General features: G+C 42.6%; 2 protein-coding genes, 6 long non-coding RNA genes and 1 pseudogene across 27 annotated transcripts, besides 40 other annotated features; 4 read left to right on the forward strand and 5 right to left on the reverse strand.

The window, feature by feature from the left end:
* Positions 25,224-25,423: an enhancer, noted in NCBI's record as "active region_21383". NCBI's record gives its function as "activates an Ori minimal core promoter by ATAC-STARR-seq in GM12878 lymphoblastoid cells {active_cell/tissue: GM12878}" and the evidence as "EXISTENCE:reporter gene assay evidence [ECO:0000049][PMID:35858748]".
* Positions 29,747-30,270: an enhancer, noted in NCBI's record as "NANOG-H3K27ac hESC enhancer chr4:25994521-25995044 (GRCh37/hg19 assembly coordinates)". NCBI's record gives its function as "activates a minimal SCP1, AML or CMV promoter by ChIP-STARR-seq in naive and primed H9 embryonic stem cells {active_cell/tissue: H9 hESC(naive and primed)}" and the evidence as "EXISTENCE:reporter gene assay evidence [ECO:0000049][PMID:30033119]".
* Positions 30,689-30,748: a silencer, noted in NCBI's record as "silent region_15330". NCBI's record gives its function as "represses an Ori minimal core promoter by ATAC-STARR-seq in GM12878 lymphoblastoid cells {active_cell/tissue: GM12878}" and the evidence as "EXISTENCE:reporter gene assay evidence [ECO:0000049][PMID:35858748]".
* Positions 58,045-61,929, forward strand: LOC124900689 (uncharacterized). The gene is made up of 2 exons (XR_007058093.1): positions 58,045-58,255; positions 61,343-61,929. It is a non-coding gene; the product is annotated as an uncharacterized LOC124900689 (long non-coding RNA).
* Positions 66,232-66,813: an enhancer, noted in NCBI's record as "NANOG-H3K27ac-H3K4me1 hESC enhancer chr4:26031006-26031587 (GRCh37/hg19 assembly coordinates)". NCBI's record gives its function as "activates a minimal SCP1, AML or CMV promoter by ChIP-STARR-seq in naive H9 embryonic stem cells {active_cell/tissue: H9 hESC(naive)}" and the evidence as "EXISTENCE:reporter gene assay evidence [ECO:0000049][PMID:30033119]".
* Positions 66,814-67,396: an enhancer, noted in NCBI's record as "OCT4-NANOG-H3K27ac-H3K4me1 hESC enhancer chr4:26031588-26032170 (GRCh37/hg19 assembly coordinates)". NCBI's record gives its function as "activates a minimal SCP1, AML or CMV promoter by ChIP-STARR-seq in naive H9 embryonic stem cells {active_cell/tissue: H9 hESC(naive)}" and the evidence as "EXISTENCE:reporter gene assay evidence [ECO:0000049][PMID:30033119]".
* Positions 87,283-87,362: a silencer, noted in NCBI's record as "silent region_15331". NCBI's record gives its function as "represses an Ori minimal core promoter by ATAC-STARR-seq in GM12878 lymphoblastoid cells {active_cell/tissue: GM12878}" and the evidence as "EXISTENCE:reporter gene assay evidence [ECO:0000049][PMID:35858748]".
* Positions 87,383-87,432: a silencer, noted in NCBI's record as "silent region_15332". NCBI's record gives its function as "represses an Ori minimal core promoter by ATAC-STARR-seq in GM12878 lymphoblastoid cells {active_cell/tissue: GM12878}" and the evidence as "EXISTENCE:reporter gene assay evidence [ECO:0000049][PMID:35858748]".
* Positions 98,340-98,389: a silencer, noted in NCBI's record as "silent region_15333". NCBI's record gives its function as "represses an Ori minimal core promoter by ATAC-STARR-seq in GM12878 lymphoblastoid cells {active_cell/tissue: GM12878}" and the evidence as "EXISTENCE:reporter gene assay evidence [ECO:0000049][PMID:35858748]".
* LINC02357 (long intergenic non-protein coding RNA 2357) lies at positions 107,602-141,105 on the forward strand. Of its 3 annotated transcripts, XR_001741635.2 has the most exons (4): positions 107,609-108,868; positions 111,580-111,634; positions 117,298-117,438; positions 119,274-119,455. It is a non-coding gene; the product is annotated as a long intergenic non-protein coding RNA 2357 (long non-coding RNA). The 3 variants fall into 3 exon arrangements; XR_925506.3 differs by lacking the exons at positions 111,580-111,634; positions 119,274-119,455 and adding an exon at positions 140,893-141,105 and having other exon boundaries at positions 107,602-108,868; XR_001741634.2 differs by lacking the exon at positions 111,580-111,634.
* Positions 111,780-111,859: an enhancer, noted in NCBI's record as "active region_21384". NCBI's record gives its function as "activates an Ori minimal core promoter by ATAC-STARR-seq in GM12878 lymphoblastoid cells {active_cell/tissue: GM12878}" and the evidence as "EXISTENCE:reporter gene assay evidence [ECO:0000049][PMID:35858748]".
* Positions 118,048-118,227: an enhancer, noted in NCBI's record as "active region_21385". NCBI's record gives its function as "activates an Ori minimal core promoter by ATAC-STARR-seq in GM12878 lymphoblastoid cells {active_cell/tissue: GM12878}" and the evidence as "EXISTENCE:reporter gene assay evidence [ECO:0000049][PMID:35858748]".
* Positions 125,538-125,647: an enhancer, noted in NCBI's record as "active region_21386". NCBI's record gives its function as "activates an Ori minimal core promoter by ATAC-STARR-seq in GM12878 lymphoblastoid cells {active_cell/tissue: GM12878}" and the evidence as "EXISTENCE:reporter gene assay evidence [ECO:0000049][PMID:35858748]".
* Positions 140,981-141,030: an enhancer, noted in NCBI's record as "active region_21387". NCBI's record gives its function as "activates an Ori minimal core promoter by ATAC-STARR-seq in GM12878 lymphoblastoid cells {active_cell/tissue: GM12878}" and the evidence as "EXISTENCE:reporter gene assay evidence [ECO:0000049][PMID:35858748]".
* RBPJ (recombination signal binding protein for immunoglobulin kappa J region) lies at positions 142,297-471,979 on the forward strand. Of its 18 annotated transcripts, NM_001379407.1 has the most exons (13): positions 356,594-356,736; positions 357,548-357,663; positions 399,294-399,476; positions 423,201-423,239; positions 443,023-443,118; positions 452,323-452,488; positions 457,399-457,573; positions 461,190-461,327; positions 461,479-461,591; positions 465,568-465,708; positions 466,746-466,901; positions 467,267-467,370; positions 467,540-471,979. In NM_001379407.1, exons 3-13 carry the CDS (start codon positions 399,460-399,462, stop codon positions 467,853-467,855), a joined length of 1,461 nt encoding a protein of 486 aa, NP_001366336.1. In that variant the 5' UTR covers positions 356,594-356,736; positions 357,548-357,663; positions 399,294-399,459; the 3' UTR covers positions 467,856-471,979. The 18 variants fall into 18 exon arrangements, with proteins under 18 accessions (XP_047271612.1, NP_001361330.1, NP_001366336.1 ...); XM_047415656.1 differs by lacking the exons at positions 356,594-356,736; positions 357,548-357,663; positions 399,294-399,476 and adding exons at positions 142,297-142,626; positions 200,337-200,462; NM_001374401.1 differs by lacking the exons at positions 356,594-356,736; positions 357,548-357,663 and adding an exon at positions 200,306-200,462.
* Positions 148,526-152,800, forward strand: LOC645481 (zinc finger protein 248 pseudogene; annotated as a pseudogene).
* Positions 167,154-167,343: an enhancer, noted in NCBI's record as "active region_21388". NCBI's record gives its function as "activates an Ori minimal core promoter by ATAC-STARR-seq in GM12878 lymphoblastoid cells {active_cell/tissue: GM12878}" and the evidence as "EXISTENCE:reporter gene assay evidence [ECO:0000049][PMID:35858748]".
* Positions 176,163-176,932: an enhancer, noted in NCBI's record as "H3K4me1 hESC enhancer chr4:26140937-26141706 (GRCh37/hg19 assembly coordinates)". NCBI's record gives its function as "activates a minimal SCP1, AML or CMV promoter by ChIP-STARR-seq in naive H9 embryonic stem cells {active_cell/tissue: H9 hESC(naive)}" and the evidence as "EXISTENCE:reporter gene assay evidence [ECO:0000049][PMID:30033119]".
* On the reverse strand, positions 188,942-211,058 carry LOC105374541 (uncharacterized). Its single transcript, XR_925507.4, has 6 exons — positions 210,907-211,058; positions 201,003-201,068; positions 195,460-195,531; positions 191,096-191,135; positions 189,469-189,612; positions 188,942-189,186 (listed from the first exon to the last, which is right to left on the reverse strand). It is a non-coding gene; the product is annotated as an uncharacterized LOC105374541 (long non-coding RNA).
* Positions 212,320-212,499: an enhancer, noted in NCBI's record as "active region_21389". NCBI's record gives its function as "activates an Ori minimal core promoter by ATAC-STARR-seq in GM12878 lymphoblastoid cells {active_cell/tissue: GM12878}" and the evidence as "EXISTENCE:reporter gene assay evidence [ECO:0000049][PMID:35858748]".
* LOC105374545 (uncharacterized) lies at positions 215,590-234,849 on the reverse strand. The gene is made up of 3 exons (XR_925510.3): positions 234,513-234,849; positions 233,572-233,772; positions 215,590-218,143 (listed from the first exon to the last, which is right to left on the reverse strand). It is a non-coding gene; the product is annotated as an uncharacterized LOC105374545 (long non-coding RNA).
* Positions 234,064-234,593: an enhancer, noted in NCBI's record as "active region_21390". NCBI's record gives its function as "activates an Ori minimal core promoter by ATAC-STARR-seq in GM12878 lymphoblastoid cells {active_cell/tissue: GM12878}" and the evidence as "EXISTENCE:reporter gene assay evidence [ECO:0000049][PMID:35858748]".
* Positions 234,977-312,273, reverse strand: LOC124900690 (uncharacterized). Its single transcript, XR_007058094.1, has 4 exons — positions 312,008-312,273; positions 249,647-249,767; positions 237,394-237,505; positions 234,977-236,955 (listed from the first exon to the last, which is right to left on the reverse strand). It is a non-coding gene; the product is annotated as an uncharacterized LOC124900690 (long non-coding RNA).
* Positions 241,374-241,463: an enhancer, noted in NCBI's record as "active region_21391". NCBI's record gives its function as "activates an Ori minimal core promoter by ATAC-STARR-seq in GM12878 lymphoblastoid cells {active_cell/tissue: GM12878}" and the evidence as "EXISTENCE:reporter gene assay evidence [ECO:0000049][PMID:35858748]".
* Positions 241,447-241,948: an enhancer, noted in NCBI's record as "H3K4me1 hESC enhancer chr4:26206221-26206722 (GRCh37/hg19 assembly coordinates)". NCBI's record gives its function as "activates a minimal SCP1, AML or CMV promoter by ChIP-STARR-seq in primed H9 embryonic stem cells {active_cell/tissue: H9 hESC(primed)}" and the evidence as "EXISTENCE:reporter gene assay evidence [ECO:0000049][PMID:30033119]".
* Positions 255,018-255,077: an enhancer, noted in NCBI's record as "active region_21392". NCBI's record gives its function as "activates an Ori minimal core promoter by ATAC-STARR-seq in GM12878 lymphoblastoid cells {active_cell/tissue: GM12878}" and the evidence as "EXISTENCE:reporter gene assay evidence [ECO:0000049][PMID:35858748]".
* Positions 275,196-275,746: an enhancer, noted in NCBI's record as "NANOG-H3K27ac-H3K4me1 hESC enhancer chr4:26239970-26240520 (GRCh37/hg19 assembly coordinates)". NCBI's record gives its function as "activates a minimal SCP1, AML or CMV promoter by ChIP-STARR-seq in primed H9 embryonic stem cells {active_cell/tissue: H9 hESC(primed)}" and the evidence as "EXISTENCE:reporter gene assay evidence [ECO:0000049][PMID:30033119]".
* Positions 275,747-276,295: an enhancer, noted in NCBI's record as "NANOG-H3K27ac-H3K4me1 hESC enhancer chr4:26240521-26241069 (GRCh37/hg19 assembly coordinates)". NCBI's record gives its function as "activates a minimal SCP1, AML or CMV promoter by ChIP-STARR-seq in primed H9 embryonic stem cells {active_cell/tissue: H9 hESC(primed)}" and the evidence as "EXISTENCE:reporter gene assay evidence [ECO:0000049][PMID:30033119]".
* Positions 325,001-335,914, reverse strand: LOC105374542 (uncharacterized). Its single transcript, XR_925508.3, has 2 exons — positions 335,846-335,914; positions 325,001-325,297 (listed from the first exon to the last, which is right to left on the reverse strand). It is a non-coding gene; the product is annotated as an uncharacterized LOC105374542 (long non-coding RNA).
* Positions 325,493-325,542: an enhancer, noted in NCBI's record as "active region_21393". NCBI's record gives its function as "activates an Ori minimal core promoter by ATAC-STARR-seq in GM12878 lymphoblastoid cells {active_cell/tissue: GM12878}" and the evidence as "EXISTENCE:reporter gene assay evidence [ECO:0000049][PMID:35858748]".
* Positions 325,713-325,762: a silencer, noted in NCBI's record as "silent region_15334". NCBI's record gives its function as "represses an Ori minimal core promoter by ATAC-STARR-seq in GM12878 lymphoblastoid cells {active_cell/tissue: GM12878}" and the evidence as "EXISTENCE:reporter gene assay evidence [ECO:0000049][PMID:35858748]".
* Positions 336,859-337,622: an enhancer, noted in NCBI's record as "NANOG-H3K27ac-H3K4me1 hESC enhancer chr4:26301633-26302396 (GRCh37/hg19 assembly coordinates)". NCBI's record gives its function as "activates a minimal SCP1, AML or CMV promoter by ChIP-STARR-seq in naive H9 embryonic stem cells {active_cell/tissue: H9 hESC(naive)}" and the evidence as "EXISTENCE:reporter gene assay evidence [ECO:0000049][PMID:30033119]".
* Positions 349,302-349,491: an enhancer, noted in NCBI's record as "active region_21394". NCBI's record gives its function as "activates an Ori minimal core promoter by ATAC-STARR-seq in GM12878 lymphoblastoid cells {active_cell/tissue: GM12878}" and the evidence as "EXISTENCE:reporter gene assay evidence [ECO:0000049][PMID:35858748]".
* Positions 355,896-355,945: an enhancer, noted in NCBI's record as "active region_21395". NCBI's record gives its function as "activates an Ori minimal core promoter by ATAC-STARR-seq in GM12878 lymphoblastoid cells {active_cell/tissue: GM12878}" and the evidence as "EXISTENCE:reporter gene assay evidence [ECO:0000049][PMID:35858748]".
* Positions 356,166-356,435: a silencer, noted in NCBI's record as "silent region_15335". NCBI's record gives its function as "represses an Ori minimal core promoter by ATAC-STARR-seq in GM12878 lymphoblastoid cells {active_cell/tissue: GM12878}" and the evidence as "EXISTENCE:reporter gene assay evidence [ECO:0000049][PMID:35858748]".
* Positions 357,036-357,085: an enhancer, noted in NCBI's record as "active region_21396". NCBI's record gives its function as "activates an Ori minimal core promoter by ATAC-STARR-seq in GM12878 lymphoblastoid cells {active_cell/tissue: GM12878}" and the evidence as "EXISTENCE:reporter gene assay evidence [ECO:0000049][PMID:35858748]".
* Positions 357,906-358,035: a silencer, noted in NCBI's record as "silent region_15336". NCBI's record gives its function as "represses an Ori minimal core promoter by ATAC-STARR-seq in GM12878 lymphoblastoid cells {active_cell/tissue: GM12878}" and the evidence as "EXISTENCE:reporter gene assay evidence [ECO:0000049][PMID:35858748]".
* Positions 358,106-358,205: a silencer, noted in NCBI's record as "silent region_15337". NCBI's record gives its function as "represses an Ori minimal core promoter by ATAC-STARR-seq in GM12878 lymphoblastoid cells {active_cell/tissue: GM12878}" and the evidence as "EXISTENCE:reporter gene assay evidence [ECO:0000049][PMID:35858748]".
* Positions 358,318-359,239: an enhancer, noted in NCBI's record as "NANOG-H3K27ac hESC enhancer chr4:26323092-26324013 (GRCh37/hg19 assembly coordinates)". NCBI's record gives its function as "activates a minimal SCP1, AML or CMV promoter by ChIP-STARR-seq in primed H9 embryonic stem cells {active_cell/tissue: H9 hESC(primed)}" and the evidence as "EXISTENCE:reporter gene assay evidence [ECO:0000049][PMID:30033119]".
* Positions 367,795-368,089: an enhancer, noted in NCBI's record as "tiled region #12863; HepG2 Activating non-DNase unmatched - State 14:Gen5', and K562 Activating DNase matched - State 8:EnhW". NCBI's record gives its function as "activates a minimal TATA promoter and a strong SV40 promoter by Sharpr-MPRA in HepG2 and K562 cells {active_cell/tissue: HepG2 | K562}" and the evidence as "EXISTENCE:reporter gene assay evidence [ECO:0000049][PMID:27701403]".
* Positions 388,973-389,474: an enhancer, noted in NCBI's record as "H3K4me1 hESC enhancer chr4:26353747-26354248 (GRCh37/hg19 assembly coordinates)". NCBI's record gives its function as "activates a minimal SCP1, AML or CMV promoter by ChIP-STARR-seq in naive H9 embryonic stem cells {active_cell/tissue: H9 hESC(naive)}" and the evidence as "EXISTENCE:reporter gene assay evidence [ECO:0000049][PMID:30033119]".
* Positions 389,475-389,974: an enhancer, noted in NCBI's record as "H3K4me1 hESC enhancer chr4:26354249-26354748 (GRCh37/hg19 assembly coordinates)". NCBI's record gives its function as "activates a minimal SCP1, AML or CMV promoter by ChIP-STARR-seq in naive H9 embryonic stem cells {active_cell/tissue: H9 hESC(naive)}" and the evidence as "EXISTENCE:reporter gene assay evidence [ECO:0000049][PMID:30033119]".
* Positions 409,218-409,718: an enhancer, noted in NCBI's record as "NANOG-H3K4me1 hESC enhancer chr4:26373992-26374492 (GRCh37/hg19 assembly coordinates)". NCBI's record gives its function as "activates a minimal SCP1, AML or CMV promoter by ChIP-STARR-seq in naive H9 embryonic stem cells {active_cell/tissue: H9 hESC(naive)}" and the evidence as "EXISTENCE:reporter gene assay evidence [ECO:0000049][PMID:30033119]".
* Positions 409,218-409,809: a biological region, named in NCBI's record as "Sharpr-MPRA regulatory region 2944".
* Positions 409,515-409,809: a silencer, noted in NCBI's record as "tiled region #2944; HepG2 Repressive DNase matched - State 8:EnhW, and K562 Repressive non-DNase unmatched - State 5:Enh". NCBI's record gives its function as "represses a minimal TATA promoter and a strong SV40 promoter by Sharpr-MPRA in HepG2 and K562 cells {active_cell/tissue: HepG2 | K562}" and the evidence as "EXISTENCE:reporter gene assay evidence [ECO:0000049][PMID:27701403]".
* Positions 409,894-409,943: an enhancer, noted in NCBI's record as "active region_21397". NCBI's record gives its function as "activates an Ori minimal core promoter by ATAC-STARR-seq in GM12878 lymphoblastoid cells {active_cell/tissue: GM12878}" and the evidence as "EXISTENCE:reporter gene assay evidence [ECO:0000049][PMID:35858748]".
* Positions 442,567-443,766: an enhancer, noted in NCBI's record as "MED14-independent group 3 enhancer chr4:26407341-26408540 (GRCh37/hg19 assembly coordinates)". NCBI's record gives its function as "activates an origin of replication core promoter dependent on BRD2, BRD4, P300/CBP and CDK7 cofactors, and independent of MED14, by STARR-seq in HCT116 cells {active_cell/tissue: HCT116}" and the evidence as "EXISTENCE:reporter gene assay evidence [ECO:0000049][PMID:35650434]".
* Positions 489,719-490,257: an enhancer, noted in NCBI's record as "H3K27ac-H3K4me1 hESC enhancer chr4:26454493-26455031 (GRCh37/hg19 assembly coordinates)". NCBI's record gives its function as "activates a minimal SCP1, AML or CMV promoter by ChIP-STARR-seq in primed H9 embryonic stem cells {active_cell/tissue: H9 hESC(primed)}" and the evidence as "EXISTENCE:reporter gene assay evidence [ECO:0000049][PMID:30033119]".
* CCKAR (cholecystokinin A receptor) lies at positions 518,244-527,332 on the reverse strand. Its single transcript, NM_000730.3, has 5 exons — positions 527,004-527,332; positions 526,081-526,332; positions 522,485-522,746; positions 520,004-520,131; positions 518,244-519,018 (listed from the first exon to the last, which is right to left on the reverse strand). Exons 1-5 carry the CDS (start codon positions 527,113-527,115, stop codon positions 518,486-518,488), a joined length of 1,287 nt encoding a protein of 428 aa, NP_000721.1. The 5' UTR covers positions 527,116-527,332; the 3' UTR covers positions 518,244-518,485.

Raw genomic sequence — 576,716 nt, forward strand, 5'->3', positions numbered from 1 at the left:
TTTATTGGTCAAACCAATATTTAATGCTTTCAATATTCAATGTATCCCTAAAATCAAGAAACTCAAGCCTTTCAGTTTGAGCAAAGTTTCTTACCTTATTTCTTTAATAATTTCCTCCTCTGCACTGGATTCATTATTTCCTCCATCTCTGGGATGAGTATTTATTCATCTCATTATATCGTATTAGTTTCACTCACTACAGAGACTTCCAGTGTCCCAGATAACATATTTACTTTTGTGCAACTCTTTAAGTTTCTGTAGTTAATAACTGCATTATTCGCTGACTTTTTTGAGCCTGTGACTAAGTTTCCTGTATCCCACTATGGCTCTGTTTAATGTCTTTTTATACAATTTTCCACTTGGTCATGTCTGCCAGATAATTTATTGTTGTTATTTCTCACCTTTCTCCTCTCAGACAGCCTCCCATCTTCCTACTCCCTACTCAGGCCCAGTTACAGCCCTGAGATTTTTCTTCACCCTCCTTGAAGGAATTCCCTTTGCCTCTCTCCTGTGGCTCTCATTTTCTAGATCTTTCTCTTTTTGACCAAGAAAAGAATTAGCTATTGCTAGTAGCTCCTTCATTTTGACGAAGAAATATCTTTCAGTAACTTCAAGGAATATAGAAATAACTATTTTGAGACTTTGAATATCTGAAAATATCTTACTATATGTATGCTCACAGGTATTGACAGTTTGACTGGATATAGAATTCTAGGTTGAAAATTATCGTTTTTCTTATAATTCTGAAGACATTGCTCTATTGTCTTTAAGTTCCTAGGGTTGCTGTAAAATGCCATCCTTAGTCCTCATCCTTTGTATATGACCCTTTTTTCTCCTCTGTCTCTCTCTCAGGAAGCTTTTAGTCTTTAGCCATTTCACAAAGATGCATTTGTTTTCACCGATTGTGCTGGGCATTCAGTGGGTCCTTTTGATCAAGAAGCTTATGAGTCTGGGGAATGAGCTTCAGTATGGGCTAAATTGTCTGTAGAAAAAACATAATCACCGGTAATTTAGAACAGGTGCGTGCCATGTTTGAGCTGAGACTTAGAGAATTAATTTAGAACTAGTAATAGAAGGGATTAGAGGTAGATATACCATAGACAGGAAAATCAATTTGAAGCTCACTTTTCAATATCTGGTTTAATCAACAAATATTATGCCTTCTTTACAAGAAGTGCTGTTTTTTGTGTTTGGGGGGCATATGAATGAGAATCAACAAGATATTTCCCTCAAGGAAAAATTCATTAAAGAAACAAATCATAAGAATAAAATATATTAATCAATTTATGTAAGCAAGTAAATTTATATAATATATAATATTTACATTATTATAGATGGGCAAATTATATTATTTCTTTAGTAATTTCCACTGTATTATAGTCACTATTTTCTCTTTCTCAGGAATTCACTGGAAGGTGATCCTTCTGGGTTAACATTTCTATTTTTTTTTAACTTTCTGATAAATATATTTGACTTTCTCTTTTAATTAATTTTAAATTCTGGCCTTCATATTTTTAATTTCCTAGAGCTCCATTTGACCAATCAAAATGTTCTAATGACCCCTGATTCCTGTTTTTACTTAATATCAAGGATCTCAAAAACTCATTGTAAGCTCAAAGACTATTAGAATGTCTGTGGTTAAAGTGGAATAGGATAGTTGTCAACTAAAGGGCCTTATTCATGAGTGGTTAAGGGACTAACTGATTCTTTCAATAGGGAATACCTAACGTCAGTATCTATAGGCCTCTTGTAAACACAGAAAATAGAAGAGGCCTGGGGATAACACCATTCAACAGATTTTCATTTTCCCCCTGTTTTTAGTTCAGCATCTCAGCCCCACCTTCCTCTGTGCCTGGTGTCCTTGAGTCTAGGTCTTCTCTGATTCATTTTTTCTAGAATTTATATCTCACGTCTACACTGGAGGTGTGGTTGAGGATGGCTGCCTAACTGGTAAAGCAGGAATGGGGACCTAGAAGGTCTAACTGCCCCTTATTCATTTCTTCAAAGATGTCTCTACTTTATTCAGAGTCACATCTTCCTTTTTGCACACTCAATGCCCCCCATTCCAGGGTGGACAAATGGATTCGATTCTCCTCAGTATCCCCTCAGGCAATCAAGTTTACCCTCCTTGGTTCTGCCAAGAGGTTGGTCATTCCTCCTTCAATTTCCTCCATCTATTTTCTCATATTGTAGTTGAGGGTCACAGAGGGTCTCCATGCTGCATCAAAGATGTATTTGTTTGATGGTTTTCATCTTGTTGTTTGAGGGTGATTTTTGAGAAAAGAAGGAAGTGCAAATGTCATTTACTCAGCCATCGTAAAATTCAGCAAACAAGTTAAACATTGCTTTTCTTAAAGCCCCTCAGCAAATTGTGTTGGTGCGGATTCCAGCTTAGCTGTGTTTTCTCCTAAGATGCTGGCTTCCTGCTGTGGTGTTGACCTCTTTTTCCCCTTAACTCCTTACAATTCTCTCACCCCTCTACTTCCTCTGCTTCTCTTCATTTTCTCATACAGAAAAGTTCAGACCTCCCTTTGTTCAGCTTCTTTCAGATTTTGTCCAGGGTCCTTTCTTTTCACTCAGATGGTGTATTAGTTTGCTGTGACAAATTGAGACAGCCAGATGGGAAAGAGTCCCCAGAAAAACTCCAACCAGCATGCGCACTGGAAGGAGTGTGCACTGGGGTGGAGCCACAGAAGTTCGCGGGGAGGAGCCTGCCCCCTTCTCTTCCTGGGTGGTACCTGGGATTCAAGTTGCGAGGTGGAAAGCATATACTAGCAGGATTCTTGCTCTGGCTTTGTGGAGGGTGCCTGTTTCCCTTTCTTTTTTTTCTTTTTTTTCTTTTTTTTTTTTGGTGCTTTTCACCCAATAAACTCTGCCCTCCTCACCCTTCAAATTGTCTGTGAGCCAAATTTTTTGTGACCGTGTGACAAGGACCCCCATCTTTAGCTGAACTAAGGAAAGAGTCCTACAACAAAATTACCACAAACTGGGTGGCTTAAAATGACAAAAATGTATTCTCTCAGTCCTGGAAGCTAAAAGGCTGGAATCAAGATGTCAGCAGGGCCATGCTCCCTTGGAAGAATCTAAGGAAACATCCTTCCTTGCCTCTTCCTACCTTCTGGTGACTGCTGGCAATCCTTGTCATTCCTTGGCTTACAATTGCATCACTCCAATTGCTGCTTCTGTGGTCACAAGGCCTTATTCCTGTAGGTGTGTCTGTGTGTCTCCAAATCTTCCTCTTAATCCTTATTAGGATGCGAGTCTTGTTAGATTTAGAGCCCATCCTAATCCAGTATGATCTCATCTTCACTTGATTACATCTGCAAAGACTTTATTTCCAAATAAGGTCACATTCTGACGTTCCAAGAAGATGTATATTTGAGGGACACGCTATTCAACTCACTATTCAACAAATGGTTTATACAATGTTCTGCTGAACAAAGAGTAGTTCTCTCCCTAAAAACTCCTCCTATAGCTCTTAAGATAAATTATATATATTTGCCCCTCACCACAGTAACTCTTTAATCTTAGGCCTATTGGGTTTGTCTCTCCAGTTATTCTTTTTTTTTTTTTTTTTGAGACAGAGTCTCCCTCTGTCACCCAGGCTGGAGTGCAGTGGTGCAATCTCAGCTCACTGCAACCTCTGCCTCCCAGGTTCAAGTGATTCTCCTGCCTCAGCCTCCTGAGTAGCTGGGATTACAGGCACGCGCCACCACGCTTGGCTAATTTTTGTATTTTTAGTAGAGACGGGGTTTCACCATATTGGTCAGGCTGGTCTCGAACTCCTAACCTCATGATCCGCCCACCTCACCCTCTCAAAGTGCTGGGATTACAGGCATTAGCCACCACGCCCGGCCTTTCTCCAGTTATTCTTAAGTGGCATTAGCTGGGTATTGGTGCATGAGAACTCTTTGCATTCCCATAGTGCCTAGTCAGTGCTATGTACATAGCAGGTGCTTAGCAAATATAAGAAAAGAAACTTTTGATATGATGTTTGCTCAGTGCTCTGGTGGGAAAGTATCTCTAAGAACTGATGATTACCTTTCCAGGGATTTTGCTCTTTATAGTTCCCATGGACAACCTTCTGTGGGTCCTCAGTAATCACTGAATACAGTTAACACTCAGCTCAATATGTAAAGCCCTTCACCACCAGTGCGGGGGCCTCCCTAGTCTCACCTCTCTTTTAGCCTTTGCTGTCTCTGTCCGTGCTCCAAGCCACCAGACTCTTTCCTAGCCCAGAGCTTTTGCTTGGCTATACCTCCTGCCTGACTGGGTCTCACTTCCTATATCCCCCAGCCTTCCCTCTTGCTAAACATTTACTCATCCCTCAAGACCTGATCCAAAAGCCACTCCTTCCGTGAAGCCTTCTTGAATTCCCATAAGCTGAATTCATGTGTTCTGCCTTAATGCTCCCCACCATGTCAACACAGCTCCATTTTAACATTTGCCGCATTCTGAGGAAATTCTTAATGTATGTGTCCGCTTCCTTCCAGACTGAGATGTCTCTTAGGTATAGTGTCTAGCATAGTGTAAACTCAATGATGTTTGTCCAATGAAGCCATAATGGTGGAGTTGATGATAAACAGACATAGGAGTTTTCTGGGTCTTCTTAACCCATGCCTGGGAAGCTGTTGTAGAATTTCTTAGCATGGTCATTGGGTATTAGGGGAGGGAATGTTAGGGGTCTATATGAGAATCTAAAATCTGTATTAAGAATCCGTCAATGCCTATAATCCCAGCACTTTGGGAGGCCGAGGCAGGAAGACTGCTTGAGTCCAGGAGTTCAAGACCAGCCTGGGCAACAGAGCAAGACCTCAACTCTATTTAAAAAAAAAAGAATCAATCCAAGGTGACAATCTTTTATGGCTTGTGACCCTAGATAATATAGAACAGTTCTTTCCCTGTGGGAGGCTGGGGAGGGTGTGGAGTCCTAGGGAAGAGGGGTGCCTCTTCCCAGGTTCTTCATCTTAGTTGGGGTCCCTCCACTTGGCTCAAGTCTTGGGGACATACTGTATGAAGCTGAAGAACCAAGAAGCTGTAAAAAAGAAAGTGCTCAGGGGCTAGCACTCTCTCACCATCTCAAATGGACTGTAGGATCCATCTATCTGTGTATGGGTCCTCTCTCTTGATGAGGCAGACATTTCCAGAGCCTCATCTGTATTCCTCAGAGCTTTCCGTGTGCTTCTGATCATTGCAGCTGCCAGTATATCTGCATCTCTGTGTCTAGGGAATTTTTTCCTGGAGCCGTGGAAGGCAGCTCTTTCCACAAGCACAGGGTTTGAATTCCAGGGAATCAAGTGCTATGGGAGCAGTCCTCAACCAGACTCTCAGGAGTTGCTATATAAATATCCTAACTCCCTCACCTCCTGGCTGGGGAGAGTTCTGAGGTATGCATATGACACAGTTTCCCCCTGGGTTAAGCTCCAGTCACTGCCTTCTGTGGCTGGCTCAGTAATGCACCACTTACTGGCTGCCTTCCCTTCCTGGTATCACTTCCCCAAGTCCTCTTCTGCAGTTTCCTGAGACCACTTCCCAAATAAACCACTTGCACGGAAATTGTTGTCTCAGAGTCTGCTCCTGAGGGAACTCAAATGAAGAAACGGGGCCACCCTGGTCTCTTTCACTTTTGTTCTGTGCTCTTCTTGTTACCATTTGACTTATCCTTTCCTCTAATCTCTATATCCTTTTAAAAAATCTCAGCCGGGCGTGGTGGCTCATGCCTGTAATCCCAGCACTTTGGGAGGCCCAGGCGGGTGGATCACCTGAGGTCAGGAGTATCAGCCTGGCCAATACGGTGAAACCCCGTTTCTACTAAAAATACAAAAATTAGCCGGGCATGGTGGCATGTGCCTGTAATCCCAGCTACTCGAGAGGCTGAGGCAAGAGAATTGCTTGAACCGGGGAGGCAGAGCTTGCAGTGAGCTGAGATCCGCCCCTGCACTCCACTGAGATATCTCTTGGGTATAGTGTCTAGCATAGTGTAAACTCAATAATGGTTGTCCAATGAAGCCATAATGGTGGAGTTGATGTTAAACAGGCATAGGAGTTTTCTAGGTCTTCTTAACCCATGCCTGGGAAGCTGTTGTAGAATTTCTTAGCTCTGGGCAACAGAGCAAGATTCCGTCTGGAGGAAAAAAATCTCATATCTCTGCCTTTTTCATGCTTTTTATTTAGTCATTTTAGTAATTATTTCTACTGTTCCATGATGCACACCATCTGTATCTCCTCATGGCTCTCTGCTCCTGCTGTCTCTCCCTACAGCCCTTCATTTACTATTCCCACTGCTAACTGTCTGGCACTTGCCTAATTTCTCAGTTCAAATCCGCCAGGGATGAATTTAATGACCCGGCCATCTTTTTTTGCATAAGGCACAGGCTCCTGGGTGGATTGGCTGCACTCGGGTCAGCTGATCACCCCCTGTCCAATCAGAAGGGAGATGGGGCAGGAGCATAGCGGAAGGTTTAATGGCCGACCCCAAGGAGAAGAGTGGGGAAGCTGTAGCCTGTCTCCTATTCCTTCATATGGACAATTGACATTGTCTTAACTTTATTTTAAATATAACTTCAATTTCTCCTTTGCAATCAGATTGTCTTCTTAAGTCTCTCCAATACTGAAATTTCGAAGCTGCTATGGTTGTGCATAAATTAAGACTTGGCCGCCTAAGGACTGGACCCTCAGTAGAGCTGTGGGCAGGACCTTCCCCGGGAAAAGGAAGTGTCCGTGAGGCCAGTGTATTTGGCAGGTTAATACGCCAAGCATTCTGTGAAAAAAGTCTTTTTTGAATCATTACAAAACCTTGGAAAATACAGAAAAGCACAAAGGAAGAAAATAAAAGCCACAGGAAATCCCAGCACCCCGAGATAATCACTCCTTGAATTTTAGGGCCTTTTCTTGTGTGTGTGTGTGTGTGTGTGCGTGTGCGTGTGTGTGTCTACTTTAGAGGGAAATATTTCTTCCCCATAAAGAGGATTGTCCTACATATGCTGCTTTTTATAACCTGCATTTTTTTTAACCTACCACTGAACATTTTTCCGTGTCATTAAATATGCTTCTACCATCCTCATTTTGGTGTCAGCCTCGTCTTCCGATGCGGGGCTTCCTGCCTGGCTGAGCTGCCTTCTCAACCCTCCCCTCCCCAGGACACTCAGCTGTGAAAGGCGCTGATTTGCACAGGTGGATCTAATGAGCTCATCTCGCTTCCCCCTACACATTTCAGTTGATCCGAGGCCCAGGGCTGCCAAGTGGGGCCCGGGCTGTCTGTGGTAGTGGGAGCTTCCCCAACAGCCGTAGACTCTCCGGGGAAATCACCAGTCAGCTCTCTACAGCTTCCTCATTCCCCACATGCCATCTGCAGCTCAGGACACCGGAAACTCAAATCATCAAAAACCGGAGCTGGAAGCTCCCTTAGGAAGCTGCTCCAGCTCCTCCAGCCCCTCAAAAACCAGGCTGAGAGAGGGGAAGTGGCCCATCCACACTCAGCCAGGGAGTCGGTGGCAACGCCAAGACTCAAGTTGTGTGCCTTTAACCAAGCCCGGTCTCTTCTTGCCACCACCCCAATGCCTGTCAGGAGCTGGGGTTTTCCTTCTCCACCCATCAGCCCTGCAGGGTGAAGTCTCCATGGCATTCCTGAGCCCCAGGATGAGCCTGCCAACTTAATAGCCCTAGCCCAAGGCTTGACCTTGGGGAAGGTAACTGCCCCACCAGCCTCCTCTGGATCAAGTCCCAGTTTCACATCCCGGGACATGGTGCGGTTAGAACAGCTGCCTTTCTGACTCTCTGAGGTGGCTGAGTAAACATTCCCACAACATCAGGTCTTCCTGCCACTGGGGCCTATGTTGGTGAAGTGCGCTGGGCTTTGGAGACTGTCACTAGCCGCTGAGACTCTGCTTCAGACCTCCAGGCTCTCAGTCCATGGAGCAGATTCTGGTGGCTGGAGCAAGACCAGGAGTCTGGGACAGCCCTGCCCTTCCAGTGGGCAGTCACTTGGAGATGCCCTCAGGGCTAGCCTGGAGCCCACGTGAGGAGTCTGGTTACCAGGGGAACCTGAAGGAGACTTTGCCTCCATGGTGATTAAAGGAGTCAGGCCCAGAGTGTGCCTTGGGAAGCAGTTCTTCCAGCTGAGAGCCAGTTCACTCATTGTGAAATGGAAGGAGGATTATCCCAGTGCCCTATCTGCAGTTCTTAGGAGTCTCGGGCTCTGTGCCTGATTGCAAGAACCCTGGGGGCCTGGCAGTCAAGCAGCATGAAAGGAATTCCAAGGCCTCATTTCCCCCTTTTTACTGAGGCAATCTTGGCTGAGCCCCAGCCCCAGGGATGCCCCCATGGCACAGGCAGAGCTCCGGATGACCCCTTTTCTCATCCTGCCAGCCAGTGAAGTGTTTCCAGCTCTGCATCGCGGCAGGCCGCTTGTGCTTTATCTTCCTGGCATCTTTCTTCCATTTGGTGGGACAAGAGTCTTCTCCAAACATAAGTCCCTTAGCGCTTTTTCTGCATCTTAAAGAACACACTGCCTTGTTTCATCTTGAATCTACTTCCTTTCTCCTGCAGATTTTCTTAAGCAGCAAGCAGGACCAAACAATTCCCGGTGGTGGCTGTGTCTGCTAAGAACTAATGCCGTTTTATGTTAGACACTAGAGAAGGAGAGAATGTCATCCTGGAGAGTTGTCCTCATGGAAAAGATGGGGAGCAAACTCTCCTGTTTGATGCATGAGAACAGATTATTCTTATTCCCTTGGTGACTGAGAGCAAAGCCCCATGCCCGCTGATCCTTCACTCAAGCAGCTCTCATCAGGAACCCTCTGCTAACCCTTACACCCCACCTCTAGGCCAAGAAACTGGAAATCTTACTCTATAACTTTTATGAGTTCCCATTCCTTCAAAGACAGTGTCATTCTCACCATTGCAAGCCAGCAAAAAGATTTCCACCATCACCAGGGGAAGGAGAGAGGCAAGCCAGAAGAAGGAGGTGAACCCCTCTGGTGGCCCAGGCCCTGGGTCTGGAGCAGGGCAAACACCTCTGAGCTTGGCTACCAAGCAGAAGCAGCAAGAGTTGGAAGGAAGGGTGGAAACCAGGGGACAAGGAGAAGAAAGGTGGGTGGGAGAAAAGGGAGGGGGTTACCCGAACAATGGAGCCCCAAGATTACCAACCTGCTGCACGGAGTGGAAGAGCTACGAGGAGAACAAAGCTCTGCTGAGGCAGCCCCTGCTTCCTAACCCTGCTCACGCATGAAGGCAAGAAACCAGCGATACCAGTATTCCAGGGAGGGCCAGTTATAGAATTTTTGAGGCCAGTGTAAAATGAGATTGTGGGCCACCTTACTCAAAAATTATTAAGAACTTCAAGATGGAGACTGAAGAGGATTAAAGCAAGAGTGGGCCCTTGAGCACGGGGCCCTGGTCAAGGGCACAGGTCACATGTCCATGAAGCCATCCCAATTCCAGGGCTGGGGCTGGTGATCTGATGGTCTCTGGCCTAATTCAGATGCAGTTTATTGAAATTGAAAACAAATCTTGGGGGGGACATAATAAGATCAAATCGAGGGATGGAAGTTACATCAATAATACCTAGTTATTGAGTACCTGCTGTATGTCAGGCTTTCTTCTAAATGCCTTATATATGTTCCCTAATTCAAACTTTATGACAACTAAATGGGGTAGGTACTACCATCATCATCATTATCTGCCAGCTTAAGACACTGAGGCACTGAAAGGTTGAGTGATAGAACCATTGTGACCATTAGTTACCGGAAAGGCTAAGTAATTTGCTCAAGGACATCAAGCTTCCTAAGTGAAAGAGCTGGGATTTGAATGTAGGGCTAGGGCCCATGCCCCTAATCATTTAACAGTGCTGCAAACTTAGTGGGCAATTTCATCCAAGGGAAGCTTCTTTACAAGGAATCATCTTCCTGCAGCAAAGGAGGTTCTAAGTAGAGGTGTTCAGAGAGCCATGGCTGGCAACATTTGAATATAGGCAGGATCCCCTTTACAAAGGGGAAGCCAGCATTGCTATGGAGTTGGATGAAATGACAACAATCCTCATAAGACCTACCACTTTCTCAGTATTTGTGATAAGTCAGCAACTATGCTAAGCATTTTATAAGCACTTTTAGAGCCCAGAATATTAGTGCCTTGTCCTGTTTTACGGAAAAGGAAACAAGCCCAAAGGCACAAAACTTAGAGCTGTCATTCCCTAGAGTCAAGGAGCCAGGATGCAACCCCAGATCAGTCTTCCTCCAAAGCCCTTGCTTTCAACAGCTGTAAGATACAGGTTGGCTTTTAAAGTCCCTTCCACCCATAAGATGCAATAATTCTGAATGTCCATGGGGAAATGATATTGCGTCTGCCTGTGCGGTTTTATTTTCGCCAGTACTGATATTTTTATTGAGAGGTGGGAGGCTGCCAGGGGCCCGTGGAATCTGTTCCCTGTCTTGTGTCAGTCCTCTGGCACGTAGGACCAAATCCTGGCCAGATCCCACCGATTCTTCCTCGCACTCTACAATCTGAGCTTTGTTTAAGTGATGGTGAATGCCTGTATTTCTGATTTCATCTGTGCTTAACAAGATAACTTCATAAGTGCTGGTGTGATGTCCAGAAAAGTTCGTGAAGTCTCACTTTCTTTGAGCCAGGAAGCTTGTGACAACTTCTGTACCTCACACTGACCTGCAAGATGCCCTCTAGAAGTTTCAGAGTTAAAGCCACAAGCTAAAGGGCTTTAAGCCCAAGCACAGGCTAAGGGCTCTTCCAGTTTCCTGTCTCTGCTTCCAAACTGGCCCGCAGGAATTCTGTCTTATGGTTCTGGAACTGTCAGCACCAGCAGGCCCCTAAGGATATTGGAATCCTAAAGGGCACGTGCCAGGACCCAGACCTCTGCCGCTGTAGACACCCTGCTCTTCAGAAGAGCAATACATGTCACCTGTACTAGTGCCTTAGGGCTGCTGTAACAACAGAAAGTTATTCTTTCGCAGTTCTGGAGGCCAGAAGTCTGAACTCAGGGTGTCTGCAGGGCTGCGCTCCCTCTGAAGGCCCTAGGGTAGAACCTGTTCCATGCCCTCTTCTTAGCTTCTGGAGTTCCCAAGAATCCTGGTGGTTCCTTGTCTTGTGGATATATGGCTCCAATTTCTGCATTTATCATCCCAAGGACTTTTTTCTGTGTCTCTGTTTTTTTCTCCTCTTTTTTTCTTCTTTAAGAGACAGGGTCTCGCTCTGTCACCCAGGTTGCCGTGGTGCCATCATAGCTCACTGCAGCTTTGAACTCTTGGGATCAATTGATCCTCCTGCCTCAGCCCACCAAGTAGCTGGGGCTACAGGTGCATGCCACCATGCCCAGCTAATTTTTAATTTTTTTGGAGATGGAGTCTTGCTGTGTTGCCCAGGCTAGTCTCAAACTCCTGGCCTCAAGCAATCCTCCTGCCTTGGCATCCCAAAGTTCTGGGATTATAGGTGTGAGCCACCACACCTGGTCTCTTCTTCTCATTTTATAAAGACAGCAACCATATTTAATTAGGGCCTATCCTAATCAAATATGACTTCATCTTAACTTGATTACATCTGCAAAGACCCTATATCCGAATAAGTTCATGTAGGGGAGAAACTATAATTTCTCCCCTCCCTTTTATGTTCTTATTTGAGACACTCTGGAAAACAAAAGTCAGATTAACAAAAGAGAAACAAGCAGAAATGTATTAATGCATGCTCTGCCTATCATGCGGAAGAGGCCTCAGTTCAAAAGTATTTCTCTCTCAAGCTAGTGGCGTAGAAGCCTTGCTTAAACAATATTTTAACAAAGAGCCATAAATCCTATCTAGTGACAAGACAAAGGAGAGAGCAGTTTCAGTGTTTGAAAAAGTGGGAAAATGTGGGAAGAGAGTAAAATCTGTTCCTAGATTTTCCTGGTGCCTGCAGGTGCTTTCTCTGGGCTGATAAGCAAGTGATGTGTCTTAAGTAAGGAAGGATTCGTGCCTGTCATCAGGCAAGTAGAGGCCAAGGCAGTGTTCCCCTGCATTTTCAGTGTCTTTAACTTAACAATCCTCACTATTTTGAGAAGAAATATTTTGGTTTCCTGCATTCACAGGGACCTCAAGTTAGCACATCAACATATCTTTTTAGGGAACACAATTCCACCCACACATGGCCCATACCTCAGTGAACACACGTGGTGACTGAGGATGTGCGGTGTGTATATTGCTAGGGACACTTATATAGCATTTCCTGTTTGCCAGCACTGTTCATCATTTAATCCTCACCATGGCCCTACAAGTAGGTTCTGTGAATATCCCCATTCTACAGATGAGGAAACGGAGGGCCAGGGAGGTTAAGCAGCTTGCCCAAAATCACGGTGTACTTCACACTGACCAAGCTACCAAGAGCAGACCTGAGCTTCACACCCAGGGTGGCAGAGCTCTGAAGTCCCAGGTGATTCACCAGGACATTGTGCAGCCTGCGGGGAGGAGAGGGAAAAGGAAGTTGAAGCTCTTATATCATCAAGAGCTTTAGACCCATTGAGACCAAAGCACTCTGCAACAACTGGGCAATTCTACAAAGGGAAGCTGTGGGCTCCATGCTGGATGCCATGGCTTCTGATGGATCATTTCAGGTCATTTATCTGAAGCTGAGTTTCTTCATCCATCAGACAAGACCATGGAAGCTGCCCCACCATTGCGGGAAGTCAGGGACCCCAAACAGAGGGACCGGCTGAAGCCATGGCAGAAGAACATAAATTGTGAAGATTTCATGGACATTTATTAGGTCCCCAAATTAATACTTTTATAATTTCTTACTCCTGTCTTTCCTGCAATCTCTGAACATAAATTGTGAAGATTTCATGGACACTTATCATTTCCCCAATCAATACCCTTGTGATTTCCTATGCCTGTCTTTACTTTAATCTCTTAATCCCGTCATTTTCGTAAGCTGAGGAGGACGTATGTCGCCTCAGGACCCTGTGATGATTGTGTTAACTGCATAAATTGTTTGTAGAGCATGTGTGTTTGAACAATATGAAATCTGGGCACCTTGAAAAAAGAACAGGATAACAGCAATGTTCAGGGAACAAGAGAGATAACCTTAAACTCTGACCGCTGGTGAGCCAGGTGGAACAGAGCCATATTTCTTTTCTTTCAAAAGCAAATGGGAGAAATATTGCTGAATTCTTTTTCTCAGCAAGGAACATCCCTGAGAAACAGAATGCGTCCCTGAGGGTAGGCCTCTAAAATGGCCCCCGTGGGTGCAGCCATCTTCTATGGTCAAAACTGTAGGGATGAAATAAGCCCCAGTCTCCCATAGTGCTCCCAGGCTTATTAGGACGAAGAAATTCCCGCCTAATAAATTTTGGTCAGACCGGTTGTCTGCTCTCAAACCCTGTCTCCTGATAAGATGTTATCAGTGACAATGCGTGCCGAAACTTCATTAGCAATTTTAATTTCGCCCGGTCCTGTGGTCCTGTGATCTCGCCCTGCCTCCATTTGCCTTGTGATATTCTATTACCTTGTGAAGCACATGATCTCTGTGACCTACACCCTATTCGTACACTCCCTGCTCTTTTGAAAATCACTAGTAGAAACTTGCTGGTTTTAAGGCTCAGGGGGCATCACGGAACCTACCGACATGTGATGACTCCCCCGGACGCCCAGCTTTAAAATTTCTCTCTTTTGTACTCTGTCTCTTTATTTCTCAAACTGGCTGACGCTTAGGGAAAACAGAAAAGAACCTACATGAAATCGGGGGCAGGTTCCCTTGATACCCCACCCATCTCAAAGAATAGCCGTAAGGATCAATACCAAGGCTTGTGCTGGCCCTCAGACGCCCTCTATCTGTAAACTGCTCATCCACCTGGCCCCCACCTCCTTCAGGTCTGCCCAAATGCCACCGCGGTAGAGCGTGCTTCCCTGGCTGCTGTATCTACACTAGTGTCACTCACTGTACCATCTCTTTTATGTCCTTCCCTGAAATTCTGACTACCTGACACCTTAGATTTATTTGTTTATAGTCTACCTTAACCCCTTTAGAAGGTAAATTCCAAGGGAGCAAGAGCTTTGTCTGTTTTCTTTCTGTTGCACTCCCAGTGCCTCCCCCAGCGCCTGCCATGTAGCAGGCTCTTGGCAGTACTTCTTGACTGAATAAGTGAGTAGCTTCATGTGAAGTGGTGGTACCTTCTCCATTACATGACTGGAGTGGAGGAGGAACAGCTCTTCTGCTAGAATGGAAGTTCCACGAGAACAGGAAACAGGAGAGTACTCAAGATACGTATCTGTTACATGAATGGAAGAGGAAAGGGTTGATGGGGAGACAGAAACCACGCTGTCCCCTCCTCTGGCGCCCAAGAAGTCCAGGAAAGTTGCGGTTGGACCTGAGCTGGGGGACTTCAGAAGACTGGGCGAAGGAAGAGGAGCCCTGTAGCCCACAAGGATGGGCTGTGAGCAGGCGACGTGAGGGGTGGTGGGGAGGAGGCAATGGCAAGACTCAGTGGAACGTCAGGACTTAAACAAGGCTGGCATCATGGGAGAGAAGTGGACTGGTGGCCTCTGACTATGAATTATTTAGACGCTGGGTGAAATGAATCATATTTTCTTCCCAGCCATATGCCTCAGAGACTTCACTGATAAAGAATTTTAAAGTATGGAATGATGAGAGCTATTGAGTTTAACCTGTCCTCCCCCAGCTCCCCTCCCTGCGCCTCCCCACCTCCTATCACCAATGATCTCAGGCTCCACTCAGGCCGGGGCTAGTCTATAATAACTACTCAAGCAATTAAACCACATCCAATTTGATAAGTCTGAATATTTCAGAGGATCCTGTTACCTCCATCTTTGGGCCTGGAGGCCTACATTTTCTCATTAAACCTAACTGGCTTGTAAGAGGAGCCGACATCTGGGTGATAAAGCAGGCAGGGCCTCTACCTGCTCCTGTCTCTCTCTGATTGTTGGTTGCTAAACAGCTTCAGCCTGTCTCCCTGGGGGTGCTGGGGTTTCAGGGACCGGGAGGAAGCTCCCTCCCCTCCAACACCACTCCTGCTGCTGAGAATCTCCTTTAACACTGGCCAACACCTTTCATTCCAGCTCAGAACGACAAGGCTGAAAATTCAAAATGCCCCAGGAGAAGCAAAGTACTGGTTTAAATGAATACTAAAATGCAAGTGACTGAGCGCAGACCTTTTGTCCCTGGAAGGCAGATTTTAAAAAGCAAGGAGAGGAAAGGTGGTGTGGGGAAAGAGAATGGATTTTTTACCATCTCAGTCCTTCCACTCACTACCCTGGGACTTAGAGCAAGTTAATTAACCTCTCATCTGTAAAAACATGAGAAAGCTGCAGTGGCCAGAGGAGCTGCGTGCAGCTTCCAGGCTATGCCAAACCCCACCCTCTCTCTGTGCCATTTCTCAGCGATTTCCTCACCTACCTCCTCATCTTTCCACTTCCCTGGACGTCTTCCCAGGGTTGGATGGCCATCATCGAGTTCACATAGTAAGGTCAGTTACAGTTGACCTTCAAACAACATGCGTTTTAACTGCACAGGGCCACTTATACACGGATTTTTTCTTTCAACCAAACGCAGATCAAAAATACAGTATTCTGGCCAGGCGCGATAGCTCACTCCTGTAATCCCCACACTTTGAGACGCCAAGGCGGGTGGATCACCTGAGGTTAGGAGTTTGAGACCAGCCTGGCCAACAAGGCAAAACCCCGTCTCTACCAAAAATACAAAAATTAGCCGGACGTGGTTGTGCGCAACTGTAGTCCCAGCTACTCGAGAGGCTGAGGCAGGAGAATCACTTGAACCCAGGGGTTAGAGGTTGCAGTGAGCCGAGATCGCGCCACTGCACTCCAGCCTGGGCGACAGAGCGAGACTCCGTCTCAAAAAAAAAAGACAATAATTTTTTTTTTTTTTTTTTTTTTTTGAGACGGAGTCTCGCTCTGTCGCCCAGGCTGGAGTGCAGTGGCGCGATCTCAGCTGACTGCAAGCTCCGCCTCCCGGGTTCATGCCATTCTCCTTCCTCAGCCTCCCGAGTAGCTGGGACTACAGGCGCCCGCCACCACACCTGGCTAACTTTTTTTTTTGTATTTTAGTAGAGACGGGGTTTCACCATGTTAGCCAGGATGGTCTCGATCTCCTGACCTCGTGATCCACCTGCCTCGGCCTCCCAAAGTGCTGGGATTACAGGTGTGAGCCACTGCACCCAGCCAAAAGACAATAATTTAAAAAAATATTAAATAATTTAAAAAATAATAATTTTTAAAATAATTTTTAAAAAGAAGAAAAAGAAAGAAAATACAGTATCCTCTGGATTGGAAACCCGCAGATGCGGAGGGCCAACTTTTCATGTATACGTGGATTCCGCAGGGGCCACGATGTGACTTTGTTATGCACAAATTTCAGCATATGGGGGTACGGGAACAATCATTCCTTTATACCAAGGGGTAACTGTATTTACTTGTGAAGTCACTCTCCCTTTTTCCTGCCGCATCCACCCCTGCCCACACACACATACCCCAGACAGACAGTGACAACCTAAGCGTACGAACCCTTCCTTATTCTCCTGCAGGTCGCCATTAAGAAATCAGCAAATGCCTCTTCAACAATTGAGAATTACTTCTGTTAAGGAAACATTTTCAAACTTGGAAATAGAGCAAGAAAAAAGACTACATGCTTTTAAAACACTTTACTTTTAATTGACAAATCATAATTGTGTATATTTATGAGCTTTTCATGTGTTGTTTGTTTGTTTGTTTTAAGGCAGAGTCTTACTATGTTGCCCAGGCTGGACTCAAATTCCTGGGCTCAAGTGATCCTCTAGCCTCAGCCTCCAGTGTAGCTGAGACCACAGGCATGTGGCACCATGCTGGGCTTTTATGCCATGTTTGGGTGCAGTCTTCTGCATTGCCCTTTCAGTGTCATGCTGACACATCCAGTTTCACCAAGGATCACTTAATTCTCTAGGAGAACTTATCTACATTTGACTTTGCTATTTACTATTAAATACTGAATATCACATGTAATTATCACACAGACTTTCATTCTGCAGAGATGGAAATAATTTCTTCCTGGTAGAAAAGATAAGCTATGGCTTTATTGCCATGTAGACCATTAACCATTTTTGTACCTAACTACCAATCTTATTCGAACAGCCTCTGTCTTTTTTTTCTCTTACCTATCAATATCTCAAATATTATTGAAATCGGCTTTGCCGTCTTGAGTAATAAGACTTTGATATGTGTTCGTTCTATATTTTATAAAAGACATGTTTTTAGCTTTGTGAAAATATTTTGATCTCCCGCAGGAACTTAGGGAGTCCTAAATAATAGCAGCCCCACTTGTTGTGTTTTCATTTTTTAAAAAAATTTTTCTAGAGATGTGGTTTCACTCTGTTACCCAGGCTGGAGTGCAGTCATAGCTCACTGCAGCCTCAAACAGCTGGGTTCAAGTGATCCTCCTGCCTTAGCCTCTGAAGCAACTAAGACTACAGTCACATACTACTATGCCTGGCTAATTAAAAATAAAACTTTAGAAACAGTGTCACACTATGCTGCCCAGGCTGGTCTCAAACTCCTGGCCTCAATTGATCCTCCTGCCCCAGCCTCCCAAGTAGCTGGGATTACAGGCACAAGCCACAAGCCACCATGCCTGGCTATGTTTTTGTAAAAGCTAAGCCTTGTGCTAAACACTTTATATCCATTAGCTCATCTAATCCTCATCACAAACTTATAAAGCAGATCTTTATTTTATCAATGAGGAAACTAAGGCTCAGAGACACTAAGTAACTTGGCAAAGCTAGAGACACAAACTGCATACCAGGAACTTTATCTACTCTCTTTAATCCTCATAACAATTCTATGACACAGGTATCATGATCCCCATTTTCTTTATTAGAAAACTGAAGTTTAGTTACTTGATATCACCATTCGTAAATGAATTAAATTAGGATTAGAGACTCTACACTTACTGACTCCTCTACATTTTTTCTTCATTGACTGGGTGACTTAGCTAATGGGGAAGTTTATGATGCCCAGCACATTACAGAAAATGTTCATTTCTCTTCCGTTGGAAAGTTTGGTGGTGAGGAGATGTGGTTCAAATTGTTAGATAGCCCCATGAAAATGTTTCAATTTTCCCTTTCTTCCATAAAAATAGATCCCACAATTTTTAACTGGGCCCTGACCATCCCAAATAAGGATTACGTTTCCCAGCTTGCTTTGCATCTGTGTGGCCAAAATGATTAACTTTATTAACTTTTGGCCAATAGGAAGTAGGCAAAACTGTCATAAGGCTCTTTCAGGGACCTTCCTTAAAAGTTGGTTGATAAGCACCTTCTTCTCTATGCCTTTCTCCCCCACCCACCTATTAGGAACATGAATGTGAGGTCTGGTGCTCTAGCTGTGTCCCTGTCCCCCACAAGGACAATACTGGATCTGGGGAAGGTAGAAGTCTGAACTGGAAGGAGGCTGGGTTCCTGAGGGCTTAGTCAAGCACCCCACCAACCCCAGAATGCTGACTTCTGGGACTTCATATGAGGAAGAAATAAGCTGCAGTCTTGTTTAAGCCACTATTTTTTTTTTTTTTTAGGATCTCTGTTGCTTGCAACCCAAAGTATCCCAACTGATACAGCACAAAGAAAGTAGAGAAGAAGCCTCAGAGGCAAAATTGGCCTTCTGCAAAGAAGTGCCCAGGAGTGGTCTTGACACTAAGAACCAGCCAGAATTGCCCTGGAGAGCCCAGCAGAAGGAGCTGTCAGGAAGACAGATATTGAATGAGTTCTGACAGCCACGACTCACCCTGACTTGCGTCACTGCACCCTCTGCCAGGCCTGCTATTTTTGTGGCATTATCAGGAGCCACCTGTGATGACATTACAGCTCCATGCCAGTACCCACTGTCCATCCTCTTCTGAGTGGAAAGAAATGGCACATCACCAAAACTATCACGAGGCAATCTTATAAGCACTGGCCTCTCTTCTTGTGAGCATGAGGAAGAAATACCTTCTGTTCTGCTTCTCTGAGATTTGCCCATTGGCCCTGCAAGAACAAAATATGTTGGTCTCTTCAACAGTGATCCACAAGGCAGGGCACAGAGCCTTTGAACTTGCTAGAAATCTAACATTTTGCATTCTCCCAGGCTGCTGGAGGAAGAGTAGGATTTGACTCCCCTGAAGATTTGGGCCGGACTTGGGAGAGCTGAGGAAATGGCAGTATTTGGCCAGGAGTTTTGAGACTTCTCCCATGAAGATCCCAACAGAGGTGTCCTCTGCTGGGTCTGCATCTGCCTCTGCTGCTGGGTGCCCACTCCTGGCATCTGGCTGCCTTTGTCAATGTCCTGGCTTCGTTATATACTTTGCTATGTGATTTTGGACACAATGTTCCTCACCTGCAAGATGGAATTTATGACAGTTTCTGTTTCAAAAGGCTGTTACAAAGACTAAATGAGATATTTCAAGTGAAGCTTTCAGATACCTGGCACATAGTAAGTGCTCAATAAATATTGCCTGTTATTGTTATGGAGTAATAATAATACAACAGAGTTCCTTATGTGTGCTAGACATTGTACTAAGTACTTTACATATATAAACTTAAAAAAATTTTTTCGAGACAGTCTCACTCGGTTGCCCAGGCTGGAGTGCAGTGGCATGATCTCAGCTCACTGAAACCTCCACCTCCTGGGTTCAAATGGTTCTCCTGCCTCAGCCTGCCGAGTAGTTGGGATTATAGGTGTGGCCACCATGCCTGGCTAATTTTTGTAGTTTTATTAGAGACAGGGTTTCACCATGTTGGCCAGGCTGGTCTCAAACCCCTGACCTCAAGTGATCCGCTCTCCTCGGCCTCTCAAAGTGCTGGGATTGCAGGTGTGAGCCACTGCGCATGGCCTATATAAACTCTTTTCGTCCTGAAAATGACTCCATGAGGACTACTATTATTACCACCACAACCCCCATTTTATAGATAAGAAAACGGCAGCATAGCTGGGACATATCTTAGTCCATTTTCTTCTGCTATGACAGAATACCACAGAGTGAGTAATTTCTTGAAAAAAAGGTTTATTTGGCTCATGATTCTGGACGCTGAGAAGTCTAAGGTCGAGGAGCCTGTATCTGGCGAGGGCCACCCCATGGTGGAAGGTGAAACGTGAAACAGGAAAATGGAAGCTAGCACACCCCATGCTGGAAAAGGAGCAGGAAGGAGGAGATCCTGCCTCCTTACATGACTGCAAGCCTTTTGATTCCCAGCACACCTGGCTTCTTCTCTGCTCAGGCCTTTTAAATGCTGCTGCTTCTGCCTAACTTTTTTCTCTCCCTGACCTGCCTCCACTGTCTCCTGGACACCTTCTCAGCCCTGGCCTGACCCTCTGTTTCTCTCGCACACAGCTCCTGCTCTATTTGCTCTATTTTCACTCCGGGTTCCTATGGTAGGGGATTCTTTACTCCATGGTCCCTTGTCCTCTGTCCTTCTGCAAGTTAGACTGTAAGCTTCAGGAAGGCAGCGGAAATGCTGGCTTTACTCCTTGCTGTGTTAACACCCAGCACGCAGGCAATGCTGGGGCACAGTGGACATGTAGTAATTTTTTTTTTTTTTTTGAGACGGAGTTTTGCTCTCTCTGTCGCCCAGGCTGGAGTGCAGTGGCACAATCTCGGCTCACTGCAGCCTCTGCCTCACAGGTTCAAGCGATCCTCCTGCCTCAGCCTCCCAATTAGCTGGGATTATAGGCACACACCACCACACTCCGCTAATTTTGTGTTTTTAGTAGAGACAGGGTTTTGCCATGTTGGCCAGGCTGGGTCTCAAACTCCTGATCTCAGGTGATCCATCTGCCTCGGCTTCCCAAAGTGCTAGGGTTACAGGCATGAGCCGTAGTACCTGGCCTGCAGTAAATATTGAATGTGTCATTGGGTCTGAATAGAACTAAGAACAGGGATTTCCCTTCTGAGGCAGCATGTCTCTGCTGATCCCTGCAAGAATCAGGCCCTCACTTGTGATGAGAGGCTGCTATGTGTTAGGCACTCGCTGTATACCTGGCCTATTCCAAGCACCTCACATGCATCTTCTCATTTAACACTCACAACCGCCTAGTGGGGTGTGTGGTCCACTGAGGCTGCTATCACAAAGGACCACAGCCTGGCTGGCTTCCACAACAGAAATCTATTTTCTCACAGTTCTAGAAGTCCAACCTGAAGGTGTCAACACGGTGGGTTTCTCCTGAGGCCTCTCTCCTTGGCATGTAGATGACCCTCTTCTCCCTGTGCCCTCACACGGTCTTCCCAATCTGTCGGCGTCCTAATGTCCTCTTCCTATAAAGACAACAGTCATACTGGATTAGGGCCCACCCTAATGACCTCTTTTAACTTCCTCTCTTTAAATACAGTCACACTGTGATGTACTGGGAGTTAGGACTTCAACATACGAATTGGGGGTGGGGGCGGGAGATAGAATTCAGCCTATAATAGGGTGGTAGCTATTATTGCCCCATTTCAGCTGAGGAAACTGAGGCACAGAGAGACTGGATAACTTACCTAAAGCCACAGCTAACAGAGGGTAGAGCCAGGATATGAGCCAGAATAGCCTGACTCCGAGGCCGAGGTGGGCGGATCACTTGAGGCCAGGAGTTCGAGACCAGCCTGGCCAACATGGTGAAACCCCATCTCTACTAAAAATACGAAAATTAACCAGGTGTGGTGGTGTGTCCCTTAATTCCAGCTACTCAGGGGGCTGAGGCATGAGAATCGCTTGAACTTGGGAGGTGAGGAGATGGCACCACTGCACTCCAGCCTGGGCAACAGAGCAAGACTCTGTCTAAAAAAAAGCCTGACTCCATAGCCGGAGCACAGAACCACTGCCTGGACCCCACGGCAGCCTGCAGAGGAAGATCTCAGACCAGCCGAGGAATTCAAGTCTCAGAGGTCACACCTCTTGCCCAAGGACATTGGTGGGACAGATGGCAGAGCAAGAACTCCAAACCAAGTGTTCTGGCTCCCAGCCCAACCCCAGCCCAACCTCCTTCCATCGAAAAGGGAACAGCAAAAGCTTCCAGGAAGGTAGGAAAGGGTTTGAGAATAGGAAGCAATTTGACTTTCCCATGACATTACTGGGAGATTAATGAAAAAATGGTTCCCTCTAAGAGCCTCTGAGACATGCCTTATAGGCAGGGCACCTGTGGTTCAGAACAGCCCCAGACAAAGCTGGAGAAGAAAGCAGCAAGCTCACCACCCCACCCCCCCAAGATTCCCACTCTCCCCTGAATTCCCCTCTCTGTATCCTGCAGCCCCTTTCCCTTGCAACAACAAAACAGCCATAATAATACTCACACTTACCAAATGTCTACTGTGCTAGGCCCTATTCTAAGTGCTTTTTTTTTTTTTTTTTTGACAGAGTGTTGCTCTGTCACCCAGGCTGGAGTGCAATGATGTGATCTCGGCTCACCACAACTTCTGCCTGCTGGTTTCAAGTGATTCTCCTGCGTCAGCCTTCTGAGTAGCTGGGATTACAGGTGCCTGCCACCATGCCTGGCTAATTTTTGTATTTTTAGTAGAGATGGGGTTTCACCATGTTGGCCAGGCTGGTCTTGAACTCCTGGCCTCAAGTGATCCGCCTGCCTCGGCCTCCCAAAGTGCTGGGATTGCAGGCATGAGCCACCATGCCTGGCCCTAAGTGCTTTTATATACTAATTTATTTAATCCTCTCAACAACCTGTGGGCAGAGCATGGCATTATGACCCTTTCTATTTTATATATAAAGAAGTGAATGCACAGAAGTTTGCCAGAGGTCACCTGGGAAATACTTGCTGCAGGCTGAATTTGAACCTAGGCAGTCTGGCTTGCAACCAACCCCTCATCCATTCTTCACACTGTGGAGTGGACGGCTGGTAGGGAGTTCATGGGTTAGCTCTCCATAGCTACCCCTTCACTTGTTCATTTGCTCATCCACCCAAGGAGAATTTAACACACCTATTTTGCTGACTCTGCCCCAGCCCCACACGGGATTCCCCTGTCTAATGCCTCCAGTCTTGCAGGGCAGGGAGACACTTAGAAATGACAGGGACCCTATATAATAGGATTGTGTCCAAGAGGCTCTGAGGCAAAGAACAGGGGGATTCACAGCGTAAGACAGTCAAGATCGGCTGGATAAAGGCAGTGGTGGATATGCAAGGTCTTGAAGGGCAGGTAGGTGTTTCCCAGGCAGATAAAGGGATGTTGCCTTTGGAAAATAAGAGAGAGCTATGGTGGGTATATATGGAGATGCGAGTGGGGTGAGGCAGGAGGAGAGCACAGAGGAGAAGCTAGCTGGGTGCTGTGCTGAGGAGGTGTTTCATCCTAGAGGCTATGGCATTTTAAAGCCCCTTTGGGGCTGGAAACAGCATGGTCTTCAAACTCCATAGTAGCTTCCCATCATACATAGTCTAAAACCCAAAGTCCCCACTGTGGCCTAGAAGGCTGTACATGATGTGGCCTCCCAGCCCAGGATCTCATCTTTGCTCTCATCTCCCCCCAACTATTCCTATCTTCCTGCTCTTCCTCAAACAAGCCAAGCCTATGACCTAGACATTGAACTTGCTGCTCCCTCTGCCTGGAACTCTCTTTAGCAGAGTTTGGCTTAATCGGCTAATTACATTCAGCAGAGCTTTAGCATGGCTCTCAATAAATGCTTACTTGTTAAATGAATGAATGAGGTCTATTTTATGATATTTCAATTCATTGAAAGTAAGTATACAGACAGCTCTCAGCCATCTAACTGGGCTGAATAATGAACCAGGACACACTGTCGCCCTTCGGGCTGGCCTGATGGCCCTGTTAGGTCTGGACTGTCACTGGGTTGCTAGCAAATCCTCCTGAGCGGGTGTGGGCTGCAGTCAAAGCGAGGCTGCTTAGCAATTTGGCTCCTCAGCCTGTGGCTGCAGCTAACAACACTGCTGCCACAAACACGTCTCAGTAGCAGAAAAGAAGCCGTGAAATTGCCTGAATTGAGGAGCTGACGGGAAAGTAAAAGGGGCCTGTCAAAATCCAAGTAAACTAAAAGGCAATTCCTCCTTGCCACTGATGCACTTTTGACACTTGGAAAAGGGGAGAGAAAAGTCTCTTCCACTTCGCATCCAACCTATACCCTCCTTTCCTCTGTCGTCTCCCTGCACTCATAACAGAGAGGGACGGAGAGTCCTACAAGCTGTTGGGTGACCGTGGCCCTAGGGCGAAATGAAATCGCTGGCCGCATTATTAGGGAAACATGGTCTTGACAATTCTGGATGATCAAAATAGCAATAAAGTCTTTGATGGGAAAGACAAAAAGCACCCTACTTCTCTCCCGGGTAGCAGAGTGTCCAAATAAATTGTTTCGATAATTAGCAATTCATTCATGTTCATCCGTACTCAGTACTCGCCTCTTGTCTTTGTTCTTGGTTATTTCAGAACAAAACAAAAAAAAACTAAGGTGGGCTCCCAAATTTTGCCCCCTAACTCAGTGCTCAAGTTTATTTCTCATGTTATTAGTCTTTCCTGTGAATGATAACATCAGCTGATTATAAATAAATCAAGGTCCTTTTCTAGCAGTTACTGCTAAAAGTTAATGTCTCAGGCAGGATAGGGCCTATTTCAATATGCCTTAAACATGGGATGGAGCAGCTAAGCCATTTGCGCTCAGAATGCTGGTGAAGAAATTAGGGCTTAATGAATCCTGAAACAACCAGCCTCTCCTCTCCTATATGGAGAAAAGAAAACATGGCTCGCAATTTTAAATGTGAACCAACAACTTGTTTAGAAATTGTTATTTAGAGATAGTGGCAGTGGGGGACTCTGGAAAGCAGATGTCTTCACACCTCATGAGAGACATTGTTTTCTTAGGAAAGGCTGAGGTCGCCCCTCAGAGATTCTGATGATGAAATTTGGAGCCCACGTTTCCTACAATTCTGTGCATGCGGATGGCGGGTTTTAAATGCCCAGAATGTCCAATTTGCTAGGGGCCTCTTGGGGGTTAGGTAATTGCCTGGCAGCTTCTGCGGGTTCTACTGGCAATGGGCTCAGTAGAGTTACTCCTTGAAGATTTCAAGGCAAAGTGACTTCCCAATATTTGCAAATTGGCAAGCTATGAAGGTTTTGAAAAAAGCAGATGGAGGTTGGAGAGCTCGGAGCAGGCGCCGGAAATCTCAACTCAGAGAATGCGCGGGAGCCAGTTCTCCATCGGAGCGCTAGATGGCGCCAGCAGCCTGTCCGGGCTGAACCGCCTTCACCCTCCTCGTTCTCAGGGCGAGGCTGGCCCATAAAGAAGTGACTGTGGAACAACAACAACAAAACACCCAGAAAAGGCTTCCCGTTGCTTCAGGAGCACCGAGGGTGAATGTGGAAGGTGATTGGTGACACGTCTAGCTCTGGACGGCAGCACGTGGGCTGGCCGACAGGTTAGGAACCACTGCTGTGTGCTGTGTTGCATTGCTCTCCAATTGTCAGTACCGGGACTTTCTGATGACGGAGTCTCACTCTGTCACCCAGGCTGGAGTGCAGTGGTGTGATCTCTGCTCACTGTGCCCTCCGCCTCCCGGGTTCAAGTGACTCTTCTGCCTCAGCCTCCCGAGTAGCTGGGATTACAGGCTTGCGCCACCACGCCTGGCTGATTTTTGTATTTTTAGTAGAGACGGGATCTCACCATGTAGGCCAGGCTGGTCTTGAACTCCTGACCTCAGGTGATCCCCTGGCCTCGGCCTCCCGATTAGCTGGGATTACAGTCGTCAGCCACTGTGCCCAGCTTCTGATTGTCTTTTTACTCTTTTCTATCCCTGTTCTCTACTCCAAAGGCAGCTGCTTTAATGTGATTCATGCATATCCTTGAATTCATATTATCCATAGAAAAAAATCTGTGATCTCGAGCACGCATGCATGCATGTGCGTGCGCGCGCACACACACACACACACACACATTCAAAGAGTTTGAGTAAGAATGTACTTTTTAAAAAAAGCACCTAATCCACATTAACATTGCAAATTAGAAATCCAAAATCTAGGCTGGGTATGGTAGCTCATGTCTGGAATCCCAGCATTTTGAGAGGCTGAGGCGGGAGGATTGCTTGAGGCCAAGAGTTTGAGACCAGCCTGGGGAACATAGCGAGACGCCATCTGTACAAAACAAATCAAAACAGATGTGGTGGCGTGCACCTGTAGTCCCAGCTACTCGGGAGACTGAGGTGGGATGATCCCTTGAGTTCAGGGCTGCAGTGAGCAATGATCATATACCAGTGTACTCCCACCTGGCAACACAGCAAGACCCAATCTCTCTAAAGTTAAAAAAAAAAGTTTTCATAAAAAAAGAAAAGCATGCAAAGTCTAAGAAGGACAGACAAAGAGCTCGAGGTTTCACATTGGGTTGGGACAGCACTTGGCCTCCATCCCAGGCATCTTGATTCACAGGTCAGTACTTCTTCCACCAGAGCACGCATAGATTTTTAATTCACACAAATGAGTTATTAGTCTGGATCTAGCAAGAAAATTAGAAACCACTCTAGGTCTTTCAAACAGAGAAAATTTAATATAGGGAATTGGTTACCCAAGTTGATAGGCAAACTGAGAAGACAAACAGGTGACCCAGAGATTATCAACCTCAGGAAGCCACCATGACCCCTAGGGCTGGAGCAGCAATAGGAAGGATGATGCTACTGCTTTATGGCTGGGACTCCAATGTAGGGACCGCTGGCAGGATCTGAAACAGTCGAGGAGGGGCCATCTGACAGAAGGCAGAGCCAAGGAAGAGAAACAGGGTTGTGGGAGCTACCGGAGGAAAGACATAGAGAAACACCCTGGCTCTCCCTTCTTCCCCTCTCTAATCTTCTACCAGTTTCCCATTCCCTAAACCAACCCACAAGCCAGAGCCATGAGAGCTGGCAATTGTAGTTCCCTAGGATATAAGGAAGAGCAGAGGAAAGGCAGAGATGGATTGAGAACAAACTGGCAGTTTGGCATAGGCAGAATGGTGATGTGCTGAAGGTCCTGCTGTTATAAATGTTCATGTGTGAGGCCAGGCGTGGTGGCTCACACCTGTAATCCCAGCACTTTGGGAGGCCGAGGCGGGCGGATCACCTGAGATTGGGAGTTCCAGATCAGCCTGACCAACATGGAGAAACCAACATGGAGAAACCCCATCTCTACTAAAAATATAAAATTAGCGGGGCGTGGTGGCAGGTGCCTGTAATCCCAGCTACTCCGGAGGCTGAGGCAGGAGAATCGTTTGAACCCGGGAGGCGGAGTTCGCAGTGAGACGAGATCGCACCATTGCACTCCAGCCTGAGCAACAAGAGAACAAGAGTGAATCTCTGTCTCAAAATTAAATAAATAAATAAATAAATAAATGCCCGTGTGTGTGTGTGTGTGTGTGTGTGTATGCATGTGTATGCATTTAATACGGAATTGAGGTGAAGCATGTAGGCTGCCTGGTTGAAATCTCAGCTCCTCTGCTATGTAAGATGATAAGCAGTTTACTGAACTTTTCCATGCTTCTCTTTGCACATTGGAGATAATGATGCTGTGTACCTCATGGGATTTGGTGAGAACTGAATGAGTTACACTGTGTCAAGTACTTGGAATGGGGCTGGGTACAAAGTAGTATTCGATGTCCTCTATTATGTTTTTTAAGATCTGCCCATGTTACTGTGTATGTGCATCCAGTTTGAGGCTCGTAATTGCTGCACAGAGCCCCATAATGTGTGAGCACCACATTTTATTTATCCAAGGAAGCACGAGGCAAGTCACTGATCCTCTGTCCACTTTCATTTGGGATGACCGGAGTGGTAGATATTGAATTCAGGCAACAACATATTTCGGAAACAAAATTAGATGGTGCGTGTAACTGGTGCATGAGTTTACTGAAATCCAAGATGGTGCTTTTGCTTCACTTGACTTGCTTCATTTTTGACTTTTCATAAATGAAGATAACTTGGCTTTTTTCTTCTGAGTACAGTTCCATAAGGGTAAGTGCATGTCTCATAATAGTTTTACTAATGGATCACCTGCCCTGATCCTCACAGCTGCTTTGTGAGTTAGGTATTGTTATCAGCTGAGAGAAGTGAGGCTTGGAGGAGTTAAAAAAAACCCTCCCAGTCGCTGAGCCAGGACTGAACCCAAGCCTGTGGCTGGTCACTCTGCCATACCGCCTCCTTAAGGCAGTCACAGAGAGCCTGGCCCATGGAGTGGGAATTCATCTTTCACTATTACCAGGACTGGGGATTGAGTCCATGGGCCTGAAATTTGGGTGAGAAGGGGCAGAATCTGTTAGCAGACAGCCAAAGAGCCACAGGCAGGACCTGAGATGGGGTCAGAGCCCAGAGTGTGAGAGAAGTGACTCTAGGTCTGGAATTACCCAGGGGGATACTGGGAATCCTTGCCTAAAGGCGGAGTTGGCTGGCGGGAGAGGCAGGCTCAAAGGGCCAAGATCTTGGTGGCAGAACACAGAGTTGGCAGCTTTATATGATTTCAGTGACGGATTACTGTAATGCCCCATTGTGTCATTGTAACTGATGGCATTTTGTAATTGAAAGCTCAGCCAGTGTAGAGTGTGGTTCATTTGGACAATTGCTGTGCACTTTTAAGGATGGATGTGGACCATTTATCTATGCCTTGTTGTCTCAGCAGGACTAGAATCAATGCTAATGAGACCAGACTCATTTTTCTAAAGCACCATTTCTATCATGTTGCTCCTGGGTGAAAAACCTGCGATGACAGCCCATTACCTTCAGGGAAAGGCCAGTGCCACGTCTGGAATGGCTTTGGTGACTTCCACACTGGCCCCAGGCTGCCTTTCCTGCTTGGCCTCCCTCTGCCTCCCAGATGCACCCTATACCACCAGGCTGATCTACATACGGCCCCCTGAACCCTCAAACCTTCAACATGCTTTGCACCCTCCCAATTTCATATCTTTGCCCGTGTCATCCCTCCTGTCTAGATCACCCTCCTCCACAGCTGTGTGAGCACATCAGCCTGCTCAGTGCAGGGGAATGCTCTCCAAAGTCTTTTCTACTATCCCACTAAGAAAGCAAATAAAAGTATGCACATTTAAGTATGTCCTATCAGGCACATACAAATAAGTACATTTGTTCTTTTTTTTTTTTGAGACTGAGTCTCACTCTGTTCCCCAGGCTGGAGTGCAGTGGTGCAGTCTCAGCTCACTGCAATCTCTGCCTCCCAGGTTCAAGTGATTCTCCTGCCTCAGCCTCTGGATAGCTGGGATTACAAGTGTGTGCCACCATGCCTAGCTAATTTTTGTATTTTTAATAGAGACATAGTTTCACCATGTTGCCCAGGCTGGTTTTGAACTCCTGACCTCAGGTGATCCACTGGCCTCGGCCTCCCAAAGTGCTGGGATTATAGGCAAGAGCCACTGCGCTCAGTCTGCCCAGGCTGATCTTAAACTTCTGGCCTCAAGTGATCCGCCTGCCTCGGCCTCCCAAAGTGCTGAGATTACAGGAATGAGCCCCTGTGCCCGGACCATTCATTCATTTAATTTTATTGTATGTCGGGTGCTGCTAAGTTACAACAATTAGGATTTGGGTTGCAAACAGAAAATAACCTAACAATACAGCATGTAATACTTTTCTGTGGCTGTCTTGACAAGGTACCACAAACTTGGTGACTTAAAACAACAGAAATTTATTCCCTCACACTTCCAGAGGCCAGAAGTTTGAAATGAAGGCGTCAGCAGGGTTGGTTCCTTCTGGAGGCTCTGAGGGAGAATTGCTTCATGCCCATCTCCTAGATTTTGGAGGCTGCTGGCAATTATTGGAATTCCTTTTTTTTTTTTTGAGACAGAGTTTCGCTCTTGTTACCCAGGCTGGAGGGCAATGGCGGGATCTCAGCTCACCACAACCTCTACCTCCCAGGTTCAAACAATTCTCCTGACTCAGCCTCCTGAGTAGCTGGGATTACAGGCATGCGCCACCACATGTGGCTAATTTTGTATTTTTAGTAGAGATGGGGTTTCTCCATGTTGGTCAGGCTGGTCTCAAACTCCTGACCTCAGGTGATGCGCCTACCTCAGCCTCCCAAAGTGCTGGGATTACAGGCATGAGCCACCGTGCCTGGCCAATTCTTGGAATTCTTTGGCTTCTAGGTGAGTCATTTCCATATCCACCTCTATCTTCACATTACCTTTCCTCTGTGTCTTTCTGCTCTTCTTCCAGAGGACAAGTCTCTATAAGAACGCTTATTGAGTCATTGGACTCAGGGACCACTCTAACCCAGGATTATTTTTATCTCCTTTACTTAACTACATTTACAAAGACTCTTTTTCCAAAAAAGGTCACATTTGCAAGTCTCAGGGGAAGGACTTTCTGTTGCAGGGGCGGGGCCGAGGGGACACGACACGCCCACCATTCAACCCACTACACAGTGTGTTAAATAAAAAGGGCTTTATTCTTTTCACTTAACAAGGAGTCTGGGGGCCAGCAGCTGCCAGCCCTGGTTTATTCCCCGCCCCTCTCTGCAGTTCTCTTGGGTTTTCCTTCATTATGCAAGAAAGCAACCTCAGCTCACTTTGTTATGTGAGTGGGCGGGGGTGTGTGACAGCACCAGTCACATCCATCCCTATTGTCACCAGATCACGAGTTGTCTTAGACCCCACCCAGCAGACATCTCCTTTTCTGGAAGAAAGGCTGCAACAGGGTGGAGATGGATGAAGTGTCTGTCATGGGTGGAGGATACGGTGACCAACACACAGTCCCACCCTCAGGGAGCTGCCAATCATTGTTTCACTTCACCCCCAGGACAGCCCCGCCTTCAAGTTCGTTCAGCTGCAGGACACAGAACCCACCTGGTGGTGGATCCTGAAAGTACCGCCCTCTGGATCCTGAAAGTAACGCCCTCTTTGATGCAGGATCCGATGCCCCAGCTGCTGGGGGAGCTGACCACAGACAGCCTTCAGCTCTCAGATCCCTTAGGGACCGACTCAGCTGCAGAGTGTGGCCTCGCCCAAGGTCATGCTCTTCCCAGAAAGTTCCATATCCAATGACTGATCCTTACAGACCTGACCTTTTTGGCCTGACTGGGATGATTTTGAAGGGCCGTTCTGACTCCAGAGCTTCCCATGCTGTCAGAGTTCAGCTGTGCTCTCTCCTGGCCCCTCCAACTCCACAACTGATAGGTGGAAGTTTAAACCCCAGAACCTCAAAATAAGACTCTATTCAGAGACAAGGCCTTTAAAGGTTAATTAAGGTAACATGAGGTCATTGGGTTGGGCCATAATCCAATATGATAGGTGTCTTATAAAAAGAGGAAATCGGCCTGGTGCAGTGGCTCACACTTGTAATCCCAGCACTTTGGAAGGCCAAGGCAGGGGGGATCACCTGAGGTCGGGAGTTTGAGACCAGCCTGGCCAACGTGGAGAAACCCCGTCTCTACTAAAAATACAAATTAGCCGGGCGTGGTGGCACATGCCTGTAATCCCAGCTACTCGGGAGGCTGAGGCAGGAGAATTGCTTGAACCCAGGAGGTTGTGGTGAGCTGAGATGGCACCATTGCACTCCAGCCTGGGCAACAAGAGTGAAACTCCGTCTCAAAAAATAAAAATAAAAAAGAAGAGGAAATTAAGATGCAGACACATGGAGGGAAGGCCAGAGGGAGACACAGTGAGAAGACAGTTGTCTACAAGCCAAGGAGAGAGGCCTCAGAAGAAACCAGTCCAGCTGGGTGTGGTGACTCACTCCTGTAATCTCAGCACTTTGGGAGGCTGAGGCAGGCAGATGGATCACTTGAGGTCAGGAGTTCAACACCAGCCTGGCCAACGTGGTGAAACCCTGTCTCTGCTAAAAATACAAAAATTAGCCAGGCCTGGTGGCACTCGCCTGTAATTCCAGCTACTCAGGAGGCTAAGGCACAAGAATCGCTTGGACCCGGGAGGCAGAGGCTGCAGTGAGCTGAGATCACACCACTGCACTACAGCCTGGGCAACAGAGTGAGACTCTGTCTCAAAAAAAAAAAAAAAAGAAAGAAAGAAAAGAAGAAACCAGCCCAGTCAACACCTGATCTCAGACTTCCAGCCTCCAGAATTGTGAGGAAATAAATTTCTGTGTGAAGCCCCTCAGGTTGTGGTCCTTTGTTATTGCAGCCTAGCAGATTAACACACATGGGTTGGCCAAGGCTGTGGCCCTGGTCCCAGCTCAGCTGCTCTCTCCGCCCACTCCTGCCTCCTTCCCCTCCTTTCCATAGGTATCTATCCCAAGGGCAGTCTTTGGTCAACATGGAGCAGCCTAATGCTCTCAGAGGCACCTTCCAGGGGACCCAGACTGTGCCTCCACTCCTGCAGCCTGCTCTAAGGGGAGCCTGTAGGGAGGGCACAGGAGACACTTGGAGACATGGAGGGCAGGAATGCACAGGCCTGGGGAAGGACCGTACCTGGGGCTGGAAGCTGGAGAGGAACAGCCTCTCCCTAGCACCTGCCTGTGTGTCTCTTGTCCCCTTTCTGAGTGTCTGTTTCGTGCTGCAGATTCCCCAGGAAGACTTACCCTCTCTGTGGCATCCTCATTGCTGGTTCCTTCAAGAGAACCAGCTCGCCCCAGCCTGAGTCTATGTGATTTTCCATTTCCAGGTCACCCCTGACCCTCCTCCTCTGGGATGCTCTGCTGAAATTCTCAGAGAATCTGATTGGCCCCATGGTTGCGCATGTGGTCAGATGGTCACGGGTACGGTCTCTCCCGGGCCTCCGGGAAGTGAAGGCAGTGGGCACGTCCACCCTCTTTTGAGGTCAATGTCTTCCTGAGGAAGGAGTGGAGGCCCACAGGGCTTGCTTTCTTTTACCACTGATGGGGAGATGCTTGTCCTGTGTCACCTGTGTTGTTATGGCACATTCCTCAATCTGATGAGAGTTCGAAGGCCTCTGAAGCCTGAGTCTGGGTATTAGACCTCTGCATCCTCGCCTCCTCCCTTACACCTGAGCTGTGGCCCTTGGCCAGGCCTAGCTCAGAGCTGGAGCTTAATGAATATTTGTGGATTCAAGGATGGAGGTCAGGATTTCAGATAAGTTTAATTCAGTTTCTTTTACGATAATAGCCCGTTCCTGGAATTGTGCCACCGGTCTCCAAGAGGTATGAAATGAGGGGCAAGGGAGCAGCTGGAGGCCGCAGTCCTATACAACATTAATTTATTTAACAGCTGTTTTGCCTATTGTGGTAAAATATACATGCCATACAATGTATCATGTTTGTATTTTTAAATGTACAGTTTTGTGGCATTCAGTACATTTACATGCTGGGCAACCATCACCACCATCTAACTCCAAAGTTTTTTTGTCTTCCCCAGCTGAAAGTCTGTATCCATTAAACAGTAATTCTTCATTCACCTCTCCCCATAAGCCTCTGGGAACCACCAACCTACTTTCAGTCTCTATGAATTTTTTTTGAGACAGAATTTCACTCTTGTCACCCAGGCTGGAGTACAATGGTGCGATCTCAGCTCACCACAACCTCCGCCTCCCGGGTTCAAGCGATTCTCCAGTCTCAGCCTCCCAAGTAGCTGGGATTACAGGTGCCCACCACCACACCCGGCTAATTTTTGTAGTTTTAGTAGAGATGTCACCATGTTAGCCAGGTTGGTCTCGAACTCTTGACCTCAGGTCATCCTCCTGCCTCAGCCTCCCAAAGTACTGGGATTACAGGTGTGAGCCATTGTACCCAGTGGTCTCTATAAATTTGTCTACTCTAGGTAACTTATATAGAAAGAGTCAGGCAATATTAGTCCTTTCATGACTGGCTTATTAGCATAATACATGCAAGAATCACCTATGTAGACTATGTCAACATTTTCTTCCTTTTGGGGGCTGAATAATTTTCTATTGTATGGATATTCCACATTTTGTTTATCCATTCATCTATCAAGGGACTCTAGGGTTATTTCCAGCAATAGCTTTTTTAAGAAAAAAAATTAATTTCCCATTCACCATTGTACTTAATTCTTTACATATCTTACTCAGTTAATCTTCCCTGTAGCTTAGGAGGTGTCATTATCATTATCCTCTTTTAGGATGAAAAAACTGAGATTTGGAAAAATTAAGGAATTTTGTCACTGTTACCCAGCAAGTTAGTTCCAGAGCCTGATTCCCTCCAGGGCTGTGTGAGACTACATGCTTCCCACCCCATGGTAAATGGCACCTGGGTAATGCAATCAGCAAAATTCCAAATGAGGAAGTTCTACATGGATAATGACCTAGTTTTTTCAAAAAATAAAATAGAAGAAACAAAAGAAAAGAAAAGCCAAGGAACCTAGAAATTAAAAGAGGTTTAATAGAAAAATCAACCAAAAGCATGGGCTTGTTTGGATCTTGATTTTAACAAGCTGTGACTTCACTGTGAATTACATCACTTCCAAACAGTGATAATAACTGGGGAAATTTAAACAATGGGTATCCAAGCATGATTATTATCATTGTGGTGTATTAATGGAATAGTGGTTTTGTTCTAATGTGAGAGAGAGTGAGGGTGTTAGAAGTACAAACAGAAATATTTAGAGATGAGGCTTAACATTTTGGTGTCTAGGCCAGGTGTGGTGGCTCACGCCTGTTATCCTGGCAATTTGGGAGGCCGAGGTGGGTGGATCACCTGAGATCAGACGTTCAAGACCAGCCTGGCCAACATGGTGAAACCCCATCTCTACAAAAAAAAAAAAAAAAAAAATTAGCCGGATGTGGTGCTCATGCTTGTATTCCCAGCTACTTGGGAGGCTGAGACAGGAGAATCGCTTGAACCCAGGAGACAGAGATTGCAGTGAGCTGAGCTCGCGCCACTGCACTCCAGCCTGGGCAATAGAGTGAGACTCTGTCTCAAAAAAGAAAAAAATTTTTTTTTGGTGTCTGGAATTTGTTTCAAAATATTTCAGAAGTAGGGGACAGGGAGTGAGGTGTAGGGAGTAGATACAGATGAAGTAAGAATGACCTATTGGGTCAGGCATGGTTGCTCTCACTTGTAATCCTAGCATTTTGGGAGTCCCAGGGAGTGGATCACCTGAGGTCAGGAGTCCGAGACCAGCCTGGCCAACATGGTGAAACCCTGTCTCTACAAAAAAAATACAAAAATTAGTCAGGCATGGTGGCAAGCGCCTGTAATCCCAGCTACTCAGGAGGCTGAGGCAGGAGACTCACTTGAACCTGGGAGGCAGAGGTTGCAGTGAGCCGAGATCATGCCACTGCACCCCAGCCTCGGTGACAGAGTGAGACTCTTCATCAAAAAAAAAAAAAAAAAAAAAAGATTGACTTATTGATAACTGTTGGGACCTAGAGATTAAATGAAACTCAAGAGGCGTATCAACCAAATGGAATGTAATAGGCCTTACTTTAATCCTGACTCAGATAAATCAAGAGTGAAAAACGATTTATGAAACAAAAAGGACGATTCAAACTCCACATTTTTGAATGATATTAAGGAACTATTGTTAATGTTTTAGGTGTGATAATAGTAAAGGTTAAATTTAAGAAAAAAGCGATTATATTTTGCAGATACATACTGAAATGTTTATGAACAAAATTATATCATATCTGAGATTCAGAATGTTCTAGGAGTAGGGTGTGGGGAGAAGGAGAGACACAGATCAGAGATCAGCTGTGTTGATAATTACTGAAGCTGGGTGATGCTTACCTGGATTCATTTTACTATTGACTGTTCTGATGAATGTGCTTGAAAATTTCTATAATAAAAATCCTAAAAGCAAACACTTGTGAAGAAATAGCATCCCATTTCTCTAAGTGGGGAAACTGAGGCTTTGAGAGGATAAGTAACTTGCTTAAGTTTCCACAGCCTGTTGTGGGCAGCAGTGGAGGACACAGTCATCAACTTCAACTCTGGAGCCAGGCGGTTAGCCACTGGAACTGTTCCCTCCTGGGCACAGCCCATGTTTTTACCCTGTTACTAGCATCTTGGTTTTTCTTAGGGAGAGCACCCTCTCCAATTCTTAGTCCATGTGGGAAGGAGATTGACCCCACGTCTGGCCCCAGCCCTAGGGGAGGGGGATATTCCAGGCCCCATCAGTCTTATTAGTCTATCCCCTCAATCATGCTGATTGCCTCAGGGATGGACAGGAGGCCTGCATTGATCCAATGAGACACAATTCTTGGAGTTTTCCAGAAGTAGAAGCAGCAGTTCCTTTTTCCTCTGGAATTGCTAAAGAATAACAACAGCAATGACAATAATACGTATCAAAGGCTTACTATAGGTGCTATTATTATCCCCCTTTTTACAGATGAGAACACTGAGGTGCAGAGAGGTTAAGAGACCTGGTGACAATCTGGAGCACTGGAGGCCACCACATAGACAGGTCTCCTCAAGGTAAAGTCAACACCTTGAAGTCAACCATGCTCAAAAGAAAGAGTTTCAAGGAGATCAAGCCCCGATGATGTCATTTGAGTCTCTGGATTCAGCTAGACCTAGGACTTTTCTATTTCTTGAGCCTGTATTGTAAGTGTCAGCCAACTTGAGTTAGGTTTTGGCACTTCGCAACTCAGAAAGGCTTGGCATGAAAAATTATGGAGGACCTTGAATTTCAGGGGTAGGGGAATGGAGAAAATAGAAAGGAACCAACAGAACTTGCCTATTGTTAAGACAGGCATTGTGCTAGAGGCTTTCCATACGCTATCTCACTTAATCATTACAACAGCATGTTTGATGAGTAATAGTCACATTTTATAGATTAGGAAAATTAGGTCATAAAGGGTTCAGTCCATTGGTTCATTCACCATATATTTTATTCTGGATCATGTACTCTACTAGATATTGAGCAGTCAAATAGCAATAATAACAATAGCTAACATTTTATTGAGAACTTACTGTGTGCCAAACACTGTTCCAAGCATTTGACATTCATTGTCTTGTTTATTCCACTGAACAACCTTGTGAAGGTAGTTATCATCATCCCTATTTTATGCATGAGGAAATTAAGGCACAGAACCATTTAGAAATGTGCTTAAGGGCAGGTGGCTGGGAAGTGGTGAAGACAGAGTGGCTTCAGGGGCCAGGACTCTGACATGATACCATGCTGCCAAGCTTCTCTCTGGAAGTTCAGGGTAGCTTGCCTCAGGTCACACAACAGCAGTCCAGGCTGGTTCACCTGACCCAAAGCAAGCTCTTTCCTCAGCATCATAATGCAATTGCACATAGTGAAGTTGGAGTTCTATTTTGAAGAGGATTGGGAGCCAACAAAAGGTTTTGGGAGGAAAATGATGTGTTCCCATCAAAATTATGCCATATTTCAAAGAAGGGATGGGTCCTTCATTGTATTTATTCTGACTACGAGACAAAAACACATCCCCATAAACACCTCCCAGAGGCCACACATTAGTGTGGTTTATACTGTGTGCCATGACATACAGAAATGGGTTTCATTTCTGTTTTTAGGGAGAAAACTTCCTGCTTGTCCTGGCACAGAACCCCTTGCAGCAGGACACACTGTTGGCCAGCATAGGAACTTGACTCTTGCATGTCTTTTCTTTTGAACTGCCAACAGCTCTTACTAACCTTATTTTGGTAACAGCTCCCTTCTTTTGTTTCAGAACTGACCCTCCTCTATTCCACATGAGTCTGTTAGGATCCCCTAACTCTGGCCAGAGGGTCACTGCCCCTGAGCTGCAGTGATGAGCTCATGGATCGGGAATGCCATTCTAGTAAGAGCAATCAGACCCTTCTGGGAGAAGAGTCTGGCACTAGAAGAGAAAAGCTTACTTTTTATTGAGAGTGAATGATGTAAACTGGAACCTGTCTGTGATCATACTCATACCCTCCTCTCCACAATCCCTAAAGTCACAGGGAAGAAGCTCATCTCTTGCAATAGGAGTAAGCCTAACATCCCAAGAAAAGCACAGCTGAGAAATGGGCAGAGAGAGAGAATATTACTGAGTTTCTGCATCCAGTCATGCTGGAGAACAATTCCATTCCATGAACTCCTAGTTTCTGGAATCAGTAAATATCCCCTTTGCTTAAATTGGCTTGACTTGAGTTTCTGTTGCTTGCAACCAAAAGAGTTCTGGCTAAGACTTGGTTTGTTACCCAGAGGCTTTATTATCTATTGTTTGTTTTTGTTTTTAGCTTTTCTCACTTTCATCTTCACAAATGGTAATAAGTTGAGAATGTGTGTGAAGATCTAACTGTAAGCTAATACTGGCTGCTGAGTTATTTGTTATGGTAAACATTTAGAAAAAAACTTAGATGGCTCATAAGGGATCATTCACCTGTACAATAACCTAGTGTCCCTAGGTCTGATGACTGTGGATAAAAAATGACATCTAGTGATGTTAATGGCTTGACTGTGGTACGCAGGGGTTCAGCTCCACCCAGAGTCCCCACGGTTTTGTCTGGGGGTCCCATGGTAATGTCTCACATAAGTTCAAGGACAGGCTCACTTGTATTTTTCAACTCTGGCTTCCTCCTTGAGACATTTCACCACTGCCCAGGGCTGTCTGGGAAAACTGCTACTCTGTGTGAAGCTGTCCTTTGGGGTGGCTTGAGCTCTGGAGTATCAGAGCTGGGCTAGGCCAATGGGGGTGGGAGGACCAGTGAAGGAAATCGCCCTGCAGTGGGCTGTGGCATCTGTGCTTTATCTTTCTCTCTTCAACAAGCTTCTGTATGTTATTTCCTCTGTTAAGAAACCCGGTGATCTGGGAGGAACCAGGCCTGGCCAGTCAAAGTACTTTCTCGCCCTGACAATGAAGACTTGCCAAGAAGTGACATGGGACCCATGCAGGAGGACAGATCCCCAGAACCGGGGAGAAAGACACTCTCTTCTTTTCACTTATGTTTCTAAGCTGGAGCTCATGGACTAAACCTATAATAAGAAAACCCAAGAGCTGTTGGTTGGCCTCTACCTTTCACCCTGTGGCCTGAGGCACAGGGAAAGCTGGCTTGCAGAGAACAGAGAATAGAGCAGATGGACAGGGAGCAGCAAGGAAGAAACAGAGTCTTGGCAGCCTCCCATCCAGGCCCTGATTCTAGGTCATTCCTAAGGTTTTGCTGCATCCCTGACCTTGTGCTTCAGGGAATCCATACAATTGCTCTTGATATTTGCTAAAACTCACTTCAACTGGCTTTTGCTTTTTTGCAACCCAAAGGGTCCTAACGAATACATGCACTGTTCTTTTTTTCTTCAGATACCTGTGCATAAAGATACCTGTGCATAAAACTGTTCCCTTCTCTCTAGTCTCATAAAAGCAACTGCAGCCGGGTGGGGTGGCTCACGCCTATAATCCCAGCACTTTGGGAGGCTGAGGCGGGAGGATCACTTGAGGTCAAGAGTTTGAGACCAGCCTGGCCAACATGGTGAAACCCTATCTCTACTAAAAATACAAAAATTAGTCGGGTGTGGTGGTGGGTGCCTGTAATCCCAGCTACTTGGGAGGCTGAGGCTGAAGAATTGCTTGAACCCGGGAGGCAGAGGTTGCAGTGAGCTGAGATCTCGCCACTGCACTCCAGCCTGGGCAACAGAGTGAGACTCTGTCTCAAAAAAAAAAAAAAAAAAAAAAAAAGCAACTGCCTTTAAGCAAATGAACATATGCAAACCAATCCCTGGGCTACTAGCCCTAAGCCTAGCCCCAGACTTGGCCAAAAACAAAGTCCCTTAAACACAACCTATAACTCACAACTTCTATATTGAGTCTAAATGCAATAAATAGCAATTGTGAACGCGAACTTGCTCAAGGTTGTCAGATATGATGAGAAAGGAAGGGCCGGAATTCACATTTATGTCAACCTGTGTAGAAAAGTGTTTCACCATTTTGCTGTATTTGCATATCAACCAATCTTTCAGAGCTTGGTCTCAAAGAAGTAATCTGGGACTCATTTATAATCCTTAAAGTAAGAGTCTTAGCTGCAGATTCCAGCACCTCTCTGCTGCTTTGGCTGGCCTTTGCTGCCATCAGCCAGGCCAAGCAAGAGGGGAGGTGTCCTGCACCCTGCACCACCACCTCTCACAGTTGGAGGGGCACTCAACACAGATGCAGATCACACAGGCTCAGATGCTCACCAGCTAAGCTCCAAGGCCTCTCCAGGACAAGGATAAATGAAGACAACTCTGAATGAGAGGACACAGGCCTGGTGTTCAGCCCAGGAGATAGGCCGGCTCAGAGCATGGAGGAGGGTGGTCACAGCCAGAGAGCAGGGACTCTCTCAGACAGCTGTTTCCTGCTGGGATCTGCTTCACAGAGGCTGGACTGCCACCCCACACACCCCTCCCAGGGACTGCTGTCTTGACTGCTGTCTCCAGGCAGTTTTTACCCCATAACCCTTCAGATTCAAGTCCAGGGATTGGAACTATGATTCCTGATTCTATGGACTTGAGATTCCCGAGGCCTGGATCTTGCTGGTGACACTTCACTGGCCTTTGCTTCCAAGGACTTCCACCTCCAGCTGGATTTGTGTGATTGGGTTCTCCTTGGCTCCATAACCTCAGAGTCTCTGGCTCTCCACACCTCTGCTTGCACGTCACTAAAAGAAGCCTATAGACAACTTTCCCAGATTGTGGGTGAGAGAAACAGCTGGGAAATATCTTGCCTATGCTGAGAATAAACACAGCCATTGCCTTTCAGTGGAAATCTTTGTTCTAGTTCTCCTTTGATGCCAAGGAGTAGGCAGGTATTGAGAACTCTGATGAGAGGCCTTCACACTCTTGCCAGTGTTGGTTCTTCACTTGCTAACAGGCTTGTGATTCCCTCTGCTGTAGAGACCAACCCTGGATTTAGCCTGCTGTTCTCTCCCACATCAGGCTTCCTGGTCCTACAGATGGGTGCATCGTGGATCATGGTCTTCAACCTCAGCAGGACCTCTGTGCTCCCCGGGGTCCTTTTCAGCACTAGCGCCCCTGATTTCCCACGGTCCTTTAAAAGCTGCCTCCCTTTAGGCCATGATGTGACCTCACTTTCTATATCCCAGAGAGAACAGTCATCAGAGAAGATGTCCTCAGTCCTGCTGCACCCTCAAGCCTCCTCATTTCCCCTCCATCCCAGAGCTCTATCTAAGGAGCCCCTCTTCCTAAGGTATATATGCTCTGCCTCCTCAGGAAGTCAACTATTATTTATGTCTCCCTTTAAGCAAATGAACATATGCAAACCAATCCCTGAGCTACTAGCCCTAAGCCATCAATATTAGTTAGCCTTCTCCACAGAAACAAAGCCAATAGGATGGATGGATAGGTAGATAATAGATAGATAGATAGATAGATAGGAAATGATAGATAGATACATAAATAAGATAGATAAGAAATAGATAAAACAGATAGATACAAAAGATATATATAGTATAGATTAGATAGAAGATAGAAAGATGATAGATAGATAGATAGATAGATAGATAGATAGATTAGATAATAGATAGATATGAAAGATGATAGATTAGATAGATGGATAGATGGATGGATAGATGATAGATAGGTAGGCAGATAAATGGATAGATAGATAAGAAAGATGATTGATCGATGGATAGATTAGATAGACAGATTAGATAGACAGATGGATGAATGGACAGATTGATAAGAAAGAAAGATGATATAAAAACAGATAAGAAAGATGATAGATTAGATATATGGATAGATGATAGATAGGTAGAAGAATGGGTAGATAGATAGGTGGATGGCTGAATGCATAGATAGATATGCAGACATGATAGATAAGAAAGATGATAGATACATAGCTAAGAAAATAGATAGATAGATAATAGATAGATGATAGATAGATAGATAATAGAAAGATAGATAAACAAATTTTAAGGAATTGGCTTATGTGATAGTGCGGCTGGCAAGTCTAAATTCTGCAGGGCAGCTCAGCAGTCTAGAAACCCTGGGAAGACTTGATGTTGTAGCTCAAGTTTGAAGGCAGAGTCTGCAGACAGAGTATCCTCTTGCTTGAGGGACCTTAGTCTTTTCGTCTTAAGGCTTCAGCTAATTGGAGGAAGCCCACTGACATTATAGACAATCATCTGCTTTACTCGAAATCTACTGTTTCAAATGCTAATCTCATCTTTAAAATACTGTCACAGCAATGTCCAGACTGGTATTTGCCCAAATAGCTGGGCACTGTGGCCAAGCTAAGTTGACACATGAAATTAACAGATTACGCAAGTTATAATTGTGGTCAAGAGCTCTTATATGTTTACTGTTAGTCTTTGTGCTAAATTAATCACATACAGTTTCTTATTTAATCCTCTTGATGCCCCAAGAGGTAGATCCCATTGCTGTCCCCACTTTACAGATAGGAATTTTAAGTTACACAGTGAAGGGCAGAGCTCTTCTTCAAACTCAAGTCTAGCTAACTCAGAAGATTATATTCTTAATCACTGATCTGTGCCACCTTCCAGCTGCTTTCCCTATTCTGGCTTTTTATTCTCTGATTATAAACATATTAACATCTCTCTGATTCAACAAAACAGAACTTCCCATGATCTGTTTTCTCTCTTTCTCAGGGAACCATCTTTGCAAGAGTGGCCTCCTCTTGGCGGCTCCAGTTCTTAGTCTTCTTTAACCCACGGCATTCTGGTATCCGCTCCACCAGAACAAGAAAACAATGTTGACCAAGGTAACAAATGATATCCATGGATATGGTTATTTTATCTTGGCATTTATTGTAACACAGAAGCAATTGTCCATTGTTTTAAAAAATCAGAAAAGCACTTCTGGTCAAGATAGCATTTGTGTAGATACACATTTGTGTCACCCATTCTGCCATAAACACGTAGTAGCTATAGATAATTTTTTTTTAATGGAGCATGTAAAAAGGGTATAACTGAGCTCACAAATGAGATAGTCAGTTTTGCAGACCAGAAACAGAAGAGAAACATACAGCAGTTAGTGGGCAAGACTTTGGCTTCTGGGTGTAACTAAGCTAATCTGGCTCCAAGGAAACAGGAACTGAATACGCTGTAGATGAGGCAGGGTTCAGGGCTGAAACTAAGTCTGGTGGATTCTCCACTTAGGACGAGAGATTGCTGAAAACGCCTGCAAACAACTGCTTGAGATTTTAGCTTATGTGAAGCTGAGGGACTAGGTGGGCAGTGATCAAGACAGAACAAGAAGCAGAACCTGAACTAAGCCACTTGCTCACTGAGTGAGACACCCACATTGCCAATAAGCAAGAGCTACCATCATCAATATAAGGTTCAAATAGCAGGCAGGCTGATAGAGGAAACTCAAAACTCCTAGACAAGAAAAGAAGAATAGACAGAAAAAGAGGGAAAGAGAGAAGAGTGTAAAGGATCAAGCTTTAAGTGAACCTGAAAATTAGAAGTCCAAAACATAAAAAGAAATCTATCTCCAAGGGATAATAGCTAACAAATCAATATTGATAGATTTTTTTGCTTCAAGTGAAACTAAAATAGTAAAACAATCTGAAAAAGAATTTAAAAATACATGTGTTCCAGATATTTAAAACAGAAAGTGAAGGAATAAGATGAAATAAATAAGAATATAAAATGTGAAACAAAAATAGACAGAAATGAACTTTCTTTTCTTTTTCTTGAGAAGGAGTCTCGCTCTGTCACCCAGGCTGGAGTGCAGTGGCACAATCTCGGCTCACTGCAAGCTCTGCCTCCAGGGTTCACACCATTCTTCTGCCTCAACCTCCCAAGTAGCTGGGACTACAGGTGCCCGCCACCACGCCCAGCTAATTTTTTTTTTTTTGTATTTTTAGTAGAGATGGGGTTTCACCATGTTAGCCAAGAAATGAACTTTAAAAAAAATGAATATGGCCAGGTGTGGTGGCTCACGCCTGTAATCCTAGCACTTTGGGAGGCTGAGGTGGGTGGATCACCTGAGGTCGGTAGTTGGAGACCAGCATGACCAATGTGGAGAAACCCTGTCTCTACTAAAAATACAAAATTAGCCGAGTGTGGTGGCACATGCCTGTAATCCAAGTTACTTGGGAGGCTGAGACAGGAGAGTCACTTGCACCCAGGAGGCAGAGGTTGTGGTGAGCCAATATCATGCCATTGCACTCCAGCCTGGGCAACAAGAGTGAAACTCCATCTCAAAAAAAAAAAGAAAAAAATGGAAAAGAAACAATTATTAACCTTGGAAATATAAAATACAGTTCCTGAAATTTTAAAACGTCTAATAGATTGGATAAAATTTCAGACTTTGTACAGTCATAAAAATAATTGAATTGAAAGATGATGCCAGAGAGTTCACCCAAAAATATGGCACAGACAGCCAAAGTTTAAAGTTATGTAAGAACAATTGAGAAAGATGGAGAATAATTGGAGAGGCTACAACTTACAGCACATGGAAGTTGCAGAGAAGGAGAGTAAATAAAAAAATAATAAAAGAATGATGGTTAAGAACTTTCCAGAATGGTAGAAAGACCAAACTCTTAGGCTGAAAGTGTATTCTGAGTGAAGTTGCAGAATGTCCAAATAAAGAAAATATTTTTTTTTAAATTATACTTTAAGTTCTAGGGTACGTGTGCACAACATGCAGGTTTGTTACATATGTATACATGTGCCATGTTGGTGTGCTGCACCCATTAACTGGTCATTTACATTAGGTATATCTCCTAATACTGTCCCTCCCCCCAAGAAAATCTTAAAGGCAATCAGAGAGAAGAATTAGATTATCTAACAATGAAGCACAGTTAGACTGATGGTAATTTTCTCATGAGCCACAATGAAGTCAGAGATAGTAATAACAACAGCTAACACTTAAATGGTACTATGTCCCAAGCATAATGCAAAGTACTTCATGCATATTAACTAATTTAATCTTCACAACAATTCTGTGAGATGGGATTCTTATTATCCCCTTTTTACAGTTGAGGAAACTGAGCCAAAAGGAAGTTTAATGGTTCTTGTCCAAGGTCTTGCATCTAGTAAGTAGAGAAGCTGGGACTCAAACTGAGCTGATCTGGCTCCAAATGCTCATACTTACTGCTCTGTAATGCTTCTCACTGTAGAGAAATATGTTCAAAGTAATGAGGGAAAATAAATGACAACCTAAGATTTTATTTCCAGCTAAATTAAGAAATGTTTTGGTGCACGAAAATTAAAAGACATATATTACCCATAGACATTCATTTTAAAAATTATTAATGTATGTATTTCCACAAGAAGAAAAATTAACTAAAAGGGAAGGCATAGGAGTCAAGAAACAGTGAGGACTTGATCATCTGTTTGGTAAACTTAATTATGAAGTATAAAAATTATTAATTTTTTTCTTTTGTTTCTTTCTTTTTTTCTTTTTTCTTTTTTTTTTTTTTTTTCTTTTTTGAGATGGAGTCTGACTCTGTCACCCAGGCTGGAGTGCAGTGGCACTATCTCAGCTCACTGCCACTATCTGAGCTCACTGCCACCTCTACCTCCTGGGTTCAAGGGATTCTCCTGTCTCAGCCTCTCAAGTAGCTGGGATTACAGGCGTGTGCCACCACACCTGGCTAATTTTTGTATTTTTAGTAGAGATGGGGTTTCACCATGTTGGCCAGCCTGGTCTTGAACTCCTGGCCTCAAGTGATCTGCCCACCTCGGCCTCCCAAAGTGCTGGGATTACAGGCATGAGCCACCAAGCCTGGCCAAAAATTATTAATTTTTAAAGAAGAGATAAAACTTAGCTGACAATAACAAGATAAGTAAGATGATAATTATAATGTGTTTATGTTTCTTTTCATGATTTAAATGAGCACAGAAATATGGAATGACTTCAGATTTATTTTGTGTGAATTATAAAGGTAATAGAAAACTTTATCAATGCAGCAGAGTAAATGGAAGGAAAAAAGGAAACAAAGAAAATGAACGGCAAATAGAAAGTGCAAAATAAAATGGTAGGAATTGCTTCAAGTAGATCAGTAATTACAATAAATGTAAATGGAATAAATTCATTGATAAAGATGTAGGGATTATCAGATTAAAGTTTTTAAAATTCTGGGGCATACTGTCAAAGCCACATAGCAAAATTGTAGTAGAGGTAGAGAAAAAGATATACAATATTGTACAAATACTAACAAGAATAATGCTGAGATTATAATAGTTAAGTCAGACAAAATAAAGTTTAATGTAAAAAAAGTAATAGCAACAAAGGGATGATATAGAACATTAAAAGAAATGACTTTCTAAGAATGTATAGTAGTAATAAACTTACATGGCCTTACCAATGTAACCTCAAAATATAAAAAGCAAAACTGACTAAATTACTAGAAAAAATGGGAAAAAATTGTTATAATGGAAAATTTTAACTGATCTTTTAAAAATGTTATATAAAGCTGACAAAAATATTTAGAATTTAAATTTAAACAAAAACATTAAACACTTTAAAATCTATATAAAATGCTGTATCCATTAAATGAAGAATACACATTATTTTCAGATACATGTGGAACACTTAAAAAGTGATCATATGTTAGATCACAATATTTTCAAAGAGATAAAATAATAAGGTCTACATTCTCTGTTCACATTGCAATTAAATTGAATGTCAAACTTCCAAAAGTTTGGAAACTAAAAAATGCACTCTAAACAACAGATGGGTTAGAAGGGAAATCATAATGAAACAGAAAATATTTTGAACTGAAGAGCATTCAAATGATTACATATCAAACAAGTATACAGCTAAAGTGATACTTTGAGGTAAATATAACCCCTACTACCCGCCACATACACACACTCCACCTACCCAGTTCCTTCCCTGGAAATTGCTTATGTTTCCAGTTTCGTTTGTATTCATCCACAGATATTCAAACCGTATGCAAGCATATATGTATAGGCTTAGTAATGTGCAAAACAATGTGTGCAGTATGCTACCATTGGTATAAAAATGTTATAAGAAATACATACAAATTTCAGTTCATACATCTTGAAGATTTTCTTTTTTATGACTGCACTATATTAATTGTGCAACCTGTGAATCATTTGCATTAAAATCAGAAACAAGACAAGGATGCCCACTCTCAGCCAACTATTCAGTACTGGAGTTCCTGTCTAAGGCAAAGCTGGAAAATAAATAAGCAGCTTAATACTTGGAAGAGAAGAGGTGAGACTTTTTATATGCAGGCAATACAATTATCTGCATAGAAATCCCTCCTCCCAAACCCCAGGAATATTCACTGTCAGATTATTCAAATGAATATGTGAGTTAAACAAGATTGCTGGATGCAAAATCAACATTTTAAAAATGGTTATGTTTTTATATGCTCTAAATTCAGAATTTTAATTGAAAAATATCTCATCATACCATTACATGTCACATCCTCCAATCATCATGAAAAACAAGAAAAGAACATGGCACCTGCAGACTAAAGCTTGAAAAATCCCAATAAAGATGTTCTCTCTCTCTCTCTCTCTCTTTTTTTTTTTAATCAGATTGCTTCATTTGCCTGTGCCTGAGCCAACGATTGTGGTGCAGAGAGAGATAGGATCTGTGATTAACAGTCTTTGGTAAAACAGATGAATGAGGCAAGGAAGGAACAATTATCTCCAAATAGGTGGGGATCTTCAGTAGCAAACGTGTTTTTTATCTACCACACATCTCTCTCCCCAGTAAACAGCTCATTAAGGGCAAAGACTATGTTGAATTGTCTCTTCAGCACCTAGGCTTAGCACTGTGCCTTACATATGACAAAGTCTCAATAAGTAATCAGTGAATGAGTGAGTGCATGTGAGCCAGGACCAACAAGACTGGATCAGCCTCTCCTTTTGCAAGACCACCCAGAACCCCCACAGCTGGGGACAGAGACTCTTCACCAAGCCCCAGCTGAGTGAGTGGGAAATGAGGGAAGTAGCTTTTGATTGATATAAATGGGATCACTTAGAGGACAAATGTGACTGCCACCCAAGGCACTGATGTAGGACCCTTGAAGGGAAGTGATCACATTGAACTTGGCTGTGTCCAACATGGTTAGTGGTTTCCAGGAGTGTAGAGTCTTCTGTGCATTGGGAAATGAGGACAGCCTCTCATTTTGCCCAGCATTTTTTGGGACTGGTTCCCTTTTATTTCATGACCTAAGAGAAATAAGTGATCCTGTCTTTTTTTTTCTTTTTTTGAGACAGGGTCTTGGTCTGTCATCAAGCTAGACCGTAGTGGCATGATCATAGCTCACTGCAGTCTCCAATTCCTGGGCTCAAGAGATCCTCCAACCTCAGCCTCCTGAATAGCTGGGACTAGGTAAGAGTCACCATACCCAGCTAATTTAAATATATATATATATATATATATATGTGTGTGTGTGTGTGTGTGTGTGTCTGTCTGTATGTGTGTATTTATATGTATATATGTATATATATATATACACACACATATATGTATTCGTAGAGATGGGGTCAACACAGTTAATGTTGCCCAGGCTGGTCTCAAACTCTGACCTCAAGTGATCCTCTCACCTCAGCTTTCCAAAGTTCTGGGATTACAGGAGTGAGCCACCATGCCTAAGTGATCTTGCCTCTTAAGTACAGACAGAACCCCCAATGCTGCTCTCTTCAGCCTCAATACCACCATTAATTAAGCACACAAAGGGACAGTGAGAGGAAATTGACATTTGAATATAACCAGAGATTGGTGGAAATCTTTTAGGAGCAAGGACTCCTGCAGTGTCTTTGCCCAAGCCATGCGTTTTGCTGTAACACCACATTGTCTCCTCCCAAGACCCAAGTTCTCTTTGCCCTTTGAGGCTGAACACATATCACACTTCCCTGGGGAAGTCTTCCATGACTATTCTCCTTAGAGAGCATTTCTCTGGACACTGAACTCCTGTAGCACTATCACCAATATCTAACTCTCTTTTCTGTGCCACATTTTTTCCTCTTGGAGACTTTTCTTCCTCCCAACACTTTGGAAATCTGATGGGCTGTCAATCAAGGGGAACTGCCTTCCCACCACCTGAGGAGCCATAAAACTCAGGTTGGCCAACCCGAGTACCCCATTTACCTGACACAGTGATGGGTCCAAGAGTGGGCAAAGGAACAAAATGGGCTTTGGGAGAGGGAGGATTTCTCTCCTTCTGACGGACCATGGCTGGAGACAATGAGCATCAGGTTTTCTGCAACATGGAAAAAGTGTCAAGAAGTGAGGGCACACTGAGGAAAGCAAATTTGAGATATGGGCAAAGAATATCCTGATTATATCACAAGAGTGCCCTGGATTGAGCTGTGCCTGAAGCGAGACTACTCTACTACGTGAGCCAGCGCCTTTCCCTTTTGTCTTGAAGTGCTCTGAACTTGAGTTCCCTCAAACCAACAGTCTCGACCAATTCTCTCTCTTATAATTAGGACCATTTATTTGGCACATAAAATTATTGCAACCCAGTGAAGCTGGTTCCTCAGAATGTCTCACTTTTTTACAGAAAGATTTGACTAAACTCTGCTATATATCAGGGCCATCAGGCCAGACTCTTGGTTTCTTTCTGTATGAGCCCTTGTTTCTTTATTTTGTAAAAAAATGTTTTTCAACCTTTCTTTTTGCACACTTTTTTCTCTCCATATGGTCTATCATGCTTTGGTGCCAAAATAATTTAGACTCACATCAAATTGCTTAAGATAGCTTATGCAGAATTTCCACTGCTCTCTGGCTTTGTCTGAGCCTCCCCCTCTGGGGTGTGTGTGTGTGTGTGTGTGTGTGTGTGTGTGTGTGTGTACTGTCTCCTTCCCTCACTCACTGCTCCATTTAGGAAACAGGTGTGCACAACCTCACAACCCCATTCTCCAAATGCCTCCTTCTCAGCCCAACACCTCACTTGAAGATAGCTTTTGCAGAATCGGGTGCCAAGAAAGGATCCCTCCCCTAAGGCCTCAGGGGACCCCCAGATTTAGGACACTCCTGGGTGTTCTCTGGTGCAGTCTCTCATCTGTTTTCAAAGAGCTGGAGAGCAGGGATCTGGCTAATTCTCCTGTCACCATCTCAGGCTCTACCTTAACTTAATCACCCTTTATCATGTGAGTACTTGCTCTAGAGCCCACAGTGGCTCCCTTGTGCTACCCACACCTAAACCAACCTCGTGCCAGAACCTGCCCTGCTTAGGCTAACTTCCTTCCTGCACGTTCTCTCTCCATCCCCCAGATTGGTGGGCTGACCCTCTCCCTGCTTCATAAAAAAATATCAAGCTCATTCTCCCCTCAAGACTTTTGCTCTTTGTGCTCTTCCTGTCTGGAATACCCTTCTCTCTTCTTTCTCCCTCCTCCAAATCTTACACAGCCCACTTCAAGTCCCTCCTCTTCTGTGCAGCCTTCTCTGATTTTTCTAGTTCATGATTTACCCCTTTTCTGAATTGTTCCATAGTTAGGACTATACAGCTTGTTATTTAGCTGTTGCACACTTTGGTATTTGACTCTATCTTGCCCCCTTACTGAAATATGTGTTTTTTGAATTTAAGGACCATTTCTTAAGCAGGTTTTATTCCTCTCACTCCATCAAGCATGGAAACAGTTGCTCACACATTGTAGCTCATAGGCGTCATAGGCATCATCCTGGGAATTTGTTTTAGAAATACAGATTCCCTGGATCCTCCCTTGGAGAGTCTGACTTTTAATAGGTTTGGGGCAAGATGCTTGGATCTGTGCTTTTAAAAGCCCCATGACGTAAGGCATTGCTGAAGCGAGTTTGGAAAACAGTTTGGGTGAATATATTGTCAAACCTCAAATCAAGATACTCATCTGACAAGCTCAAGTATTTTTATGACAAAAAGCCACAGGACATTTTAAATGTGTAGGGACTTGGAAATCCCAGGATGTGTGGTTCTCCTGCACTTGGTGACGGGGCTCCATTTTGGAGGTCATATGGTGTGATGGCTAAGAGCATGGGCTTGGAGTCTGACAAGGGTTTGAATCCTGGTTCACTCACTCATTGTGGGACTTTGAACAATATAACCTCTCTGAACCTTCGCTTCCTCATCTGTTAAACAGAAGTAAAAATAGAAGCCACTTTCCAGGATGACTGTGAGAATTAAACAAGGTCCCATATGTAAAGCACTCAGCTCCATGCCTGGCACAGAATACATAGTTGTAACAAGTACTAGCAGGTGTTAAATTATTGAAGTTGGAAAATCTGCCAGTTTGTAGGAAGTTTTTGATCCAGGAAACTCTATGTTGGTGAGGCACACTCTCTATTGCTTTTGAGAGGGAGCACTCGGGAAGACCTCTTAGTCCTAATGAAAGTGCTTACCCACCACTGGGGAGGAGGGGTCCAACATCATGAAGCAGCTGAAAGGCAGACTGAGAAGTACTCTATCTATTATGCAAATTGGGAGTACTCCCAGCACTATCTCCTTGCTGAGTTAGAGAACCTTTTCCTTCCTCAATCTGTATTTATGCAGCATCACAACTGGAAATCATTGTTTGTTTCTTGGAAGTACTTGTGCCCTTGCCCTTTCTTTGCCCACAGGAGATTGAGGGGACATCCGTAGCAGAGGGACGGAGAGCCTGGACTTTTCACTCCTAATGTCAGAGGAAAAACTATGACCAGGACTTAGCCTGGGCCAGGATGTTGTGACCACCATATGGTGTCATTTAAGACCAGCAAACCCAGGCTTTAGAAATGCATTAGCTGTGTCTTATATGAGGCAGGGGGACAAGCCCAGCAGGTGGAATGGGGCTTTGCATGCAAGCAATAGATCAGCAGATCAATGGATCAATGGGCCAGTGAATCACTTGCTGAATGGGTTTCTCCTACAGGCCGTGAATACTCCCATGGGTCAAGAAAAGAACAGGGTCTTAGTTTGGGCAGACGGAAGTTTTCCTCCCCTCTTAGGGACCAACAGGCACTTGGATCTGTACTATGAGAGGACAAGAAGCCTGGAAAATGTCATTCTGAGGGAGGTTCATGGCCTCTGGTACCATTTTCGAGACATGGGTTCAAAGGTTCTGTGTCACATGGCATTCTGCCAGGGAGGTGGGAACTCTCAGCTCAAGCAGTAGGTGAAAAGCCCTCTCTTGTTTAAGCTTCAGTTTCCATAATTTTTGACAGGATCTCATGGGAAGAATTTAGTGGCAGAAATAACTTAGCGGAGATCATCCCTTCCTGGGGTGGGAGTCTTAGTGGCAGTTACCAGCAGAAAAGCTAATGGGGTAACCCGAGAAATCTTCCTGGAGGAGGAGATGTTGGCTGAATCATCGATCAGCTCATATCACTGAGCCAAATGCTTGTCATTGGCTTTGGGGGGGCAACGTAGGGCCCACAGTTCCCCTCATCATCCTCAGAGTTGACACTCCCCAGTGCCTCACAGAGATGATTTCAGGGTTCAGAAATTCTGACTCCCAACCCCCTTGGGTCCACTTCCCCTCTTATCATGCAGGCCATCTCCCCGGTCTTGGCTTACCCTGTGACCACACTGCATTCTCCTTCCACATGCCCTGACACACGCTCTGAAATGCCAGGGTTCTCATGAGTCCAGCCTGCCAGGAGCAAGGCTTGCCAAAGCTGTGTCCCAGCCAAGCGGGTGGCCTGCGGAGTGAGCCATAGGACTGCATTCAGCCCAGTTCCAAGCTGGAAGGTGAGGGCAGCCTCCCAACTATTTCTTCCAACCTCAGAAACGATTCAGTGCTGGCAGTTCACACGAGGTCCCCCTGACATCTCCAGTCAGGAATGCAACTTGCTGTGGATTCTGAGGCAAAGAGAAGACCATTAGGAAGGAGGGAAGTCATTAGCAGATGGGATGACCGGCATGCATGAGAGACACATCTGCCTTTCCCTGAGGTGCCCAGGGGCTTGTGTGTGGAGCCTTCTGGGACTCTCTGACCACTTGAGACCCAGAAGATCAAAGGTCTGGTAGCCACGGCCCGCTTTGAATCCATAATTCCTTGCCTCTCACAAATGAAGGGAAGAAAAGTTGTCAGGAGGCAAAGCTGTAGCTAGCAGTTTGGCCAACATGCATGGATTGTAAACATTATTTAGTAAAAGCCTTCAAGGATGGAAGAGAGGAGTCAGGAACTCTATTCTTGACCATCTCAAAGCACTCTTGACCTCAAGGGAACTCCTGCTGCAGACTCCCTGCCCTTAACCTTCAGTCCTGCTCCATACATTTTTGTATCCTCTAACACGCCCCTGATGTGGCCTGGCTGACAATTTCTGCTGGCTGCTACCCCCCAAACCAGGGCTGGCTTGGCTCAATACACAGAGGGCACTCTGGGTTCTAGAGCATGTATTGGCTGGATATATAGTATATATAGTGATCCCACTGGTGGGTAGAGGGTACTCGAGCAGTGCTTCTCAAACTTTCATGTGCCTAGATTTATCTGGGGCTCTTGTTGAAGTGCAGATTCTGATTGAGTAATTTTGGGTGGGCCCAAGATTCTGCCCTTCTAGGAAGCCCACAGTTGAGGTCAATACTTCCAGTCCACGACTATACTTGGAAAAAGAAAGTGCTAGAAGGCTCAGCAGCTACTGCTGTGAGATCAGGACTTGCAATTCTTGTACAGAGGTCCAAATAGCACCCTCATTAAAAAGACCAGATGCCTCCCTGCCCTCATAGCTGCAGTCACTTAGCTCCCACCAGAAGGCCCAACTCCTCCCCAAACTCAGGTACCCAATATCTTGAGAGATACAAAGGGGCTGTGGGGGTTGTTATTCCCCCTCTATCCACTTCACCCTCCTATTCTCAGTGTTAGATTCTCCTCTACAACCTCCCAGCTTCCTGGGTTGACCAGCCTCTCTGCTTCACCCTCCAGTGCCAGGCCACAACCTGCCTGCTGGTGCTATGGGATGAATGTGCATCCCCCAAAGTCATATATTGAAGCTCTAATCCCCAATGACTGTGATGATGTTAAAAGGTGGGGTCTTTGGGAGGTAATTAGGTTTACATGAAGTCATGAGAGTGGAACCCCTATTCTGAAATTAGTGCCCTTATAAGAAAAGAAGGAGACCTTCTCTCTCTGACATGTGAGGACACAGCAAGAAGGTGGTCATCTGCAAGCCAGAAAGAGAGTCCTTACCAGAAAACTGAATCAGCAGGCACCTTGATCTTGGACTTCCCAGCCTCCAGAATTGTGAGAAACTAATGTTTGTTGTTTAAGCCACACAGTCTATGGTATTCTGTTATAGCAGGCTGAGCTGACTAGGATACTTGGAGTGCCTGGTCCCTTCATGGGCAGCACTAATTAATGAACACAGAGTTCTCCTCATTCCTGCAAGACTACCAGTGCCTCCTTTTCTGGCCCCGGCTAGAAAGAGCAATCTCTGCCTTTTCCATGCTGCTACTATTACCTGGAACATATAACCATAATATTAGTCACGGTGTGATTGCGATTCTGCATCTACATAATTGTCACTTCTGCTATCCTTGAGGGAGGAAATAATAATGCAGAGCTGAGCACATAATGTATATTCATTGAATCAATGATGCTGTTATTCCTGGTCCCTCTTCCTTGGGAGGCCCCTCCCTCAAATCCTTGGAGACAGTCACTATGTCTATCCTGTAGGGGACTTTTCTGGTTTAATAGCTCCAGTTTCTCCAACCCCAACCAACTTCTCCATTTAGAAGTGTTTAAGACACTAATTCTCAAGTTTGGCTGCTTGTTGAAATTAACAGGGGAGTTTTAAAAATACTGAGTCTAACCCTCAGAGATTCTGATTTATTTGGTTTGGAGTGTGACCTGGCCATCGGGATTTTTTTTAAAAAACCCAATGCTGCTAATATGCAGCTAGGTTTGAGAGCCACTTGGAGTCAGGAATTTTAGGTTCCTACCCAGCACTTTAGTCTCCAGACAGCAATGCTGTCCGGCCTGTTCTAATCATAGGTCCCCCAGTGTGAGTGAACAAGCTCTTACCTTGATCTTGAAACTAGTTCTTTCTATGAAGAGAAGGCACAGGGCTACACTAGCAAGGGACCAGAGGCTGGCATGAGACAGACCCACCATTTAAATAGGCATGACTCGAAGCAATTGTCTCCACCTCTCTAAGCCTTCGTTTCCTTACCAATAAAATGGGATCATGGTGTAGTCAGTTTCTACTGGATAACAAACCACCCCAAAACTTAGTGGCTGCGTTAGTCCATTTTCACACTGCTGATAAAGACATACCCAAGACTGGGCAATTTACAAAAGAAAGAGGTTTAATTGGACTTACACTTCCACATGGCTGGGGAAGCCTCACAATCATGGTGGAAGGCAAGGAAGAGCAAGTCACGTCTTACGTGGATGGCAGCAGGCAAAGAGAGCTTGTACAGGAAACCTCCCCCTTACAATAACCGTCAGCTCTCATGAGACTTATTTGCTATCATGAGAACAGCACAGGAAAGATCTGCCCCCGTGATTCAATTACCTCCCACCAGGTGCCTCCCACAACACATGGGAATTCAAGATGAGATGTGGGTGGGGACATAGCCAAACCATATCAGTGGCTAAAAGCACAAACATTTATTCTTTCACACAATTCTGTGGGACGGCTGGACAGTTCTGGTCTGGATGGACTCACCTGGAGCTAGATGGTCTAGGAGGGCCTCCTGCAGATGTCTGGCCATTGGCTTGACATCAGCTGGGGTGACACAGATGGCTTGGCTGGTGTCTGTGTCTCTCATCATCAGGCAGGCCATCTCAAGCTTGTTCATCTGGAGGTCACCAGGTTCTGAGGGAGTGAGCCTCAAGATACTTTTCAAGCCTGTTTGCTAATGTTCCATTGGCCAAAGCTAGCATAGGGACCAAGGGGAAACTTCCCTTTCACTCTCTTGAGGCCTGCTGAAAATCAACTGACAAAGAAGGCAGATTAATAGGAGAAAAGACATACAAAATTTATTTTAATGTGCACAGCATGAGGGAATTGCAGAATATTACTCAGTATCTCCATGTGGTCCAGATTCTTATATAACTTTCTCCATAAGGAAGGGGGGAGATGGGAAATGTTGGTAATTCTTTTGAGGAGCAGTAAATGATTATTAGGGAGAATGAATGGACCCAGGAGACTGAAATTCAATTGTAAATTATTCTGTTTGGAATCTAAACAAACCTGAGAGACAGATATTATCTTATAAAAAGGTCTGTCCAGTTGTTGTTACATTACTCAGTCTTTGTTTCTTGATAGATAATGAGATTTCAGGGATGGGACGGGAAGCAATTGTTCCACTTGGTGGGTCAAGTCTTCATGCAGCTAAGGGAAAAGCCTCCTCCAGCATCCACTGGTCTCCAATGGCCTTGAATTTGAAATATTCATCATACCAGGATGCCATATTTTGGGGTGAAATTCTCTGGGCGTCTTCATTTGTCAAGGCCAGCCCAGAGCCATGTTTGTTGCAGATGTTTCCCTGCAAGTCATGCCATTAATTCATTGATTTCTCCTAGAGATTAATTCATTCATTCATGTATTCATCATAGAGGTGCTGGGTGTCTGCTACATGCCAGGCATTGTACCAGGTGCAATGAATTTTGAAACAAGCAAAAATAGACCCTTACTCCCAGGAGTTTTATCATCCACTGGGAGGGGCATGCAGGTAAATAGAACCCAGAAGTCAACTTGAACTTCAGATTTGTATTTGCATGTGTTTTCTCTGCTTTTGCCCGTTTCAACTTGCACACAGAAATCCTTCTCTTTAGAGTTCCGCATCAGACAAATGTGTCTGTAAGCAATATAGACTTTATGGGCAGCTTCGCAGGGGAAACAAGAAAAGGTAATATGGTACCCAGCACATCAATGGGCCATCGGGTCAAACAACCAGTCAGATGTTTCTGTTCTTCCAAAGTAAAGGTGTCCGAACTCTCTCTTGGAGGAGCCCCACCTTCAATAGTTCCCTCTCTCCCCTTCCCAGAACCTCCTTCAGAAGTACACCCCTCTCCTCTCTGTTATGCAAAGCAAAGCAGCTCTCTCCTGGCTCCCCCACATCAAAACATTTCTTCTCCAATTTACAAAATTAGATCCACCCTGCTTAGAAGTCAGGGTTGGAACCATCTTGTGCTATTCAATCAGGCACTTTGAGATCTTATCTCTTGCCTCCTGTCACCCAAAACAATTTATCAAATTGTTTATTCCAGCGTTCTCCCCAAGAAGATGTTTTGGAGTAAAAATTTTCTCCATCTTCTTCCGTTTACAACTATGTCTAAAATCAAGCATGTTGAATTTTGTGCAAGAGCAACAGGAAGGACTAATTTTTTTTTTTTTTTTTTTTTTTGAGGCAGGGTCTCAATCTGTTGCCCAGGCTGGAGTGCAGTGACAAAAATGACCTCTGGTTGTCCTCACTGCTTATTATATGCCAATTATAATGCCTTAGCAAGCAAAAGACACACCCACGAATGTCACGACAGTTTACAAATGCCATGGCAACATCAGGAAGTTACCCTATATGGTCTAAAACGGAGAAGAACACTCAGTTCCAGGACTTGCCCACTCCTTCCCCAGAAAACTCATGAGTAATCCACCCCTTGTTTAGTATATAATGAAGAAATAACCATAAGTATACTCAGTCAAGCAGCCCACACCACTGCTCTGCCTATGGAGTAGCCATTATCTGTTTGCTTTCTTAATAAACGTGCTTTCACTTTACTCTATGGACCCGCCCCAAATTCTTTCTTTTTTTTTTTTTTTTTGAGATGAAATCTTGCTGTCGCCTAGGCTGGAGCACAGTGTCGTGATCTCGGCTCACTGCAACCTCCACCTCCAGGTTCAAGCAATTCTCCCTGCCTCAGCCTCCCAAGTAGCTGCGGTTACAGGCGCCCACTGCCACTCCTGGCTAATTTTTGTATCTTTAGTGGAGACGGGTCATGTTGGCCAGGCTGGTCTTGAAATCCTGGACTGAAGTTATCTGCCCACCTTGGCCTCCCAAAGTGCTGGGATTACAGGCATTAGCCACTGCACCCAGCTCCCAAATTTGTTCAGGAACCCTCTTTTGGGGTCTACACTGGGACCTCTTCTGGTAACATTACCATAAGTGCCTTTTCTAGTTAGCTAACAGGAGGATAAAACAGGCCAAGCCTTCACCTATTCACGGCACATAGAACAAGAAAGAAAAAACAGTGGCCGTACAGTTTCCATTGTTCCCCCCAAATGTCTGTATGTCATTTATTACCTTGGTTTTGTTTGGCAGGGATGTTGTTGTTGCCTTTCACATGCTTTCGATCTAGACTAATCTCGGCACTCAGATGTCCCTTTGGCCTCACAGAGTAGGATGCCTGGAATCAGAACAAGCCGTGGAGTGCAAAGAAATTCCTCAGTCATGACTACATTATTTTGTTCTTCGTATCAAAAGCAAGCTAGGTGAGAGAATTCATTCATCTTTTACCACACTGCAAGGGACAGAGGCAATTTTTCTCCCAGGATTCAGGACTAAAGTAGATGATCTTCTGGACTTCTCTGTGACATTTCACTGAAATTGCATTTCACCGAAAACAAACAAGCAAACAAAAATCTTCCTTTTGAGAAGATAATCCCCAGAAGTTAAAAGAAAGAGTAGTAGTCCAGTTGGAAGTTGCAAAAAAATGTAAGTACACATGTCATTTGAAGGGGTGCTTGTGTATGTGTGTGTGTGTGTGTGTGTGTGTGGACTCTTTCAGTTGCAAGATAGAGCAACTCAACTACAAGTGGCTTAAACAAAATGGGGGTTTTATTTGTATTATAGAAAAGTCCAAGATAGATCAGTCTTCAGTCATGGCTGGATCCAGGTGCTCAGATGATGTCATATGAGTTCTTATCCCTCTCCCTCACTCATCTCTGGTTCAACATGACCACCAGCAGCCCCAGACTTACATTCTGCCAGCTAGACACATCCCTGGGGGAATGTGTGCTTCTTTCCCAGAAGTCTTTTTAAAAGTTCCAGGTTTGCATCTCAATAGCCCAAATTGGATTTAGTGTCCATCCCTACACCAATATGGGTGCCTCCAATTGGCCAGGCCTTGATCACACACTCCTGAAGCAGGGTGGGTTAAGGCAGACTCCAACCAAACTACATGGACTTTAAAAAAAAAAAAAAAGGATGATATTACCAGAAAGGAAAATGGTTTGGCAACAGCAAAGGATGCCTGTTACAGTGGAATGTGTATGTAATGGTGAAATAAATAAGAAGAAGAAAAGAAAGGCAGCTGGTAGGATGCTGGCAGAGGGCAATGAGCAGGTCTGTCCTAAGTGAACTCGGGTCGGCAGGCTTAGTTCTCAAACCGGTTGCCTTGATTAATGGTAAAAACAATAACATTTCAAGACCTGAAACACATCTCCTTAAATTTCATCAAAGTGTCCAGTAAGTGCTGATGTTTACGGATGTCACCGTCACCCAGGGTTGCTGTTTCCCCTGGACAGCCGGGTAAGCAGGCAGCTGTCTATCAGGACTAAATGAAAGAGGTTCGAAAGCCAATGCAGAAAAGTCGAGAACTTGGCTTGTGCAGTGCATCATAAAGGAAGGAGGGAAGAGGGAGAAGCCTTGGCAATTTGTTTTTAATATTTTTGCTTGTTTTGGATGCCACGAAAGCCTCATATATTGGCTCTTGACTAATAAAAACAGAGGAGAAGCCAGGCTGGAAACCTGGCTGTGTTTCCGTGCACAATTAGGTTTGTTTGTTTAGGTCTCTTTTTATTTGTTTTCAGATGACTCAGATATGAATACTGCAGGCCTTTCAAAGTGAAGTGTTCATATGTGTATTTTAGGTCTAGGGCTTCGCCAAGTGCAGAAAGACTTGGCTCCCTGAGGTTATTTTCCTATCCAGGGGTTTTTCAAACTTTCAAGTGGAGCTGAAGAATGCTGCTGCAAGCCAGGTTCTTTTTCTTAGCAGATCCCAGCTTGGGGTTGTAGGGGGGACAGGGATTGCAAACATACAAACACAAAAATCCCCAAACAGTGCACAAGGGCACCCATTGTGCTGATCCCGGCACTGCCTCTCCCTGATGGCTTTACCATCTGCATACTTCCGTCATCTCTGGAAACCTCTTCACGAGTCTGCCTCCCTTTCACCAGACAACCAAGTCCAGAGGTGGACTCTCCTTTCCTCTCTATCTGGATCTGTGTATAAACTGTTCTGCTTTCAAGATTCTCCTTTTTCATCGCTATAATTTGGAGTCTGAAGCCTCCTATAAAATGCAGAGATATTTACAATCTGGGAAGCTGCCAAGCATCTGGCTGAGCTCCTACCCCTAAGGGTGGTGTCTCCTGCAGGAATGGTTTGCTTCTGGCCAGTTGACCCAGCTTCCAGGGCCCTGGGAAGGGTCTAGGGAGAGGTTGAGCAGTAGTCTTTCTCCCCAGGATGAGCAGGATGCAAACCAGGCAATGATGAAGACCACTCTGGTCTCCTTTCTTGGAGATGAGACTTCTTTCCAGTATCCCTGCCTCTGCATTGATGAATCAGAGAATAGGGACAGCCTGAAGTGGTCCCAGCTGTGTTCAAATACTCAGGATCTATATAGGCACCAGAAGCAGGTTTCCTAAGCTCCCTGGAAGCTGGTCACAGCCTAAGAGTCTCTGACAGCCTCCCTAGCTCACAGACCACGTGAAACGGAAGACACTGACCAATGCATTAGCCAGAGAAGCACTTTCCTATGTTATTCACTCCAGCAAAACGTCTGGTAGCCAAGATTGCATTTTTCAATGCTCCTCTCCCTCTGAATTTGCCCCTCAACTCTTCTGCTTTTAAGACGCTCCTCTTTCAGTGTTGCAGCATAGAGGCTGACGCATCTGAAACTTTTAGGAGAAAGATTTATTCTGTCAGAATTCACATATTTCAGGAATGTCTTTTTTTTCCCCAAACCACTGTCTTCCAGAACTGTATCCTGGGGTCAAAGAAAAAATCGGTCCAATCTTGCACCTTCCACACCTACACTGCTGTGTCAGCACAGGCAGTGATTGGAATAATGGCCCTGTGTCATCTCAGCAGACACTGAGATAAGGATTTGAGTGCAAACAGTTTAGTCGAGCGGCGAGCCCAGGAAGCAACTCAGTGGGGAGATGACCCTGAGCGACTGGACCTCAATCCTGCTGGGGACCCTCTAAGAGGAGGAACAGTGGAATATGCCCGTGATTGTCCCACTGAGGGACAAGGAAGCTGGCTCTTAATGGTTGAGGGTTTATCTTGGCATCTTAACTCCTGGGCACTTCCAAGTACACTGCCAATCAGGGAACATCTTCAGGCAGAAGAGATGTAGAACTTTCCAGAGGCCACTTCCAGGGTAGGCTGAGGGGATTTGGGAAGGGCACCAGCCATGTCTATGGAGTCTTCTATACCCTAAGATGACATAAGGAAAGGACCAGTCATCAGAAAAAGACTGTGCAGTCCTTACTCCACCGTGCCTGCTGAGGCAGGGAAGTGGACTGCACTAGTTGAAACAACAGGGCTAGAAAGCAAAAGGTTTGAGTTCAACTCTCAGTTTGTTGTCTATTGATTTATTTAGCAAATATTCCTGGGCTGCTTGCTAGTAAGTGGCGAGTAGGGATGGTGACGGTTAAAGCTGGCGGTGAGCAAAGGTGAGATCGTAGGATCTAGAAGGCCATACTATGTTGCATAGCCAGGGCAATGAGGTATGCTTTTGATTATTATTCAGTTAATATTTATTTCATTGTTTCTTGTATCCCCCGTCTTCTTTTTAGGTTCAACTTCTTTCTGAAGATCCCCCTTTTAGTGGCTTTTCACTGATGTCTGTGAGGGGTAAACTCTCTCAGTCAAGAATGGATCCATTTTCAAGACTATTTATTCATTCATTCATTCATTCATTCATTCAGAGATAGGGTCTCACTCTGTCGCCCAGGCTGTAGTACAGTGGCACAATCATGGCTAACTTCAGCCTCCACCTCCCTGGCTCAAGCAATCCTCCCACCTTAGCCTCCTGAGTAGCTGGGACCACAGGCGCCTGCCACCATGCCCGGCTAGTTTTTTACATTTTTTGTAGAGACAAGGCCTCCCTGTGTTGCCCAGGCTGGTCTCAAACTCCTGCGCTCTAGCAGTCCTCCTTCCTTGGCCTCCCAAAGTGCTGGGATTACAGGCGTGAACCACTGCACCTGGCCTGGGTACATTTTTCTTGGGGCCTGAAACTGATGCCATTTTGGATCCTCTTTAGGAAAAATAATACAAACTATGAATATAAAATTAAGAATGAAAATATTGACAATGAGAAAAAAATCACTACAAATTATAAAGTTGGAAATGCTGACAAATAAAACAAACATAAAAAAATCCAGAAAGAATACTATTTTTTATTAATTAACTTGACTTTTTCCAACTTCTCATATTGGTGCCACTGGAGTGACGATGGTCATTTTGGAGATTTGACTAGTGGGAAGATGAGATGGTCTACATTTACTTTGGATTTCATGAGATACATTAGGTGATCTGCAGTCCTTTTCATATATAGCTCAGTTATTCAGTTATTGCTGGGTGTACAGATGTTGGAATGGCTTCCAGAAATACTCCTACCATCCACAGGCTGACTTGCCTGGCACACAGCATCAGAGATTGGATGGAGATGCAAATAATTCTACAATGTCTGGCACCAAAAATATGCGGATAGTGAAGAAACAAGATTTAAGATGTATGGAATCACAAGGTAGTCTGTAGAAAACTCTTCCACTTATCAGATATGTAAAACTGTAAGTAGAGGACTCATTCATATTCAATGCCTAGTCAAATGAAAGACTTTTTCCCACCAGAAATATATTTGAGAATGTGGTGCATACAATTATAAACACACCATAAATTTGCAGCTCATATGTGAAAGAAATTCATAAAGGTCTTCCCAAAGTCAACAACAATTCTAAACATGTATATGTTAGTACCGAAAGTGAGCTGTAAAGCTGAAAAAAATTTTTTTAACTTTCAATAACTTAAAAACAAAGTTTGATCTGCCATGTTAGAAAGAAGACTGAATTATCCTTCTATTCTCTTTATAGAAAGTGATATTACAAAATCATCATATTAAGAGATAATTAAAGGATACGTAACTAAAAATGAAAACAGTCTAAATGAAATGTAGTATCCTTGATTGGATCCTAAAACTCAGCACGTTCAGCACAATTTCTCTTGTGAGAGAGCAAAGACACATAAACAGAAATCATTGGTTGGAACTTCTGGGAAAACTTATGAAAGGAGCCAAGCCAAGACTGAAGGACACATAATCTTGCCCTTCACCTCTCCTCCTTCCTGCTGCTAGGAATGTCATTGTGATAGAGCTGCCGCAGTCATCTTGCAGCCATGAGGTGATATTAAAGGGAGAAGCCAATGTTAGAAATGGTGGAGCAGAAAGAGGAAAGGATCCTGGGTCATTGGTGATACGACGTAGCCACCATACCAACCCTGAATGGCCTATTCCAGACACGTTCAGAGAATGAATTAACTATCTCTTTTAAGCAAACCATTAATTGGGATTGCTGTTACATGTAACTGAATCTAGTCCTAACTGATAAATCACCTGACCCCATCTTGGGGATCCAGGGACAATTTCCTGCAGATCATGAAAGATAATTAGGAAATAGGTCAGGTAAAGGGTAGTAGGAGCATTAGAGGCTCCAGAGTACAGGTTTTATTTAAAGAGCAGCAGAGAGCCACTGATGGGGTTTAAGGAGAATTTCAGTATTGGATTTTAGTACTGGGAAACAACAAATATAATTATCTCATTGGTAGCTATACTGAAGAGAGGGAAAGACTGAAGTCAAGAAAACTAGGCCAAGAGGTGATGTGACAATTTATGCCAGGAATAAGATCCTGAAATAATGCTGCATAACAGTACTGAACGCCAAGGGCTGTGCCATCAGCAAGACCCGGGGGCCTATCTGGGCTTTGTCACTCATTAGCCATATGAACCTGAGCAAGTGACTTAACTTCTCGATGCCTCTGTTCCTTCCTATTTCCATGATATTTCTAAAAGAATTGAATGAGGCCGTGTGTGCACAATGCTTAGGACAGTACATGTAAGGACTCACTAAATTATTGCTGTTATTATTGTTGCTGGGCCTGTGGCAGTGAAAGACAGGTTCTAAGCAATAAGAAGAAATCAAGAGAATGCTGAGACCAGTTGGATGGAGAGAGGGGTGGATGAGACAGAAAGGAAGTAGAAATGTCTCTCGAATTTCTGTAGAAGAAACAATTTGGGGAGAAAGATAATGAGTCCAGTTTTGGACCTGTGGAGTTGGCAGTGTCTCTGGGCCATCCGCATGGAGATGATGGGTGTTCACCTGCACTGGCAGATACAGAGGGAGTGAGGATCTGAGTTGGAGATAGACTGGAGAGTCCTGGGGGTGGATGAGATCACAGGCCTAAGGTGAGTGTGGAGAATGAAAAGAAGACGGCAAAGAGGGAGCCCTGTGGGTGGTAGGGATGGATCAGAAGGAGCCAGCAAGGAACCAGAGGACGACAGGACAGAAAATCCTAAGAAAAGCCTTGGGAGTGGCCCCAGGAACTTCAAAGGAGACAGAAATTAAAGAAGTGTTAATTGCACTAAATGGAGACCTATGGCTCACGCCTATAATCCCAGTGCTTTGGGAGGCTGAGGCAGGAGGGTCACTTGTGCTCAGGATTTTGGGACCAGCCTGGGCAACATGGTGAATGGTGAATCCCCATATCTACAAAAAAAAAAAAAAAAAAAAAGCTGGGCATGGTGGTGCTCACCTGTAGTCCCAGCTACTCAGGAGATTGAGGTGGGAGGATGGCTTGAGCCCTGGAGGGAGACAGAGGTTGCAGTGAGCCAAGATCGCACCACTGCCCTCCAGCCTGGGCAACAGAGAGAAACCCTGTCTTAAAAAAAAAAAAATGCACGAAATGCTGCAGAACCGTCCAAAAAAAATCTGTGATGTGAACATTGGGCTGAAGGGCAAAGAGGTCATTGGGGACCTTGGCCCCTGCCAGCTGGAGGTTATGATGGGGCTGGAAGGCAGAGTCTGGTTGGGGACAGGGGGCAGCGGTGGGGGAAAGTAATTAGAACCAGGGATCAGGAAGAAAGCTTGTGTGAAGGTGGGAGAGAGTTCCGCAGTAGCCAGAGTTAATAAGGAGAGGAAAACGAAAGGAAAGTAAGGCGGAAGAAAATGGAAGGCAAGAAACCTAGGAAGACAAGAGCAGGCTTGATGTCCATGACAGGAACCCAAGCTGTCCCCGGGTCCTTGCCATGTGCCCAGAGTGTAGAAAATCGCCCCCCGTGGTTTGGGAAAGCCTGGCTGCCCAGCAGGGATAGGCGGAAAATTGGTGGGGAAAGTCTCCAACCTGAGCATGCATGGACAGAGCTCAGAGAATTCAATGAGGCCAGAAGGAAAGAGAATCATGGCTCCCATTTTCTGAGCACTCAACATAGCCAGGCACCTGGTGCCAAGATGTGGCAACCTACGAGGTCCTACCTATTTCACCAGTGAGCACCTGAGGCTCCATGAGGTTAAGGAACCGGCCAGCGCGGGCGGAACCAGGGCCTTCAACCCTGTCTGAGCCCACAGAGGTAATCCTTAGTCACCAAGCGCCGCTGTGTAAGGGACAAAGACCGCACAAACGGCCGGAGAAGACGCGAGAGATGTGGCCCAAAGAGAGGGGACGGGCCTGGGTGATTTTACACAGAGAGGGGACGGGCCTGGGTGATTTTACATAGAGAGGGGACGGGCCTGGGTGATTTTACATAGAGAGGGGACGGGCCTGATGATTTTATATAGAGAGGGGACGGGCCTGGGTGATTTTATATAGTGAGGGGACGGGCCTGGGTGATTTTATATAGAGAGGGGACGGGCCTGGGTGATTTTATATAGAGAGGGGACGGGCCTGGGTGATTTTACATAGAGAGGGGACGGGCCTGGTGATTTTATATAGTGAGGGGACGGGCCTGGTGATTTTACATAGAGAGAGGATGGGCCTGGGTGATTTTATATAGAGAAGGGATGGTCCTGGGTGATTTTATATAGAGAGGGGATGGGCCTGGGTGATTTTACGTGCGGATGCAGAGGAGGGGCAGCGTCGGGGCGGCGGAGTCCGACCTCGGGGGATTCACCCTGAGGGTTACAGGCAAGGCCGCTCCAGGCACGCAGCACCTGCCGGGCGCCACCCAGGAGGGGGCAGCAGCGCCATTCGCAAAGCCGGCCCGCTCCGCTCCGCTCTCAGGCTCAGGGCTGCGGAGACAGGAATCGCAGCTTCCCCTGGAAGGGGCGTCCCAGGGGACCTCCGCCAGGCCAGGGGAACCCGGCCTCCGGGCCTGGGTGAACGTGCCTTCCAGACCATCCTGGCAGGCCGCTGCTCCCTAGAGGCCTAAGGCGCTTGGGACAGCCTCCCACTCTACTCCTGAATCTCTCCTCCATCCCGGCCGGCCCCCACCCACCCCTGGTGGAACGGAGACCCCACGTCTTGCTCAGGACCTTCGCCACAAGGCCTCCCTACTCTGCCGCAGTGAGCCCTGCCAGGGAGGCAGAGCAGCAGAGCCCACCCTGCCACCGCCGCAGGGGCCCTCCCCAGGCTGGCCCTGCTGTCCCAAGGACTGATAGTCACCAGGCTGTACAAATATATCTCCTACAGCACATCGGATGCGAAGGGAAAACGGAGGATCACTATATTGCTTAGAACTAATCTGGTCTTTCTCTTCTGAGCCTCACCCACTAGTTAGTGGGATGGGAGGATAAATGAGATGTCCAATCCAGTTAAACTTTGAGCTGATATTTTAAACCCTGCAGAAAGTGCTGGGTCTTTAGGAAAAGCGCTCAGTGTCTCTGAGAGCTGCTGCTTGCTCTGTCTCTCACTGCGGAGGCAGGGATATGGGGAGCGAGGGGGCTTTCCCCGCCGTGGCAGCAGAGCAGTGGGTTCCTTGGTCCCATGAAGGTCCCTGGCTGTGTGCCAGCTGCTGCCTGCTGGTCTTTGGGGAGACGTCCTTTTGTGGCCTGTGTCGTGCTGGACCTCCTGGCCTCCAGTACTGAATGTGTGGCCCATTCTTCCAGCCCAGGCAGTGCCCCGAGTGGGCTGCAGCCCCAGAGCTCTCCCCGTATCCCCCAATGGCTCTCCAGTCTGTTCCTGGGGAGGTCCAGCCCTTGGGCGTGACCGGGCGGTCACCTTGTCTCATAACAGCAAGCTCACTGGTGGGTCCACTGGTTCCCGACTCAGCATCTGTGCCCCGTGGGACTGAAGGGAGCTCTGGGAAGCCCCCAGGCTGACCATAACGCAGCTCCTTTCCGGGGCTGCAGCCTGGGTTCTTAGGGGGCAGCTTGTGAAGTGGCTTCCTCTCGGAGTCCTGAAGGGTGACATCTCTAACGCTGTCCCTCTGCGGGCCCAGAGATGGGAAAGCCAGGTCTTCCATCAACTCTGTTGATGTCTTGGCTATTCTCAGCCAGTCCACGTCCTTCTCTTTTTAAAAGATTCCCAGGTACAGAAAAAGCACGGTGGGCTTTCCCTTGACTTCTTTCTCTCCACATTTCCTCCTTCCAGACTCCCCTGAACCCTTAGTGACTGGCTTTGGTATCCAGCTGTGTATTTTGGAAATCCCTAGCTCAGCGCTTTAGGATTCACCTTGAAATACCAAGGGAAGAGGAAGAAGAATTTGAAAAATCCCGTCTCAGAATAATGGTCTGGCCTCTCAGGCAGGAACTTTCTGCATAACCTTATTTTGAATGACCAAAGCTCAGCATTGCCTGGGTGTCTCTTGGGATTCCTCCTGTAACCGAGTTGAATCTGCCCACAATTTTCCCCTCTCCCCATCTCATCACGCCTCCTCCCCCTGCAGCCAGATATCTAGGGAGAACAGGGAGAGTGGGAACCGGAAGAGAAAGCATGTTACTGCCTTGAAATGGGATCCCCCTTCCCCTGTCTTGCAGTCTGAAGAACTCTGTTCTCATCAGGTCCAAATCACTTAGCTTTTCTTCTTTCTCTTATTGTTCTGTTAAAGCTCCAGCTATCTATCTCTACTCTCATCACTCCCCAGCACACCTCAGTCCACCCTACATACAGTATCGTCTCCAGTCCTGCACCTTCAGGTAAGGACCACGCTTTGTCTGATTCTTCGGATGCACAGCCCATGCTTTCACACTGCCATGCCATTGCTGCGCCGTGTCCCCACCTGAATTTTCTATCTTCCAGTCCTTTTTCAAGGCTCATCTCAGTATCACTTCCTATGAGAAATCTTTCTCAAGTTTACTAAGTCAGATGAGACTTCTCCCTCCTCTAACGCCTGCACCACTCTGAATCTCTCACATCCTGCCTTGTATTTAGATATGTGTGTATTTATTTCCCAGCTAGGCTGGGATCACTCACTCAGCTACATATCTTCTGTACGGTTGTGGATTAAATTAAATCAAATATGACGCTGGACATGGTGGCTCAGGCCTGTAATCCTAGCACTTTGAGAGGCCGAGGTGGGCGGATCACCTGAGGTCAGGAGTTCAAGACCAGCCTGGTTAACGTGGTGAAACCCTGTCTCTACTAAAAAAAAACACAAAAAATTAGCCGAGCATGGTGGCAGGCGCCTGTAATCCCAGCTAATCAGGAGGCTGAGGCAAGAGAATCGCTTGAGCCTGGGAGGTGGAGGTTGCAGTGAGCCGAGATGGCACCACTGCCCTCCAGCCTAGGCTACAGAGTGAGACTCCACCTAAAAAAAAAAATAATAATTAAATCGAATATGGTTATCAACAGGAATAAACCTAGATCCAGCTTTTAAGTAGGCCCAAAGCCCAGAGCACAGCACTTTACACAAATTATTGAATTTCTTTGGCCTCAGTTTCCTCCTTCGTTAAATAAATGAGTTGGTTTCCATAATGTCTTAGGTCATCTCTTTTTCTGACACTCTATATAATTTCATCCACTCTCTTCTGTGGTCTGTGCGTGCATGTGTGTGTGTGTGTAGGGAGGCAGGGCTAACTAACTGGAGAGGAAAGGTGGAGTAGTGGAATTGACACAAGCTTTAGATTCGGACAAACTTGAGTCTAAATCCAGGCTCAGGCACCCACCTGCTAGGTGACCTTGCACACTCTTACCTGCTCTGAGTTAAATGGAAAATAGGATTGTTCACCCACTCAGTAAGCATTTACTCAGTCCTGCTAAGTACACACATCGCGTTGGTTATCAGAGGATATTGAGTAAATAAGACGTGTCCCCTCTCTGTAGCAGGCCAGAGTTCCTCAGAAGGAGATAAACCTATATCACAAGTAAGTGTCATAACATGCAGAAGTACTAGATGGGAGAATGTTCCTGATACAGTGGGGCCCAAAGGAGGGAGAGACTAAATGGATAAACAGATTATAGGGACTGATCTCACTGGGAAGGTGACAGGGAAGGTTTCCCTGGAGAAGGGAGACCAGGAGGGAATACTCCTGGAACTTGTAGGTGGACGGGGAGACGCAAACCATGCCAGGTCTATTCCTGTCATCGTGAGTCTTCTTTGACCCACCTTGGTGAGGCCTAGGAATCTTGGATCCTGAATGCATTTCCAGAGAGGTGGTCACAGCTGACATCAGTCCTGTGGCTTGGCCTCTGAATCTGTTGATTCCATTCTCAAACCTCAGTTCCTTTCCTCGTTGCAGATGAGTCGCCTCCAGTGCCCGAAGCAGCCTCCTCACCCTCTGTGTATCAAGACTGACCTGTGCCCCAGCTAATCTCTTGGGGAAGAGCAGTGCCTGATATAAGGCAATTATTACCATAAGAAGTGACCCCTCCCCTAACTGCCCCCTTTACTGGGTCCAGGGGAGAAGTCTTCTGCACAGAACCCACAAGAGTTTCTACCAAGGGACCATCTGAAAAACAACTCTAGCCAAAGGAAGCTGTTCAAACACCATCCATTTTGACACTTGGCTGGATTAGCAAGCACCTCTTCCCTCAGAGAGTGGGAAAATTTCCAGAATTAGTCTGCCGGCAGAAAGGGAGGTTGAGCAAACAGGCATATTGTTTTTTCATAGCTGTCTCTCTTGCTAATGTTTGGTCAGCCAGCCGTGCATTTTTGCAGTGTTACATAGGCTTACGCTCAGCCTTCATCAGAGAACAATTAGGACGAGTGTGGGGGAGGCCACAGGGTCAGGGATGACAGATGGGCCTCCACTTAAGCAGGTTAGAAGTTCAGTTGCTCAGGAGGAAGAAGACCCATCTTTGTCTGGGGAGCACAGGGTTGGGTAGAAAGGGGAAGAATGGAAATAAGGCAGAAGGCCTCTCTTTTCTGAAATATCCCTTAGGGATAAGTCCCTATATCTTAAGCAGTTGTTTTAGTTTTCCCTGAAGAAGCATCAGCGGCCCTGGCTGAATCAAGAAGCCAGAGGCCTGGTGCCATTCTAAAATAGCAGCATTGCTATGCTTTCCAACTGAGGGATTACTCCTTGGTGAGCCAGAGAGCTTTGGAACATCGTTTGGAAGCAAAACCACATTTTTTTCAAAAAGAATTTTTTTTAAAGGAAATTTTACATGCAGTGAAGTCAAGGCTTAACTCTTGAGAGGAAGCAGTACAGGGACAGTCATTGGGTCTTTGCTGATGGAACGCTTGCTCTGAGTGGAGGGTGAGTTTTTCTTTGGTGAAAGGTCAGTTGAGGTGCCTATGAGAGGGGAGGGGCAGAGGGTACTGTTTTTTAGAAGGGTTGGTTAGGAGGAGGAAAGTACTGGTAGTTGGTAGAAAAGTACAGAAAGTAGAAAGAGAATTCTGTGAGTTAGCCTTTGCAGCATAACAAACTGCCTCGAAACTATGTGGCTGAAAACAACCATTTTATTTGCTCAGGGTTCTGTGGGTCAGGGATTGGGTTTGGGCTCAGTTAGGTGGTTCTTCTGCTCATCTCACCTGGGGGTCATTCTTCTGGCTGCAGTCATTTGACAGCTCAAAATGGGGTTGGATAGTCTAAGTTAGCCTTACTTCTCTAGCAACAGATGCTGGCTGTTAGCTGGGCCATGTGTCTCCAGAGACCAGCCTTGGCTTCTTCACATGGTGTCTGGGTTCTAAAAGCAGCAAGAGAGAGGAAAAGGCTGACCTCACAATGGTTTTTCAAGTCTTGTCTCTTGTCCTGCACCCTCAGGTAAAGGCCACACTTTGTCCCATTCCCCTGATGCACAGCACATGGGATATTTACTGTCCTATTAGCAAAAGCAAGTCGTACAAGCTCCAAGTCAATGTGGGTGGGGACTGGACAAGAGTATGGATACAGGAGGAAGCCCTGGCTCCATTGGAAGCCATCACTGTAACTGCCAACCCACAAGGGAAGTACATCTTAAATGGACTTGGACACCCTAAGCTCAGTGGGATGCAAACCATGTGAATCAGAGTTATGAGCTAAAGTTGAGGAAAAAAGACCAGAGAATCATCTTGTTGAGTTTTGGAACAAGCCAGCTCTGTCCTGGGGATGCTGGGGTAGGGAGACACTGGGATTAGTAAGACTTGAATAACTCTAGTGAGAATCATTTTTAGCATCTCATAAAATTTATAAGTGTCCTCTTCTTCCACATTTACATTTATATCCAAATAGATATGACCTGAGACTCCTCAGGCCTCCCCAGACTATAGGAAAGATGGTAGTATGGCCATAGAGTCTAAATGGAAAAGCAGACACCATTTCCAGGTTTTACAACAGAAGCAATGGTTTATGCTGGTGATGGAAGGGCAGAGGACCAAAGGGAACAGTGCAACAGCCCAGGGATGAGCAATGGCAGGAGGTCACTACTTCTCTGAGATTGGAGAGGCAAAGAGAAGACACCAACTAATAGAGTCCAGAGACCAGGGTGACATGGTACAAACTACAGTCATAATGGACCTGTCTGATGGGAGCTGGAGCCATGGAGAAGACAGAGCCACTGAGGGAGAAGCCACCCAAGACTGAGAGGGAGTAAGAGCAGAAGCCTGGCTTCTTCCTTCCTTCCAACCCCTCATCTCCTGCCAGTGCCTTTTATGGGCTGCACCTGGCCAGAACCCACTACTCTAGGAGCCTCTGAAACACAGCCTGCAAGGGTAGCCCCCTGTAATAGACAGTAGGAGCAATTCAAGGAATGGATCTGGGGCGGAGAGGCCCAGGACCAGCCCATGGAGCACATTCACAGTAATAACCCAAATATTACCCCTGCTTTATCAAGTAAGACTCTTTCCTCCCCACACAGTCCCACTGTAATTTCTGTGCATCTCTGTGGGTATTTCTTATGAGCATAAGAAAAACTTTGAGGTTGACATCCAAAAGCCATTGAGAAGGGGCGTCTCCCAGCCTGAGAATGCTGCTCTGCCCAGGCTGCTGTCTTCTGCCACCCTGAGGCTGAAAACACTGATGTGTCAATGTGGTACTGAACACTCCCACATCCTCCTTGAGACTGAACCTCACTAGCCCACTCAGAAGTGGAGAGATGCCTTTTCCACCCTGCCATTCTCTTTATAACAGTCCTTTATAAAAATAATTCATTCAGCCCCTCCTCAGACACTATCTCTGAGACCAGGTCGAGGAGCACTGTACAAGGCTGACTCCCCATTCCCCCATCTGGTAGCATCTGACCAAACCATTCCCACATCCACCTTCCACCAGCATACCTCCCTGCAAATCCACTCCTGGATGTTCACCTCCCCTTTACCAGACACATCCAGTCATACATGGATAAATCCCTGATGGGTTTGAGCTGGGACCACACACTCAAACACACATGCGTGCATGCATACATATGTACACACAAGTATGTGCTCACATCATTACTACCACAACCTCTGCAAGAGTGCACAAGAAATGAGAAAAATGATCACTGATTAACACCTCCAATGTGTCACATAGTTTATACTTAACTCCTTTACTCCTGAAGAAAACCCTACAAATAGGCCTGATTCTCATTTACAGGTGAGAAAACTGAGGTGCATATTTCTGTGACTGGCTCTAGCTTACACAGTAAAGAAACAATAAGATCAAGATCTTAAGTCAGGTCTACAGAATACCAAAATCCATATCCTTCCCCTACCACGTTGTCTTTCAACCTATATGAACAACCTATATGAACAGCATTTTATTCTTGTCTTGGCACTATTTCTTATTGTCCTAGTAAGATTGAATAAACTGTTATTTCTAAGCCTTCTTATATATTTGAGTGCCAAAGAGTACCGTCTTCTGGTGAGTGGCCCCTAGATTTCAGCTTAGAGACTACCTAAAAATAATCATAAGCAGTGTGCTGTTTCATGCTTCTATATTGTTTTCCAAAGATTTACATTGTTATTACAAGAGGGGCATACTGGAGGATAGCCCCTGGAGGTGATATCGTCTGGGATCTGGAGGCGATTGAGCATTGCTGTTGAGAACACAAACTTTGGCACTGAGCACAGCCTTGGGAAAGGAATTTTCCATGTGCACATTGTAGCTGCATTGTAGCTGGGAGTGTGGGTAATGGCCAGCACACGACTCACGGCCAAGCCAGGCCAACCCTGTAGAATCTTAGCAGCAGTATGGATTTGGAGAGGAGGGAGAGGTTGGGGAAGGCAGAGAGATTAGCCATTGCAATGAATGGTCCCCGTGAGAGGTGATGGGTGGTGATTCTCTAGTTCTGGGTCAAGGCTTCCCGTACTTGAAGGGCAAATGTGAGTAGCAGAGCTGCGGGAAATGAGGAATGCTGTTTCTAGGAAATGAATGTCCTCCTGGCATTCCCAGTCACTGTCCTTTAAGTTTGATGAGGCTGCCCCATGTTCTCAGACAACCAGGTCTGCTCTCAATAGCTGAGCCTTCAGCTACCTTGTTCACCACTTCATCCCTGGTGTCTGTGCATAGTAGGTGCTCAATAAAGACTTGCTGAATGAATGAACAAATCAAATAGATCAATTTAAGAATATATTATAAATTTCACCTGCACAAAGTCTTTCTTCTAATGACCATGTTAATACGGTGCAAGGCTGAAAACTTCAATGCATTTTATTTAGAAAATATTTTATAATATTAAGAAAACAGTATTACAGAATGATTAGGAATTGAAGGAGAAATAAATACTCATAATCACCCCTTTCCAGAGCAACTATTATTACACCATGTTTCCCTTGAATATTTGGTCAAGTGCTCCTGTAATTTTACATGTGTCCATTTATATGTGCATTTCATTTTGTTTCTTCTGTGTGTGTGTGTGAGTTTCACTGCAGGACATTGTACCATAGTATCTCCATGTCACAACCTAATCTACATAAACATTTTACATTACCTCATTGCATAGCCTTAAAGTGAGGCCTTCGCAAATTCAACTCCTGTATCATCTCTGTTTCTCTTCCAAGGACTTTTTGGAACATGCGGGAATTTCTGCTTTTCTTTTTTTTTTTTTTGAGACGGAGTCTCACTCTGTCACCCAGGCTGGAGTGCAGTGGCGCAATCTGGGCTCACTGCAACCTCCACCCCTCCAGGTTTAAGCAATTCTCTGCCTCAGCCTCCGGAGTAGCTGCTGAGATTACAGGCGCGTGCCACCATGCCCGGCTAATTTTTTTGTATTTTTAGTAGAGACGGGGTTTCACCATCTTGGCCAGGCTGGTCTTGAGCTCCTGACCTCGTGATCCACCTGCCTCGTCCTCCCAAAGTGCTGGGATTACAGGCATGAGCCACTGCACCCGGCCCATCTTTTAAACAAAACTCTCTCTTTCTATATACATTTCCTTCTGCTTCCATTCACAGCAGAACTTCTCTCAACTGTTGTCTATCTCCCATTCATGGTCTTCCCCATTCTTCTCCTCCCCTTCTCTCTTGAACTTATTCTATGCAGGTTTTTGTCCTCACCATTCCACAAACTGCTCTTGTCAAGGTCCTCAATGATGTTAATGATGCTAAACCCAATGTTCAGTTTTCAGATGTCATCTTACTTGACATCTGTCAATAGCATTTAACATCATCCCTCCCTCCCTCCTTCTTGAATCCTGTTCTTCTCTTGAGTTCCAAGAAAACTCACCTGGTTTCTTCTCATATCCTTGACTGCTTCCTTTCAGTCTCCTCAAACTCCAGATGTTGGCATGTTCAACAGTTAAGTCCACAGAGCTCATCTTTCCTCTGTCCATACTCACTCCTTTGAGATACTATCCATGCTCCTGCTATCTGTGTGCCACCAAAGACTCCCCATTCTCTATCTGCACCTAGATCTTTCCTCTGAACTGTGGACTCTTATGCCAACTGTCCACTCAACATGACAACCTGGATCACTAATAGGCATCACAACCTTCATGTGTCCAAAAATGAAGCTCCAGGCTGGACATGGTGGCACATAACTGTAATCCCAACACTTTGGGAGGCCGAGGCAGAAGGATCACTTGAGACCAGGAGTTTGAGACTAGCCTAGACATCATAGCAAGACCCTATGTCTACAAAAAAATATATATAGCCAGGCATGGTCGTACATGCCTGTAGTCCTAGCTACTTGGGAGGCTGAGGTGGGAGAGTCACTTGAGCCTAGAAGGTCGAGGCTGCGGCGCGCTGTGATTGCATCACTGCACTCCAGCCTGGGTGACAGAATGAGACCCTGTCTCTAAAAAAAGTTTTAAAAATAATGAAAAATAAAAAGAAAGAAACTCCTGACTCTTCACTCTTAACCTTCTCTCATAGTCTTCTCCAGCTCAGGAAGTGGAAATTCTGTCTTTTCCAGTTGCCCAGACAGAAGCTCTTGTCATGTTGATTCTTCTCTTTTTTTTTTTTTTTTTTTTTTTTTTTTTGAGACGGAGTCTCGCTCTGTCGCCCAGGCTGGAGTGCAGTGGTGTGTTCTTGGCTCACTGCAAGCTCTGCCTCCCAGGTTCGCGCCATTCTCCTGCCTCAGCCTCCCGAGTAGCTGGGACTACAGGCACCCGCCACCGCGCCCGGCTAATTTTTTTATTTTTAGTAGAGATGGGGTTTCACCATATTAGCCAAAATGGTCTCAATCTGACCTCGTGATCCACCCGCCTCGGCCTCCCAAAGTGCTGGGATTACAGGTGTGAGCCACTGCACCCAGCCAGTCCACAGATTTGTTGATCTGTCAACTAATCCAATGGCTCTTTCTAAAAATACATGTAAAATCCAACCATTTCTCATCTCCTCCACTAGTTAAAGCCACCATCCTATCCCACCTGAATTGCTTCAAGAGCATCCCAATGTCATTTAGCTTTGTCCCCCATAGTTTATTCTCAATGCAGCAGCCAGAGTGGGTGCCTATTAACCTATGTCACATTTTGTCATTTCTCTGTGCAAAAGGTTCCAGCGGCATACCAACACACAAGGAATGAAGCCACTGTCACCCACAGAAGGAAACCACTGTCCCCACGATGGCCTGCAAGGCCTCCACATCCAGCACCCCACAGCTAGACCTCATAGACCTCACTTACTGCTCCCCTCCTGGGTCTCTCCACTGCCCTCAAACATTCTGCTTCTACCACAGGACCTTGACACTTGCTGATTTCTCTGCTTGGAATGTTCTTTCCAAAGACCTTTAGAGTCTTTTGGGTATTTGTTCAAATGTGAGGCCTTCCCTGACTATTCCAGTGAAAACTGCAACACAGTCCCTGGCTTCATATTCTCCTGGTTCACCTCGTGTGTCTCCATGTGAGCTACTGTATAATTTACTTATTTTTCTTGTATTCTGGGCCTCTCCCTGGGGCAATATTTTTTATTTTCTTTCTTTCTTTTTTTTTTTTCCCACTGCTTTCTACCCAATGCCTAGAACAGTGTCTGACATGCAATGTTTGTTGAATGAATTGATCTGAGATCTGGTGTCTGAGAGTTGAAAGTCTTGCCCACGAGATGTGAGAAGGCAGAGCACGATGAGAGGATTGCGGGCTGCCCCCTGTGCCTTGCCTGTTTGTTCATCGCAAAGCAATCCAGCTGTCTCCATCTGTTCACAGGACACACCTGTGAGTGCCACATCGGGGAAGAATGTTTGACATCCCTGAACTCATGCTACTCAGCAGCAGAGGGCCTGCAGCATGGTCGTTACTTATTAAATATTTAAGTTCATTAACACACAAGAAAAGGGCTCCTGAAAATAGTCTGGAAGCACTCAGGACCGACTTTATCTCTTTCCCAGTTTTGCCTTGGGCCAGCTGTGTGCTAAATTTATTCACTTATTTACTCAGCCAGTCAATAAATGCAGCTCTGTAAATCATGTGATTGTTATTATTGTAAACAGTGTTTCTCAAAAAGCAAGTGGAAAGGGCAATTCCTCTAATGCTTTTTCCCTAAGAGTTTTTGTTCCAAGTAGAAACTTCAATGCCCTTATCCAATCAGCACAAATCCCAAATGCACTATCTGGCCAAGCGCATCGAGTTTTTAGCTCGCCACCCCCTCCAGAAGTTTGGAGAACATTTCCCTGAAGAAAGCCCTACCTCATCCCTTAAGTGCATTGGCAGTTGCTTACGGCCCAGGGCAGATGTGTGGTCATTCACAGTTAAGTGGGTGCAGGCCGGTTAGTGGACAGACAACATGAAATATGCACAAATGAGCCAACAAGCCAACAGTGGAAACCCCAGAGTGGTGCAATGGCTGTGTCTGCCCCAATCACTCGCTTTTTTCTTCATTTCCTAGCACCTCTTCATAGCTGCACTAACCATCTGATTCGCATTATAATCTGTGCTTTATACATCAAACAGCAAGAGATAGGCTGAGAAGCTCATCCTGCCCATCAGTGAGTGGTGTTGCCCTTCATGATTGTATTAGTCTGTTCTCACACTGCTAATAAAGACATACCTCAGACTGGATTTCAATGGACTCACAGTTCCACATGGCTGGGGAGGCCTCACAATCATGGCAGAAGACAAAGGAAGAGCAAAGCGACGTCTTACATGGCAGCAGGCAAGACAGAATGAGAGTCAAGCGAAAGGGGAAACCCCTTATAAAATCATCAAATCTCCTGAGATTTATTCACTACCACAAGATCAGTATGGGGAAAACTGCCCGCATGATTCAATTATCTCCCATGGGGCACCTCCCACAACACGTGGGAATTATGGGAGCTGCAATTAAAGATGAGATTTGGGCGGGGACACGGCCAAACCATATCAGTGGTCATCCACATCTTGTCACCTTTTCAGTTGTTGGCTCCTGAGTGTGGCCGAGTGTGGCTACTTTAAGGGAAGTTCAGTAGCAGGAGATAGTTTGGCCACCGCTTTCTACTTAGATTGAGAGCAGTTGACTCCATCGTTCAAGTGTCCATCTTGGGGAAGAATTGATTTCAGAGGCAGACGAACCTGCCATCTTCATACCTGTTCATTCCTTACACCAGAAAAACCCATTCCAACTGTGCTTTTTGTCTGTGTCTATTTGGTTCTTTGGGACTTACTTTGAATTGTCGTATTTTGCAGGTATGCAGTACCTGTGATTGTTTAAGTAAAAAGGATTGTGTAAGTAAAAAAGATGAAACTGTGGATATATGCGCCAACGTGGATGCTCTCAAATGCATTAAGCCAGGTCAGTGGTCCTCAATCAGGAGTGATTTTGCCCCCCAGGGGGCATTTTGCGATGCCTGAAGACATCTGTGGTTGTGACAACTGGGGAGAGAGGTGTTACTGGAATCTAGTGGGTGGATACCAGAGATACTGCTAAACATTCTATAGTGCACAGGACAGGCCGGCACAGCAAAGAATGATCTGGCCCACCATGTCAACAGCGCCAGGGTGAGAAACCCTGTGCCAAGTGAAAGAAGCAGACTCCATTTATATGACATTCTGGAAAAGGCAAAACCATAGGGATAGAAAATCCATCAGTAATTGCCAGGAGTTGGGGATTAAGTCCAAAGGGGTATAGGGGAATTTGGAGGGTGATGGAAATGTCCTCTCTCTTGACGGTGATGGTGTTTACATTCAGAACTATACAGTTAAAAGGGTGAATTTGACCATATGGAAATTAAACTTATACCTGAAACAGCAAACAAAAACCCAGCTCTGTCTGAACCAAAGAAATTCTGGATAAGGTAGGGAGAAAAAGTAGCCACGAAAGAAACAAATGTGGGTGGGGGAAGAGAGGCTGAAGTGTAAAGAAGAATAAGGGCCGGGTTCAGTGGCTCTCACCTGTAATTTCAGCACTTTGGGGAGGCCAAGGTGGGTGGATCTCTTCAGCCCAGGAGTTTAAGACCAACCGGGGCAACATGAAGAAACCCCATCTCTACCAAAAAAAAAAATTTTTTTTAATTAACCAGGCGTGATGGTGTGCGTGTGTGGTCTCAGCTACTCAGAAGGCTGATGTGGGAGGATTGTTTGAGCCCAGGAGGTTGAGGCTGCAGTGAGCCGTGATCTCACCACTGCACCCCAGTCTGGGCAACAGAGTGAGACCCTGTCTCAAAAAAAAAAAAAAAGAAAGAAAGGAAAAGAAAAAAGAACCATAGAAAGACAGATTTTTGTTTTTCAAAACTAAATTAATTGATTGCCCCTCAGCAAATGATACCTCATCAAAAGCTACTTCTTGTTGTTGCCCGATACTTTTATAAAACAGCTTCAATGAGGTATACTTACCATGCAATGAACTGCACAACTTTAAAATGTTCCATTTGGTCAGTTTTGACCTATGCATATACCTGTTAAACAATTATCACAATCATAATAAACATATCCAACATTCTTAAAAGCTTCTTCTCGTCTTTTTGCAATCTTTCCCTCTCATTCCTCCCCTAAAAACAGTAGTACTGATCACATTGGGTTGTTGTGAGAATTTAAATAAGATTCAAGCATAGAGAGAGCCATGTTATATACACACTTTGTTTTCTGTCTTTAGGTGGGGGAAGCCATTGTCTAGTGAAAAAGACCTGAATTCCGTGCCCAGATCACTGCTTACTCTTGGTACAGGGCTGGAGTGGAGTTGAGGATTGCATAAGTGTTGCAAGCAAAGAGAATGTGCTAATAAATGCATATTGAATGAACAAATGAACAAATCCACCAGATCTATGTGCTCAAAAATCTAACTTAGAGACAAGAACAAGTAAAATAAATTGATACAAATAAGAGGCATTATATAATCATGTGGCACTACATACATGTACATATTATTAAATAGGTCTCAAATTGATATTGTTTTCTTTCCCACAAAACACATTCTTCTTCCTGAAGATCCTTATTTGTGGCTGGTGTCCATTTAGCCACCCAAACCAAATCACCCATCCTCAATTTCCCATTCACCCTCAACTAATCTGGCTCAAGTCGATAGGCACACAGTCCTGTTTATTTGACTTCATCTCTTGGTTTTTGTTTTTGTTTCTTTTTTTGTTTTTTGTTTTTTTGAGATAGGGTCTCCCTTTGTCACCCAAGCTGGAGTGCAGTGGTGTAATCTGGACTCACTGCAGCCTCCACCTCTCCAGCTCAAGTGATCCTCCCACCTCAGCCTCCTGAGTAGCTGGGACCACAGGTGCACACCACCACACCTGACTAGGTTTTGTCTTTTTTGTCGAGACAGGGTTTTGCCAAGTTTCCCAGGCTGGTCTCGAACTCCTGGACTAAAGAGATCCTCCTGCCTCAGCCTCCCAAAGTGTTGGGATTACAGGCGTGAGCCACCGTGCCTGGCTTTTGACTTCATTTCTTGATGCTTCTATGTCCTCTTCATCTCCACGGCAGTTCCAGCTCCCATTACATCTCACAGCACTGAAGCTGGCCTCCACCTCCGGCCTTTCTACTCTGCAGGATAAGTCTTTCCTAAAAATCCTGGTCCTTCCCCACTTCTCCAATAACTCTTTATTACCCCCCTCCAAGGCAAAGCGCCACCTCCCCAAGTACAAAATATTTTATTACCTGGACTAAATCTACCTTGTCAGTCTCTCACCCACACTTGAAGTCTTAGCCAGGCCTATGAATTCACCTTTTCCTCAATATACCACAATTGTTCCTCTCCCCACATCTTTTTTCTTGTTAATTTTAAAAAATTGTAATAAAATATACATTTCATAAAATATATCATTTTAACCATTTTTACGTAGACAGCTCAGTGATATTAAGTACATTCACACTGTTGTGCAACCATTCCCACCATCCATCTCCGGAACTTTTTCATCTTCCCCAACTGAAATCTTATGCCCATCAAACAAAAGCATTCTCCCTTCTCTCAAGCCCCTGGAAACCATTCTACTTTCTGTCTCTATGAATTTTACTACTCCAGATAATCCATATAAGTGGAAGCATACACTATTTGTTTTTTTGTGTCTGGCTTATTTCACATAAGGTCTTTGAGATTCATCCATATTTAACATGTGTCAGATTTCATTCACTTTTATGGCTGAATAATATTCCGTTGTAGGCATGGCCCATATTTTGTTTATCCAGTCAGCCATCGATGAAAAGTTGGGTTGTTTCCATCTTTTCACCCTTATGAATAATCCTGCTATGAACATTGGTGTACAAACCCTGTTCAAATCTCTGCTTTCTTTCCCCTGGAACCTTTATTGCATGTTCCTTCTGGCTAGAGAGTCAGCCTGGAGGCATCTTCCACCCCTCTTTCTGAAGAACTCCTATTCATTAAACAAAAACAAACAAACAAACAAACAAAAAACACCTCATCTCTCAAAAGTCCATTTTCTAATTTAATCAAAGACAGGTAGCCTTGACTTCCTCTGCATCTTCCTAGCCTTACATACTATGCCCTCTTATGGTCCTTATTTCACTGAATCACAATCACTTGTGCCATTGCCTTCCTCCCTTGCTAAACTGTACTTTAGTGAAAAGGGAGCTTACCTTGTAATCTTTCTCCTCCAGATATCATGCCTAGGCCACTGTCAGAACTTCATAAATATGTGAGAAGAAATAGTTTAAGGACTACCTCTGGGTTCTTCAGTCCCAACCTCTCTAGGGACTCAAGGAATATTATCAACTAATGCTGATTTTTATTGTTTGTTGGCTCCAGGATAAAGATCTAGCACAGATTTCTGACCTTCGAAGTATTTTCTGGCTGCCACAGGGTCTTATTTCCCTGGAGGTCACTGAGGAGATGAATCACCATGGTTAGACCCTCTGAAATGCAACTTCTTTGAATCCTATTACTCATCTACCTACACAGCCCTGGTGGGAAGGCTCGAGCCAGCTGAGCTTTCATTTACACCTTCAGCCAGGCAGACTGAAACCTTTCTAATCATGCCAAAGTGGAGGACCAGGGGAGCAGAGTGAACATGAGTTGAAATGAGCTCTCAACTTCAGAATTAAAAAGCATTTTCTCAGCCTTTCTAAGGACCATGTTGCTAAAGGTACAGACTTTAATAGTTATAAGAAAGCCATTGAGAAACCTAAAAGACAGGTCTTGGCTCCCCATCCACTCCCCTCTTTCCCATTTTCTTGGCTCTGCTCCTTCCCTGCCAGCTCCATCTTTCTTTCCTGAGTATCCTAGTGTGTGGCCTTGGCCTTCCTTTTGCCTATGATCCCAACTCACACAAAGGAGAAAGCATCTCTCAGCTGCCTTGGATGATGATGTGTTCAGCACATCACAGTGTGTGGCTTTCATTTGTTTATCCTTTTGTTCATTGACCTCACCTCTTGTGCTCCATGCTGGAGGAATCCAGATATCTGCTCACATTTGAGAGGTGGGAGCAGGAAGCTTGTGCTGCCCCCCGACAATGAGGGAAGCACACGCATGCAGGCATGTGCACGTGCACACTTTGAAAAAAGTTCAGTCACGTCCTAGTAAAGTTCAAGTGCAATTTCCCATCTGGATCTATTTAAGTCCAGAATGGGTTGAGGAGTTTAGTGTAGACTCCTAGGATAACTGAACTCATCCTCAGATCATATTAACCTCTAAAATATTGGGACTAACCCCACAGTCACCTTTCAGCCTGCAAAGCGCACCTGAGAAGGTAGTCTTGTGTCCTGAGCTTCTGGCTTCCTCTTGCTGCCCTCCCCACCCCACTCCACAAGGGGACTGCCCTTTGGCTGTTGGTCACTATCTGCTTCATCAGCCCCACAACTGGATGGGTCAGAAGGAGGAGGAATAAAATGCTAAGATGGAAGTTTGTTCTGAGATTGGAATGTCTTCAAAACCTTCTAGGTATGTCTCCAGGTGTAAAAGACAAATCCACTAGCAGAGTTTTGGCACATAAGCGTGCCATAGAATCTTTTCTTGAGTTCTATTACAACAATATTCAGTTCCCTTAGCCCTGGAGGCAGCAACTCCAGGAAGTCAGGGAGGAGAAGCAAGAAGGGAAGAAAAGTCCATTCTCTTCATGAGGAAGACAGAGTGCAGGGAGACTGGACTGAGACGAGGAGACCATCTAGGAGGCAGCCGTCAAAACTGTGAGGCTCTGAACTAAGGCAGGGGCTCTAGGTGTCAGGTCTAGATAACTGGGTGATTGGCTAAGAAAGACTAGAAAACATTTTAGGAAAAAATAATGACCAGTTTGTGCTATGTTGAGTTTGGGCTGGCGCCATCAAATCTTAACCTATCTTCTGCCTGGGCATGTCCCTGCTCTTGTCCCCTATGGTCTGTTTTCCACATGATAGACTGATCACCTCTAATCAGGGGCTTCCCAGTCCTCTAGGCTATAGTCCAAAGTCCTTAATGTGGCTTACGGTACCTTGCATGCATTGCTCCTGCCAACCCTCCAGCTTATTTGTTTATAGTCTATCTTTCCTATAGGAAGCTCCATGAGGCCAGGAAGGATGTCGCTCTTATTCTTAGATTCATTTGCAATGCCCAGCACATAATTGGTTCTAGAGATAAAGGGAGAAGAGAGAGACTGAGAGAGAGAGAAAGTAAAGAATGAATAATGTCCAACTGGAGACTCTGGCAGATAATTTGAGCTATAAATTTGGGGCCTTTAACATTAAAAAGGTATATGAAGACATGGAAGTAAACGAATTTGTGTATTTTCAGAAAAGATGAAACCTTGGGGAACAACGACATTCTAGGTGGTCACATGAATGAGGAAGGATAAGCAACCCTAAATGAGGCTGCCTGAGAACAAGCTGCTAAAGACACAGGCGGGGAACTGGCCAAGAACACAGGGCAATAGGAAGGAGTGCAGTGTGGGAAGGACTGACAGGAGGCCACATGAGATAGAAGAACAAGGCCAATGACACCAAAAGAAAATGGTCAAACAACTTCAGAGCACGGGACACTCTACAAAACAATCAGGATGATCTCTTTATTTATGTATTTGAGATAGGGTCTCACTCTGTCACTCAGGCTGGAGTACAGTGTATGATCATAGTTCACTGCAACCTCAAACTCCTGGGCTCAAATGATCCTCCCAAGAAGCTAGGACTACAGGTGTGCACCACCACATGTGGCTAAATTTTTAAATATTTTATAGAAATGGGGTCTCAGTTTGTTGATCAGACTGGTCTTGAACTCCTGGCTTTGAGCGATCCTCCTGCCTTGGCCTCCCAAAGTGCTGGGAATCCAAGTGTGAGTCCTGGCCAGGACTTTTTTTTTTTTTTCATCATTGTTATTTTTAAAAAGAAGCTAAAAAGGGTCAATCACAAAAATATTTTTGATTGGATCTTGGTTCATAAAAAAATTAAACTTAAAGTTAGCTGTGTGGATATCTGCAGAAAGAGCCTTACAAAGGAGAGGAAGAGTCAATGCAAAGGTTCCAAAAGGGGACCCTGCCCAGCCTGTTCAAGGAAAGGCAAGGAGGCCAGTGTGGCCAGAGGAGGGTGAGCAAGTTGCCGGAAGGTAGAATTCATAAGGTCTTGGATGCAATTGGTAAAGACTTTGAACTTGACTCAACTTTTGGCATATTTAGTTTGAAATATCTATGTAACACCCAAGTGGAGATGTTGAGCAGACAGCTGGGTATGCAAGTCTGAAATTCAAGGGAGGTCAGGTGTGGTGGCTCACATCTGTAATGCCAGCACTTTGGAAGGCTGAGGTGGGCAGATCGCTTGAGCCCAGGAGTTTGAGACCAGCCTGAGCAATATAACGAGACCCCATTTCTACAAAAAATTTAAAATTTAACTGGGTGTGGTGGTGCACACCTGTAGTCCCAGCTATTTGGGAAGCTGAGGTAGGAGGATTGCTTGAGCCCAGAAGGTCTTTAGTGAGCCTCATGCCACTGTACTCCAGCCTGGGTGACAGAGTGAGACTCTGTCTCAAAAAAAAAAAAAAAAAAAAAAAAAAATCAGGGGAGAAGCCATGAAAGGAGACAAAAAAATTTGGGAGTCATCAGCAAATTAGATGATTTCAAAGCCATAAAACTAGATGAGATCACAGAGGGAATGAGGATAAGGAAGAGAAAAGGGCCAAGGAGTGAGCACTGGGCCTTCCAAGGCAAGAGGTCAGGAGAAAAGTAGGGATCAGCCGAGGTGGCTCTGAAGGACTGGCCAGTGTGAGGGAAGGGAACCTACAGAAAGCGGTGCCCTGGAAGCCGAGTGTGGACTGGGGAGGTGATCATCTGGGTCCCCTGCTGGGTCAAAAATGAGGCCTGAGGCCTGGGTTAATCCACACAGAGGCGCAGCTGACCTTGACCTCGGCAGGGCAGTTTTTGAGTGGAGGGAAGTAGTAAAGGCCTGCCAGGATGAGGCCTGGGAGAGACTAGGAAGAGAGCCATTGGAAACAGTGCGTAGAGCAGAGTTGTGGGGGTGTCACAGACAAAGGGGGGCAGGGGGTCAAGAGAAGTTTGGGGCTTTTTGATTTCTTCCTCTTTTTGCTTTAAGATTGGAAAAGAGATGGCCAGTCCATAACGTTGATGGGACTGAGTGAGTCAATGAAGGAGCGCATGAGGGAGTGAGTGACTGAGGGCAGATACAGGGTCAAGCGAAGTTTCCGCCATCTGAGAGAGGTCTGAGCAGGAGTCCCAGGACATGGGAGATTGCCCTGGAGAGTGGATTCACAGAGACGGGTGGGGGTGCTGTCTGTCCGCAGTCGTTGCCTTGAGGGGCCCTTTGTTTGCTACCCTCTTGTTGAATCTGGCTGTCCCCACAGCTACTTTGCCTGGGGCCCAACTAGGGCAGAGATACAAATACGCCAGGCCATGGCCCCATAAAGTCTGGCCTCAAGGCTGCAGCCCATTTGGAAAACGTTTTAATTTCACTTGCGTGTTTTTTCAATTTGATTATTAAGTGCCGTTTACACATGGACGGGGAAAGCCTGTTTTCATTCGCTGATTCCCCTTCCTCCCTGGCCTGCGTGCCTCCCTGGTGAGTAATGGGGAGGCTGCTTTTCTGGAACACAAGGGAAAACTTCCAGCAAATTGCAAAAGCATGTTCCTTCCTTGAAAAATCCTTTCACACTTGTTTTTTACTCCGTTTGTAAAGTTCATGAAAAGCCTCCATAAAAGTGCTTTAAAAAACCTAAACTTTCTTTGTTCTCCACGTTCAACTTTCTTTTTCTCTCTTAAGAGGGTATATAATTTCAAGGGATAACAAACAAAACATCAAACCTAGGGAGCAAGTGGCGAGATGAAGGAATGAAGCAAACTTTAGAAATGTCGGAGGATCACAGGTTGGAGGTGCCAGTGAGGGGGAAATTTCCACATGTGTTTTCAGAAGATGAGAATCCGGCACTCCCCGACTGGCCCCATCATCGCTCAGATTTGTTTCTGAAGTTATTAACATTTCACGCAAGGCTGGGGCAGCTGGGCAGACAGAAAGACTGAAATAATAAAGGCTCAGGAAGAGCGACACATCCTTTTAGGTACATTTCAGCAGCCTCAACTATCAGGGGTGCAGGAGATGGGAGCATAGGAAACGGTGCTGCCAAGAATTTGCAAAGAAGGTTTCCCTCCTGAAGGCCAGAGTGGGGTCATCCGATCAGAGAAATACAGAAGGTTCTTAAAGGGGATGGAGGCCATATAAGGAGTTTCCCTCTGCAGAGACAGACTCCATTCTGGTTTGGGTTTGATGAGACAGCTAGAAAAGAGCTGAGAGGATGGGGTTCCCACCAGCCTCGAGGGACTGTCCTGGAGAGCCTCATGGGGGTAGCCAGGGGAAGTGCCGTGGGGTTCTGTGGGCAATGTTTGGGGACTGGGTGGCATGCCTTAGCCAGCTATTGATCTAATTCTGGTCACTGTCCTGGTGTCTGAGTCCATCTAGGGCTGCATGTCTGGTGTATCTGTCCCTAGCCCTCTGGGCTCCAACGTTGGCAAAGTAACACTGGTGGGCTCCCCTCCCCACTCCCATTTCTCTCTCTGCAGCACCTGCTTCCCCCCTGCATACCCCCTCCTCATCTGCCTCTCTCACCCGCAAGGAAGGACTTCCAAGAAGGGACTGAGAAGAGGCAGAGAGCTGTATTTTCACAAAGGCCTGAGAGGGAGAAATGCTGTTTGTTTGCTTGGTGGGTTCAAGATATGGAGGATGGGCAAGAAGCGGGAGGAATGGAGCCATCTTCAGCTCCTGAAATCCTGGGATGGACACTGTGATTCCAAAGGCCACCATGCCTACCTAACCCAATAATGAGCTCTGGGTGGACAGGGGCCCAGTCTTCATCAGCGCTGTGGGCCCTGGGTTCTGGGATATTGCAATTAGGATGGTGCTTTCCCCAGTAATGGCCACGTGATCAGCAAATAGATCCTTACATCTCTTTGAGCCCCAGATCCCTCCTCTGCCGCAGAGAAAGAACCAGCAGTGCACCCTGCACACACCCTCTTCCTTAGGTACTGGGCTGACCATAGGACTTGCTGTGCCTACTGCTGAGGAAGCTGCCCTGTGGCTCCTCCGCCCTGCCTGGGTGGCCTCCTCTTCTTCCCCAGCTGGCACAGTCGCCTCCTCTCTGTTCCGCCTTTTCCTCGCCCCCTTTCTTTCCCTTCCTCTTTCTACCCCTCTGATCCTCTCTGATCCTTGGATTGCCTGGCAGAAAGCCAGGGGGTAACCCGGAGTTCACCTCAGCAGCCTCAAGCTCAGAAGCGGTTTCATGCTAAGCCATGGCTACCCCAAAGGCCTCTCACCTCATTTACATCCAGGGCTTTTCCTCAGCCACACCCTCGTGGGTACTCCGGAGAGGATGTGACAATCACCATGTCTTTGTGTCAGCCCTAAGTATAACCCCAGCCAAGACAACCTGCTTCTTCCAACACCTGATCTTCTATAGTTACTTCCACTTTGCACATGGAGAAACTGAGGCTCAGAGAGATGAATTTACCTACTCTCCGGAGCATGCACTGCCATAATTATACTCAAGTAAGGAATCACTTGTTAAACGCATCTAATCCCATCTTCTTTCGAAGAACAATGTGGTCAACAGGGTTGCATCAGGGTTGTTAATTAACCTGAACTTCTCTGACCTGGCTTCCTGTATCCCCTCCCTGAGACACCAGCTTCCTCATGCTTCCACTGTTCCTGCTCCACCCCAATTTAGCAAAAGCCTGGCCATGCTTTGGATCTTTCCCTATCCCGGGCTCTACCAGAACCTACTGAGAATGAGCGAGATTGACATAGCTCCCAGCTCCTTGGGTTTTCCTCTTCAATCACTTGAATACATGATGCATTTTTATGTGCTTGCAATGGGACGGCTTCAGCTTTGCAAAATCAAGACTGTCAGCCCCTTTACAGAGAATCTACTCCCTCGATTAACTTGAGGGTATGGAGAACCTAATAAATAAGTTGCATTTAATGCAAAGAAGATCATCACTTTTAACTGTCCCTGTGGAGAAGCCCATGCCAGATCTCTGATTCTTCTCCTGAACTAACTGGTTCTTTGCTGGGAGATGAGTGAAAGCAGAGTTTGTTGAGGCAACCGGGAGGAACTGTCCCCCCCTCCTCTCCACTCCTCCCCCAACCCCCCACCCCTTGGCTCCTGGAAGGCTCTTTTTAGGGCATGCTGGTTTTCATGCACACGATGACTGTTTTGTATCTGGGCTGATAGGCTTGATTGAGCGGTTGCCGCACAGCTGGCACACGCTGCAACACGGCTAGGAGGGGGTGTTTATGGGGCTAGCTGCTAATGATTCCCATTTATGGAACATGTGTGCAGCAGCTGAGTGGGGCTGGCTAAGATAGGACATCAATAAGAGCCCTGCTGCACACACAGGATCTCCTGGACGGCTGCAGGAATGGTTCCAGTGCAAGCTTTGGGGGAACCTGAGGCTCCCCAGAATTCAGGCCCTTCAGTGCTAATCATGCCCTAACAAAGACAGCTATGCTGGGAAAGCTGTGGCCAGGCTGACTGTACAAGGCCAATGAGAAAAAGGATTGCTGGCCGGGCGCAGTGGCTCACGCCTGTAATCCCAGCACTTTGGGAGGCTGAGGCAGGTAGATCACGAGGTCAGGAGATTGAGACCATCCTGGCTAACACAGTGAAACCCCGTCTCTACTAAAAATACAAAAAATTAGCCGGGCATGGTCGTGGGCGCCTGTAGTTCCAGCTACTCGGGAGGCTGAGGCAGGAGAATGGTGTGAACCCGGGAGGCGGAGCTTGCAGTGAGCCCAGATGGAGCCACTGCACTCCAGCCTAGGCGACAGAGCAAGACTCCATCTCAAGAAAAAAAAAAAAAAAAAAAAAAAAGAAAAGAAAAAGAAAAAGGATTGCTGTGATAAGAATTAAAACTCACATTCACTGGGTGCTCACCTTACACCTCGTGCCAGACATCTTGGGAAGCTAGCACATGCGTATTTTTTTCCTTTTGTTTGAGCCTCACAACAAGCTTATGAAGTTGGAACTATTTTTTTGTTTGTTTGATTAATCATGGTACAGAAGAGGAAACACTTGTAGAGATGAAGGACTTCGCCCAAAGCGGCAGAGTTGGGATTTAATCCTGGTGGTCTAACCTCAGAGCCCTGTTCTATAGGTGTGGAAAAGTGAATTCTAGATGTTCACTCAAATCATTTTAGATCATAGTTGACATAAGAGTAAAAGACATGCATTTTGGTATTAGAAAGACCTAGATTGAAGCTCCAGCTTTGCCACTTACAAGTTATATAAACTCCTTAAGCCTTGGTTTCCTCACTAAAAGAGAAGATAATATAGTGTTACCTAGTACTAGAGTGTGGAAAGCCATAGCCCAGTGCCCACCATCGAATAAGCCTCCAGGAAATGTGTAACAATGCGTTCACACCCACAGACCCCAGGGGTCAGTGCACCTGGGGTTCTGAGTATGGACCCCAAGATGCAGGAGCATGCTGGATGGAGCTCAGCTTCTACAACTTTCTCACCCCACCCCTGCCCCACCCTGAGCCTTAATTTCCTCATCAGTAGAATGAGACGGTAATAGGGACTGCTAACAACAGGTGTGTCAGGGACCACACAGAGTGGGATGTCAGGAACAGAGGAGCTTGTATGTACAAAACACATTTTGCATCTTCCAAGGCTCTGGGAAAATGCTACTTGTTGTCTTTGGAAACAAAATCCTATTGGATTTCTCCCTTTTGAGCACAGCCGCCCTGCACATGGCACGTAGTTATAAGCAGAGGGGAAAACAGAAACCCAACCTTCAAAGTTCTTATGTGCTCCAGGGGGAAGATGGGATCAACAAAAATAAAGCGTTCATTAAAAACAAAGTGGCATGTCCACATACACACATGCTTTCAGATAATCACTTACAGCCATGCAGAGACGTGTGCAGGGCCTTGGGGATTTTGCTCGAGTGCCTGGGATGACATCTGCGCGGGTTTGTAGAAGGAGGGGCCATTTGGGGCAGAGGAAGGAAGTTCCCCCCTAGAGAGGGAGCTCCACTTCATTTCCTTCTCATCTTGCCACCAATGCCTCCAGCACACAGTTGGTGCTTAATGTGTGCTTGTGGAATGAGAACAGGAAGTGGAGAGAGCAGGATCCAAGCAGGGGAAGTGGACAGGGTGGCGTGATTCAGAGGTGGGGCAGGCACACCACTAAATGCTGAAGGCATGAGTTTATTCTTCTTGAGTGTTTTCTGCCAGAGGTTGGCCCATGATAGGCCCAGAGGACCTTATTCTCCCCAAAGATATCCTTTGGGGATAAGGAGAGAGAGAGAGGAAGAGAGAGAGAGACTGAGGGAGACAGCGTTCCATTTATGCGTTTTGTTTTATCTCATCTTCGTGTGAACTTTACACACACAAACCCCTCCTAACACTAGATTCCAGTACGAGCAAAAACTGATCCTCTTGGGGCACAGACACTTTGGGTGGCCTCACCCAGATCTATTCTCCCCTTCCTTCTTGTTTACAGCACCCCAGTCTTGTTCAGGAATCACTCCTCAGGGATGGTCACGATGATGGCTTTGTCATGTATTGGTGTGGCTAGGCTGATGGTAGTTTTCTGGAGTCCACTTTCTTGTATGTTTCCAGTTCTGCCACAAGAGATATCTTGCCTGAGATTTGGAGGGCAGAAGTCAAGCTCCAAAGGTCAGGCAGTGTCGCCAGGCTCATTTCATTGTCAGAGTGTGGTGGGCGGGCCTGCAAGTGCTTTGCCTCTGCCTGGATCCTTCTTCAGCATCCTGAAGGCCGTGGCAGAGCTCAGTGACAAAGGACACCCATTTCTCCTGCAGCACATGGAGATCATCCTCATGGGGTCCAGCTTGTCCTTGCTCTTTTCCACTTGACATCCATCTCCTCTTCTCCACTTCCCACCCCATGGACTTCCAGCCACAGCCACAGCACTGTAGAGACAGTTGAACCTGTTCCCACAACTGCAGAGGGTCAAACCTCTGTAACAAATCTCTCATTGCATGTTTATATGTAGAGCCACTTTCTGTCTCTCTATCAAACTCTGACTTATGTAAATACCATATTCCCAGCTTGAGAGTGAATCCTGGTTGGTCTGAGCCAGTTGTGGTTCATTCCCCTTGATGGTGACGGGATCAGGGATGGACATGTGACCTGGGACTCCAATAGTGGAGCCTGGGGGAAAGGCTTCCTAGATCTGAAAAAAAGACACAAAGAAAAGATGGTGCTACTGACGCAGTATCCAGATATCATGCTTGGAATTGAGGCAGCCATTGTAACCAAGCCAGGGGACTACCCAAAGAACCAATCTGAGGACCAAGATAGAAAAGATGGAAACAACCAGTGTTCTCCATGGTATAGTTCAGCTGGGGAGTTAACCTTCCTTGAAACTGCCTACCCCAGCGTTCCAGGTATGGGAGATGTTATGCAGTATCCCCCGTTATGTGTAGGTGATATGTTGCAAGATCCCCCGTGAATGACTGAAACTGCAATAGTACTGAACCTTATATATGCTATGTTTTTTCCTATACATATATACCTATGATAAAGTTCAATTTATAAATTAGGCACAGTAGGTGATATGGTTTGGTTGTGTCCCCACCCAAATCTCATCTTGAATTGTAGCTCCCATAATTCCCATGTGTTGTGGGAGGGAGCAGGTGGGAGATAATTGAATCATGGGGGTGGTTCCCCCATCCCCTTCTCATGGTAGTGAATAAGTCTCACAAAATCTGATGGTTTTATAAGGGGAAACCCCTTTTGCTGGGCTCTCATTCTCTTTCCTGCCTCCATGTAAGATGTGTCTTTTGCCTTTTTGCCATGATTTTGAAACCTCCCCAGCCATGTGGAACTGTGAGTCCATTAAACCTCTTTTTCTTTATAAATTACCCAGTCTTGGGTTTGTCTTTATCATCAGTGTGAGAATGGACTAATATGACAATAATAATAAAATAAAGCGAGTATAAAAATATGTCAGCATCACTGCTCTTGAATTTAGAGCCATTATTAAGTAAAAGAAAAGACACAAGCGCTGTGCTACCTCGAAGGTTGTTCTGATCACCAAGATGGCTACTTGGGGCCATCTGATCACCAAGATGGTGACTAAGGGGCAGGCAGCATCTACAGTGTGTATATGATGAACAAAGGGATGATTTATGTCCCAGGCAGAACACAGCAGGACTATGAGAGATTTCATCAGCTACTTAGAATGGTGCAAAATTTAAAACTTATAAATTATTTCTGGAATTGTTCATTTAATATTTTCAGACCACAGTTGACTGTGGGTAACTGAAACTGCAGAACTTGAAACCGTGGATTGGGGAGACTACTGTATTTTCTCATTGTTTAAGCCAATTGAGGCAGGCTTTCTGTTTCTTGTAACCAGAAAACATCCTCTTCCGATTCCCACCCCAAGAAGGAGCCTCAGGTTTCCTCTTGCAGTGGGTCCTGAAGTCTCCTTGCTCTGGGAGCTTTTCCAGAATGGAAGTGGTCAACTTGGAGTGAAGCTGGTATCTGGCCTCCCTGAGCTTGGTCTTCTCATCCAAGAGGCCGGAAGATGGGCGCCCCAGCTATCCACAGAAGATTTGAAAGTAAATAGAATTTAGGACGATCAAAATGGTTTCCAGATTATGGCCCAAGGAAAAATGGGCTAAGGCTCTAATTGCGGTAATTATGATAATCAAGTGTACCAGCCGGATGCAAGGAATGGAAGCCCAGTGGGAGCTGGTGAGACCCGCCCTTTACCTCTCGGCTGTCATGTCTAAGCTCACCCTACTGCCCTGTGATGCCAGAAGGGTACTCTGCAAGCCACAATTGACAGACTATGCCCACAGGAGGCACTAGAGGGAGACTGGGGCAAGAGAAGAGGAGAAGGACCTCATTGTTGTCCTTCAGCTCCTGGCAGTGTCCCTCTAGCAGGAGCAGACGGTGAGCTCCACTTGCCAGCTCCATTCAGCATTCCCAGGTGCCCCTCACCATGCACCTGCAGAGGTGCTGGAGCCCACCAACAGCCTGGGACCTAGGGGGTGGAGGAGAAGCTTGACAGCTTCCTCACCTACTCACTGTGGGCATCAGAGCAATTCCTGGCCCACCACCCTGGGGGTGCGAGCATCTGTCAAATCATGCCCCCTCCTCTTCAGTGGTCTGAACACAAGCTATGCAGTTTCCCCCCAGGAGCCCGGCACCAGCATCATGAGACCCTCCTCTGGTAATCACCCTCTCCCCTCTTTTCTGCCAGCCCTAGGAGTAACCTACTCCCGAGTTATCGCAGCATCCTCATTTTCATCTGTCACTGTGTAAAATTCTTTTACTAAATCTCCTGTTTTGAAATATCTACTGTGGTTTCTCTTTTCCTGGCTGGGGCTCATCTGAGAGAGTACATTGATTAGGTTATGTAATCCACAAGTCCAAATTGAAGGTAATCTCAGGCACAATTTGTTCCAGAGCGTCTAAATATGATTAGGGCCAACACTGAATTTTTTGTTGTTTTTTTTTTTGAGATAGGGTCTTGCTCTATCGCCCAGCCTAGAGTGCAGTGGCATGATCACGGTTCATTGCAGCCTCGAACTCCTGGGCTCAGGTGATCCTCCAGCCTCAGTCTCCCAAGTAGCTAGGACCACTGGCATATGCCACCATTTCCAGATAATTTTTTCCCACCCTTTTTTTTTTTTTTTTGAGATAGAGTCTCACTCTGTCACTCAGGCTGGCTGGAGTGCAGTGGTTCAATCTTGGCTCGCTACAAGCTCCGCCTCCTGGGTTCAAGTGATCCTCCCACCTCAGCCTCCTGAGTAGCTGGGACTACAGGTGCCCACCACCATAACTGGCTAATTTTTCTATTTTTAGAAGAGATGGGTTTTCACTATTTTGGCCAGGCTGGTCTCGAACTCCTGACCTCAAGTGATCCGCCTGCTTCAGCCTCCTAAACTGCTGGGATTACGGGTGTGAGCCACTGTGCCCAGCCATTTTTTCCCACTTTCATTTAGAGATAGGGGTCTCCCTATGTTGCCCAGGCTGGTCTTGAACTCCTGGCCTCAAACAATCCTCCCTCCTTAGCCTCCTGAGTAGTTGCGATTGCAGGTGTGAGCCACTGCACCCAGTCCACTCTCCTTCCCAACATTTTCTCAGCACCAGTCTCTTCCGTGTGTGAACTGTTTTTAGGGTGGCCTCCTTCTGGGTAGCAAAAATGACTGCAGCAGCTCTAATCCTCACATCCAGAAGCCAGACCTCATCTGAAGAAGACAGAGAATGCCTTTGTCCCACATTTCTAAACACGAGCCCTGAACTTCACTTTGCTTAGATTAGGTCCTGCCATTTTAACCAATTCCTGTGGCCAAGGCAGCAGCCCACTGATTGGCTTGGTGTGGATTGCATGCTCTCTTCCTAAAACTGGGGTGGGGCCAACACCTATGGGGTCACTGGACGCACAGATGGAAATCAGAGCTTCCTGGGAAGCTATAGTCAGATGCTGAGGAGATCAAGATCCCCTACACTTAATCTCAGATTGTCCAGGGAAGTCCAAGCTTCCTATCACTATTGCTGCTGTTTTTAAAATACAATACCTTTAAAAAATATATAACTACATTAGTCCATTTCTATGTTACTAGAAAGGAATACCTGAGACTGGGTAATTCATAAAGAAAAGAGGTTTAATTGGCTCATGGTTCTGCAGGCTGTACAAGCATGGCACCAACATCTGCTCAGCTTCTAGGGGGAGCCTCAGGAAGCTTTTACTCATGGTGGAAGGCAAAGTAGGGGCAGGCGCATCACATGGCAAGAGAGGGAGCAAGAGAGTGACGGGGGCTCACATCAACCGGTTACAACATATGTGCTGAGTGTGTCATAGAACAGTTCCTCCAAACTTTTTTTTTTTTACATTTATTTATTTATTTATTTTTAAAAAAGAGTCTCACTCTGTTTTCCAGGCTGGAGTTCAGTAGCATGATCTCAACTCACTGCAACCTCTGCCTCTCAGGTTCAAGTAATTCTCATGCCTCAGCCTCCCAAGTAGCTGAGATTACAGTTGTGCACCACCACACCCTGCTAATTTTTTGTATTTTTAGATGGAGTTTCACTGTGCTGGCCAGGCTGGTCTCGAACTCCTGGCCTCAAGTGATCTGCTTGCCTCGGCCTCCCAAAGTGCTGGGATTACAGGAATGAGCCACCATGCCCAGCCCAAACTTCTGATCTTGCATCTCTACCATTTAAAATATTTGAGAGCACAAGCCAGTCTATGAGTACCAAAAACACTCCTGATCATCCATCCTGGTCCCTGGAATGGGCCCCTGACCCGGTTAAAGGACTTCCCTCGGACCCCAGCTCAATAGTTAGTATCTTATGGAGGAGATTGGGTCTTTAACAAGGCTTCTACTGTCCCAGAGCTATCGATAGTACTGCTGCAGAACCTTCCCAGATGACTCAAGGGTGTCGCACAAAGCCCTGCTCAGTGCGGGTGCCAGGGCATGCTCGCCCTTAGGGCCCCACTCTTGGTCTAGAGGAAACCAGGTGGTTTCCCCATTCGACATTCATTTTCTCTTTTTTCTTGTTATAGCCTGGGAGGCAGAGTGTGGCGTGCCTGCCTGTTCACTCACACACGTTTCTTCTGCTTGTTCCAGCTGGCTCAGAGCCCAGCTGTCATGGAGCATGTTCTCTGGCATCCATGCACACACACAGGCCAGTCCTGTGCCAGGGAAACACCATCCCAACTTTCTGCCTGCTGGACCAACTACTCACCTGCAGGGTCTCAGCCCAAATATTAGCTCCTTCCAAAGCCTTCCATGGCCCCCTTGCCAATCTTGCCACATAGCTCCCTTCAAGATGATGATCTGATTTTGTAAGAAAATGAAAGAGGACTTTAAGTGACAATGTAATTCTTTGACAGGAAAGCAAGGCATTCAATAAACGAAAGTAGCACATTTGTGAACAAGCCTGGATGAATATTTAGTTATTTTTCAAACGTGAAATGAATGCTTTTTAAAAAATGAACTATTTTAAAGTGTTCTGAAAGACAGGTTTAAATACTTGTGCTGGTGAACTGGCATCATGTTTTCTTTTGCTTTGAATGTGAGGATGCTCAGAGCTCATGGATGTGCTTGATTCGGTGGCTTTCCTCTGCCTGGGCTTTGAAGAGAATGCTGGCCCTCTTGGTTTTGGCTTTTGTCTTCTGTGAGAGCCCATGAGGACAGCAGCTTGATGGGGTGGACAGAGCTTGGGCTTTGCAACCAGCACTGGGTCAGTCCCTGATGGCTCACTCACTAGAGATGTGCCTTTGACTTGGGCTCGGTTCTCCTACAGGCAGGCCTGAGACAAGATGGGAGAGCAAGTAGCTCCTCTGGACAGGATCACGAGAAATGCCAGGAGGGGAGTCAAGAGGAGACATGGGAAAGAGAAGACAGAAAAGCAACCCAGAGAGCTTGACTGAGCAGGTTAGGTCACCACGGAGGGCAACTGGGAACTAATCCCAGTAGGTATCTTTGAGAGACTGTGGAGCACACCTCAGAGCTGTCCCACCCAAGGGGGGAGGAAGCATGGGGATTTAGCTACCAGCTGCCATCAGCCACAGGGCAAGGGCTGCTCCTAGAGGCATTAGCTCCTTGGCACCTCTGGTCTGTCCCTAGCACAGGCTGAGCCAGAGCCTGTGGCTGAAGAAACCTCTTAGGCATGTTATGGGCTGAATGTTTGCATCCTTCCAAAATCCCTGTGTTGAAACACTAGCCCTGCATGTGATTGAATTAGGAGGTGGGCCTTTGGGAGGTGATTAGGTCATGAAGGTGGAGCCCTTGGGGTGGGGTTAGTGCCCTTATAAGAAGAGACGCAAGAGTTTGCCCACTCTTTCTGCTTTTGAGCATGTGAGAATACAATGAGAAGACAGCCATCTGCAAACCAGGAAGCGGGCCCTCATCCAACACCCAATCTGCAGGTGCCTTGGTCTTGGACTTCCCAGCCTCCAGAGCTGTGAGAAATAAAGGCTTGTTGTTTAAGCCACCCAGTCTCTGGTGTTTTTTCTTTTTCTTTTTCTTAAATAGCAGCCAGAACCGACTGAGACAGGAAGGGACCACTGGTGCTTACAGTAAGGAGCCATCAGGGATGGTGAGAACCCAGGGCGTAAGGAGGGGCAATGACAGTGTCTGCTACCGACCATAAAAGTAAGAAGAACAATAAAAACGTGAATGCTAACTTCAGTGTATGGCTGGGAAATCCAATGAGGTGATACATGTGAAATCACTGTGTAAACTAAGTCATCATACCAACATTCCATTTGATACTAGGGATGGTGATGATGCCAATGACAGCAATGAATCACATGCTAGATCACTTGCTCCATCTCCCTCATAGGAATCCCTGACCATAGATTGGGTTCCAGTAGCTTTTTAAATTTCTTTGTAAATTTCTCAGTCTTTGTAAATTTCTCAGGTGGCTAGAAGTGGCATTTCCTCAGTTTGTTGGACCTGTCCTAAGAGTCAAAAACGAAACCCTGCACAGAAGTCCCTCTCCTTCCAGCCCCGGACCCTACAACTTTCAGCAAATAAATAGAAATGCCTTTTGTTTTATTTCTAGCATTTTGAAATTCAACTTTTTGAATATATTTGCATGGGGCAAAATTCTGGGAAACATTAAATATATTAAGAGGCATACAGTGAAACCATCTCTGGTTTTCACTCATTCAGTTCCCTTTCTCCCAAAAGTCAACATGACTACTATTTTCTCATGCAAATTTACAAAGTGTGCATATTGTGTATTCAGATTTATTTATATTTATGTAAACCAAATTTGCATTTTCCTCTTTTCTTTTAAACAAAAGATTTGAAATAGCACAAATTGTTCTTTGCCTTCCTTTTGTCACTGGGCACTATATCCCAAGTTGTACATGAAGAGTTTTCTCTTTTTTTGTTATTATTATTATTTTACCACCCCCAGAAATGCTACGTGGGTGTTTTCTCTTTTTTAACAGCTCTGTAATATTCCATTCAGCTTTTGATTCTAGAAAATGTGAATCATCAGCAATGGGTGAGCCTGCTATGGGGTTTAAACACACGATCTTATTAACCCTTACACAGTCCCAGGAGGTAACTAGGGCCTGTAGTTATCACCGCCATTTTGCTATAAGGAATTGAGGCCCATTGAGAGATTAAGTCCTGGCCCAAGGTCATAGAGTAGGGAAGCGGCAGACCAGTCTTGGGCCTGTTGCACTACAAGTGCATCCCTTAACCACTAGATGGCCTCCCTCTCACGGACAGACTTTGGACTATCACTAAGACAGTGAACTGAGCGGTATCCTAAGGTGCTTGGCAAAGGTCTTGGATGCCAACTTGGGTATTTCTTTGGCAATAATGCCATATTGCCTTGTGCATGCTGTGTTTTATTTCAATGCATATTAATATGATTTCCTGCATTTTTGCCTCTCAAGAATCCCATTTGAGGCATGAATTATTGGAGGAAGTTGGCGGGGGGCATTCTTAAGGACAGGCCCAAGAATTTGCAGCAGTGCTGGCAGAGTGCAGTGGAGCACTGTCCTCAGTGAGCTGAGCCCTGGGGAGCCACTGTCAACAGTAGGGGTCAGGGGCACACACTGCAGGGCCTGGAGCTGGGCCTGGGCTGGAGCCCTGCTGAGGCCAGGGAGGAGTCCAGGGCTCTGGGCCAGGAGGTAGATTTAAGGGAGGAAATTGGGAGGGGAGCTGGGAACTAAGAACAATGGGGGAGCTGGGAAGGGTGTCTGGAATCATTTGGTACAAGGCCACATTTTTCGGGTGAAAAAAACTGAAACCCAGAGCAAGGTGGTGGCAGCCCCAAGTTCACAGAGACTGGAGCTGAACAAGAAGCCAGGCCTCATGACCCCTAATCCATTGCCCCTTCTACCAACGCTCTGAAGACACATGCACATACAGTGTGTGTGTGTGTGTGTCTGTGTGTATCTATGTTTGTGTGTCTCTGTGTATGTGTGTTTGTAGTCTGGGGAAAATAAGTGTGCATGTGAACCTCTGTGTATGTGAGTCTGCAGCACAAGCTGAGGAAGGGAGAGTAAGAGGAACTCAGGGACAGGAGGAAGAACAAGGATAAAACGAAATAAAATCCAGGAATCCTTCCAGTATGCATGCAAGTCCCAGGACTTCCAATTTGGAATTTTGCCATCTTTAATTCCATGACAATGTGTGACCATATAACTGGTATTCATCTGAGGGGTTGTTGTTTATTTTTATGACTCTAGCAACTGCAGATGTGAGAGTTCTCATGCCCTTTGGCAGATTCTCAGAAGCTCTCAGTTATTAATGGTCTTGATCACACACATATGCAGGAGACGGTTGCTGTCCTTGGCTCAGCCTTCACTGCACTTCTTCAGGTGAAGCCCCACAAAATGATGGGGATTGACAGTGGAAGAAAGATGGTTCCCTAAAGACTTTTTGCCAGAATTTGGCCGGGCGTGGTGGCTCACACCTGTAATCCCAGCACTTTGGGAAGCCACAGCAGTTACATCACTTGAGGTCAGGAGTTCGAGACCAGCCTGGCCAATGCGTGAAACCCCATCTCTACTAAAAATACAAAAATTAGCTAGGCATGGTGGCGGGCACCTGTAATCCCAGCTACTTGGGAGACTGAAGCAGGAGAATCGCTTGAATCTGGGAGGCAGAGGTTGCATCGAGCCGAGATTGTACCACTGCACTCCAGCCTGGGTGACAGAGCGAGACTCCGCCTCAAATCAAAAGAAAGACTTTTTGCCAGAATTATTGGGGAAGAAAATTTATCCCCCCTGTAGTTGCTACTGGAAGCAAGCCTGGAGAGGTGGAGGCCTCTTCATTGGAAAAGCATGTGAGGATGAAGGCAACACAGAGAAAAAAGCAGAACATAGAGAGTGATTCCAATTGATACCTTTTTGAGCACCTGGATCCAGCGTGTCCAGAATTGGTGGGTTCTTGGTCTCACTGACTTCAAGAATGAAACCGCGGACCCTCCGGGTGAGTGTTACAGCTCTTAAGGTGGCGCGTCTGGAGTTCGTTCCTTCTGACGTTCGGATGTGTTTGGAGTTTATTCCTCCTGGTGGGTTCGTGGTCTCGCTGGCTCAGGAGTGAAGCTGCAGACCTTTGCGGTGAGTGTTACAGCTCTTAAGGCAGCCTGTCTGGAGTTGTTGGTTCCTCCCGGTGGGCTCGTGGTCTCGCTGGCTTCAGGAGTGAAGCTGCAGACCTCCGCGATGAGTGTTACAGCTCAAAAAAGCAATGTGGACCCAAAGAGCGAGCAGCGGCAAGATTTATTGCAGAGAACAAAGTTTCCACAGACTGGAAGGGGACCCCAACGGGTTGCCACTGCTAGCTCGGGCAGCCTGCTTTTTTATTCGCTTATCTGGCCCCACCCACGTCCTGCTGATTGGTAGAGCCCAGTGGTCTGTTTTGACAGGGTGCTGATTGGTGCGTTTACAATCCCTGAGCTAGATACAAAGGTTCTCCACGTCCCCATCAGATTAGTTAGATACAGAGTATGGACACAGAGGTTCTCCAAGGCCCCACCAGAGCAACTAGACACAGAGTGTGGATTGATGCACTCACAAACCCTGAGCTAGACACAGGGTGCTGATTGGTGTGTTTACAAACCTTGAGCTAGATACAGAGTGCCGATTGGTGTATTTACAATCCCTGAGCTAGACATAAAGGTTCTCCAAGGCCCCACCAGACTCAGGAGCCCAACTGGCTTCACCCAGTGGATCCCGCACTGGGGCTGCAGGTGGAGCTGCCTGCCAGTCCTGCGCCATGTGCTCCCACTCCTCAGCCCTTGGGTGATTGATGGGACTGGGCGCCGTGCAGCAGGGGGCGGCGCTCGCGGGGAGGCTTGGGCTGCACCGGAGCCCACGGAGGCGGGGGAAGGCTCAGGCATGGCCGGCTGCAGTCCCGAGCCCTGCCCCGCAGGAAGGCAACTAAGGCCGGGCGAGAAGGCAGCTAAGGCCGGGCGAGAAGCGCCGGTGGGCTGCACTGCTGGGGGACCCAGTACACCCTCCGCAGCCGCTGGCCCAGGTACTAAGCCCCTCATTGCCCGGGGCCGGCAGGGCCGGCCGGCTGCTCCGAGTGCCGGGCCCGCCAAGCCCACGCCCACCCGGAACTCCAGCTGGCCGGCAGGCGCAGTGCGCAGCCCCGGTTCCCGCTGGCGCCTCTCCCTCCACACCTCCCTGCAAGCTGAGGGAGTGGGCTCGGGCCTTGGCCAGCCCACAAAGGGGCTCCCACAGTGCAGCAGTGGGCTGAGGGGGCTCCTCAAGTGCCGCCAAAGTGGGAGCCCAGGCAGAGGAGGCGCCGAGAGCGAGCGAGGGTTATGAGGACTGCCAGCACGCTGTCACCTCTCACCAGCTGTGCCTGAAGCAGGTAATACCTGGACTTTTAAATTACAGGAGTCTTTACATGATCTTTTCTGTGATATACATGATGAATGAAAACTAGGCTGCCTGGGTTTGAATTTTGGAGCTGCCACTTCCTAGTTGTATAACCTTGGACAAGACACTTAACCTGTTTGCCCCTCCACCATATTATCATCTATAAAATGGGATAATACTAGTATCTGCCTCATAGGTTGATATGAGAATTAAATGAGTTAACAAATGGAAAGCATTTAGAACAGTGCCTGGCATAGAGTCAGCATATTGTCATTTTAAAAAATTATATGTATCAGACCGTATACTGCAATAACAGCCCCAAAGTCTTTGTGGCTTAAAATAATACAGTTTTTATTTTTGCTCATATTACATATTCAGAAATTCAGGTTGATGGAGCAGCTGCCATCTCTAATGTTGCTGGCCACCACGACAGAGGAAAACAGAATCTAGAAAAAGCCACGCTGGCTCTTAAAGCTTCTCCCCAGGATGGATAGAGGTTGCTTCTATTCATGTTTCATTGGCCAAAACAAGTCATGTGGCCACACTTAACTTCAAAAGGGAAGAAAGGGCAATCCTGCTGTGTTCCCAGAAGGAAGAGCCCTATTGACCCCACATTATCATTGTTATTTTGTAACTGATTGAATATCAAAAAGATGCAGAAATAATTTTCTAAAAAATCTGTTTCCCTGTTTTTCTCGGGTTTTATTATATTTTATTTAAAAAAATTTTTAGAGACAGGGTCTGGCTGTCACCCAGGGTAGAATACAGTGGCACGATCATAAGTCACTGCAGCCTTGAACTTCTAGGCTCAAGCCTTCCTCCCACCTTAGCCTCCCAAGTAGCTAACACCCCAGGTGTGCACCGCCATGTCCAGATAACTTTTTATTTTTTATTTCTTTTGGAGAGGCGGAGTTCTCACTATGTTGCCCAGGTTGGTCTCGAACTCCTGGCCTCAAACAATCCTGCCTCAGCCTCTCAAAGTGCTAGGATTATAAGCATGAGCCACAGCGCTCTGATTTTTTCTGGTTTTATATTCCCCAGGGACCAGGAGACATGACTGAGCCATACTCTATTTACCCCACTTTTCACCATACTACGCCAATCACTTTAAAATCTGTTGGTCCTGGTGTCCATGACCCAGGGGCCAGGACCAGGTCACTGACATTTTCAACAATCTCTTGCTGGTGAAATCCCAGAGAAGAGGAAAGAAGCTGTATCTTGGGCCCAGAGTCACAAGCAAACAAGAGAAAGAAAGAATTGAGGGACAAAAGAAGAAAAGCTCTCCTTGAGAGAGGGTGGTGTCTTGGGTCTGGAGCAAAGGGCTGCGAGGGAAGCTGGACGGGGCAGGGGAAGGTGCTAAACAAGGATGTAGCATCAGCTGTGGTCTTGTTCAGCCTGACTTCATGGGCAGCTCTGAAGTGTGAGTTGCACACGGAGTGGGTCCTGCCCTGAGGCAAGGGAGCTGACCTTTTGTACCCCATGACTATGAGTCATTGGCAGTGAGCTACCTCTTGAAGGGGGGCATTCACCTTCTGGGTCAGGCAGCTCCTGTTGGGTTGGTCAAGGGCAATTCTTGGAGAAGGGGGCCACTGTGCGCTGTTCGCATCTAACCCTAGCAGGCGCTAGGGGATGCGTGCAGCAGCCCCATCAAGGGACCTGGGTGGGGCACCAATAGCATCTACTACGGGTGGTCAGAAAAGCACTAGAGGGCTCATCTGCCATCTTTCCCACCCATATAACTGCACTTTCGAAGCATGAGATATATTGACATTAGTGGGGTAAGTAATGGCATCCAATGGCTTCCCATTTACCTCCTGGATTAAATGCAAATTCTGCCATCAATGTATATTTCCAGGCTATGTCCCAGTGCTCTCCCAAACCCAGCCTATATGAAAAGTCACCTGGAAACTTGCCATCTTCTGAAGAACCTCTGTGCCTCGGATCAGGCTCTTTCTTCTGCCATGAGTGCCCTCTCTACCCCAAGACCCATGAAATTGTATCCTCACTTCAAGGCCCTTTCAAATACTAACCAATTCATAAAGCCTTTCCTAATCACTCAACGGGATGTGAGCTTTTTTTTCTTTCTCTCAAACACTCTTTGAAACTTCAGAGTCCTTATTTTATGGAGTGGGTCCCATTCCATGAATTTGAGTCGTTTGATCAGGTTATTCCCCCAAGTCTTTTGTGAACTCTTTAGGAAGAATTGAGTCTTTTTCTCTTTGCAGCATCTGGCAAACACCCTGAAAGACAAAGGCACTAAATTAATATATGTGTAATTGAATTGAGACTTTGCTGAGATTAAACGTCTGTGCTTAATCAAAGCCTTGTCTTATACACATCACCCATAACAATAACAGGCATGTACTGAGCATTCGTTTTGTGCCAAGAACTGTGCAGAAAGGATTTTCTTCACATTAATTATCTCATTTAATTGTATTATTAATGATCTCCACCCAACAGATGAGAAACTGAAGCTCAGAGAAGGCAAGCAACTCACCCAAAGCCACACAGGTAATAGGTGGTAACAGGGTGGAGACTCGTATGTCTAAATTCAGAGCTCATACCCCTAACCTCTATGAAGCAGCTGTGATAGGGACAAGCACAGGTTTTCAATCAAAGACATGGCTTCTGATTGGGTACATCAGCAAAACTGGCAGAGACTGGCAAGCTCTGTATCCAACCCATCCCCTTTTCCTCCTGGGCAAAGAGACCAGCGATTCTCAGGTTTCAATGTGCATGTGATTCACCTGGTGCTCACTGAGAATAGAGGAAACAAGCAGAAAACACACACGTGCACCCACCGTAACACAATGTGAGAAAGTCTATTATAGAAATATGCTCACAGTTGGGAGAAGAAGGCCGGAATGCAGACAGAGGTGCAAGGGAAGTCAGGAAAAGTGTCCCAGAAAAGGTAACCCCAGAGCTGAGTTTTTTTTTGTGTTTTTTTTTTTTTTTTGAGGCAGAGTCTTGCTCGACCCAGGCTGGAATGCAGTGGGTGCGATCTCGACTTCATGCAACCTCCACCTCCCAAGTTCAAGCAATTCTCCTGCCTCAGCCTCCCGAGTAGCTGGGATTACAGGCGCCCACCACCACGCCCTGCTAATTTTTTTATTTTTAGTAGAGACGGGGTTTCAGCATGTTGGCCAGGCTGGTCTTGAAATCCTGACCTCGGGTGATCCACCCATCTCAGCCTCCCAAAGTGCTGGGATTATAGGCATGTGCTACCACTTCCAGCTCTGAGTCTTAGGAAGTAGGGAGTGGGAAGAAACTGCATTACAGGTGGCAGCTTCAGCACAGACAAAGGCAAGAGAGGCGAGAGTACACGAGGGCATTTGGAGAACTGCTAACAGCTGAATATAGCTGGAGGGTAGAGTGAGGGTAGAGTGAGAGAAAGAGCCAGGCCTGGAGAAGTAAGAAGAGGGCAGGTCCAGGAAGCATCATTTGAACCATGTACCAAAGGTAAGGGGAACTGCTGAGGCATCTCAAGGTGAGCGAGAGTGTCGGCCTGACCTTCAAAACTTTCCTCTGCCTGCTTTTGGGAAGACTGGATTAGAGGGGCTGAAGTTAGGGGCCGCTCAGTTTATTTTTAGATGAGGAGCTTCCTGGGTCCCAGCAAGCCTCACTGCCTGGGACCCCATAGCGGGAGGCTGTCCCTAGGATTCAGATGATCCATGCAGGGCATTTCAGAGGCCAGGGAGTCACAGAGCCATACAGCCCTGGGGATGCGAAGCAGGCACCTTGAAGAAGGCCACCAGCACATGGAGTAAAGGGGAAAGGAGGCTGAAAGTTCAAGAGGGGTGGTCTAAGACAGACCCACACAGACATCTTTTCCCTGGGATCAGTCTGCTATCTCTTCACCAGGCCATTAGTTCTCAGCCTTTCTCCTGTTGAACATAGAAGGCACATGACCTTTGCCAGCAGGACCCATGTCTTTGATACACCCAGGGTCATACACACTCCCTGGAGCCACCAGTACTTGCAACTGAGAGTGACATTCACAGAGGGATGACCATGAACTCACTTTAATTTACAAAATAAGTAATTCACACAAAACCATTGATGTCTTCTCCATTGTTAGAAGTAGACTATAGGCTTGGAAGTCAGACAATCTCAGATTCCCATTCTGACCCCCTCACTTATAGGCTGTGTGGCGCTGGGTGAGTTACTTACCCTCTTTGAGTCTTAGCATTCTCATCTGCAGAATGGGTATGATAATAGAACTCCTATGCTGGAGGGTCCGTTAGGATTGGATCTGATTATGCAAACTAAATGCTTGGCAATGTGCCTGCTAATGGTAAATACTCAGTAGGTGATAACTGCCTTATTATGAATATTTTCTTATTCTTGTCATTAGCAATATGCCTCACGGCCGATGGGAGCACACCTGTGGGTAATAACACCGTGGCTGCCTCTTAGCCTATTAGAGAAAGGAAAACCATTTACTCCTAATTGGTTCACCTTTGTCCTTGAAAGTCATCATGCTGTGTTTTTTTTTTTTTTTAAAACATGCTGTAATTGAAAATTCAGTCTAATTCACCCAGCCCTCCCCTCCGTTCCCAATCAGTGGGACTTTTGCTGGATAGGGAACTGGGTTGTTCATAGGTTCTAAGCCAAAACCCAGCTTTAATTTCCTATTATAGGCCTGTCCTTTTTAAGATATGCTGGATGAAAACAACATCAGTGGTGGGGCAGAAGGAGCTAGGAATGGCCTCCTGTGCATTGACAGGGGAAGTATTCAGTCCCGTAACAATCTTTCAGCAGCCCACATACCTGGGCTCCATGTGGCTTGTACTCTCTGCCTCTCCAAGAAGCTGTTTCTCTTCACCACCCGTAGGGGGCAGAAATACCTTGATTAGGGCCCCCTCTAACAGTGTTTCCATCTGAATAAATGGGAATGCTGCCCGCTCAACCCTACAAGAATTTAATTAGTTTGGTTGTTGGCAGGTCCCCCAAAGATGAAAAGAGCAAGAGATTCCACTGTCTCATCCAAGCCAGTGTCCTCTCCGGCCCAGACCCAGTCAAGAGCCCCCTAACTAGTCCTGCTAAGTAAGCCCACTCTGACCCCGCCAGCACATTCTATGATAGAGAGATCCATTTAAAAATGCAATCTCATTCCATCACTTCCCTTGTCAAGCATTCTCAATCGCTTTCTCAATCAATGCTAGGACTCAGATTTTAGCCCCCAGGGCCCACGTCTGGCTTCTGCTGGCTCGTCCAGCCTCATCCAGGCCCTTTCTGCCTTTCTGTGCCCAGTCACACCAGGGCTTAGGCAGTCCTTTGAGTGTGGGGAGCTCCTGCCCACCTCTGCCTAGCTGGCATCTTTGCTGGGAGACCATATCTTCCTTCCCCACCTCCCACCTGTACTCAACTTTGCTCCTATGTTCTCAAGGTTTCTTATTTTTCTCCCCTGTGGGCTTACCCCTGCCTCCCCCAGTGGGATATCAGCTCCATGAGGGCAAGAACTGTGTTTTATTTACCTCTTCATTCCCAGTACTGACCACGGTGCCTGAGCGGCATGTAATAGAGAGTTGACAAACTTTTTAAAAATGACAATCTTTTTTTTTTTTTTTTTTTTTGAGACAGAGTTTCGCTCTTGTTGCCCAGGCTAGAGTGCAATGGCATGATCTCGGCTCACCACAACTTCCGCCTCCTGGGTTCAAGCAATTCTCCTGCCTCAGCCTTCCGAGTAGCTGGGATTACAGGCATGCACTACCACGCCCGGCTAATTTTGTATTTTAGTAGAGACTGGGATTCCTCCATGTTGGTCAGGCTGGTCTCGAACTCCCGACCTCAGGTGATCCGCCCGCCTTAGCCAAAATGCTGGGATTACAAGTGTGAGCCACCACACCCAGCCTCAAAAATGGCAATCTTTTATTATATTGGAATTGCACATGAAGAGCTCTGTTTTTGCCAAGGGAGATGGAGTGGAAGTTGGTTTATCCATTTGATTGCTGTAGACTCAATTATTCAAAGGGCAAATGCAGATCTGCCTATTCCTTCAGAATATTATGCTGTCAGGAGTTATTTCCCTTAATCTTAATGTTCCCTTTATGTCCTTCAAACTCCTTCTCAATTAGAAGATGCTGTTTATTACTTCCTTATCCATGAAGCCTCAGGCTTCTTTGGTGGTTATTATGTCACAGAGAGGAATCTTGTCAAAATCAAATGGAATGGAGGCAATCGGGGGAAAACGATTTTATTTTTCATCTGATTACCATCATTTTCTCTCTCTCTCTCGGGTCTAAGAGTGGGATGGATGTAGGAAGAGGAAGGAGTTGTCCTAATATGGGTTACTGAAATGTTATTGGCCCATGTTAAATACAGAAATGGAGGGTTTAGAAATGTTTAAGGTGATTTTACTTTGCCACAGTGTCCAAGCACCTGATCAATGATCCTGTCTTGATGAAGAGGGCAGTGGTGAGCATTTGGGGTGCTGTTGAATTTGTGTGGTGGCTCACACACACTAGGACCACATATCCTCCCTCAAAATTTTGGAAATTTTAAAAAACTCATCCTTAACTGCAGAGAGTTTATAAAATATGTTGTCAAAGATAACATAGCCCTAGTCACATGGTAAGGAAAAGCCAACATTCAAGAAATGCTTGGAAACTGAGAAATGTTAAAGGCAGGAGTACAAAGGAGGTGAAGAGAATGGTCACTGTAGGTTGAGGTGAAACAGGAAGTCGATCCTTGGAGATGAATCCTCAGAGGGTCTTGAAAAAAAAAGTTGGCAAATATTAAGGGGTAGAAGGATGTTTCAAGAGAGAGGAAGCCGTGAGCGAAGGCATGGAGGCCTATGCAGAAGATGTGAAGGCCATGCACATTATTTGCTGATTGAAATAGAAAGGTCAAGAGTCTGGGTTCTACCATTTGGCAACCGTCCTAATGATAATTGATTCAAGTAAGAACACTAATGGATGCTAAGGAGTGGGCAAGTTTGAGAAATAACAGACTATTTAGATAGTCTCAAAGTATCCGCCCTCCAGATTCTTAATGACAAAGCAAAACTAATAACCCTCCAATGATAAAACCTAGCAGATACCACCTTAACTAACTGATCAGTTAGTGTTACAAGAGATGAGAAAAATCCACAGCATTTGCCTCCTGATGTGATGCACTGGGGAAAACACAACAACACAACATCATATTTGTGTTATTCCTGCAAAAAAAAAATAGCATAACCTAAATCTACTCATGAGGAAACATCACGCAAATGTCACTTGAAAAACATTCTACAAAATAGCTGGTCCGTATTCTTCAAAAATGTCAATATCATGAAAGACAAAGATTGAGGAAGTGTTGCAGATTAAAGGAGACTGCAGACACGTGACAACTGAATGCAATGCATGATGTGGGATTATCTTTTGCTTTAAAGCAAAATGCTGTTCTTTAAAGGACAGTATTGGGACAATTGGTGAAATCTGAATAAGGCCTGTTTACTAGATAAAGGTATTGTATCAATGTTAATTTCCTGAATTTTGTCATTGTACATTCAGAGAATGTTCTTATTTTTAGGAAATACACACTGAAATATGTAAAGGGACATTGTGTCTCAAACAGTTCAGAAAAAATATAATACTAGTGAGGATGCAGATGTGGAGATAGATCGAGATACAGGATAAAGCAAAGTGATAAAATGTTAACATTGGGGGAATCTGGGTGAAAAGTATGTAGGCCTATGAGAATTATTTTTATTATTCATGTAACTTTTCTGTGAGTCTAAAATTGTATCAAAGTTTAAAGTTAGGCTGGGTGTGGTGGCTTATGCCTATAATCCCAGCACTTTGGGAGGCTGAGGCAGGCAGATCATTTGAGGTCAGGAGTTCGAGACCAGCCTGGTCACCATGGTGAAACCCCATCTACTAAAAATACAAAAATTAGCCAGGCATGGTGGCATGTGTCTGTAATCTCAGCTACTTGGGAGGCTGAGGCACGAGAATCGCTTGAACTTGGGAGACAGAGGTTGCAGTGAGCCGAGATCGTGCCACTGCACTGCAGCCTGTCTCTAATAATAATAATAATAATAATAATAGTAAGTTAAAGGAAGAGAAGAGAGCCATTAGGCTCTGGTCCCTTCTTTGCTCTGTATAAATGTGTAATTTTGGCTAAGTCTCTGCACCCCTGGGTCTCCTCCTGCCCTTCCAGTTGGAGGCCTCGTGGCTTGCCTTTCTTGTTCTGCCTCCTCCCAGCTAATTTCCAGATTGACACCTTGTCTCCTCTTCCTGAGTCAATGTTTCTTTCGCACTGCGCCCTGATAGCTGATCTCTTTGGCTTAATGCCCCTTGAGATCTGGGCCACCATGGAGGTTTTTGTCCAGCATCCAGGACATTTTTTGCCGACTTGGGCTTGTACTCCAAACACATCAAGGTAATTCACATTTATTGAAGTCCTACTCTGTGCCAGCACTGCTCTTGATCTTTTCAATAACCTAAAAGGTAACTTCTCCAATGTGTGTGGTCTACTCTCACTATTATCTCCACACAAATTTCAGTGGCTCCAAAGCCCTACTTCCTTGATCAGAGAAAGTTCAATATTTAGTGGATCATACCTTCATATGAGAAAACTCAGGACCACCTAAACACGGATCCTACTTGGTTGTCCACTTATAGCTATGGATCACAGAGCTAGGATTTTTGGCTTCAAGTCCTCAATGTTCTATTGAAGGGGTCACTCAGGGTTCCAGCTGTCTCCATTTCTTGGGTACCATCAGAGCTGAACCTCAAAGCTAGATATCTTGTCACCTGTGAAATAAAGAGGAAAATGCAGGCCTGGTGTGGTGGCTCATGCCTATAATCCCAGCACTTTGGGAGGCCAAAGAGGGAAGATCGCATGAGGTCAGGAGTTCGAGAACAGCCTGGCCAACATGGTGAAACCCCGTCTCTACTAAATATACAAAAATTAGCCAGGTGTGGTGGCAGACGCCTGTAATCCCAGCTACTTGGGAGGCTGAGGCAGGAAAACCAATTGGACCCTGGTGGCTGAGGCTTCAGTGAGCCAAGATGATGCCATTGAGCTCCAGCCTGGGTGACAGAGTGAGACCCTGTCTCAAAAAAAAAAAAAAAAGAGGAAAGTGCTCTTTTCATGTTACAATCAGTTGCAGTCGATGTGAGGGGGTCCCACAACCAGTTCCAGAATTCTAGTGCAATGGCATTTATGGCAAACCTGTTTAAATTCTGGGTAAGGCTGAGATCCAGTACCAGCCACATTATAGTACCAGGGCCATTCTGCCTCCTGAACACTCAGGCCTGGCTTTGGAGCCCACCTCCCCACACAGGACCATTTCCTCAGTGTGAGTTCTTTCCCAACCCTTGTTGACTCTGTCTGCAAACTAAATTTTTAATATATCTGAGACAGAGATTGTGGACTTAAGTCAATATGTAAAGGGTATTGCCTATTGCCATGGGCCACCAGGAAACCCTGGGCCAGATCCTGCCTCATCAAGAGACCCTGTTGACACTGGAGGCTCAGAGAAGTTACCCATTTGAGGCTGGGGGTCCCGCAAGTCATAAGTGGTGGGGTCAAGATTTGAACTCATATCTCTGGGGCTCTTTCCAGTCCACTGTCTTGTTTTCTCCTCAAAGTGCAGCAAAGACAACAATTAGGTAAATGGAGGCCTTCCTACTTGAGGCTTTGTTAGCAAATTGAGGTTTTTCTGGCCTGGCCTGGGATTCCGGAAGTACAGGGGACAATTGTTTATGCTGCTGTTGGTGATTTCACATTTAGATGATGCAGACTGCTTGTTTTTCTTTCTTCATAGTACCTTTTCCCTCCCAAGCACTTAATCACCCAAAAGACGGAAACATCAAGGGTAGCCCATTTTTATACAATTCTGGAAAATGCTTGGGGCAGGTGGGAGGAAAGGGTGAAACGACTGGCAATGTGGTTTTATAGAAAGAGCGTGGGCATCAGAATCAGACAGTTCTGGGTTCAAATCTGGGTTTGTCGCTTCCTATTTGAGTAAACATTTAGAAGTTAAAGGTCTTCATCTGTAAAACAGAGACAATACCGTCTACCTCTCAGCGTTACATGAGAAACCTTATTTAAAATCATCAGTCTTGAAGAGGGCTCAATGACACTTAGTGTCCCTCACTTTGGCTGATCCTTTTTGGATTATATGAGAATTTTAGCTATCTATATTTTGCTATTCATTCCTCTTACAGACAACCCTCAAGTCAACTCAGAAGCAGGTCTTGTTTCCATGGAGATGTATTTAAGGTAAACAAATGTGAAAAGGGGAAGCACAGACGCCCATCCCCTACACCCACTCACGGCCAATGCACCATCTCAGCAGAAATGTTTCCAAAGAAATGTTTCACAAAGCTTTCGGGGAAGGCCAAGGGCTCTTTCACAGTCTTGACATGCTTTTTCATTGTACGGCTCTTGAAATGAACAATAATTCGAAACAGATAATAATGAACTTCACACAGCAATGGATCAAAAGTGGAATTACTGAGCTCAGCATTGTCTAGTATAATTAGGCTGACATGCTGCTGAATCCAAATGGATGGCTTTCCGACCCCCACTTTTGCATGTGCACATTTATTTGCAGAAGAACTTTTAATGGGCAGAATATTACAAGATTTCTGGACCCCATGTGGTTTCAGTTCTAATCCAAACAGCTTACTTTCTTCTGAAACTCTGATTTTCCTTCCTCGCTTTCTTCTTTTTTTTTCTTTTGGCATCACTATTTTGGAAATTTCAAAGGAGAATTGGTTCCTTGAATGTGCATGGAAATATAAGCACATAAATCACATGCTGAATTTACTTAACAAGGAGCAATAATCCCACTGTCACTTCCCACTGAACAATGCCTTTTTAGGAAAAAATGCTGCAAATCCTTTAGAAGTCCAAATCCGATGCATCCAATCAACTCACTTTTTTAAATTCCACAAAATAATTTCTCTGTTTTAAATAGCTTATTAAACACAACAGCAATCAGATAATAGATATTTCTTAATTAGACCTAGCTTTAGATCTCTCTTCAATCATGGCAGACAGCAGACTAGCTAGTCACTTTATAGGGCCATAAACATTCATTTCAAAGTCTAATAATAGAGTGGTTTCCTCTATTCTCCCTCTAACACAAGGGCCAATTTTTGTCGAGTGAAAATCAGCCCATGTCTTACACAAGACATCTGTCCTCAAGATGTGACACCTAAAATGATAAAGCAGAAATATATCACCAAAGCCAACAACTTATAAAATTATGGCTAACAAGACTAGACAATCTTGTTGTTGCATCAACCACAAAAAAGAAAGAGAAAGGGCATTTAATATAGCCTTTATTAGTCACTTTATTAGTCACTGGTACCTGTCTTGAATTTTCCAAAGGCTCTAACAGAAGAATTAACTTGGCCCATTTACAGAACCACAGGCAGAAGATTCTGCACTATCAGGGATATCCATAGTGGTAGCAAGAACGATTAGCAGAATGTCTAGATGTCCCTAAGCAGACAGATTAATGCCGCCATCCTCAAGGTAGGCTCTGAGCTGCTAGCTAGAATGATATAAGGAGCTCTGGTTAATACAGAGAGAAGGTCCCAGCCAATAATTACTAGCATTGCTGGCCCCATCCATCCACATTAGATCCAGAGCGGAGAATGAAGTTGAACCTTAGAATCCTTCCCATTGTCATGCAAACAAATCTGTTAGATGAGATCTTAGAAGCATTGAGCAGCCCCCAAACCATAGAACTGCCAACCTTAGAGGTGGAAAATTGTAGAAGAGGAAACTGCAGCTGAAGGTGGTGAAATGACTCGCCTAAGGTCACAGAGAAACCACACCACCCTTCACCACTTGTGACTTGAATGGAAATAGTCTTTTTCTGACCAAAAAAAAAAAAAAGAGTGAGTACACTGTGTGTCAGCAAATGTTATGCCACATGCAGCTAGATCATTGCCCAACAAAGGAAATGTGGATTCACAGAACTAGCTTCCTACTTTGAACACTATTTTTCCTGTAATCGGGTAAGGCTGGGGGCAAATTCTGGTCAAACCCTACAAAGATAAAGGGAAGCTCCATGTTTATAGATGCATGAACTGTAGGCCTAGTGAAGACTTCTCAATCATTTATCAATCCAGTATTGATTGGGGCATGCCCAACATGGGGCAGGTGTTTTGGAAAATATAGAAAAAGCGTAAGACATAGCCTTTTCCCTTAAGAAAAATTTAAACAATGTAGATGATTCTTAGAGATCAAGTGCAAAGATTAGATATTGATGATGATCCCAAAAGGCATTCAAAGATGGGAGAAATCGCAGGGTTTTTCACAAGTCAAGGATGGCTTGACCGACCTGAGATCTGTAAGGGACCTTGAAATCTGGATTGTGTAGAAGGATAGATGTAGGGGAGAGAAAACCTGGGGATATCTAAGCAGGAACAAAATTTCTGAGGTTGGAATTAATATGGCCCCAGAAAGTCTGGTCAAGACACCTAAGTGGCCTAGAAGTTGGTTTTAAGGGCACAGTGAAAAACAACACTGAACCCCGAGGGAAAGCCATAACAAGTGACTCACCAAATCATTTGGCCAAAGCAACACCAAACAAAGCTCAAGAGTCAGACCCATTTCCTTGAAGACTCGTCTCTCTGGTATGCTAAGAAAAATTAAATTTGCAATTTTCGGATGTACATATGCCAGAATTATCAAAATGTCGTGGATTCTCCTTCATATCATGACTAATATCCTCACCTCTGTACAAAATAGAAAGTTGGCCTGAGCTGTAAGAGGAAGGATTGCCCCTTTCTACCACCGCTCCCCAAGAGGAAATTGACTAAATAGTTTTGGAAGCCATTTCTAGACCCACAAGACCCTAATTCAAGAAAATAAGGTGTTGCCAAAGGTATTAAATATCCAAGAAACTATCCGAATACCTTTCTATGCTTTTGAACATTCCTTCTCTCTGACCTTAAACATGCGCTTAAATATATCAACTCCTTTCATCTGAAGGTGTGCCCGCACATGGCCTTTCTAATATTACCTCCAATTTGGGGGGGCAGAGGATAAACGGACAAGCTGAGGAATTATAGAGCCACCTAAATGGGAGGCTACTTCAAGGTTAAAACATGGCATGCCCAAACGCTTGCTGTACACAAAGGCTATTTATAATAGTTCTGATTTTAAACTTGGATTTATAATGAAGTTCAAGGCAGAAAGAGCAAAATTCCATACTGAAGAAAAATTACAGCTGGAAAAATCATTTGAAAAAAAAAAAGAAAAAAAAAAAAAACAAGAAAGCCTTCCAAGTGGTTACTCAATTTGGGAATTTAGAGAAGATGGCAGTTTGTGTCCAAGAAGAAACTACTTTTGGGGAAATGGAAGAGTGGAAAGTCTTGCCTTCAGTCTATTTTTGTAGCCCTGCCTCCAGCCATGCACATAACTGAGTCAAGGAAGGGCATTCCTCCCCACAGCTTCCAAAAAGGCGCATGTGAACAGAGGCACCTGGTCACACTATGGTGAGCCGAGTGCAAAAGCTTCAGGCAGCGAAGGGCAGTGGGAGGGGAGATATTAACTTGCCTCTGGCCTTTGGTGCCCAGCAAACCTGTGCCCTGCCTGCCTGTCCAGCCTGCCTGTGCCTCTCCAATCTGTGTTCCAGCATCTAGCTCCAGGTCACTCAGGAGTTGCGTGTGTTAGAGGGGGTGGGACAAGGTGATGTGATGGATAGAAACTCTCTTCCTCTTCCTCTCTTACTTTGTCTTAAGTGGGAAGGAGTTTTGGGCTTGCGGGGAATCGTTGCTCAGCATGCTTGCTTGTGCTCTGTAGGTTAAAGCGTTTAACTATAGGGTGGCAGGTGGTATCTATCTATGTACCCACTTCTTACCTCTCTCTAGCAGATGAGCCTCCAGAGCACAGCACTCATTTACTCTGAGCAAAGACTCAACTCCAGAATCCTTCCCAATCCAGCAGTCCAGGCTGTCATTACTAATCAGAATGGGCAAGTGGTTTGCAACTCATTTGCCAAGGTAGAGAAAAGAAGAGCAGGAAGAAAGAGGAAAGTAACATTTTCTGAGCACCAATCATATGCCAAATAGTGGCATGTCAAGCGGGTGGGGAAGTCAGCCTCGATGGGGAGGGGACAGGTTATCACTGGCATTGCATAGTGAATATAAAATGACTTCGATCATCTTTACACTGGGCTCAATACTCCATGGACAATGCACCCTCATTGCCACTCCCACTGTCCCCTCCGCCTTCCTGACTGCACCACCAGGACCAAGAACAGCTGGTGGCCCTTTCACAGGGCTTGCCTTTCCCAACAGCCTGGTGGTGTGGCAAGGACTTGGAACCATCCCTCTTATACTGTTAAATCCCCTGTTGAGGTCAGACTGTGCCTCAGTTTCCTCACTTGTAAAGTGAAGATAACAAAGCTGTACCTTTCCTAGAGGGCTGTAGTGAGGGCTAGTGCTTCTGCAATTGTGAGAGGGCACAAAACCTGGCATATAGGAAGAACTGTTAAATGTCAATTTTCCCTTAAGTTACCAGCTGAACTGGGCTGCCCCTACCTGAGTTTTAAGATCATTACAATAATAATAATAACCAATTGTAATATACCACATAGGATTGTCTGGTTTAGAAAAACAGACAGGATACTCAGTCAAATTTGAATTTCAGATAAGAAATGAGTAATTTTTAGTATGAGTATTTCCCAAACATTGCATGGAACATAGTTATACTAAAAATTTATTTATTTTTAATCTGAAATTCAAGTTTAACTGAGTGTCCTATATTTTATCTGGCAACACTAACATCAAATCTTAAGGTGTGTGGAATAAACAAAGGCATAACTCTTTGGAAATAAAAATGTCACACTGAAAGAAATGTTTCTCCAAATTGATTTTCAAACTTTTTCCAGCCACATTCCACAGCAAGAAATACATTTTGCATCACAGTGCAATACACACAAATGTGTATTAACTGAAATCAACATTTTACAAAACCTTTTTTGTGTACAGTATATTCTGATATTTTGTCTCCTTCATTCTACTTTATCTTATTTCTTTTTAAAAAAATTCTTTGTCCAGTATCACTTAACTGATTTCATGACCCCCTTAATTGAGGGGTCAACAAATTATGGCCCAGGGCTAAATCTAACTAACCACCTCTTTTTGTAAGGCTTGTAAGCTAAAAATGTTTTTTACATTTTTGGCCAGGCGCGGTGGCTCACACTTGCAATCCCAGCACTTTGGGAGGCGAAGGTGGGCAGATTGCATTAAAACCAGGAGTTTGAGACCAGCCTGGCCAACATGGCGAAACCTTGTCTCTAGTAAAAAGAGAAAAATTAGCTGGGCATGGTGGCACATGCCTATAGTCCCAGCTACTCTGCAGGCTGAGGCAGGAGTTGCTTGAACCTAGGAGGCAGAGGTTGCAGTGAATTGAGATCACACCACTGCACTCCATACAACTTTTTGAGACTCTGTCTCAAAAAATAAAATAAAAAAGATAAGATAAAAGTTAAAAAGATAAGATTAAAAATTTTCTACATTTTTAAGTGGTTGGAAGAAATCAAAAGGAGAATGATATCTCATGACTGGTGAAAATTATATGAAATTCACATTTTAGTATTCATAAATAGTTTAATTACAGGACAGACACGCTCACTTGTTTACCCATTGTCTTTGATCATTTTCGCACTACAGTGGCAGAGTTGAGCAGTTGCGAGTTGAGAGTTGCGTGTTGAGTACAGCCCACAAAACCTAAAATATTTACAATTTGTGCCCTTACTGAAAAAAAATTGCCTACCCCTACCCTAAAGGGTTGCAATTTGCAGTTTGAAACGCTCTGTTCTAAATGGTTTTGCCCCAAAAGGATTCATTTCTATTCATGTGAGTGAGCAGTTTTTTTAACAATGTCAAGTTAACCTTACTCTTCTTATTTCCTCATAGGATAAAGACAGAGGAACAAATACCAGACCAGCAAACTTACCTGAATCCAGCTGCCCTCAGAGTATGGCTGAGGCTTGGTCAAAGCCCAGAACTTAGCAAGGGTTAGAGGACATCATGGGACCATATTCCCAGTCACTCCAGGTATCCACTACTCACAGGGAAGGGAGGGATTATGAAGAACACAGAACAAATGTCAAGTTCTTGACTTTGAATCATTTAGGCTCTTGACTCTTATTACAGAGATTGGGTGGGTCCTCCATAGCCAAGGTTTGTGATAGAAAAGTGTGATCAAATCTAAAGGCTAAGCCCCACGTAAGCACGACATAAAAGTTTATACTACAAACAAGAGAATGGAAAGAGAGGAAAGGATGGTTGCTCTAGCTAGGGAAAGAGGAGAAGGGAAGAAGAAGATGCTGACATAGCCCTGAGGGGTCCTGCACTTTGCCTGCTCCCTCGTCTTGTGATTTTCTGAAGTGGGGTAGCGGGTGATAAATCATCAAGATAGGTTTAGTAATGCCAAGACCTGAGAATGTGTGCCCTGATCTACGGGAGACGCCTGGAGTTAGGGGAGAACAGCACAGATACATACCGAGATCATCAAGGGCCCTGAGGGCCAAATGCAGCATGCCACTTCCTTTTGTAAGTGAAGTTTTATTGGAACACAGCCATGCCCGTTCATTTATCTATTGCCTGTGGCAGCGTTTGTGCTACAGTAACAGAGTGGAGTACTCATCTAAAATACGTGCTGTCTGGCCCTTTACAGGGCATAGTTTGCCATCCCCTGCGTTGTATGCTGGCCATAGTGGAGAAGAGAGCGCAACAGAGCAAAGCAGTGGGGAGGCCCCAGGAAAGCCCCCGATCTGTCACAGCCAGGCCCATGTAAGAGAGCATCCTAAAGTTTCCCTTGCTCCTGCCTCCAAAATGGGCACAAAATGGCCAAAAGAGGGCCGCAGACCTGAGCAGAGCTTGAGGTTGGGACAAGAAGATACAGTGGAGATGGAGGGCTTTCTAACAATGGAGGACTTGGCAGCCTCCAAGTATGGCCCCTGGGTGCCACTACGCATAGGTGCTGATGGCCAAAGACCAGGTCTGCTTCAGGCTAAGGATGCCTGTGGACCATACCACCCCATCCCTCTCTCAGTCCCCCAGAACCCCGTTTTCTACACCTACACCATCCTATATTTCCAGGATCTTACCAGCAACCCCAAGAAGAAGGGAAGGGCATGAAATTTTGAATTGAGTGACTGAAACCGGCATGACTGCATAAACACTGAAGTGAGTGATTTTTACCAGGAAGACACTATATATTAAGTTTCCTGCCACTAGAAGAATGTAGACTTAAACTAGAAATTAGGTTATAGAAAAATGAAGAGGTTTACATTCTACATAGCCGATAGGAAGAACAGGAAACTGACTTTGTTGCTGCAGGAAATTGGAACTTCATTCACAGCAATTCTGAGACCACAGAAGTTGAAGTCCTTATGGTTCATGACTCAATGACTCCATACCTACTCATTTTTCTACCGACTTCTTTCTAGAATAAGACAGTTTAAAGCAGTCCAAATCTTCCGGAGATTTTTCCCATTCTACCTGCAACTCCATAAAAGGAATCCTGTACAAGTCTAAATTTTCACCAGTAGGTGGTGCTAACACAAACACTACACTGTACTTATCTGAGGATGAATTAGCCAGACACTAATTAAAGCTCTCTGCATTAGCACTTTTCTCTACAGCGCCTTCCCTCTGGTCTAATTGAACTTTGTTATTAAGCAGTCCCTGAGTGGTTTCACCTCAGGGCTAACACTCTCTCTCTGGAGTGGTATAATGGAAAGAATTCCAGCATTAGGAAACATGGGGTATGGATTTTGGCTGTCTTACTAATTAGATGAATTCGCCAAGTCACTTAATCTCTCTGAGTCTTAGGATCTTCATTTTTAAAATAAGTGAGTTGGGTTTGTGGGATGCTTGTTTTCCAGGTTTGAGAAACAATTCCACAACCGCTCTTCTCCCATCAAGCTAATACATTTTGAGGAAAAACTCAAGATTTCAAGAAATAGGCTCTCGGACACAATTCTGTGGGGGAGGTAAGAAGTCTGTGGCACAGACTTTCTGTCAGGCAATTTGGCAATGTATAGCGGCAGTCCTAAAAATGTATGTACCTCTTGACCACGAATTCCATATCTGGGAATTCATCTCAAATAAATAATTACAGGCATGTGCAGATATGGAGCCAAGAGAACACTCTATAATGCAGTGCATGTTGACTTTGTTGAGAGCTCAGTGTATCTTCGCTAACCAGTTTCTGAACTTCAGATAATCCTTAGAACTATATTATAATCCTTGTATAAGGCAACAAAGCAAACTATTGCTTAATCATACAATGAAAGGAAGAAGTAATGAACGTATTTTGTGTGCCACACACCAAGCCAGACACTTTTCTTAAGTTCTTTCTTTAAATATTCTTACAATAACCCTATGGCGAAAAGGTATTATTAATTCTATTTTATAGCTAGGGAGTCCAACACTCAGACCAGTTAACCTTCTTGATCAAAGTCACCCAGTGCTGATTACTGGGAGAAGAATTGCATCTTCTACTTTACAAAGATCAAGTTCTCTGAGGGCTTGGGGAAAGCTTTCCCTGTCATGGAAGTAAGAGGAGGGAAATTCAGTAGGTGAACTTTGATTCTGCCTCAGAATTGGATCTGGGCTCTTGGGCGTCTTTGAGGAAGAACTGCAATTTCAAAGCTTCTGCCAATTCTTTGTGCTGCTAAAAATGGAAACCCAAATTAGTCTGTGGGGGCCCCGCTTTCTGGTGGAGAAAACGTTCTTAATTGAGCTTTTATTTGTGCAAAAGGAAATTCCGTTCTGGGATGGGAAAGCCTAGACAAGGAAACACTCAAGCTCTGTGTCTACCAAAGTAAAAGAGTGAGGATTGTACCGATGTTAATGGATTTGGGGCTTCCACTGGTAGACAGAGGGAAGAGGCTGTGGGGGCACGGCATTCAGGGAAAGAGAAACACAGTCAATGCAAACCCCGGTGTGGAGGTAAAGACGGCATAGGAGCACACCTGGCAATGTGCTGGGAGCCTGAAGGTGAAGGAAGACCAGTAGGAATTGGGTGGGATGAGATTTGACCCAAGGACTTGGGGTATGGTTGGTCATGGCTGACACTGAGCTTCATTTTTCCCTCTCTGCACTGAAATTTTTTCAAGCTTTCAGTTGAGCCAGAAAGCCTCATGTTAGCATTGTCTTGGGGTGAAGGGAGGCACTGAATCCATTGGATCAGGGACACACATCCAGGTGGAGAAATGGTAAGTGAATGCCAAGACTGTGTCTACATTCCTTGGAAGAACCCTGGGCTTCCTGAAGCCTCCTGGTTTGGAAGCTGGAGTTCTTTTATTTGCATATATATATATTTTTTACAAAAAGGATGGTCTTGGAAGGTTGTCATAAACTCAGGGACACAGGAGTTCCGTCTCATTGTTATATTTCAGGGACTGAGACTTAAGATGTTCTGCAGGACAGCTGAAACCATGGAGAAGGGTGCTTTTTAACAGGGTTCACCTGTTCTGAGGACTCTGCGACCACAAGCACTTGGCCGCTGTCAGCAGGCTAGGTGATTACAGCATTAGATCATGCCTCTAATGGGAAAAAGGCTTCTCCTTTCTGGCTGACTAATCAGCTTGCCATTTTTATTGCATGATCAGTATCAAGAGCCAATGATTTCTGTCAGCTCCCCGGGTGCACACTAGCATGACAGAAAGAACAGCTATATTAGCAAAGAAAACAGGTGGAGAGATTAGCAAACTCACTTAAAAGGTCAAGACAGCTTGGTCCCTTATGGCACAGTGACAGGAAGGCTGAAGGGGCCCCTTTCTTAGAACAAGAATAGCTGCTAGTACGAAACTCCCATACTTCTAGTCATCTATCTAGTCATCTTGCTATTTTCCTTTTTCTTATTATTTTAAAGTCCAAAGTATTTCATGCTCATTGTCAATCTGTAGCAGTTCCCTAGGGCTGCCATGACAAATTACTACAAACTTGGTTTCTTAAAACAGCAGGAAATTATTCTCTCATGGCCCTGGAGGCCAAAAAGTCTGGAATCAAGGTGTGGGCTATGCTCCCTCTGGAGGCTTTATTGAAGAATCCCTCCTTACCTCTTCCAGCCTCTGGTGGCTCCAGGCAATCTTTGGCATTCCTTGGCTTGTGTCTGCGTCACTCCAATCTTTGCCTCCATCTTCGCACGGCCCCCTCTTCTCCCTAAGTGTCCCTTCTCTGCGTTTCTCACATAAGGACACTTGCTGTTGGACCTAGGGCCCACCTGGATCAGCCATGATGACCTCATTTTGAGATCCTTAACATAATTACATCTGCAAAGACTCACTTTCAAATAAGGTCACACCCACGGGTTCGAGGAAGACATGAATTTCGAGAGGTCAGTGTTCAACCCAGTTCTTGGGGATGTTCTTTTGTGTCAAAGTGCTTTCAAAGCTCTTGAAAATTCATGTTCAAATTCTCAAGTGCGAAGGGCTGATCTGTGAAGAGCAGTGCCAGTGTATCCATAGCTGCCTGAAGGTGGACGATGGGCAGTGCTGGGGCCAGGACACCTCCGGAATAGTGCTCCCTCCCCACTCAGCTCACATCAGCCACCAAGTGCTGTGTGTGGTCCCCTCTCCTCAGTGTCACACCATCATAACCTCTTCTCCAAAGCTCAGGCCACCAAATTCCTTACCTGAGGAAGAGCAACATCCTCTGGAAGGAATTTCTTCACCTCCTGTCTTGCTGGCCTCCAGTACATTCTCTAACCATCAGCCCACGTGATCTTTCTAGGTTAAAATTAAAATTTTGCAAAGCTTGCTTATTGCCTTTGGGCTGTGGTTCAAGCCTCTTGGCTGGGCACTCCAGGTCCTCTGAGACCAGCTCCTTGCTTCCCAAGGCAGTCTTAGCTCCCCACCACACCTCTGGCAGCCTAAGCCCCAGGCAGTCTTGCCACTGAAGAACGAAGCAAGTCCACAAACACCTCCTTGCCTTTACATCCTCTGCTCTTCCTGTCTGAAAATACTTTTTTCCTTATTCACCTGGTCTCTTGGGGTGAGTAGTGGCCCACAAAAAGATATGCCCTGTCCTAACTTCCAGAACCTGAGAATGTGACCTTATTTGGAGAAAGGGTTTTGCAGATGCAAGCAACTTAAAGATCCCAAGATGAGATCGTCCTGGATTACCTGAGTGGGCCCCCAATCCCATGACATGTGTCTTTATAAGAGAAAGGCAGAGGGAGATTTGACACAGAGCAGACAGTCCTGTGAAGACAGAGGCAGAGATTGGAGCAATGCAGTGCAACCTGAAACCAAGAATTGCCCAGAGGAATCACTGGAAGCCGGAAGAGGCAAGGAAGGATTCTCTCCTAGAGCCCGCAGAGGGAGCATGGACTTGCCAACACCTTAATTTTGGACTTCTGGCCTCCAGAACTATGAGAGAATAAAGTTTTGTTGTTTTAAGCCACCCAGTAGGTGATAATTTGTTAAGCAGCCCTAGGAAACTAAAAGGCATGGATAATCCCAGGATCCCATGGAAGGTTGTGCAGGTTGCTGACTTCTCAAGGGCACTACTTGAGAGGACGAGGAGAGACTAAATACAGCTCACACTGGGCCTGCCAACCTGCATGGCCTGCAGGAGACTGCTCCTGGCCAGAAGGGGTACCTCTCTCTTATTTACAGCTGGCCAGCGCCAGCTCTCATTCTTGGGTTTTCTTCAACTCTCTGCTCCTGGGTAGACCTTCCAGGAAGGCTTTCTTGAGCCACACTTCTCCCCAGGACTAGTCTGGACCCTTCTTCTGCTCCAGTAGATATATTTATCCTGCTGTAACACAATTGTCGGTTCACATTTCTATACCCTCCTCCATATCTCAGAAACAAGGGCTGCTCTTAGTCTCCTCTTTCCACTGTGCCTAGCACATCATAGGTGCTCAAAAGAGACCTGTTGAATGAATGAGCAGGAGCCAGCTATGGAGCCTCAGTGAGCCTGCGGCAGCAAGAGGCACAGTGAGCGGGAGCAGGGATGAGATGCCCGTCCCAAGGGGCTGCTGAATCAAGGCAATTTCATGCTCGTCACAATTTGCCTAAACTAGCCATCAAACAGAACCGGAAAAGTGGCTCGAATAGAGAGCACCACCAGGACGTTAACATTTTGCAGATGTGTTATCTGAGCTTGTGCCTTTATCTTTTCCCTAACTGAGGCATCGGTGCCTAAGGATATTTCCACTGGGGCCAAACACATGCTCACACATCCAATGGGACCCAACGTACTGCATTCCACGCAGATACACACATGAGCTCATGCAAGTCCCAGGGTGCTCATCTGGTCCAGATTTGAAGGAAACTATTTAGCTAGATGGAGAAAAACACATCATGTACAACTTAATACCAAACAGATTTTATGACATACTGAAACTGCTTTTGATAATCTACTAATATATCAGAAGAGCTAATCAACTAAAAAAGAACCAGCTAATGTCATATCTCTGAGGTCTGGACAATGTTTATGTGAGTTGCAGGGATGACAGAAAATACAAAAAGATGCAGGGAGCTTTAGGGAGAGTTATCCAAAGGCTCCCCCACCCCCTGCTGAGATGCAGTCCTGTTTATTGTAGCAAGAAATGTATTTTGCCAATTTATGAACATAGACAATTATTTTCTGGCTGAAAGTCAGAGTGGACTTTTCCAGAGATGCAGAAACACTATTGCTTGGCCACTAAGATCCCTCGTGGGAATGCTGCTAGGGAATGCTGCTAGCCATGGATGCTGCTAGGGAAATAATCGGTGCAGGACAGTTTCACTTGGGACTATCTCAACCCATTGGTGGTTTCCTCGTCAGTGTGGGGAGCCCCTTCATTAACTGGTCACTTGACCACGACGGCATTCCTAAGTGATTCCTAAGACTTCATGAAGTCTCTCGATAAATGTTTTAAATTAAAACCCACATCTGTGCTTGTCCTGGCACCATCTGGGGTTATAAGAGGCAGCACAACATACTGAGATAAGAATGACTTTGAAATTGCAGTTCAATTACTTGATGATGTGAGCTTTGACAAAACTGCTTAATTACTCTGGCCTCAGTTTCCTCATTGGAAAATGGAGAACAAAATGTTGACAGTCTCACTCTGTCATCGAGGATGGAGTACATCCTGGAGTACAGTGGTGTGATCTCAGCTCACTGCAACCTCTGCCTCCCAGGCTCAAATGATTCTCATGCCTCAGCCTCCTGAGTAGCTGGGATTACAGGCATGCACCACCACACCCAGCTAATTTTTCTGTATTTTTAGTAGAGATGGGGTTTTTGCCATGTTGGCCAGGCTGGTCTCGAACTCTTGGCCTCAAATGATCTGCCCGCCTCGGCCTCACAAAGTGCTGGGATTACAGGCATGAGCCACCGCGCCTGGCCTTGCTTAACTTTTCTCAGTGCAGGATATTCAAATGGGGCAAGTGCGAGCAAGGATTGTGGTACTGTGCCCAGAGACAGGGGATGTGGGATGGTGTTTGGAAATTTGTGGAAGTCTATCTGACTGTTGCAATACCTGGGGATAGGAAGGCAGGGGAGCCGAGCATTACTGGTCCTGAGAAGGAGCCAGAAAGCCTCAACTTATTATAATACCCTCACTGAGAAGCACTGCATTAAAGTAATCTCAGGCTGTTCCTGGCTGAATCTGTATGAAACCCTGTGATTCTATGTGATGAAGAGAAGGCGTATTACTTCTTGTGTTTGCTTTTGTTTTGATATAGGTTATCATTGTAGGGAAGTGTTTTAATCTTATTATATTGTATTTTTTAAATAACCAAATCATTTTGTTGGCATTGTATAAAGAGACATATTTTCTAAAGTACCAAGAAAAAGGAGCAGGCCATTTAGACTGATGGCATCCTTTCAGATGCTGCGCTCCCATGAGGAGCTCTAGGAGCCAGTCTTCTCCTTTTGGGCTCTCACAGGAGATCTTAGGAAGAGGTTCTCAGAATAGGGCTGTAGGAAAACGTCCCGACACCTGGCGCAGCCAGGCTGGTGGGGATTAGGGAGCAAACATGATTCACTTCATTTTATTTTTATACAGGAAACTAGAGACATAGCTAAGAAACAAACTCGCTATTTCTGGTTCTTGGCTAGTTGTGGCTCTTAGGGGACACTCCCTTCCTCTGAAGAGCTGTTTTTATGGCAAGGGACTCACATGCTTTTTCATTGCTACATTATCTTTGAATCATAGTTGGCAATTAGGCATTGAAATTTGACTATTTACCTTAGGGACTCCTCTGGGTATGTGAAGAATTCCCCTGTTTTGCTCAGGATGTGGGCAGATGAGGAAGTAGTAGCAACTGACTGATATTATATCTCCATTTGGCTGGTGCTGGGGAAGAACCTTTGAGTCAGCCAAGGAGACATTCCCCAGTGCAGAGATGGCAAATAGAAGTGTATCTTTGGATGTCATCTACTTCTTCAGCTGTCCCCAGGTCAGAGGGAATGGGGGTGGGTGGAGCAGGTGTGGGGGGTGGAAATCCCACCATTCAAATGTTCAAGACAATCTGTGACTTAAACAGAAAATTGTGGGACTTGGTGAAAAAATGGAAGGTTGCACTTTAGAGTTAAAAAGAAAAAAGAAGGAATTCAAGCCAACAACCATAGATAGTCCCAGGCTCACAATGGTTCACTTCTGATATTTTAATTTTGGTGGTGCCAAAATGATACATAATCAGTAGAAACTATACTTGGGAGTACTTATACAATATTGTTTTTCACTTTCAGTACACTGTTCAATAAATCGCCAAGCTTTCCCACACTTTATGATAAAATAGGCTTTGTGTTAGATGAGCTTGACCAACTATAGGCCATTGTAAGTGTTCTGAGCATGTTTAAGGCAGGCTAGGCTAAGCTATGAGCTTCAGTAGGTTAGGTGGATTAAATGCATTTTTAGTGTATGATATTTTCAGTTTATGATGGGTTTATCAGGAAGAAACCCCATAGTAAGTTGAGGAGCATCTGTATTTATCAAGCATTAGGTGCTGAATATAAAATCATCGTTAACATTAAGAATAGCTCATTTCCTATCCTCCTTCTAGATACCAGACACTGTTCATTTAAAATATATATATTAACTCATTTAATCTTCATAACACACCTTTAAGGTACTTACCTATTAGTATCAGGAGCATCTGTATTTATTAAGCACTAGGTACTGAATAAATCATCATCGTTAATAAGAATAACTTGTGTTTCCTATCCTCCTTCCAGGTACCAGATACTGCTTATTTAAAATAGATGTATTAACTCATTTAATCTTCATAACACACCTGTAAGGTACTTACCTGTTAGTATTATGCCTATGTTATGGATGCAGAAACAAGGCACCAAATGGCTATGTAGCCTTCCTGGAATTATCCAGATAGTAAACAGTAGAGATGAGATGTCAATGCAGACACTACGCCTCCAGATTATGGGCTTTATATCACTATAACATAGCTTCTCTTAGGATGTGATTTCTTTTCTCAAGGACGTTACAGGGAGCTGGCAGCCTGCAATTAACGAAAGCTTGGCTGCCGTGGTTGGCTGAGACTCAGCTATTTGTTACAAGAATATACTCTTAAGTTAGGTTGCAATAGGATTCAAAGTGTGGAGGACGCTTAAGGCCAAATTTAATTTAACAGGGACATGGTTATGGATTGGCAGAATAATTGGTGAAATGTTGCCCACAGTGACAGGAAAGATAGAAAGAACACCTATAAATGTGTGTATCTGGCTAAGAAGATTTCCAAGCAGAATGGCAGCTTTTTTTTTAAGTAGGGAGGAGTGAGATGAGCTTAAGAAAGAACTGATTGGTTTTCAAGCAGAATTTAGAGGCAATATTTCCAAGGCAAGGCTTGCTTGATGGGAATCTTTTTAAACAATTTTATATTCACAGATTATCTGGAAAACAAATGATTCCCAAAGTAAGAAATGACCAAAGGACAAAAATCAAATCCAAGAAAACATAGCTTCCAGGTAAAGAACAGATCAGGGCTATGGTTGTGAGAACCTTTGTTGAAATATCAGCAAGATTTAAAGTGATGCCTCATGGACCTCCCAATTAGACAAATAGCTAAAGGGATTTTCTAGACCCTCCTAATCAGACAGTAGCACTTCTGAGAATTATAAATGTTTTGCCTCACCACACACTGACTTGAGGGTTCTGTCTCAAAGAGACTTACAGATATTCTTTTGTCTTAGGTATGGATTATAATTTGATACACAGGAAGCCCACAACATTTTTTAAAGGAATTATATCGCTTTAACTCAAAGGGAAAGATAGTGGAAAATAAAAAGAGGTCCCAGGACCCTAGACTTCCTAATGAAAGAAGCAGGCTACAAACACAGGGCATTTCTTATAGGAGAGGAAGGGCAATTTAGAAGGAGAAGTCAAGATTCCAGAGGGAAGAGCTAACAGCCATGGAAAATCACTCACAAGGAGCAGAAACAAACGCTTTCTTTTCATTGTTTATTGATTTTATTTGAAACTATGTGCATCTTACATGTTTTAGGTTCTTGATAACATTGGAAGGGGACATAACGATGTTTGCTGACAAACAGCTTTCTGAAAAAAAGAGTTTATACGCTATTCCGCGTGGATCAAAGACTTCCAGATCTTTTCAAATTATTATTATACTTACTGCTTAAATTTTTAAAAATGTTTATCTCAATAGTTTTTGGGTGCAAATGGCTTTTGGTTACATGGATAAGTTTTTTAATGGTGATTCTGAGATTTTGGTGTGCCCTTCATCCAAGCAGTTTACACTGTACCTAATACATAGTCATTTGTCCCTCACCCCGCTCCCACCCTTCACCCGGAGTCCCCAAAGTTCTTTATATCATTCTTATGCCTTTGCGTCCTCACAACTTAGCTCCCACTTGTAAGTGAGAATTTGGTTTTCCATTCCTGAGTTACTTCACTTAGAACAATGGCCTCCAGCTCCATCCAAGTTGCTGCAAAATCCATTATTTCATCTCTTTTTATGGCTGAGTAGTGTTCCATGGTATATATACCACATTTTCTTTATCCACTTGTTGGCTGATGGGCATTTAGATTGGTTCAGTATTTTTGCAATTGTGAATTATACTGCTATAAACATGCATTTTCCTGTGTATTTTTCAAATAATGACTTCTTTTCCTTTGGGTAGATACCCAGTAGTGGGATTGCTGGATGGAATGGTAGTTCTACTTTTAGTTCTTTAAGGAATCTCCATACCGTTCAGAAATGAACTCTTAATTAGGGAATGTTCTCTACCCCTGGAATCAGAGAAAATGGCCATATGTGCCTAATTGAGTTTCAAAATTGCTAAGAACAGTAGGGCCATGTGTCTCCTGTTTTCATCTTTTTTTGAGCAGAAACATTGTTGCTTTATTCTCTTTTTTCCACAATTTTATGTTAGCTTCTGAGATCACTGGGACTTTTTTTTTTTTTTTTTTTTGTGAGAGTCTCATTCTTTCACCCAGGCTGGAGTGCAGTGGTGTGATCTTGGCTTACTGTAACCTCTGCCTCCTGGGGTTCAAGTAATTCTTGTGCCTCAGCCTCCCAAGTAGCTGGGATTACAGGCATGTGCCATCACACCCAGCTAATTTTTTTTTTGTCTTTTTAGCAGAGATGGGGTTTTGGGTTTTGTTGGTCAGGCTGGTTTCAAACTCCTGACCTCAAGTGATCTGCCTGCCTTGGCTTCCCAAAGTGCTGGGATTACAGACGTGAGCCACCGCGCCCAGCCTCATCTGATTTTTTTGTTTCATGGATCTTCACATCCAAGAAACCACAGCTGAAAAGCTATATTCAAGGAGTAGACCAGGGATGCCTCATCCTCACTAATGCCTGTTTGAACTGATGTTGTCCTAAACTTTGAGCTGATTCCTTTTTTTTTTTTTTTGGAGCTGATTCCATATGGAATGAGAATTTGAGGGAGGAGTGAATTTTGCACATGAGAGTACATAGTAGATAATCTCCAAATATGTCCACTATCAATTGCTTCCCTCCTTGCATACAAATACCACTCCCTATCAATAAATGTAGATTATTTCCACTGGGCTGGCCTTGTGATTTGTGTTGACCAATACAATAGCGCAGAAGTGTCAGATGGAACTTTAAAATCTGTCTTATGAGAACCAGCAGCTTCCACAGACTCCTTCCTTTTGGAACACAGCCCTCATCTGTAAGGAATCTCAAGCAGCCATGAGGAGAGTAGTATATAGAAGAATAATGGCTGCCTGTGGTGGCTTATACCTATAATCCCCAGCACTTTGGAAGGCTGGGGTGGGCAGATAACTTCAGCCCAGGAGTTTAAGACCAACCTAGGCAACATGAGGAAAACTGTCTCTACAAAAAATACAAAAATTAGCCAGGCATGGTGGCGTGTACCTGTAGTCTCACCAGCTACTTAGGAGGCTGAGGTGGGAGGATTGCTTGAGCAGAGAGGTCGAGGCTGCAGCGAGCCAAGATCACACCACTGCACTCCAGCCTAGGTGACAAAGTGAGACCCTGTCAAAAAACAAAGAAAAAAGAAAAAGAATAGTAAGGTCCTCAGTTGTCTCAGTAAAGTGGCCAGCACCAATTTTCAGCTATATGAGTGAGGCTATTTTTGAGCAATCAACCCTGTTAGCACCTTAGCCAATACTGCACAAAGAATATTCACCCAGGTAACCCAAAAGATTGTGAAGATACTAATTTGTTACTGTTTGAAACCACTAAATTTCAGGTGGTCTGTTGTAGCAACATATAACCAAAACAGATGAAGATTAAAACATTGAGGTTGACTGAAATATCTCCAAGAAAGCAGTAAAATAATAAAACAAGAACAAGTCTGGGGTGAACAAGAATTTTAGGTGGTTAGGAGGTGACTGCAAAAGGAGACAGAGAAGAAATGTTCAAGGAAATAGGAAGAGAGCAAGAAGCAACCTCATAGGTAGCCAGGGAGGACCTCTGCAAGGTGGAGGAAAGACCAACAGTAGCACATGCAGCAGAGAGTTCTAGAAAAAAAAAAAGGAAAGGTATGGAAATCTGCCATCATCTCTGGTAATTAAAACCGTCGATGACCTTTGCCAAAGCAGCTTTATCAAAGTGGTGAAAAAAAGAAGCCAATTTACAGGGGGTTAAAGAGATGTCTAGCCAGGAAATTTTACTTAGTCATAGACGGTGAAAACAAGAGGAAACAACAGGTACAGACATCTCTTGTAACCAAGTGTCTAAAAAAGGAAATAGAAGTAATAGGACATTTGGTAACTGGGAGCATGAGATCAAGAGGAATGTTCCATTACCACATTTGTGCTTTTTAGTTAAGCTCTAGATGGGCTTGGCTTTTTACAAATGACCGTCTTTGGGCTGATGTGTGGCACCAGCTATTATTCAGTCCACATGATTCTGCTGGAACGCTGGGTGAAATCAAGTTTTTGTGATGAGTGGCATCTTGTGGTGCAAGGGGCACTGTATTGGGTTTTCTGAGGCTTAGTTTGCCACCAGCTAGCTACAGCAAGTCAGTTTACTTCCAGATCTCGCTCTTCCTCCATTTGGTAAATGGACAGCATTGGAAGACCTTGAAGGGCTTTCCAAAGTTAACATTCTATAAAAATGATTTCATCCTCAAAAATTTCTACATTTGATTATTATGCTTTGTTATTGTTTCCCAGAAATCCAGAGTATAAATATGGTCTAAATCACCCAATTTATCAAGTGAAATACTTGCGGCTTAATGCCTTTGCCTAAATAAATGCAATACTCTAGTTTCTAGCCCATATACTTGACAAAATGCCAGGTCCCTCCTGAGCTGCTCAGGCTTATCCAGAGCAGGTCATTCTGGGTCCCACGGTTGATGAGCTAAGACCTTCCCTTTGATCATCACATCTAGAGCTAAGAGGTCTGTGGGCATGCCCAGGGACAAACCAGGCCACCAAGCAAAAGGCCAAGGGTGGTAGGATGGGAGTGGTGGTTACCTAGGACAGCTTATTTCCTAAACAGATAGATGTTCCTCAGTTTATGTGGGTGGGGGAGACATGTCTGTGACTTAATGTGTTTCATAGACAGGAACACATGCCAAGACCTTCAATATCCCTCCTTCCCAAGGGTCAACATTTTCAAGCATTTTTTTTTCACACTTAATGGTTACTAGAGGATATTATTTCTGTGCCAGTTTCTTTTAAAAAATTTTTAAATAAATTTATGGGGTACAAGTGTCATTTTGTTACAAGGATCTATTGCATAATGGTGAAGTCAGAGGTTGTAATGTATCCATCACCCAAATAACATACATTGTATCCATTGAGTGATTTCTCATCATTCACCCCCAGCACCCCCAGCCTTTCAAGTCTCCATCGTCTGTCAGTCCACACTGTATGTCCATGTGTACACATTATTAACCCCCACTTATAAGTGAAGACATGCAATATTTGTCTTTCTGTTTCTGAGTTGCTTCACTTAAGATAATGGCCTCCAATTCCACCCATCTTGCTGCAAAAGACATGCTTTCAGTCTTTTATTTGGCTGAATAGTATTCCACTGTGTATGTAACACATTTTCTCTATCCAGTCCTCCATTTATGAATACTTAGGTTGATTCCATATCTTTGCTATTGTGAATGGTGTTGCAATAAACATACAAGTCTTTTTTGTGTCATGATTTTTGTTTCTTTGGGCAGATACCCAATCGTGGGATTGCTGGTTTTAATGGTAGTTCTATTTTTAGTCCTTTGAGAAATCTCCATACTATTTTCCATAGAGGTTATACTAATTCCCACCAACAGTGTATAAAACCTTCCCTTTTCTCATCTTTGCCAACATTTGTTGTTTTTTGTCATTTTATTAATAGCTATTCTGACTGGTATAAAATGATATCTCATTGTGGTTTTAATTTGCATTTCTCTGGCTTCTTCCTTTTCTAATTTACGCTTTTGTCTTTATTTTATGGGATACCTTTGTTTCTCAGATACAACTAAGGACAAAGCCAGAGAGTAAACAGTTTTTCTGTGGTCAAGAAGTATATTTAAGCCAACCACGGTGGCTCATACCTGAATCCCAGCTATTCAGGAGGCTAAAGCAGGAGGATTTATTGAGTTCAGGAGTTTGACATCCTGGGCAATGTAGTAAGACCCCATTTCATATTAAAGAAAGAGAAAGAGAGAGAGGGAGGGGGAGAGAGAGAGAGAGAAAAGAAGAAGAGGAAGAAGAAGGAGGAGGAAGGAAGGAAGGAAGGAAAGGAAGGAAGGAAGGAAGGTGAGAAGGAGAGAAGGAAGAGAAATTTAATTGGAATTACGATACTTTTTTGTTTAGAGGAAGAAACCAAACTAGAAAGATAAACGTTATTACATCTCTCACAACCACAACCCCGAATCCTAATACTTGAATATCATTATTCTTGTGACAGTGGAATAAACAAATTTGTGTTGGGAAAAGTAATTTATCATCCTCCACTAGTTCTAAGGGAGGATCCTTTGAACATCCATACTAAGTGGAATGATGAGTGTGATTAGTGTGATTAGAAGGCAATCGTCCCCATCAAGTGACAGGGTCCATTTCGGGGAGCTGATGAGGCAACAGAGCAGCTATTGGCTGAAACGAAACAACACAGGAAGAATTAAGAGGGTTAGCAGGGATTTCTACTACTGTGCCTTGTTCCGTGTGATGGACCACTCTCCACCATTTCTCTCCAGTGTCTTCACTAGCTCAGCCCTTGGTGTGGTGGCTAAGAACACAGGTTCAGGAGCCAGAGTGCCTCATTTCCCCCCCGCCCCGGCTCCATTCCCACCTCTGGCTCGGTGACTTTGGGCTATGCAACTCTGCATGATTTAATCCAACATCTTCATGCTTTGGTTTCCTTATCTGTACAACAAAGATAATAATAGCACCTACCCCATAAAGTTCTTGTGAGAGTTAAATGTGTTAGTGCATGCAAGAGGCTTGTAATAAGCCTGGCACATGCCGAGTGCTATATTTACTGTTACTGACTAAAACTTGGTAAAATTTGATTTTTTTTTTTTTTTCTTTTTTGGTGGAGGGAGGATGTGACAAAAAACCAAGTTTTCTTTCATGGAAAATGAGATGACAATGAAGATCGCTCCCAGAGACTAGTCATATCTGATATTTTTATAGTAGTTATTACTATGGCTACTATTACTATTTCAGTCCTTCCTCCTAATGTGGATCTGAGCCCACACACTTTGCTTTACTACTTTAGCATGTATGCCCATTCATTTATTCCTTCATTCATGCAACAAATACCTTATTGAGCACTTATTACTTTCTATGTGCTAAGCACTTGTCCAGATGCTGGGAAATAATACAGTTAAGATCCCTGCTCCTGTGATGTTTATATTCTCAAGAAAAAGGTAGAGTATCACTATGACAACCAATTAAACAAACAAGATAATTTCCAAACTAACAGCTGCTGTGATTGTCATCAGACAGGACCATGGGGTTGAAATGGACTTGGAGAGAGTCTCTCCATTAGACAGCATGGTAAGGAAGGCCTCTCTGAGCATGTGATAGTGGAGCTGAGAAGTCCCTAATACAAAGGAGGTAATCACAAGAAGGTGTTGGGCTGAATGTTCCAAGCAAGAAAGGATAAAGTTGAAGAACACTGAAATGAAAGTCAGCCTGGTGTGTCTGAGCAATTGAAGGAAAACCAGGGAGCTGGAGTACAGGAAGTAAGGAAAAGAGTGGAAGGACAGGAGATGTGAGAGGTAGAGAGGGGCCGCATCAGCCAGGCCCTCAGGGGCTCTGGAAGGGAAGCCACTGGAGGGGAATAGGCAGAAGAGTAACAGAAGTGTATTTACTGTGTGTAAGTAGACATTGATTAAACATCTACTATGTGCAAAGCACAGTACTAGCCTTGGTGGAGGATACCAAGTAGAAACCAGTCTTTTTATAACCTAAGACCATCCTGGATGCTGTGGGGAGAACAGAAGATGGAAGGGTAAGGCAGAAGCAAGAAGTCCATTGGGGAGAATCCTAGAAGAGAGAAGCAGGTGTCTTGGGCTGGAGTGGTAGCAGTGCAGCTGGAGGAAAGGGCACAGATTTTAGAGCTAGAGCTGAGAGGTTCTCCTAATGACTTGCTAATGAATATTGGTGGGTGGGCAGAACAATAAAGGAATTAATGACGATGAGGAATACAGACTTGACAGAATTAATTCAGAGAAGTCACAAAGTGGAGAAACAATATGTATTAGTCTGTTCTCACTCTGCTAATAAAGACATACCCGAGACTGGATAATTTATAAAGGAAAGAGGTTTAATGGACTCACAGTTCCACATGGCTGGAGAGGCCTCGCAGTCATGGCAGAAGGCAAAGGAGAAGCAAAGGCACGTCTTACATGGTGGCAGGCAAGAGAGCTTGTGTAGGGGAACTCCCATTTATAAAACCATCAGATCTCATTTGACTTATTCACTACCATGAGAACAGTATTGGGAAAATGGCCCCCAGTGATTCAATTATCTCTACCCTTGACACAAGGGTATTATTACAATTCAAGGTGAGATTTGGGTGGGGACATAGCTAAGCCATATCACAATACAACAATGTGAATCCAGGGGGATGGAGGAGAATGTGATTTCCAGAGTTGCCACATTATATTATCTAAAATGCCTAGTTTCAACAACAAAAAAATACAAGATGTGCAAAGAAACAAAAAAGTATGGCCTACACACAGAGAAGAAAAGTAGTCATAGAAATTGTCTCGGCAGAAGCCTAGATTTTGGACTTACTAGACCAAGCCTTCAAATCAATTGTTTTAAATATGTTCAAAGAACCCAGGAAATTGTCTAAATAAGTAAAGAATAATATGTAAGAACAATTTCTCCCTAAACAGAGAATATCAGTAAAGTGATAGAAAGCAGAAAAATATTTTTAGGAGTACTAAGTCCCTTACATCTTATAAAGAGTTTAAAGAAATGTCTCAGGTGATGAGTGTGGTTTTCAGAAGCACAGCTCTGTAGGTTTAGTGATGTGCTGTTTTATAATTTACTGCAAGTTGGAAGTCTTCATTGAAGTATTTTCTTTCTCTTTCATGTATCTCTGTTGATCTCCCCTTCTTTCTATATGTATTAGTTATCTATTGTTGCATAACTATCCCACACCTTAACGGCTAAAAACAACATTTATTATTTCACAGTTTCTGTGAGTCATGAATCCAGTTAAGGCTTAACTGAAGTCTTCCAACTCAGGGTATCTCCTGAAGCTGCAACCAAGATGTCAGCTGAGGCTGCAGTCATCTGAAGGCTCAGCTGGGGAAGGGTCCACTTCCTTGCTTACCCACGTGACTGTCGGCAGGCCTCAGGCTCTTGCTGTCTGCTGGCTTGAGATGCCAGCTCCTTGCCACATGGGCCTCTCCATAGGGCTGCTCACAACAGGGAAGCTTGCTTTCCTTATGCCAAGGGATCTAAAAGAGAGAATGAGAGAGTCTGGAAGCCAGTCTTTTTATAACCTAATCTTTTCATAACTACATCTCATGACTTTTGCCATATTCTATTTGTTAAAAGTTAGTGAGTCCAACTCACACTCAGGGGAAGGGGATTGTCCAAGGGTGTAAGTACCAGGAAGTTGCCTATCACCTGATTGTAACCATTTTTGGTGGACTAGACTCTCCTGGGTAGCAGTGAGAAGCAGGAAAGGTAGTAATAGCAGCAAGTTATCCTATCCCATAACTTTTGGGATAGTTGCTGATACTTCAGGCTGATCTAATAAAGTCATGAGAGGAATAGTTCCTGGTGCCCTCTGTACAGGAAAAACACAATGTGGAAAAAGTGAAGCAATGTGTATTAAGTTTATACTGCCTGCGACCGAGTCAGCAAGAACCGTACCAGGTCTGCATTGTTCAAGAAGTTTCTGAATCTTCATCCTCAAGTACAATTATTTGGATTTGCACTATAAGATTCTTGTAATCTGATCCTGTGCTCATTACATAAACCTTCCCTAAATTCATCAACAGACCTTTCCCAAATTGATGTTCCTGGACTCCTTGTTGCCCGCTCCTAATGAGAGCTTCCTTCATTTGCAGGTGGCTTTTCTCATGACAATGTCATTCACACGAGGGGACAGTACCAGGCATGCTCCTTCTAACTGAATGCCCATTGTGTTCTTGGCTCTTTGCACTGCTGCACTCAAAATAATGCGAACATCCAACAGCCTCTTCTCTGCTCTCCCACAATGTCTTGTTCTTTGGTGCAAATTTTCCTAGATTCCCAAATTTAATACATTCCATCGCTGTAATCTAAGCTTCATACATTTTCCTTCTGCAATGAAATGTTTATCTTCTGATCAATAGTTCGCAAAACCCTACCTGTGGATATCTTCCTGGGATAGGTTCCCTTAGAACCATAGATTTCCATCTATGATGGTTAGCTTTATGTGTCAATTTGACTGGGCCACAGGGTGCCCAGTTATTTGGTTACACATTGTTCTGAGTATGTCTGTGGGGGTGTTTCTGGATGAGAGTAACATTTGGATTGATAGATTGAGTAAAGCAGATTGACCTCCACAATGTGGGTGAGCCTCATCCAATCAATGGAAGACCTAAAGAGAACAAAAGACTCAATAAAGGAGAATTTGCTCTCTGTCTGACTGTCTTCAAGCTGGAACATCAGTGTTCTCCAGCCTTTTTTCTGGGACTTGGACTGGAACTTGCACCAGTAGCTCTTCTGGTTCTCAGGCCTTCAGACTCAGACTGAAACTTACACTATCAGCTCTCCTACCTCTCAGGGCTTTGGACTTGCACTACAACTATACCATCAGCTCTCCTGACTCTCCACCTTGCAGACAGCAGATCTTGGAACTTCTCATAATTGTGTGAGCTAATTCCTAGTAATAAAAGCAACTCCCTCATTTATATATATCCCATTGGTTCTGTTTCTCTGGAGAACTCTAATACACCAATGTAGGTTAAAAGGTGAATCTCACAAAGTCCAGTAAATGTCACTAAAGAGCAATGAAGTCATATCAGTGTAAACCAGATGGTAACTGAAGGGTTTTCCTCATTTGCATCCTGAATTTCCACAATACTACTTCCCCACTTCCCAGTACCACTTCATGGAAAATGTTGGACTTTTCTAGGTCCTAGATAATTAGAATTAAATTGTAAACTTCCAAACCTTTTATGTCTGTGACCTAAAGTAGCTCTCCACTCAGAGGCTTCAAAAACTGACAACTATATCCTAGATATAGTTTCATTCTCCTGTTCTGTATCCTACCTAAAACATCATCTCCCAGCAGTCAGAGTGAAGAATTGTCAACTTTTTGATCTTGTAGTGGTGTTCTGTATTTTTTAAACTGGTATTTCCATAATTTCAAAAAGCATGAAATCCCCTACCTAAAATTATATTTACATTGCTCTAAAGAACTATCTATGGGCTTCCAGAAAGAAAAGCATGATGGAGTGGTGGTACCTCACTTACTACATTAATCAAGTGACTTGGCCACTCTGTATATGTGGGTAACAATTCTTAGCTCTGAGGGCTTTATGGGTCAATATGAGATCATTGTCATTCATTTAGCGACTGTTGATTGAACACCTCCCAAGTAGAAGGCATAAGGCTGTGAGCTCTGGAGGAAACAAAGATCAGTTAGAGAAAGACAGTGCCCTTAAGGAACTTAGAATCTAGAATGGAAGATTAAAATTAATGGCTGTGATTTAAGGTAGAGAGTGACAGAATACCTTCAACCAGGTCCCAGAGCAAACGTCACCTCCTCCGAGAGGCCTTTGGAGCACTCCAGCTCATGTGACCCTCAAACACTCTTTACCACCTTATCTTGTTTCACTTTCTTCTAGCACTTTTATGATCTGCTATTATCATAGTTTTTTACTTTTCTCTTTACTCAATTTCAGTCTGTCTCTTTCTTCAACACATGAGCCATGTGAGGGCAGAGGCCTTCTCGGTCCTGTTCATCACTGCAAAACCATGATCCACGGATGCTCATGGAGGAGCAAATGAGAAATTCAAAATTAGAAGTGAATATAATGCAGAAGTGAGAAATTATTTTGATGTGTAAAAGAACTTGGTAAAAAGCTAGCAACTTTTCCAAAGGAAAAAATCTGGTTTGTAAGTTTTACGTCGTTTCTGGTGAACTCTACAGAGAAATTTCTTTCCCAAGATTGGGCCTAGGCTCCAGGCCCAGGGAGGAGCCACCATTGAATAAGGCTTGAGGAGAGAGGGGAGTCCAACTTCTAACCAACTCCTGGGAGTGATTACCCCGATCTCACCCTAGGTATGGAATGACTGACTGAAGTCATCTTCCTGGGGAATAAAAAAAATAAAATCAACTCTATTGGATGAAGCAGACTTTCACATTGCTCCTAGCAAATAACTTAATACAATTTGATTTAACAGATGCCAATGCCTTGTGGGAACAAATATATAAACTTACATCAGGGAGGCTTTACCATTAAGAGTACACTTTATGGCCAATATACGAAGCACCTACAGGGCAACTCCCCTTCAAAATAGAAAAGAAAAAAAAAAGAACACTGCAAATGCTCTATGATAATTTTTACATGATTAGACAAAGTTTAAACACCTCAGAAAACATCCATGCTTTGTCTGAAAAAACTATAATTGCCTAATAAAAAGAAAGTCACCTATAATTCCTATGATTTCTTTTCTTATAGTTCTTGTAGGATCAATAATAAAATGCAAGTTTTTACAACCTCATTATAGTTAAATCGCATTTACTAACAATGACCTCTTTCTTCATTAAAATAATGTTTCCTTCGATAACTACTGCAAGCGTCAAGCCAATTTACCCAGGGCTGTTTGATTTCCATATTGCTTAGTGCTCGCCACACTGGACTCAACTCTTCATGTTTGCAACCTCAACAGAACTTCTCTCCACTGGGTGACAGTGAAAGAATACTCTTTCTTTGCTGTTGGATTTGTTCCTGTCCCAGGAAAAAATTAAAGAAATCATCTTCCTATATGTTTCAGCCTGGGACATGAGTTTGGTGGTAGTTTAAAAATTAATTTGGCTTTGATGTTAGATATAAACCAGGAACTCAGGACACAGTCCACAGGTATTGAAATTCCCCTGAAATAGGTGTGACAAATGACATCAAGAGCCTCTGCAGGAAAACAACTCACATTTTTAAAATGCCTACTGTATGCTAAGCATCTACATGTGCTATCTTGTTTGATCTAATGCCAAAACATTTAACTATGTGTTATTTACTACCATGCTTTATATCCTGCTGTCTGGGGATTTGATGGTGTGAAGAAGTGAGAACCTACACTCAAAGGCCATATATTTAAGTTTCATAACAACCTTTTGGGATGAGTGACTACTATTCCCATTTTATATATAATGTAGGTTTCAACTTGGATAGGAGCTCTCTCCATCTTGCTATGCCCTGTGGAATCTGTTTGCATGAAAGAGTGAAGAAATTTATGACAGGAAACTCACACTAAGGGAAGGGAGAGCTGAGCACAGTGATCTTGACCAGGTTATGAATACCCTATTTTAGAGGTCAGCAGAATGTGGTGCCTGCTATTGACATCCCTGGACCTATCCATAGGATTCATGTCTGGGTCCTGAGACGGCAAGGGAATGTAAAAGAAAACAACAACTACATTAATAAATAACACAAAGACCCAGCCTGGGCAATATACCAAGACCCCATCTCTACAAAAAATTTTCAAAAGAGAGTTGGCCAGGTGTGGTGGCGCCTGCCTGTAGTCCCAACTACTCAAGAAACTGAGATGGGAGGATTGCTTGAGCCTGGAAGGTCAAGGCTGCAGTGAGCCATGTTTGGGCCACCACACTCCAGCCTGGGTGACAGAGTGAGACCCTGTAAATAAATAAATAAATAAAACTTTAAGAGTCATTTCTCTGGAAGCTGCATGTGCCCATGAGCCAGAAACAGTGGGCTTTAGTGCCACCCTTCTCTGGCCCAGACCAGAGAGTCCCCTGCCCAACATCTATTCTCTCTCTTTGTTTTTCCTAACATAACCCCAACTTTGTTCAGTTATCTACTCTTCCTTTTTGACCAGGAAGCTTACTCTGGGGAAACGGGCCCCATCCCCAGTCAGGGGGTGCACTTGACCCATCTAGGAGTAATCTTTACCCCTTTGCCATTGACTGGCTCAAAAGTGAGCAAGACTCCATCCAGCTTTGATAGGGTCTTGTGAGAAAATTATCTCACATTCCTTTAGGAGAATGTCTGGAAGCCACCTCTTCTCTCTGCACACAGTCACAACGGGCATGTTCTGAAACTGCTTCAATTGTTTTGTTACCAAATTAAAACAAAACTGAACACTGAGTAGGCAAAGCCAAGAGACTCACAAGAAAACAGAGTTGAAGTCCATGGTAGTCAACAACCTGAAAGGTGCTTTGGCAGAAACAATTCCACCCAAAACTGTTCTCCCCATTTTCCATGGGGTTTTGCTAAGCTGGTTTTGCTGAGCACCTGGCCATCCAGAGTAAAGATATCATCTCTCTGCAGTTTGGTGTGTCCATGTGCTGAGCTTTGGCTGAGGGAATATAAACACAAGAGTCATGTGGCAACTTCTGGGAACCTCCATTACAAGAATGCTGGGTCACGAACATCTTCATCTTTCTCTTCTTTCAGTTGCTGGGAGCATGAATACAATGGCTGGAGCTCTAGTTACCAATTCAGCCCATGGGGACAATGCCACACTGATTTAGGAAATGGCAGAGCTGGAAGGAGTCTAGAAGAAGACGAAAGTTTCTCCAGATTCTATTGAGTGCTGTTATTATAGAAGCCCTGGCCTTCCTATCTCTGGCCTATATGTGAGAGAGAAACAAAGCTTGTTTAAGCCACTGTTAGTTTCAGTCTCTGTTTCTTGCTACCTAACCTAATCCTCACAGATACATATACTTTCTTACCTTTGGACACCTACTTTATTGTTCAACAGACAATTTCCACTTGTTTGAGCCATATTTGGTTGAGTTTTCTATTAATTCTCAACCACAAACATCCTAAGTAATACACAGAATGAGGTAGTCTTATCTGCACTTAGCTACAAACCACCTTATAGTTTTGACACATCAAGGCATGCAGTATATTGATGGCCACACCAGGACAAATATACCATTGGAGAGGTGCTGCATATCACGAGACAGCACTGTTCACTAGCAGCCATCAGAAATAAAGGTACCCATCAAAAATTAAAGAGAAAAGTGCATTCCACATGATGTTTGACGTGATAGCTAAGTGGATTTGTATAGGGGTTAATGAAAGGCACCCTAAGACTCTCAGAAATATTTGAGGAATATTCCATTGGCTTGATGGAATATTCTTTATCATCCTTAAATTCAGCTGTTTTAAGCAACATGTTGGTGAGAATAGAAAAGGTTGAATTACATACTGATTAAGAAATAAACTCAGAAAGAATGTATAACATTCACAACTTCATATAACTAGTCTCACAATTTGAACCAACATCAAATCCTTATGAAGAGATACTTTAATATCATGGGTTTTTTTTGTAATAAATGTTATTACCTTCCTCTAAACAAATGCATCCTTGTGTTTTGCCAAGAATTTTCTAACATTGGATGAAAACCCAAATCATATTTGCAGTAACACCCACTTACCCAAGATAACAGAAGATAACCTATCGGGAATATTGGAACCCACAAGTTCCCTTCTAAATACAAATACTTTGACTCTATGATCCAATCCCTGATGTTTATTATAAATTTTAAATTATATTTTTCTTTTAAAAAAATCCAGCTCCTGCAGAAAAGTGTATTTTTGGGCTCAATCCCTAAAATTTTTAATAATCCACATATTCCCTTTAACCTTAAGTAAGAATAAATAAACTTTAGTCCGGTATTGAAATAATTCAAATAATTTTCACTGTTGTTCAATTGTTAAAAATTAGCTCTCCAGTTTCAACCAGTTGGCCTCAGCTTTGGAGCACATGTAAATTGGTAAATCTGGCAGAGAAAAGGCAGACATTTTTCCAAGGATCGGCCAGAAAATGTGTGATTTTTTTTTTCCCTGCAGGCTGTTGGCTTACCAGTTGCAAGGGGTGAATCTCAAGAGATTCAGAAGCTCAATCTGAATAAACAACCAAAACTTTGGAGGCTTATCAAAACTCTGGCAAAACTAGGCCAGAAGTGGACTCTGTTTTCTAGTGAGGTTTCCAGTATTTCCTGTTTCCAGTGGAACTGGACTAGCTCAGGAAGATTCTACTAATGACTAGAACCAACTGGACATAACTGGAGAACACGGAAAGATTGAAACAAAAAAACAAGAACAAAAACATGAGAAAAGATAGTGTGTGCTGTTTCCAGCTGCAAGAGAGATGAAGATCATTCAAACATGGTGCTGAAAGTAAGTTGACCTGTTACTTTTATTTTCCTAGAAAAAAAGTCTGAAGGGTTTTATTCTTTCTGATTTTGATCTCTGCCCCAAAAAGAGATCTACAAGGTGGCCGCCATGCCATCTATGGTGTGGACTGCAAGCAAATCTGTGCAATGGTCCAGTGTCATGGAGTGCGATTTATCTACCCTTAGCCATTACTAAATTTGTGGCAACAAGTTGGAAGAGGCTATGATGCAATCTGTGATAAATAATAGCCTGATTATGAGTCATCCTTCCCAGAGCCAAACAGGACTATCCTCTGTCATTCCAAAGAGGTGGGCAATAAATCTATTTAGAGAAGGGGATCCAGAAGAGCCACTGAAGAGCAGAGATAACCCACTGTAGTAAACACAATTCATTCAAACATAACATCCCTTCCCGCCTTTTTGTGTGTCTGCCTGTACAGCAGAGGGTCAGAAAGTCAAACAGTATTTTCCAGGCTATCTTGCAATAGAGTTCTAGATATTTGGATTCTACTAATTGGAATCACTAGTGAAAGCTTTGAGATGGTTAGTGAGATGAATGCCTCACTTCTGCTTCTGTTATTTCTGGAGGCAAACACCACTACGGCAGAATTAGTATAGTCTCAGTACCCAGGCCTCAGCCATCTATTTTACAAGTGTGGATTGTAGCAGATATGTCAAAATTCTGAAGCTGCCAAATAGCAGGGACTTCCTTATCATGGCATATCACCTGGTCATGTTGTTGTCTGTGTATCCCATTTCTACTGCCTTCCTGATTGTGGCTCGGATGGGGTATTTCTAGAGCACGCAGCTTTTGCAGGAGCTTTCAAATTTTGTGAGTAGCATCATGTTTATGGGAGATTCTGTGGCTGCCTTGGTGTCGCTGTTTTGTAGTATGCCTTTGCTAGCTGGTCCTATAAACAACCTCCCCAGTAATTTGGTAAGTCACTGAATACCCCTTAATCCCTTTCTCCTTTAAACTGGCTAGAATGTATTCTGCTCTCTGCAGCTGGACTCTGACCAATGCACCCTCTCCCTTACATCTACAGAAATTCCAGTTTCTTCCCAGTTTTGCACATGGACCTGGGAGAGACTGAATGAGGAGTGAGGGTGGAGAAGGAAACAGAAGGGGGGTTTCCAGGAGCTGACTGACCTAGGGGAAATTTTTTATCCAGGAAATCTTTTTGAACTGATGAGTTGCAAAGGAGAGAGAAAAACAGAAGCCAGGAAATGGAGCCAAGGTTACAGCAGAGGAGAAAGTAAATTCTGTGGTAAATGGGAGAGGCTTATGAAGGCAGAGACTGAGAATGAGTTGAAAAGTCAGTAGTAAAAAAGAATTGAGAGCATGGGGTAAGGAGAGATTCAACTCTGGGCAATCCCAAGTACTTCAGGTAGCTGAGGTCAAGTTTAGTCTGGTATTGAAATAATTCAAATAATGTTCACTGTTGGATTGTGAATTAGGTAAAAATAGTCTCAAGTGCCCATCCCACATGCCCTAACAAATTCAGGACTCCTCCTAACACACCAAAGTGCCTTGGAAAGGAGAGGTAACTCATGTTTTCTCAAATCCTCTCAGGGCCCTGCTTCCACTCTATCCTCCATCTCAGCTTCCACCCTCCAGAAGAGCAGTGCCTCTCCCCAAGGTACTGCCTGCAGGACACCACTTCAAATGTTTGGCTTCTCAAAGTGCCACCAGTTCAAGACAACACACAGCAGACTTCACGCAAGGGTTGGGAAACAGCGGATATTATAGCGTAGCTTGTTATAGAAAACCGCAGCACTGAATGTGAGTCTCTTTCTTCAAAGTCCCTTGGCCAACGTGGCCCTCAGATGCTTCTCTTTGGGTCCAGGTGTGGGGGCTCACAACTGTAATCCCAGTACTTTGGGAGGCCAAGGTGGGGGAATCACTTGAGGTCAGAAGTTCGAGACCAGCCTGGCAAACATGGTGAAACCCTATCTCTACTAAAAATACAAAAATTAGCCAGGTATGATGGTGCACACCTGTAGTCCCAGCTATTTGGGAGGCTGAGGCAAGAGAATCACTTGAACCTATGAAGCGGAGGTTGCAGTGAGCTGAGATCACATCACTGTACTCCAAGCTGGGCAACAGAAAGAGACCCTGTCTCAAAAAAGAAAAAGAAGATTCCCTTTGGTTCTTTCTCCTCCTTGGGCTCCTGCTTCATCGTGTAATGTGTCAAGACCCTCCTCTTCCCCAACAGCTAACCTCAGCAAATTATTTTTTATTTCTTCTGTTGAGCCATTTACATTTTTATGTCTCTCCTCATCCAGTGTGGCTGCCCAGATGACATTTTCTCCAGGCAAAATGGGCCATGGAGACAGTTTGTCCTCTAAGACATTTTCTGCCACTAGCTCTTAAATCAGAGTAGGAGGTGGTTTTGAAGACATGGTAGAGAGGGTTTATTTGGATCAAACTCCTAGAGGAAGAATGGGGAATGGCATCCAGGGCTCAGACGGAAGTGACAATTCTCCTTGAACCCTCCCACGAGGTGGGAGAAAATTGCAGAGGTAGGCAAGAGAAGAAGGGACAGAAGAGAGAAGACTTCCCACTCTCTTCCTGGAAGGCTGAGAATCAGTGGGCAGTTCCCTTTGCCTTTTAATTCAGCCTTGGTGCATTCCATGATGTCAAAGCCTGGTGGTTAGGAGTCTGCACTATACTGAGAAAAATGACAGAATTCCAAGCCAAAAAAACAAAGTCTGCGCTAGAGCCAGGTTGCCTGAAAATAAACCCTCACTCCACCACTTACAAGCTGCATGGTTTCCAGGCAAGTTTGCCTGACTCTCTGCATTTTGTAAAATGAGGAGAGGAATATTACCTATCTTATAGGGTTTATGGGAGTATTAAATGAGAAAAGCATAAAATGCATAGAACAGTGACTTAAATATCAAGTGCTCAATAAAAACCAGCTATGTTCTGGTAAGGGGAGTGGCCTCTTAAAGGAACCAGACTGGGATAGACACATCTTCTAAGACTCAGCAAGAATGAACTGGGCAGTAAAGTAAGATTAAGGGATTGAGTCCCCCACTCCACTGTTGAAAGCTATGTGGCTTTGCACACAGTGTGTAACCTGTCCAAGCTCAGTTTCCTTACCCACAAAGTAGGGGTGATTATATCTACCTCCTGGGGCTCTTCTGGGGATAAAAGACACTAACACTTATAAAGAGGATGGCACAGTGGCACTATAAAGTCTGTCCTTGTCTGGAAAGTGAGCTCCACACCCAGGCTGATCCCTCATTCTTACTCTTCCTCACTAGCCAGAAGGGATTAAAAACACCAGCAACAAGAATTTAGGAATGTCTCTCTTGCCTTCCTCTTTTTTTTTTTTTTTTTTTTTTGAGACAAAGTCTTGCTCTGTTGCCCAGGCTGGAGTGCGGTGGTGTGATCTTGGCTCACTGCAACCTCCACTTTCCAGGTTGAAATGATTCTTGTGCCTTAGCCTTCCAAGTAGCTGGGATTATAGGCATGGCCACCATGTCAGCTAATTTCTGTATTTTTAGAAGAGATGGGGTTTCACCATGTTGGCCAGGCTGGTCTCGAACTCCTGACCTCAAGTGATCCACCTGCCTCGGCTGCCCAAAGTGCTGGGATTACAGGCATGAGCCACTGTGCCTGTCCACCTTCCTCTCTCTCTCTCCCTCTCTCTCTCTCTCTCTCTCTCTCTCTCTCTCTCTATATATATATATATATATATATATATATATACACACACACATATATATATATACACACACACATATATATATATAGCCACTGTGCCTGTCCACCTTCCTCTCTCTCTCTCTCTCTCTCTATATATATATATATATATACAGCCACTGTGCCTGTCCACCTTCCTCTCTCTCTCTCTCTCTGTCTCTCTCTCTCTCTCTCTCTCTCTCTATATATATATATATACAGCCACTGTGCCTGTCCACCTTCCTCTCTCTCTCTCTCTCTCTCTATATATATATATATACTTCCTCCTGTATTCTCAATTGACATTATTAAAAAAAACGATTAAAGTTGAAGCAACAATAAATATATCTTTATAACAATAATTCTTATAACCAACTGATTGAATAAACCAGACTTGCCAGAAAGCAGACAGAATCACCTTATTCATTCTCCCATTGCCCAATCAATGTGCTCTTTGGCCCTCTTCTTCCCTACTCTGGGATGAAACCTTAAGTGAGATCCCATAGCTTTCTCCGTCATTCTTAGATAATAAAATGGTCTTCACATCATGTTCAAACATTAAGGAGATCCATCCAGTGTAATAACCAAATAATCAAAACTGCAAGCTCCTCCCCTAGTTAAAACTTACCCATTCCCCAACACAGTAGAAATTTACCCCTACCGTAGGCAAGGGGGTCAATTTCTCTGTACTTCTTACAATTCAATTTCTCTGTACTTCTTACATTTCAATTTCTCTGTACTTCTTACTCCATCTCCTACCCCATTCGTTAGTTTCTGATTATGGACCTTTGGGGTCCAGCATAGGGGGACAGGAGGAGGGGATGGAGGACACGACTTACTTGAAGGGAGAAGCTACTCAGGGCATTGGTGCCCTGTGGCATGGCGAATGTCCCTGCAGACTCTTACTCTCCTGTAGCTCTGTGGCTGTCTCTTTGGAAAACCTCCTGCTGGGCACCTCCACATCTAACCCTTTTGACATAGGGTTAGATTCCTGTCCTTCAGCTGGCCGCTTTGAACTCTCCACTCAGCTCTGACTTCTAGCAGCCAAAACCTGTCCATCAGGATAAGTGGGCAACTGTCCTTTGCACATCCTCTTATAATTTGGCATGCACAAACAGTATGAACTCAGCTTCCCAAAGAATAACCGGAAACACAACATTTTCCAGTTCTCTTAGTGCAGGGCATGAACAAGTGACAAAGATTCTATGAATCAGAGGCACCATGTTGAGGCTTTCACACTGAAGTTAAACGTGAGCAAACAGGCAGGTGGGCATGGCCTCCACGGTGCTGGTGGGTGTGTCCATAGGTGGGTGTGGCTTCCATAATGCTGGTGTGGGTGTCTCCAGGTGCCGCTCAGCCCTGGAGTCAGTGGAGGGCCGGCATCAGCTGCCTTCTCAGGACAGTCTCTCTGGTGAGGTTCTGACACTTGGTCCTAGGGGAGCAGACTAGGAACTTATTCCCAATATTTTGTTAAGTCACTAATGCCCTCTGATAAATTCCTTTCTAGTTAGGCTGACTGGCAGTGGTTCTGTCATCTGCAACTAAGAACTCTTACCAAGGTAGAATCCCTCTTCCCCCATGAGAAGATTGTTGAGCCAGCTCCCTTTGAGGATGACTCTAGGCTGGCTTCCTTCCAGAAGTCACATCCAAGGGGTTCACTATCGTCAACATGCAGCTTGCTCAGACAACCACCACTTGTCTCCACTCTACTGTCAGAGAAAGGTGATTGGCCCAGCCCCCCTCCTTCAAACTCTTCTCATTGAGAGTCTCAAACTGGTCCCTGTCCCCCCAGCCCCAAGCTCTAGGAGACTCTTACACATCTCTGCAAGCAGCTCTCCAAACACTTTCCTCACTAGGTTCCAGGTGAAGGGAACATGCTCCCTTCCCTATCTCTATATAGTGGGCACAGAAATGCCCAGCACCCTCATGGTGTACCCCAACAGCTTCTTACTCTTCACTGGACTCCTCATCTCTTTCTTCTCTTCTTCTATAGCCCAGGCAGGGCTGATGGGCTAAAGCTGGCCAAACAAGCTTTGCAATTTCACAGCATGTTCTGCATGGCTGGCTTTTGGGGCTTTGGGGAAAAAAACTCTACGATATGCATGTGCATCCCTGGCTTCCCCCAACTTCCTGGCTCATCCTTCCCCAGCCTCCAGTCCCTCATGGGAAACAATCCCTGGCCTCTGGTCGCACATGACAAGGGAGTGGTGGGATCCTGAAGCCATTGAAGTGTGTGTGCAGGTGAGAGGTCTGGAACAAGTTTAAGAGAGAGAACCTAAATTGGTAGTAAATTAATAAGAAATAAATGTTTACATTCACTCATTGAAAAGGGTCATTTCTAAGCTCAACACATATCAGAGTGACACATGGAGACCTCTCTCTCCTCCACTACACAGAAAATGAACAAATCCCAAGAACAAGTGTCATTCAAGGATGTATGCATAGACTTTACCCAGCAAGAGTGGTATCTGCTGGATCCTGCTCAGAAGATGCTGTCCAGAGATGTGATTCTGGAAACTTACAGCAATCTGGTCTCAGCCAGGTGTTGCATTACTAAGCCAGACGTGATCTTCAAGATAGAGCAAGGGGCTCCGGAATATTAGAGGAAGGATTTCCAAGCCAGTACCACCCAGAAAGGAACTGGAAAGTTGATGACCTGTCAGAGAGCAGCCAGGAAAACCAAGACAAGTATTTTTGGGAGCTTGTGTTCACCAAAAACAAAACAGTAAGCATAGAAAGTGGTAATAGAGTAAGAAAAACTTCCAATTTGGGTACAAACCCTGTTTCTTCAAGAACATTTCCTAATAAAATATGTGACTTGTGTGAAATGAGTTTGAAAGATACTTTGCGTTTAATTATTGATCAAAAGAACTGTTCCAGAAAGAAGCCTGATGCATTTAATGTACGTGAGAAATTACTCCTTGGTATTAGGCTTGAGAAAATTCCTATTGGAGAGAAATTGTATAAATATGATCAAAAGAGGGATGTCATTAATCATCACCAGGCTCTCACTCAGATAATTTTTGACCAACCTTTTGAGTATAATAAAAATGGACAAGGCTTCTATGAGGAGGCAGCCTTTTTTTTTTTTTTTTTTTTTTTACAAATAAGAGTTAATCTTGGATAGCAGAGACACTTTAAATATAATGAATGTGGAAGAACTTTCACTGTTGAAAGCTCAAAGAACTCATTTGGAAAAGGAGCCATATGGAGGCAGTATTTGTGAGAAGTCCTTCTGTATTGATTTTAGATTTGGACATCAGATCAGATAATTCTTATAAGGGAGAATCTTTTTTTTTTTTTTTTTTTTTTGCAGAGAGTTTTGCTCTTGTTGCCCAGGCTGGAGTGTAGCAGTGGGATCTCGCTCACTGCAACCTCCACCTCTCAGGTTCAAGCGATTCTCTTGCCTCAGCCTCCTGAGTAGTTGAGACTACAGGTCTCACACCCGGCTAATTGTTTTGTATTTTTAGTAAATATGGGGTTTTGCCTTGTTGGCCAGGCAGGATTCAAACTCCTGGCCTCAAGTGATCCACCCACCTGGCCTCCCAAAGTGCTGGGATTACAAGTGTGAGCCACCGTGCCCAACCTATAAGGGAGAATCTTTGTGAATGCAATGAATATGGGAAATCTTCTGTGACAGTTCAACTTTCATGATCTGTCAGGGAGCTTACACAAGAAAGATTCCCCATGAATATAAATTGAGTGACAAAACTTGGGAAAACTCAACTCTCTTTAAACATCAGATAGTACACATGGGGGGAAGCCCTCTGACCACAATGAAAATGGGAATAATTTCAGCAAGAAGTTACATCTCACTCAGCTTTGGAAAGCTCACTGAGTGAGGATAAATAAACCTACGAATGTGGTGAATGTGGGAAAACCTTGTGGGAGAAGTCAAACTTCACTCAGCTTCAGAGAACACACACAGGAGAGAAACCCTATGAATGTACTGAATGGGGAAAAGCCTTTTGCCAGAAACCACACCTTACCAACCATCAGCAAACACACACAGGAGAAAAGCCCTATGACTGTAAGCAATGTGGAAAAACGTTCTGTGCGAAGTCAAAGCTCACTGAACATCAGAGAACTCACGCAGGGCAGAAGCCCTATGAATGCAAAGCACATGGGAAATCCTTCTGCCCCAGGTCAGCCTTCACTGTCCATCAGGGAACACACACACGAGAGAAATCCTTTGCATGTCATGAGTGTGGAAAATTCTTCTGTGTGAAGTCAAATCTCATTGTCCATCAAAGAACTCACATGGGAGACAAACCCTATAAATGTAGTGAATGTGGGAAAACCTTCTGTGAAAAATCAGCTCTCACCAAACATCAGAGAATTCACACAAGGCCAAAAGGTCTTTCCACATCCTGAATGTTAGAAGCCTTCATACACCTGTCAAATTTTTGTTCAACTTTTAAAAATTAGAGAAAGCAAAGAATGTCAGAAATTACTAGAAAATGACTTCTTGTTTGAATATGTGAAAGCATTCAAGAAAAATTAAACCTTTTCATTAGGAAATTTGTACTGAGGGGAATTCTAAGTAATGCAGCAAAAACCTTTATCTAAAATTTATGTTGTTTAGTGTCGTATTCCAAATGTAATACCAAAATTTTATTGTAAATATAATGGACAATATTCATTTACTCATCTTCATAGTAGAATCTGAAGCATATAAAAGTTGAATGACACAGAATTAAACATGTATGTGGGCCTGGCGTGTTGGCTCATGCCTGTAATCCCAGCACTTTGGGAGGCCGAGGCAGGTGGATCACCTGAGGTCAGGAGTTCGAGACCAGCCTGACCAACATGGCGAAACCCCGTTTCTACTAAAAGTACAAAAATTAGTCGGGCATGGTGGCGTGTGCCTATAATCCCAGCTACTCAAGAGGCTGAGGCAGGAGAAGCTTGAACCCGGGAGATGGAGCTTGCAGTGAGCCAAGATCGCACCACTGTACTCCAGCCCAGGCAACAAGAGTGAGACTCCTCTCAAAAAAAAAAAAAAGAATGTACATATATATATATATATATATGTATGTGTGTGTGTATGAAAAGTCCCTGATGTTTGTAGACCTTATGAGTATGCTAATGTAGCAAATTTTGGTATATTTCATTTCCATATTGCAACCCAACATGGTTGTCAGGAGAAAATACGTACCTTTAGTTTAGTAACTATTATGGTACGTGTTAACGTTTTCCACACAAACTACCACTGGTATCTTTATACGTTGATATAATTATATGTGTGTATGTACTTATGTATGTGTATATATATGGGTGTATATGTAAATATATTTGTACACACATACTAAAATATAGTGATGTGCTAGCGTCACCTCATATTGACTTAAAAGTGCTGCTGATTGTTAAATTTTCAGGAATTTTGTGAGGCAGTTATTAAACAGTCATTATTTAAAATACACAAACTTACTATTATATTAAAAACAAAGGTAATAAATACCCAACACTCATCACTTCTAATTAGGTTGCTACATTTCACTATGATCTTTGTTGTTTAGGTTACTTATATTATTGCCTCTGTATGGTGAAAATACTATCCACATCTACTGCTACTGCACGTCTCTTCCCGACTCCACATTCAGTACTATTTTGTTGGTAGCTTGTGGCAGTATTTACACCATCAAAATCGGCAAACTATAAATCAAGGTTTTCATTTTCTTCACAGAACCTGCTGTCAAATATTTACCAGCACATCATCATGTACATATGAAAACATATTTGATAGTACAAACCACATACCTCTTTTTATATTTCCTGACATAAACAAATGCCTATCGTCATTACCGCTGAACTGCCTCTCCAATAAAGGAGCTAAAAAATGTTTTTGTGAGGTTTTAAACTACCTCTGAGTCAGTCCTATTCTAAATACTATCACACTAGCTCTGCAGGTTGGCCAGTATAAGTTTTTTTTTTTTTGAGACGGAGTCTCGCTCTGCAGCCCAGGCTGGAGTGCAGTGGCGCGATCTCAGCTCACTGCAAGCTCCGCCTCCTGGGTTCACGCCATTCTTCTGCCTCAGCCTCCCGAGAAGCTGGGACTACAGGCGCGTGTCACCACGTCCAGCTAATTTTTTGTATTTTTAGTAGAGAAGGGATTTCACCATGTTAGCCAGGATGGTCTCGATTTCCTGACTTCATGATCCACCCGCCTCGGCCTCCCAAAGTGCTGGGATTCAGTATAAGTTTTAAGTGAGATATTATTTCACAAGGAACTGTATTACATACCTTGCCTCTGACTGTTTGCTGGCACATGTGAATGGGTATGGCTGTTATTACTAACTTAGCACTTCAGTAAAGAAGAGCGAAACAGTATTTTTCTGAGGTTTTTCAGCTACCTCTGGGTCAGTCAGTAATGTAAATGCTGTTAATAAGGATAGTATTTACATAAATTATGCAAAGGTTAACATCAGTTGAAATACAGTAGTACTCACTGCACTCTACAGATGAAAAGTGGTGGTATGTTAAAAAAAAAAACTCTACAATAGTCTTTAACTTCCTATTTAAAATAAACAGGCACCATGAATTGAATTTGTCAAAATAAAACCATACCAAAGTTAGCATTTAGTTCAAGATTCCAAGTTTGCATCATGTTCTCATTCAATAAAATTGACCATTTCTCATGTTCTCATTCAATAAAATTGACCATTCCAACATTTTCTGTTTGTGCTATCAGCACTGAAAATGCACATCCACCGTGTTGACAGCAGCTAACAGAGTGACTCATGTGGAGGCATCGCAGGCTGCATTGAGCTGACAGGTTGTCAAACCAATTAACGGGCAGGGATGATGTCAGAAGACCTTTCTATCATTGCTGCCTGCAGCTGGTCCTCATTATATGGAATGCCCGGTATGCTGTGAAAAACCAGAAAAAGAAAATCTTACCTGTTCTTAACCTGTATGGAAGCCAAATCTCTCAAGGAGTACTGGCCTGAGGGCAGCATGTTCACACACTATTTCTATCATTTTTTTCCCACCTGCTATTGCAGAAACCTTGACTTTCTCCATCTTCAAAGTCCGCCCAGCAGTTTCTGGAAGTCCCCTGGAGATATGTGGCATGGACTCATGGGACTGTCCTCTCAGCTCCCCGGGACATGCCATGTTTTTCCTCTGCAGCCCTGGATTCCTAGGAAGAACTATAGCAAAAGCTTCTTATGCCCATGAAGGTGCACCAAACAGATTGCAAAGGTCTGATCAACCCACACAAGGTGCTGTAAAGCCACTGCACAACAGACCTCCTGCCATTGTGGATGCCACTGCCACCTGTGGCTGCTGCCACCCATGCCACAAGCCCAAAGTGGCACCAAAGCTACTCCACCTTCTCTGTCACTAGGGAGAATCTTCTGCCCCTCCTGGGGTGGCAAGCTGCAATGCAGTTCCCAATGCTCATGTGCCTTGGGTCCCTGGAGTCTCTATAGATTCCAGAGAACCTGCTCTTCATTGAGATGCACGGGAACCTTTGTGTAAGCCCAGGTCTAGATTAAAGCCTCTGGTAAAAATGGCTTCGACTCTAACTGAGAAAACTGACTTTTCACAGATTCAAAGCCACAACCATTCAGAGGAAAAGTCATATAGGTTGGCCCACAAAGTTGGCCACTCAATTTATAACACTTAGTAAATGTTAACGGAGGCAGGAGAGTTGATTTTTTAAGTGAAGGGCTATCAACGTTGCTGGACAGAACATAGTGGTCTTTCAAAATGGAAAGAACTCTTAAGGAAACCCTGTCCTTGGTACTCCTGCCCCATGCGGCTACCCCCGCTCCCCACCCTCTGGGCATCTCCCATGACCACAAAACAGAGTACACAAATTCCTGCAGCCCAAGCATCCTGCCCTGGCTTTTCTGGCCCCAGATATCCCATTTTACCTCCTCCTGGGACCCCAAGTTCTAACAATCTCCCTCAATTTTATCTGAACTATCACTATACCTAACAAAACCAAGACCCTCCACATGTCATATTATACAATAGGTAATATGACGTATTACATGTTGGCCAACTTGAGAAAAGGCAATTAAATTCTATATTGCACACACATGCTGACCACCTACTAAGTGACAAGCAGAAAACAAACAGATGAGTCAGATTGACTTCATGGACTTTACTGTCTATTCTGAAAGGGCAGTGTAGCATATAGCATTCAGGGGACAAACTAGGGAGAAGCTGGGTTCCTCCACTTAATTGACTTTATAACCCTTTGACAAATGAATTAACTTCCTTGTACGTTTACTCATCCTGAAAATGGAGTTAAGGAGAGATACTAATGCTTGGTATTTCTGTGAAGAAGTAACAAGTCAATACACATAAAACACTCAGAAAGTGCCTAACACTATTAGCACTTAAAATAATTATTAGTGGAGACAGATGTGGACATAACTGCTTATGATATAATAAAATAAAATATTTGGCAGTGATTTAAAAGTACAAACAACTATACACCACAAATTATATATATATATTTGTGCATGGATATATACATATTTGTGTATATATATATATTTGTGACATTTTAGATATATTATCCATATATATCTCCATATATATCTGTGAAATATATATCACAAATATGTATATTTGTTTATAGTTGTTTGTATTTTTACTTCTACAAACTTGCTTGAGCCAAAGCTATGTCCACCACTAAGATTCAAATATATATTCACCCATATATATTTACTGACTGCCCACAAGGTTTCAGATACTGAGCTGGACCTGGAAGACAGAGGGATGCAAAGGGTTCATAGAGATTCAGTCCTGCTCTGGAAACCCTGGCTGTAGTCAGAGGCTTGGTCTGGAGAATTAGAGACACGGATCTGCCAGGTGTTTATTTGTGTGAAGAACTAAAGAATCTCTTTGGTTAAAAGAAAAGTTCATCCTACAGCATTAATCATTCACCAGGTGAGGTATGGGTTATCAGTCCATCCGTGGTTTGGTTATTCTCCAGCCAACTGTGGCCAAACAGGTGGGATCATGTGGTACAAAACAGGTGCTACCTCCTCTCCAGGACTGTAGGCAGGGAAGGTAGGTAGACTGGGCCCATTGTTTAATACCAGCAGGCAGGTATGAAAGATCACTCGGGCTTGCAGGGCAATGTGGCAGAGGTCCTGGGGAACAGAGTGGTCATTCACGTCAGTCTGAATACAAGAGAATGGATGGAGTAATTGATTGGTCATTTTTGTAACACTATGTCTTCTGACCTCTTTATGTCCTTTAATTTCTACTGTTGCTTAGTTTCATTCATATGTTACACCTTGAGGGAAGGTCAAAATAAGCTCACAATTTTTCTCATCTCACAAAATATCCTTCTAAACTTCCAACTCCCAAGAAAAAGGTATTCTTTTGACTTCCCCATTTCTGTCCACATAACTATTTGCACTCTCCATCACACACTCTTGAAAACTTGAGGCTTTCTTTGACACCACTCTTTTTCTTTCCCCTTCTATTAGGTCAATGGCTAGTCCTTTTGGGATGTGGTCCAGAGTAGTCAAAGGGGCTTGGCTTTTGGAGTCCTCCATAGCTGGGTACAAAGTCCAGCTCTACCATTCACAAAACATGTGATCTTTAACAGGGTATTGCATTGATCCGGGTCTCAGTTTCACAATCAGTAAAATAAGACTAATCTTACCTACCTTATAATATCACTGTGGGTTAAATAAATAAAATACTGTAAGGAAAGCCCCTAGCACAAGGCTGCATATAGTGAAATCTCAGGAACCATAAGCTTTTATTTTCTACTTCTGACAGGTATTTCACATCCATTGTCTCATTTCTCTGACACAGCCTAGAGTGACAATAAAAACCTCTGTCTTCCATTGTTTTCCTCCCCAATCCATTATATGCCCAGCTGTCAGAAGGCTCTTCCTAGGAACAGTTCCAATCCCTTCATTGAGTAGATTGGAAATCTTTAATGACTCTTCCAATGCCAACCCAATAAAGAAAGTATGGACCCTTTAGCTTGGCATTTCATTTTTCAGATTAGCTCCCCCTCCTCCCTTTCTGTGAAAGTCTCTGACCTTCTCTAACTGGATGTGTCACCAATTCCCCCAAAACTGTCCATGTCTGTGCTTTTCTTTACACGGTTCTCTCCACCTAGAAGGCACTAGCCCCCTCCTTCCTTTCTATCCACATTCTACCCATCCTTCCGTGTTCAATTTTATTTTGGTTCACCCATGATGTTTTTCCAAATCACCAGCTGAAATCAACTTTCTTTCTGAATTTCCACAGGACATTTTAGCACCTCTCATAGGGTATAGGTCACCTTCTATATTACAGTGGCATTATCAGTGTAACGGCCTCAATTCTTTCATGATACAAAGCAGAACATAAATATATTCAAGTCCTAGATGTGGCCTGAGGCCTTAAAATGGCTGAGAGTTACAAGAACCCTTTCCTTCATAGCTTATAGATAAAATACCATGTTTGGGATCATAAGACCCCACCATTGTGGCTACAAATGATTGAATAGGGCTTTGTACCTGAGGCAAAGACATCCACTTTATAGGTAGGTTCTCTTTCTAGAAAAGTCTGAATTTGAGCCATATCAAAAGAGAGTAGTTGGAAGAACTAGAATTTGAAAGATGCTAAGAAGCCACATGAGACACCAGTAAATGGACACCTTGAGGCAGAAGCTGGAAGTGAGCAAGACCAAGAGGTCGAGCAGAAAGTAGAGAGAGTGGAAAGTCAGCAGTAGTAGTAGACATAGACTCCGTCTCTCAAAAGCAACAACAAAAGCAAAGGCACCAGAAAATCAATAATAAAACTTGTTGCTGAGACCTGGAATCATGTAATGCCCTGAACAAACTTCCAGATCTCCGCTGGGCAGGCTTTTCAACTGATGTTGACTTTCTGTGCTTTTTAAATAGCTAAGTACCACTACAGTAAACACCCATCACCTTGGACAAGCAAGTCTTTGTTCTGAACAGTCTAGAAGAGCCTTCTATAGAACACCCATACCTGAAATCGTTCTCTCGGTACCTCTATTTTTTTCTTGAGAGACAAATTTAGTCCTCTCTGTCTTGGCCCATAGCCTGTTAGTGAAATGCATACATTCTCATGGCCTTTCATACTATCCAAACAGCAAATATCCTGGTAAATTTCTGAGACCTGTTTGCCTTCATCCTAACCTTGGCACCATATTGCTCAATACCATATTGTTTCAAAGTTCTGGCTCATCTCATGTTTCCTAATAGCCATATGTCAGCTTCATAACCTAATAGGTTACTCAAGACCATTTTCTCAACTTTTTTTTTTTTTTTTTTTTTTTTGCACACTGGAAAATAAGCAATATCCCAGCTTTATAGATGAGACCATTGAGGCGTGGACAGAATGAAGCCTGGCAAGAGTACTGTAGTTTAGAAGCAAAAGTGTAAATTAGAATTCCTGAGATGCCCCAGCTATTCTTATCTAGCCCTATGTGATTAAACCAAGATAAATGGACATACATTTTTCAAAATAAGGAAGGAAGGAAGGAGAGAGAGATGAAGGGGGGAAAGGAGAGGGAGAGGCAGAGGGAGAGGAAGAGAAGAGGAAGAGGGAGAGGGAGGGGTAGGGGGAGAAGCAGAGGGAGAGGGAAAAACTATCTACCATTCTCAAAAGTGGGCAGTAACTGAAGCAGCAATTTAGCAAAATGATTGACTTCCTCCAAGGAGTCCTTTCAAAATTTTCAGAAAATGATAGATTCCAAGCACTCACCTGATGCATCAAGCTCCCTGGGCAGAAGCAAATATTTAATCTCATAATGGAAAGAATCTGAAGCCAGTGGGCTGCCCTGCTTTTTCACCTCTGAATCTTACTTTGTCAACAAAAATTATCTCTATTCAAGTGCTCCTGCGTGGGTTTCTCAATAACTTGAGAACCAAATAGGCAGAGACAAGTTTGTGCCCAAATAATTAAAACCCTAGAATGGAAGCATCTGGCAGAAAAGATTTAATCTTCAGAAAAAATCATGAGATCAGTCTTATCCCCATTTTAGAGAAGAGTAAACCAAGTCTCAAAGAGACTAAATAAGTTGTTCATGACCCCCTAAGAAGGAGAAGATCAGAGCCTCAAGTCTCCATCATCTAACTCCTATTTCCACCCTTTGTCCACTGCTTCCTGACACTGCCTCTTTATAGCCTGCTTTTTGGAGGAAACTAGTTGTTACCTACACTTCAGTTTTCAACCAGACGTAATTACTCTGTAAATCATAGTCTTAACCAAAATGGAAAAAAAACAATTATCCTGAGTTCACATAGGTATTGTGATGTGTTGAGCTTGACACAGTAATTTAACAATAATCAAGTAGCATCCAATCAGAAAATGGAACTGCACATTAATCTTCAAATAAATGTTACGTCACACACCCAGAAGCAATTAAGATTACACACAAGAACCTCAAGTTGCTTGGAGTGAGTATCTCTCTTTTTTTTTTTTTTTTTTTTTTGTATTTATCTCCTGTGTCCTCTTTTTTCTTTTTAGGTAGTAAAGCCACTTTTTCATGGGAGAAACACATTCCATTGTTGACCTTGAACTTCTTCACCTAGCCATTCAAATGATTACATTCTCCTATGCACATGATCGGTTCAGGCATAAACTTTGACCCAAGCAAGGCTAATCAGAATCATCTCTGAAATTTTATATATGGACACATTTATAAATTATTAGCCAAAGGATGCAAGCTCTGGCCTTCCAGCAGCCATATTTTTAGGGCACATAAACCCCAATGAGGATAAAACAGATTATTAGAGATAAGCAAAGTGAAGTGATCAAGAGAAAAACAGAGTCCTGATTTGCACCCTAGATCAAGCCATATCTGATGTGAGTCCTGTCTTTGGACTGTCCAATAATAACAGCAAATATTATTCCCATTAAGTTGATTTGGGTTACAAGGAACCAAAAGCATCCTACCACAAACAATACCAAATTCCAGTATTTCTGCACAAACTGGTGAGTGGTTCATATGTTTCTGGCAGGCCAGAGAGCGACAATTAGAATGTGGGTATTGTAGGTTCAAATAGGGCAGACTCTGGAGTAAACTCACCCATTCGAGGCAGAGATATTTGGAGGAAGATATAGTGATCAAAGTAATGAGAACTGGTTAGGAGGAACGCTTAAACATTTTAAATTAACATTTCTTGGAATTTTTTGGAGATGATTAATGTAAAACACATTTATTGGAATAAAGTTGGAAAATATAGAGAAACATAAGGAAGGAGTAACATATCCTGAAGTAAACACCACTAATATTTTGATATACATATGAATGAGTAGGATCTAGTAGGAACTGGCAAACTTTGGCTGCAAAGATCCAGAGAGGGAACATTGTAGACTCTGTGAACCATATGGTCTCTAATGCAACCTACCATTGCAGGGAGAACACAGCCATAAATAATACAAAAAGGAATGGGTGTGATTGTGTTCCAATAAAACTTTATTTACAAAAGCAGATGGTGGGCCAGATTTGGCCATAGTCGGCCGACCCTCCTCATTAGAATTAGCTGCTCTAACAGAAACTCAAAATGGCAGCAACATAAACAAACAAGAAGCACACTCCCCTCTCAGGAACAGATTGGGCATAAATACAGTTATGCATTGCTTAGTAACGGGTTTATGTTCTGAGAAATGTGTCATTAGGGGAGTTTGTTATTGTGAGAACATCATAGAGTGTACTTATATACTAGTGTACAAACCTAGATGGTGTAGCCTACTGCACACCTAGGCTATATGGTGTGGCCTATTGCTCCCAGAATACAAACCTGGACAGCATGTGACTGTACTTAATACTACAGGCAACCAGAGCACAATGGGAAGCATTTGTGTATCTAAGCATACCAAAACATAGAAAGGTACAGCAAAAATATGGTATAAAATATTTTTTAAAAATAGTACATCTGTATAGAACACTTACTATAAATGGAGCTTGCAGGACCGCAAGTTGTTCTGGGTGAGTCTGAATAGGTGGTGAGTGGATGCGAAGGCCTAGGACATTACCATCTATACTATATGCTGTAGACTTTATAAACACTGTACACTTAGGCTACACTAAATTTATAAAGAATTTTTTTTCTTTCTTCAACAATATATTAACCTTAGCTTACTATATATAATTTTTTACTTTATAAACTTTTTAATGTTTAAAAAACTTTTTGACTCATAATAACACAGCTTAAAATACACATCGTACAGCTATACAAAAATATTTTCTTTCTTTATACCCTTATTCTATAAGCTATTTTCTATTTTTAACATTTTTATTTCTTTCTTTAAACTGTTAAACTTTGTTGTTAAAAACGAAGACACAAACACACACATTAGCCTGTGCCTCCACAGGGTCAGGGTCATCAATATCACTATCTTCACCCTCCACATCTTGTTCCACTGGAAGGTCTTCAGGGGCATGGAGCTGTCATCTCCTAGGATAACAGTAGTCTTCTGTACTTCCAGAAGTACCTTCCTGAGGCTGTTTTACAGTTAACTTTTTTTTAAATAAGTAGAAGGAATACATTCTAAAATAACAATAAAAAGTATAGTAAATACATGAACCAGTAACATAGTCATTTATTATTATCATGTTTTATGTACTGTACATAATTGTATGTGCTAGATTTTTTATTTCCATAGGTTATTGGGGAACAGGTGATGTTTGGTTATAGGAATATGTTCCTTGGTGGCGATTTGTGAGATTATGGGACACCCATCAGCCGAGCAGTATACCCTGCACACTATTTGTAGTCTTTTATACCTCACCCCTTTCCCACCCTGTCCCCCTGAGTCCCCAAAGTCCATTGTGTCATTCTTATGCCTTTGCATCCTCATAGCTTAGCTCCCACTTATGAGTGAGAACATGCAATGCTTGGTTTTCCATTCCTGAGTTACTTCACTTAGAATAATAATCTCCAGTCTCATCCAGGTCGCTGTGAATGCCATTAACTCATTCCTTTTTATGGCTGAGTAGTATTCCATCATATATATATATATATATATATATATATATATATATATATATATATACCAGTTTCTTTATCCACTCGTTGATTAATGGGCAGTTGGGTTGGTTCCATGTTTTTTCAATTGTGAATTGTGCTGCTATAAACATGAGTGTGCAAGCATCTTTTTCATATAATGACTTCTTTCCCTCTGGGTAGATACCCAGTAGTGAAATTGCTGGATCAAATGGCAGTTCTACTTCTAGTTCTTTAAGGAATCTCCACACTTTTTTCCATAGTGATTATACTAGTTTACAGTCCCACAAGTGGTGTAGAAGTGTTCCGTTTACCGCATCTGTATGTGTTATATTTTTATATGCCTGGCAGCATAATAGGTCTGTTTACATCAGCATTACCACAAACACGTGAGTAATGCATCGTGCTATGATGTTGATTTTTCAGCTTCACATAATCTTATGGGACCACGTCCCATATGCAGTTCATCATTGACCGAATGTCCTTATGTGGCACACGACTGTAGTTCAGGACTGCTATGGCAACAGCAATGTGTCAGAGGCCCGGACACTTTCTATCCTATTCTGCCACCCCTAAGATGTTGTCTTCGGGCACATGGTCTGAGATGACTGACTACCATGTCCACAATCCAGCCAGTAGGAAGGGAAAAAGGGGGAAGGGAAAAGGGGAGAGGAAAGACACATCTCTTCCCTTTAAGGACACCAGTCAGGAATTGCAGTCATCCCTCTTGCTCACATCCTATTGGCCAGAACTTAGTCATCTGGCCACACCTAGCTGCAAGGGTGGCTGGGAAATGTAGGCTATATTCTGAGCAACATGTGGGTAGCTGCTGAAGGCTATGGAGCCCCTCATGGGGCACCCTGTGATGTAGGCAGTGAAGTCCCCTCTCCACCACACATACTTTTATAGGAAGTGGATGGAGCCAGCCTGGGAGTGCAAAGGTTGATTTTTCTACACTACTGACTGAGGAATGTTTTTATGTATCCTGTAATCTCTGAGTAAAAGGCTGTTTAACCTTTCTTGGAAGGCAGGTTTCACATGTAATTCCTTTGGAGAAAGCAGCCAAAAAGATATCTGGAACAGGGAGAAAAATGGCCCTCTTGGGTCAGGTGCAATGGCTCACACCTGTAATCCCAGCACTTTGGGAGGCCAAGGGGAGTGGATCACTTGAGGTCAGGAGTTCAAGATTAGCCTGGCCAACATGGTGAAACCCCATCTCTACCAAAAATACAAAAATTAGCTGAGTGTGGTGGTGCATGCCTGTAATCCCAGCTACTCAGGAGGCTGAGGCAGGAGAATCGCTTAGACCTGGGAGGTGGAGGTTGCAGTGAGCCAAGATGGCACCAGTGCACTCCAGCCTGGGCAATAGAGCAAGACTCCATTTCAAAAAAAAAAAAAAATCGTCCCTCTTCTTTAGTTACCAGCAGGCACCCTCATGGCGGATTATAGGATGCCTGAGGATTCCACCCATAAGAACAATGCAGCTGGAGAGGCAGCATAACAGCTCCTCCACATGCTCTCTCCAGGTGTGCGGATGGGGATACACCTCTCCTCTATGGTGTCTGTCACACACAATGTGTATGGATATAGATGTATCACTGCCTGTGTGCTCCAACCTTACATCTAGATTTTAAAGCCCTTAAGAATTGCTTTAAAAAAAAAATCCATCTTTGCATTCCTGAAGGAGCAAACACCAGCCTTTCCAGATGTATTCAATTCCTTGAATGGAAAAGATCAAGCACTTTAAAAAGTCTGCACTTTTTAAAGAAACACCTATTTAGTGCCAGGCACTAGGGATTTGGGATACAAAGATGAAAATTGGTAGTCCCTGCCTCTTATGGAGGCTTTTAGCCTAGGAAGGAGACAGACACTGCTGAAGACATCTGTTGTTTTTTGGCTTCCCGCCCCCAACCCCAACTTCCTCCTAGCCCATCACTCCCCTTTTCGGGGAATCCCCCATTGTGTATTTTGAGGTGGGTAGCCTGTCTCCCACTACAGTAGCCAAAAGAGACAGATACTCCTCTCTCTTTCCCTTTTCCATTTCTGGTACGGCACAGGTGGGCATATGACTAGGCTTAGCCAATCAGATGCTTTCCTGGGACGTGGACTCTTGAAAGTGCTGTAAGAAACTTGGCTCTAGCTGTAGGTTATAGTCATTATGATACTGGTGGCAGGTCAAACTAATGCCCTGCTCATTTTCCAAACTTGTTCTGCAGCCTTTCTTTGATTTTGAGAACCTCTAATATCATCCCAATATATTCATTTATTTCCCTCAAGGCGGCCAGCATTGGTTCTGTGGGTTGTGGTCAACAACCAAATTCCCTCCTAATGCAAAAATGATCATCTACTTAGGTGCTTTTGAATGCAAAGGTAAGAAGTCTACTCCAGTTACATCAAATAAGTTGAGTTTATTGTAGGAACACAGAGAACCATATGGACAGTGGAAAAGCCTAAGAATTTAAGGCCAGCTGCCATTACAGGAGAGTCTTCATGAACTTCATGGACTGAGCTTAAAAGGTCATTACGCCTTAAAGGACAACTCTATCCCAGTCACACAGGGATGTGTGGTGCCCCTAGTCTTGATGAAGGATTCAGCCGACCACACACGTCACTCTGAAGCTGAGATAGCACTGAGAATTTCAGCCAGTCATTGGATATGGGCTTCCCTGGGAAGGGTGCATGATCTTGGGTGGGGTGACTTTCTTTAAAAGAGATGCTTCCTGAAGACAGCTGGCAACTGAGGGCTGTCTGTTGGCAGCACTCCCAGTGGCACAGAGAAGAAATCTATCATTCCTGAAGAGGAATCCGGGCAGCACATCACAGCATCTGCTACATCAGATCTTTCTGTATTTCATGACCTTTCAGCTTCCGTTGCTGCTGCTCATTGCTAAAGTCTTTCCCAATTCAAATCACTGACAGTGAGAATCTGATCTGACCTAGTCCACATCAAAGGTCACCAACCATATGGAGATTGGCTCTCCTTGGCTATGGTTGGGTAGCAGGATCATGTGGTAGAAATGCACTCTCTCCCAGCCTCACCAGTTTGACAGGGTCTGTGGGCAGAGCTGGAGGAAAATCTTTTGGTAGGCATCAGGCATGATGGCATGTCTTGCCCATATACCAATAAACAATTGTAATGTGGTACAGAGGATGGAGTATATAAGTATGTAAGATGGAGTATATCAGCATAAAGTGGGTGGAGTAAATATATAAGTACAGTTTGTATAGGGAACAAAACACCTAAATCTACCTATTAGATCCCAGGAAGGTTCCCCATAGACTTGAACTAGGACTTGAAAGATGAGCTAGGAATAGGGTTTTGCCCAGCAGGTAAGTAGAGTAAGACACTCCAAGTAGAGGGAAACATATGTACACAGAGACATGAGATAAATCATTGTGGCCCTAAAGAGGTTGGCCTCCCAGCCACCCCATGTACTCACTGCCTCTTAACCAGATGCCTGAGAGGCATTTTTGGCAGCTGCTCAGAGGGAAACATGCCACCCATTGATTCATCTGGGGCACTCCCTGCTCCCACCTTTCATGAGCTGGTGTCAGTGGGTTCTCTGGGCCAAGTTATGCCCCACCCTGATCCTGTTTGACTTGTGTGCTCTGCCAGGATCCCTGCAAGAGATGGCATGGCCTGGGGCCCCTGCTGCCTTTCAGATAACAGCAGCAGCCAGGCCAAGGCAAATACTAGTCCCTCCTCATATAGGTGAGGCTCCCACTGATGTCAGCTGGGCCTTGGGAAGGCAGGAAGCAGGTGGGTTTAGTTGCCAACTTGGCTCTGGAAGGCAGCTCTGTTGTTCCTATTTCTTCATACTAAAAATGGAAGGATTCCCAGAAGAGGTGTGGAGGTTCTACCTATGGCCTCCAGGGGCACTGAAAGTTTGCTGACTTTTAAAGCACACACAAATGTGACAATGAATAACACCTACAACAAAGAAAAAGACATCACCATCAGCAAGTTTGCAAGATAATAATAATGGCAAACATTTATTGAGCACTTTCTATGTGCCAAGCAGTAGTTTACAGGAATTAAATTATATAGCCATCACAAAAACCCTGCAAGATAGACCCTCTGATTATCCCTATTTGACACATTAAGAAATAGAGGAACAGAAGAAATGAAGTAGCTATGCCCCAAATCCCACACTTTGTAAATGGATTTGAGCTCAATCCCCTCCTTCTCAATCACTATACAGTATGATATACAATATACACTATTCCAAATTAGCCTATATTCTGATGACTAAACGGGCATCTTATGAGATGATGTCTGATATGGTTTGGCTGTGTCCCCACCCAAATCTCATCTTGAATTGTAGCTCCCACAATTCCTACATGTTGTGAAAGGGATCTGGTGAGAGATAATAGAATCATGGGGGTGGTTTCCCCCATATTGTTCTTATGGTAGTGAATAAGTTTCACAAGATCTGATGGTTTTATAAGAGGTTCTCCCTTTTGCTTGGCTCTCATTTTCTCTCTTGTCTGCCGCCATGTAAGATGTGCCTTTCACCTTCTGCCATGATTGTAAGGCCTCCCCAGCTACGTGGAACTATGAGTCCATTAAACTTCTTTTTCATTGTAAATTACCCAGTCGTGGGTATGTCTTTATCAGCAGATGAAAGTAGACTAATACAATGTCTGAAAATGCTCAACAATTTATTAATACAAATTCTTTCACTTACATTGTCTCACTTCATCTTCATATTAGTTCAATGAGGGAGTCAAGGCAAATGATGTCATTCCCATTTTACAGATAAGAAAATGGAGGCTCAGAGAAGTAAATTAATAATCAGTAAGTGGCCAGCTTAGCACCTCAAATAGGTGTTCTGTTTCCCAGCCCAGTGATTTTTCCATCCTACCCTGCCGTGAATCATTTCAAAGGAGCCTAAGAGTATCTGTATCCAAAAATATGTCCTTAAATATGTGGACCCTAAAAGTACTTCAAAGTGACTACACATTGGTGTTGTACATCTATTTCATATAGTGGATATTTTCTAAAGCATGAACATTAAGTAAAATTGGAGTAAAGTTGAGTGGAAAGAGCTCTGAGCTGCAAGTCAAGAGTCCTGGGTTCTCATCTTTGCTCCATCCTGCATGCCAAATAACCTTAACTAATAACTTACTTTGGGGGACCTCATTTTTCTCATCTGAAAAACCAATGAGTTTTTATGAACTTACTGTCCCTTACAACTCTTAAATTATAGATATGATGATGCTATTGTAAGACGGGGTTACCTATCAATCTCCAAATCCACCTAGTTTACAGTTGAAGACTTTCAGCAACCAGCATCTGTATAATGGCAACCCGGCCTGTTCATTCCTGGGTGTTCCCTATCTAGCCTCCAGACAGCAGACTCAAGATGGTCTATCTAGGATGGAGGTGGACATCACCTGAATTTTTTTTTTATTTCTTTAATATTGATGGCAGAGAGATTAATTTATTTTTATTTTTATTTTTTTGAGATGGAGTCTCTCTCTGTCTCCCAGGCTGGGGTGCAGCAGCGCCATCTCAGCTCACTGCAACCTCTGCCTCCCAGGTCCAAGCGATTCTCCTGCCTCAGCCTTCTTAGTAGCTGGGAGTACAGGCGTGCACCACCACGCCCAGCTAATTTTTGTGTTTTTAGTAGAGACAGGGTTTCACCATGTTGGCCAGGCTGGTCTCAAACTCCTTTCCTTAAGTGATCCTCCTGCCTCGGCCTCCAAAGTGCTGGGATTACAGGCATGAGCCACCATGCCCAGCCTCAGAGGGATTATTTTTAAAGAATCAAAGCAAATCAAGAGGTGGTACCTACCTAAATACATACACCCGCACCTTCTTGAACAGGCAAGTTAGGCCAGCACATAGTTCACCTCGATAGATACAACACAGGAGTTGAGTGCTCACTGCCCATCCTCCTCCCCAAGGAGTGGTTACATCTTCTCACTATGAGTAATTAAGGACAGGCCTCAGTTTTGGTCCATTTTTGAATCATTCTCTTACTTGAACTCCAAATTTGTCTGCTTGGGTTTGTCAGCTTCTGTGGGCAGGGACGTCTTGAGAAGCATGCCGGCTGCAGCCGCTCCTCAGGTCTCCCCTGCCTGGTCTCAGTCCTTATTTTTTCAAGCTTCACGTCCTCTACTGAAGCTGCAGCAACCGAGTCCTGCCACTTTTCCTGTTCTCTTTCTCACTCATTTTCTCTCTGTATTTCCACATTCACGACTCCCATTACTCTCCCCGTAACACCACAGTGTTTCCTAAACTTCAATGATCTACTCCTTTTTCTATGAGAAGAAAAAAATTCTGTGCACTCCTTTACCACCGTCACTCTGTGAGAGTTGATGTGAATTATGTTTCTTTTTATCTCATCACCTGAAAATGTACAAATATAAACCAGGTTTTTAAAAATCCTTAGGTTTACAGCTCTCACATGATTTTTAAAAATGAATCTTACAAATAGAGTACAAGCAACACTACAAAATCCTCATTAATTTAATGTGTTAATTTAATGTGGCAGATGATGCTGTTTGAAACTGCTAAAATTACATTTCGGCGTGGAATGTGACTGTGGCATGGGCCACGATGGCTTGGGATCTTCTAAGCTTAGCATGCCTGTGCCATCATGTACCACGTGAGGATTGATTCTCCCATCTTTTTCTGCCATCCAAGCTACGGTCTAGTCTTCATTTGTGCAACATGCCAACTGGCCTCAGCTTATCAGAAACGCATCATTTACATATCGAGGCTCCCTGCGTTCTTTTCTCATTAGCCTGTGATAATTTAGGTTGAGTGCCATTGTGATAAAAACACAGCACAGGCGGCGGAAGCTGTGGCACTAGTAGGTTACTAGGTTACAAGGTGGTTGCCATGTTTTTCAAACTGGGTCACATCCCTATGCAGTCACATCCCTGCATCATGAGATCAATTTAGTAAGCTGTTACAAGCAATTTTTTAAAAAATGTTACAGAAAAGAGAAAATATCAAGTATTACGTGGTGTCAGAATAAGTATTCAGAAAATTGTTTTACACACACACACACAGACACACACACTCACATAACCAATCCAAACAGATGCCAGTATTGCTTCTGGGGAAGGTCCGTGGAAGCCCACTGAAATAGGCTAAATAGTGACCCCAAAAGATATCAGGTCCTAATCCCTGGAACCTGCAAATGTTGCTTTATAAGCAAAAAGTGTCTTTGCAGATATGATTAAAGTAAGGACAATGAGATGGATAGATTTTCCTGGATTATCCATGTGGGCCCTAAATGTAATCACAGGTATCCTTATAAGAGAAAGACAGAGGGAGATTTGATCAAGACAGAATGGTGGCCCTGTTGACTCCTTGGTTTTGACCCAGTGAAACTGACTTCAGACTTGCGGCTTCCCAAGCTGGGAGAGAATGAATTCTGTTTTTGAAACCACCCCATTTGTGGTTGTTTGTTACAGCAGCCACAGGAAACCAATAGATCCCACCTCTCCCCTCACCACCACTGGTGGGTGCTTTCGGGGGTAGTTGAAGGCAATCCCCGAGGAAGTACCAAGACTATTAGCGGGGTAGGGTGGTGACACGTAGGCTCAGAGCCATTTCTCAAGTGGTTTGGAGTATTATAGTATTTTCACAACTGGTACACCTGGACTGGTCTAGACTGGCTGTCTGTCAGTTCTATTTGTGCATGGACATCAGTGACGGAAACTGGGCCACTGTGTAAGATGGATTCCTTCTGTGGGTGGCTGCCAAAAAAAAAAAGTTTGAAGGTCTCTAATTCATATGACCCAGTCTATGCTTAGACTGACTAACTATTTTTTTAGGTCACCATCCATATGAAAACACAAAATTTAAATATTCTCACAGAGACTCTGTGGACTCCAAGATTCACCTGCAGGCACTCAAGGACCCTTGGGCCCCACTTTAAGAAACTCAGTAAGAACCCTCTTCCCCCAGCATCAGACAATTATTGTATCTCTTGGACCTTGAGCCTAATTAGGGTGGGCTCAGCCACCCCCAGGTGTGCCCACCTGAGCTCCCTTCCAGAGCTGCTCATGGCACCTGCTCCTCCCAGAGCTGCTCATGGCACCTGCTCCTTCCAGAGCTGTCTGCCCAGGAGTGTGGGTTTGAGGCTTCTGGGAGGCCCCACCCTTGGCTGTGGAAGCTGGGAGCCACTGGGACCACCTGCCCTCCCGCTGCACTGTACCTCTCTCTCTGCCCCAGGACTCATATACCCTTTTCTTCCAGGAAACCCCTGGGTCTTCGCTGGCCATAGCCTCAGAGGACTGACTTAGCCCTACAGTCTAAAAGTAAAGATTTGGAGCAAAAACTGCTTCAAAAACAAAACAAAACAAAACCACTGTCACTGGGGTGTAACCAACTTCTTTCTCTGGGGCCTCTTTTCTGTTACTCTTTACTTCTCAACCCCCCCACCCCACATCCCAGCCCTGATGCAAGAGGGGGCAGGGTCCTTACCTAACAACCAGAAAGCCCGTGTCTGTGCTTCTAAATCCCTAAGGCCCTGCTCCATCATAGGTGGGTTTTCGTACTGTTATTGGTAGCTCTGCCTCCCTTTGTGGCAGAAAAGCCAAGAGCCACCTCCCTTTGGGTTCCATGAGCCTTCCTACGTCTTTCCCAAACCAGGTCACACCTGAGCTTCAGCTCCACCTTGAGGCCACCAGAGGTGCCTGCCCTGAGGTGAAACCTCGGTGTGACCCAGGCAGGTGTCCTCTCTGGCCAAACCATTTCCTTGCACATGCACCAGTCAACTGTCATAGCAATAGCCATCATCTGAGACAGCCCTTTACATACTGTTTTCACGTATGTCTGCTCATTGGACCCTCATCTTGACTTTGGGAATTCGTTGTGTTTCCATCACCCCAGTTTACAGATAAAAAACTGAGACTCAAGGCCAAGTGCAATGGTTCATGCCTGGAATCCCAGCACTTTGAGGTGAGGGCAGACAGATTGCTTGAGCTCAGGAGCTCAAGACCAGCCTGAGCAACAGGCAAGACCTCATCTCTACTAAAAAACAAACAAACAAAAAACTGAGACTCAGAGTTCAAGGGACTCATTGCTCTACTATTATTCACAGGGGGCCCCTAACCCCAGGCTGCAGACCCATATGGTCCATGGCCTGTTAGAAACCAGGCCACACAGCGGGTGAGCAGTAGGTGAGCAAGCATTACCACCTGAGCTCTGCCTCCCATCAGATCAGCAGTGGTATTAGATTCTGATAGGAGCGTGAACCCTATAGGGAACTGCACATATGAGGGATCTAGGTTGTGAAGTCTTTGTGAGAATCTAACTAGTGCCTGATGATCTGAGGTGGAACAGTTTCCTTCCTCCCCTCCCCGCCCCCAGTCTATGGAAAAATTGTCTTCTACCAGGTGGTCCCTAGTGTCAAAAAGGTGGAGGACCGCTGATCTAGTAGGTAACAGAGCTGGCTTTAGAGCCCCCTCTTCAGACTCTAGATTCTATCCACTCCTACTCTGCTTCTTTGCCTTATTTTCTCTGAATAGCAAAGCTTTAAAGATGAAGGAAGGAAACAGAGGGTTTCTCTACCCTAGCTCTCCAACAGGGACTGTCAGAGGGAGCTGCATAGAAGCTTCCCTACCCTAAAGTTGAATACGTTTATAAATCATCATTATCCTTATGAGTAACCTACCTGGTATAGTGTGAGGGTTCCTGGAAGAGGTCCTCCCCTCCCCCTGAAATTTCCTGGGTCCTGACAGGATGGTTGAAATCTGAAACACTACTATTTAGAGGGTTTAAATGAACCCTATTTAGAGTTCATTCTTTTTGGGTCTCAACGTCATGGGATAGCAGAGCTTTGGAATCAAACACAGCAGGATACCAAACGCCTTTTCACAACTTAGCCCTGTGGTCCTGGGCAAGTCTATCCTTTCTGCAGTTCTCATCTATTTAGAGGACATGACCTGAGACATAATTTGCAGGAAGCTCTTGTTCAAAAGCTATTAAGAATTTCAAGATGGCGACAACAGAGTATTAAACCCTGGCTGGGACACTTCTAAGCACAGGCCCCGTGCAAGTGCTCCAGTCTCACACCCATGAAGTCAGCCCTGAGAGTGGAGGACTGTCTCATGGAGAAAGTGTAAGGAGAGTTCAGTGGTTAATAAAATGTTCATTTATTTCCTTTGGCCAATGGTTTTCCTGCCAGAAGACCCACATGGGTGCTCCCTGCAAATGCAACTTCCCAGTGCTTCCCTAGCCCATTCTCATTCCAGGATGGTGTCCAGAAATGTGCGTTTTACCAAAGATCCCCAGGAGATTCCGATAGAAATGGAAGCTACCCTTTGAGGAGCTTAGCTCCTTCAACGAGCAGGTAACTCGTTGAAGGAGTTGGTTTTTACAAACCCAAGTACTTGACACACACAGTGGCCCTGGAACTCTGGGTGTGCTGTGAGGAAATGGCTGCAGGTGCATGAACTGAAAGAGCTGGTCACCAGGAGCTTTGACATTTGGGATCTCAAGATCGTCAAGTCTCCATGATGGCATGAACGACCATCATCTAAAGGAAACTCGCCCTGAGACACAGCAACTCCAGCAGAGGCAGTGGCAGGTCTTCGGTACCACAGTTCTTTCTGCAGCTCGGGGGCTCACCTTGCAGCATTTCCTGAAGTCCCCAGGGTAGGCCTTGGTCTGCCTCCTTCCTCACTGCATTCCTCCTTGACATCCTTAGACAGCTTGCCTTGCCTCTTGAATTCTGTACCCTGGGGATCTGTGGTCCTATTCACCCCTCAACATCCTCAATGTGCCCCACAGGGAGACTTGGATTTAAGAGGGTCTACATCTCTCTCCATTACTAAAGAAAACTGCACCTTCTTCCCTAATTCCAGATCTTAGCACACCTTGGAACTTACCAATGCTCATAGCCCCATTGTGATGAGCAACTTGCATCCGTCCCCTCATTTCACCCTCACCACAACCCTCTGAAGGAGTGTGTGTATCCCCACTTTACAGATGAGAAAGCTGAGGATGATTTATGGCTACTTTGATAGGAAGTGGTGGACATGGGATTTAAACGCAACAACCCTGTGAGGCAGATGAGGCCAACATTAGCAATCCTCGTTTTACAGCTGAGGAAACCGAGCTCCAGTGGGTTGGGCAATTGCCCAAGGTCATAAATCCTGCAAGCAGAAGAGCTGAGATATGAACCCAAGTGGCTTGACCTTAGGCCTGAGGCTCTTTCCAGCCTGCCTCCTCGGAGCTTCTACCAATAAACTTCCCTCTGTCCTGTTTGGCAGAAACCTAAAAGGCCTGGCTAGGTATTGAGGAAGAAGGAGCTGCATTCAGCTGTGAGGAGGAAGGGATGCTCATTACTTGTTGACCATCACGCGCTGAACTTCACAGCTCGCCTGGGAAGTTTGCAACAGCCTCTGACATAGGAACACCCAAGCAATGGGAGCTGAAGAGGTCAACCCCACATGTGGTGGGTCATACCTGGCAGCTCTGCTTGAAGAAGAAGCTCAGAGATGGACTGTATTAGTCTGTTCTTACGCTACCAATAAAGACATACCTGAGACTGTAAAAGGTATGTCTATAAAGGAAAGAGGTCTAGTTGACTCACATATGGCTGGGGAGACCTCACAATCACAGTGGAAGGCAAATGAGGAGCAAAGTCATGTCTTACGTGGCAGCAGACAAGAGAGCTTATGCAGAAGAACTCCCATTTTTAAAGCCATCAGATCCCGTGAGACTTATTCGCTACCACAAGGACAGTATGGGGAAACCATCCCCATGATTCAATTGTCTCCACCTGGCCCACCCTTGACACATAGGGATTATTACAATTCAAGGTGAGATTTGGGTGGGGACACAATGAAACCATATCATGGACCCAGCTTCACAATCCAGGGAGCTGAAAGAATCCCTTCTCTCCCAGGTCACAAGATCTTGGCTCCCCAGCCCTCCTCTCCCATCTATCCCCAGCTCCATGGGCACACCCCCAATGCTGAACCTCGGGTGCAGTCCAGTCCTGCCCCAGGAGCCCTTCCTTGTTGACTCCCTCATCCCAGCCTCCACATCTCCTGCCATGGCGTGGAAATTGGGTGGGCAATGCCTCCTTGAATGACCCAGAAGCAAGAGACTGCAGGGAAGTAACAGAGGGAGAGGGAGGAAGACTTTGGATGGAAACAGTCAGCTACCCCCATCCCTGCCCCCATGCCTCTCCTTGGATTGCCACTGGCAGCATCCTGGCAGTGGTCAGGCCTGACAACAATTTAGATTACTTACACAGAAAAGAAAAGTTATCATAACAGGCCCTTAGAAACATCATGATCATCATCATTATCATTGGGAACTTTTTTTTAAAACCAGGTATTTTGTGCCAGGCACTACTGTAAACACTTTCACATATGAATCTATTCACTGAGCACTTAGCATATCTAACTTCCTTATTTATCTTTTCCCCAATGGCACTGAGGGGCTGGGACTATTATTTGCCTGTCTCATAGATGAGAAAGGTCACACAGCCAATAAGTGGTAGATCTGAAACTGAAATCCAAGTACTGCTGATCCCAAAACTTGCCTTTGTACCACGTAAACATCTTCAAGAGTCACTTGTAGAACTAGACAAAATTGCGGAAATAAACAAGCCTGTCTATTCAGCAGAAGCTTCACAAATGGGGGACAAGACAAAAGTGGAAGAAGTGCCCCTGCCTTCTGGGATGCTCCACTAGGTTCCCAGGTGTAATTTCCCCACAGGAGCAGTGGGAGAGGCGGATGGTGGTGAAGGGAATGCCTGTGGGCTGGGAGGGTCAGCAGCCAAGCTCAGCAGAGAAGGCACAGGCTTTGGAAGTCTCTCCTTCACAAGCCTCTGGGATGTTTTCCCACCCCAGCTTTATGTTCTGCAGCTCACAGGATTTGGGGGAGATCTTGTCCCCCAAAGTTGTATGCGTGTGTCCTGACCCACCCTCTCATTGTAGAGTCTGCTGATCCCACTCCCTACCCTCTGGTAACCTTGGTTTCTGAACTGTCCGTGTGTAGGCCTTGAACTTCTTTCTTGGCTCTAAACAAATCCATCATCAGGGATGCAGCAGATGACACTGCTTTGTGACCTCCCTGTGCCCTGCCAGCTGCTAGCTGCCCATCAGAGTACTATGGAGAGAAGCAGTGTGGGGTCAAGTCCAGGTCCTACCAAGTATGGCTGGGGGTGTGCTGCAGGCCACCGTACCTCTCCGAGCCTCTTCGCTTCATTTGTAAAACATGGAATATAATGCCTGGCTGCTGTAGTTGACACACAGGTTTTCCTGAGGATCTAACAGAGGAAAACAGAATGGCTTTGGAAAACATGTACCTCATTTCACTGTCAGGCACAGCTGTCACCTGGATGCTCTCAACCTGGCCTATGGGTCATCAAATGATGAACTGCCTCCCTCCATCTGTCAAAATACCCTGATTTCCATTTGGGGGATTCAGCCCTCCCTAGTCTCAGGAATGCATATTGACTGGAATTGGCCCTGCCCCCCTTCAGGGACGGGCCCCAGTTAGCTTAACCTAATAAGGATAAACCCTCCTCCTGACACAGTGATTGACTTGGGGAAGAGCATGCAACTCAGTCTGAACCAATGAGGGAGTGTGATTTCTCAAACATATCTAGAAGCTACCAGAAGACATGATATCTTCCCTTAGACCATAGAAGGTCTGGCACTGTCATAGCTATCTGCTGCTATAAGTTGAGACCCTGGAACTGCCAGGAGACCACTGTGTGAGGCCCCAGAATGAAGCCTACACTGTGGGAGGCAGACAGAGAAACATGGCCTTGGTGACCTCAGTTTGTTGCTGGAGCAAACCTTACCTGATATCATCCCAACCTCCAGACATTTTGGCTCATGCAAATAAATACCTTCCACTGTTGAAGCCAGCCTGAGTTGGGTTTTGTTATTTACAGCAGGATGCCTGGTTACATCAATCTTCTGCTGCCCCTGCCTCTCCCTGTCCGATGCTGGGGCCTCTCTGGCACTAGAGAAAAAAAAAAAGGCAGAGCAGGGATGAAAAGAGGAGAGGATGCGAAAACCAAGCCCACATGTTTAACTTCTTGGTAGCTGCTCTGGAAAGAGGCTCAACAGAAGAGCCTCAGAGATGTTGGCGGAACTAAGTTCCAGGGTTACCTGGGGATGTCTATCCTTTCCCTTCTCCCACAGATAATCAAGAGTTGGCTGGGAGTGGTAATCCCCACCAAACACAGCCAGAGAAATGTCGCTGCTCTGGAGTCTGAGTCTTTCCAGAGAGCATGTTTAGAATGAGCCCCAAAGCTGAGGGCAGAGGCCGTCCCATGTTAGTGACCAATGTGGAGTACATGAACCACTTCATAGACACTAGAGAGCAGCTTAGAAGCAGCCTCTTATCCATCTGTTCCTCATGCTCCAATCCTGCCCCAAAGAACAAGAAGGAATGAGGCCTGAGGGCCAATCTTGCTGACCTGGGAGACAGTATATGACTTCAGCTTGTCTTGGTAGCAGGACTGGAGAAGAGCAAGGCTTAGGGGTTCCATGAAGTGCTAGGCAAGAAGCTGGGGATAATTAGGACCACCTGAGATTGCTCTGCGCTCAAGAGGAAAGAGGGAGGTGGGCCAATGGAGTAACAGCCAACAATCCCGGACATCCAAAGGGCTGGGCCAGCTCAGGACAACCCAGGCAGCTGCCAGCACCTGAGGTTCCGAGAGGCGGGAGCCCATCACAGCAGCCAGAAGTTAGGGAGACAGCCCTGCCCAAGGCATAAGCTCACAGGCACACGGCCACAGACCCAATCTCTGGTTCCAACACATTCCAGCCACTGCCCTCTAAGAACCTCTTGGAGACTCAGTTTCCTCATCTGGGCAGTGGAAGTAATAATTCCTCCTTTATAAGGTTTTCTTGAAGAATAAGTTCATGTTAAGTGCTTAGTGTAGTGCCCAGCCCATTGTTGAGCTCCTTCGTTATTTATTGGGTACTAAAAAAAAGCTGGGATTCTGCGAGGGACCAGTGGGTTGGGTACTGGGGCAGGGAAGGGGCCAGGAACAAAGTAGAAGCTCAAGGCTTCCCCTTTCTTTAATTCAACACTTAGCATCCACAGTGGCATGCGGGCTCCCAGCTGGAGATGCAGACAGAATGAGAGCCAGTCACAGCCTGCAGCTCAGTGAAGCTGTGTCCCCCCTGGGGCTGTGCTGAGGCCTCCCAGCAGGTGAGCCTTACCCAGGAGCACTCAGTGGGCCTCTGCTGGGTTCTGGGCAAGGCAGAGCCTGGAGAAATGAGGCAGAGACAGGCAGAGGCAAATGGAGCCTGGCATTGCACAGAGTGGGGCCACAGGGGCCTCTGTTTTCTGTTCCTCTCAGTGACATGGGTGGATCAGTAAGTCAGACTGAAAGCCAAAGAGATGAGCGTCTTTGCCTGTGCTCAGTGGTTAAGAATTTCCTTAATCAGAGGCTGTTGAATTTTCACTCATGTTTCTGTACTTAATTTTTAAGAATTAAAGAAATTTTTAAGAAGACTCTATATTCTACAAAGATGCTCCTGTGTCCCACAGACCCACCTGGAGCCTCTGTTCTCTGGCTGTAGGTCATGAGAGGGGTGGGACAGAATGCTGAGAGCATACCCCTGATGATGGCTGCCTTAGAACCCAGCCCCACTACACCCAAATTTAGGAGCTGTGTCATCTTGCATACGTTCTCCAACCTCTCTGGGCCTCCAGTTCCCATTTAAAAAATTAGAGATAGTGGTGACTTCAGTGAACTCATATGGATAAAAGCACTTGGAACAGTACTACGTAAATGTCACACAGCATTTGCTAATACTGTTACCACAGCCTTGATTGGCATCCCCTAGGCTGCTGCATGCTGGGAAGAGGACACAGGGGCCTCCTTAATTGCCCAGTGACAGCCCAGGCTGTGGCACAAACCACAAATGTACTGAAGGCTTCATGTCTCTACTAGGATTCTTTTGGTTACAAGCAGCAGTAAACCTGCCCCAAACTGACATCAGCAAAAATAACATTTTATGAGCACACATAACTGAAGAGTACATGGCTTGGTTCAGATGCCCAAAGGATGAGGTCAGGATCTGGTGTCACTCTCCCCCAACTTGGCTCTCCTCCCTGCGTTGATTCTATTCTCAGACTGGATCTCCATTCGTGGTGACAAAATGGCTCCCGATGGGCAGGGGCTACATCCTTCCTCCCTGGCTCACAGTCAGTGACAAAAGAGCAAGACTACTGCCCTGGAAGCTCAAGCCAAAGCCGCCCCACCCCCCCACCCCCCAAATCACATTGCCTCTGATTGGCCTGACTTCATCCCAGGATGGTCACCAGCGTTTTGATTAATTAGGTCTGGGTCCAGCACCGCCCTAGTGTTTTGATTAGTTAGGTCTGGGCCAAGGACCGCTCCTGGAGGCAGAATTGGAGCCACAGGGAGAAGTGGATGCCCGAGCCCAATCTGGGACACTGACCCTTCCACAAATAAATAAATAAATAAATAAATAAATAAATAAAATATTTGCAATATTTGAGAATGGCAGAGGAGAATTCTAACATAGCAAGGAAAAGCTCTGCTTTCTTTTCCCTTAACATCTCTGAACAATTCATCTCCTCTTTCTGCTCCAAGAATGAGAGCCAGGCAGGTTGTTAAGATGGTTAAGAATCCACACTCTGGAATAAGACTGTCTGGGGTAGATCCTGGATTTGTGTGACCCAGGGCAACTCCCTTTACTATCTTGGGCCTCAGCCCCTTTGTCTATAAGACAAGGCCAATAATCCTACCTACTTTCTGGGCTGTGCTGAGAATTAAATGAAAGGATAAGTCCTCAGAGGGTGTGTCCAGCCCACAGTAAATAATCAATTTGCTCTTGCAGTTGTTATTCATGCGTGGATGTTCCTGCTCCAACTCTGGCCTCTCTAACCCAGCACTAGGCCTTGGGCTAAAAGCCTTCAGGAGAAAGAATGTAACGGCAGGCCAGGGACGAGCCCAGCACTCAGATACTTCCTACCCCACTCCTGCGGGTGGGAAGAAGCTCTAAGTGCAGGACCCAGGAAGGCCAGGCTGCAGCACAGGCCCCAGGGCAGGACCCAAGCCAGGCCCGGAACGCCCAGGAACACTTCCTACCCCCAAGTTAATAAGAAAACCACAGCATCTATTTTTTTTAACTGACACATAATTGCACATATTTATGGGATACAGAGTGACATTTCAATCTATGCATACAACGTATGAGGATCAGATCAGGATAATTAGCATTTCCATGCCCTCGAGCATTTGTCATTTCTTTGTGTTGGCAACATTCAAGTCTTCTTTTCTGGCTATTTGAAAATGTGCAACAAATTGCTGCTAACTATAGTTACCCTACAGAGCTATAGAATACTAGAGCTCATTTCTCCTGTCTAGCTGTAATTTTGCGTTCATTCACCAACCTCTCCTTATCCTCTCCTCCCCCTTTCCCTTCCCAGCCTCCAGTTCCTGCCATTCTACTCTACTTCTAGCAGAATCTCTTCTTGCCTTCAGAGCCCCTTCCCCCAAAAGAAGCAATCAAAAACACCATCCAAATAAGGCAAAAAGCTGTGCCGGAATTTGCATGCAGAGTGTTTATATAGATTAGAACATCTTTGTTGACTCGCAGCTTAAACCTCTGAGGCTTTGCAGTTCATCAAAGTTTAATGTTCTGTTTCACGATGTTCCTTGCCGTGGTTAAGTGGCTCCGTCAGCTCTTAGAAGGGAAACTTCCCCCTTCAGGGTACATTTCCCCTGCCCTGAGCCCAGGAGCCCCACTGCTAAGGGCATCTGTTCTGTTTGCTTTTGAGAAGTACAGATGTGAGTAGTCACCAACTTGAATCTTCTGTTCATCTGGCAGCTGGGCAGCTGGCTGATGTAACAGCTGCAGAACACGGAGTCTCCCAGAAGGGAGAAAAAGAGAAAAGAAAAAAGACACACATAGCCCAGGATGATATGCCACCACTCAGAGGCCTCCAGGAATTGGATCTAAAGAATCTCACTCCACATCATTCCAGCCAGAGTGGAGGCCAGTGGGATGCAGTTGAGCTCAATCCACATTTGTTGGGCCTTCACTGGGCAGCTGGTGAGAGGAAGGTGGCGGCTTAACAGGATCATTAGGAAATGGTACACTCTAGTTGGGAGTAGAAGGCTCTTGGATGGGGAAGAGCTGGCTCTATCGTGAAGGAATCTAAATTGCAAAGTGTTCACAGGTATCACACATGCCTTATCAGAGGACATGACCAAGGTCTTCATTTGTAGATGCTCAGATGTCACCTAAGTTAAGTGAACTGTTGGGGTCAACCTACAGACACTTCTTGTGTATCCAGTGAGTTTCCTGCACTGTGCAGGCACAGGAGAAAGAATAGGCATTCAAGAAGCATTTGTCTATTTTGAGTGTGTGTGTGTGTATGTGTGTGTGTGTGTGAGAGAGAGAGAGAGACAGAGTCTCGTTCTGTTGCCCAAGCTGGAGTGCAGTAGTGCAATCTCAGCTCACTGCAACCTCTGCCTTCCAGGTTCAAGGGATTCTCCTGCCTCAGCCTCCCAGGTAGCTGGGATTACAGGCAGGCACCACCATGCCCGGCTAATTTTTGTATATTTAGTAGAGATGGGGTTTCATCATGTTGGCCAGGCTGGTCTCAAACTCTTAACCTCAGGTGATCCACCTACCTTGGCCTCCCAAAGTGCTGGGATTATAGGCGTAGCATTTCACTATGTAATGACTACCTCAAACCTTACACTGAAATTAACTCATATTTCATAATAATATGATTAAATAAGGAGAAGCCAGCATAGATGCATGTTAATCCAAATTCAATCCCATCTGATTATCTCTCTGCTCCCTCAGTGGTCCAAGCCACCTTTGTCTCTCACCTGAGTTATGGCAGTCACTTCCTAACCAGTCCCCCTGTGCCATACACCTCATCCCTCTTTCAATTTATTCCCAACACAGCAGCCAAGGAAATCTTCTTAACAGGTAAGTTGTATCACGTCACTCCTGTGCTCAAAACCCTCATCTCGCAAAGCGTAAAAGCCAAAGTTCCTCCAATGAATGACTTCCAGGGCCCTGTGTTACTTGTAGTGGAGCCATCTTGGAAGTGGTTCTTCCAGCTCCAGTGGAGCCACTGCAGCCAGCATCATGTGGAAAAGAGATGGGTTTTTCTTTGCTGAGCCTACAGAAATTACAGAATCATGAGTGACTAAAAGATTGTTATTTTTGTAAGCCACTAAGTTTGAGGTGGTTTGTTACACAGCAATAAATAACCATTAAGCTTTCACATTAAGGCTGGACGTGGTGGCTTATGCCTGTAATTCCAGCACTTTGGGAGGCCAAGGCAGGTGGATGGCTTGAGCCCAGGAGTTCAAGGCCAGCCTGGACAACATGGCAAAACCCCGTCTCTACAAAAAAATAGGAAAATTAGCCGGGCATGGTGACACACACCTGTAGTCTCAGATACTCTGGGGGCTATGGCAGGAGGATCACTTGAGCTCTGGAGGAAGAAGTTGCAGTGAGCCAAGATGGTACCACTGCACTCCAGCCTGCGCATCAAAGCAAGACTCTATCTCAAAAAACAAACAAAAAACAGATTCACATTAAAAAATAGTTCATTGCTAAAAACAGTCAAAAGACATTATTGTAGAAAAATATCTAATGAAAAGATAAACTTTATATTATGTGTTAAATTTCAAAAGGCCACAAAACAGTGTATATAGAATAAAAATATTTTTTAGTGTACAAGATATCTATAAAGTTTTCATGCAATTTGAATTTTTAATAAAATCACTTCTATAATAGGTATAAACAAGTTGCAAAATGCAACTCAAGATTTAAATAAATTGTCAATGATTTATTTGTTTCAATTTTTTTATAGAGGGGAAGAGAGCATAAGAGGGAGTAAGAAAATTCTTTTTTTTTTTTTTTTTTTTTGAGACACAGTCTCACTCTGTCGCCTGGGCTGGAGTGCAGTAGTGCAGTTTTGGCTCACTGCAACCTCTGCTCCTGAGTTCAAGCAATTCTCCTGCCTCAGCCCCCCGAGTAGCTGGGATTACAGGCATGCACCACCATGCCCAGCTAATTTTTGTATTTTTAGTAGAGATGGGTTTTCGCCTTGTTGGCCAGGCTGGTCTCAAACCCCTGACCTCAGGGGATCCACCCACCTCAGCCTCCCAAACTGCTAGGATTACAGATGTGAGTCACTGCACCCAGCCTAAAAATTCTTTCATTTCTTTCTATCCTCCAACCTTCTAAATTCCAGAAAGAGGATAGGTATGGCTGAAATGCAAAAAGAGAGTAAGTTCATTCCTAGGCTTAGCCACCCACACCCCAGTAGCTGATGACTTGGGAAATTTGGACCTCAAGATTTGTAATATGTTTTCTTTTGTTGTTGCCTTTGATCTAGTCCCACATGCAATGCAGTTCCATTGTATAGCCTGGGTGACAGACTGGGGAAGCCTGACTTTGATTCCGGAGCCAGTGAAATTGATTCCAGTCTCCCTTCCCTCCCTGTGATTTCTTCACTCTTTTATATGTGTCTTCACTCGAATTTATGTCACTGTGCCTTGCAGACAGAACAGGTCCAAGTCAAATCAACCATACTGGGTTTTCAGGCAACTGAAAATTTCAGATTCTTTTTAGTAAGTCTCCCTCAACCTGCCTTCTTCTTCTTCTTTTTTTTTTTTTTTTTGAGACAAAATGAAAATGTAGTAGTTTACATTTTTCTGAGTTTCATTTCATCTTCCTGGTTTCAACAGTTTTTCCAGCCTGTCAAGACCAATTGAACTTTAATTGGATCACCTGTCATACAAGCTGCTCGTCCCAGACTTAGGTCTTCTGGAAATTTTACAACTATGCCTTCGGTGTCTTTATTGAGAAAAATGTTGAACTTTTAAACTCTGTTGGAGTGGGTGGAGTCTTCTGCAGAATTTCATAGCCATTTAGTGTTTAAAAACCCCACAACCACCATCAGATTAAGATGGTGTCAGACAAACAGGTGGGAGTGATCTGAGCAGAGGCTGGGTGACTTTTAGATTAAGTGTCCACAGCCCCACCCAAAGTAAACATGAAACTCCCCTGAGAATCCCTTCATGTCAGTTACTGTTCTACAAATGCACTAATCTTCGAGTCCAGTGCAAATATCTGTCCTATGTTTATTGTCCTAACATATCAATGTCCTCTTCTGTAATTGCCCACGTAAGCTCTTTAGAGGCAGGGACAATTTTTGTCATTTGGTTAAACAACACAGGACTGGGGACTTCTAAAATGCTGGGTGGGAAGAACTGGGACCAGTCAGAATAATACGGAGGAGGTTTTGGTAAATGTCTTTTAACCATTGATAAATGGGGCAAATCAATGGAGAAAAGGACGATTATTTAATAAATGATGCTGGGATCTTCATTAGCTCTTTTGAGGAGAAAAACCTCTAGTTGGGCTCTAAACTTCTACTATGAGTCAAAATAAATTTCAGAAGGATTAAAGAGACAAATGATACCAAAGAAAATCATCAAATAGACACATAGATCAATGGAACAGACTTGAGAGTCTAGAAATAAGTTCTTTTATTTTGGTCAATTTTTTGTTTGTTTGTTTGTTTTTTAGAGACAGGATCTCACTCTGCCACCCAGGATGAGTGCAATCGTATGATCATAGGTCACTACAGCCTTGACCTTCTGGGCTCAAGTAATCCTCCCACCTCAGCCTCCTCAGTAACTAGAACTGTAGGCACATGCAACCATGCCCGGCTACTTTTTAAATTTAAAAACATTTTTTGTAGAGGTAGGGTTTTACCATGTTGCCCAGGATGGTCTCGAACTCCTGCCTTCAAGCAATCCTTCCACTTCGGCCTCCCAAAGTGCTGAGATTACAGGCATGAGCCAGTGCACCCAGCCTTGGTCAACTGATTTTCAACAAAAGTGCCAACATAATTTACTGGGGAAAAGAGAGGCTTTTTAACAAATGGTTCTGGGACAATCAGCTATCCCATGCAAAAAGATGAACTTAGACCCTTGACTCACACTATATACAAAATTTAACTCAAATCGGATCATAGACTTACATGTAACAACTAAAACAAGAAAACATTTAGAAGTCAGTACAGGAGAAAATCTTCAAGACCTTGAGTTAAACAAAGATTTCATAGTTATGACACCCCAAGTGTGACCTGTAAAAGAATACATTGATCAGTAGGACCTCCTCAAACATTTTTGTGCTTCACAAGACACCATTAAGAATATGGAAAGACAAGCACAAGACTGGGAGAAAATATTTGTAAACACAACTCCTGCTCTCATGGGGTTTATCTTCTTTGAGGAGTATGAGGGGCCCATAATAAACATTAACACATAAGAAAAATATCCAACAGTGATTCCTGCTCTGCAGAAAAGCAAACTACTGTGATATGTTGACCATGTTGGATTGTGTAGTCAGTCAGGAAAGAGATCTCTACAGAGATTGCTCATTTAAATTGAGCAATCTGAGCTCTGAATGAAAAGCAAAACAAAATAAAACAAATCGAGCAATCAGGCACCTGAAGATCCAATGGGAGCACCCTCCAGGCAGAAGCAACAGCATGTGCAAAGGCCCTGAGTGTGGCACGAGCTTGGCATGTTTAAGGAAAGGAACAACGGCTCCGTCAAAGTAGGAAAGGAGGAGGGAGTTGCCCAATGAGGTGGCCGCAGAAGGGAAGGCATGGTCCTGGAGGGCTTTCTGAGCCGAGGTGAGGAGGTTGTGTGCCCTCAAGCGTGATTGAATCAGACACGTGTGTGAGTTCCATTGTAGAAAATGCATTCCAAAAAATGTACCACTCAGAGTTCTTAGTTGCAAACAGTAAAGCTGACTCTGGCTTGTTTAGCAGAAAGACAGTTATCTTAAAAGGACATTGGAAAGCTCACAGATCTGAAGGCCCTGAAAAACAGGACTCTGGGTCAAGGGTCCAGAGACAATTCCTAAAACCACAAGGAGGATACCCCTGCTACTGATGCCCTGTTGCTGACACTTCTGTGTGTGGAACTCTACTTCGGTCACTTTCAAAGTCTGTTACCTCTGCTTTTGCCCCCGCAAAACAAGGAGTTTGCAGTGATCTTCCTTCTTCAAGTTGCTCACCATTGCCGAATCAACTTCTCCCAGGTATACCAAGTGGCAGAGCCTCGGTCACCAGCTTACATTCTAGTTGCAAAGGAAGCTGGGAATTTGAGTTTTCTAGGTTCAAATTTCAGAGAGTGAAACTCCCAAAGGAGGAATTTTCCCAAATATAAGAAAAACTTTTTTTTTCTGTTTTTTCTGAGACAGTGTCTCGCTCTGTCGCAGGCTGGAGTGCAGTGGCGTGATCTCGGCTTACTGCAAGCTCCGCCTCCTGGGTTCAAGCCATTCTCCAAGAAAAACTTTTTAAAAAGTACTGGGAGGTCAGAAAACACAATAAAAATCCATGAAATCAAATAAGAGTAAACATACAGATCCCAATTAGGAGGCTGTTGCAGTAATTTGTTTAGGTGAGGGATCATGGAAGGCCTGATAGGGCTGGTAATGTTGTATAGGACAGTGATTCTCAAAGTATGGCTCCTGACCAGCGCATCAACATCTGCAAACTTTGTTAGAAATGCACATTTCAGGCCCCACCTTGAACTTACTGAAACTCTGAAGTTGAGGCTCAGCAAGTTGGTTTTAACAGGCCCACTCAGATGATTCTAGTGTATACTAACATTTACGAACCACTGGTAGAGGACATGGAAAGAAGAAGAAGATTTGGAAGTAGTCTATAGGACTTCTTGATGGATTGTGGAACTTAAGGGAGAGAGAGTGGAATCCAAGAGAACACCTAGATTTTCACTTAAGCAACTGGCTAGATAGTAGTGCCTTTTACCAAGAGGGAGAGACTGTGAGATGAACTACTTAAGGAAATTAAAATTTGGGATTTTTTCCAGTGAGCATTCAAAGTTCATTAGGCTCACAGGAGGAAATGTCAGGCAGGCAGGTGGCTATGAGTCTGGTGTGTTTCGGAGAGGTCAGCGTTGAAGAACTAGGTAGGAAAAGCATGTAGAAGGTACTTCAAACAAAGGACTAGTGGGGTCACAGAGAGGATGTATACACAGAAAAGAAAATGGGATTCAAGACAGACTTCAAAGTAAAAGGCAAGTGTGAGAGGAGGATTCTGCCAAGGAGACTGAGATGGAGAGGTCAAGTGAACATGGCAGACAACTCTTATAGAATTGGGCATCAGAAGAAGCAAGAAGAAAAAAGTGTTTAAAGGAAAAGGACATGGTCTACTCTAATCCAAATGAAAGATAGACAGAGGGACCTGCCAGAAATAGCAAAAAAGCAGTGCTATTCCTGGCAGTTTGTCTGGAGACTGGAGAAGATTCTGTCAAAGACCCTGTTGGGCATCTGAACACCTTTCTCTGATTGAAGACCTAGGGATAAACCATCTTCCAGAAAATGATTTGGAGTCCCAAACCACAGGTCTGTTTCTACAGAGAAGCCAAGATGCCTGCCTCCAGAGAACAGGATGCTCTGAAACTGAGCAATAAAAGACCATCAGGACCACTGTGGGAAGACCTTTCCCCTGAGAAATTTACTTATCTTTCTAGGAAGAAAGAAAAAGAGAGTGGTAAGTAGCAGAAGTGTTTCTTCCATATATTTCTCTACTGGGAGTGTGGTGAAGTCTCCCCACAACATGGAAACATGAAGAGTGGGGCCACATTTCCCTCACTGGCCCTGCCATGAAGTGCTTCAAGAAGGGCTGATATTAGCAGAGCCCAGTTTAAGAAGGAAGTGAGAAGCAGTTTTTCCAGAGTCATAAGGGAAATGGAAAAGGTCACATACATGACATTGTTGAGGGCTGAGAAGAAACCTGAATTAGGGAGTTAGAATCTCAAGTTTAAATAACTCCCCAACTTCAATGTTGTGAAAAGTTTAGCAAGTCACTGAACCTCTCTGAGCCTCTCTTCAGTGATTTGTCAAGTGGAGGGCAATTTATTACTGTCCTGCCTCTGGTCAAGTGAGATAATGGTAGAAGGGCTGGATGGACTTGGCAAAGGTTACTATCATCGATAATAGTACTAAGCAGTGTTACTTTCAAGGTATCCGTGAGTGGGGAATCCAAGCTGCTATTGTTCGGATGTATTCCCCAAAATTCATGTGTTGCAAACTTGATCCCCAATGTGGTGGTACTAGGAAGTGGGATCCTTAAGAGGTGATTAGGTCACATGAATAGATTAATGTCATTATCTTGGGAGTAGGTTTGTTACAAAAGTGAGCTCAGCTCTCTCTCTCTCTCTTTCTCATGATCTATGCCCTTCCACCTTTCACTATGGGATGACACAGCAAGAAGGCCCTCTCCAGGTGCCAGCACCTTGTTATTGGACTTTCCAGACTCCAGAACCATGAGAAGTAAATTTCTTTTCTTTGTAGATTACTCAGTTTTTGGTGTTCTCTTATAGCAACACAAACCAGACTAAGACATATGTCTTTGCCACACTGGTGGCCAATTCTCCTCCATCAACTTTCTTCCCGACTTTTCCTCCAGGTTTGCCAGCTTTACCAAACTTCTCCAGTGTCAGCTATGCCCCAAGACTCCAAGAGGCAGAATTTACGTTTCTTAGCCTCTCCAGTGAGATTGCAGTTAGCATTTAAAAACTCCTGCACACTGTAACATTCTTGAACCATACCTCTGATGTTATCACTGCCTCTGGTTACAAGGTTCTAGAGAAACACATGTCTCTGAAATGAGCTCCTTTTTATCAGATAAATTTCTGAATTCAGTAGGAAAAACTCTTCCATTTCACAAACAGGCCCCCATCCCCAAGGCTGTTCCAAAAATTGGATGTCCATGGTAAATTATCTAGTGATATTCCCTATGCTTGCATTCCCTATCACGTGTTGCACAACCAGTAATGCTTTGACCTGAGAAAGCCTACCTAATCATCAGATGCATCCTACAGATGAGAACCACAGGTCCTAGAGGGGCCAAACAACATGGCCAAGATCTCACTTCAGGGCAGAGTCACAGTGGTAGGCTGGAAACCAGGCCTTTTCACCCCCACTGGGTGCAACCATGTTTAGCCCCTTAGTAGTATGGCTTTGCCTACACTCTGCATATCTACTTAACAAACACTTGTAGAGCACTTACAGTGTGTTGGGCGCTGCATAAAGCACTTTGCAGACATTAACTCACTTAATTCTTAGAGTAGCCCTAGCTGTGCAGCCTTACGGAAGCTACTCAACCTCTCTGTGACTCAGTTTTCCCATCCGAAAAAAAGGGATTGTTGTAACAGTCTCATGAGTTAACACACTGAAAGAACTTAAAACAGTGGCTAGTACAGGGCAAACACTTACATGATTAAGTCCATAGGGTACACAATGGGCCAAGGACAGTGATGGACACAGAACACAAAGCAGGAGCACATACCCCGGTCTCATGGGGTGAGGGAAATGTTTGTAGGAAGCCACCTATTTGGTCAACCCCTGAGCCATGTTTACACTAGTGAGAAAGCTCATCACATCTTTGCTCTGGTCCTCTCCCATGGTTCAGTATGCCATGCAGCATCAGACAAGAGTAAATGTGCCCTCCAAGATGTAAAGATGCATTTGCTAGTCTTTATTTACGGATATACTGACAATGGAAAACATGTTCCCCTATATGAGCAGCCCTGAGAACAACGCCAAAGATTTCCTGTAATGAAAGGCTCTAAAAATACTTTTTGATGATGGAGGGAGTGGAAATTGAGCAACACCAACTGAGTGAAATACGGAAATGATACCAAATGGCACCGAAGCAGCAGAGCAGGCAGCCCACCTGGCCTTTGATCCCTCAGTCTTGCCCGAAGACTCAGTGCATTTGGGGTTTTTTCCAGGAGGCTGTGCTGTGCCTTTGTGTTTACATGCTCCATCTAATTTTCTAGAGAAAAAAATTAGTCAGCCATGACTAATGCTGAATTATAGCATAAAATGGTTGCCAGCAAATTGAACACCCAAGTAATCTAACTTTCTCTTTTTTGTGATCTGCTGAAGATCTCCAAGAAATGGGAATATGTTCTGTGTTTTGGGCCCTCAACTCCTTCCATATTTACTACCAAATTATTGTTAAAGTCAGATATATTGCATATCCTGTCCTATTTTTGTTAGATTTAACCATTTTGTTAAACTGTTGTGGAATAGTGTTTATAGTTTGTGACTTGGTCATGGATATGATATTTTACTCTCATCTCTGCTCTTTGAGAGAGTCACTGTCCCCACCACCACCACCTCCCTTTTACAGAGGAAGAAATTGAGGCACAGAGCTGCAAAGGAGTTTGTCTGAGGTCACACCACCGGCCGATGACAGCCTTCCGACTACCCAGTCCCTCTGCTGGGTTGATCCTGTGGATTTCCATTTTACTATCGGTTTAGGGTATCCTAGTCATTACAAATCTCTGTTTGTTATGGCCCATCTCCAAAGGAGGCCTTGGCCTGGCCAAGAGGAGCCTTCTCTTTTTCTTCGCAAATAAGTTTTTCCTCTTCTCCTGTCTGGAAAAGGTGGGTCGGCAGCCAATTCAGTGAGCAACTCAGTGATTTAGGAACAAATATGTGGGACAGCTGAGCCTCTCCAGATGTTGAACTAAATAAGGCACAATTGGGCTTTTGGGGTCTGACGCCTCTTTATGGCAAACTGGGAGCAGAAGGGGCCCCTAGAACAGTTGACAGTATAATAAGATTCTCATTCAAAAGTGCCTACGTTGTGCCAGAAAGTTTACAGAGTGGTAGGGCTCAGAATAAATAGCTGGCAAATTATACACTATGATAAAACATTACAATTTTCTTCCTTTCAATACCCCACTCTGGAGGAATACTATCCACTCCTGCACTGTTGAATTCAGGAGTGGCTATGGGACTTGTGTTGGCTAGTGACGTGTAGACAGAGTTGACACATGTCTTCCAGCACGTGGTTTGCCATCTGTCTTTTTCATCCACCACGTAGACTGGCAATGTTCCAGGTACGCCCTGAACACTAGAGAGAATGGGAGAAGCCAAGCTTCAGTCAATCCGCAATGGACCCTCTTTGTTGTAAGCCACTGATGCTTTCAGATTGTTGTTACAGCAGCATGGCCTAGCCCCTTGTGATGGGAAAACTTGCATGAGATCCCATAACTGGTACATAGTAAAGCCAGGATAGTTCATCTGCAGCATTTAATAAGTGCTTACTATGTGCATAAACCATGCTAAGTACTTTCTACATATTATCTTCATTAATTCTCACAATGAGCTCATAACTTGTATAAAGAATTCTTACCTCAATTTTTAAATTGATGTTTCAACTCACACAGCTTGTAAGGAGCAGATCCAGGACTTGAACCCAGGTTGTTCTGAATCCATAGCCCAAGCTCTTAATCACTAATCCATATTGAATCCTTGTTCAGTTCTTGAAGACAGAGAGCTTGAGAAGTTGAAAAGAGTGGAATGAATTTGCCAACCACTGTGAGACTGTCAGATGTTATGTATGCAACTTACAAAGTTAAGAAAATAGTATGAACTGCCCCAGTTTATGACCAATCATCTAATGAACACTCTGGGAGTGGGCAAAAGAGGTAGAAGTGCAGGTTAAGTGTCCTTTATCCAAAATGCTTGGGATCCAAAGTGTCTGGGATTTTGGAATATTTGCATATATATAATGAGATACCATGCGGATGGCACCCAAGTCTAAACAGGAAATTATTTTATGTTTTATATACACCTTATACACATAGCCTGAAGGTAATTTTACACAGTATCTTAAATAATTTTGTGCATGAAACAAAGTTTGTGTGCATCGAACCATCAGAAAGCAAAGGTGACCCTAGCTCAGCCACCCATGTGGACAATCTGTGGTTATTTGGCATCACCATCATTCCTGACTCTGAATGTAGATGCTACTGAGAAGCAACTGTTTTCTTACATTTATTCACACATAAGTGTGAATTTTAAGGTAAAAAACATGACAAACCGTTAATGCAGTGAAAAAATAGAGTGTTCAGGGTAACCAAGCAGCACAGTAGCATGCCCAGAATACCTGCATCAGCTGTGAAACAACAGCAAGAGATAACAGCAGGCGTTCAGTCTCCACCTGTGATGCTGTGTTTTGATTAAAAGATTACTGTACACTGTATTCTATTTTTTAGGTGAGGAGAAACACTGGAAGCAGTTGAGGGACCAGGATGTGGGTCCTCCAAGGATGAAGAGGCATGCTAGTGGATAGCTTTTTTCAAATGTTTCCTCCAGTGTCACTGGCCTTAGTAACAGTGGTTTTTGTCTTAGGGGGTCTCTCTTTGATTTTATAAGCTGACATGATTTCTTGTTCTGTTATGAAGGCACACACAGCTCTAGTCCTTCAACAAACCCATCATACATTTTTACCATATTATAACTTAGGCCGTTTTTCTGCAGTGTTAACATCATCTTCACCATTGTGCACCTGTGTTTTGACTGCAACTCATAACATGAGGTCAGGTGTGGAATTTTCCACCTGTGCATCGTGTGAGACTGAGGCAGGAGAATCGCTTGAACCCAGGAGGCGGAGGTTGCAGTGAGCTGAGATCGTGCCACTGCACTCCAGCCCCGGTGACAGAGTGAGACTCCCTCTCAAAAAAAAAAGTTTCAGATTTTGGAACATTTGAGATTTCAGATTTTTGGATTAGGGACTCCAAATCTGTATTTGGAACTTGCTTGATATTCCCCCATTCATTGTTAACTCCTTCCCCAATTAAGAACTCCCGCTCAGCTGCTGACCAGAGTTTCTGCCATCTCTCCTTTAGAGGACAAACAAAGATACAAAGAGCTCCCCTCCACTCTGTGGGTGGAGGCAATCATAACACGGGGAACAGAAAGAACAAAAAGTTTGGAATGATAGAGACCTGAGTTCAAGCTCTGGCTCTGCCACTTACCAGATTTGGGACTTCGGGCAAGTTGCTGCATTTTCTCCATCTGTAAAACAGGATAAATAAGATAATGATGGTTACCTCACTGGGTAATTCAGGGTATAAAAGGCATCATTCTGACAAGTGTCTGTGCAGGGTCTGGCATGTAATAGGTACTCAATGAATATTCGTTCCCGTAGGAATTTACCAGGGAAACACCGTGTGGACTCACCTGCTTTTCTGCCTGCTCTTGCCCTTTGCTCCTAACCTCCCTATCCCTTCCATGCTGCTGTGGTCCCAGATGGAAGTGCTATCTGATCTTATTCAGACCTGAACACACATCTGTTCTCAGGAACATGGTTTTAAAATGAAGATTGGTTGGCTTGAAAACAGGTTTTGTGTTAGTCCATTTATGTTATTATAAAGGAATATCCAAGACTGGGTAATTATAATTGTTCTTTTGGCTCAAGGGTCTGCAGGTTGCACACAAAGCATAGTATCAGCATCTACTTCTGGCAAGGCCTAAGGAAGCTTATAATCATGGAGGAAGGCAAAGGTGAGCCAGTGTGTCCCATAGCAAGGGAGGGAGCAAAAAAGGGGAAGAGGTGCCAGGCTCCTTTTAAACAACCAGCTCTTGCTTTAACTTATCACCCAGGGCATGGTGTGAAGCCATTAATGAGGGATCCACCCCGTGATGTAATACCCCCCACCAGGCTTCACCTCCAATACTGAGAACACATGAGATTTGGAGGGGACACACTTCCCAACCATATCAGGGCTGGACATAAAGAATATTAAGAGTTAAACAAGCCACAGGCTCAGTCTAGGAAACTACTTTTTGGAATATCATTAAAAGAGGAAAATGTAAACAACTTCAAATACTCAACTCCTAGCAAACATATGGATCACTCTCTTTTGGAAAGGAGGGGTGAATACCTGTACTTGTATGCATTAATCCCAACCATTACTTATTACATGAAATCATGAAAGAAAAAGTACATATTTTGACCATTTCCAGCTAACTCTTACAGATATAAAAACATTTTCTAAGTGACCAGCTGAGCGCCATTTCCATCTTCTTCTTAGCCTCTCAGCCCTTAAGCCCTTCATGGCTGAGGTGGGGAGCCAGGGGACCTAAGATTCAGCCTCAGGCACATGCCCTCTGGGTCACTGAGCTGCTCACCTTTTTCTCTTTTTAGTTTTCTCTCTCTCTCTTTTTTTTTTTTTTTTTTCAGACAGAGTCTTGCTCTGTTGCCCAGGCTGGAGTGCAGTGGCACGATCTCAGCTCGCTGCAACCTCCACCTCCTGGGTTCAAGCGATTCTCCTGCCTCAGCCTCCCGAGTAGCTGGGACTACAGGCATGCACCACCACGCCTGGCTAATTTTTGTATTTTTAGTAGAGGTGTGGTTTTGCCATGTTGGCCAGGCTGGTCTCAAGCTCCTGACCTCAAGTGATCTGCCCACCTCAGCCTCCCAAAGTGCTGGGATTGCAGGTGACCTTTTCTCTTAAGAGGGTTAAAGTAAGGAAAGTTTGTCAAACATACAACTCCTTCCATAGTGGAAGGTTGAAGGTCAGAGAGAGAAAACCTGCAGGTTCAGTGAAGGTACAGAGGAGAGAAGTTTCATTTCACTATTGGCAGTTTGAAATTTTCTCTCCAATCACGAAATTGACCATGTTGAGAAGAAAGCATGGTAGGTGTTCCTTTCCCATTTTATCTGTGTAATCCAGGTCTCCTGGAAAGAAACATACATCACTGAGAGGCAGAAAGGGGCAGTGACAGTGCCCATAGAGTCAGACAGAGCCAGATTCAAATACTGTGTCTGACATAAACAACTTGTTAATGGAGGCAGGAAGCTTAACCTGTGGGTTGCAGTGCCTCAACCATCAAATGGGAATAATAACTCATATTTGACAGAGTATTGCAAAAATTAGAGGTATTGTATAAAAATACCTAGTGCACAGTAAGTATTCAATAAATGATTACTGTTATTGTTAATGCAGTGTAAAGTCAAGTTGACAATCTGATATTTATGAATACCAGCTGAGCAAGAATTACATTTCAAAACCTGTCAGACTGAGTCTCAAGCAGCAGGCTAAGGATTTATCCAGGCTTGTTTGTTTGTTTGTTTTTACTATTATACTTTGGATTTACTCCAAAAACTATAACTATATAGGTTGGAATTTCTTTTCTTTCTTTTTTTTTTTTTTTTTTTTTTGAGACAGAGTCTCACTCTGTAACCCAGGCTGGAGTACAGTGGTGCGATCTCAGCTCACTGCAACCTCTGTCTCCTGTGTTCAAGACATTCTCATGCCTCAGCCTTCTGAGTAGCTGGGATCACAGGTGCCCACCACTCATGTCCAGCTAATTTTTGTATTTTTAGTAGAGCCCATGTCCAGCCAATTTTTGTATTTTTAGTAGACATGGGGTTTCACTATGTTGGCCAGGCTGGTCTTGAACTCCTGACCTCCGGTGATCCATCCACGTCGGCCTCCCAAAGTGCTGGGATTACAGACATGAGCCACCATGCCCAGCATAGGTTATAATTTCTAATTAAAACTAAATCCAGGGCCAGGCACAGTGGCTCATGCCTATAATTCCAGCACTTTGGGCAGCAGAGGCTGGCAGATTGCTTGAGCCCAGGAATTGGAGGCCAGCCTGGGCAACATGGTGAAACCTTGTCTCTACAAAAAAAAAAATACATAAATTAGCCAGGTGTGGTGGCAGGTGCCTCTGGTTTCAGCTACTCAGGAGGCTGAGGTGAAAGGATCACCTGAGCCCAGGGAGACTGAGGCTGTGGTGTGCCAGGTTCACACCACTGTGACTCCATCCTGAGTGACAAAATGAGACCCTGTGTCAAAAACAAACAAACAAACAAACAAAAACAAACAAACAAACAAAAAAACCCCCAAAACTAAAAACTAAATCCAGCAGGGTGAGGTGGCTCATAACTGTAATCTCAGTGCTTTGGGAAGCCAAGACGGGAGGATTGCTTGAACCCAGAAGTTCAAGACCAGCCTGGGCAACTCATAATGAGACCCCACCTCTCCAAAGAATTTTTTACATTAGCCAGGCATGTTGACACACATCTGCAGTCCCAGCTAATTGGGATGCTGAAGCAGAAGGATCACTCAAGCCCAGGAGTTTGAGGTTACAGTGAGCTATGATCACACCACTGCACTCCAACCTGGGTGACAAAGCAAGACTCTGTCTCTAAAAACTAAAAATGAAAAAGATAAAAAGGAAAACTAAATCTTCCTATAGATAAATTTGATTAAGCAGCTTATTTACTTTCAAAGAAAAATCAAAAGATTTTTAAAAATTAATTATGCTTTAGGGAATATATATAGATGGAAGCCAGTATAAGGTTGTTTGGATTGCAAAACTTTCCATAAACTTTTTCAGTCCCTTTCTACATTCCTTATTGTAATGTGATTTCAACTCTTCTCCCATTAGGATGGTTTATTTCTCAACATCTTGACTTTAGGCTTGGTTGTATGACTCACTTTTACCAATAGGACAATGGCAAATGTGATATAAGCATAGGCACACTGGGGTCTGCCCTCTCTTGCTTCCCTGAGACCACAATGTAAGCTTAGGTTAGCCTACTAGACAATGAGAAGTCACATGGTAACAACAGGTTTTTTCCAGCTGGTAACAAATGCCAACTTCCAGACATGTTAGCAAAATAATCTTGGATGATCTAGCCTCAATTGAGCTACCAGATAGCTACAACCTAGGAATGACTGCAAGTGAAACCAACAGATGAACTATCTAGCTGAACCCAGCCCAAATTGCTGACCCAGAGAATCATGAGCAAGTAAAATGGTTGTTGTTTAAAACCAGTTTTGAAGTGATTTTTTATGCACAAAATCTACAATGGGTGATTCTGTGGGTGGCTGCTTGGTTCATAATAAATACTCATCCTATAGGCACTATCTCCTATGTCACTGGTGTAGGCTCCCAGCAGCCCTGCTACCTTGGCCATAGTCACTTGATCAAGGGTGGAGACTGTCTAAGGATGGACCAGTCACATTCCCTGTCACATCAGGACAGTGTTCTAGGTGGATGGCCCATGGACTTCAGTTGCTGAGGTCTCCAAGTTTGTCTTGATTCTAGTCTTCTCAAGGCCTGGTTATTCTACAGTTCCTCAGATTTGATGTTTTTCCCTGGTATCCTTCGGATAAATTGCATTTACCCTCAAGATAGCTAGAGTTGGTTTCTGTTACTTGTACTACAAAATTATTGATTAATAAAAGCCCCCTATGAAGAGCTTTACCCTCCAGATGAGGAAAAGGGAGTCAGTAAGTATGCTTAAAACCTTCCTTGTGCACAGAGCACCATGCTGGCTTTTGCAGAGGAAGAAAAAGTGAAGAGAAGGCGCCAAATTTACCCTCATGGAGTCTCCAATATATGAGTCCTTCTGGCTCAATTTTCTGCCTACTTTCTCTCTTGATTTGCAGACCTGGCAATGAAAGAGAATTCTGTCAATGGTGTAGACTTTGAATTATTTCTAATTAACTTGAATTGTAAAACCATGTGTCATCCTTGGCTTTACCAGGAAAACCCACAAGCAGTTCTGATTCTTCACTACTTGCCTAAAGCCATTCAGATCCTTGAAAGATGAGGAACTAAAAGCCACTTCTCTTCCTGAATATCCTGCAGCCCAAAAGGGAGCTAATAATTTTCCTTGTGACTTTTAAGAAGACTTTCTCCCTCTCTCTCTTTCTCTCTCTCTCTCTCTCTCTCTCTCTCTCTCTCTCTCAATTTAGTCCCTTTCAGAATGCAGATACTATGAGGAATAGTCATTCCTTAAAATGATCTATCATTTTACTTTTACTTGGGAAGAAAGGGTTTAGAGACCTCAGGATGAACTTTGTTAGAAGGACTGTGAGACCCTGATGGGAAGTACATGGAGAAGGCAAAAAGAAACAGGAAGAAGGTAGGAGATACTCATATGCTAGACACTTTCATGTATAAGATCCAAGCAACTCTGTGAAGTAGATATCAGTGTTCTCATTTTACATCTGAGGAAATGGAGGCCTGGAAAGGTGAAGGAGGAGGTCTAAGGTCACAAGAGTCTTGATTTGAGTCCAGACTTGTTGCACAAGTTCCAGTTTTTCCACCACCTGGATGCTTTTCCAAGAAGAATGGAGGAGAAGCTGAGTTGGGGTGGGGATAGATGATGCCATGCCCCTTATTAACAATGATTAGAAATGATAACTCCACAGCCTTCTCCAGCTACCAAGATGTCTCTATCCCAGTACTTCCCAAAGAACAACTATGTGTTAGGACTATCTCTGTGAGAAAATTTCCCAAAGTGTGTATATCAATAAGTTTTACATAAAAAGAAGAATTTCTTCATTCAATAAGATTTGAACTGTTTACCTTGTGCAGGACACCTTAGAACCTTCAGCGTGTTTATAGTACCTCCATGAATTTCCAAGAGGAAGATATAGTGTGATATTAATTAGGACATACCTTGGGCCACTATAACAAAGATACCCTAAAGTACAGTGGCTAAAGGAGGGTAGAACTTATCTTTCATATATCAGTACAGAGATGAATGGTCCAAAGCTGGCCAAGTGGCTCTTCCATCTCAACCCATGGCTTTCAAGATGGTACCAGCAGTTACCATTTCTCAGGCAGAGGAAGCTGGAAGAGAGAGAGTCCAGGGCAAGAAGCTTTCTCTCTCTCTCTCTCTCTTTTTTTTTTTTTGAGACGGAGTCTCACTCTATCGCCCAGGCTGGGGTGCAGTGGCGCGATCTTGGCTGACTGCAAACTCCGCTTCCCGAGTTCACGCCATTCTCCTGCCTCAGCCTCCTAAGTAGCTAGGACTACAGGCGCCCGCCACCGTGCCCGGCTAATTTTTTGTATTTTTAGTAGAAATGGGGTTTCACCGTGTTAGCCAGGGTGGTCTCGATCTCCTGATCTCGTGATCTGCCCGCCTCGGCCTCCCAAAGTGCTGGGATTACAGGCGTGAGCCACCGTGCCCAGCCAAGAAGCTTTCTCTTTAAGGAGATAATGTAGAAGTTACACACATCACCTGCAATTCATTTCACTGGCCTGAATTCAATCACATGAACACAGATACAAGGGAATCTAGGAGATGCAGTCTCCAATTAGGTGCCCAAGTGTCAGGCTGAAACTCCAAGTGTTTTTTACCAAAATGCATCAGGGGAGGACAAATACCAAAGGACAACTGGTAGTTTGTCATTGTCCCCAGATTTATTTACCCACAAAACTCTTTTTTTATGCAATGTCCCCTAGAGCTAGTATCTTATTCTATAATGTATCTGTCAGGATAAGACAGTTAATGATGCAGTAACAAACACCCCCACATCTCAGAGGCTTAAAACAACATAAGTTTAGTTCTTGTACATGTCCACGGCGTGGTAGGGGAGATGGTCTGCTCTTCTCTCTGGTAAGGAGGTTGATGGAGAAGCTATCAACTAGAACAAGACTGATTTCCAGAGTAAAAGGAGAAAGAGTGTGGGTGAATCAGGCACCATCACATCCAACTTCCAAGAAAGCTGAGTAGGGTCTAATGGCATTTCATTGCCTTTGTCACATGCATCTTCCTCAAACCAGGCCTTTGTTCTCAGAATGAGGAAACAAAGGGATATTATCAGACAGATCCCACCCTGGTTCTCCCACAGTCTATTGAGGGGAAAGGGGCCTCTTTCTGTTTCTCTTGCCCGGTCTCCCACCATGTTACATCAGCTGGAGTACCAAATACTAGCTCTGGATGATGATGGTAATTGGCAAAACATGTTTCCAGTTACTGTTCTTGGCCCATACTGCCAAGAGGCAGAGGTTATTTCTCCAGCCATTAAATCTGGGCTGGGTTTGTGACTTGCTCTGATTAATAGAATGGGCAGAAGTGACATCGTGACAGTTCCAAGCCTCGGCCTCAAGAGGCCTTATACACATTCACTGTCTCCCACAGGTTGCTGCCACCAGTGTGTAATCACTATGTGATCAAGCTTGGGGTCGTCTGCTGGAGGGTGACAGGCTACATGGGGCAGAAATGAGCCATCCCAGCTAAGATCATCCTACATCAGGCAGCCCCAGCCAAGCCCAGCCCAGAATAATGGCCCATGGTAGATAAATGGTGATTGTTTTACACTACTTGATTTTAGGTGATATGGTGTAGGCAAAAGCAAACTGACATAGTGATTTAAGCAGAAATGGGATTTATTAAAAGGTTGCAGCCCCTGAAAGACTAGGGCACTGTGAGGCTTAGAGGCTGTACCCAGAATCATACCACAGAATCAGCCTAACAAAGATCCCACTGGGTCTGCCACTGTGAACACCAACACTGCAGCTACACACTGACCCAGATCCCAGTCACTGCTATGGGGTCCCTTGTCCTCAGGAAAGTGGATGGAGCTGTTACTGCTGCCACCTATAGCCAGAAGTAGGTCACACAGAGGCAAGATAAGCTATAAAATAAATAACAGATACAAAGGCAACAGCACTGCACCAACAAAGGAGGAGGCCTGAAGCTGGGGTCCAGGAGGCCCCAGTGGTACTAGACGTTCACCCTTTAGTGGCTGCATTATAAGAGCCTTCAGCACAGACGTCCTGTGGTAGGGAGGAGGGGGCATGTGGGCAACATCCCATTATTGACCGTCACGACAACATCTCAGTGCTTTAACAACTGGTGATACCATCCCAGTGCATAGCACTTCCCTCTGCTAACCAGTCTCTGGTAAGGAGAATAGAATACTTGGCTTAGATTAATCAAGATCTAGCCCCATCTGGGTGAACTGGAGTTAGTGTCACCTTTTCTGGGCATATGGCTGTTCAGTGAGTGAACAAAAGATAAAATCAGGACTCTGCCAACAAGCAAGGAGGTGATGGGGGAAGCTAAAATGGCATAAACAATCCATAGTGTCTGTGATGCATGCCCTGATTCACTCCCAGTGGTGAAGTGGGATGGGGGACACAGGACAGAGAAACTCAAGGCCCAAGGGGTTGGGTGTTAGTGTACCCTGGAACACAGGGTGGTCACAGAGGCCTAGGACAGCCGACCGTCTCACTTTGCCTGTGACAGGGGATTCCCTGGATGTGGGACTTTCCATGCTAATATCAGCAAAGCACTGAGCAAATCAGGACAAACTGTTCACTCTACGGCAAGGCCAGTGAGTTCATGATCTCCATAATGTTACTTAAGAGAAGCTAGAAAGGGCCAGAGAGGTCACGTGCTGTGCCCAAGGCCACTCTGCTAATTCATTCATCCCTTTTCTTCATTGGTCACTGATGCATTCAATGTTACTTTACCAAGTGCTTATCATTGTAGAACTGTGCCCAGCACAGCTCTAGGCACTTCACATGTATTGATCTATTTAATCTTCACAAGAATCCTAGGAAAGAGGTGGCATATTATCCCCATTCTACAGATGAACAAATTGAGACATAGAGAGGTTAAATAACTTGCCCAGGTCAGACAGCTATTAGGTGGCAAGACCACGATGTCTTAGGCAGTCAGGCTCCGAGCACATGTCCTCATCCCATGCTGCACAGTTCAGAAACCATCTGAAGAGGCACAGCCTAGAGGTGGACCTAGACTGTATTCTAGTTCACATCCATCTAGGCCCCCCACTACAGATGAAGTATGCTATCAGGCTCACAAGTGTCTGGAGGAAGAGCGGCAGGGAGACCAAGAAGGGCCTGTTATAGATGGTTGTCACCAGGGCTTATGTTACAGAAGGCTGAGTCTCTGCTCAAGAGGTTAAGCTTGGAGATGTGGCACTGTAGGGAGTATGACATTATGGATTATTGGGCTGGTGACATGGTACATGACATCACCGTACCTCAACTTTCAGAGCTAGGAGATTGGGAATCTGGACCAAATGATGGTGAAGGCCTCACCTAGGATTTGGGGTATTAAGTATTTTAACTCATCAGAAATAACATCTGAGGTCAGGAACATCAAGGCAGTCACTAAACATGAAAGAAAGTCAAATTAGCCTAAAGCAGCTGTAACATCATTTATTTCCTTTTGCCTTTGGTGATTTGTTTTGCATGCTGCTATTAGTAAAAATCAGGCCTCTGATTTCAGGATAAGCCAAGGAAAAAGAAGAAGCAATAAATATTAATTTATGTTGGTCTTTACAGATACCCTTTGTAATCAAAGCACATCCAAATCCTCTACCCCACACACAAAAAAAAAAAAAGACTTGTGTCTGCATTTTTTCCCTTAGAGAGAGAGAATGTTGAATCTCTTCCTCTTCATTCTGACATTTTTACTTCCTTTGTTGCCAGGCAAAGTGGCCACCAGATTGGGTGGAAGGGGCTCTTTCTACGGCATTTCATGACTGAGCCTCCAAGAACAACCTGTATTGAGTTTCTCTTTGAGATGATTGGACTGCTCTATCCAGCATCATTGAGGTAAGTGAATTCTCTAATGAGTTATTTATGTTATGTTGCCCATAAAAATACTTAACATGCTTTAGTTCGTGACTTATGAATAAGTAAATTGCTTTTTGCTACTGCCACCTCAAGGGGTAACAAGTTAACCAACTCCTTTACCATTGAAATCTCTGCATGGTAGTGTTCTGGTTATACTGCCTTCTTTCTGATAAGGCCTTAGATCACTCAGCAGATGATCCGGCCTAGGCTGCAAAAGATAAGCTGTGCAGTCCTAGGACAAGGTGCTTTTCCCCGTGCCTCCAGACCGGTAACACTGCTTCCTTCTTAGGACCTTTCATGTCTCCTCATAGTTTTCTAACTCCATACTTTCTTTTATGTGCCCTTGCAGAGAAACAAAAAGAATTTTCTAGAATCAAAAACATCTATAGTCCCTCTAGGTATTTAAATTTTTAGATGTTTTCTTTTAAATAAGCTCCTCCAAAAATGCTTCTGTTGGTAGGTGATACTGATCACGTTGGTTGTTTACATCTGAAAGCAGGATGTTGTCTCGAAACTCACCGCTGGGATTTTCAGGGACAGAGAAAGGCCCACAGCATACCAGCTGTCTTCAACATTGTAATTTAGCTGAAAGACAACAGAAATGTTCATGCATGCGTTTATTCACTTGTACATACATACACTATTTATTCACTTATACATTACATATACATTACAATAGTATGTATACTATTCACTTATACATACACTTGTACACCTATACACTATTATTGAGTGCCTGCTGTATATTAGGTATTTCAGAAACAATACAAGTGGTTTCTGAGCTCTGAGCTCTGGCTCTCAGAGCAGGGGCCAAGGAATGGAGTTATGACAGAAGGGTCACAAGTCCCCATGTACCCCAAGCACTGTCTGCCAATTTTTATTCTCTTCTTATTCGGGCACTCACTTGACAAATATCTACTGCATGTCTACAACATGGCTGGTAGAATAATGTTTCACACATGCCTGTGTATTTTCCAAAAGTACTTGGATGCAGTTGTGATCAATTAAATATAAGTCCATTTGAAAGTTTTACTGAAACTTTTAATGTTCTTTTGTCATTATTTTCTCAGCCAATGGATTCCAAAAGTTCATTGTTGTCATAGAACTGCACAAAAAGAGTTAAAAATGTGTTTTTCTACTGGAAAATGGGGGGGACCATCTGCTAGTTCTGTGTCAGAAGCCTAATGCAGAATTCACAGCAATTCCAGAAGGTGTGGGGTTTTGTAGACCACCAGAAGTCTAGAGGCCAGAAAACCAGGGAGGCCTGGGGAAGCTCAGAAAGGATTTAACTAGTTTTTATGCATAACTTAGACAAATGTCCTTTTCATACCATAGACAAACAATGGACTAGTTAAATACATATAGTGTAGTATTATACTGTATTTAGCTAGTATAGTATTTAACTACAGTATAATATTATACTGTATTGAACTAGTCTTTATGTTTGTCTATGGAATGAAAAGGGCACTGCTCTTTATTATGCAAAAAAATTCTCTTTTAAAATAATTTAATGACTAATTAGATTACTTTATGTCATTATTACCTCTTATATATGATAAATAGTACAGAAATTTGGACATCCAATCTCAGCCTTACTAAACAATCCTGATTATTTGGCTCCATTTCTGCAGTTTAGCTTTTTCTAAAGCAAAATATGCTATAATTATCTATGCTGATGGTTCTTTATACCTTTCAAAGTGCCTTCCCTATATACTGTTTTGTTGAATGTCACCAAAACTATGAGATATGGACAGGACAGGAATCACTGTCCTCATTTCATAGATGAAGTTACAGATGTTAGTTATAGAATTTCCATGAATGAATTATGCAGATACAAAATAGGCAAGGGTTACCTAGGTAAGATGGCCAGAAAAATGGATTATGAATAAATGTAAAATGATTCTAGGATATATAATCTGAATGAGGGAAGGGGGAGGGAAACTAGAATCCTTTTCTTCTATTGGACATCGTTCAAGTTCTAAGACCACCATGCTCACTTTAAATTCCCATCATTAATGATGAAGTAAAGCTATTTTAAGGGGGTCCAGAAAAAACATATATTTTTTCATTTTTTTTCTTTTTTTTTTATTATCATTATACTTTAAGTTTTAGGGTACATGTGCACAATGTGCAGGTTAGTTACATATGTATACATGTGCTATGCTGGTGTGCTGCACCCATTAACTCATCATTTAGCATTAGGTATGTCTCCTAATGCTATCCCTCCCCCCTCCCCCCACCCCACAACAGTCCCCAGAGTGTGATGTTCCCCTTCCTGTGTCCATGTGTTCTCATTGTTCAATTCCCATCTGTGAGTGAGAACATGCGGTGTTTGGTTTTTTTGTCCTTGCGATAGTATACTGAGAATGATGATTTCCAATTTCATCCATGTCCCTACAAAGGACATGAACTCATCATTTTTTATGGCTGCATAGTATTCCATGGTGTATATGTGCCACATTTTCTTAATCCAGTCTATCATTGTTGGACATTTGGGTTGGTTCCAAGTCTTTGCTATTGTGAATAGTGCCACAGTAAACATACGTGTGCATGTGTCTTTATAGCAGCATGATTTATAGTCCTTTGGGTATATACCCAGTAATGGGATGGCTGGGTCAAATGGTATTTCTAGTTCTAGATCCCTGAGGAATCGCCACACTGACTTCCACAATGGTTGAACTAGTTTACAGTCCCACCAACAGTGTAAAAGTGTTCCTATTTCTCCACATCCTCTCCAGCACCTGTTGTTTCCTGACTTTTTAATGATCGCCATTCTAACTGGTGTGAGATGGTATCTCATTGTGGTTTTGATTTGCATTTCTCTGATGGCCAGTGATGATGAGCATTTTTTCATGTGTTTTTTGGCTGCATAAATGTCTTCTTTTGAGAAGTGTCTGTTCATATCCTTTGCCCACTTTTTGATGGGGTTGTTTGTTTTTTTCTTGTAAATTTGTTTGAGTTCATTGTAGATTCTGGATATGAGCCCTATGTCAGATGAGTAGGTTGCGAAAATGTTCTCCCGTTTTGTAGGTTGCCTGCTCACTCTGATGGTAGTTTCTTTTGCTGTGCAGAAGCTCTTTAGTTTAATTAGATCCCATTTGTCAATTTTGGCTCGTTGCCATTCCTTTTGGTGTTTTTGACATGAAGTCCTTGCCCATGCCTATGTCCTGAATGGTAATGCCTAGGTTTTCTTCTAGGGTTTTTATGGTTTTAGGTCTAACGTTTAAGTCTTTAATCCATCTTGAATTAATGTTTGTATAAGGTGTAAGGAAGAGATCCAATTTCAGCTTTCTACATATGGGTAGCCAGTTTTCCCAGCACCATTTATTAAATAGGGACTCTTTCCCCATTGCTTGTTTTTCTCAGGTTTGTCAAAGATCAGATAGTTGTAGATATGTGGCATTATTTCTGAGGGCTCTGTTCTGTTCCATCGATCTATAGCTCTGTTTTGGTACCAGTACCATGCTGTTTTGGTTACTGTAGCCTTGTAGTATAGTTTGAAGTCAGGTAGCGTGATGCCTCCAGCTTTGTTCTTTTGGCTTAGGATTGACTTGGCGATGCAGGCTCTTTTTTGGTTCCATATGAACTTTAAAGTAGTTTTTTCCAATTCTGTGAAGAAAGTCATTGGTAGCTTGATGGGGATGGCATTGAACCTATCAATTACCTTGGGCAGTGTGGCCATTTTCATGATATTGATTCTTCCTACCCATGAGCATGGAATGTTCTTCCATTTGTTTGTATCCTCTTTTATTTCATTGAGCAGTGGTTTGTAGTTCTCCTTGAAGAGGTCCTTCACGTCCCTTGTAAGTTGGATTCCTAAGTATTTTATTCTCTTTGAAGCAATTGTGAATGGGAGTTCACTCATGATTTGGCTCTCTGTTTGTCTGTTATTGGTGTATAAGAATGCTTGTGATTTTTGTACATTAATTTTGTATCCTGAGACTTTGCTGAAGTTGCTTATCAGCTTAAGGAGATTTTGGGCTGAGACAATGGGGTTTTCTAGATATACAATCATGTCGTCTGCAAACAGGGACAATTTGACTTCCTCTTTTCCTAATTGAATACCCTTTATTTCCTTCTCCTGCCTAATTGCCCTGGCCAGAACTTCCAACACTATGTTGAATAGGAGTGGTGAGAGAGGGCATCCCTGTCTTGTGCCAGTTTTCAAAGGGAATGCTTCCAGTTTTTGCCCATTCAGTATGATATTGGCTGTGGGTTTGTCATAGATAGCTCTTATTATTAGAGACTAGGATTGCAACCCCTGCCTTTTTTTGTTTTCCATTTGCTTGGTAGATCTTCCTCCATCCTTTTATTTTGAGCCTATGTGTGTCTCTGCATGTGAGATGGGTTTCCTGAATACAGCACACTGATGGGTCTTGACTCTTTATCCAATTTGCCAGTCTGTGTCTTTTAATTGGAGCATTTAGTCCATTTACATTTAAAGTTAATATTGCTATGTGTGAATTTGATCCTGTCATTATGATGTTAGCTGGTTATTTTGCTCGTTAGTTGATGCAGTTTCTTCCTAGTCTCGATGGTCTTTACATTTTGGCATGATTTTGCAGCAGCTGGTACAAGTTGTGCCTTTCCATGTTTAATGCTTCCTTCAGGAGCTCTTGTAGGGCAGGCCTGGTGGTGACAAAATCTCTCAGCATTTGCTTGTCTGTAAAGTATTTTATTTCTCCTTCACTTATGAAGCTTAGTTTGGCTGGATATGAAATTCTGGGTTGTAAATTCTTTTCTTTAAGAATGTTGAATGTTGGCCCCCACTCTCTTCTGGCTTGTAGAGTTTCTGCTGAGAGATCTGCTGTTCGTCTGATGGGCTTCCCTTTGTGGGTAACCTGACCTTTCTCTCTGGCTGCCCTTAACATTTTTTCCTTCATTTCAACTTTGGTGAATCTGACAATTATGTGTCTTGGAGTTGCTCTTCTCGAGGAATATCTTTGTGGTGTTCTCTGTATTTCCTGAATCTGAATGTTGGCCTGCCTTGCTAGATTGGGGAAGTTCTCCTGGATAATATCCTGCAGTGTTTTCCAACTTGGTTCCATTCTCCCCGTCACTTTCAGGTACACCAATCAGACGCAGATTTGGTCTTTTCACATAGTCCCATATTTCTTGGAGGCTTTGTTCGTTTCTTTTTATTCTTTTTTCTCTAAACTTCCCTTCTCACTTCATTTCATTCATTTCATCTTCCATCGCTGATACCCTTTCTTCCAGTTGATCACATCGGCTCCTGAGGCTTCTGCATTCTTCACGTAGTTCTCAAGCCTTGGCTTTCAGCTCCATCAGCTCCTTTAAGCACTTCTCTGTATTGGTTATTCTAGTTATACATTCGTCTAAATATTTTTCAAAGTTTTCAACTTCCTTGCCTTTGGTTTGAATTTCCTCCTGTAGCTCGGAGTAGTTTGATCGTCTGAAGCTTTCTTCTCTCAACTCCTCAAAGTCATTCTCTGTCCAGCTTTGTTATGTTGCTGGTGAGGAACTGCGTTCCTTTGGAGAAGGAGAGGTGCTCTGCTTTTTAGAGTTTCCAGTTTTTCTGCTCTGTTTTTTCCCCATCTTTGTGGTTTTATCTACTTTTGGTCTTTGATGATGGTGATGTACAGATGGGTTTTTGGTGTGGATGTCCTTTCTGTTTGTTAGTTTTCCTTCTAACAGACAGGACCCTCAGCTGCAGGTCTGTTGGAGTTTGCTAGAGGTCCACTCCAGACCCTATTTGCCTGGGTATCAGCAGCGGTGTCTGCAGAACCTCGGATTTTCATGATCCACGAATGCTGCTGTCTGATCGTTCCTCTGGAAATTTTGTCTCAGAGGAGTACCCGGCCGTGTGAGGTGTCAGTCTGCCCCTACTGGGGGGTGCCTCCCAGTTAGGCTGCTCGGGGGTCAGGGGTCAGAGACCCACCTGAGGAGGCAGTCTGCCCATTCTCAGATCTCCAGCTGCGTGCTGGGAGAACCACTGCTCTACTCAAAGCTGTCAGACAGGGACATTTAAGTCTGCAGAGGTTACTGCTGTCTTTTTGTTTGTCTGTGCCCTGCCCCCAGAGGTGGAGCCTACAGAGGCAGGCAGGCCTCCTTGAGCTGTGGTGGGCTCCACCCAGTTCGAGCTTCCCGGCTTTTTTGTTTACCTAAGCGAGCCTGGGCAATGGTGGGCGCCCCTCCCCCAGCCTCGCTGCCGCCTTGCAGTTTGATCTCAGACTGCTGTGCTAGCAATCAGCGAGACTCCGTGGGCGTAGGACCCTCTGAGCCATGTGCGGGATATAATCTCCTGGTGTGCCATTTCCTAAGCCCGTCAGAAAAGCGCAGTATTTGGGTGGGTGTGGCCCGATTTTCCAGGTGCCGTCTGTCACCCCTTTCCTTGACCAGGAAAGGGAACTCCCTGACCCCTTGCGCTTCCCAAGTGAGGCAATGCCTCACCGTGCTTCGGCTGGCGCACGGTGCGCTGCACCTACTGTCCTGTGCCCACTGTCTGGCACTCCCTAGTGAGATGAACCCGGTACCTCAGATGGAAATGCAGAAATCACCCGTCTTCTGCGTCGCTCACACTGGGAACTGTAGACCGGAGCTGTTCCTATTCGGCCATCTTGGCTTCTCTAAAAATATATATATTTTCAAAAGAATGGAAAATAGGCCAGTCATGGTGGCTCCTGCCTATAATCCCAGGGCTTTGGGAGGCCGAGGCGGGTGGATTGCTTGAGGCCAGAAATTTGATACCAGCCTGCGCAACATGGCAAAACTCTGTCTCTACAAAAAATACAAAAATTAGCTGGGTATTGTGGTGCATGCCTGAAGTCCCAGCTACTTGGGAGGCTGGGGTGGAAGGATCACTTGAGCCAGGGAGGCCGGCCAAGGCTGCAGTGAGCCTTGCAGTGCCACTGCACTCCAGCCTGGGCAACAGAGTAAGGCCCTGTCTAAAAAAAAAAAAAAGGAATGGAAAGAAAATCCAGAAAAGAATATCTCAGAAGCAGAATGATACAAACAGGAAAATTTAAGAGCAGTTAAGTGAGATGTAAGTTGGCTGAATGTGATTCAACCAATCAGTAATTTTTGTTAACTGTATTTTCATGAAATGATAATTTATGCGACCTTAAGAAATAAGATTAAATGATATTGGCTCTCATTTTAGGTAATGCATATTTAAGCAATAGGCAGCACTATCAAAAAACAGGCTTGGGTTTGAATTTTACCTTCAGTACACGTCAGCCATCAGACAAATCTTAATGCTTAATCTTTCTGAACTTCAATTTTTCCATCTCTAAACTGAGGATGATAATGCCTCCTTTGCACAATTGCTTCAAGGATTAAAGGCATTGTACGCAAAGCACCTAGTAAGGTGCCATGTAGCAGAAACTCAGCTAGGGGTGGCTGTTGTTTTGGCTGGTGGTGGTGGTTTATATTAATACGTGATCTTGTGGCTTGAGCATTAGACTTGGAGTCGAAGGACCTGTGTTTGCGCTGTGCCTCTTCCATTTAGTAATGAGATATTGTTGAAGATATTTAGACTTATTCATCCTTAATGTCATCACTTGTAAAAATGAGTATAATTTCTCTTCCTATTTTTGTTTTGAGTTTCACATGAAATATTTCTTAAATATAAATGTCATATAAAATAGAATATCACTACCACTAAGTCCTTGAAAACTAATCGCCTAGGTTAAAACATAGACATGTCACTGTACAGTATACAAGGTGTCACTGTACAGTATACAAGGTATCACTGTAATGAGAATATGGGGTAGAATTTTATCTATATTTTCAGAAGTCCTGCACAATAAAAAAAAGTCTCAAATTAGTTGAGCATGGTAGCATGTTCCTATAGTCCCAGCTACTTGAGAGGCTGAGACAGGAGAATCTTTTGAGCCCCAAGAGTTAGAGGCTGCAGTGAGCCGTGATTGTGCACTCCAGCCTGGGTGACAGAGTGAGACAAATTTCAAATTAAAACAAGAAATGTATAGTTAGCATAAAGGAATAATTCTCAATTTTAAGGAAGAGGACACATTTGAACAGGCTTACGATAGTCACAAAGGACTGTCCACTCCTGGGTGACATCAGAAAGGATCAACTGCCATCTGTCTGGGTCCTTTATTAGAGCATCCAAGATTCGTAAAGCTCAGAGGGAGTAGAGATAGTACAGCCACCCGCTGTGTGACAGAAGAGGAAACTGAGGCCCACAGAAGTGCAGTGACTTCATCACAAGGCCACCACAGCAAAAGGGGGCTGAGGAGTGGACCTGCCACCTGCCCCTGTCATCAGCAGGCTCGGGGTTTTGCATGACTACACTGTTAGGTCCGTTCTGATGTATATGCCATGGGCTTTAGGTCTCTGGATCCGGTAAGTGGGAAATACTGGAGAGCAAATCCAAGGCTGCCTGCTAAGCTGGAGGTTAAAATCGCCCCAGACTGTTTCAGTGTAAGGCCGGAGGGCAGCGAAGGCTGGAAATCCACATCGTCAAGCTCCTTCCATCCTTGTGCATTGATGATATCATCCAGGAAACATTTCAACAACATGGATGGAACTAAATGTCTTGCCAGGTGGTAGCTCGTGATATATACAGACAGCCCCTGAGTCACAAAGAAAGACTACAGAGGTCCCATACATACAAACAGCTGCCGCCATCCGCCTGGCCCCCACCACCCTGCAGCTGCCGTGGGCTGTGTGAAAAAAATTAAAAAAGAAAGAAAGGGATAGAAAAAAAATTTGGACCACTTGCAGATTCTAGACATTCAGAGGCAGAGGAAGGGGAAAAGCTGTGGAAACAGGAACAGCATAAGGGAATAGACTCTTAGGATAAATTTTCTGCCACGGGCGATCTAGCAGCAATCCCCTCTGTCTCAGCCCTGAAAAGTCTCCTCCTGGGAATAACTGTCATTTCCTATCCACACTGCCAGAAATTTTATCAATGTAGCGTTCTTTCCTCAAAAGCCTTTTTGGAATAAGGAAAGTGGGGAATAAATTATAATTAATTTTAACTTACCACTAGAAATCTCTTTTGGAATGTCACTCTCCTTTATAATAATTAATATCTACCTCATGGGGTTGCTGTGAAGACAAACTGGACTTTTAAAGTCCTTAGAACTGTGCCCGATAGATGGTATAACTCTGAGAAGTGTTATAAAAGCACTAGCTCTCTAGATAATTACAATGATTCCCATTTTACAGGTGAGAGAACTGAGGTTGAGAGAAGTCATGTTACTCTGCCTAGACTACATAACTTATATGTAGAACTGGGATTCAAATCCAGGTCTGTCTTTCAATCCCACAATCCTAACCACTGTGCTACACATAGTCATATGCCTGGCTTTGGAGGTGGGGGCAAGTGAAAGGATATTAGGGGCAGTCGTTCACAGGTTAGCAAGAATTAACTGTCAGATTGTTTTCCTACTGAAAATCAACTGAGCTCAGCCACACTCAGAAAATGGGAATTTTGTTGAGTGAGCAGGACAAGTAGGTTATTTGGAAAAGAACTGGGGTAAGGGACTACAGTAGGGTATGTTGGGATTTTTTCTTTCTTTTTTTCTTTTTTTGAGACAGAGTCTTGCTCTGTTGCCCAGGCTGGAGTGCAGTGGTACGATCTCGGCTCACTGCAACCTCCATCTCCCAGGTTTGAGCGATTCTCCTGCCTCAGCCTCCCGAATAGCTGGGACTATAGGCATGTGCCACCATGCCCGGCTAATTTTTGTATTTTTAGTGGAGATGGGGTTTCACTATGTTGGCCAGGCTGGTCTCGAACTCCTGACCTCAAGTGATCTGCCCACCTCGGCCTCCCAAAGTACTGGGATGACAGGCATGAGCCACTGCGCCCGGCTTGCAGTAGGTTTTGAGTAGGAAGTTTGGAGACGAAGATGCTCATAGGTGGGAGATACAGACAAAAAAGGGCAATTTGGAGAAAGCTGAAAACCAACACTGACCTATGTGAAATTTTATTTACGTCTAACCTTACACCCAGGAGATGGGGAAGATTTCTATCTTTCATCCCACCCACGACTCCAGATAACTTGGTAGGCTACAAGATGGGTTAAATAAACTTTTGTGGGCTGGCTGGAAACATAACGCTTCCACTCCCATTTGTAATGCATTTCTTTGGGGAAATGCGTGCTGAGTTCCAAACAAATGACTTGTAATTTAATACAACATGTGTATACTCTGCATCTCCACGGGCTGGGCACTGGACTAGGTGCTGAGCATATTAAAATAAATAAAGCAAGGTCCCTGCCCTTGGGCAGCCGGAGCCCTGTGAAGGAGGGAGATATGTGAGTAGCTAAGAGACAACGTGATAAGCGCAATAGGAGAGGTGTGTACAAAGTACCGTAGGGAAGCACTGAGGAAGGAGACTGGGAAATTGCTTTTAAATGAACTTTTGGAATCCAACTCCTCTGAAAGCTGGTAGCTGCAAGCAATGCGTTAGAAGTTACAGGAAGGACGCACTTACCATTTAGTACTGAATGAATTCATTCTTCAACAGGACGGTTGCTTGCTTTTTCCTTGGCAAGCCGTGGTATCAACACCTGTGTTTTTTCCCAAGAAGTGGGAGAAAGTGATGATTGTGTGGACTCTGAACTCAGACAGCTCGGGCTTGAATCTGACTTCCACTTACTAGTGAGATGACCTTTACCTAAGTCTGCTTCCTTATCTCTAAAATGGGGCCAATGCAAATACCTTATTTCTAGAGCTTCGGGGAGGACTTCCTCTGGTGACTGACACGGCGTAAATTTCTCACTCAGCTCTGGCTACTGTTAACCGAATGATAAGGCAGGAATCCCTGGCTTCAGATAACTTTATGCATTAGAGCTGTGTTTCAGAGACATAGTTTTAAGTGATACACAGATGAGCATTTTTATTTTTACTTATTTATTTATTTGAGATGGAGTCTTACTCTGTTGCCCAAGCTGCAGTGCAGTGGTGCGATCTCACCTCACGGCAACCTCCGCCTCCCAGGTTCAAGAGATTCTCCTGCCTCAGCCTCCTGAGTAGCTGAGGCTACAGGCACAAACCACTATGCCTGACTAATTTTTATACTTTTAGTAGAGATGGGGTTTCACTATGTTGGCAAGGCTGGTCTCGAACTCCTGACCTCAGGTGATCCGCCCAACTTGGCCTCCCAAAGTGCTAGGATTACAGGCTTGAGCCACTGTGCCCGGCCCAGATGAGCATTTTAAAATTTCAGAGCCTATATTAATTTTCATATATTGAGGGAGAAATGTATATATATACACACATATATGTACACATATATATGTGATCACATCAAACCGTAGATTTCATAAATATTGCTGCTTAAAATAAATTTTTCTTAGAAAATTATGGGAAATGAATTCACTTAAAGAAAGCTAGTAAACAAGAGAAGGGAAAGGGATATGAGAAAAAGACATGGCAGAGATTTGGAAATGCAGCCTATGATGGCCCCTCTTCATGTGTTTTCTCATTGTAATGAAATCCAAAACTTTCCTCTATGACTCTGAGTAAAGGCACCATTTTCTAATGCCTGAACTAAAGGGAAAGTGCATCTGAATAGCAGAAGAGAATGTCTTCTACAGAGCCACGCTTTCTTGGCCCCAGTTTCAATCCTGGTGGAAAAATTTCCTGAAGCCGACGACAGCTGAGCTCCCCGCCTGGAATTCGGATGCTCAGAGGAGGGAAATTATACCCTGAGGTTCTGAGGGCTCCTGGGCAGCTTGTGATGTGCATGACTCGGGAGAGCAGACCTGCCACCTGCCCACCTCCACCCTACAAGCTGGGGGAGCTTGAGCTGGGGGGGGGATTTGAGTCTGGGGGAGGCAGCAGGGAGAAGCCACAAAGAGGGAGCAGAGAAACAAAGAAAGGAGCAGGAGTACAGACCCGCATCACATCGCAGGTTTCCCGCAAGTTGCAGGGAGGTTTCTGGGGCACCCAGTTACGTTTACCCCTTTTGTGTAAAAATCACCTCCAGGAAAGTCCCTGTTTCAAATGTGCACCACAGTGGCCTCTGAAGTCAATGGAATGATCGTGCCTAGATGGGGTTTCCCTGGGGTTGGTGTCCCCATTAGGGCTCCTTCTGGCCCTGTGGTGTCACTCCCACTGACAGACCTACATGCAGCAAACACAGCGTATTCAAGCACACACACCAAAGGACACTATTCTCCATGGTCTTTGAAGGTGTCCGTGAGGCAGAGGTTTAGCAGTGTGCCAGCGCTGTGTTTTGTACTCTCTTACTGTTATTGGGTAAATGCTCTCCCTATCTGAGCATCCTGACCTTCCCTCCACCCACCTGCTCACAGTCTTCATTCCCTCTGATATGCAAGGGGCAAGGTGTTACGCACCTTCTGGGATCCACCCTAAGAGGGAAAGGTGTGGAGAAAAGTGAAATCACTGAGCCCCTGGGCAGGGCTTTCGGGTAAATCTCTTCATTTTAGCCTCAAAAATAGGGTTGTCAGATAAAATGCAGGACACCCAGTTAAACTGGAATGTTAGATAAACAACAAATAATTTTTTAGTGTAAGAATGTCCTTAACACTACATGGGACATACTTAAACAAACAAATAAAAAGTTTGTTTATCTAACATTTCAGTTTAACTGGGTGTCTGTACTTTTCTTTGCTCAATCCAGCAACTATACTCAGAAACACCCCACTGAAGCTGGCTCTATTATTCCTATTTCAAAGGCAGGGAAGATGGGTCTTATGGAGACAAAGCAACTTGCTTGTGAGTGATAGAGCGGAGACGGGATTTTCAACCAGACTCACTGAGTTTAAAACCAGTGCTGGTTTCACAACACCACACAAGAATCCAAGTCTTAAAGTAAGGAGGTTGATGGGATGCTAATGGGGGAAACTGAGGCATGCTCTAAGGAATTTGGGGGGATTCCTGAATGCCTTGTTCAGAATGTAGCTAATCACTCAGTAAACAGCTGCTGGATGTAATTGAATTTAATTATCACCGTGCTTGCTAACTAAGACTGCTCCCCTCCTGTAAACACTCAAGAAAAGCCTTGTTTCTCAAGCCCAGCTGACGTCCCCCTTCAACACTATGCTTCAGCGCTTGGAGGCAGGCACTTCCCCACGTATATAGGCAGTGGTAGATGAGATCATGGGACATAGCTCCAAGAGAAGCTTCGAGTCACATTACATTCGTTTAACACAAGGAGGAAACCCACAAGGACTGAAGGAATGGGCTGGCCCAAGGCCTAAGCCAGGCCTGTCTTGGCTGGACCACCTTCAGAGCTCAGCGTGTGCAGCCCAGTTGCCTTGCTTGAACCAGGCTGCCTTGCCAGACCTTGAAGATGTCTATCTGCACTTCAGTCAACATTCTTTTAGGGGTGCAGAAGCTGCAGTCATAGGGTGAGGGAAGGAGTGTCCTGCTAGAACCTTTTCTTGTCTGAAGATGAGATGATTCAGTAAATGTAAAGTTGCCATGAGTCTGGTTTCTTTCCTTCTTAGACTTGTGACACTGTGAGTTTACACACAGGAATCTGGACTGGGTGTGTGCCGCTCCTAGATATTCATAAGCCTTCATAAGCTCCTAGATATTCATAAGCCTCCCGGGGAGAATTACTGTGACTTTGTGCATAGGAGAGCATCTCATCCTCCTCATCTTAAATTCAAGCCTTTCGCTCTAGCTCGTCACTGGAGGAGACATGAGAGGGTGAAGAGCAGTGAGGACCAAGGAAAATGGTATCTAAAGAAAATGTGGGCTGGGCGCAGTGGCTCATGCCTGTAATCCCAATACTTTGGGAGGCCAAGGAGGGCAGATCACTTGAGGTCAGGAGTTCAAGACAAGCCTGGGCAACATGGTGAAACCCCATCTCTACTAAAAATACAAAAAATTAGCTGGGCCTAGTGTTGTGCACCTGTAGTCCCAGCTATTTGGGAGGCTGAGGTGGGAGGATCGCTTGAACCCGAGAGGTGGAGGTTGCAGTGAGCCAAGATTGCACCACTGCACTCCAGCCTGTGCAACAAAGGGGAGACCCTGTCTCAATAAAAGAAGAAAGAGAGAAAGAGAAAGAGAAGGAAAGAAAAAAAGAAAAGGAGAAAGAAAGGAAGGAAGAAAGAAAGAAAGAGAAAAAATGTGAACCCCAATCCATCACCACTAAGAAAGTCAGCTACCTTGTAATCATTTTATTTTCTGATGATCAGAGTAATATATACTTATCTTAGAAAAGTTGAAAATGCTGAAAAGTAAAAAGAAAGCAATAAAAACAACCCATAATGCCATCATGCAGGGATATAACCTCTCCTAAAATTGTAGTATATTTTCTAAGTCTCTGCACATGTAATAAACACCATTGGCCTCGTACGTCATATGTGACTTTGTGTTCCACTTTTTGTTTTAACCTAACAAATCATAAACACTTCCCTCACATCATTAAAGACTCTGCAAAGAATCTTTATGACTTGGATGGATAGATTGAAAATGGCCACAATTTATTAGCTACTCTTGCTGAACATTTAGATTGTTTTCAGTGTTTTTCCAGGTAGAAATAATATAGCAATGAACATCTCTGAAGACATTTTTATCAGACCATTGGCACATGGTCTCCCCATGTCTAGAAACTAATATAAAGTGGCATCTGATCTGACCCAAAGATATATCTTAGGTTTTCTGTTTTACCATGCTCTGAAGAGCAGGTGTCTTCCAGAGGCCCCAGCAACCGAACTAGCTGGAGAACCACTGGACTCAGTTATAGAACAGGGACTCCATGGCCCCTTATCAAATGGAGGGGGCTCCAGTGCTGCAGAAGTCCCAGGCCCAGGCCGGGCATAGTGGCTCACACCTGTAATCCCAGCACTTTGGGAGGCCAAGGTGAATTGCTTGAAGCCAGTAGCAAGTCCCTGTCTGTACAAAAATTTTTTTTAATTAGCCAGGTGTGATGGTGCACGCCTGTGGTCCCAGCTTCTTGGGAGGCTGAGGTGGGAGGACTGCTTGAGCCTGGTAGGCAGAGATTGCAGTGGGCTGAGATCACACCAATGCACTTCAGCCTGGGTGACAGAGCAAGACCCCGTATCAAAAAAAAAAAAAAAAAAAAAAGAAGTCCCAGACCCCCTTAGCCTCAGGCCAGACTGCATGGGGCAGAGGAGGGGAGTGAGAGTGAAATCCCGGGAACAATTTTGAGAACCCACCATGCGATGTAATTCCACCGAGAACGGGATGCTCAAAGTCCACAGAACTGTGCCGTTTGGAATTTTTACAAAACCGTTGCTTGCTGATTTAGTTAATAATAATGTTGGTTTCCAAATTTTTTCTAAAAGGGAATCTTAAATGTTCTCCACTTGGACAGGGCTGGCTTAAAAATAAACAAATAAGTTATATAAGCCCACGTTTTGGAGGATCGGGTTTGGAAGCCAAGGTTCCTGTCTTGTGGTTGGGCCTCACGTGCGGCCTGCAGGGTGGAGAAGCAGGGGAGCTTTCCAGCCATCCCTGAAACCCAGCTGCTAATTGACGTCACAACACTCACCAGGGACCCATGCAGCGTGCACCCTGTGGTGCCTAGAAGACAGTCCCAGTGGTTGGAAGATAGTGAAGAGTAACAAAAAAGCAAGCACAACCACTGGTAGCTGATGACAGACTCCTTTTTCCTTTACTCTCTCCTCCAGTGTTAGATGTTTTGAAAGGTTTCATGGTGTTATCTGAGAGCTGTCATCTTCTGCTTGAGATCTGGCTGCATTTTGGTGGGAAGTGAGGTGATTACTGTGTTTTTTTTTTTTTTGAAAGCTCCCCCAGAAAGAACCATGTCAGATTCCCCAAAGAGTTACTAATGCGGATGGAGCCCCACTGTGGTCCCAGCTGTCATAGCCACTGCAAGGAACAGAAGAGGTCCGGGGCTCTGGTGGGCCCCAGAATCCCCCATGCATTCCTAGAGTAATATGAATAAGTGAACTGTCGCAAATGAGTCCATTCACGCAAGTACTTATGTAATGTAATGAGTGTGATCTTAGAAAGTAGGACAACAAACATATGAAAAAATGCTCAGTATTACTGATCATTAGAGAAATGCAAATCAAAACCACAATGAGTTACCGTCTCATACCAGTCAGAATGGCTATTACTAAAAAGTCAAAAAATAACAGATGCTGGCAACGTTGTGGAGGAAAGGGAACAGTTACACACTGTCAGTGGGAGTGTAAATTAGTTCAACCACTTTGGAAAGCAGTTTGGTGATTTCTCAAAGGGCTAAAGACAAGAACTAGCATTCAACCCAGCAATACCATTGCTGGGTATATACCCAAAGGACTATATTAATAAATCATTATATCATAAACACACATGCATGCAAATGTTTATTGCAGCACTATTCACAATAGAAAAGACATGGCATCAACCTAAATGTCCATCAACTACAGACTGGTTAAAGCAAATGTGGTACATATACACCAGGAAATACGATGCAGCCATAAAAAGAATGAGATCCTATCTTTTGTGGGAATGTGGATGGAATTGGAGTCAATTTTTCTTAGCAAACTAGCACAGGAACAAAAAACCAAATACTGCGTGTTCTGACTTATAAGTGGGAGCTAAATGATGAGAACACATGGACACAAGGAAGGGGACAACAGACACTGGGATCTTTTTGAGGGTGGAGGGCGGGAGAAGGGGGAGGATCAGGGAAAGTAACTATTGGGTACTAGGCTTAGTACCTGGGTGACGAAATAATTGATATAACAAACCCCTGTGACATGAGTTTACCTATAAAACAAACCGACACATGTACCCTTGAACCTAAAATAAAGGTTAAAAAAAAAAAAAAGAAAGAAAGTAGGAGACCCTGAGGGCTTCTCTTTGTTGGGGCTGTTATAACAAAATACCATAAACTGAGTGTTTGTAAACATCAGAATCTATTTCTTATAATTCTAGAGGCCAGAAAGTCTAAGATCAAGATGTCGGCAGATTCAGTGTCTGATGAGGGCCCACTTCCTGCTTCATAGATGGGGTCTTCTATCTGTGTCCTCACAAGGTGAAAGGGGTGAGGTATCTCCCTGGGGCCTCTTTTATAAGGGCACTAATACCATTCACGAGGGTTTCACCCTTGTGACCTAATCACCTCCCAAAGGCCTCATCTCCCAATACCTTGGAGATTAGCATTTCAATGCATGAATCTGGGGGGGACACAAACATTCAAACTATAGCATTGTGGTCCTAAGGGTTAAAAAATAAAATATAGTATGCCCTACCCTCAAATTGTTTATACTATTAATAGTTAAGGAGAATAGATGTGTTCACAAATAGCAGTAATAACTAGAAAATGCTACAAGACCATTATGCAGGGCAATGTAGACTAGGGATTTACATGGGTCAGGAATGCAAGGTAATTGAATCATAGAGGCGAGTATTTCCCATGCTGTTCTCAAGATAGTGAATAAGTCCTACGAGATCTGATAGTTCTATAAAGGGCAGTTCCTCTGCACATGTTCTTTTGCCTGCCACCATGTAAGACATCCCTTTGCTCTTCCTTGGTCTTCTGCCATGACTGTGAGGCCTCCCCAGCCACGTGGAACTGTGAGTCCGTTAAACCTCTTTTCTTTATAAATTACCCAGTCTCAGGTATGTCTTTATTAGCAGCGTTGGGAACAGACTAATACCGTGTGTTTTTAATTATTGCTCGGATTTCTCTTCTGACTTTCCTGAAGCTGTTTCTCACTGTAAGTCTGCGTGACCCATCAAGTATCAGCACAAGTTCACCTCCAAAGAAGCACAGTCTAAACAAAGGAAATTTAAAAACAAAATTTTAATCTCTGATTTACATCTTCCAAAACAAAATTAAAGAAGACCGCATTCAGAACACTCCAGCAACACATAACTCCTAAATTCTGCCCTATCTAATGCGATAGCCTTCCTCCCTCTCCATACCTCCTTGGGCCACAAAGAATATCCTCTCCCCTTTCCCTTCCCTTCAGTCTCTCAACTTTTATTATAGTCATGTGTCCCTTAATGATGGGGATATGTTCTAAGAAATGCATCACTAGGCAATTTCATTCTTGTGTGAACATCGCAGAGTGTACTTACACAAACCTAGATGGTACAACCTACCACCCACCTAGGCTATATGGCTCAGTCATAGGCTACAAACCAGTTCCTAGGCAACAAACCAGTATAGCATGTGACTCTACTGGATACTGTAGGTAATTGGAACACAATGGGAAGCATTTGTGTATCTAAACATAGAAAAAGTACATTAAAAATATGGCCTAAAAGATAAAAAATGGTATACTTGCATAGGGCACTTACCGGGAATGGAGCTCACAGGACTGGAAGTTGCTCTGGGTGAGTCAGTGAGTGAGTGAGTGGTGAGTGAATGTGAAGGCCTAGGACATTACTGTACACTACTGCAGACTTTGTAAACACTCTAACTTAGGCTACACTACATTTATTTAAAATTGTTTTCTTCAATAATCAATTAACTTTAGCTTACTGCAACTTTTTACATGTTAAACTTTTTGATCTTTTAAAACTTTTTGACTCTTGGCTGGGTGCGGTGGCTCACGCCTGTAATCCCAGCACTTTGGGAGGCCGAGGCAGCCGGATCATGAGGTCAGAAGATCAAGACCATCCTGGTTAACACGGTGAAACCCCGTCTCTACTAAAAGTACAAAAAATTAGCCGGGCGCCGTGGCGGGCGCCTGTAGTCCCAGTTACTCGGGAGGCTGAGACAGGAGAATGGCGTGAACCCGGGAGGCGGAGCTTGCAGTGAGCCGAGATCGCGCCACTGCACTCCAGCCTGGGCAAAAGAGCAAGACTCCGTCTCAAAAAAACAAACAAACAAACAAACAAAATTTTTGACTCTTTCGTAATAACATTTAGCTTAAAACAGATTGTATAGCTGTACAAAAATATTTTCCTTATATCCTTATTCTAAAAGCTTTTTAAAACTTTTTCATTTATTTTTACTTTTTAAACTTTTTTTTTTTTTTGCCTGAGACAGAGTCTTGCTCTGTCACCCAGGCTGGAGGGCAGTGGCCTGATCACGGCTCACTGCTGCCTCAACCTCCTGGGTTCAAGCCACCCTCCTGTCCCAGCCTCCTGAGTAGCTGGGACTACAGGCATGCCCCACCACATCTGGCTAATTTTTTAATTTTTTTTTTGTAGAGATGGGGGTCTCATTATGTTACCCAGACTGGTCTTGAACTCCTCAGCTCAAACGATCCTCCCACCTCAGCCTCCCAAAGTACTGCGATTACCGGTGTGAGCCACCACCCGGCTTACTTTTTAAACTTCTTTGTTAAAAGCTAAGACACACACACATTAGCATAGGCCTCCACAGGGCCAGGATCATCAGTATCACTGTCTTCTCCCTCCACATCTCTTCCTACTGGAAGGTCTTTGGGGCAATAACATGCATAGAACTGTCATCTCCTATGATAACAATACCTTCTCCTAGGTACCTCCTGAAGGACCTGCCTGAGGCTGCTTTACAGTTAACTTTTCACGTAAGTAGAAGGAATACACTCTAACCTAACAATAAAAAGTATAGTATAGTAAATACAGAAACCAGTAACACAGTCAATTTATTATTATCAAGCATTACATACTGTACATAGTTTATGTTTTATCTGTAGATTTTTATAGGACTGGCAGAGCAGAAAGTGTGTGTACACCAGCATCACCATTCATCAATGCATTACTCATAAACATGTGAGTAACACACTGGGCTGCATTGTCACTAGGCGATAGGAAGTTTTCAGCTCCATTATAATTTGATGGGACCACCCTCATATATGTGGCCCATCATCCACAGAAACTGTGATGCGGCACATGACCGTACTCAATTCCTTTTTACAAGGCAGATAACAGGGAAGAGTCAGAGCACACGTTCTTGTTAGTAACCGTCCATTCTTGTTAATAACCACCTGCCCCATTACTCGCAGACAGGGCTCTCCCATGCCATTCGTAGGGCCTGACACTGGTGCAGCTCCCCTAAAGCCAGTTTGTTTTTCACTTCAGTTCTTTTGATGCTCCCAACTCAGACAACTAGAAGACAATTTAATCTTGCGCAGTAAAATGGAGGTGTTGGGAAATTTTTCTAACAGATTTAAGTCTGGTTAGTGGTGGGCTAGGACCTGGCTGATCCCAGCAGCCTTCTTACCAGGACTGATAATAGCCCAGATGGTCTGTCCTGTTAAAGAAAAAATGTAGCCGGGCGTGGTCGCTCACGCCTGTAATCCCAGCACTTTGGGAGGCTGAGGCGAGCAGATCACTTGAAGGTCAGGAGTTTGAGACCAGCCTGGCCAACATGGTGAAATCCCTTTTCTACTAAAAATACAAAAAATTAGCCAAGCACGGAGGCACGCACCTGTAGTCTCAGCTACTTGGGAGGCTGAGGCAGGAGAATCGCTTGAACCCAGGAGGCGGAGGTAGCAGTAAGCTGAGATCGCATCACTGCACTCCAGCCTGGGCGACAGAACAAGACTCTGTCTCAAAAAAACAAAATAAAAAAAATTAGCCAGGCATGGTGGTGGGTGCCTGCAGTCCCAACTACTCTTGAGGCTGAGGCAGGAGAATCGCTTGAACCTGGGAGGCCGAGGTTCCAGTGAGCTGAGATGGCACCACAGCACTCCAGCCTGGGTGACAAAGTGAGACTTCATCTCAAAAAAAAAAAAAAAGAAAGAAAAAAAATGTATCCAAACACTTGTTAAAGACAAGTGGTGGACTATTCAAGGTGGACTATTCAAGGGGCCCGTGGCCATAGGTACAGGGATCACTGCAATGGGTTCTTGCTACTGGGGAGAGAGACTGGACTCAGCTCCGACTGTAACAGCAAGCAGGGATTGACAGCCAGGGAGCAGGGTGGGGGCAGTGGATGAAAAATTACTAAAACGAAACATCAAGGATGGAGAGTTCCTGTCTTGATAGGATTTTTGCTGAAGGCAGGCCAAGGTGATAAGCTATCACGGAGGGTGGTCAGATACCAAGGGTGGGGGACTTTCCTAAACTGACTTAGTAGGATTCTTGCTCAAACTGGATTCTACAAGGACAGAAAGAAAGGCCCAAGGTCAAGACCTCAGGACCAGTCAAGCAGAGGACTCAGGGGAGGCTGAGTCAAGTTTTGGTCAAAGGACATGATCTTTGTCAATCCTCATAACAGATTGGAGTGGGAGGCCAAGTCCGGGATGTGGGGACTGGCTCAGAGCTCCAAAGTATCCTACGTAATATTAAGGGCATGGAAAAGTCCCATAGTTGCCCAGAAGTATAGTTTGTCGGAAGGCACAGTAATAGATACCAATCTGTCTATAAATGAAGAACTTTTTTTGAAGATAGTTATGTTGGGCCGGGTGCGGTGGCTCATGCCTGTAATCCCAGCACTTTGGGAGGCCAAGATGGGCAGATCACCTGAGGTCAGGAGTTCGAGACCAGCCTGGCCAACATGGCAAAGCCCCGTCTCTACTAAAAATACAAAAATTAGCTGGGTGTGGCATCAGGCACCTGTAATCCTAGCTACTCGGGAGGCTGAGGCAGGAGAATCACTTGACCCTGGAAGGCAGAGGTTAGAGTGAGCCGACATTGCGCCACTGCACTCCAGCCTAGGGGATAGAGTGAGACTCTGTCTAAAAAAAAAAAAAAAGAAAAGATAGTTATGTTGTTTTGCATCAAGGAGGGATTTTTTTTTTTTCCAAGAAGGGCTTGTATTTTTTAAAGTGGTTTTTCTTTTGCAAAGTGGCAAACTTCTTACGGTATTTCTCACCCTCTAAGTTCTTGCTATCTCTTTTGCCACCCTCTGCCTGTGTCAAATGGCAAATTTAATGGAAGTTATTTGGAAGACAGTGGCAAGAGATGGAAGAAAAATGGTTTCTCTCCTCAACACCACGGTCAGGGTAATGCGTTTTCCTCACTGCTGCAAAGGAAATCGTAAGAGCATTTTGCCCACTCCAAACATCTGAAACTGGAATTACGAGGTTGTATGGAGAAGGCCAGGAAAAATAATTTTGGGGATGGTTTGATGCTTTCTGAGGCCTTTTACTAGTGACCTGCAATATTAATTATCCAGAGTCCCTCGGTCTCCACCTCAGCTTCTGAATAAGGCATTTGTATGGTGATTCATAGGCTGTGAAAGCCAGTGTCATTAACCAGGCCACTGAAATTCAATCCCAGTGCATCTCAATTCTGTACTAGATTCCTAGGATCCCCACAGGTAAATCTAGTCTATTTGTAAGCCAGGCAAAGGTTGGATATAGAAACAGGACTGGGGCCGGGCACGGTGGCTCACATCTATAATCCCAGCACTTTGGAAGGCCGAGGCCGGTGGATCACCTGAGGCCAGCCTGGCCAACATGGTGAAATCCTGTCTCTACTGAAAATACAAAAATTAGCTGGGTGTGGTGGCACGTGCCTGTAATCCCAGCTACTTAGGAGGCTGAGGTAGGAGAATCACTTGAACCCAGGAAGCAGAGGTTGCAGTGAGCTGAGATGGCGCCATTGCACTCCAGCGTAGGCGACAAGAGTGAAATTCTGTCTCAAGAAAAAAACAAAAAGAAAAAGAAAGAAAGAAACAGGAATGGAACTACTACTGCATGTTGAAGACAAAGAATTCTGATAGGCCTGATAGACATCCACTTAAGTATAGAGAATACCGTAACTTCTTTCTGCTCCCCCCTTTTTTTTAAAAAAAAAAAAAAAAAAAAAAAGACCAATGTATAAGAAGTCCTGGTTCTACCATTTATTAGCTGTGTGACCTTTAGCATGTTACTTAATCTCTCTATGCCTCAGTTTCCTCATCTGTTAAATTGGGATAACATTGTTACTTAACTCATAGGGTTTTTATGATGCTTAAGTCAGTTAATATTTGTAAGGCAATTGGAACAGTGCCAGGTACACAGTGAATACTACATGGGTATTTGGTAGATACACTTTGAGAAAAGAGTCATGTTTAATAGAATTGAGCAAACTAGTCTGAAGGGCAATGTTGCCTGCCTGTGCCCTGTGGACCCAACCACTCTCTTTCTTGCAGTGCCTGAGCGAGACCCTCTGAGGTCAGGGTTGGGCAGCCTCTCTAAGACAAACCAAGCAGTGAGGTGCTGAGATGTACAGGCCAAGGCTTGGCCATTTGCTTTCACAGACCTGCTGAGGTCCACTCTCAGAAACTAAGTGGGATTCAAAAATGTTCACTCTAGTATTCGCTAAAAAACAAGTCTGAAAACTATACTTCTTTATACATTTCTAATTTACCTAAACTTTAATTTACCATTTCTATTTAAGATTAAATGATTACAAAAGATTCTCAATGTGTTATACCAACTTATACTTGAAAATAAAACAGCTGCATCACTGTTTTAAGTGACTTTATTATCCACGGAATACCCCAGCAATTTGCCCCTCACTATCACCCATTTTAAAAAATACACAAACAAGGCCTGGCGCAGTGGACCACGCCTGTAATTTCAGCATTTGGGGAGGCTGAGGTGGGCAGATTGCTTGAGCCCAGGAGTTCAAAACCAGCCTGGACAACATGCCAAAACCCCACCTCTACAAAACACACAAAAAATTAGCTGGGTGTGGTGTTGCATACCTGTAGTCCCAGCTACTTAGGAGGCTGAGGTGAGAGGATTGCTTGAGCCCGGGAAGTGGAGGCTGCGGTGAGCCATGACTGCGCTACTGCATTCCAGGCTGAGCAACAGAGTGAGACCCTGTCTCGAAAAAACAAAAACGAAAACAAAAAACACAAACAAGCTTTTTCTTTTACGGTCAGAAATCTTACATTATTCTTGTATCTCTTTGAACTGTTATTTCTGTTTTTCTTCCCCCTCAGGATTTTATTCTAATTTTTTTTATGTGTTAAAGTCTTTTGTTGACCATCTTATTGTACTCTGTAACATATATGTGAGTGAAACTTTTTTCCTCTGACTACTAGGCTCTAAATGTAAAAGAAAAACATCTTCTCGAAGTAAGTATCACAAGTTATTGGTAGTACACAATTGAACAGAACAACATAAATATATTTTAACTCTGAGATATAATTATAATATTTAAAGTAATTTTAATACATCTCAATTACATGGATGTAGATATTTACTGCCAACAAGTTCATATATTCATGAATAACTGTTACACACTACTGGAAAGAGAGGAGGTTTAGAACAATTTCTATCCTGTTTTTCTTTTTCATAGATGTGAACACTGAGAATTTTCCTTCCTATAAATTAGTAGATGGGGGCTGGGCACTGTGGCTCACACCTATAATCCCAGCAATTTGGGAGGCCGAGGTGGGTGGATCACCTGAGGACAGGAGTTCAAGACCAGCCTGGCCAACATGGGGAAACCCTGTCTCTACTAAAAATACAAAAAAAAAATTAGCCAGGTGTTGTAGCACACTCCTGTAATCCCAGCTACTCAGGAGGCTGAGGCAGGAGAATCACTTGAACCCAGAAGGTGGAGGCTGCAGTGAGCCAAGATCATGCCACTGCACTCCAGCCTGGGCAACAGAGCGAGACTCTGTCTCAAAAAATAAAATAAAAATAAAAATACAAAAAAATTAGCTGGGCAGGAGGGTGTGTGCCTGTAATCCCAGCTACTTGGGAGGCCAAGGCACGAAAATCCCTTGAACCCAGGAGGTGAAGGTTGCAGTGAGCTGAGATGGCACCACTGCACTCCAGCCTGGACGACAGAGCAAGACTCTGTCACACACACACACATACACACACACACACGTAAAAAAGTAGATGAGAAGAGAAAGAATTTTCTTAAAGCACTGACAAACAATTCTTTGAACTCTTTTTAATAAAAGGATCTTAATAAATCTTAAGGATCTATCGCTTTGGTTAGGTCTCCCTACAATTTTGTCAAAAGCAAATAATTAGAAATCATTCAACTTGAGAACAGATTTGTTGTTTAATGTCTCATTCTCTGAAGTATACTAAAAAGGTCAAGACTTTTAAATAAGTATTATTTTACCAGTTATCCTTACACTTAGAGGCATATTATTAAATCTGTCACAGAACAAGTTGAGAAAACAAAAATTTTTATTTCCATACATCTTTTGTAGTAGAACTACATTAATGCTTTTACCTTGTGGACCTTAAATAAAATTTTGTCAAAATCTTGGAGCTGCTGATTTGGCTTATTCAACTGATGAAAAATGTTTCATCATATAACCTAATTTTCAAATCAGTCAGCCAAATTAGATATATTCCTTGTCATTAAAAGTGTGACTTTATTGTTCAATTTAAGTAAGTGTCTTAATATTCATTTTGAAGAATATTATAAAAACCACTGAGGAATAAATTATGCATGCATCATATAAGATAGATTACTAAAGAGCAATCAAGTTTACATTGATATAGATCTGATTTAATTAATTTTATAAGTATTAAACAGGGTAAGAATGCTGTTTCTCATAACTTGATTTGCAATAAAATGATACAGTATGTTATTAAAATTATGTTATCTATGAAGCCAGAAATGTGATAGAAGGCAAGATAGTCTTTCCTTAAGCTGTGTGTGTGACCTTGGGAGTAAATGAGAATTATGTTTAAAAATAAGAAATAGCTGGGCAAAGGGCTCACATCTGTAATCCCAGTGCTTTGGGAGGCCAAGGTGGAAGGATCACATGAGGCCAGGAGTTTGAGGCTGCAGTGAGCTATGATCATGCTACTGTACTCCTGCCTGGGCAACAGGGCAAGACCCTGTCTCTATATTAAAAACAAATCATAAATAATTTTATTAGCCCTCATGCTCAAACTTTTCTATTTAATAAAGTTATTTAATGGAAAACAAACTACATCTCTATACTGCAAAAACTGATCCAACCTGCCACATGTATCAAATAAGAAGTAGAAAATGTATGATTTTGACTGGGCACAGTGGCTCACACCTGTAATCCCAGCACTTTGTGAGTCTGAGACAGGCAGATCACTTGGGGTCAGGAGTTTGAGACAAGCCTGGCCAACATGGTAAAACCCTGTCTCTACTAAAAATGCAAAAATTAGCCGGATGTGGTGGCGCACACCTGAAATCCCAGCTACTTGAGAGGCTGAGGCAGGAGAATCGCTTGAACCCAGGAGGTGGAGGTTTCAGTGAGCCAAGATTGCACCACTGCACTCCAGCCTGGGAAACAGAGCAAGACTCCACCTAAAAAGAAAGAAAGAAAGAAAATGTATGATTTGATAAAAACAGTATAGATTTGATAAAATCTCATGGAATAGTAGACATTAAATCTGGAAGACATAACCTAAAATTTCTATCTGTAGGTTTTATCATGGAAATCTTAATAGTTCCAGAAAACATTGCTATGTTCATTGAAGAGTCAGCATCATTAATTAGCCTGTAGGGCTCAGCTGTTGTCAGGTGCTTTCCTTAACAACTAATAACAAGTCCTAGGAAGAAGACTTTTCTTAAACACACAAGTTCCCCCAACACACCCAACACACACACACAGATACACACTTGACAGATGCTGCCATTCATAATAAAATTCAAACACAGGAGCAAATGGATTATACAATACCTGTGCATCAGATAATAATGGTCAATATTTAATGAGCACTTACTACATGCAGTCACTGTTCCAATACCTGAATACAGTAGCTAGAAAGAATCACTTGCTCTCAAGCATATGGAAATCAGCTACTTGTAGCATTTGCTGCCTGCTTTGCTTTGTTCTCATGGAAATCTCCCTTGAGAGCAGCAAATCTTTTGAGAGCAGTGCTGGTTTAGAAGATGGTGCTGCCTTTCCATTCTACAATTGATCTTGATTGAGAACATCCCTTCACGGACTAAGATACCCAACTTCTAAGGCAAAACCTGGTCCCTATGGGAAACATAAGAGGGGGAAAGGCAGGTCCTAGACAGATTTATGGGACTTGGATTAACAATTACATGAGGGTTTCCCAAAATGATAACTCAAGTTTGACCTGAGTTTGGTACCCAGAAGGCTTTCAAACCATGGGTAATGTACCATGATATGATTAGAAATAGGTGAGGGCATCTGCCTTCCCTTTATACAGTGAGAGAAAGGAAAAGGACTTATGGAAAGGGAGAACCTGCAGGGACATGCATGCCTCTCTTCGAGGGCTCCAGAAGGGGCCTCAAAACTATCCTTACCCAAGTACTTTGTGGACAGTCTTCAGCGAGTTTGAAGACCATTAGCCTATGTGTAATTTCCTTGAATACAGGGGACCCTCTTTTGCTGTTTGACCCTTCTCTGTAACAGCAAAAATATTTATCTAGAGTAAGCTGTCAATCAATGCCTGTTGCACTGAGAAATGATGTCAGCTTTGTTTGGGGTTTTGCAGATCAGTTTCTTGAGAAGTAACATACATACATTGAAATGTATAGTGTGGCCAGGCACAGTGGTTCATGCCTATAATCCCAGCACTTTGGGAGGCTGAGGCAGGAGGATCACTTGAGCTCAGGAGTTTGGCACCAGCCTGGGCAACATACCGAGACCTCGTCTCTACTAAAAGTCAACATAAAAACAATAGCCAGGCATAGCAGCACACACCTGTGGTTCTAGCGACTCAGGAGGCTGAGGTGGGATGATCACATGAGCCCAGTAGGTCAAGGCTGCAGTGAGCTATGACTGCACCACTGCATTCCAGCCTGGGCAACGGAATGAGACCCTGTCTCAAAAAAAAAAAAAAAAAAAAAAAAAAAAAATATATATATATATATATATATATATATATAGAGAGAGAGAGAGAGAGAGAGAGAGAGAGATAGAGAGAGAGAGAGGGAGAGAGGGAGAGAGAGATCGTATCAAGTGTATCACTCAAGGATGATTTTTTGATTTTTTTATATATATACAGACTCCTCTACTACCCAAATCAAGAGAGAGAACAACTGCAGCTCCACAGAGGGTTTTCTTGTGTCCTTTTTCAATCTATTATCTACCCCCATCCCAGGTAACATCTGCATTGGGAGTGACCAAGACCACCCCAGGTTCAATGACTCACCAGGAGGACTCATGAGACTCAGAACATAGTTGTACTCATGGCAATAATTTATTACAGTGAAAGGATAAGAAGCAAAATCAGCAAAGGAGAAAAGTGCAGGGAGCAAAGTCCAGAGGAAAGCAGGAGCCAGCTCCAAGAGTCCTCTCCCAGCCGAGTCATGCAAGACCCACTTAACTCTCCCAGCAATGACGGGAGACTACATGTATAAAATGTGGTCTACCAGGGAAGCTCATTAGAGACTTAGTATCCAGGGTTTCAACTGGGGGCTGGCTGGTCATAAAGGCACTCTTTGCCTACCACATAGCAAAATTCAAGGCAGATACTCAGTATAAACCATACTGCCTAGGCACAGTGAACCACGCTTATCAGTTAAATATTTATGGAGAATACTCTGAAAACCAAGTTCCCAGATGCCAGCTAAGGGCCAACCTTACAAGCAGGCCTTTCTAGGGATACCAATCTCAGGCCTGCTATGTAAACTCTTCCACAAACCACTATCCTGACTATACATTTGTTTGTCCCATTCTTTAAAATTTTTTTTTTTTTTTTGAGGCAGAGTCTCACTCTGTTGCCCAGGCTGGAGTGCTGTGGCACAATCTCAGCTCACTGCAACCTCTGCCTCCCAGGTTCAAGTGATTCTCCTACCTCAGCCTCCCAAGTAGCTGGAACTACAGGCTGCGCCACCACGCCCGGCTACTTTTTGTGTTTTTAGTAGAGACAGGGTTTCAACCATGTTGGCCAGGCTGGTCTTGAACTCCTGACCAAGTGACCTGCCCGCCTCGACCTCCCAAAGTGCTGGGATTACAGGTGTGAGCCACTGTGCCCAGCCCCATTCTTTAACTTTATAAATAGAATGACATAACACACATTCTTTTGTGTCTAACTTTTTTCACTTAAAATAATATTGTGATACTCATCTAAGTATTTGTCCTGCACACACAAATTCCCCCATATACACAACACAGATGTTGCTATTAATCATTAAATGCAATCACAGAACAAAAGGATTATGCAATACCCACTCATTAGATTAAAATGGCCAGTATCTAATGAGCACTTACTATATGCCAGTTACTACTCAAAGTTATTGACATATACTAGCACTTAATTGGTTCTCAACTCTATGAGGTGGGTCTGATTAACATCCCACTGCTGGATGAGGAAGTGAACAGAGACCAGTGGGCTGGCAGTTGGAAGACACAGCATGCAAACCCGGGAAGCCTGGCCCCACCAGTTTAGGTTTAACCATCACCACACATTGCCTCGCTGCCATGTAAGCCCATTTCTTATTATTTCCATTCCATAATAAGCACAATCACCATAATAGGCAGGATAACAGCCCTCCAAAATGTCCATATCCTAGTCACCAGAACCTGCAAATACGTCACCAAAGGGACTTTGCAGGTGTGATTACATTAGAGATCCTGAGATCGGGAGAATATCCTGGATTCTACAAGGGTCCTTATGAGTGAAAAAGGGAGACAGAAGAACCAGAATCAGAGAAGGGGATATGATGACAGAAGCAGAGGCTGGAGTGAGGCAGTTGCTGGCTTTGAAGATGGAAGAAGGAGCCATGAGCCAAGGAATTCAGGTCCCTAGAGGCTGGGACATTCAGAAAAAAAAGTGCAGCCCTGCTGACGTGGCACTTTTAGCTCCATTAAGATCCATGTCACCTTCTGACCTCCCAAACTGTAAAATAATAAATTTGTGTTCCTTTAAGCCACAGAACTAATGGGAAGTTATCACAGTAGTAATAGGAAATGAAAAGGCATGTATCAGTGGAGGGATGAATATTCACAAAGCGTTTCATACAAGCTGATCACAGCAACAGGTTGCCCAGAGCAACAAGGAGGCTCTTGCTTCCATATTGAAAATGAAGGTGCCTCTTGTCTCAGTTTTGGAATAAGTAAAGGTTATCCACAGAGACGCGTTCTCATTTTTACTTTTACAAAGTTGACTTTGGTGGTTCTTTTTATGAAAATTTCCCCTTTCTTCTTTGTTTCGGTGTCAATTTTTTTTTTAGTTGAAGACTTTTTAAAACTTTCCCTTCCTGAACATTTTCCACTGGGTTTGAGCCCTGAATCTGCCTTTCAACTTGCTCCAGAACACTGGCATCACCATAATCGCTAGTATAATAAATCATGGAACTATTACCCTTGCTCAACATAAGCACCTTCTCCACTCCCACAGAATTGCAATCGCTGCTGTCAGATTGTCTTCACACAGCTCAAGCTTCACACGGCAGCCAGAGGGAGCTTTTTAATCCAAAAATCTGACACTGCCTTTCCTGTTCTCCAGCTCCTTCCATAGCCCCCTCTTATGCTCAGAATGATGACCAGATTGCTAAGCCTGACCTCCAGAGCCTGCAATACCTGGCCCCTATTGCCTTCTCAGCCTCTATCTCCCTGCATAGTTTCCCATTCTCTGGTCCTACCAAGCTGCTCATTGCTTCAAAACATGGCAGGTTCTCCCAAGCCTCTCTCCCTCACACATCTTGCTTCCTTTACGTAGGGCAACATTCCCTCTCTCTTCCTTCAGGCTAATTCTATCCATTCCTTCCTTAGCTGATTATTACACCCAATTATCCCAGTGTCACCTGCAAAGACACGGGTAATAGCATTTGATAGACACACAGGTGTTTATCCAGAACATTCATCCCGTTTACTTCTGAACCATGGTTTCCTATGTCATCTATGTCTAATTTCTTGGCTGGATACTGGCCTGTCAGCCCCTTTCTCTGGCTCTTGGGTCTTGACCTTTCCCATTGGATAGTTGACACTATGAAACTTGCTCTGAGAATCTGGTACATTTGAGCCCCGGGTAAGAAACACTCCCAAAGGCTCTAGTCTCAGCCAGATATAAACATGCACATGAGCACACACACACATTTAATCCAGAAGAGAAACACTAAGGAGCACTGATATAATAACCATAGATAATATCTATTGAGCACTTGCAGCATGCCAGGCACTGTGCTAAGCACTTTAATAATCTTGTGCCCATTGTCAGATGAGGAAACTAGGTTCATGAAGATGAAATAACTTGTTCCGTGCCACACAGCCTATCAGTGATGGAACCACCAGGTCACATGACTTCAGAAAGCTCAGCCATCCCCCCAGAACAGATTTCTGGGCCTGTAGGCCCCCACCTATCACCACCACACTTCACCTCTCCTCTGAGCTAGCACAGTTACCTTTGCATTTTGTACCCTGGGTTCTAATTGTGTGGACCCGTGTGTCTCCACTAGACCATGAGCTTCCCAGAGGAAGAAGCTCAACTTTCATCTCAGAGCACACGATACAAATGCAAAATAAAATGTCTCCCTCAGAGAGTGGCTGTGACCAGTGGTCCTGAAGTCTCTGCTGCCCTGGTTTTGCACACCCTCCTAACCATATCTATGTGTGCACCTGCTAGGGAGCAAAGAATAAAATGTGAGACTCCTACTAACCCTCTCTGCCCAGGTTCCTGTATGGTGATGAGCTCTCTTTCTGAACTGATTCATAGCTGTCTTTTCAGGTTTATACTGTAAGCCACCTCAAATCTCTTGGGAAATAAAAGTGAGTTTATTTATAAATGAATACGTGTTTATCTGGGAGATTAATAAAAACTAGAGCCAGGCATGGTGGCTCATGTCTGTAATCCCAACACTGGGAGGTCAAGGTGGGAGGATCCCTTGAAGCCGAGAGTTCAAGACCAGCCTGGCCAACATAGCGAGACCTTGTCTTTACAAAAAGTTTAAAAATTACCTGGGCGTGGTGGCAGCATGCCTGTAGTCCTACCTACTTGGGAGGCTGAGGCAGGAGGATCACTTGAGCTCAGAAGTTCAAAGCTGCAGTCTTTTATCTATCCAGTTGTCCATCAACTGGTGAATGGATAAATGAAATGTTCTGTACAGCAGAACATTATTCAGTAAGAAAAAGGAATAAAGCTATGATCACACCACTGCATTCCAGCCTGGGTGACAGAGTAAGATACTGTCTCAAATAATAATAATGATAAGTTTTAAAGCTAAAATGATCCATGGTGGTCAGCTGCTTTACTTCTCCCCTTTCTCAGACAAAATAACTAAGGTCTATATCGAACTTCGAAAACTGATCTCTGAGTATGTTTTTTTTTGTTTTGGTTTTTGTTTTTTGAGACGGAGTCTCACTCGGTCGCCCAGGCTGGAGTGCAGTGGTGTGATCTTGGCTCACTGCAACCTCCGCCTCCCAGGTTCAAGTGATTCTCCTGCCTTAGCCTCCTGGGTAGCTGGGATTACAGGCGCCCACCACTACACCCAGCTAATTTTTTATATTTTTAGTAGAGACGAGGTTTCACCATGTTGGTCAGGCTGGTCTTGAACTCCTGACCTTGTGATCTGCCTGCCTCGGCCTCCCAAGGTGTTGGGATTACAGGCGTGAGCCACCGCACCTGGCCGTGTGTTTTGTATTTTGACCCACATGACTTTTTAGAGTGTCGTTATTTTCAAATTGAGTGCACACACACAAACATATACACACACACAAAGAGGAAACAGAGAGAGAGAGAAGAGAGAAAAGAGAGAGAGAGAAATCTGTTAGCTCTGGTTCTATTGAAATGTTGAAACATCTAGCAGCCTCTGGGTACATACCCAAAATAAATGCAAACATCCATCTACACAAAACTTGTAAGTGAGTGGTCATAGCAGCATCATTCATAATAGCCCCAAAGTAGAGGGAGCCCAAATGTCCATCAGCTGGTGTATGGATGAATGAAATGTTCTGTATCCACAGAGCAGAATATTATTCAGTAAGAAAAAGGAATGAAGTATTGATACCTGCTGCAACATGAATGAACCTTGAAAAACCTTATACTAAATGGAAGAAGCAAGTTGTCAAAGGCTCGATATCGTATGATTCTATTCATATGAAATGTCCAGAAGAGGTGAATTTGCAGAGACAAGAAAGTATATTAGTGGCTGCCTGGGACTGAGGGGAAAGGAGGAGCAGGTGTGACTGCTCGTGGGTATGGGATTCCTTTTAGGGGTGATTCTAAATTTACAAAATGCTTCAAATGTTTTATCTTGCCTGAGAATCATAACAAACCTATGAATTGCTTACTGTTATCTACATTCGATAGATCTGCACAGTCAGAAACTGAGTAGCCTATCCAAGGAGGTGAAATTTGAGCTCAGATTTTCTGACTTCGAATTCCACACTTCTTGATTTAGTATGAAATATTTCAAAAATACATAAAAGTACAAAATCACATAACAGACAGCCACATACCCACTGTTGAGATAAAACAGATGTCGGCATTTTGCTGCATTTGTTCCGGAGCTCCCCCAGCCCTTCCTGACTGTGTCCTGATCATGACACCATTCTTCTTTATCCTGGGCCAAATCTGCCATGCTGGAGAGGCTTGGATTGCTCCTCTGTCATGGAGGCTTCTTCTTCCTTCACTTTTAAATTAATGTTCAAGCGGATTTCCTTGGATCATAGGAATAGTTTAAAAGAGAATTGAGACCCAAAAGAAGAATGATGTAGAAACACTTGAATGTATTTCTCTTATCATCTGCCATCTGTATCAATCTTTCTCTCGCTCACTCTCTCTCTTTTATTTTTGTAATAACTGGTTAATTCTCCTTTCAAAAGCTCCAGAGGTTGTCCTGAAGGTTTAATTATAATGTTCATTATAATGGAGTATAGCTGGATCAAGTAAGTGGACTTCAACCAAGGTCAGCAGTGGCAAGGTTGTGGTGACCAGTGCTCGGTTGTCCTAGGACTGGTTATGATAAGATCTACTCAGCACTTGGGGAAACAGCATGTTGTATAGTGGAAGAATTGGGGACCCAGGACCACCTTTCCATCATGTGTAAAATGGGGATAATAACACAGGCTGGACCTCTGCCCCATCCCGGTCCAGATGTGCTCTACCATCCAGTACAGCTAAGGAAGAGTCACACTGGGTCAGGAAATTCAAGTCATTTCTTGAGCTGAATGCAATCAGGAGAAAGTGGGCCAAGGAGCCAGCTCAAGGTGAGTCATTTGGCTCAAGAGAACTTTGTCAGTGGTCCCAGCAACACACTCTGCTGCTAATAGCCATCTCGTTTGATCTCGGCACTGATGCTCAAACCACAGATTTCCTGGGCCTGCAGCCTCCCAGGAAATGGAAACCAAACAACAACGGATGATTCATATTTCCCCTAAAGCGGCAAGAGAGAAACTACCTGCCGCAGAAATTGCAGCCAGCTTTTGGAGGCCCTGGCCTGAACTGTTCCTCCAGCCTCCTCTGCTGATGTGTATGGGCACCCCTGGCCGCTTGTCTTCTGACTGGTTTCTCTCCAAAGAGAGAATAGGTAAAGGAGAGGAGAGAGGAGAGGAGGGGAAGGGAAGGGAGGGGAGTGAAGGGGGAGCAGAGAGAAAAGGAGAGTTAACATTTATTTATTAAGTGCCCATTTTCAGACAGGTTCTGACTATATCGGCCACTTTCCATATATTACTTTGTGTAATTTTCATTATAATACTATGAGGCAGGCCGGGCGCAGTGGCTCACTTCACACCTGTAATCCCAGCACTTTGGGAGGCCGAGGGGGGTGGATCACCTGAGGTCAGGAGTTCGAGACCAGCCTCAACATGGAGGAACCCCGTCTCTACTAAAAATACAAAATTAGCCGGGCGTGGTGGTACATGCCTGTAATCCCAGCTACTCGGGAGGCTGAGGCCGGAGAATTGCTTGAACCTGGGAGGCGGAGGTTGCGGTGAGCTGAGATCGCGCCATTGCACTCCAGCTTGGGCAACAAGAGCGAAACTCCATCTCAAAAAACAAAAAAACAAAAAAACAAAAAAACAAAAAATACTATGAGGCAGATATTAACTACTACCTGCCATACTATACATTTCCTTATTTATTGTCTATTTTCCCCTCTAAATGGTAAGCTCCAGGAAGTCAAGGGTTCATTGCTGTATCTCCACCTTCTAGAATGGTGCCTGGCACAAAATAGCAATAATAATTATAGGTAGCACTTATTTTATGCTGCATACTGTTTACATATTTTATACATTAACTCAAGCAAATAGTAATAATAATAATGATAACAGGTAGCATTTATCTTGTGCCAGACCCTGTTCTATTTGAATATATTAACTCAATTATTTCTCACAACAATCCTAATGACAGAGGAACTACTATCTCCATTTTCCAGATGAGAAAACTAAGGCACAGAGAAAAGTTTGGCTTGCCCATTTCCCAACAGTGAGAGAGCCACAGAATCAAGATTCAAATCCAGGCCACCAGCCTCTAGAGTTTGAGTTTTTAACCATAATACCATCTTGTCTTCTTATAAGGGATGCTTGAGAAGTATTTGTTGAATGAATGGTTCTTCCTGTTTCACAGAAGAAGAAACTCACTTTTTGCTAAGTCTCACAGCTTGCAGGATCATAACCACAGCCTGTAAAATTATTGTTTTGTTATTGCTCTAAAATATACACAACATAAAATTTACCCTTTTAACCATTTTTAAGTGTACCGTTCTGTGGCATGAAGTACATTCATTTACATTGCGATGCAACCATCACCACCATTAATCTCCGGGACTTTTTCTTCTTCCCCAACTAAAACTCTGCACCCATTAAACTCCTCATTCCTATAAAATTCCTAGCAAGGAGAAATGCAGGAAGCCAGCTGTGGGAAGTCATCTGAGAGAAGTGATTAAGAATTCCTGCCCTTGGCCGGACACGGTGGCTCATGCCTATAATCTCAGCACTTTGGGAGGCTGAGAGGAGCGGATCATGAGGTCAGGAGATCGAGACCATCCTGGCCAACATGGTGAAACCCCATCTCTACTAAAATACAAAAAATTAGCTGGGCATGGTGGTGTGCGCCTGTAGTCCCAGCTACTTGGGAGGCTGAGGCACTTGAACCCGGGAGGTGGAGCTTGCGGGGATTAGAGACAGTGAGGAAAGAAAAGGTTGATAAGAGAACAAGTTAACTGCGAGATAACAAGTATTCACTAACAGGAGGACGAGAAAATACACACACATGTCAGAAACACAAAACAGTGTTGGAACACAGGACAACGCCTCTGTGGGGCAATTCTTCGAGGTCAGTAGAAACTAAAAGTCTAGATTGAGCCTGGAGTGGCTGGGGAGGGGAGAGGAAGAAAATCCCTGGAAATGAGCTTTACCGTTCAGATCTGAAGCGGAAATTTTAAGTTTCTTTATCACAGAGACTATTTCTCCAACAGCAACTCTGGCACAGATTTGCCCCTTTCAAAAACCTGGCAAGTGGTTTCTTTTTGGGGGTGTTGAAAATGTCCTGGAATCAGACAGTGATGTTGGTTGCACAAACTTGGAAATGCACTAAAAACCACTGAATTGTACACTTTTAAAGAGTGAATTTTATGGTATGTGAATTATTTCTCAATTTTTAAAATTCTTAAAACACATGCACAGAAATCCTGGCCAGAACCGTTCAGTCGAGGTGATGCTATGGCTCGTTTCTTCTGTAAATGCTTCTTGGGGAGCTGTGCCATGTGATTCAATCCTGCAGTTGATGATGGAGGCCGGTGCCATCTTCGCTCCAGCAACGTTTCCACGTTGAGTTCTGCCAGTTCTCATTCTCACGTTCACCTCTGGCCTCTCTTCGCCACCTCAAGGGCAGAGTCTGCAGACCTGGTGGGAGGTGTGTTTGCCAATGAGGAACTTAAATCGTTGTAGAGAAAATAGGACTTTGAGTGAAGTTAGCAAAGTCCTTCGTCCTTATTTTTACAGTCACAGTTATGACACAAAACTTTAATTTTAGAAGATATTGTTGGCATTTTACTCTATCATAACAACTCCTTGAAATAGTGGTATTATTAATCCAGGAGGTTATTGAGGTATAGAAAGATGACTAACTTCACCAAGGTCCACAACTGGTGGCAGAGCCCAGATTTAAACCCAAGCAATCATGGCCAGATACGGTGGCCCATGCCTGTTATCTCAGAACTTTGGGAGCCTGAAGTGGAAGGGTCACCTGAGCCCAGGAGTTTGTGACCAGCCTAGGTAACATAGGGATACCCTGTGTCTACAAAAAATAAGAAGAAATTAGCTGGGAATGGTGGTGCATACCTGTGGTCCCAGCTACTTGGGAGGCTGAGGTGGGAGGATCACTTGAGCCCATGAGGTTATGGCTGCAGTCAGCCGTGACTGCATCACTGCACTCCAAAGCGAAACTTTCTATCTGAAAAAAAAAAGAAAAAAAAACCCAAGCAATCAGATCCAATGCCCACTGTACTATCCTCCCGTGTAATAGGTGCCCACAAATCTCCTCAACTTCAGGTCTCAGATTAGACATTGTTTCATCTCAGGAGCCTCCTTGACCCCTTACTGTGATTAGGTGCTTCTTGTCTCTGGCTATCTAGTTCCTGTATTTCACCCCTTTCATGTTATTTATCACATCAAGCTGTAAATTACTTGTTTACCTGACACTACCTAGATTGTAGATAGTGTGAGTGCAGGGATCACATCCACCTTGTTCTCTGATATACCCCCATGCCTGGCATATGGATGCTGTTCCAAAACCAAATTGAATGAATGAATGCATGAATGAATGAGTATCCATTCACCATCTCTTACTCTTAAGATAATCTTTGGGGTCTCTCTACTCTGTAATTTCCCAAAAAAGGTTTGGAAATTTGTTCCGCTTTGTCACCAATAATGCACATACTATAAAGCTCCCCTCCACAAATGGGTTTCTTTCCAAATGTTTGATGCTTTTCTAATTTTGTGACTCAGGCTTGTTGACTGGTTTTTGCCTCTGGGATCTGTCCTCCTGGTTTTAATTGTGGTCCCAAACTTGTGGTATAATTAGGATGTTGGAGACGGAAAAAGGATGGTGTAACTTTTACTTAACTGGGTGACATAGCTGAGTCGGTATTTCATAACTCCCTCTGTGGTACTCAAGCATAAAGAGCTTTAGCTCTATTACAGTGACTCTTTGTCAAAAACATGTCATGGACCTCCCTTTACAGGTGCCACAATTTCCCTCCTCAAGATGGTATCAGTGTGACTCCAAGGACCAGGTGGACTTTATCCTCATTTTCCATTTTTCACTCCACAGCTTCATTGCAAAACCCCCACCGTTCTCCCACTTTTACCTCTACCTCTCATTTTCACCCTCAACACACATGACCTGCAATTCACAATCCCTGGAAGCAAAAGGTACACTGATGTAAATCTCAATGCATTTACACTGAGAGTTAGGTAGACTGTTCTGTCATACCCTGCAGTGCAAACAGGCTATATTTTTCTAACGTTCTAAACCAAGTTACACCTACTTCATGCCCTCCACTCAAAAGAGCCAAGAGTTGCCAAATCCCAGAAGTTTCTCTTGGTTTATTCTTGCCCCCTGAGTCACACAAGAAACTCAAGACTTATACACAGATCAGAAATTTGCAGGGAGGGCCCTGGCCCTCCATCCATCATTTCAATGATACCCACGAGCTACCTGTTACAAAATTCAATGCTAACTTTTCAGTCTTCATCTTACTCCAACCATCAGCAGCACCGAACATGGTTGATTTCTCCCTTTTCCCCAAAAAACTTTCTTTCCCATTCTCTGGCTTGTCCTTCCCTTTTTCTGGCTGCTTCTTCTCAGCACTTTGCTGATTCCTCCTTGTCTTCTCTCATTTTAAAGTTGGCATATCCCAGGCCTCCACTTTTAGCCCTCTTCTTTACCTTCACTCATTCTCTAGAGGAGCTCATCTGGTCCACAGCTCTAAATGTCATCAACCTACAATGATCATTTCCAAAGGAATCTCCAGTTCCAAATTGTATTTCTAAAAAAAGACAACCAGATTTGCTGTGGATTGAATGTGGGATTTTTAAAAAGAGGGAATTGCTAGTCAAGAATGACTCCAGGGTTTTTAGCCTAAGCAAACAGTGGCAATAGGCTGCCTACTTGACACCTCCACTTACATGTCCAATAGACAACTCAAATTTCAACATATCTAAAACCTGATCTTTCCTTCCCCCCAGCCCAGCTTCATCCTCACTCTTTCCTATCTCAATAAATGACGATTTCATTGGCACTGTTTGCTTAGGCTAAAAACCTCAGAGTCATTCTTGACTATCAATTCTCTCTTTTTAAAAATCCCACATTCAATCCACAGCAAATCTGGTTGTCTCTTTTTAGAAATATAATTTCTCAGCTGGGCACGGTGGCTCATACCTGTAATCCCAGCACTTTGGGGGGGCCAAAGGGGACAGATCTCTTGAGGGCAGTAGTTCAAGACCAGCCTGGACAACATGGCAAAATCCCATCTTTACAAAAACATACAAAAACTAGCTGGGCATGGTGACACGCCCCTGTAATCCCAGCTATTTGGGAGCCTGAGACAGGAGAATCGCTTGAACCCAGGAGGTGGAGGTTGCAGTGAGCTGAGATCACACCACCGTACCACTGCACTCCAGCCTGGGCAACAGAACCAGACTGTCAAAAAAAAAAGAAAAAGAGAGAAAGAGAGAAAGGAAGGAAGAAAGGAAGGAAGGAAATAAGGAAGGAAGGAAGGAAGGAAGGAAGGAAGGAAGGAAAAAAGAAAAGAAAAGAGAAGAAAGAAAAGAAAAGAAAAATAATTTCTCACCTCCACCGCTGGGTCAACCCTATCTAGTCCAAGTCACCAGCATATTTTGGCTAAAAAGGGTCTATCTGTTTGAGGTCCAGTCTTATCCCCTTAGTCTAGTCTTTACATAGTAGCCAGAATGATCATTTTAAATCAAAAATCAAATTTCTATGCTCAAAATTACCTAATAGTTTTTCATTACTGTGAGAATAAAATTAAAGCACTGCACAAGGATCTGCACAATATCTACATGGCATGGCTCTCTCTTTCCGGAACAGTCTTTGCCACATGCCCACATGGCTCATTTCCTCACCTTCCTCATCTTTATTCAAATGCAACCTTCTCCCCAGGCCCTTCCCTGACCACCCCACATACAGTAGGGTCTCCATACCCCTATCTCTCTGTCCCTTTGCCAGCTTTATTCTTCTTCATGGCCTTTAGCATGATCTGTCATAAATTTATTTATCTCTGTGCTGTCTGTCTTCCTCCCCTAACAAGTAAGCTCGGTGAGAGAAGGGACTTCTCTCTATTGTGTTCATGGCTCTGTCCTCCACTCCTAAACAGGAACTGGCTCAGACCAAAGGCTCTGTTGAGTGAAAGAATGATTGGCCACTGCTGCTACCTGTGGGGTCCACCACATAAAGGCATTAGCTGCCAGCAGACCCACCATACCCCCAACATGCTTTCATCTCAACAAAGTGAGGAGGTGATCAGCAGCAATGGGGCCACGGAGGTTGGCCTTTAAGTAATTGCTTCATTGCCTCACTCTACCTGAGTACATCCATCAGATCAACCGGACCAGAATTTATTGTGCCTGACAGTTAGGAACCTGAGGTTCTGGTCCTGATGCTACCTCTGTCCTGCTGCATGGTCTCAGCTATGTTGTTTAAACTCACTGGGCCTTAAAATGAAGCCAGATGATCAAGTGACCAGGGTCTCACTCTCCCACGGGGCTGGAGTGTAGTGGTGTGATCACAGCTCACTGCAGCTTCAACCTCCCAGGCTCAAGCTATCCTCCCGCCTCAGCCTCCCGAGTAGCTGGGACCACAGGTGCGTGCCACCATGCCTGACTAATTTTTGTATTTTTTGTAGGGATGGGGGGGTCTCACCATGTTGCCTAAGCTGGTCTTAAACTCCTGGGCTCAAGTGATCCTTCCGCCTTGGCCTCCCAAAACACTGGGATTACAGGTGTGAGCCACCATGCCTGGCTGAAGTCAGTGATTTTTTTTCTTTAATGTGAAAGAAATAGAGTACATAGTTTTTGCACTCAAAAAATGCTGAATCTAGCAGAGGAAGTTGTCCCCACACCAATGAAAGAGGTGTCGCCTTTGAAGACAGGACATACTGAGTCTGCTCAGTAAAGGCTGTCAGAGTTCAGGAAATGATTTGCAGAGGAAGGCGCCTTACTGGTCCTTGGGGACGGGTCTATGCAGCCCAAGCATCTGTGCAGTTACACAATGTGCTTATGAGCGTGGGTGGCCCTTCTAGCCATCCGCTGGGGATGGGACTACTCGTGGGTAGCCTGGTAGATGTGGCCATGCAGAGGGGTAGCACATTGAGATGAGATGACCTGGGTGAAGCTCACTGTTGTGTCCAAGTTGGAAGTGACACAGCTCAGCAGTGGGACACACGAGGGGAATCCCAACACCACCAGCTATGAGATGTCTGGCCTCAGTTTTCTTAGCATGAACATAGCACTGCTCTCGTAAAATGGTTATGAGGGTTCAGTAAAATACAGCATACAAAGTGCTTAGCATAAAGCATGGTAGACAGTAAGTGCTCAATAAAGGTTAACAGTAGCCTTGTTTTATTACTGTTAGTGTGTGCCCTGGAGCATTCTTTCTGAGTTGGGCTAAATATAGTCTCACCCCCTGCACTCATTTCACTGGAGACACCGGTCAGAAAACTGTGAGAATCTGGCAAGTGTGGAGTTGGCCACCTTTCCAAAGGGATGTGCCAAGGTCCTGGCCTCGGCGCCAGGGGCCACGTGGCTGGAAGGAGCTGCCTCTGGGAGCAGAGTTACGACTGCAGGATGGGGGAGGGGCTCAGTTAAGGGCCCAGGGCTCCCGCTGGCCACCAGGAGCACAGGAAGAGGGCCAGCCAACAGGTTCTCAGAACAGGCATGCAGTGACAGCTCTTGGCTGTCTTTCTCAAGCAGTGGCAGGTGTGCACTTATCTTTAGCAAGGAGAAGAGATGTGGGAGCAGCTCCGGCCCTGTGCCATCTTTCACTGCCAGCTGCCAGTGTGGAGTATAGGACATTGCCTCACCCTCTGCACAGTGTAGAAGAACCCAACACAGACCATGGAGGGCCCATGAGGCTGGATTAGCAGCTGCAATTCTGGAGTCAGGCTCCTGGGTTGACTATGTGGGATTCCTTTTTAGCTTTTCTTATTGCCCTCTCCTTGCCCCACCGCACAGTCCTACATTGCTGCAGTTGTCAAACTTTCAAATGGGAGCTGGGCGGCATGGCATGAGCCTGTAATCCTAGCTACTTGGCAGGTGGGGATTCCAGACCAGCCTGGGCAACATAGAGAGACACCATCTAAAAAAAATTTTTTTTGTTTTGTTTTTGGAGATAGAGTCTTACTCTATTGCCCAGGCTGGAGTGCAGCGGTACAGTCTCAGCTCACTGTAACCTCCACCTCCCAGGTTAAAGCAATTCTCCTGCCTCAGCCTCCTGAGTAGCTGGGATTATAGGCATGCACTACCACTCCTGGCTAATTTTTGTATTTTTAGTAGAGACAGGGTTTCACCATGTTGGCCAGGCTGGTTTCAAACTCCTGACCTCAAGTGATCTGCTCACTTCATCCTCCCAAAATGCTGGGATTACAGACATGAGCCGCCACACCCAGCCTAAAAAAATTTTTTAAGAAAAAAAAAACTTCTAAATGAAACTCAAGTTACAAAGAATAAGTAATCCATTCAGTCTGTTGAGTTGAGTAAATATGATATATGCGTATTTTTTTTATAAATTACACATAGATGAACATGTGGCATATAGTCTTATACCTAAAATAAGTGGATAATATGGTAGTCTACGTGAAAACACTAAAAGCTTTACTACCTCTCTTCTAGAAAATCCCAACTGCCACTACTGCCTCCCACTTCTCCCCAAAATGAAAAGATTTCGAACATTCTAATGTACACAGTTCCATCATGGCTACAATGATTATTTTCTTTCAAAGCAATGGTTTTCATTTGCCAAGATTGATTTATTTTTGTTTAGTGTTTTTTCGCCCTTGGTGTGACAAGTCTTGGTGATAACTTTAGCAAGAAGAGGGACTGTGACTATCCTTGTGAAATTAGCAGTTGCTTCAAATCATCTTCTTCCTCCATAGATCCAGATTTATTCCTCCCCCTCCCAGGAGCTCACTGTGGTGCTCTGCTTTCCGAGAGTTTATGTGTAACTTCCTTTGCTGTGGAGGCCAGGCTCTAGGTTAACTTCTGGAAGTATCTTTGGAAAGTAATTCTCAGGCATAACTCCAAGAAAAAGAGACACATGGTGAGGAACTGACATAATTTTTTAACACCACAACCAGCATATTTCTGCAGGCAACAGCAGCCAAAATGGGTTGCCAAGACCAATATTGATCTAGTCCTTCATCCAGTCAACAAATGCCATTGTTTATAAGATATAATTTTTTTTGGTTAAAGTTCAAAGTTAAACTCCAAGGATTTTCAAAACTATAAAAACGAAAGGCTTTCATACCCTCAAAAAAAAAAAAAAAAAAATCCTGGCCAGTTTTCCTCCTTCACGGGTTTTCGCAGTCACTACAAGAAATACAGCCAAGAAAACACTTTTTTGGTCTTTTTTTTTCTGAATTCTGGTAGTTTTTTAAAGGAGGATTGTACTAAATGCCTAAGTAAAGGTCCCCTCAAATTCTATACCTGTTCTGAAAAATCATGAACTCCAGTTGCACAGGTAACTAAGGTCTGCTTTTCTGCTCCAGGGCTGCCCACCTGCAGAATTCCATAAATCAATTCCCCCTTTTCCAGGTTTAGATTCAAGCAGTGCTCTCCATTCCCACCTCTCCTTTTAGTATGGAAATGACAGAGTTTTACTAAGCCCCTGGAGTAAGGCACAGGGTTTTGTGGTTCACGTCTGATTCTGAAATGGAAAACCTTAGCAAATAAATGGTGAGCAGATGGTGCTTTGTAAACCAGTTCCTCATGGTTTTTCTATATCCACTTCTGGGAGCTGTTGTCAGCAATGAGCAAGCCGGGTTTAGGATGGAGAACCAGGGTGGGATAATAATGAGATTTATGAGATGTCAAGTTGGACAGTGTCTTTTGTGTGTGTGTGTGTTTCTAAAAAAAAAATAGGGTTAACAGAGGTCACACCTTCTTCTCCACGTCAGTCTTCCCCGCAAAGCACCTAGCCAAGTGGATTGCACACACACACGGTGGTGTTAGCTGATGGATGGATCGATTGTTCATTTTGGATGCCTATGTTATACTGATTCATTCCTGTGGAGATGTCTTAGTTCACTTTTCTAGTTTGGAGAACATGTGAGCTAAGGATAAAGATGAGCATTTGTTCTGGACACAGACGTGTGTTGAGCTCCTATCCTATGCCAAGCTCTCGTTTAGGCACTTGGGGTACATCCCTGAATACAACAGAGAAGCAATGCCTGCCCTTGGGGAGCTGATGCTCTGCTGGGGAGAGGGGGTAAATTACAAACAACGATTGCATTTTTAGAGGAGATGCTTTGAGTATATTTATATGTCATCACAGAAAAGTCAGGCAAGTCATGACTCTGCACTTGGACACAGCAATGGGATTCTGGAAACCACAACAACACACCAAATGCATGAGCCGTCAGGAGGCCAGGAACCGAGAAGCTCATTTTGAGCAGAGACTTGTTGTGGCAGCACTGACAGCTCACACCTGTATAGAACTTTCCAGTTTGCCAAGAGCTTTCCACAGACACTGTTTCCTATGGTCCTCACAATTGCCCTGCCAGATGGGCAGCAATTAGCCTTTCAGTCCTGCAGATGAGGAAACTAGGGTTTCAAGACCAAGAGTGACTTGCACAAGATCTGGCAGGACTGGGCTTCAAGCGCAACAGAATAATAGCAACAGTGTTTGCTACAATAGTGTTTACTACGTGCTTGGTGCTACTCTAAATGCTCTATATGAAGTAATCCATTTCAGTCCTTAAAACATCCCAATGAGATAGATACAACTATCTTCCCATCTTGCAGATGAGATATTTGAGGCACAGAGTGGTTGAGTCATTTACCTAAGTTCCCACTGATAAAAAGTGCAGAAGTTTGGATTCAAACGCAGATCATGCAAACCTAAGCAGCCTCCTGAAATGGTAGCTACAGATCTGGGCCCAAGGGCATTGCACTCTCTCTAGTGCAGAAGAGAAGGCTGATCCATTAATAGGCTGGCCAGGAACACATGAATAGCCACACAGTCAGAGATGTCACCATCTATCACAAAGAACAATAGTCTTTCTGTGCTAATAATATATTTCAAGAGTGATAATGACATTAAGTAAGAGGGAGACAAACTGAAAGGATTTTTAAATTGTCTGAAGATCCCTTTGCCACAAGCCATATATCCTATTATGATGAACCCAGTTTATCCATTGCTCCTTTGAATTAACAGACCACGATTTGCACAATTTTCTTGCTTAATTTTGACCACCCTGTGATTTTTTTTCTGAACTCTTGTTGTACTGAGCCTTCACAAGACAATATTCCATGTAAATAGACATTGCTCTGTACTCTTACATACATTGTCCATGTGTGCCCAGCCTGTCTCCCCAAACAAATTACAAGACACTCAGTGACTGGGAGCTCTGTCATATGACTTCATTGGCCATTTAGCCCTAACCTAGGGTGGCAGGGATAAGATAGTAGATATTCAATATTTGTTAACTGCTTAAATTATAGTCTTTCAGTTGAATTCTCAGTAGCTTCTGCAGAAGTATTTGTGCTTGTTCCTTATTCATTTTTTCTTTGTTTTGTTGCAGCTAGAACTGTAAATATTCAGATATAAAGACAGTATGCTAGAAAATGTTTAATAACCAGCATTACAGAAGAAAAAAAATATATATATATATATAAAAGCATTTACCATAGTAAAAATACTCTCAACATGGCCTATTTCAAGCTACCGGCATGATGTCAACTGGCTTGCAAAATGCCTGAAAGTTAAAATGTTGATTCTATTAAGTTGGTATGGGTGGCTCTAAAACACGGCAGTTTCTTCCAAAATATGATCTTTGCTGATGTGGTGACTTTTGGTTTTCTTTCTCAATAAAGGCTTTCTTAGTGAAGGATTATACCCAGGTTTGCCTAAAATACAAGATTTTCGGTTTGTGTTTATGATAATTTGAAATACAAACCTAGTAAGTAATGCAGCAATTACTTAGTCATTCCAGGGTCAAGTTGTGGAAAAAAGTTTTGTGTTTAAATTAATGAAGCTTAAAAAACAATCAAAATCTACACTCTTAAGCCAATCAAACAATCAAGTGACATCCTATCTCCTTCCTTCCTCCTTCCCTGTCTCCCTCCCTTCCTCCTTCCCTGTCTCCCTCCCTTCCTCCTTCCCTCTCTCCCTCCCTTCCTCCTTCCCTCTCTCCCTCCCTTCCTCCTTCCCTCTCTCCCTCCCTTCCTCCTTCCGTCTCCCCCTCCCTTCCTCCTTCCCTCTCTCCCTCCCTTCCTCCTTCCCTCTCTCCCTCCCTTCCTCCTTCCCTCTCTCCCTCCCTTCCTCCTTCCCTCTCCCCCCTTCCTTCCTCCTTCCCTCTCTCCCTCCCTTCCTCCTTCCCTCTCCCCCCTTCCTTCCTCCTTCCCTCTCTCCCTCCCTTCCTCCTTCCCTCTCTCCCTTCCTTGCTTTTTCTTTTCCCATTCCCTCACCTCCTTTCCCATTCATATCATTTTCATTTTGGGTGGGAAGTTTTGCTCTTTTGGTAACATTTCTGGGGTAAGAAAACACTTTCAAGACCAACAATCTTGCCACCCTAAAACCATATGAGGACCCACTGTAGAGTTTTAAACAACTATTGGATTGATTTTGCTTCTAGCTGTCTTCCAGGAAGTCTTTCTTCTTCTACTTCAGCTTTTCATTCAGAATTCCTAATGTGTCCTTAATGGGATACAAAACCACAATCGTTTTAGGGGATAAAAGATAACTCTCAACACAGATCCAAGAGTTTGACAGTGTTCTACAGTGGGAATATAGTCTTCCCTGAATTTAGGAAGATTGTAACTGCCGGTTCTTTCCCTTTCCGCACAGGATCCCCTCCTCTTCACTAAACCTCTAGTTAGGAGAATTTCTATTTGGTGTGTGAGTTGAGGGAGGGAGAAGAGGTTGAAGTCTATCCACATGTAGAAACTAGCTCCTTTACAACTTGTCTAATGGGGCCCACCTGGGTGCAGAGAGCAGCAGAGGGCAATCGCATCAATTTAAAGCCATTCCCATCGCATCAAAAATCATTGTTAGTATTATTTAAAAGAAGCTATATGACGTTAATCATTTTTCAAAAGGAAGCTAACTAAAAACATTTTTATTTCAAATATCAATGAGGCTTTTAATTAAATTTGTCATGGCAAAACTCATTTGTTCTTGATTACACTACTTTTCAAACCCTTAAGCCAGCTTTCTTTCTTTTTTCTTTCTTTCTTTCTTTCTTTCCTTTCTTTCTTTCTTTCTTTCCTTCTTTCCTTCTTTCTTTCCTTCTTTACTTCTTTCCTTCTTTCCTTCTTTCTTTCTTTCTTTCTTTCTTTCTTTCTTTCTTTCTTTCTTTCTTTCTTTCTTTTCTCCTGTGTGTCTGGCTCTTTTATTGGTGTGCCAGTGAAAAGCCTAGTTATGGGTACTTTCAACCGAAGAGCCTGGATGAAAGCTTTTTCTGAAGTACTAGGCATTCTCCACTTGGTTTTGTATTGTGATTTATTTTTCTCCTTAAGTAGTCCATAAGCTTCTTGTAAGCAGAAGCAAAGTAATTTCATTTTTCCCACAGAGCCCCTGTGCTGTGCAGAGCACAGGTGTATAGACTCCCATAACTTTCAAAGCTAGAAGGGTCATTGGTGAGATTTTCCAACCCAGATTATTGTTACTTTGATCCATGGAAATAGCCTTACTCAAGGTGTCTGTAAACCCTCTGAAATTATATAGAAAGTACCATATGCACGTGTATGTGTGCAATGTACATATGTGTAGTAGCACTTTTCTGTACATATGCCTAGTAGCACTTTTCTGGGGACAAATACTCATCAGATATTCAAAAATGTTAAAGATCTATCACTCTACTCAAGGCCCACACAGCCCCAAAGACAGTACTGTGTCGTCCATAAACCTCCAGGGAATTGGAAAGTATTAGAGAGGAACTGAGTTTCTCTGGGGAGAAAATAGATATTTACACAATAAATAATCATTGTATCTCTACAGGGATTGTTTATTATTTGCTCATTTATATTTGAGATGTATTTCACATACCATAGATTCACCTCTGTAAATAATTCACCTCTGTAAATTCAGTAGTTTTTAATATATTCATAAAGTTGCACGACCATCATCAATTTATCATAAGTATGATTTATTGAGAGCCTTCGCACCAAGCACCATCCTTAGTGCAGTGGATACAGCGGTGGGAACATGAGGGACAACATGTCTGCCCTCCAGAAACTCACCTTCCATTCGGGTAGACAGCAAACAAAGAATCAAATAATTATACCCTACCTGTTATAGGTTAAATTGTGTCCCTCTCCAAATCCATATGTTGAAGTCTGAACCTCTAATGCCCCTTAATATGATCTTATTTAGAAATAGGGTCATTATAGAAGTAATTAGTTAAGATGAGATCATACTGGAGTACAGTAGACCATCCAATATGACTGGTGTCCTTACGAAAAGGAAAAATTTGGACACAGAGCGAAGTCCACCTGAAGACGAAGGCAGAGATGGGGGTGATGCGCCAGATGCCAAGGATCACCAAAGATTGCCAGCAAGCACAGAAGCCAGGGGAAGTGTGGGAACAGAGCATCCCTCAGAGCCCTCAGAAGGAGCCAACTCTGCTGATGCCCTGATCTCAGACTTCTAGTCACCCAGTTTGTGGCACTTTTTGTTACAACAACCCTAGCAAACTAATACACACCTCATTTCAGCTTGTGATCCTCCCCGCTACAATGGAAATTATAATAACCCATATGACCGATGGAAAAAGTGGCTAATTTTACTTTTAACATAGGGTGGTCAGGGAAGATGTGATATTATTTTATTATATACATATGCAGGTTTCTGTCCATGGTTCCTGGCTCATAACTTCCATGGCTCTTGTTACAGGCTATTATTACAATGTTGGGGCATTTTAAGCCTCAGAAACAGGCCTCAGAAAACAGATTCTCCCTTTCTCATCTTCTCCTGCCTTTTTCTTTTCTTTTCTTTTTTTTTTTTTTTTTTTTTTGAGACAGAGTCTCACTCTGTCACCCAGGCTGGAGTGCAGTGGTGCAATCTTGGCTCACTGCAACTTCCACCTCCCAGGTTCAAGCGATTCCCACCTTCTTTTTTCACATACTGCTTTTTCTCCCCAAGGCAGGACTTTAATCTTTCCCTGCCTTTCTGCCTTGGAGCTGGCTATAAAGAAATTCTCTGACCTACCTTGTCTGATTGTGGTCAGAAGACCTTCATTTCAGAAGGGGTCTTGCCCCATACGCAGCAGAAAGGAATGTTACACAGAGAGGCCAAGCAGAATCTAAACAGACAGGCTTTGCTGGGTTCCTCACTTGGTCTTTCAGTATGAGATCATACCTTTTTTGTCCAGTCACATTTCTACATCAGTGTCCATCCTTCATGTCCACTCAGTGAAGTTTCCATAAAAGGCCCAAGAGGACAGGGTATGGGAGCTTCTGGACAGCTGAAGTCCTGGAGGCTGCAGGAAGATGAACAAGAACTCATCCCCATACCAGGAGCGGGACACATCTCAACTCCACAGGAATGGAAGCTCCTGCACTCAGGACCTTCCAGACCACGTACTATGTGTCTCCTCTTCGAGCTGCTTATATCCTTTAAAATGTCCTTTATAATAAACTAGTAAATATAAGTGTTTCCTTGAGTTCTGTGAACTACTCTCACAAATTAATCAAGCCTAAAGGAGAGGTCATGAGAACCCCAACTTGAAGTCAGTAGGTCAGAAGTTCCAGAGGTCCTGAAATGACAGGACACCTCTATCCCAGGTGGCTAGCATCAGAATTGAATTGAACTGGGGAACAACCAACTGGTGTCTGCTGCAGAATTGATTGCTTGCTTGCTGGTGGGAAGAAAATCCCCCAAATTTCACACCAAAGTCCTCTGTGTTCATTGTTATAATTCAAGGGCAGAGAAAAAAACTGTTGTTTGGGTTTTTTTTCCTCTAAGAATAAGCCTGGCTTAGGAAAATGAGAAGGGGTCAGGTATTTGAAAGTCATAAAAGAGCATTCCTAACAGAGGACACAGTAGATGCAAATGCCCTGAGGCAGCAGTGAGATGAGAAGATTAGAAGAACAGCAGATGGTAAGTGAGGCTGCACACAGGAGTCATGGGAGAGAGTGACTGCCCATGAGAATGGAAAGGTAGGCGGGGGCTAGATCCAGCATGGCCCAGGAGGCCATGGAAATGGGTTTGGATTTGCTTCTAACTGCAATGAAAAGCCACTAAAGGATTTCACACAGGAGACTGCCAAGATCAGATTTATTCCTGGAAAGGTGACTCTGGCTGTTGGATGGAGACTAGGTTGTAAGAGAACAGCTGTGACTTTATGGGGAGAGGCCATTGTAGAAGTCCAGGAGGGAGATGATGGCAGCTTGAACTTCAGTGGATGCTTGGAGCTGGAGAGAGGCAGACCACCCCAAAATGTGTTCTGAAAATAGATTCGACAGGATTTGCTGATAAGGGTGATGGCAAAGGGGAAAATAAGGGTGTGGCTCAAGTCAAGTCTTGGGTTTGCACAATGGAGTGGATGGAGGTATCACTTAGCAACATGGAAGAACTGAAGAAACCTGTAATCCCAGCATTCTGGGAAGCCGAGGTGGGAGGATCACTTAAGCTCAGGAGCTCAAGACCAGCCTGGGCAACATAGAGAGACCTCATTGCTAGGAAGGATGGATGGAAGGAAGGAAGGGAGGGAGAAAGAGAGAAAAGAGAGAGAGAGAGAAAAGAAAGAAAGAAAAGGAAGGAAGGAGAGAAAGAAAGCAAAGGAAGGAGAGAAAGAAAGAGAAAAGGGAGAAAAGAGAGACGAAAGAAAGAAAGAGAAAGGAGGAAGGAAAGGAAGGAAGCAAGGAGACAGAGAAGGAGGGAGGGAGGGAAGAGAAAGAAAGAAAAGGAAGAGAAAGGAGGAAGGAAGGAAGGAGAGAGAAAGAAGGGGAGGGAGGGAGGGAAGAGAGAGAGAAAGAAAGAAAGAGAAAAAGAGAGAGAAAGAGAAAGAAAAAGAAAGAATGAAAGAGAAGAAAGAGAAACAAGGAGGGAAGGAGGGAGGGAGGGAAGGAGGAAGGGAGGGAGGGAAGGAGGAAGGGAGGGAGGGAGGGAGGGAAAAGAGAGAGAAAAGAGAAAAAGAAAGAAAGGAAGGAAGGGAGGAAACAGAGAGAGAATGAAAAAGAAAAAAGAGAAAGAAAAAGAAAAAAGAAAGAGAAAAAGGAAGGAAGAAACAAGGGAGGGAGGAGAGAGGGAGGAAGGATGGAAGGAAGGAAGGAGAGAGAGAGAAAGAAAGAGGGAAGAGAGAGAGAAAGAGAAAAAGAGAGAAAAAAGAGAAAGAAAGAAAGAAAAAGAGAAGGAAGGAAGGGAAAAGAGAGAGAGAGAAAAGAGAAAGAAAGGAAGGAAGGGAGGGAGGGAGAGAGGAAAGAGAAAATGAAAAAGAAAAAGAGAGAGAAAAAAGAGAAAAAGAAAGAAAAAAGAGAAAAAAGGAAGGAAGGAGGGAGGGAGGAAGGACGGAAGGAAGGAGGGAGGGAGGGAGGGAAGGAAGGAGGGAGGGAGGGAGGGAAGGAAGGAAGGAGAGAAAGAAAGAAAGAAAAGAAAGAGGGAGGGAGGGAAGAGAGAGAGAAAGAAAGAGAAAAAGAGAGAAAAAAGACAGAAAGAGAAAGAAAGAAAAAGAAAGAAAGGAAAGAGAAACAAGGAAGGAAGGATGGAGGGAGGGAGAGAAGGAGGATAGGGAAGGAGGAAGGAAGGAAGGAAGGAAAAAGAGAGAGAAAGAAAGAGAAAAAGAGAGAAAAGAGAGAAAGAAAGAAAGTAAGAAAGAAAGGAAGGGAGGGAGGAAAAAGAGAGAGAAAGAAAGAGAAAAAGAGAGAGAAAAGAGAAAGAAAGAAAGAAAAAGAGAGAGAGAAAGAAAGAAAAAAAGAAGGAAGGAAGGAAGGAAGAAGGGAGGGAGGGAGAGAGGAAGGAAGGGGGGGGAAGGAAGGAAGGGAGGGAGGGAAGGGGACGACTACATCAAAGAGGGACAAAAACAACTGGAAAAGGAACAAATTTCAGGGAGAAAATCAACTCATATAAAGTTTGAAGGACTCTTACAGATGCTAAGCTATATTTGCTAAACGACTGAAATGTGCTTTTTAAATTCACAACTACCTATCTAGAAGTGAACGATTTTGCCGCAAGAATATTTCTGAGATTTCACAACACGTCCTGAGATAATAGGAGAAACACTGGAGTGTCACGAAAACAGGGTGGCAGATCACACACTCTCACGCTAGGGACCCTCCTCAAAGCAGAGAGCGACACCCATAAATTGGAGGTGCCTCTAGAAATGGCTAACCTTCAGCACCTCTCAGTTCATCTCCCCACTCCCGCCTCCCGCATCCCTCTCACCTCCTTGCCAGTCTCTGGATTGAATTTGTTCAGTGCCGGGCAGCACATTGGGGGTGAGGGGCATGGCACTGCATTGGCTTTCTAGGGCTGATGTAACAAATTATCACCAGCTGAGTGGCTTAAAACAACAGAAATTTACTCTGTCAGAGTTCTGGAGACCAGAAGTCTGAAATCACGGTGTCATCAGGGCCACCCTCCCTATCGCCAAAGACCCCGGGGGAAATTCAGTTCCTTGCCTCTTAGCTTCTAGTGGCTCCATGTGCTTTTTGGCTCATGGCTGCAAGGCTTTAATCTCTGCAGCCACCATCACATGGCCTTCTGCTCTGTGTCTCAAATCTCCCTCTGCCTTTCTCTTGGTTTTAAGGCTCACCTGGATAATCTAAGATGACTTTATCAGGATATCTTTAAGTTAATTACTCCTGCAAAGACTCTTTTTGCAAATAAGGTCACATTCCCAGGGACTAGAAGAACATATCATTTGGGAAGGGGGCCACCATTCCACCCACTACAAGTAATGAATGAGAGATTTGCTCCCTCTTCTCATGGAATAGTAACTGAGACCCAAAGGGTAAATGTGAATAAGCACAGTGAAGGACAGAGGGAAAGCTTCCAGAGATGCTGGCAGGTTTGAAAACCTTGAAGAGAAAGCATGGAACATCCGAGGATTTCCACCAAGCTAGAAATGGGGCAAGGTGAAGCCAGAGGGGTGGGGTTGGGCCAGGTCACTGAGGGCTTCCTAAGCTCTGGGGTGATGTTTGGACTTGGAGACAGTGGGGAGCTCCTAGAGGGTTTTAAATAGGGGAGGATTGAGGGCGAGCATAGTGGCTCATGCTTGTAATCCCAGCATTTTGGGAGGCTGAGGCTGAGGTCTGGGTGGATCACTTAAGCCTGGGAGTTTGCGAGCAACCTAGGCAACATGGCAAAACCCCATCTCTACAAAATAAATACAAAAATTAGCTGGGTGTGGTGGTGCACACCTGCAGTCCCGGCTACTTGGCAGGCTGAGGTGAGAGAATTGCCTGAGCCCAGGAAGTTGAGGCTACAGTGAGCCATGACTGCACCACTGCACTCCAGCCTGGGCAACAGAGTAAGACACTGTCTTAGTCAATCAGTCAAGGAGGATCATGACCAGGTGTGTCTTTGAAAAAAATTACACATGTGCTTTGTGGAGAATGGATGTGAAAGGGGAAAACTGAGGGTAGACAAGTCAGATAAGGTGCTCTTTGAGATTCTAGGCAAAACATGGAGGTGGTTTGGACTAGATGGCTGGCAGAGGTAGAGTGGAATGGGTAGGTCAGAACCACCAAATGTTACTGAACCTTGTCTCTCCCAACCAGAGATTTAATTACTCACATTGACAAAGGCAATATGTAAAGACCATGCCTTAATGTGGCCTGGTAAAACCATGTCAAAAGGGACTCAAACTTTATCAATTATTCTGAAAGGCTGCAAGATGATTTTTTAGGAGGATAAATGAAAGCTTATACTGATGGGTGCTGAACTCACCCTGAAAATGCCCCTTCCTTTTCCATTCAGCTGTGTGCTCCTGTGGCATTGAAGAGCAGCACCAGTGTCATGTGGAGGTTTTAATGGCCTCTGCTTGGAATATGTGGATGTGAGGTTGCTGCAAGTATTCTCATTCTGGTATTTTTATGGCCTGAGCTATTTTAGCCAGGAGGATGCAAGCAGACCCCGAAAGCCCAATTACGTTTCTAGAATCTGAATGCCCAGCAACTTGGAAGGTCATGAGAAGCAGCTACCCCAGGGTTCAGAACTGTGAAGCGGCCTCCTGATTTGAAGGTAGAACATTGCCTCTTGGCAGCGCTGTTTGCACTCAATATAAAACCCAAAGTGGGTGGAAATGCTGCCCAGTTGGAAAAAAACAACAAAAATGCAAACCGAGTATTTGGAATTTTTATCCAATTCCTTCCACTATGACAAAAAAACTTCTAAATTCCCTCCCAAGATCCAACCTGCTATGTAGCTGGGGCTGTCTTCAGAGTCAGACCTGGGTTTGGACAGTCCCTGCGAAACAGGTCTTTAGATCTCTGTAGCTCCTACAGGGCTTCGCAAGTGCCAGAGACATAGACGTGTTCAGTAAACACTCGTGGATAAGAAGCTCTGCGCTCAAAGGTTTTGGAAAGAGAGAGGAAAAACAAAACAGACCGGGGCATTTCCACCTTATTAAAATGCAGCAGGACCGTCTTGCTAGGAGCAATGTTGATTTTCCACGAGCCCCGCACAGGGAACAAGAAGATCCAAGTCCCACTTCACATTGTTTCTCATTGTGTGACCTTGAGCAAACCCAGGGCCACAGTTTTGTCTTTGTTCATGTGAGGATCTGGGTTGGGAGACCCTATGCGAAGGCAATCAGGGTGCCGTTATCCACCCAGCTGTCGCCGGTGGGTACGTGCAAACACAGACTCTCTGTTGTTGATGGGGAAATAATCAGAGACAGATTCTCAGTGATGTAACCAAGAGAACCGAGCAGATGACTATAAAGACAGAAGTGAAAGTCCATTCCAGAACCGTGGCCGCCTGAGGAAACTCCCCAGGAGACACCCTGATGGGCACTGAGGAGCAAAATGCATGGTCCTGCTCACATCCCATCCCCTCTACCCCCCGAAGGGTACCTAATCCCCAAAGCACTAAAGTGTGAACATTCCTACCAGGACGTACTCATGGGTCAGACAGGGTCACAGCTCTGGAGCCTGCCATTCTACTGGTTCCTAGTTGGTCCTCTTGCCACACTGTTGTTATTACTGTTGTGGCTGTGGCTGTCGCTGTTGCTGTCTGTGCCAGGCGTGCAAATCCCCAAGGGCTGGGCCTTTCTTTTCTCCTGCCATACCCCCTCGGCCTCGCCACTGTGGTCCCCAGCCTGGTCTCTGCACACAGCAGGCATTCAATAACCACTCGCTGTTTAACCCTCATCATGGCAGGAAAATAAGCCGTGGCTGGGTGCTCAGAGCCTGGAATAGCATGTATGGGGGTGGGGCAGGGAGGGCACAGAGCCACGTGGAGCCAGGGCCCTAACGAGAAACAGGCCTCAGCACTGAGGAGAAATTGATTACCCTGCCTCTCAGTACCAGGCCTTCTCTCCAGAGCTCCTGCAAGAGACACAGACCTAGGGTGGAGGCCCCAGCCTGAGCCTCTTCAGGGCTATCCAGCCCCTAGTCCCCAGCATGGAAGCTAATGAGTGTATTTATAACCCACCTTGTCCCAAAAAGAATTACAAGCATTTTTCAAAAAGGGAAGCAATACCGTAAGAGGAAGTAAATTTAGAAGAAAAAAAATGAGTCAAAGGGAAATAAGGGCAGGATTGTTTTATGGTGGAAATTCAGGTTTGGGGTCAGATGGAGGGAGAACCAGTTCTGGACCCTTCGTTATGTCACCAGAGGAAGCTCTGCCCACCAGCCTACCAGCCACGAGTCTTATTGGGGGTGGCAAGGTTACCTGGGGATGATGATGTTTGTTGTTTTCTTAACCTCAAGCATGGTGATTGTGACAAGGATCAGGGCGGAATACTTGGAAAACATGGATCAGGACAGAAATACTTTGTGAATCAAGGAAAATATGTTGGTGCTATCTCCTGTCACTGAGGAATGGGATGGTTAAGCCTCCAGGCACTGGGGTAGAGGGATAAGAGTTCAAGTTCCAGTTCTGTAGCTGACTAGCTGCTTCTAACCTTCATTATTTAACTTCTCTAAGCTTCAGCTATACAAGAACTGAGTCGAGCATCCGAAGTCCCTATGAATAAAAAGTGAACGTGAACTCTTTGTGTAGCAAAGGCTGTCATAAGCATTTCCATATCTGAACCCCTTTAATACTGTTAAAAACCCCTGAGGTAGGTGGGTGCTGATATCATCCATATTTTGCAGACAAAGAAACAGGTTAAAATGACTAAATCCAAGTCACATTAACTGGTATATGGCAGAGTCAGGTTTTTTTTGTTGTTGTTGTTGTTTTTTTTTGAGACGGAGTCTCACTCTGTCACGCAGGCTGGAGTGCAGTGGCACAATCTCGGCTCACTGCAAGCTCCACCTGCCGGGTTCATGCCATTCTCCTGCCTCAGCCTCCCAAGTAGCTGGGACCACAGGCACCCACCACCACGCCCAACTAATTTTTTTTTTTTTTGTATTTTTAGTAGAGACGGGGTTTCACTATGTTAGCCAGGATGGTCTCTATCTGGTGACCTCGTGATCAGCCCGCCTTGGCCTCCCGAAGTGCTGGGATTACAGGCGTGAGCCACCCTGCCCAGCCAGAGCCAGGGTTTAAAGCAAGGGACTCTTCTTCAGAGTTTGTGCTCTGAGCCACTACTTTACACTATGTACATGCTCAGTAAATGATAGCTACTACTATAATAGGCAGGGCTAGTTAATATGCAGATGAGCTGTAGTAATATTTAGTTGACTACCTGGAGCATAGAAATTTATATTGTACCTGCAAAGATGTATGTGTGCATTTTGAACTTGGATAGTTTCTGCCTGATTGCACCTCAAAAAGCTATTGCAATAGTCATTCTCCCTAGCAATGTCTGAGACCTAGGTTTCAAAGGCACCAAAATGTATCTTATACTGCAACATAAAATTTGTTTAATTTACCAAATACCTACTGGGCTCCTACAATGGGCCAGGCATCATTGTAGGCACTTGGGGTATATTAGTGAACAAAAAGGACAAAAATCCATGCCCGGACAGAGTTTATATGTTTGGTGGGTTTCGGTTACTTTGTTGCAAAACAGGTCTTGAACTCCGGTCACAGCATCGCTTGCCTCTCCCTGGGTCCCACTCATAAAGAATTTAGAACTGAAGGATTCAGACTGAACAATCATTCCCTGAGCTCTGAAGGGCTAAGTGTCCATTATGTCACAGAGCCTCCAAGCTCTTCTCATAGGAATACTGCTAGTATAATCATCCCTATCTCCACAGATGAGGAACCAGAGGCTCGAAGAGTTAAGGTGTTTGTTCCAGATGACCCACCCAGGGCTAAGGGACAGAGCCAGGAGCTGCGCTCCCCTGGCCTGAGGTCCAGGATTTATTTCACTGCACCGCAGTGGTGAGATCACTATGAGGAAATTCATCTGGGGCCCAAACACATATTTTGGCCCTTAATCCTATAGCATCTACTGATTGCATCATCCATTTGGAACTCAGAATATGTTTGCCCTGATTCTTATTTTTGTGTGTATACGTACTCATTAATGTATAACTAGGACAAATATTATTAAAATATTAATATCCACAATCTTCCCCTTCTTCTTAAATAGTTTTTTGTTTTGTTTTGTTTGAGACGGAGTCTCGTTCCGTCGCCCAGGCTGGAGTGCGGTGGCGCGATCTCGGCTCACTGCAACCTCCGCCTCCTGGGTTCACGCCATTCTCCTGCCTCAGCCTCCCAAGTAGCTGGGACTACAGGCGCCCGCCACCACGCCCGGCTAATTTTTTGTATTTTTAGTAGAGACGGGGTTTCACCGTGTTAGCCAGGATGGTCTCCATCTCCTGACCTCGTGATCCACCCGCCTCCGCCTCTCAAAGTGCTGGGATTACAGGCAGGAGCCACCGTGCCCGGCCTTAAATAGATCTTAAAGGGGAAGAATTCTAGTTTGCTGGGTCCATTTCTAGACTACTGTTTGTTCAGGGGAATCCTGTTAAGGGACCAACAGAGATAACTCAAGAGTGCAGAAAGGCTATAATGATCTTTGGAATATGATCTTCAGAATAAAGACCAGCATAGGTATAGAATGAGAGAGACGGCGAGACCCTTGGGCTAGATGTCTGGACAGAATGTTGAGATTTGAAAAGTGAGAGTAGGAGAGAAAGAGAGCATTTTGGAAGAAACAATACTTACAAAGAGTAGAATACTAAAAAGAGCACCCAGTTGGTTCTCAGTGTTTGCTGATTGAGTAGACGAGTATGTTCAATAGATCGGTAGGATGACCATAGTTAACAATAATCCGTTGTACATTTCAAAATAGCTAGACGAGAATAATTCAAATGTTCCTCGCATAAAGATAAATACTTAAGGCTGGGTGCGGTGACTCATGCCAGTGCAATGCTGTGTCCCCACTCCCAATGTGCGGCCCAGCGCTGAACGAATTCAATCCAGAGACTGGCAGGGCGGTGAGAGGGATGGGGGGAGGGCAGGAGTGAGGAGACGAACTGAGAGGTGCTAATGGGTAGCAATTTCTAGAGACACCTCCGGTTTATGGGTGTCACTCTCCACTTTGACGAGGGGCCCTAGAGTGTGTGATCTGCAACCTTGTTTTGATGACACTCCAGTGTGTCTCCTATCTCCTATCTCAGGACATGTTGTAAAATCTCAGAAATGTTCTTGCCTTGCAGCAAAATCGTTCACTTCTAGATAGGTAGTTGGGTATTTAAAAGCACATTTCAGGCCGGGCACGGTGGCTCATGCCTGTAATCCCAGCACTCTGGGAGGCCGAGGCATGTGGATCACCTGAGGTCAGGAGTTCGAGACCAGCCTGGCCAACATGGTGAAAATCCGTCTGTACTAAAAATACAAAAAATTAGTTGGGCGTGGTGGCGGCCGCCTATAATCCCAGCTACTCAGGAGGCTGAGGCAGGAGAATGGCTTGAACCTGGGAGGTGGAGGTTGAAGTGAGCCAAGATGGCGCCACTGCACTCTAGCTTGGGCGACAGAGTGAAACTCAATCTCAAAAAAAAAAAAAAAAAAAAGATAAATATTTAAGGTGATGAGTTTTCCAGTTATCCTGATTTGATTTTTATACATTATATAAATGTATCAAATTATCATATGTACCCTGAAAATATATATACCTATTATGTACTCTGAAATATATATATATATATATATATATACCTATTATGTATCAACAAAAGGAAAGAAAGAAAAAGAACAGATGAACAAACAAGTGAATGAATAAATGAATGGATGAATGTAAAGCTGCCATCATTATGGAGGCTACAAAAGGGGCAGAGGAAAGGAGGAGCATTTGTAAGCGGTTTTACAGTGCATAAAACATATAATCCTTTGATGTTTCCTCAATAGATTGAGTAAGAATTATACTTTAATTGGCCAGGCGTGGTGGCTCAAGCCTGTAATTCCAGCACTTTGGGAGGCCGAGGCGGGCGGATCACGAGGTCAGAAGTTCAAGACCAGCCTGACCAACGTAGTGAAACCCCGTCTCTACTAAAAATACAAAAAATTAGCTGGGTGTGGTGGTGTGCACCTGTAATCCCAGCTACTCAGGAGGCTGAGGCAGGAGAATCGTGTGAACCCGGGAGGCAGAGGTTGCAGTGAGCCAAGATTGCGCCATCGCACTCCAGCCTGGGCAACAGTGCGAGACACTGTCTCAAAAAAAAAAAAAAAAAGAATTATACTTTAATTAATGTTTGATGGTGGATGTGCTGCTTTGAGGAGCACTCTTTGAGACTGGAATGAGGCTCACTGGCTTTATGTGGGTTGTGCACTGAGGGACACTCATGTGATAGGCACTCTCCCTGACACTGAGGTGTATCACAGACACATGAACAGATAGGAATGTACATCCCACTTTATCAAGGACTACAACAGAAAAATGAATCATGCATATGGGTGCTCAGAGATGGGAACGACCAACTTTGCCTGAGGGCTCAGGGAAAATCTGCCTGAAGGAGGTTATGCCTGAGAGCGGTCTTGAAAAGTAAAAAGTAGAAGTTTTCCAACTAAACAGAGGAAAGACATTCCAAAAAGAAGATGTCCTAATACAGCAAGCCAGAAGCAGAGAAGAGTGAAGATTCAGAGAGGCTGGAGTGAGCTAAGAGAGGAGCCAGTGCTGGAAGATAGCTGGGCTGGCTGACCAAGGGCTTTGTGCTCTCAGCTGAGGATTTAGGTTGGCCCTATAGGAGGCATAGTCAGTAGAAGTCTTCAAAGAGGTGAGTGACAGAAGCACAGTCTTTCTTAGAGAGATAGACAGAGTGGCAGTCAGAGGATAGACCAAGGCCAGGAGAGAGTCCGGGCTGAGAAACTGTGATCTTCCACAGGGTTTAGTCCAGTGCTTTGCACAGAAAGGATCATCACATTATCATAATAAGATGATTGCCCAAGTTGGAATCCATGCTCTATAATTACGGAACTCTATGACCTTGGCAAATTACTTGATTTCTCTGTGCTTAATTTTCTAAATGGGAATAATTGTCTCCACCTAATTGAGTTGTTGTGAGAACACAAGATTAATAGCTAAGATAATAGAGAGAGTTTAGAAGAGTGCCTGCCACTCTCAATAAATGTTAATGATTGATATTATTAGTATTGATATTGGTTAATTGTCTTGAATTGATCTCCATTTTTTTCTGACACAGAACATCTATCTTGGACACCAATCACCATCATCCCCTCCCCTTCCCCCTGTACTCCCATTTACTCCCATTGTGCATTCTGTTCCGTAAGAACACAAGATTCTTTTTTTGAGATGGAGTCTTGCTCTGTCACCCAGGCTGGAGTGCAGTGGCACAATCTCGGCTCACTGCAACCTCTGCCTCCCAGGTTCAAGCTATTCTCCTGCCTCAGCCTCCTGAGTAGCTGGAACTACAGGTATGCACCACCATGCCAAACTAATTTTTTGTATTGTATTTTTAGTAGAGACAGGTATCGGGGGAACCAGCTCCCAATATTTCAACGTAGGTTCTTTTCTATTTTCCCTAAGTGTCGGCTGGTCTGAGAAATACAGAGAAAGAGTACAAAAGAGAGGAACTTCCCGCAACAGACAGGGTTTCACCATGTTGGCCAGGCTGGTCTCGAACTCCTGACCTCAAGAGATCCACCCACCTAGGCCTCCCAAAGTGCTCGGATTATGGGCATGAGCCACCGCACCCTGCCCAGAACAGAACATTCTTGATGGCAGAATCCAAGTAACATGAGCTTCTACTGAAGCATGGTGTTAGCATGCAGTAGTTGCTTAATACATGTTTGCTAAATGTATGCCAGTCAGGGCAGCGAAAACAACGCTCAGTAAATTGACAAACAGTTTTCCAGAAGCAGTCACAAGATACTGGCTTTAGAAGCCTGGCTATAGCTCCAAATGGAACTTCATCCTCAAAGGAATTCCTGTCCCATCTGGTCTAGCTCTACTCACCCAGCCCCAAAGAGAGCTCTAAAAATGTTAGAGACAAAACAAAGACTAAGGAAGGAAAGACGTGGTATACATGAAACAGTGAAAACTGAAAAGAACCAGGGAGGCATAGAGCAAAATCCAAATGACTGATGGCAGTGGACTTGTTGAACTTCATATATTAAGAAAAGATTTCCTGATATAAAATGTATAATATAAATGAAAACTTCAATACCTATCGGGAACCAAAATTTTAACAGAACCAGAGTTGGAGGTAGCTGGTATAAAGGAAAACAGAATTTAAGAGAACTCATTGCTTTGTGGTAGGAAAGCAGAGTGGGCTGTACTGATTAAGTCTTTACTTGGTAGGCAAATATAGGTTAACCTGTTTGTTAAAAAATCAAGGGCAATGAAAAGACATGAATAAAAAACTTAATTGCTTATAGTTAAGTGAAATAAGCTAGCCCGAAAAGGCTACATGCTGTGTGATTCCAACTACATGACCTTCTGGAAAAGGGAAAATAATGGAGACAGTAAAAATATCAGTGTTTGCCGGGGAAAGGGAGACGGATGAACAGGCAGAGCACAGAGGATTTTCAGGTGGTGCAGTTATTCTGTATGATACAGTAATGGTGGATATGTGACATTATGCATTTGTCAAAACCCATAGAATATACAACACAAAGAGCGAACCATGATGTAAACTATGGACTTTAGTTAATAATAATGCGTCAATATGGGCTCATCACTTGTAACAAATGTAACATATCAGTGCAAAATGTTAATAATAGGGGAAACTTGTAGGGTGGGGGAAATATATGGGAACTCTAGTTTCTGCTCAATTTTTCTGGAAAATTAATGCCATTGTAAAAAAAAAGATCTATTAATTTTAAAAATTCAAGGGCAAACACTAATAAAATAGAAGCAGGATATTTTCCACTGCCATGCTACTAAATAGGGGGAAAAAAAAGGAATAGGCCAGGCATGGTGGCTCATGCCTGTAATCCCAGCACTTTGGGACGCTGAGGTGGATAGATCGCCTGAGGTCAGGAGTTCAAGACCAGCCTTGCCAACATGCTGAAACCTTGTCTCTACTAAAAATACAAAAAATTAGCCAGGCATGATGGTGGTTGCCTGTAATCTCAGCTACTCGGGAGGCTGAAGCAGGAGAATTGCTTGAACCTGGGAGGTGGAGGTTGCAGTGAGCCAAGATCATGCAATTGCACTCCAGCCTGGGTGACAGAGCGAGACTCTGTCAAAAAAAAAAAAAAAAAGAAAGGAATAAAAATTTCTGACTGGGTATGGTGTTTTACGCCTGTAATCCCAACACTTTGGGAGGCCAAGGAGGGAAGATCATTTGAAGCCAGGAGTCTAAGACAAGCCTGGGTAACATAGCAAGACCCTGTCTCTACAAAAAAGAAAAAAAATTAATTAATTAGCCAGGTATGGTGCTTCCCACATATAGTCCCAGATAACTTGGGAAGCTGAAATGAGAGGATTGCTTGAGCCCAGGATTTCAAGGCTGCATTGAGCTGTGATTGTACTACTGCACTTGAGCCTGAGTGACAGAATGAGGACCTGTCTCAAGGAAAAAAATAAATCTGGATTCATGCAGTGAAAATTGGGGATGGGGAAGGAATTAGAGATGCTAACACCCAATTTCCTCAGTTCTAAAATGGGGAAATTAAGGCTCATCTGGCTTTGTGATGATCATCTACTCAAGTTGGGTTACACGGAATGTAATCTGATCCTTTCTAAGATCCAATAGGCATGTAACTCTCAAAATTGCCTTAAAAATGTGTTCACTTGCTTCTGTGTGTGGTTAACTCATTTATCTAGAATGTCAGAGGCACAGAGTGGTCTGGTTAATTTTATATTCTGTTAAAGTGAGGGTTACCATGGATACCACACATAACCAATCAATTTTCTCAGAATTAGAATGCATGCAATAAAACTGGTTTAATGAGAAGACTAGGCTGAACATCACTGAAATTTATTTGATGATGAGTCCTTGGTAATGGGGAAGGCACTTCAAAGACACAGAACTGCAAAGACACAAGGCCGGGAGAAGTGGATGAGTCTTTACTGATCATAAAATAAAGCCCTGTAAGTGGCTCTTTTGTATGACTCCCAGGATATTCACCTGTGCCTTGGTCATTTGTCTCTGTCTCAAGGAAGTGGAGGAGAGAATGTTTGCACAGCAACATTAGAAGGATACAAAACGCTTCACTGGAGTCGTCTGAGGGTTGGATCCAGCATGATTGGCAGCCATGTAATTTGATTTGAATCCTTTCCGGTATCCTTTGCCATTGCCAAGACTTGGGTAATTTCTTAACTAACAGAGAGTTCAAAACCTCAGACCTTTGGGCAGGTGGTTAAGTGGACTCTGGAGTGAGTAAAACCTGCTGTTTAGATCCCAGCTCTGCCTCATCCTGGCTGTGGCAACCCGGCTAGTTGCCCAACATCTATGTATAATAAATGGAAAATAATAATGGCTACTTCAAAGCGCAGTTGTAAGAAGCTAATAAGACAATGTAAAGAGCTTGGCACATGATAAGTGACAATAAGTATTAGCAATTATTATGATCCTTATTAGTACTCCACTAGTCTAGGGAAAAGGGCCCAAGATGGGACTCTATATGAAGATCTAAGTGAGGTTAAATTAAGACCCTCCACAGCCTGAGTGGAGATGAGTTTTGCAGAGTCTGAATGCATGCATTTATTCTTTTTCATTTGAAGTTGCTGCTGTTTCAGAACATCTGAGGCAGTAGGCCCAGGGTACATGACCATATATCCACCTCCTTTGGAGAACTCCCTCTCAGAATCTGCTGCTCTTGATGTAGAAATTCACCAGTGAAGAGCAGACTTTGCTTGAGTCGCGGAGCGTCCGAGTGCCGCTGACACATGTCAGATGTCAGCACGCTTGCTCCATGTCTCCCTGCCAGCCTAGTCCTTCTCCGGTTGAGTTTTTCACTCCTCATTCCCAAGTGTCCTGTGAATGCTCCTTAACATCCTTGGTTTCTGTGCTTTCTGAACTGCTGCCTGTCTCCAGGCTTCACGGGCAGTTCCTGCCTCTGTGCCAGCGTCACCGTGATGCGCAAGCCATTGGTCTAGGGCCCCTCAGGGACAGCTCAGGACCTCCCTGCTGCGGCAAGTCACTAGGAACACATGGCCTCAGCCCTGCGCCCCACCCATCCCTTAACCATTTCACCTTTCTTCTGGAAGGGAGGTCTGGACATTGTCTCACAGGTACTCTCATGAAAGCGAATCTGCCACAGGGGTTTATTTGTTCGAGCTTATTTGCTTTTCAGAGGCAATCTGGTTGTAATTTCAGCAGCAGACCTGGTTTGGCTACTTTATCCATTGCTCCCCATTTTGCCATTTTCTCTAGTTGCTGTTTTGCAGACTGTCCTTTTTGTGTTTGGGTTATTCCTTTTAAAATACAAACCCAAGCATGCTATTACATACATATGCACACTCACACTCACACCCACACATAGACACACAAGGCATGTATCCGGTCTTGATGTTATTGCTGCAATGTATCTGTCATTAATATGGTAGCCATGTTTTGTTCTGATAGCCATGATTTATACCACTCTCAGTTTCCCTTCCAATTCCGATTTCATTCTACATTTTTCAAGGTTCTTAATTCAAGCCTGTATTTCCTGATTTGCATCTCGTTTTCAGGTTTCTATAACATCTTCCAAAAAACAAGATAGGAAAAACACCACCCAAGAACACAACGTGTTACTAGTCAACAAAATTCTAGGTAAAACTGAAATGAAATTGGACATAATGCAAGGAATTCTCCCGTAGGGGATAATCTGGAGCTAGCTAGCAGTGGAAGCCATGAGTAATGGGTCTCTTCCCTCTTGCTGGATCTCTATAAATCGTTTGACTGGATGGATGGAGAACCATTCCCTTTTCATTCATACAGAACTTGGACCTGCAGAGCTTGGTACAGAAACTCTCTGTTACCTTTATGTTTTGAGTACGACATCTGAATGGCTCCTTGTTTCGGGCCTGACTTTTTTTCCCACCTCCATTTACTCAGCTCCACAGGGGGAATCAGCACTTAATAAAACAACTATTGGCTGATGGTGCAAGTCACAGGAGCCTTAGAGCTCTTCTTGGCTTTGTTTTTCTAAAAAGTACCCATGACTATAGCCAAGCAAATCATTATATACCCATGGCCTCCCTCAGGAGAAATTAAAACCCCAAGTTAGGCAACAGGATAGAGAATCAGGCAGGAAGCCTAAAGGAGATTTAATAAACACATTCCTCTCTTCTTTTTCCTTTTGGGTAGATTTTCCTAAATGTGGTGGAAAGTTCTACAGATGTTTGTGAAGGGCCAATCACCTTCTCAGTTGAGTTGAGAAGCAGTGAAGAAATAAAGATAGCTGAGGGAAACAGGAAGGATTCCTCTGGAGTGTATCAGTGTGTATGATCTATGGGGCTGAACCCTGGCACAACTCAGAAATGGGCAAAGATTTCCATAGCTGGTCTCCATTTTAGCATTTTCTTCCTCCTGTTGGTGGCCCCACAGCACCCTCTGGTCTGTGCTGCTCTGGACTTGGCTATTTCATGAAAGGCCATACCGTCCCCAGTGACCCCTCCCATCCAGAAGTACCTGCCCCTTTAATTTTTCCATTCTTACTCCATGCATAGAAGCGTTCCCCTCACTGAGAGGCAGAATAAAGTAATAGTGAAGTGCACAGGTTTCAGTGAGACCAGAGCTGGGTTTACATCCCATCTCTGCCACTTACTGGCTGTGTGTCATCTAAGCTTCAATTTCTCTCATGTATAAAGAGTGGATTAATAATAGTTCCAATGTTTATGGGTATTATTATAAGACGATAATAGTAGGATGAAAAAATATCAACAAGATAAAATAGGATAATAAATGGAAGGTACTGAGCCAGGTTTAGAACTCAGATGGTCTGACTATAGAGGCCACATGTTTGACAGCTGTGCTACAACACCTCCTATAAAATTGATTAAAAATTCAGTCATCGGCCAAGTGCAGTGGCTCACACCTGTAATCCTAGCACTTTGGGAGGCCAAGGCGGGAAAACGGCTTGAGCCCAGGGGTTGGAGACCAGCCTGGGCAACATGGCGAAACTCCACCTCTGCAAAAAAATACAAAAAATAGTTGAGCATGGTGGCGTGCACCTATAATCTCAGCTACTTGGGAGGTTGAGGTGGGAGGATCAAGGGAGCCCAGGAGGTCAAGGCTGTGGTGAGCCCAGATTGCATCACTGCACTCCAGCCTGGGCAATATAGTGAGACCCTATCTTAAAAAAAAAAAAAAAGTCATTATGACACATGTTCATAGCAGCACTATGTATAATAGCCAAAAATTGAAAACACCCAGGTTGACTGACCTTCCTACATGACTAGATACCATAATTCAGGCAAACTTCGGTTTTAACTTACACACTCATAAAAACAAACCAGTGCTAATAATAACGATAACATCTAACTCTTATGCAGTAGATACTGTAATATGCTAGGCATTGTTCCAAGTGCTTTACATATATTAACTGCTTTCATCTTCACCAAAACCCTTGCAGTTAGGTCCTATTTTAACCCCCATTTTATAGATGAGGACACAGGCATGAGGAGGTCAGTAACATGTTTATGGACACGTAGTGAATAAGTGGCAGAGCCAGGGTTGGACCTTGAAAGACTAACTCCAATGAGTCCCATTCTAACCACCAGCCTCTACTGCCCACACATAGTTGCTTGTGTTATATAGATTTCTTTGTTTCATTAAGTGATCTTTATTTCTGATGCGACCAATGGCATATTTTTATTTCCTTACAAATCAGTTCAGTTCAGTTCTCTTCTATTTTTTTTCAAATAACCATTAGCTTTCCACACTTTCGACCTAGCATCAAAATAGCCCACAAAATATATTTATAGCAAAATATAAATGACAAGCATAGCTTTAGGATTCTGATCCCTTGTCATGAAGTGTGATGAAGTATATCCACTGATATATTTTGACATTTTGAGTAAAGTACTCCAATTGACTGTCATTTTTAGCACGTCACCCAGAGATAATGGCAAGAATAAACCCCTCCCCCAGGCTCTCTGACAACATCAAACAAGGAAACGCATAAGCAGGCTCTATAAACATCAGCAAAAGTGATGGATTCTGAACATAAAAATGTGGAGGTAGAAGAAACAGCCATTTCTGCGATCTGACCTATTTACCAAGTCTGTTTATTCACCGAAGGAGCAATTTCAACATTTTAACTGTGTCTTACACTCAAAAGAGCCATAAAACCATAGGAGAAAGGCTAGAGCCTCAAGGAGCTGACAGGTTGATTACTTTAAATGGAATTAAACAATTGATTTAGCTGGGCGATTAGCTTGAACTGCTATCTGCATTTAAGGGAGCAGTTTTTTGACTGAGATGACTAATCAGTTCAACCCACTTGTAAATCTAGAACATATGATCCAAAAGGAGATGTACCTAATACTTTTTTTTTAACTTTTTACTTTTTTTAATTGCACTTTTTTTTTTTTTTTAGACAGAGTTTCACTCTCGTTGCCCAGGCTGGAGTGCAGTGGCAAGATCTCGGCTCACTGCAACCTCTGCCTCCCAGGTTCAAGCGATTCTCCTGCCTCAGCCTCCAGAGTAGCTGGGATTATAGGCACCCGCCACCATGCCCAGCTACTTTTTGTATTTTTAGTAGAGATGGGGTTTCACCATGTTGGCCAGGCTAGTCTCGAATGCCTGACCTCAAGTGATCTGCCCGTTTCGGCCTCCCAAAGTGTTGGGATTACAGGCATGAGCCACGGCGCCCAGCCTATTTTTTTGTATTTTTAGTAGAGATGGGGTTTCACCGTGTTAGCCAGGATGGTCTCGAACTCGTGACCTCAGGTGATCCACTCGCCTCAGCCTCCCAAAATGCTGGGATTATAAGCGTGAGCCACTGCGCCTGACCTTATGCTTTATTTTTTTTTAATTTTAATTTTTATTTATTTTTATTTATTTATTTATTTTTTTAGACAGAGTCTCACTCTGTCGCCCAGGCTGGAGTGCAGTGGTGCGATCTTGGCTCATTGCAACCTCCACCTCCCGAGTTCAAGCAATTCTTCTGCCTCAGCCTCCCAAGTATCTGGGACTACAGGCATGCATCACCATGCTCGGCCAATTTTTTTTTGTATTTTTAGTAGAGACGGGGTTTCACCATGTTGGTTAGGCTGGTCTCAAACTTCTGATCTCAAATGATCCAACCTCCTCAGCCTCCCAAAGTGCTGGGATTACAGGCATGAACCACCATGCCCAATCAGTTGCTTTATTTGTAAATGAAGACATTTTAATATCTTTTTATTTTCCAACTTATATATTTAAGTTCAGGGGCACATGTGCAGCATGTGCAGGTTTGTTACATAGGTAAACACGTGCCATGGTGATTTGCTGTACAGATCATCCCATCACCTGGGTATTAAGCCCAGCATTCATTAACTATTCTTCCTGATACTCTCCCTCCTCCCAGCCCTTAATTACTTTTTGTAGAGACAGGCTGGTCTCAAATTCCTGGCCTCAAGCAATCCACCTCGGCATCCCAAAGTCCTCCTAGGGTTACAGACATGAGCCGCTACACCCAGCCAATTAAGTTTAAAATTTCTGTTTTATTAGTTCCAATTTCTCTCCCATCTAAATGCACTTGGGAGTCTTAGTGGAGCAATCTGTAACAGAATGTTCTTAAGTGTAAGAACAAACACATCTCTTCTCTATAACAACAACAACGATAATAATAATCATTTACTGAGCACTTACTATGTGCTTTATCTCCATTATTAGAGAAAGATTTCAGAGTGGAGTTCAAGTATGTGGTCCCTGCAGCCAGTTCCACAGTTGTGTGGCTGGGAGCAAATGGCTTGGATCTCTCTGTGCTTCATTCCCTCATTTGTAAATCATGAAACCTGTGTCATAAGACTTATTACAATTAAATAAATCCCTATATGTAAAGAGAGTGCGGGGAACCTGCTATAATTTGACTATTGTAATTTATGTTCCTAAACACCATCTAAGTTTTGTAATATTATTTCTATGTTGCAGTTAAAAGAAGTAAAGTTCAAAAAGATAAATAATTGGACCAAAGTCTCACATGCAGAGAGAGCAGCTGCTTTTCCTTCTCCAGATGTACAAGTAGTGTTGTATGCACTGCAGAAACAGTAAACACAACCTCTTTTTTCTATAGCTGACATCCTGAAATGATTAAGATTTGGGATAGTTGGTACTTGATTGCACTTTTATTTCCCCAGAGGATAAATAAATCATTCATGAATACATTTGATAAGAGAATGTATGGAGCTATAAATTAAAATACTGGGGGGGAAAACTATAAATGATTATCTCCACATTATTCTAATATCCATTGTTAGAGGCATTTATACAACCCACAGGTGTCCACATACAAGCTCTTCTGTTTCACATTTTCTGTGTCTTATTACCTACCATCTGATTTGGTAACAGGTTTCCTTGCAAAAAGTTTCCTTCTTCACTTAGGGCTGAATTCAATTATCCTTCAGAAAATCATATACCCTGATTCCCCAGTCTCTTCAGTTTCGTTAAGATGTTGCCTTGTCTCCACTTCGTATGCGTCATGTTAGTTTATTACTCAGCTGCTGACACTACCTTCTCATTTTAGTTTTCTGTTTGATTTCTCCCAGTGTCGTTATTATTGGGATCCTTAGTACCTTCACCATTGTTATAACTCCTTTTCATTTTCAGTCTGTCTCTTCAAAATAAAATCAGAGCAAATAAAACAGGCACAGGCTATATGCCGTTATGCAAAGCACTGATATCAAACAAGATCAAGATCTCATTGATATAAAAACTGAGAATCCTTTTCAAAAGGAAATTGGAAAGCAGATCTGTGAAGTGTCTCTTTTTGCAAAAATCAAAGAGGAACAAGTGATTAGCCATGAATGGTTCTGTTCTTATGAATTCAAGACACCTTAATAGTAGGTGGCATAGAATATCATTAAGAATAACAGGATGTCTCTAGCTTAGGCAGGAAACCATTTTCAAAAAATGTCAGAGCTCATTGTACAAAAAAAAATTCATAATTGCAAAGAAGTAATGGTGGATTCTAGTTTGGGGTTTGGAGGTGAATAAACATAGCTTAGAAACTATAGGGGCTTCCTGTTTTGAATTTAGGAGAAGCCACGACTTTTGCAAATATTTTTAGATGTAATGTTTATGGAAGGCAAAGAATGTTAACCCAGAATGTTGGATAGTACAGCTAGATGTTGGTTTGTACATTCTAAGTCATTTAGAATATTGGACAGAGTACTGAACTACTACTGTACTTTTTCCTTCATTTCTTGCCTAAAAAGGGCAATAGTGAGAAAATGACTTTAACCAAAATATTCAACAAGCATTTATTAAGTCTGTGGTACAAATAGCATTCTGCAGAAAGCAGTCCTATTAGACCCAAAGGAAGCAGAAGATGAAATACACACGCCTGACAATTTAATAGGGGATGGAGAATAATAAACATATAAGCCTGAAAGAACCAGAGAATGATTCCGTAGTAATACTAAAATTTGTGGCATACTCTTCCCCCAGATAACCACAGGCTCATTTTCTTACCTTGTTCAAGTCTTTGCTCAAATGTTACCTTTTCAGTGAGAACTTCCCTGGCCACTCTCTATATAAATTGTACCAGTCTACTCCACAAACCCTGTCTCTGTCCCCCGTTCCTGTTTACTTTTCCTTATCACCTTGTAGTTAATTACATAATTTTGTTTTTCAACTATCTTATTTTCTTATTTATTTATTTATTTATTTATTTGAGATAGAGTCTCGCTCTGTCACCCAGGCTGGAGTGCAGTGGTGAGATCTAGGCTCACTGCAACCTCCTACTCCCTGGTTCAAGCGATTCTCCTGCCTCAGCCTCCTAAGTAGCTGGGATTACAGGCACATGCCACCACGCCCAGCTAATTTTTGTATTTTTAGTAGAGACGGGGTTTCACCATGTTGGCCAGGCTGGTTTCGAACTCCTGACCTCAAGTGATCGCCCACCTCGGCCTCCCAAAATGCTGGGATTACAGGTGTGAGCCACTGTGCCCGGCCTGTTTCTCAACTATCTTATAACTCCACCCTATCCACTGCTGAATAAAGCCTTCATAACAACAGGGGAATTGTGCATTTTGCTCATTACTAAATCCTTAGCAGGTGATAGAGTACCTGGCACATAGTAAGTGTTCAAAAAAAAACCTTGCTTAATCAAGTATCTAATATGTATGTCAGACTACTTATTAGTGCTGAAAAAATTCAAAATAAGTAACCTTTGGCAATGTTAATGAGAAAAAGTTTATTGGAAGAAGGGATGTGTGTGCTTTTCAAGCCAAAACAAATTGATTTGATCAAACATAATGATTACAACGTAGGTTTTGAGTTCTAGACCAAACTCTGCCTCTATTTAGCTATGTGACCTAAATAAGATGTGTAACTTTGTTTTTTTGTGGATCTCTGAAGGTATTTATACCTGGGCCAAGAACTTATGTCTTTACATGGATTAACATTTAAAAACAAAAACAAAAACACTTCTAACAGAATTACAACTTTTTTTTCTTAGCTTCTCCTGGCCAAAGCAGCTATTCTTGACCATGCTTTATACCATGATCATCTTTGGTGATGCAATTTAGGAATGACTGGCCTTAGGCAAATCAGTGAAAGAAAGTTCCCTCCCAATTGCAGTTACTGGGCCCCATTTCTGCCTTCTCCAGGCTCTCATGATGCCCTCTAGCTGTTCCAGAGCTCTCTGGGGCACCCAGCCAGGCTTGCCTGCTCCCAGTGTAAACCATACTCAGAAATTATGTTTTCCTGTCCTTTGCTCTCCAAGCAAAAAGCCTGCCTCTTCAGTCTCCTGCCAGTTAGGACTGGATCCTGATGAGCTAATTCCCTTTAGGGTGAGAATGACAGATTGTTGGCTAAGCTAACCTTCTGTTTTCCTCACCACCAAAGTGAAGCCCAATGCTAAAGAAGGAATTGGAAGGGAAGGGAACTTCCAAATATCCAGTGCCTAGAATCTGCCTGAACTTTCAATATATTCAATCATTTTATCCACAACCAGGTAGATGATATTTACTCTCTAAGGAGCTGAAGTTCATGAGAGGTAAAATATGGACAGGTTCCAAAACTTTCTGTATTATCACATCAGCACACTGAATAAATGAGCCCAGAAATAGAATTGTGGATACTATTGCAGACTTCTGGGGCAATATTTTGGGGATTGAGGAAAGAGGTCCTTTGTGGCATCCTGTATCAGCCACGTAAACTCTGGCTGTGACCTTGAGTGAGTAGGCCCTGTGACCTTCAATAAGCAATTTAACCTCTCTTATAGCTTCGATGTCCTCATCTGAAAAATGGGGAATACTAATAGTATCTGTAGTCATTATTTCCTGCTTGTAACAAGTCGCTCCACAAATTAGTGGCTTAAAACAATAGTCATCCCTATAGTTCAGGAATTCAGGAGTGCCTCAGGTTGGGTAGTTTTCATTCAGGGTCTCTCATGAAGTTGCAGTCAGATGTTAGCTGGGGTCTGCATTCATCTGAAAGCCTGACTGGGGCTGGTGGAACCACTTCCAAGGTGGGGCACTCACATTGGCTGACAAATTAGTTCCTTTCCACATGGGCTCTCCACAGTACTGCTTGAGTGTCTTGGCAAAATGGCAGCTGGCTTCATCCAGAGCAAGCAATTCAAGAGACCAAGATGGAAGCTCAATGACTTTATTCCTAACCTTGGAAATCTCACAGCATCACCTATGTGATAGTGTATTAGTCACACAAGACAGTCCCTAACTCAATGTGGATGGGACCACACAAGGGCCCTTTTGGAGATTTCTGCAACAGTATCTCTATTATCAGGAAGATTAAATGAAACAACCCATGTTAAGCCCCGTACATTGTAAACACTGACTAACCGGTAGCTATTATTACAATGGCCCTAAAGTGCTCAATGCCTGCCTATACTAAGGCTGGTGCTGATTCTGATGTCTACTCTGAGTTTGATTTTATTGGATTTTAACAACAGACTCCCTTGTGAAATGCTTGAGCCCACATTAGAACCCAGTAGGAAGAAGCCAGAAAGCCGTAGAGCTCAGGCAAAACAGCAGCAACAACAAACACCAGTTCAATGAACCCATGAAGCAAATGACATCTGGGTGCCGGGCTCCTGAGTACCAACAGCAGCTGGTTGGCCCTGGCAGACTCGATAGCTCTGGGAAGCACCTGGAGAACCTTATCACTACCTGATCACGAAGTCAGGAGATCAAGACCATCCTGGTCTCCTGAATAGCAACAGCAACAACAATTTCTCTATCTGTATTCTTATCTGTGTGTGCTGTCACTTAAGTATATAGTGCAATGTTTTTCAAATTTGTGTCCTGGGAAACACTACTGCAAAAAAAATATTAATAGATGGGTCTCAAAAAAAAAAATCATTATGGTCGAATAAATTTGAAAAGGCTGCCTATTAAATCCTTTCTCGAAGCCTCACAGTGCATATTTTGCACGGTGTTAAAGACTCTAGGAAGTCCTAGGATTAAATAATAAGAAAAATTAGAAGGAAAATGTTTGTTTAGTTGGATTTGACTCAACATTTCCATCATCTTGCAAACTTGTCAGTGCAAACACACTATTTTTCCTTCCACTACAGGTATAAGCCTTCTATCTGGAAGATGCTTGTGATAAGTGAAGAAACAGGGTTTTAGGGGGTTGAATCCAGCATTGCCTACTTACTAGAGCCATGATCACGAGAAAATCACTTCAATTTTTTGACCCTCGGTCTCCCTATCAGTACAATTTGGACAATACACACTTAATTGGGCTGTTGAGAGAATTAAATAATAAAGATACCTAGCCTGGTGTTTGGATCCCAATAAGAGTTTGGACTTGCAGCTTGACACTTTGAGTTCCAATCCTAGCTCTATCATGAAGGAGCTATTTGAGTTTGTTTTGTTTTTTGTTTTGTTTTGAGATGAGGTCTCACTATGTTGACCAAGCTGATTTTGCACTCCTGGCCTCAAGTGATCCTCCCATCTCAGCCACCCAAAGTACTGGAATTAAATTACAGTTATGAGCCATCATGTCCGGCCATTAAAGAGCTATTTGATCCTGACCAAAAATTTTGTGTGTGTTTGTTTCATTTGTTTGTTTTGAGACAGGGTCTCACCCTGTTGCCCAGGCTGGAATACAGTGACACAATCACAGATCACTACAGCATCGACCTCCCAGCCTCAAGTAATCCTCCCATCTCAGCTTCCTGAGTAGCTGGGACCACAGGCGCGCACCACCGTGCCTGGCTAATGTTTTTATTTTTTGTAGAGACAGAGTTTTGTCATGTTGCCCAGGCTGGTCTTGAACTTCTGGGCTCAAGTGATCTGCCTGCCTCAGCCTCCCAAAGTGCTGGGATTACAGGCATGAGCCACCATGCTTGGCTCAACCAAGTTCTTAACTTCTTTGAGCCTCAGCTTTCTTGTCTGTAAAACAAGGAGAATCATTGTATTAATGTATCTCATAGCTTCTATGCAGGGATAAAATAGAAGGAAGTATGGAAAGTGTAGTAAACATGCTTGGCACACTACAAGAGTTTTATAGTTGTAGGGTATCATCATTACTGTTGTGGCCAAAGGTCACAGAGCTGGTAAGTGACAAAGTCAATAAATGAATCCCAGCCTGACTCAGTGTGTGTGCACCTTCCCCTCTGCTGTGACATAGAAACAATCAACAGAAATGAGATGCAGTCGTTTTGAGAGCAGCTTTGGGGAGAGGGTTGGGCCAGCAGTTGGAGACAAGTGGGTGGTCATAATTCCGGAGAGCTTCCCAGAAGTGGTGGGGTCGCGGGAGGATATCTAGAGACAAGGAGGCAGGTGGCTGGGCAGATGGGGATGGCAGGGTTTACACAGTCAGGACAGCCAGGACAACGGCTTGGAAGAGTGAGTGGCGGCGGCTGTAAGACGCCAGCTTTGTTGGAACAAAGCAGCAGGTGAGAGAGCCACAGAGATCAACGCTCCAGGCACCCAGGGAGAGCAGACGCAGAAGAAAACACTTGGCAGGAACAGGGCGGCACCATTTGCCTTTTTCAATCAATCAGACAACAATTGAGGGATGGCCTATGAAGCAAAGCCCTATTCCCCAACCCCCACACACACCACCAAAGCAACGACTGCTCAGATAATAGCCTAACTTCCAAGACCTGCTCCTCCCTCCTCAAGCCAGCCGGACCATGATCAGCCATATAGAAATTTATTTTTATTACTGAGCTCCTATTTCTGCTTTTGCCATCACCACAGATCAGTTCGGGTTTTGTATCCCAGCCAAGTGCTTTTCATATTTTCCAGATCACTCAAAAGTCTGTATCCGCTGCCTGGAGCAGGTTTAAGGAACAATCTGAGATTTCTTTCTGAATAAGCAGTTATTTGTACTTTGTTTTGCTTTTCTTGGTTACTGAAGAGAAACAGTGACATAAAGAAAGCACTGGTAACACTTTGCATTGAGCAGCACAAATGTCAATGGTAGTGACTCTGCAAATAAATAGTTACATTGTCAGGCGCACAAGAGTCTCATTGAGGAAATCTGTGCTGTGACTGCTAACAGGGTTAACACTTTAAGCACAATGTAATCAAGAAAAGGCTTGTAAACTTTGCTCCAAGTGACCTCTGCCTGTACTAAAAGCAAATGTCAACCAAGGATCCCAGGATACATTTTCAGAGCAGTCATGGTGTAGTTAATGCATCCTTTATAGTGCACTGGAGGGAAGGGAAGGAAAGTAACAGAGAAGAGAAGAAAAAAAGGAGAAGAGAAGAGGGGAGGGGAGGGGAGGGGAGAGGAGAGGAGAGGAGAGACCTGGGTAGAGTTAAACTTTGTTTATGGGGAAATGGCAAAGTCCCCTTGTTTCAGTGATGACAGTGAATTCCGTTATGCTGTTTCATTCTCTATTTTCATCACAGTTCCACTCAAAGCCAAAATATATTTTTTAATGAATTGTAAAATGTAGTTTTCCACTTTGCAAAATTTTTCTTGTAAAGGATGTTTTATAAAGAAAATAAGATCCTGTTAGCAGAAATTTAAGTGACGAAATACTTAGGACTCCCAGCACCCCGTCCTCTGAGCCTTGGCAGAGCAAAGTTCCGTGTGAGCAAAACTTCCCTGTCATTCCCTGTTTAGAGTTGCCAGATTTCACAAATAATACAGAATGCCCAATTAACACTGAATTTCAGATAAATCACAAATAATATTTTTAGTGTAACTATACCCCAACATCGCATGAGGCCTACTAAAAAATCATTTGCCGTTTATCTGAAATGCAAATTTAACTGGATGTCCTGTTTTTCATTTAACAACTCTACTTCTGTTAGTTACTCTTCTTTCTTACCTTGACTTTTACTTTTTGCCATTCCCTGGGATACCCCGTCTGGGTCATTCATTCCTCCTTTCAAATACTTTATTCTCTAAACTATACCCTCCTCTCCAGATCAATAACATTCACACAGTATGAATTAATCTGGGACAGACATTTAGAAGAAATTCGTCTGAACATATAATTATTAAACACCCACAAAGTGCCAGATGTAGGATTAGAGGGAGAGAAAAGCAACCAAGCTATACCCGTGCTGAAGTAGGGAAGGACGTATTTAAGAAGAACATGAGGAAGAGCATGTTTTAGTGGGCTCTTGTCTATGGAAGGGGGTCCTTGATGTCTTCAGAAGGTGAAAACCAAAATGATCATTTGGATTCCAGATTCATCTGTTGAACCCATACTGCATTCCAGGTTTAATGTTAGATAGACCTTTCATGTTTATCCTGCTGATTTTCTTCTTGAAATTTTCACACAGAAGATGTGAAAAGGTTTTGGACTCTCAAACTGCCTTCGTTTTGTGCAATATCCTGTGACCCCCAATAGTTGATGAGAAAGAGGGAGAAAGGTCTCCAAGTTGAGAAAGGATTCCTGGGGTCATTCCTTATTATGGGCCCTCATCTCCAGGACAAAGTGGGGTGCAGAAAGCAAATCAAGGCTTTACTAATCCATACTTTATAATTGGCAACAACATATCACACGTATATAAATGAGGAGTTGTGAAGTTGAAGCCTGAGCAACAAGCCAAAACCCCCGTTTCTACAAAAAATTAGCCAGGCATGGTGGTGTGCACCTGTGGTCCCAGCTACCAGGGAGGCTGAGGTGGGAGGATCACTTGAGCCTGGGAATCCGAGGTTGCAGTGAGCCAAGGTCGCACCATTGCACTCTAGCCTGGGCGACAGAGCAAGACCCTGTCTCCAAAAATAAAAAAAAAAAAAAAAAAATTGAGCACTTTCCACCACACAGATAAAAGTTAAGCAGCCCTGTTTTACTCTAGAATCTGTTAGCCAAGTTAGTGCTGGTGAAATCTTTGTGTGAAAAAAAGAGCTGACATTGGAGACTTAAGCAGAAGAAAAATTATTTTGATGAACTGACTTGGAATCAAGCATGAAGAAAATTCCAGGCAAACTCAGAGGTTGAGGAACAGTTTAACGTGATTTATACATAAGGAAAGACCATTCAGAGCCAGAACTTCTGACCTGTCTTCTTTTCACTTTTTTTTCTTTTTTGTTTTTCGTTTGTTTGTTTTTTGAGACAGAGTCTCCCTCTGTCACCCAGGCTGGAGTACAGTGGCGCGATCCCTGCTCACTGCAACCTCTGCCTCCCGGGTTCATGCCATTCTCCTGCCTCAGCCTCCCAAGTAGCTGAGACTACAGGCATGCCCCACCACACCCATTTATTTTTTTCTATTTTAGTAGAGGCAGGGTTTCGCTATGTTGGCCAGGCTGGTCTCAAACTCCTGGCCTGAAGTGATCTGCCCGCCCAGACCTCCCAAAGTGCTGGGATTACAGGTGTGAGCCGCTAAGCCTGGCCCTAACCTTCTCTCTTAATAGTATGATCATTAAACTCCTCTTAAGGGGGAATTTTTAAAAAAATTGTACTTCCAATGAGAATTTGAAGCAGTACTTCATATGTTTCACTGATTAATGCTACCAGTAGCTCTTGAAGTGCTCAATACCGCACAGTCTAACCAAAGAGAGCACAAAGTTGGATCCTCTGTGGGATTTGTTCATATATTCATTCAACAAATACCCATTGAGATCCTCCTTTCTTGTCCAGCCTTTTTCTCATGTCTTTAGGACACAGCAGTGAACCAAATCATTAAGGTCCCTACACGCTGCCCTCATGGCCTTAGAGTTCAGTGCAGAGGTTCTGAGAGTGTGGTCCAGCCGGGAGCGGTGGCTCACCCCTGTAATCCCAGCACTATGGGAGCCCGAGGCGGGCGGATCACGAGGTCAGGAGATCGAGACCATCCTGGCTAACATGGTGAAACCCCATCTCTACTAAAAATACAAACAAATTAGCCGGGCATGGTGGCGGGCGCCTGTAGTCCCAGCTACTCGGGAGGCTGAGGCGGAGAATGGCGTGAACCCGAGAGGTGGAACTTGCAGTGACAGGAGATTGCGCCGCTGTACTCCAGCCTGGACAACAGAGCGAGACTCTGTCTCAAAAAAAAAAAAAAAGAAAAGAAAAGAAAAAAAGAAAAGAGAGTGTGGTCCACAGATCCTCAGGAACCACTAAGACCCTTTGAGGTAAGAAGGTTATAACTATCTCCATACCAAGATGCTGTTTGGCCTTTTGGTTGCATTGACATTTGCCCCTGTTAGCACAAAAGTAATGGTGGATAAAGTTGCTGGCACCTTAGCACAAAGTAATAGAATGCATTAGTCATCATGGAATTTTTCACCAACAGACCCACTCATAGTTAAAAAAAAAAAAAAAAAAAAAAGTCCAAGTTTATTTTATTTAAGAGTCTCCTTGATTGAAGTGGTAAAAATTATTAATTTTCTTAAACCTCCATACTTAAATACATGTCTTTTTACTATTCTGTGTGATTAAATAGAAAGAACACATAAAGCACGTGTGCTGCATGCTGAAATATGATGTTTGCCTTGAGGAAAAGTACTTTTGCAATTATTAGAATTGTGAACTAAGCTGGCTACTTTTTAAAAGCGCGGTGGCTCATGCCTGTAATCCCAGCACTTTGGGAGGCCCAGGTGGGTGGATCGCCTAAGGTTGGGCGTTCGAGACCAGCCTGACCAACATGGAGAAACCCCGTCTCTACTAAAAATACAAAAAGTAGCCGGGCATGGTGGCCGGCGCCTGTAATCCCATCTACTCGGGAGGCTGAGGCAGGAAAACAGCTTGAACCCGGGAGGCAGAGGTTGCAGTGAGCTGAGATCACGCCACTGCACTCCAGCCTGGGCAACAAGAGCAAAAAAACTCCGTCTCAAAAAAATAATAATGATAAAAAGTAAAAGAACACTCTATCAACTGACAAACTATTGTTATTCAGAGATGATGGGTATCTCGCAGAAATTTTCTTAAAAAATAAATGAAGTGAGTCTGTCACTGACAAAACAACTGACTGTATTTGTTGCCAATGATAGAATTTGAGCTTTCAAGAGAAAAGTAGAATTGTGGATTGCTTGTATCCACTATGGTGAGTTTGACACTTTCTCAGTATTTCTGGACTTTTGAGTGAGAATAATTGTGATATTAATGAATAAGATGTTTTTTGTATGGAATTGAAATAGATCAACATTTGGATGATCTGCATAATTTAGTAAACCAATATTTTCCAAATGACAAAGCATGATGCTATAAAATCATGCATGGGTAAAATATTCATCCAAAGTGCAAGGTGGGCTAATAATTTAAATTTAGCAGAATATGGAATTTCATCATTATGGTTTCAGATTCCACATAAACATGATCTTCATCTTCAAGAAACTATAACTTGTCAGATTTTAGTGTAATATCAAGAAAGAATATCCATATTTATCTTAAAAGCTATTAATATACTCCTCCCTTGGCCAGGCACAGTGGATCACTCCTTTAATCTCAGCACTTTGGGAGGCCAGTGTGGGTGGGTTGCTTGAATCCAGGAGTTCAAGACCAGCCTGGGTGACATGGTGAAATTCGTCTCTACAAAAAAATACAAACATTAGCCGGGTGTGATCGTGCTTACCTGTAGTTCCAGCTACTAAGGAGGCTGAAGTGGGAGGATCACTTGAGCCCAGGAGGAGGAGGTTACAGTGAGCTGAGGTGAGGTGGCACCACTGCACTTTGGCCTGGGCAACAGAGTGAGACCCTGTCTCAAAAAAAAAGAAGAAAAAGAAACTTTAAAATGTATATATATATGTGTACACATATATGTATATATATATGTATACACATATATGTATACATATATGTGTCTATATATGTATACACATATGTGTACACATATATGTGTCTATATATGTGTACACATACACATATGTGTACACATATATGTGTGTATATGTATACACATATGTGTACACATATGTGTGTATATGTATACACATATGTGTACACATATGTGTGTATATATATGTATGCACATATGTGTACACGTGTGTGTATATATGTATGCACATATGTGTGTATACATATGTGTGTATATATGTATACATATGTGTGTATACATATATGTGTGTATATATGTATACATATGTGTGTATACATATATGTGTGTATATATGTATACATATATGTGTATGCATATATACTGCTAAATGTAAATGGTTTCTTATTGTTATTTTATATGACTATATTTTAAAATTATAATTTTGTAAAACAATATTTTTAGTGTTATCGATTTTAATTTCTTTCTTTCTTTTAAGATGGAGTCTCGCTCTGTGGCCCAGGCTGGAGTGCAGTGGAGCAATCTCAGCTTGCTGCAACCTCTGCCTCCCAGGTTCAGGCAATTCTGCCTCAGCTTCCTGAGTAGCTGGGATTACAGGCACACACCACTTCAGGCCCACACACCCGGCTAATTTTGTATTTTTAGTAGAGGCGAGGTTTTGACATGTTGGCCAGGCTGATCTCAAACTCTTGGCTTCAAATGATCTGCCTGCCTCAGCCTCGCAAAGTGCTAGGATTACAGGCATGAATTTTAATTTCTAATAAGAATAGTTTAAAATAAATATTTTAAATGCCGATTGTTATTTAATATTAATATTTTATTTTATTAATATTAAATAATACTAAAATTTACATACCATAAGAATCACCTTCTTAAAGTATACAATTCAGTGGCTTTTTTAGTGTATCCTCAAGTTTGTACAACAATCACCTCTAATTGCAGAACTTTTTTATTACTCCAAGAAAGAAACACTATCCATTAGCAGTCATTCCTCATTCTTTCTTCTCTCCAGTCCCTGGCAATCACTATTGTATTTTTTTTTTTTTTTTTTTTTTTGAGTTGGAGTCTCACTCGCTCACACAGGCTGGAGTCCAGTGGTGCAATCTCAGCTCACTGCAACCTCCACCTCCCGGGTTCAAGCAATTCTTCTGCCTCAGCCTCCTAAGTAGCTGAGACTACAGGCACGTGCCACCACATCCAGCTAAGTTTTGTATTTTTAGTGGAGACGGGGTTTCACCATGTTGGTCAGGCTGGTCTTGAACTCCTGACCTTGTGGTCCACCTGCCTCAGACTCCCAAAGTGCTGGGATTACAGGCGTGAGACACTGCACCCGGCCCACTAATGTACTTTTGTATGGGTTGTCTTTTCACTTTTGTGACAGTCTCCTTTGAAGTACAAAAGTGTGATTTTGATGAAGTTCAGTTTATTTTTTCTTTTGATGCCTGTGATTTTAGCTTTATATTTAAGAAATCATTGCCTAATCCACAGTCATGAAGAGTTGTTCCCAAGTTTTCTTCTATGAGTTTTATAGCTTTAGCTCTTGCAGTTAGCCCTATAATTTTCTCTTTATTCTTGTGTGACGTAGGGGTCCAACTTCATCCTTGCATATGTGAATATGTAGTTGTTGAAGCATCATTTGTTGAAAAGACTATTCTTTCCTCCTTGAATTATCTTGGTACCCTTGTTGAAAATCAATCAACTGTACATATCTAGGCTTATTTCTGGACTCTAAATTCAATTCTTTCACTCTATATGTCTGTCTTAATGCCTATGCCACACAATTTTGATTACTGTAGCTTTGTAATAAGTTTTGAAATGGGAAAGGGTAAGTCTCCAAACTTGTTCTTCTTTAAAAGATTGTTATAGTTATTCTGAGCCCCTTTCATTCCCACATGAACTTTAGGATCTGCTTTTCAATTTCTGCAAAGAAACCAGCAGCCATTTTGATAGGCATTGTTTTGAGTCTGTGGATCAATTTGGGAACTATTATCATCTTAATTGTAGTAAGTCTTCCAATCTGTGAACATGGGATGTCTTTCCATTTATTTAGGTCTTCTTTAATTTATTTCAATGATGTTTCATAGTTTCTGGTGTTTAGGACTTGCACTGTTTTTGTTAAATTTATTCCGAAGTAGTTTATTCTTTTTGATGCTGTCATAAATAGAATTGTCTTTTTAAATTTCATTTTCAGATTTTTCATCACTAGAAATTTGACTTTGGTATATTGATCCCCATAACATTTAAGAATGTAAGGGTCCTAAAACCAAAAAGTTTGAAAGTCACTGTCCTAAGAAGATATAATTCACATTCCATTTTTCAGCTGCAATTATATTAATTTTACTTTTCTGGGAATTGTATCAGCTTGGCTCTTTGGGAAAATGCCACTGACATTAACCAAGGGATTATAAACATAACCTGTCAGATTGTAAGCTCAGATAAATCCATGAAACTGGGGAGAAGCAAGCCTGCCACCAGCAAATATGCTATTATTCACTACTGTAACTATCAGGTTCTCCCACTGGACTTAAAACTCTCTAAAAGCAGTAACAAATTCTTTTGCACAGTTCTCTCTCTATAGCCTAGTCTAGTGCCTGCTTTAAGTCTGTTGCCTGACCCCCTGACTAAATGGAGGGAAAAAAATGGAACAGCTCAGGGCAGCTGAAATCAATGAGATCTTATCTTGCTGAGGGGCCGCGCACCACTACTGTACTCAGGTGTGCCTTATTTATAAGCTTCTCATTCATAGAAGAGTAGTTTCTAGAACTATAGAAGTATTATCTATTATCTATGGAACATAATACGCTTTTTTTTTTTTTTTTTTTGAGACAGGGTCTCCCTCTCACCCAGGCAGGAATGCAGTGGTGCAATCATGGCTCACTGCAGCCTCAATCTCCCAGGCTCAAGCAATTAATATACTATTTTTATTGCAGTCACTTTATAGTACTTTTTTGTGGTGCAGCAAATTATCCTTTATTATTCTTGTTCAACATTTTCTTGACACTTTTGAAAGTTTATTTTTTTCATTTTTTTATTACTGGATTATTGATAGAATTTTGACTGGATTTAATAACACTTTTAAATTAACTTATAAAGAATTTTATTTTAATGATAATTTTCCAATCTATGATTTGGGTATGTGTCTCCATTTATTCATGGTAGGCTTTATTTTCTTCAATAAAATAGTATTGCTTTCTTCATATAGATTCCAATATTTTCTTGTTAAATTTTTTCATAATACTTTTTTTTTTGGGTGGAGGGGGACGGAGTTTCGCTCTTGTTGCCCAGGCTGAAGTGCAATGTCACGATCTTGGCTCACTACAACCTCCGCTTCCTGGGTTCAAGTGATTCTCCTGCCTCGGCCTCCCGAGTAGCTAGGATTACAGGCATGCGCCACCGCGTCCGGCTAATTTGGTATTTTTAGTAGAGGCGGGGTTTCTCCACCTTGGTCAGGCTGGTCTCGAACTCCCAACCTCAGGTGATCCACCCGCCTCAGCCTCCCAAAGTGCTGGGATTACAGGCATGAGCCACCGTACCCAGCCTTCATAATACTATTTTTAAAGAATTTACTTTGTAATTTCTATGTATAATTCACTATTACTAATATAAAGACAAGTTACTGATATTTTAAAATATTTATTTTATAGAAACAGTAGACACTGGAAATTCCAAGGAGTAGAGAGGAAGGAGTGCAATAGTTGGGAAACTACCTATTTGGGTACTATGATCACTATTTGGGTGATGGATTCAACAGAAGCCCGATCCTCAGCATCACACAATATATTCATGTAACAAACCTGTACATGTACGCTGTGAATCTAAAATTTTAAAATAAATAAATAAAGGCGAGGCATGGTGGCTAACTCCTATAATCCCAGCACTTTGGGAAGCTGAGGCGGGGCATCATGAGGTCTGGAGTTTGAGACCAGCCTGGCCAACATAGTGAAACCCTGTCTCTACTAAAAATACAAAAATTAGCCAGGTGTGGTGGCACACACCTGTAGTCCTAACTATTCAGGAGGGTGAGGCAGGAGAATCGCTTGAACCTGGGAGGTGGAGGTTGCAATGAGCCGAGACCATGCCATTGCCCTCCACTCTGGGTAACAGAGCAAGATTCCATCTCAAAAATCAATCAATCAATCAATAAAATATACCCAGTCATTCTGCCAATTATCTCTTGGTTTCATATTTTTAACTGACTCATTTGGAATTTCTAGGCATACAATCATATTGTATATAAATAAAAATAATTCCTTTTTAAATATGTGAAGTTCTCATTTGCTTTTCTTGTCTTATTGTGTATTAGAACCTCCCAAATAATGCAGAATAATTGTGGTGATATTTGTTTACCTGTTGTTGAAGTCAAGAGTATTTGCTCTTGAACATTTTGTAGCCAGTACAAATTTTAATACAAAAAAGGGAAAATAAACTATATCCCTTTAGGATACAATAATTATAGTTAGACTATATAACAGTGAATAATTCCCTAAGAGCAGAATAAATCTGAATCTCCACAGGCTAGTAATAGGGACTTGTGGAATTTTTAATTCCATAAATTTTTTAAGGAAGTGATGGGAGAGAGGAGTCAGTAAGAATCTGATATATCCAAGATGTCAGATTAAGAGTTCAAATATTAGAAACAGCTGAGGAGAACAAGAGACTAGAGATCAGCAAGCAGGATTTTCTTGGGCAAAAGCCAAAAACACCAGCTGGGAGGTAACCATTATGTCAAAACAGTTTTATGCAGAAGCCAAAGAGGGAATATGAAGCTCTGATAGGAAAGAATCTTACAGACTAATAGAAAGTCTTGATAATCAACTCCTAGAGACAGTTTTTCAAGGTTTCAAAATATGAATTGTCATCTTCCTACAGGTGTAGTAGTAGTCTTTTGCCTAGCACAGTGCCTTGTATACAGTTGGTATACAATAACTATTTGTTGAATGAATAGAAAAGAAGAAAGAGAAGTGATAGCATCTCGAAAGCAAAAGCGGGCAAAGTCTAATACCAAAACAGATGACTTTTTTAAGAAGTCTCTTAAGTAAGCATTTTATTGAATTATAACGTGCATACAGCAAAGTATATAAATAATTTATGAAACACACAGCTCCATAAATTATTACTTTATATGCTATGGTCTGAATGTCTGTGTTCCCTCAAAATGTTTATGTTAGAACCTAATCTCCAATATTATAGTATTAAGAGATGGGGTCAGCCGGGTATGGTGGCTTACACCTGTAATCCCAGCACTTTATGAGGCTGAGGCAGGCAGATCACTTCAGGTCAGAAGTTCAAGACCAGCCTGGCCAACATGGTGAAACCCTGTCTCTACTAAAAATGCAAAAAATTAGCCGGGCATGGTGGTGGGTGCCTGTAATCCCAGCTACTTGGGAGGCTGGGGCACGAGAATCTCTTGAACCTGGGAGGCAGAGATTGCAGTGAGCCGAGATCCCGCCACTGCACTCCAGCCTGGGTGACAGAGTGCGACTCTGTCACACACACACAAAAAGTAATGGCAAAAACCACAATTACTTTTGCTGCACCAACCTAGTAACTTTTTAAGTGTACAACTCACATTGTTGTGCAAACATCACTACTATTTTCAGAACTTTCTCTTTTTTTTTTTCTTTTTTTTTTTTTTTGAGATGGAGTTTTGCTCCAGCCCAGGCTGGATGCAATGGCATGATCTTGGCTCACCACAACCTCTGCTTCCCAGGTTCAAGCGATTCTCCTGCCTCAGCCTCCCGAGTAGCTGGGATTACAGGCATCTGCCACCATGCCTGGCTAATTTTTGTATTTTTAGTAGAGACGGGGTTTCTCCATGTTGGTCAGCCTGGTCTCGAACTCCTGACCTCAGGTGGTCCCCCCGCCACGGCCTCCCAAAGTGCTGGGATTACAGGTGTGAGCCACCGCGCCTGGCCTTCCGAACTTTTTCATCATTCCAAATAGAAACTCTGTACCCATTAAGCAATACTTCCTCATTCTCCCCATCCCCGAACTTCTAGTAATATCTATTCTACTTTCTGCCCCTATGAGTTTGCCTTGTCTCAATCCCTCATGAAGGTAGAATCATACAACATTTGCCCTTTTGTCTCTGGCTTATTTCACTTAGCCTAATGTTTTCAAGGCTCATACATGTTGTAGCATAGATCAGACTCCATTCCTTTTTTTTTTTTTTTTTTTTTGAAATGGAGTCTCACTCTGTCACCCAGGCTGTAGTACAGTAGCGTGGTCTCGGCTTACTGTAACCTCCTTCTCCTAGATTCAAGTGATTCTCCTGCCTCAGCCTCCCAAGTAGCAGGGATTACAGGTGTGTGCCACCATGCCCGGCTAATTTTTGTATTTTTAGTAGACCATGGGGTTTCGCCATGTTGGCCAGGCTGGTGTCAAACTCCTGACCTCAGGTGATCCACCCACCTTGGCTTCCCAAAGTGCTGGGACACAGATGTGAGCCACCGCACCTGGCATTCCATTCCTTTTTAAATAATATTTCATTGTCTGTATATACTACATTTGGTTTACCCATTCATGTGTTGATAGACACTTAGGTTGTTTCTACCTTTGGGTTATTGTAAATAATAACTATGAACATTGGTGTGCAAGTGTCTGTTTGGGTCCCTGTTTTCAATTCTGATGTATTGCTTTGGTCACTTAATACACTGTGGACATCTTTTCAAGTCAGTATAAATAGAGCTACCTCATTCTTTCAGCCAATTGCTTTGTATTCCATCGTGTGATGTGAGTATTATATTCTGTGGAAGTAAACTTTATCCTTCCTGAGTCTGGGACTATATGATGTAAACGCATTTCTTAAAGTGGAGTTTGAGGACACCTAGGGTAGACGTAGTGTTGTGGATCTACAAATTTCCTTTACAATGTAAAATTGTGTGCTTTCATTTTTGAGATATCTAAAATATGATTGTAAGGATTGTCTGGATCGTCTACATGACCAGCTTCTAACCAAATATTACCAACCAATGTTGGTGTCCCTATGTGCTGTTGTGTTTATTATTGCAACTGTCCCAAGTCAAAGGGTAACAAACAAAGAGTAGTGGCAAACCTAATAAGTTTGCCAAAATTTCACACCAGATGACATCATGTGCACCATGGAATGAAGATTTTTAAGTAGATAAAAGTGGTAGCAAAACTGGACCAGCACAGTAGCAAAAAGCCAAATAAAAAGACTCCAGGCAGGGTGCAGTGGCTCACACCTGTAATCCCAGCCCCATGGGAGGCCGAGGCAGGTGGATCACTTGAGGCCAGGAGTTCAAGACCAGCCTGGCCAACATGGTGAAACCCTGTGTCTACTAAAATTACAAAAATTAGCCAGTGTGGTGTTGTGCTCCTGTAATCCCAGCTACCTCAGGAGGCTAAGGCATGAGAATTGCTTGAACATGGGAGGTGGAGGTTGCAATGAGAGCGGAAATCATGCCACTGCACATGAGCAACAGAGTAAGACTCTTTCTCAAAAAAAAAAAAAAAAAAAAATCCTGGCTAACATGGTGAAACCCCATCTCTACTAAAAATACTAAAATTAGCCAGATGTGGTGGCAGATGCCTGTATTCCCAGCTACTTGGGAGGCTGAGGCAGGAGAATTGCTTGAATCTGGGAGGTGGAGGTTGCAGTGAGCCAAGATTGTGCCGTTGCCCTCCAGCCTGGGTGACAGAGCGAGACTCCGTCTCAAAAAAAAAAAAAAAAAAAAAAAAAGAAGAGGAGGAGAATAAAAAAGACTCAGCCGCAATGGAAAAGTCAATAACGTTCTCACAACGGGGCTATCGACTGACTTTCAGAAAGACTATAATGATGTGAACACCAAAATTTTAATATGTTCTAATAGCTTTGTTTGAATGTCATTTTTAAACTTGTTTTGGGTTCTATCATTGCATATGTAAAAACTATAACAAGTTTTAACTAGTTTTTTTTTTTTAATTTAAGGGTACAAGGGCAATTTTATTGCATGGATGGATATAGTATGTCGGCATGAAGTTTGAGCTTTTAGTGTATCCATCATCTGAATGATGTACATTTTGTACCCATTAAGTAATTTCTCATCATCCACCGCCCTCCCACCAATAACTAGATTTGTGTGACTTTTTAAAGTCACATGCTAGTTTATGTTTTATGTGACTTTTTAAAGTCACATTCTTTGACTGGGTGCAGTGGGTCATGCATGTAGTCCCAGCACTTTGGGAGGCCGAGGTGGACAGATTACTGGAGCCCAGGAGTTCGAGACCAGTTTGGGCAACATGGCAAAACCATGTCTCTACAAAAATTTGCTGGGTGTGGTGGCACGCACCTGTGGTCACAGCTCTCAGAAGGCTGAGGCAGGAGAATCGCCTGAGCCTCAGAGGTCAAGGGTGCAGAGAGCCAGGATTGTGTCATTGCATTCCAACCCAAGTGACAGAGGGAGACCGCTGACTCAAAGAGAGAGAGAGAAGAAAAGCCACATTCTTTGAAAACTGACTTAAATCAATAATAAATCTTAACATTTAAGAGTTGCATACGTTGCTCGAGTCTGGAAAACATTAACTTAGCAGGTAATTCAACACAGAATTTTCAGACCAGGTTCATCATTATGGGAAAATGTCAGCACAAACAGCCAAATAAGTCTTTTGCTGGAGAAAATCAGCTTTTGGATTCGAGTTGAATGCATTTATAAATGTTTCTCTACTCCAATGTCAGAGAATAAATGATTCATAAAAATGGGCATATTAGAAAGCCTGGGCCTAGGAACTAGGCTGGATTTGCTTCCTGACCTGGCTCTACTATATAAAAAACCCAGCTGCTTTTTCACTAGAGATTTATAATAATACCAAACTTACATGTTTGCTATAAGCATTATATTTGACATATTTAAAGCATCTGGGTTATCTTAGGGGTATTCAATGACAGCCACTGATATTACAGGGACATTTGAGCTGTAGGTTTTTGGCATGTTCCATGAGTTTTATGTCATGCTTAATCCTTTTCCACATTTGGAAAAATATCCTAAACCGGGTAACCCGGTATTACTCATATAATCAAAGTAGTCTGTGCTAAGGCAAAAATACAAACAAAACAAAATTAAAATGCAAAAATATAAACAAAATTAAAACTCTTAAACTTTAACTGCATTTTATCAGATATCTTAATCTGCTATTTCTTTTTTTTTTTTTTTTTTTTTTGAGACGGAGTCTCGCTCTGTCGCCCAGGCTGGAGTGCAGTGGCGCAATCTCGGCTCACTGCAAGCTCCGCCTTCCGGGTTCACGCCATTCTCCTAGCTCAGCCTCCCGAGTAGCTGGGACTACAGGCGCCCGCCACTACGCCCGGCTAATTTTTTGTATTTTTAGTAGAGACGGGGTTTCACCGTTGTAGCCGGGATGGTCTCGATCTCCTGACCTCGTGATCCGCCCGCCTCGGCCTCCCAAAGTGCTGGGTTAATCTGCTATTTCAACCCTCAATGCTGAAAATATTTCTAAAACCTTTCAGCCCATTTTTAGAGAGTATATTTTGCTGATTTTCCTCCCCATACCGGTCATGATAAAATCATTGAAATGTCAATATCTATGTGGATGTAAATATATACACTGTATGTAAAATAGAGCTAAATCTACGTTGACTTCAGATCATAAACTGGAAACTTGTTTTTGTATTTTATGAAAATCCTGGTATCTTCTTTGTTTTCTTGTGATAAATTATTTTTACACTAAAATTGGGGTGTAATGAGGGTGGAGATTTCACTCTCTCCGTTTACAAATAGCCTGTGTCAAGCACTTCCAAGTCCTAAAACAACATTGGTGCAAAGTGATGATAGTCATGTTTAAAGGTTTTGGAGTTTTGTTTTACTCATACATTTTTTCCTTCACATTATTAATAATAAGAACATTGAGTAACAAGTTTGGGAACATGCCCCATTGTATCTTCTCTGAGCATCAGTCTGTCCACTTCTTCCCTCTACTGCCACCATCCTGGGTCCACATCATTCTGCACCTAAACAAGGACAATAGCATCCCAGCTGGTCTCCTGCTTCCACTCTAGCACTTTCCAATGTGTCAATCAAATCATGTCACAGCCCGCTGAAAACTCTCCAATGGCTTCTACTGCATATAAAATAAAATTCAATTCTTGCCTGTGGATTATACAGCCCTACTTAGTCGAGCCCAGAGCTCCTTCTCCTACCTCCATGTACACGACTATCCCTCTTGTTCACTGTGCTGCAGCTTCACAGGCCTGCTTTCTTCAAATACTCTAAATGTATTCCACTCAACTTTAGGGTCTCAGGGCTTGCCATGTCCTCTTCCTAGAAGGTTCTGTTCCACAATCTTTGCATGGTTGCTTCCTTTCATGGCCCTTGGCTAACTTCTCAGAGAAGCCTGTGTCCAACACCCCACTTTATTTTCTTTAAAGCACTCAATACTTTGATTTTATCTTTGCCACATAACTAGTTTTTTTAATGCTATGTAAATGCTATACATGCTACGTGAATGTTATCGATGCTAGATATGCTGTAAAAACATGCTATATAGCATGTTTATTTTTAATTATTTTTTTAAGACAGAGTCACACCCTGTAACCCAGGCTGGAGTGCAGTGGTGCAATCTCGGCTCACTGCAGCCTCTGCCTCCTGAGTTCAAGCAATTCTCATTCCTTTGCCTCCAGAGGAGCTGGGACTACAGGTGCATGCCACCATGCCCAGCTATTTTTTTTTTTTTTTTTTTTTTTTTTTTTTTTTTTTTGCAGAGACAAGGTTTCAGGCTGGTGTCGAGACCAAGCTGGTCTTGAACTCATCTGAAGTGATCCACCGGCCTTGGCCTCCCAAAGTGCTGGGATTACAGGCATGAACCACCGCACCTGGCCAACATGTTTAAAATGTTAAACATGCTATATAGCATGTTTTAAAATGTTATAAATGCTATACATGCTATATAAACACTTCTGTTACACGTATAACATATCCTGCCCTAGAATGTAACATCTAGGCCGGGCGTGGTGGCTCACGCCTGTAATCCCAGCACTTTGGGAGGCCAAGGCGGGTGGATCACGAGGTCAGGAGATCGGGACCATCCTGGCTAACACGGTGAGACCCCGTCTCTACTAAAAATACAAAAAATGAGCCGGGCGTGGTGGCGGGCGCCTGTAGTCCCAGCTACTCGGGAGGCTGAGGCAGGAGAATGGCGTGAACCCAGGAGGCGGAGCTTGCAGTGAGCCGAGATCGCGCCACCGCACTCCAGCCTGGGCGACAGAGCGAGACTCCGTCTCAAAAAAAAAAAAAAAAAAAAAAAGTAATGTCTAATGTGACCCCTGCACATAGATGTTTTCCAATAACGTTGCTTGAAGGAATGATTAAATATCCAGCTTCAGAAATCACCTAAATTCGGCCGGGCGTGGTGGCTCAAGCCTGTAATCCCAGCACTTTGGGAGGCCAAGGCGGGCGGATCACGAGGTCGGGAGATCGAGACCATCCTGGCTAACACGGTGAAACCCCGTCTCTACTAAAAATACAAAAAATTAGCCAGGCGTGGTGGCAGGTGCCTGTAGTCCCAGCTACGCGGGAGGCTGAGGCAGGACAATGGCGTGAACCCGGGAGGCAGAGCTTGCAGTGAGCCGAGATCGTGCCACTGCACTCCAGCCTGGGCAACAGAGCAAGACTCCGTCTCAAAAAAAAAAAAAAAAAGAAAAGAAAAAAGAAAATCACCTAAGTTCTAGTCCTGGCTTGGATTTTGAGAAATGGAGAAACCTCTGGCAAGTACTGAATCCCTTTGGGCCTCAAGTATTCCTTATGAATAACCAATAAGCTGGACTAGATGATCTTTAAGGGTACTTCTTGTTTTCTATTTCCATGGTTCATACTTAAGCATTATTTTTCCCTTCCTTTTCATTTCCTCTCCCCTCTCCCTTTCTCACTTAGCAGCTCTCTCCTGGATTCATGAATAGTTTTAAACCAGTTGGAGATATTTTATGCATAAACATAGAACTCTCAAAGATATATGGTCTCTAGACACTAAACTGTCATCACAACCACATGTTATAGTGTTTATTTTCCCTTGCCTAGCCAACCCCATCGAAACACACCCTCCTCTGCCAAGCCACAGCCCCACCCTGCCTTTGGAAATAGAAATGGAATAGGAGAATCTCTGGCTTCTGGAAAAAAAAAAAAAAAGATTTTTGACTAGCATGATGTTTCTGGAGAAATCAGGATACAACTGACAGGATTGATGAAAACTTTATAAGGTTTCTTCACATAATAAAGCCCATGGAGATAATAGGAGATAGTGATATCAAATTGTACATACTGTCAGAGACAATTTTTAAATGACTATTTCTAGTCCATACCTAACTAAAGTGCCTATCCTTGTAAATGTTTAACTTTTAGCCATTTAGTTTATAATATTCCAGAAATCTACATTAAAAATAATATAAGAATGATCAGATAGCAATGTTACACTTGAACTTACATCATCCCTTATTTCAGAACCTGTGAAAAATGGTCTTAAGAAATAAAACAGGAAATTTCTTCCATAGCTAGAAGAATTGAAATCAGTATCAGTTGTAAGGACGTAAGGACAAATTTTAATTTGATTTTAAATGCACACTTACAAATCGAGTTTGCAAAGTTTAAAACCACATGAAGACTTACAATCACCGTATTTATGAGCTGGAAGAACATTGAGAACTTCATTTAACAATGAAGCGAAACTCAGAAAGATCAGATGACCAGGCGAAGGTCACATTAGTGCTGGAGCTTAGAACTAAACCTCTGGTCTCCTGGTTGATGGTTCCATGCTTTTCTCATCACTCTATGCGTTTATGAGACCCTGTAATTACCTGCAGCTTTCAATCATATGTGCCAACCCAGTCATGTGGTAGACTGGAATACAAAACGATCAGTCCATTAACTGAGACACTGCTTCAGGAATCATAGTATTCATTGTTACGTTGTTGTTGTAGTAATTGCTAGTATTTGTTGAGTATATGTATCAGGTACTATACTATATGTATTACTTGCATCAACCTATTTAATACCCACACTAGTCTGATGGGGTAGGTAATAATAACAATCATGATTGCTATCACATATTATTTTGTTACAGGCACTTCTCCAAGCCTATTATATCTAGCAAGTTATTGAATCCTCAGAACTATCCTATAAAGTACTATTATTCCCATTTTACTGGCGAAGAAACAGTCATAAACAGGTGGAGTCGCCGGGCACGGCGGCTCATGCCTGTAATCCCAGCACTTTGGGAGGCCAGGGCAGGTGGATCACCGGAAGTTGGAAGTTTGAGACAAGCCTGACCAACATGGAGAAACCCCATCTCTATTAAAAATACAAAATTTGCCGGGTGTGGTGGTGCATGCCTGTAATCCCAGCTATTCGGGAGGCTGAGGCAGGAGAATCACTTGAACCTGGGAGGTGGAGCTTGCAGTGAGCCAAGACTGTGCCATAGCACTCCAGCCTGGGTAACAAGAGTGAAACTCTGTCTCAAAAAAAGAGAAGTGGAGTCATGCCCTTAAACCAAGACATATGCTGCCCCTCTATGCTACATCACCTACTCATTTGTCTCTTCTTTTCCATCACCAAAATGTTAAAAGAAATAAGCAGCTAACTTAGTTATCTTCTCCCTGCATCCCCTGCCTTCTTGATACTAGTTGGCATAGAGATATTTAAAGACAGAGGAACCAAAAAGAAGAGAAAATGGTCCTGGGGCCATCTGTAACCCAAATAACCTGGGCAACCAAGATTTGATGATGATATCAGCAGTGGTTGAACTTCACCAGGTTATGGCTATGACCCATGAAAGTGTGTGTTTCTGCACATGGTGGCTCGGTATGAGAACATAATCTGTAAATTACTATGTGAGTTAGATTATTTCTGCAGAAAGAGGCAGACACAGGCTCACATTATGTCAGATAGTCGGGAAATGTGTTGTAAGAATACCAGGGGAAGTGAGAAAGCACAGAAAATGGTCTCAGTGGCTGCACAGCCAAGCCTCATAGAGCATCATTCATTTTGCTTCAGATGGCAATAGAAGCTGTAGTCATTCCACAGTGGTCCATGGTTATGATTTGGCATCTCTGCTTATTTCCTGTCTCTCAACTTGCTCACTACCAATTGACTTTTTTCTATTCTCTTCTCCTACCTGTCTCTCCTGCCTCTGTTCTGAATCTCTCTTCTTCACCTCTGTATTTTCCACTATGTATTTTCTGTAGGGCTCACAATCAAACCTCCATTAATAAAATAGGATCTGTTTGGGTGCGTGAATAGATGTACTGGTGCATCTAGTACATTGTGCAGAGCTCTCATCAGTCCATCTCAAAGTTTACAGATGGCTGCCTTTTCCACTCCCCATTCCCCTGGGGGAAGCAGGGAACACCTCTGGGTTCATTAGCTGTGGCCATGATGGTAGGATCATATACAAAGGGACTTCAAAAAGTTCATAGAAAAGTGCAATTAAAAGATAAAAACAAAATAAAAACTTTACCTTTCAACATAAGCTTCATCAAATTCAAGACACCTTTGTAAGTGTAATACTAGTCGTTTAGTCCATTCCTAAAGAACTGAGGGTTTCGGGAATTTAACCCTATCGATGCAGTCTTTTTTAGATTATTAACTGAAAAATATCTGTGCCCTTTAAACATTTTTTTATTATTTATTTATTTATTTATTTATTTATTTTGAGACAGAGTCTTGCTCTGTTGCCGGGCTGGAGTGCAGTGGTGCGATCTTGGCTCACTGCAACCTCTGCCTCCTGGGTTCAAGCGATTCTCCTGTCTCAGCCTCCTGAGTAGCTGGGACTACAGATGTGTGCCACCATACCCGGCTAATTGTTTGTATTTCAGTAGAGATGGGGTTTCACCATGTTGGCCAGGATAGTCTCAACCTCCTGACCTCGTGATCCACCCCCCTCAGACTCCCAAAGTGCTGGGATTACAGGCGTGAGCCACCATGCCCGGCCTAAACATTTTTTTAAGATTAGGAAACAAAAAAAAGTCAGAAGGAGTCAAAGCAGGACTTTAAGGTGGATGCCTAGTGATTTCCCCTCAAAACTCTTGCAAAATTTCCTTCATTTGATGACAGGAATGTGTAGAAGCATGATGTATTGGAGAAGGACTCTCTGATGAAGCTTTCCTGGGCATTTTTTCATTAAAGCTTTGGCTAACTTTCTCAAAACACTCTCATAATAAGCAGATGTTATTATTCCTTGGCCCTCCAAAAAGTCAACAAGAAAAAATGGCTTGAGTATCCCAAAAAACTGTCACCATGACCTTTGCTCTTGATTAGTCTGCTTTTACTTTGACTGGACCACTTCCATCTCTTGGTAGCCATTGCTTTGATTGTGCTTTGTCTTCAGGATTGTACTGGGAAAGCCATGTTTCAACTCCTACAGCAATTCTTCAAAGAAATGCTGCGGGATCTCAATCCCACTTTTTAAAATTCCACTGAAAGCTCTGCTGTTGTCTATAGTCAATCCAGGTGCACCAGTTGTGCCACTCAGACAGTGGAAATTTGCTTAACCTCAATTTTGTAGTCAGAATTGTGTAAGTTGAACCAGTTGAGAGGTCTATGGTGTTGGCTATTGTCTCTGCTGTTAACCATTGGTCCTCTTCAGTTAGAGCACAAACAAGATGAATTTTTTCCTTGAAAATTTATGTGGAGGATCTGCCACTGCAGATTTCATCTTCAGTATTATCTTAATTCCTTCTTGAAATGAGTTATTCATTTGTAAACTGCTGATTTACTTGGGGCATTATCCCCACAAACTTTTCATGAAGCATCTGTGATTTCACCATTCTTCTACCATAAGTTTGATCTTTATTCTTGCTTCAATCTTAGCAGAATTTCATGTCATGATAGGGGCCCTTTTCAAACTAATATATTATGCTTCTTACTGCCTCAAACTAGATCTTGTTCAGACATATTATAGCAAGTTAGTACAAGTTAATTTTGGAGCAAAACAGATTTGAAATCCATGCATAGTTTTTTCATAATATACATTTTCATAGTATGCATTTTTAAAAAGGCTCTTGTGGAACAAAGCATGGACCTGTATGTTTAGAAGGGAATTGTGAGTTTGATAGGCACTTTGTGTGGCTTGTCTAATACAAATACATATCTTGTTTCATGTACTAATGGCCCTAATCAGGACAAAAGTTCTTGCTGAGATAAAATAAATTAACCTTAAGTGTAGAAACTGAAAAATAAAGGGTCACTACTAACTATTCTTTCATTGTAGATTTTGGCTAGAGTTCCACTTTCAGCTGTGTTATACTCAAAATTAGGCATGATAAACTTTTTAATGCTCTTGATCTTCAATTCTCTTACTTGCTGAATCTATAGTCAAAAATTTTAGTTGACTGAGAATATAAAAAAAAAGCAACTGTTACCTGTCCATTCTGTTGTAACCCAGGGGCTCTGATAAATCTAACCTTTCAAAATGGCCAGACAACGGAAGATTTTGAAGTTGCTTTGTTGATGGCAATGACTTATAAGGGAATGGAAATAATAATACCGTGCAGTTGCAGATTATTTTGTATGTTTGAAGTACTTGTCATTAAAATGCCACTCTCTTACTCCTTTGTAATTCCCCTGGAGCTGCCATCTCTGCCTAACCAGAAAATGCAAATCAGCATTTTCTCAAGGCCCCACTCAAGTCTCCTCTCCTCTTCCATGAAGCCTCCTTCCTCTGAACTCACTGAATCTACCCTAATCCCTCCTTCCTCTGAACTCACCATCATTCATTGCCTATGCTGTTCATGTGATACTGCTTGCTATAATTACTTTTAAGAAACCATAAGTTTTTACTTGTTTATGGTAAATAGCTTGAGGGCAAAGAACATGACCAATGTTATACTCCCTAAACGATGTAAGACAATATCTTACATATAAAAGGTATGAAGAAAATGAGGGAGACACATAGGAAGAGGCATTATCATGCCCACCTCATAGATGAGGAAATTAAAATACACGGTTTGGGAATGGAAGAAAATATTGCACTGATTAGTGATGGCCTAAACTGCAGGAAATAGAACAAGATGCAACAGTAAAGAAAAACTACTTAAAGGTAGAAGTAAAATGAGATTGCCAAAAAGAAAAGTGAACAGGAAAAGAAAGAATGAGAAGGAATAGGAAGAAAAGAGACTCCTCAGCTGGAGGGCTGAGATGAATTAATGAATGGATTCTTTTTTTTAAGGTAGAGGTTAAAAAAAAAGGCAGAGGAGCATTCTTACATTCTCCTTAAGAAAATATGTTATGCCAACCAAAAAAGCTAATTTGGGCTTTAGGAAGTAGAAAAGAAATGAGGAAGGCTATATCCCTTGGTCAAAGGTAAGAGAACTGAGAAAAGTAAATATCGGATAAAGGGGAAGAAGAGAGGGAAGTGGTCAGGCCCCCTTTGGGTTATTAAAATTATTCCAAATGAAATCAGTTTTTGACAACGTTGCAAAATTGAAGGGAAGAAAAAGTAAACCACAATAAAAGGAACTTAGAGTCCAGATGATGCTTTTCTTGCTACAGTGGAATATTGTATTATACTTTTGAAATTACATCTGCCTTCTGCTTTATTCTAAGAGTGATGTAAGACAGTGAGTGCTCTATCAGGACTAGTTATGTGATATCACAATACTTTGAGTCAGAAATTATGTGCAGTTTGGATAATTTTAGCCAGAAGTTCAAAAACATGTGTTTAATTGATTTGCCATCATAAAAAAGGTTCTCAGCCATTTATACCAGAACTTTTAAATGACTGTTTAATCTAGCAATGTCTTATGACTATTTTAAGTTTTATTTTTTATTTTAAAATTTTTATCTTTTTGTGTTTGAGACAGGATCTTGCTCTGTCTTCCAGCCCAGAGTGCAGTGGCACAATCAAGGCTCACTGCAGCCTTGGCCTCCTGGGCTCAAGCGGTCCTCCCACCTCAGCCTCCTAAGTAGGTGGGGCTACAGGTGCACACCACCACACCCCACTAATTTTTTATTTTTTATGGAGATGGGGTTTTGCCATGTTGCCCAGGCTGGTCTTGAACCCCTGGACTCAAATGATCCACCCACCTTGGCCTCCCAAAATGCTGGGATTACAGGCATGAGCCACCATGTACAGCCTAAAATTGTTTTAAGAAATGAAGTCTCACTATATTGCCCAGGCTGGACTAGAACCCCTAGGCTCAAGCAATCCTCCCACCTCAGCCTCCTGAGTAGCTCAGGCTTCAGGCACACACCGTCACACCCGGCTTTTATCCTAAGTTTTTAAACGCCAGAATCTCTCCTATTATGCAAGATTATCAGAGCAAAATTAATTCTGTTATTTAAATCAAAAATTCAAAATAGAGGTGTGATGTCTTTCCCTTGGCTTCGAGGATAACTTTCCTGTCCAGTTTTCTTCTTACCACCCTGACTACTACTCCCACATCTTCTTTGAAGATTCTTCTTCCTAGATTCTTCCTTTGTGTTGGGATTCCTGGAGAGTCCATCCCTGAATGTCTGCTTTTTTGACATTTCACAATCTCCTTGGAGTATTTGCTCTATTTCCCTTGTTTCAACTATTGTTCAGAGGCTAATGACTCCCAAGACTCTATCTGCCACCTAATTCCCCTCTATTGAGCTTTTCAACCATAATTCCAACAGTTGGGACATCCCTTTTATGGTCCTCAGACACCATAAACCTCACACATCCAAAATTGCTCTTATTTTTTTCCCCAAACTTGCTTGTCTTCCAGTATGCTCTTCTTCCAGCCCTATAATCAATCCATCAGGCTTCCCAGAGCAGAATCCTGAATGTTACCATTCATTTATGTTTCAGCTACATGTCATCTGGCTCCACAGAGTCTACCTATTGAATATTTCTTGAACTGTCTATTTCTATCGATCCCAGTTAACCACCACCCCAGAATTCCACAATGAAACCTTCCCAGTTTTCCTGCCCCAGATTATGTCAAGTTCCCTAGGTTCGCACTTTGATTGTACCCTATGGCTCTCTTTTACAACACATCTTAGTTTTAGCGAGCTAAGCTGATGTAACAAATAAACCCGAATATAAAACTGCTCATCTATTTGGTGTTATTGTCTGTTCACATGACACTCCTGAGCTACCGTCCAGGTTGTCAGAGCCACTTTCATCCACACACTTAGACAACCAGGCTCCTCCCAGTTTATTACTCTAACCACCCAGCCCCCCCGCCCCACCCCGTGCATCACTTCCACTTAGAGAACATTGGCTAGGCCTTAGTCACATGACCGTCTCCCACTGCAAAGGAGTCTGGGAAATGTAGTGCAGCTATCTACCTGGGCAAAGAAGCAAACAACAGATTTTGGGGGAAAGCAGTCTCTGCCACAACAGCACCTTGCTACAATTGTTATTTTCCAGTTATTTGTGCAATTACATGATTGTTTCCTCCACCAAATTTTAAGCTCTATGAGGACATGTGCATGTTTTTTGGTTGTTGTTTTTGAGAAGGAGTCTCGCTCTGTCACACAGGCTGGAATGCAACGGCCCGATCTCTGCTCACTGCAACCTCCACTTCCCGGATTAGAGCAATTCTCCTGCCTCAGCCTCCTGAGTACCTGGGACTACAGGTGCGTGCCACCACGCCCAGCTAATTTTTGTAGTTTTAGTAAAGACGGGGTTTCACCATATTGGCCGGGCTGGTCTCGAACTCCTGACCTCGTGATCTGCCCACCTCAGTCTCCCAAAGTGCTGGGATTACAGGCGTGAGCCACAGCACCCAGTCTTTTTTTTTTTTGTTTTTGTTTTGAGATAGAGTCTCGCTCTGTCCCCCAGGTTGGAGTGCAGCCGTGCGATCTCGGCTCACTGCAACCTCTGCCTCCCAGGTTTAAGCGATTCTCCTGTCTCAGCCTCCTGAGTAGCTGGGACTACAGACGTGTGCCACCACGTCCTGCTAATCTTTGTGTTTTTTTAGTAGAGACGGGGTTTCACTATGTTGGCCAGGCTGCAGGCTGGTCTTGAACTCTCGACTCAGGTGATCCACCCAACTCAACCTCCCAAAGTGCTGGGATTACAGGCGTGAGCCACGGCGCCTGGCAGACAGATTCATTTGTGTTCACAACCTGGTCCCAATTAGCTTCAACAAATTATGTGTTGAATTAATCAATGAATACTTATTAATTCAAATCAATGAATACTTATTAATTCAGATCTTAGTAATTAATTATTATTAATACTTATTAATTCATTAATCAATGAATACTTTTTAATTCAGCATATGTAGTCTGGAGCACTATGACAGCCTTCTGACTAACCTCCCTATCTCTCTTCTTTGCCTCCTACATATTGTAGCCATAGTGATCTTCGTAAACTGTCCATTTGATCCTTCCATTTTCTTTAAAATGGAGTTTCTTTCAAATTCTTCAATGGTCCTTTGTTGCCCTCACAATTTCTTATCTTGCCATGTAATTCCCTCCTGTTCATCTTTCCAGCCTTACTTCTCACCATATAGGCACATACACTCACACACACTTGCTGTCTTCCTCTCTTCCCCATCTAGCCACACTGAAACACTGGCACTCGTCCCAAAAGCACCATGCCCTTGACCTGGCTAACTGCTCATTGCTTTGAGTCTCAGCTTAGTTGTCACTTTCTTGGCCCCTCAAGATGACGTTGGTGCCCCTGCACTGTGCTCCCATAACCCTCTGCCTACCGTAGCAGGCATTTTATGGTTTGCCTTAAGTTATTGTAGAGGCAAAGAAAATTTCCTTCTCCTTTTGAAGGTTCAAGTCTCCTAAACAAACTGACAATAGACAGATTAATAGGAGAAAAGGCATACACATTTATTAATGTGCACATCACACAGGAGTCCTGCAAATATGAGACTCAAAGAAAGGACAGATGGTTGAAGTATTTATACCCTATTCATAGGGAAGAGAAAAATAGGGGTATAGGCAATTTTGAGGGGTAATAAATTATTTTCAGGTGAATTGAATGAGCCCAAAGAGCAGACAATAGTTTGTCAATAATTTTCTTTGGAAACTGAATGGGAAAAGTTACTAGAAGGTGAGGGGTGGAACTACACTGTGAACAAAGGTTGTCTTACCATGCATATAAAGTCTCTTAGATAATTTTTCCGAGCTGCCCTCTAAAGAGCGGATGAGGCTGGGCTTGGTGGCTCATGCCTACAATCCCAGCACTTTGGGAGGCTGAGGCCGGCCGATCATTTGAGGTCAGGAGATCGAGACCAGCCTGACCAACATGATGAAACCCTGTCTTTACTAAAAATACAAAAATTAGCCAGGCGTGGTAGTGGGCATCTGTAATCCCAGCTACTCGGGAGGCTGAGGCATGAGAATTGCCTGAACCCAGGAGGAAGAGATTTCAGTGGCTACTGCACTCCAGCCTGGGCCATAGAGTGAGACAGTCTCAAAAAAAGAAAAAAAAAAAAGAATAGATGAAAAGTCTATGTGGGCATGGTGATGACTTCTATTTCCTTTCATCTCTGGTAGTTAATCATTCCCGATTATTTGATGAGATTCCTAAGGAGAGAGTCTTAACACAATTCAATTTCTTTTGGAAGTTTTCCTCAATCAGATAAGGGAACTGCTAGAGAGAGCCCTTCTCTGTACTGGATGGGAAGGAAACAAAAGAAAGAAAGTTAAAAAGTTCTGGCCAGGCACGGTGGCTCACGCTTATAATCCCAGCACTTTGGGAGGCTGAGGTGGGTGGATCACGAGGTCAGGAGTTCAAGACCAGCCTGGCCAACATGGTGAAACCCCTTCTCTACTAAAAATACAAAAATTAGCCGGGCCTGGTGGCACATGCCTGTAGTCCCAGCTACTCAGGAGGCTGAGGCAGAGAACTGCCTAAAACTGGGAGGCAGAGGTTGCTTCACGATCGCACTACTTCACTCCAGCTCTGAGCAACAGAGCAAGACTGTATCTCAAAAAAAAAAAGGATCTTGGTTCCAAGGCAGTTTCTAAAGCCTTCCAATTTCCCTTAAATTCCATACTTTGGGGTATCTTTCTCTGTGCCCCAACAGTATCAGGTTCTTTTTCCCTGGCAGACTGTCCTGCCACATCCTATTCCCTGCAGTGCTCTAAACACTGGTTAGCACATAGTCTACATCCTGGAAAAGAGGCTTGTTGGATGTGTAGGGGAGAAAAAAAATATTTTCCTCACTCATCCAAAGGACAGATTAATAAGAAAAAAGCACACAGGCTTACTTAATTTATATTTTACATGACACGGGCATCTTCATAAGGAAATGAAGACCTGAAGAAATGGTTAAACTTGTGTATTTATTAATACATGCTAGGTTTGATGAATAAGTAGACTGTTATGGAGAAATAGGATTGCACAAAGGGTATAATCCAATGGTAATAAACTAGGGGAAACTTAGCAAGGCCTATTTGTTCAGATTCTTCTCTGTGGCCTTTTGTCTTATAAGATAAGGATGTTCTTTCCACTGGGTATAGGGAGGGCACTTCTTACATGGGGGTGTTATGACCTGCTTCAGGAGAAAGAAAAATTCCTCCTTGGTTTTTATGACGTGCTTTAGAAAAGAAAGGTGGGGAGTAGGGGTGAGGGTGAGTGATCTTCCTGCTGTTTTCTCAAATGTTAAGGCGCCATATTTGGGGGTAGCATGTCCTGAGCCCCATTAGGTGGATGGATGGATAGATAAATGACATTTAGGAGAGAGCTGGGTTCAAGAGCAGATATTACTGGTGGCATCTGCTAAGAAAACCTCAGTGCTAGAAACACCACAATTCCCAGGCAAAATTGTGTTAAAAGTTATTAGTGTTAGTTATGAAAAAGGCTTTCCAAATTTACTTCCATAATCTGAGTCTCTTGTCACCTTATTGCAAAAGCTCTATAGAGGTTCTTTTCTTCTCTTCTATAACATTAACTTCCAAAACACAGATAGCCTAAAAGCTTGCACTTTCTAGAGATGCAGATGATTGATAAGTTGTCTCCTCTTTATTTCAAGGTAAAGAAGAAGATGGGGTTACACAGAAGCCCAGTATTGACTTCGCCTCTTCTTCCTGGGGCTCAGTTGAGTTTGATGGATTTCAAAATTCAAGCTGTAAAATATGAGAGGACTTGATTTTCTCCAAGTCATATTTCCTTGTGTGTGCTCCAGAGTCTTAGAGTCTGGAGGGGGTGGGGCTTGGAGATGGGACAAGGCTTGACTACAGTCCAGCCTCCCAGAGTAAATGCAATTCAGCAGCCAGAATAACAGACTCCCAATTTAGGAATTTGCCATGGATGCTGCCCAAGGATCATTCCTGGGTTCCTCTGAGTATATTTGACTAACTGAAAGAGAAAAGCAACTTGTAGTCACATATAACAGTCAGGATTCTCTCATCACCAGAGCAAAAACAATAGATTTTTAAGTGTATCTTATTGCTGGAGGCAAAGAAATGAATTTAACGAGGTATTCACCTGGCAGGAAACTTCACAATTTGTGTGTATATATGTGTATAAATACACATATATACATATATATGTAATTTTTAAATTTATTTATTTATTTATTTTTTGAGATGGAGTCTCTGTCACCCAGGCTGGAGTACAGTGGCACGATCTCGGCTCACTGCACCCTCCACCTCCCAGGTTCAAGCAATTCTCCTGCCCCAACCTCTTGAGTAGCTGGGACTACAGGCACGCACCACCACACCTGGCTAATTTTTGTATTTGTAGTAGAGATGGGGTTTCACCATGTTAGCCAGGCTAGTCTTGAACTCCTGACCTCAGGTGATCCGCCCACCTCAGCCTCCCAAAGTGTTGGGATTACAGGCGTGAGCCACGGCACCCGACCCACAATTTCAATATAAGAGTAACAGCTATGTGCCGAAGTCATAAAAAAAAAGATATTCCAACTTAATTTATCTGCCCAATTACATCTAGTATTACTATAAAAATAAAAATGATTTTTTTTAAGGTATAAGCTTTTAAACCAATACTTCTATTTCAAAAATTTTAGCAAATCTAAATTTCCTAACAATTAGTCGTGTAGGATCTGTAAGTTGTTTTGATTTCTATATGAAGGGAAGAAGAAAAAGGACACCCCATGTTACGATTTAGCTTAAACTTCCCTCTTTGCTTTATATTCAACCAAGTCAGAAAACCATGTTCTTTGTTTGCCTCATTCCTTTATTTTTTTTCAAAAAAAACAAAAAACAAACAACAAAAACCAAGTGTCCTCTTTTTCTGTGTACGGTTCTGGTCCAAAGTAATCAGTATTGGAAATTGGGCTGTTTTTGCTTCATTTCTGGGGCCTGAGTCCTTCTCTCCAATACCAGGATGCCCTTAGGGAAGATACAGGGGAAATGATGTCATTCTCTTTGGTCTCTTTTCAGGCTTTGGGCTTTTTCTTCAGGCCCAACCCTTAATGAACCTGCTTTCTAATTAGCCAGCCAGGAGTACAGTGAAATGAAATGTGCATCTTCTGCTTCCCTTTTCTCTTCAATAAAAGCACACGCATTATTTGCTCCTTCAGCCAACTCAGGTGATTTCACCAGAATGTGTGCATAAATCTTCTCAGCATCATTGTCAAACAGCTGGAAGCAAACCTTTTTTTTTTTCCTCTCTCACAACTTGGAAACTAAAAAATAGAAACTGCCTTGTCTAAGGTCAAGCCTGGCTGAGGGGGGAGGGGCAGCTGCAGCAGAGGCGGGAGGAAGGGGTTCAGGTGAATATTCATCCCCCAAGTCCACTTCATCATTCACTGAGTGATGCCCTTTCTATGAAATTAGGCAAAACAAAAATCTAAATTTAGAAAATCTGTTAGAACAAATTTCATATGTTAACTTGATAAATGTATGTTTACTCCCTGGATATTTGGAATACTCTATGATTTCATAATGAACACTTTGAATTAATTTTGCTCTTTTTCTCTAATATTCGGCTTCTTTGGCTGTTCTCCTGATACACTGGCAACTGGCAAATGCATGTGCTTTAGTTTGGTGGGGATTGGAACTGAGATTGGTCACTGAGCCCCACTTCAGCTAGCTGGAAAACAGTGCTGTTGAAAGCACTTTCTCCAATTCCCTTCCCTCTGAGCCCATCACTCATTCAGGCAGCTGCTGCCCAGGCCCTCTCCTTGGCTATTATTTTATTTTATTTATTTATTTATTTAATTTATTTTTTATTATTTATTTATTTATTTATTTATTTATTTTTTTGACACAGGGTCTCGCTCCATCGTCCAGGCTAGAATACAGTGGCGGGATCTAGGCTCACTGCAACCTCTGCCTCCTGGGTTCAAGTGATTCTCCTGCCTCAGCCTCCCGAGTAGCTGATATTACAGGCATGCACCACCATGCCCAACTAATTTTTGTATTTTTAGTAGAGACAGGGTTTCACCATGTTGGCCAGGCTGGTCTCGATCTCCTGACCTCAAATGATCGGCCAGCCTCGGCCTCCCAAAGTGCTGGGATTAAAGGTGTGAGCCACCTCGCCAGGCGTCACCTTGGTTATTTTAATGTGTGGCTCTCCCTGCTGAAATGATCTGTTTTATCTACCTGCCTCCCCCACCGGACTTCACCTGCTCAAAGACAGGGACTCTGTCTCAATTCATTCTTACAGCCTCAGCCCTTTAAGCTTTAGTGGAAGCTCATTAAATGGCTTCTTGAACTAAAACTAAGGAAAAGGAGGAAGCGGTGAGCGGGTATGGGCAGAATAATTTGAGGGAAGGGAGTGAAGGGGGAGGGAGAGGGGTAGAATGACAGAGAAAAGAGTCAAAACTGGCAACCCAAATTACTTTGAGGCCAAACTAGCATTTATTTTTAGAAAGGACCCAGGCCTCAGTAAAAAGCAACACACTTAGGAAAGAGTTAATGAAACATTGTGGAAGAATCTGGCTTATAGGGTAAACTGGTGTTCCTCGCCATGGGAAATTGCTGGTATGGGGCCAGGCACGGCGGCTCAGACCTGTAATCTCAGCACTTTGGGAGGCTGAGGCAGGCGGATCACCTGAGGTAAGGAGTTCAAGACCAGTCCGGGCAACATGGCAAAACCTCACCTCTACTAACAATACAAAGCTTACCCAGGTGTGGTGGCAGTCACCTGTAATTCCAGCTACTTGGGAGGCTGAGGCAAGAGAATCGCTTGACCAGGGAGGCAGAGGTTGCAGTGAGCCAAGAAATCGTACCACTGCTCTCCAGCCTGGGCAACAGAGCAAGATTTTGTCGGAAAGGAAAGGGAAGGGAAGGGGAGGGGAGGAGGGGAGGGGAGGAGAGGGGAGGGGAGGGAGGGAGAGAGCAAGAGAAAGAAAGAAAGAAAGAAAGAAAGAAAGAAAGAAAGAAAGAAAGAAAGAAAGAAAGAAAGAAAGAAAGAAAGAAAGAAAGAAGAAAGAAAGAAAGAAAGAAAAGAAAAGGAAAGAAAGATGAAAGGAGGGAGGAAGGAAGGAAGGAAGGAAGGAGAAATCGGTAGTACACTGGTTACAATGCCAACTCCTGTCTCCACCCTGGACAACTGACTCAGAATCTTTGGGGTTGGGAACCTCCAAAAGTTTTTATTAAGTATCGCAGGCACTAGAGCTTGAAAACCATCCATGTAGTCCTTCCTAGGTGTACTTCATCCCCCTTGATCTACCCAGGTCCAGTTAGCATGGAGGGTTTTTTGGAAGGGGAGGGAGAACTTTCCCTCTACCCTCTGAAGGTTTGATAATTGAGTCTATGATGTAAACTGACAGTAGACAGCTTGACAAGAGACAAGATATACAAATTTATTACATGCACAGGGGTGTCACATGAAAGAAACATGAATAAAATCCGCCTCCCCCCCACCCTTATCCACAGTTTTGCTTTCCTCTGTCTCAGTCACCCACGGTCAACCATGGTTCGAAAATAGGTGAGTACAGTACAATAAGACATTTTGAGGAGAAAAAAACCATATTCATACAACTTTTATACAGTATATTATTCTAATTATTCTATTTTGTTATTAATTATTGTTAAATCTCTTTCTGTGCCTAATTTATTTTTTAAATTTGCTTTAGAGATGGGGTCTCACTATGTTTCCCAGGCTGGTCTCAAACTCCCAGGCTCAAGCTCTCCTCCTGGCCCAGCCTCCCAAGTAGCTGGAACTACAGATGCATGCCACCTTGCCCAGCCTAATTTATAAATTAAACTTTATCATAGGTATGCATGTATAGGAAACATCAGACTATAAGGTTTGGTGCCATCTTTGATTTCAGGCATCCACTGGAGGGCTTGAGACTTATCACCCATAGATAAGGAGGGGACTACTGTACCTCAAAACCTGGTGGATCTAGAGTCTTATATTCCCTCTTCATAAAGGAGAGGGGAGGGGAGATGTAGGTAACTCAGGAGAGATTGATTTGGGGGAAAGATGAACAGGACCTCAGAAGAATAGGTGACAGCCTGTGGCAAAGTCTGTCTGGCTATGGTGTCGAACTCCAGTCTCCTCTCCTGTGATCCCAGTTAATCTTCTCTGCTTGATGAAATTCCCCAGGAGGGGATTCATGACAACTGAGTTCTTTTTAGAGGATCCATCAGTAGGCAGATAGGGAGTTCTGAGAAAGCCTCTGCCTGCATATGCTATGTCCCAGGTGTCCTCAGTTCAAAGTAATCAGCATACCAAAGTGTCATTTTGGGGATGATATTTCCTGAATTCCTTTATCTTCATCTAAGACCTCGCCTTCTATGTGAAAGCCAGATTTATCAACTTTGAAAGACCCATGAGTCTTCAACATACAAACTATGATGTCCTTTCATTCATTCTGCACAGTGTCACTGCCACACACACACGTGCATGCACACGTGTGAGCAACCACATACAGAGACACGTGCGTGCTTGAACATGTGCACAGTGGGCACAGGTATATAGGCACATGGGTGCATACATGCTTGTACCAGCTTCCAGATTTCTGTAGGGCCAGTGCCTTGGGTCACTTGCTTTGTCTCTTAAAAATGTCTCCTGACTAGGGCAGCCTTAACCAGGACTGGGTTGGGAATATTAGGTATAAGAATCAATAGGGAAAAAAGCTTTTAGGGCAAAAATGCTTTGGATAAAATTCCAAAGGTTTAAATTTCACACCTTTGACAGAAGTCAAAGGTCTAGATAAAACCTAGATATATGCAGGAAAGAAAAAGATCTTCTAGATAAAACTGAGATATTTGCAAGAAAGAAAAAATGAAGACGTCATTTTTATTTTCTAAAACTCACTACAGGCCGGGCATTGTGGCTCACACCCATAAGCCCAACATTTGGGAGATCAAGGCAAGAGGATCACTTTAGGCTGGGAGTTGGAGACCAGCCTGGGCAATGTAGTGAGACTCCATCTGTACAAAAAAAATTTTTTTTTAATTAGTCAGGTGTGGTGACACATGCCTGTAGTCCCAGCTACTTGGGAGGCTGAAGTGGGAGGATCACTTGAGACCAGAAGTTCAAGGCTGCAATGAGCTGTGATCATGCCACTTCACTCCAGCCTGGGTGACAGAGCAAGACCCTGTCTATCTCTACAATAAATAAAATAAATAAAAAATAAATAAAAAACAAAACTACAGATTTGGTTGCAGATGAACTTGCATTTTGTCTTCATTTTTTCCAAAGTGATTCATTCTTCCTGGTTCTTGAACACCTGCTTAAAAATAGGGCTTACTTTTCTCTGTCCTTGGGGTGCACCAACCATATTTGAAACCATGAGGTAGGTCTAACACCAGGAAGGGGGTGATGGGATGGAGGAAAGTCCTATTGGATCTGCATAATGTACTCATTGTTTAAAACCATACATTGCGCAGAAAGCTGTGGTTAGATTTGTGGTGTGAAACAGGGAACTCTGCAACTCTCAAGCAAGAGTTTCCATGCCTAAGGTGAATGTTTACATTACAGACGCTGGAATCCCTGTTAATACCTTAGGTGCTTTTTTTTCATGAAGACTGTATTAAGTTTGAGATTTTCTTTCACTCCAAGTTTTTCAAAACAACAGACCATAAAAAGGAAGTTTCAACCAACAAAATTGACTTGAAATAAAAATTGGCCTGTGTGTCCCAAGTTTACTCATTTGCAGGACTACCTTTTGCTGTCTCCCACTTCCCTTCCTCTCATTGCCTCAGCCTCTTTTTTAAGTTCCTAGTCAGTTAAGGCACATTTCCTGATTTGGCAAACACCACCCCTCCACCTCCTTTTTCTTGGGTAAAACTTCCTGAGCTGACATTAAAGAGAACTGTTACCTCACCCGAGAGCTTTAGGAGGAAAATGGCATTTAGGTTTTATTACATAAAGCCCCACAGTAGTTACCACTTTATAAAATTCAAATGACTTTTTTCCAAGCTCCCAGTTTTCCAAAGCTGTCTGCCTGGCGACCTCCCAGAGGGCGAGATGCCTCCGAGGGAGCGTGGAGCGGGCCTCCCGGCCTTGGCAGGCAGCTAGGATGAAGATCTTTCCAGCTCTAGCTGCCTGGAAGGAAACTGGCAGCAGAGAGCAGTATCTATGTCCGAGGCCATTCTGGAATCTAAGAGGAGGGCACAGATTCCAATGGCTCAGGGAAGAACCACTCTGTATCCCACTTGCACCTAGGGGTACTAATCTTTCTGCAGAAGAACCTAGCAGCGGGGCCTGGGAGCTCTTTTCACTCAACTGCCTCCCTCCCCTCCTCCACTTTCAGGAAGAAGTGGGGAAGTGGGAGGTCTGTTTGCATCACTGGTAACCACAGCCATTCCCGGTGCCCCTTGCCGCCACCCTTCCAGTGCTTGGTATGCCAACGGTTCTTCCCTCTTCTTCTTTGAAGCTGAACGCAGCCAAGACACAGTCATCGCCATTTGCATCTTCCTGGGAATCCGATTAGGCCCGGCTTTACTTCTCCTGGAGGTGTCTGTGTCTTCTCTGGTGTAGAGGAAAAAAAGTTTGTTCTTCTTCCATTCCCCTGCTGCCTATGGGTCTTTGCTCAGATGTCACCTTGTCAGAGAAGTCTTTCCCAACCACAGGTGTGGCCTCAACCCCAGATATATGCTTTTCTACTTCTCTGCTTTATTGTTCTCCATAACACTTCTCACCTCCTAAAATACTTTGTACATGTGTTATATTTTACTGCTTCATTTGATTTTCTGCCTATCTTCTGCCATCTGCCCCATGCTCACACCCACACCCTGCATCCCGAGCACCCACAACAGTGCCACATACATAGTAGGCGCTCGATAAGTATTTGTTAAATAATGAATGGATTTGAGACTTTCTGAAACCCTAAGGAAGATAAGAGAAGGTATGATTTTTGATTAAGAAAAATGTTTCTGGCCAGACACGGTGGCTCACCCTTGTAATCACAGCAGTCCAAGAGGCTGAGGCAGGAGGACTGCGTGATCCCAGGAGTTCAAGACCAGCATGGGCAACACGGCAAAACCCTGTCTCTACATAAATTTTTTTAAAAATTAGCCTGGCACAGTGGCATGTGCCTATGTTCTCAGCTACTCAGGAGGCTGAATGGGAGGATCCCTTGAGCCCAGAAGTTTGAGGTGGCAGTGAGCTGTGGTCATGCCACCGCATTCCAGCCTGGGTGATAGAGCGAGCGAGACCCTGTCTCTCAAAAAAAAAGAAGAAGAAGGCTGGGCACAGTGGCTCACACCTGTAATCCCAGCTCTTCGGGAGGCTGAGGCTGGTGGATCACATGAGACCAGGAGTTCAAGACCAGCCTGCTCAACATGGCAAAACCTCGTCTATCGAAAACACAAAAATTAGCCAGGGGTGGTGGTGCACATTTGTGATCCCAGCTATTCGGAAGGCTAAAGCAGGAGAATTGCTTGAACCCAGGAGGCGGAGGTTGCAGTGAGCTGAGATCACGCCATTGCATGATCCTAGCCTGGGTGACAGAGCGAGACACCGTCTCAAAAAAACAAAAAAAGAAAAGAAAAGAAAAAAGAAAGGAAAGGAAAAAAGTTTCTAAAGTACCAGGGCTAGAGGAAGGGATTAGAAGCCATAAAGGAAGATAGCATTCATGGGATAGGGAGATGGCCACATTGTCAACTAATATTTGTAATAGACTAGTGAGATGTCATCGTCCCTATTTCATAAATGAAGCAACTGAGGCACAGAGCATTTGCATAACTTACCCAAGGTCACACAGAGGGAAAGTGAGAGACGGCATCAAGGTGTGGAACCGTGCTCTTTTCACTGCTGTCCCCTGACTTCTGCTTAGACCAAAGCCTGGTAATTTGACATCCTCAGCAGAATCAGATGCATAAGCCCCAGATTCAAATCGCAGCTCTGCCACTTGCTGGCAGGGTGACTCTAGGCAAGGTTCTGGGCTCCTATGGGTAACTGTTTTCCTAGGAAGATAATGAAAAGGGAGGACCTAGCATGCTATGAGTCTACTTATGCCTCCCAACAGGCCAGTGGGGCAGGAAGGGAACAAGTATTACTAACACCGGAAAAAGAAATTAAAACCCAGGGGGACTATGTGACTCGGGTGTGGCTAAGCAACATGTCAAGTCAGTCGCCGGAGAAAAACCATCCAGGAAAGAGGTATCTTGACATAACACAACTGTCAACTTCTCTCCAAATCATAGGTTTTTTGTTTTGTTTTGTTTTGTTTTGTTTTTTGAGACGGAGTCTCGTACTGTTGCCAGGCTGGAGTGCAGTAGCGCGATCTCGGCTCACTGCAACCTCCGCCTCTTGGGTTCAAGCGATTTTCCTGCCTCAGCCTTGCGAGTAGCTGGGACTACAGGCGTGCACCACCACACCCAGCTACTTTTTTGTATTTTTAGTAGAGACGGGGTTTCACCATCTTGGCCGGGATGGTCTGGATCTCTTGACCTCTCTGCCCACCTCGGCCTCCCAAAGTGCTGGGATTACAGGCGTGAGCCACCGCAACCGGCCCAAATCATAGTTTTTATGGCTGAAAAAGGATACTTAGTGACATGCTAACAGCTTTAAAGCTATTGTAGGCTGGGCGTGGTGGCTCACGCCTGTAATCCCAGCACTTTGGGAGGCCTAGGTGGGTGGATCACTTCAGGTCAGGAGTTTGAGACCAGCCTGGCCAACATGGTGAAACCGCATCTCTACTAAAAATACAAAAATTAGCCGAGCATGGTGGCACATGCCTGTAGTCCCAGCTACTTGGGAGGCTGAGGCAGGAGAATCACTTGAACCCAGGAGGCGGAGGCTGCAGTGGGCCAAGATTGTGCATGCAATCCAGCTTGGGTGACAGAGCAAGACTCCATCTCAAAAAAAAAAAAAAAAGAAAAAGAAAACATAAAATAAATACATAAAGCTGTTGTAAATTTTAAGTTTCTACTTTTAAGGTCTCTGATTTTAAAAACACTTCCCTATGGTAACTAAAACAAAGCTTCAGAAATTGTGGATGTTAGATGAGATCTGGGTTTTTGCTTGGGCAAGGCTTGGTGGTTGTGACGTTGCATGCTACATGTCCCAATGAAATCGCCTCCTTGAAAAAAACACAATCCACAGAAATCTATTGAAATGCAATCTATGGAAAATCTAACATGGCCTTGGGCCTCAGGCTTGTTCTTCCATTGCTGTCAACACAGTGAAATTCTGTCCCTGTTGATTACTCTTCTGTTTCCATGGGCTTGCTGATTAAATGCTATATGTATAACACTTTGAATCATTTAAATGAGAAAGAAAAAAAATCCTTCTCTTTTCTTCACCATGACATTAGAGCTACAGGAGTGACTGTCTGATATTAACTGAGCACATACTATGTTAAGAAAGCAACCTTAAATAAGCAAACTCAAATTGTATCTTTGAAGAAATTCTTCTTTCTGTCTGTTTCCTTTGTAGCAAGGGCGGAGTCAAAAACTGCCTTTCTTCTTCAACCTGTGAAATCAGATTTAAATGTATTTATGTATTTATTCTGGCTAGATGATATTCTCTTTGCTGGCACGGAATAAACTAGTCATAGAATTTTCTGTAAGTGAAAAACCTGGCTGGGTGCAGGAGAATCACGCTCGCCTATAATCCCAGAGCTTTTTGAAGCTGAGGTGGGAGGATTGCTTGAGGCCAGGAGTGGGGACCAGCCTGGGCAACATAGTGAGACCCCATTTCTAAAAAAAAAAAAAAAAATTTAAATTAGCCAGGCATGCTGGTATGAAGACTTAGAAGGCTGAAGCAGGAAGATGCTTGAGCCCACGAGTTCAAGGCTTCAGTGAGCTGTGATCACACCACTGCATTTCAGCCTGGGCGACAGAGCAAGACCCTGTTTGTTCAAAAAAAAAAAAAAAGTCAAAAGTCAAAAAAGCTGAACTTGAAAAAATTTGGTTCTGATCCCTCTCTGTAATGCTAGCACTCATGAAAAATTCAGCATTTGTGGAATTCCTTAGTTTATGATTTAGGAATCTCCACCTGGCTCCTCACCCCCACCAGATACAAGCCTCTCTCTTCTCTTGGGACCAGGACGAGGCTGCAAGCCTGAGCGCCACAGGGCTGGGTTCTTCAATGCATGGCCTTGGTGAGTTATCCTGGGGAGTTTTGTAGGGAAAGTGCCAACCCGGCCAAGCTATAGGTGCCCAGGAAAGCCCTGATTTGTGAGTGGATGGTGTGTTGGACACACAATCTCGAAGGAGTGGCAGGGGCCTATTCATTTCCTTTGCAGGATTTAAAACTAAGATGGCAGTGATGGAGGAACAGATGGCAAGTGTTAGTCAGAGGGAGAGACTTAGTATGCTCATATGGGCTCAAATTTTTTCATGAGAGAAATGCTCTCCTGACCCTCTCTAGCCCCAAAAGTCCAGAGGAAGAATTTTGCAAGCATGATTAGTGTTTTTAAATGTATTACTCTCTCCCATAGGTTTCTATCGGGCTTTAAAATATTCGATTCAGTGTCCATCTAATCTTTACAAGTTATTTTCACATGTGTCAATCAATGCCTTTTTTCCAAGTTGCTGCTTATTCCTCATGTATATGTGTGTGTTTGTGTGTGTGTCTTGCCTTCTAAGCTAGCTCCTTTGCTGAATATTTATTGAGCACCTATTATGTGCCAAGGACAGTATATAGTAGTATGAACGCAAATGCCGTGGCATTGACATTCTGATTAGGAACTCTTCGCTGATTCTGCTCCTTTACCTTCTCTGTGCTGCCTTTGCTTCCCAGTTACTTTATAACATATACTTCATATTCATCTTCAATTTTTCATCTAAAGATAGGATGCTACATAACATTTTCAAAAAAGTAAAGTCACGTCTGTCATGAAGATATAAAGTGAACCTATGCCAAAGATTTTAATTTATTAATTTATGAGGGATCCAGAAAAAATGTTAAAACCAATTCAAAGGACAATTTGAAAAACAGATATATATGTAGGCAATCTGGAATGTTGCAATGAATTTACTAATAGGTACAAAATTGGCTGATATCTGATAGAAAAAATATGTAGTGTTTTGGGTCATTTACTGGGTAGAAATCAATTGCATTACTATCAGATAAAATTGATGTGCATATTCAAAACAAGAATCATTTGAATAACTATGGACAGGACACATCTGCATTGCTATCGGTTTTCTACAACTTAACTTCTACACCTATAGGATTATGAAATAGACTAATCAATCCAAGATAATCAAAAGTTTCTATTCCTATAGAAGCAGATAATTCCCAGACTATCTCCTAAGACACTCAGGGACTCTACTGAAATAACACTCAAAAATCTCTTTTGCCCCTTTACAAGTCTTTATAATTTTCCTGACAGGGGCTTTACAAGGAGAAAATTAAGCTCAACTCTTGTCAGTTTCTAGCAGATTTGAAGTAACAATGATTAGTCCGTTTTAAAAATAGCTTTTGGTGGGAGTTCCACTTACATGATATCTGGCAGGCATCAGGAAGTTTGGCTATGGGATGGATATATAAGGTTCTAAGGAGGCCACAGTGCCTGGTGGCTAAGGGTGCTGCCGTGGGAGCAGGGTGGTTGTGCTCCTGTATGATCTTAGCTTTCTCTGCACAATTTCCTCCTTTCTAAAGTGGAGAAAATAACAGTAGCTATTTCATAGGATCATGTTGAGAACTAAATAAGATAATACACATGAAGCACCCAGCACAGTGCCTGGCCCACAGTATGTACTCAATAAATGTTAACTATTTGTTTGAAGAAAATGTCTGTTACAGGTGGTAGTTTCAAATGAATACCAGTAAATTCAATCCAGTTGGGCAGAAGAGAGGATGATGCTGTGAGCCTAGCCACTTATAGAAAAGGGCAAGTTTTGCTGCACTGGCTGCTGTTTGATATTTTCTTTTTTTTGGAGACAGAGTCTTGCTCTGTCACCACGCTGGAGTGCAGTGGCACAATCTCAGCTCACTGCAACCTCCGCCTCCCAGGTTCAAGCAATTCTCCTGTCTCAGCCCCCCGAGTAGTTGGGACTACAAGCGTGCCCCACCACGCCCAGCTAATTTTTGTATTTTTAGAGACGGGCTTTCATCATGTTGGCCACGATGGTCTCAATCTCTTGACCTCGTGATCCACCCGCCTCGGCCTCCCAAAGCGTTGGGATTAAAGGCGTGAGCCACCACGCCCGGCCTGTTTGATATTTTCAATGTTTACACAAATTCCCGTGGTTGCTTACATTTGCTTTTAATGTAGGATGATTCTAAGACCAGTCCAGACAAGCGGTGACGAATTTCAGTAAAACTTCCTAAGAAGATGGCAGGTTTTTGCATGCCACAATTAAAACTTCTCATTTCAGGCAGAGGGAGGTAAAAAGGTTTTTGTGAGTGAAGTTGAAATTGTCTTTTTTTTTTTTTTTTTTTTGAAACAAGGTCTTGTTTTGTCGCCCAGGCTGGAGTGCAGTGTCTCGAACAAGGCTCACTGCAGCCTCGACTTCTTGGGCTCAACCAATCCTCCCATCTCAGCCTCCCAAGTAGCTGGGACCACAGGTGCATACCATGACAACTGGCTAATTTTTGTAATTTTTGCAGAGACAGGTTTTGCCACATTGCCCAGGCTGATCTGCAACTCCTGATCTTAAGAAATCCACCCACTTTGGCCTCCCAAAGTGCTGGGATTACAGGCATGAGCCACCGTGCCCGACCAAAATTGTCTTTTAAGAGAGAGCCTTGGCCGGGCACGGTAGCTCACTCCTGTAATCCCTGCACTTTGGGAGGCCGAGGTGGATGGATCACTTGAGGTCAGGAGTTGCAGACCAGCCTGGCTAACACGGCGAAACCCCAACTCTACTAAAAATACAGAAAATTAGTCAGGTATGGTGGCAGGTGCCTGTAATCCCAGCTACTCAGGAGGCTGAGGCGGGAGAATTGCTTTAACCCAGGAGGCAGAGGTTGCAGTGAGCCGAGATGACAACATTGCACTCCAGCCTGGGTGACAGAGCAACACTTCATCTCAAAAAAAAAAAAAAAAAAAAAGAGAGAGAGAGCCCCATTCCATCCCTGGACAATGGTGCTTGTTCCAGCCAGTTAATTTTCTGTGCCTCAGATAACTTAAGGAGACCATACTTTTTAAACTGTTCTATGAAAATGCCTTAGGAGCTTTGCAAACATTTTATTCAAATTTCAATTTTAACTATTTACAAATTTATTATTAAAAGCAAATGGCTTGGAATAATGAAAAAGTTCTGGAAATAGACAAGAGTGATGGTTGCACCTTGTGAATGCACTTAATGCCCTTGAATTGTACACTGAAGCATGGTTAAAATGGCAAATTTTATGTTATAAATATTTTACCACAACATAAAAAAAATTTAAAGCAAATACAGCTGCATTAAAATGTACTACATTTTAATAAATTGGAGACTTCCCATGTGCTATCCAGTTTATGCAGACTTCTGGATAAAACTTTTTTTTTCATGTTTGTTTACTTGAAGAATATTTTGAAATTGAAAGGTAACTCTTTAAAAACTGCTACCATTTGCAACTATATTTCTATCCAAATAAGAATTTTCTTATATATTGAGTAACCAAAACGAAATACAGAAACAAATCAGATGATGAGGCTCTAACTGTTTTCCATTGGGTTCAATTTGTAAACATTTGTGTTAAACAAAAACAGCCTGTTTGAATGACATTATAAGGAGTTGTCTTAATTTTACCATATAAAAACAATTTATACTAAAAATCTCATTTTACTCATTTTTTATTTATTTTTATGAAGAAAGGAGGTTTAATTGACTCACAGTTCCGCAGGCTTAATGGGTAGTATCTAAAAATCTTATTTAAATTTGTTGTATTTTAGGATACTGTTTGAGAATCCCTCTGCAGTTTTTTTGTTTGTTTGTTTGTTTTTTTGAGGCGGAGTTTCGCTCTTGTTGCCCAGGCTGGAGTGCAATGGCGTAAACTCGGCTCACTGCAACCTCCACCTCCTGGGTTCAAGCAATTCTCCTGCCTCAGCCTCCCTAGTAGCTGGGATTACAGGCACCCACCACCACACCCAGCTAATTTTTTGTATTTTTAGTAGACATGGGGTTTCACTATGTTGGCCAGGCTGGTCTCGAACTCTTGACCTCAGGCGATCCACTCGCCTCAGCCTCCCAAAGTGCTGGGATTATAGGCATGAGCCACCATGCCCACCACTCTAAGATACGACCTTTAAAATTCTCTCTGACTTATTATTGTAATTATAAAATGTTTGGTGTTTGAAAAGATGTGTATTCTTTGCAGTCACTTTTAGTAGCCAATGAAAAAAATAATATAAGCAAAGCAAGCTGTGTATTAATCTTCAGAGTAGGCAAAGCAAAAAGGTGGAATTGTCCAGCAAGCCTTTCCCCCATTTACAATGAGCTACACGTAAATAATCACAGCCACTGGAGTTCTAATTCCTTGAAGATGTCTGGACAGAAGAGTTACGCTAATTTAACAGTTCTTAGTTTTAGTCTTACAAAGTTATTTCTTAAAACTCCTTTGTTCTAATATAACACTCCTATTCTATTTGAATTATAGAGCTCTCTCAAATAAAGTGCTTCATTCTTTCCAAATTATCTAGACCAGGGGCAACTTCCCCTGACAGATTTTCATGCAAACTTTATGTGTATTTGTGTATGTATGTGTTTATCTAGGAAGAGAGTCAGTTTCTCAAGGGATTCTACAAAATGTAAATAATTGCCTTCATTCGTAATCCTCTCTCTCTCTCTTTTTTTTTTTTTTTTTTTTGCTAATGTAAATCTTGCCTGTGAATCATCTAAAAAGGAATTTTGCTATTGATAGTAGGATCATGTCACCAAGCAAAATAAATCCTTGAAAAAAAAATGTCCATTTCTGGTGCATTTATTTTTTTTCTGGGATAAAGTGCCAACACCATGTCAAAATCCGCATGCTATTATGAGACTATTCTTGAATCTTAATTTCCAGTTTAGCATTAAATATGGGAACATGAAAATTAAAAAACAAAATTATCTGATAAAAAATAAACTGGTGCACCCACATAACAGTTGAATGACACATTTCATATTCGAATAAAGATCTAAGAAATTTAAATTACAACAAATCAAATGAGCTTCATGTATTTCTTTTTTTTTTCTTTTTGTTTTTTTTGAGATGGAGTTTCACTGTTGTTGCCCAGGCTGAAGTGCAATGGCGCGATCTCTGCTCACTGCAACCTCTACCTCCCGGGTTCAAGCAATTCTCCTGCCTCAGCCTCCTGAGTAACTGAGATTACAGGCGCATGCCACCACTCCTGGCTAATTTTTGTATTTTCAATACAGACGAGGTTTCTCCATGTTGGCCAGGCTTGTCTGTTACTCCTGACCTCAGGTGATCCACCCACCTTGGCCTCCCAAAGTGCTGGGATTACAGGCATGAGCCACCACACCTGGCGGAGCTTCATGTATTTCATAATAGCTTTATATTATATAATAATAAAAGGAAATACAGAGTTGAGTCCAGGAAAATACTGTCCCTTTGTGTTTTAAGTGTAGATTCTTTTTTTTTTTTTTTTTTTTTTTTGGGATGGAGTCTCGTTTTGTCACCCAGGCTGGAGTGCAGTGGCACAATCTCGGCTCACTGCAAGCTCCTCCTCCCGGGTTCACACCATTCTCCTGCCTCAGCCTCCCAAGTAGCTGGGATTACAGGCACCTGCCACCACGCCCAGCTAATTTTTTTATTTTTAGTAGAGACAGGGTTTCACCGTGTTAGCCAGGATGGTGTCGATCTCCTGACCTCGTAATCCACCCGCCTCGGCCTCCCAAAGTGCTGGGATTACAGGCAGGAGCCACCGCTCCCGGCCTCTTATTTTTAAATTAAAGATATAGGATTTTCTGGGCCAGGCGCAGTGGCTCACGCCTGTAATCCCAGCACTTTGGGAGGCCGAGGTGGGTGGATCACCTGAGGTCAGGAGTTCAAGGCCAGCCTGGCCAAGATGGCCAAACCCCGTCTCTACTAAGACTACAAAAATTAGCTGGTAGTGGTGGCAAGTGCCTGTAATCCTAGCTGCTCTGGAGGCTGAGGCAGAAGAATCACTTGAACCCGGGAGGCGGAGGTTGAAGTGAGCCGAGATGGCGCACCTGCACTCCAGCCTGGGCTATAGAAGGAGACTCTGTCTCAAAAAAATAAAATAAAATAAAATAAAGATATAGGATTTTCTAAAGCAAAAGGGGCCTGAGGCTACTGATTTTCTCTTCTTTCCTGCTGAATACATTTAACTAAACTTTTTTTTTTTTTTTGAGACGGTGTCTTGCTCTGTCGCACAGGCTGGAGTGCCATAGCATGATCTCAGCTCACTGCAACCTCCACCTCCCAGGTTCAAGCGATTCTCCTGCCTCAGCCTCCCGAGTAGCTAGGACTACAGGCATGTGTCACCATGCCTAGCTAATTTCGTACTTTTAGTAGAGACAGAGTTTCACAATGTTGGCCAGGATGGTCTCGATCTTTTGACCTCGTGATCCATCCGCCTCAGCCTCCCAAAGTGCTGGGATTACAGGCATGAGCCACCACGCCTGGCCTATTTAATACAATGATTTTTATGGTTTGGAAGGTGTCCAAAAGATTTAAGCTGGAGGCAAATGCTATTGGGTAGGTCAATAACCCCCAAGTTTCCATTTTCTTACAATATCCAAAATACACGATTAAATATGGTAGTGGTTATTGAAAGCACCTCTCAAGTTGCAAAATTCTTCTTAATAGTATTTATCTTATTGTTATATGTTATACTGCCTGACTACAAAATCTAAAAGTGAGAAATAAGCTGTGAAGAGAATAAAGGCTAGGAAATACAGGACTGCTGACTTTACACCCTATTTCATCTGAACATGCTCTAATGTATTTCCTTAACAGCTTCTTTGTTGCATTTTTAAAGGTTGTCTTCCACTTACTAACTCTCCCATAATTGAGATTCTTCAGCCTCCAACTTCATACTTAGTGAAAACAATTTTGGTTTTGCAATTATTATTGGTAAGAAACTGACATTACCAAGTTGAGTGTGTCTGCAAAGCATCTTTTCTGGTCCATATGAACTCTATTTTAATTTTTATTTTATTTTATTTTTTGAGACTGAGTCTCGCTCTGTCACTAAGGCTGGAGTGCTGTGGCGTGATCTCAGCTCACTGCAACCTCCACCTCCTGGATTCAAGCGATTCTCCTACCTCAGTCTCTCGAGTAGCTGGGATCACAGGCATGTGCCACCACGCCTGGCTAATTTTTCTATTTTTGGTGGAGATGGGGCTTCGCCATGTCGGCCAGGCTGGTCTCCAACTCCTGACCTCAAATTCGTCCACCTCAGCCTCCCAAAGTGCGGTGATTACAGGTGTGAGTCACTGTGCCCCCGGCTGAACTCTTTTTAAAGTCTTTTGTTTGAGATTAAAAACAACAACAACCAGTCTGTTGTGTGTCCTCCATCCCCAGAACAGGTTAAACTTAACTTTTTTTTTTTCTTTTGAAATGAAGTCTTACTCTGTCACCCAGGCTGGAGTGCAGTGGCACAATCTCAGCTCACTGCAACCTCCACCTCCCGGGTTCAAGTGATTTTCCTGCCTCAGCCTCCTGAGTAGCTGGGACTACAGGTGCCCACCACCACGCCTGGTTAATTTTTGTATTTTTAGTAGAGATGAGGTTTCACCATATTGGCCAGGCTGATCTCGAACTCCTGACCTTGTGATCCGCCCACCTCGGCCTCCCAAAGTGCTGGGATTACAGGTGTGAGCCACCACACCCGGCCAAACTTAACTTTTTATTCAAACATATATCTCAGTGTCCAGACTCCGGAAAGGCATTTCTGTATAGCAGGCCCAGTCTCAGATAAATATTCTAAACTTCCACCCCTCCGCCCCCACCCCCGCCACTTACCATGGTGATAACTGGGCCCCAGTGTTATGGAACTAGTAGCATCTGCCACCTCCATTCAGTTATCTATTAGGGCATAACAAGTTACCCCAAAACACAGCCGCTTCAAACAATAAACGCATATTATCTCTACCCCATTTCATTCCTGCCACCTCTAGTATAAGAACAACTATCTACATCCGGTGCTGGTAAAACCCCTACTGTCATTTCAAAGAGTCTCCTCCAAGATCTCTCTGCCTCAAAATTTTAATAAATGAATATTACAGTTTGAAAAAAATAGAATGTGAGAGAAGGGAGACAAAACATTGGTATCAATAGTGACTGCCATCAACTCTACACCTCACACCAAAACCCTTATGTAAAAATGGCATGTTACCTGCTTAATGATACTGATACGTTAAAAAAAAAAAAAAAAAAAAAAAAGTGGCACATTATCAAATGCATTCCAGACAAGTTTCCTGAAGCATCTTCCAACCAGAATGCAATCCTTTTAATTCAATCTTATGCAGAAATTCTCGAGCCATCCCTGTCTGAATATAAATTACTATGTGTATACCCAAAGACTAACAGCAAATTGTTGGATATATGAGTGAAATTACCCACTGAGAGAGTATTCAAAATTTTAGTCCAGACCAGCCTGGGCAACATAGGGAGACCCCATCGCTACAAAAAATTATTTTTAAAAATTAGCCGGGCTTAGTGGCGTATGCCTGTAGTCCTAGCTGCTCAGTACACTTGCTTGAGCCCAGGAATTCAAGGCTGCAGTGCGCTATGATCGTGCCGCTGCACTCCAGTCTGGGCGGCAGAGTGAAAGCTTAGGCTAAAAATCTTTAAAACATGTTTTCATCCTACCATATTAATTTGGAAGACTGGCTTTAAATATCACGTGGGACAGTAATTATAGAACATGTACTGTGGGCTGGGCATGATGACTAGCGCCTGTAATCCCAACATTTTTGGTGGCCAAAGCGGAAGGATCGCTTGAGCCCAGGAGTTTGAGAGCAGCCAGGGCAACACAGTGAGACCAGGTCTCTTTAAAAATAAAAAATTAGCCAGATGCGTGGTGGTGAGCACCTGTGGTCCCAGCTACTTAGGAGGCTGAAGGATCACATGAGCCAAAGAAATCAAGGCTCTCGTGAGCTGTGGTCGCACCACTGCACTCCAGCCTGTATGAAAAACCGAGACCCTGCCTCAAAAAAAAAAAAAAAAAAAAAAGAGACAAACAAAATAATTCATGTACTTTAAGCTCTTGGCTTAAAGCTTTGAATCTCACATGTGATCTCTCTGTCCTTCAATATCCTATAATTCATTGTTCTGACTGCACATAGAACATCCCATTCTTACCAGATTGGGGGAACTTCAGGACCAGAATTTAGGCTTAAATTTTTTGATTCCATACAGCATCTTACAAACAGCAGGTGTTCATGTCAATATATATTAATTATGTGCAATTTCTTTATCTGAGGGGCACCCTTTCTTTTGTAAAATGATGTTGTAAAGTAAAACCTCTTTTTTTTTTTTTTTTGGTCGGAGCCTCCCTCCGTCACCCAGGCTGGAGTGCAGTGGCCACTATCTCTGTTCACTGCAGCCTCCGCCTCCTGGGTTCAAGCCATTCTCCTGCTTCAGCTTCCCAAGTAGCTGGGATCACGGGGATGCACCACCACGCCTGGCTAATTTTTGTATTTTTCATATAGACGGGGTTTCTCCATGTTGTCCAGGCTGGTCTCGAACTCCTCACCTCAGGTGATCCGCCCACCTCGGCCTCCCAAAGTGCTGGGATTACAGGCGTGAGCCGCCGCACCTGGCCTAAACTAAAAGCTTTAGGTTGGCACATTTTCAGGTGAAAAAGACAAAGGAAAGAGCTAGCATGCTACGGTAAAAAGAGAGTATTGATTTTAAACCATGTCACTGTTCTGAGATCTGTGCTCAAAAATAAAGGAGTATTTTAGGTCATTGGAAAAAGAAGAAAGAGAGAAAAGATTGGGCACAGTGGTTCGTGCCTGTAATCCCAGCACTTTAAGAGGCCAAGGTAAGAGAATCACTTGAAGCCAGGAGTTTGAGACCAGCCTGGGCAGCATAGCGAGACCCCATCTCTAGCAAAAAAAGTAAAAAATATAATAACAATTAGCCAGACATGGTGGCATGCTCCTGTAGTCCCAGTTACTCAGAAGGCTCGAGTGGGAAGATCGCTTGAGTCAGGGAGATGGAGGCTACAGTAAGTTGTAATCATGCTGCTGCAGTCCAGCTTGGCTGACAAAGTGAGACCTTGCCTCGGAAAGGAAAGGAAAGGAAAGGAAAGGACAGGAGAGGAGAGGGGAGGGGAGGGGAGGGGAGGGGAGGGGAGGGGAGGGGAGGGGAGGAGCAGAGAAGAGAAGAAAAGAGAAGAAAAGAAAAGAAAGGAAAGGAAGGAAAGGAGGGAAGAAAAGAAAGAGAAAGAAAGAAGAAAACGAGAAAGGGAGGGAGGAAGGCAGGAAGGCAGGACAGAAGAACGCAGGCAGGCAGGCAAGATGGAAGGAAGGAAGGGAGGGAGGGAGGGAAAGAGAAAGAAGGAGAAAGAAGAACTCCAATAGAAGAAGACCAGGGAAGGGTCTAGGCCTAATTTTGTCATTTATTTAAATGTCTTTGAGCATCTCATTGAACTCTCTCTGCTTCTCTGCATTTGCATCTGCAAAATGAGGAAACTGCACATGACTCTGAGGTGATTTCCCACTCAATGATCCTAAGATATTTGAGTACTTGAATATCCTTCAATGATAACATCTGGGAAGAGTATAAAGTCTGATATTAGTCCTCAGTAGTGCTCTCCAAAAGGATGGGTAGATAACTACAGACATTTTTAATTACATATCACTGAGTAACAAATTACCTCCAAATTTAGGAGCTTAAGGCAAGAATAAACATTTATTCTCTCACAGAGTTTCTCAGGGTCAGGAATCCAGGAGTGGCTTAGCTGGGAGGTTCTAGCTTGGGATCTATAAAGGGATTGTAGTCAAGAAGTTGGCTGGACATACAGTCTTCTGAAAATTTGACTAAGGCTGAAGAATCTGTTTCCAAGGTGGCGCTCTCATGGCCGATGGCAGAGTCTTCAGTTGCTTATCACAGGGACTTCCTTGCAGAGCTGTTTGAGTGCCCCTCTGGCATGGCAGTTGGCTTCTTCTGCAATGAGTGATCTAAGAGCAAGAGCAAGGAGGAAGCCACAATGCATGTAATGACTTATTCTCACGGGTTGCACATTGTCACTGCTGCCACATTGAATTCGCTAAAACTCAGTTACTGACTACAGACCACACCCTAGGAGAGAAGAATTAGGCTCCACTTCTTGAAAGGAGTATCAAAGAACTTGCAAATTTATTTGTGAGTTTATTTTAAAAGCCCTCACAAACACGTATTCTTTAAACTAGAGTGGCTCAGCCCTGCAAGACAGGGAAGTTATAACAACCAACATTTCTAGAGTGACTCACTGTTTAGAAAGTATTTCCCCATGTTTTCTCATTGGGTTGTCACAACCCCCCAGTGGAACAACAGCATTAATATCCCCACTTAAAAATGAGGAAATGGAAGCGAGGTCACTTTTGTACAGTTATTTAACAAGTAAGTTGTATAGCTGGGGATTAAGCCCAGCACAAAGCATAAGGCCTTTTCACCATCCTTCAAATGAGAAACTTGGCATGAAGGCCTTTGCACAGAAAAGTTTCATTAGGAAGATTGACTATTCCTTACTTCCTACCAATTGTTTTTACCTATTTTATTAAATTTTTTTATGTTTAACTTACATACTTCCAAAATTACTTGAAGCAGTTTACAAATAAAATGTTTAAGAAAGAAAGAGGAGTAGGGCTGGGCCTGGTGGCTCATGCCTGTAATCCCAGCACTTTGGGAGGCCGAGGTGGACAGATCACTAGAGGTCAGGAGTTCAAGACCAGCCTGGCCAACATAGTGAAACCCCATCTCTACTAAAAATACAAAAATTAGCTGGGCACAGTGGCAGGTGCCTGTGATCCCAGCTACTTGGGAGGCTGAGGTGGGAGAACCACTTGAACCTGAGAGTGGTATGCAGGTCAAACCACTGCACTCCAGCCTCAGCGACAGAGTGAGACTTGGTCTCAAAAAAAAAAAAAAAAAAAAAAAGAAAAAGAAAAAGGAGTAAATAATTCTAGGCACCAGAAATGATCATATTACAACACTTGGCAATAAATTTGGTTCAGATCTTTCTGGCAGCAGAGGTGAAAAGAGAAGCGTGATAGGCTGCAGAGATTTCACTTTCTGACAAGAGTGAGCATGCATGCTATCATTGCCTGAAGCTAAATTCAAGAAGGACTTTATCACGTGGAGTTGTGTAGAGTTAATACCGCTTAACATTGTGGTCAGTATCTTCAATCACACGCTTGCAAAAGATGTACTCATATTAACCCTGAATGTAAACAGAGGACACACCTCACCTGTAAGTTGGTTAATATATTTGAGGAAGAAGCTGAGGAAAGGTGGCCCAGGTACCTTTCTCTCTAATGTCTTTACCAAATTAAGGCATAGAACTTGGAGAATATACAGGAATTGAAGGTTGATCTGTCTGGTGGACTGTCTCTCAAGTATCAGAGTTGTGAGAGTGCTTGAATGACCTGCTAAATCTTGTTAATTTGTCTTGGCATCTTGTAACAGGTACCTACCTGTAATATAAATATTCTATATTGTCAATTAATTAAGGACTTTGCTAAAAGAGAGCAAGGAATGCCAATATAAAGTTAAAGAAAAATATAAAATAAATAAGTTAGGCTGGGCATGGTGACTCATGTCTGAAATCCCAGGACTTTGGGAGGACATGGTGGGAGGGTTGCTTGAGGCCAGGAGTTCGAAACCAGCCTAGGCAAAACAGCGAGACCCCACCTCCCATCTCTACATGTGACTTAAAAAACTTAGCTGGGCATGGTGGTACATGCCTGTAGTCCTAGCTACTTGGAAGACTGTGACAGGAGGTTCACTTGAGCTCAGGAGTTTGAGGCTGCAGTGAGCTATGATTGCACCACAGAACGAGACCCTGTCTAAAAAAAAAAAAAAAAAAAAGTAAAAAAAGTTAGACCGCATGAGCTGTAATAACCCTTTTTGGACCAATATGCTGTGACTCTGTGGCTTTAAGGATGAGATGCCAATATGCATTCTTGTCCCAGTAGAGAGCCAGCCCAGTTTGGCCTGGGTGTGAGAAGCAAAGCTATCAAAAGCTTTGGCCAATTTTTTCCCCCAAAAGGAATTCCAAATATATCCAAGCTTCTATGTTAGTGACTGATTGAAACCAAAGCTTTATACCATATGACATAGAATCCTGGAATAGATAACTTTAGGCTGAAGAAAAAAGAAAAGTTAAGGCAGGTGTGAGCAGCTGTCCAGTTCTGCCATAAAAGAAATCAAGTTTAACTTCAGCGATAACATGCCTTCTTTTAAGCACTCGAGTTTTGTTAGGTTCTCTCCAGTTGGCTGAAAATTACACCCTAAATATTCCTCTAAAAGTAGATAACTTAGTGCACTTTTATTTAATATTACAGTACTTATAAAGGTTTCTATTAATGGGTCTCCTCCTTCGAGAAGAGAATCGTAAATGAAATACATAAAGATTAATAGCCTTTATTTATTTCTTAAACCAGCTGGTCTTCCTCTAAGAAAGCAGATATGCTAAAGTAAATAATCCTTCATTTTAAAAAATAGAAAGCATTCCCCTTGAATGCTGTTTACTGGCTGTGAGCAAATAGGTATTCACTTAGAAGGCTTTGCTCTCTGTTTATTACCCATATTTCTATAATACCTGCTTCAGAAGTGTTGCAGAAAGACAAAATTAATGTGCATGGAAAAAAAGCAGAGAAAATGAGTGTTAATCTTTGTGGAACAATCCAGAGTCCAGAGAAAGAGGCGAGTAGGGGGAGAAGCCACTTGTTGGAATGACTAGTATATTAAGATTCTCTTCTGGGTTATGGGTTAACATCTGCATCATTGAGGTCTATTCACAACAGGATATTGTTCAGTATAACTTTTTGCATCCAACAGAAATACAAATATTAATTTTCATGGCATAGAGAAAACTTCAAAATTTGGGAAAGTACTGAAGGATGTTATCACAAAGTTGTCATTTAGAGTCCAAGAACAGTCTTAACAATTGTACAAGCTTCAGAGCAAGGGCAGAAAATCAAGACATCAAATTGTCATGTGGGAAATCTATTCTGGGGAGTTGTAGAATAAATACTCACTAATAAGAAAAGGTGGGGAAGGTCCTTCTAAGCAAAGGAAATGAGTGACAAGACAAGCAGGTATGAATGACTTTTTTTTTTTTTTGAGATGGAGTCTCGCTCTGTCGCCCAGGCCAGAGTGCAGTGGCACAGTCCCTGCTCACTGCAACCTCCGCCTCCTGGGTTCAAGTGATTCTCCTGCCTCAGCCTCCTGAGTAACTGGGATTACAGGCATGCGCTGCCATGCCTGGTTAATTTTTGTATTTTAATAGAGACAGGGTTTCACCATGTTGGCCAGGCTGGTCTTGAACTCCTGACCTCCGTTGATCCACCTGCCTCGGCCTCCCAAAGGTCTGGGATTATAGGTGTGAGTCACTGCGTCCAGCCCTTCAGTTTGTTTTTTAAGGTTTTACATATATTTTTATTTTTTCCAGTTTTATTGAGGTATACTTGACAAATAAAACCATACAAGTTTAACGTGTACAATGTGACGATTTGATATATGTACATATTGTGAAATGATTACCACAATCAAGTTAGTTAACACATCCCTCACGTCACACTTTTACTTTTTTTAATGTGTGGTGAAAATATTTAAGATCTAATGTCTTAGCAGATTTCAAGTGTGCAATACAGTATTGGCAATTATTGCCACCATGCTTTATATTTAGTCTCCAGAACTTACTCATCTTATAACTGAAAGTTTGTACATTTTGACCAACATCTTTCCATTTTCCCTACTCCTCAGCCCCTGGCAACCTCTATTCTATTCTCTGCTTCTATGAGTTCAACTTCATAGATTTTACATAAAAGTGACATCACACAGTATTTGCCTTTCTCTGTGTGACTTATTTCATTTAGCATAATGGCCTCAAGTTGCATCCATGTTGTTGCAAATGGCAAAATTTCCTCACTTTTTTTTTATGACTGAATAATATATATATTTTTATGAGATGGAGTCTAGCTCTGTTGCCCAGGCTGGTATGCAGTGGCACAATCTCGGCTCACTGCAACCTCTGCCTCCCGGGTTCAAGCGATTCTCCTGTCTCAGCCTCCCGAGTAGCTGGGATTACAGCCGCCCACCATCGGGCTCAGCTAACTTTTGTTATTTTTAGTAGAGACGAGGTTTCACCATGTTGGCCAGGCTGGTCTCAAACTCCTGACCTCAAGTGAGCCACCTGCCTTGGCCTCCCAAATTGCCGGGATTACAGGTGCGAGCCACTGAGCCTGGCCAAAATCCTAACAGAATAACATTCTATTGTGTATGTATTAAAAAACTGTGGTGTGTGTGTATGTGTGAGGTATATACATATATATATATATGGTGTGTTTATATATATATATGTGTATCACAATTTTTTAATCCATTCATCCATCAGTGGACACTTAGGTTGTTTCCATGTCTTGGCTATTGTGAATAATGCTCCAATGAACATGGGCATGCAGATATCACTTTGATATATGGTTTCCTTCTGATGTTATACCCAGAAATGGGACTGCTGGTTCATTAGGGTAGATAGCATATTTGGATCTGTATACTATGGACACTTGGATATAGCTGGAGCACAAGGTACAGGGAGGGGAGTGAGAATGGGAGAGTAGGCTGGAAAGGTAAGCAGAAGCCACACTCTGAAGGGGCTCTTAGGCCAGTTGGGGTCCTTCTACTGCATAACCCAGGTTCCTCCTCAGGCCCAAGTAGGCTCTTAGCATTCCCTTTTCTTCCTCAGCTGCAGGCCTCAGGGCTTTGCTAGGTTTCCCCCCTTTACTAGGTGTTACCACTCACCCCATCTCTTGCATCTGGAAGGTGGTGCCCTCAGCTTCCTTTTTTTTTTTATTTTGTTTATTGCAAGACAGCACAGAGTCAGCTTGGCATGATGGCTCACACCTGTAATCCCAGCACTTTGGGAGGCTGAGGCAGGAGGATTGCTTGAGCCCAGGAGTTCAAGGGCAGCCTGGGCAACATAGTGAGATCCTGTCCTCACAAAAAATTTTTTTTAATTAGCCAAGTCTGGTGGCACATGCCTAAAGTCTCAGCTACTTGGGAGGCTGAGGCAGAAAGTTTGCTTGAACCCAGGAGTTCGGGGCTGCACTGAGCTGTGATTGTGCCATAGTACTCCAGCCTGGGTGACAGAGTGAGACCATGTCTCCAAAATAAGAAATAAAAAAATAAAAAGCACAGAGTTTTTATATTAAAAGATTTTCCAATGCTAATTATGATGGCAAAACAATTCAGGAATGACAAAAATAATAGACATGTATATGAGAAGTGTTTTTTTCTTCTTTTTTTGAGATGGAGTCTCGATTTGTCACCAAGGCTGGAGTGCAGTGGCACGATCTCTGCTCACTGCAACCTCTGCCTCCCAGGTTCAAGCAATTCTCCTGCCTCAGCTTCCCCAGTAGCTGGGATTACAGGCATGTGCCACCACACTCAGCTAATTTTTGTGTTTTTGGTAGAGACAGGGTTTCACCATGCTGGCCAAGCTGGTCTCGAGCTCCTGACCTCAGGTAATCTGCTCACCTCAACCTCCCAAAGTGCTGGGATTACTGGCATGAGCCATGGCACCCGGCCAGGAAGTTGTTTTTGTTTTTGTTTTTGTTTTTGTTTTTGTTTTTGTTTTTGTTTTTTTGAGATGGAGTCTCACTCTGTCGCCCAGATTGGAGTGCAGTGGCACCATCTCAGCTCACTGCAACCTCTGTCACCCGGGTTCAAGCAATTCTCCTGCCTCAGCCTCCCGAGTAGCTGGGATTACAGGCACCTGCCACCATGCCTGGCTAATTTTTGTAGTTTTTAGTAGAGACAGGGTTTCACCATCTTGGCCAGGCTAGTCTTGAACTCCTGACCTTGTGATCCACCCGCCTTGGCCTCCCAAAGTGCTGGGAATACAGGCATGAGCCATCACGCCCGGCTGGGAAGTTTTAAATTTAGGAGTAAGATGATCTGATTTACATTTTTAAAAGTACTCCAGATGTCGTGTAGAGAGTGGATTGTAGGGGACGGGAGTGGAGTAGAGGTCGGGAGAAGCAGGGAAGGTAACACAGGTACCTAGAAAGAGGTGATGGTGCCCCGGACTAGGGCGTAGAAGGAAGATGGTCAAAATTTTTATATGTAGGCTGGGTGCAATGGCTCATGCCTGTAATCTCAGCATTTTGGGAGGTCGAGGTGGGTGAATCACTTGAGGCCAGGAGTTCAAAACCAGCCTGGCCAACATGGTGAAACCCTGTCTCTACTAAAAATACAAAAAAATTAGCCGGGCATGGTGGTGTGTGCCTGTAATCCCAGCTACTCGGGAGGCTGAGGCACAAGAATCACCTGGGAGGTGAAGGTTGCAGTGAGCTGAGATCGCGCCATTGCACTCCAGCCTGGGAGACACAGCAAGACTCCGTCTCAAAAAAAAAAAAAAATTATTACATGTGGGCATAGTTTAACAATAGGACTAACAAGACCTGCCACCGGGTTGGATAGGGCTGATGACGGAAAGAGGAATCAGGGATAAACCGTGAACCCCTGGAGGGTATTACTCTGTTCACCAGGCTTTGCCCTTCTTAGGAATGATCCCTTCTGGACATTTCCTCTGGATTAATGGGTTTTGGGCTTTGGGACAAAGAGCCGTAAATCACTGAAAACATTTCAGCAGGGAAATGACAAGACATTACATTTTTCTCCCCTCCACTAGGCTTACATTTCCTCCAATGAGAATGACTTTGTGGAATGAAATGACAAGTATATGGCCGTTGTCCAGGAAGAAAGGGTGCATCAGTGTGTGTGTGTGTGTGTGTGTGTGGGTGTGTGTGTGTGCATGGGTGTGTGTGGGTCTTCCACACATGCACATACGTGTGAGGGAGAAAGATGCTTCTTCCCTTCCATTCACGGCATGAATTGTTTTATCTCATTGTAAGTAGTTAATGCTAGTAGTTGTTGCAGTAGTAGTAGTAGTGGACATATTAGTGCCCAACTCTCTGCTTCTTAAAAAAGTAGCAGTCTGCTTTTTAGGAAGCAGAAAGTTGGGCACTAATGTGATGGAGTGTAGGATCAAAACCCTGATGAGATGTGACTGGAAGGAAGATACTAATGGCAGTAGAAGAGAGGAAAGAATGGGTAGAGATTTCAAAGGCACACTCTACCCAACTGTACCCAATTCTCAGAATTGGTCCTGTAAAGGCAGCAGGTTTTCTGGAGGTCACCTCCTTCCCCATAGCCCTGTGGCATCAGGACATCAAGCTCAAGGCTGATTTGGGACTTGGATGAGGGCCGTTAATTGTGGATCTTCAGCCACTCAGTGTGGGCTGGTCCAATAATCATATGATTCAAGGATGTTTAGGGATTTCCTGCCTCTACAATCTGAGCCCCTCTGCTGAATCCACTCTCAGATTTTGATGCTGTAGTTAACCCCTGGGGTGAAATTAGAGGAAGGATATAATTGTATAACCACAGTAAATCACTTCACTCCTGCAATGCTCATTTGATATCAGTAATGGAGAAAACAGATTCCTCCCATTTAGAACTACTATAAGAGCACCTGAATTAATGAGCCCAAATGAGTTCATAAATGTGAATGGAGAGAAAGCACTTCCTCTACCTCCACTGAATGTCTTTCCTTTGGGCCTGTCTTAAGTGGAGTTTAGAGGGACTATTGGATTCCTTGAACTGGCAATTTCTGTAATTACCAGTAGTTGCTGAGCTTCCTGATGTAATTTCTTCTGTAGAACAGAAAAGTTCCTAATATTTGGCACAGCAATCTCCCGCTATAATTACAGGAACACAAGGCTGTTAGTCACATCCCTACCTACCCCACCTCTAACAATGCTCTTTTTTTCTTTTTTTAGCATTAGGTAGCTGGGAGAAGACTTGAGCTTAAAACTCTGCTGTTGAATGTAGCTGCTGAGCATAAAGCTACATTCAACAGCAGAATGTGGCTTTATGGACGGTGGATGGTGTCCTTAAGTTAGGGTGATATTAATCAGGTTCAATGTCAATCAAATGGTTTAGCAAAGAAGGACAATACTTAGGGCATTTATTTAATGATTTATTCGCCGCTCTATTTCATACAAGTTTTAAGGAGGTTGGCATATATGACTATTAAATATCTTATTCTTTACTTTGATGAATAACAAATAGTTTTATTTTAATAAGTTCCATTCATGTTTATATTCTATTTTTGACCAAGTAGAATAGTTTTCTTTGTACCTAATATACGCTACATACTTGTCATTGGTTACCTACCACACCCTCTCTGAAGAGCAAGGTCAACAATAAAAGAGCTTAATTCAGAGGCCATAATTCATTCTGTATTCTGTTAATAAGCAACATCCATTTAAAATAGCAATTGCGCTTTCAAGGTCCTGGTATTATTCAGGCAAAGACTCAAAATGATCACTTTCTTGGCATACATAGAAGCCCAAATGTTAAGATGTGTTCTGTGGGCAACTCTCTGCTTGTTTTCTTTCCTAGACAAGTGGTTAACCCGTGTTGCATATCCTGTGTTTATAGAATTCCAGAAAGGTCGTGTCATGTAAATCACTTGTGGACTGGGCACGGTAGTTCATGTCTGTAATTCCACCATTTTAGGAGGCCAAGGCAGGAGGATCGCTTGAGCCCAACAATTTCAGACCAGCCTAGGCAACACAGCGAGCCCCGGTTTCTATGAAAATTTTAAAAAATTATCCAGGCGTGGTGGCAGACACCTGTAGTCCCAGCTACTTGGGAGGCTGAGGTGGGAGGATCACTTGAACCTGGGAGGTCAAGGCTGCAGTGGGCAGTGAGCACACCACAGCACTCAGCACTCTAGCCGGGGTGACAGAGTGAGACCCTGTCTCAAAGATAAACAAATAAATTTAAAAAATCACTTTGTGTGTGTGTGTGTGTGTGTACGAGAGAAAGAGAGAGAGAGAGAGAGAGAGACAGAGAGAGACGGTGTATGGGGGGGATGTATAGGGAGAATGTAAACAGAAACATCTTGAGGAGAAATCCAGCAGTGACTGAGAATGTCGATGGAAGATGCTGGCCTTCGCTTCCACGTGTTATTGTGTTTCTGTGTTCATTACCTGTTACCTTTTTTATAAGTAGCAGAGGGTAAAATAATATGTCCAAGTGGCGACTGGCTAAAGAGACAGAGCATAAAACAGCTGGTCAGACACCCTGGTTTAGTCTATCATTTATAAAGTTGAAAAACTTGAAGTTGAAACCAGATGCAAGAAAATTATAATTTATCAAAGAAAAAAAGAAAGAAAAAGAAAAAAGAAAATTTTTATCTATTTTTAAAAAACAATTCATTTTGTCCTAAAATCTCTGCCAGTTGTTTAATGAGCAGCAGCTTCTAAAATAAACAAAGAATATGAGAAAAAAACAAAAAACAAAAAAAAACCACCACCCAGAATTGATTAGTAGGAAAAAGTCCCAGGAGAGCTTTCTAATGTTGCCTTAATTTTTTTTTAAATGCTATTATACTGTTCATCTCCATTAACTTTTCTTTTTTGGAAGGGAGGTACTATTTTAAAATTCAGGGTTTTGTCTCTAATTTTAAAATGACAATTAGCACAATCACTGATACAAATGTTTCTTCTGATTTCCATGAAACGGATTAATGTTTTAATTCACCTGAACCACCAACTGAATGCCGTAGGCCATTTTGAAAACATTCACTAATCCTTGAAAATAGCATGCTTTCCCTCATATTTTTTTTCAAACACTAATCCTTGGGAAAAAAAAATACCTTCTCTCATTTTCTATTCAATGTTTGCTATTGTTGTAACCTAAGTAGGACCTCTTTGAACAAATGCAAAATTAAGTTTAACTCACAATTGAGTCTCACATCCTGTGGTCTTGGAATTTTAAAATTTCATTCAAAACACACATTATAAACAAAGTCTCCCAAATGACCATCTAGAGAGGAATGTGGCAAAAATCCAGAAACTATTGTAATATTTGGAACTAGCATAGCACAAATAATCAGTGTGTTTTTTTGAAGAGGAGATTATGGGTTGCAGTTTTACAAACTCCACGGGGGATCTGCACGAGATGGGCAAAGTTAAATTAGTTGTGTGCCTCCCAGAGAACCTAAACTCTTTACAGTAAGTGAAGAGGAAGAAGTATTAAAAGGATCTTTTTAAAACCTAGTATTTGTTCATTATAACCATAATTGGAGCAAACATTCTGGCTTACAAATTCCTATAAACTCAAGATCAAAGCAGTGTGCTTGACAAGCCTGTTCTTTAGCACATTAGTTTGGTATTATTAACAGTGGAGACTGATTCAGGGCGGGTTGTTGGGGGGATGTGGAAAGGACAAAGGCCAACGCCAAAACTTATGTCATCAAGCCAGGAAAATCCAAATTTTAGAGGCAGGAAGACCAGAGGAGTTATCAACGTACAAAATAATATTCTGAAGAAGTGCTTTTGAATGAAGAAGTAAACCTGTGAAATCAATTTAAGAACTAAAACTAACCATTGAAGGCACATTTAAAATTTACGCTTCAAAGAAAAAAGGTAGGTCAGAGAAAGCTGAATTCGTACCTCCGAAAATGCACGCTTTCCTGGGGCAGCAACTTGTTTCTCTCCGATTCCAAAAGAATGAAATAAAAGAACTCCAAAAAAGGAATGTAGCAAGGACATACTTTCTACCTCAAAAAAATAAAGGAGTTGGGGTCAGGGCAGAGCCAACTAAGAAGATGGAAACCAATCACATTTCAAAATGATTCTTACTTTCTTAGGAAAGTTTAATATGATGATATCCTATGCGTTTCTCATTTTATCCCTCAGTTAATTTTAATGGTTTACAAATTCATCAACTTTTCTAAATCTGTTTAGAAGAACACCCCTATCTAGAAGATTCACCCAAATTTCATGCTTATTTTTAATATCAGTATTAACACATCATGTAGATCTGTAGCCACTGATATGGTAGCTAATATTTTTCTGCCCTTAAGTAATTGAGTATAAGTAGATTTCACCACCTCTGTAATGTTTCAGTTTCAGTTTTCATACACCATTCTGAGAAATTTTGTGAACTAATATAGCATTTTAGGCTGTTTTCCTCTTAATCATCATAAAAATGCCTCATGTGGGAGAAAGAAAGGAAAAAGATTTTCGGCATATAAATTGTATTAAGTTTATAATACACAAATAGGAATTGCTTTATCCTGGCAAATAACGAGCAGATTTTAAGAAAAGATAGTTAAGACTGTGTGCTTTTTTTTTTTTTTTTTTTTTTTTTGAGACAGTTTCGCTCGTGTTGCCTAGGCTGGAGTGAAATGGCGAGATCCTGGCTCACTGCAACCTCTGCCTCCTGGGTTCAAGCGATTCTCCTGCCTGAGCCTTCCAAGTAGCTGGGATTACAGATGCCTGCCACCACGCCTGACTAATTTTTTTTTTTGTTTTCGTATTTTTAGTAGAGACGGAGATTCACCATGTTGGCAAAGCTGGTCTCCTCACCTCAGGTGATCCACCCGCCTCGGCCTCCCAAAGTGTTGGGATTACAGGCGTGAGCCACCGCGCCTGGCCCAGTTGTTGTTTTCAACACAAACCTCTTAATGAAGAAGCAAGGTTTTTGGAGGAGTGGAAATGGCATGAAATTGTTGGTTAACAGATATAAATTAAAAGATTCTTGACTTGGAAGCAGAAAGATGGCATCGCACCTTATCTGCCCACTTCTGACCAGAGTGTCCTTGGCCAAATCACTTGAATTTTGGGAGCCTTGTTTCTTCCTGCTTTAAAATAGGGATAAAAACATCCACCTTGCAGAGCTGGAGGTGTGTGTATGGGCAGGGGTGGGGGTGGGTGGTCTTGATGATAAATGTTAATAGTTGGCAGGAGGCTTTGCCCTTTTATAACTGGCATTCAGAATTTGAATGCTCATCACTTTTCTTTTCCAATCTAGACTTTAACTAAAGGAAGGAAGAAATATCCAAGTCTATACTCCTGAAAGACCTTCGTATCTACATAGTGCTAGAGCCTAAACGGCAAACTTAAAATTGTAAATGTTGTTGTATTGTTTGAAACCTTCCTTCATGAAATGCAGACTTAAAGCAGCTTAAGAAGGTGGAATGTACTACTAAGCAAAAGGAATTTACTATTCAGAGGGCGGCTGACCTGAATAGAAGTCCGCCTCCCTCCCTCTCTAGCACTGATCACTCCTGTTTAATTTTCTGGCATAACCTTTATCATTATTTAAAATGTCTGACTTGTTTACTCTTTCATTATCTGTGTCTCTATACTCGAATACTTGAATGCAAGTCCCCTAAGGGCCTTGACCTGTCTCTCCAGTGCTTAGTAACAGCCCCTGGCTCATAGAGGGTGTTCAGGAAATTCTTCTTTTTGAATCAACGGATGACAGATGAAGATTTAATAAGATGAAAGTGGGATAGGATAAATAAAGCCATTAGAGCTTGAGTCATATAAGTATTAAATATTTGATAGAGTAGAGGCTTTAAAGAAACAAATGAACTACCTGATGGCAAATTTAGAAGATTACACTGACACACTGTTCATCTGACCTGTGGTTCTAGACAGAATTCTTCACAGTTAATTTCTTAAGAAAGTTACAGATGAACACCCTAAAACATCCAAACAGGGAGGGGACTGCTGATCCAATGACTACTTTGTGCCAGGCATTTTGCAATGTATGTTACATGTGTTACTTATTATTAACTACAAATGGATGAGGTGAGTATTTTTATCCTCGGTTTGCAAATGATCCCAGAAGTTAAGGAACATACCCAAGGATTCCCAGTTGTTATGAACTAAGATCTGACCCATCCTCCTGCACCACGTGGCCTCTGTTTAAATTCCTTTAATAACTGTTCTGGGTCCAAATAAAAAAACAGGGATAGCCGGGCATGGTGGCTCACACCTGTAATCCCAGCACTTTGGGAGGCTGAGGTGGGCGGATCACGAGGTCAGGAGATCGAGACCATCTTGGCTCACACGGTGAAACCCCATCTCTACTAAAAATACAAAAAATTAGCCGGGCGTGGTGGCGGGCGCCTGTAGTTCCAGCTACTCGGGAGGCTGAGGCAGGAGAATGGCGTGAACCTGGGAGGCGGAGCTTGCAGTGAGCCAAAATGGCGCCACTGCACTCCAGCCTGGGTGACAGAGCGAGACTCTGTCTCAAAAAAAAAAAAAGAAAAAAATTTAAATTTTTTTTACATGCATGCAGTAAATACATGCAGTATTGCCCATTTTTAAAATAATAGAAAATTTCAATAAAAAGCAGTTTTGCAATTTGTCACATTTTTAGAGGCAATTTGGGCTAATCCCTGGAAGTAGGCATGATATAGGCTGAAGCTAAATATGAAGCCTAAGGATAATTTATATTTATTTATTTATTTGAGACCATGTCTCACTCTGTTGCCCAGGCTGGAGTGCAGTGGCGCAACCTTGGCTCACTGCAACCTCCACTTCCTGGGTTCAAGTGATTCTCCTGCTGCAGCCTCCCGAGTAGCTGGGATTATAGGTGTGCGCCACCAGGCCCAGCTATTTTTTTGTATTTTAGTAGAGATGGGGTTTCGCCATGTTGGCCAGGCTGGTCTCGAACTCCTGACCTCAAATGATCTACCTGCCTCGGCCTCCCAAAGTGCTGAGATTACAGGCATGAGAAATGAGCCCAGCCAGGATAATTTTTAAAAATAAGTATAAAAGGACAAAATTTGCACAGATTGTTAGAAGAGTATAACAACAAGGAGAAAGTCTGATGACACACTTCCTGATGGAACCTTAGCCATTGGAGCTGTCAAGGAGTTACCTCAATCATGGGTCCCAGCACAAGGCTAAGTCAGAAGAGGAACTTCTCTGAATTGTAGGGTATCTTCAGCTCCATTAAGATAGAGCCTTAAATTGGCTGAACTTTAGAGCTGGAAGGAACCTTTAAGGTGTTCTTTTCTATTTCTTCATACTTTCTTCTACATTTGAAAACAAGGAATTTCTATTTCCAACTCCATTCTTTCCCCTCTCCCCAGTCCCGTTTCTCCAGCTCTCTGGAATGGCCTACAAGTAATGTACTAGATCTTAGGTCCTCCAGGTAACATCAGCATGCTTATTACCCTTCAAGTCTCCCCAGCGTTGGGGTCCTAATTCACAATGGTAATAAGGGAGGAAGTGACCCAGCAGGCCTAGCATAGGGCTGGTTATAGAGAAATGTCAGAGGAGTATCCAGCATTCGCATTCTAGCAATGTCTGTAACTGTGAGTATGAGCTAGGGAAAGTTTCTTCATTTTTCTGGGCCACAGCTTCCTTAGCTATAAAAAGGGAAGTAGAAGTCCTGTTCAGGGGTGTGGAAGGATCAAATGAGATCATCTCCATTTGAAGTCTCTTGGACTAAGTTGGCGCTCAATGATTCCAGCTATTATTTTTATCTTAAACTAAGATCATTCTACATCTGAAAGGCTGAGGAATCTTATCCTTGTCAGAAACATAATCTGGCTGGGCGCAGTGGCCTACATCTGTAATCCCAGCACTTTGAGGGACCGAGGTAGGCAGATCACTTGAGGCCAGGGGTTTGAGACCAGACTGGCCAACATAGTCATACCCCGTCTCTACTAACAATACAAAAGTTTGCTGGGCATGGTAACGCATGCCTGTAGTCTCAGCTACTCAGGAGGCTGAGGAAATAGAAACGCTTGAATCTGGGAGGTGGAGGCTGCAGTGAGCTGAGATCACACCACTGCACTCCAGCCTGGGTGACAGACTGCAACCCTGTCAAAAAATAAATAAATAAATAAATAAATAAATAAATAAATAATAAATGAATAAATATATATATATATAATCCATATGAAATATATATGTAATCCATATGAAATATATATATATATATAATCTTTATGAAATATATATAATAATCTCAGAGCCGAGTGCAGTGGCCTACATCTGTAATCCCAGGAGTCTGAGGCCAGAGGATTTCTTGAGCCCAGGAGTTCAAGGCTACAGTGAGCTGTGATTGTGCCACTGCACTCCAGTCTGAAAAAAAAAAAAAAAGAAAGAAAAAAAAGAATATAAAGAAATATAATCTTGAACTTACTATGAAGCTAGAAGGTAAGTCAACTAGCAAAGAAATGATTATTTGCTTATTTTCTATAGAGTTTATTTTATCATTTAGTTGCCCCCACTTGAACATTTATAGAAGTATATGACTTATTAATATGAAGTTTATAATCATACTAATTTGATTTTTAAAGCATCTAGGCTGGGCGTGGTGGCTCATACCTGTAATTCCAGCACTTTGGGAGGCCAAGGCGGGAGGATTGCTTGAGCCCAGGAGTTGGAGACCAGCCTGGGCAACATACTGAGACCCGTGTCTCTATTTTTTTAAATACTATATAAAAAGCAAAGCATGTAATTGAATAAAGTTAAATTAATTTTTTCTGCTCTCTCTCCTGTCTTTGCTTAACAGTTTCATTGAGATGCACTTCACATACCATATAATTCACTCACCTAAAGTGCAAATTCAGTGGTTTATAGTATATTCAGAGTTGTGCAGCCACCAACACAATCAACTTTGAAGACTTTTATCACTCCAAATGAAGTCCTATATCCTTTCACAGTTATCCCCACATACACACTGCCGGGCCCTAGACAGCCATTAATCTGCTGTCTCTATAGATTTGCCTTTTCTGGACATTCTAGAATCCCACAAGATCTTTCATGATTTGCTGCTTTCATTTAGCACGTTTTCAAGGTCCATCCATGTTGTAGTGTGTTTCATACTTTATGTCTTTTTATAAACTAATAGTATTCTATTTTCTAGATATATCACATTTTATATCTTCATCAGTTGATGGACATTTGCATTGCTTCCACTTTGGGGCTTCCATGAATAATGGTGCCATGAACATTTATGTTTCTGTATGGACGTGTTTTCGGTTCTCTTAAGTTTACACCTAAGAGTAGAATTGTTGGGTCATAGAGTAACTCTATCGTTACCCTTTGAAGAACTGTTAGGTTGCTTTTTAAAATGGTTACATCATTTTACATTCTCACCATCAATGTATGAGGGTTTCAATTTTCCACAACCTTGTCAACATTTGTCATTATCTGTCTTTTGGCTTATTGCCACACTAGCAGGTGAGAAATGGTATCTCATTGTGGTTTTGATTTGCTTTTTCCATGATGGCTAATGATACTGAATATTTTTTCATGTGATCAATGGTCATTTGCACATCTTTGGAGAAATATGTATTCAGATCTTTTGCCCATTTTTAATTGAACGATTTGTCTTTTTATTATTCAGTTTTAAGAATTCTTTATATATTCTCGATACTAGACCCATTTCACATATATTTGATCTACAAATATTTTCTCCCATTCTGTATTTTTTTTTTTTTTACTTTCTTGATAGTGTCCTTTGAAGCACAAAAGTTTTAAATTTTGATGAAGTCCAATTTATCTATTTTTTTAATTTGTTGCTTGGGTTTTTGTGTCATATCTAAGAAATCATTGCTAATCCAAGATTATGAAGATTTACCCCTATACTGTCTTCTATGAGTTTTATAGCTTTGGTTTTTAGATTTAGGGCTATGATCTAAGGTAATTTTTTAATATGTTGTGAATTACAGGCCCAATGTCATTCTTTTGCATGTAGATATTCAGTTTTCCCAGCATCATTTGTTGCAAAGACTGTTCCTTTTCCCACTGAATTCTTTTGACACTAGTCAAAAATCAAATGACCTAAATGTGAGGGCTTATTTCTGGACTCTTAGTTCTATTCATTTGATCTGTAAGTCTGTCCTTATCCAGCACCACACAGTCTTGATTACTGTAGCTCTGTAGAAAGTTTGAAATGCGGAAATATCAGTCCTCCAACTCTGTTCTTCTTTTTCAAGATTGTTTGGCTATTGTGGGTTCCATAAAATTGTGGCTGTCCTTGTCAGTTTCTACAAAGTGGCCAACTGGGATTTTGATAGTGATTGCATTGAATCTGTGGAATAATTTGGTGAGTGTTGCCATCTTAATAATAATACCTTTTGATCCATAAACATGGGATGTTTTTCCATTTATTTAGATCCTTTAACATTTCTTTCAACAATGTTTTGTAGATTTCAGAGCATAAAGCTTGCACTTCTTTTTAAAAATTTATACCTAAGTACTTTATTTATTTAATTTGATACTCTGGATATTTAATACTCATGCTATTGGAAATGGGATTGTTTTCTTAGTTTAATTTTCAGATGGTTCCTTGAAAATATATAGAATACAATTTTTTTATATTAATCTTGTATTCTCCAACTTGGCTGAATATATGTGTTAGTGGTACAGATAATAATTTTTTAGTGGAGTTCTTAGAATTTTCTTTTCTTTTTTTTTTTTTTTTTTTTTTTCTGAGACTGAGTTTCACTCTTGTCACCCAGGCTGGAGTGCAATGGCATGATCTCAGCTCACTGCAACCTCCGCCTCCTGGGTTCAAGTGATTCACCTGCCTCAGCCTCCCAAGTAGCTGGGACTACAGGCGTGTGCCACTGCCCTTGGCTAATTTTTTTTTTAATATTTTTAGTACAGATGGGGTTTCACCATTTTAGCCAGGCTGGTCTCGAACTCCTGAGCTCAGGTGATCCACCCACCTAGCCTCCCAAAGTGCTGGGATTACAGATGTAAGCCACCGCACCTGGGCGAGTTCTTAAAATTTTCTATGCCTAAGATCATGTCAATATACAAGATCATGTCATCTGAAGATACAGACACTTTTACTTCCTTCTTTCCAATCTGATGTCTTTTACTTCATTATCTTGCCTAATTGTCCTGGCTAGAACCTTCAATACCATGTTGAATAGAATTGGTGAGAGTGGAAATTCTTGTTTCATTCTTACGATGTTGGCTGCAGGTTTCCTATGGATGACTTTTATCAGGTTGAGAAAGTTCCCTTCCATTTCTAGTTTGTCGAGCGTTTGCCAGTATTTTATTGAGGATTTTGTGTCAATATTATAAGAGGTATTGGTCTGTAGTTTTCTTATCATTTATTTGGAGAATTATTATTATTATTATTATTATTATTATTTGAGACAAAGTCACTCTGATGCCCAGGCTGGAGTGCAATGGCGCGATCTCCGCTCACTGCAACCTCCACCTCCCAGGTTCATGCCATTCTCCTGCCTCAGCCTCCCGAGTAGCTGGGACTACAGGTGTCCGCCACCATGCCCGGCCAATTTTTTGTATTTTTAGTAGAGGCGGGGTTTCATCCTGTTAGCCAGGATAGTCTCAATCTCCTAACCTCCTGATCCACCCGCTTCAGCCTCCCAAAGTGCTGGGATTACAGGCATGAGTCACTGTGCCCGGCTGAGAATTATTTTTTAATTAATAAATGTGTCAGAAAATTCAAATGGGTTAAAATTCAGTAGCCCCTGTCTTGGTCACCCATTTTCAGCCACTCACTGTTACTTGTTTGTAGGATTTTTTAAAAATTAAATATATTAACTATTTAAAATATATTTTAAAATAAATCTTGTTGCATTTCTCATCATTTTATACTTTCGTAAATCATTTTTGTAACTTTAAATAGTTTATTAAAATTATAATTTGATACTCTGGGTACTTCACATAAAATATTCTCTATCAGTTTATAATAATAAAAATAATTTAAATTGTTATAGCCAAAAAAATAAAGAACTCACTAACAATCGTAAATCCCACTTCTAGGAGTATGACTTGTGTAAATCATACCCTCCGAGGCACATCTGTAAAAACAGGAATAAAATTACCAACTGTCAGCATTGTCCTGAGGACTGACTGAGATGATTGATGTCTGTGAGAGGGCTTGAGACAGTGCAGACTCATAGTTACCGTCACTGTGGAAATTATACATCACAGCATCCCTTTAACTAGAAAGCTGTTGCATGTTAGACAGGCATACAACCTTTTGAAAACCCTCTATTGCATAAAACTAAATACTTCTGTATGTGCTCTGTTTTTCAGAAGTTATTTTTCAGTTCTTAAATTATCTTTTTTTCTTTTGCCTAGATTCTGTGTTTCATTGCTTATTTCGGAAAGTTGGAAAGTATCATGCAAATACAGATATAGCTATGCTATTTAAAAATAAAATACTCAGTGTTTGCTGGTGAAGGAAAATATGATGCTACGTAGGTAAAACTGCTGATGAAAATCAGATTTGCATTTCATAAGAACATTTCTGGAGAACTTTAGGCTTGAGAAAAGTAGGAGCCAAATGCTTCTCCCAGACGATAGTTTATAACTCTTACTGAAGTCAAAAGTTATTCTGAGGGTAAAATTTAGGCCACATGTTTGGAAAGCTGGAAGAAAAAAAACAAACCATGCATCAATGTCTAAATTTTTCCAAAGTACTTAGATGAAAAATTATTTGTAGTTAAGATCTTGAGAAATGTTTTTATCCATTAGTGAAATATTAACAATACCTTAATATAATTTATTAACCATCCTTCCATAGGATGCTAATCATGACAGAATTTAGTCATGAAAATAATAATTTAAGTAGCAAAAGCACAGGATAATACGAGTTATAATATCTAACATGGAGTCTTGAAGATTCCTTTAAATAGAGTTTCTCTAGGCCTGGAGCGGTGGCTCACGCCTGTAATCCTAGCAGTGTGGGAGGCCTGGGCAGGCGGATCATGAGGTCAGGAGATGGAGACCATCCTGGCTAACATGGTGAAACCCCGTCTCTACTAAAAATACAAAAAATTAGCCGGGCGTGGTGGCGGGCGCCTGTAGTCCCAGCTAGTCGGGAGGCTGAGGCGGGAGAATGGCGTGAGCCCGGGAGGCGGAGCTTGCAGTGAGCCGAGATCGGGCCACTGCCCTCCAGCCTGGGTGACAGAGCAAGACTCCATCTCAAAAAAAAAAAAGAGTTTCTCTAATGCATTTTACAAATGAAATACATCATTATTAGATTGAGATAAAACTTTTCAGACAGACCTATTGTATAAAACAAAGTATGTACTTAATATTTATTAATAGAATGATTAGAAATTACCTTAAGAGACTTTTTTCTTGCAGTAATTTCACAATGTGCTTTTTAAAAATTCCCACATGTTGAGATAATGACAATAACATTTTAAAAAATTAATTAGAATAAAAATTGTTAACCTAATTACAGCAGCAACTATTGAAAGAGACAATGTACAACTTTGCTTTTGATGTTCAAAGGGATTATTAGTCAGCTGTCTTTCACAAAGCTAGGTACTTAACAAGATGTGAATTGTTTGATATACTACTATTTGTCAGTGCTTAAATAAACAGGTTCCAAAGTGGATCTTCTTAGTCCTTAGTGTGGTCTGGACAAGGGTGCTAGCCACAAAAGTTATACCTACAAGTTGATGCTTATCATTACACTATCTCTGACACCAAGCAATACAGATGCAAAGAGTGAAACCTTTCTGGTAGGCTTTCTTTGAAAGAGTGATAAAGGCCATCTGTGTTCAAGGTTAATAGTAACATAGGCCAGAGAAGAAAATAAAGGGATCTTTTTTTCTGTTCTATTGATTTCCTGTGTAACCACAGTCAAAATTTTAAAAACAAATATGCCAACCAAAATTAAATACCATTATTTTATTTAGGATTCTTTCAATTTATTATCCACATAATTATCTAATTTTTTTTTTTTTTTTTTGAGACAGAGTCTTGTGCTGTCACCCAGGCTGGAGTGCAGTGGCACGATCATGGCTCACTTGCAGCCTTGGCCTCCTGGGCTTAGCCTCTCGAGTAGCTGGGACTACAGGCACATGCCACTACTCCCGGCTAATTTTTGTGTTTTTTGTAGATATGGGGTTGTCCTATGTTGCCCAGGCTAGTCTCAAACTCCTGGGCATAAGCGATACTCCTGCCTTGGCCTCCCAAAGAGCTGGGATTATAGGCCTGAGCCACCGTGTCCTGTGCCACCGTGTCCTGCGATTATCTAATTTGATTCATGCAACAAATCTCTAAGGCAGTATTATTAGTCCATCTAACAGATAACAAAACTGAACATGGGTATGGGTAAAATAATTTCCTAAGAAATTTATTGAGTGCCTACTATGTACCCAGTTATTTTATGTAATACCTCAATTAATTATCAAAGCAACCCTATGCAATAGGTTTCATATTCCCCTTTTGCAGGTGAGGAAAAATAAACTTGCTCAAAGTTGGGCATTTGGTTTGTGGTAGAAGTACTAGTGGTGAAGCTAGTTCAGTGTTCTTTCATTCATACCACAGCTGCTTTTTTAAAACTATGGATGTTTAACATTGGCTTATTACAGAACCCAAAACCACTGCAATATATGATGCATGACAAACGGGCAAAGTTTAGGAAATAAAAATTTAAGTATATTCCCTTATAAATAGATAACTGGAATTTTATTATTCATATGGTGTTGTCATTTCTTGTGTAGGTAGTGTTAACTGGCTTTAACTTGTTCATGTTATAAAAAGAACAAATCTATCAATCACACATGGAAACATTTTCCTCCAATTACATTAGCTACAAAAACTTCTGACAAATTATTAGATTTGTACACATTCTTTTCACCAAATGTGCATTTGATTCCATTCACGTTCCACATCACTAGAGTAAATGGCCCATTCATTTTCTTGCTTTACCTTCTTGAACTGCTGCACATATTAACAAGCTAAGCAAAACTTAACCCAGGCCTGCAAAAAACTCAAATTGCCAGGGCCAAAAAATCCTGTGAAAAATTAAACACAATTGGACAGAAAACGGTGAATATTTATTTTTGTTTCTCAAGTTCTCCTGAAGCTGTGATTCATTTTCAGTGTTCTATTTCTTTTAATCCTGGAGTTCGAGCTTATTTTCTATATGGAATTGCAGAGTCTGATGGAATCCTTCTTGGCACTCTTTCAATTTCCTATACATTTTATTAACCTTGATGAACACGTGGTAGAAAATGACAGGGATAATGTTATGAATATAAGAGAACCATAAAGATGAACAAAAAAAACATGAGTTAAACATTTGTAGAGTGAGCGGCTCCTAGTTTCTAACATGGGCTATCAGCAGGGCTGTCTTAGGCCCAGAGCCCCTGCACAATCTGATAACAAGAAACCTTGCTTTGTATTCTCAGAAGCTCCTATCAGCTATCTACAGTGGGTTTCCCAAACATTTTGTACATCTGATCCTCTTGGAAATTAAATAACAAAAATAATATTGTCATTTCTGAGTGGGGATATGAGAAAAAAATGAATTAACACCAATCAAGATAAAATTATGACTGTATTTGCCTGTTTTAACTTTTTTTTTTTTTTTTTTTTGAGACAGAGAGTCTTGCTCTGTCACCCAGGCTGGAGCGCAATGGCACGATCTTGGCTCACTGCAACCTCCGCCTCCCGGGCTCAAGTGAGTCTCCTGCCTCAGCCTCCCGAGTAGCTGGGATTACAGGCGCCTGCCAACGCACCCGGCTAATTTTTATATTTTTAGTAGAGACAGGGTTTCCCCATGTTGGCCAGGCTTGTCTTGAACTCCTGACCTCACGTGATCCGCCCGCCTCAGCGTCCCCAAGTGCTGGGATTACAGGCATGAGCCACTGTGCCCAACCGATGTTGATTTTTGAAGTACAGCCATTTTGACATGCTTTGCAAGAATTTTGATGAGATGAATGCAAGTTATGGACTTGTTGAGTAATGATAAAAACTAATATTACTATAACAATTGTGTTATAGCACTGTTCTATGTACTTGAAACAGTAATACTTTGAATTCTGACGATCCTATGAATTAGAAGCTACAATCTCCATTTTATAGGTGAAGAAACTGAGGCACTGACAAGTTAAAAAACTTGTCTAAGATCACACAGCTAGCAATGTTGAAATGCATCACTGTGGGGCCAGGCGCGGTGGCTCACGCCTGTAATCCTAGCACTTTGGGAGGTCGAGGTGGGAGGATCACTTGAGGTGAGGAGTTGGAAACCAGCCTGGCTAACATGATCAATTCCTATCTCTACTAAAAATACAAAAAAATTAGCCAGGCATGGTGGCAGGCACCTGTAATCCCAGCTACTTGGGAGGCTGAGGCAGGTGAATTGCTTGAACCCAGGAGGTGGAGGTTGCAGTGAGCCGAGATTGAGACACTGCACCCCAGCCTGGGTGAGAGAGAGAGACTCGGTCTCAAAAAAAAAAAAAAGTGTCACTGTGTTTAAACCACCACAGCAAACTGTAATGTCCGCCTCTCATGAGCCACTAGCTGCTTCACATGCCTTTGGATACACACCTAGGAACTCCCAAACTCATCCCTTTTACTATTTAAATATTTCATTTATTGATTTTTAAAAAAGAAACTATGTGCCATTACTCCCTTTAGTGAGAAAGTCCCAGAGAAAGGTTATACTCAAGTTCTATATCAAAGAATGATTCTCCCTGCATGCAGTGACTCACACCTATAATACTAGCATTTTGGGAGGCCAAGGTGAGAGGATCTCTTGAGCCCAGGAGTTCAAAGCTGCAATGAACTTTGATTGCACTACCACACTCCAGCCTGAGCAACAGAGCAAGATCCTGTCTTAAAAAAAAAAAATCTTAAAGCTCAGTTCATGGACAATTTGCATCAGAATCTCTGAGCACCCTGTTATAAATACCTGCTATAAATGCTTCAGTCCAAATTTACTCATTTAGCGTCTTAGGGAGTGGAACTCAGGCCCTTAATTGATTTTGATGCCCACTAAGTTCTGAGGACCACAGCTCTACCAGGGCCTTCTTATTTTATTTTATTTTATTTTTTTTTGAGACAGAGTCTCGCTCTGTCACCCAGGCTGGAGTGCAGTGGCACGATCTCAGCTCACTGCAAGCTCTGCCTCCCAGGTTCACGCCATTCTCCTGCCTCAGCCTCCTGAGTAGCTGGGACTGCAGGCACCCGCCACCACGCCTGGCTAATTTTTTGTATTTTTAGTAGAAACGGGGTTTCACTGTGTTAGCCAAGATGGTCTCGATCTCCTGACCTCGTGATCCGCCTGCCTCGGCCTCCCAAAGTGCTGGGATTACAGGTGTGAGCCACCATGCCCGGCCACCAGGGCCTTCTTATGACCCTGCTTAGAATGCCTTTCCCTATTCTATGTACATCAACCCCCCACCTGGAGTTCCCCTGAATAGCAGATGCTCTTTCACACCTCAGAGCCTGAACGTGCTGTTTCCTGTGCTTGTCATGCTTCCTCCTATTCTTGTCTTCTGAACTCCCACTGCAGTAAGTCAGCTACCAAGTCATCTCTGCAAGGACTGGGCCCATGAGGCAAGAGTTAGGTCTTCCTTCATTGTACCCCCAAGCTGTTAAACTCTTTTATCTCTTTCCTATCATAGAATTCCACTGCAACTGGTCTGTGTATTCTTTTAGACAGGGAGTCCTTAGAGGCTGGGTTCTTTGTGCTGTCTATTTTTGTAAAATATCAAGATGATGCCTGACCTGCAGTGGTAGGTAATCTAAACATGCTGTTTGAATGAACCACGAGGCAGTTCTGCTGTTTTAATTCTACTAAGATGATAGGTCACATACGTAACTTTTTCTCTGTGTGTATGACAGATGACAGGTTCTCTCTCTGTCTCGCCCAGGCTGGAGTGCAGTGGTGCAATCACAGCTCATTGCAGCCTCAACTTCAGGGTCTCAAGTGATCCTCCCACCTCAGCCTCCTGAGTAGCTGGGATTACAGGCATATGCCACCATGCCCAGCTAATTTTTGTATTTTTTGTTGAGACAGAGTCTCACTATATTGTCCAGGCTGGTCTTGAACTCCTGGGCTCAAGTGATCTGCCTGTCTTAGCCTCCCAAAGTGCTGGAATTACAAGCATGAGCCACCAAGCCGGAACCATAACTTCTATTAGAAAATAATTCTATGCCTGGTGCAGTGGCTCATGCCTGTACTCCTAGCACTTTGGGAGGCCGAGGTGGGCGGATCACCTGAGGTTGGGAGTTTGAGATCAACCTGACCAAAAGGGAGAAACGCCATCTCTACTAAAAATACAAAGAAAAGGCCAGGTGTGGTGGCTCACACCTGTAATCCCAGCACTTTGGGAGACTGAGGCAGGCGGATCACGAGGTCAGGAGATCGAGACCATTCTGGTTAACACAGTGAAACCCCGTCTCTACCAAAAAAAATAGAAAAAGTTAGCTGGGTGTGGTGGCGGGCGCCTGTAGTCCCAGCTACTCAGGAGGCTGAGGCAGAAGAATGGCGTGAACCCAGGAGACGGAACTTGCAGTGAGCCAAGATCATGCCACTGCATTCCAGCCTGGGTGACAGAGTAAAACTCCGTCTCTTAAAAAAAAAAAAAAATTAGCAGGGCATGGTGGCATGTACCTGTAATCCCAGCTACTCGGGAGGTTGAGGTAGAAGAATTGCTTGAACTTGGGAGGCAGAGGTTGTGGTGAGACAAGATTGCACCAATGCACTCCAGCCTGGGCATCAAGAGCGAAACTTTGTCCCCAAAAAAATAAATAAATAAAAATAATTCTACTAAAGTAGAAGGAAACAATTTTATTTGGTAAATTTTTGTCTTCTTGCACATTTATTCCATTTCTTTCTTTTCCCTCCTTTCTATGTTTTATATTTATAGGAAATATATATACATAGTACAAAATTCAAAGGATCCAAGATAGACTGTGAGGAAAGCCACTCTCTCACCTATATCATCCAGCTGTAGAGTCCTTTATAAGAAAGCAGTCATTCTTACAATTTCTAGTGTGTCCTTCCAGAGACATTTTAGACACATATACGCAAATAAGTATATATATATCACTGTTTTGCAGTTTTTTAAACTTTGTGATCTTTCCGCAAAAGTACATAAAAAGCAGCCTCTGCTTATTAATAAATATACTCTTTCATTCTATGTATAATTTAAAAAAAAAGACATCTCTTGATGTTTGTTACCAGTATTTTTTTTTCCACCATCAGTGATGCTGCAAAATATAGGTAATTTTACATGTGTGGGCATATTCATAGGATAAACTTCTAGAAATGGAATTGTAGGATGAACAGGTAGTGACAAATTTTGCCAAATGGTTTCTGATATGCTTTGGATCTGTGTCTCCGCCCAAATCTTAGGTCAAATTGTAACTCCCAGTGTTGGAGGTGGGGCCTGGTGGGAGGTGACTGGATCATGGGGGTGGATTTTCTTCTTGGTGCTGTTCTTGTGATAGTGAGTGAGTTCTTGTGAGATCCGGTCATTTAAAAGTATGTGGCACCTCCCTTCCCCGCCTTGGTCCTGCTGCTCCCATCTAAGTCGCCTGCTCCTGCTTTGCTGTCTGCCATGAGTAAAAGCTCCCTGAAGCCTCCCCAGAAGCAGATGCTGTCATGCTTCCTGTACAGTCTGCGGAACCGTGAGCCAATGAAACCTCTTTTCTTTATTACCCAGTCTTAGGTATTTCTTTATAGCAGTGCAAGAACAGACTAATATAGTTTCCATAGATGTTATATCCATTTTCACTCCCACTAGCAGCTCATGAAGATATCTATGCCAGGTGCGGTGGCTCACGCCTGTAATCTCAACATTTTGGGAGGCTGAGGTGGGCAGACCATGAGATCAAGAGTTTGAGAACATCCTGGCCAACATGGTGAAACCCCGTCTCCACTAAAAATACAAAAATTAGCCGGGTGTGGTAGTGGGCACTTGTAATCCCAGCTACTCAGGAGGCTGAGGCAGGAGAACTGCTTGAACCCAGGAGGGGGAGGTTGCAGAGCACGGAGATCGTGCCACTGCACACCAGCCTGGGTGACAGAGCTAGTCTCTGTCTCAAAAAAAAAAAAAAAAAAAAAAAATATATATATATATATATATATATATGTATGTATATACTGGGGAACCCACCCCCAATTTCAATGTAATGAAATTTCAATGTAAGTTCTTTCTATTTTCCCTAAGTGTTGGCTGGTCTGAGAAATAAAGAGAAAGAGTACAAAGAGAGGAATTTTACAACTGGGCCGCCGGGGGTGACATCACATATTGGTAGGTCTGTGATGTCCACCTGAGCTGCAAAACCAGCAAGTTTTTATTAAGGATTTCAAAAAGGGAGGGGGTGTACGAACAGGGAGTAGTTCACAAAGATCACATACTTCAAACGGCAAAAAGGAGAACAAAGATCACATGCTTCTGAGGAAACAGGGCAAGGACAAAAGCAAAGATCACAAGGCAGAGGGCAAAATTAGAATTACTGATGAGGGTTTATGTTCAGCTGTGCACGTATTCTCTTGATAAACATCTTAAACAACAGAAAACAGGGTTCGAGAGCAGAGAACTGGTCTGACCTCAAATTTACCAGGGCAGGATTTTTTCCCCACCCTAATAAGCCTGAGGGTACTGCAGGGGACCAGGGCATATTTGAGTCCTTATTTCAACCACATAAGACAGACACTCCCAGAGCAGCCGTTTATAGACCTCCCCCCAGGAATGCAATTCTTTTCCCAGAGTATTGATTATCAATATTCCTTGCTAGGAAAAAAATTTAGTAATATCTCTCCTACTTGCAAGTCCATTTATAGGCTCTCTGCAAGAAGAAAAATATGGCTTTTTTTGCCCCACCCCGCAGGCAGTCAGACCTTATGGTTGTCTTCCCTTGTTCCCTAAAATCGTTGTTATTCCGTTCTTTTTCAAGGTGCACTGATTTCATATTGTTCAAACACACGTTTTACAATCAATTTGTACAACAGTGGTCCTGAGGTGACGTACATCCTCAGCTTATGAAGATAACAGGATTAAGAGATTAAAGTAAGACAGGCATAAGAAATTATAAGAGTATTATTAGGGAAGTGATAAATGTCCATGAAATCTTCACAATTTATCTTCCTCTGCAGTGGCTCCAACCAGTCTCTCCGTTCAGGGTCCCTGACTTCCCGCAACATATATATATATATATATTCATATATATACACATTCATATATACATATACACATATATACATTCATATATACATATTCATATATATACATTCATATATACATATTCATATATACATTCATATATACATTCATATATATACATTCATATATACATTCATATATATACATTCATATATACATTCATATATACATTCATATACATTCATATATACATTCATATATACATTCATATATACATATTCATATATATATTCATATATATTCATATATATTCATATATATATTCATATATATATTCATGTATATATTCATATATATACACATTCATATATATACATTCATATATATAATATATATATACACATATTGATATATATATACACATATTGATATATATATACACATATTGATATATATATATATACACATATATATATATACACATATTGTGTATATATATATATACACACACACACATATCCGGCTAGTGGTGTTTTTGTTGTTTTTTTCCTGAAGTTCTAAAATGGAGAGTAAAGGAAACTCTTAAGTGCAGCCTCATCTACTGGTCTAACCCAGACGACTTTTTTTTTTTTTTTTTTTTTTTTTTTGCAAAAAACCAACACAGGTGGTTGCTCCATATGCCTTTTTCTCCTCCCTAGGCAGGCTAGTACTCACTGCTAGTCTAGTCCTAATATTGTTTTGAACCCTAGGAGGCTTAGTCTTCAGAATCATTTTTACTCTGCCCTAAAGTGGAAGACACCCCATTCATTCTACAAATATAATACAGCAGGCATTGTTCCAGCAGCTAAGGCTTGAATAATGAACAAACTAGACAAAAGTCCTTGCCCTTATTAATATTACATTATAATGGAAGGAGGCAGATAGTAAACACAACACACAAGTATGATAAATGTTATGTTAGTTAATGATAGGTGCCATGGACAAAATCAAGCAGAAAGGGGGATAAGGAGTATGGGAGTCCCTCTTGGGAAGGGTGTCAGGGAAGGCCTCCCTGAGGAGGTGACATCAGGCAAAGACAAGAAAGGAGTGAGGGAATGAGCTATAAGGTATATGAGGGAAGAGCATTCCAGGTAGTGGAAAAAGCAAAGGCTTGGAGCTGAAAGTGTGCTTGGGGCATCCCAGGAACAGTAAGGAAGGCAACTGGTGAGAGCCCACAGAGTGAGAGGTAGAGGAGGAGGTGAAGGCAGATAGATCAGGGGGGGTTTGGCAGTAGGCAAGATTGTCTAAGTCCTCATAGTGAAATGGGAAAGTCATGGAGGAGTTCTAGAGGGCCACTGAGAATGCTCTATTAGCACAGACTGCGGGAAGACAAGAACGGAAGAAGGGAGGACCAGTTAGGGAACTTCCTTAAACCAGGTGGGAAATAAGATGGGTTAGACTAGGCTAGTAGCTAAAGAGGTGTGACAGTATTTGGAATGTGAGTATATTCTGAAGGTGGAGCCAATAGGATTTTCCGTCCAATTGTATCTTGGGTGTGAGAAAGGAGGCAAGGACTCCAAGGTTCTTGACATAAGTGGAAGAATGGAGTTGTCCTTTCCTGAGATGGGGGAGGGCTGCAGATGGAGCATGTTTTAGGGCAAAAAGGGGGAGCTGTTATTCCCTTTGTGGTTACCATGGCTTCCCAAGGTCGCTGGGGCTCTCAGAAGGCCATGATTCCAAATTAGATCAGTGGTCTGGACTAGGCCATGACTGAAATACCTTCTTGGGATGACAGCTCCAAGGAATATGTGCCCCAAGGGCTTTGTCCTCCTCCTGAGCTATCCTGTTCCAAGCCAGACTTGCACTGAGATATTGCACCAAATGGTTTTAAGTCTGTTTTTTTGTGTATATAATCAATAGGCAAACACAAACACACACACACGCACACACACACACACACACACCCCTAAAACCTTGAAAACAACTTAAAAACCAGGGTTTCCTATTAGAGAACTCACTGTCCTCCAAATATCAAAATTCAATTCAACTCTACATTTGCGGGGCTGTGACGTGAGCAGGAAGACACTGGTTCCTAGATAATGCCAGGCTAAGGCTGGTATAGAAACCACATCAGGGCCAATCTGAAACGTGGCTGATTGAAGAATTTACGTAATCAGGAACTCATTGGATGAATGATCCAAAAGGAAGGGCTGCATTTAAAACAGTAGTCACTATAGCACCTGCCGCAGCCATACGTAAAATGGAATATTGCAATAAAAATACGGAAAGGTGACGGAAAGCAAAAAAGCCATATTAGTGGGAGGAAAAAACAGAAACTGATTTGTAAGATTACTTCAAAAGGCTAAGAAGAGACTGACAAGAAATTTTAAAAATCGTGTCCTTAAACGGGAGCAAGAATCTATACAAGGCAACAAGGCGAGAGCGCAGAGCTGTTTATTTATTTATTTATTTATTTTTCTACCCAGCTCACAGGGCCAGCGGGTAGATTAGAAAGAAAACAACCAATTGCTGCCAGGCGCGGTGGCTCACACGTGTAATCCCAGCACTTTGGGAGGCCGAGGCGGGCGGATCACGAGGTCAGGAGATCGAGACCATCCTGACTAACATGGTAAAACTCCGTCTACTAAAAAATAGAAAAAATTAGCCGGGCGTGGTGGCGGGCGCCTGTAGTTCCAGCTACTCAGGAGGCTGCGGCAGGAGAATGGCGTGAATCCAGGAGGCGGAGCTTGCAGTGAGCCGAGATCGCGCCACTGCACTCTAGCCTAGGCGACAGAGCAAGACTCCGTCTCAAAAAAAAAAAAAAAAAAAAAAAAAGAAACCAATTGCTAAAGTAGAGTAGCTAAGGAATCAGAACTTGTTTCAAAGTAAGCGAAGTAGTGGCCAGACTAGGTGACTCAAGGCATGACTCAAACCCGACTCTGGAGGCTGTCTGTCAGCTCCCGGAGGCGGGGGGCGCGGTGTCTAACACGTTTTAGGAAAGTACCAGGCTTGTGGAGGGCGACAGGAAACCTCCCCGGGAGATCGGCCTGGGGCTCCTCCTGCCCTAGAGCCTGACCTCTCACTCTCCGTACCGGCAGCGACTTCCAACCTCCTGGCTTCCCCTTCCTCCGTTCGAGGCTCCCCACCCCTCGTCTTCCATCCAGCGTCACAGGGCGTGTGCGTGTTGTGTGCGAGACGCGGGTCTCCTCCCCCGCCGCCCTCCGCCCCGTGCTCCCAGCCACGCGCCTTCCCGCCCCGCCTCCGCGGCAAGCCGCTCCCTTCCCACCCCGCCCGCGCCCGCCGCCCGCCGCCCGCCTCCCGGGCACGCGCTGCACGAACGGCGCCCGGAGCTGGTCTAGGCAAACACCTGTCCTGCCTTGGCTCCGCGAGATTTGGGGCGAAAGCTTAGGCAACAGGGGCACGTTCTCGCGAGGTTTAGGAAATTTCCCACGGCCGTGTTGTGTCTGAGCCGAGTAGTGGAAGGCGGTGGGAAGGAGGTGTAGCGTGAGACTGGACTGCCCGCATTGGGTACATGCGCAGTGCCGCTCGCGCGGGCCGCGCCAATCCTGCAGCGCCTTCAACAGGTTTCGGGCGGCGAATTCCAGTTCTCCGGGTTTTGGGGCTCCCTGCGGGAGGCAGTGCTGGATCTGGGAATCTCTAGGAAAGGAAAGAGCAAAGGAGGGGAAAGATGGGGGGCTGCAGGTAGGAGGAGGGGGCGGGATTCGGGCCCTTCACCCTGCTGTTCCATGCCCGGTGGGGCCAGGTTTGCCCGGGGGCTTCCGGGATCAGGCCGCCTGAAGCGCGATTCGGGCAGCCGGCAGCGTCCTCGGCTGTGCCAGGCCCTCGGGTGGCCCGGTTCCCTGTGCAGTAGTGGTCTCAACACACACCTGGGCTCACACACGGTGGTGGCTGCGATGGGGTCTTAGAGAGGCCATGCAGCACGCGAGCGGCAAGAGCTTTGATCGGGTCCTCTGGGCAGACTCGGAGGTGGGAGAATGTGGCTCTCAATTCCAAGGCAGTTTTCCCTTCTGGAGAGAACTACTCCGCGCTCTGGCGTGTGTCTGCGAGGTGGCCATTAGGGGTGTCTTTGCTAGAGGCCTTGGCTTGACCTCATTTCACACCCAAGGAGAACGCTAAGGCGAGAGAGCTCAACTGCAAAAGTTTTCCGCTTGAGGAGCTCTGGAAGGGCCTCCTCATTAGCATGGGGGGGTGTAATGAATGAAGACAGTCCCCGACGTGTCACTTGCCCGAACCCCAGACATCTCTGGCGCTCCTGCACCAAACGCCGAGATTAGCATAAAGGAGGCGCCCAGGGAACGTTTGAATGAATGAAAATAGCTGGGAACCCAGAGTGAGCGGGAAGCCGCTTGGAAAACACCCATTGAGGAGGTGTTTCATCTAGGCCTGTGAAACGCAGCCCATTTTCCCAGGACCCCTCCTCCCTTCTCCTCGGCCCCGCCTCCTGACCCCTCCATTCCTCGTCCCCGTAGTAATCCCCTCCGGTTTTCCTCAGTCTCCACGTACGTCCCTCAAAGCGCGTCCTAAAACCCGGATAACCGGAGCGCTCCCCATGGACCACACGGAGGGCTCGCCCGCGGAGGAGCCGCCTGCGCATGCTCCATCGCCTGGGTAGGTTTCCAGGGAAGGCAGCGAGCAGGATCCCCTACTCTGCGGGCGGCGCGAGGCGTCTGGCTCTTCGCGGCGGCGGCGAGGGGAAAGGGAGCGCGGGGGCTGGGTGGAATCGAGGAGTGAGGAAAAAGGGAAGGGGCGGGGGAGAGGGACCAGGGAAGGCGTCGGGGGGAATCTCGCGAGGGTTGGAGTTTTGGCGAGAGTTTGTGGAAGATGGCGCCTGTTGTGACAGGGTAAGTCTGAGGGAATCGGAGCGCCGGGAACCGGGAAAGTTGCGGGCGTCTGGCAGCTCACGGCGGGCAGCGGGTTCGGGGGCCGCGGCGCGCTTGGCGTTCGGGGGCCCGCGGGGGCGGCGTCGCGTGCGCCGAGCGCGGCGGCGGCGGCGTGTGGCCGTGCGCTGCCGCTCTGCGCTGCCGTGGCTCAGGCTCCAGCGCGTGAGGGCGGGCGGCGGCGGCGGCGGCGAGGCCGGCGGGTGCGGGCGTGAGTGCGGCAGGGCGCGCGGGGCCCTCGGGCGCCGTGCCTCCCGCGCGCCTCCAGCGGGCTCTGCCTGGGGGCCCCGTGCATCTTTGTTCCTCGCGGCCGTTGTCGCCGCTTCGCCCCGCTAGTGCCCCCGGCCCCGGGCGCTTTGTCTTTCACCGCTACCCGCTGCGACTCTCTACCCCCGGCCCTTTGTTTCGCCGCCTTGGGCGCTTTGTCCGACCCGTGGCGTCCCGCATCCCCTCTCCATCTCCTCCCCTCCGCTGTCCTTCCTCCCGTGCCCCTTTGTTGTGCCACACTCTTGTCGTTAGCCCAGTGACCTGCCACAGCCCGGGCACCAGATTTCTGCCTTAATTGTTCTTCCATTGTCTTTCTCCTGTGGGTCCCCTCTCACCTTTCTGTATGGTCCTGGATCACCCCCCGAGGCTTTGTCTCCCCCATCCACGGGCTTATTCTCTCGGCACCCCCTTCCTCTCCCGTCATCGGTTGATTTATCCACAACCCACGGTGTACGTCTGCTGAACTGTCTCAGCCCCGGGGACTCCATCTGCTGCTTCTAAGTGCACACAAGACTCTACGGTTTGTTGTTTTGTGGGTCTGAAAGATGCATGGGATACTTAGTTTTCTCCTCCGCACCTCTTTTTCTCGGGATTTCTTGTACCCTCCCGCCCCCCTATCGCCACCCCTTTCTCTCGGGATTAAAGCGTCTCCAATTTTCATCGCCGTCTTTTTAGTGCCGTGGGTTGTTTTGCTTGGAAACAGTAGCCTTGGAAAAAGATCTGGTCTCTTGGTGGTTCTTGCGCCCCCCGGCCCCCGCCCCCCTCCTGGTTCCTGACGGCGTAGGCCAAGGGCAGCTGTCTGTCGAAGCTTTGCAATCTAGGCTGCCTGAGGATGATTGGAGGGTATCGTAGGACGGTTAGAAGGAGGCTCAAGATGTATATATGTGTTTTTCTGTTAGTGTTTGAGAATAGTTTCAGATAGCCACAATGGATATTCATTTGGCGTGTGAGTAGGAGTTGAGTGAATTTCCATGTTAAAAACTTGTGAGTGTTGGGGCGGAGAATTTCAGCATTTTCTAGAAATCTGGATTTAGAATTTATCAGTAACTTCTGCCTCATAAGGAAAAGGAGAGGCATTCCGCTTGGGAATTTTATATAAATGTTTTATTTTTTCTTAATCATTAGATAGTTTACAGTTATGTGCTTTTTGCTGCCCTGTAGATGCGTGACAACCCTTCTGTCCCATCATTGGGGTTGAAATGAGGACAGCACCGAAGAGTGCAGTTTCTGGTCGATGAATACTGCTTCTAAGATCTTTGTGGAAGATATTAATCAAATGCAGTTAAAAAGTATACGTATAATATGTATATTATATATATATATACACACACACACGTAATAGCCTGTAGTGAGATTATTTTAAAGACACTTCCTAGTGTTAAAGAACCCTTGAAGTGTTTCGAGTTCTTATTGTTTTGGTAATGCTAAAAGCTTGGGGTTGTGTGAATGGGGGTGGGGGGTGTGGTGTGATGTATTCTAATGACTTGAGTTATTCTGGGTGCTAGGAATAAGAGTTATTATATTTACCAGGATTACTATGCTGAAGGTATTCTTCAAGAGTTTGTTTTTTTTCTACTGGTTGATCTCTACTTTTAGAAGGTATGTTACCCATAAAATCATTTGGAGTGTCATTTCATTTACAAACTGAAGTTCTACAATAGTGAAGTGTTGTTGATAGGGGACATACGAGATCTACTCTAACGAGTATTGGAGCATTGGAAAATACTTTTTTTTCTGGCTGTGATTAGAATTAGTAGTTTGAGTTTTAATTAATGGAAAACCATGTTTTCATGATTGATACATAAGTTTTTTTGTGAAAATCTGCAGTCTGGGTCGCTTGAGTGGGTTTTACCAATAATCTTATGTCTCCCTTACTTGTTCTTGTACATAATCATTGTTTTGAAGGTAAAATCTTGAGCTCACTGGTTCTCTGACTGGGAGCAAAGTGTAAATACTGTGTAGTAATGGAAGGTATTTTGCTCTGACTTGTACCTGTAAGAATGATTACACAGACATGATAAAAGCGCTTTTACCATTTGAGTTGCGTTTTTCTTTCTAAATCGTGTAATACTTTTACTTACATGATTGGTGAAATAAAACTGCTTTTAATTAAATTATAACAGCAGCATATTTCGAAATCTGGATGCGTTGTGGCTGGAGAACTTTCATTCTGAGTATTAACTGTTAAAGCTTTAAATTTTATTATCCATGCATATTGCTGATGGATCTGTGAGTATATTTTCAGAAAACAGGAGACTTGCAATATTTTCAAATCTGTACTAATACACACTTGTAGGCATTAGATTTTAAGCAGTTAGGTTTGTTAAAAAGTTATCTGTTGTCCTATACCAACAGATTTCTATCAATGTTTTTTTTAAGTGGGTAAGATCAAAATTGGTTTGGTTGACAGGCCATTCTTGCCAGATGTAATTCATTAAATAACCTTTGGCACCCTTGATGGGTAAGGCATTAGGAAAAAATTGTTTCGTTTGAAAGTTATTATACATCTCATTCTTCTGTTCATTTTTAGAAATAAGACCCAGGACTTGGCTTTAAAGCATTATTTTGCATTTTGCTTCCTCCTAATACTAAATTTCATGTTATCTCAACTAGGGGCAGTATTTTCTCATGGATTGACTAAAAGTTGTTATTTTTGGCATCTGGCTTTGTGATTATTTCCAAGTTACTCTACTTCCCCTGGGCCAGTTTCCTAACTATGTAGTAAAATGGGAATTATAATAACTTGCCACATCTGCACAGGATTGCTGTGCCTTAAGATTCGCAGAGAGCATCCTTGGATGAAAACTGTGGGGAAGGTCTAGGAATTGTTACTGAAATAAGCTAATGTGAAGTAGGTCATATTTTATAGGAAGTCAAATAGGAGGTTTTTAAGTTCTTGGCAAGACACAGTAGCGATAGTGGGATTTTTTAAAATCCCAAATATGTATTATAATATGGGTAATAAAACAGATACCTTTATTCCTGCCCCCCATAAACTTATAGGGAAAGGGACAAATAAAACAAATTACAGGGTGATGTGTCGTGTGTGAGTGTGTGTGTGTGTGTGTGTGTGTGGTGTAAGAGATTGAAGTTCTGTCAAACTCAAATGTAATAACATTATAAAATTATGGGATGCCTTTCCTCTTTTGTTTTCTGCATGTAGCAATATTCTATTTATTTATTTTATTTTATTTTTTGAGACAGGGTCTCACTCTGTGGCCAGGCTGGAGTTCAGTGGCACAATCTTAGCTCACTGCAACCTCCACCTCCTGGGTTCAAGCGATCCTCGTGCCTTAGCCTCCTGAGTAGCTGGGATTACCAGCGTACACCATCATACCTGGCTAATTTTGTATTTTTAGTAGACATGGGGTTTCGCCATGTTGGCCAGGCTGATCTCAAACTCCTGACCTCAAGGGATCTGCCCACCTTGGCCTCCCAAAGTACTGGGATTACAGGGGTGAGCCACCATGCCTGGCCTGCATGTAGTAATATTTAACAAATGGTAGTACAACATGCTTTCACTGGACTCTAAGCCAAGTCTGTTAATAGCAGTGATTAATTTTAAATATGCCTTATATTTTTTAGTGCTTTGTTATTTGCTCTTAAGAATAAATTCTAATAACCATGACTATAATTTCAGATTTGACTCTTGGCCTTAGAAAAGTGTTTTGCATTTGAGGAGCACTCTGTAGATACGTATTGACTGAATGAAACCTGTTGCTTCTCTGTTCTTGGTAGATGATACCATATTCCGTTTGGTTCCCAAAGCCACGATTCCTAATTCCTCTCTCACCAGCCTTTACATTTAATTACTGAGAACTGATCATTTTTCCTTCTAAAAAATCTCTTGAATTTGTTTCCCTTATCCTCACTGCCGAAGTTCATGCTGTCATTTCTCACCTGGTTTACTATGACGTACTGACAGCCTCTTTCTGCTTCTAGAGTCACCACCTTTATCCAGCTTCTACATGTAGCAGAGCAGTCTTTCTAAAGAGCAAATCTGATCACTGCTTAATCTAAAAACCTTTCAATGGCTCCCCCTAGCAGCGTTCATTAAGAGAGGCAACAGAGTGGAGGGTTATGAGCTCACATTTAGTGTTTAATCTGAACTGGGTTCCAATTCTGTCTCTGGCACTTAAAACCCCTGCCAGTTAAAACCCCTGTAACATTGACAAGTTAATCTCTTTATCAATTGCAAGATAATTATTCCTAACTCAGAAAGTTGTTGTGAAGATTAAATGAGATAATGTATGAAAGCATTTAGCAGAATTCCTGGCATGTAGCAAGTGCTCAAAAGATGTTAGCTACTGTGGCGCATAGGATCCTCCATAACTATTTCATCTGTCTCTTCTCCAGCTGAGTTGTTTGCCATTTTCTCTCCATAATCAGTGCTTCAGTCATATTAAAGTATTTTGACATCTCTGCATGAGCCCAGCAGTTTAATGCGTTCTTGTGTATGAAAAGTAATGATCCTTAGTAGGTTATTTCTCAAGACTAAGGGAATATTCTAACCAGATCTACCAGACTACAGTTGGTGCCTGGCTGTATAAATACTGTATATTTAATACAGTATTAAATGCTGTATATAATTCTCTTGGAAGCATGATACTAAGTTGTAATTATCACACCCAAATATTGTCACTTGGTGGCAGGTATCATTTATATTCTTATACTTAGAAGATTGTCTATCACATGATAGAGACTCAGCAAAAAGAATTTTTGAACATAGGACTCAGTGCTTTGAAATCTTGGTGCAACATGGTTCATGTGGCACAATTTTAAAATTGTGTGTGTGCTTGTGTGTATACAGTATATGTGTGTCTAATTCATATATATGTATAATTTATATATAGGTATTTGACTTTGGTTCTGTAAGGAGTAATTGCTGAAGTACCCAGAGGAATTGATATTTTCAGCCACAAGCAATCTCATAGCCCCTGAGAACATTATAGTAAGGCTCTTAGGCAAAAGTTTTTTTTTTTGATTATTAGAAAATACTACATTATATTTGTATAAAACTGACAAGTTTAAATTTCACTTTTGTTTTTTATATGATTGGCTGTCAGTGTTTATCAAAAGATTCCATTATTTTTAACTGTTTTCAGTACTAGATGGCTAGGGATGTATGTTAGATTAAACCGTAGAACACTGTAGACTGCTTTTTGGGGAATCCATGCCATAGAACCAAATAATAAGTTGATAATTTACATGGAGACTCAGGTCTCATGGACATATTACTGACAGATAATTTCTTTAAGCTTCAGGTTCTACCTCTATAAAATAGGGGATGATAATTATATTTTATCTGTCAGGCACATTGTGACTGTCAAATAAGGTAAATTTTGTGAAATAAGGTCAAATGAAACAGTGTATGTGTAAGTGACTTGTAAACAGTAAAGCGTTCTATACAAATATTTTAATTACTATAAGAATCAGTTTCCTCTGGTAACCTTTCATCTTGAGCAGGGCTCAAGATGGACTTTTTATACTGCAAGCTGTGGTTTTGTGGGTCATGTTTTAGGAAGGCAGCAATGTATTTGGTGCAGAGGACCGCAACCCTTGAAATATGTGCTTTGGCATTTTAAGCAGACATATTTGTTAAATTACTGCTTGACCACGAATGTTGTCATTGAGTCACCCCCAGCTTTTTGGGGTCTATTTCTTACTGCTCTCTTCTCTGCTTGGGCAGCTGTAACAATGTAGGAATGTTGAATGTCTAGCTGCTACTATCTCTCAGACTCTTATCCTGCCCACAGTTCTGTATGCCTCTTAGGCCTGGCACAACATCATGGTGTTGCTTATGCCTCATTAGACCTGCTGCTTAAGGGAATTAAATGATACCCTAATGGTCTAAAAAGGGTAATGTATTTCCGAACATGTCATATTTACTGTAGGAGGTTGGGGAAGGCGTCACAGGCACTGTAAGTGGTAGTAATTACCTATCCGTATAGATATTTGTGTAATTTTGTTGTGTTGAGACAATGCATAATGGTAAGTTTGAGAGCTTTTCAGTCATATTGGTGAAGTTTACGGCAATCTTGGGAATATTTATACTATTTTAAGTTTACAAAAAATAAAATATAGAAAACACATTTTTTTAATGCATTCTGAGTTGCAAAAGCCTTGCAATGAAAACTGCATCTATTTGATGTGAAGCAGAATACACTAGAGAATCAAGTTGACCCTGGAGGTTTTTTTTTTTTTTTTTTTTTTTTGTATTCAGTAGTCTTAGCCTAAGAGCTAATGATTATCTGTGCATTGTTAATGAGATGATAATCAGAGTTGTAAGTGATAAGAGTAGTTTCTCATAAAAAGTTTACATAACAGGAGAAAAAATATTTAATGTTGGGCGCAGTAGTAGCTCAGGCCTGTAATCCCAGCACTTTGGGAGGCTGAGGTAGGAGGATGGCCTGAGCCCAGGAGTTTGAGGCTGCAACGAATGGTGATCATGCCACTGTACTCCAGCCTGGGTGACAGAGAAAGACCCTGTCTCAAAAAAAAAGTTTTTCACTCTATAAAACTTTTTTATAAGTATGATATTGTGTTATAGAAGTACAGTATTGCTTTATGAAATATAAATGTAATATTGTAGTTTTTTTAAAATAATGTGAACAGTCTATTATGGACATAGCTTAATTTCCTCCAGTACAAACTAGCTTTAGACTGGTTTGCATAAATAGAACAAAGGTATATGTTCCCTTTTGGAAAACTGCAGATCTGCAAAGATTGTGCCTGATTTTGCCAGCATGTTTTTTCACATCTTTTTTTTTTTTTAATTTGATAACATTTTTCATGCAAAAAATTACCTAGATCTGTACAAAGCTCCTAATCCATACACCATTTGGAGTAAGCAGAAACACTGGGGTCCTAAGACATGTAGGAGGGGTGTTAAGGAAAATGTTAATAGTATAACCATGCTTTAGTGGCTCTCCTTTTAGTATTGTTTTAATAACAATATATTTATTAAATAAGCAGTTGAACACTTATTAGGTATAAGACACTCTTTGTGCTGGTCCTATAAAGATGGCTAAGAAATGGTTTGGTGAAGCTCATGACTTGGTAGAGTGTACACAGGTAATTATTGTGTAAGGGAGATTATGGTAAGTGCTGTAACCGATATTTAGTGTTGGTGGGAACACAGATGTAAATGATTATCTTCATTTGGAGTTCATAGAAAAGGTGAGAGTTGATAGGGAGTGATGGGAAATTAAGCTGGAAAAGTAATTGGGAGCCTCTTGGAAGACCTTGAGTGCTAACCTGATTATTTGGTTTTTTGGCTGGTTGGTGTTTTTTAGAGACAGTCTCATTGCTCTGTTGCTCAGCCTGGAATACAGTGGCAAAGTCGTACTTCACTGCAGCCTCAACCTCCTGGGCTCAAGGGATCCTCCTGCCTCACCCTCCCCAGTTGCTAGGACTATAGGTGTGTGCCACCAAACCCAGGTGTGCGCCAGCAACCCCAGCTAATTTAAAACATTTTTTTTGTACAGACAGCCTTGCTATGTTTTCCAGGCTGGTCCAGAGCTCCCGGGCTCAAGTGATCCTTCTGCCTTGGTCTCCCAATGTGGTGTGATTATGGATGGCCTAAGGTGATTATTTGAATATTAATCAGGGATACAGAGGACAAGGGTAAGGTATTGAGGTTTTTGTTTGTTTGTTTGTTTTGACGGAGTTTTGCTCTGTTGCCCAGGCTGGAGTGCAATGGTGCGATCTTGGCTCACCGCAACATATGCCTCCCGGGTTCAAATGATTCTCCTGCTTCAGCCTCCCGAGTAGTTGGGGTTACAGGCATGCGCCACCACTTTCAGCTAATTTTGTATTTTCAGTAGAGACGGGGTTTCTCCATGTTGGTGAGACTGGTCTCGAACTCCTGACCTCAGGTGATCCACCCGCCTCAGACTCCCAAAGTGCTAGGATTACAGGCATGAGCCACCGTTCCTGGCGGCATTGAGGGTTTTAAGATGAGGTAGGGCTGGATGTAAACAGTGTAAAATAGATTGGAATTGGTGGACACCATAAGAGAAATATAATCAAAATCTGATTTTGGTGGTGGGCCTAGGAATGAATAGGCCAAGAAGCTCTTTTTGAGGCAGGGTGATGTAGGGAACTTGGGAATAATTGTACTGTAAGTCACTAAAATAAGTTTGTGGCTATGAGCATTTCACTTAAGCTAGGTCTTTTCCTTTGTCTAAAAAATGGAAGAAAATAATACCTCATGGTATTGATGTGAGGATTAATAAGAGATAGAAAATGCCTACTGGGCCGGCTGGGCGCGGTGGCTCACGCTTGTAATCCCAGCACTTTGGGAGGCCGAGGCGGGCGGATCACGAGGTCAGGAAATCGAGACCATCCTGGCTAACACGGTGAAACCCTGTCTCTACTAAAAATACAAAAAATTAGCTGGGCGTGTTGGCAGGCGCCTGTAGTCACAGCTACTTGGGAGGCTGAGGCAGGAGAATGGCATGAACCCGGGAGGCGGAGCGTGCAGTGAGCCGAGATCACGCCACTGCACTCCAGCCTGGGCGACAGAGTGAGACTCTGTCTCCAAAAAAAAAAAAAGAAAATGCCTAGCTTGGTTCTGGTAATAGTAGGTGCTCAATAAATAGGTTCTCCTTACCCCTTTTCTGAAGTGTGGAATTTAAAGGGTAAGATGGGAGTGGGGTACACCCCCTTCAGAAGGGAGGGTAGGAAAAAACCTGAAATTAAAACCTGGTGATAAAATAATCAGAAAAGGGAAAGTTCTGAGTAAGGTGAACAGATACAAGAGAACCTTTTTAACAAAGTGTTGTGCTTATTGTAGGTCTTTAATAAATGCTGGATGCTTATTTTTGCATACTTCTGTTACACTTAACATTGTTCTGCAATTATATAAATTTATCTGTAATTGATTGTTTAATCTGTCAGTGAGCTTCATAAGAAAAGGAGCAATTATTTTACTTACCTTGCACAATTGTGGAGCACCTACCATCTGCCAGAATGTTATTTGCTGGATGAATATGGCTTGAGCAGATTTGGTAATATATAACACTTGCCACTAGGTGGCTCTTGGTCTTGATAAAGCTGACATTCAGCATAGATAGGTTTTTCTACCTAGAAACCCACGTAGAAACTGACCCCCGGATTATATTCACTTTTTTGCCTTTTCTGTACCTATATTTTTTGAAGTGGAATATGAAACACATATCATATAGAAAACTCATTTAGACTGTTGAAAATTAGAAAAGTGTAATGCCTTTAGAATATGTCCTGTAGAAAGAAGCAGAATGGAAGCTCAATGAAATTCACAAGTGAACAAAGCACATTTCCCCATCTCTCAATGTGCTTAAAGTGAGGCATGATGGTTTGATTTTAGGCATTGTTTTTTGTTGTTATGACTGCGTAAATTGCTTTAAAGGAAGATATTGTGAGGATTTGTTTCTCAGAGGATTTGATGAACGATGATGAAGCGTGGTGTGTACTGATGCTAGGCTATGATTCTGTGTGCTCTTATTTGTATTGTACTCTTCCTATTGAGAAGTAACATACCATCTAATGGTAACTTACATAACATAGAAAGGTAACTACATCCTGTGTGACACGTGTGATATATATTATTAAATCCATTAGATTCAGGAAATTTTAGAGCCAGAGAAGACCTTACTAATCATATATTCTAAAAGTACCCATTCATTTACACAGACAGGTTAGATAATGGCTGAGACACATTCAGTGACTGAGCTAGTTCCTGGTTTGTTTTAGGGGGAGGGGAAGGCCTGTGTTAGTCTTTTGTTTTTGAAACAGGGTTTGCTGTCACGTAGGCTAGAATGCAGTGGTGCTGTCATGGCTCACTGCAGCCTCAATCTCCCGAGCTCGTAATCATCCCACTTGAGCTTCCTGAGTAGTTGGGACTAGGTGCACGCCACCATGCCTAGCTGGGTTTTGTAGAGACGGAGTTTTCCATGTTGCCCAGGCTGATCTTAAACTTCTGGGCTTAAGGGATCTGCCGGCCTCAGCCTTCCAAAGTGCTGGGATTACAAGTGTGAACCCCTGTACCCAACGTTATGTTTTTTTTTTTCCCATACCTTTCTATTTATCTCACTCAGCTGCCTTTTAATGTTACATGCATTTTTAAAAAATAGCCCTTTTTCTCATATGTGCAGACTTAGAGCAAGACTGTAAATCCCTCAGCACCCAAGCCTTGATGGGTAGAGTGCGGCGGCCAGTGTTGCTTCATTAAATGGTCAGCTCGGAGCCTGCCTGCTCTTTCCTCGTTTGCTGTGTTCCTGTTTTTGGTGCTGCTTATGATCTTTGTCTTGTATTTCTAACTGACCAGGTGGCCTCTTCAGGAACATAGTTGTCCTCCTCACTGCACACCTCCTTATCCACTCTGCTTCAGTTGCTCCTACTCGAGAACTGGCTGGACGCAGTTACCTCTGGCTTACTCCAGTCTCTGCCTCTTTTCTCTCTAGCTTCTTGGTTATGCCACCTGCAATAAATTGCAGCTGGCTGTTTCCACAGCCTCTGGAAGGGAAGATGGAAGGACAGAGGAGAGTGAAAAGAAAGAAGGCTGTCATACAGAGAAGAGAGGCTACAACTTGAAATTTTATACTGAAAGATGATCTGGTTTATGAACATGATGATGATGTGTGTAGTGAATTTTTTCTAGTGTATATGCCAAGGCAATATTATTCTCTTGACTATGGGATTCATTAAGTCTGTTGTATCTGTCATCCATGCTTATCCACATGTCAAGGAAGTGAATTAATTTCAGCATTCCCAAGATAGAAGTGATAGTATATGGTAATTTACTTACAGCTTATAATAATGAGTGTCATTATTTGATTAAATGGATATTACTAATTAATGGGAGTTGCCATGTCACTATTGTAATGTTAAAAAAAAAAAGACCTTTCAGAGGTTATTTCATAATTATTGGTAAGTAAGCCATTCTTTGTCCTGGCCTTCCTCCCATGTATTCAATGTGATATGTACACTTTGCACACAGGATTTACTGACATGTCATTTACTTAAACAGCAGTTTCTTAGGTACCCTAAGTCCTGGAAATTGTCAGTTGCTTAAATAATTAAATACAAATAAATCAGCTGTCCACCTAAGCTACCATATACATTTTTGTTTAAATTCTAATGTAATTTAAAAGGCATTTATTTAATTTTTAGCTTGTTTTCATAGTTATTTCAGGGAAATGACCATCTTGATATGGAAATTTTTCTTAGAAATTAATTGATTTCACATCTGTATAAAATAATCATCTTGATTATTTTTCTTGTTGGAAAAGTAATGTTTGTTATAAGAAATTCAGAAGTTATTTATTTACTTCTTGAGACAGGGTCTCGCTTTGCTACCCAGACTGGAGTGCAGTGGTGCCATCATATCCCACTGAAGCCTGAAACTCCTGGACTCAATCCTTCCATGTCAGCCTCCCAGGTAGCTAGGGCTACAGACACTCGCCACCAGTCTTGGCTAATTTTTGTATTTTTTGTAGAGACGGAGTCTCTCACTGTGATGCCCAGGCTGGTTTCAAACTGCTGGTCTCTGGTGATCCTCCCACTTTGGCCTCCCAAAGCACTGGGATTACCAGCATGAGCCACCATGCCTGGCCTCAAAAGTTACTTAAGTATATTGTGTAAAGTGAGCCACTATAGTCTTATACCAGGAAATAATCACTGTTAACAATTGGGAGTACCTTTGACCCTTGAACAACACAGATTTGAACTGAGTGGGTCCACTTATATGTGGATTTTTTTCCTCCAAACTTGGATGGAAAATACAGTATTCATGGGATGCAAGAATAGTGTATATGGAGAGCTGACTGCCGGTCTTGAGTATGTGTGGATTTTGATGTATGGGAGGATCCTGCAAGCAATCCCCTGCGGATACCAAGGAACAACGATATATTTCTTAATTTAAAGAAATGGAAACGCTGACATTCGATTCTATTTTAAAAATTTCAGTAGTTTTGCAAACATAATATTAAAGGTGCCAGGGAGCTAACACTTTGTTGAATATCTACTCAGTCCTCAACTACAATGTGAGGGAAGTGGTATCTCTATCTATTAGATTACTTTAAATGAATTTCCAGGAAATAAACTTATTTTTAAAGTTACACTTGATTAGACTAGTCTTTGGGCTCAAAGTTTCTCTGAAGTAGCGTAATGTATCTTTAGGTAAAAATTTTGTATTTCATTTTTAAAAAGTTTTTTAAATTAAAAAAAATTTTTTTTTTGAGATGGACGTCTCACTCTGTTACCCAGGCAGACTTGGAAATTTTGGGCTCAAGCATTCTTCCTGCCTCATCCTCCTGAGTACCTGAGATTACAGGCATGCATCATTGTGCCTGGCTTAATTTTATTTATTTCTTGGGATAGGATCTTACTGTGTCACCCAGGCTGGAATACAGTGGCAAAATCACAGCTCACTGTAGCCTCGACCTCCCAGGCTCAAGTGATCCTCCTGCCTCAGCCTGCCAAGTAGCTGGGACTACAGGCTTGCACTACCATGCCTGCCTAATTTTTATTTTTATTGTAGAGACAGGGTCTCCAACACCTGGGCTCAAGCGATCCTTCTGCCTTGGCCTCCCAAAGTGCTGGAATTATAGTTGTGAGCCACTGTACATGGCTCGGACATAATTTTTAAAATAATTTTGTCAGGGCATCCCTGGGATGTTGTTCTATCAGTTAATCCAACTTTTCTGCCTTTTCTTTTTTTTTTTTTGATGGAGTCTCGCTCCGTCGCCCAGGCTGGAGCGCAGTGATGCTATCCTGGCTCACTGCAACCTCTGCCTCCCAGGTTCAAGCAGTTCTTCTGCCTCAGCCTCCCGAGTAGCTGGGATTATAGGCGCCCACCACAATGCCCAGCTAATTTTTGTATTTTTAGTAGAGGTGGAGTTTCACCACGTTGGCCAGGTTGGTTTCGAACTCCTGACCTCAAGTTGATCTGCCTGCCTTGGCCTTCCAAGGTGCTGGGATTACAGGAATGAGTCACCATGCCTGGCCCAACTTTTCTGCTTTGTATTTTCTTTTTTTTTTTCTAATATTCCTTTTTTGCCTACAGACCAATTTTTAGGTTTTTAAATTCTGTATACATCCTGTGTGGCCTTGGGCAAGTTACTTAATTGCATTGCAACTTAAGTTTTCCCTTTTGTACAAAGGAGAGCATACATGAGAATTCTTCTGAGGATCAAACGTGTGTATGCAAAGGGGCTGCAAGACTAGGCCTGGTCTATAAGGATTGCTTAACGTCCGTTTCCTTTCTTAACTCAAGCTACTGCCATGCCTTTTATTCATCTCTTGACTTGGTCTTGTTTTTATTTTCCCTTATGCTTACATATTAAAACCTGATTTTCACCCCAGGCCATCAGTAAATAACCTCCTTTTACCAGACCCCCAAACCTCATTTCAGTCATCAGCCTATTTCATTTTTCTGCATCTTGTGTTTTGTTTTGTTATGTTATGTCTTTATTCTTGACTAACAAGCTACTATCTCCACTTCTTGATTATTCCATCTTCTCTTTGCTACTTCTCTTCCAATCTTAAGTATTGTGATTTGCAGTTTTTGTCTTCCTCTTGCTGTATTCTTTGACTTTATGTCTGTGTCATTAGTGTGGATGTTTAGATTCGCATTTTAAAAATTCCTACTGGTTGTTCTGCAGGCTCATTAAACTTGCCTTTTCCAAAACAACTTGTTCTTTTTACCACCTGTATCTGTGATACCATCCTATAAAATAGACTTGATATCTGTTATAGTGCTGTTGTCCATCTGGCTGCCACAGGTAAACGTTAACTTCAGTAACTTCCTTATTTCCTCCCACTATCAGTTTTTCTTATTTTCTTATTATTATTATTATTGTTTTCGAGATGAAGTTTTGCTCTGTCACCCAGGCTGGAGTGCAGTGGCGTGATCTCGGCTCACTGGAACCTCCGCCTCCTGGGTTCAAGTGATTCTCCTGCCTCAGCCTCCTGAGTAGCTGGGACTACAGGCGTGTACCACCACGCCCGGCTGATTTTTTGTATTTTAGTAGAGACAGGGTTTCACCATGTTGGCCAGGATGGTCTCGATCTCCTGACCTCGTGATCCACCCGCCTTGGCCTCCCAAAGTGCTGGGATTACAGGCATGAGCCACCGTGCCCGGCCTGCATCCATTATTTCTTATCAGATATTCTGCGTTCTCTTCTTTTTGCTCGCTGCCATTGCCTTACTCTCCAGGCTGCTTCATCTCATAGACTATTGTCACAGCCATGTCAACTTCCCCAGCCCACATATGCTTACTTCTTTTTTTTTTTTTTTTTTTTGAGCCGGAGTCTGGCTCTGTCTCCCATGCTGGAGTGCAGTGCTACGATCTCGGCTCACTGCAGCCTCCACCTCCTGGGTTTTACGCCATTCTCCTGCCTCAGCCTCCTGAGTAGCTGGGACTACAGGCATGCACCACCTACGCCCGGCTAATTTTTTTTGTATTTTCAGTAGAGATGGGGTTTCACTGTGTTAGCCAGGATGGTCTCGAACTTCTGACCTTGTGATCCACCCGCCTCGGCCTCCCAAAGTGCTGGGATTACAGGCATGAGCCACCACGCCCGGCAATGCTTACTTCTTTAGTCTGTAGTTTTGGTGTTTGTTCTGCATGTGAGTATTTGGGGGTTTGTAGGGGGATCTGGTCACCTAATTTTGTTGTAAATGGTGCCCACAGATTTTGATTTTGCTATCTTAGTTATGGCTCTTTTATGTGGGAAGAGATTGGAAAGCTATGCTGCTGCCAGTGTTACCCTAAAATCCTGTCTAAATATCATCAGACAAATACATATTAATTGTAGGCTAAATCGATGCAAAGTGAGTAAGACAGTTCGCTAGATCCCAGCTCCCAGAGATATGCATGCATGTTTACAATGGGGTAAATTTCCTTCCAAACTCTAGTTCTTTTCTTGACATGCTCATGTCTGTTTCTTGCATTGAGAAAGGAAGAGTTATGGTTACTATTTCTATGAAAGATTATTTAGAGATCTAGGTACTGTGGCTTGTAATCCCAGCCATCCCAGAGGCTGAGGTGGAAGGATTGCTGGATGGCAGATTTGGAGGCTGAGGAAGGATAGCTGGAGATTAAGAGTTGGAGACCAGTCTGGGCAACATAGGAAGACCCCATCTCTTAAAACAAAACAAAACAAAACAAAACAAGTGTTGCGTGTGTCTGTAGTCCTACCTACTTGGGAGGCTGAGGCTGGAGGATCACTTAAGCCCAGGAGTTTGAGATTGCAGTGAGCTGTGATTAAACCACTGCACTCTAGCATGGGTGGTAGAGCAAGACCTTGTTTCTTTACCAAAAAAAAAAAAAAAATTTCTTTAGAAATTTAAGTAAGCTTTTGATGTTTTCACATACATTAAAGGATATGGGTAGGTTTTTCTCTTTAAAACACTGTATATGTAGTTTTTTTCTCCTGATAACAAAAATAACAAAATATAAAAAGGAAAAAACGTAATTCTACCAAAACACATTAACATTTTAAGGTATATTTATCCTTTCAAAGTTAAAAATAACTTTTACCACCTCCCTAAATTATAAATATATTGTAAAAAAGCCTAAATGGTAGCGTAGTGCTTCCTTGCTTCTGCCCCTGATGGTCTTTGTTTAGCGTTTTTTGTTTGTTTGTTTGTTTTTTGAGACTGAGTGTCGCTCTGTCGCCCATGGGCGATCTCTGCTCACTGCATCCTCCGTCTCCCGGGTTCAAGCGATTCTCCCGCCTCAGCCTCCTGGGTAGCTGGGATTACAGGCGACAGCCACCATGCCCAGCTAATTTTTTTTTTTTTTTTTTTTTAAATAAAGACAGGGTTTCACCCTGTTGGCCAGGATGGTCTTGAACTCCTGACTTCAGGTCGTCCTCCTGCCTTGGCCTCCCAAAGTGCTGGGATTACAGACGTGAGCCACCGCACCCAGCCTGTTTAGTGTTTGATGCATAGTATTTTTTAGATGGCTATTGAATGCATGTAAATGCGTACATAATCTTTTTTAATCTTGTTCTTCCATCTGTCCTTCTGTTGGTCCTCCTTTCCTCTACATAAATTGAATTATACCAATTCAGCAGCATATTGTTCTTCTTGTTGCTTGGGTGGTTAAACAGTATCTCTTCTGTAGCTCTGGCTATCCACAGGTGTGGCTCCCCATGCTTACTGGCTGCTTTGAGGTTGTTTCCAACTTTTTTTTTTTTTTATACTGCTGCCACAAACATATCTGTGCATGTGTGAAGGTAACCAATATCTTGATACCTTTAAGTGGAATCACTGTTTTTTCCATGAGGTTATTGGCCATTTGTATTTTCCTTGTGAAATATATACTTATAATTCTTTATCCTTTTTTTTTTTTTTTTTTTTGAAGGACAGGGTCTCACTCTGTCACCCAGGCTGGAGTGCAGTGCTACAGTCATAGCTCACTGCAGCCTCAACTTCATCGGCTCAGGCAATCCTCCTCCCTCACCCTCCCCAGTAGCTGAGACCACAAGCATGTGCCACCAGGCTTGGCTAATTTTTAAGTTTTTGATAGAGAGAGCAACTCACCACGTTGCCCAGGCTGTCTATTCATTTATGTCTTTTCTCATTTTGTATATAAGCACTTTTATTTTCCACATATTACTTTTGTCAATTCTATGGTTTTTTCCCTAGTTTTTCATTTGTCATTCATTTTTATTTATTTTTTGTCATACAGGAGTTAAAATTTTTAGGTAGGCAGGTTTGTAGTTTTTCTTTTGGCTTTGTGTTTTTTTGTTGTTTTTTTTTCATCTTCCTCACCCTAACATTATGGAAACATTCTTATGTGTATTTTTCTTTCTTTTTTTTTTTTTTTTTTGAGATGGAGTGTTGCTCTATTGGTAGGCTGGAGTGCAGTGGCGCAATCTCGGCTCACTGCAACCTCTGCCTCCCGGATTCAAGCAATTCTCCTGCCTCAGCCTCCCGAGTAGCTGGGACTACAGGTGTGCGCCACCATGCCCAGCTAATTTTTGTATTTTTAGTAGAGACAGGGCTTCACCATGTTGGCCAGGATGGTCTCAATCTCTTGACCTCGTGATCTGTCCACCATGGCCTCCCAAAGTGCTGGGATTACGGGTGTGAGCCACTGCGCCCGGCCTCTTACATGTATTTTTCTTCCATGTGCTCTTTTATAGTTTAAAAATCGGTGTATCTCTTTAACCCTTCTGGAAGTTTGGCTTTTTTGTTTGTTTTGGTGTGTGTTACATAATGTAGGCTCTAACTTTTTTTTTTTTTTTTGAGATAGAGTCTCACTCTGCCTCCCAAGCTGGAGTGCAGTGGCACGATCTTGGCTCCCTGAAACCTCTGCCTCCCAGGTTTAAACAGTTCTCTGCCTCAGCCTCTTGAGTAGCTGGGATTACAGGTGCCTGCCACCCTGCCCGGCTAATTTTTGTATTTTTAGTAGAGATGGGGTTTCACCATCTTTCCCAGGCTGGTCTTGAACTCCTGACCTCGTGATCCACCTGCCTCGGCCTCCCAAAGTGCTGGGATTACAGGTGTGAGGCCTGGCAAAGTTGGGTGTGTGTGTGTGTGTTTGGAGACAGAATCTCACTCTGTCTCGATCTCAGCTCACTGCAGTCTCAACCTCCTGAGTAGTTGGAACTACAGCTGTGCGCCACCATGCCTGGCTAATTTTTTGTATTTTTTTTAGAGACGGGGTTTTGCCATGTTGCCCAGGCTGGTCTGGACCTCCTGGTCTCAAGCCGTCTGCCCACCTTGGCCTCCCAAAATGCTGGGATTACAGGTGTGAGCCACTGTGCCAGCCTTATATTTTTATATTGTGTGTTTCAAATATAATTATATTGTGTGTTTCAAATATAATCTGTTACTTGAACGTGGTGTTTAGTACCCAGGAGGTCTCTAGTTGCGTTCAGACCTTGCCATAGTTTGGTGAGGGAGGTAGTATTACCTTGTTTTACAGAAACTTAACCAAGTTTACCTGCGAGTTGGTAGGAGAATTGGAATTCAAACCCGTATCTCCAGATTTCAATTTCGTTGTTAACAGTCCGGGGTTCATGCCTGTAATCCCAGCACTTTGGGAGGCCAAGGCGAGCTGATCACTTGCGGTCAGGAGTTCGAGACTAGCCTGGCCGACATGGTGAAACCCCATCTCTACTAAAAATACAAAAATTAGCTGGGTGTGGTGGTGGCCGCCTGTAATCCCAGTTACTCGGGATGCTGAGGCAGGAGAATCACTTGAATCTGGGAGGCGGAGTTTGCAGTGAGCTGAGATCGTGCCACTGCCCTCCAGCCTGGGTGACAAAGTTAGACTCTGTTTCAAAAAACAAACGAACAAAAAAAACCTCTGTAACATACAGTGTGTAAAAGTAACACTCCAAATCAGTGAGAAAAAGAGCATTCAAAAAGTTACATTAGAACACTTCTGGTCAGGCAGTGGCTCATGCCTGTAATCCCAGTACTTTGGGAGACCAAGGTGGGCGGATCACCTGAGGTCAGGAGTTTAAGACCAGCCTGGCCAACATGGTGAAACCCTGTGTCTACAAAAATACAAAAATTAGCCGGGCATGATGGCGGTTGCCTGTAATACCAGCTACTTGGGAGGCTCAGGCAGGAGAATTGCTTGAACCCGGGATGCGGAGGTTGCAGTGAGGTGAGACCACGCCATTGCGCTCCAGCCTGGGTGACAGAGCAAGACTCCATCTAAAAAAAAAAAAGAACATTTCATTCATTCATTCAGCAAATACCTATTGAGTACATACTACTTACCAGTACTATATGCTAGTAGTAAAGACAAAATTTTAAAAGTAATTAACATTATGTTAGAAGGTGATGCATGCAACTGAGAAAAATAAAACAGGGAAAGGGTATAAAAGGTGGAATAAAAAGCAGGCAAGATGGTCAAGGAAGGCCTCACAGAGGTGATATCTGAGAAAGACGTGGAGGGAGGAAGAGATTCCTGTGGGTATGTGGGAGAACAGCATTCCACACAAAAGGAATAACACCTGCCAGGTTGGAGCAGAGTAGTAAGAGGAAGAACAGTAAGAGCTGAAGTCAAGGATAAAACGGTGGTCCAAAATGTGCAAGGTTTTAGACAAAGAGGAACTTAGTTTTTATTTTGAGATGAGTAGCTACTGCACGATCTTGAGAAGGATCTCTCAAGCAACTTTACTAAGAACAAGAGCAGAGCTAAAGAAAAGTTAAGAGGATTCTGCAACAATTCAAGGTAGAGATGATGCTGATAGTAAGAAATGCAGCATATTGGGGCCGGGCGGGGTAGCTCATGCCTGTAATCCCAGCACTTTGGGAGGCCGAGGTGGGTGGATAATGAGGTCAGAGGACTGAGACCATCTTGGCCAACATGGTGAAACCCCGTCTCTACTAAAAATATAATAAATTAGCTGGGCGTGGTGGCGGGCACCTGTAATCCCAGCTGCTTGGGAGGCTGAGGCAGGAGAATCGCTTGAACCCGGGAGGCGGAGGTTGCAGTGAGCTGAGATCACGCCACTGCACTCCAGCCTGGCAACAGAGTGAGACTCCGTCTCAAAAAAAAACAAAAGAAAAAAAAAAAAGAAAGAAAGGTAGCATGTGAAAGCCTTGAAATAAGTGTCATAAAGGAAAAAAATCATTTTAGATGTGCTAGTTTGAAATGCTTTTTAGACGCCCAAGAGGAAATGTCTTTTGAGACAGCTGGATATAAAGTTTGGAGTTTAGAAAAGAGGTCAAGGCTGGGAATAAAAATTTGGGAGTCATCAACATATTAATAGTAGTTAAAGCCATAATCATCAAGATCTGTGTTGGTGGCAACGTAATGCTAAAACCCAGGGGCTACATTCTGGACACTCCAAAGTTTAAATGTGGTGAAATGAGAAAACACTACAAAGGAGACTGAGAAAGAGGTGCCAGTGGGGTAGGAAGGAAAACAGGAGTGTAGTATCCTAGAAGTCAAATAAAGAAGATGGCTCAACAAGAAGGGAGTGATCCAGTCAGATAACATGTGGTAAAAGACAGCTGACCACTGGCTGGCTGCGGTGGCTCATGCCTGTACTCCCAGCACTTTGGGAGGCTGAGGCAGGCAGATCACTTGAGGTCAGGAGTTCGAGACCAGCCTGTCAACATAGTGAAACCCTGTCTCTACTAAAAATACAAAAATTAGCTGGGCATGGTGCTATGCTCCTGTAATCTGAGCTACACGAGAGGCTGAGACAGAAGAATCACTTGTTACCTGGAGGTGGAGGTTGCAGTGAGCCGAGATTGCACCACTGCACTCCACCCTGGGTGACAGAGTGAGACTCCATCTCAAAACAAAACAAAACAAAACAAAAAAAAACCAAACGAAAACAAAACCAAACAAAACTGACCACTACATTTAGCTGCGTGGAGGGAACTGTTAAGTTTTGTTGAAGTGACGGAGACAAAAACCTAAATGGAGTGGGAGAGAAATTGGAGACAGAAAGAACCCTTCAGAGGTCTGTTGTAAAAGGATGCAAAGAAACAGGGAACTAGAAGGGATTGTGGGGTCCAAAGGAGAAATACCAGCACGTTTGTATGTTGTCAATAATGTTTCAGTAGAAAGGTAAAAATTGAGACAAGAGAGAAGAAAGTGTAGCTGGCTAGTCCAACATCCTAGAATAGCCAAGAAGGGATGGGACATAGTGCAAAACTAGGCTGCCCAAAGCAGAGTTCTCACAGTGGCTTGCAAAATTCAGCAGGCATCAGAGTCACCTGGAGGGCTTGCTGAAGCACAGATGGTTGGACCCCATCTCCAGAGTTTCTGACACAAAAGGTCTGCAGTGGAACTCCAAGAATTTGCGTTTCTAGCAAGTTCCCGGATGATTCTATTGCTGCTGGTCCAGAAACCTCATTTTGAGAACCACTGCTCTGTATCAAAAGGAGGGAAGACAGAAAAGATGAGTATATACATTAGTACAAATGCTGAACACCTGGGTTATCAAAAAAAAAAAAAAAAAAGGGAATGTGGTGTTTAGTAGCCAGGAGGTCTCTAGTTGCATTAGACCTTGCCATCGTTTGGTGAGGGAGGTAGTATTATCTTGTTTTACAGAAACTTAACCAAGTTTACCTGCTAGTTGGTGGGAGAAATGGAATTCAAACCTGTATCTCCAGATTTCAGTTCCATTGCTGCTTTGTAGTATGAACATCTGCTAGCGATAGTGTAATTTAGTATGTGGTGATCCTACTAGCATTTCCCCTCCTCATTCCTTTCTCCCATGCGTGGTTAACTTAGTCATCTGACAACACATGATTGAGTGTGCTCACTAACCAGACAAGCCTCTCAGTCCAGGCAGATTATAGATCTGAGGCAGGAGAGTAAAGTTGAACAGGGAATAGGTTTATGTGGAATTTTTTTTGTCTCCCTGTTTCACTATACAATTTTGGAAGAAGGGTTTGTGCAAAAAACACAGGTTGCTAGTCATGAAACACATTCTGTTCACCACTAATTAATTTGGGTAGTATCTCTGCTTCACTTTTCTTCAGTGTAATGGTATCTCTGACATGCTAGGGAGCTTAGGAAAATGGTTCTAGCATTATATAAATGACAGGTATTGCTATTAGCAATGACTCAAGATTCTCATGTTTTTTGGTATTCTACATGTCATCCATTCTTTCTATTATACTGGAGTACTTTTGTTTTATGTAAAACTGTTGTATAAATGTCATTTTAAAGTCTCTGCTGTCAAATTTTGTTGTTATTCTAAGACAGCAGCTGTGGATGTGGCTTAAAAACTGATGAGTTTCTACAATGATGAGCCTTTATGGAGCAATGAAAGGCTGCTTGTAAATTGTAGCCACACTTGCAATGAATTCTGTGTTTGTTATTGTGAATCCCTAAGGGTGACTGTTTTTTCAGCAGGGCGAGTTAGGACGGCACAAACTGAGAGTTTCTGTTCTGGTAATCTTTACTTCTTATGACTTTAAGGAATTTGGAATATTTTTGCTTGACTGTTGTAATGAATCTCTAAACATATTATTTGGATATGTGGGCAGATAAATTGTAAGATATGTTATAGACGTGGTTTCTGTCATCAAATATTTTTGCTCACAGTAGCTACTGTGTGTAATAGCATTTATAGATGATGCTTTACCTCTAGTTACTGCCTAAAGATATAAATATTGGGTTATTTGAAGCTACATATTTCCAGCTTATACATATGAATAGTTTAAGGCATAGTGTATGTACCCACTTTTATTTCAGAAAAATACAGGTTGTTTGTTTGTTTATTGTTTTTTTTTTGAGATAGAATCTCGCGCTGTTGCCTAGGCTGGAGTGCAGTGGTGTGATCTCAGCTCACTGCAACTGCCACCTCCTGGGTTCAAACGATTCTTGTGCCTCAGCCTCCTGAGTACCTGGGATTACAGGTGTGTGTCACCATGCCTGGCTAATTTTTTTGTACTTCTTTCTTTCTTCTTTTTTTTTTTTTTTTTTTTTTTTTTTTGTGACGGAGGTTTGCTCTTCTTGCCCAGACTGGAGTGCAATAGTGTGGTCTCGGCTCACTGCAACCTCCACCTCCTGGGCTCAAGTGATTCTGCTGCCTCAGCCTCCCAGCTAGGTGGGATTACAGGCGCCCGCCACCACACTCGGCTAATTTTTGTATTTTTAGTAGGGAGAGGGTTTCACCATGTTGGCCAGGCTGGTCTTGAATTCCTGGCCTCAAGTGATCCACCTGCCTTGGCCTCCCAAAGTGCTGGGATTACAGGCCTGAGCCACTGCCCCCAGCCTGTACTTCTTTTTAGTAGAGATGGCATTTTGCCATGTTGGCCAGGCTGATCTTGAACTCCTGGCATCAAGTGATCCGCCAACCTCAGCTCCCAAAGTGCTGGGATTACAGGTGTGAACCACCACACCTAGCTAGGAATATGGTTTTAATATGTTATTGAGACATATAGCTAACTATAATTATTTTTTATTTTTTATTTTTTTGAGACAGAGTCTGGCTCTGTCACCCAGGCTGGAGTGCAGTGGCGTGATTTCGGCTCACTGCAAGCTCTGCCTCCCGGGTTCACGCCATTCTCCTGCGTCAGCCTCCGGAGTAGCTGGGACTACAGGCGCCTGCCATCACGCCCGGCTAATTTTTTTGTATTTTTAGTAGAGACGGGGTTTCACCATGTTGGCCAGGATGGTCTGGATCTCCTGACCTCGTGATCCCCCCGCCTCAGCCTCCCAAAGTGCTGGGATTACAGGCGTGAGCCACCGCGCCCGGCTGCTAACTATAATTATTAAAAGTAGTTTTACTCAGAAAGACATCACCTGGAGCTGACCTACAAATAATAAGGGAGATGTGGTAATTTTTTAATCAAAATATACCTAGAAGATAAATTTCTCAAAATAATCCTAGAAATGACTTTTAAAGCAGAAGAGAAAAAAGGAAGGGTGGAATAGCAACAATGGAAACAAATGAGGAATCCTGCTCCCCACCCCACCTCAAAGCCCACTGTATATGTGGGGTTATGGTCAGTATTTCTGGTGTTAGAGTGTATATTTGCAAATCTCTGAACTGTTTATATGTATGAATCTCATCATAATAGATTCACATTCTTCTTAAAGGCAATGCTTAACATGTTTCCTGATCATAAGATGTTCATATTGAAGATTTTAAAAAAATACAGGTTGAATGTGCTGCTTAAAATGAGCTGCTGCTTTATTTTTAAACATTTAAAAAATTTTGTTAAATTTAGTCTCGTTCTTCCTACAAAAGAGCTTAAACTTTGACAGTAACAGCTGTTCTTTTGTGTGGGACATGTTTTCATGAGGATTTTTGTGCACATTAAAAATAACCATTTTTGTGAATCGTAGTTATTATTCATAGTCACTTTATAAGAGATATAAAGGTTTTCCAGTGAGTTACTTCTGATTCATAACCAAATTATAGCAGAGCAGATGTAGACTACCAGTGGAATAATTAGCCAAAAAATATTAGGGGGCTAGAGATCTCTTTGTGTAACATTTAACTTTAATTTCTTGGACAGCTTATATGAATAATTAAAGTGTTGAGGCAGTTAAAATTTATTTTCCTCTCTTGGGATTTCCCAGTTGTCATAGATAGCTGTAGTCACTAGGGAAGTAGAAATATTATTTCCAGCAAACAGATGGCTTTCCTCGTATTGGTCCCCAAAAGCGCCTACTGAGGTTTGTGTTTCTGTTGGATGATTTCCTAATCACACCAACTCAGTATACTTTTGAAAGATCACACCTGGTAACAGAATATGATGTAAATATTAATATGACTTAGTGAACTTGAGAGCATCCAAAATTGTAAGTTTATATAGTTCCTACATCCCTGGGGAGAGTAGTCTGTCCAATGAGAGGAATCGCCTGGTAGCTAGTACTTTACTTTTCTTATCACAAGTCCCCTTTCTGCCTCAGTTGTACTCTCAGGGATTCCCAAGCTGCTACTTCTGCTTTTTAACTCTCATTAACTCTGTCATCTACGTGCTATTTTCATTTCTGCTTAGTCAGATGACTACCCCATCCCGTACTTTGAGGCATTGGTAGGTTTTTGTTAGAATTAAGGATAGGATTCTATTATGTATGGGGAAGATTTTCAGAGAATACAGTGATGCTGGGGCTTAAAATGACAAAATCACATCTTTTCTAAGCTCTATAATGAAGCTTTTTTGGAGATTTCACTTGTTACTAATCTTTCTCTTTTTAAAATGTCTGTTTTTCTTCTCCCATTGGAAATTAAAACACACACACACACACAAACACAAATTGGGAATCTACATGTATATTTATGCTAGTGAAATTTCAAAAATAGTCAAGTATTAGTGAAGTGGCCACATTGTTGGAGTAAATACTTGGGGGTTCATCATCTCACTCCCAAAAAATTTAGGACATGGACATGCACGAGGAGTTCAGGAGTGGAGGTTTAATAGGCAAAAGAAAGAGAAAGAGAAAGGAAAACAGCTTTCTCTCTAGTGAGAGAGAGGGGACTTCCAGAGAGGAAAAGACTGGCGACTGCGGATGTACTGGATTTTATAGTCAGATTGGAGGAGGGGATATCTGATTTACATAGGGCTCACAGATTGGTTGGGTCAGGTATGACGTTTACAGCGGGGAAGGCTGGCTGCCTAATCTTATTATGCAAGTAAACTTTCCCCTTGGCAGGTGCCATCTTATCTACTCCTTACTGTACACATGGCTGACAAAGAGAAGGGAAGATGGAGCCGCTATCTTGAACATGATTGGCACAACTGCTGACATCTATGTCTGTAGCTCGATTTTACAGTCTGCTCTTTGTGAGAAAGGAAAATGATTTGGGGCTGCTTTTCATTAAAAGGAAAACCTTACTGAGGACTTCCATACCCTCACTATCTGCCTAAGTAATATCTTCTTAACTCCTTTATCATTAGGATTCTAAAAACAGGCTGTATTGGCCGGGCGCTGCGGCTCAGGACTCCTGTAATCCCAGCACTTTGGAAGGCCGAGGCGGGTGGATCACCTGAGGTCAGGAGTTTGAGACCAGCCTGGCCAATGTGGTGAAACCCTGTCTCTACTAAAAATACAAAAATTAGCTGGGCATGGTGGCATGCATCTGTAGTCCCAGCTACTTGGGAGGCTGAAGCAGGAGAATCACTTGAACCCGGGAGGCGGAGGTTGCAGTGAGCCGAGATTGCGCCACTGCACTCCAGTCTGGGTGACAGAGCGAGACTCCATCTCAAAAAAAAAATAAAAAATAAAAATAAAAATTTGTCAAGAAGGAAAAAAATTCTGATGCTTTACACGTGTTGCCAGGGGAACAGTGGCACCATTTGTTGAAATGAGATGGCCTTGAGGTAAAAGGCACAGTAGAAGAGTTGAGTTAGTTTGGGGAGAAGATTTCGCTTCTGAACATGTCGACTTTGAGGTTCTTGTGAGAAAGCTAGATGAAGATATCCAGTGGCCAGTTATACGTGGCGATCCTGGAGCTCAAGAGAGAGAGGTCAGGGTCGGAAATGTGTACTTGAAGACTGGTAGATGCTAATTAGAACCTTGGGAGTGGGCAATATCTCTTGGATAGAGTTAGGCAGAGACAGACTTGGCAAGCACCAAAATTTAAGGAATGGGTAGAGGTATAGAAGCAATTAGAAGAAAACTGTTAGCAAACAAGGTAGAATAAAAGCCTCAATAGTAGAGCATTACAACAATGAAGACAGAGTTCTAGAAGGAGGTACACTGGTCAGTGGTGTCAAATGCTGCAGTGAGGGTGAGGTAAGTTTAAATGTTCATTGGATTTAGGATTTCAGAGACCCTGGCAAGAACTGGTGAGATCTTACTGTGGTTCAGGAGTTGAAGGTGAGGGAGTATGCAACTCTTTTAAGAGCAGTTCTTTTAAGAACATGGAGAGTGGGAGTGGAGCCATAGGTGTTAAGGTAGAGCTTTGAAGATGGAATAGGCTCGATAGGTTTAGATGCTTATTGGAAGGAACACACGAAGAGGGAAGAGATGAAACTTTTATTGTTAACTCCTGTTGCTGCCTTTTCTGTAACCTTGTGCTGCTTCTCATGTGTTAATGAAAAGCCTGAATTAAAAGGGGGTAACTGAAAGTGGCACACATTCAGTAATTCTGTGACCAAGAGGACATTTACCAATTTGATTCTCTTTTAGAGTCTTTCTACATCTGCTGTTTCCTTTTTTTTTTTCTTTTTCTTTTTCTTTTTTTTTTTTAAGATGGAGTTTGGCTCTTGTTGCCCAGGCTGGAGTACAATGGCACCATCTCAGCTCACTGCAACCCCTGCCTCCCAGGTTCAAGTGATTCTCCTGCCTCAGCCTCCTGAGTAGCTGGGATTACAGGCACACGCTACCACGCCTGGCTAATTTTGTATTTTTAGTAGAGATGGGGTTTCACCACGGTGGCCAGGCTGGTCTCGAACTCCTGACCTCAGATGATTGACCTGCCTCAGTCTCCCAAAGTGTTGGGATTACAGGCCTGAGCCATCATCGTGCCCGGCCTGCTGTTTCATTTTAATCAGAAAAAATATTCTGTGTTTGTCTCCTGGAGGGGTGACGTTTGTGTTTTGATTGTTTCATGTTTTTGCTCAGTCCTTCTAATACTAAATGAGGTGATGGACTTGGTTTATTACTGTGAAGCCAAAGATATTACTTGTCTTTGGGATCTTTATCCATATACTGTAAGAGCTATGTGGCACATACATCAATTTCTTTTTCTTTTCTTTTAACTGATTGCCTCTAGACTTTTGATTGCTTGCTCTTATCAGTAAGTAGAAAGTTAGCATGTACCCCAATATATGTGATTATCATATTGTACTGTACCAATATACTGAAATATGTACATAAATTTGAAATGTTAAAAAGTATTTTGATAAAGTTGAGGTAAGCAAAGCTTTTCACCTCAACAACAAAAAGTTTGGTTGTTTTTTGATTTTTGTTTTTTGTTTTTTTTTGTTTTTGAGACAAGGTCTCACTTTATCACTCAGAGTGGAGCGCAGTGGCGTGATCATAGCTCACTGCAGCCTTGAACTCCTGAGTTCAAGCCATCCTTCTGCCCTAGTCTCCCAAGTAGATAGGAGTTACAGGCATGTGACATCATGGCCCACGAATTTTTAAAATTTTTTGTAGACACAAGAGTCTCACTATGTTGCTCAGGCTGGTCTTAAACTCCTGGCTTCTAGTTATCCTCCTACCTAGGCCTCCCAAAGTGTTGAGGTTACAGGCGTGAGCTACCATGCCTGGTCTGTAAACAAAGTTTTAAAGATGTTTTTAAAAGTTAATGGCAGGAACTCATTTTATCATCACAAGTTTGTGTGTGTGTGTGTGCGCGCGCGCACGCACTTGCCAGGCTCTAGAGTGCAGTGGCGTTCTCACAGCTCACTGCAGCCTTGACCCCGGGGGCTCAAGCCATCCTCCCACCTCACCCTCCTGAGTAGCTGGCACTACAGGTATGAGCCACCATGCCTGGATAATGTTTTTAAAATTTTTTTGTAGAGATGGTGTCTCGCTATGTTGCCCAGGCTGGCCTCAAACTTCTGGACGCAAGTGATCCTCCCACCTCAGCGTCCCAAAGTGCTGGGATTACAAGCATGAGCCACAGTGCCTGGCCAATCTTCACATGTAGCTTTTAGTGAGAACAATGTGTTTAAATATCACTTCTTTTTATCTTTTTTATTTGAATATCACTTCTTTAATACTTTGCGATAGAGTCATTCAAAGGACTGGGTCCAAGTTCGTTTTATTTTGATATAAGTAAGTGATTTTCTTAGCTGAAAAGCTATTGTTTAAATGCCATGCTTAAGTGTTTTGATTTACAGACATGTCTACTAGGTAGCATACTACAGGCAGCTATTTGTCTTCACAGGAAAAGTAATTGATTTGGGGACCTTTTTGCATAGAGAAAATGAGTAACTCATCAAGTTTCACAACACTTTTACTTCTAAGTGCTTTACCAGGAGATAAACAGCAGACCTCCATGTGGTATAAGAGATTTTCATGGTTACTCTCTGTCTCATGATGATGTATTGTTTTATAAAAGTAACTGTCTATTACATCGGCAGTACTTTGTGCCATTCTGCCTTTAATTTCTTCTGTTGCTAATGTAAGATGGAATGAATGAATGTCTTGTGTGATGGAATTTCAGTACACTTTCTACAGAAATTTGTTTTATTTCGGTTAAAGCAGCTACTTGCATAGCAGATAATGCTCTCACTGTTATTTCATAAAATGCTTTTATTAAAGAAGTCAAGAAGCTCCCTCCATGAAGACAGAGACCTTGTCTTTTTGTTCAGTGCTCTAGCTCTGAACCTACAAGAGTGCCTGTCGTGTAAGACATAATAAATTTTAACTGTGAAATGAATTTGTAGTTGAGAATGTTTTCCTGTAGATACTTTCTTACAAATTTTCATATTTCATTAAGAAGCCAGCAAAGACTATAAGCTAAGGTATATTAGAAAAATGGTTTGTACTACCAACTTTATGGCAAATTTCTCACACTAGATAATTTTTCTAATACTAGTTTCCCCACTCTGCCCTATGATCCTCAACAGCTTTTTGTGTGCTTATTTATACAGTAATTTGCACACAGAAAAATACATTTTGGTTTATGTCCATATGATTCCCCAAGTCATATTTCAGTCTTTCTGCCATGACAGGAAGGACAAGTCTTTCCTCATGGTATTTGGCTACTTATCTTACACTATTATATAAAATAAACCTTAAAAGAGACATCTGAACATACGTAGTTAAATTTAGTGAAGTTTTCCAAAGTACTGAATTGAAAATTATGACTTTAAACCTTGCTCGGGACAAAAAACCTACAACCTATAGACATATGATAGGTGAACAGTTCATTAAAGGACATTAAGAGGTGAGGATGGAGGGCATATAAGGGAGATAACATTCTAGCAAGAAGAAACAGCAAATGTAAAGACCTGTAGGCAGAGTATGCCTGGATTAGATGTGGCATGTGAAGTAAATACAGAATTCAAAGATGATTCCCTGGTTTTTGGCCTGAGCAATGGTAATTACAGGGTTGCCATCATTTAATATGGGAAACAAGTTTTAGGTATGAGGTTGTGAGATGAGGCTACATATAAATGAATGATTTGCTTTTATGGCTTCTGGATTTTGCATGGTGACAGGTTAAAACAAATCTCAGGTTAGCCAATTCTTGGTAGGAAACATGATTTTAACCCATTTATGCCATAGGTTGCAAAATTTTTTTTGTGTGATAGCCTTGAGCAGTTGGATATAAATAACTCACAAGCTTAGCATTCCAATAATGGAACACTATATTATATACGTTATATATTATATATTATATACATTAAGTTTGGGTTACCTGAAAAAATTACTTGAGACTATTTTGCTCTACCTTAATATGCTTAATTACTATGCTAACTCCCAGGCCCATCCTGTGGATTTCAAAAGTATATGTGGAAACATTGTGTACATTAGTGCGTGATCTCTGACACTTGAGGAACATAGATACCTAGAATATTGAGATAGTAAAAGGGAATTAGGGAGTCCTGAAGGCAAATATTCATACTAACAGGAAGAAGACACAGAAGTTTTTGATCACATACTTAGGTCTCCAGGCATCACTTGAGAGAATTTTTCTGAGAATGCTTTGTTTATTTTTTGGTGGGGGGTGGGTGACTGGGTCTTGCCCTGTCGCCCAGGCTCAGCTCACGGCAACCTCTGCCTTGCAGGCTCAGGCAATCCTCCCACCTCAGCTTCCCAAGTAGATGGGACTACAGGTGTGTGCCACCACACCTGGCTAATTTTTGTATTTTTTGTAGAGAGAGGGTCTCACCATGTTGCCCAGGCTGGTCTTGAACTCAGGAACTCAAGTCTTCCGCCTGCCTTGGCCTCCCAGAGTGTTGGGATTACAGGCCTGAGCCACTGTCCCTGGCCTTGAGAATGGTTTTTATGTTATGAACAATACAGGACAATGGTATCTGTCAAAATAGCTGCTATATATTACTTGTTTTCTCTACAACTATGTATATCTTCCTGTATGAGCTTTCTGTTTTGATAGTACGTTTATGTACTTGGAAATATGTGCATGCCAAATAGGCCCCACTGCTAGTTTCATACAGGTTATGCAGTAGGGTCACTTTCCATGGCTATTAACTTCTAGATGTTCTATTAAGAAACAGTGTGTGCTAAGAGCTGCTTTGGGTCGGGGGGAGGTGTGTGGTTATGGTGGGGAGTTCCCTTTCATACCTACTTTGGGATCACAGTGAACTGACATTGATCTTTGTGTATTTAAATTGTTTTCAATTCAGAGTAGCATTAATGTATACTCCTGCAGCCTTGTCCTAATGGTAGCAGTTTTAGCATTATTTTCTCTATATAGTGGGAGTTTACCTTACTGTCTTTGTCTTTTTGGGCTACTGTAACAGAATACCGTAAACTAGGTAGCTTATGAACAATAGAATTTATTTCTCACAGTCCAAGACTAAGGTGCCAGAAGATTCAGTGTCTGGTGAAGGTCCCTGCTGTGGTTCATAGATGGTGTCTTCTAGCTGTATCTACACATGGTGGAATAGGGGGTGAAGGATCTCTCTCAAGCCTCTTTTATAAGGACACTAATCCCATTCATGAGAGCTGTGCCTTTATGACCTAATCACCTCCCAAAGGGCTTCCCTCCTGATATTGTGACGTTAGGGGTCAGGATTTCAATATATCTCTTGTAGGGGGACACAAACATTCAAACCATAGCACTCACATCATTAAAAATTCAATCAAGGCTGGGCGTGGTGGCTCACACCTGTACTCCCAGCACTTTGGGAGGCCGAGGTGGGTGCATCACCTGAGGTCAGGAGCTTGAGACCTAGGAAGGAGAATCACTTGAACCTGGGAGGCGGAGGTTGCAGTGAGCCCAGATCGCACCATTGCACTTCGGCCTGGGCCACAGAGTGAAACTCTGTCTCAAACAACAACAACAAAAACCTCAAACAAAATCAAACAAAATCTATCCGTGGCGTTCTGGTAGGACCATGGGTACTGAAGGTTCATAGGGCTTGTTTTGTCTAATGCCTGCAGAAGTCTCTTATACTGCCATGTAAGTTCTGGGAGGACATTGCTTCTTAGAGACCATTTTCATTAAAATTAAAATCTAATCCAGCATGTAGCCTTCATCATTAATCCATTGTTTTAGTAAGCTTTGTTTTTGTTTTCCAGCTTCTTATGTACCGGTAGCTTTGTTAAATAGTGGAAAGTGTAACAATTCCTAAAAAATCCAGTGGAAAGGAAAGTATAGCAAAACCCGGTGGAAAGTGTAGCAATTTCTGAAGCTACTACATCAGCTACTACTTGCAACAAAGAAAGGCACTTGTATATTTTCAGCCTTTTTTCTTAAAATATTCACCTGTTGCTAAGGTTTTTTTCTTTAATCATGAAAGGTTTATTTCCAGTTGCTTCAAAACATTAATATGCTAGGAAAAATTGTCTATGAAGTAACATGATTTTCATTTATGTCAACCTCATTCCCCTATGCTGCCTATGCAGCAGATCACAGCAAGGAAACATACATTGTATCAGAACAAACTTTTTGTTTTGATTTGATTTGTTAAATGCATGCAGAGGCAGGTATTTGTTTTTGGGATCAGAGAGACCAGGCTTTGAATTCTGGTTCTGCCACTTAAATGTCTCTTCCTGCAAGTTACTTCACAACTTTAACCTCAGTTTGTGTGTCTATAAAATGTAATTATTATGCCTATCTCATAGGTTTGGTAGTAAATAAGTGAGATAATACATTTAAAATATTAGACAACCTTTTTATACTTCAAATATACTAATAAATCTTATTTGCAATTGTTCTTATAATTCACAGTATTCTTTTTTTTTTTTTTTTTGACAGAGTCTTGCTCTGTCACACCCAAGCTGGTGTGTAGTGGTGCGATCTTGGCTCACTGCAACCTCTGCCTCCTGGGTTCAAGCAATTCTCCTGCCTCAGCCTCCCGAGTAGCTGGGATTACAGGCACCCACCACCACGCCTGGCTAATTTTTTTGTATTTTTAGTAGAGATGGGGTTTCACCATGTTGGTCAGGCTGGTCTTGAATTCCTGGACCTCAGGTGATCTGCCTGCCTTGGCCTCCCAAAGTGCTGGGATTACAGTTGTAAGCTACTGTGCCCTGCCACAGTATTCTTTTGTTTTTTTGTTTGTTTGTTTTTGGAGACAGAGTCTCGCTCTGTCCGCCCAGGCTGGAGTGCAGTGGCGTGATCTCGGCTCACTGCAAGCTCTGCCTCCCGGGTTCACGCCATTCTCCTGCCTCAGCCTCCCGAGTAGCTGGGACTACAGGCGCGTGCCACCATGCCCGGCTAATTTTTTGTATTTTTTAGTAGAGACGGGGTTTCACCATGTTAGCCAGGATGGTCTCGATCTCCTGACCTCGTGATCCACCCGCCTCGGCCTCCCAAAGTGCTGGGATTACAGGCCTGAGCCACCCCGCCCGGCCATATTCTTTAGATCATGAGATAATTTATACAGCCACCGGGGACTGTTTTCAGCAAGCTTAATGTTTTCATGTTACTTTTATATCCTGATTTTATTTAAATACAAAATATTTACTAGAAGGCAGGATTTTTGTTTCACCATCAAATATAGATCACAAGGAAAACATAAAAAATGTAGTAAATTAGCAATTTGTATTTTTATTTATTGGCAAAAAGATTTCTGTTTTTTTTTTTTTTTTTTTGATACGGAGTCTTGCTCTGTTACCCAGGCAGTGCAGTGGTATGATCTCAGCTTATTGCCACCTCCACTTCCTGGGTTCAACCGATTCTCCTGCTTCAGCCTCCCAGGTAGCTGGGACTACAGGCTGCTGCCACCACATCCAGCTAATTTTTGTATTTTTAGTAGAGACCGGGTTTCTCCGTGTTGGCCAGGCTGGTCATGAACTCCTGACCTCAAATGATCGGGTCGCCTTGGCCTCCCAAAGTGCTGCAGTTACAGGCATGAGCCACATGCCTGGCCGGCAAAGAGATTTTACGTGGGAAACTGATCAAATAATTACAATATACAGAAACTGTAATTGTATTTAGATTATTGTGATGTAAAGGGGATACAGGCTTTTTTCCTTTGGGTACAAATAGAGATGGACTGTTTTCTATTTAAATACCATTAAAAATTGTTATACTTTTCTACTTTGCCTGTGACATGTAGTGGTTTTTCAGGCTTATATTCTCTCTTCCAGCTCAAAGCTCTCATTTAATGAAATAATTTGAAATAAAACTTGATTTAAAACTTGTTTTTCTTATTTGATTTAATATTGTCTCCTGCCGTATTTTTTTGGTCTTGTTTTCTCTTGTATAGGGTAGAGGGCAGTGGTGAGATCATGGCTCACAGCAGCCTCAACCTCCTAGACTCAAGCAGTCTTCCTACCTAAGCCACTGCCCACCTCCCCCTAATCCCCCAGGAGCTGGGACTATAGGTGTGTACCATATGGCCCGACTATATATATATTTTATTTTTTGTTGCATAGGCTGTGTACTAACATTTTTATTCTGAAGTTAAATACATCCCATCTGTGAACTTGTCAAACATCATGCACTGAACTATTTTAAATTCTACTCAGGAGACATTTCTTAAAAACCTATTATAAGGCTAAGTGTGGTAGCTCACACCTGTAATCTCACAAGGCCAAGGTAGGATTGCATGTGTCCAGGAATTTGAGACCATCCTGGGCAACATAGCAAGACTTCATCTCTACCAAAAAAAAAAAAAAAAAAATGGGTGTGGGGGTGCATGTCTGTAGTCCCAGCCACACAGGAGGATCCCTTGAGCCCCAGGAGTTCAGGGCTGCAGTGGGCTATGATCTGTGCTACTGCACTCCAGCCTGGGCAACAGAGCAAGACCCCATCTCTTAAAACATCAAAACCCTAACCCCTCTCCTGCCAACAAAAAAGCCTCATTAACAGATAAGAACTTTGAACACCTTGAGTTATATAAAACGTAAGTGAAGACAGTCTGGCCCTTGATAGTTTGTGCCCCACTGGGGACTGCAGGTACACTCACACAAACTGTAAGGAAGAACACCATAGCTCATGTAACAGGCATTTCCCAAGGAGCATTGAGGTACACAAGAAGAGGGGATGGTTAATTCAGACTGGGGATTCCAGTGAAAGCTTCAGGAAGGGATTTCTTCTTCCACCTCTCAGTTTTAAACTTTTTAACTATGTTAGAGGAAGATGAATTCTGGAAATTTGGGGGCAAGAGATTTTGTTAAGGAATACCTGAGTACTGACTGTCCTCTGACCCTCCTGCCAATTCAGGATGTGGTTCTTGTTAGAGATGAATTTGTTCAAAAACCACGAGTGCCCATGTTGGTAAACATTCCTTTAACTGGAAGAAAACAGAACATCAATAGAAAGGTAAGCCTGAGTAGAGTCCCAGTAAGAATGTGGCTATTTTCTCACCTCTGCTAGAGCTGGACCTGCAGAGTGTGTCACTGGCAGCTGTGAGTACTTTTAGCTAGGGAGCTTGTGGCCTAGGTAAGCCTGCCAAGACAGGCTGCACATGCACTTGGGCTCTGTGTAGCTACTGCCATTCAGCTTAAGTTTTGTATCAGTAGCTAAGTAGAGTCAGAGCTAGATCAGGCCAAATAGACTGGGAGTGAGAAAGTAGGAGAGTGAATCTGTTTAGCTTCTTCCTGTCTGTTTGTAACCCATTTGAAATGTTGCACAAATTTCGTTTCCTTCCCCAGAGATAACCACTGTTACAAATTTGAATATATTCTCCCAGACAAATTCTTTGTGTACTTAAAAATACATAAAAGTGTATAAATACAGTTTGGGTTTTCTTTATCTTTACTTTTAAAATTTATAATTCTTCTTTAGTTCTTTTCTTATCAGTGTATATTTAGGGTTGCCCCCCTCATAATTTTGTGTAGTATTCCATATCCATAATATAGTTGTAACAATATATTTAGCCAGTTCCCATTTGGTGCCCAACTAGATGTTTTTCTCTTTTAGAAACAACACTGCAGTGAATATCTTCGTGTCCTGTATGTTTGAGTATTTTTGTAGGACCAGACACTTAGAAGTGAAATTGCTAGTTGCAAAGATATGTGCAGTTATACTTTTGATAGATACTGCCAAGTTGTTCTTATGTTTCTTTTATCATATAGCAGTGTCTGAGAATCGAATAGATATCATTCGAAGTTGGAAGGAAGAGGATTCCACATAGAGAAGTGTGCATACAAGCATGGAGGTAGCAGAGCCTGGTGGGGATGGTGAGGAAAAAGGGAGTAAAGAATCTGGTGTAGAGTATGGGAAGCAGAAGGGTCTTGTGAAGGTGAGCCCAAAAGGGTAGGTTAGATCAGACAAAAAAGTATTTTTTAATGTTTTGCTTAGAACTTTAAACTTGAAGAAACAGTGGAGCCCTTTGTAAAGGTTTTAAAACTAGAGCTTTATTTCAAGAAAATAGCTAGTGATAATTGTGAAGGCTAGGCTTTTGAGGATAGGTGATTGACTATAGGACTGTTACAGTGATCCTGTGCTGTAAGGAAGAACTTAATGAAGGCCGAGGCATTAGAAATAAAAGAAAGGCATCAAACTCAAGTAGTGTTACAGAGTTAAAATCAGTTTGTAAGACTTGGCTTAGGATGGGAAGGAAAATGGTTGAATGTTGTGGCTGTCTGGGAGGATGAGTAGTGCCACTTAACGAAGATAGAAATAGGTTCGATTTATAAAACAAAGGAAATATTTAGAAAATTTGTCAAAATATAAGGAAAAAAGTAAGTTACTATCCACTATTTGTGTATCTCATCAGGTGTGTTCAGTTTATTTATTGTAGCAAAATATACATAAATAAAATTTACCATTTAAACAATTTTAAATTGTACAGTTTAGTGGTAGTAAGTACATTCACGGTGCTATGCAACTATCACTACCATCCATCTCCACAGCTGTTTTCATCTGCCTGAACTGAAACTCCTAACCCATTAAATAATAACTCCCCATTGCCCCCAGGTCCCTGGTAACCACCATTCTTTTTGTCTCTATGAATTTGACTACTCTAGGCACTTCATGTAAGTGGAATCATGTAGTGTTTGTCTTTTTGCGACTGGCTTACTTCACTTACCATAATGTCTTCAAGGTTCATCCATGTAGCGTTGTCAGAATTTTGTTTCTTTTTAAAGCAGAATAGTATTCCATTCTATGCATATACCACATTTAAAATCCACTCATAAGTAACTTGGGTTACTTATGCTCGGGTGTTTTTTGTATGTTTTTGAGGGGGTATTCGTGTGTGTGTGTGTGTGTGTGTGTGTGTGTGTATTTAATGATCAGAGAGTGAATTGCCTAGTTAATAAAGAATGAATATAATAAAATTGAGTTTGATAAAACTCTACAAACCACTGCACTCTTATATAGATCCATTGTTACAAAATAGTGTTGGTTGTTAAAAGGATGATTACAGAAGACCATACGTTGTACTGTGCAAATATATCATGACCATTGGAAAAATAGCATAAAATATGTATCCTACTAGTAGTAAGTACCATAATGGTCAAAGGTTTAGTATAAAGTTAATAGAAGACCTGAGATTCTTAATATATGGTAATTGGATTACCATAAGGAAGTGTAATAGGCACAAAATTACGTGCACTTTGAAGTGTCCAAAACAGTGAAGGTGTAATATATGTTCTAGTCTTTGAGTTCCCACACAGGTGACTTTACTAACATTTCTTTTTGTATTTTAAAAATAGTCCACTCAGTCCAGGTGCAGTGCCTCATGCCTATAAGCCCAGCAGTTTGGGAGGCCAAGGTAGGAGGATCACTTGAGGCCAGGGGTTTGAGACCAGCCTGGCAGCATAGCAAGACCCCATCTCTGCAAAAAAAAAAAAAAAAAAAAAAAGTTAGTGGGGTACGTGGTGCATGCCTATAGTTCCAGCTACTCAGGAGGCTGAGGCATGAGGATTACTTGAGCCCAGGAGGTTGAGGCTGCAGTGAGCCATAATTGTGCCACTGCACTACAGCCTGGGTAACAAAGCAAGATCTTGTCTCTTAAAAAAAAAAAAAAGTCCATTCATTTATTCAGGTTTGAGGCAGTGGGTTCACTGCTGCCCATTATCCCAGTTCACTGTGTCATCATTATGTTCCAGATATTGTTCTAAGTGCCTTACATGTATTAAGTCTTTTCCCCCTTCCACTGTTTTTATCCCAGTTTTTCAAAAGGAGAAAGTAAGTCACCTAGAAGTTAAGTAACTTGCCTGAAGTCTCATAGCTAGTGAGTAGAGGATCTAGGAATCAGATCCAGACAATCTTCTCTTAAGCTTTGCTGCCACTCTTAACACCTTTGTCAAGGTGCTGTCATAAGTGCTGGAGGTACAGGAATGTACACATCTGAAAATTTTTCTTGATCTCACGGAACGTACATATTTATATTTATTAAATGTATTTTAAAATTTCTGTCCTGATTAAAATGTATAAATAGACATACAAAAATATGTAGGAAAATACTGTATGTAGTTAGGTAATCATATGTCATTAACATATTACCATGTTATTTCAGTAATATTTAACGAACGTTTCCATTGTATGGGTGTGTCATAATTTAACCATTCCCCTGTGTTGGAAAGAAATACCCAAACCTTTCCTAATAATCAGTATTGCAATGACCATTATAACACCTTCATTTTTTTTTTTTTTTTTTTTAACATTTTGTTGTATTTACTTTATGGAGCGGCTGTGTGTCCAGTATGTCCGACCCTCTTCCTCGGTTCTGGGCTCGGGTGGGGGTTCCCTTGGCAAACTGCAGGCCCCTGGCTGGGACGCCCCTGCTGCCGGCGCCGGCAGCCTCGAGGCCTTCCCTGCTTGCGCGGTGCGCTCCTCGGGGTCGGCACAGGCATAGCCCCGGGGGACGTGAGGTTCCCGAGTGCTCTCCCACCCCGCCGACAGGAGGGATGGTGGCCGAGCGGGCCGGGGCGGGCGTGGCGTGGGTGTGCCAGGAGCTCCGCGGTTGCCGCGAAGCGAGCTGGAGCTGACCCTCGGCGTCCCGTGAGCACCCCGCGGATCAACACCTTCATTGTTGTCGTTTCAGATTATTATATGAGGCTGTTTAGAAAAACATTAGTTATTGGCATCTGTTTCTAACTACTTTCCTGAAGTTTATGCTTTAGCAGTAGTTTGCTAGCAGTTATTTGATCTCATAATTTCATAAATATTGTGTGTTGTAAATTCAGTAGTCAAAACCAAAACAAAATAATCAGAATTTAGTCATCAAAAAAGTGGGCCTTATTTATGTTAATTTAATTTTTCTGCTTTCAGAGCCTTTGCTCTCCTTGATACTGGCATCACAGTGTATTTTTAGTGTATTAATATATACAAAGTTTTGAATTATAAATGTGAATTTTGATGTAAATACAATTCTCAAAATATTAATATAATCCACCAAATAAGTTAATTTTAAAATGGAAAATTGGATATACCAAAAATCATTTTAGATTCTTAATATCATTTAGCGGTGAATGTGTGTTTTTCCCTATCCTGCCTGGAAAAGCCATTCCTAAATATTTTCTTCCATTCATTCAACAAATATTTGTGTACCTACTGTGTTTAATGGCATATCAGATATACCTGCCATCATGAACTTTCTATATTTAGCTTATCAATCATATATTCGAAGTACAGTCGTAACATTTTCACATATTTAGTAGTTTCTAGTGCCTATTGTGTTGCGGGCTTTGGTGGTAAAGTGATGATAGGTTTACAGAGATGAAAGACAAAAGTTATACCCTTGGGACCTCACAGCATAAAGGAAGGAGACTGTAGTAACTAGCATGGAAGCGGAATGTTTTCTAGACAGTTTCATAGGTGCTTTTTTTTTTTTTTTTGAGACAGAGTCTCACTTTGTCACCCAGGCTGGAGTGTAGTTGTGTGATCTCAGCTCACTGCAACCTCTGCTTCCCAGGTCCTGCCTCAGCCTCCTGAGTAGCTGGGACTACAGGTGCGCGTCACTATGACCAGCTAATGTTTGGGTTTTTTTTATTTTTTTTTTCTTTTGGTATTTTTAGTAGAGATAGGGTTTCACCATGTTGGCCAGGCTGGTCTCAAACTCCTGACCTCAGGTGATCCACCCACCTTGGCCTCCCAAAGTGCTGGGATTATAGGCGTGAGCCACCGCTCCCGGCCTCATAGGGTTTTTAATACACATTACTGAAGATAAAAATAGAGTGCAACTAGATAAAATAAAGATTTGTAGTTCTGTGAAGGATACATTTGTCTGGAGGAGCAGAGTGTAGGAAACAATGTGATATCCTTTCAGGAGTGAGTGTGTGTGCGTGTGTGTGTGTGTGTGTGTGTCACATTCAGAGCCATTAGGTTGTTTTAAGGAGGAATGGGAAGGGGCCAGAGGGATGGACTAATGGGCTAAAATCATCAGTTTGAAAAGACGGTTGTGGCTACAGGCAGAGATTTCACTGGATCAGGTCTCTTGTTTCTGTTCTTCATTAGTTTCTTCCCACCTACTCTGGTAGAGTTCTTTCACTATATATAATTCTGTCGCCATTATCAGCTTTCTGAAGAGTGACCTACATTTTATAGTCTGCATTCCCCACAATCTACAGTAAATCTAAATCTTAAAAATACATAATTTTTTCTGACAGTGGATTGAAAGATTTTCATCAGTTACATCTACTCTTTCAACCAGGAAATAGTTTCATTTTCTCCTTAGCACTTACTTTTTAGCCCTAGCTGGGAAACTTTCATCTTTATTCTTTACACAAGCTGTTCCACATGCCTAGAGTGGAACAGCTTGTGTAAAGCTGTTTTCATCTACGTCTTTCCTAGGAAGCTCTTTTTATGGCTTGCGTGTATTAAAAATTTGCCTTATCAGTCATCTTAAAGTAATTTAAATTGCTTTATGACAGTAAATGAATATATTTATTGATCAGTTATCAGTTTTACTTTGTGTAGCTTGAGTGTTCTTTCTTGTAGCTACATGATGCCACACTTGTGGTAAAAGCAGTGTGAATTCTTAGTAGATTTAAAATGTGATACATACACTTCTTACTATACCATTTCTAAAAATGAAATATTTTTTATGTTTTTATGTAAGAAAGCTGGGGTGGGGTTAGGAGGAAAGGAACAGATACCTGCCAAGTCAATCAGAGAATGGCGGTAAAACTTGATGGTTAGCCGTCTGTCTGTTCATTTTTATGAATGCCACTATAGAAGTAATCTTTAGAAACTGGAGCTGTTTTCAGTTTAATGACGTCCATGGAATTAACCGGATTCATTAATAACGGCATCAGGAAGAGCATTGTTTGAAGGATCCTCTGCCTAGTCTATTAATCAGTTTCCTTTTAGACAGGTGTACAGGTGATTTCTGGCCCTCATTCACAGAATAGAATAGTGGTCGTTGAGAAGCAGACCTAGCACCTAGCAAGTCTTCAGACCAGTCTTTTAAGTAATTTTTATTCCCTGAGAAGAAAATTGAAGAAACAATTGGGGCAAAGAGATTTGTGGGGTTTTACTAGAAAGATCTCGATAAAGCAAGGACTGTCACTCTATTCCTCATTCATATGAGGGTTCACATTAAAAATGACAGTGTTACACAGGGTAGCAGCAGCTTTTTTGTTTTTCTTAGTCATGGCAGCAGTTAACACAGTGCACTAGCAGTTTAACATACCAACACTTAAGGCCTTATTTTTTGTTTTTGTTTTTAAGTCATTGAAATTATGAGACTATCATTCAAATGGAAGCATTATAGTTCTTCGGAACCATTATGATCTCAAAACGAAAGGAGAATGATACAGATACACTGGCTGAGGTGTTTTGAGGTGCATCGAAGTGTTCCAAGCTGTGACTTACCTTAACATGTTCTTGAAGTACCATGGCGTGGATTAAAAGGTATGCTTTAGAAATCTCCCAGTGACCCCAAGGTCATGGATAGAATGAACACTCATGATTCTGTATTTAGTTAATGCATATTTAAGATATTCTGTATTTAGTTATTACATATTTAAGTTATATAACTTTTGATTATAGATGTGGTTATGGATTTATGGTAGTATTTTTTGTTACAAAAACCCATGGATTTTCTTTTTCCTTTATGATACATGGTTGTGGAGGATACTGTAAGTATTTTCCCTAAGTTTTTATAGTAATGGGCTGTAATTTCATTCACCAAATAGTTTAGGGATTATTCATGTATTACTCTGTAATTATCTTTTACATCATAGACTAGTTCTCTACAGAACTGTCATTTTATGGTAGCCTGTACAGGAAATAGTTGGATGAAGTCTTCAGTTGGGTTACTAATTTGATCAAACAAAACAATTTTTATTTGGGCCATTTAGTACAGTTTTTTTCTTTTCCAAAGAATTTTCACTTAAAGGATAATGAGTTATTTATTTATTTTTTATTTTTATTTCTTTTTGAGATGGAGTCTTGCTCTGTCGTCTGAGCTGGAGTGCAGTGGCACTATCTCGGCTCAGTGCAACCTCCACTTCCTGGGTTCAACCAATTCTTCTGCCTCAGCTTCCTGAGTAGCTGGAACTATAGGCACTCACCACTATACCTGGCTAGTTTTCGTATTTTTAGTAGAGACAGGGTTTCACCATATTGGCCAGGCCGGTCTCGAACTCCTGACCTCGTGATCCACCTGCTTCGGCCTCCGAAAGTGCTGGGACTACAGGCGTGAGCCACTGTGCCCAGCCTATTATTTATTTTTTTGTTGAGACCGATTCTTGCTCTGTTGTCCGGGCTGGAGTGCAGTGGCACGATCTTGGCTCACTGCAGCCTCTGCCTCCTGGGTTCAAGCAATTCTCCTGTCTCAGCCTTCCGAGTAGCTGGGACTACAGGTGCCCGCCACCACGCCCTGCTCATTTTTGTATTTTTAGTAGAGACGGGTTGTCACCATATTTGTCAGGCTGGTCTCGAACTCCTGACCTCAGGTGATCTGCCTGCCTCAGCATCCCAAAGTGCTGGGATTACAGGCATGAGCCACCACACCTGGCCAAAGATGAGTAATTTAAAAAATTAATATTGTGATTATTGTTTATTTAACAATGTATGTATGCAGTTATTCATGTGTTTGTGGTATATAGTTTTGCTGTTACTTGTGGTTACTAGTATAGTAATTCTAGTCTTCGTAATACCTACTTAATCAAAAACCTTTTAAGTTTTTATTTTTATAAAATTTTGAGTGATGTAATGAAAATTTTCTTAATTATATGAAATCTTGGAAACCTGATTTTCATACTGTGTGTTTGGTATTAAATGTTCTTTTTAAAGAGTAGTAGAAGTGAGTGAAGAATGCTGAATTCATTAATGTTACATCAGATTCAGAACTCTCTTTTAGGTAATAAAAGAAACAATATTGGGAAGACAGGTTTAAATAAATCATGGGTAGATAAGTGTAATAGAAATACACTGGTATAGTCCATGATTTTTGTCAGTTAGTCTACCTTAATGTTAAAATCCTTTTGGTATGTTAGCAGTTATATTCTTAATGGAATTTAGTTGTTAAAGTAAGATGAAACTGCTTTATATTAAACTCTAGTCTATAACAGTGATCTAATCAAGTTCCAAGATAGAATCATCTGCTTATTAGCCAAGGCAATCAATTAGTTCAATCAGGAATTTTATGTCTGATGGGACAGAATAGTATCCACCCTCCAAAAAGATATTCTTGGACATAATGGTTTCAGGATAGTGTTCAATGTGTTGTTTACAAAATTGTTTCTTTATAATACTTGCTATCTCAACTTTAACATTTCTTTTTGGGGTAGCACTTGAGAATCCATTTGTTTTGTTTTAACTCCGCAGAGGTTTTTGATGTACAGCTAGATTGGGAAGTCCTGTTCTATTTGGAAGACTTTTTTTTTTTTTTCTTTTTCATTTTCTTTTTTTTTTTTTTTTCTTGAAATGGAGTCTTGCTCTGTTGCTCAGGCTGGAGTGCAATTGTGTGATCTCGGCTCACTGCAACCTCTACCTCCCGGTTCAAGCAATTCTCCTGCCTCAGCCTCCCCAGTAGCTGGGATTACAGGCGCGAGCCACCATGCCCAGCTAATTTTTTGTATTTTTAGTAGAGACGGGGTTTCGCTATGTTGGCCAGGCTGGTCTCGAACTCCTGATCTGCCCATGTCGGCCTCCCGAAGTGCTGGGATTATAGGTGTGAGCCACCGTGCCCGGCCTGGAAGTCTTTATAACTTTGTGGTTAAGAGCTTACTTAGATCCTGGGGTCACCTCACCTGCATTTCAAATCTAATCCTTCCCTTATTATTGTGACAAGTTCTAAGAGTGACTTGAAGAAACCCATAAATTTATATATTAGAAAAATAAGCATATTGTTATATAATTATATAATATGATTTATATATAGATAATTATATATATACACACAGTGCAGGTTTGGGCATGTAGGAAGCCAGTGTCAGATTAAGTGTTGATGATTATTAAATGCCAGATTAGATTTTTTTTTGTAGAGGGTACGCTATTACATTTTTCTTACCCTGACTGAGTCTTGTACTCTTCTATGCTATTCCTAGAGTAAAATAAGCCATCACTATTTGACTGATGTTTTCAATTTTTTGGGCTTTTTCTCATCAGTGAAAGAAGGTGGCCACTGGAGTCTGCTACTTTATCCATGATCATCTTATCCTGCTGGGGTGATGTGTGTGTTTTCTAAAGCTGTGTTTTTCAAATTGCAGGCTTCAGCACATTCATGAGTGGGTCAAGAAATAAATTCAGTGGGTTATGACCAGCATTAAAGCATGTATTAGCATAGAAAATAAAATATCAGTGCATTGAATATAGAAAAGAATGTATTTCTTGAAACTTCTGTTTAGTTTTATCAAAAGATTGAAATAAAATATATCCACATTTATGTGGATATTGTTTAGTTCCACTAAGTGTATGTTTCCCTTAGTCATAGACATCCTTTAAAAGTGGTATTAGTTTTATATTATTTTGCCTTCTGAGAGGAAGTGACCAGCATAAGTTTCAGTATGCTTTCTAATGGTATGCCATATCCTCTACATTACTTTCAAGGGTCCTCCTACCATCTTTTACTTTTATTTTTTGAAGTAAAGGTTGTTAGAGAGTATCTAAGGAATAGAGAGTAGAAGAACATAGCAGCAGTGGCTTTTGAGTAACATTAACCAAGGCTGTTTTATTAAGTAGAGTGATGTAGTATCTTGCCCCTTGGCATGTATTGTGATGGTTATCAACTCATAGATCAGTGGTTTTCAAACTGCCAGTGGTAGCACACTCTGGAATCAATTTAGCAAGTTGCTGCCTCCCGTGAACCCCCTACCCCCTAATGAAACAGAAAAGAACAAAATAGAAAATATTATGAATGTATCACACAATATATACCTTTCTAAAACTTCTGTGTCAGTGGCATGTGTATGTATGGGATTGCAGAGACCTAATTTCTAGTGATTATCAACTGGAAAACTATGAAACTCAGTCTAATAAATTCATATTGCCAAGCTGACCTCAGCCACAAAAGCTTCAGATATTTAAGACAAATATTACCAGATCAGTAGTTTTTTTTTGTTTTGTTTTGTTTTGTTTTGTTTATCTCTGATGGTAGAGAACAGTTAGTTTGCTATAAAACTTTGGTTTTGTTTTTTTGTTGCTATATTGTTTTGTGATGTGTATGTGTTTGTTTGCCCTGGTAAATATATATGTGTATTTATTTTTATTTATTTTTTTGAGACCAAGTCTTGCTCTGTCACCCAGGCTGGAGGACAGTGACATGATCTCAGCTCTACTGCAACCTCCGCCTCCTGGATTCAAGTGATTCTTCTGCCCCAGCCTCCTGAGTAGCTGGGACTACAGGCGCGTGCCATCATGCCTAATTTTTTGTATTTTTAGTAGAGACGGGGTTTCACCGTGTTAGCCAGGATGGCCTCAATCTCCTGAAATCGTGATCTGCCTGCCTCGGCTTCCCAAAGTGCTGGGATTACAGGCATGAGCCACCGCCCCCAGTCTGTCTTGGTAAATATTTAAAGGTTCATACATAGGAAATTTACAATACATCCTAGTTGTGGAAGGATTTACCCTTGCTTTGCATTGATGTAAGAGACTCATGCAGTTTAAAAAAAAATACAAATAGGCCGGGCGTCGTGTTTCACGCCTGTAATCCCAGCACTTTGGGAGTCCGAGGCAGGTGGATCACAAGGTCACCAGTTTGAGACCAGCCTGGCCAATATGGTGAAACCTCATCTCTACTAAAAATACAAAAATTAGCCAGGCATGGTGGCAGGCGCCTGTAATCCCAGCTACTCGGGAGGCTGAGGCAGGAGAATCTCTTGAACCTTGGAGGTGGAGGTTGCAGTGAGCTGAGGTCGCGCCACTGCACTTCAGCCTGGGCGACAGTTGTGAGACTCTGTTTCAAAAAAATAAATTAATTAATAAAATAAAAAGAAAATACAAATAAAATGATGATGCACGCTAAAACCTATCAGTTCAGGCCAAGTGCAGTTGCTCACGCCTGTAATCCCAGCACTTTGGGAAGCCGAGGTGGGCAGACCACCTGGGGTCAGGAGTTCAAGACCAGCCTGGCCAACATGGGAAAACCCCATCTCACTAGAAATCCAAAAATTAACCAGATGCAGTTAATCTCAACTACTTGGGAGGCTGAGGCAGGAGAATTACTGGAATCTAGCACACGGAGGTTGCAGTGAGCCAAGATCATGGCACTACACTCCAGCCTGGGCAACAGAGCAAGACTCTTGTCTCAAAAAAATAAAAAATAAAACCTCTCAGTTTCACTTTTTATATGTTAGGACTTGTTTGTATAATAGGTGCTTCTTCAATTCAGAAGGCAAATATAAAATTTAAAGTTGCAAAAAATTAAGCATAAATCCAATACATTACAAATATTGAAGGCAGTTAAATGTTCAAATGTTAAAGCTTCTGTTTTTGTGAAGATTTCAGTAACATTTTAAATTTTATTTTTCTTGGATTAGTTCCTGTGCCTACTGCAGTGTCCTCATAACAGCAGATGTTTGCTTTATAGATTTATTGAGGATGATCACAGAGTTTCTGGTGAATATTTTAAAATAAATAAGGCTTCAAAGCAGGGTGGTATCAGCATATGTATATTTTAAGATTGTCTAAAATATAGTTTCTTTCTCCTTAGAAAACAGTGAAAAGATGAAGACTTCTGGTAAATTGTTTCACAGCAGTGGAATTTGTACATTAGTTTTCTACACTTGGGAGTTGAAAAATGGAAGAATTATTTGCCAAAAGAGGAGGACAAAAGATAATATGCATAATTCATCTTTTTCTGCAAGTTCTTGGAAATTTAGTCAAAGTACATAGTTCAGTTCTCTGAATTGGGCATGATATGCTCTTCAGAAATCACGTTTTGAAATTACAGAAGATAAATAACCTCTCCCAATCAGTGTGTTAACTACCCTGATGATGGTTGCTTGTCTTTGTACAGATGTGTGCAGGCATACATCTTTAGTGGTGGAGGCAGTAAATGAAAACATATGGATTCAGAGTATGGAAGAATTGAATTCATTTTTTTCTGTTGCTTTGTTTCACCAGATTCCCCCTATTCCACATTAACCCCTTGTCTTCTCCCAGATTATCCAACTCTTCCTACTCTTTTCCATAGCGTTGTTTTGGCTTTTTGGCATTGTAAGAGGATTGCTTTTTTTCCCCCTTAAGTTATGTTTACTCACTTCATTGTCACTGCTTTCCACCTCATACTGGTTATCCTGTTGGAAGCACGAGGTTTTGTGTTGTCTCTCTGTGGAATTTGTTTCTTCAAAGCTTTGTGTCTTTCCTTTGGTTGTCATCATGCATGATAGCAGCGTGTATTCTTTTTCTTTGGTAAATTTCTCCGCCTAGAGTGTACTTTAGAAGGAAACTAAACTGCATTCTAGTTTAGTTGGCCCCAAACTGAGATCAGTAGCCAGAGATGGCACCCAAGGGTGGTGAGGGGATTAAAAATGCCTGTAGAAGTGTTGGTGGCAGCAGCTAAGCAGCTAGATTAATCAAATGTGCATGAAATTTAACTTTAAATAAACTCCTTTGTTGTTGAATTTTCTGTGGAAAAACTAACTTGAGTGAGAAATTCTAGCCCTGGGGCAGGGATAGGCCAGAGATAAATGACACAAATATGCTTATAAAATGGGGGGTGACTGGGTGCAAGCAGAACACACTGAAAGCATTCATATTTGAAATAAACAGTCACTATCTCTGTAGGGAGCCAATTTTCAATCCTTGGTCTACTTTCCAAATCTGTTCTTTCCCCTACCCTCATTAGCAGATTTTGCTTATTTTGTTGACTCCTGTAACTCCATCCCCTGGGACAGTGAATAGTCATAACAGGTATTCAGCAAATATTAGCCAAATGAATGAACTTTTGATACTACTAGGTTTTTAAGACATGCATCTATCTTGTCATGGCAGAACAGGTCATACTCTTATTTACCAACCTCTTAATTTACAAACTGAGAGAATAGCTAGATATATAAGAAGGTAATCTTATTTTGAAATGATTTCAATTTCTAGAAATTTGTCATCACTGAACTCTTGTGAGGTGGGGATTGGTACATCTGAAGGCCAAGAATATCTGAGTGTGTTATGCTAACAATGAATCAATATTGCGCTTACAAGATTTCCCTTACCAAATGATTTACCCAGTCTTCACAATAGCTCTGCAGATTGCTAACAATTAACATTCCTATTTTACAGAGACGGAAGCTCTAGAATAACTATAAAAGTGTTGGGATTTTTTCTTTGTTTGTTTTTGTAGAAAAACCTGGATTTTGAGGAAGCAAAATGTGGAAAGAGTTTATGTAATAATTCACCAGATTTTTCTCACAGTGGTAGATATCCAAGTGTGAGATTATTTGATTGTGATCTATGCTCATATTCCACAGAAGAAAAGCTCTGTATTTCAACTAAAACATTTCCATATTTGGGGCTGACCAGATTTGGTTTGTTAGGAGGTGGACAGTTGCCCTTTTATGGTCACTAGATACTCCATTGCTCTCTTTTATTTCTCTTCAACTTGGTGGCTGTGACACTCCCTCAAACAATCTTTTCTTTCTCTTTTTTTTCACTGCTCTTTTGTACTCCAGTGTTCTCTGCTTTCCTCCCTCTCTCTTCCAACCTACCAGCCCCTTTCTCTCTCTTCTCCTCCCATTCCTCATTTACATGCAGCCTGAACAAACCAAAGAGTTTGCTGTACATTCTGCCTGTAAAAGAATAGTATGTGAACATTGCTTTTGAGTCAGCGAACTGGGCAGGTCAAGTGAGAAGTTATCTGACCAACAAGGATCAAGTCAGGAGGATGCTGGGAATAGCATAAATCTTAGATCTTAGGAGATTGTCCAAAAAGGAGAGAGCTGATCCAGGATGAGTAGTAGTTTTCAGAATAAAGGCCTTGTCAAATATAATAACTGGACCAGTGGTTTTAATTTTGGAGAAATGCTAGAACCAAACCAAAACATTGATAAATAATAGGAAAAATTAACAGTTAGAATGACTCCCTTTCAACTTGATTTTTGTTCCAAAGTTCAAATTTTTACTTAGAATTAAGGTTTTCTTTTCAATCTGAAATTCTTCTTTATATCCTGAGCTCCTAACATTTTAAAAGCACAGGTAATCAATTTGTTAACTAATAACATTATGTTTAATAATGTCATTATTTTCTTAAACACAGTGGTATATTATTGTTACTATAGTAAAGAATTGCCTGGGTGTAATTGCTGGAGATCTGAACATGGTGTATCACATTTTCCAATCAATTAGTTTTAGACTCAACAAAACTACATCAGGGAATTTGTAAGGTGTATTGAGAGACTCCCATTTAGATCTTGATACCACTTCTTTATAGAATCTTTCAAAAATGTGGATTATCACTTCCTTGAAGTGGCACCATGCTTCATTAAAGAACATTGCTTGTGGAGCAAGTAATAACAGTAAGCTATAGTGTTGTATCTTTGTAGGGCATTCTCCATAGGAAAGATAGTTCTATCAGTTTTAGCTACCTGAATTTGGTAAAATAGTTCCCTTTTCTCTCCATTGTAAAATTTGAAAAGTTAGGGTCTGGGTACACTGGCTCACGCCTGTAATCCCAGCACTTTGGGAGACCGAGGCCGGCAGATCACGAGATAAGGAGATCGAGACAATCCTTGCTAACACAGTTAAACCCCGTCTCCACTAAAAATACAAAAAATTAGCCGGGCGTGGTGGCGGACGCCTGTAGTCCCAGCTACTCTGGAGGCTGAGACAGGAGAATGGTGTGAACCTGGGAGACAGAGCTGGCAGTGAGCCGAGATTGCGCCACTGCACTCCAGCCTGGGCGACAGAGCGAGACTCCATCTCAAAAAAAAAAAAAAAAATTGAAAAGTTAATGTCAACTTACAATTTTTTTCTCCATCGTGGAAATTAACTTAAACATTACAGATCAGTTTTTTTAAATCATCATTTAACTGTGCTTTAATCATGTTAAATTGTAATTGATCTAAATAATAATGTAGTTTAATAGATAAAATTCCATAATAATCTTTTTGTTTTGGTTGCATGTGTTTTAACAGATGACTTGCTATTACAGTTTATTCATATAGTGAGCACCTACTGCATACAGATTTGTATTTGAGAACTCAATATTGTACACACATGAGTCATCTTGAACGTGAATAATACAAGCTTATAACTTTGGCCATATTTCTCTAATGGGCATGTATGCTATTAAGAAAAAATACTGCCCAGGATTAAAAGTTATAGCCTAAAATATTGAGTGTGCATTTCCAGTTTATTGTGGAAACTAGTTGGCATTTTTTTTTCTCAGCACAAATACAGTGGTATGACATTTTCTTCATTGCTAGGTTACTTAGTTATAATTCTTTAGGAGTCTGAATTTGAGTGATCTCTACAGCTGTTAACACAGATTTCCCTGGTTTATTTCACCTTATGCTATTGCTTCATATTCTCAAATTGGAATATTACAGTATTTCATCCTTGGGATTCAACAGTTTTGGTTTGCTGAGAAATCAATTACAGGTTAAGAAGTGATTTCTTTGAAACATTAAATAATGATAGGTGGTTTGTTTACTGGGAAAAGAGAATAAATGTTATCAGTGAATTGGGATAAAGTCATTATTTTGGAAAGGCAAAGAATATAAGTAGTTTATGGAACAGAATATGGCTTCCTTATTTGTTTTATATGTGGGGCTCATTATCTTTAACCTTTGTTGATCATTGTAGAGTCAGGAATGAGGGAAACCCTCACCTTGTGGCTTTCCGACCTTCGTTTTTCCTTTTTAAATTAGAAATAATGCTGCCTCTCAGGATTGTTAATGATACTTAAATGAGAATACACATAAGGAGATGTATTTTGTCTATTGCTGTCTCGTTTACTTTGCTATATGAAGCCAGTTGAGGAAGCTACAGGTATAAGTGGCAATGAGACTTCATCTAATCTTACAGATTTAGAGAATGGAGATAGAGAAGATAATTTGGAAATCCAGTTGATGGAATTTGTTAGTGAACTGCCTGTGGTGGAAGGCAAGATGAGGGAGGAGATCAGTAATACTAGTGCTGTAGACAGTAGAGACACCACATGACTTTAGGAAACATGCCTGTGCAGAAGTTGGTGAGAGGAGGAATATTAAGAATTAAATAGCTACAGTGGAGCTCATCTTTAAAGAAAAACTAGTCTCTTGTTTCTTAATTAAGCAATTTGACGTAGGGCGATTGACTAGACAGTTAACTAGTAAATTAACTGTAACACAACACCTTTGCAGCTTGTACAATTTGAGTTCATACATAGCATAGCAAAGTATCAAGTAAATACATAACATGAATGACTCAAAACTCTGAAAATCGTGTCCACTTCCTAGGGGCCTTGTTCTTGTCTTCTGCATTGCCACCCCGACTCACTCTCTCAAGGCTTTCCCTCCTATACTAGTGTTTCCATAAGTTACTGATGATGTGTACTTTAATCAGTGCTTGGTGATCTGGCCAGTCTCAATTCCAAACCTTTCCAAAGGCAAACATTGTCAGATGTTTGTAGAAGCATTAATGAGCTTGTAGTATTACCCAAGGCAAAGCAGCTTGCAGTTAGATCTTGCACCATCAAGCCTTGTGCTCCTGTGCTGTTTTTTTCCCTTTCAGAGCCTCATGGCCTCCTGTGAGGCTTGAGTGAGCAGATACTAGCTGGTGGGCCTGCTCTTTTGGTCCTAGCAATGCAGGAAGGCAACGTGACAGCTTAATGGCTCAGATACACGTTGGCAGAAAGCCAGTAAGCTTTGTATTGTGGTTAAGACCGCTTCTTCAAAGTGGTTTTCATTTTTACCACAAATGTAGGTTTGATCATTATAATGTAAGTTACAATTCAAAAGAAGAAATGTATTGCTTTGTATTAACACTCAAGCAAAAAAGGCATTTCCTTTTTCATGTAATGGTGTTACATAAAATGTTTTGGAAATCTCTTCTCCCCCATTCTGAACATAGGAATTTTGATTCCCATCATTTTATTTTAGTTTATTGCATTATTTTTAAACTCGTGTAGAATATCTACAATGTCCTATTTTATATGTGTTTAAAAGTGGCAATTGTCATCTTTAATTTTTTCCTTAGGGGCAGGCTTCTCTGAAGTAGCTTAACCCCTTATAAACCTGACTGATGGTCTTTCCTTTGTGCATTAGGCCTTATTCTGAAGGGCTCCATAAATGCTCTGGTCTCTGTTATTGAAAAGGAAAGATGCACTGCTGGATTCAAGTACATGAAAATACCAAACTGTGTGTCAAAGGCTTGGCTGCTAAGAAATTGGCCAAACATGGTTTGATGGAGGCTGGACTGGTACTGTGTCTGTGTAATTTCTACCAACAGAAAAAAGAACACAAAACCTCTTCATTAAATGGAACTCTATGTAGATTCATGTTCTTTTTCAATTTAGAAAAAAAGCGTTCTTTGCAGAATTCTGATTGATAGTGTAAGCCGTACATTCAGAAGACTGTCACAGTCCCTACTGCAATTGTAACATAGTGCTCTTGTGCAGGAAAAATGCAAGAGAAATTGTTTCAGCATCAGATTTATGACATACATATATGTGCACACACAAGTGTCTTTATGTGTGTATGTATGTAGTCAAGGTGTGGCACCCATAACAGATGTCTTTAGATTTCCTGAATTTTGTGTTTACAGCTTTATTTTTTACTTTTTTTTTTTTTTTTTTTTGGAGATGGAGTCTTGCTCTGTCACCCAGGCTGGAGTGCAGTGGCACGATCTTGGCTCACTGCAGCCTCCGCCTCCTGGGTTCAAGCGTTTCTCCTGCCTCAGCCTACTGAGTAGCTGGGCTTACAGGTGCCCGCCACCGGCTTACAGGCGCACACCACCATGTCCAGCTAATTTTTGTATTTTTAGTAGAGACGGAGTTTCATCATGTTGGCCAGGCTGGTCTCAAACTCCTGACCTCAGGTGATCCACTCGCCTCGGCCTTCCAAAGTGTTAGGACTACAGGCGTGAGCCACCATGCTCTGCCATGTTTACAGCTTTAGAAAACATTTTCTTACTTCTAGTAATCAAGGAAAAATTTACTCTTTACCCTTGCAAAATTTAGTCAGTACTGAAGGTTTGGGAAGGTAATGAAAGAAAGTTTCCTTTCAGATTTTTTGTTGCCTCCCTCACTCACACTAAATCAGTGCTATATCATAGAAGGTTTTAGGTCAGTTAGTGCACTTTACAATTCTGTCATAAAAATTCATATCCGGTCACCCTTTTCTTTTTTTTTTTTTCGAGATGGAATCTCGCTCTGTCACCAGGCTGGAGTGCAGTGGCACCATTTCGGCTCACTGCAACCTCCATCCCCCAGGGTTCAAGCAATTCTCCTGCCTCAGCCTCCCGAGTAGCTGGGACTACAGGTGCGCACCACCATGCCCAGCTAATTTTTGTATTTTTAGTAGAGACAAGGTTTCACCATGTTGGCCAGGATGGTGTTGATCCCTTGACCTAGTGATCCACCTGCCTCCCAAAGTGCTGGGATTACAGGCGTGAGCCAGTGTGCCCGGCCCCTGGCACTCTTTTCACAACATAGTGTCCATAATTGAAATGCAATTAAATTCTGTCCTAATGCAGAGTACGTGGAAAATCATGAACATTATAATCTAGTTAACAGAGTACGTGGAAAATCATGAACATTATAATCTAGTTAACATTTTGAACTGAATTTACCAGTATATGAACTTGTGCAAGGTAGTTTCTAAGCTGGTTTCCTCATCTGTATGATGAGGATAATAATAACTACCTGGTAAGATTGATGTGAGGGCTGGGCACGGTGGCTCATGCATGTAATCCCAGCACTTTGGGAGGCTGAGGCAGGGGGATCACCGGAGCTCAGGAGTTTGAGACTAGCCTGGGCAATATGGTGAAACCCTGTTTCTGCAAAAAAATACAAAAATTAGGTGGCCATGGTGGCTCGCACCTGTGGTCCTAGCTACTGGGGAGTAGGATCACTTCAGCCTGTGGAGGTTGCAGTGAGCCGAGATCATGTCACTGCCCTCCCGCCTGGGCGACAGAGGGAGACCCTGTCTCAAAAAAAAAAAAAAAAAAAAAGAATAATGTGGGTATGATGTGAGATACGCATGCAAAGTATGTAATATAATGCCTGCCCTCCAGTAGCTGCTATTGTAATGTACTTCATATGGATAGGGACAGTGTTTCTTATTTGCTGCTATCTGTTCCAAGTGTCTAGTGTGGTACCTAACACCTAATGGGCACTTACATGTGTGTTGAATAGTGAAAGGGAAAAGGAACCAGAATCTAGGAGAACAGTTAATTATTACCATTCTCCCTCATTCCTCTTCATCTCAGTTTTAGGTGAAATAGGCAAAAGAATTTCACTACTTAAACAATTTGAAGTGAGGGTGAGAAATAAGAGAGAAAATGCAAGGAAGAAAAAACTGTGTGACGTCTTCTATGTACAAGCCAGTTTTCCATAATCACATTGTGGATTTTCCATGGAAGATGTTCAGTCCCCATCAGTCTTTGTTGGGACGCACACAAAGCAGGCACGAAGCCCATCATGTAGCAAGTCAGGGGAAAGGGATGCTTGCTGCGTGCTCTCTGGCCGCCCTTCCTAGGGAGGCGTGGATTCTAGAACAGACTTCACTATGCTTCTCTCTCCTTTTGTATCCTTACCTTGATGGTAATAGGAACCATTTATATTCATACATATACTCCTCAGGTTCCTTTTTATCTCCTTTTTATTGCTAGTTTTGACAACTACTTGTCTGTTTTTTCTGTTACTGGGCAGCTGGAGCCACCTGACCTGGCACTAACATAGGACCCTTCACAGCTGAGCTTAGTTATCCCTCTCTAAGCCATAGTTTAAGGACAAACTAAATATATTTTTTTGTGGTAAAATATACATAATGTAAAATTAACCATTTTAACCAATTTTAAGTTTGCAGTCCAGTGACATTAAGTACATTGATGTTGTGAATGTACTTAACCATCACCACCATCCATCTCCAGAAATTTTCATCCTCCCAAACTGAAACTCTGTGCTCATTTAACAATAACTCTCCATTCTCCCTTCCCCCCAGGTCCCTGGTAGCCACCAATTTTTCTGTCTCCATGAATTTGACTACTCTAGGACCTCATATAAGTGGAATCATATAATATTTGTCCTTTTGTGTTTGGCTTATTTCGCTTAGCATGTCTTCAAGGTTTATTCATGTTGTGTTGTAACATATCAGAATTTCCTTTTCAGGCTGAATCATATCCCATCATATGTATGTATGTACCACATTTTTGTTATCCATTTGTTCATTGTCAGTGTACATTTGAGTTGTTTTCCACCTTTTGGCTATTGTGAATAATGGTACTATGAATATTAGTGTACAACTGTCTTTTAATTCCAGCTTCTGTTTTTTCTGAGTATATGCTCAGGAGTGGAACTGATGGATCATATGGCAATTCTGTGTTTAGTATTTTGAGGAACCATACTGTTTTCCATAGTGGCTGTACCATTTTACATTCTCACTAGCTATATATGAAAGGTTCCACTTTTCCCCATATCCTTGCCAACCCTTGTTACTTTATTGTTATTGTTGTTTTTTGTTTTAAATCAGAGCCATCCTAATGGGTATGAAGTGGTATCTCATGGTTTTGATTTGCATTTCCCTAATTAATGAGGTTGAGCATCTTTTCATGTGCTTATTGGCCACTTGTGTATCTTCCTTAGAGAAATGTCTATTCCTTTGCTCATTTATGAACTAAGTTTCTTTGTTGTTGAGCTTAGGAGTTCTTTATAAAATCCTGTATCGATATTTGATTGTATGTATTTTTAAGGCAGTATAAATATATACTTGTTTTGAAGGGACCATTTCGGTTTCACAGTATTCATTAGATTAGGTATCATTCAGTAATCCAGCCTTGAAAGAGTAGTAGTGGGCTTACTCAGTGCTGGACACTATTATAGTGCTTTACATATATGAACCTTTTTGATTAGAAGTACATTTATCTGTGTTTTCCATTGAAGAAACTGAAGCACAGAGAGTTTGAGTAAATTTCTTGCTCCAGGTCACACCGCTAGCTTGCAATAAAGCCAGGATTTCAATTTAAGCAACCTAGTTCCTGAGTCCATGCACTTAGCCTGTATGATAAACTTTGTGTGTGCTCTCATCAAGTGACACTTTTCAGGTCTTGAACACTGCTTTCCCTCTCCCAAAGATTTATCTTACTTTTTCCAGTGGCCAAACTAGAAGGCAGACAAAATCATCAGGGAACTGTGACTGAAATTCATAAAGGCATGTGTGCCATTTTAAAGGCAGTTCATAAGATGAAGTGAGGCGTCTGAAGGAGTTATTAGTAACAACTGAATAAACACTTGGAACCTCTTTAAAGTTTCATTGTATTTCTCTTTGTGGAAAACCCTTAGGTTTGATGTGATTCTTTGTTTGAGTCAGGCATATATTTTCTAAAATGGTTTCCCTAGTGAAATTTGCTTACTGAGACATTTTTTTCTGTAAATTCTTTACTTATCTGCCTTTCTCTGTTTTTATTTTAAGCCACTTGTATTCTAGAGTTGGTGCTTGAGTGGTCATCAGTTGATGTGTAGAGAATGCAATTTTATCTTGTGTCTTGTAGTTTACCTAAGCCAAACTTAATTGGTAAGACAAAACAAAACTTCTTTGTCAAATTATATAATGCATTTTAAAGCAAAATACAATCTTTGCTGCTGCCCATTATCACTAATAATCACGTGTAGGGTGTGTGGGTTTTATGTATACACTGCGGAAGGGGAGATGAGAAATGTAGACCTCATTTCTCTTTCGAAGTTGATGTTACTAACTGGGTGACTTTTTGCTGTGTGTCCTTAGTCTCCTTTAATCTGGGCCAGTTCCTCAGTTTTTTGTTTCATTTTGTCAACTGTTCCACAGTTGGGGTTTGTTCCTCAATTTGGCTTGTTCCTTATGTTTAGATTCTGGTTCTGTGTTTTTGGCAGTAATAGAGTATGAGAGAAGTGATGGTGTATTCTTCTTAATGTACCATATCAGGAGGCATTTGATGTCAGTTTGTCTCATTCAGTCTTGATATATGAAATTGGAGTAGTTTGCCCCAGAGTCTGATTGCCTCTCTTTTTTTGAGGCCATAGATTTAAAAAAATTCTTTTTGAGGCCATACTCTTCATTTAAGGCTTTCATATGAGAAGTTAATGGAGACCCGTATTCTCACAGCTTACTTGTGCTGTCTGGGTAGTGGGGCTTGTGTTAGAGATTTAACCCAGGGGAATCCCTCTCCAGGTATGGATATTTGGAAAGACATTAACTAAACCTGGAAACAATATTGGAGGTACCTAAAAATCCAGATGCTGAGGGTGGCTGCAGTTGATGCTGTTAGTTACCCTCATTTAGATCTTTTCATTCTTCCTGCTTCTTTACATAAACTGCTGGCAGAATGTTATAAAGAGAAGTTCATTGGTGTTTGTTTGTTTTTTAATTGAAAAAGGTAGAATAAAAGGACTTTTAAAAATTAAGTAAATGAGGCTGAGTGTGGTGGCTCAGGCCTGTAATCCCAGTACTTTGGGAGGCCGAGGCAGGTGGATCACCTGAGGTCAGGAGTTCAAGACCAGCCTGGCAAATATGGTGAAACCCTATCTCTACAAAAATACAAAAATTAGCTGGGCATAATGGTGGGTGCCTGTAATCCCAGCTACTCGAGAGGCTGAGGCAGGAGAATTGCTTGAACCCAGGAGGCGGAGGTTGCAGTGAGCCAAGATTGTGCCACTGCACTCTAGCATGGGCGACGGAGTGAGACTCTCCGTCTCAATAAAATAAATAAATAAAATAAAATAAGAAAACGGTGCTTTTCAGATGTTTCTGTACAGCAAATATAATGAGAAGGAAGTACATTTCTTCACCTGTAGTGGCCAGTTGCATGGCATGTCTTTGAAATCTACCCCATAGGATGTGGGTTTTTTTGTTTTTGTTTTTTTTTGCCACCAGGTCTCACTCTGTTGCCCAGGCTGGAGTACAGTGGTGGGATCATAGCTCACTGCAGCCTGGTACTCCTGGGCTCAAGCAATCCTCCCGCCTCTCAAGCAGTCCTCCTGCCTCAGCCTCCTAAGTAGCTAGGACCACAGGTGTGCAACACTGTATTAGTTTGTTCTCACACTGCTATAAAGAACTGCTTGAGACTGAATAATGTATAAAGAAAAGAGGTTTAATTGCCTTAGTTCTGCATGGCTGGGGAGGCCTCAGGAAACTTACAAGCATGACAGAAGGCAAAGGAGAGACAAGTACCTTCTTCACAAAGCTGCAGGAAAAAGAGCATGTGTGGAGAAGGAACAGTCAAACACATGAAATCATCAGATCTCATGAGAACCCACTCACTATCATGAGAACAGCATGGGGGAAACCTCCTCCATGATCACCTGCTACCAGGTTCCTCCCTCGACACATGGGGATTATGGGGATTACAATTCAAGAGATTTGGGTAAGAACACAGAGCCAAACCGTATCAACCACCACACCTGCCTAATTTTTAATATTTTTGTAGAGATGGGGGTCTTGCTTTATTGCCCAAGGCTGGTCTTGAACTCTTGGCTTCAAGTGATTCTCCTGACTTGGCCTCCCAAAGTGCTGCAATTACAGGTGTGAGCCATAGTGCCTAAGAAAGAAACATCTTATAGGATGTTTCTTCATTAAAAACATGTTTAATAGATGAGATTGTCCAGAACACATCTTGCTTTGATCACCTTTGTTAGTGGCCAAGGACAACTGGTTATACCTAGCCAAGTTTCGAGCAGCATTGCCATTAAATGTGGTTTTTAAGGTAAGAGCAGGTTCGAAACTAGAAATTGAAATAGGACAAAGGCTGACATAGTGTCTTATTCTTCTTGTGTGACTTAAGCTATTTTCTGCACCTGTGGGTGGAGAATGAGTAAACTTTTAAAAGTAAAATTACATATTTATTTAATAATGTATTTTCAAATATTAACCTCTTCAATCATATTCAATAGGTACAATATTTAAGTAGTTTCTGAATGTTTTGTTTTTATAAATTATATAGATGAACGTCTGTGAAGCTACATCGTTGTTCATTTGTTGTAATAGCATATTAGGTCCATAAGGAGATAGATTTGTGTGTCTTGTTCATTGATGTATACCAGCTACCTATAATTGTCCCCCTACTAGAGGTGCTTAATACTATTTGGTGAATGAACAAATCTGGACACAAGGAGCAAAAGTAGTCTTACTTACTAATGAGCCTGTTATGTATTTTTTTTGTGTGTGTAAATTACTAAGCAGCTTCTTAGTATCATTTAACTTTTCATACTATTTGTTATCATAGAATATAGTAATAATGTATATCACCTATTTGTTTTCTTCTTCTGGTTCATATTTGCCTTGGGGGTATGGATCAGGTGGCCTATTTTTTCTCCAATCAATTGCTGCTTCATGGTTCAGAAATCCCAGTACTTTTGAGCTGCCTAAAATTTATATACTGTTTACAGCAGATTGGTGTAAAGTTTAGTTTAATTATGAGTTTGGATTGTTGATGCTTTTTTAAAACTTCTCTCCAGCACATACTTCACCGTGTTTCTTGTCTTATTTAATTTTAATCCCATTATTTTATTTCATTTTCTGTGTTAAATAGAAGATTTGTGAAATAGAGAAAAATAAATTACTTCTAGTTTCACAACCCAAGGGCAAGTAGGGTGTCCCTGTGAGCTTGTTTTTTCAGCCAGCTATGTTTTTCGAATCAAAGTTCTACTGCTGTTACTAGACAGCATTCTAGATAGATTAGATTTTTGCTTTTTGGTTTTTTTTTTTTGGTAGCAGTGTAATTACTATATTTTTCTGTATTCAAGAAAGTTTTTTCTTGTTTTTTTTTTTCCTTCTTTTTGTGATTTTTGAGTTGGTTTTCTTATGTGAAGCATCTGTTAGCCAGAAAAGGTGTTAAGATGGTGTAGTTTTGATAACTTTTATCACATTTGTCCTCAATACATTTATGGTCATATTCACCTATCTATTTAAGGAAGTATATAGAAGCAAATTATGTGGTTTGGGAGAAAACAATACCTCCTCTGTGAGCAAAACAGAAGTATATATATTAATGTGTATGCAGGTTTTTTACTTACTTGAAAATTCTAATGGATTGGAGGATATGTGGGAACCTCAATACTATTTACAGGTAGGAAGCACCATGTTTAACGATAGATTGCAGCTTAAAAAAAATCTCATACTTCCAGGTGTATGAAATCAGATTTACCTACACTAACTAGCATTTTCCCCAGCTGTTCTTACTTTGAATATAAAATCATTGTTTTCTTAGAAGAGGAAAGCTAGTGAAATTAAAGTAAAATGAATTTGCTAGTTTTAAATTTTACTTATGACATATATATGGTGAAGAATGTAAATTTTCTTGAGCCATGGTATTATATGAGCCTTACTGGGTGGTGATGGTAAGCAGATGTTTTCTTTCTTCCCACTATCAGCCTGAGGGAAAAGTATACAGAACATAGAGCAAGAAGGAAAGGGCATTTTACAAATCAACTATATCCTGGTTCATTTTTGCTTTGTTTTTGTTGTTGTTGTTATTAAAGCCCAGAATCATAACTTTTTTCCTTTAAATGTATGCCAGGATTATTACATTTAATTAAAACTAGATTTTATATAGTATGCAGAAAATTTGAGAATCCTACTCATGCAAGTGAGATATTGACAGTCTATACTTAGCAAAAAGATAAGTTGGGTAGTAGCAGCGATTCTTTGTTACAATGAGGAATTAACTCATTTCATGGAGTTAAAAGGGCCCCTAGACACATAAGGATTGATTTTTTTTCCCATTGTTAAATACACCATATACCTATTATCAAAAATGTTTTACATAATAATTGCCTATACATGATTGGTCCAACTTATTTCTGGTTTGATTCTCAACAAGATTATGTCAGTAGACACCTTATTTTTAAAATAGAGTGCAAATAAAGATAAAAAATGTGTACCTTCTTTCCCAGTATCCCTACTTCAAGATGGAGAGACAGTATAATCAGTTATTGATTTATAATTCATTAAATTATAATCAATCTGTGAGTAATTGATAGCTGACTGCTGTCATTCTGCTGAGAAATGATTATTTTGGTTGCATAAAATAAATACCACATTATGAATTTTGTTTAATCAAATTAGTAGTGGAAGTGGACTTTGGTAAGTGCAGGATGCATGTAGTACCTTAGCATAACTTGACAGTTTTTAATGTGTATCCCTATGGAGATTTATTAAGTAATTAGAATTTAGTTTGATTGTGACCTCGGAATTATGTATTGTCTTTTTTTGTTTTATTTTGTTGTGTTTGAGATAGGGTCTCAATCCTGTTGCCCAGGCTGGAGTGCAGTGGCTCAGTCACAACTCACTGCAGCCTCCATTCCCAGGCTCAGGTGATCCTCTCACTTCAGCCTTCAAGTAGCTAGGACTACAGACTCCAGCTGCTACACCCAGCTATTTTTTGTATTTTTAGAAGAGACGGGGTTTTGCTATGTTATCCAGGCTGGTCTTGAACTCCTGTGCTCACGCAGTCCACCCACCTTGGCCTCCCAAAGTGTTGAGATTACAGGCGTGAGCTCTTGCGCCCAGCTAAAATTATGCATTGTCAACCTGCCTCATTCCTTTTGAGTTTTTTCCAGAAAACTAATTTTCTTATTCTTTCCATACTCCAATATATACAGTAACCATTAGCTTTAATGAGATAAATAGGAATGTGATTGCATATGCATTAGAAAGATCAGGATTGCATGCAATTAATAGAAATGTCTTATTATATACAGAAGAAGCAATTTGATCTTAGTAACATTTATGAGATTTGTAGCCTTAGGATGGCACCTAGAAGGATGTATCATTTTGTGTAAAATACTGTCCAGACTCAACAGGCAAATATATTGAGCTCTTTTGCACATATTTTCTGTGGGGCAGGAGTGTTGTTGCACAGGCGTGTTTTGTAATTGTCGACTTGATCTAATGGGCATTTCCAAAAAAGGACTTAGATATTTTAATTAATATTTACTTGTTAATCTAATATTGACAGAATTTCAGAGCATCAAGGAGCAAAATTTACAGTTGAATTTTGAGTGCGATGAATCTCTTACTAGCCATGTAATTAAACCTGTGTTAGAGCCTGTGTTGCATACATCCCAAAGGGCACTTGCTGGTTACATATTTAGTATTTGTAGCTGGTATGATGGGTGGCAGCATCATTAAAATGCTTTATCTCATTTGTTAACTGTGTGTCTCTAAAATTTTTACTATTTTAAGCCTTAGGTAGAATTTGGTCATACCTCACTTTGCCTCTCTTTATAAAGTATAATACTGCATATTCACATATGTATAAATATCTATATCTAAAGAAGTATTTTAAAGAGTATCTTAAACTTTCTGGCTTTTGTACACTATTCTATATATAACCTTTAATGAAGTTTTATTGTAATCGTATGCTACAGTGGTACATTTAATCGGTGTAAAAAATTGTTTTGTGGAAAAAGATTCAGATTTTTGCATTTAATTCCATAGCTGGAATTCGTGGGTTGATCAGTAGTTCAGTGTTTTGAAATCTGTGTTCCTCAGCTACTTTGCTGATGTTACCAGTAAAACATTGTGTTTTGTTTCTTTCTTTGTTTTTGAGACAGGGTCTTGCTCTGTCATCCAGGCTAGAGTGGACTGGTGCGATCTCAGCTCACTGCAGCCTCGACTTCCTGGACTCAAGTGATCCTCTTACCTCAGCCTCCTGAGTACCTGGGATTAGGGGCTCACACCACCATGCCGGGCTAATTTTTGTACTTTTTGTAGAGACAGGGTTTCACCATGTCTCAAATTCCTGCAATCAAAACAATCCACCCACCTTGGGCTCCCAAAGTGCTAGGATTACAGGCATGAGCTACCATGCCTTGCCTTGTTTCTTGATTTTAGAAATTGAATATCATGTGGGATAAAATCAAGCAGAACTAATTATACATCTTCTTTCAAAAACTTGGGTTATTTGCCCATTTTTTGTGCTATTTCAATTAAAGCCATTTTTCAATATTTTAGGTTTAATGAAAATACTAAAATATTCCAGTCACAGATACTTAATTGCTTGTGAATTATCAATTCATAAACAGTATCTTAGGACAAATGAACAAAATGAACTAAATGGGATCCTATGACTTTTATCATCAAAGTTAATAATCTTGTGGAACATTACAAATACAGTAGAGAAATCTTTAAGTCAAATAAGACTTCATATCCTATAACTGTGTTTATGAACAAGTTACTTAACTGTTTATAATTGTAGTCTTGCTTCAAGGTCTTTTTCAAGTGCTGTGTCTTCACTGTCTCAGAAGTTTACACTTCCTATTTCAGAGGAAATAACAGGTTATCACATAGAAACCACAGTTTATTCTCCATATACTTATTTATCTCTATTAAAATCGTATTTAGTTCCTTTAGTTATTTTGGCTTAACTACTTATAGCTAAAAACGATAATAATTACTAGCTATTATTGAGTATTTACTGTGTTTCAGGCACTATTCCCTCTCCTCCTCTCTCCTCTCCCCTCTCCCCCTCCCCTCTCGCCTCTCCCCTCTCCCCCTCCCCTCTCACCTCTCCCCTCCCGCCTCTTGCCTCTCCCCTCCCGCCTCTCGCCTCTCCCCTCTCCCCTCTTGCCTCTTGCCTCTCCCCTCTCCCCTCCCCTCTCTCTTCCCCTCTCCCCTCCCCTCTCCCCTCCCCTCTCCCCTCCCCTCTCTCCTCCCCTCTCCCCTCTCCTCCCCTCCCCCCTTTCCTTTCCTCTCGTCTTTCCTCTTTTTGATGGAGTCCTGCTCTGTCTCTCATGCTGGAGTGCAGTGGCGTGATCTTGGCTCACTGCAACCACTGCCTCCTGGGTTCAAGCGATTCTCCTGCCTCAGCCTCCCAAGTAGCTGGGATTACAGGCGCGTGCCACCACACCCGGCTAATTTTTGTATTTTTAGTAGAGGCAGGGTTTCACCATGTTGGCCAGGCTGGTCTCGAACTCCTGACCTCAGGTGATCTGCCTGCCTCGGCCTCCCAAAGTACTGGGATTACAGGTGTGAGCCACTGCGCCCAGCCTTATGTGTTTTCTGTATATTAATTAATATGTTTAATTCCCTCAACAACTCTTTGAGGTAAGCACAGTCACTGTGTCCTTTTTACAGATGAGGAAACAGGTCTAGAAAGTCAAGTAACTTCAGGGTTACACAGCAAGTAAATATGGAATCATGGATTTGAACCCAGCCAATCTTACTCTAGAGTCTTTATCTTAACTGCCATGTTGTACTCCAGTTCCAGCCTGAATTGTGCTTTCTTGCCTTTGCTCTTGCTTTTCTCTTTGCCCTCTCCCAACCAGTTGAAATGCTTCTATGTTAGGCCATTTTAAAAATAGGCAAATTAAATAGTTAAAATCTGGGAAGTCTCATCTCTGCCTAATGCTTAATTACTTTGTGACATTGGGCTTGTTGCTTTTTACATTTTTAAAATGAAGCCTATGTATACCCACTAGAATTTTCTTTTTCTTTTTCTTTTCTTTTTTTTTAATATATTATTTATTTATTTTTTTATTTTATTTTTTTGAGACAGAGTCTTGCTGTGTCACCCAGGCTGGAGTGCAGTGGCACGATCATGACTCACTGCACCCTTGAACCCTTGGGCTCAGTCTCTTGTCCCACTTCAGCCTCCTGAGTAGCTGCAACTACAGACAAGCACCACAACACCAGGCTAATAGAATTATTTTATAATGATTACATAGGGTATATAACGAATGTATAGCATAGTGCCTGACACATGATAAACTTTGTGAGGGTCTTTGGCTAGCTGTTTTATTGGTAAGTCGTCTCTAAAAGATACCTGTCCTCCCCATCTAATCAGTGTGTTACTTGTTCAGAGTGCATTTGTAAGGCTTACTTAGGGCATGTTGTTTGCATGTTTAAATGTGTGTTTTGTAATTTTGGGATACAGATGCTTACCAGAGGATTTCTGTCTTCATGTTCTTCAGTGAGATTGAAGTATAAGTCATAAAAGAGATTTTATGATGCCTGAAAAGCTTTCTGTAGAGTGTATCATAAAGCTTACTTAACTTTATTTTCTTTATTTTTTTTTTTCCAGGAAATTTGGTGAGCGGCCTCCACCTAAACGACTTACTAGGTGAGTATTATATTAGTCAGCTTTTTACACATACATTTTATGAAAGTATAAATCTTATTGTTTTAGATATTATATTAATAGGTACCCTTAAAGTCATTCAAATATTACTGTCTAGAGCATAAACTTATTCTCAAACTTCCTTTCCCTCATCTCTCCTCCCGTCCCTCACCAAAAACAGGAACAAAAGGATATAGTTGAAAAGGGAAAATGAAACCTTTCTTAGAATTAGTCTTGAGTCTTATGTAGTGAATACAACATGGACGGCAGTGCAGGTAGCTTTCTATATCTAGCTATGGTTAGCCCATCACAATTTGTTGATTGCAGGTAAGATTTGAAAGTAAATGCTTTTAGGAAAGAATTTTAAGGAAAACAGTTTTTACCCATTTTAAGAAAACACACGTTTTATCTATTTTTAATGAGTATAAGTTGTACAATATACATTTTAATTATGAATGTTGAAAGTATTGGTCTTAAAAATGATTTTTAAAATTTCTAGCAGCCAGAATTGTAAAATAAAGAGACCTAGTTCTATGGCCATGTCCTAGAGTCAGTGCAAACCTTGCGTTTTTAGCAGTTTATTTTTGGTGTCTTTCAAGAAAATGAGATATATATATATATGTATATGTATGTATGTGTCTGTCCTTTTTCTTCATAAACTCAACTGAGATCACACTCTATCATTGTTCTACACCTTTTCACGCCACTTAACAGTACATCTTCTACCTTGATATTTCCCCTTAATGGCTCCATGGTTTTTCATAGCTTTCATACCACTTTTAATATTTCACATTGATGACCATTTAGGTCATTTCCAAATTATTGCTATTATTTTAAAAAGCTGTTACACTTAAAGAACGATGGGGACCTACAGAAGGATACAAAGGACAGTTTGAAGGGGAAATCTGGGACACTTTGGTTATCAAGGTAAATAATGATAGTAATGGATTAAAACCTGTATAATAAAACAACAGCTTTGAAGTCTATACTGAGATAATTAATCTCAGGATAAATATTATTTATATAAATAAAAGTCATTTATAATTAATAAATGGGGCAAAGAGGATAGCTTTTCCTTACAGATGCATGTCGCCTAATAAATGTAGAAGGACAAAAACCTGGACAAAATATGTAAAAACCGTTTTCCAGGTATTGAACATCAGGTATAGAAGGATAAGTGATTCCTGAGAAACTGGGAGTCCACAGAGGGCAAGACAGTTAGCAGGGCTGCAAAGTGGAGAGGAATTAACTGTATAAAGAGGTCCAGAGATCTACAGAGGTTTCCTTTCAGTCTTCAGCTGCATATTGATCAGCATGCGTGTGTAAGAAAACTACTCCGTGGTGGGGATTGGGGAAAAATATCCCAAAAAATCAGAGGAAACAATTTCTAAAGTTCACTTAGGGCTATGAATTGTGCCTGTTAACAGTAGCCAGAGTGGAAAAATCTCATAATTTATGGGGCATTCGCTAGAGTGCTCAGAAGGGTTTTGTTTCAGTAGTGATATAAAATTGGGTCCAGGCATGATGCTCTGTTTTCACTGGCAAACTTAAAGAAGGATTGAAGGGAACAAACTTAATTGTGTACCAGAACACAGCTCAAGAATACAGGAATAGAAAAATATCCAGCACTCCCTCAGAAAGGCAAAATCAAAATATACCAGTCATACAAAGGAGCAAGAAAATATCCATAACAAGAAAAATCAGTGAATCAAAACCAACCCAGAAATGACACAGATAATAGAATTATTAGATAAGAACATTAAAACAGTAAATTTTTTTTTGTTTTTTTGTAGAGACAGGGTCTCACTATGTTGCCCAGGCTCATCTTGAACTCTTGGCTTCAAACAATCCTCCTGCTTCCTTGGCCTCCCAAAATGCTGGGATTACAGGTGTGATCCACGGTGCCCAGCCTAAAACAGTTATTATATTTGTGTTCTATATGTCCAAGATGTCAAGATCAAGAGCTGGGAAACTTTAAAGAGTCAGATGGTACATATTTTAGGTTTTGTTGCCCATATAACCTCCATCATACTACTCACTTCTGTTGTAGCACAAAAGCAGCAATAGACCATGTGTAAACAATTAGAGTGTCTGTACAGTGAAGTATAGCTTTATTTGTAAAATGGGTGGTGGGTAGGATTTGGCCTACAGACTGTAATTAGTAGAACCTGAGCTAGAGGAGAGGTTAAATAGAGACATAGAAGATTACACACACACTCTCTCTCTCTCTCTCTCTCTCAAATTAAATCTCTAAAGATGAAAAGTTTAATATTTAAGGTGGAAAAGTACACTTGGGATTAATTTCAGAATGGACAAAGAGGAGATTAGTAAACATGAAGACATAGCAATAGATACTATCTAAAATGAAGCACACAAAGAAAAAGTCTGAAAAAAGTGGTGAGCATTAGTGAGCCATGTTTTATTGTCAGGTGACCTCATATATATGTAGTTAGTCATCGTAGGAAGAGTATGAATAAAACAATATATGAAGAAATAATGGCAAAAATGTTCTAACTGGAAAATTAGTGAAAACTGTAAAACCACAGATCTAAGCTGGGTGCTGTGGTTCACGCCTGTAATCCCAGTACTTTGGGAAGCTGAGGCGGGCAGATCTCTTGAGCTTAGGAGTTCAAGATCAGCATGGGCAACATGGCGAAACCGTGTCTGTACCAGAAAGTTAGAAAAAAAAAGTTAGCCAGGAGTTGTGGCACGTGCCTGTAGTCCCAGCTTCTTGGGAGACTGAGATGGGAGGATCACTTGAGCCCAGGAGACGGAGGTTGCAGTGAGCTGAGATCACACCACTGCACTCCAGCCTGGGTGACAGAGTGAGACCCCATCTAAAAAAAAAATCAGTTAATCCTGAGTACAGAAACCACCCAGAAGCACTTTATAATCAAATTGATTAAAGTCAGTGATAAAGAAAAAAACAACAGAAAACCAAAGACAAATTATGCACAGAGGAACAAAGAGAGGATGACAGCAGGTTTTTCATCTGAAACCTTGCTGTGGATAAGACAGAGCAAGTGCTTTGAAGTGCTCAAGGGGGACCTATACTTGTCAACCTAGAATTCTATACCCAGTAGATATATACCGTTTTAGGCATATTAAAAATTGAAAGAATTTATTGCAAATAGGCCTTAGCTACAGTGTTAAAATTCTTCAAGCAGAAGGATGATCATACTAGATAGAAATCCGATTCTGTACAAATTACCAATATCAAGAACAAGAAAGGTGACATCACTATAGAGTCACAGATGTTTGAAGGATAATAAGTGAATATTATAATTAACTTTTTGCCAATAATATTCAACTTTTGAAGAAATGCACACAATTTCTTGAAACTAGCAAACTACCAAAGCTTACTCAAGAAGAAACAGGTAACTTGAATAGTCCTATATTTAAGGAAATTGAACTTGTAAACCTTCTGACAAAACTGCAGGCCCAGATGGCTTCACTGTTGAATTCTACTGTATATTTAAGAAAAAAATTATCTCAATTCCATACATACTCTTTCAGAAAATTGGAGAGCAGGACATACTTCTCAGTTCATTCTGTGAGCATAGCATTACCCTGTTGCGAAAAGTAGGCAAGACATTACAAGAAAATGAAATTACTGTCCAGTATCCCTTGTGAACATAGTTATAAAAAGTCTTAACAAATTTTCAAATGGAATCCAACAATATATTGAGGGGATGATACATCTTGACCTAGTGAGCTTTATCTCAGGAATGGAAAACAGTTCATGTAATTCAGTATATTAATAGAACAAAAAAGGAAAATCATATAGTTATCTCGGGATTTAGAAAAAGCTTTTGACATCCATTTTTAATAGAAATTCTCAGCAAACTTGGAATAAAAGAGAATTTCCTCATCATAGGGTGCCTGTGAAAAAACTACATTTAACAACATGCTGATTGGTGAAACACTGGATGTTTTTCCTCTAACATTAGGAACAACACAAGGATGTCTGCTTTCACAGATTTCATTTAACATTGTATTTTGAGGTACTATAAGGCCAGAAAAAGAAATGAAAGACGTCTTGATGGGAAAGAAAGAAGTGAAACTGTCTTTATTTGCAGATATCATGATCATATGTATAGAAAATTCTGCGGAATCTTGCTACTAGAACTGATAAGTGAGTTTAGCAAGGTAGTAGGATACATGATTAACATACACAACTAAATTGTATTTCTGTATACTGATGAGCAATGGGAAATTGGAATTTGAAAGCAATACAATTTACACAGTAGTATAAAAATATATATCAGGAAAAGTCTGACAAAAGGTGCAAAAACTCTACACTGAAGACTACCAAACATTACTGGGAGAACTTGAAGTCCTAATTAAATGTTCTTCAGGTAGAAGACCTAATATTGTTGAAATGGGCTGGGTGTGATGGTTCACACCTATAATCCCAGTACATTGAAAGGCCAAGGTGTGAGGATCACTTAAGGCTAGGAGTTTGAAACCAGCTTGGGCAACCAAGTGAGACCTTGTCTCTACAAATAATAAAAAAAATTAGCTGGGCATGTTGGCACGTGCCTGTGGTCCCAGCTACATTGGGAAGCTGAGGCAGGAGGATTGCCTGAGCCCAGGAGGTTAAGGCTGCTGTAATCCATGTTTGTGCCTCTGCACTCCAGCCTAGATGACAGAGCGAGACCCTGTCTCAAATAAATATATATATGGTTAAAATGTCAGTTCTTCTCAAATTGATCCTGTGGATTCAACACAATCACAGTCAAAATCTCAGCAGGCTTTTTTGTAACAGTTGACAAGCTGTTTCTAAAATTTATATAGAAATGCAAATAACCTTGAAAAAAAGAAAAAAGAACTTACACTGCCTGGTTTCAAAGCTTACTATAAAGCTATGGTAATTTAAAGTATTGTATTGGCATAAAGATAGCTAAGTAGACCATTGTGACAGAATAGTGGCCAGAAATAGTTCTTCAGATACGTGGTCAGTTACTTTCCAGTCAAGGTGCGAAGGCAATTTAGCTAGATTTTTTTTTAAATGGTAGTCTTTCTAACAGTTGATTGTAGAACAATTGGATATCCATTCCTCCTTCAACCCACCCCCCACACACAAAGTAACTACAGTCTATACATAGTACCATATTAAAAAAATAGCTCAATGTAGACCTAAATGTAAAACTTTAAAGTATACAGCTTTTAGAAGAAAACATAGGAGAAAATGTTGTTTATTAGGCTAACATTTCTTAGACACTAAAACACAATCTGTGGAAGAAATTGATAAATTTTACTTCATCAAAATAAAAAACAAAGATGAAAAGGACTCTGAAAAGTAAATAATAAGGAAACAATCCATTTTTAAAGGGTGGAAATGGTCTGAACAGATACTAATCCAAAGAATGTGTGAATATGACAAATACCCATTAAGGAAGTGCAAATTAAGACTACAGTGAGTGTGTTAGTCCCACTGGTTTGCTATAATAGTGTACCATTAACTGGGTGGCTTATAAGCCACAAATTTATGTCTCATAATTCTGGAGGCTGGGAAGTCTAAGATTAAGACACCAGTGTGTTTGATGTCTGTTGGGAGATGCTTCCTGGTTGATAGATGACTGTCTTCTTTATGTGTCCTCACATGGCAGGAGGGACAAGGGCACTGATCCTATTCTTGAAGGCTCCATCCTCATGACCTCATCACCTCCCAGATGCCCCACCTCCTATTAGGTTTCAACATAGGAATTTTGGGGGGACACATACACTTTTTAGCAGTTAGATACTATTAATACTGTATACCTGTTAAAATGTCTGAAATTTAAAGGACTCATCATGGGAACAGCTAGTACTTTTCATACACTGGCAGTGGGTATATAAAGTGGTACAATAATTTTAGAAAATAATTTAGCACTTTCTTAAAATGTTAAACCTCTACCATATGGCCTAGTTATTCCATTCCTACATATTTAATCAAGGAAAATGAAAACATCTGAATACAAAGCCCTGAACACAAATGTTCATGTTAGCTTTAGTTGTAGTAGTCACACATACATAACCCCAATATCCAGCAACAGGTGAGTGGATCAACAAATTGTAGTGTATTCTACAGTGAATTTCTATTAAGCAGTAAAAAAGGAATGAACTTGATACATGCAACAACATAGATGGATCTTAAAATAATTATATTCAATTTTCTAAATATATCAGGAAAAAAGAATACGTACTGAATGATTCCACTTACATAGAATTATAAAAAATGCAAACTGATCTGTACTGACAAAAACTAGATCAGTGGTTTCCTGGGGATAGGGGGAGGCAGGAGGAAAGATTACAAAAAGGCAGAAAGGAAACTCACAATTGTGAATACCTTTATTTTGATTTTGGTGATGGTGTATATATACATGCCAAAGCTTGTCACATTGCACACTTTAAATAAGTGTATTTTACTATATTTCAATTAAATCTCAATAAAGCTGTTAAAAACTTAGAAGCTTTTATACTTGAAAAATATTCTAAAATATTCTGAAAGGGATTAGTGTATCTTCTTGGGTAAATTAAGGTAAGTTTTGTTTATTTTTTTGTTTTGTTTTGTTTTGTTTGAGACGGAGTCTTGCTCTGTCACCCAGGCTAGAGTACAGGTGCCTGCCACCATGCCCAGCTAATTTTTAATTTTTAGAAGAGATGGGGTTTCACCGTGTTGGCCAGGCTGGTCTCGAACTCCTGACCTAAAGTGATCCGCCTGCCTTGGCTTCCCAAGGTGCTGGGATTACAGGTGTGAGCCACCACGCCTGGCTTCAGGTGAGTTTTATTTCTTTTTAAATCTCTGAAAGAGAGCAAACTACAGATTTATATTGTTTATTATTGAAGCTAAAATAAGGCAAATTTAGCAAAATTTGTATAACAGCAAATGGAAATGTAAAATCAATGACCAAATCTGTGATAACATTTTATTTTATTAAGCACAAACTTGGAAATCAGAAATTTTCCCCTTTGATAATATAATTTTAGGTACCATCTGGCCTTTTTTTGTTTTGTTTTGAGAGACAGAGTCTGGCTTTATCACCCAGGCTATAGCGCAGTGGTGTGATCTTGGCTGACTGCAACCTCCGCCTCCCAGGTTCAAGCCAGCCTCCCACCTCAGCCTCCTGAGTAGCAGGGACTACAGGTGCACACAACCATGCCTGGCTAATTTTTATATTTTTTGTAGAGACAGGATTTCCCCATATGGCCCAGGCTAGTCTTGAACTCCTAAGCTCAAGTGATCCGCCTGCCTCGGCCTCCCAAAGTGCTGGGATTACAGGCGAGAGCCACCACACCCTGCCTTGAGAATGCTTTTTAAAATGTTTTTTTTTCCTCCATTTCTCCTTTAAAGAATATTCAAGTTAGGAAAATTTTAGTATCTTTTATTTTATTTGATGAGAAATATTTTAACATTTTTTCTCTCCATTGGGGTGCAGAGAGTTTAAAATTGGGCAGATTTTATTCCTTAAAAAAAAAAATCTTTGAAACACTATTCTTACTCCCATTTTCCAAATTAAGCAATATTGAAAAAGCATCCTGTTGTGAAGGTCATCTTTTAGGTAGTGTTCTAAACATAGTTCTGCCTACACAGAGTTTAAACTTTTGATTAAGGCTCGTTAATAATATATACTATTCACTGTTACTATGGATTCATTTTTTTTTTTTTTTTTGAGAATGGAGTCTCACTCTGTTGCCCAGGCTGGAGTGCAGTGGCGCGATCTCTGCTCATTGCAAGCTCGGCTTCCCGGGTTCGCGCCATTCTCCTGCCTCAGCCTCCGGAGTAGCTGGGACTACAGGTACCTGCCACCACACCCGGCTAATTTTTTTGTATTTTTAGTAGAGACGGGGTTTCACCGTGTTAGCCAGGATGGTCTTGATCTCCTGACCACGTGATCCGCCCTCCTTGGCCTCCCAAAATGCTGGGATTACAGGCGTGAGCCACCACGCCCAGCCTGGATTCACTTTTTTTCTTTTTACAAAAATTACATTCTTTCAGGATGTATATGATAGGAATAGAGTGTTGGCTTTTAAGGACGTCCCAATCTCTTGAAATACTCCCTTTAATATGGCCCACAAGTATAACTTGACTGTCAGTTCAAAAAAAAAAAAAACCAAATAGAATAATCAGATGTTATATAATGCATAGAACAATTATTCTTGTACTGTTGAGGCTTTTAGAGCCTCAAATCATTTTGTCATTTAGAGCCTGAAAATCTTAGTTGCAATGCAGTTATGCATTGGTCTTCAGGAGTGCTTAGTGTGTCGAGTGGAGGTGCCTGTTTCTTAGATAAGAGTAGGCCTGAGCTCTGAAGTGCTTTTTTTAAAAAAGAGATATTATTCGACTTAATACTCTGTTGTACTAAGTGATTCTGCTCTGCTGTTAACCAAAAGGTAAGACTGGAATCCTGAAGACTTCTAAAGAACGTAATCTTAACCTTCTCCCCTACAACACTCCAGACTAGTAGCCATTACCTCATGCTTTTGCTTGAATCCGTTTAATGTCATGAGGTTTTCTTCATAAAAGTTTACCATTTCTTCAAGGTTTGTTGTAATTGTTGTAACTATTTTGTAGTGTTCTCTCACTAAGAATATTTTTTCTCTGTCACTTGGCCTAACACTTTTTGCAAAGCCCATCTTCTGTTAGCCTCCCTGCCATACCTCTCTGTTCTCACATGTACCTCCATTGTGGCCATGGTCAGATATGGAAATAATCAGTTTCTGAAATTCTGTTGGCTTGCTTTGAAGGTTGCCTCAGAGTAAGTAATAATACCTTAAGGTGAAGGTTAAGAAACTAAGCTCCAGGCCAGGCATGGTGGCTCAAGCCTGTAATCCCAGCATTTTGGGTGGCCAAGGCAGGAGGATTGCTTGAGTCCAGGAGTTTGAGACTAGCCTGGGCAGCATAGGGAGAATTAAAAAAAATTAAAGAATTAGCTAGATGTGGTATTGCCCGCCTGTGGTCCTAGCTACATGGAAGGCTAAGGTGGGGTGATCCCTCTAACCCAGGAAATTGAGGCTGCAGTGAGCCGGATTGTGCCACTTTACTCCAGCTTGGGTGACAAAGTGAGAATCTGCTTCAAAAAAACAAAAGAAGAAATGAGCTTTATATCTATTGTCCACGTTAACATGGGTGCTGTGGTTTGGATATTTGGACCCACTAAGTAGCATGTTGAAATTTGATCCTGAATATTTAAGGTGGGGTCTAATGGGAGGTGTGAGTCTGGCACCTCCCTTCCCTCTCTTCCTTCCTTTGTTGCCCTGTGATCTCTGCCTGCTAGCTCCCCATTAGCCATTAGTGGAAGCACCCCGAGCCATTCACCAGATGCCCAGTCTTCCAGTGTGCAGAACTGTGAGCCCAATAAACCTCTTTCTAAAATAAATTACCCAGCTTCACAAACGGACTAAGACGATTATATGTTCATATTTGTCTACTAATTTAGGGATTGCATTGTCTTTGAGAAAACCCCTGTTCTTTTTGAATCTCTTCTCTTCCCTATCCATAGCATGTAATTTTTAGAAGCATTTTACCAGTGCCTAATGAGAAACTCTTAAAACAGTGTATTTTCTTTGTCTCCTCTGGATTATGGTTAAAGTTTCTGTTTTCTGTGCCTGTTTCTCTTTATGATTCATCTCCTCACTTTGAGACAGGAGAGCATCCATTTTAAATTGTGAGCATAGGTAGACAGAGGTTTCTTTGCATGACAGGTAAAATATTCATGTTTCAACCTAGTCATGTATTTTGTTTCATCATAAGACACCTATGAGTAACAAACACCATGCAAAGTAGGTAAATGTAAAATGAATTTAAATTGATAGTCAAATTAAAGCCTAAGGTTGATCTGCTACATGAATAGTAATACATGAACTTTGCTGTTAGTCAACTAATTAGTCCATAAATGGGTAAATAATTCATATTAAAAAGGGTTGCAAATAAGATTCAACTTTATTTAGACCAGTCACATGTTTATAGGGCATCTTGAGGGAATAAGAGAATGGAGTAGAGTAGGAAGAGACTATGCGGTCTGATCCCTGGGATTCGAAGAGTTAAGTTTGCATCAACCAGGATTAGAAATAGAAGAACCAAGATGGTGACTTGCCTTTGATTGTCAGCACCTCATACTATTTTATGTTCTCAGATTCTTCTAGTCCCAAATTTTTCTCTACATAAGAGGTAAAGCCTTAAGTAGCAAAATGGCTTATTTGTACAATAACCTTTTAAAGCTAATAGAACACAGATGTGTTGATGACCCATTGCTCTCAATGTAACGGCCTATGCCTATTTGGGAGTGGGAGGCGGGGAGGGGAAAACCAAGAGCTGGTCAGAATTTGAAAGAATGTGTCTCATAGCTGTGTGACAGGATTTGAAGCAATTTACTTACTTATCTACAAAAAACTTTTTGTGGAATTTTGGGACATTTTTACTTCTGCTATAAAAAGAGAGGATTGAAGTGAGGTTTGCAGGTGTTTCCTTAGGAACAGGACCTGTACTGTTGTTTAGCTTTGGTCACTGGTAGATGTAGACACTTAGTACAGCAGCCTCAATGTTTTATTGTGTTACAAGGGCACCAGGACCTTGTTGACTATTGATAGTATCCCTAGATTGTCATTTTCAAAACTGGTCCTCAGGCAAACAGTAGTTCTCAGGAAGCTTCCTTGGAAGAAAAACAAGGAGATCTTAGTCTGGTCTAATAGCTTGGAAAATGAAACCTACAAATATCCCTCTCTTGAAGATTTTGCTTAAGGTTCTGAGTAGTTCTGCCATGAATTAGTTTCACTTTATTTTATCTGATTTCACTGAAGCATCTTGGATTGAGACACGCTTCTTTGTAAACCGTAAGTATTGTGGAGCTCACTTTGAGAAGTGTCTGAGGCAGTGTAAAAGGCGAGACTGCCAGAGTCTGACAAAAATAGGGCAGTTCTTCAAGGTTTTGTGGGGGTGCGTATAAATCAGGATGCCTTTTGGCAGCATCCCCAAGTAGATGTGAGAAGAGTTGAGCTGAGCTTTCTGAACCCTCAGTTGTTCATAAGTCAAGTTTTGAGGAAGAATTTTATAAAAAAATTCTTGATTGAATGTCAGCCGTGCAATATACTTAATTGATTTAATTAGAATTCTGTTTTGCAACTTTTCCTTAAAAACTTTTAAAAATTGTCTGCAGGGATCAACAAGCATTTTCTGTAGCGTCAAGTAGTATATATTTTAGGCTTTGAGGGCCACATACTATCTCTGTTGCATATTATTAGTCTCTGTTTTGTAACTCTTTTTTTGTTGTTGTTGTTTTTTGAGACAGAGTCTCACTCTGTTGCCCAGGCTGGAGTGCAGTGGCGCGATCTTGCCTCACTGCAACCTCCACCTCCCAGGTTCAAGCGATTCTCCTGCCTCAGCCTCCCAGGTAGCTGGGATTACAGGCGTGTGCTACCATGCCCAGCTAATTTTTTGTATTTTTAGTAGAGACAGGGTTTCACTGTGTTAGCCAGGATGGTCTCAATCTCCTGACCTTGTGATCCGCCTGCGTCGGCCTCCCAAAGTGCTGGGATTACAGGCGTGAGCCACCTTGCCCGGCATTGTAACTCTTTGAAAATGTAAAAGGCATGCTTAGCTCCTAGGGGGCACAAAAACAGGCTGCTTTGTGATTTGATGACTGTGGCCTATTGTGTTTCTCAATATGCTCTTCAGTTCTCTAAAATGTTCACGAGTGATATTGTGTGTGTGTGTGTGTGTGTGTGATTACTTTGAAAATTCTTGATACAACAAAAATAAGTTTCTTCATTAGAAGACAGAGTTCATTTTGGACTTTTATTATTTGGATTTTAAAGTGACAGTAGTCCAATTTGAGAAGCGCAGAGAGTGAGCCTGGAGGTAAAGATGACTGGACCTCCCATCTTTGTGGTGGTTTTCTCCTCTTCCCTCTCTCCCACACTCCCTCCACTTACCCCTTGGACCAATCACAGAGGTGTGTAAGAGTGTGGTGAGAAAGTGAGGAAGTCTGTTTTCAGAAGAATGGCGATTAGCACCATAAGGACACCGCAAACTCACCGCTATAATTAATGTCCTAGCGGGAGATGTGGTTTGTAGTGTTTTCCATATGTCTTGGCCCTCAGAACTCCGTTTTAAGGAGGATCTTGCCTCCAGGAATTTACTTTGAGAAACACTAAGCTATGGATTAAATGTACACTTTACTAGCATGACATTTAAGGCTTGAGCCAATCTCACCCCACCCTGTCTTTCCAATCTCATCTTTCAGAATTCTGTTTTTCTTTTTGGAAACAGAGTCTCGCTCTGTCGCCCAGGCTGGAGTGCAGTGACGTAATCTCAGCTCACTGCAACTTCTGCCTTCCACGTTCAAGTGCTTCTTTTGCCTCAGCCTCCCAAGTAGCTCAGACTACAGGCGTCTGCCACCACACCCGGGTAATTTTTGTATTTTTAGTAGAGATGGGGTTTCTCTATGTTGGCCAGGCTGGTCTTGAACTCCTGACCTTGTGATCTGCCTGCCTCAGCCTCCCAAAGTGCTGGGATTACAGGCGGGAGCCACCTCGTCCAGCCCGTCTTTCAGAATTCTGTGTGTTATATACTTCAGCTACTTAAAAGTACTCAGTTTCTAGATACTAGGTTTTTTTGCAGTGCATCTTTACCTTTTCTTCTTGGCTTTTTTTGTTTTAACAAACTTAGGAATTAAAAACTTCCCTTTATATCCAGAATTTTAAAAATCCTGTAAAGAGACAAACTTTTCTGCCGTAACCTTAGTTATTCCCGCCACCACCCCTTTTCCTTATCAGCATGACTTACGTTCATTGCACTTTCTTCCCTTCCTTTCATTTTGTAGCTTGCTTCAGTGGTGTTGCCTCACCACCAGCTCACTGAGAAGATTCTAATTAAGCCGTTCCATTTATGAACTAATTGTCAAATTTATGAAGAGTTTCTAATCTTTATTTTTCTTGACTATTCTGTAATATTTAATAACATTGATTATGTTCCCTTAACTGAAGTTCTCTTTTACCTTTACGCGGGGACCAGGTTCTTCCCTTTTTTTGCAGACTCCCATTGCCTCCATTGGCATAACTAGTAAAAGTAGATCCATTAGAAACAGCACATGAGCTTATCTTACCATTCATGGATGTTTCACTGTAGTATTCTCTTTGTGGTATTTTTCTTTCCTTTTTTTTTTTCTGTATAAAAAAAGTTTGAATTTTATAAGGCAAACCACAGTCAAAAAATTGACAGAGGTAATCACAGATTAAGCATGTTGAACCAGAATGGCATTTGCCATAATTCCATAATTTCATGTTAGTAAAATTATTTTTGATAACAAAATCTCCTTTTTTTGTTTTGTTTTTTTTGTTTGAGATGGAGTCTGTCGCTCAGGCTGGAGTGCAATGGTGCGATCTTGGCTCACTGCAACCTCCGCCTCCTGGGTTCAAGCAATTCCCTGCCTCCTGAGTAGCTGAGACTATAGGCGCGTGCCACCATGCCTGGCTAGTTTTTGTATTTTTTGTAGAGATGGGGTTTCACTATGTTGGCCAGGCTGGCCTCAAACTCCTGACCTCAATTGATTTGCCCACCTCAGCCTCCCAAAGTGCTGTGATTACAGGCGTAATCCAATTGGTTTTCATTTAGAATGAAAATTTTATGTAAGAAATCATTAAATGAAATTAGTAAACAATAGACTTCAAAATTTACCTTATGTTTTAAAGTATTCAAAAAAACAGTTCAATAATAAAACAGTAATTCTACGGTCAAGGATTCTTCAGCACCTGTAATATGTTTTTCCAATAATAAAATTTTTGGTATTTTTTAATTAAAAAAAAACCTGGATGATTGTGATATCTTACCACTGAAATTTTTTGGGTTTATCCCAGTAGTTTTCATTCCATGTGACCATCTCACTCCATCCTCTTTCTTGACATTTGGCACCATCTGGAGACATTTTTAGTTGTCATAATTCAAGGAAGGGTGCTACTGGCACCTGCAGGGTAAAAGATAGTGATGCTGCTACATAGTCCTACAATGCACAGCGCAATCTCTCCACAGCAGAAAATGATTTTGCCCAGGATGTCAGCAGTGCTGAGATAGAAATCCTATTTATTGACACAGCCTTCCTCTATTTGGATGAAAAGCATATGGGCTATTATTTGACAGGCTTTTTACTATTTATTGTGTTTCTTTAGAGTATATCGTCTTGTTTTATGGCTCCTTAAGATGCAGAAAGTCAATGATCAAGCTTTAATTGCCAGAGAACATAATTTTTAATGTTTTAATATTCTGTTTAATAAAGTGAAATTTATTTTTACTGTTGAAAGAAGCTATTTGGCAAATTACTTTTACAGGACAACTATTGTTCATGATTACCTTGAGGCTCTAGTTACTTTTTCAGGAATTTGTATTCTAAACATGAAGGAAAAGACGAGGAAAACCAGAGCTGTCACCCTGCATTCATCATAAGCACTGTGAGGTCTTTGAACTGTGAACAGTTACATCCAGTAGTAGAAGCCAGTAGAATGCCCAGTGCCTAGAATATAGTAAGCTTCCAATAAATCTTCAGTGGGAAGATGGATAGTTGTGCACTTTACCTGGTGTACTTGCAAAATTTGTGCTTTGCACATTGGGTAACATGCCTGATCATTCATTCCTAGGTCATTTTCAAGTTTGCTCTCAAAGCCTCAGTGGAAGTCCCATTTTCCCTCCCTCTGCATTTTGTGTACTGTTGAAGGTTGAAGTCTTCTTTCTAAGGAAATAATAGTAATAGCTCGAGGCTACTGACACTTGCTTTCTGTCAGTTTGTGGGACTAACTTACTTTAAAGTGTCCCCCTGCCCCCACCACCAATATGAGGCATTACTGCCTTTATCTTACAGGTGAGAAAACTCAGGCTTAGTGATTGACAGACCCTTAGTAACAGACCCGGATCTATTTCACACCAAAGCTATACCCCTAATCACTAACGGTATGATTTTGTCCTCACAAGCTAGGCTACGCAGATTTGAATCCTCACTCTTCAGTATCATCTTGGGAAAGTTACTTAACCTCTACCCAGTTTCTAAAATGTACATAATAGTGTTACCCTCAAGGTCATTGGTTATGTTAATACATGCTTAGAAGAGTACTGGAAGAGTGATTGCTTAATTTTAGCTCGTTTAATGATTATAATTAAAATCTTTGTAGAAAGCATTTGTGACTGCCTCGGATATTATCAAATACCAAGTTTGTGTCCTGTTTTACCCGAGTTGTCATGAAAGGGATAGAAATGTAAAATATGGATCTTGCCTTTAAAGACTTTGTAGTCTATTTGGGAAGACAAGAAAAATAAACATGAAACCTGACAAACACAATGCAGTTACTGCTAAATGATGTAATAGAGACTACAAATACAAATAGAATTTAGTATCCGGAAATACACTTAATGGCTTAAAACTATTCAAATATATAGTAGCTCTTCAAGTTTTGTGCTGGGAAATTTTGTGCCAGTTTTGTCAGGATATTGGCCTTCTCTTGGCTTTGCTTTTGTTTTCTTTTTCTTTCTTTCTTTTTTTTTTTTTTTTTTGAGAGGGAGTTTCACTCTTGTTGCCCAGGCTGGAGTGCAATGGTGCAATCTTGGCTGACTGCAACCTCTGCCTCCTGTGTTCAAGTGATTCTCCTGCCTCAGCCTCCCGAGTAGCTGGGATTTCAGGCATGTGCCACCATGCCTGGCTAATTCTGTATTTTTAGTAGAAAGGGGGTTTCTCCATGTTGGTCAGGCTGGTCTCAAACTCCAGACCTCAGGTGATCTGCCTGCCTCAGCCTCCCAAAGTACTGGGATTACAGCCGTGTGCCACTGCGCCCAGCCTGCTTTTGTTTTCTGATTCACCCTGAACTCTATGTTCAGTCACCTGACTTTGCAACACCTCAAATCCCTCATCATGTTACCCTCTCCAGACTGCATCTCTGGTACCCAGCAGTTTGGTCTCCCTATTCCCTCCCTTGGAATGTTAGTGGGAATCGGCACCATTAATTTTGGATTCCAACATTAGCTGGTCCTTTGATACCAATCTTCAGTTGTTTTATTTGTCCATAGTTAGCTTCCTTTTCCATACCCTGGAAGGTATTTCCAGTATTGTTTTCTTATCCATTAGACATCATATGGCCTCTCATTTTACGAATAAAATAGAGACTTTCATACTTGACTCCTGCTTATGTCCTTCCCCCAGCTGGCATCTGTTAGACTTCTTGCTGAAATTAAAGTGACCTTGACTTCTGTGGCATTTCACCTTTGATTGCTCCCTTCTTTCGAGGTTGTGTCTTTCTGCAGCACCTGAGGCTGGTTTCAGTTCTTCCTCTTATCAGTTCTCAGTTTCCTTTAATACATTTTCTTCTTGACTCTCCTGTCAATGTGTTTTTGTTCTGGGAGAGTCCATTTACTTCCGTGGTGTTGTTTGCCAATTACATACTAGTGAACCCCACCTTTTCAGCCCAGACCTCTCTCTTGAACTATGCATAGATACTTCCAACAGCCTACTGAATACTTTCAACTTGGAGGTCCCAGGGGCACTTCAGAGTTGACTTTTGTCAGCAGAACCTAGTAATAATATATACCCACTTCTCCCAAAACAAAAGATACATAGAGTTATTTTTCCTGTCCCCTACTATCTTCTGTTACCGTCTTCTTAGTGTGAGAGCCTTTTTATAAGTTTGTCTTGTCTTCTCTGCTTTTGAATCCTTTCTCTAGAAATAACTAAAAAGTAAAATTAATTACGTATTTTTAAAAAACCTTAATGAGATCTCTCATTGCCTTTCGTTTAGATTGAAAATTCAGTTTCTATAGTATTGATTTTCTATAATGGGCTTGAGAGAAAATTGACTGGTGATCTTGTCCCAATTCACAAAGGGATGGATTTTTTTTTTTTTTCGTTTTGAGTTTTTCTCTGGATCTTTAAAGATTTTACTACACGCTACCACTTTTTTTATACTTAAAGGTTTAATCATAATGAATAACCATATAACAATACTTCCCCTAAAAGTGCTTCAAATAATTTTCCAAGAATTTTTTTTAAAAACTTTTATTTTAGGTTCAGGGTTACATGTGAAGGTTTGTTACATAGGTAAACTCATGCCATGGGGGTTTGTTGATTATTTCATCACCCAGGTATTACGCCCAGTACCCAATAGTTATTTTTTCTGCTCCTCTCCCACCTCCCAAGCTCCACCCTCAAGTAGACTTCAGTGTCTGTCATTTCCTTCTTTGTCTTCATAAGTTCTCATCATTTAGTTCCCACTTGTAAGTGAGAACATGCGATATTTGTTTTTTTGTTCCTGCGTTAGTTTGCTAAGGAAGACAGCCCCCAGCTTCATTTATGTTCCCACAAAAGACATGCTCTCATTTTTTTTAATGGCTGCATAATATTCGGTGGTGTGTATGTACCACACTTTCTTTTTCCAGTCTGTCACTGATGGGCATTTATGTTGATTCCATGTCATTGCTATTGCAAATAGTGCTGCAATGAACATTCCTGTGCATGTGTCTCTGTGGTAGAATGATTTATATTCCTCTGGGTGTATACCCAGTAATGGGATTGCTAGGTGGAATGGTAGTTCTGTTTTTAGCTCTTTGAGGAATCGCCATACTACTTTCCACAACAGTTGAACTAATTTACGCTACCACCAACAGTGTATAAATGTTCCCTTTTCTCCACAACCTCTCCAGCATCTGCTATTTTAGTAATAGCCATTCTGACTAGTGTGAGATGGTGTCTCATTGTGATTTTGATTTGCATTTCTCTAATGATCAGTGATACTGAGCTTTTTTTCATATGCTTGTTGGCCACTTTTCATATGCTTGTTGGAACACTTTTGAAAAGTGTTCATATCCTTTGCCTACTTTTTAATGGGGTTGTTTGTTTTTTTTCTTGTAAATTTAAGTTCCTTATAGATGCTGGATAGTAGACCTTTATCAGATGCACAGTTTGCACGTATTTCCTCCCATTCTGTAGGTTGTCTGTTTACTCCATTGATGGTTTCTTTTGCTATGCAGAAACGTATTACCACTTTTATCATCACCTGTTATGGGGTAATATTTGAAATAGCATAAACTTTTATACTTAGTATTTAAGTATACAAATGTCCAATTTTCAAAGCCTTTCATAGTTTGACTCTATCATTGTCAACCTTATTCACTGCCGTGGCTCACCTTAGAATCTCACAAAATTTGTGTGAATTCCTGACTGCCACTGTTCACTATAAGAGCTTGGGCATGACAATCAAAATGGTGTTAGCTGTATAGCAGTACTTATCTTTTTGGATTATGAGGATTAAATAAAATAATGGAGTTAAAGTGCTTAGTTCAAGGCCTGGCACATAGTAAACACTCAAGAAACATAAGCTGCTCTTGTTTTACTGTTGTGGCTGCCTTACTCCTTAGCCTGAATGTGCAGTTATTGATGCCTTTATTCACACTATTATCAGGCCCTGTAACGCCTTATGCTTTCCTCCTCCCACTTCCTGTGTCTACTTCTCGCTCAGAATTAGGGCTTCTAAGAACTTTTCCCAGCATGTAGTCCTTTACCATCTACCCCTGTCTTTACATAGGCGTTCCCTTATTGGTGCTTTTTGTACATATCTCTACTTGGATTATTGCATTTAATTACAATTTGGACTTTGAGTTTCTTTTCAGTGGTAGGGATTAGTTCTCAGTCTATTTATATCCTGGTATTACTGCCCTGCCTTGGAGCTAACAGGTTTTTTCAGTTGGTAAATATAAATGCTGTTATTAGGTTATCTCCTTTAATCCCCTCAGCCACCCTGTGGTAGGGAGGTGTTATTATCTTCAGTTTCCAGTTAGGGAATCAGAGGCTGGTTGAGGTTAAATGATTTGCACCAGGCTACTTAGTGTGTAAGTGCTGTAAACCTAGAAGTCCTCACATTTAATAACGTATTACTATTGTATAGCTATGCTCTTATACCTGATATTTGTCTTTATAGTATCAGGAAAATAACATTTAAGTTTGGGATGTGTAAGACATCTCAAGAATTGGGATTCTGCTTATTCAGAATTGTTATAGTTTCATCTGTGTAGAGCTTGCTTTCTTTTTACTATATAATATTGCTTAGCAAAACAATTGAGTATGTAAATACATTTAAGATATTGAACTTTGTATAGACCATTTGCTCAATAAATATGTAGAGTTGTTTTTACTTGAAAGAATTAACATTGTATTTTTTTCAAAATTCAGATTTTCACCGATTTCAATTACTTTATTAAATTTTATTTATTTAATAATATCCTTGAGATAATTATGTATTCGTATGTGAACTATAGGCCTTTCTTGGTCCTTATAGGATTGTCATTTTAGGATCATGTAATAATAAATTTGGATGGCCTAAGGATTTGTTACAGCTTTTGTATTCAATGAAAAACATTGCTTCCGATAGCTGGGGTAGGGAAACTGAGGAAGGGAATTACATTATTAAACTACAAAATTACTGCATTTTATTAACTTTATAATATTTTAGAGCCACATTAGCAGTGTATATGTTGATTCTAGTTATTCTGGAAGGTGTAATTGTGGTTTGAGTTACATCATAAATTCCAAAGAATGAGAGACAGTTTCTTATTTTTAAAGAACAAGGAATAGAATTGAAAATGAGCAGTATTCATTGTATCATTGTATAATCTTCCAATTTAATTTATGGATTTACTTTGCTTTATTGTTTTTGTTTTTAAGATTTGCTTATTTAAAAAATATTTATAAGCATTCCTCTCATTACAGAGCGTAGTAATGATGAAAGATTTCATCAAGAATTTCACCTCTGTAACAGTAATATTTGTATTTGTTTTTAGGGAAGCTATGCGAAATTATTTAAAAGAGCGAGGGGATCAAACAGTACTTATTCTTCATGCAAAAGTTGCACAGAAGTCATATGGAAATGAAAAAAGGTAAGATTATTTTTCTGGTGGATAGTTAATTGTAGTTACCACATGAATTTGCCAATTATGTATTAATATACATGTCAGAGGATGGCTTCTATTACTGGGTTCATTTGCTAGTACAAAATAAAAAATAGGGGATTTGTCTCCTGAAGGGGAGAAACAAAGTGAATTGTGGTATACTGTTAGGAATAGATAATTGGTGCTGTGAAGAAAAGTCAGCATGGAGACAGAGGACCTCTCAGCAAGGCAGTCTTTACTTTCTGCAGAAAGGGTGCCCCTCGCAGATGGAACAATGGAGAGAGCACACTTGAACAAAGGAAAAGCAGACATATTTGTCCCTTACGCATTTGGGTCATCCTTACTGCTGTGTCCTGCATCCATTGGCTGGAGCTGGACCTCACAGTATTAAACTGATACCTGATTTGCTACTAACATAAAACTTTCCTAAATACGTTAAGTGCAAGGGAGAACAAAGAAGAGAGGAAGTTGCTTACAAAAGGTTTAAGAAAGCAATAACATTTCCAAATAAGGAAGGGGCATAAGCTATGAGCTAAGACTTGCCTGGGCCTGCCCAGACATGCCTGAATAAGCCAAAGCAACTAATTGGGCTAAAGTGTAAGAACTGATAGTTGATAGGAGGCTTTAGAGTAAGAAGCTATGATTTCTAGTGTCTGTTATTTTATTTTCAAACCAAGACGAGCTTTGAAGGTGGAACTTTTCTACTTTCTACATACACTCAAGCCAGAAGGGTAATTTAATAAAGGTCATCTGGTTAATAAATCCCTGATCTTACAAAATGAAATAATCCACAGTTTTTCTTTTGGGCTACATAATGTCCCCGAAATACTTATGTGATACATTAGCTTATTCACAAAGAAGCTTTCTTTTTGGTGGAAAATGTAGTTTTTTACGCAAATGTGACCCCAAAAGTACCGTTTTGCAAAGGAAAAGGCTGAATAAGCTCTTGATCCTAAAACTGTCTTGAGCTTAGGTTAATTGAGCTATGGAATGATTATAAAGAAAACTCCTGGCCCTCTCTCTTGATCCTATTCTTGTTTGGGTTGCTATTAAGAAGAAACAGCAAAACTGGGTTCATACTCTCATACTACTTGAATGTGGACTCAACAGAAATTACCTATAAAGTAGATTAACCAAAATTAAATTACAACAAGGTGATTTTTAAAAAATTATTTATTGTGGTATTCTATAAATTTCCGCATTTTTTATGTTTAATTGGGGACTTTCATTGTTGTTTCTTCACTTGGTTCCTGGAATTTTCTTTGAATAGTTTCTTGAGTCTGTCTTTCAAACAGCATTTTTTGGTTAAGCATTCCATGGAAAAAGCCTGCTTATGGAGAAAGATCAAAGGTTTTTTAATTGGCTAGAAAGGTACCCAACTGAAGAGAAAAGGAATGAAAACTAAGGTTTTGGGATTGTTGTGAAAGGAATGAGTAGAATTCTTAGAGATTGTGACATAAAGGAAACCTCAGCTTATGCTTAAGAGAAGGGAAATGTAATATGTATGTGATTAAATTAATTTACATGTTAAAAGAGAATTTTTAGGAAGTTCCTTGAAGCTGACTAGATCTGAGCTGAAAAGAGGGGTAAAGCTTTCTTTCTTTTTTTTTTTTTTTTTTTTTTTTTTTTTGAGACAGGGTCTCTGTTGCCCTGGCTGGAGTGCAGTGGTATGATTTCCACTTACTGGGCTCAGGTGGTCCTCCCACCTCAGCCACCTGAGTAGCTGGGACTACAGGCACTCACCACCATGGCCAGCTAATTTTTGTATTTTTTATAGAGACGGGGTTTCACTATGCCGTCCAGGCTGATCTCAAACTCCTGGGCTCAAGTGATCCGCCTGCCTCAGCCTCCCAAAGGATTACAGGCATGAGACACCGTGCTTGGCCAAGAAGGTAAAGCTATTTAATTGGTAGTTTTAATCCTCAAAGATGAACAAGTGAAAACAATATTTAAGATTCATACTGCCAGGTACTGTTATTCAGGCTTACTAAATTTCTGATTATTTTATCGTACTTTACTAATACAACTTAAACACTGATTTAGGGTTAAAGATGGGAAGAAGTTGGTATCTGTAGTTTGGGACATAGCGTACCAACTCAAATTAGTGGTCCTTTTTTTTTTTCCCACGAAGTTGATATTAGAAATTCAGTATTTTTTTTTTCATAAATAAAATTTAGTGTGTGTTTATAGCAAGTTTTCTGCTTTTTAAGCAAAACAGAAAAAGTTAACACCCATCATTATGGAGGAAGAATCTAAAAGGCCAGCTGTGCACCTCATAGTGAATCCGAGGTAGAAACAGTTTCATATTGGCTCCAATCATGAGCCAGACATGATTCCCAAAGTGCTTTATAAATATTTTAAAGTTGTAATCCTCGTAACAATTTTGTAAAGTAGTCATGTTATGATCCAAATTCTGTGGGCAACGAATCTGAAAATCAGAGACTTTAAATGTGTCCAGGTTGACATTAGTTAGGAATCTGTGGAGCTAGGGTTGGAACTCTTGAGGGCCTAATTTTAAATATTTACCCTTTTTACTACCCTAATTGCCATACCATTCCATTTGCGTTTGAGTGTTGGTTATCTAGAGCAGGGATTGAGGAGGAAAAGATCCTTTAAATACTTAAACTTTGTAAACTTAACTTTGCCTAGGACTAACCCTTTTCCATTACCTAGGTGAGATTGGGCTAGCCCAATTGAATTATGAATAGATGTGTGTTTATCATATAGCTTCAAATTTAGGCAAGCTGCTTTTCTTTTCTCTGGATTTTTGAAGATGCATTTTAGTACAATTGAATTCACTTATTCTTTATTTCTGATTGGCTATTGTGTGCTAGGTTTTATGCAAAAGGACCTTTACTAGGAGTTTTAAAAGTCACTGTGTCATTTAATACCGGGATGTATAACTGAGGCCCGTTGGAGATAACAAAAGGGGAAGACCTATTTAGAAAATTGTGTTAAAGTCCAGATAAGGTTCCTGTTTGTTAGTTACTGTTAAAAAATACGGCCCGGCATGGTGGCTCATGCCTGTAATCCCAGCACTTTGAGAGGTCAAGGTGGGCGGATCACCTGAGGTCCGAGGTGCCACTGCACTCCAGCCTGGGCGGCAGAGTGAGACTCCGTCTAAAAAAGAAAAAGATCCAACATATATAGAGAGCTGTAGTGGTTTGTCAAGTTAAAATGGAAAATTTAACCATATCTTTTATTGTAGTAGCTTTTATTTTTCTTTTTTCTTTTTGAGACAGAGTCTCGCCTTGTTGCCCAGGCTGGAGTGCAGTGGTGCAATCTTGGCTTACTGCAACCTCTGCCTCCTGGGTTCAAATGATTCTCCTGCCTCAGCCTCCCAAGTAGCTGGGATTACAGGCACCCACCACCACGCACAGCTAATTTTTGTATTTTTAGTAGAGACGGGGTTTCACCATGTTGGCCAGGCTGGTCTCGAACTCTTGACCTTGTGATCTGCCCGCCTCTGCCTCCCAAAGTGCTGGGATTACGGGCGTGAGCCACCGCACCCAGCCTATTTTCAATTTCTGTGTATTATTTGGGCATGGCCTAGCTGGTCTAAAACCCCAGTCAAAAGAAAGCTTTAACAATCTAAGCTTTGAAGTCCTCTAAAAAATGAACAAAAATGATGAAAAGGCCAGAGTAACTACTTTCCTATATTTTTACTGATTTGTATTGTTAAAAATTTCAAAGTAGACCTGCATTACTTTATGATAAAGGGGAAACCCATTAAATTTACTTGATTTTTTTAAAAAACAGGTGTTAGTAGTAAAGGACTGCTAATGCTAATCTAGCCCTCTGGATGTCTGTCAAACTGCCCTGGATTCAGAGAAGTGTTCTGGGCTCTTACTTGGTGGTGGAGTGCACAGTGGGAAGAGGATCTGTCTTCTTTCTTGCCGATCCTGGTTCAGGCCTTTTTGAAGAGTTGCAAAGGCGTAAGGCGTGAGGTTACCTGGGGGCATGATCACAGTCCTCTTGGCTGTGTCTTTTTGGCATACAAAATAACTCCAGTGAGTGATGCTTAAAAATACTTGGTTAGGAAATTTTATCTCCAAATTTAAAATTGTTCTTGATGTTAAATATGGTGCCTAATAACTAGTATTTATTTGCATGGCACATCTAGTACCCCATTTATATTAGTGATTAATTTCTCATTAAGTAAGATCTTAGGTTAAAGAATAAACTTTTTAAAAGATTATTTTATCTAGAGCTTTCTTGAAGGAAGTAATTAAGCAGTAGCAGTAATGATGCTGTTAAAACAATGAACAGTAAAGTCATTTAGACTGATTCTGAAGTCATATTGAGATTTGTGTTAATTGGCCAATTGTGGCATGCAAAAAGTTCCTAAATATGGTCCTTGTGAACTGAATAATCATCAAAGGTTAGTGATGATTCTGCAAAGGTAGCAAGATAATGCAAATATCATGAGTTTGGATTCTGTTTAACCTAATTTATTTTATATATTGGAATGGATAAAAAGCCTTCTTTGAATCTGTAAGGCAGTTTTCAGACATCATCTCAAGATTTGAGGAAATCAGTGGTTGAAACAGTCTCTGAAAATAAAGACAACTGTGAAAGGAGTAAAATTTTAAATGTGTGCATATCGCCACCAAGTGGCAGAGAAAGTATTGTTTGTTATAGTTGATAGAGCTGCTAGGGAAGATGAGAAAATAAAGGCAACGTGTTTTATAGGATATCTTTTTATAGCAGCAGTTAAATTCTGTAAGCTAACCACTTTTCAGACTTTTCACTGAGTGTTTGATACATATTGACCAACTGCCCAAATTTTAAAAAATAGTCAGTTTCACACACCTGGCCTAAAATACACCACATAAGATATATTTTAGGCCAGGTGCAGTGGCTCATGCCTGTAATCCCAACACTTTGAGAGGCCAAGACAGGAGGATCCCTTGAGACCAGGAGTTCAAGACCAGCCTGGGCAACATAGTGAAAGTCTGACTCTGTCTTTAAAATTAAATAAATAAATAAATAAATAAAGATGTATTTAAGTTTTCTTCTGTTAATTTGGTGGCCTTTTATTTTTACCCCACTCCCTTTAGTTTCTTTTGCGTGTATTCTTGCCTTTTTTTTTTGTATATATGCTGACTTTTATTCAATCACTAGATTTTTACGAAGTATGGGCAACAACTTGATTTGTTTGCCGTATTTTAGGGGATGATGATATTGGGATGTTTAAGGTATGATTTTATCAGCAATATAGAAATAATTTGAATGTTTAGATTATATTGGATTTGCTACTTCCATCATGGCTTTTTGAAATAATTTAGAGTTGACTTTTTTTTTTTTAAAGACTCAGACTATTGAAAAGTCTTCATTTTTCTTATATTTATTACATGATTGGAAAGCACTTTCAAGATAGAACCTTGGTCAGTGTTTTGAATAGAGAATTTTTTATCAACCTGATTTTTACCATTTCATGCATTTTGTCACAGTACTTTTGAGAAAACCAGCACTACTCATTCTTTTATCAGTTTAGCTCTCTTTATATTTTTCAGATGTGAAATTAAGAAGTACCATTTATGGGCCAGGCGCGGTGGCTCACGCCTGTAATCCCAGCACTTTGGGAGGCCGAGGCGGGCGGATCACGAGGTCAGGAGATCGAGACCATCCTGGCTAACATGGTGAAACCCCATCTCTACTAAAAATACAAAAAAAAAAAAAATTAGCCAGGCGTGGTGGCGGGTGCCTGTAGTCCCAGCTACTCGGGAGGCTGAGGCAGGAAAATGGCATGAACCTGGGAGGTGGAGCTTTCAGTGAGTGGAGGTCGCGCCACTGCACTCCAGCCTGGGTGACAGAGCAAGACTCCGTCTCAAAAAAAAAAAAAAAAAGTACCATTTATGATAACTCATTGAGATTTGACTACTGTATTTGGCATATAGGTTGCGCATTCCCAATCCAAAAATTCGAAGTGCTCCAAAATCTGAAAACCCCGAGTGCCAACATGACCCTGTAAGAGTCTTGCTCTGTCATCCAGGCTGGAGTACAGTGGCACTATCTTGGCTCGCTGCAACCCCACCTACTGGGTTCAAGCGATTCTCATGCCTCAGCCTCCTGAGTAACTGGGACTACAGGCGTGCGCCACCATGCCTGGCTAATTTTTGTACTTTTAGTAGAGACAGTGTTTTGCTATGTTGGCCGGTCTGGTCTTGAACTCCTGGCCTCAAGTGATCTGCCTGCCTCAGCCTCCCAAAGTGCTGGGATTATAGGCATGAGTCACTGCACCCAGCCTGGAGCATTTTAGATTTGGGATGTTCAACCACTAAGTATAAATGCAAACAATCCAAGGTCTGGGGAAAAAAAATTCAAAACACTGTTGGTCCCAAGCATTTTAGATAAGGAATACACAACCTGTACTAAAACACAGCTCTTTTGAGTTTTATAGCTGATACACCAATTTACTAAGGAGTCTTAACATCAATGTTCAATTAAAAAAAACAGGAGATGTGTTTCCAAAATTGATGCCTTCTCAACCTCCTGAGAGTGTGCCAACCTAGGTATTTGACTCTGTGCCATAGTAAGCATTGGGTAGCTCCCAGCATTAGAAGCCAGAAAGCTCCCCTTTGTAGACTTGAACTGAACCCACTCCAAAACTAGCCCAGCTAATCCAGGCTTCCCTCCAAATTTAGAGTGACCTGGAACTGGGCCCACTAACTTGGCTGTGACCTTTATATCCTTGGCCTCAGTGTAAGTATACAGGCATGAAAACTGCTCTTTTCTATTGGATTAGATAAATGTGAGAGGACTACAGAGACTTCCCTCCTCCCTCAGTTAAATCCGTAGGGCCTCCTTGGTCTACTTGTCCGCTACCTCTGGCTTCGCTGCCTGTTAATCCCCCTCTTGCTCTGTACTCCAGCCGCTCTGGTCTGTTGGTTGTTTCCCCACTGTTGGTCACAGTCCTTCCTATCTGAGAACCTTTGCACTGGCTCTTTCCTCTGTGGAAATGCTCTTGCCCCAGGTGTCCACATGGCTTTAGGTCGTGACTCAAAGTCACCTTCTTAAGGAAACTTTTCCTGACCACCTTGGGCCGTCCCCATTTCAAGTACCCCTTGCCTGCTTTATTTTTTTCTCCCCATACTTATCACCAGCTAATGGAGTACATATGCATGTTATTTCACTCATTTATCTGTTTTTATTATCTCTCTCCTATTAGAGTGTAAGTTCCATGAGGAGAGGAATTTTGTCTAATTTTTTTGTTTATTTTTACTGCTATATCCCCAGTATCTGTTACACACTCAGGATATAATAAATAATTTGGAGAATTAATGAATATTAAATAAACCCAGCTTACTTCTTGTAAGTCATATGTAAATTGCCTCTAAAGTAGTCTGGTTAGGGTTGAGCAAAAAGTAGGTTCCATTAATATATTTTCAGTCAGTTCAGTAGATAATATTGTAGAGGCTGAGGGGGAAGCAAACAAGAAGTAGATACTACCACCTTCAGGAAGACCTGAGCACCAAATCCAGCCTGCTGGTGTCTGCTTGTGTGTGCACATATGCACATAAAGTTTTTTTCTTTTAGTCTGCACGTTGTTGGCCTACAGAGTGTTAATAAGTGTAAATTAGTTGCCAAATTTAAAAAAACAGTATTTCATATAAAATTTGATTTCAGTCATCTATTGAACAATTGGAGGACGGGACCAACACTAGGCCTGCATGCCCATAGTTCAGCCACGTGAGTGTGAGTGGGTATATATACACTAGTGGCTGATTATCATTGCATTTAAGCTCTGGGTTTTCTTATACTAGGATTAAGAAAAGTAAGCCATTTTCTGTACTAATAACAGTACAAGAAGTGAGAATGACAATGGAGGCTGTGTGTTTCAAGAAAGAAGAGAAGGAAACTACTTCTTTGGGTAACTAAAGGATATTCCTAATTTTTTTTTTTTTAAGACAGAGTCTCACTCTAACCCAAGCTGGAATGCAGCTGCACTATGACAGCTCACCACAGCCTTGACCTCCCAGGCTTAGTTGGTCCTCCCACCTCAGCCACCAGAGTAGCTGGGACTATAGGCGCCTGCCACCACGCCCACTAATTTTTGTATTTTTTGTAGACATGAGGTTTAGCCATGTTGCCCAGGCTGGTCTCAAACTCCTGGGCTCAAGCAGTCCGCCTGCCTCTGCCTCCCAAAGTGTTAGGATTACAGGTATGGGTCACCGCGCCCAGCCTGGATATTCCTGTTTATTGTACGCGCCGTTCACCCATTTATATTACTTATGTGGCTACTATAGTTAATTCGAGTTTTCAGGCCCTCTAGAGAGATATGGCATAGATGTTTTAAAGTGTGTACAAGTCAACATTATAATTGAGCAAAGGTGAATTTACACCCTATATAAGGACTGGATTGATGGTCTGAACTATGTAAAATATGAGCCTTGAGCTAGGCTTTGCAATAGATAATATTTTTAATTGCTAAATAAAAGATTATAAGAAAATCATTCTCAGAAGAACTTGTGAAGGTGGTTTTTGACAACTAGCAAAACAAACCTGTCATATTCTGTGAGTTGAAAGAATACAGTGTATTGTTCTTTGAGCATGAGATATTTCTCAGATATCTACAGCGCACCAGGTGTTCCAAGTGTGTATAAAATTCAAAGATATATAAAACACAGCACTGCTCATAATCAGGAGATCCATGTATTTTTGGCTCTTTTGCTTAGTTTTATTAATATTTTGGATGTTTCTACTATGGACAATGCTCTAACACAATTTTCCAGGTTAATTACCACATTAAGTTAAATGCAGTATCCATAATAGTAATGTCACTCATTAATGATTGTGTCATTTTGAATAGGCCTTAATTAGTAATTACAGATTTTTGTGGTGGTTTATCGTGTTTTGTAATATGTTAGAGTACACTGGATTTGCTGAACTCTGGTAATTTAGAACTCTGAGCCATACAAAGAGAAGTTCTGTACTCTAAAAAGTATTTAATCTAACTGTATGCATAACTCCAATATTTTGCCTGAACAGATTTAGTCATTGTGGAAGTCCCGATTTCTGTCCTGTGGGCATGATTATTTGCATTACAAAAGGCTTCACCAAAATTTTTCATTGGGGAATAGGTGCATTTCAATATGATTTTGTATTCATAATGTTCAAGGAAAGGAAATGCTTTATTGAATCTAATTGATTTTTGCTTCTTGTTTTTTTTTTTCCCCTATTATTCTTCAGGTTTTTTTGCCCACCTCCTTGTGTATATCTTATGGGCAGTGGATGGAAGAAAAAAAAAGAACAAATGGAACGCGATGGTTGTTCTGAACAAGAGTCTCAACCGTGTGCATTTATTGGGATAGGAAATAGTGACCAAGAAATGCAGCAGCTAAACTTGGAAGGAAAGGTAAATCAAGACTGCTAGTTCACCAGAAAGGGGCACCATGGTACCAGAATGTAGTTTTCATATTCATTTTTGTGGTGGAGATTTTTTTCTTTAATAACTATTGGTAACAATTTCTTGAATATATAAACTAGGACCAAAAAACATGCCTCTCATAGCTTTGGTCTAGTCACTCATGAAGCTTACGCTGCTGACATTGGAAGGTGGCATGCAGTAAGCTTCCCCAGCTTGCAAGCAGTTTTAGCAGACTATAAATCAGATTTCTATTGGAAGCCAGTAATAAATTTAGGAGGCTGATTGCTCATCTTCTGTTTGACAGAGGTTTATCAACAAAAATACATTGTTCAGTAATGTTTTACTCTGCTATTTTAATCTTAGTTTTATACTAGACACGATGATATATACATTGTGGAAAGCATTTATCTGGGTTATAACGATCATAAACGTTTACTTGACATCAGAGTGAAGCAGAGTGATACTGTAGACAAGAACAGCCACAGTTGGCTTTACTCAAATTTTAGTGCGTGGCAGGGGTTCTTCAATTAATTTTCTAGAGAAAACAATCTATCAGCTAGTTTTACTGATTATATTGTATGAATTTAGAAAGCAGTCAATCTAGATCTTTTTTTTTCTTCCCCCGGGACAGGGTTTTTACTCTGTCACCCATGCAGAAATGCAATAGTGCAATCTTGGCTGACTGCAACCTCCACCTCACAAGTAGCGGGACCATAGGTGTGTGTCACTATGTCCAGCTAACTTTTTTGTATTTTTTTGTAGAGATGGGGTTTCGCCATGTTACCTAGGCTGGTCTTGAACTCCTGAGCTCAAGCAATCCATCCACCTCAGCCTCCCAAAGTGCTGGGATTACGGGTGTGTGCCACCGTGTCCAGCCAATCTATACTTTTAGTATTGAAAGATAGTTTTTTATTCACTTAGAATTTAGCTATGGTTTTATTTTTCCTTGCTACTGTACTTTGGAAAATGGTTAGTTCTGATCTCAATGACTAAACATCTTCTAAAATAGCGCATAAACAGCTGTTTCATTATTTGATACATCCTTGTTGAATATTTTAGTGTTTGCTATGTTGTAGTTGGCACTAGGTATATGGGTTGGGAGTAGTGTTGGTGGAGGTGAGCTAGGGGATTTGTACTCTCAAATTGAATTTTAGTGATTTTACAGATAGTACTACAGGTCTTAATGTCAACCTCCTTCAAATTTAGCTGTTTGTATGTCATTTATATCTTTATAGTTTTTGTAAGTAAGATTTGTTGACTATGTATTTTAAATTAGATTTGGGATAATACTTATTACAATAAAGATTGTTTCATCTTAAACCACTAAAACTATTTCTAAATTATGATCCCTGAGCTAAAGTAACGAATATATTTAAGTGGTGGGTTGATCTAATAGATCTTAAGTCTTGTCTCATCTGTTTTCTTGTTACCTAGGAAGTCTCAGAGTTATATGTCTCCAGGCTTCACATGTAGACATTCAGTACTATGAATGAGTGGATCAGATAGGTAGTGAGAAGCCAGGGATTCTAGCTACCTGTGTGTATAACTGTTTAATCCTACTTCATTGCTCATTTTAACCAGTTCCAGCTTCCAGTAATTTTAAATGAGGTGATACCAAATAAACCAACCAGTAGTATCACTGCTTGCCTTTCGCAGCATTGTGGCTTAGTAGTGCCACATCCTAATTTTGTACCTTTAGGGGCTGCCTCAACATGGAGATCTTTCTGCTGTTTTTCATTATATCTTTCTTCAACTTCCACTAGTATACCCTTTCCCCAAGGCCTAGAAACTGGCAGAAGAGGAATAGAATACCTGAGAGCTTGAGCATTTAACTAGTATTTAAAATACCTAGTAATAGGTTAGTACAATGTCTGTAAGCCAAAATTATATGTTAATATTTAATTTTAAGGAAAAATTCTATTAGGGAAGTTTATGTAAAGCAAGACTGGTGAGAGTTAGTAGAAGGCATCCCAGGCAGAAAAAAAAACAATATAATCATGTGCTTAGAGCATAAAGGTATAAGAACATGGTTTTGACCAAGGTAGGCAAAGATGTCCTGAGCAGCGGATTCTGAGCTTCAGTGAGAGGCACTTTGCTCTTGTCTGCCTCACTTAAACTCCATTCGTGTAAGGAAATAGTCTGTTCATTGAGTGGTACAATTAGTTATTGAGAAATATGGGATATTCATTTTGCAATTTTTGGTGTTTATACTTATTTTAAATATTCACTGCAACAAAATTCTAGTATATCTAGCCCTTTAAATTTATGGTCATGACATTTGGCTGTATGTAGGTAATATGTTGGATCTTAGATTTTGTGTAATGTTTTTAATTTGTTAAAAAAATTTACATTTTTTATAGTCACAGCTAGGTAAGCTACGCAACAAGGATGACTTAGTTAACACTCTTGTGTTTTTCTTATTTTTAAACATCATATACTCTTGGTAACATTTTGTTTCTATAATTTAAACATTTCTGCAGTATCACTTTGCAGCATTAGATTTGGTATTTCTTCTTTCTTTCAGGGAAATGTCTTTTATTGCCTAAAGATCTTGTTTTCAAAGAGTATTTCTAGAGAGATGATTATATGCCATTTTCTCTTCTAGAATTCCGTTAGCTAATTTAACCTTTTGCAATAGCAAGGCAAATGTAATTTTAGTTTTATTTGCTTATTTTCTATGAGTCAGTGACTTTTTCCTTCTTTTCTTAATGGAATTTGAGTAGTTTGTGGTCAGTGGCCTTATAGTTTTTTAAAACTAATAGTTCCCATAAAATTATCTTGATTATGATTTTTGTGGATTCAAACTACTCATTGTAATTAGGGATATATTTCCTTTCTTTCCAAGGAGATATATGTGTGTTTGTTTTTTCCGAACAAAATGCAGTTCTTTTTGTGTAGGTCTTATGATCCAACCTTCTTGGTTCTTTTTTTCCGTTCTTGTTTGCCAATATGTCTTATTTATGCTGGATTTCAGTATTTTCTCTTTCTGATATGGATCTTACCTTTTAATTTTAACACTCAAAAGCCATCTCAACATTTTTAAGCTTTCCCATTAGAATGTAATTACCTTCATTTAGATATAAATTTCATTTTTGCTTCCCATGACTGTCTGCTTTAGTACATTGATACCCATTTTCATAGACCTCGTCTTATGTTGCAGAAGAATTTCATTGTTTAGGCTTAATTTGACCTTCAATGCTGTCTGTCACTTTTAAGAGTATGGCCGACCTATGGGTATAGCAGCTCACAGATGCCATCTCTGAGTGCGTTAGAGATCTTGGGTGCAAGGAGTGATGTGACTGCAAAGTACTGTTGTTTTTTGTTTCTTTATCTTTATTCATTTTGAGACAGGGTGCCACCGTGCCGCCCAGGCTGGAGTGCGGTGGTGGGATCACGGCCCATTACAACCTCTGCCTCCTGGGCTCAAGCGACCGTCCCACCTCAGCCTCCTGAGTAGCTGGGACTACAGGCATGCACCACCATGCCTGGATAATTTTTGTGTTTTTCGTAGAGATGGGGTTTCACCATGTTGCTCAGGCTGGTCTCAAACTTCTGGACTTAAGCAGTCTGTCCACCTTGGCCTCCCAAAGTGCTGAGATTACAGGCATGAGCCACCACCCTGGCCTGTTTTTATTTATTACTATGATTGGCTTTATCTTATTTTTGCCTTCTACAGAGCAAAACCTCTCAAAGCTTTTACCAAACTTTTGATTTTTAAAAACTTAGTTAAATGTATAATGTTCAAGATGGCATCTAAATTTTCTTATATAGCTTTGCTATGAGAAATACAATAAACTATTGCAGTAGTTTTGTCTGCTACCGAGGCTGTCTGTGAATAAAATTTTAAAGATAAAAACCTAGAAGTCATTAACTGTTTCCTGAGTAGCATTTGCTCTGCTTTTTAAAAGGAAGATACAGGAGAGGCAGTTGAAGAAACTTGTTTAGCTTAATTTTAAAGTGGAATGTTGATCCTTTAAAAAATATAATTCGATACTTTAGATACTTATGCTGTGTTTCAGCATCATTTATCTTATCTGGAAAAGGACAATAATTTAGACCCCTCCCTGATTCACAGGGATCAAGAGAATAGGAAAGATTTTAGAATTGTTATATATAATATAAGCAGTAGCATTTTGAAGGGTCTTTGCTGTTTGTAAAGTGCTATATCTCTTTATCTTTTCAGTTATCAGAATTTAAATTCTGGTAAACTGACATAATGCCTTGAGCATTTTCTCTAGTACCTTTAAATTCAGTTCTTCTGGTGATACATATGAATCGTCCTTTTGGGCAAAGTTAACCATTTTAAAAATAGTTCTTTAAAGTAATGCTTATATAATCTCTTTCTGGTTTAAGATATTTTATAATCATCCAGTTTGTCTATCATTGTTTTCCTCAATCTTATAAGTGATTACTCTAGTGTTCAGCTATATAAAGAAAAATATTTTATGCACTATTTTGAGAAGAACTACTGCTAAAATCTTTTACATAATTTCTTGAATTCTGATAGCTTTATTATTATTTTTTTTTTGGAGAAAGTCATTGATTTTTTTTAACTGTAAAATTTATTTTAAAAGTTACTGCTGTAACGTTGAGTGATAATTCCATGATACAGTTGTAGAGCTATGTAAAACAAGAAAAGGCTGTTTTTTTAAATGGTCTTTTAAAGAGGATACAATAGATGACAATGTTTGTGTTCTACAGACTTTATAAGGAAGACTTTGTACTTTTCCGAAATCAATTTCAGTAATTTTTATAGTTGATAATTTTTAGAGTTGGTTTTATCAGCTATCCCTTGGAATTGTTTTACTTATTACTTAAACCATGGCCATTCTGAGTTTTAGGTACTACATAAACAAACAAGGTTTTGCTGCTGTTAAAACTTTACTTTTCTTTCACAGAACTATTGCACAGCCAAAACATTGTATATATCTGACTCAGACAAGCGAAAGCACTTCATGTTGTCTGTAAAGATGTTCTATGGCAACAGTGATGACATTGGTGTGTTCCTCAGCAAGCGGATAAAAGTCATCTCCAAACCTTCCAAAAAGAAGCAGTCATTGAAAAATGCTGACTGTATGTATGCTTTTCTTATTTATCCCCAACTGCCACCATGAATTAATAAGACAGACTCTTTTTTAAATTAAAAATTGCCTTTTCAATAGCCAATTAATTCTTTACTAATATTTTTGTGGCCCTCTTTATTGTCTCTCTTTTTTTAATCGTAAATCGACAGTATGTGGTCTAATGAAGCAGTTCTTAACCAGAGTTGGTTCCTTAATGCTCCCAGGGACATTCTGGGGAAATGGGAGATTTTCTCCTTCTGTTGTTACAGTGACTGGAGGGGGTGATGTTGGCTTTGGGTGTCTTGAGCCTGTGGTGCTGAATTGAATGTCCTGCAGTGTCCAAGGTAGTTCCCATTCCACAAAGAATTGATCTACCCACAATGTCAACAAGTACCCCTTTGAAAAACGCTACCAACTAAATGGGCTTTGGCAGGCCTTCCTGAGAATCTAAACACAATTTTTAATGTGGTTGCTCTGGCAGAGACTGCTGTCTCATCAGCCTATTTTTAGACTACCAAACAAGTATGTTTGAATTATAAATTTAACCTCCACACCCATTTTTCTTTTTTTAACTTTTTATTATGGAGACTTTTCTTTTTTTTTTTGAGATGGACTCTTACTCTGTCGCCCAGGCTGGAGTGCAGTGGCAGGATCTCAGCTCACTGCAACCTCCACCTCCCGGGTTCAACCAATCCTCCCTGCCTCAGCCTCCTGAGTAGCTGGGATTACAGGTGCCCACCATCACGCCCGGCTGATTTTGTATTTTTTAGTAGAGATGAGGTTTCGCCATTTGGCCAGGCTGGTCTTGAACTCCTGACCTCAGGTGATCCACCCACCTCGACCTCCCAAAGTGTTGGGATTGCAGGCGTGAGCCACCATGCCTGGCTGAGACTTTCAAATTTATATAAAAGGGAGAAATTAGCCACCCAGCCTCAACAGGTTTTATCAATTCTGTTTCATTATCTCCATCACCACCAACACCTCTTCGTCTTCTAATTGCTGGAGTATTTTAATGTAAATCTCATCCTATCCTTTCAACCAAAATTTCTGCAATAGTGACTAATACATGCCCTTTTTTTTGAAACATCATTATACGTAACAGTTGACAGCAGCTCTTAAGTGTCATCTAATATCCTATTTCATGTACAGATTTATCAGATTGACCCAGAATGTCTTTTTATAGTTTTTTTGCTTTGTTTTGTTTTACAGTGGTTTGTTCAAACATGGATTCAGATAAGGTCCACACATTTTAGTCTGTAATAGTTTCTTCTCACCCTCTCTCACCTTTGTTTTCCTTCTATGTCATTTATTTGTTGAAGAAACTGGATCATTTTTCCTGTTGTGGAATTCCATATTCTGGGTTTGGCTGATTATATGTTTCTCTGTCTCTCTTACTTTCCATGAACTGGTGGTTAGACATAAAGACTTTCAGAACTGATTGGTAAGATATACATTTATTTCCATTGGATTGGAAGTCATAATATCTGATTATCCCCTTTTTTTTTTTTGGTCATGTTGAGATTGATTATAGTAGTTCAGCTGTTGTAAGTCTATTCCACCCATAAAGTTCCTCAGCAAACTTTAACCTAATGGTTTTAATAGTCATTGATGATGTTTAAATCCATTTCATTAAATGCTGCAAAATGGTGATATTCTAATTTTTTAAATTCTAACTTCTGCATTCGTTAGCTGGAGTTTTTTCTACAAAGAGGGACTTTGCCATATCAGCTATTTGCTTCAATTGTAATATGTAATGAAAAGGCAGGATTAGGTGCTTGTTTACTCATTTGCAGAATAATAACATTCCTTGAAAGTGACCAGTGGGGTTTTAGGGTTTTTGTTTTGTTTGCTTTCTTTTCATTTTGTTTTATTATGAGATCATGGTTTTTGTTGTGGTTGTTGTTATTGTTGTTGTTTTGTATTGGTTATATTTTAGTCCACTCAGTCCACTAATATCACTTAGTTTTTATTACGGAAAAATTTCAAACACTCTCAAGTAGACAGAGTTGCACCATACAGTGAAACCTCTTATGTTCATTCTCTAACGTCAACAGTGATCTTAACATTCAACCAATCTTATCTTCATCTATACCTGTACTCCAGCCCCACTTTCTTCTGCCCTTATTTTAGTTTGATGCATATCCAATCAGTGTTCAAATTTAAAATGGTCTAAAATATTTTAAAAATCAGATTGCTTGAATCAAAATTCAGATCTACCACTTAGTACAGTTTATATTGTGATATGTCCTTGAGTATAATCTATGGACACCCCCTCAACTCTTGCAATTTATTTAAGTAAGTTGAAACATTTAGTCACTAGAGATTTCCACGTACTAGATTTTGCTGATTTCATTTATTTGGTATAGTTTAATGTATTTTCTGTAAATTGGTAGAGTCAAAAAGAAATAGAGCGTGGGCCTAGTTGGAAAGACAGATTTCATTCAGTACTATTGCAATAGGGGAAAATAGAACCAAGTTCCATTTCAGAATACAACAAAGACACTTGGGGATGAAGCAGAGTGAGAGGGTCAATGGATGGAAACTTTCTAAAAGGAGACATCAAAGGTAGAAGGTTTCTTTCTGACCTGACTTAGGATTCCTGCTAAAGGCAGGCCAAGGTGATCATAGATCCAGAGTGGGAGATAGTTTAGGAGGATTCTTACTATATATAACTGAGCTAAACAGACTGATGACGGGGCTCAAGGACAAATACTAGTTGATTGCTCAGAGCAGCCTGCTTAAAAGTATGGTCAAGGAGAGAATCTTTAGTGTAGAATGGTGATCAGATTTAAGTTTGTTGTCCTTTGGTTCTTGTTTTCTTTCTGAAAAGCAAGACCTGCTTCAAAGGTGGTGGTGTGCTCTCTTGCACTAGGAGGTATATTATGTCTTGTATTCAGGCTATTTGCATTTCAGATTACACAGTTTTATGTAACTGCTTTAACTTTGTGTTTGTACTGAATATTAGTTTCTTGATGGCAGAGAACATATTTCACTTTCAGAATGTTTTTCTGCTTACATGGATTTATTTTCAAGAAATTTCATACAATACTTTATTTAGAAGAAAGCAGAATTTTCTGAAATCACAGTATGCAGAGGCATTTACCATCAACTCTGACAAACATCCTTCTGGTCCCTTTTCTATGCATGTATTCTGTGGAATTGGATGCAAACACATATTAAAAATATATACATTTGCCTAATGGAACCACAGCATACAGAGTATTTTATAGTCTGCTTTTCCATTCAGTGATATTCCAGGAAAATATTTTCTTATCAGTGTGTTTAGATACACATCCTTTCAATAGGTCATCATTTAAATTTCTACTGTCTAACATTATTTTAAAAGTAAGTTTTTCTCTAATAATCAGCACCACATTAAACATACTGTGTAGCTTTCACTTTAAAATTATTTTTATGGACATTTGATATCATTAGCTTGACATTATTAATAACAGTTACCTTGACTTTTTGATATCATCTGTACTGTCTTGGAAAGTGAAAATATTTGTCAAACTGTTAAATGATAAGAAAGAATAATTATACACTGCCAAGCAGAATTTCCTTCTTTTGCTCCCTCCCCACCTTCTGCTCCAATCACATAAATAAGAGCTGTTTTTTCTTTGCAGTATGCATTGCCTCAGGAACAAAGGTGGCTCTGTTTAATCGACTACGATCCCAGACAGTTAGTACCAGATACTTGCATGTAGAAGGAGGTAATTTTCATGCCAGTTCACAGCAGTGGGGAGCCTTTTTTATTCATCTCTGTGAGTATAAAAGTGTGCATTTAATGTTTTTAGTGTGAAATTGTTAAAATCTTTTGATGAGATACATGGATATATTAAGTTTTGTCATTTGCCTAATCATAAAATAAATTTAAAAAGATGACAATTTGATTTATTTTTCCACCTACTGCAGTGGATGATGATGAATCAGAAGGAGAAGAATTCACAGTCCGAGATGGCTACATCCATTATGGACAAACAGTCAAACTTGTGTGCTCAGTTACTGGCATGGCACTCCCAAGATTGGTATGGCTCTACTTTTGCTTTAGTGATAATGTGAAGTAAAAATTAATTTCTTAAACAGGAAAATCACAACATTCAAATGGAAAAACACACCTCAGTTTTATGCTTTTTAATTTTAAAAGGTATGTTAGTAATCAGTGCTGTTTATAATTGACAGTTATGCTCTACCTTATTTCAGAAATGCTTTAAGGTAATAGCCAGTTTTTACAAGTACATTCTTAATGATTTTTTCTTAAATGATTTCCAATATATTTTGGTGGCAATTTCCTTTTTGGCTGTTTATCTGAAGATGTTCAGTAGAGGGCACTATAAATTACATTTCTTTTCTTTACTAATGCGGATAAACCGTATTCATTTTTTTGTGGTACCTGCCATATCCCAATGTAGGACCAAGTTTGCAAACAGAAGACATTCTTATTTCTTTTGAAATATAAGCGTAATTTTTGTTAGCTTACTCTCTCACAAGAAGATAGATTTATTAAAACTGAAATAAAATTGGTATTTCTAACTGGGAGCAGGGCATAGGATTTAGGGCTTTTGTTCAATAGAAGACATTGAAACTCGGCCACGCATGGTGACTCACACCTGCAATCCCAGCACTTCAACAGGTGAAGGCAGGAGAAGGAGAAGTGACTAGCCCTGGCATCACTTGAGCTCAGGAGTTCGAGACTAGTCCTGGCAACATGGTCAGACCGTCTTTACCACTGACCCCGCCCCCCCAAAAAAAAAATTAGCCAGGCATGGTGGTGCACACCTGTAGTCTCAAGCTTAAGTGGGAGGATCACTTGAGCTCGGGAGGTCAAGGCTGCAATGAGCGGTGATCGTACCACTGGACTTTAGCCTGGGCAACAGAATGAGATCCTATCTCAACAACCACAGAAAAGGAGATCTTGAAATTGTAAAAACTACTTTTGTTAGTAAAATGAAAACAAAAGTCCTCTATAGTGCCACCACCCTCCCAATTTTCCCTCTCCTTTTCTCAAACAATATAATTTACTTATATTCAAGATGAAGGGGATTTATGAGTAAGTTTGATTCAAGGTCAGACTGAAGAGGTTGGGTGAGTAGAAGAACATTTAGTATTAATGTTCCTAAACATGCCTCCTATTTATCTTTTTGGTGCAATATTCCACTGGCTTATATTTTCTGGGGTCATTTCAGCAGAGGCTGGTTTGATCTACAGTTTTCTAAGCCAGTGATTCATTTCTTTGTTACTGTTTTTTTTTTTTACCCTCTGTCATGATTGTACAAGGTGATTTTATTTCCCATGTCAATGCAATAAGCTAGAAGACATGAAGTATAGTAATAGTAATCTGTAAAGCTTTGCAGCTGAGACAAATTATAATAAAAAGGGTAACGTTAGGGAATGAAGGGCATGAAAAACAGAGCAGGAGACAGAAGCAAGCAAAAAATCTGAATCAGCATTTATTCATTTTTTTTCTCTTCTCATTCATTTCCTCTGTTCCAAGGATGATGTTCATTTGCTTTGGTGTTAAATGCTTGTACTGCAGAAGCACAACTTAGGAGGATGATTCTGATCACCAATAGTTTATAATACAAACCACTTAGAAGACAGACCCAAATTTAAAACAATGTTTTCATTTACAGTTGTTTGTAAAGTACCAGTAGCCTGCCTTGCTTGAAAGTCATTAATTGAGGTTTTTACACTCAAAACTGTATGGCTTTATATAAAAATGTTGCAATGAAAAATTAACTTATTAGAAAAAGTTGCAGTACCATTATTAAGACGCTGATACATAAATCTTTCCAGGGGTTTCATGACAGGAATTCTGACATGCAAAGTCGAGTGCCTCTCGTCATTGAGTTTACATTTTGATAGAGTGATAAGCCAAATACCCATGTAAAGGATTTATGTAGTGATGAAAAAACAAAACAAGATAATAAAGGGATAGAGAATTGGAGGAGCGCTTAGAGAGGTCAGGGAAGTCTTTTTGAAGTCGCAGTATTTGAAGAGAGCCCAGAATGAAGTCAAAGAACCGGTAATTGAGTGAGGAGCATTTCAGGCAAACAGAACAAGTACAGAACTGAAGGCAGGGGATGTATGATGACTAGTAAAGAAACCAGTGGAGCTGGAGCGGAGGGAGGAGAGGTCAAGTGGCAGGAACTGAATCTGTAAGGTTAGCACTAAGCAAGACCTTGTAGGATCCCTCTCTGTATCTAGGGTAAGGACTTCATATTATCTCTGCATGTTAGAAGGCCACTGGAGGATTTTAAACGGGGCACGATGGCCTATTTTTGTTTAGAAGTATATGTGTGGCTGCTGTGTGGAGAAGAGAGCATAGCAATGCGGCCGTGGAAGCAGAGAGACAGGTGCTTGGATTGTTGTCATAATTGAGGCAAGAGTTGATGCTATCTTAGACCCAGGATCATAGTATTAAGGTGGTGAGGGGTGACTGATTTGTTGGAAAGTGGACCTGACAGAATTTGCTGGCAGATTGGATGGTTGGGTGTGAGAGAAAGCAAGGCATCAAGGGTGACTCTTAAGGTTTTTGGATTGAGTGAATGCTAGTGCCATTTATTGACCTAGATGAGTTGGGGAAGGATCAAGTTTAGGAGGAAATCCAAAAATCTGTTTTCGATATGCTAAGCTTGAGGTGCCTGTTAGACATCGTAAGTGGAAATGTTGAATAGGTAGTTAAGTGTACATACAAGTTGAATGCAGGAGAGAAGTCTGGAGATAATAAATTTGGGAGTTGTCAACCTTTAAATTTTTAAACAGTATAGATTATAAAGAGAGGAAAAGAGGGCTGAGAACTCAGCTCTGGGCATTTTAAAGGTCAGTTGGAGCAGTTGTGGTCCTGAAAGCAAAATGTGTTGAGAGCTTCTGAGAAAATGAAGTAAAATGAGGACAGAAAAGTGCCGTGAGATGCATCTGTCTGGAAATCCTTGGTGGCTTTGAAAAGCAGTTGTAGTGGCGTCTTTGAGATAAAAGGTTGGAGAGATTGCAGGAGATTGGACAGTGAGGAAGAGGCGTTTGCAGAAAAACAGGTAGTGAGAGGGAGGGACAGGAGCATGTAGTCAGTGTTTTCTTTACTTTTGATTTTGAGATGAGAGATAGTTATGTTTGTATGTTGTTGGAAGTGATCAATAGAAAAGGAAACAGAGTAAAAGTTCTGTGTCAAATTTTGCTCTTCATCATGATCATCTACTTAGCCATTACCTTCTAGGTGTCAAGTGTCATATAGGGTTTGATAGTATTATCTTTCAGATATTCATGTGTTTTGTAGACTAGTTGCGTTATAAGCTTTAGAGATCAGTTGGACAGGCAGCCAGCCCTGGGATCAGGACATATTCTGGTCCTTCAGCTACTAAACTGGTAATTTTGAGCAATTTGTCTGACCTTTCTAAGCCCATTTTGTAATCTGTAAAATGAGTTTGATTTTGTTATGTTTTTAAATACGTAAGTTTTGGATAATAGATATAAGACGTTTGCACTGACAGTAGCCTTCTAGAGATTTTTCCCTTTGATGTTGGAGTATTTGTCATTTTATGCATATTATTGGAAAATATCATTAGAACTTGCTGTTCAAAATATGGTCTGTAGGCCAGCAGCATTAACATCAACTGGGATTTTGTTAGAAATGCAGAATATCAGGCCCCACAAGAGTCCTGCTAGATCAGAACCTGTGTTTTTCACAAGAACCCCAGCTCATTTATGTGCACATTAATGTTTGAAAAACACTGATCTAGAAAACAAGTGCCTGCCTGCCTGATTTTTTTTTTTTAGATGTTCAGGGAAGAGGGTAACAGTTTCTACATTCTGACATGCTTGCAATCTAAAAGTGTTTTTTATTCCTAGTCTTTTTGTTTGTGAATGTTTTTATATATGTAGGCATAGGACAAATAACTGTGATGTATTATTATGCAGTATATAGCTTCTATGTACTTTTGATGTTTTACACAAGGAAAATCCTTTCCATGTGTGGATGACCTTTTATTTCTTAATTGTTAAATATAGATAATTAGGAAAGTTGATAAGCAGACCGCATTATTGGATGCAGATGATCCTGTGTCACAACTCCATAAATGTGCATTTTACCTTAAGGATACAGAAAGAATGTATTTGTGCCTTTCTCAAGAAAGAATAATTCAATTTCAGGTATGTTTTTAAATTACTGGTGAAATCTAAAATGTACAAACTGTGAGGTTAGCAGCTTGCAAAAATATGAAATTTTCATTTGCTGTTAATTATATACAAATACATGAAGCTATACACAGATATTTATCTCAGGTATGAGCATCCTTAACACACAATCCTCAGACATGCAAGCAATCCTTCCTCAAGGAAGAACTCAAAATTATGAAAATGTTCTCAGAGAAAACAGTTAACATCTAGTTCCAGGGTTCTTAATTGAAGAACAAAGAGCCCCTCAGGATATCCAAAAATAGATTTTCAGTGCTCATTGAATCCTCTGAAATTGTGTGCAAACATTGTATAGACAAAGCATTTTTCTGGGTGAAGGCTCAAAATCTCATCAGATTTATGTCGTGGTTTCCGAAGATAGTAATGATGACATGCTTTGAAAGCTAATGTTTTACATTTACTCAGAAGGCTTTCATGAGGTTATGACATGGGCAGATGATTTAATAAGACAGTTATGGTTTCATGTGAAACTCCTTTGCAGAGAGATGCCCATACACACTGATGGGCATGCTGAGTCCCTGGTCTAGGTGTGTTAAGGTAGGGGTAGGGGCTTTGCCTTCCCATCTTGATTCCCTCCCATGGAACATGCATAAGCTTCTAGCTGTTGCCTAAGCATGAGGAGTCCCATTGTCTTTCTTAGGAGTCCTTGAAGAGTTTTAAACAGCCATTTACATCACAGATATTGATCTGCTGTTAATGAAATTGTACCTGCATTGGTATACTCATAATGGTTGTTCTGAAAGGTATTATTATTTAATATGTCACTGAAATAGTTTGTATTATAAGAAAAACTGCTGTCTATGGGGTTTCTGTATTAGCATTCTGTTTGTGTTTATGTAGGGATTGGCAAAGCACCATACTTTAGAAAGTTTATAAGTTTTTACTGAGTTATCTTCTTATTAACTCTTGTCTGAGGGTTACTTGGTAAAATTTTCTTATCCTATTAATACAAACTGTATAAAACTTAGTTTCTAAACTTCTTTCTTTATTAGGCCACTCCATGTCCAAAAGAACCAAATAAAGAGATGATAAATGATGGCGCTTCCTGGACAATCATTAGCACAGATAAGGCAGAGTATACATTTTATGAGGGAATGGGCCCTGTCCTTGCCCCAGTCACTCCTGTGCCTGTGGTAGAGAGCCTTCAGGTGAGAACGCCTAGTCCAAGTTGGCCTTCAGCTCTTTGCAGCTACTCTCAGCTGTGACCTGGCATCATTTCATTTCATGGGAGTTTTGATTTTTCTCCAATCGTCTGATTAGGGGATTTTTATATACACCATTTGTTGATTTAAAGAAAAAAAAACAAAATTAGGAGGAGCGTACTTGCCAGAAAATTTAAATGTAAATAAACTTGTATGTTATCTTGAAATGTTTTTAGCTAGCTTTGTAATAAAAAACATTTTAATTGCCCTTTTTTAAAAAAAACAAATGAAAGTTGAATGAGAATCTAATTTGTGTACTTTAATGAAAAATGAAAAGTTTTCTCAGTGTTGTGATTTTCTGTGAATTGCAGTTGAATGGCGGTGGGGACGTAGCAATGCTTGAACTTACAGGACAGAATTTCACTCCAAATTTACGAGTGTGGTTTGGGGATGTAGAAGCTGAAACTATGTACAGGTACTTGATAAAACTTTTTGCATCATCCAGAGGTTGTGAGGGGTGTGGGTACAGGAGATTCTTTCCTGGCACTGATTGTAATGTATTAAACAACCTTGTGTTAAGTCTCATTTTTAACATGTACTTTGCTTTTTAAAGTGTTTTTAAGTGATTTCTATTTCCTCCTCAGGTGTGGAGAGAGTATGCTCTGTGTCGTCCCAGACATTTCTGCATTCCGAGAAGGTTGGAGATGGGTCCGGCAACCAGTCCAGGTTCCAGTAACTTTGGTCCGAAATGATGGAATCATTTATTCCACCAGCCTTACCTTTACCTACACACCAGAACCAGGGCCGCGGCCACATTGCAGTGCAGCAGGAGCAATCCTTCGAGCCAATTCAAGCCAGGTGCCCCCTAACGAATCAAACACAAACAGCGAGGGAAGTTACACAAACGCCAGCACAAATTCAACCAGTGTCACATCATCTACAGCCACAGTGGTATCCTAACTACCGTCTTTTTGCTAGGACTTAAACTGACTTGAGTGTGGCAAAAAGTTAACAAAAAAGGAGAAAAAATGAACAATCGTTTGTGGTTTCTTGGGAAAACTTTTCATACCAGGTGATACTATTCAAAAACCCCGTTGTCTCCCTGCAAGTGCTGATTTGAAATGCAGAAGCCACAGTAAAAAAAAAAAAAAAAAAAAAAAAAAAGAAAAAAAAATCAAAATGTATAAATATTGGAAATCAAGTTTTTCAGCTGTTTTGTTGGTTGGTTGGTTGGTTTTTGTTTGGTTTTGTTTAAATGGGCAAGAAGTAAATAATGTGGCTGGAATACAAGTTGAACAAACTAGAAGACACAAATCTAACATAGTTTTTATGGACCAAGGAACTTGTATATTGTATAAGCTTTAGTAAAAGGTACATTTTCACCATACCTTTTTTTATATCACGGTATTATAGTACACCTTGTTACCAAATAGGTTGTTCTCTTCCCCACCCACCTTTGAGCTTTTGCTCTAAAATACATTCAGGTTCCAAGCCTGACCATCCTTGTTTAATCTATCATACTCTTCCAGGTTTTTTTTTTTTGGTCTAAGGCTGGAACTTTTTTCTTTTTTTTCAGCTGAAGTCTTATGACTTTTCATGAGTCAAAATTGTTTGGATTTCAGCAAGTCAAATCTTGCAAAGGCCTGCATATTTTTTTTAAGATTATATGAAGTCTGTGCAAAAGCTTTAAAAAAATGCCTCTGCCTTGCCTGCAATACATGCAATGTATGTTAACTTAGTCTCTCTTCTCAGACACTGTTGGTAGTTATTTCTGTGTTTTCCTTTTTTTAAAAAAAAATATGGACTTATTGTGGTTATCTGAGAGGTTCTAACATTCACATGCAATTTGGTGTGGCCATTTAGCTATTAATGAGTTAATGGCGCAGAACTTGTTGATATTTGAAGTGTTCTCTCCCCTTTTCCCATGACGTAAATACATAGGTGTGTTCCAGGATTTGTTCAGGTTTTTCCCCCCTCCTAATCTTGTACATAACTTGTATTATGTGTAAGTTAAACATTTTATTTTGAACTTGGAATGTTCCCAGTGATTTCATTCAGCAGGGTATTTTCTGCCTTGTTGGCAAGTGACAAAAAATATGGGAAGTATTTGCTACCAGTTGGTAGATGGTGCCCTTAATGGTAGAATGAGGAAAATGTCCGCAAAAGCATGTTTTATTATCTTTACTTTTTTGGGGGGTTGGAGGGGGTAGCCTAGCCAGAACATCATTGTAATCTTAAAACATAAGATGCTTTTATTAGATGATCAACTAAAATAGCTGGAAGACAGTACTTTAGAAACAGATAGTTGTAAGATTATAAAATGCAAATGTAACTTATGTTTTCATTTTTTTCTCTGCCTTTTTTGTTTGTTTGTTTTCTCTTTTCCAGTACTGAGCATCTCCACAAATGTCTCCTAACTCAGAAAATGTTTCTTTTCTTTTCAGTTGAGATTTGGTTGCATTCAGGGTTGTAGGTTGGCCTTGCTTGCTAACCCCGCCGGTTTTACCGTGCTTTCATTCCTGAACTTTGTTTATGCCTTTGTTTGGTTTCTTCGAAATTGCAGCAGACTCATTGGGCTACATTTAGTACAGGAACCACGTGTGTAATGTTATACAACACAGTCTAGTAATACAATCATCCCTCTTAGAGTAAAAACTACCTCTAGATTGTGGTAAGCTTTTACTGTCCCATAAAACAGGAGCCACAGTACCTTATGAATGCAAAACTGTAACTTCCTACAGTGTTTCCCTACAGAACATTGTCTTTCTGGTGTCCTGGGCTGTTTTGAAAAAGTTTCCATTAATAGACTTTTTAGAAATTATTATTAGTAGCATTTTTTTTCCAGCTTTGCTGTCTTCATCACTCACTCTATGCTCAGACTATGCCACTGTAAATATTCTTCCTAACATCTTTAAATCGCCTTTTCCTCAGTTTTCAAGGGGAAGGTCATTTGTAAAGCACGTTAGGTGGTTAAATCAGTTATTGCGGTTTTCTCTTACTGCAAGCCTTTTTAATCACCCCCAGGCTGCATTTTATTCTATATCGCCTTTTTTCTTCAAATCTGCTCCAATCACTCACTTCTCTCTTATAAGCTAATCCTGCCTCACACCTTAAATCTGTTTCAGTGATCAAGGGCAGAACTCATTGTGGCCTTATCTTTCTTTGTTGTAATTGTTCACTGTCTCTTTCTTACAGACCACTTATTTCTGAGTAGTAGTTATTCCTCTCTATGGAGTCATGGCAGGAATCATTACACAGTGCTTTTGTTCAGAGCATGGACATGTTCCTAGTGCTGCTTTGCTTTAACGGCCACAAGTTTCCTCCACTTCCTAGGTTTGGTATTTAGTTAAGGAATCATATTAAATTAACCAATAACAAAAGAGATACTTTTGAAGAACAAACTATTCCTTACCCATTTTTGTAGCTCAAAAATAATTTTTCAAGTTCATGACCTTATTAAAATGAACTTGTGTTTTTTTAACAAACATGTATGTTTTATTTTGATAGTTTCTTTCCGTAAGATAATTGAAATATTATACTGTAAACCCTTTTCTTTTCTTTTTTTGAAAAGTCCAAGAATGTACTTATACAGGCATTTTTCCCCACCTATTTTTGGCCATTCTCATACCACAGACTAAAGAGTGAAATGATTTGTCCATTGTAGCTTATTGTTTATCAGTAGTTCTTTTGTCAGCTGCTTACATTTTTTCTTTCATGGTTTTGTGAATCATTTTCAGTATGTAATTTATAGGAACCTTGTCCTCTGGTTATAGTAGACTGTGTGCCCTCCTCCAGTGATGGCATTATTAGACATGCTGGTCATTTACCCTCAGAAAGACTCTCTTATTAGAATGGTGAGTGCTTCAGTTATAGTATGTTTGAATTTTTAAAAAATTCTGTTTTAGAAATGTATCTTATGCTCTCATGACTATGCAGTTTCTAAACATACACATAGAAGCTGAGTCTCTGATCCAATATGTTTTTATTTGTTCCATTTAATTTATCACATAGATTGGGAAGGCAAGCTAAAAGCCTTAAAAATGCCCTTTATATTTTGAGTGATTTCAGCGTTGAACACTAGTATACTATCTAAATTTGCTGCTCACTTTCTTTAAACTGTGGCAATTAAAGGCATGTTTATACATGACTTAATCGTGAAATGTTTGTCACTCTTACTGCACAGACTTATCTGCAATCATAACTGGTTAGTTTTTTTGTTTTGTTTTGTTTTATTGTTTTTAATGAAACTGGTACCATCTGTGCTTTCACAAAAAACTTCCAATGCCATTTTTGAGAACTAACCTAACTAGTCATGCTAACCAGAAAATCCACTGGGGAGGAGGTTCCTTTTGAAACAAAATGCTGTTCAGTTAGTAACCAAGTTACTTTGATTGCAAAAGCAGCTGTGTTTCTGATAAGTACTGAACAAATGTGTGTAATTTTCTGTGCCAGACTTATGACTTTGTTTTCAAGCACTGTAATGTGGGATGGATGGTTAGAAACAATAATATATTAGGGTTTCTGTTTAACCCTTTCAGGACTGAACTGTATCTCCTTTTGTTAATTTTCCCCTGTGTTGTGATAAATGTTTGCCAGCATTCAGTACTGTGTTGGTCCAGATGTAGGTTTATATGCTCATTTTTAGCTTATTTCTTGTACCTTGCAGCATGCTCTACGCATTCAGTCCTTAAGGGGTTTATTTTACAAACTGTGCGCCTGTAAGGTTTATTAGCAATAAGATAGAAAATTGAGCAAGTTTATACCATAATTTTGTAGAAAAAAAGAATCTGCTCAGTTCCATATTTCATCCGTGAAAAACTTGCAATACGAGCAGTTTCAAGGAATAAATAAAAAGGAAATGTAAACCATTGTAAAAGTCTTCTGTCGAATGTGCCTGATGCATGTATTATCGTCTTTTATTTCAGAATACTTCATAAAGATAAAATTAAATTCTATATTATAGTTGGTGTATTTACAATCTTACCATGTACATCACATCAAAGTGATAGCTCTACTAATTTAATTTCCTTGTCAATGTTTTTAACTATATAGTGCTTTAAAGAGATTTTTTTTCCCTGTGTAAATGGTGAAATGGGCTTTGTCACTCAAGGGTCATATCTCTCAAATCAGAATCATTTAAAGCTGATTGCAACAAAATTTGAGAATATTACTTAGCAATAACTTACTTTTCCAATATAAGATGGTCATTTTGTCTGCTATAGGAAGGAACACATAATCGTTTGCCTTTGAGGGGTGGGGGTGGGTCCTAGAAGTGGGGATAGTATTCTTTAATATGAAACAAAGTTAAATGGGGAAGTTACATAAGTTTTTTTTTTTGAGACGGGGTCTTGCTCTGTCGCCCCTGAGCTGGAGTGCAGTGGCACAGTCCTGGCTCACCACAACCTCTGCCTCCCGAGTTCAAGTGATTCTTCTCCCTCAACCTCCCCAGTAGGTGGGATTACAGGCATGCGCCACTGCGCCTGGCTAATTTTTGTATTTTTAGTAGAGACAGGGTTTCACCATGTTGACCAGGCTAGTCTTGAACTCCTGACCTCAGGTAATGTGCCTGCCTCTGTCTCCCAAAGTGCTGGGATTACAGGCGTGAGCCACCGTGCCCGGCCCATAATTTTTAAATCATAGCAAGTTCAGTTGTTATTGACCTACCCAAAGAACGAATCTAAGTTATGAGGATTTTGCAAAAGACATCTGGCTATAAATACTCATTGTTAAGTTAGAAACGAACATTTAGTTGGGGTTTGAATTGTGAGGCCTCCAGAGGTTGAGAGTGATAGTGAGTCACTCGATTTAGAATTTAGAATAATCTTGTACTCCTTGCTATAAGTACTGCATGGTCACTTTAATCTTATTAAAAAAATTAAATATATTGGTTTTTTTGGGTCATTGAACCCCTAGATGGCCACCAGTTATGATGATGTGCAAGCCAATTTAGTTTCCAAATCTAGTGAGTCAGCACAGAAGGAAGTTTCCACCTCTAAAATAACAACAGCAACAACAAACTAGAAAGATACACTAAAAAGGAAACCCTAACAGAAAGTTTGGTGCTAGAAAACATTTAAGGAAGACAGATGAAGCTGTTGTATATAAAGTACAAATAAGACCATTTCATCAAAGAGGTCGAGCTGTAAGCCTCAAGCCCTGTCAGGACCTGTAAGACTGAACGGTTATGCCCATGGTTCTTTGTGTTCAGAGTAAGGCTGTCCATATGCCTGGCACATAGGCATTCAACAGAGTTAGGTGCACCTGTAATGTTCACCTATATGGAACTCAGGACTAATCTTGGTTTATAGAAAATGCAGGTAAATACTCTTTAATACAGAACAATGAAAAGGTTGTAACTAGTTTCTTGTAAGAAGCATACTAAATGCAAATAGGTTATTTTATAACTATTAGAATTTCCATGATGTTTTGCTTTGAGGGAGGCACTTTAAATTCTGATGTTCTATGGAAATTTTTTAAAAAGGTAAGTATGAGGTGTAGGTATATCTACCATTTCTAGCTTTTCATCTCCTTCCAGTCCACTGTCCTGTCATTCAGTGCAGGTGAGCATGTAGGTCAGTCAATTTCTTGCTTCTTTACCTGTTTGATAATGTCTACTGGTGCTGGGCAGAGTCAGGATGCTCATAATTACTTACATTTCAACTATCTAGAAACACTCCCACCATCATCATATAAAGGGGTAAGGAGTGTGACTAGGTTATTCCTGCAGTGGCCTGGAGCTGGCTCTGGCAGCTTTTCTTCTCTTCTAGAACTTTTTCCTCCCTGCAAGGCTGTCCTTCCCTTTATTCTTCCTCATCACACAACTCAAAAATCAGGGCTTCTGGTTTTCTTCTGCTCGTTAAACCTTCATGACTGAGTTCTTATTGTGGTGGTCAGATATTTATATTTAGATGATACAAGGAAAAGTCTGGGGAAAAAATATGACCTCTTTGCTAACATTCTTAGTTCCCCTGGCCAAGTCTTACACTTGAATATGCGCTAGATTACACAAAGCTAGGGAGAGTGATCATGGACCCCTTAAAGCAAGCTTGTCCAACCCGCGGTCCAGGATGGCTTTGAATGTGGCCCAATGCAAATTTGCCAACTTTCTTAAAACGTGAGATTTTTTTTGCGATTTTTAAATTTTTTTTTGAGCTATCATTAGCATTAATGTATTTTGTGTATGGCCCAAGACAGTTCTTCCAGTGTGGTCCAGGGAAGCCTAAAGATAAGACACCCCTGTCTTAAAGCGTTTTTTTCATCTTAAAGGTAATGGATCTTCATCTATAAATAGAGCCAGTAGTCATTTCTAACGTCAGGTTAGACCTCATGTTTCTGGACCTCACATTGACTTTAGGAAGACCCAAACTCCAAGGACCAGAGTATGAAATCGTGGCAGAGATTTATGCTCAAATCATAAACACCATTCTGCCGTTGATTATCATCTGGTGGCTGATTCTGCAGCTCTCCATTGCTAATTTGTTTCATTTAAGTGGGGGGAAATTATGCATAGTTAGGAGAGGACACAAAAAGCTCCTAGCTGTGTTTCTGTCCTGCCTATCCAGCCCTAGTTTAGCTTCAACGCCCAAGGATCTGCTTTGGCTGTCCTAAGGTTTAGAGATCATTTTGTCTTGGTTCTTCTAGGAGCAACGGGAGCTCAGTGCTCAGGCCTGATTTTTGCTTGTTCTTTCAAGAAAACAGTGATATGGTTGTTTTGCATTTAATACTTCAAAGGTTTAAAAATGTAGACCTTCACTGTGATAGCCATTATTGGACACTTCAAAATATTTTCCATCTTAGTTCTGTCCTGCAGGTTGGACATCTTTTATCATAGGAGTGGCTTATCTAGGGGACTGGAATGCATTCCCTCTTTTCTATCTTTAAATACCTGATCAGGATTCCACTTTGCAGGTGAGAATAACTGGTCATGCGAGCCTGGGTCACTTGCCTGTACACTTTGAAGCATCAGTTAAAAGGAACCTCCAGAGGCTCTTTAGTTTCTCTGGTGAGAGGCCTGGAGGTTGCTAGAATGGGAGAAGTGATGCCAGGCAGCCATTCTAGAGGACTACAAGCAATAGGTTCAATAATGAACTATCTTCTATTTGCTAAGGGCTTTACATGAAATATTTCTTACTCCTCAAATTCCAGTTAGCTAATAATACACTGGGAAGCTTTTGGAAAGGATGCCCAGGTCCTGAAGCACAAAGCCCTGCCCATCTCTAGCTTGCAGTCTTCTCTAGAAATGTCCCTTCCATGGGCAGGCTTCGCTGCTTTTATTCCCACTATGACTAATAAACTCAGGGTTGCTGAGGGACTTCTGGCAGACTCCGCTGGCCACTGGGCAGAGAACAAACGTGCAAGCTCCCATCAGCCTTGTTTTGCCATGGAACAGAGGATCAAAGCGAACTGGTTTGCAAAGAGAAGAATGAAGCAGACACTCCGCAAGAAGTGGGAGCATTCCCAGCGCCAGTTCCTTCTGAGACTCCACTGTCTTTCCTTCCATTGACATTTGCTGATTCTTGGCCTCTGCCTTTTTGTTGTTGTTATTTTTGAGACACAGTCTCACTCTGTCACCCAGGCAGGAGTGTAGTAGCTTAATCACGGCTCACTGCAACCTCTGTCCCCTGGGTTCAAGTGATTCTCCTGCCTCAGCGTCCCGAGAGCTGGGGGATTACAGGTATGTGCCACCACGCCTGGCTAATTTTTGTATTTTTTTTAGTAGAGATAGGGTTTTGCCATGTTGGCCAGGCTGGTCTCGAACTCCTGACCTCAAGTGATTCGCCTGCCTTGGCCTCCCAAAGTGCCATGACTACAGGCATGAGCCACTGCACTCAGCCTTTTCTTTGTTTGTTTGAGACAGGGTCTTGCTCTCTTGCCCAGGCTAGAGTGCACATCTGGCACAAACATGGTTCACTGCAGGCTCAACCTCCTGGGCCCAAGTGATCCTCCCACCTCACCCACCTGAATAGCTGGGACCACAGGTGTGCCTCACCATACCTGACTAATTGTTCTGTATCTTTTGTAGAGATAGAGTTTCTCCGTGTTGCCCAGGCTGGTCTTGAACTCCTGGGCTCAAGCACTTTGCCCACCTCAGTCTCCCAAAGTGCTGAGATTACAGGCGTGAGCCACCACGCCTGGCCATTAGCCTCTGTCTTTGAGAAAGTATTAATAACTGTTTGCTCTATTAGTTAATTTAGCTCCTCCACAGCCAGAAACTGTGGATGTGGCAATAAATAAAGGCCTGCAACGTGGAGCTTTCCTTCTAGTGGAGAGAGGCAAGAAACAGTATGGATGCATGTTTACCTATCAGAGGGCTCAGAGATAGATAGAATCTGACCATCAAAGGACCTTAGCAGCATCCAGGGTGAGAATTATGTTCTAAATGTACTGATATGTGATGTGGAGCATAAAACTGCTGCCTCTGATGTCACTGTTTATTGCAGTGGGGGTGCCGTGCACATATCACAGTAAGGTGAAGCTGGTTAAGTAACTTAAGCTTAGCCCAGCTGTCTTTCTCTGGGTCTGTTTCAGCCACCTTGAGGTAACCAGCCCCTGGGTATACTATTCATCAGGGTAGAATGACCCCTGTGAACTGTAGGGATCGAGAGAGGAGTAAGAGACAAGGAAATCCCACCAGACACTGACACAGCCGACTGTGACTCTGGGATTCCTATATACCAAGAAGGCGCTACTTAAAGGGTCTCCAAGGAGTTTCCTGATAGAGAACCCCACCTTAGAGTAGAGTCAGACAAGTTGGAGGCGGGACGGAAGAGCCAGGCTGACGAAAGGCAAGGGAACTTGCAGATGGGCTGAGGAAACAGCCTCACTGTCACTCTTGGTTTGGTTCAGGAGTGACCTCTGTCTACCACAGAATGCAACTAGATGAGTAGCAGGGAAGTCTGAAGCGGGAGGTAGGTGGAAGGAGGAGCGAGCTGGGGGTTGAGAGAGGAAATCAAGAGTTTTCGCTATGCCCATTTTGAGATCCCTGTTAGACTTCAAGTTGAAAGGACAAGTAGGCAGTTGGATCTCCATGTCTGGAGTTCGGGGCGATGTCTGTGCTGGATGGGAACATTTGGGAGTCAGTCACTTGGACATGATATTTAAAGCCATCATCCTGATGAGATCACCAAGGGAGGGGTGTATGGAGAAGAGGTGAGCCCCGGGGGAGGGCGTGAGATACCAAGTCACTCTCAGGTCTTCAGTGTGACTCCCGAGATTCTGCATTTTCCAGCATGCTCCCACGTGACACCGATGCTGCTGGTCAAAAGACCCCGCTTCGGGTGGCAGGAGCTTAGTGTGTCCACAGACAGAAGTGAGAGTGATTGACAAGAAGTGAAAGAGTGGCTTTGCTCCATAAAAGTAATTATTTTTAGTGATTGTTACTGTTTTCCAAATAACTGTTAACAGTCATTTTAGAATTTGCTGCCTTGTTTTTTTAAACAGAGTTAAAATTTCTCCTTATACTTGAGAAGGCCCATATACCAAATTACAAATGGGATAGTCAGATAATGTGATAATGTGGCCCGTCTAAAAGCTAAAATGTTCATATGCAACTGTAGTCACGATACAGAGGCTTGCATTACCTAACCGTGTGCATAAACCTCAGAGCCTTTTGACATCCAAGGCGAAGTTGCTGTATGTAGAAGTTCGCATACAGTTGTTGGGCAACTCCTGAGTTTAAAAAACCTTTGGTTTGGGGGAAAAGAAACACCTCAGTTTTAATTGGCGAGCTCCCCTACTCATGAGAGCAGTTCTGCAAATTCAGAGAGGCTAAATTATCACAAAAACCTAATAAGAGGTATCTGTGCTGAGATTCACAGACAGAGACAATCCTCAGAGCTGTGTCTCCTCACTCAAACTGGCCAGGCGTATCTGTAGAGAAACCTTCCTGTGGCCTGGCTCTGGAAGGGCCGTGCTTTCTTTTCCACACTGTGATTTGAGATCTAAATGACACCAACAAAGACACAGGTGCCTTCTAGGGAGGGGATTGTGGATACAAGGTGAGCAGAGAGAAGCAAAGTAGAGGGAGAGGTCCCAGAAATGTGGAGGTCCCAAAGACGGGTTGTCAGAAGACAATTGAGATGTGCACTCCCGTCACTAATGAGATTTGGAACACACGTGTGTGTGAATGTGCATCCCCACTACCACCACACACTGCAAACCTGCTCTGAAAATGTTTCAACAAAACCAAGGAGTCTCTTTTTGGAATGTGATGCTTAACATTTTCTGTCATGTGATTTGAACACCGGCCAAGTGTGTGCAAAGAGCAGAGCTTCGGACACAGTTACTGGAGTTTGACTCATTGTGGACAAGTGGAGAGAAAGACGACTTTGTAGGCACAAGAGCCCAGGCAAACCTGGGGCTTTGCTTTTGTTTTTTGTGTTCGTTTTAACATTTGTAATAGACATGGAGATATTTTCAAAGATTGAAAGTAGCATGTTAGGGCATATGAAATACTTTGTTTTCTGAGATGTAAAAAAATTGCAAACTCACATTTTGTTAACTAGGTGCAGATCACTTCATTATAGTGTTGCCTGAAATATTGCACATCCTAGGCTTTAACTCACTGGAGGCAGCTGATCACTCTCTCATGTTTGAAACTCTTCACATGGCTTCCTGGACACCAAGCTTTCAGGCTGCTCTTTCTCAGTCCGCCTTGCTGGTTCCTTCTCACCTTCCCAACCTCTGCATCTTGGAGAGTTCCAAAACAAAGTCCCATCCCCTGAATTCGGTTAACACAAAATGATGCTATGTGATTATCTTCTCTAAAAGTATTACAAATCCCACCCCATTTCCATACTGATGGAAATTATCTAAAATGAATTAGGGAAATGGACCATCTATCCTTCCAGTTACTGGGAAGTCCTACCCACTTCCTTTAACCTAATAAGAAAATCACCAAAGCGATGGTGCTCCCCACCTGTGCTCCTCCCATGGTGACCTCTCCCCCGTCTCACATTGAAACACCAGCTATATGGAAATGACTCCAGAATTCATAGTTTCTGCCCAGACTTCTCACTTGAACTCCAGAAATGTAGATATAGCTGCTTATTTGACATCTGAAGGCTATAGGCGTTCCAAACTTCTATCTAAAACGAACTCATTATTTCCTTCCCCTTGCCTTCACCTAATCCACCGTACCCAGCCAGGCTTCCACCTTGGGTAAATAATGCCTCATTCTTCCAATTGCTCGGAGGAGAACTATGAAGGTAGCTGTGATTTGGTTCTCTCTTTCACATCCCACATCCAGTCATTGAGTCCTTCAAAACATACTCGGACTCCAGCCACTTCTCATGACCTCCATCACTACCACGGTGGGCCAAGCCACCATGGTCTCTCACATTGCTTATTACAATATCTTTCTAAGAATTTTCAGAGAATTGGTCTGATTAGATGCTAAGATGGGAGAATTGGTCCATGAGAAACCCATCTGGGCTTGCTAACTGGCACTGGTCCAAAACCGCCCCTGCAGCTTCATCTCTTCCCATCTTAATCTATTCAGACCGATTCTCTGAAAATATGTCCCTCTGCTGCATAAAGGCCTCCACAGATTTTCTGTCTTGCTCACCAAGATCATCCTCATGCCTCTTACCTCTAGGCCTTCCTACTTCTCAGTCTTCCTCTTTTGCCCCCCTCCCTGGGTTCACTGTACTCCCAACACACTGACTTTCTTGAACTCTTTAAACTCTCTCACCTTGCTCTCACCTCAAGACCTTTGTACTTGGTGTACCTTATGCCTGGAACACTCTTTGATCTGTCCTTCCTGAAGGTTATTTACATAGATGTGCAAAATTATATTTCCATTCCCATCGCTTTCTTTACCCTTGACCTGCTTTTTCTTCACAGCACTTATCATCACCTGATATTTTGTGTAATCACTTGGCCGCTTGTTTATTTCTGCCTCCTCCTACCAGCATGAAAGTTCCTTGAGACTGTGGACTTTGTTCTTCACTGTGTCCCCAGACCCTAGCACAGTGCCTGTAGCACATGTTAGGTACTCAATAAATATTTGCCAAATGGATGACTCTTTCCGGGATGGTATGGCCAATCTACCTTGACAATCCAGATCCCTGCTTTAACTCAGAAGCTTGATAAAGAACAACACACCCTGGAACACGGCAGTGACAGAAGCATCTAGAAGTGACAGCAAACTACCCAAGATCAGAGATCCAACACAGAGACAATAGAAACATTGGGATTGAAGAGATTCTTGGGACTGTAAAAATCCCAAGAATATGGGATTGTAAAAAACCTGTCATCTTACTGCTATGATAGATGAAGATTTTGCTTGCCTATACCTTGTTGCTATTCCTCTCTTCCTTTCCTCCAAATATACTTGTAGGTATAAGATAGTTTTCACTTAAATTATTGGCGAGTGCTTACATTATGCTTATGTTTTGCGGTTCGTTCTTGACAGTATACAATAATATGTATACTATGTTTCTTTTTTGTACAACTGTTTGTTTTTCTTGGAATTAATTAGTTCATCTCTTCCCCTACTCAGTTTTCAATACACCTAGTCTCTCTTTGTTTTTGAGTGGTCCATCAGATTCATTAATTCTAAGTTTCCAATATCCACCAGGCACTGTTTCTGGCACCAGAGATCAGCACTGAACAAATTACAAAATATCTGCCCTCATGGAGCTTATACTTGGTTAAATTCCTATCAGTTATTTTCTAAATACTTGGACATATCAAATAACCATTAATTTTTTTTTTTCTTAAAAATCCTCCTTCCAGAGACCTCTGCTTTACTGCCATTTTTTCTGTGGGCTTTTTCCTTTATATCTGTTCCCTTACAGTGTACTTATTTGGTTCTATTTGCTTTTTTACTCTCTAGAAGATTTTGGGATTAAAAAAAAAATACTTGGTTGCTAAAATTTCACACTGATATGTATGTGCTGTTGTACTTTTTTTTTTTTTTCACACACAGGTGCTCAACATTCCACTGGGCTCTTTCAAAATGGATACTTGTGAACTTCAGTGGAGTTTTCTAGTGTTATTTCTTTGAAAGTTTCTTCCCTTTCATTGTCTCTGTCTTTTCTTTCTAGAATTTCTACCAGATGACCCTACCACTCTGTATTAATTCTTTGTCTTATCTTTTTTTATCTGTTTTCCATCTCTTTGCTCTTTTTTTCCCATATTGAGAGAGTTTTCCTTTAATCTTCCTTTTAGCTCTCCCTTTTTCATTTTGGCTCCCATATTTTTTTCAAAAAGTATGGAGGGTTTGGGAGAGAATTGGTCCATGAGAAACCCATCTGGGCTTGCCAGCTGGCACTGGACAGAGACTGAGAGATGGGGGCCCTATTTTTGGGTGTTGACTAGCATAAACTAAGTTCGTTTGGAAGCCTTGAGTTTTCTCAGGCAGGCACTTTAAGGGAGGCTATGGTCATCCTAGGGATGTCATCTTGAGCTGTTAGAAACTGTGTTAGTGTTTCTGCAAATCTTTATAGGCCAAGGTTGAGATCTAGTGGACAAAGGGTTTGAGAGGAGCCTGGCTAGAGTTTGGTCAAGGAGAGAATCCTTGTCACCTTCACTTAATCTCTGTTGGCAGCTGTGTGTTCATGCCCTCCCCACCCCACCCTTCTCTGAACTTCTTAACTACATTTTAAATAAACCCAAACCTGAGATTCATTGCAGAGGACATCATCAAAGCATATAGTCACCAGACTGTCTAAAGTCAATGTGAAGGAAAGAATTCTGAGCAGTGAGACAAGAGTATCACATAACCTATAGAGGAGAACCTCTCAGACTGCTAGCAGACTTCTCAGCACAAACCTTACATGCCAGAAGGGATTAAGGTCCTGTTTTTAGCCTCTTAAACAGAATAATCAGCAGCCAAGAATTTTGTCTCCAGAAAAACTAAATTTCATACGTGAAGCAGAAATGATCTTCAGACAAGCAAATGCTGAGGGAATTTGTCACTACCAGGCCAGCCCTACAAGAAATGTTAAACAGAGTTCTAAATCTTGAAACAAAAGGTTGATATGCACCAGAATAGAACCTCTTGAAAGCATGAAACTCACAAGGCCTATAAAACAATAACATAATGAAGAAAACAAAGTATCTAGGTAACAACATGATGACTGGAATGGCATCTCACATCTCAGTATTAACACTGAATGTAAATGGTCTAAATGCTCCACTTAAAAAATACAGATTGGCAGAACGGGTAAAAAAAAAAAAATCACAAAGCAAATATCTGCTGTGTTCAAGAGGCTCATCTAATATCTAAGGTATATGATAGACTCAAGGTAAAGGGGTGAAAAAAGATATTCCAGGCAAATGGAAACTAAAGGTGAGCAAAAGTAACTTTTTATATCTTACCTAATATCTGACTTTAAGGCAAAAAAAGTAAAAAATGACAAAGGTCATTATATAATGATAAAAGAGTCAACCCAACAAGAATATATTACAATCCTAAATATATATGCACCTAACTCTGGAGCTCCCAGATTTATAAAACAATTATTACTAGACCTAAGAAAACAGCCAGGCATGGTGGCTCACACCTGTAATCCCACCACTTTGGGAGGCTGAGGCGGGCAGATAACCTAAGGTTGGGAGTTTGAGACCAGCCTAACCAGCATGGAGAAACCCTGTCTCTACAAAAAATACAAAATGAGCCACGCGTAGTGGTGCATGCCTGTAATCCCAGCTGCTCAAGAGGCTGAAGCAGGAGAATCACTTGAACCTGGGAGGCAGAGGTTGCAGTGAGCCGACATCGAGTCATTGCACTCTAGCCTGGGCAACAAGAGCGAAACTCCGAAACTCCGAAACTCCGTCTCAAAAAAAAAAAAAAAAAAATATGTATATATATATATATATATAGACAGCAACACATTAATAGTGGGAGACTTCAACTCTCCACTGACAGCAGTAGGCAGATCATCGAGTCAGAAAGTCAACAAAGAAACACTGAACCTAAACTACACTCTAAAACAATGGACCTAACAGATATTTACAGAACATTCTACCCAAGAACTGCAGAATATACATTCTTCTCATCAGCAAATGGAACATTCTCTAAGATAGACCATATGATATGCCACAAAACAAGTCTCAATAAATTTTAAATAGAAATCATATCAAGTATCAGACCACAGTGGAATAAAATTAGAAATCAACCCCAAAAGGAATCCTCAAAACTATACAAATACATGGGAATTAGTCTACTTAGGAATGATTTCTGGGTTAACAAATCAAGATGGAAATTAAAAAATTATTCAAAGTAAATGATAATAGTAACATAAATTCTCAAAACCTCTGGGATACAGCAAAAGCAGTGCTAGGAGGAAAGTTTATAGCACTAAATGCCTACATCAAAAAGTCTGAAAGATCACAAATTGACAATCTAGTGTCACGCCTCAAGGGCCCAGAGAAATGAGAACAAACCCAAAGCTAGCAGAAGAAAAGGAATAACAAATATCAGAGCAGAACTACATGAAATTGAAACAACAACAAAAAAGAAGATCAATAAAACAAAAAGTTGGTTCTTTGAAAAAAAATCAATAGACCATTAGCTAGATTAACCAAGAAAAGAGAGAAGATTCAAATACAATTCAAATGTCAAGGAAACATTACAACTAACACCACAGAAATACAAAAGATGATTCAAAACTACTGCGAACACCTCTATGCACACAAACTAAAAACATCTAGAAAAAGTGGAGAAATTCCTGGAAACATACAACCCACCTAGATTGAATCTGGAAGTAACAGAAATACTGAACAGACCAATAATAAGCAGTGAGATTGAATCAGTAAATTAAAAAGTGCCAACAACAATAAAAAAGCCCAGGACCAGATGGATTCACAGCTGAATTCTACCACACATTCAAAGAAGAATGGGTAACAATTCTCCTGAAACTATTCCAAAAGCTTGAGAAAAAGAGAATCCTCCCTACCTTATTCTATGAGGGCAGTATCATCCTGATACCAAAACCAGGAAAGGACATAACAAAAAAAGAAAACTACAGACCTATAACCCTGATTAACATAGATGCAAAAAAAAAATCTTAAAAAAAAGATATTAGAATACTGAATCTAACAGCACATCAAAAAGATAATATGCCATGATCAAGTGGACTTCACCCCAGGAATGCAGGAATGATTTAAGATATGTAACTCAATAAATGTGTTACATCACATAAACAGAATTAAAAACAAAACCCAATAGGTACACAGAAAAAGCATTTGATAAAATCCAGCATCCCTTTATGATAAAAACCCTCAACAAACTAGGCAGAGAAGGAACATACCTGAAAATAATTAAAGCCATGTATGACAAACCCACAGCCAATTTCATACTGAATGGGAAAAAATTAAAAGCATTCCCCCTAAGAAATAGAACAAGACAGGGTTGCTCCCTTTCAACATTTCTATTCGAAGTAGTACTGGAAGTTCTAGCCAGAGCAATCAGTCAAGAGAAAAAAATAAAGGGCATCCAAGTTGGAAAAGAGGAAGTCAAATTATCTCTGGTCGGCCTACCTGCCTGCCTGCCTGCCTGCCTTCCTTTCTCTCGCTCTCTCTCTCTCTCTCTCTCTCTCTCTCTCTCTCGTCTCTCTCGTCTCTCTCTCTCTGTCTCAGAGTCTTGCTGTGTCATCTAGGCTGGAGTGCAGTGGTAGGATCTGGCTCACTGCAACCCCCGCCTCCCAGGTTCAGGCGATTCTCCTGCCTCAATTTTGTATTTTTAGTAGAGACAGGGTTTTGCTATGCTGGTCGGGCTGGTCTCCAACTCCTGACCTTAAGTGATCTGCCCACCTCGGCCTCCCAAAATGTGTTGCTGGGATTACAGGCATGAGCCACCATGCCCAGCCCTATCTCTGTTTTCTGATGATATGGTCATATACCTAGAAAACCACAAGATTCCAAGATTCCTCCAAAAGATTCCTAGATTTGATAAACAAATTCAGTAAAGTCTCAGGTTACAAGATCAATGTGCACAAATCAGTAGCACTGCTATACACTAATGATGACCAAGCTGAGAATCAAATGGAGAAGTCAATCCCTTTTACAGTAGCTGAAAACCAAAAGCAAAAAACACCCTAGGAATATACTTAACCAAGAAGGTGAGCTGTCTACAAGGAGAACTACAAAACACTGCTGGAAAAGAAACCATAGATGACACAAACAAATGGAGACACAAACAAATGGAAACACATCCCATGCTCATGGATAGGAAGAATCAATATCATGAAAATGACCATACTGCCCAAAGCATTTACAGATTCAATGAAATTTCTATCAAAATACCAACATCATTTTTCACAGAATTAGAAAAAAAAATCCTAAAATTTATATGGAACCAAAAAAGAGCCCAAATAGCCAAAGCAATCCTAAGCAAAAGCACAAATCTGGAGGCATCACATTATCTGACTTCAATTTTTACTATAAGGCTAATTAGTATAAAAGTAGATACACAGACCAATGGAACAGAATAGAGAACCCAGAAGTAAGGCAAAATACTTCAACTGATCTTCAACAAAACATACAAAAACATAAACTAGGGAAAGGACACCCTATTCAATAAATGGTGCTGGGAAAACTGGATAGCTACATGTAGAAGAATGAAACTGGATCCCTGTCTGTCACCATATACAAAAATCAACTCAAGATGGATAAAAAAACTTAAATCTAAGACCCCAAACCATAAAAAGTCTAAAAGAAAACCTAGGACCCTAAAAGCAAATGCAACAAAGACAAAAATAAATAAATGGGACCTAATTAAACTAAAAAGCTTCTGCATAGCAAAATAAATAAATACTCAACAGGGTAAACAGACAACCCACAGAATGGGAGAAAATTGTCACAAACTATGCATCTGACAAAGGACTAATATCCAGAGTCTTCAAGGAACTCAAATGAACAAAAAAAAAGTCTCATCAAAAAGTGGGCAAATGACATGAGTAGACGTTTCTCAAAAGAAGATAATACAGATGGCCAACAAATGTGAAAATATTCAACATCAAAATCAGGGAAATGCACACTAAAACCACAGTGAGATACCAGCTTACCCCAGCCAGAATGGCCATTATTAAAAAATAAAAAATAAAAAAAAATAGATGTTGGTGTGCATGTGGTGAAAAGGGAACACTTATCCACTGCTGGTGGGAATGTAAATCAGTACAGCCTCTATGGAAAACAGTATGGAGGTTTCTTTAAAAACGAAAAGTAGATCTACCATTTGATCCAGGAATCCCACTACTGGGTATCTACCAAATCATTATATTCAAAAGACACCTGCACACATATGTTTAAAGAAGTCATTATATTCAAAAGACACCTGCACACATACGTTTATTGCATCACAATTCACAGTTGATAAGGAACCAATCTAAGTGCCCACCACCCAATGAATGGATAATGTGGTGTATATACACCATGGACTACTACTCAGCCATAAAAAAGAATAAAATAATGTATTTTGCAGCAACTTGGGTGGAGATGGAGGCCATTATTCTAAGTAAAATAACTCAGGAATGGAAAACTATGTTCTGACTTATAAGTGGGAGCTAAGCTATGGGTACGCAAAGGTAGACAGAGTGGAAAAATGGACATTGGAGACAGAAGCAGGGAGGCTAGGAAGAGGGTGAGGGCTAAAAAAACTACATATTGGGTACAATATATACTACTCAGCTGATGAGTACACTAATCTCAAACTTCACCATTACACACTTCATCCATGTAACCAAAAACTACTTGTACCCCAAAAGCTATTGAAATAAAAAATAATAATAATAAACCCAAACCAGAAGTCACAGATTTGGGATGAGATTTTTGCAAGAAAAATCATGGAGAATGTAAATTACTGGGCACATTGTCAAAGAAAAGGCCTTAGCCCTATATCAAAGATCATTAATATGTATATGTTTAAGTTAAAACTTATACTATTTCCTGTTTTATGAATATTCCACTTTAGCTGATTTTTTTTTTCCACTCACTGACTCAAGATACTGATTGAGATGTGGAGGACAAAAGACAGAGGGTTCCTCCTGGAGTAAATGTATCATTCTTGTCCCGTAAACTAGGTACTGAGTCAGGGGCTTTACATATATCATCTTATTTAATCTTCCAAACCGCTCAGAGAAGCAGGTGTTATTATTTCTATTTTACAGGTTAGAAAATGATGCCTTAAGTAATTTACCTTAGATTCCACAGTTCAAAAGCGACAGAACTGGGATAGAAACCAAAATTTGATTCCAAAAGCCTTTGTTGCTCTCCTTACACCTCACAGGTTTTCATTGTTACGGGGGAGCTACAGGTGAGGCTTGAGACTCACCTAGGGCCTCTGAGCTGGTCCACAGCCCGGCTGCTGATCAAACCCAGCCTCGCCCAGTTGAGCTGCTCTCCATTCCATGTTTGTTTTAGTTTTGCTCCTGCTTTTGCAAGGGAAGCCCAGTACTCAAGGAGACAGGGCACAGTTAAGAAAACCAAGTTCTTGGAACAGGCCCAGATCTGTACCAGGCTCTGGGCTTGAACATGACTGCAGAAATGTCAGGAGTTGCTCCCGGAATGGATAATTGAGTCCAGGGAGGTGACTCTTTCTCTGTGTGGATTAACACATGACTATCTCCATTGCCTCCCTGTGGCCCGTAGTGGTGATGGTTGTCAGGAGTGCTGTGTGTCAAGAAGGACCATTCTCAGCAAACTAACACAGGAACAGAAAACCAAACATCGCGTGTTCTCACTTGTAAGTGGGAGTTGAAAAATGAAAACACATGGACACAGGGAGGGGAACATCACACAATGGGGCCTGTCGGAGGGTCAGAGGCAAGGGGAGGGAGAACATTAGGACAAATACCTAATGCATGCAGGGCTTAAAACCTAGATGATGGGTTGATAGGTGGAGGAAACCACCATGGCACATGTATACCTATGTAACAAACCTGCACGCTCTGTACATGTATCCCAGAACTTAAAAACAAGGATTCAGAGGCTGCATCTGCGGTTAACTAAAGGGCATTATGAGCAGTGATGCCTGGTGTGTGAGATGGAGACTATGCACAGACACCAGTTATTTTCCTTCCTTGGCCTTAGGTGACGGTTCTCAAACATGACCCTGCAACAGAATCACCTGAGGGTTAAAACTCAGATTACCCTTCCCCAGCGTTTCTCATTCAGGATATCTGGATTAGAGCCCAAGAAACTGTTTAAGAAGTTTCAGGTGAGCTGATGCGAATTCAGAGACCCCACTTTGAGAACCAGCAGTCTAGGGGTGTTAGCCTGTAACTACCTTTCCTTTGCCACTTTTTTTTCAATTGTGATTTGTATCTTCCTGCACTCACCTCCCAGCCCACCAGCCCATACACCAAAAGAAAAAAAAAAAAAGAAAAAAAGACCAAACGACCCAGAATACAGCTAGGCAGCTCAGGGGACAGGCGTAAACAGTTTTTTTGTTTGTTTTATTTTTCCCAAGTCAGGCCTGCATTTCAGCCCCTCACCTTCTGAGCTTAGGAAGGTCAGCTAGACACTCTGGCCTCTGTTTCTTCTGTAAAGGGGAAGATTGTGATAGATGGGCTCAAAGGTGACTTCTGGCTGGAAGTTTCTATGATCTATGACTGCTATCAAAAGCTTCAATGCTGCTACTAGAAAATAATCATCATCACTACTTGCTAAACACCTAAGGTGCCAGAAAGTGTGCTAAATACTTTACCTGCCTGATTGCATTTCTAAAACTTACAGCAACTCCGGAGAGCAGGACTTCTTATACCCATTTCATAGATGAGGAAACTGAGGCACAGAGAAGCTAAATGATGTGACTAAGGGGACGATGTCAATGATGTGAGAGCTGGGGAATTGTAGGGGCCGTTGGAGCATGGTATGGGAAAGGAACATGAACCTGAGAGGCACATATCTTTGAACTTTATCAGATTCAAGCTTCCTCACTCCCAGCTCTGTGGTTTTTGGACAGCTCACTTTATTATATTTCTCTAACCTTAAGTTTCCTCCTGTAAAATGGGGTAATGTTATCTGCCTTATTGAGGTTGCTGATAAACATAAAAAAACTGAATATGAAAAGTGCCTGGCATGAAGTTGACCCTCAGCTAATTCTAGGTTTGATCTGGGCAATGTGGAAACTCAGCTGTGTTTTGGGGTGGAAGGCAGACCTGCACATGGGAAGGAAGGTGGCTGAATTTTCACCCTACTGAGACTTATCCCTTGGTGGAGGAGGTGAGGGGCCTTCACCCATGTCTGAGCAGCCATCTGTATTCTCTAGTAAGAAGGGTGAATGCTCCCTGTTCTCAGCCTCCCAGAACCCATGTTTATCATCATGAATTAAGCTGCATAAAATTCAGGAAGCTCCTGGGGTAGCCGAGAATATAAAAGTTGAGCTGGGAGGAAGTTAAGATAGATCTCTCTGCCTTTGCTGTAGAAACAGACGCTCTGCTCAAGGGAGATTGTGCTAGGAATTTGAATCCCTGCAAAACACCGAGGCATTTCAAGCCACAGAAGGCTAACGAGGGGGATTTTTAGTAGAGGGAATGAATCCTGGGGGGAAAAGGATGAAGTGGAGCCTTCCACGATACACAGCACAGACAGGCTGAGTTACTGCTGGTGATGGAGCCAGAAAGTCAAGGACGTAGAATTTAAAGAGCCCTGAGTCAATAATGGAACCGGAATGGAGGATGCATCAGGGCTTATTGCCCCTCCTCCCCTCACCAGCCTTCTCACCTGCCCATTAGGAGGCAGCTTTCCCTGGGGAACAGGTGTGGCCATCAGCAAGCCATGTTTCTAAACAAGCTCACTGACTCCTTCCTCCCCTGGATGTGTCCTAATCAGCGTGAGACAAGTCAGAGTTTGAGGGTCACACAGGTGTGCAGGATCTCACAAATGCGGAACCAGCTAGACTAGAAGGGCCCCCGCACTGGGTTTTTCTCACGCAAAGCAAGGACAAGCAGAAGCAAGTAATGAAAATACATAAAAAGGTACAAAAGCAAATGTTGACATTAAACAGAAGACTCCTTTGAACCAGAAGAGGGACATGGGTAGCCAAACACAAGCCAGGCTCAAGTTTCCTGTCTCAGCAGGGGAATACGCTGAGATTAGCGGTATTGATTGTTCATTTATTTTTGAGATAATCAAGTTACAGGCTGATTATAAAATTGCATCTCAGCAGTGTGCCTTGACTTTTTTTTAAATCTCCCATTAGTCTGTCTGGGTCAGCCTGGCTGTGGTCACAGGGGGGCTGCCAGAGGCCCACACAGCAGCATGATACCCCTATACCTGTTGCTTCCCGAGGCCACCGAGGTCTCGTGAGTCAGGGCTTGTGACAAAGAGAACCTGCCACATCTGAGCCTGAACCCTGGCACACGAGGAAGCAGGCCCAGGAAATGAGATTGTCTCCATTCCCTGCTCCAGCTCCTCCTCTGTAGAAGCCCATTTGTGTAAACGGACGGTGCTGGACTGTGGATGTGCAGGGGTGTGTGGGCAGGAGCAGGGGCAGCAGGGCAGGTGACTGGACCTGAACATGCCTGCAGCCAGGGTAGGGAAGAAGTGTGCTATGAGCTGTGGAACCAAAGCCCCAGGGCAAGGCCACTTGGGATAGGCAGAGAGAGATGGGCCACTTCCTTTTGTTTTTTTTTTTTTTTTTTTTTTTTGAGACAGAGTCTCGCTGTTGCCCAGGCTGGAGTGCAGTGGTGCAATCTTGGCCCACTGCAAGCTCCACCTCCCTGGTTCAAGCAATACGTGTACCTCAGCCTCCCAAGTAGCTGGGATTACAGGCACGCGCCACCACACCCAACTAATGCACTTCCATTTTTTTGCAGCACCTTCCTTATATGTTACAGAGTGAAGGAATGCTTCCTAATCCCACAGCCAAGAGAAATGAAAATATGGGTTCCTGCAAAGAACAGTGGATGTTTAGAGCAGCTGTATTTATAATGTCCCCAAACTGGAAATAACCCAGATGCCCATCAACTGGCAAAAGAATAAACAAACTGTGGCTTATCCATGTGTGGTGGGTGGAGTGACGGCTCTTCCCAAAGTTATATCTGCGTGCTAATTCCTGGAAGCTGTAAATGTGACCTTTTTTGGAAAAGGGGTCTTTGCAGATGTAATTAAGGCTTTTGAGATGAGGCCATCTTGGATTGTCTGAGTGGGCCCCAAATCCAATGACAAGTGTCCTTGTAAGAGGCCCACAAGGGGAGAAGAGGAGAAGGCCATATGACGACAGAGGCAGAGACTGGAGTGGTGCAGCCACAAGCCAAGGGCCCCTGGAGCCACCAGAAGCTGGAAGAGACAGGAAACTGAAATCCCCTCTAGGACCTCTGGAGAGAGCACAGCCCTGGACTTCTTCCTGGAGCTGGCACCTGGACTTCCACCTTCTGGTCTCCAGAACTGTGAGAGAATAAATTTCTGTTGTTTTAAGCCACCAGATTTGTGGTAATGCATCTACAATGTAGTGCAACTCAACAGTTAGAAGAATAAACTACTGAGACATGCAATAGTCACACTTATCTCAAGTGCACTGTGCTAAGTGAAAGAAGCCACACACAAAAGGCCATGAACTCTGAGTCCATCATATGACCCAGGAAAGGCAAAAGTTGAGGGACAGACATCAGAGCAATGGTTTTCAGGGACAGTGGAGAAGAGAGGATTTAGTATAAAGAGGCTCCAGGGAACTTTTTGCAGTGAGGGAAATACTCTATATCTTCAATATGGCCATGGTTATACAACTATATGTGTTTGTCAAATGCATAGAATTATGCACCTAAAACAATTTAATTGTACCTAAATGATACCTCAATTGTGAATGATTCCTCAATAAATCTATTTTTTTTAAGTGAAGGAATGCCAAAACAGGGTTCTCAAAAACTATGTATATTTTAAATGTTTACTTTTTACAAATCAACACTTTCATCACACCCAGTTTAAAAACAATGATGGCTTATATCCTTATTTGGGTGTAGTATCAAAGGCCTACATTGTAGCCTTGTGTGAAAGGGAGATCTAGGCTGACCACCCTGCGATCCCACCCTGTCACAGTCTCTTGCTAGAGGACCTGTCAGTTATGGTCAAGGACTCCTGTTGGATGCCCCGTACCTTGGAGATACCTGCCTTCAGTCAAACCTTAGTGGCCTCACCTGGATGGCTACCTAAAAACTAGGGGGCAGGAGGGCTGGGCCCTGGGCACCCTTCCCCTGCTGATTTGTGTTAGACCGGCATCTTCATGTTCAAGGTTCCTTCTCAAGCAGCTCCTATATGCTTCAGCTTTGCCCTGGGCTTTGAGGTTAGTGTGTGTGTGTGACCCTTGTGCATGGCTGTGGCCACTTCTTCTGGGTCTCTGGATGCTGATTTCCACCTGTATGGCCAGTACCCACCACCCTCACAGACACCTCCAGAAGAAACATCCATCTCATTCACTCTCTCTCTTTTTCTCTTTCTTATTTCTCTCCTATTTTGCCAGCCCTGGATCTGTCATATTTCCAAAAGGATTTAAATGGTGGGTTCTCTTGATTCCCTAGTCTCTAACTGAGCCTTTTAAGGCACTGGGCAAAGCTTCAAGTTTGGGAAACAGAAATCAAAATTCTGCAATTAGGTGTCTGGGAGTGATGGGGAGAGGGGAAAATCCTACTTCCATCCTTTGGATCCTGGACCTGAGTATTCTAGCTCTTGGGAATACAGTTGCATGTTGTGGTCTTTGACTCAGAGCTCATGCCACATCCTGAAGGACAGCTCCCCAGCCCCATAGGGCGGGTGCTTAAACTGTCATTTTAGCTCAACCACTACCAGTCCGTGCCATCATTCTATTACAGCAGCTGCTTCCAGGTGATGCAGGTTTATGGTAGGGCCAGTGGATCCCATGTTTGGGTACCCACTGCCATGCCTCTTGGCCACAAATAGATCTCTTGATCTGAAGCAATCATAGGCAGGTTCCCATGTCCTGGGTGGTGGTGCCAGCAAGGATACTGTTGGCAGTGAAAGCAAACTTATATCTGATATAGACGTCAATTCCAGAAAAGCAAATCGCAACCTCTTCCAGGGTAAAGGAAATCTGGGGAAATCAACCTGTCACCGAGGTTCCATAATCTCATCCACAGCATCTGCCTTTTATTTTTATTTTAATTTTTTTTTTTTATTTTTTGGGGGGGACGGAGTTTTGCTCTTGTCGCCCAGGCTGGAGTGCAATGGAGCAATCTCGGCTCACCACAACCTCTGCTTCCTGGGTTCAAGCGATTCTCCTGCCTCAGCCTCCCGAGTAGCTGGGATTATAGGCACACACCACTGCGCCCAGCTAATTTTTGTATTTTTCGTAGAGATGGGGTTTTACCATGTTGGCCAGGCTGGTCTCGAACCCCTGACCTCAGGTGATCCACCCACCTTGGCCTCCCAAAGTGCTGGGATTACAGGCATGAGCTACCACGCCTGGACAGAATCTGCTTTTTAGAACCCTTCTGGTCCCAATGGTCTTAGCCTTGCTTCCCTCAAAAAGCAGAGCCTGAGACAACAGCTAGCAGGCAGTTTATTTTGGGCATGCTCCCAAGAAACAGTAGTGGGAGACTGGGAATAGTGTTAAAAAAAAAAAAAGGAGAGAGAGAGGCCACATAAAGGTGCATTATCCAGCTGATCACTACTGTGGGCCACTGAGTTTGACTCCACAGGGGACCACCTTGGGAGACATGTGTATGCAGCTAGAATTGCCTCCTGGAGGAATGAAAGGGGGTGGCATTTACTCACTAGATTTGTCCTCCATTGGCTGAGGGATTCATCGGGGGCTAACTCCCTCACATTTTCCATTTTGCAAAAGATGTCAGAATGACATCTCTTCACTCTCTAGAATCTCTAGAAACAGCCTCCTTGACCTATGCTGCCACGTTGTCACCAGCTCGAGGGAGGCAGGGATATGGGGAGGGGATGCCCTGTGGGCTGCAAAACTCTACAGAGGGGCTGGATAATGAGCGCACATGTGTCTTCAGTGGGGAGGAATTTAAAGTGATGTACTCAATATGACTGTCTCCATCATCCAAGGAAACACACACACACTTCACTGGGGACCCGTGTAGACACACTGTAGGCCGTCATTTTCCTTTCTCATCAGATAGCACATGCTCTTCTGAAAGATTATTTTCTATAAGCCACACAGTTGGAAGGAAACTCCACCCTTCATCCACAAAGACTGGTTTGGTCCTGGGATCCACCCTCCACCTCCTACTCAGTCCCTCCCACCCAACTCTTGCAGGTAATAGGTAACGCTGGTTTCTTACTATATCCAGGCAAATTCTTTAACAGCCTGGACTCCACAGCCACACTGCCTGGGATCTTTGCTGGTTCTGCCATTTGCCAGCTGGATGACCTTGGACAGGTTACCTAACCTCTCTGAGCCTCATTTCTTCATCTTTAACATGAGGATCATAGCAGTACTTCTTAGGATCTTTGCAAAGATACATTGAGATCACATATGAAGAAGCACTTTTCTCTGGTTCCTCGAAAATGCCAAGGGGCCCTCACCCCCAAGCCTTCATGCCCACTTTTCCTTTTGCTTGAATTGCTCTTCCCAGATCTCCTCATGGTGGACTTCCTCACTTCACTCAGGTGTCACCTCTCAAAGACGGCCAGCCTAAGAATTCTCTCTCCTCCAGCGCCCTAGCTCATTCACTCTTCTCTCATTCCCTGCTTTATTTTCCATGTAGCGCTTGCAGCTCCTGCATTCGTGTCCTTGTTTATTGTCTTTCTCACCCACCAGACGGCAAGACCCAGGAGGATGGAAACATCTGTCTCCACCACTGTATTCCCAGAGCTAAGAATAGTGTCTGTAAAGGCCCCAAATATATTTACTGGATGAATTTATAGAATAAATAAGTTCCATGGGGACTTCCCAGCAGGTCAGTTGGGTTGAGGGGATGAGGGGTTTGTCTTCCCTACTGGTGAGAAGTTGTCCAAGGGGCAACCATTAAACACACATACATACACACATACGTACATGCACACATATGCACACAGACCTGTTCCTAGGGACAAACATTAATTCTCAGAAAGTTTAAATCTACTTTCAAGGAAAGAGGACACTTCCTGGACTACAACAGAGTCTGCCTGCCTGCCCCTGGCAGAGTGAGCTTTTAGTGATTCTGTGAGGCAGTGGCCACTCCGGTCAGTCTAAAAAAACCAGCAGCCAGGCGTTGAGTGTATAAACATCAGGGCCCATTCCAGAACCATCAGCTTCTTGATGGCCATTCCTGAGCCACACTGGGTCTTGCAAGAATCTTTGAAATTGAAGCTGTCTGTTTGCTTATATGTCTGTGTGGTTTTCTCTGCTGCGGTCTGTGTGTGTTTTCCTTCTGCTGCACTCAGAGGAAAGTTGGGCCAGACTTTCCTTTAAATACGCAGTGTGGGGTAGGGGGCAGTGTGAAGGCAGCTGTTGTTCTCCTTTGCAAGTTCCCCACATGTCAGTTGCAGATATTTAAAAAGCACAGGAAGCATGCGTGTGTGTGCACGCGCACACACACATACACACACATACACACCAGTTTTTTTGGTGGGGAGTGGGGTAGGGGGACTTCTGGCGTATGCTTTTGAGTGGGCAGTATGCTCTTGAGTGCCAGGATTTTCTGAATCTCCACATTCCAGGCCTGACCATCTTCAGGAGACCTTCTCCATCTTTCAACCTCAGTTTGCTTCTTCCCAGACTCACAGTCTATGAAGGAGTAGCATCAAACCCAGCAGAAACAGCACATCTATCAAAGGAGGCTGTCACAGAATTTACTGGTTAGAAATTTCATTGAGCTCTAGTTTATAAACTAAGCTTTTTTTTTTTTTTTTTTTTTTTTTTTTTTTTGCAGGAATGCTCTGGGGGGACATATATATTTTAGAGGTTAAATTATATATATATATACATCAAATGTAACCTTTTAAAACACTATTAATGCAAAAACAGTAGTTTCCGTTCATTCTTTTGAAAATGGAATACTACTGTCAAGTCTTTTTTTTTTCTTTTTTGACATGAAGTCTCACTCTGTTGTCTAGACTGGAGTGCAGTGGTGCGATCTCAGCTCACTGCAACCTCTGCCTCCCAAGTTCAAGTGATTCTCCTGCCTCAGCCTCCTGAGTAGCTGAGATTACAGGCATGCACCACCACTCCCAGGTAATTTTTTTTTTTTTTTAAATAGAGACGAGGTTTCACCATGTTGGCCGTGCTGGTCTTGAACTCCTGACCTCAGGTGATCCGCCCGCCTCGGCCTCCCAAAATGCTGGGATTACAGGCGTGAGCCACTCCGCCTGGCCTCAAGTCTTTACGGTAGATTATGTTTCCACAATTTTCTGCAAATGTTTTCCGTTTTACGCAGGTAGTTAAAATTTAAACATATGCCGGTAAGGCTAATTTTAAGTGTTAGCCAGTAGATGGCAGTAAGTTTGAACTTGGTCTGGGAAATGGCTTTTCGGTAGTTTGATGTAACAGAGCACACAAGTCAGCCTGAGCATAGCATAGGCTTAAAGGTAAACAGCTTTCGACAAAAACGAACTGAAACGTGGCCACCAATTATGATCTTTGTAATGAGCATCTTTGTAAAGTCCGCTTGCACTTCTATACTTCATGGCATTTATTAAGAAATCTATACTGAAGGCCCACTTTGTGCCAGGAGGGGCGGTTGTAGCACACAGGATTGTTGCCATTATGAAAGTTACATTTTAGTACAATCACTTCATTTGTCATCCCAATACAAATGGTCTCTAAATGACCTTTCGAAGCAGGTGTATTGAGGTGCAAAGCGAAGTTGTTACAGAGAGGTTTTTAAAAACGTTCTTTATTGGCTCTCCCAACAATCCCATATGGGTATAGTCATCAAGAATGAAAAGCAGATCCTGTGGCTCACTAAAATGACTTCTGCATGAACTAAGAGAAGAAAGTTTAGTTTCCAGAAGGTTGGATCATCTCTTAGATATGAAAAAACAAACTTTTATGATTCCTTGAGCTCAGAGTTGATGAATCGGCACGGACAGGTCTGGATAATGTTTCAGAGGCTTGGAAGAATGTGTCCTCTTGTTCTTCTGTCTCTAGGGCTTGCTTATGGGGTGGATAATTCAGACAGGGGGATGCCTTCCACAGTCAGAATCCTGTTCTGCTGTGTTTTTCAGGTGCAGCAGGTGGTCCAGGAGGATTGCCAAGGACCAAAGGCACCTCTCCCAGGATGCTGTGATGCTGGTGGCCAAGCCAACCAGGCTCAGGTTCCCCTTGTGCGTGATGCTACTGGAACCTCCTAGCCCCAGCCGATTAGTCCAGCGTGGGCGTCTGATGGGGCAGCTTTCAATTCACTGGAAGCCCAGCTTGGAGTGGCAGGTGTCTGAAGAACAGCAGATGGATTGGCAGCAAAGTGTGGAGGCCCAGGCACCAAGCCCCAGGCGGGGAGAGGGTTGGGGTTCAAGTGAGTGTTCAGGACAGTACGAAGGACACGAGACCCTCGACTGCAGCAGGCTCAACCTACTCCAACTTTCTCCTTGATAAGAATCCCCTGGGGGAGGGCGGACACAATGGCTCACGCCTGTAATCCCAGCACTTTGGGAGGCCAAGGTGGGTGGATCATGAGGACAGGAGTTGGAGACCAGCCTGGCCAACATGGTGAAACCCTGTCTCTACTAAAAATACAAAAATTAGCTGGGTGTGGTAGTGCATGCCTGTAGTACCAGCTACTTGGGAGGCTGAAGCAGGAGAATGGCTTGAACCCTGGAGGCTGAGGTTGCAGTGAGCCAAGATCGTGCCACTGCACTGCAGCCTGGGTGACAGAGGGAGACTCCATCTCAAAAAAAAAAAAAAATCCCTTGGGAAAGGTGGTGGTGCTGACTACATATACAGATAACCAGGCCTTTCCCCCAGAAGTTCTGCTTTAGTGGTCTGGGGTGGAGCTTGACTTTCTTTATTTCTTTTTTTTAATTTATTTTTTTCCCTTCAAGACAGGGTGTTGCTCTGTTGCCCAGGCTGGAGAGCAGTGTCACTATCTTGGCTCACTGTAACCTCCACCTCCACCTCCCAGATTCAAGTGATTCTCCTGCCTCAGCCTCCTGAGTAGCTGGGATTACAGGCACACACCACCACACCCAGTTAATTTTTGTATTTTTAGTAGAGATGGGGTTTTGCCACGTTGCCCAGGCTGGTCTCGAACTCCTGGCCTCCTGTGATCTGCCTGCCTCGGCCTCCCGAAGTGCTGGGATGACAAGTGTGAGCCACTGCACCGGGCCTCTGAGTTTCTTTATTTCTAACATGATGGGGCTGGTCCTTGGACCATACTGAGTAATAGGGGCTTTGATTCCCTTTCAGCTCTCGATTCTACAACGATTCATGTCACTGAAATGACTCTGGTTTTCTATGTAGTAGGGAAAGAATGTTGGATGTCAACATTTCTGTAGGCATCTGTCTTGTGACTGCCTTGCTATTAACCCTTTACAAAAGCTATCTCATTTAATCCTCTCCACACTCAACCCTGTGATTGCCTTATTATCCCCATCATAGATACAATCAAAAGAGGATCAGAGAGCTTAAGTAATTTGCCTGAGTTGAACAGTAAACAGGTGAAGGAGGTGAAGGATTTGGGATTCGAACCAACGTCAGGCTGGCCTAATGCTCATTAATTACTTACTTATCTAATTACTTACTCTATACCGAATTATTTAAAAATCTGTAGGTTGTGTAGGGGGGCGGCTCATGCCTGTAATCCCAACACTTTGGGAGGCCAAGGTAGGAAGATTGCTTGAGGCCAAGAGTTCAAGCATCAACCTGGCCAATGTAGCAAGACGCCATCTCTATAAAAAAAAATCTATGAACTAAATGCTATAGCAGGCACTGGGGACATAAGATGAGCAGAATAGATGAGGCATTGGCCCTTGTGGAGCTACCAGCTTATCAGGAAACGTGGGTATTTAAATAAGAAATGCCACCACAGAGCGAAAACAGATCTGAAACCTTCCACTTATCACCGTGTCCATTGCTGCCGTCTGGTCCTTGTCTCCCTCATCTCTTGCCTAAAGGACTGCAATGATTTCCTCGCTTTCTGTTTTGTCTAGAATATTCTTCCCCAGCTCTTTATGAGGCTGGCCCATTCCTGCACTCCAACCTCACCTGCTCTGTGAGGCAGTGTGTGGGGTAGCGGGTGACAGCGTGACTCGTGGTGCCAATACCTGGGCCTGCCTTCCAGCTCTTCTGCTTTTCAGCTGTGTGAAGCAGGGCAGGTTACTTCACTTCTCTAGGTATCACTTTTCTCACCTGTAAAAGGGGCAGTAACAGCTTCTACTCCGTAGGGTCGCTGTGAGGATTAAGTGAGTTAATATACATGAAGTTCTTAGAATGGTGTGTGTCAAAGCGTAAGCAGCATAGAAACTTCTGTCACTGTTATTCCCTACCCACCCTGCCTACCTGTGGCACACCCTCTTCCATTCAAGTGTACCACACCACACTGTTACATTTTCTTCATAGTCCTTGTGATCAAACCACCTGTGTGTTTATTTGTGTGCTGTCTGTCTCTCCACCTCTAGAATCTAAACCAGGAGACCTGGGCATTGTCTTGTAACCCATGCATTTCCAGTTCCTGGAGCTGGGTCTGGTATATAGTAGGTTCTCAAGAACTATGTCCTACAGGAATGAATGAATAGACATGAGAAGTTGGGGTGCTATGGGAGAATGCAGTTGTGTTCTCTAGCTCAGGCCAGGCTGTCAGGGAATGGCTTCCTGATACAGTGCATGACATTGACTCAATTAGACACTGTCCCCCAACCCAAAAGCCACAGCTTCTGCCATTAAGTACAGATGATGGAAACAAATGTATGGACTTCGCTGGCCTCTGCTGACTTCTTCCTTGAGTAGTTTGAGCCTTCCTGGAAAATCTTTAAGAGACTTTAAGCTCAGAAGTCAAAACTTGAAGAACCTCTAGTTATTGAATGTTAAAGCCAACAGTCTGTCTTGGATCGTGTTGGTGTGTGTCATACCTTTGACATTATATTTAAACATGAGTTTTTATATTTAATAAACAGAAGGGCCCTGAGAGATTTCCTGGAACCTTCTGCTCACATTAATCATCTTCTTGAACACATACTGCCATTTGGACTGCGGATCTGGCCAAACTTTGAGGGAGGGGTGAAGAGGAAGAGAAGTCCTCATAAGCCCAGCTAGAATTGCCAACAGGCTTCAACTTTCCCTGAGCAAATGATAGAATGAAACAGATGCATGGCTTTTGCTAAGCCCTTCTTGCAGGATTTTGAGCCTTCCTGAAAAATGAGCTCTATGCTGGGGTCTGCCTCACTCTAGGCTGCTAGGAGTACGAAACCAGGATACCCTAGAAAATGTCCTCAGCTTGTAAATGTCGTTCTCATGAGACTGCTGATTTCTCAAATCCTAATAGCAAAGTCTTTCTTTTTGCAAAGAGACAAGACTTGAAAAACACATACGTTTGGGAGGAGAAAGTCTGTAACTGAAATTCAGTCTAAGAAGTGAAAGCTCAACCCCAGACTTTTAGGTTGAAAAGTTTTGGTAGGGAGAAGGCAGACGAGAAAGATAGGGAGACATGTAGAGAGAGGTGGTAGGAAATAAAGGACAGTGTATCAGTCAGCTACCACTACAGTAATGCTGTGTAACAAAAACATCCAGACTCAGTGACACACATTGAGCATTTATTTTTCCCTCATGTGGCCATTGGTCAACTTGGGTTCAAGCCTCATCTGTTTTAGGCTTGGCTCCAAGCTGCAGATAAGAACCTGATCTGGCCCTGGGTCTCTCTTGTCCTTCTTGGACCAGCTTCATACTGAGTGTTTCCACTCATGTCTCTTCAGTCCTAGGCTTAAAACTTGCCCACTGTCACTTCGGACCCCCATTCTTTTGGCCAAAGCAAGTCACACAGTGAATCCCAATATAGCTGGGAGAGGGAAGTGTATGCTTCCCATGGAGGTACTAGTGGTGATGTTTGCTGAGCAATAATTGAATCTTCCACAGGCAGCCTGCATATCAAAGGCCACCTTTACCAATCTCACAATGTATCTTGCATTGCATTCATCCCTTTTAGTTTCCTTGGGTCCTCACAGAATTAGGACATTGAACCTTAACTAAGGTCGAGGGTCTTTACATCATGTTGCCCCCACCACCCTGTCAATGCACTATAATTTTATTCTGCAAATAACTCCTCTCTCCTAAATGCTCCTCTATTTCCACTACTCACTTTGAACTCTAGGACACCAGGTCCCACTTACTCTACTTCCTTGGCCTAAAACGGTTCAGATTCCCTTTCCCTCTCTGGACCTTTATATTCTTCGTTTGAATACTGAGGGCCACCCCCCACCCCCATAGAAAACCTAGCTGTCGCTCAGTGTACTGGAATTTTTCAAAAATCCCCTTAAACAAACAAGGGTTCAGGGACCTGGGAGCTAGAGTTTCAGACTCACCTTAATGAGATTTTCCTTTCCCTGCAGGAAATTCAATAGAAAGGTTATTTTCATAGTTAATAAGTGTATTTTGTTACTGCCAAGCTAAAAATCAGAAATTGACAGATCAAAACTGACAACAGCAAAACCTAAACATATTTTCCTGTTTGCCCTGCAGCGCACATGCGCAGTGCCTCTCACCTTTGGCTTTGATCTTGCAATTTGCAGGCAGCTGGGTTCATAGGCACCCACTTAGGTAAACAGGAGGAATGGGAACCCTAAAGGGCTGTGAGGCATGGCAGTGGCTTTCTGCTTCCCCGGGTGGTGCTGGCTCCCGATTACAGCGGGCAAGAGCAGTCCTCGCCCCCAGTGAATCGGCAGGACCCAGCTCACGTTGTGCAAATTCACTCAGTGGGAGAGACGTGGGCGGCCTGGATACCTGCCCTGCTCAATGCCTGTGAGAAGCAGAAACAGGCTTCCCGTCACCTCCCTTCTTCTCCAACAGCAGATCCAGCCTGGTGCCCTTTGGGGACTGAGTAAGAAAGGAGGGGAGGGCCCCATGTGTTTACCGGTAGAGTATTTAGGGTAGCGAAGGAGTCTCCGAGTGAGGAATCAGCAACACTGAGTTTCCACTTTTATAGGGAAGGAAACCCTGGAAGCCCACTTTCAAAGAAGGAGAGGAAGGTTTAGGGGAAATGATGTAACTGTCTTATGGGATCTACCTCTATCTGGCTTTTGTTCAAGTGATGTCTAGGGGCTGGTCCGTGACATTGGGACTCACCCTGGGCAAACCCTGGGCTGAGGACCATGGAGAAGATCAAAAGTCAGTGAACCAGCTCTTCCAGCTTTGGACCTAAGCGGGGAGACAGGAAGAACATGCAAGGAAGTTTTACGAGCACACAGACCAGCGGGGCGCAGGTGCAAATCCATGCACTGCAAAACTCTAACAACACTCTCTGCAAAATTCAAGAAATATTTATTGAGCATCTCCTCTGTGCCGCGTTCCTCTTCATGGGCTTGCCAGAAGCAAAATTGACAATTCCAACCATCCAACCATGTCTTGTCTCATTGACTAGTAATTTTAGTTAGCTAACTTATTTATTTTTTTTTTGAGACAGAATCTCGCGCTGTCGCCCAGGCTGGAGTGCAGTGGAGCGATCTTGGCTCACTGCAACCTCTGCCTCCTGGGTTCAAGTAATTCTCCTATCTCAGCCTCCTGAGTAGCTGGGATTACAGGTGCGTGCCACCACGCCTGGCCGATTTTTGTATTTTTAGTAGGGACTCGTGAGCCACTGTGCCTGGCCCGTTAGCTAACATTTTTGAGCACCGTTGGTATGGTAAGTCCTTTTTGAAAAGATGACGCCATTCATTCTCTGCAATTCCCTTTGAAATAGACACTGCTCTCCTCCCCCAACTTCACAGACAATCAAATGGAGACACAGAGAGGTTATTAACTTGTCGAAGGGCTCACAGCCAGCAAGGGTAAGAATCTGGGAGTGAACTTGCTAGTCTGGCTCTGGAGTCCTCCCTGTAATGCTACCTGTCCCCTTTTCACCACGGGAACACTCTCTAAATTAGCAAGGATAGGGCCTCAGCTTGTGGTTTGCTCTCCCCAGCCACCCCGCCATTACTAAGCAGGTCTCGGTGGTTTGGCCATGGGCCTCTTGAGTCCAGCCTGAGAGGAGAGTCAGAGGCTGGTGCTGAGAATGTGGGTGACATCATACACCTTGTGTCCCCCCAAATCCATGTCACCTGTCTCCCGGGCAATGCCAGCATTCCTCATCTGTCCCATAATGTTTATGGAATAGGAAGGCTGATACTCCTTCCCTGCCCTTGGACCACTGCAGTCCTGGGTCAGTCCCAGCCTGTGACTCGGGGGCCCCTCCAGTGGCTCATAGGCAGGGAGTGGTAGTGAGATCCACAGCCCCATAAATCCTCCTCTTGGGAAACAGGGAGTCAAACCTGCTGAAGAGGCGGGGTGCAGTGGCTCATGCCTGTAATCCCAGCACTTTGGGAGGCTGAGGCGGGTGGATGACCTGAAGCCAGGAGTTCGAGACTAGCCTGGCCAACATGGTGAAACCCCGTCTCTATTAAAAATACAAAAATTAGTCAGGCATGGTGGTGCACGCCTGTAATCCCAGCTACTTGGGAGGCTGAGGCAGGAGAATCGCTTGAACCCAGGAGGCAGAGGCTGCCATGAGCTGAGATCGTGCCACTGCACTCCAGCGTGGGCGACAGAGCAAGACTCTGTCTCAAAAACAAAACAAAAAACAAAAAACAGGCAAACAAAAAACTGCTGAGGAAGTTCCAGAACAGGAATTCTGAAAGTGCACCCCTGAACCACCCGCATCCACGTCAGCTGGAAGCTTGCTAATCATGCATATTCCTCAGCCCCACACCAGGCCCTAGGGATGAGGCCCAGCATCTGAATTTCAAATAAACCCTTCCCATGATCTCTCTGCACATTCATGTTTGAGAATGCTAGTTTTCTTTTGTAACTTTTACCAGGGAGTCCTTGCAATATTGCTTTGGTCTGGGGAAGTAGTGCTATTTATCTAATTATAAAGACCTTCATTTTCATTGGGCAGGGTGCATCTGGGAGTTAAGAATGGCAAATGCCAAACCGTGTGTCTGCGGGTGTGAGGCTGAGGATCGTACTTTCCACCTATAGGCACAGGTGGAGGCTGCATCATCACTCGAGCCTGTCGGCCCCATTCACTCAGGCTTCCCATGTGCCCACTCCACAGTAAATTGTTTCCTGTTTGGCAGCACTTCTTGCACTTCAAAGAATTTGCCAGAAGAGTCCAGACCTAGGTACCTGCCCAGTTCCTTAGAGGGGACTCAGATCCCTGCAAGGGTATAGCCTTTGGTGAGTCCCAGTCCTGAGCCTTGCTCACTTGACCCTCTTCTGGGGCTGGGGACAATGAATACGTGTGTTCCAAAGGTGTAAATTCTTGCTCTGCCCTCACCAGGGATGTGACTCTGGGCAGGCTTCTTGATCTCTTGAAGTCTCAACTATAAAATGAGGTTAATAATACTCACCAAACTCAGAACCTGGATTTGCTGGCACTGTCTTTGTATATATCTAGGAGCCATGGACCCTGGTCAAACTGTTTTTTCGTAACAGTAGCTTTGACAGGTCGAAAATGTCACAGGAGAGAAACAATGTTGGAAGATAGAATAATGCACCCCCCTGCCAAAGATAACCACACCCTAATCCCTGGAACCTGCCACTGTTACCATTCTCCAGGAAGGCTAATGTCGCCGATCACAAAGGTCCTTATAGAAGGGAGGCAGGAGAGTCAGAGTCAGAGAGGGAGATGGGTAGGTGGAAGCACAGAGAGAGAGAAAAGAAGAATAGGAAGGAAGGAAGGAAGAAGGGAAGGAAGGAAGGAAAGAAGGAGAAGGAGGAGGAGAAGGAGAAGGAGGAGGAGAAGAAGAAGAAGAAAAAGAAAAAGAAGAAGAAGGAGAAGGAAGAAGAAGAAGAAGAAGGAGGAGGAGGAAGAGGAGGAGGAGGGGAAGAAGAAGAAGGAGGGGAAGAGGAAGGAGAAGGAGGGGAAGGGGAAGGAGAAGGAGAAGAGGAAGAGGAAGAAGAAGAAGAAAGAGGAAGAAGAAGAAGAAGAAAGCGGGAAGAGGAGGAGAAGGTGTAGAGGAGAAGGAGGAGAGAGAGAAGGGGAGGAGGGAGAGGAATGGGAAGGGAGGGGGAGGGAGAGAGAGAGATTTGAAGATGCTGTGCTGATGCTGGCCTTGAAGATGAAAGAAGAGGTCACAAGTCAAGGATCCTGAAGGAAGCCTCAGGAAACTGAGAGAGGTAAGAAATGGATGCTCCCCTAGAATTCCTAGAAGAAATGCAGTCCTACTGGCATCCTGAGGTTAGCCCACTGGAACCCATTTCAGACTTCTGAACTACAAGATCACGAATCTGTTTAAGCCACTAAGTTTGTGGTCATTTGCTACAGCAGCCATAGGAAAACGCCATAGCTAGGATTCTTGGACTTGGCTCCAAATGAGGGCCAGAAGTCTGGGAAGGTGACAGAGACTCATTGGTCAGAGGCACTCCTTTCTTTCCTTCCAGATGGGCGCAGTGCCTTTTATGTGACCACCCCGGTCGTGTCCTTTGCATGCGCAGCTGTAGTGCAGCCCTCATTCATATGTAATTTCTCATCTCTCGGTCTTTCTTCTCTGCTGCCTTACACCCACCCCATTGACAGCCCCTGGTTAGGGTTGCCCGAGTACACAAATAAAAATACAACATTGCCCAAGACATGCTTATACTAAGACATTATTCACCATTTATCTGAAATTCAAATTGAAATGGCGTTTTGTATTTTATCTGGCAACCTTACACCTGGAAGGTGCCCAAGAAAACACCTGCAGAATTAGGTCTTGGGATCTGTTTGCTCCACCCCTGGAGAATTTTTCAGCTGGGCTAAAAGTCCCTTAGCCATTTGTGTTCTCTCTTGCCCACCTTGTATATTTGCCTCAACTGGCTGTACTCTTGTTGCAGCTGCTGCCTCTGTGCTTGAGGAAAGTCATTGAAATTAGAGAACAGGAGAGAAAGACAGAAGCAGTTGATGAAGAAGAGGTCAAAGAACAGATGTGAGGACTTGGCTCAAGTTTTCAGTGGTTCCTGCTAGTGCCATGTAAGGGGCATTAGTAAGGTTCCATCTTCTCTGACCATCTTGGGCTGGTTCTGGGCCTTTGGAATGAGTGGACTTTTGAACCCTGCATCCTTCAGGGAGCAGAGGCATATTTGTGGGTGGCTTAAACAACAGAAATGTATTATCTCACAGTTCTGGAGGCTGGAAATCCAAGATCAAGGTGTCAGCAGGGTTGGTTTCTGGTAAGGGCCCTCTCCTTGGCTTGCAGTTGGCCGCTCTCTTGCTGCCTGTTCACACGATTGTCTCTCTGTGCATGGGTGTGCACGAGGCCATCATGACACCTTCATGTACGATGTTCTGTGCTAGATTTGGGGGTTGCTTGTTATTGAAGCACAAGGCAACAAACACTGATGAATAAACCCAGAAACCTCAAGCAGAGTTCTTACATTTCATTGGCTAGAGCCAGTGGTGTTTTAGGGTTGGCTTGTATTGGCTTGTAAGGGCCAGTTGTTAACTTTCCAGAAAACTTGGTAGTTGATACTCAAAATGCATCCATATTAGGCCACTCTTGCTTTTCTATAAAGGAATATCTGAGACTGGGTAATTTATAAGGAAAAGAATTTTAATTGGTTCACAGTTCTGCGGGCTGTACAGGCAAAAGCAGGAGCAAGAGGGAGAGAGGAGAAGTAGGTGCCTCACACTTTTAAATGACCAGATATTGTGAGGATTCACTCACTATTATGAGGATAGCACCACGGGGATGGCGCTAAACCATTTATGAGAAATCCTCACCCATGAGCCAATCGCCTTCCACCAGGCCCCACTTCCGGCATCGAGGGTTACATTTCAGTATGAGATTTGGGCCAGGACAAATATCCAAAGTATATCAGCATCACTTTTTTAATTATTTTACTACAGGTAGCTATCATCTATGCTCTTGTTATTTATGTTTCTTGCATCTGCGTGGTGGAAATACTATAAAATAATGGGCTACAGCACGTCTCTCCCAGCTCCCTGTTCAATGAGGCCATGCTGGTGACTTGAAATTGTCTGTGATAGTATTTATACAATAGAAATCAGCAAACTAGCTATAAATTAGAATTTTTTTTTTCTTTTTCAATTAGAGAGCAAGTTGTTAAGCATCCCTGGCCAGACTGGGACACAAACCTACCTCTCAACCAATAACTAGCAAAAGGGAATAAGATTATCATGTCTGGCACAGATTTATCATGATTTATCTCCTGGACGTAGGCTCTTTTTCTCTAAACATAATGCCATTGTCTCAGTCTGTTTTGTACTGCTATAACAGCATACCTGAGACTAGGTAATTTATAATAAACAAAAATGTATTGGCTCACAATTTTGGAGACTGGGAAGTCTAATACCGAGGGGCCTGCATCTGGTAAGGGCCTTCTTGCTGAGTTATAACATGTCGGAAGGGCAAAGAGAGGGTGAGAGAGAGAGCGAGCAAGAGGGGGCCAAACTTGTCCTTTTATAAGGAGCCCACTCCTGAAATAATGGCACTAATCCATTTGTGAGGGCAGTGGTCCCATGACCCAAGCACTCCCATTAGGCCCCACCTACCAACACTGCAGCATTGAGGATTAAGTTTTCAACACATGCTTTTTGGGGAACACATTCAAACCATAGCAACTGTCAATACCTGTACTGTACCATTATGGAGTTCATGAGCAAGAAATAAGGAGTAGGGTGGGGGGACTGAGCTGTTGTTAGGTGACAAGAAATATACAAAGACAGCATTATGAGAGCTCAGAAAAAACAGACATCTTTTCTGATAGAGAATTTTGGAGGTTTTATGGGGAAGTTAACAGGTGAGCAGAGCTGTGAAGAATAAGATTTTATCAGGAAGTGCTAAAGAGAGGAGAGTGCCCCAAATTGAGGGAGGCATGCATGCAAGGAAGTGCTTGGGAACAGCAAATAATTCTGTTCTGAAAAGAAGAGGAAATTGACTGATAGGGAAGGGAGATTGACTCTTGCTTGCTGGGGACCTGGATGCCAGGCTAAGGAAATCGAACCACTAAGCACTGGGGAGCCACTGGGCAGGGAGAAAAATGATCCAAACCTCATATTGGTAAGGCCAGTCTGTTACCAGAGGGTGGGGTCAAGTGGAGGAGAGAGAGAATTGGGAGGGGGAGAGGCCAACTGGTCAGCAACTGTGACATTTTGGGTTATAAGTAACAAAGTTAATTCTGATTTACAGTGCTCTCAATAAAAATAAAAAAGACCAGCTGGACCAGGTTAATAACTGAAATTAGTGACTTAGACATCATTTACAATGGCTATCACTCATTAAGCACCTACTGTTTGTCAGACACTCTTCACATGTAATTAGTTTATTGAAAGGTGTGGAACAATCAAGAAACAGCTTTGTTTTTCTTCTACCTCTGTCTTCATTCCCTCTCTGTTAGATATTCTGCCCCTGACATGATATCTCTGCCCAACCGATAGCTTTCCCCAAATCTTTCCTGCCTATTTCATCAGGACAACTTCATCTTCAGGTATTTAGTATGATACAAATCCAAACTTTCATCTCACATTCAGTTTGAAGCCTCTCTCTTTTCCTCTAAATCAGACAAGTCCAGGCAAGGCATCTGCAATGAGAAGAAGCTAGTAGTCTTTTCTCTCTCTCTCTCTCTCTCTCTCTCTCTCTCTCTTCCTTGTTCTATTTCTTCCTCTTGAGGATGGAAGGAGAGGTCAGTGGTAAAGGGGCAAAAGTGGTGTCATTTGTAATTCTTCAATGGTCAAAGGACCTTTGGCAAATGCTGAGCCCTTCTCTTTTGGGGCAACTTTGTGGCTTTCCAGAGACCACTCTCCCATGCACACACATTCTGTGAAGACCTCCAATACTGCATCATGTTCTGGTGTGAAGACGCATTCCCTGGTCAGCTCCTGCTCTAGCAGAATAGCCCATGTGGCTTCCTTCTGCCCCAGGGTGACCAGGCCTGGCTACTTCCTATGATGTCTCCTGGATCAATGGAGCCATCCCTCTTTGCCTCTCTTCTGTGAACTGAATGCTTGTGTCCCCTCCCAAATTCATATGTTGAAACCCTAATCCACAATTTCATGGTCTCTGGAGGCCTTTCAAAGGTAATTGAGTCATGAGGGTGGAGTCCCATGAATGGGACCAGTGCCCTTATAAGAAGAGACACTAGAGAGATGATTCCTGTCTCCACCATGTGAAGACACAGCAAGAAGCTATCCTTTTGCAAGCCAGGAAGAGGGGCCTCGCCAGGGACTGAATTGGCTGGCAGCTTGATCTTGGAAGTCCCAGTCTTCAGAACTGTGAGGAATAAATTTCTAATGTTTAAGCCACCGAGTCTATATTTTTGTTATAGAAACCCTAACTAACTAAGACACTCTCTATCCTTGGAAACCTCGCTCCAGTCAGGCTCTTTCTTAACACTTCACAACACTAGACACCAGAAACAAACCCTGAATCCAGGAGACGCAAGTTCCCTTGGAACTATGTTCCCAAATTGAGATCCCATGAGAGGAAGGGTCAATTTTCCCTATGACAAAAACACCACCCTTTGCAAATGTTTCTAGATGCAAGGTTTGAAAGGTGTGGTTTCATGGTGAAGGAAAAGGAAAATGGCACAGAATTCCCTGCCCATTCAGTTGACAACACTTGTCAAAGAAATTCTCTCTCTTTCTCCCCTTTATATTTGTAGGGCCAGGAGAAAAGTGAAGGGGTACGTGTTGAAGGACAAATTTCATGATCTCTTAGCAAATCATGGGCTCGCATCTTGTCCCACTCTTTGGAATGTTGGACAACTTGTCTTTCTCTGTCTATAGCCACAACCTGAGTCTAGAACCCCTTCAGTATCCCTTTTAAATTTAATATCATTAAAATCTTTTAATATGATTTAATATCACTTAATTATCACAAAAACCCTATAAGGAATGTTTATACACTGTCAGTGGGAATGTAAACAGTTCAGCTACTGTGGAAAGCAGTTTGAAGATTTCTCAAAGAACTTAAAACAGAACTACCATTCAACCCAACAATCTCATTACTGGGTATACATCCAAAAGAAAATAAATTGTTCTGCCAAAAAGACATGCACTCACATGTTCATTGTAGCACTATTCACAATAGCAAAGACAAGGAATCAACCTAGGTGCCCATCAGTGGTGGATTGGATGAAGAAAATGTGGCATATATACATCATGGAATATTATGCAGCCATAAAAAGGAATGAAATCATATCCTTTGCAGCAACTTAGATGCAGCTAGAGGCCATTATCCTAAGCAAATCAATGCAGAAACAGATCACCAGGTAATGCATGTTCTCACTTATAAGTGGGAGCTAAACACTGTGTACTAGTGGACATAAAGATGGCAACACTAGTCACCGGGGACTACTGGAAGGGGGAGGGAGAGAAGGGGACGAAGGTGGAAAAACTGACCATTAGGTACTATGCTCAGTACCTGGATGATGGGATCATTCATACCCTAAACCTCAGCAACGTGCAATATACCCAGGTAACAAACCTGCATCTGTACCTCCTGAATCTAAAATAAAAGTTGGAAACACAATAAAATAAAAATTTAAAAACCCTGTAAGGTGAGTACTATGGATGAAGAATCTAAGACTTGGGGGCTGAGCCATTTGCCTGCTATTCCCTACATAGCCGAGCCTAGGAAATGAATTCCAGTCTTTCTGACTCCAAAGACAAGGTTCTTCACCCCTTCCTTGTCTTCACCGCCTTGCAAAAGATGAGCTAGATTTTGAGTCTATGAACCTGGGAGGCTGGGGTACCATTCATAGTTAGAGAGAATCAGGAAGAGAAGTGATATGGGATATGACAACTAGCTCCATTTTAGATATGGTGAGTTTGAAGTTGTGGGGGACATTGAATGTCCCAGCTATGCCCTGTGGGTAACAGTAACTTGCACGTTTCACTAGGGAAGGGCAGACTTGCTCAAAAAGTAACAGGTGAAGGGGAAAACCAGGAAGCTTTTTATTGCAGGCTGGTGGGTCAGTTGGACTGTATTTGTCTCCTTTCTAATGATTCTGAGAAAACAGATCTACCTTAATAATGCTGATAATTTGCTGAAAGTTCATTTACTGTTACTATCACTTGGCTTCCACGAGATGGCGAAGTATATTATCTTCCTTCTAAAGATAAGCACAGGGGCCTGGGTGCGGTGGTTCATGCCTGTGATCCCAGTGCATTGGGAGGCCAAGGCAGGAGGATCGCTTGGGACCAGGAGTTCAAGATGGGCCTCAGCAACATCACGAGACCCCGTCTCTACAAATAATTTAAAAATTAGCGGGGCATGGTGGCGCACACTTGTAGTGCTACTGAGGAGGCTGAGATGGGAGGATTGCTTGAACCCAGGAGTTCAAGGTTATAGTGAGCCAAGATCATGCCATTGCACTCCAGGCTGGGTGACAGAGTGATATCCTTTTTTTAATTTTCAATTTTTTAAAAAAAATTAATAATAAACGTAGAGATGGAAGCATCCAGGACACAAGTGCAAAATTCAGCTTTCAAATCCTCCGCATCCAGGGAGCTCAGAGAGAGACCCAAATGTCCACATGGGGAGGGAAGAAAAGAGAACAAGTCCAGGGATTTCTTTTCCTTAGGGCCGCTACAGCACGTGGCCTCAGAACTATAAAGCCTTACAGGAAGCTAAATAGACAGCTCTTGGTTACTTAGCTGGTGGATGCCAGCTAATCCCACAGCAGCCTGGTGGAATGAGGACGGGGCTCACCCCTGCCTCTGTCATTCACTAGCTGTCTGACCCTGGACATGTTACCACCCCTCAGAGCCTCAATACCTTCACCTGTGAAATGTGGAAAATGATGCCCCACACATGTTGTTTGGAGAATTAAATAAGACACCACATGTAACAGTCATTCATTCCTCCCTCCTGCCACTGTTCATTGTCACCTGCTGCCACTTGTGACTTTCACAGTGCCTATATAAAGCAGGCTTTAATAGATGTTGGTACCCCTGTCAATCCTAGACCACATTTGGTTTTAGAGTGGATTTTTTTTTTTTTTTTGAGACGGAGTTTCGCTCTTGTTGCCCAGGCTGGAGTGCAATGGCATGATCTCGGCTCACTGCAACCTCTGCCTCCCGGATTCAAGCTATTCTCCTGCCTCAGCCTTCCTGAGTAGCTGGTATTACAGGCATGTGCCACCAAGCCAGGCTAATTTTGTATTTTTAGTAGAGACAGGGTTTCTCCATGTTGGTCAGGCTGGTCTCGAACTCCTGACCTCAGATGATCTGCCCACCTCGGCCTCCCAAAATGCTGGGATTACAGGCGTAAGCCACCACGCCTGGTCTGGAGCATATTTTTATGCCTACATCTTAATTAGAATGAAGCTGGTGTTCCAGAGATGAGCCTTTCACTGGTCGCTCTGGGAAGCTGTGACCTAGAAGGGACCGGGAGCCTGGAAACTCCTGTTGAGGCCCCTTCTCTTTATTCATCCTGGAAGCCTTGGTTCTGTGCCTGGGTGTCAAGGAGCTCCTCTGATTGCAAAGTCAATGGGAAGCGAACGTAATTAAGGGAGGGTGTGGAATAGTAAAAGAGTAGCACATTCTTCTTCTTCTTCTTTTTTTTTTTTTTTTTTGATGAGGTCTCGCTCTGTCATCCAGGCTGGAGTACAGTGGCATGATCTTCGCTCACTGCTGCATCAACCTCCTAGGCTCAAGCAATCTTCCCACCTCAGTTTCTCAAGTAACTGGGACTACAGGTGCATGCCACATGCCCGGCTAATTTTTGTATTTTTTCATAGAGATGGGATCTTGTTCTGTTGCCCAGACTGTTCTCGAACTCTCTGCCTCAGGTGAGCCTCCCGCCTCGGCCTCCCAAAGTGCTGAGATTACAGGCATGAGCTACTGCACCCAACCAAGGGTGGCATATTCTGACCCAGTGAGTCACGCAGTATCAGAGCCACAACCCGTCATCCCTCATTATGTACAAGAGGAAATTGATACCCAGGGAGGGCCCGACTTGCTTGGAGCCACACTGTAAGTTAGTGATAGCTGCTGAGATTGGGATATAGACTTTAGAATTTCCAGTCCAGAGTATATCCGCTTTACTTGTAGAAGTGGCTTTTATGGTCAGTGAACTCAAAAGCAAAATTTACCAGGCATTACATACAGCGAGGACGATTGGAAAGAGAATGCAATTGCAGAATCAACTGCCTCCTTTATCAGGCACTACTGCACCCTCTGCACAAAAGCCCTCTTGGTTGGGAAGGCATGCCCTCCCCAAAGACACCAGGAAAGAACTGGCATCAAGGAACAATGCCATTCAAGTGTATTCATTCATTCACTCATCTACTTATTCCCTGAAATGTTTATTGAGCACATGTTATGTTCTGTGAACAATGCTAAGTGCTGAATAATGTGTAATTGTCTGACTTCTCTTCTTAGGCAAGAAGGAGGATCTGAAATTCCACCCGGGCTGGGTTTCCAAGACCTGACGTGCGTCTTGGAATTGTGGGGCTGGCCCTGGGCTTGTGGGATCAGGTTTAGGAAACCAGGAGGCTGTGTTATACTTGAGCGGGGCCAGGAAGCCAGAGAAGTCAGAAACATCCAATTCAAAGAGGCAGAGGGAGGGGAGTGCCATGCTTGGAGCTGAGAGCCAGCCACGGGGAGTCGGCAGATGTAACATGGGTTCAGGTGGCCCAGAAAGTCTCCCAGAGGTCCCCAGAGAGGCCCTGTGAGAGAGCAGATGGATGGGAGGGCAGGGCCAAGGGAGCCACGTGGCTTTGATAACACTTATCACTGCTAAGGAGTGAACTGGATACTTTGGTATGGATTAGACACGTGGTGATGGTTTTTGACTGTTCTCCTTAAAGGGAATGAGGGCAGGAGTCACCAAGCTGAGGGATACCATAGACCACAGGCTCCCAGCCCTCTTCTATCGGTGGCTTCACATCATTCACAGGTGCAACACCCTCCCATTGGTGACATCTTCTGAGACAGGAATAATACAGGGTTGTCTTAGGAGGATAGAAAATTCCAGGCAGCAGTTTCCCATGACTAGCAAAAGGAAACTGTTGAAACAGCCATAGAGGCTACAGGCTGATAAGATCCTGAAAACCGGGGTGTGGACCAAGCTGGCTAAGACTGCCTGCATCCAACATGGTGCTGGATCTGACTAGATTTCACCTGGGACCTCATTATTCACTCATTAACATACTAAACACACACCCACCAGTGCCATGACCGTTCTGAGACCACCCATATTTGGTGTAAAAATGGGTGGCATCACAGCTGTGAGAGATTGCCACCTTTTTTCCAGGAATCTTCATGAATATTCCACCCCTTGGCCAGGTGCGGTGGCTCACACCTGTAATCTCAGCACTTTGGGAGGCTGAGGAGGGCAGATCACCTGAGGTCAGGAGTTCGAGACCAGCCTGGCCAACATGGTGAAACCCCGTCTCAACTAAAAATACAAAAATTAGCTGGGTGTGGTGGCGGATGCCTGTAGTTCCAGCTACTTGGGAGGCTGAGGCAGGAGAACCGCTTGACCCCAGGAGGCGGAGGTTGCAGTGAGCCAAGATAGCACCATTGCACTCCAGCCTGGGCTACGAGAATGAAACTACATGTCAAAAAAAAAAAAAAAAAAAAAAAAAGAAGAAAAAGAAAAAGGAAAGAAAGAAACCCATAGAGTAGATGTAGCAGCCCCAAACTCCACTGTGTGTCTCTCTCTTGAGTATACCCACACCCCCCTTTTCTTTTCTTTTTTTTTGAGACAGAGTCTCGCTCTTTCGCCCAGGCCAGATTGCAGTGGCGCTATCTTGGCTCACTGCAAACTCTGCCTCCCGGGTTCATGCCATTCTCCTGCCTCAGCCTCCCGAGTAGCTGGGATTACAGGCGCCCGCCACCGCGCCCGGCTAATTTTTTGTATTTTGAGTAGAGACGGGGTTTCACCGTGTTAGCCAAGATGGTCTCGATCTCCTGACCTCATGATCCACCTGCCTCGGCCTCCCAAAGTGCTGGGATTACAGGCGTGAGCCACTGCGCCCAGCCCCCCTTTTCTTGAGTGTGTACTTTTCCCTTTGCAATAAATACTTTCACTATTTTCTGACTTGTCCTTGAATTCATTCTTGTGATGGTGTCAACAGCCTTGACACAAACTGGGTTCCAGGCCCCACCGGCATTTGGGGACTTCCTCCAGCCCACCGGCATCACTTTGATTACATTCACCCTCTCCCCACACACACATCAAGGAGGAAAGAAAAGGGGAGGCAGCAAATGTTCACACCTAGAATCTTGGATGGGGATACACCAGAGTTGGAAAAAGTCTTCTAGAAATTCTGCTGCCATGCCCCTCCACCTCCGCAAGAATGTGCCTTTCCTTGTTGGGAATCACAGCTGTGGACAGAAAGAGAGGGCGCCGGAAGCGCAGGTGCACAGTGGAAGTCAGTAACAGCGTTTATTGAACACACAAAGTGCGGAGTACGGGGCAAAACACTGGAAGGAAATACAGTGGAGGTTCGACAGTTGTTGTCAGCCTCATGAAGGTTACATTTGATTTGAATGGTGAGAACGCCGGTTAAGCATACACAGACGTGTGTAAACAAGCCACAGAAATACACACATGCTTCGTCACTACTACACGCTTATGATATGAGATTTCCACAGGAACTGGGGTACAGGAAGCCACTGAGACACGCAGCTTAATTGAAGAGCAAAGATACCAAGTCTCCATCCCAGGGTTCAAGTTCTACCTGGCTACTCTGGGGATGAGTGGGAGCTACCAGAAGACACTAGAAAATACCAGAGAATGATGATGAATGTGTTTTCTTAGCTCTATTAGCCACCGTATTTCAAACTCAAATTAGCATTCTACTTTAGCATGATATAAAGGCAGTTAACAAAGTACTGACAAAATAGAATTATGTCAATTTTTAAAAAAAGTAAAATCAGACCGTCTTAAGGACAAAGATTCTAGAAGTTAATGCCTTTTAAAATTCTTTTTAAAACAAGCTTCCATACATGAAAGACTTTCCAATAAATTTAGTGAATAGAGGCATTTTACCACTCTGTATCTGGGAAATTGTTTTTATTTTTATGTGCTTTTAAAAATTTTGTAACTTTTTTTATGTGCTTTAAAAATATTTTAAAGTAGGGTTGCCAGATAAAATACAGGATGTATTTTAGTGCATGACATGTGGTCATCCTAAAAGCTATTCATTGCTGACCTGAAGTTAGAATTTAGCAGCTATTTTTAGGTTAACAGGCCTTTGGAACTTCCAGAGCTTCCCAATAATGGGGGGCCTAATTTATCTTCATTTATATGCTAACACTGCTAGAAAGAAGGACTTATTCTTCTGGCAGGAAAATTGTAGATAATGTAGGGCTTACTCAAATATTGGAGAGATTTTCATTTCTCACACCCTTTATTGTCACCATTTTAGCAGTGCGTGTTTGAGTCAGTTGAATTTTTTACCTTGAAATCTTTGACTGAGGTGGCTAGTGACAGATAGTAAAATTAGATTGCAGTCTGAGGAACAATCTGGCTTGAAATGTCCCCTGCACTAGTCACACACTCAATAATTTCTTCTGTTAGCAGGTGACAATCCCCCCCTCCAAAAATGTGACACTCACATCTTGTCCCATTACATATCTGTTATGCTATTCATCATCACTTCTTGTCACTCTCTTTCCTTTTCCCCTTTCCACATTGAATTTTTTGGAGAATTGAAATCCTTGTGTGCCACACAGAACATCAGGCCTGGATCAATGGATGGCCATAACCCCATGGAAACAAGAAAAAGCAAAGCTCACTTCCCTGATGCCTAGAGGCATGAAACTATGAACGGTGGTTTTGTTTGTTTGTTTGTTTCCTGTTTGCTTCCCACACTAGCAGGCAAACTTGCTTTTGTCAAATATGTTCACGTTAATGTGTGTAAGCAGACAGGACAGTGTTGCTCTAAAAAAAGTGAGAAAGAAGTCTTGGTAGACTGAACTGATACACACTATTCTAGAACTGCACTTCCTGGTGTCTGAATGTACAGCTTGTATCTTATTTGAGATTTCTAAATTAGAGGAGAGATATTTCAACACTAATTCTGCTAATAAATGAAGTTCGCATGAAACTTTGTCATGAAGGAATGTAAAATTATAATACTAGCTGAATTCCTATAACTATTCCTATAAAAAAAAATAACTATTCTTTTTTCTAAAGAACACCAAAGAGTATATTTATATGTAAAGAACATAATTTATGTTTTGTTTACACGTATACATAAAATTAGCAAATTATTAGCAAGCATATAGATTGCATTTAAAGGCATGGACAGCTTTGACATTCAAAAGCTATTTGTTAACTGAGTCCAAGTATGCCGGTTTTAATTCTGGGCCTGATTATACGTGTTTCTACCTTTGGCCAGGTAGATGTAACTTACAATGCTCCTTTGTTCCCGGAGATCTTTTCTGGGAAGACAGAAATATAGATGAATATGAGAAATTGAGTTGAGGCAAAGAAGTCATGAGGTTTAATATCACCATATAAAGGAGAAATTAAGTAATATATATCATTAAAATAGAAAAAATATTCCCATGCACCTTCTGCCACTTAACATTCCTTAAAGTAAGATAGCATTCCATCCAGCTATTTGCCTTGTACTCTTTTCTCTTTAGAAATGCTAAATTCAAGGCTGGGTGTGGTGGGTCTTGCCTATAATCCCAGCACTTTGGGAGGCCAAGGTGGGAGGATCACTTGAGCCCAGGAGTTTGAGACCAGCCTGGGCAACATAGTGAAACCCCATCTTTACAAAACAAACTACAAACAAACAAACAGCTAGCCAGATGGTAGCACATGCCTGTAATCCCAGCTACTATGGAGGCTGAGGTGGGAGGATCACCTGAGCCCAGGAGGCAGAGTTTGCAATAAGCTGAGATGGCACCACTGCATTTCAGCCTGGGTGACAGAGCCAGACCCAGTCTCAAAAAAAAAAAAAAAAAAAAAAAAAAAAAGAAAAGAAAAGAAGTAAGTATTAAGTTCAAACTTCCATCTTTCAGACATTGCTTATGCTATTCTGATGACAACTAGCTTATGACTCCGAATGTTCTTGGCCAACCTGAAGATGAAGAAATCAGGCTGCTGTCGTACCCAGGACAAAATGGCCAGAGAGGGTTTGCTTCCTGTTCCCTTTGTGGTCACAATGAGGTGGAAGGCTACAGCGGATACATGATAGGGTGATGGGCTCCCTGCAGGCAGAGCAACCGCCACAATTCTGCATGAGCAGAAAAAGCAGAGCATGGAAATGTGTCACAGGAGGAGTGAGAGCCCACCTTGGATGTTCTAGAAGGTTTGAAAGCTCAGTAGGCCCCACATCTCCGTTTTGAACATGTGCTGGCAACTCCATTTGCAGTATGAGCCCTGCTGGACTCCCGTCCCTGGCCTGCTGAGGATTTTCTGATGGTGAGTGTTACTTAACATATCCTGCTTTGAACTGCCTAGAAACCAATCATGGCCCCACTGGAGCAGTGCTCTGGAATCCAGATGAAGGATGAAAAGCAGACCTTGAAGAGTTCCCACTGGAGATGGAGCCTTCCTTCTCCATCAGCTCTGCTCCTTCTCTTCCTGATCTCTTCTTCCGTTCTTTCTTCTCTGCCTCCTCCCTGCCTTCCTTCTGCGGTGGAGGGTCAGGGGACATCTCACTGGGGTGGCACCGAGGCACTCATATGGCTGTACGAGAACCTGGACAGAGAGGCTCCTGTGGTCCCGCCTTCCTCCTCCTCCCCCACCTCTCCCCTCGCCCCTGGGGGACCAGGATTGGGGCAGCAGGGGAAGGTGGCCATGAAGCCGAGGCGGAAGCGTTTGTTCATGAAGCAGTAGATGATGGGGTTGACGCAGGAGGAGGTGTAGGACAGGAGGAGGATGAAGGAAATGGGGGTTCCTGAGAGGCGGCGCTCTGCGGAGGCGGTGTCGTAGGCCCGCCAGGCGTTGGCGCTGAAGATGGGCATCCAGCACAGGAAGAAGAGGACCACGATGACGATGAGCATGCGGATCACCCTTTTCTTGGCCATCAGGTTGGCTGCGGAGCTGTTACTCCGGATGCGGTTGGCCCTGCTGCTGCTGCCGGTGGACAGCTGCCGGAGCTCCAGCTTCCTCGGGGGCCTGGTCTTTTGCAGGTAACACCCATCGCTGTCCTCATATTTGCCGCTGCTGGTGGTGCTAGGTTTCCTTTCTGGGTGGGCAAGAGACATCACTCATTGCTGGGGATGGGTCATGCCCGGTAGAAGGCATGGAGCCCCCACTCCCCTCCATCAAGAAGTCCAAACCAAACAGGAACTGAGAAATGGCAGACAACCTGGCCTTACACTGATATGGGTAAGCATTGATCTATACTAGTTCTTCCCTTCAATGAAATGCTGCTTAAAATGAATAAAATATATAATAAAAACAACATCTTATGGATGTAGGTTACAAGAAAAAAATTATTAAAGAATGAATATTCACACTCTTCTCCTTTCCTTCATTAGCTCCCCAGAGGGAAGGTTCCTGCTTGCTGGGTAAGATTCCAGATTGCTTTTATGATGAGGAATCTGGATAAGAAGAAAAAATCCCATGAAAACCAAAGAAGCTAGAGAGACTCAGTTATCTGTGTAGTAGACAGCTGAGTTAGGGCATGGAGTGAGAAGGGAAAAGCTATGTCAACAAGGGTGTCAAGGTCAATTTTCATGGACAGTGGATTGTAATGAATGGAGAAGGAATGAGGCTTTGTGGCCACTGCAGGGTGAAAATAAAAAGGAGAGAGGATGAGGAGGAGACAACAAAAAGCCGGCTGTGGGTTAGGAATCAAATCCCCTCCAGTACCTTTGGAGAGACACAAAACAGGCTGGAATTACAAGTAGCTCTGGTTATGGAAAGGGGTCTGTTTGAATACAGCACTACAGAACAGCTGGCACAGAAAAGGCCTTGGCTTGTTATTGGGTTATATGTGGGTTACTTTATTCCACTCAGAATGCTTTTGAAAGGAATGATTTCCCCATTTTACAGATAAGAAAATGAAATACTGGGCCCGTGACTGTGCTTCTTGACACAGAATCTCATAAGAATACTTAAAAGCTTTTCCAACAAACTTTACGTACACTCTGGGTATATCTATTTAAATGATAGAAAACAAGCTTTTGTGCTCATTTGGCATAAACACACAGCTACAAGATAGTTACCTTTAGCAGACTTCTTCTGGCTAGCCTCAAATTTTATTCCCTGGTAGAGTTCCAAAGAGATTAATCCATATGCCACCATCATCACAATTCCAGGAATAAGAAAGAGGATGAGTAACAGGAATGTGTGCCTAATGAAATCAAAAGAAATCCAATAACCAGCAACTTTAGACCTTCAAACTCAAATGGGAAGGAATGAATAGGGTTTATGTTTATTTTTACTGGCCTGAGCAAACACATTAATTACTAGTATTTAATATCCTTGGCAACTTCATGTCTGGAGATTCAGTCATTATAAGTTGTTTACTTCTTTTCTTTTTTTAGATGAAGTCTCTGATGAAGGACTAGTTTAATTGGAAAAGTTTGGCGTAATTCTGTGCTTGAAAGAAGTCTATGTATGAAAAAGAATGTAAGCTTTAAAAAATAAGAGTATGTGAATAGCATTTCAATAAAGCTGTTTTAAAAACCCTTAAAAATTACTTACATACATCGAGGATTTCTATGTGCTACATATAGGCTAAGCATTTTACATACATCACTACATTTAACTCTCATAATAACCATTGAGGTAGGTGCTATTGTCTTAATACCTACAGCAGAGAGGAGGAAACTGAGACTTAAAGAGATTAAATAATTTGTCCAAAGTCACACAGCTGGTAGCAGAGGTGGAATTTGAACCCCCAAAATATGATTCCAGAACCTAGAAGCTATGCTTTTAAGCATCACGGTATACCATTTGCCAAACAACAGAGTAATCAAATGCTTAGGTGGGGACAATGGAAAACCTTCTGGGTCTTACAAAACATGCCATTCTGGCTGTTTCCAACCCATAAGCAGCTCAAACATTTACGTGGGCGTCCATTCTCCATGACCCTGTGAGGCTAGCATAGTGGCATCATCATTCTAGTGCCTGGTTGGGTAGAGCTATGCTTTTTCTAAACATCTTTGATTACTGAAGAATCACAGCCTCCTTCTTTATGAGTCTGGCCCCTAAATCACTTCTGCAGTCTGGCATGTGTGAGGTTACACGATTAGGCCATAAAATTGTCAGAGGCTCATGGTGGCTGGGCCATTTCTCACTTCAATTTGACATGTTTTGATAAGATTCCTTTTCAAGCCTTGGAAATATTCCTCTCATTTGCAACGTAATTCCTTTGTGTGTGTGCTACTTGGTTGAAATGAAAGGAGGAAAGCAAAAAAAGCAGAGATGATCTCAGTTTGGGGCTGTTACTCAATGTCTAGTTCCCTGCTTCTAAAACATCCCTGCAATTGGTAAATATAATACCCTGCAATTTGTGTAGCCTTTTTTATAATGACATTTTTATGAACATACTCTCCTTGGTATCTTACAGCCACCCAATGAGGTAGATTTTTAAAATATCCACATTGTTAACTCCTTATAGAGATAAGGAACCTGACGTTCAGAGAGCTTATGTGAATTTGCCTAAGGTGTGCAGTTAGTAAGCAAAGGAACCAGTATTAGAAACTTGCGTTTTTATTTCTGGTAAAATGCTCTGGGTAAGTACCGGAGCTGCTGCAGCTCTAAGAAAAACCATGTGGGATTTGGGACTCATTCCCTGCTCTGTCTTAATTCTTTAGAAAATCATTGCCAGCTGCAGTGGCTCATGCCTGTAATTCCAGCACTTTGGGAGGCCAAGGCGGGAGGATCACTTGAGCCTAAGAATTCAAGACCAGCCTAGGCAATATAGTGAGACCCAATCTCTATTTTAAAGTAAAGATTTTATTAAATAAAAGAAGGCCGGGCGCGGTGGCTCATGCCTGTAATCCCAGTACTTTGGGAGGTCGAGGCGGGTGGATAACCTGAGGTCAGGAGTTCGAAACCAGCCTGACCAACATGGAGAAACCCCACCTCTAATAAAAATGCAAAAAAATTAGCCGGGCATGGTGGTGCATGCCTGTAATCCCAGCTACTCAGGAGGCTGAGGCAGGAGAATTGCTTGAACCCGGGAGGTCGAGGTTGTGGTGAGCCGAGGTCACACCATTGCACTCCAGCCTGGGCAACAAGAGCAAAATTCCGTCTCAAAAAAAAAAAAAAAGAAAGAAAAAGAAAGAAAATCATAGCTCTACAATTAATCAGCCTAACCCTCCACTACAGCATTTAGAAGCATACTGCATAATGATTAAGCACAGAGCCTCTGCCTCTTCCTTAAGTTTGTGAATTGGGAAACTTAACCTTTCCAAGTCTCAGTTTCCTCAACAGCAAAACGGACACAATAATAATAATACCTATCTTAGAGTGTTTTCAGAGGATTGATTGAATGAATATATGCATGGCATTTAAAACAGAGCTCGCCAGCTAAGTGTTTGCTATCGTGATTATCCTAGAACGAGGCTAGAAAGACCTTCTCAAAACGTCTCCAGGAAACTGATCCCCCAACCACTCTGGGCAAGGCATCTCAGTTTTTCATGATATTGCAAAATTACATCAAGCTGTATTTTTAAAAATAAACAATGCAACCTTACCAGGACTGCTGCATAACATCATTTGGCAGTAGAAAGCGGCACATATTCGCGGTCTGGTTGTTATTTTTGGTAAAAGGCACCAAGTTGCTATAAATGGGGTACGGAGTCATGATGGTAAAGGAAAGGCACCAGGTAGCAGCAATCACCTTCAAAGCATGGGATTTTGTCTGCCAGACCCGGGACTGTAAGGGTTTGCAAATCGCACCATATCTCTCTAGAGATATGGCTACCAGATTAAAGGTAGATACACTCACAGAGGTGCCTGGGAAAGGAACAAAGAAGCCGGTTATGTTGACTCTGAAATCCAAAGTTTATTTGCACATTAGCTTGAATATATCTGATCTGCACAGGTTTGATATCAAAGGAAAACGCTTGGAAGGTAAAGAAATATTGTGTATGTATATTTTTAAAAGATGATTTATTCTCAGCTTTGTTCCAGAAAGGGTTTAAGGCAGTTAAAGAAATGGCTTTGTAAATATATCTCATTGCCAATTTTTAATAAGTTTATTGAGCTTTGATTATCACCTAACACCTGCTTAGGCTCAAGGTGCTCATTAATTAATAACCAAGGGGATGAAATTCATTCTTGCCCCCACAGAAGAGGTTTCTCTAAAATCTGAAGAAAAGCTGTAATTTTGAGTATCGTCTGCATAGTTAAAATGATTTTTAAAACCCGAGATTCTCAAGGGCTCTGTGACCCTGAAAGGTCACTGTGATGTGAGCCGGAGGCATGAAGGTTTTTTCTAAAAATTTTGAGTACATACTGTTCTTAATAGTGAAACAATCTATATTTCAAAATGCAGCTTGTTGAAAAAATAAGTAGTAAAAAAGACGAGGGAAAATGCCCCATACAGTAACTAAAGGTTTCTCTGGGTTGGGGACTAAAGTCTCTTGTCTTATTGTTTTTGTTTTTCTGTATTTTGTAGAATGAGCAAGCATCACCATTACAGTGAGGAAGATATTAAATGCACCTCATTTAAAATCATGTATTTCTTGGCTGGGTGCAGTGGCTGATGCCTGTAATACCAACGCTTTGGGAGTCCGAGGCAGGCAGATCACTTGAGGTCAGGAGCTTGAGACCAGCCTGGCCAACATGGTGAAACCCCATCTCTACTACAAATACAAAAATTAACCAGGCATGGCTGCACGTGCCTGTAATCCCAGGTACTTGGAAGGCTGAGGCAGAAGAATCGCTGGAATCTGGGAGGCCAAGGTTGTAGTGAGCCAAGATCGCACCACTGCACCCCAGCCTGGGCGACAGAGCGGCACTCCATCTCAAAAATAAAATAAAATAAATCATGTACTTCTTGGTCTTAGATGGCCTATGGAAAAAAAATTAAAATAAAAAATGAACAAAATCATGTGCTTCGGCATTGCCCAAAAAGCTTAACTTCCATTATTTTTGTATTTGTATATGCATACTTATTAAAATGTCCTATTATTCCCTTAAAATTCCCTGTAGAGTCCTTCTGCTATAAATTCTGTCAATTCTTCTGAATATCTCTTACCAAGATTTCTTAAACCTCAGAATTAATATAAATTTGGGAGCAGAGGTCCTGAAACTGGGGTCCTTAGATTCTCCTTATTCTTATGGATATAAACTAATTCTCTGAAACTATATCCAAAAATGTCATTTTTCTAGGGAGCCTAGCTCTAGCTTTCCTTAGAGTCTTAAAAAAGTCTATGACCCCCAAACCATTAACTAAAAACTCATGTTCTGGGGATAGGATTTGCTGTGTTTTACTGGATTTTACTCTAAAGAGTTGATGACATTTAGAGTGAAGAGTACGGCCCAAAAATCTCTAAGACTCAGTTCTGCATAATGGATCATCAATAACTATAAACTCACTGGCAGGCAAGCATTCTTTTTCTTTTTGCTACAAATTAGGAGCTAATGAATGTTAATTATTAGTATTGAGGAGACTGCAAAATTAAGAGAAGAGCCTAAATTATTGGAATTAAAAATCCAACAAAATTATTATGGTATTGCAAATACTTTCAGAATGATGTTGCTTTTCTTTTGCCCAATAAAATATTTTTTATGCAGTTGAAATTTACATAACATAAAATTAACCTCATTTCAAACTGAACAACTCTGTGGCACTCACAATGTTTTGCCACCATGAAAACACTCATTTAAAATCTCGGTTCACATTCTCTGGTTAAGGTTCCCAAATAGTATTACCATAAGATATATATGGATGGGCCTCGGATGTCTACAGTGCTAGTTATTATTATTGCTTCATTATTTAACAACGATCTTTTTCCTTTGTAAGTTTTGTCTTTTTTTTTTTTTTCAGAGGACTTGGACATGGATTGACACATTCTTGGTTTTTGGTGGCACGAGGGTCAGTAATTCACCATCATTTTGTCAGTGTGGAATCCCACTTCCTCAACTGGGAAAAATGAGGACTTATAAGGCTTTCTGGTCATTGAAGACTGCCCTAGCCTAACTCAGTTCTGCATATTCTGCAAGGCTTGGGTCAGAACAAAAAATAACTCCCTTCTTATTTCCCATCTCTGCCCTTCTCCCAACTAATTCTCAGAAAGGGCAAGGGACTAGGCAATCTGGCACCCAGAGGGGACCAAGAAATGTGTTTTTTTGTTCAACTTTAAGAGAACCACAGCAGTTGGCAAACTGAGGTATCATGCTCACCATTGTGTGGCTACAAATCTGGACTCAAATCTCAGCTCTGTTGCTTACCATCTGTGTGGTTCTAGGCACATTATGGACCTCTCTGTGCCTCTGTTTCCTCCTTAGGGAGACAAGGAAGAATCATTGCATTTACTTCATAGAGTGGTTGGGAGATAAGGTAAGATCATGGAAGGCAAAGCACTTAGTACCACATGGGGTGCATAAAAGCGCTAAAAAAATTTAGCTCTTATGATTTTCATTATCATCATTTTTGTTTGGCATAGGCAAAGAGCTATATATCTCAGCCAATCAGGGTCAGCTTAGCGACCCCATAGCCCCCAGGAGCAAATTCAACTCCTCATCTAGGGGCAGAGACCTCTCTCTCTCTCTCTTTCTGCCAGAGATGGCCCCAGCTTTGGGGAGAACAGGCTGGGAAGTGAATCCTGAGAAGAGAATCTGAAACTGCGATAGAACTGGTTTTCAAATAGCCCCTGTTCCCTAAGAAAACAAAAGAAACAACTGCAAAGAACCCTCCTCCATCATCCTCACCCTCCCTAGAAGCCAGGACTCAAGTTGTGTATAGATCAGGACACAGTCAACAGCTTCCAGAAAGGGATAGAGCAGCTTAAAGTCACTTCTGACTTCAAACAGAAGCAAGCAAGTCCCTCTTCCCTTCAAATAGAAGCAAGCAAAATCAACTGCCCCTGTGTTTTCCTATCAATTTATTTCACTCTTAGAAACTGACCTCCAACATGGATGATGGGGACCGACTTGTGGGGAACGTATAAGGATGACTGTCAAGCCAGCACCAATGTCCGTGCACACAGCCATGCACAGCCTGATGTTCTGTGATTCAGCCCTCAGCAGGGCTCCTTTGCTGTGATTGTCAGAGGTTTGGGAAGGTCTGGGGCTGAGTGGGGTCTGGGGCAAGCTCCAGAAAGAGTCACCAGCAGCAACTTACCCATGAAGTAGGTGGTGGTCTTGCAAACGGCGCTCCCGAAGATGAAATCCTTGAGCAGATTGGGGATGAGGTTGAACGGCATGCAGAAGAGACAGAGCATGAGGTCGCTGACAGCCAGGGAGAGGAGGAAGATGTTGGTGACCGTCCGCATCCGCTTGTTCCGAATCAGCACGGTGATGACCAGCGTGTTTCCCAGCACGCTGAGCAGGAATATCAAGGAGTACAAGAGAATCTGCACCGCTGGCTGCCACTCTGCAGAGAGAAACAGGAGCAAGACGGAGGGATGGAGGTGATGACAGCAGAATGCTAAAACCGAAGCCAAGGGTGAATTCCTGCCGATTTTCCCCCCACCGGGGTGTACATCACTGGACCCACGATTCCTGTCCTGGCAACATTTTGCGGAAACAAATTGAGGAAAGCAGAGACTGAATTATTTTCTTTTTAGAAGGTTGGTTTGTTAAAGGATCACTCAGGGAACCACTTTTTCTTAAGAACAAAGCTCCTCAAGTGAACAGTGATCACTTTCTTTCCTGGCTGCTAAGCATTATTTCACTTTAATCACTTCATGCTGGGTTTCCCCCCAAGAAAAGAAAACAGCTGCATGGTGACAACACCTTTTCTGCTGTGCTTGTAAGTTCAGGCTTTGACACTTGTAGTCCCTCTTGCTTCACTCAGCTTTTCCTCCCCTGCTTTTGTTCCCCCAAGTCCTATTCATGAATGCCCAACTCCCCCATGGGGGACAATAAGAATATTTGACTCTATTCTGCTTTTTAATCTCTTCTCCAAACTTCTGAACATATGACTTTATCTAGCCTTGTCTCACAATGACTTGGTTATATATATTTTTTATCAGCCTTGCCTTTGCTGATTTCTCCCACAACTCAATAGTTTCCTGAATTAAAATAACAGCTTCCGACACTTACCTTTGGAAGGACGGGGCTGATCCAAGCAGAAAAGCGTCTCATTTTCGAGCCCGAGTTCACAGGGAGGAGTGATGTTGCTTCCATTCACAAGAAGGCTGTCAACCACATCCATCCTTGCCTGCTGCTTTCCACCAAGTGCTGGAGAGCTGGTGAATTGCTCACTCCCGGCTCATTCCTCTAATGACCGAAGCGTCTCGCAGATGCAACCTGCCGTGGAGGAGCAGGGAGGGAGTGATTTCCAGGTGTGGGCTTTTTCAGCCATTCCTAAAGGCGACTTGAGTTCACCTCACTCACTCCAGCATTTGTACTCCTGTTGTGGAAAAGGCAGTGAGCACAAGCCAAGCCCGCTCCACCTTCACCCCGCCCCACCTCCCCCGGCCCTTTCCTGGGCCAGTCTTAGGGCCCTGAGTACAGACAGCCTGGCTACCCGTTAACCATTCTCAGCGTGTGGCTGCTTTTTACACACATGTGTACATATGCACGGACACACACACACACACAGAGGCTTCCCCAGTACTCCTCTATATAGGAACCCGTCACCATCCCAGACATATGCAGAAGAAAGCCCAAACCGGCTGTGTGAGACAGGAACAATTAACACGGTAACAGATCCGATAATGCAGACCATCAGGCCTAAAGAACACGGAGGGACTGTGTTCTACCTCCTTATAGAAAAGCAATTAGTGCCTTTTTAGCTTTGGAACCATGCCCGGTGGTGTGTGTGTGGACAGAACTGCTGGCTGGTTGTTAAGTTGCTACTAAACACAGTGTTGTTTCTCGTGGTCTCTGCCCTTGTTAACTAGGATTGAGGCACTTTTGAACATAGGTACCTGGGTCCTTATTACAAAAGACGTTAGTGAGATTTCCTCTTCATTCATGAAGCCTTGCATTCAGCACATCTTCATTGAGAGTCAATCATTTGCCAGGCACTTTTCTAGCATGTCAGCAAATAATGAGCAGAATTATTTCAGGTAGTAAGTACTACAAAGGGAGTAAAGCAGGGAGATGTGATGTATACAAACAGATTAGGGGCTGATTTTTTGGGGGGCGGGGACAGGGTCTTGCTCTGTTCCCCAGGCTGCAGTGGAGTGGCGCGATCATGGCTCACTGCAGCCTTGCTCCCTGGCTCAAGCAATCCTCCTACCTTAGCCTCCTGAGTAGCTGGGACTACAGGCACACACCACTAAGCCCAGCTGATTTTTTTAGTTTTAGAAGAGAGGAGGTCTCGCTATGTTGCCCAGGCTGGTCTCAAGCTCCTGAGCTCAAGCAATCCTCCTGCCTTGGCCTCCCAGTGTTGGCATTACAGGCGTGAGCCACTGCACCTGGCCTGGGGCTGCTGATTTAGAAGGGGTAGTCAGGAGAGGTCTCTTAAGGAGGGGACTGTGATCTGAGACTGAACCACAAGAAGGACAAAGTCTTGTGAAGATCCCAAGACAGCTTCTCCCAGGCAAAAGGAGGAGCACTTTTAGCAGAGGTAACAGCAAGTGCAAAGGCCCTGAGGTGGGAATGAGTGTGGCCCCATTGAGGTACAAATAGATAGAAGTAGGAGTGAGTGAGAGGCAAACAGCAGGACGTGAGATCAGAGAGGGGGGCCATCTCAGGGTCCTGGGTGTTCCATGAAGCTCTGTGGTGCTGGAAAGCCCTTCAACCTCCATTGCACAGATTATGTCCTCAGTTCAGACCCTTTGGAAAGCAGACGACAATGGCTGTGAAACCTGCGTTTCTGACGCCCTGCTTGGCTGTGCTGAGACTTGGTCCATTTGCTAGATACCCGTGGGGCTCCTTGTGTACTGACAATGCTTCCACTGGCAGAGCTGCATGCTACATCTTGCTGAGTCTCTGCCAGACACAGAGGAACTAACGCATTTTTACTGTCAGTGTGGGGCTGGAAAGACAGTGGTGCCTCTTTTCTTTGAAACCATGAAGACCACATGGTTTGGGGCATTTAGTCACAGAAACAAGAAGGGGAAGGGACACTGGAGAAGCTGTGGATGTTATTGGGAGGACAGGCTTTGGCATCAGACAGACTTGGGATCAAATCCTGGCTTCACTGGTTACCTGCTAGGAAATACTGGGCAAATTAGTTTCCTTCCTTCCTTCCTTCCTTCCTTCCTTCCTTCCTTCCTTCCTTCCTTCCTTCCTTCCTTTCCTTTCCTTTCTTCCCTCCCTTCCTCCTTTCTTTCTCTCTCTCTTTCTTTCCTTTCTTCCCTCCCTCCCTCCTTTCTTTTTCTCTTTCTTTCTTTCTCTCTTTCTTTCTTTCTTTCTTTCCCTTCCTTCCTTCCTTCCTTTCCTTTCTTCCCTCCCTTCCTCCTTTCTTTCTCTCTCTCTTTCTTTCCTTTCTTCCCTCCCTCCCTCCTTTCTTTTTCTTTCTTTCTCTCTTTCTTTCTTTCTTTTCCTTCCTTCCTTCCTTCCTTCCTTCCTTCCTTCCTTCCTTCCTTCCTTCCTTTCCTTTCTTCCCTCCCTTCCTCCTTTCTTTCTCTCTCTCTTTCTTTCCTTTCTTCCCTCCCTCCCTCCTTTCTTTTTCTCTTTCTTTCTTTCTCTCTTTCTTTCTTTCTTTCTTTTCCTTCCTTCCTTCCTTTCCTTTCTTCCCTCCCTTCCTCCTTTCTTTCTCTCTCTCTTTCTTTCCTTTCTTCCCTCCATCCCTCCTTTCTTTTTCTCTTTCTTTCTTTCTTTCTCTCTTTCTTTCTTTCTTTCTTTTCCTTCCTTCCTTCCATCCATCCTTCCTTCCTTCCTTCCTTCTTTCTTCTTTCTTTCTTTTTTTTTTTTTTTCTGAGACGAAGTCTTGCTCTGTTGCCCAGGCTGGAGTGCAGTGGCATGAGCTAGGGTCACTGCAAACTCCACCTCCCAATCGCAAGCAATTGTCGTGCCTCAGCCTCCCAAGTAGCTGGAATTACAGGTATGCACCACCAGAACCAGCTAATTTTTGCATTTTTAGTAGAGACGGGTTTCACCAAATTGGCCCGGCTGGTCTCAAGTTGCTGACCTCAAGTTATCCAATCGCCTTGGCCTCCCAAAGGGCTGGGATTACAGGTGTGAGCCACTGCGCCCAGCCTGAGCAAGTTTCTTAACCTAAGACTCATTTCCATCTGTCAAATGGGGATCAGAATGATTTAATAGATATTTGTTATGAAGATTGAACGATTGACTCAATAGAGTGTCTGACATACAAAAAATGTTCAATAAATCACAGGCAGCAGTATTCATAGCCTTCCTACGATAATGGCTATTTTCGTTTTACAAATGAGAAGGCTGGGACTCACAGTGGCCATATGCTTTGCTGGTGAGAACCAGTGGTGGATTTCCCCTCGAGGACCCTGCAGACCCCATCCTCACGCCACTTCCCATGGCATGGAGCTTTCCTTCCCTATTCTAGCATCATGTAGCCTGTTTGGAGCCAGGGCTCTCGTCTCTCTTCCTCCTTCCTGCTATGAGTCCTTTTGTCTGAATCTTCCCTGTCTACAGATGATGGACCCTGCTCACTGGGCGATGACCCAGAGCAGCTGTGTTCTGATGTGGGAAGGGATGAGCATCCAGGGTTTTGGCTGCTGCTTCAACTGCTCCAGCTGGGCAGACATCACCAGCCATTCAGGGTGCCTCCTGCTGAGGCTTGTCAGGCCCATCAGCACCTGCTTCAAAAGCTGGGGGGACAGTGGTTCTGTAAGTCCAAGAACCAGAAGAGCAGAGGGCTGGGCATTGACCTGCCCTGAACCAAAATGGAGTCCAATTTGGGACAAGTTTCTCCTTTCCCTTCCCTTCCCTTCCCTTTCCCTTTTTCCTATTCTGTTTCTTCCTCCTGCTCATTGGTTGGCAGGAAGTGAGAGTGGGAGATGTGGTGGATGCTAGTGATTTTGTCAACTCATGGTTGGGGGGATGGCAGCATATTTGAGTGCTATTTTGTACAAACTTTACTGCACAGCTGAATTACCTGGGTTAGTGGTTTAAAAATGGTGATTTCCAGACTTTCCTCCTGGAGATTCTGATCCTCAGCCCCGAGCCTGGAAATCTGCATTTTTATCCAGCATCCCTGGGGATTTGGAGACCTGTGATCTCAGGATCACTTGTGGGGAAACTCCCTGGGAACCATTAAGAGGGTGAGGGGAGCTATCAGAAGGCAGAAATTGAAGCCTGATCTTCACCCCTGGCTGGCTGGGAAGCATGAACAAAGAAATTACTTAACCTTTTTGAGTCTCAGCTTGCTCATCTGTAAAATAGAGATAAAATAATGCTACTATAAATAAAACAATACATGGAGACAACTCAGAACAATGCCTGGAACATCGTGCTGGATACTATTTGTTATTATTAATGGGTAAGATTAATTCTAGGGATGCTCTATTTATCTCATTTTCATGGCCATATTAAGGGCTTGTATTAATATCTTCAATACCCTACCACAATATCTGGCATATAGTATGTGCTTTGTAAATATGAACGAATAAACAGTAAAAATTAGAGGAGCCAATATTTCATTGCTTATTACACCAATTGATAATTCTATTCCACTGATTCCTTTTCTGGCCATCTCTGGATTTTTTACTTTGAATTTGTGAGCCCATGTGATATGCTTTGTCTGTGTCCCCACCCAAATCTCATCTTGAATTGTAGCTCCCAAAATTCCCACTTGTGGTGGGAGGGACTGGATGGGAGGTAATTGAATCATGAGACTGGGTCTTTCCCTTGCTGTTCTTGTGATAGTGTATAAGTCTCATGAGAGCTAATGTTTTTATAAAGGGGAGTTCCCTTGCGCATGCTCTCTCTTGCCTGCCGCCATGTAAGATGTGACTTTGCCCCTCATTCGCCTTCCACCATGATTGTGAGGTCTCCCCAGCCATGTGGAACTGTGAGTCCATTAAACTTCTTTTCTTTATAAATTACCCAGTCTTGGGTATATCTTTATTAGCGCATGAAAACAGACTAATACACCATATGACCTAAGAGTTCAGCTAACAAAAGAGAATTGCAGTGAAAGATTCCAATGCACTTTCAAGGGAAAAGTTGATGCACTTCCAGAGTGTCAGCCCTTGTTTCATTCCTCAACATACATTATAGCGAGTGCATCATAAGTGCCAGGTGCTGTATTTGGTGCTAGGGATTTTGTGAGCCAAGTGGATGGAATTTCTGTCCTCATAAAATGGCTGTCCTCTGTGGGACACAGAAGATGAGTAGCTGGGCAAAGTGGAAATGCCTTCTCACCTTGGAGACCTAACCTGTGATTAGGCACAGTTCCAGGTGAATTGATGCAAATGGACTAAATTGAATTGGAATGGCATAAATGCCTCCCCTCTCTCTGAGACACACACAGACACACAGGGCATAAGCCTACATGCCTCCTGCAGTCCACAAAACTCTTTCAGTATTGGGGACTCTCTTCTATGTCAAACCCTGCCCTGGAAGGAAAAGACATGAGCAATCTCCATGGGTTCCTGGATGATAAAATTATTAACTGTTCTCCAAGCTATTCTCCATGTTAAGAAACAGTTGTTCTAAAACACCTAAAGGATTTATATGTACTTTCCCCCTCACGATGATATTAATCACATGCTAATTGCAAATTTTTTAAAAATAAAGAAAAATAATGGCTGGGTGCAGTGGCTCACACCTGTAATCCCGGCACTTTGGGAGGCTGAGGCGGGTGGATCACCTGAGGTTGGGGGTTCGAGACCCGCCTGACCAACATGGAGAAACCCTGTCCCTACTAAAAATACAAAATTAGTCAGGTGTGGTGGCACATGCCTGTAATCTCAGCTACTCGGGAGGCTGAGGCAGAAGAATCACTTGCACCAGGGAGGTGGAGGTTGCAGTGAGCCAAGATCACGCCATTGCACTCCAGCCAGGGCAACAAGAGTGAAACTCCATCTCAAATAAATAAATAAATAAATAATAAAGAAAAATAGGTATAAATATAACACAAATATATTTTGGGGCCCTACATGATTCATTCTTAATGTGGTGCCACTTTCAGAGAAACTCAGACACTCAGAGGTAGTGAACAGGCAATTTCATGTTATGGGAGACTCAATTCATATGGCAGCCTGACATTTCTTAAAATTCTCTCGCCTCTCTGCAGTTTCTCCGTACACTCTGCTGCTCAGATTGTCATTCCCTGAATTCCTCATTCCTCACTCTATTCCCAAACTCACTCAGAGTGCCACTTGCTAGGGTTTTTCTGTTTTCCTCCTTCTAGCCTTCTCAGCCTTCTGGAACTGGCTGACTGGGACTTCTCTTCCTCACTGCACGCTGGCCAAGCTTGGTTGCTCTGGGAAAAGTTAATGCACTGAGGCTCTCGCGCACCCCTGGTGCCCACAGAAGGCAGCTTGCAACCACCCTTTCAAGTTCTTCCCCCACGGCTGCCCTCCTTGGAAAAAGCATAGTGGACCTTTGCTGTTGAATAGATCCCTTCTCCTTGAACAGAGGAAAGCCAGTACTGTGTCTACTTGGAGATGTCACTTAGCAAACTGGAGCTGGGCTTTGGGCAAGCAGTTTTGCCTCTCTGAGTCTCCATTTCCTCAACTGTAAAATGGATTTGCAGCGAGAACGCACACCTCAGAGCAGCTGGGACCTTTCTTCTCACAATGTGTGTGTGTGTGAAGCACCCAGGAGAGCACTTTGCATGTCATAGGGGCTCAATAAATGATAATAACAAGCAAAAAATATATTGATAGGAACATTAAAACCAACTCTGATACCACTGTCTCAAGATAACCTTTGTTAATGGTTTGGTGATTATCCATTCAGACTTTTCCTCTAAATACATTCTTAAAAAAAGAGAGAACTGGAATAATACTCTATATACCGTAATTATTCTACTTACCAATTTTTTTGAAAATGTAATTTTAAGATAAATTTTTTCTCTCAAAATGAGAACTATGGTTTTTGCAGCATAATGGAAAAATGTATTTTTTAAAAAAATTTAGATAAGAAAGTAAAAACATCTATAACCCTATCATCCGGAGAATTTAAAAAATGTTTTATATACATCCATCATATTTTGTATATTTATTTTGCATATGTCTTTTCTTCACTTAACATTACTCCATGATCATGGTTTTTTTTTTTTTTGAAACGGGGTCTCACTATGTCGCCCAGGCTGGAGTGCAGTGGCACCATCTCGGCTCACTGCAATTTCTGCCTCCCAGGTTCAAGCGATTCTCCTGCTTCAGCCTCCTGAGTAGCTGGGACTACAGGTGCATGCCACCACGCCCAGCTAATTTTTGTATTTTTAGTAGAGACGGGGTTTCACCATGTTGGCCAGGATGGTCTCGAACTCCTGACCTCATGATCCATCCGCCTTGGTCTCCCTAAGTGCTGGGATTACAGGCATGAGCCAGTGCGCCCGGTCAATATTTAGGTTTTATTGTTAGCTTTTTGTTTTCAAAAGGGAACACATACACACATATTTTTGTGACATTTGATGTACATTGGTAACTTCAGGGCTGCCATCAGCCCAATTACAGCATTCACACTGAATGCAATGCAAATGTAACCTCATAAAGTTGTCCACGCAAGGTGCATGATCCCCTGGAGCTGGTTACCTGGCAGGCCTGGGCAACTGCTTTCCAAAAAAATCATACTATTTTATAAGGCTGCTACTTAATAGTACTGGCTTATTTCCTTTTTTTTTTTTTTTTTTTTTGAGATGGAGTCTCACCCTGTCACCCAAGCTGAAGTGCTGGAGTGCAGTGGGGCGATCTCAGTTCACTGCAACCTCCACCTCCCAGGTTCAAGAGATTCTCCTGCCTCAGCCTCCTGAGTAGCTGAGACTACAGGCAGCTGCCACCATGCCTGGCTAATTTTTGTACTTTTAGTAGAGATGGGGTTTCACCATGTTGGCCAGGCTGGTCTCGAACTCCTGACCTCAAGTGATCCATCTGTTTCGGCCTCCCAAAGTGCTGGGATTACAGCCACTAAGTCTGGCCCATTTTATTTCATTTTTTTTAGAGATGAGGGCTCCCTCTGTTCCCCAAGCTGGAAGGCAGTGGTGCATTCATAGCTCACTGTAGCCTTAAACTTCTGGCCTCAAGTTCTCCTCCTGGCTGAGCCTCCTGAGTAGCTAGAATTACAGGCATGCGCCTGGCCACTTTTAAAAAATATTTTTGGAGACAGAGTTTTGCTAGGTTGCCCAGGTTGGTCTCAGACTCCTGGCCTCAAGTGATCCTCCTGCCTGAGCCTCCCCAATAGCTGGGATTAGAGGCATGAGCCACTGCACCTTTCTAGTTTATTATACTCTTGTCAGCACTGGACATTTTAACACTTAAATCCAAATTTAACATTTTTATTTTGTTAATAATTGAAAAAGGTACTCATGATTGCTTTAATTTGCGCAGGTCCTTTTTGAGACAGAGTCCTGCTCTGTCACCCAGGCTAGAGTGCAGTGGCGGGATCTCTGCTCACTGCAACCTCCACCTCCTAGGTTCAAGCAATTGTCCTGCCTCAGCCTCCCGAGTAGCTGGAATTACAGGTGCCCACCATCACGCCTGGCTAATTTTTTTTTGTTTTGTTTTGTTTTTTGAGACAGAGTCTTGCTGTCACCAGGCTGGAGTGCAGTGGCGCAATCTCGGCTTACCGCAACCTCTGCCTCCTGAGTTCAAGCGATTCTCCTGCCTCAGCCTCCAGAGTAGCTGGAACTACAGGCGTGCGCCACCATGCTCAGCTAATTTTTTTTTTTTTTGGTATTTTTAGTAGAGACAGGGTTTCGCCATCTTGGCCAGACTGGTCTTGAACTCCTGACCTCATGTGATCTGCCCACCTTGGCCTCCCAAAGTGCTGGGATTACAGGTGTGAGCCACCGTGCAAGGGCAATATGCAGGTCTTTTATGTTCAGAGATGCTCACTATTTCCCGCCTTTGTTTACTAGTTGCATTTCTTCTTTACCAAAATCTAAGATAAGCCAGAGCATCTTTTAGGAATTCTGTGCTTTGCCCATTTCTTTATACCATCAACAAATATTTATTGAACATCTGCTCTGTAGCAGGAACTGGGGCAGATGCTGTTCACCGTGGCAAACAAAACAAATTCCCTTCCTTTACCGAGCTCTCATTCTATGAGGGACACACAATAAACAAATAACTGAATAGAGTTTTATGCCAGAGAGTGTAAAGGGCTGTGAAGGGAAACAAAGTGGGTTTAGGGATGGAGAGTGATGGGTCATCAAGAAGGCCTTTCTGAGGGAAAGAGTCTCAGGACAGTCTTGGAGAAGATCATTCCAGACAGGGCAGTTATTGCGGTCTTAATGTTTTTCTCATCACCTGATACGAGCTCTGAAGAACTGAGAATGATGTTTAATTTGCAAATCACTGTCATAAACTGCAATGTATGTGTGTGGCAGAAACTCCTTCCCTTCTCTTTTTACTTAGTAATAGGGTGTCCCATTTTTAATTGGGTACACAACTGCCTAGCATTAATAATAATATTTTCCTGCCTCCTTTGCAGCTAGATAGGGCCATGTGACTAAGTTCTGACCACTCAGAACTTAGGTAGGCAGAAATGAACATGTAGCTTCTGGAAAGCATCTTTACAAAGAGGGAGCATGCCCTTTTCTTTCCTTTTCATCTTTCCTCTGGCTAGAATGAAGATGTGACCGCTGGAGCTGGAGATACTATCTTGTACCATGAGATGGGTGCCTGTGTTGGATGGAATGAAACAAGACACTTGAGGAGCCTGGATTCCTGACAATCTTATTTATTTATTTATTTATTTATTTATTGAGACAGGGTCTCACTTTGTCACCCAGGCTGGAGTGCAGTGGCGTGACCTCGGCTCACTGCAACCTTAACCCCCTGGGTTCAAGTGATTCTCGTGCCTCAGCCTCCTGAGTAGCTGGGATTACAGGCACACACCACCATGCCTGGCTCATTTTTTTGTATTTTTAGTAGAGACGGGGTTTCACCATGTTGGCCAGGCTAGTCTTGAACTCCTGATCTCAAGTGATCCACCTGCCTCAGCCTCCCAAAGTGCTGGGATTACGGGCGTGAGCCACTGCACCCGGCCCTGGCAATCTTAGAATTGGTATATTAGCTAGACCTAAACTGCTTACCTTTAAACTTCATTAATGTAAGGAAGAAAAATTGATTTTATTTCAAAAAGCCAATGCTGTTATTGATTTTCTGCCTCTCTCAGCCTAATTTGAACAGAAACACTGTAAATGAGAGTCTGCATATTTTAGTTTCTAGTCTTTTTTTCTCACACTACTCCACAGCTATTAATATAGTCTGGATACATCACGGTAGCTTTCGCATCAACGCTGGTGATATTTCCAACATTGGTTGGGACATGGTGATATTTCCCCGGCTCAGTGTGCCTGTCTGATTCCTTACCACCTCATCAGAGTCGACTATTCCTTTTTAACTTTATTTTTATTTTTGTAGAGATGAGATCTTACCATGTTGCCCAGGCTGGTTTCGGACTCCAGGCCTCAAGTGATCCTTTCACCTCGGCCTCCCAAAGTGCTGGGATTACAGGTATGAGTCATTGCACCTAGCCCAGAGTCTACTATTCTTATTTGTTTTGAAATATCACCTCTCTCTGTCACCCAGGCTGGAGTGCAGTGATGCAATCTCAGCTCACTACAGCCTCTGCCTCCTGCGTTCAAGCAATTCTCCTGGCCCAGTCTCCTGAGTAGCCGGGACTGCAGGCACGTGCCACCACTCCCGGCTAATTTTTGTATTTTTAGTAGAGATGGGGTTGCGTCATATTAGCCAGGCTGGTTTCAAACCCCTTACCTCAAGTGATTCACCCGCTTTGGTCTCCCAAAGTGCTGGGATTACAGGCGTGAGTCACTGCACCCGGCCCAGAGTCTACTATTATTTAGGGCCCAACTCCAATCCACCTCCCAGCAGCCTCCTCCAGTTTACAGCCCTCATTGCTGGGTTTTTTCTCTCAACCTCCACAGCCCTTACCACGAATTCCACTCACTGGGACTTAATCAAGTGGTCTTGTCCTTTCATGGGTTGAAGACAAATTTCTGCCTCATTTTTCCACTTTTGTCTATCTCTCCTGCTGTTGCCCTAGTGCACGTGATCCTCACCTCTCCCAGGGGGAATTGCTGGAGGTCCCCGCTTTCCCTATGACTCCTCCAGTCCCTCCTCCATGCAGTAGCCTGTGTGGTGTTTTAAAAATAGCAGCCAGAATGTCATTCCCTACTTGACTTTGCAGACCTTTCTGGTGAGTCCCTCAACGACCTGGACGGCCCCTGCCTCCCTCTGTGGCCTCACCTTACACTCTTCCTCACCCCATCTCCTTTCTGTGTGTGCTATAGACTTGCTTCTCCCCCGTGCCATGCTCTTAGCGCACTCCCTTCCTCTCACCTGGAGTCATCACACATGTTTTCTGTCTGTCTGGACTGTCCTACCCTCATGAATTCCCACCCACCAATGCCCTTCCTCAGGGAAATCTGTCTTTGGACTTAGACTAAAACAAGTTTCCCCATTGGCTGCCCACACAGGTCCCTGGTCTTTTCTTTAGCAGTCCTTACTGTGGTTTGTAATATTGATTTGTGTATTTGTGTATTAGTCAGGGTTCTCTAGAGGGACAGAACTAATGGAATATATATACATCTATATATGGGAGTTTATTAAATATTAACTCACATGATCACAAGGTCCCACAATAGGCCGTCTGCAGGCTGAGGAGCAAGGAGAGCCAGTCCAAGTTCCAAAACTGAAGAACTTGGAGTCCGATGTTCGAAGGCAGGAAGCATCCAGCATGGGAGAAAGATGTAGGCTGGGAGGCTAGGCCAGTCTAATCTTTTCACATTTTTCTGCCTGTTTATATTCTAGCCACACTGGCAGCTGATTAGATGGTGCCCACCTAGATTAAGCATGGGTCTCCCTTTCCCAGCCCACTGACTCAAATGTTAATCTCCTTTGGCAACATCATCACAGACACACACAGGATCAATACTTTATATCCTTCGTCCAGTCAAGTTGACACTCAGTATTCATCACAATTTGTGTGATTGTTGGGTCACCTGTCTGCACACTAGATGGAAGCTCCATGAAGACAGGAGCTGTGCTTTGCATGTCACTACAGTAACTCCTCAGTGTAAGTGTTGGTCAGTATTCCTCACCAAACTGCTAGAAAGTAGGTATTATAATTCCTACTTGCACATAAGGAAAATGAGTCTCAAAGAGATTATAATAGCAGAATCAGCACTCAGACACAAGTAGGCTTGATGCCAACTCCAATAGCACAAAGTCTCACTGTAACAGTCTCCAGAGTCGGTTGGGAATGGAGGCCAAAAACTGGTTCCCACTCCGGTCTGGTCTTCAGTACAATTGAGGAGGAGGCTTATGAGTCTTTAAGATTCAAGTACATGAATCTCTGAATAAAATTTCATAATGTATGGCAGGCCCTGGGGGAGGTATTTGGAGGTTCTCTTAACGTGGGAGTCAACACAAAGCCAATATAGAATTAGCTTAGAATTTTCTCACTCTTTCTTAGGCTCTCCAGGACCACTCAGAGAAGAAAGCCAAGAGGCACTGCTACGCAGTGAGCATATGGAGCTCCAGTGTGCCACTTTATTGGGCCATCTTCACTGCCCTGATCTCAGTTAGGGTCCACCATTGACCTTCATCCCTCTGCGTTTCCAGTTCCTCCTCCACAAAGTGCAGATCATAATATTAACCTCACAGGGTTGCGTTAGGAACCCGTGAGGTGGTGCATGTGAGGGAAAGTTCTGTCTGAGTTCTAGAGAGATGAGGGAAAAAAGCACCATTTTTCGGGCACAAACCCTCCGTCAGATGTTCTATTCTGCTGTTCTATTTCTCACACAGCTTGCTGCCCCACCATGAGGCATCCTCCACTTATTTGTGGGAGTCCTCAAGGCAGGCCTCATGTACACCTGCAAGTCACCCTCTTAGCTATTGCTACCTCATGCCACCCCTGACTTTATCCCCTGCCCTGGATCCCACTGCGGAAAAGTTCTACCTTGAACCACTGGAATCTCATCGTGAGAATGCCATGGACCATGGAAAGGACACTGTCTCTGTATCTTTCATGTATTCGCACGAAAGGACACTATCCTGTAGTGGCTCATCCTCCCGTACCAGTGTGCAGCAGTGGGGACTGAGCACCAAAGGAGCCCCACTGTGTTAGACCCTAGAAAGCCGCCTGTGAAAACAGTCCCATCAACTTCAGACCTCAAATCTAGTCCAAGGCCCAATGTGGCCCTCCATCTCTCTGCTATCCTGCTGCACTGCCCCATCCAAACCCCCTTTTCCCCTGGAAATTAACAGACAAAAGCCCCCAGGAATATCAGAGGATGCAAAGAGACGGATGAGTCTTCCTGGGGTGGTGGGAGGTCTATGTCCCAGCTCAGCCAGCCCAGTGCCCTTCCATACCACTGTTATTATGTTCCCATCATGTCAGGAGGAGGCTGCTGGGCACCACTGGGTCGCTAAAACCCTGAGGATCACATTCCTCAGAGGCGTGGGGAACAAGCTTCGTGGCTTTTACGGGAACCATTTAGAGTTGTGCCCAGTGGCATCTGATCCACCCACAAGTCCACTTGCTATTTTGGGATTGTAACAGCTACCGAATCCATTAACTGGTTTAAAAGTGAAAGCAATTGGAAACACAAGTGCCTTGAAATGTTTAAACACCATAATGCTTATCTGGCCTGATTACTGGGAAGGGAGAGCCAGAATGGAACACTTGATTTCAACCCTTTCATGAACCAGTCAATTAAAGGAGAAATGTCAGGAAAACATTATTTCTACTCTTGTCAGTAATAAAAGCTTGGATTTGAAAGTAACTTATCTTCGACAGGCATTTACAGATCACAGAATAGTTACAGCCCCAAGCACAGAGTCTCAGGGCCTACTACGCAGTGATGTCATTGTGCCTGCAGGGTCGGTCTGTCACCACGATGGGCCCTGCCCTCCTTAAGAGCAGTGCACTGTCAACCACATTTGCTGTACTTGTATCTCCATTTATTTCTGCAATAGTTAGTGCATTGTAAGCATGTGCTAAATGTTTGTGGGGTAAAAGAATGAGCAGATGGGAGGATTGATGTCATTTTATCATTTTTATATATGGAAGAAGATGTAAGAGTCTGGAATTGTAGGATTTTCAAACTGGATAGAATTACCCCTCTATTTTACTTATGATATAACCATTTCAAAAATTCAAGTCTCTTGAGTGGCATGATCTTTCCAAGCTATTTAAAACAGCAGCAACAACAAAAGGAATACTAATAACTAATATTTATTGACTTCCATTTTGCATGCTTTATACACATTGATGCACTTAATCCTCACCCCGACTCCATGAGGTAAGTACTATTGTGATCCTCATTTTCCAGAGAGGCTGAGTAGCTTTCCTAAGACCACAACAGAACAGGAACATTTGCCACCAAAATTGTCCTTGACTTTTTTGGGGTCTTGGATCTTGCTATAGACTGAACGTTTATGTTGTCCATTATTCATATGTTAAATCCTAACCCCCAAGGTGATGGTATTTGCTGGTGGGGCCTTTGGGAGATGATTAGGTCATGAGGCTGGAGTGCTCTTGGATGGGATTAGCTCCCTTATAAAAGAGACCCCATAGAGCTTTCTTACCACTTCTGCTACATGAGGACACAGCAAGATGGCGGTCATCTATGAACCAGGAAGCAGCCCTCACCAGACCCGAGTCAGCCAGCACCTTGATCTTGGACTTCCTGGTCTCCAGAACTGTGAGAAATCAATGTTTGTTGTTTATAAGCCATCCAGTCTGTGGTATTTTGTTGTAGCAACCCAAGTTGACTAAGACAGATTTCCTTTGGAATCCAATATTGTGAATATAAGAAAAGATATTTGTACCCCAACATACATTCAATGTGTGCACAATTTTAGAAGTTCATGAACTTGTTAAAACCTAACCATAAACCATAGGTTAAGAATCAATATAACAACATACTTAGGCTCTGGAGTCAGCCACACATTGTTTCTTTCTCTTTTTAAAAAAGTATTGGCTGGGCGTGGTGGCTCAAGTCCTGTAATCTCAGCACTTTGGGAGGCTTGGGTTGGGCAGGGGGTGGATTGAGGCGGGGCGGCATGAGAGGGGCAGGGGGCCGGGGCAGCGGGGGGCGGATTACCTAAGGTCAGGAGTTTGAAACCAGCCTGGCCAACATGACGAAACCCTGTCTCTACTAAATTAAAAAAATTAGCTGGGCTTGGTGGCAGGTGCCTGCCATCTACTTGGGAGGCTGAGGCAGGAGAATCACTTGAAGAAGAACCTCTGAGGCAGAGGTTGCAGTGAGCCAAGATCGCGCCACTGCCACTCCAGCCTGGGCGACAGAGTAAGACTCTGTCTCAATAAAAAAAAAAAAAAAAGTATTCATTGTTAGTTATAAGCAACAGAGGACTACATCTTCTCTAGTGAAAATTCAAACCTTAGAATTGATGTCTAAATTTCCTTTGACCAATTATTTCCAGATGCCTTCCTAGAAGTAACCATTGTTACCACTTCATTTTATATTCTTTTTCTATACATTAAATACCTAATTTTGTATCCACAGACATTACTTGCTATGGTTGTGTGTTAATGAGGAGTTTACACAAATGATATTGCATTACATCTTTCTTCCCCCTGCAACTTTCATTTTTTCACTTAAGAATCATTTTAGAGGTTTTCAGCCTATATAGGTCTTCCATATCCTTTTAAGCTACTGTGTAGTATTCCATAAGATAGATGCCCCACACTATTATCATTTTCTTACTAGATGACTTTAAGTTGTTTTTATCAAGTTGGTGCAAAAGCAATTGCAGGTTTTGCCATTACTTTTAATGGAAGTAATGGCGAAAACCACAATTGCTTTTACATCAACCTAATAGCTCTTTGATCTCACAAAGCCACAGTGAACACTTTTGTACACCTTTCTCCAGTACTTAAGCAGGTGTTTCTCCAGAAGAAACACCAAAACACTGGAATTGCTGGGACATTGAATATGTGCATTTAAAAAAATGTAAATGTACCAAACTTTTGTTAAAAATGGTGGTGCTGACTTGTATTATCTCTAACAATGCATAAAACTCACAATTTTTGCATGTTAAACCATGACTTTTATCAATCTTTTCAACTTTTCTCCAAACTGATGGATAAAAAATGATATCTCATGATTTTAGTTTGCATTCTTTGGTTACTAGTGAGGTTGAGCATCTTTTTGTATTTTATTGATCATTTGTATTTTTTATTTGGTGAATTACTTGCTCATTTCTTATACTCATTTTTCTGAGCATTTTCTTTTCATTTTTGATTTATGACTGCAGTATTATATTCTGACCAAACATTTATTAGCTATGTTACAAATATTTTCTCTCCGTCTGTCTCCTGTCCGTGTAAGTTACACACCTAGACTGGAATTCTGGCACTAACATTGACATTCTACATGACTTGCATAAATACCACTCTGAGCCTTAGAGTCCTTTTTTTGTAATATGGAAGTAGTAACAGTATCTACTGTTGTTGTTAGTATCTAGGGTTGTTGTTAAGATTAAATGAGATAATGATTATAAAATGTTCAACCCAGTGCCTGACATACGATAAGTGCTTAAAGGTCATTATTATTCTTCATTGTTAATTTTTAGAAGATTTTTCCATGTATAAGCCAAAATAACTCCTACCTGTCGGTTCTAGCTCTATTTTCCACAGGGAAACAAAAATGAAAGTCTGAGAGATCTTTTAAGATAAATGGTAGAAAAAGATCACATCTGATTTTAGTTTATAACTTCTACCATAGGCCGTTTTTATTTTCACTTGCAGCCAATTTTATAGAAACCAAATTGTTAGCACAGCAGGGGAAAGCCTGAATAGAAGTAAATTCTGTTTTCATTCAAAAAAACTTTTAAAGCAAATTTATAGAAATAATTTTAATAATGGCCTCAGCCTGGGGAGATGGAGAGACATTCGTCCTCCTCTTCCCCCTGTAACATTGCCTACAAAGTCATTGTTCTTAAAGACACCTATTTGTTCTGAGCGACCACACAGCTTCTGATTTGGAATCATCATAAACCTATGTAACCAACCATGCTCTCTAGGTCACAGACCTTCCTCATGAACTTGATTCCCCCAAAAAGCCTCCAGAATAGGTGAGGGCAATAAAAACTATTTCCTCCAAACTTTCAATTGAGGAAACAGATGCTCTGAGGGCAAAGACATTCTTGACCTTCCCCATCGGAATGGGGTCTCCTTGTAGAAGCCTCCATCCCACCACGTATAAACCTCTATCAAACTATGCTCAAGTCGTGTGTATATGTCTTGGTCTCCCCTATTGCATGAGTTCTTTGTGAGCAGAAGCCTCAAGTTTTGTCTGTGCATCCTTAACGCCTGCCTAGTATGAATGCATGGAGAGGTGAATGGATGGATGGAAGAAGGATGGAGGGATGGATGGATGGATGGATGGATAAATCAATGGAAGAGGGAGGGATGGATGCATGGATGCATGGGAGAAGGATGGAGGGATGGATGATGGATGGAAGGATGGGTGGATGGATGGATGGATGAGTGGGTGGGTGGGTAAACTTAGTCAAAACCATATCTGGTAAGAAATGGTATCCGGGTCTCCATAAACCATATCAAGCACTCCTTCTTGAGTTGTAGTCAAAATTTTAAAATAATGTTTCAAATCATCATACAGGAAAATAGACTTTGGGAAGTGTGTTCGTAGAGTTCTATGAATTTTAACACACACATAGATTCATGTGATCACCTCCACAATCAGGATACAGAACTGTTCCATCATCACAAAAACTTCCTAATGTTACCCTTTAGAGTCACACTCTCTCTTACCCCAACCCCTGCAACCATCTGTCTGTCCTCCATCAATATCTTTATTTATTATTTATTTATTTATTTATTTATGGAGACAGGGCCCCATTCTGTCACCCAGGCTGGAGTGGATCACCCAGCTATAATCACAGCTCACTGCAGCCTCGAACCTCTGGGCTCAAGTGACCCTCCTTCCTCAGCATCCCAAGTAGCTAGAACTACAGGCACACCACCATGCTCAGCTAATGTTTTTTATTTTAATTTTTGTAGAGGTGGGGTCTTTCTATGTTTGGGCCTGGGCTGGTCTCAAACTTCTAGCCTCAAGTAATCCTCCTGCCTCAGCCTCCTAAAGCACTGGGATTACAAGCATGAGCCACTGTGGCCAGCCTTTCATCACTACCTCTTTGTCTTTCAAGAATGTCTTATATGGAAGCAAACAGTATGTGGCCTTTTGAGAACGGCTTCTTTCACTCAGCATAATTCATTTGAGATCCACCCTTGTTGCGTGTGTCAATAGTTTCTTTTTTATTGCTGAGCTGTATTCCTTTGGGTGATGTACCACGGTGCCTTTATCCATTCACCTATAGAAGACAATTTGGGCTGTTTCCAGTTGTGAGCAAGTATGAATTAGAGCTTCTGTGAACAACCTTGTACAGGTTTTTGTAAGAAGCTAAGTCTTCATTTCTCTAGGATATTCCAAAGAGTAGAATTTCTGGGTCTCATGATAAGCGTATGCTTAACTTTTTAAGGAGTTGCCAAACTGTTTTCCAGCAAGGCCATATGAAGCATGCTAACCTTGATACTATGGATCCTATTTAAAAAACCCTCTTCTCTTTTTTCTCTCTTGAGATAGGATCCCTTTCCCAGGCTTCCCATCATCTAACTCCCCTCCCTGCACCCTTCAGAGTGCCAAGTGCTTCCCTGACATCCAGAGCCAAGAAGACAGCTATCAATCATTGTATGTGTTGCGGGGCACTGCGAGGCACGCCCCCTCCAGGTCTTTCCCTCCTGGCTTCAGAATGGCCTCTCTTCCACAGCACCAGATTCCGTCTTTCCACCATATTAAAAAACAAATGGTAGGGACTGGCCGGGCGAGGTGGCTCACGCCTGTAATCCCAGCACTTTGGGGGGCCGAGGCAGGTGGATCACCTGAGGTCAGGAGTTCAAGACCAGCCTAACCATCATGGAGAAACCCTGCTTCTACTAAGAATACAAAAAGTTAGCTGGGCCCAGTGGTGCATGCCTGTAATCCTAGCTACTCAGGAGGCTGAGGCAGGAGAATCGTTTGAACTCAGGAGGCGGAGGTAGCGGTGAGGCAAGATTGCTCTATTGCACTCCAGCCTGGCAACAAGAGTGAAACTCTGTCTCAAAACAAACAAACAAACAAACAGCAGATGGTAGGGACTGAGAATATATTGGGCTCTTACACATTCTACTTAGAATAAACCACATTCAAGGCCATCCGAGTATAGACTGGGGTATAGGAAGTAGAACAACCAGTAGGGAGTTGGCCATCTGGAGGGACTTAGGGACAGAGGCCCTGAAAGAAAAAATAGAGGGCACCTAACCCTGTTTGTCTATGTCCTAGCACTGCTTTGCTCACTTACACTCCGACTCTTAGTAATGCGTCAGGGTGATCCGCTCTCTTCCCTTCTTTCCTCATACGCTTCTACTGATGATCTTCTCATTTCACCATGATGAACGTGGTACCACTGGCTCCTTTCATCCAGACTGGCATGCTGTTGTGTGTACAGAGAACCAGGCTAGACACTTTTCTTGCCCCCCACCAACTTTGGAAGAGGCACACTGCCTCTTAGAATAATCTGTGTGTAATATTTCAAGCCTCATGCTCTTCCTTTTATCTGTGATTTTAAACACAGCTCTGTCAATGAAATGTGGTTATGCTAGACCTTGCAGCCACACTTCGTGATGTTATTTGAGTTGCTTCATTCTTGACAAACTTCCCAAATGCAAGGGATAAGAAGAAAAGGCTCTTTTTGTCTTTCTCTCTGTGGAATCTTGACACAATGCAGATCCACGTCTTTCTAACAGGCCTTTGACCAGCTCAGCAGTGGTGCGATCCGTCAGCGAAGCCCACCCAAGCCCTCAGTCCGGGTAAAGCTGGGAGGGACTTGTGGCCTGGGGCCTGTGGCGCTTCCTACTGGAGGTGGTATTTCAGGGAAAACCACCTCACTGATGCCCTCTGTCCCCTCCTCCCCTCTGGCTGGACTGATCCTCCCAGACTGGCCTGCTGGAATTTTCTCATTTCAGGAAGCAAATTGCTTCCAGGCTTACAGCTCAGAGAGTCCATGTCACAGTCTCTCTTGCCTTAACCGGGCAGTAGGCACACAGGAAGCTCCCTTTCTCCCAGAGCTGGGCCTCAGCACCTTTCCCCTGGGGCTTGCAGATTAGAGAGAGCAGTGAAGAAGGAGGACTAGGGGTGGGATGAGAGTATTTCTGGGGTTGGTGAATCTGATGGGGCTACCATGCAAAAATTCTATTGTGAGAGGGTGGAGTGAGAGGAATGGAGGCCACAGAATGTACAGTATGCTCTAAATCCCCAGCCGTTCTGAATGACCTCTATAAACTGAGGACCAAGGAAATGGCTCATGCCTCTGTCTGGAGTTGTGCCTACTTCCGTGATGCCAACTGGCTGCTGTTCTTACCAATCAACATGGAATCTGGAGGATGACCCTAGCCAGGAAATAACAAAAGCATATGCACAGGTTTTCAGACCGACTGAAAAAATGTTACACTTTCCTTTAGCTTAGGAGCTTGGGGAAAGGGGTATGGGTGTTATCTTCTTTCCTTTAATTTCCAAATTGTTTAGAGTATCATGGGCTGCGTTTACATTAAATAGACTAGCTCTCATTCATTTACTAAACACAGTCCACATGTCAGGACTGTGCCAAGCTGGGGATTGAATTCAAAGACAAGGCTGTCAAAAGCTAGGAAGCACCACCTCCATTTTAAATGAGAAAAACAAAACAAAAAAGGGGAGGAAATCACTGACATAGAATGTTCTTTGTTGCTTGTAGATCATGGAGAACACCTTTTTTTTTTTTTTTTTTTTTTGAGACATGGTCTTGCTCTGTTGCCCAGGCTGGAGTGCAGTGGTGTGGCTCCGCTCACTGTAGACTAGACTTCCTGGGCTCAAGTGAACCTCCCATGTCAGCTTCCCAAGTAGCTGGGACTGCAGGTGTGAGCCACCGCATCCAGCTAATTTTTTTTTTTTTTTTTTTTGTAGAGACAAGGTCTCCCTATGTTGTCCAGGCTGTTCTTGAACTCCTGGGCTTAAGTGATTCTCCTGCCTCAGGCTCTCAGTGTTGGGATTACAGGTGTGAGCCACCATGCCTGGCCACATGGAGAACATTTTATAGGGCATTGAATATTCTGAGCATATCCTCAGTATTTTTGGCACCACAGGAGATGTGGGCAGCTGCTCTCTGGAATATTTACTTCATTATCCTCTTTGCCCTCCTCCAGCTCCTGTCTTATTGGCAATTTCCCTCACTTGAAGGCACTGGCTCCTCAGACTATCCAGCCTGCTCTTGCTTCTGGCTAGACTGAGAGGAACTTGTATTCGTGATTAGTATTATCCACGCTGTTTCTGCGCTTGGGATGGTTTTCTTCTGCTTTATTAAAACTAGTTGTGATAACACTGAACAATTTTCGTAATTGTTAATATATGGAAAAGTGGCTTGTTATTATAAATCATTCTTCCTAGGACTCAGGCATGAGTCCTTAAAGGCTAGGTCAAAGGTCAGATTGTGAAAGTGACTATGGAACCATGGGCTCAAACTTTTCCCCGATGCTAATCCAGCTACATTTGGATCATACCTGTGCACTTGACTCTAGTATGGGACACGTTTTCTCCCAGGAGAATCCTCAGTTCTTTATGCAAATAAGGTCGTGGTCTGATTCTCCCCACTACTCCTCTAGATGCATCTGAATCCTAAACACCAATTGATGTCCCAGCAAACACACTTGCATTCACAGTGTGTGCATGGTTTTGTTAAAATAGCATGGGCTTTTTGGTCAGCCAGACCTGGAATTGAAAGTGACTGCATCATGTGCTTAGTGTGTGACCTTGGCCAAGTTATTTGACCCTTTGGAATCTTAGGTCCCTTATCTTCATGTGACAGAGAAAGAAGAAAAGATATGACATTATGAATACTTGCAGTTTTCTAAACACACACGCACATACACACACATGCAACAATAGAACACACTTGCAATGAGCAAGGATTCTTTGCCTGCTTGATCATTTATTGGATTTTGGCTGGGTTTCATCAGGGTGAGAGAGGTGAAAAGGAGAATTAAATAAACGAAGAGAGGCTGGATTACACTATTTAGGAAAAATGTAAGTGGAGGTGATGAGGCAGACAGGAGCAAGGGGGAGCCTCCTTTCCTTGAAAAATACAAAGACATGGGATCATGAAGCTGGGCCTTAGAAGATGTATCATTTTTGATCTTTCAAGAAGCAGAGGCCAAGACGGAATTAGAAGAAAAAAGATTTATTGGGGGAAGTATCTGTAGGATAAAAGGAAGAGGGAACAGGAGGAGCAGGAGGGAGGTTTGGTATCTGTGAAGAAAGAGTGAGAAGGAAGGAAGGCTGGACAAGAAGAGCTTCAGGCTACAGTGCAGCTCTGAGGAAGTCTGCTAGGCTGTTGGGGCACCCAGACCAAAGGCTGTACCCAGACCAAAAGCAGCCTTGTGGACAGGAATGGCTGGGCTCTGGTAGCCCCATCACACTGTCACTGGCTGGGAGCAGCGCAAAGAAGGAAGATATTTGACTCCCACAGGGGAAAAAGACTTGGGAGTGGAGAGGAGAGAGAGAGAGACAGAATTTTAGGTGGCTGAGAAAGTTTGGCGATATGAAGAGGGAGGAGAGATGAGTTGGGCAGCTCCTTGATGAGTGGAATCTTGAGTTGTGGAAAGAGGGTCTAGGTGGGTTCTGCAAGGTAGTTCCTTCTTTCCCATCATCTACTCAACCTTCTCATCCTGCTCCCACCCCAATACAATCTTCCATAAAGATTTATGTTGTGTTAAGTGCCATGGGGTCTAATTTGTTCTTGTTCTTTTTTAAAAAAGTTTATATATATATATATATATATATATTTATCTACATATAATAATTTTACATATTTATAGGGTACAGAGTGATATTTCGATACATGCATACAATGCTTAATGATCAAGTCAGAGCAATTAGAATATCCATCACCTCAGGCATTTATTATCTCTTTGTTTTGGGAGCATTCAAAATCTTCTCTTTTAGCTTTTTGGACATATATAATAAATTATTGTTAACTATAATCATGCTGCAGTGCTACAGAACGCTAGTACTTATTCCTCCTATCTAGCTGTTATTTTGTATCCTGTAACCAACTTCTCCCCATCCTCCTGTCCATCTTTCCCTTTCCAGTCTCTAATAATCATAATTGTACTCTCTACTTCTAGGAGCTCATTTTGTTAGTTCCCACATATGAGTGAGAATATGCAGTACTTATCTTTCTGTACCTGACATGTTTCACTTAACATAATGTCTTCTAGTTCCATTCATGTTGCCATGAATGACAGGATTTCTTTTTTATGGCTGAATAGTATTCCCTTGTTTATATATACACCACATTTTCTTTAATCATCTGTTGATAGACACTTAGGTTGATTCCATTTCTTCATTGTTGTGAATAGTGCTGCCATAAATATGGGGTCCAGATGGCTTCTGTATGCTGATTTCCTTTCGTTTGGGTACATCTCCAGTAGTGGGATTGTTGGATTGTATGGTAGTTCTATTTTTAGCTTTTTGAGAAACCTTCATACTATTTCCCATAGAGGTTATTCTAATGTACATTATCACAAACAGTGTATAAGAGTCTCCCTGTCTCTGCATCCTCACTGGTATTTGCTATTTTTTGTCTTTTTGATAGTAGCTTTTCAGACTGGGATGAGGTGATACCTGATTGTGGTTTTGATTTGCATTTCCCTGATGATTAGTGATATTGAGCATTTTTTCGTATTGTGATTCGTGTTTCTTTTAAGGTGTCTTTGTCTTATTTGGGTTATGTGTAAAATGGCTATAACAGCTACCTTCCAGTATTGTAACAATTAAATGAAGCAATGCAAGTAGAATTGCTTGACACACAGCTCACTGAACAGCTAATATGTGTCTGCCACTATTCTGTGTGGTAAGAACGAAGGAATAACTAGGAAAGGCACAGTCCTGGTCCTTATGGGCCTTAATAAAGAGTAATTTTTCTAATTTTCCTTTTCTTAATCTCAGGAAACTTTTCAGTGTAGAAAATAATGCAATAGAAAAGCCCAGTTTAGTCTCATTGCAATCCTGATTTTAGATGGGCAATTTCCCCTAGTTGAAATGATATTGATTAGTTGTAGTAATAATGATCTTAGCTAATATTTTCGCTTGCCCTTTAGAGTTTCCAGGTGTTAATTCATTTAATTCTCATACCATACCTATAAAGTGAATATATGCATTACCGCCATTGTATAGATGAGGAAAATGAAGCCCAGAGATGGTTTTGGAGCACTTGCCAAGGTCTTGGCGGAGGTGGGATTTAAATCAGAAGTTGGTCTTCCAAGCTGCTACTCCTAATGGAAGCTCCATTCTATCACTGGAGTGAAAAAGGTTGATTGCCTCTGGAGAAATAAGTATTATCTAATGGCCGTGTCCACGCAGCCCTTAATAAGGTAAATGTTGGACAAATGTTTGCTTTTCATAAAACAAACCTTAATGCCTTTATCGTTCCAAATGTACGTAGAGCCAACCCAAGGCCATTCGGGGAACCAGGGAACAGAGGCAGGCTGCGTAAGCCTTTATTTACAGTTGGAGAAGAGAGTTCAGCATCTTCTTGCCTACAGAGTAACACTAACGTCTGTCTTTAGAGGTCATTTTGAGTTCCTGCTGTTCCTGCTGCTGTTTGCTGCTACTGCTGTTTACAATCTATGGCTGCCAAGACTGAGTGCTCCCCTCATTCTTACCATACTGAGACTTCCCTGGTTCCTGGTTCCAGATAGACATTTCCTATGTCAATGTCAGGAATAGTTCCTCAGCAAATTGTCATTCTAACCCTTCATCTATTCCCCCATTATCAGCATTCCCCCACCAAAGTGGTATGTTTGTTATAACTGGTGAACCTACTTCACACATCATTATCACCCAAAGTCCATAGTTCACCTTAGAGTTGACTCTTGGTGTTGTATATTCTATGGGTTCAGACAAATGTGAAATGACATTTCCACCACTGTTTTCACTGCCATGCAAACCCTCTGTGCTCCACCTATTCATCCCTCACTCCCTCTATAACCCCCGGCAACCACTGATGGTTTTACTGCCTCCATAGTTTTGTCTTTTTATCCCTTCAATTTTAAAGTTGTGGCCCAGGTTAATTTATTTCCACTGCCATGTTCATTTCTTTTGGAATGACATAGGTTTTTTTCTGGATTCATTTCCTTGTCTTTCTATCTTTTCCTTTGTTTATTTGGATTTTGCTTCCTATCATTCAAGGTCAATAGTGATATTAATATCTTCTACTTGGGTAGTGCCTTCTGAATTATAGTGATCTCATTTACATTACTGTAACCTTCTCAGTAATTCCATGAGATAGGCATTTTACCCCCATTATACAGATGAGAAAACTGAGACTCAGGTATTTTTGGCAATTTGTCCAATGTGATTGTAGTAAACACTTATTGTGTCTATTACACTTATTGTATATACTTATTGTATACACTTATTGCATCCATCCCCCCTGTTTCTGGTACCATCTCAATATTTATTAGCGTCAATTTCTCTACTCTTGAGACGTGAGGTCCTTGTGAAGTTGAGTCGACCACTGGTTACAGAAGTGGATATTAGAGTAATACACTACCAGTGAAAATCATTCAGTGACCACTTCCCATCAGAGCCGATCACAGTTCATCTTGACATGGACCTGGAGAAGGGCCTTCTTTTTACTGGATGTGAAGCTTGAGGAGGGGCCACAGGAGAAGAGTGAAGATGGAGTTGTTGCAAAAGAATGCAGAGCTTTTGCAAAGTTTATCATGTCAGAATCTGGATCCGGCTGGGGTTTCAGTAGAGAAAGCCAAGACATTTCCTTTCTGGCTTTTGCCAGACGAACTGGGTTTCTACCACTGAGCCCTAATCATCCCCCACATTCTCAAAAGCAGCAGAGAGGATGTGGCCCAGCTCACCAGACTCCAGGAATGGGGTGTTTGACTCTGCTGAGAGCCACCTTCAAAAGGCCAGCACCTCCACCTGTCTGAGTGTGATAAGACAGGGATGAAAGACTAGACATTGGGTACAATGTGCACTGCTCAGGTGATGGGAACAACAAAATCTCAGAAATTACCACTAAATAACTTATTCATGTAACCAAACCCCACCTATTTCCCAGCCTATTGAAAAAAAGAAAGAAAGACTAAGGGCACATCTCATTATGATATCACCCCTTCCCCTCCCCCAAGGACTTCATGTTTCTCCTAGCACTTGCATTTTTACTTGTTTAAGGATCTCTCTGATATCTTTCCAGTGATTAAAAACAGAGTAAAAAATGTCCAGCCTCTAAGAACCAAGGTCACCCCTCCTTTTTTTTTCATTTTCAGTAGAATGGTGACCTTTTCTCATTTTTTGAGGGCTTCCTTTATTCTTCCAAAGAACTGAAAAATAATAGTTAATGGCTTTGCAGTAACATCTTCCCATTCCCTGAGTACCTTAGAATAAATGCCATCAAGCCTGGTTGATCGGAGTAGGTTCAGCTTTTATATACTCTCAGCCATCCTCTCTATTTGGAGAGACAGAGATTAAAGAAAAAACAGTAAAAGCTACTGACCTTAGAGATGATATTTTCTGTCTATTTCTTTTGCTTTTTGTTTTGTATTTTTTTCTCCGTGCTTTTGCTATCATAAAATTAATACATACTTACCACAAATTATTTCAAACAATAAAGAACACAAAATTAAAAACAGAATCCTACCTTCCATTAACCCACCCTTCTTGGCCCAATTCTCCAGAAATAACCACTGTTAACAAATTACAATGGAATATTTCTAGATAATTTTAAAAGCATTTCAAACACACTTTTTGAAATCTAGATAATTTTAAAAGCATTTCAAACACACTTTTTGAAAATAATAAAACAGTATATATGTATAAAGAAAATATTTCCTCCACCCTTACTCAATTTTTACTACCTTACGGTCGTCATTGGGACTATTTTTATATTGTTCTGCAATAGTTTGTTTTTACTTAAAAGCTTGTGATAAACACTTTTCACTCCCAGCCGGATCCAGATTCGGACATGATAACTTTGTATAAACTCTGCATTCTTTTGCAACAACTCCATCTTCACTCTTCTCCTGTGGCCACTCCTCAAGCTTCACATCCAGTAAAAAGAAGGCCCTTCTCCAGGGCCTCATTCTTTCCAAAGGCTGCATAATAGTTTTATAGTCAGTTATACCATTATTTATTTATCCATTTTCCAATGATGGTTACTTAAATTGTGACTATTTTCTATGATTATAAGCAATACAGCAATAAGTATCCTCATACACATATCTTTACACACTGGCATTAGTATTTCTGAAGGTTCAGTTTCCAAAAGTGGCATTTCTGGGTCATAGGTTACAAATACACATATTTTTTGATTGATAGTCAAATAATGCTCAAAAAGGCTATATCAGTTTATACTACTGAAAGTGTAGAAAAGTGCCTGTTTTGACCGGGTGCGGTGGCTCATGCCTTTAATCCCATCAATTTGGGAGGCCGAGGCCAGTGGATCACCTGAGGTCAGGAGTTCGAGACCAGCTTGGCCAACGTGGTGAAATCCCATCTCTACTAAAAATACAAAAAAATCGGCCGGGCATGGTGGCAGACGCCTGTAATTCCAGCTACTTGGGAGGCTGAGGCAGGAGAATCGCTTGAACCCAGGAGGCAGAGGTTGAAGTGAGCCGAGATTGTGCCACTGCACTCCAGCCTGGGCAACCAGAGTGAAACTTCGCCTCAAAAAAAAGAAAAGAAAAAGTGCCTGTTTCTCAACCTGTTTGCCAACACTAGAGGTAGTCCATTTTTTAAAGATTTTTTCCAGACAACAGGTGGAAAAGGGAATCTTGTTGCTATTTTAAATCCTTTCTTTTTACTATTATGAAGAGTTTGCTCCTTTTACTATTTATCAGCCAAAAATATTTTTTTCTGTGAATTGTCTTAACATAGCATTTGACCATATTTTGATCAGTTTGTTTGAATTTTTCTTATTGATTTTGTAGAAATTCTTTATATTGTTATATATACTGTGGTAACTCATTTAGCTCTAATTGACCAAACAGAAGATTCCCCTCCACGTTTATGTAGTCGGGTTTGTTAGTTTTTCCTTATACAGAGATCTTCTTGATTTCCGTTCATGATTAGGAAAATCTTCTCCAATCAATAATTGACTTTTCTCCAATAAATTTTAAATACTTTTTAGTTTACTTTACTTCTCTTTCTTTTCTTTTCTTTTTTTTTTTTTTGAGACAGAGTCTCACTCTGTCACCCAGGCTGGAGTGCAGTGGCATGATCTTGGCTCACCGCAACCTCCACCTCCCGGGTTCAAGTGATTCTCCCACCTCAGCCTCCCTAGTAGCTGGGATTACAGGTGCCCTCCACCACGCCCGGGTAATTTTTTGTATTTTTAATATTTACCATGTTGGCCAGGCTGGTCTCAAACTCCTGACCTCAAATGATCCACCCACTTCGGCCTCCCAAAGTGCTGTGATTACAGGCGTGAGCCACTGCAACTGGCTACTTTTCTTTATATGATGTAAAGTAGGAACTAAATTTTAATTTTCTAACTAGTAGCTAATTACTCCCAAGAAAATGTATTCAATAGCAAGTTCATCCTTTTTCTTCTAAGCTGAAATACCGCCTTTATCATATTTCCTAAACCTGTCTTTATTCCACTTCTGGATTCCCTGTTCTGTTCCAACAATATTATATTTGTGTATCCAAACCAGCATTGCAATATATGTTTGCTCTACCTTACACATTATAGGTACCATGCAGTTGAAAGCACAAGCTCTGGAATCAGACTGCCTGGGTAAAAATCCCAGTCATAACACTTATTAGCTGTGTGATTTTGGGCAAGTCATGAAATCTTTCTTGAGCTTGTTTCTCTCATCTGGAAAATGACAACAGTAATGGTATCAGTCTCATAATGCTGTTGTGATGGTTCAATGAAATAAGACATGCTGAGCATTTGATAGACGGCTTGGCTCATTCTAACTGGTGCTGTCCTAGGTAACTTCAAGTCTGAGCACTTACCATACATCACACACTCTGCTTGTGGGTACTTTTTTTTTTTTTTGAGATGGAGTTTCAGTCTTATTGCCAAGCCTGGAGTGCAATGGCACAATCTCGGCTCACTGCAACTTCCGCCTCCCAGGTTCAAGCGATTCTCCTGCCTCAACCTCCCGAGTAGCTGGGATTACAGGCATGCATCACCACACCTGGCTAATCTTATATTTTTAGTAGAGACGGGGTTTCTCCATGTTGGTCAGGCTGGTCTCGAACTCCCGACCTCAGGTGATCCGCCCACCTCAGCCTCCCAAAGTGCTGGGATTACAAGCATGAGCCACCGTGCCCAGCCAAGTTTGTTTTTTAATCTCCATTTCAAAAAGATAATAAATAAGATTCAGAAATATTAGCTAACTTGCCTGATGTGTGATGGGGTGGAACCATGCTTCTAAGCTCTATTTGACTCATTACAAGGCATGTGCTCTTTTCATTATATTATTCTCTTCTTAAATAACGAGCACTAGGCAATAGTGGTAATTTGTGACTCAATTTCCTACATTTTCTAACCATCGTATTCTTACTACCCAGAAACCATTGCTTTTGATGTTCTCTTAACTCCATGATGAGGAAGGATACCTGTTTCAAAGTTGGTTCTCAAAAGGGACTTCCCATGCTCTAAGAATTTGGGAAAAACAAATCCTAAAACATAGTAATATATTTTCTATTGTGGTGATTTTCACAGCTGTGTCATCCGAAAATAATATACCATGTAGGCTGTTGGTCAAAACTTGAAATTATTTTAATTCTACTGAATTTTAAAAATTAAATTCCTGCTAACAGGTTTGTTCAGTGTGACCTTGGTTTGCCCTCTGCTCTGAGTTCCCAGCTCCCCCTACGTCTGCCACCCTCTGCTCTCTTTGGCGATTTGTTGGGCATCCTCCTCACTCAGTTCCAACTTTTCTGGGGTGTTTCCTTCCCAGATCGGGATTCTTTGTGTTGAAAACTCACTAGGTAGGTGTTCAGCAGCCTAATTTCCTCTTCCTAAACACATGTGAAGATTATACACCTTAGCTTGCTTGTGGACAGACCATGGCCTTGTGATGAGTTTTAGCCAGTGGAATGTAGTCAGAAGTAATATCTGCCAATTCCAGGACTGACAATAAAGTATACCATGTGTGACAATTAATTTTATGTGTCAACTTGCCTGTGCCATGGCACCCAGAAAGGTGGCCAAATATTATTATGGATGTTTCCATGAGGGTGCTTTTGGATGAGATTAACCTTAAAATCAAGGGACCGATTTTAAGTAAAGCAGATAGATTACCTTCTATAATGTGGGTGGGCCTCATCCATCAAAGGCCTGGTTGAAACAAAAGACTGGCTTCCCACAAGCAAGAATTGTGCGAGCAAATAGTCTTCGGACTTGTATTGCAGCGTTGGCTCTTCCTTGGACTCCAGCCTGCTGGCCCATCCTGCAGATTTTGGACTTGCCAGCCTCTGTAATCACATGACTCAACTCCTTAAAATACATCTCTTTCTCTTTCTCTACACACACATCCTATTTGTTCTGTTTCTCCGGAGAACCCTAATGCATGTTGCCATTCTCCATGCTGTTTTGTTCTCCATCTACATGGCAAAGATCTCCAAAGGTGATGGAATCATATGATGGGAGGAGCTTGGAGCCTGAGTCACCGCTGAAAGCACACTGCCATATAATGTCATCTGACCAGTGTCGGAGTTTGTGTGTGTTAGAGATAAACTTGTTGTTGTTGTTAAGTCACTGAGATGTGACTTACTAGAGTTACTTGTCTTAACTATATCATTATTGTCTGGAAAATCCAGTGATGGAGTAACAGAGACAAGAGAGGCTAGCTCTGCAGATGTGCCAGGGTTTAGTTCCAAGTGGGGAACCATAGTAAAAATCAAGGAGGTAATGCGGAAGGGACTTGAGAATGGAGCAAACACAGAGAGGGCTTCTGGACCAGAGCTGGCCTGGTGAGTCAGAGCTTTCCCAGGCACAACAGATACCTGTGCCTCGTATCCAGACTCCAGCTGCTGGTGGGTGTGAACTGACTGTCTGGTCAGCATCAACTCAGAGGCTGCATGGGAGTGAGAGACTTGGCTTCTATGGAGCCAAAGAGGCTGGGACCTGATCCAGTTGATTCAAGAATAATTCTCATGGAAGTGGGAGGACAGTTGCAGGTAGCTAGCGCAGCAAACTCTCTCCTCTGCTCGAACTCTCTTGCTTGTTTGGTTACATTCATACTTCTCCAAGTATCCCTGCCCCTCTCTTGGTCTTGCAGACCTCCCCACATCTCCCTCTTGCCTTATTCCTCTGTGATAAGCTGGATTTCTTGCTCACCTGATTTAACTCTCTGGTCTGACCCATAGCTTGTTTTGTCTTGCAGGCATCCAGATGAGAATAGAGGGATAAGGCACTGACTTCAGCCAGGCTCTAGTCTTAGATTTGTTCTTGCTCATTGTAATAGATTGAATAGTGTCCCTCCAAAATTTATGTCCATTCAGAACCTCAGACTGTGACTTTATTTAGAAATAGAGTCTTTACAGATGTAATTCAGAATCTTGAGACAAGATCATGCTGGATTTAGGGTGCACCCTACATCCAATGACTGATGTTCTCATGAGTACTGGAGAAGACACAGAGACACAGAGAGGAAGGTGATGTGAAGGTGCAGCAGAGACTGGAGTGATACACCTGGAAGTCAGAGAATGACAAGAATTGCCGGCTACCACTAGAAGCTAAGGAGAGAGGCATGGAATACATTCTCCCTCGGAACCTTCAGAGGAAACCAATCCTGCCAACACCTTGATTTCAGATTCTTAGCCTCCAGAACTGCGATAGAACACATTTCTATTGTTTCAAGCCACCCAGATGTGGTCATTTGTTACGGCAGCATCTAGGACACTAACGTACCCCTCAAGACCTTGATGTGGCTCTTGTTTCATATACGGAGCCTGCTGCCTGAGGCTTCACAGCCAGTGAGTGGTAGAACTGGGATTTGAACCTGGTTCTTATGATGCACAAATTAAGACCCTTTTTCCTACCTCTTGAGCTTGAGGCTTGCTAGAGCGAGTTTACATGGTTAAAGAACACCTGGTTAAAGAAGAGACTGGGGCAGCCAGGAGCAAGGAACCTCTTGCTGGAAGTCAACTCGGACCATTATCCCCTTCATCATAGGGTTACTGGTTAAATATACTTGTTCCTTAATTTCCACCCTTCCTATAAGGAAGAGAGAGAGAGCTGTCTACACCACCGGTTCTATACAATGAAATAGAAAAACTCTATTCATCACCTAAATTTTTATTTGCTAGCCTCAAATTGCTAAATAATAGAATTCTCTGACTATAATCAAGATGTTTTCTTGGCACAGGTATGGAGAGGATTAGACATCTCCACAGTTGGCTTTGTTTAAAGAAAAAAATTAGAGTGATGACTCAGAATGTAAAAATCACATTACTTTAAACGATATGAATAGCAGTCAAGGCAAGAACACAATTATCTGTGGTTGGAATCAGAAAGCAGAGATTCACTGTCGCAGCTCAGAACAAGGTTTGTAGTCGTCTGCCCTCCTTCCTTTTCCAGACAATTTAACTGACTGTTGATCAATCAAACACAACCAAGAGCACAGAAACTGACCCCTGTGTATTTAAGAGAATAAGATGGCATTTCAAGTTAGTTGTGGGAAAAATACATTATTATTATTATTATTTTTCAATGAGCCATGTAGGGGCAATTGATTAGCTATTTGGAAAAACATAAGTTCTTATCTCATGCGTGCCTGAATCAGTCAGTGTTCTTAGTTGCGGACAACAGAAACCTCCCTAGCTAGTGTAACTGGAAAAGGAAATGATTAAATTATTAAAGGACAGGGTAGCCCTGAAACTCTCTGAGAAGGACAGGAATTGGGTCCAAGGATTATGCAGGAAGGGACAAAGCCCAAATTATAGAACAGGCCAGCGGTAGTGGAAACACTAAAGCTTCCCTTCTAGATACCAGCCTCCACTCACTCTTGTAGCCAGGCAAAGGGTGGTGCCACAGAACTACTGCTATGATTGTGTCTGAAATCTGGAGGCCTGTGCCACCACTCTCCACAGAATGGATTTCTGGAGGTCCTTGCTTCTGTTCATCACTGGTTTCTAAAATAAAATTTCACATGGAATTATCTGATTGGTGGAACCTTGGTCACAGGCCTGTGCCCTCTATGCAAAGGCAGCTGCAACATCCAGTTTCTGGCCTCTACTGTGGAGTTAAGTACAAACCGATAAGGTGAGGACATCCCCTTTGACACACACACACACACACACACACACACACACACGAAGGATGTATCAAAGTTGTTAGCCCACCAAAAACGTAATGCATGTTAATTACAATACTTTAAAATATATTCTAGCCATTGAAGAGTTAAAGAATTAGCTGTACAAAAGGGAACCCTAAATGGACTGGAAGAAGATGTGGGTGAATATTGAATCAATCCTGGGATGAGGAAGGACTTTCTGAGCATAAAAGCAATAGAAGAAATCACAAAGGAACCGATCCATAGATATGACTACTTGAAAGGTCAATCCTCCTTCCATCAAGCAAACCATGCACAGTGTGACTGATCACCCTCTGGTGTCGTTTGCCCCTTTTAAAATCTGCAGATACAAGGCCAAAGTCAATGGCATAAAATCCACTTGGAAGGTCATCAGGGATCATAAATTTGAGTCCAAAATGAAGGGATTTCAGTCCTCTCAAAATTGCCTAAAACTCAGCTCTGATCTACTCCAAAAGATTATTTATATTGCAAAGGAAGAAGCTTTTGTTTTCCCCAGTCTCTCAAGAATTGCTCTTACATATTTGGAAAGTTTAATTATTTTTATTGTCTAAATTACTTTCTGTCTTTTAGAGGAACTTAAGTTAATCCATGTCTAGACTTATGAGATTCTTTTAATTAGAAAGAGGAATGATTTAGGTCACAAAGTAGATTCCCAGCTCCCCCCAGCTCCCTCAGCTCTGTTTACAAGGTTATTGCTGAATGTTTTATTGCTAAAGTGGGTGCAGATGCAGGGCAGTTAAAAAGAATCCTCTTTATTCCTTTTCATTACAGCTACTGGAGAATGTTCGGATTTGCTTCTTGTGGCTAGCTAGGGTCTGACAATTGCTCTTCACTGGCAACACAAAATATATTGCTTTTGATTCCCTGTCAGATTTAAATGTATCCTTCAGCTAATAATAAGCTGAATCTGCAAAGAAAATGAAGAAAAGAAGAAGAGGAAATCAGGGTCTTGGTACAGAGATGAGCTGATGAGTGTGATGCTGGGGGCACCGAGCCAGCGGGCGGTGCAGACTTGGGTGCATCCCTGCTCTGGCTCACTCCAGGGTGAGCGAAGAGATGAGAAATAGGCCATGGATGGGGAGCAGATAAAGAAGCGCTGTCTGAAAAACATGATCTTCATTGTTTTGGGGTTTGTGATTTAAAATTTATCCAAAGAGGGCACTTGTATGCAGATATGAAAATTAAGGTCTATTTTTAATCTGAACTTTCCATTCTTTGCCTTCCCATCACTGTAAACCTTTCAATGTTCATGTTTCAACCCACAAAACAGTAAAAGTCAGAAAATCTCATTATTGCATTTATATGCTAAGTACTTTGATGGGTAACAGAAAAATAATTTTGTTATTTATAACCCTTTTCTTTTCTTTAGAGATGGGATCTTGCTTTTGCCTAGGCTGGTCTCAAACTCCTGGGTTCAAGCAATCCTCCTGCCTCAGCCTTCTGGGTAGCTAGGATTACAGGCATGAGCCCCTTTTTCAAGATGATGGGTGTGGTGGATTGAAGATCGTACAAATACTTTGCCCCTCTTCCTCTTAAATTTAAGCTGGTCTTTGCTTTGACCAATACAAAGTGGTGGAAACTTTTTACTGTAGAACTTTCAAACCTGGGCCTTAAGAGAGTAGCAAGTTCTGTTTTCAAGTGCTTGGAATGCTCCTTCATGGAACCCAGTTGCCATGCTATGAAAAGCCCAATCAATTGGAGAGACCACATGGAGAACTAAGTTGCTCCAGTTCAGCTTTCAGCAGAGAACCAACTCCAACTGCCAGCCATGCGAGTCAGCCATCTCAGACATTCCAGCTTCCCAATGACTGTAACACCAGCTTACCCCATGTGCAACCAAGGAACCACCAGGCTGAGCCCCAGCCCACCCAAAGGACTGTGAGAAAGACAATAAAGGCTTCTTGTTATGTGGAGCCCCTACATTTTGTGTGTGTGTGTGTGTTTTTTTAATGCAGCAATAGTAACCAAGATAATGGGCCCTGATAAAATAACTAGAGAACCCTTTGTTTGCTAAGTAGTGTGTCAAATATGCATATATGAGTGTAGAATTCAGAGCAGGCTTAGCGCCAAAGCAATATGGTTTGATGGAGTTGCTTGGGGTGAAAGATCTTGGAGGGAGAAGGAGGAGTCTGAAAGCTGAAAGTGTGTAGAGTTGGGGGAAAGTTAAGGGAGAGAAAGAAAAAGAAATAGATTTTAAGTTTAAACTGCCCACGCACTCCATCCCCTTCTGTAGCAGGTTAGCAGAGAAGGGGAGTTAGGGAAAGAAACACTAAGTCGTTGCTGTGGTGGGGGATAGGTAAAGTTCCTCCTCATCTCTTCTACACAATCCTCAGTATAGTCTATATTACTTACAAATGCTTCTGTGCAAGTGTATTCTTCGGGGAAAACTAAAAGGTGATGACTAAGAAGTGACTAAAACATGGGTGAGTGGAGGGCAAGTGGACACAATGGCTGCACATGGTTACCTGGGGGCCAAAGGACAAGAAGGCAAAGCACAGGGCACAGCCATCGATGTCGTGTTTCATCCTGCCAGCAACCCTCCAAGACAGGCATTGCTATGCTCATTTGGCAGATGAACAAACTGAGGCTTAGACATGTGAAGTGCTGTTTCCAAAGTAAGGCAGCTTAGAGGTGGCAGCACTGAGATTCACACCCAGGTCCCTCTAATGCCTGTGCTTGAATTCTTTCCACCTTGCCTTGTTCCCTGTGCCTCTTCTCATCCTTTACTTTTCAGGTAATCAATCTTCAAGACTTAAACAAGAGTTTCATATACCTTATATACCTGGGTTTCTCAAACTCTTCATTCTCTATAAATGCAATGCCCAGATAATATTTAGATGCGGCCAGATGCAGCGGCTCACGCCTGTAATCTCAGCACTTTGGGAGGCCGAGGCCGGTGGATCACCTGAAGTCAGGAATTCGAGATCAGTCTGACCAACATGGAGAAACCCCGTCTCTACTAAAAATGCAAAAAATTACCCAGGCGTGGTGGTGCATGCCTGTAATCCCAGCTAATCGGGAGGCTGAGGCAGGAGAATCACTTGAACCCAGGAGGCAGAGGTTGCAGTGAGCCGAGATCACACCATTGCACTACAGCCTGGGCAACAAGAGCGAAATTCCTTCTTAAAAAAAAAAAATAATATATATATATACACATATATATATACATATATATATATACACATATATATATACATATATATATATACACATATATATACATATATATATACATATATATATACATATATATATATATATACACATATATATACATATATATATACATATATATATACATATATATATATATATACACACACATATATATATACGTATATATATATATACACACACATATATATACGTATATATATATATATATATACACACACACATATATATATATATATTTAGATGCTGTTTGAGAGCCTGCTTACCTAATGTTTATGTACCTGGACTCTGAAGCCAGACTACCTCGGTGCAAAGCTCTGCCCCACCACGTGCTAGCTTTGTGAGACTGGGCAATTTCCTTGTGCCTTAAACCTTCCATGCCTCTGTTTACTTCATCTGTTAAATGGGAATAAGGCTTTTGATCTCTTTTGTTTGTTAATAGGTTTCAATGAGTCAATGCCTACAGTTCTTAGGGCAGTACCCAGCACACAGTAAATGCTACACAAGTATTCACTCTTGTGATTATGTTCCCTGCATCGTTTCATTCCCTGACTGAAGACGGGAAACTATTTTTTAAGAGTTATCTCATTATCCCACAGTATGGTGCTGATATTCTTGGTTTGGATTGGAAATGAGAGACAGGGTCCCTTCTCCCTACAATGGTCAAGTTGCCTCCAACAAGTGGAGAGAGAATTCTGTCCCAGGACAGCAACTGTGCACCAGTGCAGAAATCTACTTAAAACTTCCTTTCTCCCATTCGGATGAAAAGAAATACATTCCTCCCTAATTTAAGGAGACACATACCCCTCAGAAGAACAAATAAACAGGCTTGCTAAACAAGAACTCTCAACTAGAGATTTGTGGCTGACACTAGTTTTCCTTCATTAAAGAAAAAGAGGCAGTGACTTTGGCTGGCATACCTTGCTCACCTGTTTCTGTGAGAAGAAACCAGTATTAGATTATCATGCCAAAGGTATCAGATGCAATTTGAGGATTTGTCTCAAGTTCCCCCATAAGAGGAAATATATAAATAAAAAATTCCAGAAAACAATTCATCAAAATATTGGATCAACAATCCATAATGGATCGATAATATATATTACCTAAGTCATCTTTAAACACAAACACACATAAAACAAGGTTATATATTGATCAATTGATTAAATTGTTGTGACCAGAGGCCTGCAGGAAACTAACCTTGTAGTTCTCCTAAAAATAGCAGTTGTCATCTCTGAGTGATGGGTTGACAGGCAAGCTTAACTTTTTTCTTTACTCTTTTCTATATTTTTAAAATAAAAGACATGAACATGTGTTGTTCTTACTGTCAATAGAAATAAGATAGCCATTTAAAGAAAAGTAATGTAATTGACTCAATATTAACTTGGAATTCATGGACTCTTCTAGAAATCTCAACTCCGGTAATAATCTTTGCTATACCAATAGCTCAACCAAAGAGAGACAGTCCGTTCACTTATTGGAAGGACAAAATAGCCATTTTGATGTTTCTTCCTATTTTCTTGAGGAAAATAACACCAATTTTGTTGGTCTTTTCTCCTAGAGGCGTTTCTTTCAACCCTTTCATCATGTTAACATTTCCCATTGGCAGCCCCACAATTTACGAAAAAAAAATATACTTCTCACTGACTTCCATCAAAGCAGGTTAACTACACCTTGCAATAGACATTTTGACAGTCTGAAATAAAAGCTTGCTGGATCACTTGTATCTGAGAAAGGACAGCATAAGGCATAATGACCAAATAGGGCCCTGGAAGCCTGTGGCGATGCCTCCATCTTTATCCACACCTTCAGGTGTGGCTGCAACTCTTACCCAGAGGCAGTTTTAACTTTTATATCACAAGACCTGGGGCCTGGAAGCCAATGTCCCTAATCAAATTGTCCTGCCTTAATAACAACAACAATAATAATTGTTCTGATTGCTATATCATTAGTAATACCAAATAACTATTGTTATATTATTATTACTATTATTTCAGTTGATTCTCATTATTCACCATAGTTGTGTTCTGTCAACTTCCCACGAACACTGAATTAGCAAATCCTGAACTGCTATTTTTAGGAGAACTACAAGATTAGGTTCCTGCAGGCCTCTGGTCACAACAGTTTCATCAGTTGATCAATATATAACCTTGTTTTATGTGTATTTGTGTTTAAAGATGCCTTATGTAATATATATTGTTGATCCATTAACATTCAACTCACAGTCAACAGCAGTAGAACTCACGCCTGAATGAAACTTAGCTAACACATGTTTTTTCTCTGCAATGCATATCACAGCCTTCTTGTGCCGAGGAAGATTTCAGCACTATGCATGGGGGACACGGTAAACAGCAAAATTAGCAACAAAAAACACGCACAAAAATGTGGAATAATGCGGTGTTAAACAGATCATGAAAAGGACTATTGTCTACAGTATTGAGACGGGAGAGTTCCCTTGACTCTGTTGCAGGACTGGCAATAGATGTGTAGCTTGTTTATCTGGCCCCTTGTGGGAAGGGGAGCAGACAGTTGAGTGGGTGCAGGAACCAGGGTGAGCACTTTCGGGCTCTGCCCCACAGCAGCATTTAGGGGTGTGTTACAATTAATGCTCTTTTAGCTTTGCTGTCCGTAGACAGCTTAAGTGTTAAACAGCTCAGTGAAGAGTCAGTGTGACAGCCTTTTTGTATTCCTGCACCCAGCGCATCCCAAATTCTTGTCCTGCATCCAGGAAGAATCAGGTCACATGAGTGGTTTCAAAGATTATGAATGTGGAGGATTTTATTAAGCAGTAGAAGTGGCTCTCAGCAGAAGGGGAGCAGGAAAGGGGATGGTGCAGGAAGAAGGTGATCTTTCCCTAAGCCAGGCTGTCTGCAGTCGGGCTCCTCTCCAAAGCCGGGCCGTCTGAAATTAAGCAGCATCTATCCATAGTCTCTGATGCTCAGTTGCTGCTTCTCCTCTCAATGTTCAGCTGCTTGTCTCTCTGCCAGCTGAGGTCTGGGGTTTATATGGGTACAGGATTGGGGAGTGTAGCAGGCCAAAAAAGTAACACTTGGGCAGGAAAACAGGGATAACTGTTCTCATTTAGAGCTGTGGTTCCAGGCTTGAGGGTGGGGCCTTTGCCGGGAAACCACTCTCTTTTACCCAGTATTTCCCTGCCTCCTGTTCATATCAGTACGAGAGCTGAAACTAGAAGGCAGAGGGTTGCTTTGTTCCACCTCAGCTGTGAACATGCACATGGAGTGACACCAATATTTTGCCACTCTGTGCATGTCCACGGATGACTTCAAAAGCACCGTGAATACTATTTTGGGGTTACAAATAAATTTTAGGGAGTAAGTAAATTCATAAATAAGAAATCTGCAAATAATAAAGATCCACTGCATATGATTTGTGCTAAAATTTATTTCACACTTTCTATAGGGTAAGCACTATGTCAAGTATTTTGTGCACATTTTCTCCTTAAACCTTTACAATAACCCCATTAGGGAAGTGCTATTGTCATTCGTAGGGACAGGGGGCAGGGAAGTTCTGGGCAGACGAGGGCAGGTCCCTGGCGAGGGCCCTACCCTCAAGCCTGGAACCACACCCTAAAGTGAGAACATAACATTCCTGTTTCCCCGCCGAATGTTGCCTTTTCCAAAACTATCCATGGCCTGCCCCACCCCATCCTGTGCCCATAAAAACCCCAGGCTCTGCCAGCAGAGAGAAGAGAGGAGAAGAGGAGAGGCAGTAGGACATGGGAGACTGTGGTTGGACTTCAGAGAGAAGCAGCTTGACTTCAGAGGGATGGCTTGACAGCATAACTTCAGTGAGGAGTCCAGCTGGAGATGGCCAGACTCTGGGGAAGGTTATCTTTCTACTCCATCCCCTTTTCAGCTCCCCTTCCTGCTGAGAGCCACTTTCATCAACAACTCCCTCTGCTTCTCCACACCTTCATTTTATTGGCTTTCTCCCTTAAGTGGGGAGGCAGGTGATGGTCCCAGGACATCTAGGGCTGAGGAGGTGTATGTAATTCTGTGGTTCAGAATTAGGAAATCCACCTACCTGCAGACATGTTGCAAGTCATTTTTTTTTTTTGAGACAGGGTTTCACACTGTGACCCAGGCATGATCACAGCTCACTGCAGCCTCAACTTCTCAGGCTCAGATGATTCTCCCACCTCAGCCTCCCAAGTAGCTGGAACTACAGGCATGTACCACCATGCCTGGCTAATTTTTAAAATTTTTTTGTAGAGACAGGGGTGGTCTTGCCATGCAGCCTAGACTGGTCTTGAATTCCTGGGCTCAGGCGATCTGCCCTCCTGGGCCTCCCAAAATGCTGGGAGTACAGGCGTGAGCCACCATGCTCATCAGTTGCTAGTATTTATCAGCAATAAAGGCGATACTTGGGCTCAATCTGCCTGTCTCCTTTGTCTCATTATTTTATTTTATTTTATTTTATTTTTTGAGACGGAGTCTTTGTCTGTCACCCAGGCTGGAGGGCAGTGGTGTTATCTCGGCTCACTGCAACCTCTGCCTCCTGGGCTCAAGTGATTCTCCTGCCTCAGTCTCCGGAGTAGCTGGGATTCTGTAAACCTGCCACCATGCCCAGCTAATTTTTGTATTTTTAGTAGAGATGGGGTTTCACAATATGGTCAGGTTGGTCTCAAACTCCTGACTTCAAGTGATCCGCCCGCCTCCGCCTCCCAAAGTTTTGGGATTACAGGCGTGAGCCACTGCACCTGGCCCTTTTGTCTCATTTCTCAATTAGTTCAGAACTTCAGGACCCTGACACAGGACAGGAGCTGATCAAATCCACTGGAATCTGAAACAGCTAAAATTTCCATCCCTGACTCCTGAAATTATCTGAGCTGCCCATTTTTCAAACACATCCAGTTTCCCAGCAAAAGGACATGCTTTGTATGGAAAACAGCGTGAGAGAAACCACTCAGTAGGTTCCAGTCACCATTCAGACTTGGCTTGGGATTTTTGTTGTGTTAACTGCATATGCCAAGGTTTGGCTTAGCATATCAGGACCATCCGTTTCACTGTCCTCACGTATGCAGACTTGACAGGGCTTCCTGGTTATGTCAGGGCAAAGTATTATCCAAACAATGACAAGGAAGACAATTGCCTGCTGCAAGCTGGGTATATTTTCTTTGTTTTATTTCAGAATGATCAGTCTACCCAGGGTACTTTATATTCAGAAAGGATCTTCCCAGAAAGCCGTAGGCAACATTTACATTTTGGTTATGTTTATACAGGACTGGATTTGGGAGTGGCTGAAAGGAAGTAAAATCTAAATCTCACTTTTGTTCCTGGCTCTTAGTTTACCTTAAATAAGCGATATGCTGCCTACACAGTAAAAGCATCCAACACAGAACATGAAAGGGAAAGACTGGGCTAGATTTCTAGCAAATTCATCCTCTTGTTCAAGCTACTCTTTAAAGTCATTTGTTAATTGCAAACATAAATTTAAAACTGTTACTTTATTTATTCATTTGCAGTTTGGAAACAGGTAGAACATCTCTGTTCTAGAATAGAAATGAAGGCAGACCTTTCTCGCGGAACGTTTTAAACTGTCTGTGCATGGTGCTATGCCAGGTGCTTTCGTAAGTAATGTTCCATTGAACTCCCACAATAACTCTATGAATTGCATAGTCTTACTTCATTTTACTGATAAAGAAACTGAGGCTCAAACTTGTTATGTAACCTGCCCACAGCTGCCCAGTTAGGAATGGGATAACTGGAAGGAGAGTCCAAGTTTCTCAGACCAGGAGTAAAATAAGAATTTTTGTTTGTTTGTTTTTTGAGAAGGAGTCTCACTCTTTCACCCAGGTTGGATTGCAGTGGTGTGATCTCGGCTCACTGCAACCTCCACCTCTTGGGTTCAAACAATTCTCTTGCCTCAGCCTCCCAAGTAGCTGGGATTACAGGAGCCTGCCACCACACCCGGCTAATTTGTTTTTGTTTGTTCGTTTGGTTTTTTTTTTTTTGAGACGGAGTCTCCCTCTGTCGCCCAGGCTGGAGTGTAGTGGCGCGATCTCGGCTCACTGCAAGCTCCGCCTCCTGGGTTCACGCCATTCTCCTGCCTCAGCCTCCCCAGTAGCTGGGACTACAGGCACGTGCCACCATGCCCGGCTAATTTTTTGTTTTTAGTAGCGACGGGATTTCACTGTGTTAGCCAGGATGGTCTCAATCTCCTGATCTTGTGATCCGCCCGCCTCGGCTTCCCAAAGTGCTGGGATTACAGGCGTGAGCCGCCGCGCCCGGCTCACACTGGCCAATTTTTGTATTTTTAGTAGAGACGGGGGTTTCACCATGTTGGCCAGGCTGGTCTTGAACTCCTGACCTCAAGTGATCCACCTGCCTCAACCTCCCAAAGTGCTAGAATTACAGGCATGAGCCACTGCGCCCAGCCTAAAATAAGAATTTTTTTAACTCCTTCAAAAGAATGACATATTGGACTACATTTTTTAAAAATACAAAAAAACTTTGCAAAACACCTTAAGTAAAGCAACGTGTCCAGAATCTCCACATTTCAACATGAGGTGCTGGACCATCTATGCAAGACTTACAAAAGATACTTCAAAAAACTTGTTATGTGACATCACAGTGAATGATTTGCAGAGTCGAGGTTGAAGATCTTTAGAGAGAATCACATATGCTTTGCATCTGTCTTCCTTCCATGATGATGGGGAGGAGAGGGCTGCCTTCCCACCTCAAGCCAAATGTGAGAGCTTGGCATGTACCCTATGGAGTAAAAGAAACACAGGGATTTAATACTTGTTCCACTTCTGAAAAATTCTGCAGGCAGGTGGTTGGATGAAGTAGCCAGATGTGGTTCAAGTAGAAAGGCCCATACTGGCAGCAAGCTGTACCTCACTGATGGGAGCAGGGATGCCTCCTGGGAGATAAATTAGGAGAATTCAGCTTGGGGTCAGCCTGAACTCCACTCAACTCTCTGGAAGCGTAATGTGACCCCAACAGAAGGAGTGGATGGTCAGATGCCTACAGGCTTTGGAGGAATTATAAGTAGCCAGCCAGAGTGGGGAATTCTCCACATTAAGGAAGCTGCAATCACAGGGGACATATTTGGGGAATTCCTGACAGCACCCTAACAAGAGAAAGAATCAGCTTTGGGAATCTCCATACAGTGGAGACAACGCTATGCATTCCAACTCCCAGGCACAAAGACCACATTTCCCAGCTGCCCTTGCAGTTCGGTGGGCCTATGTAACTGAGTTACAGCCAATGGGGGATGGGCAGAAGTAAGATGAGAGACACCTTCCCACCTGGCCTGGCCTTAAAGTAGATCATCCTACAGGATCCTCCATGCCTTTTCTCTTTCCCCACCAACAGTAGAGCAGGAAGAGGTCCTAGAAAATGAAGACACCACAGGCTGGGGTTTTGAATGAGTGTAGCCGAGTCCTGTGTCCTCTTTCCCACTCAAAGGCTGATGCATGTTGCCTGTGACAAGGATGAGAATAAACTTTCACTGCGAAGTCACTCTAATTTGGGGTTATTGTTATTACATTAGTGTGGATCTGATTAATACACTCTGACACCTACCATTGTCAGATTCCATCTGTGACAAACAGCTAAAGCCTTTGTTGCTCCTTAGATCTCCCCACCACACCCACCCTAGCCCGCCAATCGTGGAGAAGTCAGAGGTAGACTCTGTGTGGAGCCTGGAGGAGAGGAACTAGCAGAGACAAGAAGCAGCAGCTAGCCATGCCCCCTCCCACAAGGCAGATTTCCAGTGAGGTTGTGAGGAGGAGAGAGCTTAATTAGAATAAGAATATGACAATTTTAATATTACTCTGGGCTAGATATTTGGGCTAGTACAATAAGATCAATCTTGTAATTAAAATTACCAAAGGCCTTTTTATTACTGTAAACATCTGGAGAAAAAATTATGAGAGTAGCTTACAGTTTTATCCAGGACAGAAAAGAGCTGCTCCACAATGAGAGGAAAAATAGCGTTGTTTTTATGGCACCCTATAGAATCAAGCTCATTTAACATAAAGGTTAGCATGTTTAGATTGTTTCCAGTTTTTTGTTATAAACAATGCTTCAGTGAATAATCTTGCACATACATATTTTTATTTTTACAGGCATGTTGAGTAGAACTGCATAAATTCCTGAAATCGGAACTGCTGGTTCAAATGATGTATCGTGTGAAATTTTGATTATTATTGCCACATTGCCCTCTATGAGGTTGCCCTCCAATTTAGCACCCTGTGGTTGTGTGTGAGAGAATTGGTTTCCCTACACCCTCATCATAGAATTGTATATTAGTTTGCTATAACTGCTGTAACAAGTTACCACAAATTGGTGGCCTAAAACAATAGAAAGTGATTCTTTCACAGTTCTGGAGGCCAGAAATCCAAAACTAAGGTGTGAGCAGGGCTGCACTCACACTGGATATTCTAGGGGGAATCTTTCTTTGCCTCTTCCAGCTCCTGGCAGCCGTCATCATTCCTGGGCTTCCTGGGCTTGCGGCCGTGTCACTCCGATCTCTGTCTCTGTCTTCACATGGCTGTACCCTCTCCTGTGTAATCTCCCTCTGCACAATCTAACAAGGACACTGGTCATTGGACTGAGGGCCCACTGCAGCCTCAGACTCTGCGGCTCAAGGGATCCTTCCACCTCAGCCAACAGGCTTGGCTAATTTTTGAAGTTTTCATAAAGACAGGATCTCGCTATGCTGCCTAGGCTGGTCTTAAACCCCTAGTTTCAAGTGATCCTTGTGCCTCAGCCTCCCAAAGTGCTGAGATTACACGCCTGGCCTCAAGATTCTTATAAGGTAACATTCACATATTCTGGGGATTAGGACGTGGACATGTCTCTGTGGGAGCCCACCATTCAACACACTGCAAGCTTATTAAAACTTTTAAAGATCTTTACCAATCTTAAAGATCAAAAGATAGTATCTCTGTATACAGTTGACCCTTGAACAATGGGTTTGAACTGCATGAGTCCACTTATACTCAAATTCTCTTCTGCCTCTGCCACCCCTGAGACAGCAGGACCAAGCTGTACTCTTCCTCCTCCTCCCCAGCCTTCTTAACATGAAGAGTATGAGGATGAAGACCTTCAAGTGATCTACTCCCACTTAATAGAGTAAATATATTTTCTCTTCCTTATGATTTTCTTCATAACATTTTCTTTCCTCTAGCTTACTTTATTGTAACAATGCAGTATATAATACATATACAAAATATGAGTTAATTACTGTTTATGTTATCAGTAAGACTTCCGATCTACAGTAGGCTATTAGTAATTAATTTTGGGGGGAGTCGAAGGTTATATGAGGATTTTCTACTGTGCAGGGTGGTGGCGTCCCTCATGCCCATGTGGTTCAAAGGTCAACTCTAGTTTTATACTCCTTTCTTAAAATGCTCTTGTCTCTTGAGTTCTGTGACATCACTCTCTCGGGTTTTCTCTCCTGGCTGCTCCTTCATCATATCTGCTGGTTTCTCCTTAGTCTTCATGTTCCTCCCCAGGGTTTTCTTTTCAGACCTCTTATCTCCTCTATCCTCATGCGTTGCCTCCATCTGATCTCAACCAGGTCTTAAATACCACATTTATGTGCCCACAGTCCTGCCTTCTCTCTCCTATTCCAACTTTTCTCCTGCACTCCACACTCGATATCCAAATTCAACAATCCTGCTTGGATGCAGTGCCCTTCTGAGCCACATTGGAGCCTGAGACAAAAGAAGGCATGTGAGCTGCTATATTCCCTTATCCAAATTTCCTCAAGTATTTGAAACAAAGTGGAAAAAGGAAATAAAGCTCTACATTAGAAAAATAAAATAAAGGCTATATGTAAAGCCTTGTATTGCCTAGCCAATAGGCATTCCACTGTCAATTCTCACAAAAGAGTGAGATCTCATGGCCTCATGGCCCAGGAAGCTCAGGGTGATAGAAATGACTGTTCCTGTTGTGCAATAATAGACGGTCATAAAACAAACCAACCAGTCTTTCTTTATTTTAAATTTTCATAGTTTGTGCAACATCAATTTTTTTACATTAACTTTGATTTTTAAAAATATTACATTCAAATATTACTTATATCAGTTACTGAGTTTTCGGTGGTCTCTTGTATTTTGTGTCTAAAGCGAGTACCTCACTGGCTTTACCCCGATCCTGGCCCTGCCTGATATGTTGAAACCAAACTCTTGATTCTTCACCCTACCCTAACCCCAACCTCGAACTTGTTCCTCTTTGTCTCCATAACTGTTAACTCATTTTTTTAGTTGCTCAGGCCAAAACGATTTGAATCATTCTTGACCCTTTGCTTTCTCCATACTCCATATCTAATCTATCAGTAGATTTTGTCAGCTCTTCCTTCAAAATTACCCACAGTCTGATCATTCCCTCCACCTCTGCCACCTTCCACATCATCTAAGCCTCCATTGCCTCTCAACAGTATCATTGCAAAAGCCTCCTAAATGGTCTTTCTGCCATTACTCTCTAGTGGCTTCTCATCTCGCTCGAAACAGGATCCAAAGCCATTCCATGTCCTACCAGGCCCTAGGCACCCAGCTACCCCGCCATCTCTCTTTGTCTCCTAATCCTTCTACCCCCGACCCCCATGATGTAGCCACGCTGGCTCCCTTACAATTTTGCAAATATGTCAAGCCTCTCCTGCCTCAGGAGTTTGCCCTTGCTGCTCCTTGTTCCTAAGAAGTGTTCTTACAGATATCTTGCATGGCCAGATATCTCACTCCATTCAGATCTCTGCTCAAATATTACTTCATGAAAAGGTCTTCTCAACTATTAGTTTCAAAATAATATAATCCCCCCATTCCCATGCTTATTCTATCACCTGGCTTTATTTTCTTCGTAATGATCAATGACCACCTCATGTAATATATGCATTCATAGGGTTATTATATTTTTCTCTGTGTTTGGCTCTATGAAGGCAGGGAATTTCTGTTTTCAGTCTTATATCCCCTGTGTTTAAGATAAGATCTGGCTTAAAGTAGTATCTTGGAGATAATATACTCAAACTTGGCTCCCACCCTAAAAGGTGATTAAATATATTATCTTTTTGTTATTGTTGAGACAGGATCTCACTCTGTTGCCCAGGCTAGGGTGCAGTGGTGCCATTTAGAGCTCACTACAACCTCAAACTCCTGGGCTTAAGGGTAGCTAGGACTACAGATAGATGCCACCATGCCCAGCTAGTTTTAAAAATTATTATTATTATTATTATTTTGTAGAGATGGAGTCTCCTTATGTTGCCCTGGCTGGTCTCAAACTCCTGGCCTCAAGCAATCCTTCCACCTTGACCTCCCAAAGTGCTAGGAGTACAGGCATGAGCCACTGTGCCCAGCTTACATTATCCTTGAATTCAGTTTCCTTGATTGAGCTCCTTTCCTGTTTTTGATGTAATACTTTATTGGCCAGGTACTCATTTGGGTGATTTTTTTTTTATTGCTATAAGACCTATTCAAGAGTATGTATTCCCAGTGTCTCTCTGTAAGCAAGATCAGGTCTTGCAGGATCTCTCTCGGTCTCTATCTCCATCTCTGTTTATCTCTGTTTCCATGTCTCTCTTCCTTAGCACTGCTTCAGGCAATTAATAAAAATCTGATAATGATTTTCCTCATTAAATCAGGAAGATGAGCTACAAGTAGACTGACAGGTGGTTGAAAGTCACCCTGGAAAATCATGCTGATTGGTGCCCTGTGATATAGAGGTCAAAATGATTTCATTCTTATTATGTGGATGAAAACATTTTCAAACTTGTTTATATTGCTTGTTGATTACTCCACCGAGCCTTGTTGTTAACACATTGGGGAAAGTAAATGTAATTCAAAGTCACCTTTACCAAAGAGAAAATGAACCATCAAAAGTAAAAACAAACTTCAAAAGGAAAAAATGAGATAATTTGGTGGGAGGATATAAATGGCCATGTCACGGGCTGTGACAGACTTCCCTGTGCCCAGTACAGATGGAGGCATGACATGCATGCTAGTGTGCAACCCATGCTGGACCCAGTACCATAGGAAGAGGGAAGCTGGCAATCACTGGCCACTTACTCAACAGGCACTATGGAATCCTGTGAGAAGGTAATATTATCATCCCCATTTAACTGATAAGCAAATTGAGAGTCACAGACACTGGTTAATTGCCCCAGACCACACAGGCTACAAGAGGCTGAGTGCACTTCTCAGTAACCCCCTGGTCTGTCTCAGTGCCATCTAGCACACCCAGCCCGGCACTGAACATATCCCTAGGGGAATCACAAGCAAAGGGAAGATGCTCATCTTGTCTTGAATTAGAGCTTTGGGTCCTAGTTCATTCTGTTTTAGAGAGGATTTGATTCAACCCCTGAAGGAGCCAAGGAAAATGGTTGCAAGGGTTGAGAATGCGTGAAGAAAGCAGAAAAACTAATGTATTCATGGTAAAGGAGCGGAAGGGTTGAAACAATGTGTTTACTCAACTTCCTGCCCTAACCATGTTATCTTAGTCCATTCAAGCTGCTATAACAAAAACACCACAAACTGGGCAGCTTATGAACAATAGAAATTTGTTTCTCACAGTCCTGAAGGCTCAGAAGTCCAAGATCAAGTCTATTCCAAGGGGGAAGGATGGGTCCCACCTTCTAATACCATCACATTGGGAATTAGGTCTCAACTTATGAATATTTTGGGGTGGCAGAAAAATTCAGTCTGTGCCAAATATGTTTCCTGAACCTTCCTGTTCTAAAATAATTTCTTACTCTATAACAAAGAAAAAGGTATGGTGATTGGCTGCTTGATTCGAAATTGTAAATTGTTGTATTAGATAATATTCTCCAAAGAGACAGAACCAATACTATATATATATACATAGTATATATACGCATATATATACACTGTATACCACGTAATGATGTTTCGGTCAATGTGGACTGCATATACAACAGTGGTTCCTTAAGATTATAATAAAGCTGCTCTATACAGGTGTATCATTTTTAAGTCTTTTTATATCATATTTTTACTGCACCTTTTTAATGTTGAGCTATGTTTAGATACACAAATACTTACCATCATGTTACAATGGCCTACAGTACTGTATTTAGTACTGTAATATTCAGTACTGTGACATGCCATACAGGTTTGTAGCCTAGGAGCAATGGCTATACCATATAGCCTAGGAGTATAGGAGGCTATCCCATCCAGGTTTATGTAAG

The sequence above is a fragment of the Homo sapiens genome, chromosome 4 (genome assembly GCF_000001405.40).
Source record: "Homo sapiens chromosome 4, GRCh38.p14 Primary Assembly".
In the NCBI taxonomy this organism is placed as follows: Eukaryota; Metazoa; Chordata; class Mammalia; order Primates; family Hominidae; genus Homo; species Homo sapiens.

Excerpts from the sequence above, each read along its gene's own strand:
- RBPJ (XM_047415656.1), top strand. The coding sequence starts at position 200,386 with ATGACTGAGCCTCCAAGAACAACCTGTATTGAGTTTCTCTTTGAGATG. Across the intron at positions 423,240-443,022 it reads CCACCTAAACGACTTACTAG|GGAAGCTATGCGAAATTATT; the intron begins GTGAGTATTATA and ends ATTTGTTTTTAG. Across the intron at positions 467,371-467,539 it reads GAAGCTGAAACTATGTACAG|GTGTGGAGAGAGTATGCTCT; the intron begins GTACTTGATAAA and ends TTTCCTCCTCAG.
- CCKAR (NM_000730.3), bottom strand. The coding sequence starts at position 527,115 with ATGGATGTGGTTGACAGCCTTCTTGTGAATGGAAGCAACATCACTCCT. Across the intron at positions 526,333-527,003 it reads TCAGCCCCGTCCTTCCAAAG|AGTGGCAGCCAGCGGTGCAG; the intron begins GTAAGTGTCGGA and ends TTCTCTCTGCAG. Across the intron at positions 520,132-522,484 it reads GATGTTATGCAGCAGTCCTG|GCACACATTCCTGTTACTCA; the intron begins GTAAGGTTGCAT and ends TGATTTCATTAG.